We start from the raw sequence: 463,697 nt of genomic DNA, 5'->3' as shown, positions 1-463,697 counted from the left end.
TTACGAGAGGACAAGTGTGTTTGAAGAGTTTATTTATACTTTCAATTCTATTTTGACTTTTTCATGACTGTGAGATCTTTGTTGATTACAAATGGTGCCCTAACAGGTATCACTGACAATACCTCAGCTGGAGGATAGAGACTGTGTCTTACTCATCTTTCTACTCCCAGTTCTTGGCATAATACATGTTTGTTAAAGTAAAATATTAACTCTCTAGAATCCTTGAGAAATAAATCATTCTGGATAAATCTCCTTTCCAGGTAATTAAGGGTTAAAATTTTGCGTGTTATAAAGAAAGTATTACTGTTATTACCGTTCCCACCCCCCCCCTCACCAGCCATCTCTTGTTTTTGTGTCAAACACTGTCCTAGGCAGTTTACATTCCTCATCTCATTTTATCCTCCTAACAACAGGATGAGGTAGGAACTGGTATTATCTCTATTTTGCAGGGGAAGATGCTGACCTTCAGAGACGTTGTGACTTGGTCCATGTCTCACAACTTATAAGGAGTAAAGCCTGGATCTGAATCCAGGTCTTTCTGACTCCAAAGCCCACGTCCTTAATCACTATTATTGCTGAAAGCTACTATGAATTTTTCTACCTTTTTAAAAAGAGTGTTCTGGGCATCATTTCCATTTTAAAAAATGATATTAACAAAGCACTTATCAGAATATATTATAATTATTTGTTTATATTAGACCATGAGCATCTTGAGGACTGTATCTTCTTCATTTCTCTGTCCCCGACCTTCATTATAGGCCCTAGCCACATAGGAGGCCTTCAGTAAATGTTTGTTAAAATAATGAAAGAATAAGTGATCTAGTGTCATTGTTATCAGTATTGGTTACTGTGAGGTGCTAAAAAGCAGATACAGAAGCAAATGTAGATGTAGATTGTGGTGCATGATGCTAGAAGGGTAGTGTTTCCATCCTTGTACTTGAACCTTGCTTCCTTTGAGAAAACTTCCAAGTGTCATTTTTCTTTTTTGCTCGTTTCTTTCCTTCATTCAACAAATATTTACTAATAGTTATTATGTATCAGGCATATATGTCTATTTTGTACTTGTAAAGAAAAAGGAACACACAGATCTAAAGTCACTTACAGTCACTTTCTCATAAAGGAGTGAAGCTAGTACAGCTGCACCTCTTTTAAGAAGGGTAAGATGATTTATTTTTTTCCGGAAAAGTTTATTAGAAATCAGAGACTAGGGGCTGGCTCTGAGGCCTATTAGTTAACTCTTCTTTGGCAGCCCAGGTTCAGTTCCCAGGCACGGACCTATGCCACTCATTGGCAGCCATGTTGTGGTGGCAACCTACATCCAAACAGAGGAAGATTGGCACAGATGTTAGCTCAGGGCGAATCGTCCTCATTAAAAAAAATCAGAGACTGAATCACCCTTACCATAGAGAATTTTCTGGCTCTAACCAAAATCTTCTTCTTTACTGTTCTATATATTGATTTGTCAGCCTCATTGACTTGATGCCTCATTAACACAGTGAATAAGCAGATATCTCTGAAAAGCTTCTATTCACTCTTCCAGTTCACTTGCGTTATTAGTTAGTGGAGTGAGGAGGAATTGCCTGCCATTTACTAAGTGGTTATTAAACTTGGCTATCATCAGGTTCATCTGTGGAACTTTCAGAAACTTATCAGGCATTATCTCATCAAATCTTTCTTCTACCATCTTTGATCGTTCTCATCAAATCTTGCATCTTTTTCTGTGATTCCAGTTACATATATGCTTGATAGTTTGGTACTGTCTCACAGCTCTCGGATGCTGTCTTCTGTTATATCACCCACCCACCCCCAACACCCCTTTTTTTCTTTGTGTTTCAGTTGAGTAATTTCTATTGCCTTATCTTTGAAGTTCATTCATTCTTTTCCTTGGCTGTGTCAAGACTACTAACGTCAAAAGCGTTCTATAGCTCTTTTGCCAGGCTTTTTATTTCTTGCATTTCCATTTCATTCTTTCTTATCATTTCCATCTCTCTGCTGAAATTTCCCTTCTGCTTGTGCATGGTGTCTACCTTTTTTTATTAGCACTTTTAACATAGTAATTGTTTAAAAATTCCCTGTCTAATAGTCCAACAAGAGCAGGTACTGACAATCTTTGCAATTCTGGTGAGTGTGAAACAGTATCTCTTTAGTTATCATTTTAAAAATATTTGTATTGGCCATTTAAGTTTCCTCATCTATTGTCTGTTCATATCCTTTGCCCATTGTTTTAGTAGAATGTTTGTCTTTTTCTTACTGATTTATATTACACAATAATACGAACTGTAAATATCTTCTCCCACTCTGTAGCTTACCTTTAACTTTGAATATGTTTTACCAGACAGAAGTTTCACATTTTAATGTGCAGTCAAATTTACTATTATTTTTCTTTATGGTTTGTACTTTTTTTGGCTGGGTAAAGGCATCTTTTTGTACCTGAAGTCATAAAGATATTTTCATATAATTTCTTCTGAAAGTTTCAGAAGTTAGCTTTTTCACATTTGTCTTTAACCATCTGGAATTTATTTTTGTTTAGGATGTAAGATAGGGATTCTGATATTATTTTTCTTTATGAATGAAAAACTATTAGACAGTCCTTCCTATTCCACTGAATTGTAATGCAACCGCTTTCATAGGTCACATTCCCATGTGTGAATGAGTTGGTGATATATTAATCTTTCTCTACAACAACAATATGTTTTCCTAATCAGTATAGATTTCTAAGTCTTGATTTCTGGTGGGCCAAGTTTCTTTTGCTGTTTTTGAAAAATAATCTTGGCTATTTTGGGTACTTTATTCTTCCAAATGAACCTTAGGACCAACTTACTAAATACCATGAATATTTTTTTGAGATTTTTATTGGAGTTGTATAGATTGCTGTCTATGCATAGATTGTGTAGATAGAATATGATCCCAGTCTCTGGGGAACAAATATCAAGCCTCCCAAGAACTTCCTTTCTACACTTAGGTGACAATCAGGGTTGGCCTACAAGTTTTGCACCTCGGCCAACAAGCATCTAAAGAACCCGTTGTTAGGCATCTCTAATCTATTAGTCTCTCTCTTGAACCAACTGCCCTTTCTACCCCTACTCAGCTAACCATGGATTACCACACTCCACATAAGGCCACTGCTGACCGTTCCTTCTTTGTCCTTGTCAGTGCCCTACCTAACACACTGGGCAGGAGTAGAGGTGGATGATGGTAATTCTGCATTCCCTAGAGGAAGGAGTCTGGTCCCATATGTGGTTGGTTCATGGTAGTGTTCCTGGAGGTGGTCAACTTGATGCCTCTTGTTCTCTATTTTGGTCTCAGTAGTTCTGGGATAACAGAACAGAAAAGTCCAACTCAATATCCTGTTTGTAGTTAGGTTATTACTAGATACCTTATTATCTTTCTTATTACATTTCCTAAATGGTGTACATAATATTTTTCAAAGTATTGTTATATTTACAGCAACCTTGCTGAGCTTGTCTAATAATTCTAATAGTTTATGGATTCCCTTAGATATTCTAGGCAGAGATTATAAAATCTTTGGGAGCATACCGTCTTGTCAAACCTGGTGTCCCTAGCATTAATGCAGTACCAGGACAAAGAACGTGGTTGATGAATGTTTTGTGGAATGGATGGAAGCCACATGTGATTAAAAAGTAGAATATTCTTGGGGCCAGCCCAGTGGCATAGTGGTTAAGTTTGTGTACTCCATGTCGGTGGCCTGGGGTTCGCAGGTTCGGATCCCAGGTGAGGACCTACATACTCCTCATCAAGTCATGCTGTGGTGGTGTCCCCCATACAAAGTAGAGGAAGATTGGCCCAGATGTTAGCTCAGGGCCAATCTTCCTCACCGAAAAAAAAAGAAGAATATTCTTGATTAACAAAAATAAAAACGTTGGGCATCATAGTGTCTCTGTACCTTTTGAGATCTTGGGACTGAGAGAGAGATTTCTGGATATTTGAAAAATTCTATTAGTTTCATTGTGATACCAGAACCTTCATTGAGGTTTAAGATGCAAAAGAGGGGCAAGATGCAAATGACTGCAGCTAACATCTAGGACAGGGAAACATCTCAGGAAAGCAGTCCAAAGCAGGGCCAGCCACTGAGGTACATCCCACAGAGGGCAAAAGGAGAGGCTCAGGGAGGAGGAAGCAGCTGCTAAGGGGAAGAAACAGACAATACAATTAATGGAAACTTTTCCCATCTTCCTTAGGAGATTCCGTTCTCCTCATTTGGTAGGCGCCTGCTCTCTACCTCTGCCCCTTCTGCTTAGTCAAAGATAAGACCTTGGCTGAGCTGTACGCTTGCCTGCCCATCCCTCTTTCCTATCTGCTGTTTTCCTACACAGTCCACTCACCGTCGGCTCCATCCTGAAAGTACTTTGTTGATGACTGATAACGCTGCTCACTGGCTGTCTAACTGTTACTGAGCAAGGACTGTTGAGAGACAGTCCTCCTGACTCTTGGACTCCAGCAAGGCCCTGCCCATTCTGTATCTGGGCTGGTGCTCAGGGTGGTTTTTGAAGTGAGCAGCCTTGAGCGATGAGGTGATGTCTCCCTCCCTGACAAAGAGAGCAAACTTGCTTGCTTCCTGCTTTAAAATGGCAGGTACCCCGAGCTCAGTGTTGCTCTCCTGTAAAGCAGCCCACTGCAGGCCCATCTACATCTAGGCCCACTTACGTCACCCCTGTGGGCACTGGAGCTTAGGGAACCACTGCGAACATCTGACACTCTGGAGACTGCTTTTGCTGTGAGTAATAGTCTTTCATTTCTTACTCAGGTGTCTCATGTCCTCTGTCAGCATTCAGGAAATGAGCTTGCAAGTAGGATGAAATCTTAGACCCTTTACCATTTTTGACAGACTAAACTTTTAATTGTGAGTGTCATACCAGTCAGGTTGTCTGAGGCTTGCCTGCTGCTGGGACCATCATTCCAGGTATATTCTGAAAATTGGGCATATCTTAGAGGAGGACCTTACTCATAACCAAGGTCTGGGACTCTGAACCAAGGCCAGAAAGGAACACTTTCAACCCCGGAAACGTGGCCGTGTAAAATCTTTCTTCCTGTAAGTAATGAAAGATGACAGCTAATATCAGAATTGGAACTTCTTCTAGGGTCTAGGCCTCAGAGGACTCCGGTGTGCTTGGCTGGAAACTTAACATCTGCTCCTTTCCTTCTCCTTCCCTCCTCCTGCCCTCTCTCTCCCCTAAACCCAAAAGTAGAGCAATTAATTTTTTTAATGTTTTGTTTGGAAGTAATTTCAAACTTAGAGAAAACTTGCAAGAATAAGAACAGTACAAAGAAAACCTAGATGTTTCTTACCCAGATTTACTTGTTATTAACATTTTACTTAATTTCCTTTATTATTTACTCTGTGTGTATGTTGTTTGTACTTTTTAATGAACCATTTGAGGGTAAGTTATGTAGATTCAGGCTATTAGGTTTTGTATGTAAGCTTAAACTTGAGATCCACCTTCTGCCAAATTCCATTCTGTTCTGAATAATTTTAGCCTGAAGTTGCTGTGTACTCGGAACACCTTTCTTATCTTGAGAACTTAATAAGGAAGTTGGTGGTTGAGTTTGAACAGTTAGTATTTCGCCAATAAAATGACCATTTTCACTTCACAGGAATATTATGATATTTTGTATCATAGTTCAATATGTATATACAATAGTATGTTATTGTCTTCAAGCATGATTTTTAGAGGTACCATTGAAATTATTTTCTTTAATTCCTTCCTTAGGGTAGGATATAATTTAAAGTTTCATGTTTTCTACTGTTATTTGGAATGTATGATTTTAAATCAAGGATTTAAAAAGGATTTTCTCAAGGATTTTGTATATGTTGGTGACATATGGTTTGTCTTAGAAAACGACAACAAAGGAATTGTGACTGATTCTCTCAAATTGAAGCACGTTGCAGAGGCTAATGCTACACAAATATTATTAATTATGGCTTGTAGTGACATAGTACCAGAATTATGTGTAGAAAACAGAAAAGTAACTTAAAGAAAAACTACAAGTGAACCAGTCATTAGTAGAGATTAATTTTTTAATTATCTGGGATTCTGTGCACATGCTCTTGGCACTACTCTGACGCCAGGTAGCTACGGCAGAAGATATTCTCTGAATATTTTAATGAAAATTTGTAAATTCAGGAATAATATTAATGGTGGTTGTACTTCATTAAAATATGATTTTCTTATTGGACAATGGCGATTTATAACACTGAAACTTGAATAGAGCTAGACAGAAATCGTAGCCAGTTTGCTTATACCGGTTTAGATTCTTAGTGCCAGATCCACTTTGATTCCATGGTTAGTTTTAGGAAAGAGAGGAGCTGGTTTTAATTAGGATTGAAGTTTCCTCCTGTGACTTGTGCGTGGAACAAGAAGGAGCGTCATATTAACTTAAAATGACATAGAGGCTGTCTTCCTAAGAAAACAGATCCAGCAACTTCTTACCAGAATTTTACGTTGTGAGAAGGCAAATAATAAATGATTCTATCAAAATTTCAGCTAACTTTAATAAAATATCTCAACTATCTTGTTACAGCAAAAGCTGCAAAGCATTTTCTTTATTTGCTGAGCAATACATAATATTTATAAAATATGTAATGAACACCCACATATCCTCTACCCATCTTAAGAAATAGACACTAAGCAATATAGTTGAAGCTACTTGTGTTCTCCCTCCAGTTCTGACTACTGCCATGAATTTAGTGGGTTTATTATTTCCTCGAATATATATATTTTATGTTTACATATGCATGTATATGAATACACACACATGTATTCATACTTATATTTCTTAGGGATATCTATGTGTATGTCTGTATATGTAAAGATGTATATGTGTGTGGGTGTCAGGAAAATAGGTATATCCCCAAGAAGTAGAAGCATAAGTGTGTGTGTGTGTGTGTATAAATTCCTACGAAATATGTATCGTTGTGCATAGCTTTCTAACTTTGTATTCAGGGTATACTATATATATTCTTCTGTAGCTTGCTTTTTCTTCAACAGTATGTTTGTGAGTTTCATCTATGATGATATATGTGGCTGTAGCTCATTCATTCTCACTGCCAGAGTATTCCAAGGTGGGAATAGCTTATAACTGATTTATTTAGTTTCCTGTTGATGACATTTATTAGGTTGAACCATATGAAATTTCGGTTTTCCCAGGAAAAGGCGATTAAATTTCTAACATGCTAGTGTGCACATGAACAATGTGATTGATGAAGGATGACCTTCCCTGATATGGTTTAGATGTTGCAAGGACAGAGGAGGGTATGCAGGGACAAGGAGGCTTTTTAGAGAAGATGTGGGTATACAAATACATTCCTAGGAACGGAGTGAGGTAGTTTCTGAACAGAGGGGGAGACTGGGGACATTGGGCTCACTACTGTAAGAATCCTAACAGCAAGGACAGGGAAGAATGAACTTGAAGGCTGGAGTCTGCTAATGGAGTTGGTTGGCTCTGATTAGTACATTAGGTAGGGAGCTGGAGGCCCAGGGCCAGAGAGAAAGGCAAGTTGCTGATTTCCTGGCAGAGCCCAGAAGACAGTAGACGGATTGGTCTAGAAAGATAAGAAAGCAGTTTTGATGTCAAAGGGGTGGACTTGGGCCCAGAGAGGGAAATATCTTGCTTCCCCAGAAACAAGGACAGCCTGTCTGAAAGGAGGATTCAACCTAGCATGGGATTAAAAAGCCTTCAGGACAGGCAAACAGCCCCATTCCCCCGTCCCCTCCCACCCCCAAGGCTGAAAACTCGGAAAAAGATTCGCAGGGTAGTCTGAATAAAACAGTGTAATCTGTGTCAACTTTTTGACTTACATAAGATTTTCCTTGCACAACAGTAGAGATTACAACCAACAACAATCACGCTGTGTTACAGGGAAAGGGGAAGGGAAACGGGCTCAACTGTGAAAGAAGAGTGAAGAAAAATCATGAACACGAGGGAGTGGACTGTTAGGTGAAATTTACCTTGTCCCGTTTTGGAGGGGGTCAGGGAGAAGGACTTCTGAATAGCAGCTAAAAGTAAACCAAAGCAAATGATTAAACCGTGACAGAAGGTCAAGAGTCTAGGGGAAGGGGAGAGAGAATGCCATGGGACTTAGCTTTTATCACAAGGGAAGAAACAACATTGAAGATAATCGTAGTTCCCTTCTTTAGAAAGGGAACATTTAATGCTTTTTTTTTTATGTTTGAAGAAACATATTCAGATTCTTAAAAATCTTATAGGCATAATCCCAATTCTGTAAATATAAACACTTAGAACACTTGGATGAAATATGCCAAAAAGTCTCTAGATTGTAAGATCATCATTTTTTTCCTACAGGTAATAGGTATTTTCTACATAAAAACATTTATTTAAAAAATAAAATTTATTTTTAAAGACAATATTTTAGAGTTTTAAAAAAATTACAGAAGACCATACTGATGCTGGGTTGGAATCACCTGCCAGGGCCAGCCTGGGGTAGCAGAAAGGAAAGATAGACACACAGGGGTGGGTGTGTGTGCATGTGTATGTATGTTGCAGAGAAAGAGTGTTTACTTTTGATAGCTTCCCTTCTCTCATTCCAGAATAAATTTTCTGCCTCACTCACAAGGCCTGTTAGGGCAAAATATTGGGGTTCTCTGCCCCATGCGCATAAACAAGCCAATTAATTATGGCATCAGCCTTTGAGGGGAGAAATCAGCTTTTATTCTGCAAGATGGATCTGCGGGGAGACAGGGCCTGTGCCCTCAGATCTGTCTCTTCGACTCAGGATTTGGAACAAAATTTAAGAGGTTAGAACAGGCTGGCACATGGAAATGCTGGTGGGACAGGTTTTGATTGGTGGGCTTCAAGCATTTGTGGTAAGTTTTAAAAATTTATGACAGCGTTCTAAACATTTATGACAGGGTTCTAAACATTTATGATGAAGTTCTAAACACTTTTGATGAGGTGGGGAAGGAATTTTAACACCGGACCTTCCTGAATGAGGGTCCCCTTGCTTCTGATAAGAGTCTGACTTTCAAGTTCTGGTCTTATCTGGTCCTTGGGTTCCGTGGGAGGAGGATCTTTGGTTCCGAGGTTGCTTCAGGTCAGGATTTCTTCTTTTGGGCATGCCCTGGCTATGTGACTCTGCAGTTTTTCTGAAATCAATTCTTAATCGCTCTGTTGATAAGAGATGGGATCAGTTGAACTGGTGTTGGAGGGCCTGCAGTTACAGGCCCTCTCCGTCTCACCCCACCCACACATCCCTTCCTATCTCAATGCTACCTCTGTCCACTGTGCTGGCGATTCTGCAGCTTCCTGACGTCACTGTGTCCCACCACGATGCTTCACCCTCACCTCACCAACAAAATTCACCAGTCCTCTTCCATATCCCCAGTGGGCTTACTGTACACTATCAGTAAGCTAACAACTAGTCCCCAAAAAGGTTTATCACTAATAATTTATTTTGTTAGCTCTAGGATCTTTAACAGGAGATATTAAAGACTGGAAAGGCTTAAACCAAAAGAATGATAATTTAACAGATGATTTGGGCATTTTGAGAAAGCTTTGGGCTAAGGTTTCTTGGCTGCCTCTCAACTCACACCCAAGAGCTAAGATTGTGAATTGATTTTATGGCTTGAGGTGTCTTGGTTATCTCAAGGTTTTAATACTGAGAGAGGCCCTATAAGTGACAACAAACACAGCTGTAGAGGAAGGAACAGGGTGCTTATCCAGCTGTGGCCAGCTGAGCTCTTCCAGCCCTACTGTCACATGTTATGTGACCCTGAAGATCCCTGTTTCCCTTTGGTAAAACTCACATTATCTTAGATGTGGCCTTTTGAGGGTTTTTGGATAAATTAAATTGTGCCAGGTATCCCATTATCCAGTATGAGATCTAGTCTTTCTAGAAATAGGATAAAAGAATAAGAGATTAGGTAGCATAGAATGAGATATGAAACAGAGCCATCTCTGGGCTGGTTTAAAGTTTAAAATACTTCATTCAGTTTCCTGGAAAGTTGATTGAAGGAAGAAAATATATGTTATGCATGCAAATTTATTTAATATATTCCCCTAGCATGAGCTACCTTTTAGACATATTTTATGTGCTTCTGTAATTCACCAACAAGATTTATTAGACCTCTAACATCGGTATTGGATTTAGCCTCATATTTTCAGCAGGAAATGATTTGTCTTCTCAAAGAAAATGTGCAGTCTCTGGAGTTCTTTCAAATATGCTCCATTTTCATACCTAAAAATAATGCTATCAAAGTGAATTTTTTATCAGTAGCAATACAAACTGTCTTGAGGTTATATGTGGCTTTAATTTGATGTTCATTAGCTAAGCTAAAAGGTGAAAGTACTAAACTTACTATGTTTCTTTACTGGAATCCTGCTGAACTCCACAAAAATAGAGATTGTTCAAAACAATATGGAATAGGAATTTTTCCTGCTGTGGTATTTTAGAAAAAGCTACCCTAGTTAAATGCCAAGACACAGAGGGTGTAGTATCTCATACTTCCAAATAAACTATTCTCTTTTCTTTTTTTGGTAAGCCCTGAGCTAGCATCTGTTGCCAATCTGCCTCTCCCCCAACCCCACGAAGCCCCAGTACATGGTTCTATATCCTAGGTGCCTCTGCATGAGCCGCCACCACAGCATGGCAACTGACAGACAGGTGGTGTGGTTCCACCACCGAGAAGCAAACCCAAGCTGCCGAAGCAGTGAGTGCCGAACTTTAACCACTAAGCCATCAGGGCTGCCTCTAAAGAAAATATTTTCAACCACCCAATTTAAATGCTTAGGATTAGCGTTGCTTTTCAACAGATCAACAAACATTAATTAACATGTATGTGACAGGCATTTCATATAAAGGGAAAACACCTAGCATAAATATTCAACAACTATTTGTATAGCTCCACAGTGCAATAATAATAAAATATCACGATGAAAGAGACCCATTCATTCAGTATCTCTTCAGATGTTCCTAAGTCCTCAATGGTATTTTTTTCCCCAAATGCTGAGGTATCAAATCTGCCCTTCACTGAGATGATATATTCAGATGGACCTTGTATCTCTTTTAGCTGAAGAAACTACTATTAGCATGTCAAGTCTTTAAAATCTTACTTGGCATATACACTATTAAAAAAAAAAAAGACATGGATGTGAAATATATTTCTATGCAGTGTCTTTTTTTTTTATTGAGTTATTGATAGGTTACAATCTTGTGAAATTTCAGTTGTACATTAATGTTTGTCAGTCATGTTGTAGGTGCACCACTTTCCCCTTTGTGCCCACCCCCCACCCCACCTTTCCCCTGGTATCCACTAAACTGTTCTTAGTCCATAATTTTAAATTCCTCATATGAGTGGAGTCATACACAGATTATCTTTCTCTCGCTGGCTTATTTCACTTAACATAATTCTCTCAAGGTCCATCCATGTTATTGCAAATGGAATGATTTTGTTCAGTTTTGCAGCTGAGTAGTATTCCATTGTATATATGTACCACATCTTCTTTATCCATTCATCTGTTGCTGGACACTTAGGTTGCTTCCACGTCTTGGCTATTGTAAACAATGCTGCAATAAACATTGGGGTGCATAGGACTTTTGGGATTGCTGACTTCAAGCTCTTTGGATAAATACCCAGTAGTGGGATGCTGGATCGTATGGTAGTTCTATTTTTAATTTTTTGAGGAATCTCCATACTGTTTTCCATAGTGGCTGCACCAGTTTGCATTCCCACCAGCAGTGTATGAGGGTTCCTTTTTCTCTGCAACCTCTCCAACATTTGTTGCTATTAATTTTAGATATTTTTGTCATTCTAACGGGTGTAAGGTGATATCTTAGTGTAGTTTTGATTTGCATTTCCCTGATGATCAGCGATGATGAGCATCTTTTCATGTGCCTATTGGCCATCAGTATATCTTCTTTGGAGAAATGTCTGTTCACGTCTCCTGCCCATTTTTTGATTGGGTTGTTTGATGTTTTGTTGTTGAGTTGTGAGAGTTCTTTATATATTATGGATATTAAGCCTTTGTCAGATATATGATTTGCAAATATTTTTTCCCAGTTAGTGGGTTGTTTTTTTGTTTCAATCCTGTTTTCATTTGCCTTGAAGAAGCTCTTTAATCTGATGAAGTCCCATTTGTTTATTCTTTATCTTGTTTCCCTTCTCTGAGAAGGCATGGTGTCCGAAAAGATCCTTTTAATACTGATGTCAATGAGTGTACTGCCTACGTTTTCTTCCAGAAGCCTTATGGTTTCAGGTCTCACCTTTAGGTCTTTAATCCATTTTGAGTTTATTTTGGTGAATGGTGAAAAAGAATGGTCAATTTTCATTCTTTTACATGTGGCTTTCCAGTTTTCCCAGCACCATTTGTTGAAAAGACTTTCTTTTCTCCTTTGTATGCCCTCAGCTCCTTTGTCAAAGATAAGCTGTCCATAGATGTGTGGTTTTATTTCTGGGCTTTCAATTCTGTTCCATTGATCTGTGCACCTGTTTTTGTACCAGTACCATGCTGTTTTGATTACTGTAGCTTTGTAGTATGTTTTGAAGTCAGGGATTGTGATGCCTCCCGTTTTGTTCTTTTTTCTCAGGATTGCTTTAGAAATTCGGGGTCTTTTGTTGCCCCATATGAATTTTAGGATTCTTTGTTCTAATTCTGTAAAGAATGTCGTTGGGATTCTGATTGGGATGGCGTTGAATCTGTAGATTGCTTTAAGTAGAACGGACATTTTAACTATGTTTATTCTTCCAATCCATGTACATGGAATGTCTTTCCATCTCCTTATGTCGTCATCCAATTCTCTCAGAAAGGCCTTGTAATTTTCATTATATAGGTCCTTCACTTCCTTAGTTAAATTTACCCCAAGGTATTTTATTCTTTTTGTTGCGATTGTGAATGGTATTGTATTCTTGAGTTCTTTTTCTGTTGGTTCATTACTGGAGTATAGAAATGCTACTGATTTATGCAAATTGATTTTATACCCTGCAACTTTGCTGTAGTTGTTGATTACTTCTAACAGTTTTCCAATGGATTCTTTGGGGTTTTCTATATATAAGATCATGTCGTCTGCAAACAGCGAAAGTTTCACTTCTTCCCTCCCTATTTGGATTCCTTTTATTCCTTTTTCTTGCCTGATTTCTATGCAGTGTCTTTTAACTGCCTTGTCTCCATTGTCAGGGGTGCTTGCTTGAAGCAGAAGTGGGAAGTTGTTGGCTGAGTTCAGTCAAAACTAGGTCTCCTGCCAGGGGACTGTGACAGTGAAGGAGTATAAGAGGAGCTGATGTTGCCCTGATGGGCAGTGAGAATTTATTGACAACTCTGAGGGGTCCCTTGACATCTCTGCCACTTAGTGTGTGGCCCAGCTGCTGTAGTCCCTTGCCACATGTGGACGCCATTACTAGACCCTGGGACATCAGAGGGAAACTCAAAATGATTAAAGAAAAAGCTAGATACTGCTTTTTTTTTTCCTTTTGTTGCATTTTAACAAACTAAAATAAATTGCAAAATTGAATGCCTCCAAAATCTGAAGTAATACGAAATGTTTCAATTAGTAAGTAAAAACACTAACAGCCAACACTCATGTGGCATTAACTATATGCCATGCACTGCTCTAAGTGCTTTACATGACATGTCATTTCATCTTCGCAACCATCCTGTGTGGTAGGTATTAATATGGTCCCCATTTTATAGAATTCAAGGCCCAGCAGGTTAAGTAAATGTCTCGAAGTCACCTAAGTAGTGATTGGCAGAAATACTATTTGAACCCAAATAGCCTGGCTCCAGGGCCCATGCTCTTCATCACTATACCATTCTACTTCTTAGACGGTGCGAACGTTTTCAATGTCAGATGCCTGGGGGAGGTGAAGCAGTGTCTCCTTTGGCTAGACCTCTGGTAAACTCAGGTGGATTGGAATTGGTGACAGCCGTATGCATGCATTATTGAGTTCCTGGCTCTGGTCTGAGTGTACTTGCTCATGATATCAGATCAGCTGCTTCAATTGCATTCAGCTTAACTGGTGGTGTGAGGAATTGTCTCTTTAGAAGAGTCGTGTGTCTCTATTAAAGCTTTGAATGTGGTGATGGAGTTTGCATTCTTCTTCAACAAGATATTAAATATTACGTAATTCCAGTAAGGGAAGACCCATTATGGACCACAGAAAATCCCAACCAAAACAGACTGTCAAGGAATGTGGAAGAAACTTACTCAACCTCTATTGTTGTCTTTTAAAATAAGTAAATGGCTGGCCAGAAAGTAACTGTACCTCACACAGTGAAAGGCCTAACGTTCCATCTGTAGGCAGTAGTCTGTGCAGGCAAGGAGAGCTTCAGAATTAAGTGGTCCCAACAGAACAGAGTTAACCTTGTGATTAACCAACAGTGTCGTTTGAGGACTACCAGCTCATCTAAAAAAATTAACCCTAGGACCCATTAATTCCACTCTTGTAGGTGCATTTTTTTTTTTTTCGTCTTAAGGCTTTATTTCTTCATGAGTCTCCTTTTAAAACGTAGCTACCCCTGGGAGAGGCACAGCTTTTGCCTTTATCAGCCCACACCTGATACTGTTCATCCCTTTAGCAGGGGTTAGATGACAGGCAGCCGAGTGGAAGAATAGCCTGTGGAATCAGGCAGAAGGGTGAAGCAGAAAAAGTGCGGAGAAGGGTTGGAGACAAACCCCGTGACCTCACAGGATTTTCCCACACCTGGCCCACCTCTGAAATTTGAGGAGTACAGTATTCAACCTTGAAAAAAATAAGGCTTTGAAAGCCCTTTACAAAGAATATCCCGTTTAACAGTGAATCTTCTGGTTGCTTGAGCTTAAAATCTTAGATTCTGAGGTGTAGAGAATTCAGTCCTTTCTCTCCATTCCCTCAACCGAGTTAGTATCAAGTCTCATCACATTTCTCTTTGCATTGTTTCTTCTGTTTACCCCTTCCTTTGAATTCCAACTTTCAACATCATAGCTCAGACGTTGTCACTTGGCCTAAATTACAAAGTGAAATTTCAGTGTGGCCATGGATCATAAATTTCTCTGAGATGTGTAATTTCCAAATGAGGTTCGGAGGTCCCTGAATGGCTTGCTCGTCATAAGCATTGTTTCACCTTATCTGTAAATTCAGGACTGCTTCCTAGTAAGAGGCACTTTGATGAGGGAAGGACAGAACAAAATGCTGAATGGGGTGGAGGACTCAGGACACTCTGGAGGGACAATGAGAGTTGAAGATCTCCACCCTCAGGCACAGAAGAGAAAGGAAGAGAGCAGGAAACTCTAGGTACCACTGAGCAAGGAACTCAGAAATGTGACTATGAGAACTTTAAAGGTTCTGGATCTTCAGTATGAGCCCTTGTCATTGGCCTTGTCATTCCCCTTAAAAAATACCTAATAGGAGAAAGTCCTGCATGCTTAATTTTGGAGATAAAAGAGAAAGGAGGGAAAAGCAAGTTACCGATCAGTATAGAAGGTTACCGTTTGGGTCAATCCATGTAAGTAGTATTTGCTTGTACATGCATAAGCTGTCTCCACAAGGACTCCTCCAGAACTGGAAGCTGGTGGCTCCAGGGAGGGAAACTGAGAGGCTGAGAGATGGAAAGTAGGGAGACTCATTTTTTACTCTGGGTTGTTGTGTGCCTTTTGAGTGTTGTAACATGTAAATAAAATATCGTGTCAAAATTAATAATAAGCAGAGAGAGAACAGTATAGAGATACCTGCTCCTCCACAACTGTTCTGTGTGGAGAGAGAACTTCAAAAAAGAAAGGAAAGTCGCAGAATGATGAGAAGAAAGAAGGGGGTGCATGAGGAACCCAGAACTGGGAGTTTAAGCAGCCGCAGACATGGCTCTTTAAACAAACAAAAAAAGAAATACTGTAAAAATCTCTTTCCAGTTAATTATGGATATGTCAACCTGACCAACGTTCCTAAAACACTCTTTATTTTTGAACTTCTAATTGTTTCAGTGGCGGGCAGGTCCCAAATTAGGAGTATATTTTTATTATTTTTTTTCTATTTTGCATTATTTTGAAATATGATTGCTTGCACTTTTGTAAAGCAATTTTGTTTAGCTTAGGGAAGCATCTGTTTTATAACTTTTATTATTTACCTTCAGATACATTGTTTTTCTGGATAAAGGATTATAGGCTATATTCTATTATTATTTTTAATTGCAGTAACATTGGATTATAACAATATATAGCTTTCAGATGTACATCATAATATATTTCGAGTTCTGTGTAGATTACATCATGTTCACCACCCAAAAACTAATTATAGTCCATCTGTTTACATGTGAGCCTAATCACCCCTTTTGCCCTCCCCTCCCCACCCCACCTTCCCCTACAGTAACCACCAATCCAATCTAGGAGTATATTTTTTAAAGTTCCTTGGATGATTCTAATGTACAGCCAGAGCTGATAACCATTGCTCTAAATCTAAAAGCAACTTCGAAAGTCTGCAGATGGTGTAAAGGAGAACACTGACGGTTTTAGGACTTAGCATGTGGGAGAAGATGCAGATGCTTCAAGTTCATTCAGCCTCAGCCTTCTGCAGACCCATCCTGCAGTGGATTTGTGGGGAAAGTTCCTGTGGAGAAGGTCTAGAACATCACGTTGACAACCAATAGCATCCTTGGGAAACCCAGATTGGATTCTGAATACAAATTCCAAATAAAATTTTAGTTAAAAAAAAAAAGATGGACACGTAAAGTCAGGCTTAAGTTTATCATGAAAATGTATAAACCTAATGCATAGGAGATGCTTACAACTGCCAAAAACTATTTTTAATATATTTCTGGACAAAAGGTGAGTAAACCAGGGGCTGGTCTGGTAGAGTAGTGGTTAAGTTCACATGCTCCACTTCAGTGGCCCAGAGTTCACTGGTTCAGATCCTGGGCACAGACTTACACACTGCTCATCAAGCCGTGCTGTGGCAGCATCCAGTATACAAAGTAGAGGAGGATAGGCACAAATGTTAGCTCAGTGACAATCTTCCTCAAACAAAAAGAGGAAGATTGGCAACAGATGTTAGCTCAGGACCAATCTCCCTCACACACACACAAAAAGTGAGTAAACTAGGCCCAGAGTCTAATCAAAAGCTTATTGATGGGGGAGCTGTCCATTCCCCAGAATCTACCTGATGGAATGAATGGCCACGGTAAATAGCCAAGAAGAGAACTCATGTTGGCTCTACCACTGCTTGGTAATGTGCCTTCAGACAAGTCACTCAAATTCTCTTGGCCCTAGTTTCTCCATCTGTACTATGAGGGAAGATGTTCTGTGGGTTCTTCTGCTCTCCATGATTCTGTAAGGGTGCGCACTCTCACCTCCTAGCGGTTAAGAGTAGAGGATCTGAACAGACTGCCAGGATTTGCATCCCCGCTCTGCCACTCACCTGCTGTATGTGACCTTGGGAAAATTTCTTAACATCTCTAAGCTTTACTTTCCTCATCTGTAAAATAATAATAGTTCCTATTTCATAGTGATGCTGTGAAGATTTAATGAGAAATGCACATAAAACATGTAGCACAGTGCCTGGTGATAAATAAATGACTACTGTTGTTATTCTATGTGTAGAATCAGAAGGCACCCACAGAGTAAGACAGAGACCATCTAGGCCCACTGCTTTGTGTTAGAGATGAGGAAACTGGCCCAGAGTGGTTGACTGCGCGAGGTCATCTGTTTCACCTTGTGCACTTGAAGATTGGGACATTAGGGCGAGTGCTGGCAATGCTGTTTAGCCACCAAGACTCCATCAGGGCAGCAGACAGTAGTTAGTCTTTGAATGTGGCAAAATTAAGGAAGAAAGAGGGTACAGTCTGCACTAGGTTTAAAATAAATGTAATTACTCTTTGGGAACAATAGAGGAAAACTTGGTTAAAGGTGCTTTTCAAGTAGACACCACACAATACCTTGTAGTCAAAGAAATAAGAAGGAAAGAGATTTCAAAAATAAAAGGCATACTTTGCCACTTAAACTGAGATAAATTTCCAGATACTTGCTTTAATTAATCCCACCCCCTTTTATAGGATACTCGAGGCAACTTCCCCCATTGGTCTTACGTTTAGCAGTTAGCAGTTAGGACTGGTTCCACCATAAAATTTCCCTGCTGCCCACTCACCAGGGACAGAAATATCTCACTGAGATCTTTCAAACCTATTAGAGAAGATGGAGAACACGGACCTGGACCCACCCCCCAACTCATCCATTGCCTGCTGTGTGACCTTGGCCGTGTCACTCAACTTGTCATTGCCTTAGCTTTTTCATTTTGAAATGAGGAACTTGAACCAAGTGGTCTATAAGGCCTCTCCCAACTAAGAACAGAGGGACCATGCAGGGGATTAAGAGCATGCATGCTGAAGCCAAACCTCGGGTTGAATCTCTGCTCCACATCTTACCAGCTTCGTAACCTTGGACAAGTCGTTTAGCCTCTCTGTGCCTGGGTTTCCTCATCTGCGAAAGGAGACTACTGACTATACCACCTCATAGGGTTGCTGCAGGGATTAAACAAGTGAAGGTCAAGTGTGTGGCAAATAGTCAATGCTTGATACCTGGTAGCTATTATTAAACATTCTGTGATGATGTGGAGGGAATTTTTTTTTTAGCAGCTAGGCGGATTCCTCTGGGAAAGGCACCTACATTGGGAGGATGCCTTGGTGAGTGAGGCGGGGCAGGTGAGCCCACAGGAACAGGGTGGGAGGAAGAGCTTGTGTTTGCTCTTGAGGAGGTGGATGCATATCCCCCTTGAGGGGAGAATTCTCTTCTAGCTCCCAAGTCCTGCTGTTGTAATTCTATCCAGACTCCTGTAGCTAAATGTCTGAAATCTCTGATATCAGAGCCATGGGAGCGCGCCACGTTTTGACTCCAGATGTTTTTAATTCTCCGAAGAATGACATTTTACCACCTGATTTGTTAAAGGAGCCAGATCATTTAGCAACAAAATCAAAAGTAGTTTAAAAACCGTTAAACCTTTACATGTCACAGCCAACGTGCTACACAAATGTACAGTTGTTTACACATGTGTTTATTCATTCATTTACAAATACTTGTTGATCACCCACCATGTGCCAGGCGCTGTTCTGAGTCCTGGGGAAGGATTACAGAAACCAGAACACGAAGTCCCTGTGTTTAAGAACCTCATTCTACGGAGGGAGACAAATGCCTGGTAACATAGGTAGTGATTAGTGTGGCAAAGAAAAAGAAGGTGGGATAAAGGGATAGAATGGAATGTGGGGGTCGGGGTTGTTAAGTAAAGTAGGCAGGAAGGGTCTCTCTAAGGAGAGAACAGACACTTAGATGGAGGGGATGAGCTATTATTCCAGGAGTTCCAGGTGGAGGTAAGAGCAGGTGTCAGGCTCTGAGGTCATGTTTGAAACAGCAAAGAAAACCAATGTGTCAGGAGCAGAGTGATGGAGAGCGTGGTTGGAGAGGCAGGCGCACCCGATCATGCAGGGTCCAGAGGCCGTGACAAAAACTCTGGCTTTTATTCTTAGCGTGACTGGAAGGCATTGGAGGGTTTTGAGAGAGGCAGTGATAGAATCTGATTTGTGTTTTTAAAAGATTCTGGCTGCTGTGTGGAGAATAGATTGGAAGAAAGAGCAAGGGCAAAACAGAGAACTCAGGAAGTCACTGGCGCAATCCAGGCGAGAGATGACAGTAGCCTGGATGGGAGCCAAGCGGGGACTGAGGACTGCTTACATTTGGGATGGACTTTGATGGCAGAACCAACCATCTACTACGGGAAAACTATCTGGGGCATGCTGTGTGTGTGATGCCTGGTAGACATCTACGTGGACATACAGAGATGGTTGTTGGCTACCATCTTGAGTCCAAGAGCTGCAGATACAAATTTAGGAGTCGTCAGCATGTGGATGTAGTGAGATCGCTGACACTAAATGAGATCAGTAGTAGGGAAGGAGGCTAGATAGATGAGAGGGGAGGACTTCCAAGGCTTAAGTCATCAAGAGCTGGGGAAGAGTAGGAAGATCCTGCAAAGGGAAGTGAGCAAGAGCAGCCAGTGAGGTCAGAGGAAAACAGGAGAGTGAGTTCCCTGGAAGTCAAGTGGAGGCAATATTTCAAGACAGAGGCAGTGAGATGACTAAACTGAGCCTGAGTCTGCATAACATACAGCACGCCAGGCCCCACTGATGCAAAAGGATGCTTCCCTTCTGCCTACTTCAGAGGCCAGATTACTAAAGGTCACTGGGGGGAATCCCCCTGGCGTAGGAAACCTTTGTCTAACTGTATTTGAGGAGTTTCTTTTGGTCCAAGCTTTTTTTTTTTTTTCCCTGAGGAAGATTAGCCCTGAGCTAACATCCACCACCAATCCTCCTCTTTTTGCTGAGGAAGATTGGCCCTGAGCTAACATCTGTGCCCATCTTCCTCTATTTGATATGTGGGACACCTGCTACATCATGGCTTGATAAGTGGTGTGCAGGTCCACGCCCAGGATCCAAACCAGTGACCCTGGGCTGCCAAAGTGGGGCACTCGAACTTAACCGTTGCACCACTGGGCCAGCCCCAGGTCCAGGCTGTTCAATGACAACTATAAAGGGTTTGATGAGAAGAAATGAGCTCACCCTATGGACTCAACTGTCTGCAGTTTACTAACAGCTATACATTTTAAAAAATTGCCCAAACTACAAGATCTATCTAATATGTGGTGCGGTTCTGGTGTTACCTCCAGTCCCTCCTCCCTATGGAATGGGTGACCTTAGCCCAGAGCCTGAAGGAAACGTCCTGCCCCGGTGTACATCTTATTAGTTCTCTTGGTTCTTGATTGTGTGTTGATCTTTTTCTGGGTCCCAGGCCAGTTCAGATCAGAATGGTCACAAGTGGGCTGAGGTATTTATTACAAAGAATTCTCATCTGTTTGCAAGAGTTCAAAATCCACTCTGCACGCTCAGCCTTCTTCAGCTGCACACTGCTTCTTGTTCCTAACCTGCTACGCCGGAGCCCCATGTGGTGCCAAGACTTCAGGAGATTTACTTTTCTTCGAGTGCCCTTGGCGTAGCTGGCCTGCGGCCCCTCCCGCATGGCTTCCCTCTCCCTGTGGTGTGACAGTGGGAGAGCTGACGGGGCCTACCTGATTTTTGGCAGGGAGAGAACAACTTCTAAAGCAGGTTGCTATAGTTACCAAGTGTTCCCCACGGCACAGCAGTCACTGACTCCACGCTCCTTTTTTGTGTGGCTCTATCAGACATTCTCCTTGGGTACAGTCTCTTGGGGTTTTGTTATTAATCATTTCATGCCCACTTATGCGTGGGCTACACAGAGAGTGAGGAGCACAAGGACTTCATTATGGGGAGCACACACATACACCCCCACACGCCCGCACATGCATATTTCAAATTTGACATGCCATAAATCACAGATGTTGTTCAGCAAGGAATTTTTTGCACTGAATCCATTTTAGAAGGTTTTCTACAATGATAACAGATTGTATATGGGATCATTTTGCAGATTCCGGAGAAATGTTTGTTTCCATGTTGCTGAACACAAATTATGCGCGTGGAAAGTTTCCCCAATTCTTTCCTCAGTAATTATCTATTTTCTATCTCTAGGAGAAAAAAAATAAAATGGAAGTTGACTGTAGATGAAATGATTCATTTGTGAGCATTTTTGAAAGTTAATGTTTCAAATCAGACCCATTGTTGAGCTTTTTTCATTGTTGGTGCACGACGGTAATTACTAGAAATTGTGACATTTGGAGCCTAATTGAGCGTCTCTCTTATCTGACAGGCACAAATGTTCTAAGTAGAAATTCAGAAAACTAATGTAGTGGGTGATGAATGTTATATAGCCTTTCGCCTCACCCGGCTCTTGAGGAAAAAACACACAGACCACAAACCGGCGTGGTGGTTAGTTCAGCATCACAGTGCTGGCGTGGTGACAGAGCTCTGCGTCATCCTGGATCTCCCTTCACACGGGTCCTAGCCCCACCCTCTCTCATCCTCCCCAGGCTACCTCACCGGGTGGGCTGCAGGCGCTGCTGGGCGTGAACAGGCCGCGGGTTCCCCCTGGACCGCATTGCTGCAGTGGGGCTGTTGGCGGCAGCCCCGGCTCTCTGACTCCCATCACTCATGCCCTCCAGGGGATTGATTTGGGGATCACTTCCTCTCTATGAAGGGATTGGTCTGAAAAAACTGTCAGCGCCTCTGAGGTATGCCGTGCAGGGCGGGCCGCCCACAGGGAAGGGCAGCCCGGGGTCTGCATAAACTACAGCACACTGAAGTGATTGGGAGAGAAAAATGGCAGCTGTGTCTCTCTCTTCCACAGGGTGGACTTCCGGGCCTGGTGGCTGGGCTCTGTCAGCTGTCTCCTACTGGGAAGTTACCGCACAGAGGTGTGATTTTGAGCCTCCAGAGACAAGCCGGAAGAAGAGCAACCCCAGCAGGGGAGGGGAGGCCTCTGCACTGGCTGGCACCCTGAAAGGCCCAAGGCACTGTGTCACCCCTCTCATGCGATCCCTCATGGCCAGGGAAGGCTGACCCTCTTTCCCCCTGGGCTCGCCCTCTCCCATCCAGGCAGCATGCCCTACTTTTATCTGCTCACTAGTCTACTTGTAGCTGGTTCCAAATTGTCTCCCGTGGGTCCCCTGTCCCCCAGGAAGGGCCCGTGTGAGACCCAGATTTCAAAGCACTGCAGGCCCAGAACTCTCGCTTCTGTCTCCTGGACCCAGGAAGACCATCGGGCTCTGCCGAGGCTCCCCCTCCCAGCCCTGCAGCTTGGAAACCCTCTCCAGCAGCAGGCAGTGTCAAGTGTGGGACTCACCTCATTTATTTCCCTTCTCTCGGGGATGGCTGTCCTTCACTGCCTGTTTTTCAATGTCTGAAACCGTTGTTTATATACCTTGTCTCTTTTAGTAGGTGTTTAAAGCAGGGGGAAAACCAGTCCCTGTTACTCCATCGTGGTCAGAGGCAAAGTCCTCTTCTTCAGGAAACAAGTTCTTTTCTGTTGGATCCCGTGACCCAACGTTCTCCTTTGTCTCCTGCTCTCTGGAAGCAACTCTTAGTCTCCTCTGCAGGCTCATCTCCTCCGGCAGCCATTGACTGTGGGAGTTCCTCCATCACTCACAGCTGTCTTCTCGCCTCCCGCTCTGTAATGGCTCCCTGTTGACTCGTCCATACCCAGGGCTTCGGAACCCACCTATATCACAAATTAGATTCCTGGGCCAAAGCGCCTGTCACAGATTCCAGCTGCCTCTTTGACCACACAACTTGAATGTCTCTAAGCATCCCAGACTCAACAGGTCTGAAAGGAATTCATCATCTTTCCTCACATGTGATCCTCTTCTTACTTTATAACCAGTTGTGAAGTCAAAACCCGAGTATCTGCTTTGACACTTCCCTCCCCCTCCCCCCAGATCAAACCCACTGCCAAGTCTCGCTGATCCTTCTTCAGAAAGATCTCTATTGCCTGTCCCCTCCTCTCCGCCTGCACTCTGGTCCAGGTGGTGAGTCCTAACCGGTCTCCACCATCTCTTCCTAGTTTGATCTCTGCTGCAGCCAATAGTGATTTTTTTTAAAAAAAAATGCAAGTCTGATTATTTCATGTGACTGCTTCCAATACTTTAAAGACTTTCCATTGTTCTGCTTGATCTGGCCCCTCTCTGGCCTGTGGTCTCCCCCTCTCACCCTCATTGGCCTTCTCTCAGTGCTCACAGGCCCCCTCTCCCGCTTGCCACGGCTGTCCCCTCTGCCTAGAATGGCCGTCGTCTGCTTGGCCTGCTCCTCCTTCAGAGGCAGCTCAGTCACCACTTCTTAGGGAAAGCTGACGTGCTCAGCACCCCGTTACATGCTCTCACGGTACCATGTACCTCCTTTTCTTGGCACTTGATACAGTTATAACTACTTTTATTTGTCTAATTCCATGGTTAGTGTTGGTCTTCCTCCCTAGACTGGGTAGGTTCCGCGATGGTTTTTAAATTTGCTTTTCCCCTCACCATCATGTTCCCAGCTCTGATGCAGGGCTTGGCTCCGGGTTGGGACTCTGGGAATATCCTGGGGAGCACAAGAGTGCATTGGTGGGTGTCTGGGAGTAGGAGAAGCCGCCCAGCTCCATCGCCCAGGGGGACACCCTGCGGGGGAAGTGCACAGACGAGGGGCACAGGGACCGCAGTGCTCCACCAAGAGGAGGAGTGGGCAGGCACCCTGCTGAGGCTGGGGCACTCAAATACAGCTGTGCTGCTGACATTGGTAGTGCCAATTCTAAGGTTTAAGGTGATCCACTCAACTTTCTTGTTCTTCTAATATTTTAATAGAACTTATGTGGGGGGGGGGGAGCCAAGCAGGACAACTGGAGCTGTCATCTCAAAGACCCACAGAAGAGGCTGCTTCTCTGAGCTGTGGGCGCTTGACTGGCATGTAGGGCAAGACCTAGGGTTACAAGCACTGAGAGCCTGGACCTGAGCCTCTGTCCAGCGGCCCTGACAGCTCCAGAGCATCTCTGGCTGCAGATTCCTCCTCTGAGCGAAGGCACAGCCACCCCAGGCCCCCGTCCCCTCCCCATCTGCTCTGACACTTTTCCAGAAGTGAGAGAAGCACCAGGAAAATAGGGAGGCTGAGCCAGGATCAGGTCTCAGGGGACCGCGAAGGCACACACAGGCCCTCAGTGATTTTGGATTCCCCAGTGTGAACTGAGCAGCACGGTTTGTGCACATGAGGACCCGCTGGCTAGAAATCCAGCAAGGAGTTCTTTGTATTTTCTCCTTTATGCTTCTCGTGACCCACAACCTGCAGTTGTTTGCTGTGGGAGAGCAGCAGGCCCTCTGTGCCAGGTGGGGTTGAACTCGCCACTCAAGGCCTTTCTGACATGGGGAGGCTCAGGGGGTTTCTGCTACAACACCAGCAGGGCAGCCTCTTGAAAAGGCCTTGGGCAAGGAGTCAATGTGTTCACACTTAGACCCTGTTTCCTCAGGCAGCACCTGAATGCGGGGGTGAGGAGGAGGGAGCTTGAGCGAGCAGGTTATGATTAAGCCCCAGAAGGAGAGTTATTAGCTGTGCTGGGACAGCAGGTGGCATTTGTTCTTAAAGAACTGCATCAACTCCTGATTCTGCCTTGGAAACTGAAAACCAGCCCTTCCGCAGCTTTGATCTTTTCAGGAATGGGGAGGGAGGGCAGAGTTGGGAGTGGGGAGGGTGAGGAGTCCTCATGGGGGCAGCCATTCCTGGAGCCGGTTGACGGCCCTTCCTCCTTGGAACCTGCAGGGGAAGCACCGCCTGGCCCTGCGGGGAATGCTGAGTCAGCCAGAGCCCTCTTTCCGGCCCCTGGAGCCTGGCACTCCTGCTGAATTTCAAAGGCATTTGAGGCATACCTCTCTGGTCTGCGGTTCCTCACTCTTCTTTGGGAATTTTTGATGTGAAAGAGATGGTAACTGTGGTGCAGAGGGGAGAGGGTGTGTGTGCGTATGTGTATAATCCAACTATAGGTTTGGAGCATGGTGCCTGGTGGGGACGACCTGGCAGCAAACAGTTGAGTGGATCTTATTACTCTACATTCCTGCCTCAGGGAGGGTGGGAACCCCTCAGACCAGAAAGGTATCCAAAGGCTTGGGAGTCAGACAGGTACATTTCCCATGGGACCAAGTTACGCAAGCTCCCGCAGCCTCAGTTTCCACATCTGTAAAGTGTGAATAAATGATGTCTATTTCTTGGGGCTCATCTTAGGAAACAGACTTTGTGGCAGAGATCTGTGCACAGGAAGTTCCTTAGAGAATGCCCTCGGGCCAACACTTGTCAGGAAGGGAAGGAAGCACTACTGGGCAGGGGGAGAAGTTGGGACAGTCGGTTACAAGGCCTCAGCCAGTTTCCCGGCGAGCCCCGATGGATGGCCTTTCAGAGTTGTACCACCTTGAGGCAAGGGGGCCAGGCCTTTGTGCCTCACCCCCAATCCCATGTCAACTGGCCACTGGACACTGGCTGCCCCTGGGGAGAGGGTGTGACCTTGGGTAAGGAAAGCAACTCAAGCCCTTCCTCCCTGTCCCCACCAGCTGAGAAGGACCTGGGTAGCAAACTGCCGCAGCTACCACAAGGTGTAGGAGGGACTTAAAGGCCATAATATCTATATGATACGGTAAGAATTAAAACAAAACAGAAACTAACTGGTTCATCTTTCTCCAGCCTCATCCTTGGAAAAAGTGGCGTTATGCTATTAAAATTCTGTGCTGTCATACTGAAATCAACACCCCACAGAGGAGAGAAAAAGATTTTGTGTTTCAAACTCATTTACGGGGAGCAGGCTGGATGGTCCCAGCCCAGAGGAGGTGGAGGCACATTTGGAGTTAAGGAGATGGAAATGGCCCCGATTTTAAGGGGAAAGGGAGACAAATTCCCTACAACCAAGAGAGGATCAGTGGACATGGATTCTGGAATTTCTGTGGCTTGGTCTCAGCCCACTTCTAGTTATCCTCCCAGAAGATGATGTGTGCATTAGTGGGGAGGGAGATTGTACATTATGGGTGGCGGAATTGGAAACCTCAGGCAAAACCCCTGGGTTGGCGCCTGGCACAGAAACAACAAAGCTGCTTGTCTTCAAAGACTGCACAGGGTCCCCTAAGAGAGGCCAGTAGGAATTGAAAAGTGGATGCCCTTTCCAGAACATTCTAGGCTACATAAGACTCATTCTCCTGGGAATTTTGCATAACCCTAGGGAGGGAAAGCTCCTTCCATCACTGAGATTGATTTTTTTCCACTAGCCAGATAGGTGGGGGCCCAGAATGCTTATCAGACTTAGAGAAATAAAGAAATGAAATGAATTTTGTGGAGTAAATTTCATACCCGCCTCACATATTTCACACCTAGAAAGTCCTCAGCACTGGATGGGCACACAATGAGAAATCCATTCCTCTCTCTTTCCTATCCCCTTCTGTCAGGGATATACCTAAACCTTGCAGTCAGTTAAAACCTTTTTCCTGTTTTAAAAAATGAAAACAAAAACAAACCTGGAGTGAAACACATGCGTCTGTGTTAGCCTTGTTAATCAATCAGAAACATCTATTAAACATATTTTTAAATTTATTTTTTATTGTGGTAACATTGGTTTCTAACGTTATATAAATTTGAGGTGTACATCATCATATTTCAATTTCTGTGTAGATTACATCATGTTCACCACCCAACGACTAATTACAATCCATCACCACACACATGTGCCTAATCACCGCTTTCCCGCCTCCCTCCCTGCTTCCTGTCTAGTAACCATCAATCCCATCTCTGTCTCTATGTGTTTGTTGTTGTTTTTATCTTCTACTTATGCATGAGATCATATGGTATTTGACTTTTTCCCTCTGACTTATTTCGCTAAGCATAATACCCTCAAAGTCCGTCCATATTCTCACAAATGGCCAGATTTCACCATTTTTTATGGCTGAGTAGTATTCAATTGTGTATAAATACCACATCTTCTTTATCCATTGTCCCTCGATGGGCACCTAGGTGCTCCCAAGTCTTGGCTATTATGAATGATGCTGCAGTGAACATAGGGGTGCATGTATCTTTACACATTCATGTTTTCATGTTCTTTGGATAAATACCCAGCAGTGGAATAGCTGGATCATATGATAGTTCTATTCTTAATTTTTTGAGGAGTCTCCATACTGTTTTCCATAGTGGGTGCACCAGGTTGCACTCCCGCCAGCAGTATATGAGGGTTCCCTTTTCCCCACATCCTCTCCAACATTTGTTATTTCCTGTCTTGTTAATTATAGCCGTTCTGATGGGAATGAGGTGATATCTCATTGCAGTTTTGATTTGCATTTCCCTGATAGTTAATGATGTTCAATATCTTTTCACGTGCCTGTTGGCCATCTGTTTATCTTCTTTGGAGAAATGTCTGTTCAGATCTTTTGCCCATTTTTAATCAGGTTGTTGGTTTTTTTTGTTGTTGAGCTGTATGAGTTCTTTATATATTTTGGATATTAACCCCTTATCAGATATACGGTTTGCAAATATCTTCCTGTAATTTTTAGGTTGCCTTTTCACTGTGTTGATGGCTTCCTTTGCTGTGCTTAAGGTTTTTAGTTTGATGTAGTCCCACTTCTTTATTTTTTCTATTCTTTTCCTTGCCCAGTCAGACACGGTACTTGAAAATATGCTGCTAAGATCAATGTCAAAGAGCATATTGCCCATGTTTTCTTCTAGAAGTTTCATGGTTTCAGGTCTTACATTCAAGTCTTTAATCCATTTTGAATTACTTTTTGTGTGTGGTGTAACATAATGGTCTACTTTCATTCTTTTGCATGTGGCTGTCCAGTTTTCCCAAAACAATTTATTGAAGAGACTCTCCTTTCTCCATTGTATGTTCTTGGCTCCCTTGTCAAATATTAGCTGTCCATAGATGTGTGGATTTATTTCTGGGCTCTCGATTCTGTTCCACTGATCCGTGTGTCTCTTTTTGTGCCAGTACCATGTTGTTTTGGTTACTATAGCTTTCTAATATATTTTGAAATCAGGGTGTGTGGTACCTCCAGCTTTCTTCTTTTTTTCTCAGGATTCCTTTGGCTATTCAGGATCTTCTGTTGTTCAACATAAATTTTAGGATTCTTTGTTCTATTTCTGTGAAAAATGTTGGAACTTTGATAGCAATTGCATTGTACCTGTAGATTGCTTTAGGAAGTATGGACATTTTAACTATGCTAATTCCTCCAATCTAAGAGCTTGGAATATCTCTCCATTTCTTTGTGTCTTCTTCAATTTCTTTCAGCAATGTTTCATAGTTTTCAGTGTACAGATCTTCCACCTCTTTGGTTAAGTTTATTCCTAGGTAGTTTATTCTTTTTGTTGAAATTGTAAGTGGGATTGTATTCTTAATTTGTCTTTCTGCTACTTTGTTGCTAGTGTACAGAAATGCAACTGGATTTTTGTGTTTATTTTGTATCCTGTGACTTTACTGCATTCGTTATTTCTACACATTTTTGGTGAATTCTTTAGGGTTTTCTACATATGAAATCATGTCATTTGCAAAGAGTGATAGTTTCTCTTCTTCCTTTACAATTTGGATCCCTTTTATTTCTTTTTCTTTCCTGATTGCTCTGGCTGGTACTTCCAATACTGTGTTCAATAAGAGTGGTGAAAGTGAGCATCCTTGTCTGGTTCCTGTTCTTAAAGGGCCAGCTTTCAGTTTTTCTCCATTGAGAATGATATTAGCTGTGGGTTTGTCATATATAGCCTTTATTATGTTGAGGCATTTTCCTTCTATATCCATTTTATTCAGAGTTTTTATCATAAATGGATGCTGTATCTTGTCAAATGTTTTCTTGGCATCTATTGAGATGATCGTGTGATTTTTACTCTTCGTTTTGTTAATGTGGTGTATCACATTGATTGATTTGTGGATGTTGAACCATCCCTGCATTCCTGGAAGAAATCCCACTTGATCATGGTGTATGGTCATATTCAATTTGCTGGTATTTTGTTGAAGACTTTTGCATCAATGTTCGTCAGTGGTATCGGCCTGTAATTTTCTTTTTTTGTGTTGTTCTTGTCTGGTTTTGGTATCAGGGTAATGCTGGCTTTGTAGAATGAGTTAGGAAGCTTCCCCTCCTCTTCAAATTTTTGGAAGAGTTTGAGAAGGATAGGTATTAAGTCTTCATTGAATGTTTGGTAGAATTCACCAGGGAAGCCATCTGGTCCTGGACTTTTATTTTTTGGGAGGTTTTTGATTACTGTTTTGATCTCCTTTCTGGTGATTTGTCTATTCAAATTCTCTATTTCTTCTTGATTCAGTTTTCGAAGGTTGTATGTTTTCAGAATTTATCTGTTTCTTCCAGATTATCCAGTTTGTTGTGTATAGCTTTTCACAGTATTCTCTTATAATCTTTTGTATTTCTAGGTGTCCATTGTAGTTGCTCCTCTTTCATTTCTGATTTTATTTATTTGAGACTTCTCTCTTTTTTACTTGGCTAGTCTAGCTAGAGGTTTGTCAATTTTGTGTATTTTTTCAAAGAAACAGCTCTTAGTTTCATTGATTTTTTTCTATTTTTTTAAGTCTCTGTTTCATTTATTTCTGCTCTGATTTTTATTATTTCCTTCCTTTTACTGATTTTGGGCTTTGTTCTTCTTTTTCCAGTTCCTTTAAGTGCACTGATAGATTGTTTATTTGAGATTTTTCTTGTTTGTTGAGGTAGGCCTCTATTGCTATCAACTTCCATCTTAGAATTGCTTTTGCTGTATCCCATAAGTTTTGGCATGCCATATTTTCATTTTCATTTGTCTTTAGGTATTTTTTGAATTCCTCTTTGATTTTTTAATTGATCCAATCAATGTTCAGTAGCATTTTGTTTAATGTCCACATTTTTGTGGCTTTTCTGATTTTCTTCCTGTAGTTGGTTTCTAGTTTCATACCCTTGTGGTCAGAAAAGAGGCTTGGTATTATTTCAGTCTTCTTAAATGTATTGAGACTTGTTTTGTGGCCTAATATGTGATCAATCCTGGAGAATGTTCCATGTGCATTTGAAAAGAATGTGTATTTGGCAGTTTTTGGATGGAATGTTCTGTATATATCTAGTAAGTCCATCTGGTCTAATTTATCATTTAAGGCCAATGTTTCCTTATTGATCTTCTGTTTGGATGATCTATCCATTGGTGTAAGTGGAGTATTAAAGTCCCTTACTATTATTATTTTACTGTCTATTTCTCCTTTTATATTCATTAATAATTGCTTTATATATTTAGGTACTCCTCTGTTGGGTGCATAGATATTTAAAAGTGTTATATCCTCTTGTTGGATTGCTCCCTTTATCATTATGTAGTGCCCTTCTTTGTTTCTTCTTACAGTTTTTGTTTTAAAGTGTACTTTGTCTGATATAAATATTGCTACCCCAGCTTTCTTTTCATTGCCATTTGCATGGAGTATCTTTTTCCATCCCTTTACTTTGTTTTGTGAGTGTCTTTAGATCTGAAGTGTATCTCTTGTATGCAGTATATATAAGGGTCCTGTTTTTTTTTTCCAATCCATCACTCTATGCCTTTTGATTGGAGCATTTAGTCCACTGACATTTAAAGTAGCTGTTGATAAGGATTTACTTATTGCCGTTTTGTTACTTTTTTCCTGGATATTTCAGTAGTTCTTCTCTGTTCCTTTCTTCTCATGCTCTCTTCCCTTGTGGTTTGATGGCTTTCTTTACTATTATGTTTGGGTCCTTTCTCTTAATATTTTGTGTATTTATTATAGGTTTCTGGTTTGTGATTACCATAAGGTTCATATTTAATAACCTACATATATAGCAATCTATGTTAAGTTGAGGGTCTCTTTAGTTTGATCTCTTGCTAAAAGCTCTGCTCTTTTACTCCCCTCCTCCCACATTTTATGTTTTTTATATCATATCTAACCTCTTTTATTTTGCATGTGTATCTGTTACCTTCTTATCACAGAAAGAAATAATTTTAGTATTGTTATCTTTTGACCACATTAGCTTCATAGGTGGTTGATCTGCTACCTTTACTGTATATTTGCCTTTATCAGTGATTTTATTGGTTTTTTTTAAAAAAATAATTTTCTTACTTCTATTTTAGGCCTTCTCTTTTCCACTTAAATACGTCCCTTTAGCATTTCTTGTAAGGCTGATTTCTTGGTGATAAACTCCTGTAGTTTTTGCTTGTCTGGGAAACTCTTTCTCTCTCCTTCTATTCTGAATGATAATCTTTCTGGGTAGAGTATCCTTGGCTGTAGGTTTTTCCCTTTCAGCACTTTAAATATACTGTGCCACTCCCTTCTATCCTATAAGGTTTCTGCTGAGAAGTCAGCTGGTAGCCTTATGGGGTTTCCTTTGCATGTAACTTGTTGCCACTCTCTTGTGGCTTTTAGGATTCTCAATTCTTGACATTTTAATTATAATGTGTCTTGGTGTGGGCCTCATTAGATTTATCTTATTTGGTGCTCTCTGTGCTTCCTGTATCTAGATATCTGTTTCCTTCCTTAGGTTAGGAAAGTTTTCAGCTATTATTTTTTCAAATATATTCTCTTCCCCTTTGTCCCTTTCTTCTCCTCCTGGCACACCTATAATATGGATGTTAGTGAACTTGATGTTGTCCCAGAAGTCCCCTAGACTGTCCTTGCTCTTCTTCTTTTTTCTTTTATCTGTTCAGTTTGGGTGATTCCCTTTAGTCATTCATCCAGCTCATTGATCTGCTCTTCTGTATGATCTACTCTGCTATTGAGTCCCTCTAATGAATTTTTCCTTTCCATATTGTATTCTTCATTTCTGATTGGTTCTTTTTTATATTTTCCATTTCTTTGTTGAAGTTGTCACTGAGTTAATCTATTCTTCCAAGATCAGTGAGCATCCTTATGACTCGTAGTTTGTGCTCTTTGTCAGGTGGATCGTTTGTCTCTGTTTCATTTAGCTCTTTTTCCAGGGTTTTGCCCTGTTCCCTTACTTGGAATGTATTCCTTTGTCTCAGATCCTCTGCTCCTCCAGGGAAGGCTTCATACCTTGAGGTTGCTTCCAGCTGGTTGTGAAGTGCCACAGCTAAAAGGTAGAGTTTTTCTTTTCAGAAAGGAATTTCTCCCTCTTCCACCTCAGTCAGCGCTGTCCCTTGTTGTGGAGATTCTTCTTATCCAGTTTTCAGTTGTCCCTCAGGGGTAATTGTTCAAGAGTAGTAGTAAATTTGTTGTGTCTGTGGGAGGAGGTGAGTTCAGAGTTCCCCCATGTCACCATCTTGACACCATCTCTCCCATTTATTAAATATTTAGTGTTAGGTTCCTACTGAGTTGGTAAACTAGATCACTTGCTTGCTATCAATACTGAAGAAACACAGAAGTAAGAGAGAAATGTGCATTTGAAAAAACAAACAAAAAATAACAACAAAAGAAACCAACAAAAACCTCAAGATTCTGGGAAGGTTGTCTTGAACACTTGTATGTGTAGGGAGTGAGTGCAGCCAGGGGCAGAGGCCCCCAGAAGCAGCAGTGAAGAGACCAACAGGAGAAAAGGCTATCCTTGCATCTCCCTGGAGTAGCCTTATGACGGTCAGTGCCCACCTCTTCAGTGCAGAGCTCTGTGGCCGGAGCCTGGACTATTGGTGCAAGTGTCACCAGGGCAAATCCAGGACAGCACACAAGCCCTGCTGGGGGAAGATTGATGAAAACATCCATGTACCGAACAGCTAACTTCTGAGAGCCATCCCTTCCCTCCTCCCTCTCCACACCCCCAGGGATAAGGGATTACATACTAGCAGACTATCCCCTCCCAATGCTGCCCTATCCTAAAGATGTAAAGATCAAAGATTCAAAGATGAAACCAGAGGAGGTGCCTGATGGAAGGCCAACAGCCCAGAGGAATCAGTAGGGATTCCGTGGTGCCTGGGGCTCTCTATCCCAGGGCTCATCCCCTCCCTTCTCCTTAAACTCACTAGAACTGACCTAGCCTATTGCCTTTGGCCTTTTCCCAATACACAGGAAAACAGAGTAGAGGAAATGTTACCAGGTGAAATAAGTAGAGGAGAGGAGAGGAAGCTCACAGGCCAAACTGACAGGAGAAAGGCAACCACCAAATAAACAAATAAATAAATAGACAAAGTGCACAACACATGCCATCAGGCAGAAGCATATGAACAGGTGGACCAAGAATTTAAAGCAAGCATTATAAATACACCTTAAGAAACAAGGGAAGGGCCAGCCCAGTGGCACAGTGGATAAGTTCATACATTCTGCTTTGGTGGCCCAGGGTTCGCTGGTTTGGATCCCAGGTGTGGACCTACAGACGGCTTGTCAAGCGACACTGTGGCAGGCATCCCACATATAAAGTACAGGAAGATGGGCAAGGATGTTAACTCAGGGCCAGTCTTCCAAAGCAAAAAGAGGAGGATTGGCAGCAGATGTTAGCTCAGGGCTAATCTTCCTCTAAAAAAAAAAAAAAAAAAAGGAAAGAAAGAAAAGATATTAATAAGAATAAAAAACCAGCAAAAAGAACCAAGTGGATTATTAGGTATGAAAAAGGTAAGCAATGAAATAAAGAACACCATTGGTGGGATAACTAAAGGAAAGCTAAAGAACAATTAGTGAGTGGGAAGATCAGACTGAGAAATTCTCCCAGAATGCAAAAGAACAGGGTAAGATGAGAAAAAAATCCAGATATTTAAAAAATAAAGCTAAGAGAAATGGAAGATAGAGAAATGTCCACATTCACATAACTGGATCCTAGAAAGAGAGAGACATAAAAATGAGGAAAGGCAAAATTTGAAGAAACATAGATATAAATTTTCTGGTATTAAAGAATTATACCCAGCCAATCTGTTAATCAAATGTAAGAACATAATAAAAATATTCTCAGGCACATAAAACTTCAGATGTTTTACCACAAAAAGACCCATATGAAAGACACTTTTGGAAGAACTATTTAAATAATAAGAGAACTAAGTTCAGACTACAAAGCAAGAGTTTTGGGAAGTAAGAGTACTGTATCTAGGTAAAGTTTCCTATTGTCTTAAAAGCTGAGACGGAAGGAAATGTAATTGCATAACATGGTATAATAACAAATGTATTTGGTCTTTGTCCCTGGTTCCTGTCGCTGAGCTCCTAAAACCCTTGGAGTTTCCTGAGTGATAAGGAGATAAGAGCATCTTCTGTTCTAATGAGGCAACTCCTGGCCAGGCCCTAGACAGCTTCAGATGGGGACTGGTGGCCAGAAAAACCAAGCCTTGATTAGAGGCTTGGAATGTTCAACTTTACTCCCCAACTTCTAAGACGGAAGAGGGCTGGAGATTGAGTTTATCACCTGGCTGACAATTTCATCAGTCATGCTATGTAATGAAACCTCCGTAAAAACCCCTAAACAATGGGGTCTGGGAAACTTCCAAGTTGGTGAACACATTCATGTGCTGGGAAGGTAGTGCACCTCAACTCCACAGGGACAGAGGCTCCTGTGCTCAGGTCCATTTTGGACCTTGGCCTGTGTACCTCTTGATCTGGCTCTTCAAATATAACCTTTATAATAAACTGTAATTGTAAGTATAGTAGCTTCCTGAGTTCTGGATCATGCTAACAAGTAATCAAAACTGGAGTGGGGATTGTGAAAACTGCTGACTTTGTAGCCAAGTTGGTCAGAAGTGTGGGTAACCTGAGAACCTGATATGTGTGACTGGCTTCAGTAGTGGGGGTAGTCTTGAGGGCTGAGCCCCCACACCTGTGGAATCTAACTCTGGGTAGTGTCAGAACTGAATTGAATTGTGGGACACCTACTTCGTGTTGGAGAGTAGGAGAAGTCATGTTGGAAAAGACACTACATGTTTGGTGTCAGAAGGAAAAAACCCTCTCACATAATGCCCTGGAACTAAAATTCTCTCAATGTGATGTAGGGAGCCCAAGAGGACATGAGATCATAGTAAAGTAAGGGGGAAATGTAGACAGCAATGCGTTTAGGAAAACAATAGAGATAAACATGAATACGGGTCTTAAGAAGGTCAACCACCATAAGGACAAAAACAGAATGTATCATTTTACTCTTGCTGAAGAAAACTTGATATATCCAGTGTAATTTAGGAGTAGAGAAAAGAAAGAAGAGAAAGTGGAGCAAATGGAAAATAAGATAGTGGAGACAACATGGACGGCCCTTGAGTGCATTATGCGAAGTGAGATGAGTCAGAGACAGACAAATACTGCATGATCTCACTTATATGTGGAATCTTTTAAAAAAAACCCCAAAAAATGAAAAACAAAACAGAACTCATAGATCCAGAGAACAGATTGGTGGTTGCCACAGGCAGGAGGTGGCGGGTGGGCAAAATGGGTGAAGGGGGTCAAAGGTACAAACTTGCAGTTATAAGACATAGAAGTCCTGGGGATGTAATGCACAGCATGGTGACTGCAAAAATTTTAGAAAAAGGGGCTGGTTCCGTGGCCAAGTGGTTAAGTTCACGCGCTCTGCTGCGGCGGCCCAGGGTTCGGATCCTGGGTGCGGACATGGCACTGCTCGTCAGGCCATATTGAGGCGGCGTCCCACATCCCACAACTAGAAGGACCTGCAACTAAGATATACAACTGTGTACAGGGGGTTTGGGAAGATAAAAGCAGAAAAAAAAAAAAAAAAAGATTGGCAACAGTTGTTAGCTCAGGTGCCAATCTTCAAAAAAAAAAAAAAATTTAAAAAAAAATATAGTGGAACTAAGTCCTAACATAGCAGTAAAAGGTTAAATTCACCAAAGGGAGAGACTTTCAGAGTGGCTTCAAAAACAAACAAAATGTGTTACAACAATATGTTGTCTTTAACAGACACACTTATGACAAAAATACAGAGTATTCACAATAAAAGTAGATAGAAAAATATATGCCATGTAATTATGAATGTAAAGAAAACTGGGGTTGCAATAATAATGTCTTTCAAAGTAAGAATTTAAGGCAAAAAATATCACAAGGGACAGATGATAGATATTATACATGCATAAAGGGAATAAGAGGAAGAAAACATATCTCCATTAGGAGAATATATATACCTAATAGGAAAGCTTCAAAATATTCCAACCAACCGAAAGACTAGCAGAGAGAACTAGATAATTCAACAATTGTAGTTGGGGAAACAGATTGATCAAATAGACCAAAAAACGTCCCCCCAAAAAAGCAGAGATATGAAGACGTAACAAAACTATACAATTAAATAAACAAAGATTTCTTTTCAAGCACACATGGAACATTTACTACAAAAACAGACCATGCTTTAGGCAACAAATTCATAACGAATACATTCAGAAACTAATATGAAAAATAAAACTAAACAATCCCTTATGTTTGGAAACAAAGTAATATACTACCAGACAACGTTTGAGTTACAGAGAAAGTCATAAAGTAATTACAGAATCACCAGAATTATGGTGAACTCTACACATCAAAATTGTGGAGTCCAACTGAAGTTTTAAGGAAAATTTACAGCTTCAAATATATCTATGAAGAAACAGGGAATGTTAATAATAAATGAAGTGAGCAATCAGTAAAAGAATTTTGAAAAGAACAGCAGAGCAAACAAGAGAGAAAGACTTCCAGGGGCAGAAATCAATAAAACAGTGAACAAGAAAAATTGAGTACGGGATTAACAAAAAAATTTTTTTTCAAGTATTAATAAGACAGATCTCTGGCAAGATTGATCAAGAAAAAAAGAGAGAAAAGGTAAATTTAGAAATACAGAAAAATAGAGGGAAATAATTACAACAGAAAAATAAGAAGAGGATGGAAGAACCTACCTGTCTGCTGCTAAGTTTGAAAACCTAGTGAAAGAAAAGAATTCATAGAAAAATACAAAATGTTAAAATTGGTACAAGGAAAAGAAATAGAGAGCCTGAACTGGATCAATATGTCTTAAGCAAATTGAAAAGGAGGTCAAAGACCTAACTTCCAAAAAGTCCCAGGCTCAGAGAATCTCACAGGAGAATTTCACCAAGCTTTCAAGGGACAGCTATTCTTATCTTATGCAAGTTATACCAGAAGCTAGGAAAAATGAAAGCTGCCTTGCTTATTTTATAAATGCAGTATAATCTTGGTTCCGAAGACAGAAGATAAAGAAAATCATAGGCTCATTTCACTTACAAACATAGGTACATAAGCAGAGAGTAAAATATTCACTGAACACATCTGTTTATTTAAAAGAAAATACATCAAAATCAAGTGAGATTTATCCCAGGACCAAAAAGATGGCTCAACATCGGAAAATCAATCAATGTAATTCTCCGCATTCCAGACGTATAAAGGAGAATTATATAATTATCTCAATATTTGCAGAAAAAGCTTTGAAAAGGATCAATACCTATTTATGATAAAAACTCTCATCGAACTAGAAATGGAAGGAAAATTCCTTAAATTGATAAAGCTTGTAGACCAAAATCTTATTGCAAATACATATACATAATGGGAAAGATTTAGATGCAGTTCCTTTAAGATAAGGATCGGAACAATAATACCCCTTATATACTACTAATACTCCTGCTACTACCACTACTCTTTATACTGTCTTACAGAGTACTAGGGGTCCTGGACAATATTGGAAAGGAAGGAAAAAATACGTGTAAAGATTGAAAGAGTTGAAACTTTCATTATTTTCAGTAGATACAATCATATTTCTAGAAAAATCAACGGAAATTGTAAGTTATTAGTGGTAATAAAAATTCAACAATGGTGCTAAATAAAGATCAAACTGTAAAAATTAATAGCATCTCTTACACTATGTAATAAAATTAAGACACCATTCGTGATAGAAACATAAAGCTACAAAGTATCCAGGAATTCACTTGACCAAGACTACGTGATACCCCTATGGAGGAAACTTTAAAACTGTTATTGACAGCATAGAATATGTCAGTAAATGGGGAGATAGTCCATGCACTTGAGTGGTGTGATATGATATTATAAAGGTGTCAATTATTCCTCAAATTAAGGTATAAATCAAATTCAATTTCTTTTTTTTTTTTTAAAGATTTAGTTTTCCTTTTTCTCCCCAAAGCCCCCCATACATAGTTGTATATTTTTAGTTGTGGGTCCTTCTAGTTGTGGCATGTGGGATGCCACCTCAGCATAGCTGGATGAGTGGTGCCATGTCTGCACCCAGGATCCAAACTGGCGAAACCCTGGGCCACGGAAGCAGAGCGTGCGAACTTAACCACTCGGCCATGGGGTGGCCCCTCAAATGCAATTTCAATCTACATTCCAGCTGGATGTTTTTTGAGGAACTTGGTTAACTTACTCTAACAATTATATGAAAGAATAAAGATTCATGACTAATCACTACTCTTCTTAAAAAGATGAGTAAAGAGGGGGCTGGCCTGGTGGCATAGTGATTAAATTCACACGCTCCGCTTTGGTGGCCCACGGTCCCTGGTTTGGATCCCAGGCGTGGAACCACACACCACTCATCAAGCCATGCTGTGGTGGTGTCCCTCATACAAAATAGAGGAAGATTGGCACAGATGTTAGCTCAGCGACAATCTTCCTCAACAACAACAACCAAAAGAATAGAGGAGGCTGCAAATCCTATTAGATATTGACATACTTCAAAGCCGTTATTGATTTTTTATCTTATTTATTTTTTTTGTGAGGAAGATTGGCCCTGAGCTAACGTCTGTGCCAATCTTCCTCTATTTTGTATATGAGATGCCACCACCACATGGCTTGATAAGTGGTGTGTAGGTCTGCGCCTGGGAACTGAAGATGCAAACACCGGGCTGCTGAAGTGGAGCACGTGAACTTAACCACTATGCCACTGCATAGGCCCCCAGTATTGATTTTTTTAGTGTAGTTTTGGAGTAAGAACAGACAAATGGATCAGTGGAACAGAATGGGGAGCTCAGAGACAAATCCAAGTGTAGATAGAAACTAATAAAGGATAGAGGTGACACCACAAATCAGTAGGGAAAGGACAGACTAGTTAGTAAAAATGTGTTGGGAAGTCTGGTTCACCATATAGAGAAAAATAAAACTGGACCCCTACCCAATGATACATCACTGGTAGAAAGGAGATGAAGTAAAAACCAAAATGTAAAAGATAAAATTATAAAGTTAATCCAAGAAAATACACGAGTTATCTTTGTGACCCAGAAGCAGGGAAAGACTTTTTAAATAAAACTTCAAAGGCACAAATCACATTGCAGGAACAATGAGCAAACAACAGACAAATGGATTAAATCAAAGTTAAACTTAACTGTTCCGTAAAAACAAAGTTGACAAGGAGATGAAAGGATGAGAGAAAACATGTTCAAAGGCTAAACTAGACCTGGAATTAATATTTAGATTATGTAAGAACCTCTTGCAAATAAAAACAAAAAGACAGAAGCCCCAAGAGAAAAATGGGCAAAGGATAGGAACAGGCCATTTCTAGAAACCCCAGAAGTTAATTATATAATGGTATGTAATGCATATGAAGAGAGGCTGCAAATAATTAGCAATCAGGCAATGCAAATTAAAACAATGAAATATTAATTTATACTAATTAGCCTAGCACAAATATGAAGTTGGATAACGCCAGGTGTCTGTAAGGATATAGAAACCCTTATGCCCTGCTCAAGAGGAGTGACTGCTATCGAACCTGAAGTGAGTTTGCTCACCTGTTGTGCAGCAAGCCAGTCTCTGACACCAGGTGTAGTGGAAGAAAGTACGAATTTTATCATTGCACAGCGCTGAGCAAGGAGAAAGGGCAGCTAATGTTGAAATCCCAAACTCCCCGAAAAGCTACAAGGAAGAGATTTTATCTGGGGTTTTAGGTAGGGGAGGGGGAGCATATGGCATTGCTGGTCGGAGATTTCCCACCAGCCTGTATCTCTTTGCGGGGAGGAGATAACAAATCCAGGTGCTTGTCCTTGGTGGTGTCTGTCTCCATGGAGGATAGTGGATTCCGGAGCCAGAACGCCAGGGAGTAAGCTGGGAATGAGTGTTTTGGTTTTAACTGCACATATGGTGGATTTAATGTGGGGGAACCAATATCAGGGTTGGTATCATGACTGGTTCAGGTTTTCTGTAAAAAGCAGAAAGGTTTCTGGTTCTACTTAAAAATGTAGTATATACATCCCCTACGACCCTTCAGTTCTCTCCTGTGTGTTTATCCCAAAGAAACTCTCAGCAGATCCACAAGGAGATTGCTCATTACAGTATTGTTTGCCATAGCAAAGAGCTGGCAATGAACTCGGTGTCCTTCATAAAGGGAGCAGAGATGAAATGTGATGGGCACTGCCAGCGGGATTGTATGGCAGTTGTAAATCCAAGTTACTATGAGAGAAAAGCCTGGAATGCTCAGTGAAATAAGTAACCAAGAGCGTGGGCTACAGAACACACCACTCCCATAAATAAAAGTACAAGTATACAAAACAGCATCATAGATTTTACAGGAAGACAGATATGCAAAAATACACACATGAAAAATATTGGAAAGTTTGCCTGTGTGAAAGTGATGGGAGATACAAGGATAAAGGAATAAGCTTTTATAAATGAATGAACAAGTAAGCAAAGAGAAGGCATAAACAGCTGGGTAGAGGTCATTTTAATAGATGCATCACTGGAGAAGTTTCTGCTTAATCATGTCAATTTTGATTAATTTGCTTTGTGCAAAGAATTAAGAAACCCAAAACTACTGTCATTTCCAAATTGTTCCCACGCTGTCTCAGGATATCTCATATAATGAAGTTTAAAGGATAATTCTAAAAGCAATATTATATGTTAATTAGTTTAATTTTAAAAAATCTCAAAAAAAATACAGCATCTAAGAGGGAAAGAAAGGAAAACCACTAAGTTTGGCAATGATAGGACAGCCCATTTCAGTGTGGTGATTCTTTCAAAATAATTATTGTCATCTGTAGTTTTTTTCTTATATCCATTATATATTGTACACTGAAATGTATACTTATTTACTCGAGTCTTGTCCTCCGGAGAAGGTGCTCGCCCTCTTTATGAACACCAGTGTGTTGGACTTCTGGTTTCTCAAGACCGAGGTGACTGGTGTTTGGGACCAGCCCCGGCTTCCCGGGGACGCACCGCAGCGCCCCCACCTGCCCGCACCGACTGCTGATTTCCTAAAGGTTTTTCTTTCTCTCCGAATCCATTAAAAGAGGCAAATTGCTTCTTGAAGGGAATTCTCGGTCGAAGCAGATTGGCCAGCCCTCTTGGATGTGCGGATCAGCTGGAAGCCAGCCAGCAGCTGGACAACAGGGAGAGGAAGAGAGACGACTGGGATGGAAGAAGGAAACCGCGCGGGGCAGAGAGAACACGCTTTTGTTTCCTCACAATCTTTTCTGCGGCCGGTTGTCCCCCGCTAAGCTTCAGGGGCATGTGGAAGACCCGCAAAGCACACAGCCGGCTGTGGGGACCCTTAGTCGGGTCGCATGAGGTTGATGATCATAACGGATTCCCCGGGTATCTCCTTCAGCTCCTCCATATCTTACTTGCCTGAAGTGGTAGCTCCCCCAAGGCACCCTGAGGTTTGCTGGGTGCTGAGGCGGCTCCTGTGCTCTTCACGCATCCGCCGTTCAGCTCGCTTTTCCCAAGGGCTCTGCTGGGAGGAGAGATTTCAGCGTAAGATGTACTGTGACTCCTAGGTCCTTTTTCAGCCTTATCTGCGCATATCGTGTTCACTTGCGTCTGGCTCTCCTTCCCAGCCTATTCTCTCGCTTTCCTGATTTTGCAACAAGAAAATATGTGACTCCCCTTTCTCCCACGCTCTTGTTTACGGCATCCGCAGGAACAGTGGCGACTCTCCCGAGGCTTTCTCAGGGGTATGGTGCGTGGGAAAACCAATTGTTTTGCAGATTATTCAAATAAGCTTTGTATTATGGATAACATTTTATGTTCTGTACAAATATGGGTAGGAAAAGTGTGTATGTCTTTTAGAATTCATCAGTTTTGACCATGAGTCCAGTTGGCAGAGGTGTGCTGGGCTGGCACTTGCCAATTGTGCACATCTCTTCCCAGCTCCGTGGTCAGTCACATCGCAATAGCTTGAAATGGGCCTTGGCAGGAGTATTTACACCACGGAAATGGGCCAACGCTACACGTCAGGGCTCCTCCGCCCCAGAGGGACCTGTGAAACATTTACCCGGTCTGGCTGTTTTGAGGGCTGCAGGAGAAGCTTGACAGGGACTTCAGACACTTTAAAAAAGAAACTCTCCTTCAGGGAGAATATGCCTCAAATTCTCAAGTCATCACTGAACGGGTCTTAAGAAGAGAGATTTGCTGTTGGCGAGTGTGGCTGCCAAGTCATTCTAACCAGCTGTGAGCGCTGGAGCCTGAGGCAGAAAATAACTAAGCCTGGTCCATGGATGGTACCTCTGAGAAGGAGTTAGGCGAAATTAGTAAGCACATTTTAAAAATAACTCGTGTTTATTTTGAAAATGTTACAATATAAGGTTCGTTTTTTATTTTAAAGCATGATGCTTGTTAAAAAAAGATTGGCCCTGAGCTAACATCTGTTGCCAATCTTCTTTTTTTTTTCTTTCTTCGCCCCAAAGCCCCCTGTACCTAGTTGTATATTCTAGCTGTAGGCCCTTCTGGTTGCTCTATGTGGGACGCCGCCTCAGCATGTCTTGACCAGCGGTGCCACGTCCACGCCCAGGATCCAAACCAGTGAAACCCTGGGCCACCGAAGTGGAGCGAGCCAACTTAACCACTCGGCCACAGGCAGCCCCTAAGGTTCTTTTTTGCTTGTTATAATTTACAATTGAGTTTCTTATTTTGCAAATGTGTAACTTGTATTTTTATTTTAAGATGTAACAAATCAGGACTGGACCTGTACCTCTGAGCCCCCTCAGTTCTTCCATTTCTGTGGCTGCCTATCCAACTTGCAAGGCCTGTTTTACCAGGTGTGAGACAAAGTCCTAACTGGTGCCACAAGCCCTCAGCGCTCCCAGGCCAGCTACGGGCGGTAAGGAGGGATGCTGTTTCCTGCCAGTCAGTGGTCATAAGCTCCTACAGGTCTCTAGCCGATGGCCCCAGGGGTTCCTCATGTGGAGAAGCTCAGTTCCTATGCTCTTTCGGGGGCATCTTGGCTCCTAGAGGCAGCAGCAGTCAAGGATGGTTTGGGCACAGCCTGCCCTCTGTCTGAAAGGTGAGAGGGGAAGCATTCCAACGAACTTGAGGAGGCTGCACGGCCATTTCTCCAGTCACTCTCTTGCTTCTTTTCTGCATGCCCGATGAACCGTTGCAGCGTGGTGATGATACACTGCAGAAGGCCTCAAAAAGAGCTCTTTCTATTAATTTTCTTAAAATAGAACTTTTGCAATATATATATTTTTGCAACATAATTTTTGAGATTATGCTTAGTTGAGAAAATTTACTTGTGATGTCTTGCCGTTACGTGTTAGTAGGTCCCAGAACCGTATAGTATTGGAGCTGGAAGTCCTTGCTTTCCCCAACTACCAGAGGGCCTGTGAGGTGCAGGGGCTTGCCTAGGCCCACGGCTGATGAGTGGTCGTGCAAGGACGGAGCCCAGAACTCAGGACTTAAAGTTTAAGGCTCCTCTACTCCTCTGACCCTGCGCCACTTTTATAATGTATATGAAATGGGCCCCTGGTCATTCTGAAGAGGCTTCGAGAACAGGGAACTGGTACTGAAAGCTGATTTTTAACTCTATTTACTAGCTATTTGTGTAAAAATGGACACATTGAGCAAAAATATAGGATATTGAATTTTCTAAGAATTCAACACTAATAAAAAGCTAGATAAATTTTTACAGTGTGTGTACATGGAAACTTGTTTGCGCTCGAACAGGGATTCTGCATGATCAACAGGTGGCAGTATTTCCCCGCCTTATACAATCCTGATCGTCTGCTAAGGGGAGGAACATATTTTCTGGGCCTCTGGGTCAAATGCTGATAAAGAACTTTGTTACAAATGCTGCCAAGCTAAGGGGATGAACTAGCTCCTGGCAGTGCCCCCAGGGCCCCCTGCACCTGCCTGCCAGCACCCTAATGGAGGGGTCACCTGGCCCAGTACCCTCTCCAGAATGATCTGCCCTCATCTCTCTGAAGGGAAAGAATTGAGGAGAAACGAGAAAAAACAGTAGTAACCAGGCTGGGCTTGACTGGATTGTTCCATCAAGTATAATTTATAAAATGCTTTGAAATATTTCTTTTCCATTTGCTTCTAATCTAAAAATGTAGCGGGCCAGACTTGAGATGGGAGTTGAAATTTTGAGGAGGTGGTCCCAGTGGCAGCTGGTCCTGTGGGGGCCACTCTCAGGTGATCAGGATGGAGCCAGCAGGGTCATTGGGCTGGAGGGCCTGGCCAAGTCAGGCACGGAAGCCCAAAGGAGGGCAGACCACACCACGTCACACAGACCATTGCATCCTGCTGTGTGCCCTAGCCAAAAACTAAAAATAGCAATAATAATAGTAACCATTAGTTGTGGCCTTCCAACGTGTCAGGCGTTGTTGTCGGCTTTTCACATGAACTGTTTCCTTTATTTCTTATAACCACCTGTGAGGTACATACTACTGAAGGACTGGAGCTTCAGAGAGAGAAACTTGACCCTATAATTAGTAATGGAGACGGAACGTGAACCACAAACCCAGGGAGTCTGACTCCATGCTCTGCCACTGCTCAACTCCAGCCCTCCCGAGCAGAGGGCACCTTCGGGCATTGTGGAGGCCGGGCTCGCTGCGTTTGTCCTGAGCAGCCCTGTTTCTTTAGAAAGGGTGGTGTTGTCTGGCTGAGGAGGAACTCTGTGTGGCATCAGCCTTTGGTGCCACTGCCTGGCTGCCACGGGGCTGCTCTGTCCAGGGACAGCTCATAATTAACACCAAGATTGAGATGATTGACTGGAGCTCCATCACTGGTGAGAATTACACTCACCATTTTGGAGTGGTAACCTTCCCAGATTCTTATGGTTTTAGCAAATAGCAGGGTCAATACCCAGAGTAAAAGTGGCCTGGAGACCTGCTATTGGGGAGGTCCGTGAGGAATCTAGCTTACAACTTAGGATGAACAACACTGAAACCTTCATTTCAAGCTTGAGGCATGCTTTGCAGGTCTACAGACCGATGAGCGGCATTCTCTGACAGACACCCATGGGCAGTGATCTCACACTGTGATCAATCTGGGGTAAAACATCTTGCCTTGGTGTTTAGTTTGTTTCTGTGGCTTCTTCCACTCCACAGAATGTGGTTCAGACCTTCATTCATTCAATCCTTCTGAAAGCATTTACTGATACCTCTTATGTACAAGGCTCTGTGCTCAGCATGGGAATAATCATCATCAGCAGCAGCAGCAGCAGCACCAGCAACAGCTAACATTTACTGAATGCTGATTGTATATGAAGTCCTGTGCCGGGGATCGTTAAATCTTAGGAAGCTATGTCTGCTCTGCATTCATAGTGGGTGGCTGTGGTCTCTCTTACTTCCACCAAGCCCTATGAGAGGGGCACTATTGGTATCCTCATTTACATAAGGAGAAACTGAAGCACAGAGAGGTTCAGTAACCTGCCCAAGGTCATGCAGTTGGGTCATATGGATCTAGGATTTGAGTCTAACAGTCTAAGTCGCTGGGCTCAGCCACTGAGCCCATGTGATGCTGAATATGTATGGTGTGTGAATAACTGTTCCTTAGGAAGGTCTAGAAAGTAGCTGTCAAAGAAGAAGAATAGCAACTACTAGAGAAGAATCAGAGCCATCCTCCTGGACGGAGCCAGGATCTGAACCCAGATCTAACTCTGGAGGCCTGCTTCTAACCGGTCGTGCTATCCTGCCTAACAGAAAGTATGCTAGGATGCAAGTCTGGATGTTGCAGCAAAGACTGAAATGAGTGGACAAAACGAGACAGAAGTTTATTTCTCTTACTTCACAGTCCAAGCATAGTAGGGCTGGTGTGGTGGCTCTGTGATGGAGGACACCCAAGCGCCTTTGATCTCTGTGCATGGCCACCCTCAAAACTCAGCTTCCCTCTTATGGCGTAAGCTGCTCAAACTCCGTTGACCACGTGCACTCCAGCTTTGGGACAGGAAGTGGGAGGGGGGAGGCAGTCTCCTTCCCTTCGAGGGTACCATCTGGAAGTCACTCAAAGCATTTCTTCTTACGTGACAGTGGTCAGCACTTAGTCACAGGGCTGGCTGTACCTACTGCAAGGGAGGCTGGGGATACAGTGGGAACCGCCTAAAATTCTATTCTGAGATGGAGAGAATGGAAAATGGCATATACCTAGCATCCTCTCCCACAGAAAATACGTACCAGAGATGAGGCATAGGGCGGACCACCTAGCATGGCTGTTAGGAATATATACTACCTGGGGCAGAGTCAGAAGTGTGGGATCTGGAGTCAGGCTTTTTGGGTTTGGATGCTGGTTGAATTGTTTATGTAGCTGAGTGACTTTAACTGCAAATTACTTTATCTGTAAAATTGGGATAATAACATCTTATTATATCATGAGTATTAAATGAGATAATCTACCTGAATGTTTGCTATTTTTTGTCTTACCCTGGGCTCCCTGACAGCAGAACTTGAGGTGAAGCCTCAATACTAAAGGTTTCTCAGCGAGCACAGCCTCAGGGCTGCCAGGGTGAGGCGGGGAAGGAGGAGAAGCAAGGATGGAGCCGTGCACTACGAGGCTGGCCAAGGCCTCACGGAGAGAGAGACAGCCTGTCGGTTGGCCACTGATGTCTCTTGGATGGGATGGAGGGTCATTTATCTGCTGGGTCCCTCCTGACTCCTACTTCCCTCAGGTCAAAGTTCAACCCCTGTTGAGTTAAATACCCCACACTTTTAACCCAGAGAGGAGAATAATGATAAGAGCAAGCTATATTTAGCATTTTATGACATGTTAAGTACAATTGTAAGCACTTTTATGAATTTAATCTACTTTAAGTCTCACAAGAAGCCTATAAGAGAGGAAGTAATATTAATGCCAGGATTCTCCAAGTGAGGTCACCAGGCCACCTTCACCAGAATCACCTGGAGCCTTCTTACAACACAGACTTCCAACATCCACCCTGGATCTGCGTCGGGACCTCTGGGGTGGGGCCCTGAAGCAACATTTTTAACAAGGTGCAGGCGCCCCCTTTACCCTAGAGCTCTAGGGTCCAATCCCACCTCAACTTCCTTTTGAGATTCCAACTGACTAAATCCTGCAAATTAACGTGCATTATTCCTCTCCAAGTGAGAAGGTTTCCTTTTCCGTTTAACTCTCTGCTACCCATAGGGAAGTTGAGTGATTTGTCCCAAGGTAGGGGGTTCATAAACAACAGATGGGCAGTCACAGCTCTAGAACCCAGACAGCAGTTCTGTCCCACACATGATAATAACATATTAGATGTATCCATGAGCTGCCTCAGATTCTCTCAGCTTTAGGTTTTCTGGCCCAAAGTGAGCTTGAGTAGGGTCACCAAAGCTTAATTCAGAGGGGTTTGGATCCTAGAGTTGCTGTCATGTCATTAGGTCTCTATGGCTACTCATGACCGTCCTTCCAGGCTCCCAGCAGGCTGGCTGTGCACAGCTGCTGCGTGGATGCCTGCCTCCCTCCTTCTCCCTGGGCCAAGCAACGAGCCCCTAGTAACAGTAACAGATATCTTAAAGTTGTGTCTACTCCAAATAAGCTAGAAGACCCTCCTGAGATGGGGGCATGATATGGGGAGCTCAGGACTGAAGGACTTAAGATCCTTGGACTCCACCCCATGAAAGGAGGCTCTGGTCCAGAGGTAGAGTTGATTTGATTTTTTGTTGATGTTTCATTTCCCCAAACATAAAATAACTTGAAAAGAAAGGGAGAAAATGAAAGCTGAGGGAAATGGGCTGTCAACATAGGCCAGGAGATTAAAGCATTCTTGCCCCTTATAAGGCTCGAACGAGTGGGTGGTGAGATTCCTTCCAGAGATGTGAGCCTTCCCTCCTCTGCTTGAGGTCAGGGGACGCCCCCACTCTCCAGTGCATCCTTGCAGGGGGGCACAATTCCCCATTCCCGTCCGGGACAGCCCAGCCCCACTCTGCCAGAATCAGGGGCCAAGTTCCCTTGAGGCTTGATCTCTCCTTCCTTTTGAAGTCCCAGCTACTAACTTGAGCGTGTTAATGTGCATTGTCCGTCTGCAAGTGAGAGGGTTTCCTTTAACCATGTAGCTCTCAGTTCTGATGAACTCGAAGCTTCTCTGTGCTCGGTTGCTTTTCTTCCATGGCATAGCTCTTTGGGGCTGCAGTGGGGACAGCATCAGTGCTGCTGTTATGGGGTTGACTTTTTTCTGATGGGTTCAGGTTGTTTCCTGAGTGACTCCCTGCCAGGGCTCCATCCAGGTTTTGTGGGGCCTGAAGCTTACGTAATTTTGGAGGTTCTCTTAAACACAAAAACACACATTACAAAATTAGGTACAAAAGTATTTACTTAGAACGAGAAAAGAAATTACAAACAAATCAGAAATGCCACAAACATTATAAAATTCAAACATACTATTTTTATTAATTACTCTCTGAAATGCCCTTCTTTTTTTTTTCTCGCTTGTATGCTCTCTGATCACCTCTTCATATGACAATGGCTTTGCAATATATTTTTACAGAGAGAAGAGAAAAATACTTTAGTTTTCCTCAAATTTAGCTGGTCAAAATTTGTTTTCCATTATCATGTTTTAGCAAAGTTTTTTCCAGCTTCCCAACTCTTCATTGGCAATGTCATGTAAATGTTTAGGCTTGTTGAATCTTTGAAAACTGCTATCAAGTTTCTTTCATATGTGAGCTGTAAGAACTGAATGGATTTCCCACAGACTTACTTCTGGCTTCATACATTCCAGATCTTGATTCTCCCTCATTACCCCATCCTTCCAGAATGTTCTCATGTTGCTACATAGCTCCTGGCCTTGCACCTTAGTGTCAGGAGGGCAGATGAGAATTCCCAGTGGGCGGTGGGAGATTTCCTGGAATCCATTCCTCGAGACGACTAGCTATAAGCTAACAACACATGAAGATAACTACGGATGACATAAAACGTCCCCTGAAATCCACATTAAGTTGGATTTACTCTTACGCAATTCTCTTACTTATTTAATTCCTCCTTACTCAATTCCTTCTTAACTGGATGCCCAGAAGGTCTTCCATCACTCTCCGAGAGTGATGGAGGGATGTGAGAGTGGAAAGAGTCTTAACTGATTGAGGTTAAAATATCTTACCTCTACACAGTTTATGAAAACATGTGATGTGTGGACTCATTGCTAGGGCCCCACCCAGAGCCTCGAAGTCAGGCGTCCTGGCACCGAAGATTCGTTAACCTCAGCACTGGTCTATCTCTGCGCTTGGTGAGACTGTGGAAATGAAGGAGAGACCCTTCCTGTCATGGCTCCGTAATTGGCAACTGTGCAGGAGACACATGTGACAGGGACAGACCTATGTGTGGCTCCCCCTGCACCAGGACGGCTCACAGTTCAGCCTCCGGCCTAGGACAGAGAAGGCTGGACCTGCCTTCAACTCCCAGAATGTTTATTTATTCAATCCTGTGCTAAGATATGGGAAACACTGGCCCTCAATTTTCTAGTTATAAGAACAACTTTAGAAGTAGTTGTCTCCCCATTCTGGTGATTTCTTCCTCACAGAGAAGAAAGACAAAGGAAGAGAGAGAGTGTGTGTGTGTATGTGTGTGTGTGTGTGGGGGAGGTTGGGGTCTCATGTCCTGTGTGGGCTGCTGTCACGGCCTTCCAGTTGGATGGGGCTTTGGTCGTGTGAGTGGCTTCTTAGGTGGGCTCCCTGTGTCAGGAAATTGCTTCTTGTCAAATTAGAGGTGATAATAGGATAATACAGGCAATGTTTGAGGGTACTGAGAAGGCAATGAGACAGAGGAGAGAATTTCTTTGCTTCTTTCTGCCAAGCCAAAAATGTAGGTCAGCACCAACAGCCTGGTTTATAGGGAAGTTGGGGTTCAGGCAGTCACAGGGAGATGTCCTATTGAGGGGCTCAGTTTTTGTGGGGTTGCAAATTTGGCATTGGAGGTGAAGGGTCAGGCTGGCTGGTCTGTAAGGTCTCTTCCAGTACTAACTTTCTTTAATGATTGTCTTTGGCTGAAGGCACAGGCCCAGCCTTAGAACTAGTACCCTTGGTGGGGGCAACACCACCGTGTTTATTCACAGCACAGTGAGAATCTGTGCGTCAGCTCGCTGCACAGACCTGACCTCCGGGATGATTGGGAGGTAGGCTGGCTGTGTTAGGGGGACAGTGTGGGAGAGTTCAGAGCCCTGTTCTCTCCCTCTCCTCGCTTCCTTCAGGGTGAGGTTCCCTAAGCCCCCCGTGAATACCAAGAAGGTCCGGGCATCAGGAATGAGGGAACCCTAAATGGAGGGGAGGGGAAGGTGGAAGAGTGTCAAAGAGAAGCTTCAGTTGCTTCGTGGTCCGGTCTAGAGGTGACCAGGAATTCCTCGAATAACGTATAGTCGTCTGTTCCCGGAAGCCCTGCTGAGGAAGAAGGGAAGGGATGTGGTTCCAAGATCTGGTGCTACTGCGACTATGTTCTCAGGATCCCCAGGATCTGGGCCATCCCAAGTGGTGGCAGGAATGGTAATGGCCACTCAGCATGCCATGCTTGCTGCTTTTTCTTCTCTCCCTCCCCCTCCCACCACCTTCCATCTTTCTTTCCTTCCCCAAATATCCGTGGAGTACCAGTCACTCTCCAGGTGCCAGGAGACAGAAGGGAACAAACACAGACCAGGTCCCTGTCCTCAAGGACCTCCATTCCAGCGAGGTGAGATTCACAGACCAATCTCCATCTGATATGTTAGATGCTCTCCTAGGGGCTTATCCTCAATCCTCCTGACAACTCTGCAAATTGGGTTTATTTTCCCAAAAAGGAAATAATATCTAGGACAGTATCTAAAAGCCTATACTTGTTTTGTAGGATGAATGAACTAGCAAACAAATGAATGAATAGAGGCACCAAGGATTTAAGTGTCTGGCCCAAGACTACACAGCTCATAAGTGATGTGGCCTTGGTCTGGCTCCAAACCTGCACCCTGTGTGGCCTCCCAAATTGGGAGTTGTGGGTTTGCTCCTGCTCTGATTCTGGAAACAAGGGCAGGTAGGCTTCTCCCTGCTGAGCTCATCAATGCTTTCACCCTTTGATTGTCCTCCTTCCTTATTTTAAATCTCTTCTTTCCCCTTCTTCTCTCCTGTCCCCACCTCTGTTTCCTCCTCTTTCTGTCTGCTTCTCAGCAGACAGCACAACCAATGGCACAGCTACCCTCTCCAGGGGCCTTCAGGTCTCGAGAATCAGCTGCCTCCTGGAGAGTGGTGTGAGGTGAGGAGGGAGATAAGAAGGAAGGAGAGTCCAGCCATCCTCACCGTGGTCCCATACACCCAAGGAAAGAGTTTCAGACAGGACTGGTGAATATTGATAAAACAGCCCACTTTGAGAAGACTCTTATTTTGGGCTGAAATGTGTCCCCCAAATTCATACATTGAAGTCTTAGCCTCCAGTACTTCAGAATGTGACTGTATTTGGAAACAAGATCTTTAAACAAGTGATTAAGTGAAAATGAGGCTGTTAGTGTTCCTGACCACAAGCAGGTTCGTTTGCCCGATGTGCAACAGAAAGGCCAAATAGCAAGGTCTTTTGCAGAAAGAAAGGACTTTATTGCAGGCAGCCAAGCAAGGAGGCAGGAGACAAGGCTCCCAAATCTGTCTGCCCGAGCGGCTTTTGTGTAGGATATTTATTGGGGAGGTGGGGAGCAGGAGGGAGGGAGGAAGAAGGGTTGGGGGCTGAAGTTTTAAGAGTCCTCTGTACAGGTGCGACTGTCTTCATATTTCTTCATGAGTTGCATGTGCAAATTCGAGGGGGTTCTATGTGTTGCATGCAGTGGAATTTAGTCTGTGGTGTCTGAAGTTTATGATCGGTTTTAGCTTCTCAGTGCACCTGCCTGATGTTTAGTCAGGTGGTGGAGGCAAGGATGGGGCTGTCAGCAAGCTGCCCTTTTATCAGTGGTCTTCCTGTTGGTCTGCAAAACAAACTCAGAAACTTTGGTCACTTTGTTTCCCACGTCAACTTTGTGGGGACGAGGCTTGGTTTCATTAGGGTAGGGCTAACCCAACCTGACTGGTGTCCTTATAAGAAGAGGAGCGTAGGACACACAGGCACACCAAGGGTGTGCACATACCGAGGGACGACCATTCTGCACAGTCAGCAAGAGGGTGGCCACCTGCAAGCCACAGAGAGAGGCCTCAGGAGAAACCGAACCTGCTGACACCTTGATCCTAGACTTCCAAATTCTGGAACTGAGAGAAAGGAAGTGTCAGCTGTTTGAGCCACCTAGTCTTTGGTATTTTGTAAATGGCAGCAAATGTCCCTAACAAACTGATACAGCTCTTACTCTCACTTCCTCTAATACTTAGCTCACCTGTAGAATTAAATGTCTAAGGACATGACCACTCACACTCTATGGAGGCGGGCAGTCAAGCCAAGCAGTTTCTACAAGTTTCATGTACCAGGCACCACTCATTTCTCATCTCAGCTTCAAAGAATTACATTAGTGCTGCTCAGATCTGAGCCTGCATCAGAATCCCCTGGAGGGCTTGATAAAACCGAGATTGCTGAGCCGGGCCCCAGAGTGTCTGATTCAGCAGGTTTGAGTGAGAACTGGCATTTCTAACAAGCTACCAGGTGATGCTGATGCTGCTGGTCTTGCAACTATACTCTGAGAGCCAGTAAATTTTATTAATTCTACCATTCATTTTTCAAGTGGCTTTGGCTTGTTTAAAACTTCTCGTAGGGCAGCCTACTTCCCCATGTCCTCTAATGGGGAGTGGGCACTGCGAGTCAGGACGCACAGCTGGGTGGTCTGGGCCTCCCCTTTGGGGACCTTTTGCAGCCCTCCTAATTCTGCCCGCCCGAGAGGGCTGGCAAGAGTTGTGGTCATCTGCAAGTGCAGGAGAGCAGGACTGGGAGGCCCAGAGGACAGAGTAAATGGCTGTCAGCAGGCCTGGCTATGCTGAGGGCTAGAATTTATGTAACTGGAAGACAGAATCTTAACCCCTGGGGCCAGAGCGGGATTTGGGTCAACAGGAAGTTGAAACTGGAACTTGAATGAGCACGAGGAGCTCCACTCACGTGAAGCAGAACTTGCTTGGCCTCCATGTGGACAGTGTGAAAAAGGAAATTATTAAATGTTGTTTGGTGCTCGTGAGACCTGCAGGATTGGGACATTTACCTGGGAGCCAGCTGGGAACAGCTGCCAGAAGAGGTCACGTCCATTTCATAAAATTTCTGACTAATTGAAATAGCAGCTTATTCCAAAATCAAAAACACCGCTTTCATTTGGTTTCGTGTGGAAAGCCCGCTCACCGTGGAGTCATCTTTTAAAAATCAGAGGTACACTGGGGCGCTGTAGTTGAATCTTTCACTCGTAAAGAATTCAATAATACCTCCTACCTTCTCCCATCCCCAGAGGAAGCCACTTCTGGCCTGTTTTCTTTCAGACCTTTTCTATGCATTTGGCTTAATTAGTACCCTTAGAACATTTTTACCAGGCTGTGAATTTCTTGAGGGCATCGGCCGTGTCTTGTCCATTTTGCTGGACTTGGCATATATTAATGTTCAATAAACATGTATGGAATGATTGCATAAAGGAATAAATAAATGGGCTGCTTAATTTTCAGTGAGGAGGGTGGGAGTGAGGCCAACAGCTCAGCGGCTGGGGACCATGGATACTTGTTCCAACTGAAGTTAATGTTGATGGCAATTTCCTTAAAAACAAAGGCCTAACACTTGTATGGTGCTTCACCTTGTACAAAGCATTTTCTCATTGAGGAGCTCTGCCCCCGTCTCCAGGCCTCTCAGGCTCCTTTGTCGCCAACTTGCACCTGGGCCATGGGTCTGAAAGATAACCCGTGTGTGTTCCAGCTTTGAGTGTGGCTCTCTCTGCATGAGGTATGAGCTGCCTCCTCCCTTCCAGGGTTCGCCCCTTGGGGATAGAGCCCCCAGGTGACTTTGAAGATGGAGCTGAACTCACAGCTAACACTGCACAGTGGCTCTCGCTCTTCCCTCTATACTTTCACCAGCTGTGGTGGATCCAGAGGGTTCTGACCCAAATTCCAGCAGCCTGGATGTCTGATATCCTATGTTTTAAACATCTTCTTATTTAACCACTTAACCAGCACTTGCTGAATTCAAGTGAGCATGGAAGAAGACAGCTGGCAGGTGCCAGGAGTCAGTAGCTAAGGCCCGGGGCAAGTGCCACCTCTTTTATGCAACCCTCCCTGATTGCGTGCTGCCTCTTTCATGCAGCTCTTCCTGATTGCCCATTCCCTGTTTGGTGTTATTCCTCCTTTCTTCTCTCTGCTCTCAGAATGCTTCACCTGCTCCTCCATTAGAGTGTGTACTGTGTTATCCTGAGTGGTGAATATTTGTTACATAGGCTACCTGTCCTTGTAAACCTCTTAAGAGTGTGGACTGTGTCACCGCGGGCAGAGGTTTGCTGAACTGAAATGAATTTTAAGTTCTCACTATTTCAAACTCTCTTCACAGCCCGCTCCTGATGATGCCTTGTCCTGGGTTCCAAATGACACAGGGTTCAGAGGGTGGAGGAGACCTGCGTACCTGGGAGCAGCTGGGCGACTGTGTGTGGGGGTGGATGAGGCTGGCCTCCCCTCAGGGTCTTCAGCCCCAGGAGGGAGTCCAGAGCTCTCTTGCTCAGGGATCTGGACCTGCTCTGAGGCTGCCTTCCCAGCAGATCTTCCTTCTGTCCCTGCCTTTCCCGGGAGTGAGGCCCCATCCTTGCTCTTTCCAGCGTCTGCCACGTGCTGCGTGAGGCTTCAGACAGCACAGCTCTGTTTTTAGATCTGCCTCACGTGTGTTCAGCTAACTTGATGAGCTCTCTATAGGGGTAGCTTTCTTGGGAGACCGTTGCTAAGGGCCAGTCACACGTTTCTCACCGTGTTGTGATGGAAACGTGATTGGATGCTGATCCCAGCTCGGCAGAACCTGCTGGAGTGTCTAGCTGGAATGGCCTCTTCTGCAGGATCCTGTGGGATTTCACAGGCCAACAGATGCAGCTCTGTGATCCCGGCAAATGGACAAAGGGTGGTAAAATGCCAGGAGGTTGGGGTTCGCGAAGACTTCAGACCCACGTGATTGAGGGCACACGCTCACTTCAACTGTAGGACCTACGTGGCCCTGCCCTCCAGGAACTCGTAAATGAGTCAGGGAAGTGAGAGCAGACAGAAATGGTTAATTGGCAATCTGGGGCTGCCAGGGCCTGAGTGCAGAAGGTTGGGGGGTGTCCCAGAGGAGGGAGAGTGTGAGGGGAGCTCATGTGGGCTGGAGTGGTCAGGAAAGGTTGCCCTTGAACTAGAAGATACAAGGCCTTCAGCAGGGCAGGTTGGATCAGCACAAATCAGGGCTGGAGGCAGGAGTGAGCCCCCTGGCAAAATGATGGTGAGGGTCATCATTCACTGACCACCATCTGTGGGCCAGGATCCCTTCTAGATGTTTTCTCTTTCTGTCCTCATGGCCACCCTGAAAAGTTGGTGCTATTGTGCCAGTTTTACAGGTGAGAACTGAGGCCCAGAGAGGTTACATACACTGTCCATGGTCACACAGCTGGTAAGCTGCAGTCTTGAGTTAATCCCAGGTTGTTCTGCCTCTAAAGCCTGTGTTGGGATGGAGGAGAGTGGTGGATGAGCTGCCTGAGAGAGGGAGAGATCTGGGCTGGGGTGGAGAAGGTAGCAAGTCAAATCGTGAGGGACGGGACAGCCCCCGGGCTTGGTCTGGATCGTGTGGTTAAGGGGTCTCCAGAGGAGGGTGTACACTTCACTTGAACCACACAAAGTCCTTGGTATAGAAAATATTAGTGTGTGTGTATATCTTAGACATGTATATATTATATACTTCACAAAGCATGACAAATATAGGAAGTGTTAAAGAATGAGATCAAATAAAAGAGATTCTCTTTTGTACAAACACTTACATTCTTAAGGTGGAAAATATCAGTGTGCATATTATATAATATAAAATATTAGTATATGTATATGTAATAGTGTTTATATTATAATATATGAAATATATAGATTAGAAAGTTTTGTTTGATTTCATTCTTTAACACTTTCCATATTTTTTGTGCCTTAGGAAGTATATAATGTACTGATACAGTAGTGCATGTCTATGGTTTATGTATAATTCAATGTGCATATATTGGGGGTACAGGTGCAAAAGTATTTGCTGATGGAGTTTCTGATAAAAATAGTTTGACATCTACTGCTGAAGATGATGTTCAGGGTGTGAAGGGCAAGTGGAATCCTCATACGCCTCAGGATTTTAGCAAACTACATGGAAGCCCAGAAGAAGGAGGAAGCTGGTGGGCAGTGTGAATTCTGTCAGATCCCAGTCTGGTAAACCACAGGGCTTGAAGCTGACGGTGAGAGGCTGAGCCCTGGAGCTGGACCCGTTCCCTGTTCCGAAGGCCTGGGGGGCGGTCAAGGCCAGGAAGCAGAGACTGGAATCACACTGGTACAGAAAGTGTGCACAGCCCCTGATAGGACAGCCCGGCACAGGCCAGGGTCACATAGTGAGGTGGGCAGTGGGACCAGAGATGTCAGGAGATGGCAGGTTCTGGGCTTGTGTCCAGGATGGGAAAGTTAGCAGGAGAGACACAGGGCTCCATGCTCAGCATGCTGAGAAACACGGCAGCATCAAGACAGAACTAAGGGATTCAGGGATCGTGACCGGTACAGACAAGATGGATGAGTAGAGGCAGTGTTGCCTAATGGTTAGAAGCACAGACTTTAGAGTCAGAGAATTCTGGGCTTACGACCCAACTCTGCCACTTCCCAGCTGCATGAACCTCTGTAGCTTCCTCAGCCTCACTGAACTTCACTTCCTTTTTATGTAAAAGGAGTGGTGATACCTGCTCCATCAGGCAGCTGTGAGGATTAAGTGACATCTGCTATGTATGTGTTTGGCACTATGCAATATATGATAACTGCTATTATTATTTTAGAATTATTGTTCTTTATCCTAATGAGTCTTGGGAATAAGGCAGCTGCCTAAAAATCATAACTGGAGCAAAGACCGGAGGCAGGCCCACCACTCAGGTGACTTTACGCTGAGTGCCGCAATTCTACCAGCCTCTGGTCAGGGAAGAAGGGAGGATTGTGGATATGAGGAACCAGTCCAGGTGAAACAGCACCTCTCCAAAACCTACGTGAGCATGAGTTGGGAGGAGGTGATTGTCCTCTGATGGCTGTTATTAGGGGCCCTCCTCCCATCTCAGGATCTTTGTACCTGTCACTCCCTCTGCCCAGTCTGCCCTTCCCTCGTCTCTACCTAGTTGCTTCCTTCTTGTCATTTAAACATTTTAGCTATCACTGTCCCAGGAAAGGCCTCCCTGAGCACTCACTCTGAAGCTGCCACCGTTTATTGAGCGCTCCACCCAACCACAGCAGAATACTCATTCTTCTCAAGTGCACATGGATTATTCACCAAGGTAGGCCATATGCCGTCTCAATAAATCATGTCTCAGTAAATTAAAAGGATGAAATTCATACACAGTATATTCTTTGACCACAACAAAATTAAATTAGAGATCATTAACAAAAAGATAACTGGAAAATCTCCAAGTATTTGTAATTGAACCACGCATTTCTAAACAACCATGTGTCAACGAACAAATCATAAGGGAAATTAGAAAGTATTTTTAACTGAGTGATAATGAAAATACAACACAAAGTGTGTGGGGTGCAACTAAAGCATTACTTAGAAGGAAACTTTTAGCTTTAAATGCCTGTATTAAGAAAGAAGAAAGGTAATCACTTTACAATGTACATGTATATCAAAACATTCACGTTTTATACCTTATATATATACAATTTTTATTTATCGATCATACCTCGATAAAACTGGAAGAAAAAAGTGTAAAATGAACAATCGAAGCTTTCGTCTTAAGAAGGCAGGAAAACACAAGTAAATTTAATGTAAAGAAAATAGAAATAATAAGAAGAATGGAAATAAAGAGAAAATTGATGAAATAAAAAATGCACAAGCAATAAATAAAATTAACGAAACCAAAAGCTGGTTCTTTGAAAGTCTCAATAGAACTGATAAACCTATAGCTAGACCAATCAAGCAAAAAAGAGAAAACACAAATTGCCCATATGAGAAATGAAAGAGGAAACATCCCTACAGATTCTCTAGTCATTAAAAGGATATTAAGGGAATGATTTGAATAATTTTTGTCACTCAATTTGATAACTTAGGATATATGGACAAATTCCTCATGGTAATAAAGAGTCTGACTCCAGTTTTTGTTGTTTTACTGCTGACAGCTTTTATGCTTCAGCCATGCCTGTTCCCCTCCTTGTTCTCCCCATCTGGACAAGCCCATGGAAAGCCCAGATGCTCCCTCTTTTGTTGCTAGTGGGAAGTTCAAACCAGGTAAGCCCAGGAACCCTCACCTTGACCCCACTGAATAACCACATAAAAATCCCAAGCCAGTCTCCTTTCTCTGCTTTTCAATAGCCAGAACCAGGCTGTGTATACAGTAAACCAGGTTCAGGCCATCAGTCTATACACTTTCAATAAATAATGTGGACCGGCTGATGCAAGGTGCCTCTGGGGAAGTTTTGGACTTTAAACAGCACATTATAAATCACTTGCTAATACATCTCATTCCTATCTTGGCCAAAAGACCAGTTTCATGGTTCCATGTGTCGTCAGAAATAAGCACACAACTATCATAGACCAGCTGCAAGTTAAACTTAACCTTATACAAAGGGCATCTACAAAAATCCTATAGCTCACAACATACTTGATGGTGAAAGACAACACTTCACAAACACTTTTTCCCTAATATCAAGAAGAAGGCGAGGATATCCACTCTCACAACTCTCATTCAATATTTTACTGGAGATTCTAGCCAGTGTGATAAGGCAAGAAAAAGAAATAAAAGCTATAAAAATTGAAGGGCCAAGAAGTAAAATTGTCTTTATTTGCAGATGACATAATCATGTATGTAGGATATCCTAAAGAGTCAATAAAAAGCTTTAGAAATAAAAACTGACTTTATCAATGTTGCTCAATACAATGTCAATATGCAAAAATTAATTGTATTTTTGTACACTAACAATAAACAGCTGAAATTTAAAATTTCATATTTTGTTATATTTTAATACTTATTCATATTTATTATATTTAAAATTTTTAACCCCATTTGTTTATAACAGTATCCACAAAGATGAAATATTTAGGTACAAATTTAACACAGGCCTCAACATGGAAAACTACAAAACGTTGCTGACAAAAATGAAAGAATACCATGTAAAGGAGTACTATATCATGTTTATGGATCAGAAGCTTCAATATTGTTAGGATGTCAGTCTTCCCCAAATTGATCAATAGTGTCAATGCAATTCAAATCAAGATTCTAGCAAGATTTTTAAAATTAGAAATTTACAAGCTGATTCTAAAATTTATATGAAAATGCAAATGACCTTGAATAGCCAAAACTATTCTGAAAAGGAACAAATTTGGAGATTTTATACTTCCTGACTACAGGACTTACTGTACAGCAACAGTGATCAAGGCAGTGTGATATTGGCATAACGACAGTTACATCCATCCGTGAAACAGAAAAAATACCCAGAAATAGATCCATATGCACACGGTCATTTGATTTTCAATAAAGGTGCTAATGTAACTCAATGGGGAAAGAATAGTCTCTTCAACAGATGATGCTTTTTTTCCACTTGGAAAAAAACAAACCTAGAATCTTATGTCACACTATATGCAAAAATTAACTCAAAATGTATCACAGACCTAAATATAAAGGCTAAAATTGTAAAACTTCTGGAAGAAAACAGGAGAAAATCTTTGTGACTTTGGTAGACAAAGAGTTCTTAGGACACAGAAATCACATGCCATAAAAAAATAATGAAGTATTGCGCCTATTCAAAACTAAAAGCTCTGCTCTTCAAAAGGTAACATTAAGAAAATGAAAAAGCAAGTCACAAACTGGGATAAAATATTCACAAATTTATGTATTTATATTATAAATAAATTAGATATAAATATATTTATTTTATATATTTATATATAGTATATAAAATATACAAATAAATTAGCTGTATTTATATTCACAAATATATACAATATATCTATTATTAAATATAAATACATACGTTTGTGAACATTTTATGAATCTATCTATCAGTCATCACAAAAGGCTTGTATTCAGAAGAAACAAAGAACTTTATAAGAAGACAAACAACCCAATGAAAAAATGGGAAAAAGATTTGAACAAACATTTCACCAAAGGCAATGTAAAAAACCAATAAGCACATGAAAAAATGCTCAAAATTATTAGTCATTAGAGAAATGCAAATTAAATTCACAAAGAAGTACCATTATACACTCTCTAACATGGCTCAAATTTAAAAAGACTGACAATATCAAGTGTTAACAAAGATTTGGAACTACATGAACACTCACACGTTGCTGGTGGGTGTGTAAAATCGCATGATCACTTTGGAGAACAGTTTGGCAGTTTCTCATGAGGTTAAACATACATTTTCCACATGACTCAGCAGTTCCAGTCCTGGGTATTCACCCGAGAGGAATGAAAATAGATGTCCCCAGGAAGATTTTTATGCAAATGTTCATAGCAGCTTTATTCGTAAGAGCTCCAAACTAGAAACAGCCCAAATGTCCATAAACAGATGAATGAATAAACAAAATGCGGAGCATCCATACAATGGAATAGTACTCATCAAAAAAAAAAAAAAAAGAAATCAGACTACAGATACATACAACCTACATGAATCCCAAAAATAATAATTTGAGTGAAAGATGCGAGGCACATAATAGTACATATTGTATGATTCTATTGGTATGAAACTCTACAAAGAAAGCTAATTTATGGTGCCAGAGAGCAGATAAGTGGTGGTGGGGTAGGGTCTGGGGGTGAGGGATTGACTGGAGTGTAGCCTAAGGGAAATTTTGAAGTGATAGAAAATTGCTACATCTTAATCGGGGTGATTGATCCCCAGGTGTATACATTTGTCAAAACTTATAGGTCTGTATCTAAAACTGATGCATAAAGTTGGTTTCTAAAATACGTTAATTCTTGGGGCTGGCCCGGTTGCCGAATGGTTCAGTTTGTGCGCTCTGCTGCAGGGGGCCCAGTGTTTCGTTGGTTCGAATCCTGGGTGCAGACATGGCACTGCTCATCAAACCACGCTGAGACAGCATCCCACATGCCACAACTAGAAGGACCCACAACAAAGAATATACAACTATGTACTGGGGGACTTTGGGGAGAAAAAGGAAAAAATAAAATCTTTAAAATATGTTAATTCCATTTTTTAAAAGGACTGAATAAATTAATTTTGGGGGGGGTGATTTTAAGGCTTAAATTAGCGATGGCTTTGATCTTGCGGTTGAATTTCTTAGAGCAAGATTGATGGATTGGAGTCAGCTTATAAAATTATCTATAACGGGATAAAAGATAACTAGTTGAGGAAGCTGAAACAAAGAGAAAATAGTAAAAGGGATATAACGGGATAAAAGATAACTAGTTGAGGAAGCTGAAACAAAGAGAAAATAGTAAAAGGGAAAGAAGATAAAACTAGAGGTGAGGTGAAGGCACTGAGACAGCTACCAACTGCTAAGTCCTGTACAATGCAGAAGTGGGCTGCAAACGGACTTTGAGCTTCCTAGCAACTGAAGCAAAAAAGGAAATACAATCACAGCATAATCACAGTGGCAATAAGAGAAAAAAGCCTGTTGCTAAAAATGGTATGTTTATCACGTGAGCTATCAGAAGAGATGTTGGGAAAAAAGATTTTTTAAAAGCTTTTTTTTCTTGAGGTCATAATAGTTTATAACATTGTGAATGTTGGTTGTGCCTTATTATTTGTCAGTCATCATATAAATGTTCCCTTTCCCCTTGTGACCCTCCCCATCCCCCCTTCCCCCTGGTACCACTGAACTATTCTCTTTGTCCGTGTGTTTGTTATCTTCAACATGTGAGTGAATTCATATGGTGTTTGTCTTTCTCTGTCTGGCTTATTTCACTTAGCATAACAACCTCAAGGTCCATCCATCGTTGTTGGGAATGGGAGAATTTTGTCATTTTTTATGGCTGAGTAGTATTCCATTGTATATATATACCACATCTCCTTTATCCATTCATCAGTTAATGGGTACTTGGGTTGCTTCCACATCTTTGCTATCATGAGTAATACTGCAATGAACACAGGGGTGCATAAGTCTCTTTGAATTGTTGGTTTCAAGTTCTTTGGATAAATACCTAGTAGTGGGATAGCTGGGTCATATGGTATTTCCATTTTTATTTTTTGAGAAATCTGAAAAGGAGATTTTTTGATGTAAACTTGGGTGAGGTCTGTAAGGGAATCTGAGTGCTTACAATTATCATCACTGTTTCAGACTTTGTAAAATTCTGTCCTAGCTTATGGAAGTAAATTGGAAATAGCATGACTACTGAATACTTAGGTCTTTTCAGCTCCCGACCAAACTGAAAATCATAAAATTACCGGTAGGTTTGGAACCCAGCCCAGACTGAGTGTCCTTCGGCTTCAGAAGCACTCCTTTGTTTTTTCCCAGCTTTATTGAGATTTGATTGACATAGAACATGTGTAAGTTTAAGTGTACAACATGGTGATTTTACATATGTATATATTACAAAATGATAACCACAATAACCACATTCATCATCTCACATAGTTACAATTTTTGCATGTGTGGTGAGAACTTTTAAAATCTACTCTCTTAGGAACTTTCAAATATACAATACAGTATTGTCAACTGTAGTCACCATGCTGTACATTACATCCCCAGGACTTATTTATCTGATGAAGGAAGTCTGTACCCTTTGACTACCTTCACTCATTCCCCTCACCCCTTAACCACCAATCTGGTCTCTGTTTCTATGAGTTTGGGCTTTTTTAGATTCTACGCATAAGTGAGATCATACAGGACTTATCTTTTTCTGTCTGACTTATTTTACTTAGCATAATGCCATCGTTTCATCCATGTTGTTGCAAATGGCAGGATTTCCTTCTTTTTCACGGCTGAATAACTTATAATAATATATGAATAATATATAAATCACAACTTCTTTATCCATTTATTCCTTGATGGATGCTTAGATTGTTTCCATGTTTTGACTGTCATAAATAATGCTGCAATGAACGTAGGTGTGCAGATGTCTCTTCAAGGTAGTGATTTCATTTTCTTTGGGTATATATCCAGAAGTGGGATTGTTGGATCATATGGTAATTCTTTTTTTAACTTTTTGAGGAGCCTCCATACTGTTTTCCATAGTGGCTGCACCAATTTCCATTCTGACCAACGGTGCACAGGGTTCTCTTCTCTCCACATCCTCAGCAGCACCTGTCCCTTGTCTTTTTGAAGATAGCCATCCTAACAGGTGTGAGGTGCTATCTCGTTGTGGTTTTGATTTGCGTTTCCTTGATGATTAGCAATGTTGAGCATCTTTTCGTGTACCTATTGGCCATCTGTATATCTTCTTTGTAAAAATGTCTATTCTGGTCCTTTGCTCATTTTTTAATTGGATTATTTGAGGTTTTGCTATGTGTTTTTTAATCGGATTATTTGCGTTTTTGTTATTGAGTTGTAGGAGTTACTCATATATTTTGGATATCACCCCTTATCAGATATATGGTTTGCAAATATTTTCTCTCATCCTATTGGTTGCCTTTTCACTTTGTTGATTGCTCCCTTTGCTGTGCGGAAGCTTTTTAGTTTGGTGTTGTCCCATGTGTTCATTTTTGCTTTTGTTGTTTGTGCTTTGGAGTCATATCCAAAAAATCATTGCCAAGACCAATGTCAAGGAAAGAAACAACTCTTTGTTGAAGACAATCCCAGAGAGAAACAGACTGCTCTGGCTCCACGATGACTGAGCTGAGGCAGCCTCTTTGGCATACAGTGGAGAAGCGCAGGGTTGTGGAACCTGGAGCTGGGGCGGTGAATTCTTCCAGGGCATCATGGGCCATGAGGAAGAGGGGGGTCTTCCAGATGGCCTTGGGGGAAGATTGACATTCATCAGTCATCATTCTTGACAAGATTTACAATTCAAAAATCATATTAAAATAGATATTAATTCCAGGGAAAGATCTCTTCCACTTTATATTTTAACTAAGGGATGAAAAGTAATAATTCTAATGGGTACTGATGTTTTCATATTATATTCTTGAGATACCTATATTCCCTAATGTTAGAAGATACTTACATGTATTAGCTATAAAACTTTTAATATTTCACCTGCATTCACAAGATAACGTTAATAGCTGCTAATATAAAATGGAAAAAAAATTCACTCACAATATTTCCGTTATAACGTATCAAACTATTTTCACTATTTTGTGCTTGCATTCTGCTTTTATACTGAATGTTATATCATATAAACATTTAATGCCATCATGTATTCATAATCATCTTTTAAAATGACAGTAGTATTAATACATCAATACACACATAGCATGATTCGGCTAATTATTTCCCTGTCGTTGTACACTTAGGTTGTTTGCAATTTGTTTCACTATGCTGCAATAAACCATTTTTTCCTTTTGGAATATTTCCCTCAAATGGTATTTCACAGCGTTTTGTATTCTTTTATGAGATGGTCAGTCACGTGTGGCCACAACATGGGACAAAAGAAAGGCTCAGGGAAAAATATAGCTTTTCATACTTGCAGGTCCTAGAGACAAGAGGTGCAGCATGCCATGCCAGGACGAGTGGAGAAACACCAGGGTGGTCAGGAGGCAGAAGACAGGAGTGAGGAGAGCACTTAAGCCACAGTGTTTACTGGGGATTCTGCTGGAGAGGCAGGGAAGGGCAGGGTGAACGGTTTAGGACTGGCTCGTTGCAATAATTCCAGCGGGCTTTGGGCTGTAGGGGTGGTTCTGGTTGCCTGGCACCTGGCCCTGTCATGATTAAGGCAGAGGAATATGGCCCGCCTGGGGTGAACAGGCCAGACGGAGGAAGAAGGGGTCTGGATTGGTCAGTTTCCATCTCAAAGGCACGCTCCCTGCTGGGTCCTTTGCTGTCTCTAAGAATTGACTAGCCCAGGGAGGGGCAGTCTCTCCCCGGCCAGGAAGGTTTTCTACGACATCAAAACATCATAATATACAGGAAAAAATATATACATATATATAAACATATATATAAAATACACAGGGTCAAAAGATTTGAAAATTTCTTTATGGTTTTTAATATGTATAGACCAATTGATTTCCAAAGTTCTGTATCAAATCGCAGTAACACTTAGCAATGTACAAATGCACAAATTTTATCAATCTCATCGACATTGGTTTTTATCAGGTTTTCTATATTTTGTCAGTTTTATACTGTTGGGGCCCAAGGTAGGCTGCCCCAAAATATCCCGCAATGGCACATTGATTGTTTTGAATTAAAGTTACTTGAGAAGCAGCCAATGCAAGAAAGATATTTTGACCTTCTTGTCTCTGTTCCCCGTGAAAGCAGGAAATAAATCTCCCATTGAAAGGTGCTCTCTGCATCCTATCACCAGGGCTGAGAAGGCTGTATAAACAAACCCTGTTACTTTTACTAATTTATTACCTTACACCTAAACTCTGCTAAAATTCCTCCCTAATTGTGTATCCCAAATTAAGTTTTTTTGTCTTGTCAACTCCTCATAAATTTATCGTCTTTGTGTAAAAAGACATAGAACCTGCCTGCTTTGTTCACTTTCTGAGCATCATTATCACGATCTCCTGTGTGCACGGATTAAATTGGATTTTCTCCTTTTAATATGGTCTTGTGTCAATTTATTATTTATTAGTCCAGCCATAAGAACTCAAGAGAGGTAAAAGGGGAAATTTCCTCTTCCCCGACAATACATATAATCGCATTCCTCCCTCTTATGTTAATATTTTGTTTTAGTGGTTATTTTAGGTGATGGGAATGTGAACATTTTTCTAATTATGTCTCTTCTTATGTATTTTGCTAATTATGTCTCTTCTTATGTGGACTGTATGTAGCACTTCTCATTTATAAGTCAGAATCTTAATGTTTTCTTGATAAATCTTCATATAATGTAAATATTAATCTTTTGGATTTTTAACAAAAACATTTTCTCTTATCTATTTTCTTTCAGTTTTTGTCCTGTCAAACTATTACACTTTTATGTAGTCAGTTTATTGATTTTTACTTTTGTACTTTCTTTGATCATGTCATGGCTTTAAATTAATTTATCCACCAGAGATCTGATAATCATTTAGTCTTGTTTTCTACTAGTTTTTCTAAAATAGAAAATATTTAACTCTTTAATACACATATGGAATTTATTTTCAGTGTATGACATGAAGGGTTAATCCAAATTATTTTTTTCCAAATAGCTTAATCACTATCTCAAGAATATTTAAGAAACCTTCTTTTCCTCATTATTTTGTGATGGTTCCTTTATCACGTATTAAGTTCCACAATCAGAGTACATCTCCTATACTTTCTATTGTCTATTTATTTACATGTTCATCTTTTTGTCAGTAGCCTGTTGCTTTTACTCATTGTTTTAAACCATGTTTAAATAGCCAGTAGAACTGGTTTTCTCTGCTTCCCTTTAAAAATATGTTTTGTTTGCTTAAAATTAGCTAATGATCATAATAGTTAACATATAATGAATGCCTACCTTGTGTCAGGCATGGTGCTAAGCTCTTATTCTGCAGTATTCCATTTAATCTTTGCCACAATTCTCTAAGGTAGGATTATAATTACATGTAGTAAGAGAACAATTGGCATTTTATCCATTATTTAGCAGCTCTCTCTGGCCCCATTTCCCTTTTGGGGGCTTATAAAGCACCCTCCTTCATTGATGTCCCTCGTAAAGCCTTTTTGTTGTCTTTATATCGGTCTCAACTATGGAATACGAGGCTTATTTCTAAATCCATTCTGTGTTTTGTTGCTGTTGTGAGTTGAGCCCTTCCTGCTGAGGCTACATCTCAGGATTTCTAGAAGTACCTTCTCAGGGTACTCCTAAGAGGTTAAAATCTGTTTTAACTGCCACAAATTGCAGGCCCACACCAGAGTTAGAACCCGCCCCCGCGTAACTCAGGCCTTGCTCATAGCGAGGGCACCCTTCCCTTCCTGCTGACATAGATATCAACCCAAATTATATTTCTTTCCCACTATCTCATTTTATGGGAAAAGCAGGTTTCCAGGTCAGTGTGAATAGAGAACTGGGGGAGTGGGGGCAGGAGGGGAGGGAGAGAAATGGCATTTTACGACCAATCCAGAAACCTTCATGCATCTCCTGTTTAACCAAGGGAAAGCGGAGTGGGTCCACAGGTGGGTTCCCGCACCAGAGGAGGGAACACTGTATTTTGTACATGCACTGGGCTAATTCCTTGCTAGCGTTCTGGGTACAACAATTAACATTTGGCTGTAAGGGTCATTCAATCAGAAAAATTTATTGAGCTCCCATTCTGGGGACCACAGTGTAAGTATAAGTACAGATGGTCCCTGACTTAACAAGGGTTCGACTTATGGTTTTTGGACTTTACAGTGGTGTTAAAGCAATACACATTCAGTAGTAACCACACTTCGAATTTTGAGTTTTGATCTTTTCCGGAGCTAGTGGTATGTGGTACAACGCTCTAGTGAGCTGCAGCTCCCAGTTGGCCATGTGATCAGGAGGGTAAACAACAGATACATTTACAACCATTCTGTACCCACACAGCCATTCTCTTTTTCACTTTCAGTACAGTAGTCAATAAGCTACATGAGATATTCAACATTTTGTTATAACATAGGCTTTATGTTAGATGGTTTTGCCCAACTGTAGGCTAACGTTAGAGTTCTCAGTATGTTTAAAGTGAGCTAGGCTAAGCTATGATGTTCTGCAGGTTGTGTGTCTTAAATGCATCTTTGACTGATAGTATTTTCAACTTATGATGGTTTCTCTGGATGTAACCCCATTGCAGGTTGAGGAAGATCTGGACTGCTTCTCCTCCAAAGGAATGGGAGTCACTGGGGCCTCTTTGTTTTCTCTCTCCAGGGAGAGAACAGATGTTGATGAACAGGCTGGAACATAAACAGCTCTTAAAACACTTCCCAGGAAGACTATTTGCAGTAAAACGAGTTTTATAGCAGAAATCCTTCTATCGTTTTATATCAGAAAGTGCCACAGCATGGCTTGATGAGTGGTGTGTAGGTCTGCATCCAGGATTTGAACCCGTGAACATCAGGCCACCAAAACAGAGCATGTCAACTTCACCACTACACCACTGGGCTGGCCCCATGAGAGATTTCTTAATACAAGAAATGAGAGCCAAAGGAAAGAAAAAGTCAGCCTTAGTGCCTGAGAGGGATTTTAAAGGCCTATAATCACGTTAAGATACACTGACATTTTAAAGCTGCTTTGTCCAATACAGTAGCCACCAGCTATATGAAGCTATTGAAATATAAATGAATTAAAATTAAATAAAATTAAAATTTTAGTTCTTCAGTCCCACTATCCACATTTCAAGGGCTCAATAGCCACATATGGCTTGTGGCTACCATATTGGACAGGGAAAGAACATTTCTACCATCAAAGGAATTTCTACTGGGTAGCATTGCTTTAGAGCAGAGGTTGGCAGACTTTTTCTGCAAAGGGGAAGATAGCAATATTTTCAGCTGTGTGAGCAATAGGCCTCCTTTGCAAGGATTTAACACTACTGCTGACTGAAAACACCCACAGACAATATTTAAACAAGTGGGCATGGCTGTGTTCCAATAAAATTTTATTTACGAAAACTGGTAGCAAGCCAACCCCTGTTAAAAGGTCTGGTGAACTTTTGACTCAAGTCTCTTTTCAGTCCAGTCTTCAAGACTCTAGTTCAGGCTTCTTACACTGAAAATAGTCTCACAGCATCCACATTTATGGAATTCTTGGGCTGGAGAGATAAGCCACACCTGTAAGGAGAGCCAACTTGACAAAAATTCAGCCAAACTCAGGTGTAACCATAGGCTTATACTGTTATCTGGTAGCCTGTAGGGAATGGTCCAAGCAGAACTTCTCTCTCATTTCTAATCACTGTGCCAGGACTATTGATTATTGAATAATCAGTTCTCTCCTGAGAGGCATTGTGGCCGACACTGCGAGGTACCCACTCCATGTCTATTCTCCCTCCTTTTCTTACTCATCCCACCCAGTTTTGCATAGGGTAGCAATGTACCCTGAGGGGGTAGGTGGTGTGCTTAGGGGGAAACACTACATTTCCCAGGCTTTCTTGCAGCTGGAGGGGTCATGTGACACAGTTCTTGCCAACATGGTATAAGCAGAAGTAATTAATTAATTAAGTGTTGTTTCTGGGACATTCTTTAAGAAGGGGCAGACTTGGACAGCAATCTCTTTTTACTTTTTACTCATCTTCTCTTTCCTGCCTAGAACTTGTCACGATGCTGGAGGTAGACCAGCCAGCTTGTACCCATGAAGTGACAGGCAAACAGGATAGAGGGCTGAGTGGAAAGACAGAAGGAGCCTGGGTCCCTGGTGGCACTGAAGGACCACCAGGTCAACTCTGAGCTTCATAAATGTGGACTTTCTAAAGTAAAAGAAAAATGAAATATCTATTTGTATAAGCCATTGCACATTGGATTTTCTGTTCTATGCAGCCAAATGCATTTCTAATTGATACAGAATCCTTACACAAGGTGGAGAGAAATCAATTCCCTCTAGAGGCAGCAAGAACATAGGTTGGTAGCCAGATAGGCCTGGATTTGAATCCCAGATCTAACATTGGGACAAGTTATTCAATTCTTCTTTTTTTGTTTTTTCTCCCAAAACGCCCCCAGGACATAGTTGTATGTTTTAGTTGTGGGTACTTCTAGTTATGGCATGTGGGACACCACCTCAGCATGGCCTGATGAGTGGTGCCAAGTCTGCACCCAGGATTCGAAGTGGTGAAACCCTGGGCCACCGAAGCAGAGTGCAAGAACTTAACCACTTGGCCATGGGGCCGGCCCCTCAATTCTTGAACCTCAGTTTTCTTACCTAAAATTTATCAATACAAGTAATAGAAAGAAAAAAAAGTCAGCATAAATGTCTGGCTGAGAGGAATTTTAAAAGCCTATATCCACTTTAAGATGAAATGACATGTTATCTTTATAAGATTTTTGTGAGAATCAAAATAAGATAATGCAGATATTAAGTACATAAAATGTGCTCAAGAACAATATTGCTCTTGAGCAGAGACACAAAAATTGTTTAAAAATTACCAAATTAAATCCAGCAATATGCAAAGAAGACCATCATGACCAAGTAGGATTTATCCCAGGAATGCAAGGTTGGTTTGACATAAAAAAATTAGTCAATATAATCCATCACATTAAACAAATTAAAAATGAAAAATGGTACGATCATCTCAGCAGATCTAATACATAAAAAGCATTAGATAATGTTCAATACTGATTTGTTAACAACAAACAACAACAAAAACATCACCTCTCAGCAAACTAAGAAAGGAAATATTCTTACTTAGATAAAGATTATCAACAAAAAACCTATAGCTAACATTATACTAAATGGAGAAAGCCTGCATGCATCCCCCCTAAGACTGGGAACAAAGTAAGAATGTCTGCTCTCATTTCTATTCAACATTGTACTAGAACATTGTTCTAGCCAGTCTAATAAGATTAGAAAAGAAATAAAAGCCATACAGATCAGAAACAAAGAAATAAAACTGTATTTATTTTAGATGACATGATTGTCTATGTAAAGAAATCCTAAAAAATCTACAGAAAATCTGCTACAACTAATACATGAATTTAGCAAGGTTGCAGGATACAAGGTCAGTATACAAAAATTGTCTTTTTATATACAATCAATGAATAATTAGCAACTAAAATTTCATTATACCCTTTATAATGGCATCAAAATTATGAAATATTTAGAGATGAATTTAGCAAAATGCGTGCAAGAGCTGTACAATGAAAAATGTAAAATGTTGCATGGAGAAATTAAAGGAGATCTAAATAAATGGAGATGTATACCATGCTTACGGGTGGAAAGACTCAATGTTATTAAGAGATCAATTCTCCCCAAATTGATTTATTTATTCCATGCATTTCCAGTTGAAATCCTAGGAGTTTTGCAGAAATTGGCAAGCTAGTTCTAAAATTTATAGGGAAATTCAAAGGACCTAGAGCGACCAAAGCAATTTTGAATAAACAAATTGATTTTGAATAAAACTTTGATTAAAAAGAACAAATTTGAAGTTCTTTATTTATACTACCTGATTTCATGACTTAATATAAAGTTACAGTAGTCAGGAAAATGCAAGCATAGATATATAGAAAGATGTGTACTTCTGACCATTGGTGCACCAAGCATTCAAGCGAAAAGGAAGCTATGTGGGCTGAAGCAGAGAAGTCTTCATGGAGGAGAAGGGACAGGGAACGAGGGATATACAGCCCAGATTTAAATACGCAAACCTGAAGCACTTGCTAGAATTACAAGGTGTATTAGTCTGTGTTCTCCAGAGAAACAGAAACAATGGGAGATCTATCTATGGTTATGGAGGTTGAAAAGTCCCAAGATCTGCAGTTGGCAAGCTGGAGACCCAGGAGAGCTGATGGTGTAGTTCCAGTCTTAGTTTGAAGGCCTGAGAACCAAGAGAGGTGATGGTGTAAGTTCCAGTCGAGTCCGAGTCCGAAGCTGGTGTGCCAGCTCAAAGGCAGTCAAGCAGGGGGAGGGAATTCTCTTTTCTTAGCCTTTTGTATTCTATTCAGGCCTTCAGTGGACTGGATGAGGCCCACTCATATTGTAGAGGGCGATCTTCTTCACTCAGTCTACTGATTCAAACGTTAATCTCATCTACAAACACCCTAACAGACATACCCAGAATAATGTTTAACTAGATATCTGGGCACGCTGAGGCTCAGCCAATCTGACATATAAAATTAACTATCATAGAAATTAAAGGAGACCTAAATAAATGGAGACATATACTATGCTTATGAATGGCTCCACCAGGTTTGGCTCCACCTTGGAAAATTCTGATTCTGTGGGTCTAGAATGGGATCAAGGAACTATATTTTTGATAAATTTCCCAAGTGATTCTGACATGCAGGTGTGTTTAGCTCTGGTTCTTAACCAGGATGCTTAAACAATGCGATAAGGCAGTGCTGTAGGATGGACTCCTGCACAGGTAAGGGGATGGTACTACACACCTGGGGGCTAGTGAGCTCACACGGACCAGACTGGTCCCTTGTTGGAGAGGAGGGAAGAGGAAATGAGAATTTCAGGGAGAGACATCAGGTGTGTATTAATCATGTTTTTTATTTTCTGTATTTTATGATGCTTTGGCGTATTGGGGTCTTGCTAATCCTGGAGAGACCGTCCCTTCCAGAGCTAGCTAATTCCTCGAGATAGTAAACAACTTGCTTGTGAGCATGCCTTTCATATGTAAACCAACCAACCCAAAGTCCACACGCCCGACTCCCTCCTTTGTCTAGTCTCACAGCCAAGTCACTATTCCCCCAACCCTAAATCACCCCAGGGCCAGGTACTGGACCACTAGAGACCGCCCCTATAGCCCAGAGCCTGCTGAAATGATTCAAACTAGCCAATCCTAAATGTTTTCCTGGCCTCATCCATTCCTTCCTGTGAGAACCACAATAAAGGCTTTTGCCTACCCTTTCCCCTCACTCCTTCTGCTGCCTGACCAACCCTGGTGCTTCCCCTTGTGGTCCTGTGTGGCACGCTGTGCTTCCTGCTTCTAGGGATCTGTGAGTAAAAACTTCTTTCTCCCTGACGGTCATTTCCATGTCTGCATGTCTTACCACGCCTGATTAAAACAAATCCCAGATACATTTTAAAACAAAGTGCCTACAGAAGAACAGGGCAGGGACTGGGTGTTTCATCGCTAATACCTTGTTTTGATTTTTGTCTTTACAAGCTCTGTGGATAAGAGAGAACCTTACCAACAAAGACAGCCAGCCTCAGGGCTGGCCCCTAGAGCAGTTATCTCCGTGAGCCACAGACATAAATATGAGCTCCTGTTGGATCGTGTTGAACATATACTCAGCCAGACCCCTGGTTATCTTCGTTGATATTATAATGCAAGTGCCAAATTTGAGAAAGTGCCAGAGAGAAGCTACAGACGATTCCTCAGGCAGCTGAAGGGTTTGTGACTGTTCTGAAAGGCAAGAGACAGACTCCTCCTTAACAAGAGCTAAAGATAGCAGGAGGACACACTTTTGATTTTATCTGGAGCCAATCTCATTAGACGACCAATTTAGGAGAAATATAATGTAATCTTAGGCTTTTCTGACAATAAGTGCATTAGGCTTGGTGCCACCGTCTCAGAAGTCATCTTTTGCCAAAGCCTCAAAGGGAGGTTAGGGGCTTGCCCAGTCAATGTAGGGAAAAGACAGCTGTTCTAGGTGGTAGGTTGTTCAAGAGCACTAAGATTATGGTTTTTCCTCTCATTTTCCCTCTCCTCATCTTTCAAATCACTTTGAGCTGATATTGAGCGAACACAATTTGGGTCTGTACTTTTGTTTTTATAGTCTCATTATTTTTAATAACTAACTGCATTTGCTCTCTCTAATATGTTTGGCTTGCTCCTAAGGACATCTTTACTAGAATAAGAAATCTTTCCTTGGAGATAAAGAGCTCTAAAGCCCACAGTACTTGGAAGTGGGTCATCTGGGGATAGCTGGCAGAGTTTAGATGGTAGCTGTAGACGGTAAGCTGAAAGTCATCCTAAGCTGAAAATCAGGTGTCATTTCTCAGAAGTTCTAAAAGATAACCAGAGTTTTTATTGCAATTATTATATAGACGTTACTTCACTTGTGTGTTCCTTTCTCTGCTTCCCAAAAGTATACAGAAAACCATTCTGTAAAATGTTAGTTTTTGAGAAGTTTTATCTGTTTCATCAATTCTTTCTTCTCATACTTTCGCTAAAAATTTGAAAATGGTGATTTTGGGCTTGCTTCCTCCCTCTTTTACTGTGAAATTTGTCAGTATCTGTAGTGCCCACTCTAGCCCTTCCCAAGTTGCGCTCAATTTAATGGGTCTAATGAGACAAGAAAGAGGGATTTTTCAGGTTGAAGATTCCAGAATGCTCTCGGATTCTCTTCAGAGTTTGATCCTCATAAATCAAGTCTCTCTCATTCTGCTCTTCCGTCTGACCTTTAAGGAGTCCTCCTGAGGTCCACTCTCCTCCTGGGATTCTGACCTCCTCCCTAGCCCAGGTCTGCATTTTAATTTTTCCTACAAGTCCCCATTTTAATGTCCTTGGAGCCTAGCTGTGCTTCTGTGACTGTAAATCTCGAAGTGGGAAACCAAAGAAACCCAGGGGGCTAGGGTCCTGCCCCAGGAAGTTCTGGCCATTCACCAGACTCAGATCACCAGTCTTCTCTGTCCTGTGAATAAGGAAACAGCAGAAACACCCTTCAGACAGGAAACCAGGAACTTGATGGGGAGCCTGAGTGAGCTGTGCACTTTAGAATAGGAAGAGAGACTATTCTGTCCTTCCTGGCAGTTGGGAGGGGCTAATGAGTAGCAGCCAGGCTCTATGGACAGGGTCCTTCCACACCTAGAAAGCTGTGCTGGGGGAGAATCCAAGAATCAGGGCTGCAGTCCTCTGAAGGCTGCGGACAGTGAACATGCTTCAGACAAACCCAACAAAGATGAGCATGGGATGGGAGAGAATGCAGGATGCCACTCCCCAGCTCGTTCCACCAAACACTCATGTCCTGTGAGAGATAGACAGGCCTCCTATGAAAAACAGTTCTGTAATTAAATACTTTGGGGGGAAATGGGCAAATAAAGTTCAACAGGTTTCTTTCTTTTTTTCTTAAAGATTGGCACCTGAGCTAACAACTGTTGCCAATCTTTTTCTTTTCCTTCTTTTTCTCCCCAAGTCCCCCTAGTACATAGTTGTATATCCTAACTGTGAGTCCCTCCAGTTGTGGCATGTGGGACGCTGCCTCAGGGTGGCCTGACGAGTGGTGCCATGTCTCCCCCTAGGATCCGAACCAGCGAAACCCTGGGCAGCTGAAGCAGAATGTGCAAACTTAACCAGTTGGCCACGGGGCCAGCCCCAACAGGTGTCTTGATTGCAGGAATTCTCAGAGCCTTTAACAAGCTACTGTGCATTGTAAAGGGTGCACACTACATGGTGTTTTCCAAAGGTACCTTGGCCATGTAACAATGTCTTTCTCTTTTTCTCTGTGTATGTGTGTATATATATATATACACTCCACTACCATCAAATAAAAACACAGTGGAGGATTTCCTGGAATCCAGAACTGTGGAGTGCTGGGGGAGGGGCCGAGAAGATAAGATAAAGTCCTCAGGCAGGCCAGTCAAATGGCCCAAGGCTGGGCGCAAGGGCTCTCTTGAGGCCAGCAGGCCTGAGACGTGGGTGCGTGCATGGTGGGTGCTCCTGGGCAACTGCACACAGACTCAACCACGCATACCCAGCCAGGGTGGCAGATGAGCAGAAGAACCTCATGGCCCAGGATGGTAATAGATTCTGGAAGTGACTGAGGACCTCTCACAGAGTGAGGAAATCTAGAACATCTGTTTTCCTTTTGCAGGCCACCAAGCCTCTACAGTCTTTGAGTCAGTCGTGTAACGTTTGAGGAGCTCTTTCCCAGGAAGGCAGGCGGTACAAGGGAGAGCACTGAGGGAGAGAAGATGGGTGTAGTCCCGGTGCTCTCTCTGCCAGCTGGGTGATCCTGAGCGAGCCTCCATTTCCTCCTCCCTGGAGGCAGGGCCCTCCCTCCCGAGGTTCCTGTGTGGCTTAAATCAAGCGAGCACATCTGTGAGTGGACTTCACAGCCAAAAAGCACTATTTGAGGGTTGGGACTGTTTCAAGAATCAACACCCTGTGGGAAATGTGTGGAGGGCAGAGCGGGGTGGGGAGGACGGAGGTGGTGAGATGTGTTTGCAGGAGACCTTGGCTCACCCTTGGGAGCTGCTCATAAGAGTGAGTCACCAGAGGGCCCGGCACAGGTGAGCAGGGCTCAGGCAGATTTCCGTCCTTGGTGCATGTCACGTGTGTATCTCTCTTCCCCAGACACAGTCCCTGCTGACCCACCAACTCAGAAAGGTTGCAGGATTCAGCTCCAGGTGCTCGATATCAGGGTCACTGGAGTAGGGAGTGACTTAGCTAATGGTTCTGCAGCTTCAGTGCATCCTGCTGAAACAGATTGCTGGGCCCCACCCGCAGCGTTTCTCATTCTGCAGCAGGTTGCATTTTAGCAAGTTCCCAGGCCATACGGACTCTGTTGGTCCAGGATTATGCTCTGAGAACCACTGCCTTGGGCTGACCAGGCTGGAAAGTCTAGGGAGCTCTCATCTGTCCGCCGGCCCCCGGCCCCTCCTGTAGCCCCTTTGCTGAAAATCCCACAGGTGTTTCTGCCAGTGCTAATGGGTCAGCCGGGTCTGGCTGTCCACTGTGCCTCAGGTGAATGAGGATGGAGGGGAGTCTTGCTTGTCCGTTTAGCTGCATAATCACCCAGCCCCCTTGCCCAATGGGAATTACGGCAGTGCAGTACATTGGCAGTACGTTGTATACTTTTGTCAAAGCATGCATGCACATATTTTCCAATTTGGAACGCTAGCCAAGGTCTGACTGAGAGCGCTGCTTTTCGACTTGATCAGTTTTTGGGTCTTGCTTCTCTGAGCTGAGGGCATTTTGCTGAACGCCAGCTGTGGTCCTGTGACCCGAAAAAGCCCGTCAGCCAGTAGATGGGCCTGTGCCCGGCAGTAACAGCAGGGCAATCCAGTCATTGCTTCCGGCCCCACCCCGTCTGACCTTGGCCACTCCCCAGGAGTGTTGCCAAGTTACCTGCCAGGGGTGGCCTTCTCACCATCCGGTCCTCGCTGTGCTGGCCTGGCTGCTCCACCCTCTTCCGGGCCACTGAGCATCCTGAGTCTTCATTCAGGCACCAGTTTCACATCGCTGATCTCCTCAAACAGAAAGTCCGCTCCTTGTGCTGATTCTCAAGTAGCTTCTCCTTAACTCATTTTTGCATATTTCCACTCATTCGGCTTGTATCATATTCCGTTTAGATGCCCAAAGGCCTGGGGTTCAATTTTCCTCCAGATTTTATTTTACTGGAGTGGTGTAAAGCCCTATGAAACTTGCTTTATATGAAATAATAACTCATCCATCTCATAAAGGTGCTCGTGGTCTCACTTCATGGGTTTGTTTCCTGTTGAAAATTGAGCAATTTATGGAAATGTGGTTTTTATAGATTTTTAATAGCTTTTTTGAGGTATAATTCACATATCATACAGTTCACCCAATTGGAGTATGCAATTCAGTAGTTTTTAGTGTATTCATGGATCTACATAACCATCACCACAGTCAATTTGAAAACATTTTCGTCACCTCAGAAAGAAACTGCGTACCCTTAGCTATCATCTCCTTATCTGCCCCCCACCTCCCCATCCTCCCCATCCCTCCAGCCTTAAGAAACTACAAATCTACTTTCTCTACAGATTTCCCTGTTCTGGGAATGGAATCATATAATATGTGGTCTTTTGTGACCAGCTTCTTTCACTTAGCATAGTGTTTTTAAGGTTCATCCATGTTGTAACATGTACGTATCAACTCTTCATTCCTTTTATGGCTTAATAATATCCCATTGTATGGCTCTACCACATTTTGTTTATCCATTCGTCAGTTGATGGACATTTGGGTTGTTTCCACTTATTGGCTATTAAGTTTTTATAGACTCTTAGAAAGCTGGAACCGAAATGAGTCTTTGAGGATGGGAATCCCAACCCTTTATTTTATAGGTGAGGAGCCAAGAGGTTCCCAGATGTGAGAGGTCAAGACTCTTGTCCAGGTTCACTCCATGGTTCCCTGACAGAGCTGGAAATGGAACCCCAGCTGTCTAACTTCCAGGTTGGTGCACGTTTTCCCTTCTGAGGAAACAAATCTGTTAGAGAAATTTGAAAAATCATTCAGGGTTGCCCAGAACCGTTCTTGGTTTCATAAATGAGTTTTTACCCCTTTCCGACAGTCATTAGAAATTGCTGGAAGAAGTTAGATTCTTTTTATGTGTATTCTTTCTTGACATTGTCATCCTCCATATTGAAATCACAAAAATCTCTCCAGTAAATAATAGTTCTGTGATGAAATGGAATAAGGATAAAAATATTGCTGCAGAGAGAGCATCTCTTGTCACGTAATGCTTCTTTTATTTGAATTTACTTTAAAAAGGCACCGAAGTGGTTTTATAAAGATGCAGTGCATCTTGAATAGAGTCAGACAGGCTTCCTCTTACTGTGCTTCCAGATCAGTTTCCCTCAAAGGTGCCCCTCACGGTCCCCCCCGCCCCCCCCCCCGCCCAGCCCCCTGGATCTGCTCTGGACTTCACTACCATCTCCCCTTACCCTCGTGCCTACCTCGACATCCCCTCCACCTAGCCCCCTCCCCACCCTCCCGGATATCTCAAGTGTTCTGGGATAGGAGAAGAGCTCCTTTTCTCTCACAGAGGGTTAGGAAATCCTGGTTTAACTCTAACCCCCAGGAAGGAACAATTTAATTAAAGATGAGAAATAAGCTACTTCTTGAGGAAAAATTACACTGGGTAATTTTCCTTTTTCTTCTGCCAGCTACGGGAAAACCAGATCAGTGAGCCGCAGAAGTGACCCAGTTCACAATGAGAAGCCTAATGACACACAGGAAGGCAGGACGGGGTTATTCTGGATTAATGTGAAGTCATACTGTTTAGAACGAAGAGCACAGGATCCATTCGCACAAGCACCCCAAAATGATGACTAGAAAGACATCCAAAGGTGTTAGTATTGCAGTTATTTTTACACAAAGAAAAGAAAGTGAAAATGAAGTCAGACTTTACAAAACCCTAGGGACAATTAGAAATTTGAATTAGGTGGGTCTGGAGGAGGGTGGAGAATTTGCGTTTCTAAAAGTTCCCAGGTGATGCTGAGGCTACCACTCAGAGGCCATACTTTGAGAACCACTGGTTTAGAGAATTTTCCAGCCCTTGATTTTCCCTTTGTCATTCCTGACATTTCCTCCTTTCTTTCCCAACAGCAGTATACCAGGGAAAGCAGAGAACGAGTCTCTTTCTTTGAACTGGCTCCATGAAATCAGCCACACACACTGAACCCAATATTTACATTGAAAAGGGCTCATTGCACACAAAAGCAATTTTGAAAGAACTATAATGTTTGTGGTCGAGTCAGCCCCAATGGAATAGTGTGGCAGCCTCTGCTAGAACTGGTACCTGTGGATATAGAGGTGGCTTGGATAATACTAGTAAAAACTAAATAAAATAAATATCCCAGTCCTATTATCTTATAGTCAGCACCTTCCCTAGTTCCATGGAAGTCTCTAGAGAACAAGGGCTGCATGTGCTGATTAATCCCTACTCTCATTTCTTCTGGCATCTTCCTTTGAACTCTAAGCAAGTGGGAATTGAGTGAGTGATTGGATGTGTGGTTCAGGGGAGTTGGGGAGGGGCCCACTCCTTTTTTCTTCCTAATTCACTGATGTTTCCTTTCCCCAACTCAAATACATTGGGAATGTGTCTGTAGCCAACACTGAAAGAACTTTTATTTCCATTAAGACTCAGATTTAGCTTTCAGCCATTTGTTTATTCATTCAAAGAAGGTAAAGAGACAAGGAAAATGTGGAGAGCGGATATTTTCTCCTTTGCCTTAGAGGTGGTAACAGCATGAGGTTACAGGTGAGTCCTCTGTCCAGGATGCTCACTCATGGATGAGGTGCATTTTGGTTGCCCCGCCTCTAGAGAGGAAGACACTGCATACAACCTTGACAAAAAAAAGTTGTTAACCTTATTTTTCAAAAATAAAAGTCTTCGCAAAAAGAGTGCCACAACCTCCAACAGGCATATATTTGGTCTGAAAAGGTGAAAATGTGATGAATCCCCCGTCCTCATGCCCACATACACCCACTGGTGGCCTGGGATGGTCCTGGGTGAGCCTGGGCAGTCACACTGTCTCTGGTTTCAGACTTCACTGGTGTTTCTCAAAGGGCCTGTCAGTGCCTCCCAGGTAGGAGGCATTCACCTCTGAAAAGAACTGAAGGCGGGGGAGGCTTTGTTGATGATGCAGCTGTCACATCCTATTAGTGCCTGGGTGGGTCTCACCGGGTACAGGAGGTATGTCATTTATAGACAGAAATTGCATAATTAAGCTTGATAGAATTTTGACGCTTTCTTGGCAGTGCAATTTGTTCGTCAAGTACAAAGCCTTCAGGAAGCTCGTCACATGGAATTTGGAACTCTAGAGTTCAAGACTAGTTGTCTTTCCCAAGTGGAACTGGGAACTCAGGAGCTGATCTGATTTCAAGCAATCATGGGCTGCCCCAAAAACCCACTTCTGCCTTTGGCTTCTGCTCCCATACACCCAGGTTTCAATGGGAAAAAAGACGAAGGTAAAGCCAGATTTTTTCCCCAAATTGTCTGAGAATGTGGACCATATGCATTGACTTTAGTTCCTTCCTATTTATTGTCTTTAAAAAAGACTCACTTTTTATCGTGAAGTGTAACTCACATATGGAGAAGTACACCAATCACAAAATATGTAATCCAGGTAATGATTGCAAAGTGAACACCAGTGTCTCCACCGTTGGTAGAGACTTTTGAACTTTGTTATACAAGTGGACTCAAACAATTGGCTTTCCTTGGTGTCTGGCTTCTTTCACTCAACACTATGTTTGTGAGGCTCATCCATGTTGTTGCATATAGCGAAAGTTTTTCATTTTCATTGTGTAGAATTCTATTCTGTGACTAGACCTCAATTTATCCAGTCTACAGTTTTTTTTTTTTTTTGAGGATAACTAACCCTGAGCTAACATCTACTGTCAATCCTCTTCTTTTTGCTGAGGAAGACTGGGCCTGAGCTAATATCCGTGCCCACCTTCCTCTACTTTATATGTGAGATGCCTGCCACAGCATGGCTTGCCACGTGGTGCCATGTCCGCACCCGGGATCTGAACCCGTGAATCCCAGGCCATCGAAGTGAAATGTATGAACGTAACTGCTGCGCCACTGGGCTGGGCCTGAGTCTCCTGTTGATAGACATTATGGTTGTTTCCACTTTTTAACTATTACAAATGGTGCTGCTGTGAACATTCTTGCACATGTCTGCGTATCTGAAGCATTTGTTAGAATTGTCACACCTGGGCTCCACCTTACAAAATTCCAGTTCTCTGGCAATGAAAAAGGCCAAGGTGCATGGTGTGCAAAGATCCAACTTTAGTAGATGAAGCAAAATTATTTTCCAAAGAAATTGTAACAATCAATCACCCAATGAGGTAAGCTTATTTAGGATCTGGTGTCTTTTGTTACTAGTCACGCCGTTTTAGCATCTCTACCACCAAGTGACCATTGATAATGTATCTCAAGGTGTCTACAAAAATTCTTGCTCAGTAAGTAGACTCAGCTTGTCTGCTTCTGATCACAGGCTTTTAGAAATGTCTCCAAAAGAACTTGTTGGAATGATTTTGCTACAATAAGCAACCAGAAAAAAAAAGATATAATTTGATGCTTCAATTAGGATTAAAAATGTCTTTCAATGGTTTTCAAGGATTTGCCCGTAAATGAATTTATATATTTTTATTGGCTGATGAGAAAAAATATCTTGTTTTGAATTGCAACAAACCCAGGGTAGAAAAAGCACATATTTCTGGAAACATGATACTCTGTAACACTGTGTGAGACACTGCATTGGGCCCTTTTAAAACCTTGTGTACATTTTATCAGAACAAAGGGTTTTGAGGTAAAAAGCAGTAGAGCTCTGGGCATACCTATTTCCTATGAGAGCTGTCACTCATGTGGGGAAAAGACAACAGGGGGCCTTTGTCTCCCCCATACTCTTTCCTAACAAATCCAGATGTTGATATTGGCATGGATGGGTTTACACAGCAGTTCTGTGGAGGAAGCTAAAAAGATTCACTCCCGCTCTGCACACTCCCAACTGTATGGACCGTTCTGACAACTGTGTGCCAACATCAAACAAAAAAAGCCAGCACCACTTCTGAGTTTTCAGGGAGGTTGTGCTTTCTGCCTCTGCATCATTTTGGAGGAGAAAGATCGAGGATTTGCATGTTGGCATTGCAGGCTACCAGCAGCACTCACCACTTCCACGTGAGCCTTTGGCGCATGACTGTGTGTCGGTCTTCCAGCTGGCATTTTAACTTGAGATTGTGTACCAGCCGAGGTGGGGAAGAAATCCAAAAGGCAACTCGTGGGGAAAGAGGAGGAGGAGGAGGAGGACTCGTCAAGTGGGGGAAGGACACCTCTGAAGACTTTCAACAAATCAGCTGATCGACTATGTGGCCCCAAAGCTGGGTAAGACCATGACAGGATCTTTTCCTGTGCTGGGAAGATGCTGAATAATCAGGTTGTTAAACATATCTTGGCGTATGTGAAGACCACACTGTCATAGATAAATTAATTGAGCTCCCACATTCTCAAAAAGAAAGATTAATAGAGTTTCCTAAAATAGGTTGTCAAACTAAAGAACTGCTTTTAAATATTTAGCAAACTCCATTTGGGCTGGAGTGGTTGGGTGTAAAATCAACCAACGTGAACGGTGTGCGTGAAGAGCTTCAGGAGGCGGCTGTGTAGGGTTTCAGAGAAGACGCTCTGGACTCAGGTGCCTGGGATGGAGCCCCAGTGTTGCTCCTTCCTAGTCTGGGAGACCTTGGTAAGTCACTTAACTACCTTCTGCCTCAGTTTCCTGAGTCATACCTGAGTACTCTATAAATGCGAGCAGTTGTTCAACAAGAGAGCAAGGATGCTATACACACTAAGGAGGTCTTGGTCATGATCTAAGGGACGGCTTTTCTGGATTACTCAGCCTGGGTCCCTCAGAGTCAAGTTCATATTGATAAAGCAGGGCCCAGGTGACCTGTAAATATTGTTTTGTTTTCTGGCATCTCATTGAGACACTCGCAAACACCCAGTGGCTTTTTGTATAATTACCCTTGTGGCTGTCTGCCAAGAGACCACTAGGGATGTTGCCAACACCCATCCCTACAAGTCAAGTGACACTGTTGACCTGTTACCACTCAGAAAAGGGACCCCAACCTTCTTCCCTCTGCACCTGTGGCTCTCTCCTCCTCTGAACTCAGATCTCTTTAATTTCTATAATATCGAATCTCCCCTCTTGCTTTGCCATGACCTGTTATTCATTCATTTATTTAAAGGTATTTGTTGGGCACCAACCATGTTCCAAGCACAGTGATAAGCACTGAGAATATCATGGTGGGTTTTGTGTTCTTGTGAGGGAGACAAATAAAACCCCACTTAAGAGATAAGTAAATAAAATAACTATCAATGATGAGAGCTATCACCCTATGAGGGAAGCCAACAAGGGATCAAGAGAAAGATTAACAGGAGAGGAGAGGAGAGGGGATGCTAATTTGGATGGTTAGGAAAGGGTCTTTCAGAAGAGGTGACAGTGCCGGGCCCCCTCCAGTCAAGAGAAGTAGTGTCTTCACAAAGTAAGTGGTGAGGGGAGGACCCTCCAGGTGGAGGGGACCACATGGCAAAGGTCTCGAAGTGGGAACAAGCTTGAGACTGAGGAAGGACAAAGGGGTCAGAGAGGTGGGACAGAGTGAGCACAGGGAAGAATGGTAAGAGAAGTGGGCAGGGCAGATGGTGAGGACCTCAACGTCACGGAAAGAGGCTGCACCTATCCTCGGTGTAATTCAGCTGCCTGACCCTTCTGGCAGGAGGTAGGCTCTGTTTCTCTTCATGGATCCCAATCTTCCACTCCTACCCAAAATTGGCCCCATCACCTAGCACAATGCTGTGGACATAGTAGATACAATAATATTTGCCAAATACGATGGTAACCTCTGGTCGTTTGGGTCTACATTAAAGGATGAATTAGTCCCAAATCTTGAAAAATGAGAGCTAGTAGGGTTCCCAGCTGATAATTCGTCTTTGCACTTGGTTTTACATTTGGAAATTTCTCTTTCATAAAGGCAAATACTGAATCTTGTCTAATGCAGGAGAAGATTTCCTGAGGAAGCTTTGTGTAGATTAAATTCTACTTTATGTATGGTAGGGGGTTGCTGGCAGGTTGGAGAAATCCAAGTTTAAATCATTTTCTGTAATACAGACCTATTATGAAATGTGAATAATTGAATCCTCTATCATTCAGATACAGGTTTGTAGTTTTGTACGTGTCCAATGCATGACCTGGCTCAATGTCCATGGGGTGCCCACACTGTCCAGGTGGTTGTTAATATCCTCCCCCTGGAATGGCTCTCCTTGATCAGGGATGGGAGGAAATCGCTGCCTTTCATAGCAAAAAGCTGGCAGAAGTGAGAGAATCTTTACTCATTGCCACATAGCAAAGGCAGCTAGGTTTTAACAAATATTATGCATTGAGGTCCTACAGGTATTATATTAAATGCATTACATACATTCTTTACTTCATTTGCTATTTAACAGATGAGGAACCTGGGGGTAAGAGAGATGAAGGTTGATCTTTAAGCCCACAGTAACTTCCAGGATTTGAACCCAGTTTCTCTGGTTCAAACTTATCTCCTGATGGGGAGCTCTAAGAGGTACTACCTCTACCATCACACTAGCCTGGGGGTGGTGTTCTTCACTTTTAATATTTTGGCACAAGCATGGACACACAACATGTACTACACAATAGACTAGTCTAGAAGGTTTAAACGAGGCTGAGGGATGATAGAAGGGAAGTAAACACAGAGAGGAAGATACAGTTGTTTAGACCTACAAAATACAGTTCACTCATCTTCAGTCTATAGTCCCCTATCTAAGTCATTTCCACCTAGGAGAACTTTATAAAAAGACGTTTCATCCCACCCATGGAGATTGGCTTATAGAACTGGGTTGGGGCCTGGGAATTTACATATTTGAAAAGCTCTGCCCAAGGACTAGGATGTGCAGCCAAGTTTAAGAATTTAAAGTGCCTTGCTGTTTGGCTCCCAGCCTGCCTCATTAAGGCATATGCCAGTTTTCTGGTACCACCCGGAGCATCCTCAGAGAGCTTTGGACTCTTAGAACTCCTAACTCAAGAGAGAAGAGTTCCTTCTCCCATCCTGTTTGTCGCTAAGGGCAATTTCTTCTTCTTCCAGGGAAATAGCATGCATCTGTCAGGCCCTAACCAGATCTCAGAACAACACAATCAACCCAACATTCAGACCAGAGACACACTTCAGGGCACTGGACTAAGGAATCATAATGTCATCATAACCCAAAGTCCAGAACACCCCAACCTCCTCCTCTTACAAAAAATTACCTTCTTAGGCTCCATTCACTAGGGTCCTGCTTTTTGCTTCTGAGGCTGGTAAATTAGTCCTTTAATGTGTCACTGAAGTCTGATACATCAGGATCAGCATTTTAATAGCTGTTTTCCTTAGATAATAATGTAATGAAAGCCCCTTGTTCAAACCTTAATTTTGGAATCAAAAGTAGGTTGGAAACTACCTGTAAATTTCGAGACCCCTCTGAGCCTATTTCTTCCTGTATAAGATAGGGATGGAAAAACACCCAGCTCATGAGGTAGTTTTAAAGATTAAATGAGATTGCATATCTAAAGTACTGGCTTTTCAACTTGGGTGCATGTTGGAATCCTCTGAGGGAGTTTTAAAAAAATACTGATGCCTGGATTCCACCCCTAGAGATTCCGATTTAATTGGTCTCAGGCTTGACCTGGGCATTAGGAGTTTTAAGAAGTCTCCAGGTGATTCCATATGCAGCCTAGGTGAGAGCCAGTGGTGTAAAGCCCCTGGGGGTGCCTGACTCATCAGGTGGACAGTGAAGAAGGCCTGCGTGGAGGGGCTTGGGGGTAGGACTAACAGTAATGCCTCATAAATAATTTAGAGACTTATCTTTGGTCTGCATGCTTAAAACTCATTTTCTAGGCTGTTCTGAATGGCTCTTGAGGGACTTTGGTCATCAGTAACTGGATTTACTAACTTTACATTGCTCTCATTCATTAATCTATTAAATGTTCCCAAGCCTCTGTAATGAGAATTACCTTAGTGATAGGACAAATTGCAGGTCTCATGGGCACAGCAAGGGTGGGGACCAGCACTTAGGCATCCTTGAATTCTCAACACACAGTCAGTGCTCAGCACTGAGAGCTGTTGAGCAATGTTGAATTAAAAAAAAGAAAATGTGATCTCAATTCCTTATTCCAGATTAGCGTGGTTGGAAATGAATTGTCACTGTTTCCAGGTCCCTGAGTCCCTCAGGCTAAAGTGGCCGTGCCTGAGTGTGCCCTGCTCTGCTGTCGCCCAGGCAGGTCAAGCTCTAATTGCCTGCAGACTCACAGGAGAATTTTGGCCGAGTGGGATTCAATCTTTGCACTGATTATAACAGAGTGTAACGGGGTAATATTCCTGCTTCTGGTCCTCAAGCAGAACATTTTTTCTCCAAGTTTTTAGCCTTCGACTGGCGAAAGTCATCTCTGGAGATTCGGCTTGTTTTGCTCCAGTTTAGCAAGGAAATTGCTTCCTACTCTTTGATTTTGAGACTGTATTAATGATTGGTGATGAGATGACAAACGGGAATGCAGACTTATCTCCAGAAGAAAAGGTCTTTCTATGTATGAGGTATTACACCAACTGTTCTTGCATGTGTAAATTTACAAGGTATGGACCCCTATTTCCATGACCAAAACCATTTGAGTCATCGCGAAATGAGAATTTGAAGTGGATGTTACCGAGGAAATGCAAAATTCTTCATGGGGTAACTTTTCTGATCTTAACCACATTTCAGTCAAAAGCAAATCTAACATTCTGTGTATAAATAGGAAAGTTTCTCATCGTGAAGTTGAGTGATGTGAGCCAACTGAACAAAAGGGTCTCATGACAAGGAGTTTGCCTTTTTAATGCAAATATAAGATAAATATTCATGGAGCTTTATTTTAGGGAGAGAAATTTTAAATGGCAAAACTAATTTAAGTTTTATTTCACATGTGCACAAGTATCTTAAATCCTTTTGGGAACAAGGTAGGGTATAATTATACCTTCTTAAATGTGCAAGTGTAGGTGCTCTTGTACATATAGATCCATTTCAGTGAGAATAAGGTATCAAATCATGGTCAATTCTCATCCAATGAGGGGACTGATGGCTTGGAAAATCACAGAATCATTATTATATGGAAATCTCGTATTGCTCACCCATGAATTCCCTGGGCCTAATCACATCCAAATGGCAGGTGGGCTGGGGTTGCCCAGGGACCACCCAGAGGCTGTGGAAAGGGGACCCCAAGCCACCAACATTCTGAGGACTGACTCGTCCATGCTTGTGTGGTGAGTCCAGCAGGCCTGAAGACTCAGTTCTGGACTGAACTGTATGAACCCTCTGTAGATGTCTATGGTGAAGACACTGGAGGCGTCCTTAAAAAAACAAGGCTAACAACCACAACTCTCTCACTTTTCCTTTTCTGATGTTAAACGGGTAATTAGTCTTGTTTTCTTTCAACTGTCTTCAACATAAATAGCTTTTTCTTCTTATTAAGGAAAATGTCAAACATATGGAAATTAGAAAGAATGGTGTAACAAATCCATGTACTAGTCAGCCAGGGTCACTTGTTACTCACAGCCCATCTTTCTCATCCAGAACAATCCACTTCCACTTCTGTATTAATTCAAAGCAAGTCCCATATATAATATTATTTAGACAAAGCTTTTTGTTTTGTAAATCAACATTTAAATAACCAATCATTTAGAAATCAAAAGTATTAACCAATTACTATCTAGATATAAATGACTGGATTGACCAAAACCAGTTGCTAGGGGAAACAAAATAATTGTTTGGCTGAATTTAACTTCTTTTTCATAAATTGTTTGTGAGGTCAGATATAACAGCTGTTTATAAATTCTTCTGAACATAAAGTAGCAAGACGCTAAACCAGCTTTAAATTAGAAAATGTTAAATATTAAGCCTACCCTTCCAGATGCATTTCCCAGGAATGGGTTTCTGTCGGCATCTATGTGAGCAACTCTGGGTCTTTGTTTATCTCACAAGACACGTGCCAACTTCCCCTATCCGCAGTTTCAGTTTGTCATCCACTGGTTTGTGACTTATAGGATGTGAAGATGTTCTCCCAGCATTTTAAAATAAGACTATAGGAGAAAAATTAGGACAATTGGCAAACATTGTGAAGCTTTTGTAAGTTTTGCTGAGTGTAGAACATATTGGAGTGCATTTCTCAATTAAAACAGGGTTTGATCTTTTCAATTGAACAAAGAAAGTCTTTTAAACATAATTCATATCTCGAATGGTCATAAATGTTGATTGTTCCTTTTAAAAATCATTCTGTTTTACTTAAATCATATTCAAACTATCTAGTCATCACTGATTTAACTGTAATACAATGCACAGGGGAAAGAAAAAAATCCTCATGGACTTGGATAAACTGAGGTGAATTTAAAGGATAAGCTCAGTCTGAACTTAAATATGTCTGAGGAAATGCAATTTTTCCCTATGTTTATGTACATAAACTGAAACCGATATTGAGATGTTTCCGTGTTAGGAATAATGAACAGAAAATACTTACTTGAGTGGCTTCTATTTGCATAGAAGCATTTCAAAGGACTTTATGTATATTTTTTGATAAGCAGACTAAATATATTTCTCTGAAGTCTTATTTATGTTATTAGTTTGCTTGGCCAACCCTTTCTTTGTAGACGTTAAAAACCAAAATTTTAGTCATTCCAGCTGGGATAGAATTATCAAAAATTCTGAATGAATAGGATGCAAATTAATGAAAATTTAATTTAAAAAAACAATCAGAGCTCCCTGGATACCAGAGAGTAAGTCGTTTAGGGGGGTCAAGTTTTCGGGGTGGTTGAGGCTTTATCCTTTCAAACAAATTAACGGGGGGGAAAACTTTTCTTAATTTTTATAAAAATGTTTCTGAAATCATCCACATGCTTCCCTGTTATCTTAAGAAGAGCTGACCAAACATCAATTGTCCTTTTCTAAGTGATTCAAAATATCTTTTTGAACAACAGTTGTTTCACAGTTGTTCAGGGGACTCTGGAGGGGCTAGCGTGTTCTTTATCTGCTGGAATCAAGTCTCAGACAATGTGTCTGTGTGTGAGTGCGCTTGCTGGGCTCCTTGTGTCCACCTGCAGTAAATTACTCCACTCCACCCACCCCAACTTCTAACTTGATACTTCTATCATTCTCACTTATCTCCTTGGGCGATCAGGTGATCACATTTACAGAAAGATGGCTGAAGTAAAACATTGCGGCTCTGTATGAGGGCCTGACGGACTCCCCTGTGGATGGCAGGCAGGATGCTAAGTGGAGGTCTTTAGGACCTTCTGTTTTGGATGCTCAGGGGCCATTCCTGCTCAATTTCTAATTCTTAACTGGGTCCCAGATAGGTAAAGACTGAGGCAGTAGCGTTTCAAACCAGAGTGGTATCCTTGTGTTTTCCACCTTGTGGTTCCTCTTTAGACTAACAGAAAGGATGCTGATTAGAATCTTTCATTTATCACACAAGTTAGAGGACATGTATGGAGGATGTAGTGATTAGAAATTCTGACTTAGAATAAAATAGATTCATTACTAATCAAGTCAAGAAGACTCAATTTAATCAATATTTTAATTTTAAAACATCCATTTTTATTATTTAAAAAAATTTGGGGGCTTCACAGCTATGAGACAAATGATGATTTTATTTAAAATTTCCATCATTTTTTCTGGATGATGATGCTCTTAAAACATGAGGCTTTATTGGTGATGAAGCTATTAAAACGTGAGCCCTCTCTAATTTGAGCACTTCTCTTTTTGGGTTACATTATATCATAATTATCACACATAGCAGACATTAAAATACTTTTATTAACTAAAAATTGTTTCCTCTCTAAATTTTTTGTTTCCTTTTTTGAGGAAGATTAGCCCTGAGGTAACATCTGCTGCCAATCCTCCTCGTTTTTGCTGAGGAAGACTGGCCCTGAGCTAACAACCACGTCCATCTTCCTCTACTTTGTATGTGGGATGCCTACCACAGCATGGCTTGCCAAGCAGTGCCATGTCTGCATCCAGGATCCGAACCAGAGAACCCTAGGCCGCTAAAGCAGAACATGCGAACTTAACCGCTGTGCCACCAGGCTGGCCCCTGTTTGCTCTCTAAATTTTCAAAAATTTTGTTAATTTTAACCAAATAGAAAAGTTTGTTATACAAAGCATGGTAGGTTGAATAATGCCTGTCCCCTGACCCCCAAATTGTTCATATCATAGTCCCTGGAACCTATGAATGCTACCTTGCATGGCAAAAGGGACTTTGCAGATGTGATTAAGTTACGGATCTTGAGAAGGGTAGATTATTATGGATTGTCTGCATGGGCCCAATGTAATCACCAGAGTCCTTATAAGAGGGAGGCCGGAGGGTCAGAGTCAGACAGAGAAGGCCATGTAATGACAGAGGCAGAGGGAGAAAAGGTGATGCAATGTGGAGCTGTGAGCCAAGGAATGAGGATGGCTTCTAGAAGATGGGAAAAGCAAGGAATAGATTCTCCCCCAAGAACCTTCAGAAGGAACCAGCCCTAATGACTTGAGCCCGGTAAGATTGCCCGTGGACTTCTGACCCCCTAAACTGTGAGAGAATAAATTGGTGTTGTTTTCAGCCACTGAGGTTGTGATGATCTGCTACAGCAGCAATAGGACACTAATACACATAGGAAATAGGCTTAAAAGTGATAAGGCTTCCTGCTTAAAATAAGCAGATTTTAACTAAACGTGAAAATCATGTAGTCAGCTCACATTTTACCTTCCTCATCCTGTTTATTCTTAAACAGAACGGTAAACATCGGTTTTCTTGTCTTTTTCAATGACCAAATGAATTCTTAATTTAGAATTAACCTAAAAGAAGGAAACCTTCTTAAGCCTTTTAAAAACTCCTTGAATAAAAGCTGGCCTTTCTTTTCAGTGGGCCCCCTATTTGCTGGTGTGACTTTCTGTAAAACTTGACAAGCAAGGGTACTTGTGAGTGATTCATCCTTAGCCCTAAAATGTGTTGCAGGGGGCTGTTCTTGCAGAGACTGATGGCTGCGAGCCCACGCCATCCCAGATCTCTCACTATGATGATTAAGAGTTGATTAAGAGTTGACCCTGCTACTGTGTACTGAGAATCCTGGCAGGAAATTGAACTAGAAATTTGAAACAAGAGGCCAAGAATTCATTTGTAACTTTTGTAACAAAGTCACAATACTACATTGTCTTTAATACTAGACAATATATCCCTCATTTTATAGTTTCTTTACTGTAAATTAATATTTCCATTATTAATGTGCCACATCAGAAATAATTTGGAAAACAGAGGAAATAAAGAGAAATCGAACACACCCCTATCTTAACATAACCACTCAGCATTTGGTGTATTTTCTTGCAGTCTTTTACTCTCTACAAACACAGTTTTGTTTCGTTTTAACCCAAATGCTATAAATGTACCTATAGTTTGCATCTTTTTTCTTTAACTTAAGACTGTGTCATAAACTTGAAATAATGACAGCTTTGAACATTAAAATATATTCAGATAAAGATCTGAAGATGCACCACGATTCTTTGGTTGTAAGCAACAGAAACTAAGTCTGGCCACTGTAAGCACAAAAGTAATGTATGGAAAGGATATTGAGGAGCTCACATAACAGACAGGAAGCTGGGGAACCAGAAGGACAGGAACAGGAATCAGGGCAGCTCTGAGCATTGAGGCAGCAGAAAGCACTCAGCCTTTCTTTCTTGAACACTGTCCCTGGAATGGATGTGTTCTTTTTCCATCGTTGAGGCACTACATTCAAGATTCAGATCTTGGGGGAGGGAATCTGGTTGGCCTGGCTCGGGTCCTGTGCCCAACTTCTGGGCAAGGGAAGGCAGGACACCGTGGAAGTCAAGGGATCATGAGAAGAGGGAATGGAAGCTAAGTGGCTGCACAAAAAATGGCAGGGTCAGAGGATGGCCGGGGAGTGGTGGGCGTGGGGTACTCATAACCCTTCATTGTTGACCAAAGTCAGTTTGGTTGATCTTAGAGGCTGAATGAAAGAGAATGACCTTCCCAGGTCATGGGGAGTGCTCTTTGGTCAAAGGGATATTTTAAATCACAGCTATTTTAATGTAAGTATTTTTGCCTTGTTTTGTTTTAGCAAAAGCAGGTTGAACCCAAAATTATATTCCTATCTTACTTTTTATAAATATGGGGTCTTCTAACTACTCTGACAGGGAAAGTCATTTTTCTTCAGCTGCAGTAGCTGCCTCTGGAAATGTAAGGAACTTGGCTGCAGTGCGTCTTTATGTAAATAGCATGTAACGGTATTTAATGAATGCTTTGACTATCTCGGTGAATATCCATTATTCATGGAGATTAGAATTCCAAGAACTTGCAGTAGCAAGTTGGTTTCTCAGCCTTCCTAGCTGTCTTTTTGGCTGCTCTCTCCCTCTGGGACCACAGAATTTCCCAGGAGTGTGTGATCTAGCCATGCCAGTGGTGTGCGGCTGCTGGAGAGCCCTGTGGGATGCTGGGCAGGGAGGGGGGAGCCCGCTATCCTGGGGTCTTAGGCAGTTGGAAATTAACTTCGACAAATGAGTCAAGAGATCAAAGTGAAAACGATTTAATGCCCCTTTTGGTTAAAAGTTGGAAGATTTTTTTACTTTTTTCTTTTAAACTAGTTATTTGATCAGCTGAGCCATCTCTCTCTGATGTGCTGACAATGTCTAATAGCATCACCACCCCAGCCACCAGAGTGGTCCAGAGCCCCATCTGCAGCCCTCCTGACTCCACTAGACATCTCTCCATCATTTAGCATTCAGCTTATTAAGCCACTTAACTAGATCATTTTCAAGGCTTCTTGACCAATCGCCATGGCAGTGCCAAAGAAAGGCGTTATCTCATCATGAAGAGGAAGCAAATTCATTTCTTAATCCTTATTTAAATGTGTATGTTTTGAGTACCTTTTATATACCGGGCTTGTCGCAGACCATGGGATATGGTGGTGACAAGATGGACAGCGTCCCTTGGAACTAGCAGTCTAGCAAGGACAGATAATTTGGAGAAATAATTACCATAAAGGGTGAAGAGTACAGGGCCGGGGAAGCTCCGGGCACTTGGAGAACAGCCTGTGGAGACCTAACCTGGTCTAAGATGGAGGAACATGTAAGGTCAGCCCTCAGATATGAAGGAAGAACATATAAGTGAGGTCCTGAGGTGTGAAGAGGAATGTGTAAGCTAGGACCTGAGATATTAGTCACTGGTTGGGAAGAGTGGGAGAGGTGAAGGGAGAGGGGTCAGTCGAGGCAGGAGGTAAAGCACACTCAAGTCTTGGAGACGGAAGAAAGCCAGCATATTCAAGAATGAAAAGGGATTTGGCATGGCCGAGGAGAGGAGATCTGTGGGGAGAAGCTGGCAGGCATCAGATTAGGAAGGGTCTTACTAGTCATGTAAAGGAGTTTGATTTGATTTTGGTGGCAACAGGGAGCTACTGAGGATTTAAGCAGAGGAGCTGACAAGAATAGCTCACTGCTCTGCTTTTCATACACCTTCGTCTAATGTGGTTGGAGCTCTGTGGTGAACCACTAGAACATGAAATTCCACCAATTTTCAGAGCATTTCTGCCTCAGTCAAAGTCAGAAAGCACAGAGCAGCCTCTAGATATAATGAATCCTTTCCCAAGATATGGAGGAATAAGCTAGTTCTCAGCCAACACAGCATCTTTCTATGCTCCATCACAGAGAGGATCTTGGCTGGCTAACTGCTCAGAACAGAACAGCAGGGCTAAAAGAAAACTTAGAACTTGTCTCAGTACAAACTCCTCATTTTGCAGATGAACAAGCTGAAGCCCAGAGAATGGAAGGGCCCCATCTGAGATTACACAGCCACTCAAGAGAAGAGCCAGGGCCGAGGCCCGAGTCTGACACCCAGGGTGCCGTGCCCCACTGAACAGAAATCCCATCCTCCTGATGGACAAGGGCCTTACTGTCTATACCCACCTCCTGAAGACTCTAGATGGGTCTGGGTGTCTAGGGCCTCTATCCTCTCCACATCCCTCACCCCAAAGATGGCCAGAGTGATGATTCTAAAGAGCAGGGTATACTTTTGTGTGGGATCTCTGTGCGCCCAGACAATCTGCAGAAAATCCTATCTGGAACTCTGGCCCAGCCCTTCCCTGTGTGGCAGTGGGAGGAAGGGGGCAGGGGCATGAGGAGGTGGCTAAGCAGAGTCCAGGGGAAGATGCAGAGGAGGGGTAGCCCATCCCTACTCTTGTTCTGATGCCTACTACCTAAGGTGTCCTGGAGAACAGTTGAAATCCAATCTGTACTTTTCCACTGCTCTGTTTCCAGCACTTTCCACAATGTAGAGGTGTCAGGAGTCTGAACATAAGAGAAAGCAAAATCATGATTAAAATAGTCAATAAGAACATCAGATAAGAAGACTGAAGGAGATGCATTGTGTCTGGATAGCTCTTGAGCAGAGCACAGAATGACTGGTGCTGACCCTAAAAGTCAACCTTCATGGACAAAAATGCCAAGTGAGAAGCTGCGGTGAAAGGAGAGAGAAGAAAGAAGAGCAAAGGGGAGGGTCCAACAGACACCAGAAGCGGTGAGAGACACAGGACCAGCGAAGCATAGTGCTACCGTCCTACCCAAAGAGCAGAGAGAAGCAATAATGCAGAGCAGAATGGCCCTGAGCGGGAGGGAGAGAACACGAGTTGCTGGAACATCGTAGCTCTCTGGGGGCATTCAGTGTGGGACAATCAGAGCTCTGTACACCTCAGGAAGCCCTTGAGGGCAGCCCCGCACCTAAGCAGATTGCAATGGATGATATTCGTAACCAAGCCACCGAGTTCCTGGAAGAGTTAGCTGGAGTTGGCAAACATTTTCTGTGAAGGTCCAGATCATATTTTAGACTGCGGGCCATACGTTAACAACTCTGCCTTTGCGGTATGAATGCAACCTTCCCCTAGACAATATATAAATGACTGAGCTGGCTGTGTTCCAATAAAGCTTCATTTACGAAAACAATGTACACTGTCCATTACGGCAGGAAAATCAGCTATATATTTTCTTAGGAGCTATTTGGTTGGCAGAAACTTAGCCTATTTAAGCTAATAGAGGTAAAGTCAGGGTTTTTGTTTCTGTTTTGTTTTTTTTTTAAGGATTCAACAAGCAACTAACATTGTAGACGTCCAAAATGGGAAACAAATCCAGAGAGTCAAAGAGATAAACTGCTTCTTTCATTTCTAGTGGAGTCACACGTCAGCTCCATTCTCTGATTCTCTCTCTCTTGATTGATTCTCCCTGCTTGATTATCAGTTGCAGAAAGGTCTCTGACTTTTTATAAACTTTCATTTCAAGTGTCCACCATCTTCCAACTGGATCTTCTGGTGTCCGTATCCCAAATTTTTGGTAGAAAGTATCCGATTGGCTCAGCATGGCCGAAGAGTCTACCCTCGTCCAATCAGCTGTCACCTGCGGGAACCAGTTTATGTGGTACAACTGCGAAGTCTAGAGCAGGAAGAAGGTGTGGCAGGTGAGACCACAGTGATTACTACCCCTACTCTATCCATTCCGCCATAAAGAATCTCCAAGTACTCACAAATTCTATGAAACTGGAAAATTAATATAGAGATAAAGGCATTTTGGAGAGCAATATGTACTACTCAGTCAAATTTAGTGATTATTTGACTCAGAAATTCTGGGTCAAATGACCTGGTAATTCAGCTCCAGGGTATATATAGTTCAAAGAAATTCTCAGATGCGTCAATGAGGGGACACACCTGGGAATGTTCATTTCGATGCTATTTGTGGTGTTAGGAAGTTGGAGGCAGTCTGGGTGTCATTACTGGGAGACTGGAATGTGGTGGGAGCACACTGTGAGATTCAGCAGTGAGAAGCATAATTTAGAGTCTGCATAACCACAAGGACAGCTTAAAGGCACAGTGCTGAGAGAAAAAGGTAAGAAACATGGGCTGATCTCATGCAACACGACACCATTGATGCGAATTTAAAATACATGCGTAGAAAACATACATTCTGCAGGAATACATCCAAACAAAATGACACTCACTAAAAACATTTTAAGGACTTCTGACTATGATGGATTAGCTTGTAATAAACCAATCCTTCCACCAAGAACAACTATAAAAGCTGAACAAAATATATGTTTGAAAGTGACTTTATTTGGAAAAAGGGCCTTTGTAAATGTAATTAAGGGTCTCAGTAGATGAGAGCATCCTGGATTATCTGGGTGGGCCCTAAATCCAATGACAAAGGTCCTTGTAAGAGACAGAAGAGAAGACAGAGAGGAGAAGGCCATAAGGAGACGGAGGCAGAGGCTGGAGTGATGCAGCCACAAGCCAAGGAAGGTCTGGGGCCACCAGAAGTTGGAAGAAGCAATGAAGAGATTCTCTTCTGGAGCCTTCAAAGAGAGCATGGCCCTGCTGACATCCTGATTTCAGACTTTGGGCCTCCAGAACTGTGAGAGAATAAATTTCTGTTGTTTTCGGCCACCTAGTTTATAGTAATTTGTTATGGCAGCTCTAGGAAACTAATACGGTAATGTTACCATTTTCCAAACAATGCAAAGGCTTTCTTAATTTTCTCCACCATACAGTTTTTTCTAATTCATAAATTTTCCCTGTCAGACGACAAAATGTTACTGTCTTACATTTTACTTCTATACATATTTAAAACCCAGGAGGACAATATGATTATTGTTTTGTCAATATTGATACTTTCATTTAAAAATTACCTGACTTGCTATATGAAAAATGGCATCTTGTTTTAATTTACATTCCTTGGGTAATCGAACAATTATTTATCTTCCTTTGCAAAATGCCTTTCCTATTTTTGTCAAAATTTCCTAAGCATTTCTTGATTTATAAAAATTCTTCACATTCACAGTAACCTCTTTGTCATATATATATTTTAAATATTTTCTCTACTATCTTCTCTTTCCTTTAATTTTGTTTGCGGTGGGATTTGTTTTAACACACATACTTGAATTTCTTACGTACCTTTGTGATTTTGCCTATTGCTTTTAAGCTCAGAAAGCCCTCCCCACTCCAGAGATGTCAGAGATAGGTACTCTTTCCTATTTTCTTATAATTTCAATAATTTTTAAACTCATTAATCTATGTTAAACTTAATTGGGGGAGGTAGAAAACTCTTTTGACCCTTTAGGCTAAAAGCTTTACCTAAAGTCTTTACAATGGTTAACTGCGTGATTTATTGTTGAAGATGGTACTTTAAGTATTAAACAAGACGCAGAACTGGTCCTGGACTGAGTTATAGGGCACAAGAGAGTTTGGCTCTGGTGTTAGGGTCCATGACTCAACTTGTCTACCAACTCACCTAATGCTTAGCCAAAGATTGTCATCCACGACAATGGAGCCGGAAGCTGCCACCAGACTTTGCTTCCTGGGAGGTATCATTCTGTCTCGTGGGCCATAGAAAGAAGAAAGGCAGCCAAACTTTGAGCTTTAAGAGAATGATAAGCACAGTCTGGGGTCAGAAATCCCTTCCCTGCACCACACGAAGGGCAGTGGTGGGAGCATTCATTCTGAGCCTTGGGTTGGCAGTCCAGAAGAGTGAGCGCCAGGCTTTGCAAACGGCTCCATCAGCACCCCCTTTGCCAAAGGTCTGGCCTGGGTCACCACCCCTAACAATACTCAGAACTCAGTCCAGGCACTAGGGTTGGCATGGAGTCCTGGCCCAGCTGCTTTCCTAGGATGTAAGGAAGGGGCATCTCTTCCTTACAGAACAGAAGGAGGGGCATAGAGAGGCCATAAAGACAGATAAGAGCACACGTGACAGAATGCTGAACACTTCAGGCGATAGGGAAGAAAAACCAGGAGCCCTGGGTCAACTGAGTTCCAGATCTGTTTTCCCCATTCACAAGGTGTGCAATCTTAGATAAGTGATCCACTTTCTCTGAGGCCCCATATCATTGTCTGAAACCCAAGGGAGTTGGACAAGATGGCCTCTAAGGTCCCTTCCAACCCTGACCCGCTCTGATGCTACAACCAAAACCCCCAGCAGACCCAGTTGATTCCCTGGACAGAGAAGGTGGCCCCTATGTGGAGAGGAAGTGAGTCACAAACAGCCACAGGCTCTGGGAGTTAAGTACAATCTGCAAAGTCCAGGTGGGTTAGTTTTCATGTGCACACTGCATGGTATGGAAATTTCTGCTGGTTTGGTACCAGCCTGTTCAGTGACACCTGTCACACACTGATTAAATGTCTCAGCAACAAAAGATAATGTTATCAGCTGTCAGCCATTTCAGTAATAAAGTGAATGTGCATTCACAGTGGTGGAAATGTGATTTATCACCATGTTATGAAACATGATTATTTAGCCCTCTTTACCTTCTGCCATCATTTTCATAAGCACTTTTTTGGTAAAATATTTGCAAAACACAAATTTAACACATTTCCAGTAAAAGAAAGAATGCTGTCTCATGCTTATGTACTGGGTGTTCCCATTAATAATAGTAATAAAAACATCTAGGGGGCAATTATTCTTTTAATACAAGGCTTGCTTGAATATTACAGTAACACCCCACTGCAAGGCCCTGTAATCATTCTTGGGTTTGGTTACACAATGACTTAGCCCGTCACACACAGAGAGCCTTCCAGGACGTGGCTCTCACTTGCACACTCAAATGGCCTGTAATACATAGATTGTTTCCCCCCAACACAGCATACCTAGACTGATAAGTAACTGTGCTCAGAGAATTCTCTTAGTGATGTTAGGTCCTCCCCGCTTCCTTCTACCTGCCTGTCTGTATTCAAATGTGTTCATCCAGCCACTACTCTGGCTGGGAAAGTTGGCTCTGCTGGTTTTGTACACCGCTGCGGTTGATCCTAACAAATTCCTTTCTTACAGCTACATTTCTCTAGAAAATAATCCAGTGCTGCTGAGCATCCTGAACGCACACTACTACTGGGTGTGCAGTATGTCCTCTGAGTGAGTGAGTGCTGGGAAGTCACAGGGGACTCCCAGGTACACGGTGTGTGAGTGTGTGTGTGTGTGTGTGTGAGAGAGAGAGAGAGATGGAGACAGAGAGACAAAAAGAATGTATGTGTTTGCTGGTTAGTTTCTGGTTTGGGGGAAGCAGAGATGATATAATCAGTGTTAATGTTATTCTACTCAGGGGTTCCCAAGTATCAAGGTTCTATTTGAAAATTAAAGATCAATGTTTTACAGCAAATACATGGATCTCAATTTTAGTCTATTGGAAAGAATGGGCATAATACTGATTTGGACTGCTGCTTTGGAGATAAATCTTAACTATGTATCAAACAATATTATATAAATATCATATGTTGTATTCATATGATTTTCAGAGCAGCAGCTAAGATGTTGAAACGGCAGTCTTTGAGACTGGCAGCTTACTGCAAACAGGGAACATGTAAAAACCATTTTATGGGAACAATAGAGGGAAACTTGAAAAGCAAATGCACCTAAGGCAATAAATCTAGACTTCATGAAATTCAACATTGGTAAAGCCTGCTTATAACAACGACAGCAACATTAACCATAATGTCAGCTAAGGCATATATAATGCTGCTATGTGCTAGGCTCTATTCTAACTTTGTATATTCACTCTTTTAGTCCTTACAACAAGCCTAGAAAGTAGTTACTATTATGATTCCCACTGTACAGAATTTGCCCAAGTTCTCACAGCTGGTTCAAAAGTTAGGAGACTGCACGCTGTAAGATACTCTTCTCCTTCTCTCTCCATGTTGCTTTTCACTCCACCGTCAAGGTGCAGGAGACCTGATCCGATTGGTCCCTCTAGTAAGCGGCGCTATCCTCTGGGGCAACCAGGTCCAGGCTAACTGGCTACTGGGTGGGTCTCTCTCTCTCATTCAGATTCTCTTCTCCCTGGTCTGGAAGTTTGGTGTTGGTTTGGCTTGTTTTGTAATCATTGATGGCAAGATCTGAGATCTCGGTTTGAATATTGAGAGATTAAGTTGGGCAAAGCAAGGCAAGCTTTAGACCGAGTCTGTTTAGACCTGCCTGGCTTAAGGAAAAAGGAGTTTCTATGACCCAGCCCAGTCTCCAAAGATGTTCTACGTTTAGGTTACGTGCCAAAGCCACAGCTCACAGTCACAGAAAACTTACTCCCTCCCACCCTCTCTGTAACAACTATTAATTTTGACTGGATATTGTCCCTCACTGTTTCCCTAAAGGGCTTAGTAAGGTTGTGGGTGGAATTCAGATATTTCTGGGTCCTCTGACCACCATCAATTAGCATTCCTTTCCTCAATTTTCATGTCTACAATATTGCAACAACACATCCAACAACACGGGCTCAGGATTGTTCGTCTGTTTGCAGAGAAGGGTTTGTGTTCAGCCTTCAGAGTTCTCCCCTTCTTGTGTGACCACGGGCAACGTCTGCTGAGTTAGAAAATCGGGCTCCTCTCTGGAATAGCACTTCCCTTATGCTCACCTCAAGTCTTAGCTTTTTTATACTATGTTCTGCTGACTGAACTCAACAGCTTCATTACACAAGTTTTATCAAAGGACCACAAACTTCAGTCTAGTCTGAAATAGTACTGGTGTGTGTGTTTGAGTTTGAATTATATTGGGAATCTCTTCTCTGTCTGCAACTTGATGTCCAGTTTCTAATGGCAAAGACAACGTATGTGCTCTTGAAGCCATGAGTGGCAAAATCTTCTCGAATTCCTCCATTTCTGATTTGCCATTCTTTGGAGCACTCAGGAGTCATTTCCCTACCCCCTTGTAGTTAGGTGGGGCTATGTGACTAGTTCTGCCCAGTGGGCTATGAGTGAAAGTGTCATTTATGGGCCAAGGCATTTCATTGCTGGTGTGAGATCCTCCAGTGCTCCCTTCCCCTGCCCCAGTGGTTGCAGAGAAGGCCTCATGTCGTGGGGATAGAGCCGAAAAACGGATGGCTATCTTGCTGCATAGAAAACAGTTGCCTTGGGAAGTTTCCCAGGCAGTACAGTTAACATTACACAAGTGAGAAAACTTTGTTGTGTTAAGCCACTATGATTTGGGGGATTGTCTGTTACTGTAGCATAACTTAGTCTGTTTAGACTAATAAGCCATGTCATATTGGAGTTTGCCGTTTATTTTCATATGGAATTATTTTTAATCAGCTGCTATTTTACTATGATTCTTTTCCTGACCATCTATTTATTACAACTTTATTGAGGTGTAATTGACAAGTAAAAAACTATACGTATTTAAAGTGTACAATTTGATGGATTTTTACATATGTAGACACCCACGAAATTATCATCACAATTAAGATAAGGAACCAATCCATCAGCCCCAAAAGTTTCCTTTTGTCCCTTGGCGATCCCGGCCTCTCTCTTTTTCCCATCTCTGCTCTCCTAGTTCCAAGTATTGATTGGCTTTCTATCACTATATATTTTCAAGAATTTTATGTACACAGAATCTTACAACGTACTCTTTTTTGCCTGACTTCTTTCACTCAGCATATATTATTTGGAGATTCATCCATGTGGTTGCATGTATCAATAGTTTATTCCTTTTACTTTCTGAGTAACACACTGTTATGTGGATGTACCACAATTTTTTTATTCACTCACCTGTTGATGGACATTTGAGTTGTTTCCAGCTTTTGGCTGTTATACATAAAGATGCTATGTACACTCACATGCAAATCCTTATATGGACATATGCTTTAATTACTCCTGGGTGAATACTTAGGGGTGGAATGGTTGTGTTGTATGGTAGAAGTATGCTTGTGTTTTTAAGAAACCACCAAAGTATTTTCCAAACTGTTTGTACCATTTTACATTCCCACCATCGATATATGAGAACTCCAATTGCTCCACATCCTTGCAATACTTGGTATGGTCTGACCTTTAATTTTGATAAATGATTACTCTATCCCAAGTTCACAGCTTTGCTCCCAGTGTTGTCAACTCGGGTTCTTGATACTTCTTGCAATAGTCTCTTAACTGGCACTCCTCCTTCAGATAAATTGAGGTTGTCAGATAGAAACTCTGTGAACTTCCTCCCACCACCTATAAACTTAGCTCTATCAGTACCAATCATGCCCACCTTGCCTCCTGTCAGAACAGGGAGCTGTGTCTCCACCTCCTCCTGTCTGAGTCCCTCTCTCCCCCTGATGCGATGCCCTGGCCCCCATTCTCCTCCTGTGAAGCCTCACTCTGTCAATCATCTTTTTCTCTCTGCTATCATCCTATTTTCCAATTATATGGTACTTGCTCCTCAGTATAATAATATATTAAATTCTTGCCCATCTTTAAGAAGTAAAACAAAACAAAGACTATCTTGTAACCCCGTATTTCCCTCTGGGTACCGCCCTTTCTCTCTCCTTCCATTTAAAGTTAAGTTTATTGAAAAACAGTTGGGAAATTCCCATTTCCTCCTCAATCCACTGCAATCTGGCTTTCATCCCACTCTCCATTGAAGCTGCTCTCACTTAGGTCACCAATGACCACCATGTTCCTAAGTCTAACTCTTCCTACTTGACCTCTGGGCTGCCTCCACAGTTGGTCACTTCCTTCCTAAAGATTTTTTCTCTTGGCTTTCCAAGGGTCTCCCCTGGATGCTCCTCTTTGGTCTCCTTTTCTCTTTTGCTTTCCTTCACTGTACTCCCATATGTTATTGTGTCCAGACTGTGACCATGGCTTCTTCTCCTTTACCCCCCTTGACTTCACTTCTACCTTAAGATTGATGACTACTGAAATTGTGTCTCCATTCCTGCCATCCTTGTGAACCCTAAAGTCACAGGGCCAGCTTCCTCCGCTTGGATATCCCACAGATCCTGACATCTAATATGTAACAAACTTTATTCAGCATCCTCTTCCTCAAATCTGCCTGTCCCCCTTTGTTCTCATCTCAATGAACCCCCCAGTTGAACATCCTTGACTCCAACACTGTCCTCAACCCCCACAATTACTCACTTAGTGGGAGACACTCTACTTCTTTGAGATCTCTTGAGTCCATCTCCTTCTCCCCACTCCTTATGCCCTTCTTAGCTGATGCCAACATCACTTCTCACCTGGATTGCTGCAACCAGCCTCCAAAGTGGTCTCTTGGCTTCCAGTCTTTCTTATCTGCAATCCATTCCCAACACTGCTTTCTTGTGATCTGGCTCCTGCCTACCTCTCCAGACTTATCTCCTGCCACTTTTCTTCTAGACTCTAAATCTTATACACTCCAGCCATACTGAATGGCCTGCATTTCTCTGAATGGGCCATGCTTTGGTGCTCCATGTTGTCTTCTCAGTCTGGAACACCCCCTTTTGATGTCCTTTGCCTTGCAAATTTCTTTAGTTTTTCTAGACTCAGCTTAGTATTGCCTCCCTAGAGGAGTCTTCCACAGGAGTTCCCTGACTTTCCCATGGGATCCTTACCACTCTGTGTATGCCTTTATTATTGCACTTTTCATTGATACTGCTCTCAGAGCTGTAACTGCTATCTTATATGGCAAAAGAGACTTTGCAGATGTGATTAAGTTAAGGATCTTGAGATGGCGATGTCATCCTGGATTATCTACGCAAGTCCTAAATGTAATCATAAGTGTCCTTATAAGAGGGAGGCAGAGGGAGATTTGACTACAGAAGAAGGCAATGTAACCACTTAAGCAAGATAAGACAGTGCTGGCTTTGGGGCCACAGGCCAGAAAATGCAACTCTAAAAGCTGGAAAAGGCAAGGAAACAAATTCTCTGCCTAGAACCTCCAGAGGGAGCGCAGCCCTGGTGACATCTTCATTTCAGCCCAGTGAAATGTATTTCAGATTTCTGATCTTCATAACAGTTAGAGAATAAATAGGTATTGTTTGAAGCTACCAAGTTTGTGGTCATCTGTTACAGCAGCAACAGGAAACCAATACCCTGGGCTAAGTGGTACCTCGCCCTGGGCCTCATGCTGTAGAGGCCTCTGCTCTAGGCTTCTTCCAGCTGTGCTCCTTCTTTCGGGGCTGAAGAGACTATGTCCCCCCTTCTAGACCAGGCACCAGATACACAGGACCCTGGAGTTCCTCACTCAAGAAATCCTTATGCAAGGCCTATTTCTGGGGCCTAAATAATTCTTCCTCAAGTTTGTTCTTTTGATATAGACTGTACTGCTCATGGGCTCGTGCCTGGATGTGAAGGGTAGTCAAGGGAGCAACTGCTTGTGGGGGTGAGCCACTGTGTAGACAATAGACTAAAGGGTGCAAGAACTGATGCCAGAGGACCACAGTGAAGGCCATAGAGTAACGCAGATAAGAGATAATGATAGTGGTAGAGATGGTGAGAACTGACTGGACTCTGAGTATATTTTTAAAGTAAAAGCAATAGGCATCCACACTGGATGAGAGGTATGAGAGAAAGAAAAGGGTAAGTGTGATTCCAAGGTTTCTGGCCTGAATAACGAGACACTGCCATTAACTTAGATGATAAAGGAGGGAGAAAGAGCAGATTTTGGGGTAAAAATCAACAACCCAATTTTAAATGTGTTAAGTTTAGGATACCTATTTAGACAGCAAAGTAGGTAGGTAGTTGGACATTTGAATGAATCTTGCTTTTCTCAAAGACGCTGTGATTCCAGCACCTAGCATAGGGTCTTGAATAATAGGAGATCGTTTGTATCTGATAGTTCAGATGAATATGTGACCTTCCTCCATAGAAATGTTTCAAAATCTACCTGCAGTTTTATATCCTCACATCATCAGGTTGGTTAATATCAAGCCTGGTGACATTATCCAGCCAGCAAACTGCATAAGCTAGGGCTATTAACAACCTGATTGTTTAGTATCTTCGTGTTCTTGGCTCTCTTAAACATTTTGATTAGGACTAGGGCTGATTTTGAATATTAATACCAAGCGATTGAAGTCAGATCCATGGTCTCTGTCTTATTATCCTAGTGTTGACGTTTCTTAATTTGCTGATTACAAAATGTTTTTCTCTGTAATTATAAAATATATGGCAATATTGACTTTGATCCATCTCTGAAATTATGTTATTTTCCCCACCACATGTTGGGAAAAGTTTGCAGCCAGAGCTTTTGTTATTGCAGTCTGCTTGAATGCTTTCCAGATGCTGATAGGGCCTGAAACAGTGTCTGATGATGCTGAGTAGTCTATGAAGGTTAGCTCTTTAGAAATGTTAATTTGATGAATGAGCGATAATGCTGATCTTCCTGGCTCTAAATTTACAGACACTATGAAACTATATGTCTATAAAACTTAGTGTGTTTTATAGTGTTAAAAAGGTAACAGCTTTGTTGTAAGATGTTGGAGACTAGATTGCTCATGCATTTTCTCTTGTACTTTTGACAGTCAAGCTTTTCTTCCCCCTTCATTCTCCTGAAGTTTCTCTTGTCAACTTCACCAATGACTTTCACATTACAAAATCTGTAAATTATTATTACTTTTTTTGCAGGGTAGGATTTGCCCTGAGCTGACATCTGTTGCCAATCCTCTTCTTTTTTTTTTTTTTTTTCCTCCCCAAAGCCCCAGTGCGTGATTGTATATATCTAGCTGTAAGTCCTTCTAGTTCTTCTATATGAGCTGCCACCACAGCATGGCTACTGACAGATGTGTGGTGTGGTTTCATGACTGGGAAGTGAACCCAGGCTGTGGAAGAGGTGAGAGTTCCAGAACTTTAGCCACTAGACCATCAGGGCTGGATCTATAGTCATTATTTTTAATTTCATTTTGCTTATTCTCTCAGTAACGTTTGACCTAGTTGACTACTCCTTCCTTAAACACCTTTTCTCCTTTATTTTGGATTCTTGTGCTCTTTTGTTGTGATGATTAATTTTATATGTGTCACCCTGCTGGACCACAGGGGGGCCCAGACATTTGGTCAAACCTTATTCTGAATGAGTCTGTGAGGGTATTTCTGGAAGGGATTAACATTTGACTCAGTAGCCCGAGTAAAGCAGATTGGCCTCCCTGATGTAGGTGGGCCTCATCTAATCAATCGAAGACCAGAAGGAAAAAAAAAACACAAAAGGGGTGAGTGAGCAGGAACTCCTGCTGCCTAAATAGCTTGAGCTGGAACGTTGGTATTTTCCTGCCTTTGGTCTTGAATTGAAACATCATTTCTTCTTGGGTCTAGGGCCCGTGGGCTCTCGTGGTTCTCAGGCCTTTGGACTCAGACTGGAACTGCACCATCAGCTCGCCTGGATCTCCAGCTTGCTGACTGCACATCTGGGGACTTCTCAGCCTCTATAATTGCATGAACCATTTCTTTACAATAGATCTCTTTCTATATATTTGTTTATTTGCTCATAGGCCATCTCCCCCACTAGAATGTAACACTGTGAGTACAGAGACTTTTTGTCTATCTGGTTCACTTCTGTATTCCAAGCCCTGGAATTGTGTCTAGCAGATAGTAGGCATTCAATAAATATTTGTGGGCTGTGTGAAAAAGTTTGCTTGTGTGTATTTTTCTAAGGCCTAAGACCAATAACCTTGTGCTTGTGTGTGTATTTCTTCACTGGTACTCAGAGCATGTCCACACGGTTTCTTATCTACCCTCACATCATCCTGTAAGAAGAGGAGGAGGGGAACGATTTAACTATGACTCACACCCATAGGTGGAACAGGAAAGTTTAGTTCTTGAGGATCTTAATGCTGTGTGTTTCGGAGCTGAGTGCCGCAAGAGGCGCAGCTGGCATGCCTTCATCTACCTCATGAACATGATATATCTTGGAATCCTGTCTTAGAAGAATTTCTTTATTTTATGCCTGTGCATTTTGCTATAAGACCTGGCCAGCAAGGAGTAGACTTAGTCATTAAGAATTTTCAACACTTAAAATTCTTTCCAGACTGGGAAAACTACAACTCACAGTTGTGGTTTCAGGATTCAGAAGTGCACCTGTGGTAAGATGGAGGAATGGTTTCAGACATCTTCTGGGCCTTGTCTTCCAAATCCAGCAACTAAGGGAGTAGGTTAATTAGCACTAACACTAATAATCCTTTAGTGTCCTGTGAATACTGTTACGTGAATGTGTTAACTCCTTCCTGCCCTCTTCCCATTATCTGGATTAGGTATTTCAGTGACAATTTATGAATAACGTTCAAATGCATACGATTTTTTACGTTAAGATTTTCACGGGAGGGAGTTGATACATAATAAACTCTTAAAGTAAATGCACTAATAATTCAGCTCTTAAATAATAATTTTATAGTCAGCCACATACCCCAAATTACATTTTTATAATGTGTTTATTTGTGTACAAAATATGTTATGATTTACTGATGCATGTGCAGCAAAATATTCTATCACATAAAACAAAAATACACCTTCAACTCATTTTCCCCTGACCTTGAAAACAGCAACACTGTTTCGGCAGTTCAGCAGCTAAAAAAAAAAGTGCTATAATTAAGCAGTATTGGAATGTCTTCACTTGACAAATGTGATGTACAATTTGAGTATGCAGCCACATCTTTGTTATTTTTTTTCACAGAATAGGAAACTCCACATCCTGAACGCCTCCAGAAGATACAAATATTTGTATATATATGTACACATGTATACACTGTATATGTAAAGTGCCAACAAGCCTCTTTGTCCTTGTGAGTTTGTTGCATGTGAATTTATTCTCTCTTTCTTTCTTTCCAAAGTCAGAGTCACGCTATCGGGATCTCGGAGTTCATCAGCAGCCACCGAGAAGCTCATCAAAGGCTGGCTTGTTGGGGGTGTGGTGTTGGCGAGAGGACCGAGGAAGCCTTCAGACCTCACTGGGGGACCTGGAGCGGAAGGGCACTTTGGATTGGAAACAGCCACAGAACAGGAGCCACAGGGCGCGCTGGATCTCCTGGTTGCGGAAGGCATAGATGATAGGATTGATCATGGAGTTGTAGGTGGCGGGCAGCAGGGTGGCGTAGGTGTAGACAGCCGGGTCCTCGTGGCTGCCCACCACACAGTAGATGGCAAAGGGCAGCCAGCTGGCCCCGAAAGTGCCTAGCACCACGGCCAGCGTACCCACGCCCTTTCTGGTGGCGGCTAGGTGGGGCGGCGCCAGGCAGTGCTGCTGCAGCGCGATCTGGTGCGCGTGGCGCCAAACCACTTGGCAGATGCGCACATACAGGTGCAGCATGATGCCGAAGACAGCAAAGAAGGCTGCGGAGAGCAGCGCCACGTGGCTGCGAGTGAGCGGGCGCACCACGCTACAGGCGGCGCGCTCCGCCAGGCAGTTCCAGCCAAGAACCGGCAGCAGCCCAAGGCCTAGGGACACCGTCCAGGTGGCAGCGAGCAGAAGATGCACGCCCAACAGGGTCCGGCGGGAGTAGTAGGTAAGTGCGTTGTAGAGGGACAGGTAACGGTCCACCGTGATGGCTAGCAGGCTGCTGACCGAAGCAGCAAAGGAGGCCACGAGGAAGCCCACGATGAGCAGGCTCACGGTCTCGGAGGGCACCACGTACTGGAACACGAAGTGCAGAATGAGGCCGCATCCCGCTAGCAGGTCGGCAGTGGCCAGGCTGCCCACCAGCACGAACATGGGCGTGCGCAGCGCTGGAGTGGACGCGATGAGCGCCACTACCAGCGCATTTTCGCCTGCGATCACCGTTCCCGACACGCAGAGCAGCACATCCCATGGATTCACCGCTGACAGCAGCAGCCCGGGCGGCCCCGCCGGTAGCTGCGAAGACAGCTCCAGCGACCCGTTAGCCGCGCCGCCGCCCCCCAGCGCCAGTGCCGCCGCAGGGGGCCCCCATTCACCGGCGTCCCTCGCCCCTGCCGCTGTAACCGCTGTCGCCGCTCCCTCGGCCGCCACTGCCACCACCTGGGACTCGTTGAGCGATGAGGCGCTCGCGTTCATCGCGGCCGGACACTGCACCCTGTTTGGGGAGGGAGAGCAAGCGTTAGGTGTGCGGTTCAAGCCGCCAGGGAACTTGCTCCGGCGCAGGTGCCCCGCTCATGTTGCCCATCCCACCTTGGGACCCCAGAGCAGAGCGAGGAAGCAGTGGTTAAGTGAGAACCACAAATAGATAAATACCTGTTGAACGAGTGAGCAAGTGAAACGCACATGGGTGCCCGCACGGATATCTGACTTTTTGCACAGATATACACACGGATAACATGCACTCACAGGCACACCGATCAATCCCGTAAGTGTGCCCCTATTTGCACACTCGCCCATATGCACCGAGCTAGGGGTGACAGCCTCAGCCAGTCCCGCTGGGGCCCTGGCCAGCGGGGTCAGGGCCTTCTCCCAAACTGGGCTGCGGAGTCGCTGTCCGCGGTGCTGAAAGCGAAGTTTCTTCGATCGCCGAGCCCAGCGGGCTCTGGAAGCCACAGAGACCCCTGGGAAGGCTGCTTGAGGGGACAGAAGCTGGGATGATGTGTGCAGCGGGAGGGTGTGGAGTCAAGCTTGGCTCCATATCTCTGGCTTCGGGAAGGATTCATCCCTTGGCCATCCTTCACCCCTTCCTCTCTGCACACCCTCCAAGTTCCTCTCGGGAGCCCGGCTGCTCACCTGGAGAGTCAGGGCTTCACGAAGACTCTGATCATGAGCGCTGTGGCGGGGCACCAGGCTGCACTCCCGGTGCAGACCGAACCGATGCCTGCGAGGCGGCCGGGGCCGGCGCGGAGAGGAGCGCCGGGCGCCTGTGGCTGTGCCCGCGCCGAGAGTGAGACACACAGTCAGCGGCAGAAAAGGCGGCTAAGAGCAGCGCGCCTGCTGGAGATTGACAGGCAGGACGCGGTGACGTCAGGCTCCTGGCTCCCGAGTGCTAGCCCGGCACTGGCTCTCCTCGCCCGCCCATCAGTACCCCCTCCTGGTTTCCTCTCCCCCAAACAATGTCTCAGAGGGTTCAAGGAGGGAGGAGAAGCCGGAGCGGCCGCTTCCAGTCCAGAACCTCCAGGAATGGGTTGGGAAAAGAGAAGGAGAGGGAGAAAGGAGTGAAGAAGACTCTGAGGCCGGGCGAGGAGGGTGAGCTGGGAGGGGAGGGGTGAGGGAATGAGTTGCGCTGGCCTGGCAGCAAAGTCCACGGTCAAATGTCACTGAGGAGGCCAGGTCAAAGAAGAAGGAGAAGGGGGAGGTTGGAGCAGGGCGGTCTGACAGCAGAGTGACTAGCTTTAAAAAAATAAATAGTACTGCTTTGTAGATGGGAATGAACTGGTGGGGAGCCAGAGGGGCAGAGAGCTTTTCTTAAAGGATGTTTGAGGTACAGTGTGAGAAATGCAGAGTTGTGGGGAGCAGAGAAAAGACAGGATATCAAGGAAAACAATCTTTTCTTTGGAAGGTTACCTGTGCAGTTGTCCCCTCTTGACCCCCATTCCTTCCTCTCTCCCACTATCTTTCTTGAACTTTACACAGCAGGTTTCACCATGATCTTCCCAGCTGAAGGTTTCCCAATTTCAGTAGCTGAGAGTGCCCTTGGAACTTGCTCTTTAATTAAAGACCAGGTCTGTGTCTTGTTAGAAAAGAAGAAAACAGCAAAATGTGATTTACTTTCCTGGCAACAGACTTTGCCCTGTTAATTAGTACCCTATAAAACAAATTACAGGATGAAAATAGTGATAACTCAGCTGCACCAGACTTCAGTAGGCAGGAGTTTTATTTTCAGCCCAGATAAATCATCCTTTTGGTTTAAAGGTGTTTTGTTTTGTCAGTAAAATACAAGTATTAGATTTCTGCTTCTTCTTTTTTAACCAGCCAGAATCTCTAATAGCTGTACTTGAGCAAAAGCTAAAATAGTTGGCTCCATCCAAGGCTTTAAAATAAATGATTGAATATTGGCATGATGGCATTATACTGAGGCCACATCCATGATTTTCAGGGACCATATGCTCTAGGCAAGGTGAAAATAGACAACAATTGTTATTGGTGCTTCCTCTATATTCCCTGTGCACCCTCTCCCCACTCCAGGCCTCGCTTTGCCACTAGCCCCGGGGATTAAAAAGGAAAAAGATATACTCAGACTGGAGTGGGAGGTGACTTTTTACCTTGACCTGCTCCCTCTAAACATGCCCCCCAAGTCTAGACTATTCCTGCCCTCTGCCTCAATGCAGCTGAACTTAACTAGAGGAAAGAAGGAGTGGTAGGATTCTTCAATTCTTTGCTGGAATAGCCAGTGTTGGTCCATACAATGAACTTACACGCAATCTCTCCATTTGAGGAGTTTATAAAATTCTCAGACTGCTATTTTCACGAACCCCCAAATTGGCTGCAGTTCTAAGTTTCTGAAAAGAGCCATTTTGAGTTTCAGTAAAAGATTGCCATCAAAAAGCCAAGAATGTTATTTCAGAGCTGTCAAGTGAACTGTCAAATCACTGTAATAACATGTTAATCGTAAATTTTCCAAATGATCAGATAAAGGCCCAAGGGGAGGAGAATCCTTCTTAATGTCTAGATGTGTTACATTTTTGCATGCCACAATGGAGCAGAAAGTGTGGGATTAAAATTGAACAAACAGAGATCCTGTGTTTTGGACATCCTCAGGCTTTCACCATTGCCAAGAATGGACTTATCAGTGGTTTCAGGAGGAAGACAACACCTGTAGAATCATGTACATAAACACTGGTTGAGGGTATGTAGACTGTCTTTGGGTCATGCCAGTCTCTGGTTACCTCTCTCAGATGCTAGCTGGGTCCTGAGAGCAGACAGGGCACATTCTTTCAAGCTCCTCCTTATCTCCCCCATGCCCACCCATCTACTGGGACTAGAAGATGGGAAAGAAGAAAAGTGTGTTGTTCACTGTTTATGGATGGGTGTTAGATATACTTTATTGTCTGCTCTGTCCACAGCTCCTCACAAGTGCCTACTCTTCCAATGGTCTCCTAGAATGTTCAGCCTGTGAACCATATGACGTTTACTATCCCCAGCCTAGCTTTTAGGAGGAGATTAACACTTGATTCAAGGCTGGACAAGACCAGCCATCCTTTGCTGTGGACCAAATTTGCTGGACCAAATTCCTCTCCTTGAAAATTTGAAGTAAGAAACATTGTGACAATGGTCAGTCAGTGTTGGGCTCTGGACCTGAAAGATCATGATAAATTAGGGTTAAGCAGTCACATTGAGCCTCGTGTGAAATGAGTACTCAGAGAAAGCCCATTGCAATTCAAGAATGAAACAGACGTGCAGAGAGGAACCAAGACGAAGGAGATCAAATGACTGAGAGACGGAGGGAAGGACCTCAGTCCCTGAATGTCTGGTTCCTGGCTCTGGCAGTCTAGATCCCTAGAAGCCTTGAAATTCCCATTTGTGTCTCTGCCACAAACCTTCCTAATCTTGAGCCGCTGTGAGTGAATTTCTATTAGGTGAATACTTGATACTTGACCAAAACACACAACTAAATGTATTATTCATCCACCAACTTGTCTGGTCCCTGTTATGTTTTGGGATGTGTGAAGTTTGATTTCTGGTTTGTTGTTACAGGTTAAACTCATAGTGCCAACTCTGTGACGTGCACAAGGTATCTCTGGTGCTCCAGTGTATCGCTGTCTGAGGTTATGCCCAGGAATCACAACGTCTCAACCACAACTCTTTCTCTGGCTCCTTTGGGTTTCTCTTGTCTGTCTCAGTCTAACTCAGTGGTTCCCAGCCCTGGCTGCACATTGCAATTACCTAGGAAGCTTTTAAGAACTACCCACTCCTGGATTCCTGACACAGAGATACTGATTTATTTGGTCTGGAGTGAGGACAAGGCATCGAATTTCCTAAAGACTCTAATGAAAAGCCAGGGTTGAGAACACTCATCTAAGCAATCTTACAATTTCCTTGCTAGGTTAGCATGCAGTAGAACTCCTGAAATAATGATTCAGATTTTGGAACAGTTGTAAAAAGGAATTTTCGCAACAATCCAGCTTCACGTTGCTTAGTGTAATTTCAGATTTAAGGTACTAACTAGACCTCCTCTGTAGACTTTTTTTTTTTAAGGAAGATTAGCCCTGAGCTAACATCTGCCTCCAATCCTCCTCATTTTTGCTGAGGAAGACTGGCCCTGAGCTAACATCCGTGCCCATCTGTGGGATGCCTACCACAGCATGGCTTGACAAGCGGTACATAGGTCCACACCTGGGATATGAACCAGCGAACCCCGGGCCAGTGAAGCGGAACATGTGAACTTAACCACTGCGCCACCGGGCCCGTCCTTGCAGACTTTTTATTTTTCACCCTCACACAGAACCTCCTTTAAGGCAGAAGACGAAGCCTGACTCTTGGTTCCTTCTTGGCCCTGATTAACTCAGTGGTCCCATCAGGGAGCTTTAAACTCTGATTGCTCTCGACCTTCTATTCTGCTGTTGATTTCAGGATACCTCAGCATCTGCTCCCTTCCTTGTTCTGAATTCACAGCCATTTTCCAGTTGTGCCCTCTCCTGGCCCATATCTTTGCAAATCAATTCTGTTTTACAAAATCAGAGCTGCAGTCAGCCAAACTGTCTAGACCTTATAAAACTAGATTGGAAAGACCCATACTAGCAATTCTGGCCTCTCTCTCTGAGCATCTGCAGACACCACACACACACACACACATGCTCCCTCTACTTGGTTCTTAAGAGACAAGCGGTACAGTTTTCTTCTGAGAAGTATAAGTCTATTTAGTGGTACAGAGATACTTGTGCTGACAGCTCAGGAAGAGAACAGGTGCTTAGTGAGATGTATGAAGCTGTTGTGAAGAAAGACGCTTGCTGAAAGAGGCAGGAGTCACAAAGAGCCGTTGAATGCTCTTCACTGTTTGTCAGATCCAGGATGTCGGATGGAGTGTAATCTTTTGGGGACACATGCTTAGATAAGTGAGTGATATTCAAAATACTTCCTTTTTTCTGCTTTCACTTGTCCCTAGGGTTTCCTCTCTCCCTCAGGCATCAGTCATGTCATAATGTCCAAGGTACCTCCTTCCTCAGCATGTCCAAACACATCAGGGATGTTCCTGCTTCATGCCAGGTGAGCAGTGCTCACTCCAAAGGGCTGTGATCCAGGGAGGTCAGTATCACCTGATGGTTCCAGCACATTTAGAAAAGCAACAGACCACCACCATTATCATTACATGTCCATGAGATGCAGAACGCTGTGCAGGGCAGATGAAATTTTTTATTTAATTCAATTGATGAGCAACATTTATTTTGCATGAGAAACAAATCAGGAAAAATAATACCATTTAAAGACATACGTCCTATATCACAAAGAGTGAAAATAACTTTACTGAGTTGCATGGAGAACTGTATAATCTTTCCTTAGATTACTGGTGTACTGAAGAAGGGAATGAGAAAGTTGGTCCTATTGGTATGTTTGAAAAGTAGCACAGAGGCAGTCTTCTACTCTGCCATGCCTTACATTTTCAAAGAGCTCTGAAGCTCACACATTGGGTTCATACTCATTATCTCAATTTATTCTTTGAAACAATTACTTAGAGTTTCAGGTTATTTTCCTTAAGGATGAGACAGCAGAAGTTCAGAGAGGTGAAGTGAGTTGTCCAAGGGCACACAGGACTCCAGCAAGTACATGTGTATAAGATATTGACAATCTCATGGGAAAGCAAGACAAACATTGATTCAACGTGTGCGAAGGTCTGTAGACTCCAAGACTCAAGGAGGCTTTCCCTTTGGATAGACCTGTCTAAAACGATGGAGGCTGAATTTTATACCTTCAATATTACTGTGAACAGCAGCTGATAGATGGCCTTTTTCTGTTTTGTAAGCTGTTCTTCAAATGTATGTATTGTAAAAAAATTAAAGGGAATTTTGGAAGAAAAATATTCACCTATATTCCTATCAGCTAACCAGGATTGTTTTTTTTTTCTCCCCAGATTGTAAACCTCTTAAGGGGATGGACCAGTTCTAATTAATCGTTCCATCATAGGTACTCAATAAATGTCTATTGAATGACTATTTCCAGAATTTACCCACAAGCCCATATATTTTATGGAGGTATATTGCGTAGTATTCAGTGGACTATGTGTACAAGGTACAATATAAGTTTTCACTTTGTAATAAAGTGTATGTTGCCAACATTTTTCTATTTTACATGTAATTACTCTCCTACTTTTACCTAGTCTTTCATTCATTCAATAAGCATTTATTGAGCACCTACTACATGCTAGACATTGCACCAGAAAAGGAAGATGCCAAAATAAGAGCCTGTCCTCAGAAACAAGTAAACAGATTCCAAGAGAACAGTGTGGTACATGTTATAAAAGAGGTGATCACAGGGGTAATGGGGACACTCAGGAGAAGACTCTCACCCAGCTCAGAGGAATCAGAAGGCCTCTCAGAGGAGATGATGCCCAAGCTGAATCTTGAGGGATGAGGAACAGTTATCTAGTTATCTATCTATGGAAGTGGTCCAGACAGAGGGAGCTGCATGTGCAAAGGTGTGAAGTCAAGAGAACCTGGCACAGGTCATTGGGACTGTGGGTAGTTAATTGTGGCTGGCATGTCAGATGAAAGGGCAGGAGCATAGATATACCAGGTAGATGAGACCAACTCATGAAGGGCGTCCTACACCACGGTATGAGTTGGATTTTTATCCTGAAAATAATCGGGAGCCAGTGACAGATTTTCCTAAGCAAGCATGGTTGATGTAATCAGACCTGGGTCCCTCTTACAACTTGCGGAGACCCACCAACAACGTTATATGGCAATAGATTAGAGAAGGGCAAGAGTGGATCCAGGCAAACCACTGAGAGGCTGTTGCAGGAATCTCTACAGGAGATTCTGAAGGCTCACCAGGGGATAGTGATGGTGGGGAGTGGGGAAGTTGACGGATCCTTCAGATGTTTTGGACATTATATTAGTTTTAAAACTCTGGCTGCTGTAAAAGATAGCTCTTCAACTCTTGGTGGTGTAACATACTAGGGGGTGGTTTCTTACTCACATGAAATTCAGAACAGATTTTCTGACTGGCAGACATCCTTTCACATGGTCAACCCAAGGACACAGCTCCTTCCATCTTGTAGTTCTACCCTCTGCTAGGACCTCAGAATTTTCAGGATTCACCATTTCAGCATCTCACCACTCTGGTGACTGGAAAATGAGCTTGGGGAATTCATCTTTGAGTATTTTTCAGAACATGTCTGGAAGTGGGGAGGGAGACAGACACAGGTAAAGGGAGAGAAGATATCAAAGATGACCTCCAGTTTTCAAGTGTGGACTGGAGTGGGATTGGGGAGGGGCAGAATGGTTAATGCAACTGGGGACACAGTGAGTTTGAGGTAGGACATCCATGTGCATGTCTCCACTAGGACATTGAATGGAGGGGTTGCTTTGAAACTCGATGAAGAGTCTAGACTGGAAGAGTAGATTAGGGTATCTAATAATAATAATAATAATAAGGCTACCATTCATTGAATGTGTACCATTTACTAAGGTATCCTATGGGGCGGATCCTGTTATCCTCATTTCATAGAAGAGAAACTTCGGACTAGGGGTGAAGTAAGTTTGCCAGAGGGCTGGAAGGTGAGGGAGTCAGAATTTGAACCCATTTGTCTGAATCCAGTTGAAGGGAACTGAGGAACCTAAGTGAAGAGGACCGAGGACAGTCCCTTGGGGATTACAGTCTTTACAGGATGGTGGAGGAAGAGGCATCGAGGAATTGAGAAGAGCAGAGAGGCAAGACCTATCATGGAAACCCAGCCTCAGTCAGCGAGGAGAGCATGTGGTGTGGAGATCAGAGGAAGAGTGAGTTTCAGGAAGGGCCAAATTATACCCTGAGAGGTCAAATGAGGTAAGGTCAAGGAAGAGAAAGTACTAGCTGAACTCGGCTCGGTGGTTATTGGTGACTCTGGTGAAAGTGCAGGCTGGAGGGCAGCCAGGCTGAAGTGAACGGGCTGGAAAGGAGGGGTGGGAAGGGGGAGTGCAGAAGTCTCTAGAAGGAGTTTGGCTTGAAGGAGAAGAGAGCAATAGGGCAGTAGCTACATAGAGATGTAGGTTCAAGGGAGAGCTTTTCCTTAAAAGTGGAAGAGATTTGAAGAGAAAAGAGATGGCTGAGAAGCCAGGGTTGATTTTAGAGAAAGAAGGTATTTGAGGGGGTGAACTGGTGGGAAACAGAGACAGAAAGGGTCTGCACGGCAGGTGGAGAGAGAAAGCTGAGAAAGGGCCAGGGCAGGAAGGATGAAGAGTACAGGTGGGGCCATACATGTGAATTTTAAGTGGAGAGCCAAGAAATCAAGAGATTGCTTCTAACTCCTTATGAAATCTGGGGAGGAGGACGCAAGCTAGTAGTGAGATGGTAAACGGAAGGGTCTTTACAGCTATCGTTTTGGCGGCTGCACAATACTACATTGAGCACCGAGAGCGATGTTTGATTTACCATTCTCCTACCGTTAGACCTTTAGATTGTTTATATCTTTGCTGTTGTAGATAACCCGACAGAGATTACTTTCGAGCACATAATTATTTTTATTTTGTATGATTACCTTGACAGGAACATTGTCATGGCTCTTGGAAGGCACCGCCAAATTGCTTTTCAAAATGCCTCTAATAATTCCCAATGCCAGCAGCACTCTGTGAGTCTACCAGTTTCTTGGCAGCTTTTCTAGCACTGGGTTTTATTATTTTAAAATGTTCTTTCAGTTCCGTGGGCATAAGTGGCACCTCATTAATGATTTAAGTTATATTTACTTGATTACCACGAAGGTTGACCATTTGTCTCTCTTCTTTTAAACAGTTTGCATTTTTTTCTTATTTGAATTATCTATTCTTAACGTCTACCCGTTAGGACTTAGTGCTGTTTTTATATAGCTGGGGAGGTCTACTGTAGGTATTAATCCTTTGCATGTCAAACTTAAGGGAAATTTTCCCCATTTTTCCTTTTTGAACTTTAGTTTTGATTGTTCAGGAGTATCACATTTTTATGAAGTTGGTTTTTAAAGATAACATATACATTGGCTTCTACCCTGAGAAAGGCACATACCTGGCTTGGGAGGAGTGTTTTTATGTCATTTATGAGAGAAGGGAGAGGACTGAGATCTTCTGGGGAGATAAAGGTTCTGGGAGGGGCCCTGAGGCAGGCAGGCTGCAGTCTCCTCTGAGTGGCAGAAGCACAACTCGCTGGCCAATGCCTGTTGGCGTTGGCGCATGAGGACGGCAGAGCCTTTGGGCAGGTATTGGGGGACTCTAGCTCTCAAGTTCTGGCCCAGCCCCAGCCCAGGGAGGTCAGAGGGTAGGACCTCAGCTTCAAGGGAGGTCAATAGGCTCCAGGCAAGGGAACAGCCCAGCCCAGTGGGAGCAAGTACAGACCAGACCCAAACAAGCAGCCTCCGGTTAGAACAAAACCCATTGCAAACTCTGAGCAGAAAAGAAGCCCTAAACAGAGAGAAGTAATTACAGGGGAAGGGGATGGAAACAGGAAAGTCACATTCACTTAGTCCCTTGCCATGGGCCAGATGCAATGCAAGGCACTTGACGTGCATGACCCCATTTTGCCCACCTGTGCCTCTGTGGGACCATTTTTATTATTCCCATTTAACAATGAGGAAACAGAGGCTCAAAGGGGTTAAATAACATTCACTGTTACACAGCTTATGAGAGAGAGAATCCATTTGGTTCTCAAAGTCTCACCTCCTCAAAAAAGTCCTCAGCTCTGGGAAGGGGACCCCACGGATCTTGGCTTTGGTGCAACGTGTGGCCTGGGGAGCGGGCAACCAGTCAGGGGCAGAGAGCAGATTTTGCAGGATGCTACAAGTCCGGTGGAAGAGCTTGGATTTGGTGCAAAAGGGAAACAGGGCCCCGGGGGAGGATTCAGAGCAGAGAGTTGATTTGAATCAACGCTTGAGGAAGACAGCAGGGAGCGGACAGCAGAAAGCAGGACGCTTTTCTGTGACACGCTTGTGGGCACCAGGTAAATAAAGCAGGCCTGTGAAATGAGAGCCAGCGGGAACTGGTATTTCTGAGTTGTTGCTAAGATAAGTCGCCACCCTGGATGCTTATCGAAATGTAATCCCCTGATCTTTTCAGAAGGATTCTAAAACTCAGGAGAGATTGCTAAGGGAATAAAGCCCTAAGTATCATAAACAGCAGAATCCATCAAATAAGTTCCCCCAAATATCATGATCTCCATTATGCAGCCAGCAGCACTGGAGGGTTTGGCTGGAGAGGAGGAGGAAGCCGTGCGGATCTGCCCTCCCCTCTGCCCTTCAGATTTCCTTCCTGCGTACACAGCACGAGTCCCCGCCAAGGGTCCTCTTCACAGCTGCACCCCCAGAGGGTCTCCATGCCCCTGTGCTCCTTTAGCCAGGGACCCTACCCTCGTGAAGATTCTCAAACCCTCCCAGCTTTTTACTTGATGCCGATTTGCCTCTCTGCCCTGCCCACAAACCAAATGATGCTTCAAGCAAGAATAATTTATTCGAGTGACTTGTGTAACATGCTTATTTTACGAGATGGATTTGATTTCTCTTTTGAGCTTTTTAAAGAACACAGATACCTATGTCATGTCATAAAAAGACATTCCTGAGCCAGCCCTGATGGCCTAGTGGTTAAAGTTTGGTGCTCTCACTGCTTGGGTGGCCTGGGTTCACTTCCCGGGGGCAGAACCACACCACCTGTCTGTCAGTTGCCATGCTGTGGTGGCGGCTCACATAGAAGAACTAGAAGGACTTACAACTAGAATATACAGCTGTGCACTGGGACTTTGGGGAGAAGAAAAAAAGAGACATTCCCAAAATGGAAACAAAAGAGCAGAGTATACACGAGGGACTCAGTTTTGCAAAAGAAAGTATATAATTTATGTACATATACGCTACATATCAAAATGTTAACAGTGATTACCTCTGAGTGGGGGCTATTTTTATCCTTTTTTCATGTGTGGAAGAAACTAATAGCTATCTTCCAATATCCAGCCTTCCTTTATTGTATAGTAATAGAACCTCCATTTTAGCTGGGCGCATACCCACCTAGAATAAGTAGCATGTTTCTAGACCTTTCTTACAGCTAGGTGTGGTCATGTAACTAAGTTCTGACTAGTGAGATGTAAGTGGATGTGTTGTATAGCACTTTCCAGAAAGTATCCTTGAAAGGAAGGGGCATGCCCTTCCTCCTTTTCCTCCTTCTTGCTAGCTGGAATCTGAGCATGATGGCTGGAGCTGGAGCAGCCATATCGGACCCTGAAGTGGAAGTTGTATGCTAAAAGTGTTAGAGCAACAAGAGAGAAGAAGTCTAAGTCCCTGATGATCATGGAGCCACCATACCAGCCCTGGACACCCTAGAGCTACAGGACAGAGAATTATTTTTCCTCTTCTGTCTTGTTTAAGTCCCTACTATTTTGAGTTTTCTGTCACTTGACAGCTGAACCAAATCTTGTATCACACATTTGTATTTTGTGTGTGTGTGTGAGAAAGATGGCCCTTGGCCCTGAGCTAACATCTGTGCCAATTTTCCTCAGCTTTGTATATGGGACATGGCCACAGAGTGGCCTGATGAGTGGTGTGTAGGTCCATACCGGGGGTCCGAACCTGTAAACCCCCAGCTGCTGAAGTGGAGTGCTTGAACCTAACCATTACACTACCGGGCTGGCCCCAACATTTGTATAGCTTTTAAAGCCATGAAATACCCAGGGGTCCATTGAGAATTCAAGTCCAAGTCCTGTACGTAGAATGTCTTTTTTTCTTTTTTAAAGATTGTCACCTGAGCTAACATCAGTTGCCAATCTTCCTTCTTTTCGCTTTCTTGATTCTTCTCCCCACAGCCCCCAGTACATAGTTGTATATTCTAGTCGTGGATCCTTCTAGTTCTGCTATGCAGGATACCACCTCAGCATGGCTTGATGAGCGGTGCCATGTCTGCGCCCAGGATCCAAACCAGCAAAACCCTGGGGTGCCGAAGCGGAGCGCGCCAACTTAACCACTTGGTCACGGGGCCCAGCCCCGATGATTTTTTTTTTTTCAGGAAGTTTGGCCCTGAGCTAATCTGTGCCCATCTTCCTCTCTTTTATATATGCGACACCTGCCACAGCACGGCTTGATAAGTGGTGCAGTGCGTATGTTCACGCTGGGGATCTGAACCTGCGAACCCCAGGTGGCTGAAGCGGAGTGGGCCAACTTAACCGCTTCACTAGTGGGCCGGCCCTAGAATGATTCTTCTAGCTGCGACATTTTTTACTGAAACCACTTGTCCCAAGTTTCACTCCTATCCGCTCTCATTCAAACAAATTGCATCAAATCAGCGCTTTAACCCCGTGCTCAGTTTTTATGGGAAGGACACAGTGTCCCCTCGGCAGTCCGTGGACTGTCTTGATTTTAACTCAAAGGTTTCACAACTGTCCTGGGAAGCAGGTAGGGGTGCTGCCCTGTGATGATGTGGGGATATTCACAGTAGCCTTTTCGATGACTCGAGACCTGGACGTTGAGGAGAAACCAAAGGTGAGACGGTCTAGGCAGCCCCCTTCCTGCCCAGGTCAGGAGACTGACGACTGTGAGACCAAGAGGAAAGTTGGAGCGTGTGTGTGCTGCAGTTGCGTGTCACACAAGCTTTACATGGCTCTGTGGTGCTCGTGGGCTGTGTGGCGTCGGCACGTGGGGGGTGCACGCGTGTTTGTGAGGCGTTCATGTGTGTTCCGGTGGGCGTGTGTTTGTGAGCCTATGTATAGGGGTGTGTGTATGTGGGGGTGTATATTGTTCACTTGTGCCACAGAGAGGTGTGTGTGGGCGTGTGCATATCACGTGGGTGTGTGTTTGCAGTCCCTGTGTATGTGAGCACACGCTCGTGCACGTGTGTGTAGTGGTGTGGTCTATAACGGTGACAAGAGACACTTTGTGCTACTGAGTCCTAAAGAAGCTTGGAGGTGATTTAGAAGCCATTCCAGAATCAGTCATACAGACGACTCTCCGCCCCCCCCCCGCCCCCGCCACGCGCCTCCTCACGCGTTTCTAGATCGCAGCGGGTGTCCCCACTCATCCCTAATAATAACAAGATGTTTACATTACTCTCCGTTATCCACACTGTGGGCGAGTACCAGCAATTCACTTTAAGCTGGCTTCAATTCAGCTGGGACTTTTGCTTTAGCTGCTCCAAATGACTAAAAGTCATTAAAAAAATTTTTTTTTCCCAGGCATTTACTTACACAGTGAAGGGAAAATTATCCTGAAACATAAGGAATACTTAAAATAACAAAATAATAGGCAGATATCAGATGAAGAAAAACAGATGTTAGTGAAACATCGTGTTGACATTTCAGCTATTCTCACACATTTGGTGTGAAAAACTTTTTTCGGCATTCCACATGTCGCCACTATATTCCCGCACAGAATCCATCATCTTTCACTCTTGGGTTCACTGACTACCGTGGCTGTCACTCCTGAGCAGGTCCGGGTTCACAGGGACTCCCTAAAAGGGAAAAAAACCTATTCCTGTGGGAGTATTTACAGAGTACACTCCACGCACCCAGAGATTCCTGACTCCACAGGACCATATTGCCCTCGTGATGCTTCTCTCCCACAGAACACGAAGGTGCCCATGGCCTTGGAGGTTCCCGAGGAGAGCACGCCTGACTCCGCCTTTCTCTGCTGTGCTGGGTAAGGGCCAGGCCGTCCCTAGGTGGCGCTGCTGAGCATTTGCTGGGAGGGGCACGTGCCACATTTGCCATGAGGACTTGGGGACCCGCAGGATTTTGGAGAGTTTCCAGATGTCCTGATGTCCCTCCTGGCTGGTGTGGACCATATCTGAGAATGTGCCCAGACTGCAAACATGGAATCACTAGCATGGCCATTATCCACGTAACCCTATGTGGAATAGACTGTTTTGTTTTAAGCGGTGGTTGAAAGCCCCTTGTCTAAGGTTACACACGTAGTATGTGTCCCTGTTGGGATCTGAACTCAGGCAGTTTGGTTTCAGAACTCCGCTCTTAGCTCCTGCTCCCTCCTGAACACCTGCAACACGGACCACAGGGGAGCCAGGTGGAGGTGGGGGTTTATTGAGGCACAGACTTGACACCCGTTGGGAGGGGCTTAGCCCGTGAGTGAGCTTGGCCAACAGCCCCGCGTCTTGGGGTGATATTGTAGTTCATCGTATTAGGAATAATCTCATGAAGTGAAGAAAATTCTCTTTCTTTCTGGAAAGCGTCTAAAATGGTGACACGTGTGGGGAGAAATACGGCCCTCCAGAGAGAATTTCTCTCAGCTCTCCCAGGTAATGAGAGGATCCATTGGGACATCTTTGGGTTCTGCGTTCCAAAGAGATCCAGAAACGGACCGCTTCTCACCTCCTCCACGGCTAGCCCTCGACTAACCACAGACACGGCTAGCAAGTCTATTCTCAGCACCGCAGGCAGAATGAAGCTTTTAAGGTGGAAGTTGGATTCTGCCGCTGCTCTGCTCCAAAGTCTCAGAGGTTCTCCTCCTGTGAGGCCTTGCAGTGGCCATGTGGGCCCGAAAAGGTTTGTCTCCCCCTCTTCCCTCTACTGCTTTTCTTTTCCCTAACTCTGCTCCAGTTCCCCTGGTCTTGTTCCTCCTCCAACACACCAAACATACTCCCAACCCAGGGCCTTTGCACTGGCTGTTCCCTCTGCCTGGAATGCTCTCTCCATAGACATCATGGCTAACTCCTCACTTCCTTCCAGTCTTTGCTCAGAGCCACCTCCTCACTGAGGCCCACGGTGACTGCTCTATTTAAAATTGCAACTCCTCCCCTCACCTCTTGCTTGCTTCTTTTATTTTTTCCTGCTGTCCTTTCTCCCATAGTCCTTATCAGCTCTTAACAGACAATATAATTTAGTTAGTTGCTATGTTATTGTTTATCGTCTTCCTCCCTCCCCCCTGCCCACACACATACTAGAATGTAAGCTCTTTGAGTGCAGGGCTCATTGTATTGTTCACTAATGTGTTCCAAGCGCCTCGTATGGGCCCTGACACATGCTATGTGTTTAGTAAATGTTTACTGAGTGAATGAAGAGGGAACCTGCGGCCTGCACACACTCTCCTGGTGGAGATTTCAGGAAGCCTGTCAGGTCCAGATGAGCAATGGTCCAGGGCCGGTGACAAAAGAAGGCTGACCAAGATTCCTGGGCTCTAGCAGGAGGCCCTGCACAGGGAAGGCAGGGTTTGGCTGAACCATCACTGCATCTGTGCCAAAGTGGAACGTTTTATCACAGCGTCACACTGCATCTGGACACTTTCTGAAATACACTAAGGACAGGACACTGTTGGCAAATGCCATTTTTGTCTTACACAGGCTGCCTTAAATGGGGGAATATGTGTCAAATGCTTAGCAATGCTTGGAGGATATTCGGTCTCCACTAAAGGTCAGATGCTACCAAGATTACATATCTGCCTATAAATAAAGGAAGCTGAGGGGCCGGCCAGGGAGCGCAGCAGTTAAGTGCACACACAAGTGGCCCGGGGTTCGCTGATTCGGATCCCGGGTGTGGACATGGCACCGCTTGGCAAGCCATGCCGTGGTAGGCGTCCCACATATAAAGTAGAGGAAGATGGGCCTGGATGTTAGCTCAGGGCCAGTCTTCCTCAGCAAAAAAAGGAAGATTGGCAGCAGATGTAGCTCAGGGCTAATCTTCCTAAAAAAATAAAGGAAGCTGGGTCACTGCTGTGAGCTGTGTTCCCTGTTTTTCCAAAGCAGCTTCCTTCCTGCCTCCTGACTTGGGAGCTACGCTTGGGCTCAGCAAATAAGTGCTGTCCAGGAAGCGACTGAAGCTGAAACGTACCCTATGTGAACTCTCCAGTCCGCTGAGGACATTTGGCTCTGCCAAAGGAGATGTGCAGCCTGCAGACGAGACTGGAAATGCACATCACCTCTTGCCAAGCCCAAGGGGATCATTGAATAGATGGCTCTCTGGTTCAGTGGCCTGAAATGGCCCAAGGGACTGAAGGGACTGAAGGGACTGAAGGGAAACTGAGCCGATTTCTTCAGCATCCGTAGATTCCACCACTTAAAACCATCCCTCACTCCAGACCATCTCTAGGGATCAGATCAAACAACTTGGCAGCCAAACCAGCTTCCCCTTTTCCTAGCTGCCTGCTTCATATGCCGACACAGGTTCAGCTCTGGGGTAACAGGAGTAGCAGAGACCCGCATTTCCATGATATTTCCTGTTGATAGGGTTTTATTTTTTTGTGGGTTTTTTGTTTTTGCCTTAAAACCACACAAATTTACTGTCTTGCAGTCTATACATTAGAAGTCCCACATGGGTCTCGCTGGGCTACAGCCAAGGTGTCAGCAGGGCTGGATTCCTTTCTGGAGGTTCTAGAGATGAATCCATTCCTTGCCTTTTCCAACTTCTAGAGTCTCCCCCACATCCCTTGATTCCTGGACCTTCCTGCATCTTCAAGATGAGCAATGTCTTATCCCTGTGATCCTTCTTCCATGGTCGCATCTCCCGCTGACTATGGTCAGGAAAGGGTCTTGCTTTTAAGGATTCACATGATTAGACAGGGCCCACCTGGATAATCCAGGATACTCTCCCTATCTCAAGGAATTTAACCTTAATCACATCTTCAAAGTCCCTTTTGCCGTGTAAGGTAACATATTTCCAGGTTGCAAGAATTGGGACACAGATAGCTTTGGGGGCCATTATTCTGCCTACCACAACCATCAAGTTTACTATGGTCTTTTGGTCATAAAATTATTTCTGTGTGCATGGAAGCCTATACACCCAAATTTCAACGTTCATTTTCTCCGCATGTGGCCTTTTCCTTTTTTTTAACTGTTGATACGTTTTTAAAAGATATTATCAATTGATTTTGAACAGAGCTCTCCTATCCTGACAACTCCAGCATCTTCTACTAAGGGCAACGTGACACCTGTCCTCAATTTAGTGTTCATGAAGGAGCCTTCTTAAATGCAAAGGTGAGAGGTGCCAGCCAGGACTGGGTGGCAGGGGAGGATATTGTATCAATCAGAGACAGCAAGGGGGTCTGGGGCATGGGATCCAGTCATCTCCAGGACTTGTCTGGAATGAGTGCCCTGCAGGTGGACCACCTAGTAAAGGGCAGAACTAAATGGGGAAAAGGCAAAATCCACTGCTGTGATGTATAGACTTGGAGAAAACGGACTAATGGGTGTCTGACTACTAAGGTGGGTAACTTTTAATTAATCACTCCTGAAATAGGTCTGGAGAAAACTGTGCAAGATCTGAAAGAGGGAATTTGTCCTCCAGGTGTCCAAATGGCTCAGAGATATAAAGTAGTTGATTTGCGGCCTTGCGTCAGAGCAGATGCTGAATAAAGGAGTTCAGGAACATGGATGCAGAAGGGGCAAGAGGGAAGTGCAGGGTTATGGCTGGCAATCCCTGGACGGAAGTGGGGAAGAGTGAAAAGCATTAGTAAAGATTGAGATCGTCTCCAAGAAGAGCAGAGTCTGCCGAGAAACTGGAAGGTCCCTGAGGAGTCTTAGAGGCCCCATTGGTCTCCTTTGGGAACTTTGGACAAATAGGCCTCCTAGAATTCTGAGGATCGTTTCCCCCCCTCCCCATGTCTGAAGGAAGCACAATCCATTTCTTGAAATTGGATTTTGATTATGAGTTGTACAATAACACACCAGCGCTCTGGCAAACTCACGTATCAAGAACCCAGACAACGGATGCCCTACATTTTATGCACAACAGTTCTCGCACACTTAACCACAGGCAAACCCCTTCCTAGAGCCGACTTTTAATTTCGTCACAACCAGGATAAGCTTAGATCTTATTTTGAAGCTGCATTTTAGAAAGCAAAGAAAGGGACTGTGATCATGTTTAGAAAGGACAGCTGGCATCCTGACAGCACAGATGATTAAACTATTCTGGCCAGAAATAGAAACTCCAAGAGCAGCCTAGGCTGGGACTTCAGTGTAGGAGCAAATATCCCTCTACACCTCAGGATCTCTGGAGGGTTTCCTGTCCTCAGCACAGCACAGTCACTCTTGCTTACAATGATGTCTGAAACTCATCAAGAAAAGGTGAATTTGAGTGCTTTATAAAGAGGCTGGCAAGTGCATCATGTGTTTTAGAAGTCTCCATCAGATGTGGTCAATATAAAAATATTTAGGGCTGAAAGCTCCTGAGAAACTCAGCTGCCTGGCACGACATGTTTCCTGGGAGCACCTGAAGGTCAAGGGTTTTCTGTTCCGTGGGAAGTGGAAGCGAGCAGAGGGGTTCACCCTAGTGTGGCCGTTGAAGCCAGCAACATCTTGTGACCCTTGAATGACTCTCTGAAGTATATTTGAAGGTATTCTCAAGCTACAAAAGTTTGCCAAGCACTGGAGGCTAAGAATCTGGGCATTAACCTTGATTCTGCCTTCTCCCTTCGCCTCATTTCATCCTGTCTCATCTCGTCTCATCCCATCTCATTCCTTCATTCATTCGTCAAATGTTGAGTGACTGTGTGCTGGATCCTATTCTAGGGCTGTGGATATACAAAAATAGCAAAATGCCTCCCTTTCTGAAGCTTATATTCTAGTGATGGAAGATAGACAATAAACAATCAATAGGTAAATTATACAGTATTTTAGAAAGTGGTAAATTCTATGAAGAAAAAAATCACAAGAAGGAGGAGAAGGGGTGCTAAGGTTACAATTTTAAATGGAGTGATAAGGCAGCCTCATTGAGAAGATGAGATTTGAGCAAAAACTTAGAGATGAAGGAGGGAGCAACTACCTTAGAGAAAAACATTCCAGAGAATAGACAGTGCAAAGGTCCTGAGGCAGGGCAATTCTTGGGATATTGAGGAAAAGCAAAGAAGCCACTGTGGCTGAAGAATAGAGGGAGGTAAGTGGAAAAGGTCAGAGACTTAAGGGGCAGATTGCACTGGGCTGGGTAGGCCATTGTGAAGACTTTGGCTCTCACTGTTAGTGAGCTGGGGAGCCTTTGGAAGGTTTTGAAGGAGAAGGGACATACTTACATTTTGACAGATCACTCTGGCTTCTGTATCGAGGAGGAAAGGATAGAAGCAGAAAGATGAGTGAGCAGACTGTTGTAATAATGCAGGCAAAAGATGTGTGCCTCGACTAGGCTGAAAGCCGTGGACCAGGGGACCCTAGACATACATTGTGGATGAAGTGCCAACAGAACCGGATATGGGTTATGAGAGAAAAAGAGAAGTCAAAGATGACTCCAAGGCAACTAGAAGGATTGAGCTGCCGCTGACCGAGGTGGGGAAGCCTTTGGTTTGCAGGGCAAGGTGAGCAGTTCGGTTTGGACACAGTAAGTTCAGATGCCTCTCAGACACCCCAGTGCAGTGGAGCAGGAGTTGAATTTACAAGTCTGGAGTTCAGGGAAGTGATGTGACCTGGAGATAGACCTTTGGGTGTCACCAGCTTGTAGATGGTATTTAAGGCCACGGGACTAGATAGGATCACCAAGGGAGAGACTGGATACAGATAGAGAGGAGAACAGGTACAGGCCTGAGATCTGGAGCCCTTCTGTGTTAAAGGGCAGAGAGATGAGGAAGAAAGAGCAAGACTGAGAAGGAGGAGCCAGCGAGGCAGAAAGAAAAGTGGGAGAGTGCAGTGTGCTTGAAGTCAAGTAATGGAACTGTTGCAAGGGGGAAATGCTCAACCACCTTGAAGGCTGCTGCCGTGTCAGGGAAGACAAGGACTGAGAACTGCCCACTAGGAGAAAAGAGTCTATCCGAGCCTGGACAGCCAGTCACCAAGCCCTGGGGATTCTTTCTCCAAATTCTCTCTCCAGTCAGCTCCTGTTGCTCATCCCCTTCTTTCAAGCCGCCATCTTCTCTTGCCCGCAAATCGCTGCAACCCCTTAACCAGCTCTGCCTCAGTCTAGACCTGCGCTTGCCATGACGGTAGCCAGCAGTCACATGCAGCTGTAGAGCACTTGAAAATGCGGCCAGCCTGAACTGAGATGTGCTGGAAGTACACACTGGGTTTTGCAGACTTAGAATGAAAGAAAAAAATAGAACATAAAAATTTCTCATTAGTAATTTTTTATATTGATTCATGTCGAAATGATAGTATTTGGGAATTTTTGAGTTAAATAAAATATATTATTAAGATTAACTACATCTTTTTTTTTATTTTTACATTTTTAAAAATGTGGCTACCAGAAAATTTAAAATCACACATGTGACTTTCATCTGTGGCTTGTGTTATATTTCTAATGGACGGTGCTCGGATAGACCCTTTTTCACTCTGTACCTAGAATAGTCTTTTAAGAGGACAAAATTGACCACGTCACTGCCATGCTTATCCCCTTCAATAACTTCCCCCTTCTTTTAAGAAGAAACGCCTCAACTTTAACCTAAGGCTGTGAGAGCTGGGTCCTGCTGTCCGGCCTCCCCTCCTGGTTACTCTCTTGATTCTTCTGTGTTCTGGGCACACTGGCCACACTCCTTCCTACCTGGGGTCTGCTCAGATGCAGATCTCCCTGGCTGGAGCCCTCCTTTCCAGTTTCTTTGTGTTGCTAACATATCTTTCAAGACTCAGCTTAAGTGTCCCCTCCTCAGGGGATCTTTCCATGGTCCTCAAACTAGGTTAGGTGCTCCACTTCTAATCTCATGGCCTCCTGAGCTTTTCCTTTACAGCACTGTCTGATGTGCCCACTACCATTTGCATAACCAATTTTGCTCTTTCTCCACTAGACTGTACTCTCCCCGAGGGCAGAGTCTGTGCTGTCTTGTTCATTAGCGCCCTCTGCACCTAACACGAGAGCGAGAAAGCCGAGTTCCTGGGCTTTACGTAATATTGTCCCACCTTGAGATTACTCCTGTGTTGTCTTCTTTTTTTTTTAAGTTGTTATATCAAACCTTCCTTGTGGTGTTGTAAAGTTGAAGAAAATGCTCTTTCTTTTTAAAGACTATTTTTTTTAGAGCAGAAGTTTTAGGTTCACAGCAAAATTAAAGGGAATGTACAGAGATTTCCCATCTGTCTCCTGCCCCAACACATGCACAGCCTCCCCCGTGATCAACACCCCCCGAGGTGATCCATTTGTTATAACTGATGAACCTACATGGACATGTCATAATCACCCAAAGTCCATAGTTTACACTGGGGCTCACTCTTGGTGTAGTACATTCTTTGGGTTTGGACAAATGTATAATGAAATGCATCCACCCTTCTAGTATCATACAGAATAGTCTTGATGCTCTAAAAATCCTCTGTGGTCCATCTATTCACCTCTCCCTCTCTCCAAACCCCTGGCAACCACTGTTCTTTTTACTGTTTCCATAGTTTTGCCTTTTCCAGAATGTCATATATTTGGAATCGTACAGAAAGTAGCCTTTTCAGATTGACTTCTTCCACTTAGTAACATGCCTTTACTGTTCCTCCATGTCTTTTTGTGACTTGATAGCTCATTTCTTTTTAGTGCTGAATAATATTCCGTCGAATAGATGTCCCACAGTTTGCTTATCCATTTGTCTACTGAAAGACATCTTGGTTGCTTCTAAGTTTTGACAATTATGAACAAAGCTGCTACAAACATTCATGAGCAGGTTGTTGTGTGGATATAATTTTTAACTCCTTTGGATAAATTAAAAAAATATTTTTAAGTCAAAGAGAATTGCTTGCTGCTTTGTTCTGTTTCTGTTTTTGCAATTTATTTTTCTTTTAAAAAAGAAAGTAAAATTTGCCTAGAGGGAAATGCACAGATATTAAGTGTATGATTCACTGACTTTTGACGAATTAACGCATCCCTGTAATCAACATTCCAATCAAGATATTGAAGATTGCCATCACCCTCAAGAAAGTTCCCTCTGTCCCTTTGTAGGTAATCCTTGCCCCAAACACAACCACTTCCTGGTTTCTACCCTCATAGATTCGTTTTGCCTCTTCATAAGCTTCATATAAATAGAATCACACAATACATACTTGGTTGTATCTGGCTTCTTTCATTCAGCATCATGTTTTTGAGATTCATTCCTGTCATCATTTGATTCGGTAGTTTGTGCCTTTTTATGGCTAAGTAATTGACTGGCTATATTACAATTTATTTATCTATTCACCTCTTGATAGATATTTTTGGGTTGTTTGTGGTTTGGGGCAATTATGAGTAAAGCTACTATAAATATTCATATAGAAGTCTTTGGTGGACATGTTATCATTTTCTTAGTAAATACTTAGGAGTGGAATGACTGGGTCATAGGGTAAGTGTATGTTTAACTTTATAAAAAGTTGCCAAACCAATGCATGAGAGCTCCCGTTTCCTCACATCCTCGTTAACACTTAGCGTTTTCAGTCTTATTAATTTCAGTCATTCTGGTGAGTGTGAAGTGCTATCTCATTGTGGTTTAATTTGCATTTCTCTAATGACTAAAGATGTTGAACATCTTTTCATGTGCTTATTTAGCCATTCAGAAATTTTTTTGTGTGAAGTGTCTGTTCAAATCTTTTGCCTAGATTTTTGCCTGGGTTGTTTGTCTTCTTCATATGGAGTTGCAAAAGTGTTTTATATATTCTAGGTGAAGTAATTTGTCAGGTATATACTTTTGAATCTTTTCTTCCCGTCTGTGGCTCGACTTTTTATTTTCTTAAATGTATCTTTTAAAGACAGAAGTTATATTAATTTTGAAGTCCATTTTATCCATTTTTTCATTTATAGTTAGTGGCTTTTGAGTCCAAGAAATCTTTGCCTACCCCAAAGTCTTAAATATTTTCTCCTATGTTTCTTTCTAGACATTTTATGGATTTTTACATTTAGGTCTTGACTCATTTTGAATTAATGTTTGTAATGGTGTGAAGTAGGCCTTGAAGTTGAGGATCTCTTTTTTTTTTAGATAAAAACCCAGTTGTTGTAGTACCATTTATTGTAAAAATTAACTCTTTCCCCATTGAATTAGATTGGTAACTTTTTTAAAAAATGAATTTATATATATATGTGTGTATGTGTGTGTGTGTGTGTGTGTGTGTGTTTTTCTGGACTCTCTATTCTGTTCCAGTTACCTGTATGCCTGTCTGTGTGCCTATAGTAAATTTTCTTTTTTTAAAAAATTTTTTTCTTTTTCTTTTTCTTTTTTTTTTCGTTTAATTTTTAGTTTTTTGGGATGTACATCATATTTCAAATTCTGGATACATTACATCATGTTCACCGCCCGAACACTAATTATAGTGCATCCCCTCACATGTGAGCCTAACCACCACTTTTGCCCTCCCCCCTCCCCCCTTCCCCAATGGTAATCACCAGTCCAATCTCCAATGCTATGTGGTTTTATTTTTTTGTCGTTTTTATCTTCTACTTATGAGTGAGATCATATGGCATTTGACTTTCTCCCTCTGACTTATTTCACTCAGCATAATACCCTCAAGGTCCATCCATGTTGTCACAAATGGCTGGATTTCGTCATTTCTTATGGCTGAGTGGTATTCCATCGTGTATAAATACCACATCTTCTTTATCCATTCGTCCCTTGATGGGCACCTAGGTTGCTTCCAAGTCTTGGCTATTGTGTATAATGCCACAATGAACATAGGGGTGCAAGTATCTTTATGCCTTTGTGTTTTCAAGTTCTTTGGATAAATACCCAGCAGTGGCATACCTGGATCATATGGTAGATCTATCCTTAATTTTCTGAGGATTCTCCAAACTGCTTTCCATAGTGGCTGCACCAGTTTGCACTGCCACCAGCAGTGAACAAGGGTTCCCTTCTCTCCTCACCCTCTCCAACATTTGTTGTTTCCTGTCTTGTTAATTATAGCCATTCTGACTGGAGTGAGGTGATACCTCATTGTAGTTTTGATTTGCATTTCCCTGACAGCTAATGATGTTGAGCATCTTTTCATATGCCTGTTGGCCATCTGTATATCTTCTTTGCAGAAATCTCTGTTCAGATCTTTTGCCCATTTTCTAATTGGATTGTTGGTTTTTTTGTTGTTGAGTTGTATGAGTTCTTTGTATATTTTGGAGATTAACCCCTTATCTGATATGTAGTTTGCAAATATCTTCTCCCAATTGTTAGGTTGTCTTTTCATTTTGTTGATAGTTTCCTTTGCTGTGCAGAAAATTTTTAGTTTGATGTAGTCCCATTTATTCATTTTTTCTTTTGTTTCCCTTGCCCAGTCAGACATGGGACTTGAAAATATGCTGCTCAGACCAATGTCATAGAGCGTACTGCCTATGTTTTCTTCTAGAAGTCTCATAGTTTCTGGTCTTACATTCAAGTCTTTAATCCATTTTGAGTTGATTTTTGTGCTTGGTGTAAGGGAATGGTCTGCTTTCATTCTTTTGCATGTGGCTGTCCAGTTTTCCCAACACCATTTATTGAAGAGACTCTCCTTTCTCCATCGTATGCTCTTGGCTCCCTTGTCGAATATTAGCTGTCCATAAACGTGTGGGTTTACTTCTGGGCTCTCAATTTTGTTCCATTGATCTGTGTGTCTGTTTTTGTGCCAGTACCATGCTGTTTTGGTTACTATGGCTTTGTAGTATAATTTGAAATCGGGGAGTGTGATACCTCCAGCTTTGTTCTTTTTTCTCAGGAATCCTTTGGCTATTTGGGGTCTTTTCTTGTTCCATATAAATTTTAGGATTCTTTGTTCTATTTCTGTAAAAAATATTGTTGGAACTTTGATAGGGATTGCGTTGAATCTATAGATTGCTTTAGGAAGTATGGACATTTTAACAATGTTAATTCTTCCAATCCAAGAGCACGGAATATCTTTCCATTTCTTTGTGTCTTCTTCAATTTCTTTCAACAATGTTTTATAGTTTTCGGTGTACAGATCTTTCACCTCTTTCGTTAACTTTATTCCTAGGTGTTTTATTCTTTTTGTTGCAATTGTAAATGGGATTGTATTCTTAATTTCTCTTTCTGCTACTTCATTGTTAGTGTATAGAAATGCAACGGATTTTTGTACATTGATTTTGTATCCCGAAACTTGACTGTATTCCTTTATTATTGCTAAAAGTTTTTTAGTGGACTCTTTAGGGTTTTCTAGATATAAAATCATGTCATCTGCAAAGAGTGACAGTTTCACTTCTTCTTTTCCAATGTGGATCCCTTTTATTTCTTTTTCTTGCCTGATTGCTCTGGCTAGGACTTCCAATACTATGTTAAATAAGGGTGGTGACAGTGGGCATCCTTGTTTGGTTCCTGTTCTTAGAGGGATAGCTTTCAGTTTTTCTCCATTGAGAATGATATTTGCTGTGGGTTTGTCATATATGGCCTTTATTATGTTGAGGTATTTTCCTTCTATACCCAATTTATTTAGAGTTTTTATCATAAATGGATGCTGTATCTTGTCAAATGCTTTCTCTGCATCTATTGAGATGATCATGTGATTTTTATTCTTCATTTTGTTAATGTGGTGTATCATGTTGATAGATTTGTGGATGTTGAACCATCCCTGCATCCCCAGAATGAAACCCACTTGATTGTGATGTATGATCTTTTTAATGTATTGTTGTATTCGATTTGCTAGTATTTTGTTGAGGATTTTTGCATCGATGTTCATCAGTGATATTGGCCTGTAATTTTCTTTTTTTGTATTGTCCTTGTCTGGTTTTGGTATCAGGATAATGTTTGCTTCGTAGAAGGAGTTAGGAAGCCTCCCCTCCTCTTCAATTTTTTGGAAGAGTTTGAGAAGGATAGGTATTAGGTCTTCTTTGAAAGTTTGGTAGAATTCACCAGGGAAGCCATGTGGTCCTGGACTTTTATTTTTTGGGAGGTTTTTAATTGCTGTTTTGATCTCCTTACTGGTGATTGGTCTATTCAAATTTTCTACATCTTCTTGGTTCAGTTTTGGAAGGTTGTATGTTTCTAAGAATTTATCCGTTTCTTCTAGATTATCCAATTTGTTGGCGTATAGCTTTTCATAGTATTCTCTTATTATCTTTTGTATTTCTGAGGTGTCCATTGTAATCTCTCCTCTTTCGTTTCTGATTTTATTTATTTGAGCCTTCTCTCTTTTTTTCTTGGTGAGTCTAGCTAAGGGTTTGTCAATTTTGTTTATCTTTTCGAAGAACCAGCTCTTGGTTTCATTAATTTTTTCTGTTGTTTTTTTAGTCTCTATTTCGTTTATTTCTGCTCTGATTTTTATTATTTCCTTCCTTCTGCTGATTTTGGGCTTTGTTTGATGTTCTTTTTCCAGTACCTTTAGGTGCACTTTTAGATTGTCTATTTGGGATTTTTCTTCTTTGTTGAGGTAGGCCTGAATTGCTATAAACTTCCCTCGTAGAACCGCTTTTGCTGTATCCCACAGATTTTGGCATGTCCTGTTTTCATTTTCATTTGTCTCCAGGAATTTTTTTATTTCTTCTTTGATTTCTTCATTGACCCAATCATTGTTCAGTAGCATTTTCTTCAATCTCCACATTTTTGTGGCTTTTCTGGTTTTCTTTCTGTAGTTGATTTCCAGTTTCATACCTTTGTGGTCAGAAAAGATGCATGGTATTATTTCAATCTTCTTAAATGTATTGAGACTTGTTTTGTGGCCTAATATGTGATCAATCCTGGAGAATGTTCCATGGGCATGTGAAAAGAATGTGTATTCTGTGGTTTTTGGATGGAATGTTCTGTATATATCTACTAAGTCCATCTGGTCTAATGTGTTCTTTAAGGTGAGTGTTTCTTTATCGATCTTCTGTTTGGATGATCTATCCATTGGTGTAAGTGGAGTGTTAAAGTCCCCTACTATTATTGTGTTACTGTCTATTTCTCCTCTTATGTCTGTTAATAACTGCTTTATATATTTAGGTGCTCCTATGTTGGGTGTGTAGATATTTACAAGTGTTATATTTTCTTGTTGGATTGTTCCCTTTATCATTATGTAGTGCCCGTCTTTGTCTCTTATTACAGTTTTTGATTTAAAGTCTATTTTGTCTGATATAAGTATTGCTACCCCCGCTTTCTTTTCTTTGCCATTTGCATGGAATATCTTTTTCCATCCTTTCACTTTCAGTTTGTGAGTGTCTGTAGGTCTGAAGTGTGTCTCTTGTATGCAGCATATACATGGATCTTGTTTTTTTATCCAGTTGGCCATCCTATGGCATTTGATTGGAGCATTTAATCCATTGACATCTAAAGTAGCTATTGATAAATATGTATTTATTGCCATTTTGTCACTTTTTCTGGTTTTTTTGGGTGTTTTAGTAGTTCTTCTCAGTTCCTTTCTTTTTCTCTTGCTCTCTTCACTTGTGGTTTGATGGCTATCTTTAGTAATATGTTTGATTTCTTTTGCCTTACTTTTTTTCCTGCTTGTTATAGGTTTCTGGTTTGTGGTTACCATGAGGATCCTATTTAATATACTATGCATGTAACAGTCTATATTGAGTAGATAGACTCTTTAGCTTGACCTCTTTCTAAAAGCTCTACCTTTTCACTCCCCTCCTCCCACATTACATGTTTTTCACATCATATATAGTCTTTTGTTTAGTGTGTGTATATCCATTACCCTCTTATCATTGAAATAGGTAATTTTAGTACATTTGTCTTTTAACCTTCATATTACCTTCACAGGTAGTTGATCTGCTGCCTTTACTATATTTTTACCTTACAAGTGATTTTATTGCCTGTTTTTTCTTCTTGTTGTTTTGGGTTTTTTTGATAATTTTTTTTTCTTTTATCTCTATTTGTGATACTTTCCCACTTAAATAAGTCCCTTCAGCATTTCTTGTAGAACTGGTTTCTTGATGATAAACTCCTTTAATTTTTGCTTGTCTGGGAAGCTCTTTATCTCTCCTTCCATTCTGAATGACAGCCTTGATGGATAGAGTATTCTTGGTTGTAGGTTTTTTCCTTTTAGCATTTCAAATATGTTGTGCCATTCTCTTCTCGCCTGTAGGGTCTCGGCTGAGAAGTCCGCTGACAGCCTGATGGGCTTCCCTTTATATGTCACTTGTGGCCTTTCTCTTGCTCCTTTTAGGATTCTCTCTTTGTCTTTAATTTTGGACATTTTGATTATAATATGTCTTGGTGTGGGCCTCTTTGGGCTTCTCTTGTTTGGCGCTCTCTGTGCTTCCTGAACTTGGATGTCTGTTTCCTTCCTCAGGTGAGGAAAATTTTCCTCTATTATTTCGACAAATAAATTTTCTGTCCCTTTGTCTCTCTCTTCTCCTTCTGGGACCCCTATAATCCAAATGTTAGCAAGCTTGATATTGTCCCAGAGTTCCCTTACACTGTTCTCATTCTGTCTAATTCTTTTTTCTCTTTTCTGTTCTGCTTGGGTGATTTCCTCTAGTCTTTCGTCTAGCTCGCTGATCCGTTCTTCTGCTTCCTCTACTCTGCTATTGAGTCCCTCTAGTGAATTTCTCATTTCAAGTATTGTATTCTTCATTTCTGATTGGTTCTTTTTTATATCTTCCAGTTCTTTGCTGGTGTGCTCACTGTGTTCATCCATTCTTCTCTGCATATCTGTGAGCATCCTCATTATATTTTGTTTGAATTGCTTGTCAAGGAGGTCGCTAGTTTCTGTTTCACTTAGTTCTTTTTCTGGTGTTTTGTAGTGTTCCCTTCCTTGGAAAGTATTCCTTTGCCTCCTCATTATGCCTCTTTCTCTGTGCTATTTTCTTTGTAGTAGGTGAGTCGACTATGTCTCCTGATCTTGGAGAAGTGGCCTTATGTATGAGATGCCTTATGAGGCCCAGCAGTGTGCTTCCCTCTCGTCACCAGACCATAAGAACCAGGAGTGACCCCTTTGTGGGCTACTTGTGTTGTTCTGCTGTGGCAGGGTTGCTCCCACTGCAGGTACCCGGGGAGTCTGATCTTTCCTTTCCTGGCCAGCTGTTTGTAAATCTGGTTTGGAGGGGCCTCAGCACTGTTGGCTACAAAGTCTATTAGCACACTCTTATTGCAAGTGTCCTCTTAATTGGGTTGGTACCCAGTGTAGCTGGTTGCTAGGCTCAGGGGCGTACAGTTGTGATAGGCCTGAGGCCAACAAGGCCGATGTCAGTTCTCTTAAGAGTGCAGCTGAATGGGGCTAGCCCTTGGCATGGAGGCTCTCAGTTGTTTCAGGCTTTGGAAGGTGGGGCTGATCCTTTTTATGGCTATTTGTGAAGCACAAGTCTTCTGCCGCTGATAAGCCTCACCCCCCTCTGGACCACATACACTGTCACCACAGTCCTGGTCCGTGCACACTTCTCAACCCCCTGGAGCCTACCCCAACGCCACACTGCAGAGGCCCCCACCTCTGCCCCAATGCCCCCCACAGTTCACCTGGTCCTCACACAAGCCCTGCCCCACAGAGGCAGACACCCTTGCCTGCTTGTAGAGGATCAAGGCACTCAGTCAATGCAGGCTGAAAAGTAGCCTGAGGGCTTGCTGTTAGGTGGGGCCAGTCCCTAGGGTGGGTTGCCTGCCCTGGCTGAACTGGATTAAATTTGTGCTCTAGTGGGTGTGGCAGACCCCTGGGCTAACAGCCCAAGGGACGCACCTCAATGGCCCCCACTGGTGTCCGTATCAGCACGCCTGCACCAGCTCAGAATAACGATGTCTCAGTCTCAGGAGAGGATCCTCCTCTCACCAAGATGCCCCCAGAGCCCACAAGGTGAGTCTTGTTTCACCAAAGGAGAGTCAGCCTTCTCTCTGGTGATTTTAGGTTGCTGCAATGAGTGAGTTTGTGCGTGGGCCCTTTAAGACCCGGATCTTTTTGGCTTTCGGCCAATAGCTTTTCTGGGGTGTCCTCGCTGCAGTTAATAGCCAGCAAAGCCAGACAGTAAGACCCCTGTCTCAGTTGGGCTGAGTCCAAAGGATGGTTATAGCAGTATTGCCCCCCCTCCGGACCTCACTCCTCCAGGGAGGGCTTGTACCTTAGGTTGGCTCCCGCCTGGCCAGCTGAGAAGCTCCGCTGCTCCCAAAGGTGGCTTTTTCCTCTCTGGCCGGAGTTACTGCCTCTTCTGCTTTCGTCAGGACTGTCCCTTGTCGTGGGGGTTCTTTTTATCCAGTTTTCAGTTTTCAATCCAGGGTGATTCTTCCCAAAATTGTTGTAACCTGGTTGTGTTCGTGGGAGGAGGCGAGTTCAACGTCTGCTCACAGTGCCATCTTGATGAGAACCCTAAATTTTCTTGATTACTGTAGCCTTAAAGTAAGTTTTGATATTGAGTAGCATAAGTTCTTCAACATTGTTCATCTTTCCAAAATTGTTCTGACTGTTTTAGGCCCTTTGCCTTTATAGACACATTTTAAAATCGGCTTGTCAATTCTTACAGTAGAAGCCTGTGGGAATTTTGATTGGGATTTTGTTAACTCTATTCATCAATCTAGAAAGAATTGACATCTTAACAATATTGAATATTCCAACCCATTAACATGATGTATTTCTCTAGTTATTTAGGTCTTTGATTTTTCTCAACGTTTGGCAGTTTCCGAACTGTAGGTTTTTTATGTTTTGTTTGCTTGTTTTGCAAGGAAAGAGTCACCCTGAGCTAACATCTGTTGCCAATCTTCCTCTTTTTATTTTTTCCCCAAAGCCCCAGTGCATGGTTGTATATGCAGGTTGTAAGTCTTTCTGGTTCTTCTACTTGAGCTGCTGGCACAGCATGGCAACTGACAGGCAGGTGGTGTGGTTCCACAACAGGGAAACCAACCCAGGCTGCTGAAGCTGAGAGCACACCGAACTTTAACCACTAGGTCATCAGGGCTGGCTCTTTTGTGATTTTTGATGCTATTTTAAATGGTATTTAAAGTTTTCATTTTCCAATTTTTGCTTTCCAGAATATTAAAAAAACCTGATTTTTAAATTATTGATCTTGTATTCTTCAACTTTGCCAAATTAACTTATTAGTTCCAGTATTTTTTGTAGATTCCTTTGGATTGTCTATAAACAACCATGTTGTCTTTGAATAAAGTTTTATTTATTCCTTTTCAATTTCTATGCTATATATTTCTTCTTATTGCCCCACTGCACTGGCTGGGACCTCGAGTAAAGTGTTGAAATGTAGCAATAAAAGTGGCCATTCTTTCTGTTCTCAATCATAACAGAAACACGTTCTATATTTCTCCATTAAGGATGGTGTTAGCTCTATCAAATTGAGGATGCCCCCTTATTTTCATAGTTTTCAGAGATTTTATAATGAATAGGTGTTAAAATTTTTCAAATATCTTTTCTCTATTTCTTGCAATAATCATATAATTTTCTCCTCTATTTTGTTAATATGGTGGATTACCTTGATTTATTTTTGAATGTTGAACCAACTTTATATTCCTTGGATAAACCTCCCTTTTATGTATTGCTAGAATCTATTTTCTAATATTTTGCTGTTTTCATTTTTGCATCTATGTTCATGAAGAATATTGACCTGTAATTTTCTTTTCTTATAATGTCCTTATTAGATTTTTTTATCAGGATTATGGAGGCCTCATAAAATGAATTAGCTATTTCTACCTCTCTATTTTCTGATGGAAAGCTACAATTTTGAACTGGGGGCTGCTGAGGGGGCTGGAATATGTGGGAAGATGTGCACAATGGGATTTCCCTTGCACCCTGGCCACCGAGGGCTGGAGGGTGCAGGGTGAGACTCCATGAGGCCTGAGGAGGCAGATGCTCGGGGGCTGAGGGCTGAGTGGGGATTTCAAAGACTGCACAGTACTAGGAGCCCTAGGAGTTTGGGCCCAGTCAGAACAGAGAAAACTTTCTGAGCACCACAGGCATTCAGCTGAGACCTAAGAAAGGCTACATCTTGAGAGAAAGGACCACATCCGGGGGGGAGGGCTCTGCCCTAAGACAACGTACAAACTGAAACAGCCATGTCCATTTCCTAAACCCAATTGTTCTCCTAGACGTCTCTTCTTTCTCTGCATCCAATAATACTAATAATAGACAATGTTTATGGGGCATAAACATTGCTTTGTGTCCTGAGAGCTTGGTTTGGCCCTCCACCTGGCTAGGGGCACAGTCTGGCAGGCCTGTGTCTGTAGGTGGCTAACTGTCACGTTGGGGGCCCTGAGAATTTGTAGATGTCCACACAGAAATGTGGGTTGTACCCCATTGTGTCTGACGTCCTACCGACCATTGCCAGCTCTCAGAGGGTTCATCTCAGTCTTTCTCTCTTTGGGCTATCTTTGGGAGTGGCTCTGGATCATGAGGGCTGTATCTTTTGCCCCGTCTTTGGGAACACCTCTTGTGTCAATGGTTAAGGTATAAACAGGCTTTTTGGTTTTGGTTTTGAGTCACAATTGAAATAGGTATACCTTTGGTTAAAATAAAAGCCACAAATCCCATTTCCTTTGTCTAGCCTCTTCTCCACCCTCTGTTACCCTTTGGGATGGTATATAAGGTTCATCTGGCTTTTCTGGCTGGATTCCACCCAACACATGCCCCACAACAATACCTAAAAGCAACATCCTTTGGTGCCCACCATCCCTCTTCCCCTCCTCCATGCCCGTCAGGGAAGATCTCTCCTCTCAATATTCTTTGCTTCTCTCTGGAAAGTCTGTCCTTCTAAAGGTCTTAGGAGTGGGGAATGGAGGAGAAGAGAACCAGCATTTATGGAGAGCCACCACCGGCCAGGCATTGCACTACATGCTTCCTCCACCCTTTGCACTCAATCCTTACAATAATCCTATAACATATAAATCCTGTTTTAGAAATCTCTGCTAAAATGCAGAGAGATTAAGGCATTTGCTCGCCATCAGACGGCTGGTAAAACCCCCAGCTGGCTTCCCCTTTTCCTCAGCCAGTTCTTTCCACTCAGGGTAGAGTTCCCAGAGCAACAGGGGCTTGCTAATCCTCACAGTTATCCATGACGATCTCTGTGGCTCAAGCATAGAAACCAAGGGAAATGGAGGGTGGCAGCTGGGATTTCAAGCCCAGGTGCTAACACTTGCCATTATCTGGCAAACAAAACAGAACTAACCAAGAGAGCTTAAGAAAAGCCAGCAGGAGATGAGCAGGTTTCAAGCCTCTTCCCTCTCTTGGCCGTCCTTGGGAGAGTTTGGAATCACAGCCTTGACCCTGGCTGCGTGTTCTGAACTGGCAGATCTGGAAGCTAAGTGGAGGTTAAGGTATGCTTAAGAATATCAATCCCTTTTCAAGGAGGGCTTTGGTCTGAAGAGGAAGAAGTCGCCTGCTGCGTTCTGTGATCCAGCAGGAGCAGCAGACTTGACCTGTCATCTCCTTGTTGCTATAGGAACAATTTCCTACACATTTGCTGAAGCATTCAGGCCTGGATAAATGGCGCCATTGTTAATGCTTGTACTTCCACTGGTTCAATTAGAAAAAGAATGGCCAGATGGTCACCTACCAAAGACGGAAACTGAAGACCTCCTTCCCAATTTGAGAACTAACTGACGACCCATTTCTAAGCGTAGGGGTGCCTGCAGACCCTGTCCTGTGGTTTATTCAAACTTTCCCCTTGGGCTTGTTTCATCAGTGAGCAATGATTGGTGAAGGAGGTGCTGGTGGTTCAGTTCAAGGAGTGCATCCTGGTGGCTATGACTCATCCTAGGAGCCTTGATTCAGTACAAGCGCAAAGGGGCTGTGGATGAGGAGTGAGTGTGCACGTACTCATTCCCACCACACACACACAGCCCCCAGCCGGATTGTTGTTGTGCTCCACCATGTTCTCTTCCTGGAGGTCACATCACATTTGGGCAGCAAAATCCACCAAACCTTAGAACTCAGATAAGGTTGCTTCTCCCTGCATTGAGACCCCACAGTCTGTACACCATGCTTATTTTGCATTGGTGTGCAGGAGATTTAATTGTTTAAAGGAAAATGACATTTTTTTTTTCAAGATGGAGTTCTTCATGTGGAGGCAGCCTCAACTTAAGCAGAAAGAGGGCTGGAATAAGACTCAGAAGATTTGCTTGGCCATTGATTTAGCTGTGGGACCTTGAGCAAGTATCTGGCCCAATTGGACGACATTTTTCTCATCTATAACAAAGGATGCTCAAGCCCCCTTCACAGCCAGACTGATTCAGTTAAGTAAATTGATTCAATAGTTATCTAGGGCTGGGGATATTTCAAATGAGCATGAGATGAGGTCCCTGCTCTCATTCTAATGTATGGAAATAAATGAGAAAAATAATAAATAGAGGATAAATAGTATGCAGATGAATAAGCAAGAGAGTGAAAGAGAGGACCAGATAATTGCTTTAGATTGGGTGGGGGGGGGGGGGTCAGGACTGGTATCTCTGAAGAAGTGACAGTTAAGCTGAGATCTGAATGACAAGAAGAGCCAGATATGCAAAGATGAGGGGGAAAGTCAATCAGCAAAAGGTACATGTACTGCAAAGGTCTTCTTATAAGAACAAACTTGGAGTGTTTGAGGAACAGAAAACGTCCACATGGCTGGAGCATGGTGGATGAAGGGGAGAGGGAGGCAACGGCCATGTCCTGCAGCTCTTGGTAAACCCAGGTAGTGAACTGAGATTTTATTCTAAGAGAGATAGGAAGCTAAGGGGAATGTTTTGAGAAGGGATGTGATGTCACGATTTGATTTTTGTTTTTAAAAAATTTCTTTGGTTACTCTAAGGAAAGTGGATTGGAAACAAGAAAACCAGTTAGAAGGCTATTGTACTAGTCCAGGCTGATGACGACGGTGGCCTGGTCTAGGGTGATAGAAGAGAGATGGAGAGAAATGGACACTTCTGGGCTATGTGTTGCAGATAGTGTCAAAGAGCCTCGCTGATTGGATATGTGAGGAAAAGAAGAATAGAGGATAGTCCGATTTTGGCAGCTGATTGAATGAAATGGAGAATCCTAGAGAGGGAGCAGATTTGGTGGGATCAAAATTATATTTTGTTTTAGACATGCTGGGTTTGCAATGTCTTTCAAATATCCAAGGAGAGATGTTATCTAGGCAGTTGGATGTAGGGGTCCAAAGTTCAGTAGGCAGGTCAGAGCTGAAGATAGAAAAGAGGAATTTTTCAGCACAGAGGAGGTATTTGAAACCATGGGACTGGATGAGGTCACATAAGGAAAGAGAGGCTGCACAGGGACTGAGCCCCGCGGCTCTCCGACATTTAGTTGATATTGAGAAAGAGGATCCAAACAGCAGTCACTGTGGTCAGAGGAAAAACAGAAGAGGGTGGTGTCCTCGAAAGCAAGAGAAGAAGGGAGTGTCTGACCAGAAGGAGTGAGTGGTCAACTGAGAGGTCAGATGATAAGAAAAGTGACCCTGAATTTGACAATATGGAGGCAGTCTCATCAAGCAGTTGTGTGGAATGCAAAAGTGCTTTGAAAACAACGCATTGCTGTCGGTGCTTCTCCAAAGGAGCATTTGTGCAGAAGAGGCACCCAGGGAGAGCTTTTTCAAAATACATATGCGTGGACCTGAGACCTTGATCAACTGAATCCAGATCTTTGGGGTGTTTGAAAAGCCTCTGACGCAGCCCTAATTAGGACCCAACATGTTATCCAACTATAAGTTGTTGTTACCATTCCCTCCATGTCCCAAGCATATTCTGGATCACTTTCACCCTTCTCACAGATGTCTTATGAACATCTCCGTGGAAGGGCAGTTCATGTTCTTATCACCAGACACACTGGTAATGTACGATAATCATGTTCAGTGACCCTACTGTAGTATTTCACATAAAAGAGTTCTTTGCATTGTCCAAATACCCTTGGAGCTCTCAAATAAGCAACTGAAGAGTTCACAATAAGTGTTGCAGATAGAGGCCTCTGAATTGGTTTCTGAAATTTCCCTGCTCAAATGTGAGTTCTCGTTAGTTTAGATGAGAAAATTAGTTGGTAACCAAAAAATGCCCCAACAGTCATCTTTTATGGCATGACAAACAAGGCATGTTCCACCCATGGCAGGTGGCCACCAGTGACCCCTCAGGAAGCTTGCTCATTATGCCTCTCCTCTTCCTCTAGCTCTGTACTTTTGACTTTGTTTTCATCTTCTTCCATTTTAGGAGCTCTGTATCAATGAGAAGATGTGGACAGGGTAGAGTAGAGAAGGGAATATTTTTTAAAGAACTCTTAAGTGCTTTGTTGATTTAAAAAATGTAATTTTGAAAGTAACTAATAATCATATGACAATTGCTTCTGAAAAAGCTGCTGAGCCTCTGGGGAAATGGTTATAAACACATTATTATGTCAATTATCACAAAAATAATCAAATGGCCTTCTCACATTCATACACCTGGATATGGCTCAGGAGGACTGTCACGGGAATCTGCTCTGCTGTGATATCTTTACTAATGAGCAAGAAGCAGAGGTAAATATTGTACTAATTAAATCTACTGTGGATACTAATCTAGAAAGCACAGCTAGCCAGGGGGAGGCACAGATGCCACACTAACTCACTCTGAGCTTTTAAATACGTGGAATGAAAACAACAAAATGAGTTTTGACGGTAGAGCATGAAAATGAGGGAAAAAATATCCTAGATGCACAGATTATTGGAAAGATGATGGGAAGAAAGAAATACCAATTATTACCGTTATAGCTCACTGAGAACACTGAGTTAGCAGGCACTGCCCACAAACTGGATCTCCAGAGAAGACTGGAATATTAGTTGGAAAATTAGTTTTCAAGAACAGGAAAGAGGAAGCCAGGTAGTTTGAGACTATGTTTACAAAACGGGAGTTGTTGAGGTCCAGTCAGCTGGGCCCTACTGAAAGAAGCACTAGAGGCCCGTTGAAGCAGCCCTTCACAGCAGGAGAAGTTAGCGAGCAATTGAGAAAAAGGAGAATTGATGGAGGACCTTTTTCCTTCAGAGTCATGGGGATGTGTGGTTAACGGGAGTCCTGTTGGGCAGAGGTTGACATTAATATATGGTAATTATGCCCAAGAGGGAAAGGGTGGAAATGCCTTTATGCCCTCGGTGACTTTAGTCCCTTTTCCCCTTTTCTTCCTTTTTCCAACGCTCCTGCCCCCTTTAGTATTATTTCCCTCTTCTGTTAGCCTTGGGCCTGGTCTCAGAATGAGTGTGAAGAAAATTCACAGGAACACAAAGAATTAACCTCTTGTCTGTTCCTAGCAGTGCCTGCTAGGCCCAAGGAGACAAGAGGCCCATCTGACGTACAGGTGGAGGGTTTAGGGAGAGATGGGGGCACCAACTCTGATGAGGACCATTGCGTCCAACCTCCTTGGACCTGTAAAGTCTGCCTAGGGGTGAGGCCCACCAGATAGACCTGAGCCCTCCCCAGTAAAGGGCCACATTCACTCACTCAGTGTAATTCTATATACACTTATTGGACAACTGATACTGCCAAGGTCTGTGTCAGGATCTTGGGATGTACGGAAGCAGGAAGAACAGATGCATTAACAAACCATGTCAACACGGAAGGGTAAGTTCGATAACTTGTCTGTGTCTAACAGTGTTGTGGCATTGAGGAGGGTGCAAACCATTTATCATTGGGGCCTGGGGGCTGTCAGGGAAGGCTTTATAGAGGAGACACTAAATTTGGGTTCTGAAAACACAGTGAAAGAGTTTCTCAGGAGTTGTGTTAACAGAGAAAGAAAGACTGGGAGAAATGGGAAAGGAGGGAGAAGAGAGGCATTCCAGAGTTGGGAACAGCATGTGCAAAGGCACAGAGGCATCACATGGCAGGGTATGCTAAGGAGGCCACAGGTGTTTAGAATACCTGGAGCATAAGAAACACAAGGCAAACATTAGTAGTGTTCAACAGTATCTGGTTCTCCTTTCTTTCCTGAGCACATGAAAGACTACACTTCCCACTTCCTCTGTGGGAATGTGGTCCCACAGTGGTATTTTGCATGAACAAGAAATAAACTTCTGGTACGTTAAGCCACAGAGGTTTTGGGAGTTGTTTGTTACCACAGTATATCCCAGTGTATCCTGATTCATAGAGTCCATATGGACTAATGGTGAGAAATGAGGCTGGAGAGATTGGCAGGGGATATAGATCTTGGGTGGAGGGTTTGGAGGCAGCTTCTCTCTGTGCCAAGGAGTTTGGATACTCTGGGCCATTGAGAGCTGTGAAAGGTGCTTTAAACGTGGGAGCAACATGATCAGGTTTGGCAGCTGGATGGAAGGGTGTGACTGAGCGCAAAGACTGAGTTGGATGATTGAAGTAGCTGAGTAACTGAAAACTTGAACTAAGACCATGGCAGTGAGATGGGGAAATGTTAACATGGTAAAACTAGCAGGACTGAGTGACTGCTTAGATGAATGGAGAAAAAGAAAAGGAGGAATAAGTTTAGAATGACTCTTCGGTCTTTGGCTTGGGTGGTTTTATGGTTGCTTTCATCTTTAACCAGGATTCAGGATGGTGGAAGTGTGTGGGTAACAGTTTATTGATCATTTTTTCCCCTGTCAGTTTCTCCAAAGAGCTTAGTGTTACAGCCAGTAAAAGGTTCAGTCCACAGGTTTTAGCTTCCAGGTTCTTCCTCTAGAATGTTTCCCAGCCACAACCTGGGTCCACAATTGGAATCATTCCTAATGAGTCTTTTATTGGCCTGCTGTCCCACTGATGGAGAAAAGCATTGAGATATCCCTCTGGAAGGTTGGGCTGTGAAATCGGAATCTACCCAGCCTTCACATCATGCACTTGCGGCTTCTGGTGAAGTCACAGCACTTGGAACAGCAAGTAGTAACGATCTAGACCCTGTTAGACTCCACAACCTTGGAAGGCACCATTCACCAAGAAAAGGTGAGCCAGGTGTGATCCTTGGCCCAGAAGAATACCCCGTAATTGTCAAAGTGAAAGGAATCTCCTGGCCAGTGACTTAGGACCTAATGACCATCAACAGCCATGAGGCAGTGGTTTTTCCAGATGTTGCTTGATGGCCCACTCCCCTCTACCCCATTCTCATAGGTCTTCGGAATCCTATGGCTAAGTTGGGAGGTCCTGGTTATCACTTGGAACAATCACGTACTGAAAGAATTTGGATACTACTGCCAATAATAGTAACAATGAACATTCATTGAATATCGGCCCAATATACAAAGGACCTGGCACCTGGGCTCTATGGTCAGCTTCTGTACTCATAGGTGGGTGGGCACATCCTAGTGCTGGGACAGGTTGTCCAGATTAGTGCAGGGTTCAAATCAGATGCCTTGGGGAGCTGCATGGGGAGTGGGGTACCTGGCTGTTTCTGGATGGGAATGACGTGAGGATCAAGAATCCAATCAGAAACCAGCGCAGGGGGAGTGGGACAAGAAATAACGGAGAAAAGGTGCAGCTTGATGCTCACACCATGCCATATGGCTGCCATGGGCTGCGAAGGTGTATTCCAGCCTCTGCGCACTGAGGACATTGGCCAGCTTGGCCAGTCTTTCCCAGTTTGGCAGCAGGAGAGGCCTGAGTCTATGGGTGGCTGGACATCAGCATCTGTGGTTGAGCAGGGCAGGGTGAGCTGGGACAAATGCTGAGCTCTGGGACTTCAATGAGAAAAACAAACCAAAATTCAGGCTAATTATCCAGCCCAACACCCTTTCTAGGGTCCCCTTCTTCAGAATGAGAAACATATGGGAATTAGGGGGCGTGATGATTACCAGGCTCTTGGAGCTAGCCTTTTTGTACTCCGTCTTCTCCCACAGGTTTTGGACCTCAGTACAGCAGTTAAGAACATAGGCTGACTTCACTACTTACATAATGTTTGAAAATGGACCTGTCACATACCCTCTCTGAACCTTGTTTTTCTCATCTAGAAATTGCAGATAACAAGGCCTGCCTCATAGAATCATTGTTGTGAGGATTAAATAAGGTAAGTAAGGTAATGGGGGAAGATCCTCATTCGCACAGCTTCATGTATGGAAAAATGGTCTAAAAAATGGAGGGTGGAAGCTCCCACTTGGGGCAGTTTTTGTTGTTGTTGTTGTTTTGTGAGGAATATTAGCCATGAGCTAACATCCGTTGCCAATCTTCCTCTTTTTGCTTGAGGAAGATTGTCGCTGAGCTAACATCCATGCCAATCTTCCTTTGTTTTGTATGTGGGATGCTGCTACAGCATGGCTTGATGAGCAGTGTGTATGTCTGTGGCCGGGATCCAAACCTATGAACCCTCCGCCACCAAAGTGGAGCACACAAACTTAAGTGCTGGGCCATGGGGCAGTTTTAATGATAGAAGAGGAACTTGGAAAGCAAGTGCAGAGGGAACTGTAGGCTATGGAGCTGAGTCATAAGGCCTTTACGACTCTGATCTCCTCCCAACTGCAAGTCTCCAGTACAGGCTGCATCAGAATCCGCACACAGAAGTACTGACTCAATTGGGATTTTCTTTCATTCTTGGTTGCTATGAATAAGTCCCACCTGTGGGATGGATTTTGTGCTTAGAACCATCAGCCCACCGGGCTCAACACAATATAAACGTTATCTCCAGCTGCAGATCAAGATCTTGCTGCAGCTCCACAAGACCTCTGCGCTCACTCTGAGGGGAACATTTCTGCTCATACCCATAGCCCCATTAGTATGCTTATAACACCAAACTGGAATACCATTCCAAATATGAGGAGAAGGAAAGCAGGAGGCCCAAGCTGGCTGAAAACCTAGCTGATTGGAAAAGCAGTCAAATTTTCCAAAGATCAAGTGCAGCAGAATTTCCTAGATGTTGACATTCACAAACAGCCCATCACAGTGCAGAGGATACAGCAAGCACTCAGTACACACTAGTTCTGAGTAGTTCAAAATGGAACTACTAGGAACAGGAATTGGGCCATATCTAGCAGGCACATTTACCCTTTGACCCAGTCACCCTACTTCTAGGATTCTACCTCCCAGACACGCTAGGGAAAACACTAGAAGATGTATGCATAGAACTGTTCACTCAGCACAGTGTGTATTAGCCAAAGACTGGAAACAACCCAAATGTCCAGAAACAAGAAATTGGGTGAATAAACTATGGAATACACTTACAATCGAATACTGTGTAGCTGTCAAAGAGAGTGAGAAAGATCTCCATAAACTGCTTTGGGGTGATCTCCAGGATACACACATACACACATACACACATATAATTATATATACACATATAACATGTATATACATATAATACATATGATGTGTGTAATTGTACACATATGTATGCATATATGTATATACATAATGAGTGTGTGTGTATATGTATATATATATATTCCTAATTTATGGACATTTGGGTTGTTTCCATACACACACACACACTCATTTTTTAAAAAGTTACCGTTGGGGAGGAAAGGGAAGAAGAGGGGAGGAAGTAGAATAGAAGCTGGGCCTCTGTGCATGCATTTTATTTTATAGTTTGATTTTGGAACCAGTAAATGTTTTTGTAGTTTTTAATTAATTAAATAAAATGAATCCCCTAAAAGTGGAAAGCAAACTGAAAAAAACCCTGTTTATCTAGTTGGTGGTATAATCACTCATAAGAGGCTTACTTTAAATGACTTTAAACTAACAAAAAAACCCCACAAAGATATCAACCTGACTCTGCATTCAGTGGTCTTATTGCAGATGGTAATGTTGATACGATTATTTTGACACCAGAAAATAGCATGAAACAAATATGCTTGTCCTACTCTCATTAGAAAGACACCAAGATTTTCAGGGTAGGGAGATAAAACATAGACACATAAATGATAAAATCAGGAAGTTCAAATAAAATCTTGTAATTCTTACTTAAAATTGAACATATCAGTATTATCTCATGATTTATTTTTCTTTTTGTAAAAATTTGATATTTCCTAGTGACGTCCACAGAAAAAAATTAGAAGCAATGGTAACTCAATAACATCAACACCCCTCGTTCCCAGATCGTAGTCTCTAGGTGCCATTTCCCTCGAAAAGGAACAAGGGCTACTTGGACTGGAACATCTTGTCATGCCTGAAAACAAGAAAGTTATCAAAGATTACTGTGATCACATCAAAATGACATGGTAGCCAACTTGAAGGGGCCCCCACATTCCAAAGATGAGACAGTTTGAATATCAAAAAAAATTTACTACAGTGGATTGAAATGCTTCAATATATAAAAGTCCCTGGGTTCATAATGATACTCCACATCCCCCCCCTCCCCCCCTCACTGCCACAATAGGTAAAACCTCATTAGTTACCTTTGGTAGTTGCCAGATCACCAACTCATTATTCTGAAGATTGACAAATAAAGATAAAGAATCAAGCAGTTATCCTGCTTTTCCTAAACAAACCGTACATCACAGAAACCAAGTAGTTGCTATGGGGAAGTTCTTTATGGAAGAAACACAAGTGGGAAGTGCTGTAGAAATGATAAAATTGGAAACTCACCCATTTGCAGACCCTAATGATATAATGGCTCAAGGCAATAGTCACCAATGGCTGCTAAAGCCATTAGGTTAAAGGTTGAGGGGAAGTTCTATAATGTATGGATCAGGTTGATATCATCTGAAGGTTAAGAGAAACAGATATTGCACTATGTGATACAACAGGAAGTAGACAATATCATATATGAAGTATTGTTTCTCCCCTCCCCATCAAACCAAAGGACCTGAATGTAATCAGGCTCTAGGTCTAACTTCCAATTCTGAGGAAATATGGGACATAGAAGAACACGTTAAATGACACCATGAGTAATTAATCAGAAATAAAGTATGTGGGAAATTTTACAGGTCAAATGACCTTGTTTAATACAGAAATAAATGACTCATTTTAAAAGAGAAATGGAACAATATAAATGAAAAGAGATTTAAGACACATATGATCTTTGGTGACTCTTTCAAAGGTACAGGTGTTTTATTATGCTATTCTTTCAACTTTTCTGTAGGTTTGAAATTCTAACAATTTTTTAAAAATATCAAAGAGAGAAAAAGACATATTGGCTAAATGTAGTGTGTGGCTCTTGTTTGGGTGCTGATTTGGTAAGCCAATTTAAAAAGACATATTTGAGACTACCAAGGAAAATGGACCATGGGCTTTCTTGTGAATTATTGTTAATTTTCTTGTGTGATAATTATCCTGTGGTCTTGTTTTAAAAAGCCATTATTGAGGCTGGCCTGGTGGTGTAGTGGTTAAGTTCGTGTGCTCCATTTTGGCAGCCCAGAGTTCGTAGGTTCAGACCCCAGGTGTGGACATAGTACCACTTGTCAGGCCATGCTGTGCAGCATCCCACATAAAATAGAGGAAGATTGGCACAGATGTTAGCTCAGCAACAACCTTCCTCCAGCAAAAAGAGGAAGACTAACAACAGATGTTAACTCAGGGCCAATCTTCCTCACATACACACACACACACACACACAAAGTCATTATTTATTAAAGATAAAGAGAGAATCCTAAAAGCTGCAAGAAGAAGGTAACAAGTTACATACAAAGGAAACCCCATAAGACTATCAGGTGAATTCTCAGCAGAAAACTTAGAGGCTAGAAGAGAGTGGCATGATATGTTCAAAGTCCTGAAAAGAAAAAAACTACAGCCAAGAATACTCTACCCAGCAAGTTATCATTCAGAATAGAAGGAGAGATAAAGAGTTTTCCAGACAAGCAAGAACTACAAGAATTTATCACCACTAAATCAGCTTTACAAGAAATGTTAAAGGGAGTTATTTAAGTGGAAAAGAAAAGAGCAGAAATAGGAATAAGAATATTGTCAAAGAAAAAATCACTGAGGAAGGCAAATATACAATAAAGGTAGCAGATCAACCACCTATAAAGCTAACATGAAGGTCAAAGGCAAAAGTACTAAAATTATCTATTTCCAGGATAAGAGGTTAAAGGATACACACACAAAAGAGGTTCTATATAATGTCAGAAATATAAAATGTGGGGGGAGGGGAGTAAAAGTGTAGGGCTTTTAGTAAGAGGTCAAACTTAAGAGACCATCAACTTAATATAGGTTACATAGGTTATTATATACGAACCTCACAGTAATCACAAAACAGAAACCTATAATAAATGCAGAAAAAATTAAGAGAAAGGAACTCAAACATAATACTAAAGATAACCATCAAATCACAAGGCATGAGAACAAGAAAAGAAGAAAAGAACAGAGAGGAACTACTAAAACACCCAGAAAAAAGTAACAAAATAGCAATTAGTACACACTTATCAATAGCTACTTTAAATGTCAATGGACTAAATGTTCCAATCAAAGACAATGGGGTGGCCGATTGGATAAAAAAAACAGACGCATATATATGCTGCGTATAAGAGACACACTTCAGACCTAAAGACACTCACAAACTGAAAGTGAAGGATGGAAAAAGATACTCCATGCATATGGCAATGAAAAGAAAGCTGGAGTAGCAACACTTATATCAGAGAAAATAGACTTTAAAACAAAAACTGTAACAAGAGATAAAGAAGGCCGCTACATAATGATAAAGAGAATAATCCAACAAGAGGACATAACACTTGTAAATATCTATGCAACCAACATAGGAGCACCTAAATATATAAAGCAATTATTAACAGACATAAAAGGAGAAATAGAGAGTAACACAATAATAGTAGGGGACTTTAATAGTCCACTTACATCAATGGATAGATCATCCAAACGGATGACCAATTAGGAAATATTGGCCTTAAATGACACATTAGACCAGATGGACTTAGTAGACATATATAGAACATTCTATCCAAACATCACAGAATACACATTCTTTTCTAATGTCCAAGGAACATTCTCCAGGGTAGATCACATATTAGGGCACAAAACAAGCCTCAATAAATTTAAGAAGATTGAAATAATACCAAGCATCATTTCTGACCACAACAATATGAAACTAGAAATTGACTACAAGAAGAAAGCTCGAAAAGCCACAAATACGCAGAAATTAAACAAAATGCTACTGAATAACTATTGGGTCAATGAAGAAATCAAAGGAGATATCAAAAAATATCTGGAGACAAATGAAAATGAAAATATGACATGCCAAAATTTATGCGATACAGTGAAAGCAGTACTTAGAAGGAAGTTTATAGCAATATAGGCCTACCTCATCAAACAAGAAAAATCTTAAATAAACAATCTAACAGTGCACCTAAAGGAACTGGAAAAAGAAAACAGAAAGCCCCAAATCAGTAGAAGGAAGGAAATAATAAAAATCAGGGTGGAAATAAATGAAACAGAGCCTTAGAAAAAAACCAATGAAACTAAGAGCTGGTTCTTTGAAAAATACACAAAACTGACAAACTTTTAGCTAGACTCAGTAGGAAAAAAAGAAGCCTCGAATAAATAAAATCAGAAGCAAAAGAGGAGAAATTACAACAGACACCTCAGAAATGTAATGTGTTATAAGAGAATACCACAAAAAGCTATACACCAACAAACTTGATAATCTAGAAGAAATGGATAAATTCTTAGAATTATACAACCTTCCAAAGATGAATCAAAAAGAAATAGAGAATTTGAATAGACCAATCACCAGTAAGGAGATTGAAGCAGCAATCGAAAACCTTCCAGAAAACAAAAGTCCAGGACCAGATGGCTTCCCTTGTGAATTCTACCAAACATTCAAAGGAGACCTTATACCTATGTTTCTCAACTCTGCCAGAAAATTGCAGAGGACAGGAAGATTCCTAACTCATTCTGCAAGGCCAACATTACCCTGATACCAAAACGAGAGAAGGACAACAGAGAAAAAGAAAATTAAAGGCCAATATCACTGATGAACATAGATGCAAAAATCCTCAACAAAATACTAGCAAGTTGAATACAACAATACTTTCAAAAGATCATACACCATGATCAAGTGTGATTTATTCTAGGCATGTAGGGATGGTTCAACATTCACAAATCAATCAACGTGATGCACCACATTAACAAAATGAAGAATAAAAATCACATGATCATCTCAATAGATGCAGAGAAAGCATTTGATGAGATAAAACATCCATTTATGATAAAGACTCTGAATAAAATGGGTATAGAAAAAAGTACCTCAACATGATATGGGCTATATATTGACAAACCCACAGCTAATGTCATACTCAACAGAGAAAAACCGAAAGCTACCCCTTTAGGAACAGGAACCAGACAAGGATGCCCACTTTCACCACTCTTATTTAACATAGTATTGGAAGTCCTAGGCAGAGCAATCAGGCAAAAATAAATAAATAAATAAAAGGGATCCAAACTGGAAAGGAAAGAGTAAAACTATGACTCTTTGCAGATGACATGATTTTATATATAGAAAACCCTATAGAATCCACCAAAAAATTTTAGAAATAATAAATACAGTAAAGTTGCAGGATACAAAATCAACATACAAAAATCAGTTTCATTTCTATACACTAACAATGAAATAGCAGAAAGAGAAATTAAGAATACAATCCCATTTACAATCACAACAAAAAGAATAAAATACCTGGGAGTATATTTAACCAAAGAGGTGAAAGACTTGTACACTGAAAACTTATAAAACATTGTTGAAAGAAATTTAAAAAGACGCAAAGAAATGGAAAGATATTCCGTTCGCATGGATTGGAAGAATTAACATAGTTAAAATGTCCATATTTCCTAAAGTAATCTATAGATTCAATGCAATCCCTGTCAAAGTCCCAATGACAATTTTCACAGAAATAGAACAAAGAATCATAAAATTTATATGGAACAACAGAAGACTCCAAATAGCCAGAGGAATCTGAGAAAAAAACCCAAAGCTGGAGGTATCATACTCCTTGATTTCAAAATATACTACAAAGCTATAGTAAACAAAACAGCATGGTACTGGCACAAAAAGAGACACACAGATCAATGAAACAGAATCAAGAACCTAGAAATAAACCCACACATCTGTGGACAGCTAATTTTTTACAAGGGAGCCAAGAATATACAGTGGAGAAAGGAAAAGCTCTTCAATAAACAGTGTTGGGGAAACTGGACAGCTACATGCAAAAGAATGAAAGTAGACCATTATCTTACACCATACGCAAAAATCAACTCAAAATAGATTAAAGACTTGAATGTAAGACCTGAAACCATAAAACTTCTAGAAGAAAACATAGGCAGTACACTCTTTGACGACAATCTTAGCAGCATCTTTTCAAATACTATGTCTCACCAGGCAAGGGAAACAAAAGAAAAAGTAAACAAGCGGGACTACATCAAACTAAAAAGCTTTTGCACAGAAAGGGAACTATCAATAAAATGAAAAGACAGCCTAACAATTGGGAGAAGATATTTGCAAACCATATATCTGATAAGGGCTTAATATTCAAAATATATAATGAATTCATACATCTTAACAGCAAAGAAACAAAAAAACCAATTAAAAATGGGCAAAAGATCTGAACAGATGTTTTTACAAAGAAGTTATACAAATGGCCAACAGGCACACGAAAAGATGTTCAACATCACTAATTATTAGGGAATTTCAAATAAAAACCACAATGAGATATCACCTCATGCCCATCAGAATAGCTATAATTAACAAGACAAGAAATAACAAATGTTGGAGAGGTTGTGGAGAAAAGGGAACTCTCATACACTGCTGGTGGGAATGTAAACTGGTGCAGCCACTATGGAAATGGAGATTCCTCAAAAAATTAAGAATAGAACTGCCATTTGACCCAACTATTCCACTTCTGGGTATTTACGCAAAGAATGCAAAACACAAATGCATAATATATATATACCCCTATGTTCATTGAGGCATTATTCACAATAGCCAAGACTTGGAAACAACCTAAATGCCCATCAGTGGATGAATGGATAAAGAAGATGTGGTATATATACACAATGGAATACTAGCCAGCCATAAAAAAAGATGAAATCTTGCTATTTGCGACAACACAGATGGACCTTGAGAGTATTATACTAAGTGAAATAAGTCAGGTGGAGAAAGTCAAATACTGCATGATCTCACTCATAAGTAGAAGATAAAAACAGCAACAACAAACAAACACATAGAGACAGAGACTAGATTGGTGGTACCAGAGGGGAAGCAGAGATGGAGGAGGGCGAAAAGGGTGACAGGGCACATGTGTACGGGGATAGATGGTAATTAATCTTTGGGTGGTGAACATGATGTAGTCTATACAGGAATATAATGATGTACACCTGAAATTTATATGTTATAAACAAATGTTACCTCAATAAAATGTCATTATTTGTTAAAAATATAAAATGAAGTAGTAATGAAGGAAAACATATTAACATAGAGCTAAGGCAGTAAGTAACAAGAGCAAGAACACATTAATTGTTGTTATAGCTAAAGTTTGAGTTTGAATCCTGGTCTCTCCACTTTTTAACTGGGAAAACTTGAGTGAGTTTCTTGGGTTCTCTCAACTTCGATTTCCACCAAATATCACCTGCCTTATAGGACTGTGAGAATTAAATGAGATAACGTTTATGATAGTGTTTAACACACAGATGATAATTAAAACTTTCTTTAACATAAAAGGTTATCCTTTACAGATGGATTTGCTTTTAACCAATGTCACTACATACGGTGGCTTATAATAGATTTTCAAACATTCACTACAGGCTAAAGACTAAGTTATTCCCTACATCACATGAAGCCAGGTCACCTGTAGTTATCACTATACTATACTATACGGGGCAGAAATGAAGGAAAGACTTTAAGAAATGGGCAGCCCCACATTAGTCATGTTGGGAACATAGTGGTCAGATAAAATGAGTAAATGTATGTAAAAGGCTTGGAAGAGTGTCTGGCTCATGGTAATTTTATTATTATTATTGATGTCGTTGTTGTTGTTGTTGTTATAAATGACCTAGCAGAATACAAGCCAGCTTCACCTTCTGCAAATTCCTCTTTTTTCTGTTTCTCTGAACTCCCTCTCGGGTACTGAGGTGACAATCTATAAATTGATATATTTTTCCTAGGCTTAGAAAGGATGACTCAATCTCCTAATTCACAGATTCTGCCCTTGTCTTGGTCTTGAGCCATTTTGAGTTTCCATTTTGACTGCATTATCGCTAATGGGTCTTTGGCTGTCATAGTTAACAACTGCTTTGACCCATAGTGGTGAGGAAATCGATGGGCCCCATGGGGTCCTCTCTCTAGCCTCATCCTGATGCTCCAGGGGAAGTCTGGTCCTCGTTGCAGCCAGAGGTAATCAGAGATAGAGACATGAGTCCTTTGCTAATACACCGAGAAGGTCTCAGAGAAGAGCTTGGGCTAACTAGCACCCTAGGAAGTCTGCCAGTTTGTAGCCTTTTTGTGCCAGAGAGGAGATTTCTATGTGTTTCAAATTCTTCCCTCTACCATGGACTGTGCATTATAAGTCTCTCTGTTGCATGTCCTCAGTGAGTTGACCTATGAATGGTAACTTTGGGCTTTAAGAGGATCCAGATAATGAATGTGGACTCAGAAACGTGACTTGCGTGAGGACTTTGTGACGTTGGTAAAACGCAGCATCCTAAAACACAAGTCAGCAATAAGACCTAGGATTCTGGGACTACATCAGGCCTGGAGTAAAACATTTTGTTGTCCTTACCTCAACCTGAAATTGCAGGAACTTCAGCTCCCTAGAAACCACCACCATCTCAGTTATTCCTGGGTTTCCCAGGGTGTGACTCACATTGGCATAATCCCAGCCCTCTTGGCAGAGTAGTGGCCATCATTAGCCTCTTCCCTCTCCGGGTTCTCACAGCGTATGCCATGAGGCCTCTGATGCTCACCCAGAGGAGGTGGTCACTGCAAAGCCCCCCCGAAGGTCACTCTCCTACTTTCCCTGAGGCCTAACTCTGATGCTGCCTGATGCTCTGCTGTCACATTGCTTTAAATTAACAAAGCTACAGGTTGGGTGAGGGGTGGTGTTGCCAGCTGGTTATTGCTTAGAGAAAGGCATGCAGCTAAGATGGTTGCACAGACAGCTGGATCAAGGAGCCACTGGGCCACATTTGTCAGTGTTGTCTGGTAAGGCCAGATCAGGGCTTAGTTTTCAGGGAGAGAGGTCAATGGGGCCTGATGAAGGACTTTGAAACAGCGTGAGGACATCTGAATCTGACCCAAAGGGCAAAGAGGAACTCTCTTCTGAGAGAAGCTCAGCACAAGCTATAACGCTGCTGGGTTAAGGTTCCCTGGCTTAGTGGGGCTGTCTGCCCAGCGCTCATTTTCTGGAAGGGTCTAATCTCTTACCATGCAGCACCTCACACATCCATCATTTCACAGCCGAAATCAGACTACCCAAATTCAATCCCAGCTCTATCACTTAAGAGGTATCTCTTTGGACTCATCACTTAACCTCTCTAAGAATCAATTTCCTTATCTTTTTCTTTAAGGATAATAAGTATACCTGCCCTGTAGTGTTGTTTGGGACATCAGATGCATGTAGCACACTCGGCACAGAGCCCAGCACATGATATTCAATAAATGTTTTGTATCATCATCATCATCATCATCACCATCATCAAAACCATCAACATTCTTATGACCCCCAGAATTCTGCACATTTTCTATCTGACATTAGTAAAGCCCCACATGGTCTATTCTCTGCATGGAGTTACATATTGTCCAGGAGCCAAGACTAAGCATAAAGGTATTCCAATACTTAGTCACACTTCCTGAGAAACATTAGAGCAGAGTCCATACCCCACCCCAGTCCTTCACAAACCCCACTGCCTTCCTCCCCAGATCCCTCACTGCCCCAGCATCTCCTGAGCCTCTTCCAAGGGACCCATGACCCCGACTCTCCCAGAGCTGGCCTGTCAGTCCTCCTCTCCTTCCCTCCCCCCTGCCTCTTTCAACCTCTGCAGCCTTTCCCATGCAGTCTGTTTGAACCCTATTCTTCCTCATAAAAGATGTAGACCAGAGGCTGGTAAAAGAGCCAGCTGGGAAAGAGGGAGCTCTGCTCAGGCAGCAGCCTTGGGGGTTCCCCAATGAATAAAAATAATGTCACTGGACATGTATGCAGTACCTTAACATATATTATCTCATTTCGCCTTCTAATTTAATTCTGAGTGGATGAAGGCAACATTCTCTTTAGTGGGCAGGTGGAGAAGACAGGAAAACTCAGAAATACCAACAGATATACCAACAGGAAATGTATAACTTGACTGTGCCCTGGGGTCTTCATCAATTGGTCTAGGGTGAGTATTTGACCCCAGCTGTCCACAGGTGCTTTCATGAGACACCTGGTCTTAGGACCAAGAGAACCTTTGGAAGCCAAAGCTGTAGAGTGTAAAACTTGGAATTTTTTAATTAAAATTAGGCTTTTTCATCAATTTTATTGAAATCATATTTGTTTGTTGGTTGGTTGTCGCGACCACAAGCCAGTCTGTAGCTAGACATAAGCATGAAGTAAGAGAAATACAGACAAGAGGTAGAAAGTGTCTCCCCATCTTCCGGGTCCCTCCATCCAGGGGTTCCTGAGGCCCTCAGTGATATTCCTGGCCCTTCTTTCCATAATTTCCTCAAGGAGTATGTGGTTTGAGCTGCACTTCTGTGCCTTATAACGGAAAAGTCTAACCCACACTCTCAGATTGAGACATGGCCTCAAACAGACAGGGGCTGCAGCAGACAGGCCTCCGTTGTAGGCAACGGATCACAGGGCCAAAGTGAGGGGCAAGAGCGTGGCAGGAGGCAGCAATGAGGCAAGAAAAGACCTCCAGCTTTCTTCAACTGAGAAGTGGTGCCCAGAGCCTTTATCTGTGGTGCTGGAAGAAGCTCAAGTTCCCCTTCAGGCTCAGCAGAAGCGAATAGTGAGATGTGCACAGGGGAGAGGGCAGGCCTGAGAGGTCAGTGAGAACGACAGGGGACAGTTAGAGTGGGTTCAGGCTGGCTCCCCTTCACTGCCCGCCCCAGACCCTGCTCCAGTCTTCCCAGAATCCTCCCCGTTCTCACCTGCCTGCCTCTGCCACAGCCATTGGCTCCAGCAAGCGTTTCCCCTAGCCAGGGGTTTCTTCCCCACCTCAGGCCAGTGCCAAAGCCCTTTGCCCCCACGTCCCCTCAGATACAAACCTGACTCCAAGCTTTCCGCCTTGCCTTTCCTACCCATTGGGTGGTCCCTTGGCATTTTCACTAGAGTGTCAGGAAGAGAGCCTTATTTGAGAATAAGCAGAGTCATTGCAGATGTGGTGTCCTATGCTGGCCTAGGTCCTCCCTCAAACCCTGGGGTCTCCTAGGGGACCTACTCACCCCTCTTTCAGTCATGACTCTCCTATTGGAATGTAGGATTCCAGAGCTGTGATGGGGTGCTCACATTTAAAGGAGCTTCTACAGGTTGCTGTCTTCATTTCAATCTGGGGCATGTTGTGAGTATAACCGTTTATTCCTGTAGGTATTACTATTAATTATAAAGTTTCCAGTACATGGAAAATTAGTTTGACAATATAATTCTGTTTAAAGATTCAGTCAAGCAATACCAGCTCAACTCTACAACTGAGGTCACCAGTTGGGAGTAATAAAAATAAATATAACAGTACCAGGCATTTTGTTTATAGTTTAGATTTTATTTTATTTTATTTTTGCTTTTCTTGGTGAGGAAGATTGGCAGTGAGCTAATACCTGCTGATCTGTTGTCAATCTTCCTCTTTTTTTTTTCCTTCCCAAAGCCCCAGTACATAGTTGTATATCCTAGTTGTAAGTGCTTCTAGTTCTTCTATGTGGGACACCACCACAGCATGGCTTGATGAGCAGTGTATATATCTGCACCTGGGATCTCAACCTGCAAACCCCAGGCTACCGAACCAGAGCAAGTGAACTTAACCACTACACAAGTGGGCCTGCCCAGATTTTATTTTTTTAGAGCAGTTTTAGGTTCACGGCAAAATTGAACACACAGCCTCCCCCCACTGTCAACATCCCCACCAGGGTGGTACATTTGTTACAATTGATGAACCTATGTGGACACATCATAATCACGCAAAGCCATAGTCTACACTAGGGTTCACTCTCGATGTTGCACATTCCATGGGTTTGGACAAATGTGTGATGACGTATACCCGTCCTTATAGTATCACATGGAATAGTCTTGCTGCCCTAAAAATCCCCTGTACTCCATCTGTTCATCTCTCCATCTTTCCAAACCCCTTGCAACCACTGATCTCTTTACTGTCTCCAGAGTTCTGCCTTTTCCAGAATGTCATATAGTTGGAATCACACAGTAGGTAGCTTTTTCAGATTGGCTTCTTTCACTTACTAATAGGCATTACTTGATTCTTTTCATGGCTTGATAGCTCATTTTGTTTATATTCACAATATTCCATTGTCTGGATGTCCCACAGTTTAGTTATCCACTCACCTACTGAAGGACATCTTGATTGCTTCCAAGTTTTAGCAATTATGAATAAAGCTGCTCTAAACATTCGTATGCAGGTTTCTGTGGGGACTAAGTTTTTAACTCCTTTGGGTAAATACCAAGGAGTGCGATTGCTGGGTCGTATGGTAAGAGTATGTTTAGTTTAATAAGTGTTTTTAATACACATTATCTGGTTTTATCTTTAGAGTAAAGCTCTAGTGTTACTTGGGTGAATCTCACATTTTAAAGTTTAGCAAACCAAGACTCCAAGAGGTGACGTGACTTCCCCAAGGTCACCAGACTCAGTCGTAACGCTCTTGACTTGGAAGAGAACTTCGTCACTGTTGAATCTCAGCCCCTGGCAGGTCTTGGCCCCTGGCAGGTGTCCTCTAAGCTGGCTCCCTCTCCCACATGCTTTTCTCAGGCTGTGGCTGACCAGGATGCCGAGAAGTGGGGGTTCAGTGAAATACACTGCCCCGCTATGGCTCAGGGCTTGCTTGTAGCACCTCTTGCCCATTGCTCCCCGCTCCCTCCCCACTCCACACCACACACCTCACACCCCACACCTCTCTGCCCCAAACTTTGGAGGAATAAGAGACCATCTTCTTCCTCCAAGGCTTGGAGAGATGCCTGGGTCTAAACGCATGGATCATAATTGCTTCAGACCCCAGTTACCACACAGATAGAAAAACCCTTGTCCAGCATCACAGTGTCCAATATGCTGTGTCATTGTGTGGATGCCCCTGGTGTCCTCAGCCTGTGAGAACCTGTGCAGTGCCAGGAAGTAGTAGGGGGAGCATAGTGGTTTATGGCCATTTTGCACACACCGGATGGCACAGAGGGAAGTTTGAGCCTTGTTTCCTCCTTGAAGGACAATCAACCTACAACAATAGGCAATCAGTTGTCTTGTGGATTTCTTCCTTTTTCTCCTAAACTTTCTTTCAAGCTCTGTTCTTTTAGTGATTATTTGTTTAAAATCATTTCTTCAGAATTGTCTTGCTTCTGCTTCCCTAAATGTCCTACTTTGTGTTTCTGTACAGTGTGTCCTCTTCAGGGGACACAGAGAAACCATGCTAATGAGGACTCTGCTCATTTTGTTCTCTTACCAAATTTTTATGTGTGTGTGTGAGAGGACCAATCACTCAGAATCTGGGAATTTTTCTTTTGTTAAGATAGATGGGAAATTGCTAGTGGTGTGATCAGGATTGTCTTTTCTCGATTATGACTGAGATCAATTTATCCAGCCTGAGAAGCTGTGGGAAAATAAGATGAAGGAGCTGCAGGAGGACACACTCATTCATTCCTCCTCCACATCTTGATTTCTTCTCATTCCATGCAACAAGGAGACAGATACAAAAGAAGGCAGCATAATGGCTTTTAAACATTAACTCAGCATCAGGTGCACCCGACTCCACAGGGGACAGACGCTCCTGCTCAGGACCATCTCATTCCCAAGACCTTGCCCTATTCCATCTGGCTGTTGTCTCTTCTGTTGCACTGTTGAGTTGCATCTTTTATAATAAAACTGGAATGTTGCGTATATACGCGTATACAGAGAAAACACTAACCAAGCATCAGGATGTGTTGATCACTAAGACGAGGGGCTGAAGGTTGTCATGTTCCCTTTGAGAAGCCAGTCCAGTGATTCAGAACTCTTAGAAAATTGATGGGTAAAACAGAAGGCAAAGACAGGGACAATGACTAGCCAACCATGACAAAATGCTCATCATTGACAAAGCATCCTTTCAGCATGTAAACATGCCACTGGGCCTGCACCTCTGAGCAGGAGCATTGTGTTTCTGGTGAGATGGTTTCATGAGGGCCAGTGATAGAGGCGTGGGACTTCTGTGTGCCAAGGGGAGTAGGAGCATTAATGGTTGACTCCTTCCTCAAGGGTTCCAGGCACCTGTGGACTTGGGAGGCAAGAAAGGGCCAAGTGGGAGGAGCTGGGAGAGTGGGTCTAGGAGGGGTTCATGGTGGAAGTGACTTTCCTGTAGGGTTTTAGTGGAGAGAGGCGGTATAGAGAAGAGGAGAGGGCTTCTTGGCTTTTGCTTAGGCTGGGTGTGCACCACAGGATCTACAGTGACGGGATGAGCATGGGAAGCTGGCTGGGCTGGAGCGTGGTCCAGGCTGATGATGATCTTCGGGAAACTAGGTATCTTAAGTAGAGTTGGATAGTGATGGGGGACAGTGAGAGTGCTGTCATTCATACCCGGTGAGCAATTACTTCCATTCTAGCGCTTGAAAAGGCTTTGCAAATGGTGAAATGAAATTGTACTAATACTGTTGCCATTAGCCAAGGGATTTTTGTGGGGTTTTTTTTTCGCAGTAGAAGCATGTGGGAATTTTCTGCCCTTCTTTAGTTCCTTTCTCCCATTTAATAAGAAAAATGTGTTACATTTGACTATGGCTGGAAACAGAACTCACTGAACTGAGAACGGTTGCCCCCTAATTCCTGAGAAGTTTTTAAAACCTTTAAAAATATAAGAATAATTCTATAAAAGAGCCTTTCAGGGTACTCATATTGGTGTATACTTATTTCAACAAATATCTATACAAGCTTGTTATGCATGGGGTGCGCTGCTGGGTGCTGAGAATACGGTGCACCCATGGATTAGAGTGGGAGTCAAGACACACAGCTACAGCAGTGGGACAGGACCATGCTATCGGTATGGATGCCAGAGATGCAGGTGGCCCTGACGAGGGGGAGCTGCTTCTGAGCTTCCCCTCCTCCAGTCCTTCCCCTCCTCCATAAACACTCTCCAGGCTCTCCCGTGGGAAAGAAAATTCCTCCTCGTCCCTCACTCAAGACAGCAGTGACTCTTTCTTCGCCCCTCAGCATCTGAAAAATGGAGATAATAATGCTCATCTCACAGAGCTGTCAGAATTAAATAATTGAATACACGTGGAGTAGTCAGAACAGTGCCTGGCGCACACAATAAGCACCCAGTGAATGTGAGCTGTTGTTATTAATTCAGTCTGAGGAGCGAGTGGGAAGCAAATGCATCTATTCAGTCCCTCAAGCTTGAACTAGAACCTATTCTGTGTCTATTAGCACAGAAATAGCACATATTAAAAAATTGTAAAGCAGGTTACAAAATAGTAATTACATTATGATCCCCATTTGGGGGAAAATGTATATTTTTACGTAAAGATTAGTAGATGTTATGAGCAGGACTGTGTACTCCCCAAGTTCATATGTTGAAGTCTTAACCCCAAGTACCTCAGAATGTAACCGTATTTGGAGATAAGGTCTTTAGAGAGGTAATTAAGTTAACAGGAGGTCTTTAGGGTGGGTCCTAGTCCATTATGTCTGATGTCCTTTTAAGAAGAGGAAATTCACACACAGACATGGACCCACACAGAGGAAAGACCACATAAGGACACAGGGGGAAGACAGGCATCTGCAGGATAGGGAGAGGCCTCAGAAGAAACCCAACCTGCCAAAACCTTGATCTTGGACTTCTAGCCTCCAGGACTGTGAGGAAATAAATTTCTGTTATTTAAGCCCCCGGTCGGTGGTACTTTGTTATGGCAGCCCTAGCAAATTAATACACTTAAAAAAAGTTTGGAAGGATATACTTCCAGTGGTTATTCTTAGAGTGGAAGAATTTCAGCAAATTTCAATTTAATTTATTTTCTGATTTGAAAACAACCCAATATTTCTTATACAACAAGTTTCACAAAGAATTACAAGACAAAGCAATACGCTCAGACTGAGTTCCCCCACGTGGTTGGATTTCAAATCCCTGTTTGCTGCCATCATTTCCCCGGCTCTCTGCTGCCTGTGCACGGAGGACAGGTCACGAGAGTGATTGGCCTGCTGTGGTCCTTGATCAAACACCATCATGGGAATGATGAGTATCCAAACCCATAGGGTTTTACTGGAAATTGAGCAGGGCTTCTGAAAATGACTCCATTCAAAAGAAAATGATTCCATTCAAAAGAAAGACAGTCTATTTTTACCTAATGACTATTTGAGTCTTGATCACATGTAGACTGTTCACTTTTCCTGTGGGGATTCTTCAAGGCTCTACTGGAAATCCTCCAGGGCCCCACACAGCCTGGCACGAATCCTGGGGTTGATTAAGCACCTGGGTCCACACTGACGCTGGGGTTCCCAATTCCTAACCTGTCCCGTCACTTGGAATGAAAGGGTGGCAGACTCTGAATATCCTCTGCTCACGAAGCTCCCACTGCTTTTGCCTTTTTCTTGCACGAAACAGCTTTGACCCTTACCCAAGGCAGCTGGACTTCAGACCAAGGATAATGGGAGGAGCGGGCAGCCAGACAACAGAGGGCTACAGCAGCCTCCCTCCCCCATGGTTTATTGGATCCCAAGAGAAAAACCAGAGAGATGAAAGCAAATCTGTGTGGAAGGAAGAACACCAGAGTGCAGTTGCCCTCAAAGGCCTGGCCTCAGTTTCTTGCATTAGCCCTCCATGGGGTAGCATGGAGGAGGAGTGGGCAGACTGCTGATACTCCCCAACCCTCCACCCCCCGCATCCTCATTTGCCCCCTGTTCCAGTTGACAGCTTCCCCAGCTTGTCAGCGGTAGGAGATGCAGGAGAAGAATCTTTCCACCAGGCAGATTTGTGGAGCTTCCGGAAACTGTCAGTTCCCGGGAGCCCTTAATGAGGAGGGGCACTTCGTTTCTAGCTGGTAGGGGGCGCTGGGAGGGCCTGATCCGTTCTGCTGTCCTGACAAGAATCGGCCACGATGAGGGTCTGAGAGGTGGTTAGAAAGGCTGCCTCGAGTCCCCTCTGTCCTGACTACTGCCGCCTGAGCTAGCAGGGCCAACCATGTCCAAAGTAATCATGGCAGAAGTTTGAGGAATGGTCTCCAGCATTCCGTTCAGTTCCCGTTTGGAGCCGACGGTGAACGATTCTCAGGGAGAGTGCCAAGTAGCAGCTACTGAGCATTGCTTTGTATCCAATATGGAGCTCAGAGTGTCCCGCACATCATCTCCTGTAACTCCTGTGCTAGTGTCACTCTCCTGAACTCACAGGCCTTATGACTTGGACTTATCACCCAAGCTCTTGCAGCCTTGGTCTCCTCATCTATAAAAGACAGATAAGAATGTTTATACCTCACGAGTTCATCAGGAGGATGGGCGTTCAATAAACTAGCCATGATTAAAAAGAATGAGGCAGAGCTCTATGTACCGATATAGAAATAGCTCTAAGTTATCTTGTTAAAAAAAGAGAGATGGGAATGGCCCCAGAGGACTAATGTAGTATGTTTCCATTTGTGTAAAATAGAAGGATGTGTAGGAGTATGTACATGCTGTATTTCTAGAACAATAATTTGAGGTTTTAACTGTCTTTTGTACCCCTGTGTTTTCCTCCTTTGCCTTGGGACTGCCGGGCAGGAAGAGCCAAGAGGGTGGACTTGGCAAAGAGGGTGGTCTTGGACCCCTGCAGTGTCCCAGTGCAACTAAGAATAGTAGTAGGTGGGACCTGGATTCCCCAGGAGGGACACCTGGACACCTCCTCCCCCAGCTGTGGAAAGACATGCGGACCTCTTACCTGTTGTTCTCTGGGGAAGAGCACTGGGCGGCTGGAGTGGGAGGAAGACTGACTGCTGAAACCCCCACTTCCCTCCGCTCTCCTTTCGGCCCACCTCCTGGGCATCACTCTCTGCTGGGAGCCTCCCCTGTCTTCCATTCCTTCTTCATGACTCATCTGCTCCAACCTGGCAGAACTTGAGGGCCTGAGGGTCCTGGGTTCAAATTTCAGCTTCATCACGTTGGGACTATGAACAAATTATTTAATCTGTTTTCATTAGCTTTCATATCCATAAAACGGTGAGAATTCTAGTGTCTACTTTATAGGGTCATATCTATATACGTAGGTAAACGCATAGCACAGTGGCAGGTACATAGCAAGAACTTAGTAAATGTTAACTAGAATTACTGAGCAGAAATCCTTAAACCAGCCCAGTGGAATAATTTAATTATGAGGATACTAAGAAATGGTGGATAGAGAGGAGAGGAAAGCCCCTCAAGACACAGGGTTGGTCTCTGGAAGAGAGTGTTATCCTGTCGGAGATTGGCTGGGAAGGGCTGAGGGACCCCAGGTGCCTCCCAGCTCTCTGCCACGATGAAAAGGGAGACTGTGCCTAGCACAGAGCTGGTACTTAATGGATGGTGTTGGGGAAATATAAAGGAAACAACCCAGAAAACCTCTCCGCAAAGGTAGTGGAGACCTCTGCCACAAAGCTAGTTGAATCAGCATTCAATCAGAATGTGATGAGTATTAACAAGGTTCAGAGCATGCTACCCCAAAATATGCCAAAACATTTTGAGCTGGAGGCAATTGAGAAAAAGCAGACACAGGAAAAACTCTTCTGCCCCCCCATTTCTACCAGGAAGGGCAGGACAATTCTCAATCACCAGAGACGACTTTTGACTCTTATCAGTGCACATGGCACCAGGGGATCCATAAAACAAACCTTACTAAATAACTGATTTAGTCATTGTAAAGATTTACATACATTTGAAAAGGACAGAGAAACAAATTCTGAAACAAAAAGGTGAGGAGAAGAGAAGTCTCTCCCCTTATTTTCAACAGGGAAGGTTATTTTAATTTGTATCTGCTCTTAAAATCTATGATAAAAACTACAACAATACAGTGAAAAATTATTGAGAGCTTATGAAAGCACAAATAGATGTTAACTGATTTAATACTCACAAACTCCTATGAGATCCATATAATGATGAATCTATGTTACAGATGGGGAAACTCACGTACAGGAGATTATTTGACTTGTCTAGGGTCACACAGAGGTAGAGCCAGGGTTTAAATCTAAGCACTCTTGATAAGCGGATTGATGAACAGAGGGACAGATAGATGGGTGGGACTTGGGGAGACATGAGGGGTTTTCCAAACTTCAGTGGAATTTGGAAATTGATGCACAAGGCTGTGGGAAGTCTGCAAGATGTGGAGCTTGTCTGAAGATATTTTCTCTAAGTTCAGCAAAGCAGTTCCTTCTCCACGCCCTTTCACTCCAGTGTCTGGGTTCAGTACTCATCATCTCCAAAATTCCCTCATCAATAACAGTTTTTGATGTGTTTTAATGATAAAATTACAAAATCAGATGGTTGCTGATTTTAATCTTTGCACACACATCACACTCTTAGCCATTTATTTTTTGCGTCTTCCCCAACCTTTGCCGTTTGGGAGCAAGAAGTTCGGTTTGGCTCCCCAGCTGCCAGCACGCACATTGTGAGGCCTCTGTTCTCTATCTAGAATCCGTTTGCAGGAGAGGTGCTGAGGCTTCACTTTTAACATCCCTTTACCTTTCATTTCCCTTCCCCGTCATACAGAACCATGCCAGAGGATTCACTCGGGGGAGAAAACCCTTTCCTTTTTTTTCTCAGAAACATGGTTCTGCATTTTTGGAATGTTACTTTAAAATGTTTTTAAAAAATATTTTTTCCAAAGGACATAAGATTTGCTGAATGGCATTCTGATACTGTGCAGTATAGATAATGAAATTTAAAAATTACGTCTGATCCTGCCTCTGGGCTGACATTTCCATTCTCACTTACGTGATTAACTACAGGTGTTTTAGGGAGATATGTATGAAATACACAGTCTCACAACCAAAATGCATTTAGTAGGGCCCCGTGTACAGGAAATACTGCGATTGACTTGATACTGAAAGTCACGCAGAATCGTCTCTGCCCCGTCTGCTCTCTAAGAGAACAGTGAAGCAGAGGACAGCCTGAGGGGACAAGAGGAACGACAAGAGGAGAGGAGAATGAAGCATTGAGCCCATCCATAAGCAGACCATAAAGCGCCATTGCCTGGAGGTTGGCTTAGAAGTCAGCACATTAGGACGAGTTTATTGACAAGGTGGACTGCTGTGGGTTGAATTGTATCCCGCCCAAAAAGATGTGCTGAAATCCTAACCCCCCAGTACCTGTGAATGTGATCTTATTTGGAAATAGAGTCTTTGCAGATATAATTAAGATGAGGTCATTAGTGTGGTCTTAAATCCAATGTGACTGTGTCCTTATAGGAAGAGAGAAATTGGACACAGACACACAGGGAGAATGCCATGTGAAAACAGAGACAAGAGACACAGAGGAAAGACTCCATGTGAAGATGGAGACAGAGAATGGAGTTATGCAGCCACGGGCCAAGGAACCCCTGGGACTACCAGAAGCCAGAAGAGGCAAGGAAGGATCCTCACCTAGAGGCTTCGGAGGGAGCGAGGCCCCACCAACACCTTGATTTTGGATGTCTATGTTACGGCAGCCTAAAGAAACTAATACATGGATTCTGTAGAATAAAGGAAAAACCAACTTTATTTTTTTTCTTTTACTGCCTTTCTAACCCACACTGTTAGACAATTCGTGCCCACCCCTGGACAAAATCTCAGATAGATCCCACAGGTTTTTCTTGTCATTTTGAGACATGAAAAGTCCAATTCTGTGTATAATCAAAACTTCAGTCTTCATCCCATTTAAAGCTTATTCCCTTTCCAATTGTAGGCTTAACTCAAGCTCAGAAACTTGCAGTGGCAAATGGCAGCATAGTTGGCTTCTTCCCTATTTCCCCACCTGACTGGCCACCCCTTCCAACCCACGACGGCCCTCCACTGACCATATTGTCTCCAGGGTTGGAGCAAGGAGGCAGAGGAGAAATGGGGAACAAAAGAGACCTTATTTGATGTGTGCCCTTGTATCTGATGGTGGATCTCTGGATAAGCCAGGTGTCCAAAGTCTGGCTCTTTCACGGGGCACAGATTATAGTCACTCCAAATAATGGATCCACCCAGCAGGCCCTTGTTAGCTGGGGCCTTCCTGCTCCTGGGTACCCCAGTATGGAGGATGCTCTCTCTGGCAGATCATTTTAACCCACCCCAGTGATGCACCACCAGCCCCTATCTGCCATAGTCACCTCTCCCTTGTAGGAAATCACAAAAGACACAGTCCTAGTCACTTCTCTTAGGTTTTATATGGGCAGTTCTATAAAGAAATATACCACTGTCCAGAAGAAGAAAAGAAAGAAAGAAAAAATGTTTGACATAGTCATTAAATATGAAAATTAAAACAAGATGCCATTTTTAAATACGTCAAAATGGCAAAGATTTTAAACCATTCAACTACTCAGGGTTGGTAAGGATTCAGGTATCATTTATCTTTCTGGTAGGCATATGAATTAAAACAATATTTCTGGAAGATAACTGGAAATACTCATCAGAGCATAAGCATATACACACCAAGTGGCTGGGGAAAGCTTACATTCCAGAAAGCCTTGCATTCAGGCACAAGCCACAAATAACAGTTTTCCTGAAGGCTGAAAAGGGGACAATTCTCTGCAGCCTGAGTTAGTCTCGACGTCAGGAACAGCTAGCATTTATCAAAATGGCCCAGCTGTATCCCATGAGTTGCTGATGTCACATGATTTGAACTATAAAGGTTTCTGTCTTTGTCCTCAGAGCCAGTTGTTCTGAAAGCTGCCCTCCCTGGCATATGCTTTGCTATTGCAAGGAAAAATCCCCCTCAGTGGTCAAAAATGGTTTGAGTTTTCCCTTTCTTTCATAAAATGCATTAGTGTATTAATGACGAAAAAAATAAAAGGCATTTTCAAAAATGACGAAAGAAAAAAAGGAAATGTTTCTTGATTATCTCTAGAAAAGCTAGTTTTCAGTGTTCTACAGTTACCCAACATGAAGCAAAACCACGCATCCCTGTAGATCAGGTCTGCTCTCAGTGCCCTTTTCTAAAGCAATTATTTGTTGCAGTTGCTTAAAATCCCTGTCTATAGAAGAGACAACGCCAAATCATTTCTGCCAGTTAGCTCATTCAGTTAAAATGTCGGTCAATTATTTTTTTTTTAAAGAGTAAATGGACAAAAGATCTGAACAAATGTCTCACCAAAGAAAATATACGGGTGGAAAACAAGCATATGAAAAGATGCTCACCATCATATGTCATCAGGGAACTGCAAATTAAAACAATCATGAGGCACCATTACACATCTATCAGAAAGGCTAAAATCCAAAACATGGACAACACCAAATGCTGACAAAGGTGTGGAGCAACAGGAACTCTCATTCGTTGCTGGTGGGAATGCAAAATGGTACAGCCACTTTGGAGGAGAGTTTGTCAGTTTCTTACAAAACTAAACATACTCTTATTGTACAATCTTGCAATAGCACTCCTTCGATTTATCCAAAGTTGTTAAAAATTTATATCCATACAAAAACCTGCACAGACATAGTGGCTTTATTCATAATTGCCAAAACTTGGAAGCAACCAAAATGTCCTTCTCTAGGTGAATGGATAAATAAACTGTGGTACATCCAGACAATGGAATATTATTCAACAATAAAAAGGAATGAGCTATCAAGCCATGAAAAGACATGAAGAAAGCTTAAAGGCATATTGCTAAGTGAAAACAGATAATCTGAAAGGCTACATACCATATAATTTCAATGATATGACATTCTGGAAAAAGTAAATCTAAAGATACAGTAAAAAATCAGTAGTTGCCCGAGGTTGAGAGGAAGGAAGGAGGGAGGGCGGGAGGACAGGGGATGTTTGCCGTAGTGAAACTGTTCTGTATGATACTGTAAATGGTGGACACATGACGTTATACATTTGTCAAAACCATAGAGTGTACAACACAAAGAGTGAATCTTAATGTAAACTGTGGACTTTAATTAATGTAATAATAAAAAATAAAAATATATAATATATAATAAACAAAATATTTATAAAATATATAATAAACATATAAATATATAATAATAAATAATATAGCAATATTGGCTCATTAACTGTAATAAACATACCATACTAATGCAAGACGTTAATTAAAGGAGAAAATATGTGTGGGGAAGTGGGGAAGGGGGTACATCAGAACTCTGCTTTCTGCTCAATTTTTCTGTAAACCTAAAACTGCTATAAAAAATAAAATCTACTAATTAAAAAGAAAAGAATCAAACCAATTGTTTTACTGAGTTGACATCTCAGAAAAGTAGATCCAGTATTTTGACATGGTCTTGGTGTAACTATACTCTGTGGGACATTATTTCTTCTCTAGGACCTTTGACTAACACAACTCCATGTATTAATTCTGTTGTGAAAATATCCACAGCTTTGCTATGGTTACTGGGAAATTTTCAGGACCTGCAATAGTGAAGATGAATGGTTTCTCTATGAATGTTTGGTCCCCGTTGTCCCCAGTGCCAAGAGTCTCACCACCTCGGTCTCTCTACCTGCACAGCACCCTGACTCTAGCACAGCCAGCTCCTCCTGACAGAAAGGCATTGGCTTCTCTGGGTGCCCTGAAAACTTGTCTTCTTTGAGCTTTTCTGTCTTTTTCACGTACAAGAGAAAACGTAGTACAGTATTGCTTAGTTCTCATAAAAACAGTCTGCTCCCGCCCCCAGAGTGCATTCATGCTGGGCAGAGAGGCTGTAATTGTGCGTGTCTTGGCACTGGGCAGCCTGGGAGAGTTCCCAAGCTGAGGGTAAATCAGAACATAGAGGGAACATTTGTATTACTGGCTTCTCAAGAAGCTGTCAGACTGGACCTTGGTGAAGGATTGGAGAGGGATGTGGCAGTACGATCTGTGCAGACCACTGGTCTTGAGCTTCCAACCCCGGTCACAGGCCACACCCCAAGCATCTAATATGGCCAGGTCAGCCTGCAGGAGGGTCAAAATCCTAGACAGTCCTCACTGGGAGAGTAGACAGCAGGAGATGTGTGATTCATTTCTGAAAGTTTCCCCTGAAGGCCACCAAGCCCTTCCCAACCTCCTGGGCTGCTGGTTCTCCTACCCCAACCACTGTTACCTAAGTAGAAGTAGGTAGCACTAAGGAGAACTGTTTATTAGCTCCTTTGCCTTCTTTTCCTCTGGCCTTCTGTAACTCTCTTTTATGGCTTTCTAATTTAGTAGCTAAAATTGTAATTGGGAAGAAAACATCCAAGAAAATTCATTTTGTTCATATTGACTGAAATTCAGTTCATATTGACTGAAATTGACAAGTAGATCAGGGCACTAAAGTGGTCTCTTGGCAAGTGTGCTTCCTCTCGACCAATATGGCTCAAGGGCCTCCCATGTGTCAGGGTCTGTACTTGGTGCTAAAGACAACTGGTACACAGGAAAATGCCCCCTGGCCTCAAGAATCTCACAGTCCCTGGGAGAGACAGACACTAAAGAGATGATTAAAATGGTAATTCTCCAGAACTTGAGTTCCCCTTACATGACGTTCTAGCATGTCTTACGAATTCCAGTTCTACTATCCATGCATTGAATCAGTCCCATTTGAGGTAGTAATGTGGGGAGTGGGAGAGGCTAGAGGTCGGAGCTGAGAATGGAGAAAGGAGATATTGTGAATGGGAGAGTTGAAACTGAGACATTTTCATTGCAATGTTGGGAGAAAGAGAAGGAATCTGGGAGCTTTCCTGAGGAGGGAGAGAAGTGGAGATGTTTATCAGAGAGGCTAACAGAAGGGATGTGCGTGAAGTTATCATAGAAAGAATAAAGGCTAAATGACCTTGTGTAAGAGGGTGGGAAGTTAGAAATGCCTACGTAGCTAAGTTTCTCAGTTCTCCCAGTTATTCTGAATTAGTGAAAGTGGAAGTCAGGAGCCGACAGCTCCAAGATATAGAATCAGGAAAGCTTTGAACTTTTGGGTGGTGACGTAGACAGAAAAGTGAATCCCTTTTATTGGGCATGCTATCTACAAGAAAGTCAAATTTTCACTTTTAAGTGCTGAACTGAAAGAGCGAGGCAGGGAGAACCTAAAGATTTTTCTCTTAGAAAATGGATGTTAATCACAAGACGTACATTACTACTCATGCAGAATGTGTAACTGTTATTAATATTTTCTTTTATCTAAGAAGCTATCTTTATTGTTTTATTTTAGTGAATGTAGTAAGTAGTGTAACAGAGTCATTTATAACCTCCACTCCCCAATCTACATTTTCATATAAGGTATTAAACTCCTACCTATTAAATTCAGTTTTCTGGTGCCTATGTTACATAGTTGGAGAGAAATTTTGTGTGGATACCATTGCAGAAGAAAGAAAAGCAAGCCCATGTTGACCTGGAGAATTCATGGGTGTCTTCTCAGGAGGTGAATTTAAGACTTGGTCTTGAAAGATGAGATGACATTAGCCAGGAGACTAAGAAGGACACATCACAGCCCTTTGCATGCCTGGGTCCTTCTCATGGTCTCCATAAGACAATTCTGCCCTTATCTCATTGTGTTTCCAATTTAAAAGAGTCAAGGAGGGGTGTCAGAGAATGATAATATTAATAAAGGACGTATACCTATATCATCTCATTTGAGTTTCACAAAAACCTGTGAGATACATGCAAGCAGCCCAATTTATAAACAAGGAAACTGAGTCTCAAAGAAGTTGAACAACTTGCCTAAAATCCCGCAGGAAGTAAGTAATGGAGCCAGGATTTCTCCCAGGTCTTCTGATGCTCAAACCTGTAGCTGTCAATACTGGTTTTCTGTTACCCCAAGCGTGTCAGAAGGAATATACCATATCAGCACGGATGTGTTCTATTATGACCAAAAGGAGACTAGACAACATTTGGAACTATTTTAAAATGGAAAAATCCATTATTTGAAATCTTAAAAAAAATATTTTGACGCAAATGACTCCAATAAATGACGGCAAGCAAGGCAAGGGGGGAAAGAGAAAGGGCCAATGCCAGCATTACATTTTTAGAGTCAAATTAGTCGAACTAACTTTTACAAACCAAAAACAAGGAAAAGTAAAGAGAGCATCAGAAATCGATAACACAATTTTAGTGTTGGCTGCATTTAAGCGAGACAGCTCTGACTCATTCAACATGTGATGTCAGGCCAAGCAGGTTACAAGGGGCAAAAATGTATTTTGGGGAAAAGTTGGAAAAGGAATGATAAATTTGAATATAGCACATCTTGGCAACTCATCCCTCTGGATGGAGATAAAAGAAATCACAAGGGACCTTCTTGGAACCCTGAAGAACCTATATCCTTTCTTACGTTTTCAGAGCAGGACAGAGCATGCATTGCGCTGTGTAGGAAGCCATGGCCATATGTGAATCACTGACAACAAGTGCAAGATGAACGCTGGGAAGTCAGAAGGGGAGAAAGTCTTAGGGACCAAAACAAGAAGAGTCTTTAAAGTCCCGGTGCCTTCAATCTCAGCAGGCAAGGAGTGACCTAGGGCAACAGAGAGAAAGAAGGAAGCATCTACCTGTTGAAAAAAAGGAGGATCTCTAATGGTTCTTGGTAGTCCAGTACACAGTTTAATAATATTCACCCTCAGGAAAGGTCTTCTGTTATATCAACCTAGTCCGTTATTACATGGAATTTAAGCACCTGCCCTGTGCTTGGAGTCCCTACATTTTCTTTTCTCATCCTTTATCGTCTTGATCTAACATCTATGGCGGGATTCATTTGTGTGTTGCTACTGGGAGCCAGGACTGACTATTACCACACAAAGCTGACATTGCCATTCTACTCTGGGAGGCGTAACTTGACCCAGGACTGTCTAGAGCCACGCAACAAAACATCAGTGTAGGTTTTATTCTGTTTACCTTTGTTGTCATCTTTGGTGGAAAAGATGTTTCATCCAACAATATTCATGAGTTTCTTTCCTAAATTATAAAAATTTCTTTTATGAATATTACTTTTCTACTATTTCTCCTTGCAGAATTACATGAAGTTCATATAACAGAAGAGATTGTAAGATGGGCTATGAGATTCAAGCAGGGCAGAGAAGATGAGCTCCAGGCAAAGGATATGTGCATATTACTGTGTGTTCCAGGGACCGGGCGCCCTGGGCAGGAGGAACTGTAGAACGGGTGCTTTCCTCCCTCTGAGTGAACCGAGCTTAAGTCATTGCTGGCTCCCAGTGTGTTTTCTAGCTGCAAAAGGTTACAGCAACTTAACTGCACCAAAAATGCCTGGGTTATTGCACCCATGACCTCAGGGTCCTTGCAATGCCTTTGGGCTGACAAGTCAGGACAACTGGGAACTGTAACCATGGGCCATGCAACTCTTTACTTTCTAAGCCATTCAGGCTTCCTGTCTCCAACACCCTCTTCTTAGATAACTGGGGCCTTGGGGTGTCATGAAATAACCAATTTCTCTTGAAATTCGTTCTTCCTTTTTACCTAGAAAGGGGCAAACTCATCCATGCTGGTGATTTGGGCTCTGAGGAGACTGGGAGTGATTCATCTCCACTGTAAAATGAAGTCTTTTGTAGGATATAAAATACTGTTGGTCAAAAAAAAAAAACCCTAGATTGTTTATTCTCTTTCACTTTATTGAATTTCTTTAATACAAAAGTTATTTATGCTTGTTATTACAAATCAGACAGGGAGGAAGCTGCCCTTTGACAGTCACGTCCATACTTCCATCCACCACCCATTGCCCTGCAGTAAAGTCTGTCCCAGCCTGGCGTGCATCCTTTCATATCTTTCTCAAAGTGTGTCCACACACATTCCAGCATACACACACTGGCAAAGCACAGCTTGAGTTCTGACCTCTTCGGTGGGCCTCTCCAACTTTCCCAGTTTGAAATCAGGTTTTTAACACTTCCTTCATCCTATGCATTTCCACCATGCTCAGCGTTTCTGGAGTAGCCATTACCAAACCTGCTGGGGAAACAGGATCAAGAATGGTGGAAAAGATACAGTCCAGGGGATGCGATCCTGAGCTCAGTGCTCTCTGCTTCCTGAGGGGCCTGTGGTGAAATAAATTGAGTCATTGAGTCCCTCTCAGGTCTGAGCTTGTTGAAGATGTAAGGGTTGACACAGCGAGATACCTGTGTTGACCCTGATGCAGAAAGCATTATCTGGAAACTTCTGACCAAGAGGAGAAGCTGGGGAGAGGATGGTTGTTCCTGTTTGATAGCTGATTCTAGAATATTCTGCCACAGTGAGTGGATTATTCAGGACTCTTGTTTCTCCTCCTCAGCCTCCTGCTGAGGACAGTGTCAGGGCTCATTAGCACTTCCACCAGAGGCGAGCCCTTGCTGCGAGAAGAGGTGAGAGCAGTCAATTTTGCCACTCATTAGCGACTCTGGGCAGAAAGACATGGGAAGATTGAACCTATTGGCAAAATGAGAGTCTGCTTCTCTGGGGGCACAGTTAGCCATTCTAGTCCTTTCTCCATCTGCAGGTCACCCAGAGTTGACTCTCTGCTGGTCTCACAGAGCAATGAGCAAAACAATACTTTAATAACTCAGTGAGTTGCCAGTATTGTGATCCTCAGTGTAATGGTGAGTCTGCAGGAGGAACACTATCTCACGTAAAACAGACACACAACCATCCTAGTTGTGGTCTCATTGTTCTGGCCCTAAGGGTAAGGATTGTGTTTGAACACACTTTGGGCCACTTTGTGTGGAAGGACAGTTTATTCACATGCCCCACAAGGGCCTACCCTGATCAGTCTGACTTGATATTTGTATAATATTTTACAGTTTACAAAGAACTTTGACGTATCCTTCAATTCTCGCAACTCTGTCAGGTCGTGACTTTCTTATCTCCATCCCGCAGATAACTGGAGGTCATAGAAGTTAACTGAGTTGCCCAAGGTCACATAAAGTCTAGGGCTCTTTCCCTGATCCCGGAGTACACAGGAATATCCAGGAGCTTAATAAATGTTGAAAGGAGGGACCTCTCTTAACATCGTTTAATGAAGTGGGAATGAAAGTGACACAAAGGAAACCTAAGCCCGCGCTACCCTCTAAAGGTGAATATTAAACCTCCGTAGGATTGGTCCTCAAGGTTGCAGGTGGAGGGTTGAACTGGCTAAATTAGGTGGCAAGGATTTGTTTTTCTTACCTAGACACCTTTGGGACATTGGTTTGTTTTTATAGAATGTGGTTCCTCATGCTACAACATGGTCAAGTTTTGAAAGCATTATGCTAAGTGAAACAAGCCAGACACAAAAAGACAAGTACTGTGTGATTCCACTTATATGAGAGAGCAAGAATAGACAAATCCACAGAGACAGAAAGCAGAGCAGAGATGCTGACGGGCGGGGGCGGGTGGATGAGGAGTCATTATTTAATGGGTGCTGAGTGTCAGCTTGAGATGATGACAAATTTCTGGAAATGGGTAGCCGTGATGATTGCACAACATTGTGAATGTACTTAATGCCATTGAATTGTACATTCAAAAATGTTAAAATACTAAGTTTTATGTTTGTATATTTTACCATAATTTTTTACAAAACAATTTTCTAAAAATGTGTTTCCCCTAGTGCAAAAACTTTAATTTGGGTATTCTTCACAAAACATATCTATGGCAATCTGCCACGTAAATCAGTTGAACTACTTCTTTTTCTGGTTGAGTAAACATTTTGATTTTAAATAAAATACTTTCCTTAAGGTTATTGTCCATTAGTTGTTTTTTGTTTTCTTTTGTTTCTTTCTTTAAAAAAAGCTCTTTTGAGTTCATAAATTACAAGTAGTTCCTCTCAAGGTAATCATTTCTTCTTTGTTAAGTGATCATTTTTGATATTAAAAAAAAAAGGTTGCTGTTAGAAAATGAATAGAAATTTCCACACAGTTAAAAGCAACAGTCTCATCAGAAATTTACCAAGTTCAGAGACACTTTAATAAATACCTGAGGAGAAACTGGAGGCATCATAACTTTTGTTTGTGAAAATTGTCTGATTCTTGCATTATTCAAGTCCCATTATTGCCAATCTACCAAACCAATATTTTAAACCAGAATGTACAATTTATTTTCCTGTGCAGAATTCTGGGAGCAAGGTATTAGTAAAGATTGTCAAGAAAAATTGTCAAAGATTTTGAGATGGGCAAAAAAGATCACTGGATGCCCTTCTGGTGGTGTGCCGGGCACTGTCTAGTGGACCCATTGTCTTTCTAATAACCAGGCAATTTTACAACCCAATAGGAGTAATGGAAATGATTCTTATCCATAGCCATGCAAGTGAATATTGTCCAGTTGAGCTATAATTGTTTTCTGCCTGGTAGAAAGATACCAATAAACATAACGTTTTATTGCCTTATAAGAAATTAACCAGTTCTGCAGGTAACAGTTCAGGTAGGTAACTCTATATGCATTTTACAGTAAGGTAAGGAAGGTTTATAGAAGTGAAGCGATATGCACAGTATCTCATGGTTATTAATGGTAGGTCTCTGGTTCAAGAGTCTGTGCTCTTTACCACCATGCTGCTTCGCCTTGCTAACCCTCTCTGGAGGTACTTTAGCAGTAGAAGGATGACTATCCATCAGGTGGTGACCAGGGATGGACAGAAGAGATGCCTAAATTCTCGTTCAATTTGACTACTCTTTCATGTGCAGGCTTGCATTCTATCTTCTCTTCTTTTTTCCTTGTCTTTGAGGCTCACATCTGTGTCTTTGACCCATTTTGTCCATAGAGTATCTCTCAGATATCGTTCAATATATTTGCTGAATAAAAATACTCTGAGTGGTAGGGCCAGCCCAGTGGTGCAGTGGTTAAGTTCACACGTTTCACTTGGGAGGCCTGGGGTTGGCCAGTTTGGATCCTGGGTGTGAACCTAAGCACTGCTTGGCAAACCATCCTGTGGCTGGTGTCCCACATATAAAGTAGAGGAAGATGGGCATGAATATTAGCTCAGGGCCAGTCTTCGTCAGCAAAAAGAGGAGGATTGGTGGCAGATGTTGCCTGAGGGCCAATCTCCCTCAAAAAAAAAACCCAAACACTCTGACTGCTAAGGGGAAATAAGAATGTGTACATGTGTGTGTATTTTGCAAAAAGAAACATAGGGAGGGTAATTAGAAACTGGTGAAATCAGTCACCTTCGAGGGATGGTGAGAAGGAGGAGAAGAGGTATGGAAGAGAGTGACACTTCTCTGAGTATAATGTTTTATCTAGTTTTGATTGTGGAAATGTGTTAATGTTTTATTAATAAATGTTAACTAAACTAAAAAGGATGGGAGTTAAGGAAAACTAAATTCAAACAGAAACAAATGGCTGGGTTTCGAATGAATAATATAATCAAACAGAAGAGAAAATAAAGAACTAATTCAATTGATTTTTGAATACAGTATTTTAACTATATGTCCTTGGTCTAAAGACAAAAAGGTCTAGAAACAAATATTAAACTCTCATTTAGTACATTTGTTGTTGGTAGAGGTATGGATGTAGCAATTCTGAAATTATTTTGTGTGTATTGTAGAACTGAGCAAAAACATCAGTGTTTTGATTTGGAGGGAGGATTCGGATTCTCACTATGAGAGAAGGAAGACACAAACACAAATCAGGGAAAAGAAAAGACAATTTGTCCGACTAGTATTAACAGTTGGTGTTGGATTGGGGTTAGTGGTTACTGCTGGCTCTGTCCACTGAGAGGACAATGACAACCAGTAACAATGAGCACAGACCTTGATTCCTAAATAACGTTTCCCACCAAAAGGAGCCAGGACTTCTTGGAGAAATTGTTAATTCAAGGGCTGGGCATCTTGTTCTTGAAAGTAAGAAATGCTCAGAAATTTACAGAGCATGTTGCAAGAACATAGGAAACATTTTGAAAGGATTCCTATTGTACAAATCTGTGACAATTTGAGCATCAAAATGATTAAGGATAGTGATGGATTATAAACTATGAAAAAAAATAAAATTTCATTAATTCATATTTCTACCAGATAAATAAATGAGAAAGGTGGGAGGGCTCATCTTTAGAACAGAAAGCCATCTAATAAATGTAGAATGGATGATGGAGTTCAAAAATCAGTATTTTGTGACATCGTAGTACTAATTGATTCAGGCAAGCATCATCAATGGATGCTAAAACTATTGGGTGAAAGTCTCAAAGTCTCTCACACAGATGACTTATTAATTGCAAAGGGAAAAATAGTAATTTTATAGTGGAAACACTTGGCTGACACCATCTTAACCAAGTGATCAAAGTTAACAGCACAAAGAATGGAACACACCTACATTGGTGAGTCTTCTGGTGTGATGCTCTGAGAAGGACCAACATTGCTCATGTTGTAATCCTGCCAAAAATGCATAACCTGAATATAATCATTTAGAAACATCAGGCAAATCCAAATTGGGGACATTCTACAAAACAATTGGCCTATGTTTATCAAAATTGTCAATGTCGTATAAGGCAAAGACAAAATAATTCTAAAAATTTTCCAGATTAAATGAAATAAAAGACATGATAACTAAATGTAATGCATAATTCTGAACTAGATCTTGGATTGGGGAAAAGTTGCCATAAAAGACATTATTGGGGCAATTAGCATAATTTGAATATGGTCTATATAATATCATATTAATGTTAAAGTTCCTAAAATTGGTATTTGTACTGTGATTATGATTAGAATATCCTTGTTTTTAGGAGATATATGCTGAAATATTTAGAGATAACAGTATAATGTGTGCAATTTTCTTTTATGTAGTTTAGCAGTAATAATTACAGTAATTACATAGAGAGAGAGAGAGAGAAACGTGCCAAAATGATAGTTGGTGAATCTAAGTGAAGTGTCTATGGGAAGACACTGCACAATTTTTGCAAATTTTATTTTGAAATATTTTTCAAAATAAAGTTTTTGGTGTTTTTTGGCCAGTTTTCTGATTCTCTAACCTCTCCACTGGAGAAATGAGGATTAGACACTAGAATTGAAGATGTGGAATTGTCAAAGGACCTAGGCTGAGAGGGAGGGTTTTCAGGGCCCGAAACGCTTTTCCCAGGTCAGTGTTCTGGGGCCTGGTCTCCCAGCTGTGTTGGGTTGAGTCATCCAGGTGAGGAGCGAGATCTCTGACAGGAGAAAGGTGTTTTCCAGGAAGTCGCTGGCCAGAAATCTGGGAGTCACTCTCAACTCCAATCTCTCATCCACTCAACTAATCGCCAAATCCTATTGGTTCTCTTTTTATCCATAACTCAAATTCATCCCTTGCGCTCAATGTCCTCTGCCAACGTCCTGACTTCCCCGCCTGCATTTCTGCATCACTTCCTAACCAGTCTCCTGGCCTTCAGCAGCTCCCCTCCAATCCGTCCTTTCCGCTTTAGCTGGGTGCAGAGTGAATGAAGACTGGCTGCTGGTAGGGCTACAAGGACCACTGCCATTCATGCTGCTCCCTCAGGACAACAACATCTCCTACCACCTCGTATTATCTCCTACTGCCCCCCCTTTCCACTCCTCTCCCCACACAGCCTTTGTGCCAACAATTCTGAACCATTTTTAGTTTCAGGCAGGCCCCCACAAAAAATGCCATCCCTCTTTCTGTCTCATGCTGGGAAAAAGTTGGAAAAGGAAAGAATTAAGAAATAAAGGAAGTGGCAGATAAAGGTACAAATAGCTATTGCTGAGTGAGGCAAAGCTGGAGGATGTGGTCCAGCCAGCAGGTTGGGGACAGGTCTGTATGGGGGCAAGCTTTCTCCACCTGCACAACTCACCTTGCAAGAAGCCACAGCTTTCCATCAGAGGTAAGATGGGGAGGTAAGACTTCACTGCTGGGAAGAAAATGGACAGAGAACACCTAGGTTTATGCTTAAGAAAAAATCCCTCCTTCGGGATGCCATGAGTGGAAAGAGGCACCCCCTCTAACATACCCCAGGCTATCACATGCTCGTGTACATTTTCTCATCCCTTCCTCCCTGAAAAGCCCTCCTTTTCTGTTTGCCCACTCTCTGTACCAGTCCAAGTGTCACCTCCTTTAAGGAATCTTTATTGAGTGCTATGGACTAATTGTGTTCCCCTACAATTTTTGTGCTGAAGCCATAACACTGAATATGATGACATTTGGAGATGGGGTTTGGGGAGGTAATTAGGATTAAATGAGGTCATGAGAATGGGCCCCTAATGACGTGATTAGTGCCCTTTTAAGAAGAGACACTACAAGTCTTGTTCTCTTGCTCTCTCTTTCTCTGAGTGGGCACAAAGAAGAGGTCATGCGAGGATGCTGCAAGAAGGTGGCAGTCTACCAGCCAGGAAGAGTCCTCACCAGAACCCAGCCACGTTGGCACCCTGGTCTCTGACTTCCAGCCTCCAGAACTGTGAGAAAAGAAGTTTCTGTTGTTCAAGCCACTCAGTCTATGGTGTTTTGTTATGCAGCCTAAACTGACTATAACACTGAGCACATTCCAAATAAAGTTAATCACGTCCTCCTCAGTACTATGTCCTTTTATTAAACTTCCTTTTTTTCCTTTACCAAAATCAGATATTTACATAATTTTAAAAGTCAAAAGGTACTACAAAGGTTATAATAAAAACAGTAGCCTATGGCTCTGCCCGGATCCCTAGCTTGAGCCCGGCTCCCCTGGGAAAAGAGCATTCTCGACTTTTTCGATTGTTTATGAATTGGGGGCCCACTCAGTGATTCTAAGTAGTATTTATACCACTAGTCCCTGATTTATCAATTTTATACGTTAATTACTGAGTTCCCATTATGAGGATTTAGCGCTCTTAACTCCACCACCATTTTCCGTCCTTCCAACCTCGTAGTTCGGTGATATTACATTTTTAGGAAACGTTCGATCTTTACGTTATTTTGATCACATAATGACCATTCTCCGCCAAGCCACATAGTATAACACAATTCCATCTCCTTTCTTGTACAACTTTCTTGTTTTCCCATAGACATTAATTGAGTTTTTCTTTTTTCAGATTAGTTTTTTATATCACTCTCACAAATTCTTCACAAATTCTCCAAAAAAATTGTGAAACTCCTCTGAATTTCCATACAATGAAATCATCACTTAGTTCAACATTTGTTTCTGCTATCATATTTTTAATGCCTATGAGTTTTATATCATTCTCCTAACATTCTGAGTTTTTTTGTTGTTGTTGTTCTCTGCTGGATTTAGTGCTTCATATACATCACGTCACTGAATCCTCTCAGTATCTCTGCAAGGTAGTCACCCCTCCACTTTATAATGATGAGGAAACAGTGGTTCAGAGAAGTAGACTAACGAACTTAAGTTTACACGGCTGGTATGGACAGAACTAAGTTTTATTTTGTTTTTTAAAATTGTGGTAAAGGAAACACAACATGAAATCTACCCTCTTAACACATTTTTAGTATTCGGTACAGGATTATTAACTATATGCACACTGTGCAGCAAATCTCTACAGCTTTTTCATCTTGCAGAACTGAAACTCTATACCCATTGAATAGCAACTCCTCTCATTTTCCCATCCCTCCAGGCCATGGCAACCACCATTTTACCTTCTGCTTCTATGAGTTTGACTACTTTAGATATCTCATAAAAGTAGAATCACCCAGTGCTTGTCCTTCTGTGACTAGCTTATTTCACTCAGCATAAAATCCTCAAAGTTCATTCATGTTGCACGTATAACAGGATTTCTTTCTTTTTTAAGGCTAATATCCCACTATATGTAGTATGTACCACATTTTCTTTATCCATTCATCTGTCTATGGACATTTAGGTTGTTTCCACTTCTTGACTGTTGCGAAGAACGTTCCTTTTGAATAGCAGGCTCATCCTGGTTTGGAGATGCATTCTCTCTCCCACGTTGTTAACTACAGGACATTTGTTTTGTATTTAGTTTTCTTGTTTTCTCTTCCTGCTGAGTTTGCTTTTTGCTGTTCACTATTTTTTATTTCTATTTTTCGTGTTAAAATCTTTCCTCAAATGTCTGAGGATGCTTGGGTGTTCATTAAACACTAAAAGATTGATTGAAGCTCTGTGTATGTGGGAGGGAAGAGCTTGTCCATGTATATGTAGGGTTTAGGGTGGGACCCTGTAGGATGATTCAGGCAGGACTTGAATTTCTTTTTCCTTTTTCGTTTCTTTCCCAGAAACCTCAACTATCATTTTCAGTATGTCCTATCTTTGGTGCCATTCATTTTCTCCAGAGAGAATCTACCAGTCTCCTGCCCGAGGGTTATACACCTGGTGTCAACATCCTAGAGGTGGAGGATGGAGGAAGATGGCTGAGAGTCTCACGGTTCAGATGTCAGTGTTCACGCTCAGAGCAGCCCTTTGCCCCACTCTCTGCTGTGACTGCAGCCTCTCTTGTGGTCCTACTCTCTAATAATAAATCTCCTACTTGGGTGGGGGAGTGGTGGACCCTTAGCTGCTCTGGATGAGCCAGCAACTTGGCATCTAATTTCTCCTCAAACAGAATTTCAACCAAACCTCTCATTTTCACCTCATGGCCACCACCACCTCCCATAGTTGAGGTATCTCCAGTTTTTCGCCCTCTGTAGGCACTTAGTAAGTCAGATTTCTCTGTTCCTCTACTTCTTTGATTTTCCATTCCACTAAATCCAATGACATTTCTCGTTTGTTGTGGTCTCTTCCCAATTCTCTTTGCTCTTTTAATTTATCCATACTTACTTTTTTTCCCTTTACTCTCATTTTAGTGCATTTTCAGGAGGGAGTGGAGATACATATTCATGTTCAATTCACCGTGTTTAACTGAATTAGAAGATCATCCTATGCCACATCTTTAGCTCATAGATGCTTCTGCATTACGCTTGGGCTCTATGCTCTAATCCATTGTTACTTGTCTACCTTCTCTGTGGACTGTGGTTTTCCCGAGGGCAGTGGCCTCTTTGCATCCCCAGCCCCTAGCATAGAAGGCATGCAATAATTATTTATTCAATTGAATGGAATTTAACTTACATAGTTGGTGCTACCTATAGGAAAGCTGGAGAATAAAGTAAATGCCCAACTAAGGCCTCACCATTAGCCCATTATCTATGACAGATAGTCCTGATGAAAGAAGTTTTTCAAGATTAAAGCAGAAATAGCAAAATTCTACTTATATAGTGGCTTGTTTATGTCAGCTTTTTCTGACTCTTTCAGAGAAGTGCTTATTTTACTTAGAAGTAATTGCTTTTTAAAGGCTGGCAAGTCTCATTAGTTACCAGGTGAGTGAATTTAATAAGAAAAGTCTCCTGACTGAGCTGGGAAAAGCAATGGAACAAAATGTATATTGGGGATTTTTCCCACCTTGCAAAACTAAATAGCTCTTGTGCTACAAATAATTGAAAGAAAATTGACATGTATTATCTAAGATGCATTTTTCCATGTGCGCAAAGAGAACTGGGCACGCAAGGGAGAGACCTCTGAGATCCAGAAAAGATCTGTGCAGAGGAAAGTATTTACCTCTTACAGAGGTGTAACGGGGCATCGTTTCTCTGCTTCTGGGGGAAGACTTCTGAAACAGCGTGCATTAGTTTCCTAGACTGCTGTAACAAATTACCACAAACTGGGTGACTTAAAACAACCGGCTTATTCTCTCACGGTTCAGGAGGCCAGAAGTCCAAAATCAAGGTGTCAGCAGGGTCGGCTCCTTCTGGAGGCTTTGAGGGAAAATGTATTCCATGCCTCTTTCCTACGTATGGGAAGTGGCCGGCAATCCTTGGCATTCCTTGGCTAGTAGGTGCATCCCTCTCATTTCTGCCTCCGTCCTCACACAGCCTTCTTACCACTGTGTGTCTAACTCTCCCTCTTCTAAGACTCGACTCATTGGCTTTGAGGCCCATCCTAATCCAGTATGACCTCATCTTAACTTGATGACATCTACAAAGACCCTATTTCCAAAGAGGGTCACATACTAAGGTTCCGGGCTAACATGAATCTTTTGGGGGCACTATTCAATCCAGTACATGGCTTAAAACCCTTATCTTCTTGCCGCCTACTTCTAGTTGCAATTTTGGAGACTACATTTGTGATCAAATACTTTCAGACAATTGATGTAGGAGAAAACACAGGAAACTCCCAGAGAAGGTGCCTGGAAGATGAGGAAGACAGGCTCGTAGGTGAGGTTTCCACCCTGGGGCAGGGTGCTTAACCTTGGCTGCACATTGGAATCATCTGACTTTTTACTCCCGCTGCCCCAGCATCAGTTGTTTTTAAAGCATCCTGGGCGGTTCCAATGTGCAACGCAGATGCAGACCTCTGCTCCAGGCACTCTTCCTGAAACACTTGCAGATGAGGCTGCCTTGTCCGAGTTCCGCTGGCCTCTGTTGAAGCAGGTCCTGCACGTGTGTGCTCTTGCTGACTGCTGAGAATTTAGCACCGGCAAGTGTGGATTTGTTTCTGCTCCTTCATTTGTTTTGAAGGAGAACAGCTTCATCGGTACTGAAAATTCAGAAGTTAATAAGGAGAAAGAACATTTGTAGGGGGATGTGGGTAAGAGGGAGGCTAACATTTAATTTTATTTTTCAAAAATAATTTTTGTACTTATCAAAGTAGCATGTGCTCAAAGAAATGTGAAAACTCAAAAAAAGCACAGAGAAGAAAAGAAAATCACCTATAATTTTATCCCTCTGGGAAAACAATGGTGTAGCAAGTGTTCCAATGATTTTTTCTATGCATCTATAAATATACAATATGTATTTTACAAATATGGGAGTATGTGGTTCTGGAGCTTGAGTTCTTCATTTAGCAATATATCATTAAATATATATCAATAAATGCATATTGATAAATATTTCCTATGAAGTAGTCTTAGGACTATCAATAGCTACATTTTATTCCTTTGTAGAGAATACACCGTAATTATTTAACCAATCACTAAAAGAGAATTTCAGTGGAAGTTTTCCTATTGTTTGATTATTGGGGTGAAAGCCAGAGCTGAGGAGCAGAGGCCCTGCCTATGTCTCCATCCTAATGAGGGCCCCTGGACCCATCCCCACAGCATTCTACTAACTCCCATGCCTCCCCTCCCAGTCTCTGTAAGCCCAAGATGTGGAAATTGGAAGAGGCGTTGGATGGGAAGTTCCTGGCCTAGGGGAGAGTGCTCTGCTGGCCCCACATCCAGATGGATCGCACGGTTTGGGAGGGTCTGCAAAGACAGACAGGCATCTCACCCCTTGAACATTTGCTTAGAGTGCAATTGCTGATCTGCATTCTGTATTGACTGAGCAGGAGAAAAGGCACTGTTTAGAGATGGCACTGCAAAGAGAGGGAGCAGCCCGCTCTTGCCCCTCCCCTGTCATCTGGTGTGGTAAGAAGGCACGAACTGCCTGTGGCCAAGTGCGTGCCATGGAAGGAAGCCAGGCTTGTGCTGCCTTGCTGGCACCCTGCCTGGAGAACGACTGCCTGCAGGAAGACAGACCAGCAGTGAGTGTCTGTGGGGTTTTCCAGTGTGGGCTGGAATTGATGGGGGAGGACAAGATCCGATAGAGGCACATCTCCCGTGTGAGGTAACTATGTTGAGGGGAGGCGTCCTACAGACCTCCAAAGAACTTAGCACGTGCTCCACAAGACAGTGAGCATCTGGATGCCCAATGCTTGGGGGACATGCAACCTGTCAGGACCACATCAGGTACAAAGAATTTTTCCCCTTTTCTATCTCATCCATCCCTCCCTACCCTCTGCTCTGGGGGACCAGGAAGCAGCAGAGGGAGGGGGAGGAGAAAGCATGAGAGAGCAGCCCAAGCTGTCTCCCCAAGCAGGTCCCCAGTCCTGGGGGAAGGGAGGGCGTTGAGTTAGAGGCACTGTACAACAACGTAGTCATGTGAATCAATAATAGCCTTAAAACATGCATGTCACTTGACCCACAGATTCATCTCTAGGACTTACCTAAGGGAATAATCAGGGATGTGCAGAAAGATTTATATAGTAAGAGAATTGCCGTATGTGAAAAGTATTTCCCTACATCCTAAAAAGCCATAATTTTTAATGTTAAAAAAATCACCTGTTCTTTCAATAACTAACAGAATTCTTATGGTTTAATTTTTATGTACAGTTGTAATACCACTGCCCTTACAATAAATAGAAGCACCCAGAATGAAGAAAAAGAGTTTTAGAAAGCTGGCCATTACACAGTGTCAAGGACACCATGTTCCAGTTACTACTACTGTGAAAAACTACCCCAAATACAGTAGCATAGAGCAATAGCATTTATTATGCTAATGAATTTTGTGGGTCAGGAATCTGGATAACACACAGCATGTCTCTGCTCCAGGATTCTGGGGCTTCAGCTGGGAAGTCGAATGCCTGGGGTGTCTCAAATGTCTGGGGCTGGAAACATCTGGAAGCTTGTTCACTCACGTGGCTGGCACCTGGTGGGGATAACTTGACAGCTGGGTTCAGCTGGGACAGTCAACCAGAGCACCTACAAGTGGCCCTACCTGGCAGCTGGGGCTTCTCACAGTATGGCAGCTGGATTTCAAAGGGAGCATCTCCAGAGCAACAATTCCAAGAGAGAACAAGATGGAAGCTGAAACTATATGACCTTTTATGACCTAGCCTTGGAAGTAAATGGTGTCACTTTCACCATACTCTATTGGTTGAAGCAATTACAAACCTGCTTCAAAGGAGGGGACATGGACCCTATCTCTCAACAGAAGGAATATTAAATTGCCAGAGACAGAATTCTCAATAACTAACAAAATTAGAGTAAGGTCTGCAGTTAAAGTAAATTCATACTTTACGTTTTTTCTTAGTTATTAGTATACATGTGTGGTGTCCTTTCTCCAAGAACAAGTATGGTATTCCAACACCAACAGATTGTCCAATCCTCTGACAACAACTGGCTGTCCAACAGTTCACTTCAGTTCTGACACTGAGTACTCAGAGTTAGCACAGACAGAAGTTAAGGGCTCAGTCCCACAAGACTGTCTGTCACTTCAGAAATCAGCTGCAATATCAGGGCCCTGGCCTACCCACATTTCTGTCCAGCTTGGCTATGAATTTAGGGGTCCCCATTACCCTCTTCAGATCTGAAAGTTAGCCAGAATGACTCAGAGAACCCAGGAAAGCACTTTACTTACAATTTTTGGTTTACTATAAAAGATACAATTCAGGAACAGCCAATGGAAGAGGCGCATAGGGCAAGGTATCAGTGGTGGGGGAGGCACAGGGCTTCCATGCCCTCTCTGGGTGCGCCACCCTCCCAGCATGTTGATGTGTTCACCAACGCAGAAGCCACCCTAGCCTCGTTGTTTCAGAGTTTTAATCAAGACTTCGTTACCTAGGCTTGATTGATTAAATCCTTGGCCATTGGTGATTGAACTCAATCTCCAGCCCCTCTTCCTTCCACAGGTATTGGGGGATGGGGCTGGAAGTTCCAACCCTCTAATCACCATGGTAGGTTTTTCTGGCCACAAGTCCCATCCTGAGGCTATATAGACCCCATTCCCTTTTAGATGCTCATTAACAGCCAAAAAAAAAAGACTCCTATCACTCAGGAAATTCCAAGGGTTTTAGGACCTCTGTGCCAGGAACTGGAACAAAGATCAAATCTATACTTTTTATTACACAACAACATAATACTCATTATCTATATGCCTAGCATGGGGCTGAATGCTGAAAATCTTAAGAGGAAGAAGGTACAGTACTTGCTTTTGAGGAGCTCTGAATCTAGCAGAGAAGACAGGAACAAATTTCTGCAAATGCTGTGAAATACACACCCACCAGGACTCAAAGGAAGAGTGACTAACCGTGTGCTAGGAACAGGTGCTTTTGGAACTGTTTTTCCACCAAAGAAGAAATTATTTACTTGTGAATATTCCCCTGACTGCTCAGAAGACTGTCATAGGGATTTTATCATCGACACACGGCTCATAAAGTGACTGTTTTTCATATGAATGTAAGAGTCCCATGCATTTCCAAGTCAAGCAGGGAAAATCTGAGAGGGATGCTTTAGACTCGACAACTAGAAATGGTCTCTATATATGTATTTTTAATAATATAGAATAAAAATACAGGAAGGCTCTTGACATGTGAAGATGGTTGGGCTGTGTGTTTTTACATGTCGTACTGTGTACACCTAAGCATTGCACTCTGAGCCTTCACACAAGAGCACAAAGGAAGGCCTGTACTCCGTAGGTCTCTCTAGAAGTTATAAATGGAGCTAATAAACTGCCCAGTAAAGTATATTCTGTCCTCTTATTTTGACAAATACATCTTCATTACGACTTGGAAGGACCAGATTCAAACTTAGGGTATCAGTGCTGTGCCTGAATGTGGGAGGTTGGTGAGGGCCAGCCTGTAGCAACCCTCATCTTTATCATCCCACCCTCGGCTCTATCTCCCACACAAGAGGACACCCCAGCCTACATGTCCACACTTCTGAAAACAGCCACTCTTGGCTACCCTTGGGCCCAGGGACACAAGTGCCAGTGTATAGTGGTCAGCAGCGGGATGATGGCCTGGGGAAGAGGCCCACTCAGGGCCCAGCAGTGGGCTCAGGGACACTGGGGTAGTGTCTTAGTCTGCTGGGGCTGCTGTAACAGAATACCACAGACTGGATTGATTAAACAGCAGACGTTTATTTCTCACAATTCTGGAGACTAGGAAGTCCAAGATCAAAGTGCCAGCAGATTCAATGCTGTGAGGGCTCTCTTCCTGGTTTACAGATGGCCACCTTCTTGTTGCGTCTTCACATGGTGGAGACAGAGATGATGTCCCTCATATCTCTTATAAGAGCACTAATCCCATCACGAAGGCTTCCTCTTTTGACCAATCAATTACCTCCCAAAGACCCCACCTCCTAATGCCATCACATTTGGGATTAGGGTTTTGACATATGAATTTAGGGGGCACAAACATCCAGCCCATAGCAGATAGGGAACACTGAGCCTTGGACACCCGATGCCTGGCCCAGAAGGGGAGGGGCTGCAGGCTCTGAGTGGCACATCCCTTTGACCCAGTGGATTCCTGACCCACGTGGAGAAGAATGGAGGGGCTCAGGCCAGAGCTGGCCCTTCTAAGGCTCAGAGCCCAGGGTGGGCCCTTTTCCTGGTCTAAGGGGGTACATCCTAGCCCACCAAGTCTCCAGGCTCTCATTGGCTGTTCTTTAGAGCAAACCTAGAGGCCAAATGTGAGGCTGTCTGACAAGGATATGGAGCAATTTCTTGGAAGGTCACACTGCAAGTAAAAAAAGAAAGACTGAGGTCAGGGATGCTCATTTCTATTCTGCTTTTTACACTTAAGCATCAGTTATTACTGCTAATGTCTTAAAACATAACTGGCATTTGCTTTGTTTTTTTAACCGCCTCTCCCCGCCTTCCAGAGACAAAGCCATTTATTTCAAAGCAATGGTTTAAAACTACTGGATTCTAACTTTTTTTTGTTTTAAAGCAATTGGCTGAAAGCCTGTTAGTAGTTGTAAAGATTAAGCCTTTTTTTTTTTTTCCCACTGAGTTTCCTGGGCTCAAACCAGCATCCTTCCCTTAGTCAGAGACTCTCCAGGTTAAAAGTCACCTTATCCAATCTTCTGTCCTACTCGGCATCTTATCGGACCTCCCCAGGTGGCTCTCACGTGCCCACCCAGCTACCAGGGTCAGAAGAGCAGGTACTCTCTCTTTGTGCCACGGAGGACAGTGGCCTGGCCAGGTGACTGTCCCACAAGGCCCAGGTCAGGTATGAAAGCGCCCATAAGCATGCTATCTGCCGTCAGTCTCAGTCAGGAGTGTTGCCCTCTCTGCTCTCAGCGAGGGGACTGTGCAATCAGGCTGGTGCCCAGGGAGGCTTCATGAGCTCCTCTTCCTCCCAGCTACTGAATAAATTAAAAATTTTAAAAACCCCAAAATCACAAAACTGTACCTAGCTGCAGCAAACAAACCACTAACCAGGGAGGGAAGGAAAAACACCTTTGTGACATAAATAACTCTGGCTTTCACAGGGGGAGCACAGCCAAGATCCGTAGTTGAGAAGGAGAGTTGTTTTGAGGTTACAGAGACAAGCATTCTAGCAACGGGACAGAGAGGGAAATTGAGCTGCTTAACTGACAGGCCATTTTTGGAAAAGAAGGACTTGAAGGGAACACTGAAATTAAAGAATAAATTCTAAGCCATAAATGAAGAGCGAATCCAGCCGATCTCAGAGATTAAAGCCATCTTTTTAAAAAAAAAAAAAAAATTTCCTGGCAGTAAAGGGTGAATTGCTAGACCAGAACTTTCTAGGAGGTAAGATCTTTTCATCGGCTAGAGGAGCAGTCAGAGAAAGTGCGTGGATCAGCCACTGCTCCGTGCCCACCTGCCACACACATGCTGGGAACAGCAGGCCCTAGGCGACGGGAAGCCACAGGCATCTGTTCCTCCAGCTGCATTTCTAGAACAATCACCGGTTATGCATTTATTCAGCATATGTTCCTTGAAGGCCTATTATATACCAGTCGTGTGTCAGGTGCTGAGGTAGACACAAAGAAAGATAAGGAATGATACCACCCTCATGTTTACAGTCTGATGATACACAACAGCAGACAAAAGAACACACGGCAATACATGAGGGGTCCTGACTTGGCTCTCACACACCCTACCCACGTGGTCTGAAAGTCACCCGGTGTCTCTAGATCTGTTTCCTCACTTATACATTGAGGGCTGAGGATGGAGGAGTAAGCAATGTTGCTTCAACTCCACTTTTTACATTCCTGTCAAGCTCTTTTTCCCGTCACTGTCAGTGAACCTGTTTCATATAAGCACCTGTGCCCAGGTGTCTGCAGTAAGCAGAACAACCCCATCAGGTGGAGCCTGAAATTCTGGACACAAACTCTATTTCCGTAGGTCTCACTAGGCTTGGGGGCAAAATGAGCGATCACAAACAGCAAAGCTCTTGCTCTTCTCCACCTCCCACTCGGGCACCCCTCGCTCCCTTCAGAGGAGTCCCTCACATATCTGGGGTCCCCAGGTGGGTCTCTCCAGTGCTCATGAACTCAGACCCTGCTTTTTGCCACATTCTGTTAAACTTGTCCCAAAGCAGTCCTGCCTTGCCCCAGGGTTTGTCAAGAGACACTATAGTTTTGATATGATGGTTAAGAGCTCACGATCCAGGGCCAAAATATCTGGTTTGAATCCTGGTTCCTCTACTTAGAAGCAAATGACTTCTCTCTGGGCTTCAGTTTCTCTTGCATCAAATGGGGAGGATAATATTATTTATTTCAAAGAGTTGTTGTGACAATTAATTGTTATCACGTAGCAAATGTTCAGGACATCATTTGGCACACAGTAAATGTTCAATACATCCTAGTGTTTGCACATTTAAAGATGGCTGATTCTCAAAGAGCTAAGCAGGGCTCTTGTAAAAGAGGCAGAGAGTGTTTATTTCTGTTTGTATCTCTGGCTCCCAGTACCACCTGGAACCCACCTGGCACAGGATAGGCATTCGTTTGGTGAATGAATGAATTAATGAATAAATGAGTAAAGCAAACCTGAGCCCAGAGGTTGGATGGAGAAAGGCTGCCAAACAGGAAAACAACCAAGTGCCACCACGAGGAAGGCTCGGAGGCATTGTGTGGGTCCTGCCAAAGGAGAGGAGGGGATGACAGGAATAGCAGAACTCTGCTCGGTTCACCCCCCACCACAGTACACACCCCCAGTAACATATCCAACGGTAATGCCAACGAGCATAAGACACGGAGTTGGCTCCACAGTTATCGGCTCACATTCTCCCTGCAGCTCTCTTCTCAAAGGGCAGAATCAAGCTGTTTTCTTGGGGGAGGGGGACAGTTAGGGAGGGCCTGGGTTGGGCCTGGGAGCCTTGGAAAGAAATGCTCTCAATCATTTGGGACTTGGAGTTCCTTATATAGTCAGCTGTAAGTTTCACTCTTTATTTCTGTCTTTATGAGACAATACAGCTGGAAAAATGTTTCTATTGGCCCAGCGTTTGGACAACTGAAGTTTTCAGACCCCACTGCAGAAATTCACTGCACATATTTCCTGCTCCCACCCAGGAACGGGTCCACTGTCATGGCCAGAGCTAAGTGACCTGGGTGACAACTGTGGCTCCTGAGAATATCAGCATTAGGCCACTCTCTCCTTTTCTGTCCCCTCTTGCCTTTCTCTCCCACCACATCTTTTTTTTTTCGTTAGTGCTGTCAAGTTGATAGTGACTCTGTGTACAGCACAGGGGGTCTTTTTGCGTCATCCTCTCAGACAATGCTTGACCACTTGAGAGTTTTCATGGCCAATTTCTCAGAAGTGGGCGGCCGGTTCCTTCTTCCTGGTCTGTCTTAGTCTGGAAGATCTGCTGAACCCTGTCCACCATGAGTGACCCTGCTGGTATTTGAAATCCCAGTGACATAGCTTTCAGCATCACAGCAACATGTAGCCACCACAATATGAAAACGACAGATGGGTGGTGTGGTTCCCTGACTGGGAAAGGAACCTGGGCCATGGTGGTGAGAGGGCTGAATCTTAACTAGACCACAAGCGCTGGCTTCCACCACACCTACCAGCCGTAACTTTATACATTTTATTTCCCCGTCTCCCCACTGGGAGGTCAGTGGCTAGACACTCATCCTGGAAATACTGCCCTGCATCTAGAAGATAAAGGTGTGCTCCATGGGGAGAAGTGACTGGTGGCTTGAGCCGTCAGGCAAAGAGGGTAGTAGTAATCACGTGTTAACGTCGTCATCCTCCATGTTCATTGGTTCACACCCTGCGTCATTCATTAAAAAACATTAAAACACATCATCTTCCCGAGAATGAGACGACAGACTTTAATTACAAGAACCAGGAAAAGCAATTACACTTTAACTATAATAGTTTTTCCTAACGGAGTCTTACCTCATCTGGTCCACTGCTGCAAAAGAACATTGGAAATTTTCTTTCCCACTGAAGTCAGAGTTGGAAAGTTCTTGCATAAAGCGTCAATGCCCAGGGAGCAGTTTGAGGTCAAAATCAAACACCACCTTTTTGTGTTATCTTCTACTCTGATTGTTTTGCTTTGTTTTCGTTTGTTAATGGCTTGGACCAAATGAAACATTCTCCTCAGCTTTTTCTGAAACAGAACTAGAAAATCTCACCAAGTTCATCTCAAAATGGATTCACCCACAATGCCTCTGACCGGAGAGAGACACAATATGATTTTCAAATGAAAGATCTAGAGAATCTGACTTGAAGTCTAAGCTTGGTGTTCCGTGGGGGCATGCTGTGGGTGCTGGCGCCTTCCCGGTCTCTCTTTTACCTTCCTTTCCGTAGACAAGGCTGTGTAAAAGGCCATGGATACTTGTTGCTTGGTGCAACTTAAGCTGTTACAGGAATGTCAGGTCTTGCACCATCGGTGATGATAAAACAGCTATATATTTTGGAGGAAGGCAGCCTTGCACAGGGGTTCTCAAGTTCTCAGATGGTAGCTGTGATGTGAGAGAAACAAGCTGGTATAATGCAGTGCTAGTTAAGAGCATAATAGATTTTCCTCAGAAGAGCTCTGGAGCAGAGCCAGCCTCACGGGTGTGCAACCTGTGCAGGCACTCAAGGCCGGTGCTTAGAATGACCCCATGCTTGGTTTAACGTACTACTGTGGCTGGCTGTAAATTCCTAGTAATTTTCGGACAAGGGCCCTGCATTTTCATTTTGCACTGGGCAAATTACATAGCCGATCCTGCTCTGGAGTCCAACAGAACTAGTTTGAACCCAAATCTTCCCTTATTATTATGACTACTGCCAATTTTACTATTGTGCAACTTATTACTACTACTAGCTATCACTTAGTGAACACATGCCGAGCCCTGTGCTGACTGCTTTCCAGGCATTCACACATTTAATCCTCACCACAACTCTATATGCTCGTTACCAGCACTACTTTCATTTTACAGATGATAAAACTGAGGAAGAGAGAAATTAAGTAACTTTCAAAACTTGCATAGATCTCAAGCAGTTTAATTTCAGAGCCTATGGTCTTAAGCACAGTACTGTTCAGTTCTACTAGCCTTGTGACTTTGGGTAAGTTACTTAGCCCCTCTAAACCTGAAGTTTCCTAATTGGAAAATGGAGACAGAGTGGTGAGAACAGAACCAGTCCACTCCCACAATCAACGTGGACACAGGACTGAAACCACCCTTACTATCTAGGTAACAAGACTGCTCTCTTCATTAGCAAATCTGTAGCATGACTTTACTTTTCTAGGACCCTCCTGCCCAGACAAAAAGTTTGATTGCTCATTACAGGAACTTCCTGTGAGACTCACCAGCTCTTCAGTGGAAAGCACCCACAGACAGATTCTTTGACTCCCTCCTCTCCAGATCCTCATCCTATTGGTTCCAGCAATCCCAGACTGTCACATCATGGCACTTACCCAATCCTAATCAGGTCCTGTGTTGTCAGACCTGCCTAAAAGCAAACCTTTAATTCTCAGTCAATTCTCACCTCACCATCCCTGCTCTGAGACGCTGTGGAGACAGAGTTGGTGTCCTCTCTCACTGAGTTATGGGGGACAGACACAGCTTTGTTTTGTCAGCAGATTCTGTTGGTGGTATTTGAGGAGCCTGCTTGTGACAGTTAGTACAAATCTCAAACCACAGATTCAGGCGTGAATGAAGTAGATCTCTTTGCTTCTCTGTAATTCCATTTGTATACTTGGTCCCTAGATGCCCTGAAGGTGATGGACTTACTTTCCACCACTTTTGTGTTGTCGGGGAGGAAAGACTGTTCCTCTATCCTCTTAGGTTCTGTGGGTGGACCTGAGAATTAAACTGATAAAACAAAGATTACAGGAGAAAAGCATGCAAGTTTTATTTGATTTTAATATTTTTATGTGCAAATGGAGGACTTTATAAGTGAGAAATGAAGACTAAAGAAGCAGGTAGACCTGAGAGCTTCTATACCCTTTTAACAAAGAATGATAAAGTGTGGGAACAACAAGACAAAGGAAAAAGGGGTTTGGGCTAGGAGTAGTAAATTGTGGGAAAGTGACTAGGAAGTATGTAGGGGAAATTAATGGAAGATGAAGGTTATTGTAACAGGTTTGTTTGTACAGATTCATCTCTGCATCAGCTCCCCATTTCCAGGGCTAAGAGTGTTCTCCTCTTCCTAGAACATGGAGGGTACCTTTCTCCTAGGCAATCGATGCCCTGCTTTAGGTAGAATGGGGGAGGGCAGAGAGCCCTTCCTGCTGTTTCTCAATTGCCTTCAGCTCAAAATAATCAATATGCCAAAGTGACATTATTTTGGGGTGGCGTGTTCTGATCTCCTTCTGTGTCCTTGCCCCTTGTTATTTTACAGGATTATGTCCTTGCCCCTCATGTTACCCAGTGCTAGGGAATGTCCTATGTGGTTTTCAAGTATCCATCTAGAATATTCTACAATATCCATTACTCTCTCTGTGATGAGCCATTGGTTGGCACAGGTCACCGCTAAAAACCTCTCCTGTTCCCTTCTGCAGGCTGTCCACATCCACTGGCAGTTTGTGACTTCTAAGCCTTCCTTGACCTGGGACTCACTGGAATAGAGTTCAGAGATCTCACTGGGGAAGTTCAAGGGCCAATTTGCCTGAGAAGATCACATGGCCATTCCCCCTCTGGGTGGGGCCTCTTGGGGCCTCTATCAAGGAAACCGTGTATGGGTCCTATTACCCCTTTCTTCCCAGGTCTTTTCAGTCTAATGCAGGAAAGGAAGTGAGTGCTGGCTGAGCCCAAACTCCTGTAGGACTCAGCATTCCCACCTCTGATCCTTCTGGTGTCCAAGACAACTCCACCCCAAGCCCACCTTGGCCTCCTCAGTACTGACTGTGGGCTCTTGATGGGTGTGGTCCACCATGAGAGTCTTGATTTTCTGACAAGCAAAGCCAAGGAAGCACACTTGCATTGCTCTCTGCTAGGGGCTACCATGTGGGAGATGCGCCGGCTAGACATTGAAATAGAAAGCACTCCTACCGCTCCTTAGTGCACTGGACTCCCCTGGGACCAAGCTTTTGTCTCTAGTCTCTAATCCTGGGAGTCCAGGAGGATCCTATGGTGTGTTAGCAGGATAGTTCAAGGATACTTAGTTGTGTCTGCCCACATGTCCTGAGCCACCCCATCTGACCTTGATCATCTGCCCTCAGAGGTGACCACTTCTTCCCCATCTCTTCTCATCTATGCCATGCTTGAGGGTAGAGGAATTGTCCTGCTAGTTCCAGAGCGTGCTAGGTTTGTAGAATCTGATAGGCTGCCCCAGGCCCTGTCTACCAAAATGCAGCCCTTCTATCTCTGTGATCCTATCCCAAGGCCCTCAGGAAGCACAGGTCCTCTAGAACTGGGATCTTCAAATCTATTAATAGGATTTACCACTTTCCTTAACCCTGGAAAAAGAATTCTGGGACCTGTTCTGGTTATTTCTACATAACAAATTACCCTAAAACTTAGTGCCTTAAAATTTTTTTATGCTCATGGAATCTTGGGTCAGGAATTCTCCAAGAGCACATGGGGATACCTTCTCTCTCCCTGCTCTGATGTCCGAGGCCTCAGAGGGGCTCAACTTGACAGCTGGGAGCTGGAATCATCACTCACATATGTGGTTATGGATGGCAGCTGTCAGCAGGACCTCAGCTGGGGCTGTTTACCAGAACACCTCCACGAGGCCCCTCTGTGTGACCTGGGCTTCCTCACAGCATGGCCACTCAGAGCTCCATAGGCAGGTCTCAGCTCCCAAGTAGAGCTCCATGGCCTTTCAAGAACTACTCTCAGAACCCACATAATGCTACTGCCACCAGAGCCTGCAGCCTGCCTCCATGCAAGGGATGGGGACACAGACGCCACCTCTCTTCAAGAAGACTGTCACATTTACATTGTAAGGAGAGCACATGCGATTGGGGACACTGTTGTGACCATTTTTGGAAACTATAACCTGTCACAACCTCTCCCTCCAGGACCCTCCAAAGTCTATTCTTGTTTCCCCATCATCTTTTCTAGTATGTGCGTGTGGGGAGTGGGGGGACAAGCAAAAGAGAATTCTTCTTTTAAAAAAAACTCCTCAAACCTTTTGGCAATGCCAAGAGTCCTCTCCTTTCTTCCATGTCACTAGCTCATGGAAACCACTATAGAAATGCTCCCCTGTGCCCTTTGCGACGGCTGTGGTCCCTAACCAGCCTGGCTGTGAGAGGAGAGAGGGAGTGAAATTGTCAACTATCAGGGAGAAAACGTTACTCTCCCCGAATACTCTTCCACCACGAGGAGAATAATCAGTATCTCATAGACTCGTTGTGAGAATTAAAGTGAGAACATACGCAAAGCCCTGGCGATCAACTTGCCCTTGAACTTGTCTGCCCTTTCTCAGCAGGGACAACCCCGTGCGGGGCAGAGCCTGGCAGTGAAGTTGCTGTTGCTGAGCTGGGTTGACTTGAGGAGAGTGCATTAATACAAACTCGGACTTGATGGTGGAGATGACATAACTGGCTGCTTTAAGAGCGTCTGGAGAAGGAGATGCTATTTCCTAAGGCCCTTTATGGCTCTAAACTGTCTCTCTGGCTCTCAGAGAGTCCATTCCACTCACCAGCTTCCTGGTGCCCCGAGAGTCGCTCATGTAGCTCCTCGTGTCCGACTAGACTGTCTGTGTGAGCTGATGGAGAAGCCGGCTGTGTGGAGGCATTTGGCCAGGGTTAGTGCGGAGTGAGTGGTGCTTTTTCAAATTCAGTGTCTCAGTCCCCAAAGAGTGGAGTCTTAAAAGCACTCCAGCCTATGAGGTTACTGCTAAATATCACCCCAGAGGACAATAAGTGTAGGAATATAAGCAACTCCTGCTGGCAAGGCGTCACCTTCCTTCCCCTAGGTGAGCCAACCTGCAAGAAGGCTGTGGCCACTGGTTATGTTTGCACACAGCTCCTGCCTTGAAAGTTTTTGCGGCTAATTTGCTGCCTACCATGCCAAAGCATGTGTTCAGATCTCCTCTGCCCTTTCTTCGGAAAGTAGGAGGCAAGTCAAACTCTCATAATGAAAACAATTTTTAAAAAAATAGAGAGAGAAATTGCTTTGTCATTTTCAGCAAAAGGGAAAGTCTGCCCCAATCCTTTCACTGGGGGAGATTTCACCCTCTTAGAACAAGGAAGAGGCATGTAATGGGCTCAGACGGGATTGCTGCTGATTACCAATGTTGGAAGCAGAATATGTGCTGCCTTTGCTTCTCTGTGGATTGGACTATAATGCAGCAATTCTCCACTTTTTTTTTGTGATCACAGCATTCTTTCTAATACCAAAATGTGTGGTGATACATGTGAAGGTGCTGAAAGATGAAAACAATGCAAAGTCAGTCAACAGTCTTTGCAACACACACATTACCGCAATATGGCACAGTGATTGTCCAATTCCCGTCATCACTCGCAGTGTGATTGGCTGTTTAAACAGAACGGTTGCTGCGTGGGCTACCCCTGGATTACTTTGGGGCCAAGTTCTCCTACGGTCCAGTACACAGGAGCTCTCTCTTTGGAGGGGACTCAACTATGCTCCACTTCTCACCTTTTACTGCAGTGATGGTACCTGCTCCACATCACGCTGCCCATGAGCCCAGCTCCCCTTCCGACAACACAGCCCTGCTGTAGGAACACTCAGTGGTTGTTAAATGAGTTATCCACACTGATTAAAAATCAATAGCACATTTGTGAAGGGATTTCTGCACACCAGTGGAGAACCTCTGGATAATGTGTCCACACAAAGCCCTGTTTGAAGTGTTATCTCTACCCAACCAGCTACGTCCTGCTGGCCTGGGTGCCCTCCAGGGTGCCCTCCACTGACTCTCCACATACCAGGACACTTACCATTCGAGATCCAAACTGCCCTTTTCTCACCTGTCTTCCCTACCAAATCATCAGCTCTTTGAGGAAAGGAACTATGTTTTGCTTGCCAGTGTGTTCTCAATCTCTAGCAAAGAGATTAGCACACAGTAGGGGTTCAGGTCTAATCCTATAGTGGTCCTACTTTGCCACGTGGCAAGAGCTGCCTTTTCCTTTTGGTAACTGGCAGACACACCTGGGGAGACCTGGTCCCTAACTGTACAGTCTCTCTGTGCTTCCACCCAGTCTAGCACATAGCAGATGCACACACACACACAAATCCAAAAAATGTTTGTTGAATGAATTAGCTGGAGGTATGGTTAAGCCAAGGAGTAAACGGATACATTTGTATTAGTTAGGCAGCCATCTTCTCCTAGTCTTTGGGGCCCTCAGATGGAGGAAGGTAGGGACCTTTAAGACAGGAAGAGTGCCACAGAAGGCTAGTGGCTGTGTGGTGGGGGATGGGAAGGGTCAACGCCCAGAGCGCTTGGCTCAGAAAGCCTCTGAAAGTGCTTATCTCTGGAAGTGTCAAGATTTGTGGCTCACTCTGAAGGCTGAGGGCTCCGGGTTTGTCTAACTGCACCATCTCCCACTGGGGCTGCCATCAGCCAGATGCGGGCACCAGGGCTCCAACTTCCTGCAGTTTTCCTTCCTTTGTGCTCTTTGTTCCACAGTCCCCACCCCGCAAGGCTGGGCCGAACTCCCCATTCCACGTGGGCTCCAGAGAATGCTGTTTTCTAATGGAGGAAGGAAGCCCTACTGTATATTCCTCCACAGGAAACGTTTGCCCTATCACAGGTTCCAACATGCTATTTCATGAATGTATTTGCCAAAAAAAGAAACAGCTAACATGGTTGGCCCCAGGAGTCCCAATCCATTCTCATGTTGAGGAATGCACATCTATTTTTTCAAATATGTAAGCATTTTTTAACTTGAAACTGACGTCTGTGCATTATTATATGCAAAGTAACCGCCTCATAACCAGGTTTCATTAAAAACACACAGAGTTGACATCTATTAAACGGAATCATCACAAAACAACAAAAAAAAATCAAGACCCCCAATTCCACTCTGGTTCGAGGCCCTGAGGAATATATGGTCAGATGGGGCAGCTCTGGCCCCCTCTAACCATGAGCAGCTATTGGACAGAGCCAGCCGTTTCCCGGACCCTTCTAGTGCAGAGCTGGGCCTCAAATTGTGCTTTGAAGTCTGCAGCTCTGCACACCTGGCACCCGGTAAGTACTCAACAAATGTCTGTGGAACTGGAGGTAGACCCTCCATTCTATCAGATTCCAATTACTAAAAAGAGAGTCTAAAATATACAATTTTAAAATAACTTGAGGATTTTCATATATAGGGTGTTTCTGGGCACCAGATGAGCTTATTTGCAACCTTAACAGAATGCCTTTTTAAAATGAAAATGAAATGATCTCTTTGAAGTGTTAATCGAAGCATACCTCGGTGGGGCATCCCTGCTCCCTTCACTGGGATGTGTGACACTAGGCTCAGCTTGCCATTGTAAGCAATTTGGTCCTACTGGCCTCCTCTAGTTACTCAGGACTGGGTTGCCTTGTCCCTACTCCAACAAAGAGAAGCCCTTTCTTTTCGTATGCACATGCCATCCCAGGAGTTGGAATCCTGCCTTTTGCTGAGCTGAGGTTAGGGGCTCATCCTTCCCATTCACCTTTTCCTAACTTGTCAGCAGAGTAGCTGTTGGTGGAGAGGGCCCAAGGGGTGGACTGTATGCTAAAGCCTAGAAAACATCCTGCCCCATCCTTTCTACATGCTTTCAGCTGAGGGAAAGTCTCAGGATCACTTTTCTCTGGACTGCCCAGTCCAGCCGCTAGAGCGATTCTCCTGTGGTTCTGGAAGGTGTTGCATGTCTGGCCAGAGAAGCAGTCTTAGCTGTGCTTCACAGCGCTGTGAGTAAGGAGGGTGGCACCAACTGTGCAGCCTGGCTGTGGAGAGGCAGGAATCTGCTCCCCACTGGCATTATGAGAACAGCGACAGTCGTCAGGCTTCTAATCTTAGGCATTCGCCCATCGTTCTACGTTATCAGACTGCCAGCATGAACTTCCTACTCCTTGACGCCACTAACACAATCAGCCCCTGTCACTGGGCCAACCTTTGCGGGCATATGTGTGTAACCCAAATAAAACTCAGCCATGTCTAGGACCAGTCTCAATGTGGTGTCACATTAAATAACCCAGTAGTCCAGACATATTTATGAAAAAAATTACACACACACACACTTAAAACATAGTTAAATCTCTTCTCAAACTCAATTCTTGACAATCCTTTTAAGACATTTCTCTCACTCTCAGTCTCAGTCTTCCCTCTCTCTCTATTACGTCTCTCAGTGTAGACTTCTCTTGCCACTGTGCTCTCCCTGTTTACTTTGCCACCAGGTCTCATTGCTCATGTATCCCATGCCCCCGACATATGCTCTTCCCCACCACTTGAAGTCTTTCTCTAATGATTTTCCTAGTGAGAATTTGCCACTCTGGAATTTTAGTGAACAAAAATGTTCCACTTTGCTACATGCAGATGGATAAAGCCACCCAATCATACCCTCCCCACGAAGGCAGGTTGCCCTCCCATCCAGTTCAGGCTGCCCTTCTGAGCCCATAATATTTTTCCAAAATCCTAGTCTTAGCACCTCTGTATCCTTCTTTTAGCAAATATTTTACAGTCCGGAAAGGAGTTTAGGCCTCCTTGCATGGTTGAAAGGACCATTCTAGCCCCTGCTTTTCTTGGATATATGTCCCAGGAGTGGGGTGCATTGCTGCGTAAGGGCACTGTCAATCGGCAGAAATTTAGTGACATCCCAGGGTAATGTGTCTGAGTCAGGACTCCTCTTCTCTGAAAACTGCCTCTCAACCACCTTGCTTTTTCTTCTTCTTTTTTTTTTTTAGGAAGATTAGTCCTGAGCTAACATCTGCTGCCAATCCTCCTCTTTTTGCTGAGGAGGACTGGTCCTGAGCTAACATACGTGACCATCTTCCTCTACTTTATATGTGGGATGCCTGCCACAGCACGGCTTGTCAAGTGCTGCCACATCTGCACCTGGGATTGGAACCGGCAAACCCCGGGCTGCTGAAGCGGAACGTGCGCACTTAACCGCTGTGCCACTGGGCCGGCCCCCCACCTTGCTTCTGAATACTGTGGTCAGAAGCTTTCTTGAGATGAGTAGCTCTCCTAGGCCCCTTGACACCTCCCCGCTGTGCTTCTTCTAGCCTTTGGCTCCAAACCAGAGCAGAACTGTGTGCTGAGCTGTAAAGAATTGCCTCATCTTTGCGGACTTGTCAAACTTCCAGCAAAGTATTCCCTACCTGGGGAATCTCAAGTGGCCTTGAGTTTCTTAGTAATAATACTAGCAGAAAAAAGTGCTTGCTATGGGCCAAGAATTCTTCTAAACTCTACATGAAATGTCTCATGTAATCCTTAAGGTAATCCAAATGAGTTTCATTCTATTCTAAAAGTCATATCCTACGCCATTTAATAGAAACAGAAAATGAGGCTCACAGAGGTTGAACATTGCTCAAAGTCCAGGTTCACTAAGGGCTGGACCAGCGACTTGAAACCAGGTTCTCCGACTCTAAATCCTGCACCTTAACCAATATGCTACACTGTCTCAGGCAAACAGTGACCATATCTTTTGAAAGTCATCAGCAACCTAACAGCTGAGGCTGGACCAATAATATACCCTGAAACCATAGTATACCAGCGCTGCTCCCTTTCCATGTTGTGTTAGACTTATTTCCTCGTGGTTTTCTTCTCCTGCTCAACTAAACCATAAGGTCCTGAGGGCAAGGATGTTGATGAAACTACGGGACCAATTTAAACTGACCCCATCTTATTACCAGAATGCCTTACGGGAGCAGCAAGCTCAAACTGCAAGTTATGTAGCTGGAGCATGGACAGAGGAGAAAATTTTAACCTGAAATAACACCTAGAACTAAAGATTCTCCCCCACGGAACCAAAGGAGTGGGACGCAACCAGAACTCCAAAGCCAGACTTTCATCAGAAGGGAGGGGTCCATTGTCTAGGAAGCTCTGGTGTTAAAGACCCTTTCCACACCTTACCGTAAATGTGCAAAGCCCTTCAATCAAAGCCCGCCCCACCAGCGCTTCTGTGTACCAGGCTGTTCTCCCTAAACTCTTACATTTTGCCCCAAACCATGGATCAGAGAAACAGATTTGAGAGAGTTGCCTCCTGTTTCCTTGCTGGTCAACTCTGCAGTAAAGCCTTTTCTTTTCTAAAAAGTGGGCGCCATAAGTATTCGCTTTCTATGTGCATTGGTCAGCGGACCCCCTTTTGCTTCTTAACATTACTGTGTTATTCATTGTTGTAGCCCCTCCAGCAGCACAGTCATGGGTACTGAATAAATGGTGCAGAACTCTGTCTAGTGGAGACTGTGGTAGCCGTGGAGGTACACCATTCAGATCCACCTTCAAGAGAGAACTTGCCATTCACTTGTGAGGAGTACAGTTGGCTGACAGGCCCTAGCTGCTGGTGCGTAGTGTTGGACAGCCCCAAGCCCATGACTGGGCATGGCAAAGGTATCAAGGACTAGTCATTTCTGTTCAAGTGGAGCTCCTTTAGTGGGCAGTCTTTCTCTGGAGCTCCCCATAGGTTGGATGGAAATTTGTCATACCTGCATCACAATCTGAGGCTTTCTGTGCCAACTTTGGCTTTCTTCCCCCTTTCCTTTTGTGGGGGTCAGATCAGCATTACAATCTGAAGACTCTCACTGCCCAATCTTACTTTGTCTCCTTTGATCTTTCAGAGAACTGTCCCCCAATAAACCTCTTACATCCCTAACTTGGCATCTGCTGCCTGAAGGACCTGAATTGACAAAGTGACCAAACTAATGCTGTGACCACCAAGAAAATGCATCTTTCAGATCACCTGCTATAGGGAGCATGATTGATTGACAGCCTCAGCTGCTGTGCCTCTGGGTCCACCACTGCATTTGTGCGGAGACCACATTCCTATGGGCTGCTCCCAGACAATACTGAGCAAGGCCGGGGAGTAAGGCAGGACCCGTCTGAGGGGTGACTTTGGCTTGAGGACTCTTCAGAAGCCCAGCCAAACCTTCCTTGAACTGTGCACAAGTCTGAGAATCCTAGTCCTTCTTCCATCCCCCTGCTTCTTCAAAGGTATCAGAGACTTCTCTGGGTCCCTGTCCTTTATCCTCCACAGACATGTCCCCAATAATTCTCTTCTGCTTCTTGGAGAACCTGAACTAATACAAGTGGTATCAGGAGCAGGGTTGCCAGATCTAGCAAATAAAAATACAGGATACCCAGTTATATTTGAATTTTAGATAAACAACAAATTTTTTTAAAACATAAGTATGTCCAAATATTGCATGAAACATACTTAAAAAAAACAACTTATTGTTAATCTGAAATTCAAATTTAACTGGGTGTTCTGTATTTTATCCAGCAATCCTAGCCAGGAGCAACCCAAGAAAACAGGCATTGAAATGAATTCACACACATCCCAATGGTCAAAGAGGACACGGTGTCCCACATACCTGAGCAGTGCACAACTGCTAAAGATTTCATTGGTGGGGACCTGGGGAAATGTCCTGGTAGAGGCGAATGCCCTTGCAGATGCGATGATGTAGGTATTTAAAAGACATGGATGGAACAGTGCCTACAAGAACAGTGGGGTTGGCTGGTTACTGCTAGTAGTATTGACCCTCTGCAGAGGGATAAGAGGAACTGAGGGCCATTAACAGCCCAGTCAAAGGCTAAAGGTGAGAGCCAGAGGGCCTCTTGGGTAGCTAAAAAGAGGTCATTCTCTCCTACAGTGGAAAAGCAGACACGGTTGAGGACTGGAGAGTTGAGTCACAGAGCTCCAGAAATGCTTCGATGCTCAGTCAGGGCAGGTTTGTTATGCTAAGGTCAGGACACTGGTGGAGAAAATCTGGGACACTGACATGTAGGATAGGGACATCTGGATGGATGCCTCTGAGGATATTGGCTCTGCAGCCCCCTGAACTCTCAGGGCTTGCAGAAATCTCTTTGGTAAGAGCTAGCACTCCCCCCATGCTAGAAGATGTTGCAGAGGCCTTTCCCCAACAAAGCAACAGGTGACCCCTCGTGAGAGGCCGTGACATCTTCTGGCCTCGTCATCAGGCCTATAACTAGGGTTAAATCCCAGCATAACCAGGCTGGGGATATGCTAGGCAGGTAAGGGAGGAAAAAGACTACACACCAAAGGAGCTATGACGGTTAGTTAACATGTGTAGCAGAAGCCAGGAGAGTGCCCTACCATTGGATTTCGATACCTAAATCATCCCATCTACAAGGGCATTCACCTCTATTGAGGGGCCTGATCAAGAGGCTGGAATGTAAGACTAGGTAAGCAAGAATACACTGACTTGGAGACACCTTCTCGGAATATAGGATTTAATGCCCTGGCAAGGACACTGTAGGATGGAACAAAGTTGCTGCTAGGGTGGCTATTAAAAGCCCAGGGAAAGTGATGGTCCATGCTGAGCAAAGTGGAAATGCTTGAATTTCCCTGGCAGTTGTTAGAAGAAGGAATAAAGAGTCTGAGGAAGTGGGAATGCTGGAATGCAAGTGTTCATCACGTGAGGCCAGAAGACCCACCAGAAGACATACCCTTCACCAAGGCCACCAGGAATGCGCTGGCAAGAGGGGCACCAGCATCATCAGGAATTCTGTGGTGGCCTCTGCAGGCCAGGACTTAACATAGACAGGAAAGGTGGTGGCAGAGCTGAGCTTATTGATAATCATGGGGATTGTGGGATCCTCAAACCATAGAGGTCTGGTGGCAGCACTTGCTTGCCAAAGCCAGGAGGCCTCAATTACTGTATGCACCAGTAAAGTGGGACAAGCAGCCAAGGGGCTTGACCCACAAGGTGAAGATGCCTTATAGAGCATGATGTCCCTGGGGGGAAAATAGATTTAGGTAATCAACAAGAGTGCAGCCTAACAACCAGAGAAAGAATGAATGAGCAGGAGGCTGAGGACACCCCAATAAACAGTCACAATCCCTTGCTCAATTCCAAGACCTGAGCAATTTTCAGACCTAGTGCGCACTGACTGAAGTGGCTGCATCCTTAGAAAGGAAGGACGTTGCAACACATGGCTAGGATATCCCATGGCAGGTCCTCCTGTCTTTCCCCCAAAGTGACCTATGGCCATTTACTTGAGTAACTGGACTCTGGGGAAAGGAAACTACCCAGACATTTTAACGACTCTTAGCCACAGATCTGAGTTGACACTAATACCTGGAAATGCAGTGTCATCATGGTCCCTTGTTAGAATAAGGGCTCCCAGAGCCCAGGTAATAAATGAAGATGAGTCTATGTCCAGCTCACCGTGGACCCACAGGTCTATGGTAGTCATTTCCGCAGATCTTGAATGTGTAATTGGAAAGGATGTACTTGGCAGTTGGAGTAATCTCCACATTGTAGCCTTGGACTGTGGATTAAGAATTCTCAGAGTAGGGATGGCCAAGTGGAAACCCCTCCCCATGGAGCAAGATCATTAATCAAAATATATCACACCCCAGGGCATAAGGTGGAGATTAGTACCACTACTAAAGAAAAGAATAGCTTCACATTACCCTGGATTGGTCCCAACCCCCTGGAGTACATTAAGTTCTCTGGGTAAGTGCAGGTATGGGATTTTCCACTTGTAGCCAGTTGTGACCCGGATCCAGAGGACCCCCTTCACTGTGGCTGCCAACACCCTGCAAGCTGATTTTGTTAAAAAAATAATAATAATAAACTCACCCTTGTAAGTATGTAAAATAAAATTCCTTAATGCAGGTAGTAGTTTGAGTTTGTTGAATAGACCATTTTTTTTTAGTGCAGAATACTCTCAGAAGGTTTATAGAGACATTTAATTCTATTATCCCAAAGATTTCAATCTTTGTTCCAAAGATCTCATGAGGAGAAGATAAAATATACTTTTTACACGAGCTTAAAAATTGACCTGAAATGATGATTAGAAAGGTCATATACTTCCGTTTACTAAATGTTCTCTGTGAATAAGCCGACCTGTGAATTTCTCTCTCTGAAGATACAGACAAATTAAATGTTTTATTGAACTGGATTAAAGATGACTTCATAATCAGGAAGAGAGATTCATAAAGGCTTTTATTGCACGTGATTTGCCAACATGTAACTTTTCTGAGATTGATTTTTCAGAGGTATTAGATTTTATTAAGGCAAAGCCAAATTTAACAAAATTGTTACCCAGTAACATCTCTTGGAAAAAGCCAGACCTTTGTAGCTAGTTCATCTGGAAGTGGAAAGTTACACTATAACCCTCCACAGTTAAGTGAGTAGTAAAAAAAAAAAAAGCATATTAATATCATCTCTAGTCTACCTTGCCCTGCTAAAAAGCCATCAAAAGTAAATAAATAGGGATGAGAAAGTACATAGTTAAAATTTTTCAACATTCTTAATACAATTTTTAGTATGTTACAATGAGCAAATCCAACAAAATTAAGGTTCTGCACTTGCTGATTCTTTCGGATGTGATAAGTAAAAGCAAATTCTATTTTCACACAAATCTCTTTCCTCCAGAGAGACAAGCCATATCAACTGTACGCAGAACACCCCAGGTGGTGGCCGAGTCACAGAACAGCTCGGGAAGTGGGAGGTTAAAGGAAGGTGCGGTCAACCCTCCCTTGGACATCTCTCAAAACAGGAATGAGGTAACATTTTTCTAAATGGGTTAGACACTCAATGGCAAGAGGATGATTCAAGTTTCCTACTGATCCTGTGCCTCCACAGTGTCACAATGCTGCCAGAGTCGCCCTCAGAGCCTTCACTTGATCGCATTTACTGAGTGCCAGCTACGGGGGCTTTGGGCTTGGGAGTTGCGGATGAGTGGATGTGGCTCTGCTCTCACAGTGCTCAGACTTCCAGGGGAGACAGACATGTAACACGCTCTACAAAACAGTATGATAAGTGCTTTAAGAAGTCAGGATGCTGTGAATGCCCAGAGGAGAATGTCCAACCAAAACATTCTCTTCAAGACTCTCAGTGGGTCCCAACTATCCACACGTTAACACCTGAAGCCTGTAATCCCCTAGCATAGGAGTTCTCAAAATGCGACTTGTAGACCCATGGGAGTTCCTGAGACCCGTTCAGGGAACTGGCCAGGTCAGTCTATTTTCATGATGATACTAAGATATTATTTGCCTTTTTCACTGTGTTGATGTTGGCACTAATGGTGCAAAAGCAACAGAGGTAAAACTGCTGGAGCCTTAGCACGAACCAAGGCAGGAACACCGTCTGTACCTGTCGTGGAGTGTGCTTCACCGCCGCACATTCAGTACACAAGCTGTTTCACTTAGGAATGTCCCTGATAAAGCAGTAAAAGGGATTCATTTTAACAAATCTCCCCTTGGGTAGTGTCTTTTGAAATGTTCCACGCAATGGTATGGGAAGTGCCTCTAAGCACTTCAGCGGCGGACCCACGAACAACGGTGACCTTGAGGAGCGTTGTAGTTGTTTGAGTTGCGAGCCGAACCAGCCACTCTTTTCACGGAAGACCATTTTTACTTGAAAGAAGGACAGTCAGACGAACTATAATTATCAGACTTGGGTATTTGGCAGCCTTTTTCTTGAAAACGAACAAAGGAAGCCTGCCTGTCATTGCATGGAAAACTGGCAGTATTTGCTGCCAATGATAAAATTTAAGCTTTCAAGCAAACATTAGAGTTTTGGAGGACTTGTATCCACTACTATGAGCTTGGCAGTTTCCCAATACTTAAAAGCTTTTCTAGAGGATGAGTTGGCTATAAACGAAATGTGTCAACATTTGGAAGATCTGTGAAACTCAGTGAACCAGTATTTTCCAAATGACCAACGTGTGATGTTACAAAATCCAGCTTGGGCAAAAGATCCATCCTAACTGCAAGACAGACCAATGGATTTTCATGTCACAGACTGAAAATTTCATTGATATAGTTTTAAATTCCACAGTGCAACTAACCATTCAGAAACTCTCACTTGCTGAGTTTTTGTGTCGTAAGAAAGAATACACCTAAAAAGACTATTAAAATATTCCTCCTTCTTCCAGCTTGATATCTGTGTGAAGATGGATTTTCTTCATATGCTTTAACCAAAACAATGTATCAAAACAAATTGAATGCAGAAGATTCAAGAATCCAGCTGTCTGGCCGGCCCAGTGGTGCAGTGGTTAAGTTCATACGTTCTGCTTCTCAGCTGCCCGGGTTTCACCGGTTCGGATCCCTGGTGCGGACATGGCGCCGCTTGGCAAGCCATGCTGTGGTAGGCGTCCCACATATAAAGTAGAGGAAGATGGGCATGGATGTTAGCTCAGGGCCAGTCTTCCTCAGCAAAAAGAGGAGGATTGGCAGTAGTTAGCTCAGGGCTAATCTTCCTCAAAACAAAACAAAACAAAAAAACACAGAATCCAGCTGTCTTCCATTAAGCCAGATACAAAAAAGATACGAAAATGTAAAATAATGCCAATCTTCATTACAGTTTTTTGTCTTGAAAAAGTTACTTTTCATAAACAATACTATTTTTGATAACATGATGGGGTTTATTACTGTTATTTTTTTTGTTTGGAAAAGTCACTTTTACATAAAAAATATACTGTTTATGTTAACATGGGATGAGTTTATTATTGTTCTTTTTTAGAGTATTAATAAATATTTAAAAGTTATCAGTTTCAGTTTCTAACTGTGGTAAATATTGATAGATAGGACCCATATAAACAAAAGCTAATGGGATCTTCAATAATTTTTACATTGTAATGGGGTGCTGAGAGCAACAAGTTTGAGAACCACTGTGCTAGCCCCAGGCTCTTCACAATCTCACCTGACCTACCTTCCAACTTTATTTCCTGACCTGTCCTTTCTCATCATCTCCCCCTCCTCCCACCGCCATCCCATGTGCAGCTACGCCTAATGACCTTCTGGGCCCCCCAAACAGGCTGTTTTCCTTTCTTTCACCATTCTTTTGAATGCCCTCTCTGCTACCCTATGTGTCAAGTTTCTACTCATTCTCTCAAAACCCATTACCCTAGAAAGTTAGTTACACCCTCCTGGGGGCCCCAGGGGCTTTGTGCAGAGCTGGAATCTTGAGAAATTATTTTGTATGAGATGCTTTACACATCTGTCTTTCCCTCTCTACTGCAGGCTCCTCGGGGCAAGGACCAGCCTTCCTCACCCTTCACTCGTGAAACTCCGGCAGCTAGCATGGCTCCAAGCACACTGCTGATGCTCAACAAATTCAAGGAAAGGAGGAGCAGAGAAGAGGAATTTCATCTCACTCTCCTGCCCTGACCTCATGGCTCGGGGGCAGAGGGAGGCGTCCTGGTGGATGGTGTGGAGGTGGGGCACTCCTTAGACGAGGGAGGTGCTGGACAAAACAGCAGGTGCAGACTTGAACCCTAGCTGCCCAGCACACGCACAAACCTTCTTCCCTCCCCCATACACTTCCAGAATGTCTTCTGACATAAGCCAGAGATCCCTACACACAAATTTAAGCAGGCACTCCCTCCCCACAGGAAATCACTAGAGGCCCACCCAGCTACTGTAGCCAGAGGGATGGCACGATGCCACTGTTCCCTGCGTGCAGGATCTTTGGCTGCACCTGTCTTAGATATTATGCTATCCTTGAGCCAGATGTTAACTTAATCACCAGCCCAACCACCTCCAAAGTACAATGATTGGGAAGTGGGGAGAAAGACAAGGAAAGAGGAAGAAACTTTGATTTTAAGCAATAATTCCCATTTTAAAAGGAAAAATGATGGCCTTAGGGAGAAAGCTGGAATGATTTACTTTTTATTTAGCAGCAAAGAAAATGCAGATGGAGGCACTTTCCTGATTTCTGCAACTAACGGTGAGGCAACAGACTTTGTGCTTCTCTCCCCACTACCCAGGCCATGTTCCTCTTTCTTGTGACCGGCATCTTGGCTCCTGCCTAGTTTAGCAAATCCTATTTCCCAGTCTTTCTCTATAAACGATTGCAAATGGTTTAGTTTTATCATTTTCTTTGTGTAAAAAGTCTTCTCCAACTATCGAGGATCAATTCAGACTATGATTTTTATTTACCAATTGGATGCCAATTACATCAGAGTCCACTCAGATGAATGTACCAAAGAAATGAACCCATAAAAATATTTAGTGTACGGGGAGCAGGAGCTGAATGACAGCTCACTGTTCTTTATGAGTAAAGGGCCCTCCAGCTTCTGAAAATGAAGGGGGGACTAGAGTCTGTTGAGGAAAGCTGCTCGTGTGCGGGTAGAGAAACCAACGGATGCTAGGAACCCATCAGCACACGTGCAATTTCCAAAATAACCCATCACCTGTTCCAGAGGCAGCAAATTAAGTCTTAATAAGGAAGTAAAATAGATCATTCTTCCTTCAATAAAAGATTCATTTAACCAGAACAATCATCAGTTAGCTCTATTGTTCGCCAGGCAGGAGAGATTCTGAAAAGCGGTATTTATATCAACAGAACAAATAAAAAAAATGCCAGGGGGGCAAATCAGCAAAAGGAAATGTATCTTTAAACTGATTTTAAAAGCGCAAAACGTGATTTCAAGAAAAGCATGTTCGGGACATGAGAACAGCTTCGCCTTCTCCAGCCACGCTCAGCGATTTCATTCTGACCAGCCCACCCCAAGGGCACGTGTGAGGACATGTGCCAGGCACAGTTTTCCAAAAGGAGAAAACACTTCTGACTCAGCATCTGGTAAATTCTAAGAAGGAGAACACTCACCGAGTTGGGGAAAAAAGCTTTACTGTGAAACATCATAAGATATAGAATGTTTTTTGAATTCTCCGTCTACAGAAATCCAACCAAAGTTGGAATCTCATGTTCAAGGGGCAACTAATTTACTTTCATGTCAGTGAAGAACAGAGGCTATCTGAATTCTGAGAGGAGTCGTTTTTCTCTGGAGAAATGGATTTCACACAAAGTATTTCCATTTGGATCCACAAAAATCTAAAACTAAAGTTAAACTTTTCTGAGGACCAGATCACAGTCATATGGATTTTGCCTCATGACAAAAGAATGATTTTTCATGCCAGACCATTTGTATACTAGATGCTTCCAGCCTTTGCAACAGCATGGCAGAAGCGTGTAAGCTGGAAAAGTCCAACCAACACCAAAGCACTTCTAGGTTTGACAAAACAAGACATGGCTTCCTCTGTTGTGGTGTCTACAATTATACAAAGTGGCTTTAAGAAAGCATGTCCCCCCCCATCATCACACATACACTCCTAGGAGGTTCCCACTGTATTTTAATGTGAACGTTTTCACTTTGCTTTTAGAATGAGAACACGGTCAACAAAATTTTATTTTGTAGGATGTCATTATTTGCTGATATTTCAACTTATGATCTGTATTTCAAGGTTCATTCAGATTGTTTGATTTAAAGGATTAGAACCTACAATGCCAAACTACAGTCGGAAGTCTCCTTTTTCAGTGACTAGGGCACGGAGAGGGTGGGTACGTGGCCTTGTTCTGAGATGATGCTCAGGTGCCTGATTAGCAAGGGGTGGTCATTACACATTATCAGTGATCTTATTAAGCTAACATTTAGAGAGTATTTACAATGTGATAGACACCATGCCAAATGCTTTACAGGTATTATCTTATTTCTCTCAAAAACCCTTTATACTAGATGAGAAAATAGAGGCTTAGAGACACTGAGTGATTGCTCAGAGTTCCACAGCCACTTGATGGGATGGGGCACAGCTCATGTTCTCCATCATTACATGTTTCTTCCCTTTGGGTCTGAAAATTAGAGCAGGCTCTATACTTTCTATCACATATTTGCTTTTTAGTGTTTTCATATATATATATCCACTTCGTTTACATGCTCCTCAGGGTCATTAACCTCTTTCTAGAGGCTAAATGTTATATCTACTTTGCTATCAGTTTGTAAGGCCTTCTTGCACAGCTAAAATTCAAGTAACCTGAATTAATGGCAAAACGAATAGTTCAGACACCATCTGGTTATGTCAAAATCACATTAATCATGTTTAAGCAGCTGCCTTAAATTGAGGACACCAGGGTATTCGTAGTAAAGACACCATGGTCACACCACCAACCACCACCATGGCATCAATGGCAACTATCTATTTACTGAGCCACTTTATGTGTCAGGAACCATGGCCACACGTTTCACATACATTACCTCTAAACTTCACAGTATGCCAACAAAGAAGGCATTATTCTTCTTACTTTACAGTGAAAGAAGATTATGAAAGAAGACCTAGATTCCAGGTCTTGACAAAGACTTCATTCCTATCATAAGGAGATGGACCTCTAAGAAGCCATCTTAAAAATACATTTAAAAAAATGAAGATCAGTGTTTGATCTGTAACCCGACCCCTCCCCAGCGACTCGGGATTCTTCTGTGACTTGGGAAGTCTCAGGTGAGATCCCGCACCCAGCAGCAAGCTATTGATTGTGGTAGATATCTAAACTGGGCCAACACAAATTTCCTGTTGCCTGTTATGTTGTCATTCTCTAATCCTGGTTTTATGATGGCATCAATCAAAAATGTCTGTTAATTAGGGGTTTAATTTTTATCTGTCATCTAGAACCTTCCATAGAATCCCAGAATCTCGGGGTTGGAGATGTCTTAAAGGTCATTTGGGCTGATCATTTTTCCTTCTCGCATTGGATGGCTTGGTTTTCTTCTCTATTTTATTTATGAGGAGGGAGAACGGAGACAACTTGTAAAAAAAAACGCAGAGACATAATGAGATCAAATCATTTGTGTTAAACTGTCAGGAAATGCAGAAAGTTGTCCATGTTATGTTTGACTATATGGAGAACCAACCATATGTGCACACGATGAGTCAACCCTAACCAGACATGTCAAATCATGTAACACGATTGCACACCACTAAAGTTACGCAGACTAACAAGTTTTTGTTTTATTTTGATATAATTTCATATTTATAGAAAAATTATAAGAATAGCTCAAAGAACTCCTCTTTATTTTTTCCCAGATTTACCAATTACTAATACTTTGCTCCGTTTGTTCTTTTCCCCTAAACCTTGGAAAGCACTTTGTTGACATCTTGTTCTTTTATCCATAAATATTTCAGTGTTTACTTCCTAGGAGCACAGGCTTTCAAAGTAATAAATTTTTGATCAAAACACAAAGTTAACAAAAAAATCAGAATAAATTAAAAAAAAATTATGTTAACTATGAAGAAAAATACTCTGACTTCATTTTACATAAGAGAGGAATTTTTTGGCCTGTTTTGCTTACTGAGATGCTCCCAGACCCCACACAGTGCTGGGCCCACAGGAGGTGCTCAATAAATACCTGTTAAGTTATTTTCTTAATGTGATGTTTTGATACTATATTGACCACATTCCTAAAGAAAGTATTTCTAAAATAAAACAAAGGCAATGACAGGAAAATAGTCAGTCATTTCTTTATTACTTATAATTTGTAATTTGCCAGTTACAAAAAGAGGGAAAACCTTCAGATGTAAAGGACTGACAGGAAATTATCTTTTTAAAATGAGACAAAACAGATTACAGCGCAAGCAAACTGACTTTGTTGGTCCTCCTCAGGGCCACCATGGGGACCTGCTCTTCCTTCACAGGTAGCGGTTTCTGATGTATTCTCGGTACATGGAAGTGTCTTCTTTCCCGAGGGGCTGCGTGATACCTTGACCGGCCTGGATATGGGCTTGGAAGATCTCTGTAGATTTTCTGTCCACTCTTGGAGGCTGAACTTCATAGATGTTGTCTTGTGAGAAAGCTGAGATGGGTGTTCTATGAAAGAGAAGAGAAGAGAGGGCTACTTGAAAGAAGATAAGGGGAAGGACCACAGGCAGCTGTGGTCTCAAAGTGTTCGAGCACTGCCGACCTTGAACGCCAGGGCTTAGGAGTAACAAGTGGCTGCAGTGACCTCTCCTTGCCCCTCTCGCTGGTTTCCTCCTCTGCCTGGAGGACAGAGCTGGAGCAGCCCCTGCTCAGGGAGCCTTTCCTGAACTGCAGCCCGGGTGGGCACCCTTCCTCTGTTCCTGCAGCCCGGGGCACACCCACGTCTGTGCACCCGCCTGCCTCCTTCACACGACTGGAGTAACTTTAGGTGTGGCCTCTACAGACTTTTTGCTCCTTGGCACATGGCAGGTGCTCAATCATTTTTTTGTATCTTGATTTTGTATCCTGCAACTTTACTGAATTTGCTTACTAGTTCTAACAGTTATCAATTGTTTTTTTTTAAGGAAGATTTAGCAGGAATCAGTGAAGTGGGGGAGCCTAACAATTCCTACCTCACATGCTGAAGAGTAAACGAGTTTATATGTGTAAAGTGTCCACTTAGCAAAGTGCCTGGCACACTATATGTGTCCCCAAAATGTGAATCATTGTCAACAATTACAGGTGCGGAATTCCTTATCTGTAATTCTGAAATCCTAAAAGCTGTAACAACCAAACGCTGCTTTGCCAGTAAAACCTGACCCAATTGAAACTCATTTGGTGGCACATCCTAAACTGAACGGACAATAATGATCCCACTTCATGTGAATATTAATGTGTTTAATTATCAGACAAGGCCTCAGATCATGCTCGGGATGTTATTATAAGGTGTATGTACCATCTTCTTATGCTAACATCCCCAAATTCTGAATTCAGAAACACATCTGGCCTCAGGCTTTGGATGAGGGATCGTGGATCTGCAATAGGCACCTTCCTTCCTTTGTGGGTTGATTTGAAAAGCACCCAAGAATCTCTCTATTCAAAAATATCTCTCCATTCCCACCCTACTCAGCCTGCCACGGTGCTGGAAATTCCTCATCCACTCCTTGGGGAAGGGGGTGTCTCCAGAAAGGCCTTGTCAAAATGCAGCTCGGTGTCTGACACACCCTCTATTCATCGAAGATTGAGTACCTATTTAGTTATTACATCCTTAGCTGGAGGCAGGCCCTCAAAAGGATGAGTCAACCAAGTCAGGTGTGATGCAGAGTGAGTAAGTGTGTGGAGTGTGCATGGAAGGTCAAGAGCCACTGATGGGGGGGGGGGGGTAAACTGAAAAGGACTGTGAGGGACTATGGGTACGACAACCACACACTCTACCACATGGCCCAGGGCTGGCCCTGCGAGGTGGAGGGTAGTTCTCCACACCAGGGCACCAACAGAACACAGAGAGAGAAGATCTGGAGAATCTATTCTGCTGGGCTGGAACCTAGCCTTGCTCCTGCGCATTATCCCAGGAGTCAGGAAGGCATCCTGGATGCCTGGCTGTTTGGTCACCTCGGACCCGGGAGCTGGAGCAGACTGCCTGCAGTCAGAAGCAGAATCGGACCTCAGACCCAGCTAGGTCTGAACTCGGAATGTCAATATTTTGAGGGACATCAGGAAATGGAGACACACAAGGGAAGACAGGAGTTGTCCAGTAACACCCTCCATCCTCATGGGATGTGTCACTGTTAAATGTGGGTCTTTCTTACTCTCCCAGAAAACAGTCCAAGGCAGCTCACTGTACTTTCCTTTATCTAGAATGCTAACACATCCTGCCATAGCTGGAGACTCTGCATTAAATCGATTAAAATAAAATATAGCTGGAGGTGGAACATTCTTTCTGGAAGCCAACCTCAACTGTTTTCACCTCAGGGTAACATATTTCAACTCAAATTTAGTGTAAGGTTTATGAAATACTCCCATTTTTTTCAAAGCACTCTATCCTTAAATAAGGATATATTTAAGTAAACAGACAAAAAAGCACAAAACAATTTACTCAAAGTTAAAAAAATTAAAGACAAGGTGAAAGAATCCTGAGATGTCTGAATCTCAATTTGTAGGCCAGCCTGACAGCAGAGCTTTTTTTCAAAATATAAAAGTTACAGTTAGTCCGACGTCTGTGGCTAACGGATCATAATAGTGAATGGTTAGGATGACTAAAATAGGAACTTTTCTTCTCGATTTTCCTTACAAAGATATAGCAACTCTATAGTCATTTACATAATTCACAGTGAGATGCTTGAATTCTTTGATGGCTGATAACATTCAGGGTCAATGATTTTAACCTGAACCTTTATGAGGGCGTCTCCATTAGTGTTTTTAGAGATTGTCATCAAAGAGCGGGCCACAGAAGCTCCTCCTGAACCACACCATCTACACCTGTCTCCTCTCTTCCCCTCTCAAATCCCTTTTACGTATGTTATCTTACTTAATTTTCACGCCCATCATGGAGGCAGAAAGCACAAGAGATTATAGCCTCCATTTTACAGATGAGACATTTAAGGTCAATTTTAAAATGGAACTAATGGTTTCTGTCCTGCCTTTGAAGCCAGTCCTTTGCCCAGAACCCTGGGTGCATTAATGAACAACTCTCTGACAGGAAACACACCAGACATCCAACGGATGTAGGAAGATACCATCTGGGAACTAAACCTCAATGTGACTAAGAAAGAGAGGCCACGTCACCAAGTCACTGTTTTATCCTTCAGAGGTCTCAGCTGAATACACAGGTGGGCAGGCTGTGGGAAGTAACAGGACAAGGGCCCAGCAACTGCCCAATGATGTAGGACCGGGACAGCCATGAATGGGGCCATAGACCAGCCACTTCCACCCAGTGTCTCAGGTTTCTCAGCAGTAAATCATTCAGGAGTCCTCACCCTAGTTCTTGGTAAACTGCTTCACTGCCACATGGAGTAATGGGAAACGATTACAAACACTCTAAATGTGAAATGCCAAACGTCAGCCTCAAACGGCATCAGATGGAGTAGCAGGTGGGTTTAGGGCTCCACCACCACCACCTCACTATGGTGTCAAAACAAAGCAGGCAGTCAGAAACGCACCAACTATCCCCTTTGTTCTTTCTATTCTTCTAGATCAAAGTCTATTCTAAATAACAAAACTGTAATGTTAAAATGATTATTACCAGAGTTGGGCCAGAAAGAAACTTAAGACATACCCAATATTGTTGGCATGATCAGAAAAAGGAGAAGGAAGAAACGGATTCACAAAGAAACCTTTGTTTCCTCATTCTTCTCAGACATCAAGACACCAGTCACAGTGAACACATCAGAGTCCCAAGGCAGCGGTTCTCCAAGTGTGGTCCCCAGACCAGCAGCATCAGCATCACCTGGGCACTGGTTAGAACTATACATTCTCAGGCCCCGCTCTAGACCTGCTGAATAGGGACTGCGGGGGGTGCCCAGCAAAGATGTTTAACAAGTCCCCCAGGTGACTGGATACGCACTAAAGTTTGAGAACGTTTGGTCTAAGGAGAACAAAATGTATCTAAAACGCTAAATAAGATCTTATTTATGGTCAATCAGCAGCATTGCACATTTATAAACATGAACTTTCTTTTTAAATGATATACTACCACTAACCCCACATGGAGAAAGCCTAACTCAACATCCAATTGTAAAGACATGAGCAGCAATATCAGATTCAGCACACATCTCCTAATGAGGAGACACTTTTGATTTCCTCGTTGGCTGACACATTTCCAAAGTGGGAAGGAAATACAAAAGCTTCCAGGACCCTCAGCAGGGGCTGCTGGTTAGCATCCCGGCCGACGGCACTGGAAGGAGACGGAGGGAAACCCAGTAACACTTCCATGGAATAGTCTTTTTATTAGCTTAGATGGCATCTGTTTGGGGATGAAAAGACCAGTATTTAAATACTAAATGATGTGGAAATTGTGAGACTATTGTCTTTTACTCATTCCACGAGAGAGAGCTGGCTTATTATTGTGCTTTCATGCTGGAAAGAACAGTTTCACATTTCTCTCCTGGCCATAAACAGAGGGAGTGTTTTTTTCTTCCAGCTTCTCCTCACATCCTGCAAAGGGATAAGACCTCTTGCCCCAAATTCAAATGCTAGGAGTCTTTCTGGAGATAAAATATTATAATTACAAATTTGCAGGTTCATTTCTTTTTATCTACAAAACCTAGTTCCATCTTCAAGGAGGCCTCGGTATTTCCTGTCAAGGAATGTTACGGTCTTATTTAGAATAATTTATTTGCCAGTTCATTTATGGGCTGCTTAACCTCTATTGCTCAGTGCACTCAAACACCGAGGGTTGACAACACTTAGCCTTAATTGCAGCTCCCATTCACAGAAGAGAAACACTTCAGGCAGAAATTCATTTGACATATTGCATGTTTTTAAAGAAAATGCTTATTGGTGACCTTTTATGCATCTTTTTGTTTTGGGGGTTTTCTTTTTTTTTGGTGAGGAAGACTGGCCCTGAGCTAACATCTGTGCCGATCTTCATTTTTTGTATGTGGTGATAAATAAATGGCAAGCAATAGGATCTATTGGAGTATATGAGGAAGACATTTGGTGTAAAACTAATTCGGCCTGACTTTCTTTTTCCAAAAGGGCCTGATGTGGCCACTGAGCATGCATTGTATATCTGCTAAAGCATTAAAAAGCTTAAAAGCATTTACTATGTCCCAAAGACAAGAACAAATGCCATTAAAACAAGGACGCAACTTCTCCCACAGTGGCATTTCCTTAAGGATAAGCATCTCTCCTTAGGCTAGGAATTGATTGCTGAGCCCCCCCTGTGACCACCCAGCTCGAGACAACAGATCTGCTACCTGCTGTGTGAATAGCTATGCTGTGCCGGCTGGGCAATCTCGTGACTGCTGTAAAAGGGATATTCCAATCCTATGTGATACATGCTCTTTGAGGGTATACAACCACTCTGTACACCCCACTTCTTTGGTGCCCCTCCTTCCTCAGGGAAGGAAGGCCCTGGGTTAGTCCTCAGATCTGGCCCATAATAAACTCACCCCGATGTTGATTTATGGATTGTTTATGCATTATTTGCTTTGACATTGGGATGCTGCCACAGCATAGTATGATGAGCGGTGTGTAGGTCTACACCTGGGACCCAATCCTGAGAACCCTGGGCCTGCAAAGTGAAGCACGTGAACTTTACCCCTACGCCACCAGGCCGGCCCCTTTTTATGCTCTTTTTTTAAACGTAGTATTACTTGCTTGGTTACTACATGACCATATCTGACAATAACTATATCTTACACTTGGATGCAGAACTAATGTTTGAGTCTCCCCTCTTTTTTTTTTTTTTAGGAAGATTAACCCTGAGCTAATGCCTGCCACCAACCCTTCTCTTTTCTGCTGAGGAAGACTGGCCCTGAGCTAACATCCATGCCCATCTTCCTCTACTCTATATGTGGGACACCTACCACAGCATGGCTTGACGAGCAATGTGCAGGTCTGCACCTGGGATCTGAACTGGCGAACCCCAGGCTGCTGAAGCAGAGTGTGTGAACTTAACTGCTATGCCAGCAGGCCAGCCCCTGTTTGAGTCCCTTTTATAAAGTTTAATTCCTGTTGAGGCTTTTTTTTTGACTAACACTTATTGAGTCCCCAGTAAACATATGTTGGTTTAAGAAAATATTAAATTGGTCACATTGGAATGTCTTCTGAATTTAGTAAAGTCATGATGATTTATGCTTGGTGATAGCAAAACTAGATGATATTTGTATAACTTCAATAATTTTATATAAGTGATACTTTTCTACATGTTAAAATCCCATGCTTTGTCCATGATTAGCATTTTGACACACATCAAACCCCATTTGGCATTTGCAGAAAATTTGGTAATGGTTCTAGTCACAGAATATATTTCCCATCCAGGCGGTCCCTTCTGCAGCTATCACAAACTCGAAGATTTTTCCCAAGGTGACTGTTTTAATGTCACCAAATGATGGTTGGTCATGACTGAGTCACAGAATCAAAAGAACATTATAGCTAAAAAGGGCTTTACAGAAGACCTTGACCAACGCCCTTATTTGAAGATGACGGTCATCATTAGGTCTTTTCTCTCATTACTTCCTCTACTTCCTGGGAGAAAACTATAATTAGGGCAGGTCCAAAATTGATCAGATGCTCTGGTCTCAGTGCAGCAAAACCTTAGCTAGTTTTGCTAAGTAGTGCTATTATTAAGGGTTTAATAGCACTAGCCCTTGATTATTATTCTATGTGCCTTTCTGCTGGTTTTGTAATTTCTATTAGGAAATAATAGCCCTCATCACCTAACTGGCAGAGGGGCCTGTGGTACACTGCGCCATGATGATTCCCTCTCTTTCTGGCCTTTAATGTTGCTCAGACCTCTGGCCCTCAGTTGCGGATGCCACCCTAACATTGTTTGTGACCGTCCATTCTTCTCCTTAGCCCCCTTATGAGGTTGCTTGTATCTTTCCAACGAAGTACTCAGACACTGAAGCCTAGTCATGAATCTAAGAATAGATGATACGGTGAGAATGCGTTTGCTTCTTCATGTTAAAAAACCAAGATAATGCTGCATATCACTCACACTCTGTGCATAAATATAGACACCTGAGTCCAAAATGTAGCTCTCAAACTGCACTTGTCCAATATGGTAGCCATTAGTCACAGTGGCCATTTAAATTTATATTTAAATTAATTAAAATTTAAAAATTCATTCCTCAGTAGCACTGGCCACATTTCAAGTGCTTGATAGCCACATGCAGCTAATGGCCACTGGATTAGATAGTGTAGATACAGAACATTTCCATCATCATGGAAGTTCTATCGGACAGACTGTTTTAGAATCTCTTTCCTGCTATTTTATTCATCAGAAATTCTGGGTAATTTTATGTCTTTCTAAGCCCATTATCCTAATATAATATGTCTCTGCATAGCATTTATCACTATCTGATCTTTCACTTACATGTTTATATACTTACAAGGATGTGAACTCCATTTTGATCACCTCTTTATCTCCAATGCCCAGAAGAGTGCCTAGCATAGACTAAGTGCTCAATAATTATTCACCGAATGAATGAATGACATCTGGTTAAGGAATAAGGTTTTACCTTGGGTTTTTAAAGTCAGAACCCGAATTCAGTGTGATCTGGATTACTGCAGACGATAGGGAAGCTAGGCGTTCCCAACAGAAGACCGCTCTTAAGTTCCCTTCCTGAGATAACCGGAGGATAGACAAGGAAACTGAGAGGAAGCTGGAGCGCTTTCCAGGGGGTAGAGCTATCAAAGCGGCTCAGAAAACAAGGGGGAGCTGGTCGGGGGAGTTCTTATCCCCCTCTAGAGGTGAGAAAACAGTGACCCACAGAGATGAACAAATTTACCAAATGGGCGAAATCAAGAGGAATGTGTCAATCTTCAAATCACCTCTAACAAAACAAAACAAAAGGCAGAATACACCCCTACATTCTGGGATCTTAGAAAGCAGGCTACCCTGTCAGCCAGTTTCAGTGTTGGAAATGTGGGCGAGCACCCAGTAATATTCGCTGCCTCGCCCCCTAGGGTACTTTCACGTGTCAGTGGTAGATAAATACAATATCACAGAGCAAAGGTGCAGGCTTGAGGAGCAAGCACTTATCTACGTATTGGGAAATTAAACCATGTTATTCACTGCTGATGACATTCTAAACGTCAGCAAGGTAAAGAATAAATTAATTTCCTTTTTATTCTTGCTAAAAGGCAGCAAGTCTATATTATACACATAAAATACTGTGAATCTAATACATGATCCATTGAGAGCTAATGAACACAACACAGAGTAGTGAACAAATCTGATTCCTTCAAATCCAAACATTTCCAAACCCCCACCCTTTTTTTTTCTTTTATGACAAAGATTGGCCCTGAGCTAACATCTGTTGCCAATCTTCCTCTTTTTGCTTGAGGAAGATTGTCGCTGAGCTAACAAACTTTCTCTATTTTGTTTTTTTGTAAGTAGGATGCTGCCTCAGCATGGCTTGATGACTGGTCATACCCAGGATCTGGACCCATGAACCCTGCGCTGCCAAAGCAGAGTGCGCCAACTTAACCACTATGCCATGGGGCCGCCCCCCAAACATTTCCAAATCCTTTTAATAGCTGCTGTTATAATGGGACGATTGGACTGTCCTCCAGCAGAGACGCTGAAAGGGAGGTTGGAAATTTCACAGGCAGGTTAAGATTCATTAAAGAGAAGATGATAATAATGCCAGTCTCTAAACAATCCACCATTAGAAGGAGCAAAAGGGGTGATGAGAAGGAAGCGAAGAGTACAATCTGTGATGATGGAACACAAAATGTCTAACCTTGCAGACCAGGGATGTAGGCTGCTCTGTCTGTATACAGAGCCCTTGAAAGGCAGAGCAACAGGGAATCTCAACTCCTTAGAGTAGACCAGGTCTTTAAAGATTTTGATAGGAGAGCAGTAGGTGGCATTTTGGTTATGGAGAGAGAAGGAGGACTGCAAAGCCCTCAACTTCAACCTGCCTTCAACCAGTTAGGAAGCCATGTCAATGACAGGCCAACCAGAAGGGCACGGCGGTCTGGCAAAAGTTGAGGATTTTATGCCTAAGCCTAAGCAACGTCAACAACACAGCACAATTATTTATAGAACACAATGACCTTCATATGTCTCAAAAAATTTATGCGTTTGTAATGCCTAAGGCTGCTAAACTCTATCTTTTGAAGACTCATTTGTCATTTTTCATCAGACTGAGCAGATGAAAAAACAGCAGAGGCATGTGTGCACACACGCACATATGTTATGTATACAGATACAATATTTACATATAACATACATTTAGGCTTATGTACACTAATATATTATATATGTATTCTTTAAACACAAGGCTGAGGAAAGGGCCATCTATATCTATTTCAACCCTCCCTACAAAGTGATGTACTTCAAACGAGTCCATGTGAACTCACTTTTACAATGTCCCTTCTATTGTGCAGATACTGGAACAAAAGTATAGTTGACGAGCATTTGGGGAAATGGGGCCAATAAATTGAGGTAACATATTGTAACATTTACTATCTGTTAGATAGAGTTGGAACACCTTGCTCCTATAATGTGACTTTTTATTAACGCCTTTAGAGGCTGCTACAAGCTTGTCAGAGTAAAGTTTCTGGTTAAAATGCCATTACATCACCACCATACATGTATGTCAATTAAATATAAAAACCATCAATGCTCACCCAATAGTTATCATGGAAAAACTACTGATCTAAAGATCTATTGATGCTTTTCACCTTCTTATTGTAAAATAAAACTCAGATGCAGAAAACCACACAAAACAAACACGTAGAATTATTACAAGGTGAACAGCACCCAGCTTAAGGAGCAGAAAGTTTGGCAGCCATCCCAGAAGCCCCTTCCATGCACCTCACCCCAATCACAACCCCTCTCCCCTCATAAGTAGCCATTATTCTGATTTCCATAGTAATCTCTTCCTTGCACTTTTTAAAAAAGACTTTTTCATTCAAATGTGCATCCCTGGATTATAGTTTAATCTTGCCCGTTTTCAAAAGCGTGATATGCCTCTTAATATACAGATTCTCTCTCCTTTCTTCTCCTTACAATTTAACCGCTGAACAATTCACGTTGTAGAGTTTCTCTCAGCCTGGATTTTGCTGATTGCACATTCAAAATGTAGTTCAAAATGTTCCTCTGTTCTTTATGTTTCCTGCAAGTCAGCAATTGCATCCAGAGGCTGGTGAGAATTTGTTGCAGTCGCTTTGGCAAGACTGTATGTGGTGGTGTGCTGTTTCATAGGAGGGCCACAGAGTCCAGTTGTTTATCTTTTTTGATATTAACAGCCACTGATGCTCAATGCCTAGATCCATTAATTCACTGGGGATTGCCAAACACTAATTACCTTATTTCTTCTTCATTTATTAGTTGTAACACTTTTTTAAAAAGATGCTTTCCCTCATCTCTTATTTGGTTACTCAGTGGTACGATACTTATGATTCAAAGTGTCATAAGCTTGATTCCTTCCCTTTATTTACCAGTTTTCCAGGTAAAGAAATGATTTTATATTATCCTTTTAAAGTGACAAGATTTTTTAAAGACAATCATCACAAACTCATGGATTTAAACGTATTTGATGAGCTCCATTCCACTGCAATTATTATTCTGACTGAAGTTCAGATTGTCCTACCTTTGTTCCAGTGTGAACCTCCTTAAGTTCACTCTTGAGTCCTCTTGATATGACCCTAGTTAATCTTTGATAGCTTTCCTGCTAACTGGATTGACAAGATGTTCCAGGTTCATTTTGTGCATTTCTGACACAGACCTGGGGTCAGCTACTTCTTCCAGAAGCTCTGCTTCCTGTTAATGGGGAACTTGTATTCCAAGACCACAACATGGGCACCGAGGATTCTCATGGTTATTGGGCCACTGTATGTGTGCATGCATGTGCATACATGTTTATGTGTGCACGTGTATTCCATGCTGAGGAGAAACCTGCTTCTCAAGGACAAATAGGATGACAGAATTAGAATAGCCCCTGATTATTCACTTGGTTTATCCCATAATGAACACACATCAGAGTCAGAGTAACGATGCTAATACTGCCACCATCAATATGATTACTGAAAGCACTTTATTTTTGCACTTTTTTTTATTTTGCACCATTATCTTCCCAATTTTTTCAGAGTTGTACTATATTCACATTGTTTGAGCACATGGCCATAACATACTATGCTGTCTCCCTTTCAACCTTCATCTTAGCTCCGTAAGTAACAAGACATTTACAATTCACACAGGTCTTTATGTCAATGTCTCTCTAGTCATTTTGATTGTCTGAAGCTCATTCTCCACCACATTCCACAAGAAGGGCTCATGGGGACAATACTCCTTGAGTTCTTATTTGTTAACAGTTTGTCTCTGCTTTTATACTTAAAGCATTGGAAAATGATATCCTTGGCTCACATTTTCTTTCCTTGAGAGTCCTAAGTATATTACTTCATTTTTTTTTCTGACATAAAGTGTCTCATCCAAAAAGTCTGATGATAATCTAATGATTTTCCCTTAAAAGTCACTTTCGTCTTTTTTGTTTAGGATTTTTTTTCTTTAAAGCCCAGTTAAATTACTATACTGCATCATTCTGGGGCACTGTTTCAGGTATGCAGTGTGCTCTTTCAATATGAAGTTTTTTATTTCAGAAATTTTTTTTTGGCATTACAGTTTTTAGTATTTTTTTATGTTATCTTGATTTATTTTTCTTCTTCAAGATTTCTGTTATCCATGCTAAGTCCTCTTTGCCTATTGCCAATATTTGACACTGTCTCAAATCTTATGTTTTTCTTCATTTCTTGTCAAATTTTAAAGTTTTGTATTTTAAGTTCATTTCGAAATAGGATGCTTCAGTTTTGACCCCTTGTATTGACTTGTCTTTCTGGCACGATTTCATCATCTGTAGGGACGTTATTCTGCTCCGTCCTTTTTTGTTATTCTAATAACTTTATATGAGATTGGACCTTGATACATTTCTGTTGCTCATTATGTAAAATTACTTTTCCTGAACCTTCAGAAGGAAGTGACTAACTTGCCAGAACTCCCTCTTCTGTTGATTTCATGAAGCGTTCAAAGCTATGGTGGCTTGCTTTCTGAGATTTCCCGTACCTCTTCCTTTTTTTTTTTTTTGAGGAAGATTAGCCCTGAGCTAACTGTTGCCAGTTCTCCTCTTTTTGCTGAGGAAGACTGGCCCTGAGCTAATATCCGTGCCCATCTTCCTCTCCTTTATACATGGGACGCCTACCACAGCATGGCTTGCCAAGTGGTGCCATGTCTGCACCCAGGATCTGAACTGGAGAACCTGGGGCTGCTGAGAGGCGGAAAGTATGCACTTAACCGCTGCACCATTGGGCTAGCCCCTATACCTCTTCCTTTTCCTCGCTTTTATCTGGACTTTCTCTCTCCATGTCAATTGCCATTGTCCTGCTCAACTGTCCTGCTCCACAGTCAGCAATTTCCCCTCAGATGGGTCCCCTGTTCTGGAAAGGAGCTTTGGCTGTTCGGTTTCAAGAGCTTGTGCAGCCCAGACTGCCTCAGCTCCTTCCAGACCTCACCCAGAACCCCCCGCACTCACCTGGTCCTAAACTAGGTAAAACCCCACCCAGGTGCAGCGGCTGTGCTCGAATTGGCCCACAGTGCTTTCTAGCGTATTCCTGTTAGCTCTTCTGGAGTTCTCCTGTCCCTGGGTCCATCAGACACCCTGCTGTTTCCTCCCCACTTCTTCCTCTGTACAAACACTGACACCATGCAGGTCTTGTGGCTGTTGGTGGTTGACCTCCATCACTGCTTATATCTGGAGATTTGTGTGGGTACTTTATCATGCAGTTTTGAGGTAAATGTGGTCTATGAGTATTTGGTTTTGCTACCAGTTGTTCTGTTTTATGTGATGAGTTAGAGATTTTAAAACTTTGTTGCTGCTGTCTTCTTCCCAGAACCGACCAGGCTTCATGGACAAGGGAGTCCTTCCAGATGGCCACCCAAGGGCCTTACTCCACTAACCGAGCAGGGTGCAGGGCGCTTTCACCATTCTTGCCTAATGGAATTTGATCACTGCTAATACAAATAGCAATCGCATGTTTCCCATTCTTTCCCTTTCTGTTTTTTCGTTTTGTTTTTTTGGTGAGGAAGATTGTTCCTGAACTAACATCTGTGACAATCTTCCTTTATTTTGTATGTGGGATGTCACCACAGCATGGCTTATTGAGCTGTGTGTAAGTCCACATCCTGGATCCGAACCCACAAACCCCAGGCCGCTGAAGGGAGTGTGCGAACTTAACCACTATGCCACTGGGTCAGCCCCATTCTCTCCCTTTCTAATGAGAGTTTTAATTTTCCTTTGCCACCACTGTAAATTGGGAGCAGACAGGCAGTCTTTTTGTGCACAGGTCACTGGATTACAAGAAGCCTCATCTGGACCTGATAAAGAGAGCTGCACAAAACTCAGAGATCCTGGACTTCGAATGGGATGCAATAACTTAGAGGGGAAGGAGTGAGTTCTACATAACAAGAGGAGTATGTATGCATAATTGGGCAGCTTAGAGGGGCCGACTGTGACAGATAACATAAATTAGATTACTCATTATCCACTGGAACTCCCTTTCTAGTGTGCAGAGGTTGAAAAGCAAAAAATAACATCCTAGACATCCTTGCATTTCGGGTTCAAAGTGTGATTTACGTTCTACCCCCCGCTTGTATGCACAGGAGGCTTTGATTTGGAACTGAGTCATGTGGAAAGAAGCAAGATGTAGGGTATCGTTTTGCAGGCCGTGGCAAAGGTGACACGTTCTTGAGTTGCCACTGCAGTGGCAGCTTCCTGATTACAGCTGAGGTGGCTGGTTCTGCAGCCAGCAGCTGCTGTGATAGCTTCCTGATCAAGGCAGATGCCGCAGCCACTGGGAGGGTCTGCCATATGGTTTTGGGAGTTCTTCCTGGAAGCTTAGTCTAGAGTTTGCTTCTCCAATCCTCCAGTGATGCTGAAAGCCACTTAAAATCCTATAATAAATCACTTTCTATTGAATTTACCTAGAGTGGATTATGTTTTCTGCATCTGAACTCTGACCAACATAGCCAGCCGATGAGCAAAGCACGTGCAGCTCCAGCTCCCGCTTGCTTCCTCCAGGAGCAGGCAGGCAGGCTCCCAGGTGACCCCTGCTCCTACACGGGTCTAGCAGGAAGGGGACACTTCCAGCAGTTGACATAAGTATGCTTGCTGCCCAAAGAGACAGAAAGGACAGGCTACCACAAGCACAGATTTGAGTGGGCAATGGTGGTCCTTTTGATGTTTTCGCCATTGCCATTATAGTTTTATTGGTCCAAGTATGGCAGAATGAAACTCTTTTTACATTCTCTCTGAGAACTGTAAAATAAAAATGTCATTTGTGTTTTTAAAAGAACTTTTTTGGTTTTAGAGAAATGAAGCAGGATGATTTTCAGACCCGAAACAGGTAAAATGCTTCCAATTTAGGATGCAATTTAGAAAATGTATGGTTTCCCTCCCATTTGTAGGACATATTATCTCTCTCAGTATAAAAAGAAATGCAGTTTTTCTCTGTTTCAGCTGTGTTTATTATCACTGACATCAGGGGAACAGCCTACACTATCTGGCTGCCTTGTTTTACAGGCTATAACTTGAACATTTCAGCTGTTGTTTAATGAGAACACTTGGCTCTGAGCCATAGGCAACAGGGACTGGTTGCCCTGCACAGCACTGGGTCGGTGCTGCCAACAAAGGACAGGCTGCACAGCTAGCACATAACAGCTGTTCTCATAGGGCAAAGAATGTGACTTCACCCGCCAGAGTCATCCTTTCTCCCTGTCTACGTGCAGGCCCAGAACCTCCCTCAGGGCATCTGGTCATAAGACATTTATATAGTGACCTTTGGGAGCAATCTGTCTTTTCTGTCCTCAAATTTACTGAAACAGCAGCAGCAGTGTCCTGTCACTCTTGGGAACTCAGACCAATGGGTTGCAATAATGGCCATGTGTCTTATCTCCCACATGGAGGTGATGACATCCTACTTTTATTCTTCATGCCCATTCAAATATTTTCACCTTTTTCTGATGATTGACAAAATGCTACCATTGAGTTTTCCATATCACATTGTTACATCTGTTACACCCTCCATCCTTTTTCTAATAAACTTTTTCATTATAATCTCTTCAGATTTACAGAATTATTGTGCAGAGGACAGAGAGTGCCCACATACCCCACACCCTGTTTCCTCTATTATTAACATCCTCCTTTAGGGTATATTTGTTGCATTAATCAACTGATATTCACATGTTATTATTAACTAAAGTTCATGCTTATTTTTGACCTAATGTCCTTTTTCTGTTCCAGAATCCCATCCAGGATATATTACATTTAGTGGTCACATCCCTTCGGTTCCTCTTGGCGGTGACAGTTGACTTTCCTTGTCTTTGCTGACCTTGATAGTTCTGAAGAGTACTTAGCCTGCATCTTTTCAGAGTTGTCCTTCACTTCACTAACAACAAGAATCAGAGAAAACTGTTTTTCGGAAGGCAGTATCAGTAGGATCATGAGCCTTCAAAACAAAACCTAAAGATCCTGAATTTTCAGAGACTCACGTGACTTCGTGTCTGTCAATGTTTGTCTGTGATGGAGTGTTGGTGTGATGTCCAATGGATACGCGGACAGCTGCTGAGGGAACTCCTGTGGAGGGTTCGGGGGAGCAGGGGCTCCCCAACCTGGCTCATCATTATGTTCAAATGGAGAATTTTATAAAGCACACATTCTCAGGCCTTAGCTCAGGTGTACTGAATCAGAGTTTCTAGCACTAGGGTCTTGAATTCTGTATTTTGTATCCGTTTAAAAAAATACTAATAATGCTAATTATGTTTTTAATATAGAAAATTATAAAACATGGCCCACAATCTGTTAGTATTACTACTATAATTAAAAGGATACATGAAGAAAATTTAAAGAATAACCAAAAGTCCAAAATGAAAACTGAGGCTATCTCCCTATAATCTATTTAACTATTTTCCAGGGACACTTTGGTGGCTCCCTGTTTTTATTGTTGTCTTTTGTTTGCTTTGGGATTTGTATTTCAACAAGCTTCCCAAGATGTTCTGATGTAACCGGAAATTTAGAACCCACTGCTACAGAAGAAATTCACGATTCAGCTGTGGGGGAGCAGAGTGCCCCTTTCAGTGTTGACATCCTTTACAAAATCATAAAGCCCCATTCTTCCTCTTTCCCCCCTGAACAAGTCAGCCCTAAAGCCATTAGATGGGGCAGAGCAAGGAGAGGCAGCCTGTGACAGCCTGTCGGGTGTCTGAGCCCAAGTCAGGTGAAGGGGGCATCCATACTGGGAGTAGACAGCTTGGAGTGGGGATCAGAGTCCAAGCAGGATGAGGAAAGTGTCCCTCCAGAGGACAGATCCAGTGCGGGGAGTTAAGACCTGACTGGGTGAAGAGGGCGTCCACATGTAGGGGCAGCCTGAGGTGGTATGTCGGAGCCTAAGCAGGGCGAGGTGGGTGGGGTACTCACAAGGAGAGTTGGCCTGGGGCCCAAGGGGATGAGGAGGGCATTCATGAGGGTAGGTATCTCTGCAGTGGGAGTCAGAGCCTGAATAGAGGGCATCCATGTGGGGGAAGCCGTGGGTGCAGTGGGGATGGGAGACTGGTTATGTATGGGGGATTAATAAACAAATAAATATAATAAGGGTAATGGGACCCAAGTTTCTCACTGCTGGAGAAGGAAGTCACTAATATGGAAAGGTAGAAGGATAGAATAAACCCTGAGTACCCTACAACTGGAGGTATCAGTATGAACTTATGGATTTAAATATATATATATATCTCCATATTTTATTTATTTATTTTATATTTAAAAACATATACATTTATATTATACAGTATATATAAAATATATACGTAGTATATACTTGTATATACATATATGTATGTGTATATTTACATATACATGTCTGTATATGCTTGTATATATATATATATATATATATATATATGTAAATATGCGCATGTCTTTTGAATGGGCCTGGGAGCAGTGACACCCTGATGGCACACCTAGTGCCCAGACCTTTGGCTTCAATGTCACTTTCCACTAAAAAGAATCAAGGATTCTTGGATAAATGACTGATTTCAGGGCTGGGGCACGCAAAGAACATGATGAGCTTAGAACATCTTGTGCCAGAAATCAAGGAAGTGCTTAAAGAATGATGAGAACATGTCCAAAGAACACGGGAGCCAGGTTAAAGGGACCTGAGATGAAATTTGGGACAATTTGAGCATCAAAATAAATAATGATAGTAACAGATTATATCCCATTGAATAAAATTGGAAACCAAGATCTCCTACTGAGAAAAATAAACTAAAAAATTGAGAGTTTGATGAACAAAGGAATATTTACATAGTTTCAAAGTATCTCCCACCAAAATATTCATTAATTAAAAGGAAAAAAAAGAGCAGCTTCACAGTGGAAAAGTCCAGAAGATATCACTTTAATCAAGGGATTGAAATAAAGATCATTAGTAATGGGACGAATTGAACTTGTGTGTACCTGACAGGATGCGATGACAAGAACCCACTGTCACTTCTGTGACATTCCTGCCTGCATTCATCATGTAACTTAAGCCAACAAACACTTGTGATGTCACAGTTTCTGGGGGTCAGGAATCTGGGAGTGGCTTAATTGCGTGATTCTTGTTTATTCTCATAAAGTCAAAGTCAAGCTGTTGGCCAGGGTGACAGTCAACTCAAGGTTTAAGTGGGGCTGGAAATCCACTGCCAAGCTCAGGCAACATAATTGGCAGGCCTCAGTTTCTCACTGGCTGTTGGCTGGAGGCTTCAGTTCCTTGCCATGCAGTTCTATCCACAGGGCTGCTCACAACACGAAAGCAAGTGATCCCAGAGATCACTTTTATAACCCAATCACTTCTGCTAAGGGCTCTGGGTCACAAAGATCAGCTCTCGTACAAAGTAGGAGGAGACTGCACAAGGACGTGAATAACAGGAGGTGGGACCAATGTGAAGGCTGGTTACCACACTGCCAAAGATTCATAACCTGAAAATAATTACGACAAATCCAAATCGAGGGCCATTCTACAACATAACTGACCTGTACTCTTCAAAGTGTCAAGGTCATGAAAATCAGGGAAGAATGCGGAACTGTTCCAGAATGAAGGAGACTAAAGAGACATGACAACTAAATGTAACGTGATGCTGACTAGATCCGTTCATGATTAAGGACATTACTGGGACAACCGGCAAAAACTAGAACAGGGTGGTTCATTTTTTTGTTGTTGAGTTGTATGAGTTCTAATATATTTTGGAAATTAACCCCTTGTCAGATATATGACTTGCAAATATTTTCTCCCAGTTAGTGGGTTGTCGGATACATGATTTGCAAATATGAAAACAAGGAACAACTTCATCAAAATATGGGCAGAGGATATGACCAGACATTTTCCAAAGAAGATATACAGATGGCCAACAGGCACATGAAAAGATGTTCAACATCATTAATTGTTAGGAAAATGCAAATCAAAACTAAAATGAGATAACCTCACACCCATCAGAATGGCTATAATTAACAAGACAAGAAACAACAAGTGTTGGAGAGGATGTGGAGACAAGGGAACCCTCATACACTGCTGGCAGGAATGCAAATTGGTGCAGGCACTACGGAAAACAGCACGGAGATTCCTCAAAAAATTAAAAAATAGAACTACCATATGATCCAGCTATTCCACTGCTGAGTATTTATCCAAAGAACATGAATTCAATAATTCAAAAAGATTTATGCACCCTTACGTTCATTGCAGCATTATTCACAATAGCCAAGATGTGGAAGCAACCAAAGTGCACACCAATGGATGAATGGATAAAGAAGATGTGGTACATATAAACAATAAAATATTACTCAGCCATTAAAAAGACAAAATTGTGCCATTTGTGACAACATGGATGGACCGTAAGGGTATTATGTTAAGCGAAGCAAGCCAGACAGAGAAAGACAAATACTGTATGATTTCACTCCTATGTGGAACAGAAACAAACACATAGGTAAGGAGAACAGATTAGTGATTACTGGAGGGGAAGGAGATGGGAGGAGGGTGAAAGGAGTGAAGGGGCACATATGTAGGGTGATGGATAAAAACTAGACTATTAGTGGTGAACATGATGCAGTCTACACAGAAACTGATATATAATAATATACACCTGAAATTCACACTATGTTATAAGCCAATATGTCCTCAATAAAATAATTTAAAAAAAAACTTGAGTGGGGTGGGAAGATTAGCTGGTAGCAATGTACTTATGTGAATTTCCTGATTTTACTAGCCTGTATAGTGATTCTGCAGAAGAAATTATTATTATTTTTTTTTTTTTTTGCTGAGGAAGATTTGCCCTGAGCTAACATTTGTACCGATCTTCCTCTGTTTTGTATGTGGGTCGCCACCACAACATGGCCACAAACGAGTGGTGTAGGTCTGTGCCCAGGAACTGAACCCAGGCTGCTGAAGTGGAGCACACCAAACTTGACCACTAGGCCATGGGACCAGCCCCAGGAGAATGTTTTTATTTACAGGAAATACCCACTCAAATGTTAGAGAGAGACAGGACATCAGGTCTACAACTTACTCTCAAATGCTTTTGGAGGAAAAAGGTTCTTTGCTCTGTAACTGCAACTTTTAGACATGTTTGAGATTGTTTCCAAATTAAAAACATATATAAATTATAAAGACTTATGAAAGAAACTTAAAATTGTCTAAGATAAGAACGGAAAATTTTAATTCTATTAGGTAGAATTATATGATGCTGTTTGTTTCTGTAGGTCAAAAATGTGTGAATAGTGGTGATTTCATATGGTTAAACTTAACACAAGAACATCCCAACAAACTAATCAACATCAAGGATAACGAAATTATGGACTTCAGTAAAAACGCAAAACAATTCACAGTGCTCATTTGAGGATCTGTCTCCTGCAGTTACCCACCCTTTGTCCAACATCCCGAGCATCTGCCTCTCTGGAGACCCCCTTCCACCAGCACACAGAGAAGCTGTCGTAGTAACTCCTACCTTAGAAATGACCCCTTGATTTCATACTCCCCTCCAGATGCATTCCTAGGTCCTTGTATTCCTTTAACAAGCCTTTTTTGAAAGAATGGTTTCTACTCCCCATGTTCTCTTACTCACTTCCCATTTTTTTCCTAAGCTCACTCTAAATGGGCTTGCAAAGCTATCACTCATAAACATTTGCTCATCGAGGCCACCAACGACGTTCCTGTTCATTTTTGTGTATTCAACACTGCTGCCCACTCCTTCCTTCTTGAAACATTTTCTTCTTTGGCTTCTGTGAAACCACACTTCTCGAATTTCCTCCTATTTCCCTCTTTGTTTCCGTCCTTGCCCCCTATAATTCATCCTTCAGAAAGCACCCAGAGTCATCTTTTAGAGATGTGAATCAGGGCATGCCACTCTTTACTGAAAACCCTCCAGCAGCTTCCCACTGGACAGAGTAACGGCTAAGCTCCTGTGAGAGGTCCTCTGAGATATGGCCCTCCCTGTGCCTTACTCCATCCATAGCACATTCCCCTGGGCCTCTCACTCAGCCTTCTGTTTGCCTCTCACACATGCCAAGCTTGTTCCTGCCCTGGTCCCTTGTGCATGCCCTCTACTGCAAACAGTCTTCCCCAGTCATCTCTGGGCAGATGCCGCCCCTGCATTCAGGACTCAGCTCAAACGTTAACTCCTGGAAGAGACTTTCCCTCAAAATCTAAAACAGATCTTCAACCCTTGCCTGCCCCAATCACCCCCTGCCATCACCCTGGTTCGTGTTTTTCAGGGCGTACCCCTGATATGAAATTGTCTTACCTATTTGTTAATTAGCTCAATGCTTGTCTGCCGACCCTAGAACACCTTGTCAGTCTTGTTCTTTACTGCATCCTCAGTGTCTAGGACAGTGCCTGACACACAGCAGGTGCTTGACAAATATTTGGCGGATAAATGAATCACCTACTTTTGGTTTAGCCAGCCCTGGTGGCCTAGTGGTTAAGATTTGGTGCTCTCACCACTGCAGCCCGGGGTTCATCTCCCATTCAGGGAACCACACCACCCATCTGTCAGTTGTCATAATGCGGTGGCTGTGTGTTGCTGTGATGTGAAAGCTATGTATACTGGTAGGGTCACCCATGGTGGACAGGTTTCAGGGGAGCTTCTAGACTAAGACAGACTAGGAAGAAAGACTTGGCCACGCACTTCTGGAAAACTTAGCCAGGAAAACCTATGAGGAGTAGTGGAGCATTGTCTGATAGAGCGCTGGAACGTGAGAGGATGGTGCAAAAGACCGGGCAGGGTTCTGCTCTGCTATGCACAGGGTCACTAGGAGTCAGAATTGACTTGATGGCGCTAACAACAAGTTTCCGTTTCAAACTGCTCATGACCTCAAGCCATCCGATGTCTCACGGCTGTGATAATAATTACAGAATCTAAGAGAAGACCTTCCTTCCAAATCGCCTTGTCCAACCTCAGACCAAACGAAGAAACTCTCCACCACACTGCTGATGAAGGTTATCACCTCTGCTCAAGCACGCTCAGTAATGAGAGAACTCACGACTTTTCATAATGGAATGCTTACACGGTATTTGTTGATAGCTATATGTGTTGGAAAGATTTTCTCTTCAGTGATCCTAAATTTTCCTCCCTATATATTCCACTTATTAGTCCCCAAAGCAACTTTAAAAAGCCCTGCTTTTTTGAAGCCCTGACAATGATTCAAATAATACTTGGGGAAATGATCATGTGACTTCTAATTCTCTTCTCTGAGATAAATGCTCCCGGCTATCTCAACACTTCATGTGACATGAAAAATTAACCAACACTGAACGTAAGAAAGGCCCACAAAACTTTAGCAACTCGGTTTTAAAAAATAAAACCTTTCTAAGCACCTTATCTGAAAAATAAAATGTAAGAGTGCTCTGGGGCATTCAGAGCACATGGTCTCATTTCTCAGGACTATCTTTCTGTTCCCTCAACAGCCACTCCCTAACCTCACAGTCTTTCCGATACTGAGGAACCAGCAACAATCATAGACAGCCAGGCCCAAGAGCCTCTTTCCTGAAACAAAGATTTATCTTTACCGAAACATATTTGTGGCTCTATGTTCTCATTTCTGAATAAATTTTACATTTTAGTAAGATGAGAGAGGACTCTTGTGATGTAACTCTTGGCCAATGAGCTTTGTGGCAAGGGCTCTTTGCTGATGGCATTAAACAATGTACTCTACGAGTGAAAAAGGAGTTTGATCTTACTTGCCTTTGGGCTTTCAGTGTGCGTGTAGTGCAGGAGGAAAAACATCTGTTGTGGTTCAACAGGCCACATCCTAGTGCATATCTGGATCCTTCCCTCTGACTTCCATAGCAGAGAAGCACTCTATAAATACTATTGAATGAAGGAGCGAGCGAATGAGTGAAGGAACCAGTGAACCAGAGGATCTCGGAACCAGGGCTCTGTTCCAAGCCCTCATTTTACACATGAGGGAGCATCTGAGTTATGAAGATGTTCCAAGTGATCACACATTTCGTTATACAATATCAGAAAAACCACATTTGTTAATATTGCTACCCATCACATCAGAAAAATCTTAAGTATTGTTTATATGATGGTGGATACAAGTTTGCTAAAATTTTGACTTTGGCTTGATCTAACTTTATCATTGGCAACAAATACTCTCAACTGGTTCCTTGAAGTGACAGGCTTACTTTGTCCATTTTTTTTTTTTAAAGATTGGCACCTGAGCTAACATCTGTTGCCAATCTTCCTTTTTTTTTTCCTTCTTTTTCTCCCCAAATCCCCCCAGTACATAGTTGTATATTCTAGTTGTGGGTCCTTCCAGTTGTGGCATGTGGGACGCCACCTCAGTGTGGCCTGATGAGTGGTGCCATGTCCGTGCCCGGGATGCAAACCAGTGAAACCCCGGGCCGCCGAAGTGAAGCGCGTGAACTTAACCATTGGGCCACGGGGCTGGCGCCACTTTGTCCATTTCTGAGAAACTGTCTGCCAAAGACCCAAGTCTGAAGAACCGTAGTTCATCTGAAAGTCATTATTTCAATTGGTGTTCTGAGAAAGAAGTGGCAAGCTCAGCTCACAACTTAAGACACTCTCACAAGTGCTCTTCCTGGAGACAGCCACTGTATTCTGATATGCAACAGAAGTGTTTTATGTGTTTTTATGTGTATTTCCCGTTTTCTCACAAAGAATACTAAAAAGAGTTGATACGACATTCAAGGGTTGATACTTAATAATTTTTCCTGCCTCATCAAGGGCTGACAAGCATACTGTGATTTTTTTTCTTTCTTCTCACTCTCTCTGTCTCTTTTTTTGCTGTGAGTGCGTAGCACTGAAGAAAATGATCACTGGTACAGTTTGGTCCCACCACCTTGATCCCACGGACCCACTGAAAGGCTCCTGGAACCCCCCGGGGTTTGCAGACCACATTTTGAGAATTGCTGCTTTATGCTTTTTATCTTTTCCTTTTCTTCCTTTGGTGACAAGCTGCTGGCTGCCACTCTGTTACTATCCACGCCTTCTGTGGGAGCTCCTCTACATTTAGCTGCACCAAACAGGAGTATGGTTTGGGGAAGCTCCAGCTGCCTGGCTCAGGACATCCTGTTATCAGACTTTAGGGTCTGAGTCCCAAAGAAATGAACTTGAGTCCCAGTTTTACCACTTAAAAGTTCTGTAAGTCTCAATAAGCTGCTGACCCTCTCAAGGCCTTGTTTTCTTAGAAAATCAGAGGACTGAATCCACTGATCTCTAAACACCTTCCAGTTCTCACATTTCAGGATCCTAATGTGTTAAATACACACACACATGTACACACGCTAATGGGACATTCTGAGAATGGCATCTTGTACCTCTTCACACAAATCTGATAGTATCTTTGTTATCTCTAGAAGCCATTATAGACAGGCTTTGGGAAGAAAGAAGTATATGAGGAATTCCGATAACACCAACTGGTTTTCTCATTACGAGACTGTTGGGAAACATCCAAGATTCCAGATGTAGAAACAAAAATTAAAGACTAAAATGAAATAATAAACTAGTAAACAAATTAAGTTGAATTATATCATCTACATGATCTATAAATAAGCCAATCACTGACTCTGTTTCAGCATGAGAAAATTAATATCTACTGTGCTAAAACTGTTCAGAACATGTAAAAACAAAATCTTTGGACTAATAGAATAATAATGAGTAGAAGAGTATGTAGGATGAAGTTATTTGTCTGAGAAGCTTAAATATAATTTTATTTAGAGTTCTTAAAAAGATACCTAAAATTACATTTTGCTCTTTTTCTATCTGCTAAACATTTATTGATGCTTTTGAGATTATCAGAATGCTTTTCCTGGCTCTATTCTATTATTAAAAATAAATGTACCTGAACACACTAACTCTAGTCAGTTTACTTTCCTGTTTTCTAACCACATGATAAAGGAACTACCAATTTAGCTATTCATCTTATAAAATAAGCCTAAAAGAGTTTTATTTTCAAAGAAGTATTACTTTGATGTCCAATGCTTAAAAAGCACTAATTGACTTTATTTTGACATTGAGTAATGGACTTCTAACACAATATAAATAGTAAAACAAAATGGTTAAGAAAGTCAAGATAGTCTCAATCCTTTTTCACTCTGGATAAGGACAGGATATATTTTATTCAGATACTTTGGGGCTTAATTAGTGTTTTGTGACATCATACATACAGAATAGAAACTATGACCTTTTACTAATGGATGTAAACCATCTTACAAAGAGTGTTTTTGCAAGCTAATGGAAAGTGTTTGAGAGGGGAGACTTTGAAAAACATAAAAATTTTCATTCTTCACAACTGAGCTCAAACTGCCATAATTTTTTTTAATTATAATATTCTAAGAATAAGTTAAATATAAAAACCAAGAGAAATGTTTGGAGCCTCGTGCATTTGGAAACAACAGGCAAATGGATATAAGGAAATCATGATTCTATTCTAGGAATGTTGATCAAGCGATTCCAAGAGCTAGTTACATATTGGGGAAAATTCTTTTGAAGAATTCTTTTAAAGAGCTTCAGAAATTTCATAGCAGCAGGGAACTGAAAATCAGAAAACCATGGATCAAGATGGCAACACAGGTTGTTCCCAACTTCAGTCCCCCTCACAAGAAGACCAACTAGCAAATATCTATAGCCAAGAAACCATTGTAAAAATCCCAGAACCCAGTGGTGAGGATGAAGCAACCCCCTGGAACACAGAGACTGAGAAGGATGTCAGTAGAAGGGTGAAAGGAGTGGCTACACTCTGACTCCCTGGGGCTATGGTTTCTACAGTGGGGAAAAAGAATCCAGGGTGGAATTCCAGCTCCCCTAGTGGTGCGGGGCATTTCCAAGGAGATCTACTTACGTCTTCCCATAGGGATCATTGAGGAAATTTGTGGGGCTTGGCCACTGAGAATTAGATAGAAACAGAGAAGGGGGGCAGGGCTTACGGTCACAAGCACACAGATCTTGTCAGATCATACTCCTTCTCGCGGCTGTGCCCCAGCAGAGATCCTAGCCAGCAGCTCTGCCCATCTGCAGAGCCAAGCTGGCGGCCCTGCCTGGCCAGGGGAGTCAGTGGGCAATGGAAAGAAAAGGATGCTAATTAACATCACAAAAACATATGAATGTGTAAAACTCACTGGTAATGGTAAATATATAATCAAAGTCAGAATCTCTAATATTGTAATGGTGGTGCATAATTCACTTGCAACTCTAGTTGAAAACTTAAAAAAATAATAAGAACAACCATAACTACAATAATTTGTTACTGGATACATAATATAAAAAAGATGTAAACTGTGCATCAGTAACCTAAAATGTAAGAGGGAGCAATGCAAAAGCATAAAGTTTCCTTGTGCTATTGAAGTTATTATCAGCTTAAAACAGGATGTTATAAATATAAGATATTTTACGTAAGCCTCATGGTAACTACAAAAGAAAACCCTATAGTAGATAAAAATATTATAATAAATAAATCAAAGCATAGTACTACAAAAAGTCATCAAATCACAAAGGAAAACAGCAAGAGAGGAAGCAAGGAACAAAGGATCTACAAAACAGAATACAATGAACAAAATGCCAACATTAAGTCATTACCTATCAATAATTACTTTAAACATAAACAGATTAAATTCTCCAATCAAAAGACATAAAGTGGCTGAATGGATAAAAAAATCAAGATCCAACAATATGCCGCCTACAAGAAACTCACTTTAGTTTTAAGGACACACATAAACAGAGAGTGAAGGGACGAAAAAGGTATTTCAAGCAATTGGTAACCAAAAGAAAGCAGGGGTAAGCTATAATTATATCAGACAAAATAAACTTTAAGTTAAAAATTCTCAAAACGTACCAAGAAAGTCATTATATAATGACAAAAGTCAATCCATCAAGAAGATATAACAATTGTAAATATTTATGTGCTCAACATTGGACCTGTTAAATATATAAAGCAAATACTAACAGAAATAAAGGGAGAAATACACAGTAATACAATAATAGTTGGGGATTTTAATACCCCACTCTTAACAATGGATAAATCATCCAGACAGACCACCAATAAGGAAACAGCAGACGTGAACAACACTATAGATCAAATGGATCTAACAGACATATACAGAACATTCCATCCAATAGCAGCAGAATACACATTCTCAAGTGCACATGGAACATTTTCTAGCATAGACCATATGTTAGACCATAAAACAAATCTTAAATTCAAGACCATAAAACAAACAAATTCAAGAAGACAGAAATGATATCAAGTATCTTTTCTCACTACAATAAACTAAAACTAGAAATCAATAACTGGAGGAAAGCTGGAAAATTCATGAATACAATTAAATTAAAAAATACACTCCTGAACAACCAATGGATCAAAGAAGAAATCAAAAGGGAGGGCCAACCCAGGTTGCCTAGTGGTTAGGTTCAGTGTGCTCTGCTTTGGCAGCCCAAGTTTGGTTCCTGGGCGTGGACCTACACCACTTGTCTGTGGCAGCAGCTCACATAAAAAGGAAAAAAGAGGAAGATTGGCAACAGGTGTTAGCTCAGGGCAAATCTTCCTCAGAAAATAAACAAACAAACAAACAAAAGGGAAATTAAAAAATATCTTGAGATAAACAAGAATACCAAAACATACCAAAACTTATGGGATGCAGCAAAAGCAGTTTTAAGAGGGAAATTTATAGAGATAAACACATTCATCAAGAAAAATGACAGATCTCAAATAAACAATCTAACTTTACACCTCAGGGAACTAGAAAAAGAACAAACTAAGCCCACAGTTGGCAGAAGAAAGGAAATAATGACGATTAAAGCAGAAATAATAAAATAGAGACTAGAAAAATATTAGAAAAGACTGACAAAACCAAGGGTTGGTTCTTTAAAAAAATAAACAAAATAGATAAACCTTTAGCTAGACTCACCAAGAAAAAAAGAGAAAGGACCCAAATCAATAAAATTATAAGTGAAAGAGGAAATGTTACAACTAATATCACAGAAATATAAAGGATCTTAAGAGACTACTGTGAACAGCTACACACCAAAAAAATGGACAACTTATAAGAACCGGATAAATTCCCAGAAACATACAACCTACTAAGACTGAATCATGAAGAAAGAGAAAATCTGAACAGATTAATAATGAGTAAGGAGACTGAATCAGTAACAAAGAAACCTCCCAACAAACAAAAGCGTGGGACCAGATGTTTTCACTGGTGAATTCTACCAAATATTTAAACAATTAATGCCAATACTTCTCAAACTCTTCCAAAAAACTGAAGAGCAGGGAATAATCTCAAACTCACTTTATGAGGCCAGCATTACCCTGATGCCTTGCCAGATAAGGACGCTACAGGAAAAGAAAACTACAGGCCAATATCCCCAATGAATATAGATGTAAAAGTTCTCAACAAAATACTAACAAACCAATTCAACAACACATTAAAATGATCATACACCATGATCAATGGGATTCATCCCTGGGATGTATAGATGGTTCAACATATGCAAATCAATAAATGTGATACATCATGTTAATAGAAAGAAAGATAAAAATCACACGATCATCTCAACAGATGCAAAAGAGCATTTGACAAAATTCAACATCCATTCATGATAAAAACTCTCAATAAATTGTGTATAGAAGGAATGTACCTCAACATAATAAAGACCATTTATGACAAGCCCACAGCTAACATCATACTTAATGGTGAAAAGGTAAAAGCTTTTCCTCTAAGATCAGGCACAAGACAAGGGTGCCCACCCTCACCACTTCTACTCAGTATAGTACTGGAAGTTCTAGCCAGAGCAATCAGGCAAGAAAAAGAAATAAAAGGCATTCAAATAGGAAAGGAAGAAGTAAAATTATCTATTTGCAGATGATATGATCTTACATGGAGAAAATCCTAAAGACTCCACCAAAAAACTGTTAGAACTAATAAATTAACAGTAAATTTGCAGGATATAAAGTCAACATACAGAAAATCAATTACATCTCTATACACTAACAACAAATTATCTGAAATTATCTGAAAAAGAAACGAAGAAAACAATCCCATTTACAATAGCATCAAAAACAATAAAATACACAGGAATAAACTTAACTAAGGAGGTGAAAAATCTGTATAACAAAAACTATAAGACCTTGATGAAAGAAATTAAAGACACAAATAAATGGAAAAATATCCCAGGTTCATGGACAGGAAGAATTAATACTGTTAAAAAGTCCATATTACCCAAAGTAATCTATAGATTCAATACAATTCCTATCAAGATTCCAATGGCATTTTTTACAAAAATAGAACAAATAATCCTAAAATTTATATGGAACTGCAAAAGATTCCAAATAGCCAAAGCAATCCTGAGAAAGAAGAACAAAGCTGGAGGCATTACAGTTCCTGATTTCAAACTATATTACAAAGCTATAGTAATCAAAAAAGTATGGTACTGGCATAAAAAAAGACACATAGACAAATGGAACAGAATTGAGAACCCAGAAACAAACTCACACATATACGGTCAATTAATATTTGACAAGGGAGCCAAGAATATCCAAAGGAGAAAAGACAGTCTCTTCAATAAATGGTGCCGGGAAAGCTGGATATTCACATGTGAAAGAATGAAACTGGACCCCTATCTTACACTATACCCAAAAATTAACTAGAAATGGATTAAAGACTTAACTGTAAGACCTGAAACCATAAAACCCCTAGAAGAAAACATAGGAAAAAAGCTCCTTGACATTGGTCTTGGCAATGAATTTATGGATATGACACCACAAGCACAAGCAACAAAAGCAAAAATAAACAAGTGACATTATATCAAATTAAAAAACTTACATACAACAAAAAGAAGTGGTCAACAAAGTGAAAGGCAACCTATGCAACAGGAGAAAATATTTGCAAACCACACATCTGGTAAGGGGTTAACATCCAAAATATATAAAGAACTCACACAATTCAATAGCAAAAAAACAAATACAATTAAAAAAAGGGCAAAGGACCTAAATAGACATTTTTCCAAAGAGGACAAACAAATGGCCAACAGGAACATGAAAAGGTGCTCAACATCACTAATCATCAGGGGAATGCACATCAAAACCACAATGAGACAGCACCTCACACCTGTTAGGATGGCTATTATCAAAAGGACAAGAGACAAGTGCTGGTGAGGATGTGGAGAGACGGGAACCCTGTGCACTGCTGGTGGAAATGTAAATTGGCACAGCCACTATGGGAAACAGTATGGAGGCTCCTCAAAAAACTAAAAATAGCCCTACCATATGACCCCGTAATTTCTCCTCGGGAGATTGAAGGAAAGGAAATCACTATCTTGAAGAGATATATGCACTCCAATGTTCACTGCTGCATTATTTACGATACTCAACATGGAAACAATTTAAGTGTCTGTCGATGGATAAATGGATAAAGAAAATGTGAGGGGTGTGTGTGTGTGTGTGTGTGTGTATGTAATGGAATATTATTTGCCCAGAAAAAAGAAGGAAATTCTGCCATTTGTGACAACATGGATGAACCCTGAGGGCATTATGCTAAGTGACATAAGTCAGACAGAGAAAGACAAATACTATATGATCTCAATTATATGAGGAATCTAAAAAAACCCCAAATGCATAGAAACAGAGAACAGACTGGCAGCTGCCAGAGGAGGCGGGGGTGGGGGGCGTAGAGGAAATGAGTGAAAGTAGTCAAAAGGTACAAACTTCCAGTTATAAGACAAATAAATTTGGGGGATTTAAGTAAAGCTTGGTGACTATACTTAACCACACTGTACTGTATATTTGAAAGTTACTAAGAGAGTAGATTTTTAAAGTTCTTACCACACACACACCAAATTGTAACTATGTAAGGTGATGGTTGCATTAACTAACCTTATTGTGGTAATCATTTTGTAATGGATACATATACCAAATCATTGTCTCATACACCTTAAACTTACACAATGTTATATGTCAATTATATCTCAATACAGCTGAACAAAAGTAAAATAAAATAAGGCAATCATGGTCCTATTTTAGCCTGTCCTACTAACGTAATGCATATGCTAACTAATAAGGACAGCAATAGTTTGTCAACTGAGAAAATCATGAGACACCTGCCAAGAACTCTGAGGTGCTACACCTAAGACTGAAAATCAAGTATAGTGAAATAAAAACTTACAAATATTAACATTTGTCTTGCCATTTGCTTCAATTCGCTAACCCTGCCATTTCTTTCTCACACTTAATTATTGCACGATATTTTCAAAAGAGATAAAACTACTGAACATCAAATATTATTCATTCATAATGTATTTAATGCTTACTGTGCACCAAGTACCCTGTAGAGATAATTCATAGTCTTTAGATTCGTTCTAGATTAAAAATGCCACATACTGGGTTCTATTTACCAAGGACTTTCTGTTCCCATAAAATTGGGAGGGATGGCAGAAGGATGCTTATAAAATATGAGCAGACATTTAATTATAAAAACATAATGCAACTGATTTCCAAAGTAGTGGTCTTCAAATTTCTTCATAAGACCATAAGGAAAATGAGTAATGAAATAAAATGTTAAATATGGAAAATTAATTATATAACATTAAAAGACTACTGATGCCTGTTGGTGAATTCTAAACACAATTAGAACTTAATGAGATTTGTACTTGATTTTTTAAATTATGTGCAAAAGCCTCGAGGGGTTCTGAGTCACACATAGGATGGTATAGCTATATTTAAATATAAAATTGAAATGGTTTTTTTCTTGTATTTCAGCCAAAAACTTATCTGAACTGAAAAAATTTCTCATATATAGTCAGAGAAGACAAGGGCAATGAATACATGATAGCTGGGCACCCATCTTCACTGTGCAAAAGGAATGGTTGTCAGGAAGCCACGGTGACATAGCACGGGCTCAGTAATTGCTCCATCTGCCCAAAACCATCCCACTCACCTCCATACACAAGGTTGATGATAATTTGGTAAACCAACAAAATAACAAAAGGTTAAACAGTTACAAAATGTGATTTTTGTATACAGTGCTAAGCAAACCAATGAGTAATACCCGTCACATGGTCATATCAGATATCCAAGTCTGTTCCCCCAGGACTAACCTGATTGCTCATATAAAAAATAAGACAGTGTTTTTTGGGCTAAAAATACATGTAAATCCATAATAAATTCTTCATCTCTATCAGCAATTGAAGGATTTTTCCCCCTATAATCTGACTATGGATTTCCAGAAAATTTTAAAAATATATATAATAAACTATTTAACATCAACTCCTTTAGAGAAAGAAATTTAACTTACTTGCTTTTTAAATCAAGAGCAGAAAAGCTAAAATTATTGCATCTCTCTCATCTAAAACCTCTTGAGCCCTGGACAAATCATCTTGGATGTCCTATTATTGTCACAAATGAACCACTTTAGCCCCCACACTTGCGTTCGTTGTGTGTTTCCAATCCTGGTGACCCACCACCAGATTTAGTCAACCAAGCTGGACAACGCCTAGCCTCTCACGTGTTCCTCACACCCGACTCACTGCCAAGTTTCACCAAGCCCTACAGATTCTACTTTTGCAAAATAATCCCCCTTCTTTATTTTAACTTCTAATAGCAGACTCCAGTGACTCTTTTGTCCTGATGTTTCCAACAGATATGTTGTTTATCTCCCTGCCTCCAATCCATTCGCCATGCTATTTCCAGAGTGACCTTTCTAAAATGCAAATATAAGCCTATCATTCTTCTGATTAAAATAGGCTTTTAGGATAAGGGTCACTCTCTCTCCCTTAGCATCTTCTCCTGATCTTGTTCCTATCTGTCTGTGTCTCTCGTGGACTACTCCCTTGCATTGGACACACAGAATTATGTATGGATCTCCAAAGTGGTAAGTGATTTTGAGCCCCTGCCCTACGCCCTCTTTGCCTTCTTCAACCAGGAAGCCCCACCTTTCCCTTAGAATTTAGCCCAAGGGTTAAGCCTGCCCACGAATCTCTGTCTGATTTGGATTCTTCTCTGTACTCCCACAGCCTCCCGTGCTAACACCCTCACAGCACCCTCCTACTGCCTGGAGTCACTGACCCACTAGGCAGTGTAAACCCTCAGAGGCAGGACTGTATCTCATTCCACTATGTATTGCGAGTACCTAACCTGCACATAGTGAGCATTTAGTAAATATCTGTCATTGAATGCCTTTAATGCCCTACCAGTAAGGCATTTGATACCTTACCTTACAGAATAGCTATGTTCCTGAAAAAAAACCAACACCCAGAAAACCTACGTTACGGGGGTACTTAAGACCTCATGCGAATGGCGAAAGCTCCCCAAAATGGTATCCTTTGTAGTCACCAAAAGAAAACAGGCAATACGCTAAATTAAAGTGTCAAAGTCATTTTAGATATCTTAAATTAATAACACAAGTACCGGGGCTGGCCCCCGGTGGCACAGCGGTTAAGCGCGCACATTCCGCTTTGGCAGCCTGGGGTTTGCCGGCTCGGATCCCAGGTGCGGACATGGCACTGCTTATCAAGCCATGCTGTGGCAGGCGTCCCACATATAAAGTAGAGGAAGATGGGCATGGATGTTAGCTCAGAGCCAGTCTTCCTCAGCAAAAAGAGGAGGATTGGCAGATGTTAGCTCAGGGCTAATCTTCCTTAAAATAAACAAAAATAAAAATAACACAAGTACCTACAAGTATATTTAAATTTATTATTCCTTATATGTTAGAAACCTTTCAGGATGGCCCTCCCTGAAAGTTTCAACAGATTTACCTTTTCATTAAATTTATCTCACTTAACACAGCATGCAGATATTACTGCAGATAATATTCAAACAAAGAGGTATTCACTTTATATCTATACAGCTAACGGATTTTTCATTTTGACCTCCAGCTGTAGCTTCTGCTACTTCCTTCCCTTGCATGCTCATTCCGGTTCTCAATTCACTGTAAGTAAGGAGACAGTATTTTCCAAGGCCTGCATTTATTTTACCCACTATGAACATACCACAGAAACCTCTCTCATCTCCTCCTGACCCCTTTCCTCACAGATCTCTCTTCTGTTTTTCTAATTATTGCCAGTGGAGTCACTCACACACACTTTCATTCAATCAACAAACATTTACTAAGTGCCTAGATGCCAGGGACAGAGCTAAGTTTTTTAATCCATGAGGTTCCAGAAAAGGTACATTAATATAAATCCAATCCATAGCTGTTACCCATGTTAAGAAAGCACACTGCATGCCAATCTGGTACACACATGCTATATTTATGCACAGAAACAAAATTCCATGAAACAAAACTTAACCATACTATGTGCCATGCATGGAAATTTCTACTGGATTCAGTTCAGTTTTATTTCATTTCATTGGGTAGAGGCCTCCTAAATTAATTTCATGGCCAACTAATGAGTCCAGAATTACAGTCTGAAAAGCACTGTTCCAGAATACATGAAGAAAACTTATGTTTAGAGAGATTGCTTTATTTAAAAAAAAAAAAAAGAAAAAAAAAGCTAAAAATACCCTGGAGGGGATGGAGAGAGGATGGTGAGGGGGAAAAAGGGAAAGAGAGGAAAACAGAAGTAGAAGAAATAGAAGGTGGGGTGAGGGGGCAGAAAGAGATCATTAAAAATGAAAAAGATACACAGGAATGGCCAGACAGGGTCAAAGAGAAAAGGGAAGGCCAGAATGACAGAGCAAGGAAGACTGTCGTGGTGATTTCGGGGGTGAGGGAAGGGGTCACAGTCTGGCTGGTGGGCTGAGGAGTTGTCACCTATCGTCTCCCACCGCCACCTGTGGAGGGAATTGGCTAATGCATCATTGATCACTGCCTCTTAACTGCTGCTCTAACCTTAAGCTTTTAAAGACCATACTCCCAGGTGTTTGGAAAAGATAACAAGAGTTACCCATTACGGTAGAAATACTGATTTAGCCTGCAGCACAGAGACCAGAGCAGGATCACAGAGGACTGGATGAAATCAATGGGGAGACCCCCAGAGAGGGAGTTGTACATAGGGAATACAGGATTGAAAATGATACCATGAAAAGTAAACAAAGTTGAGTTAATCACAGCCATTGTGTCATGCTCATCCCATCAGTGTGAAAGGTGTACTAATTCTGATTGTGTAAGAGCACTCTCTGATTTGTGAAACGCTTTCCCTAGCAGAAGCCCACACCCAGAGGCCTTCACTCCAAGGAAGTAAATGCTTCTTATGATGAGATATACTTAGGGAATAAATTCAACCTTATGGTCTTAAAACAGTAAACACACCTATTTACCTTATATTACATTTCAGCTTTTCCTGTGGTGGAGACATCCTAAATTAGACAGTATTTATCCAAACTCTATGTATTATATTTTGAACCATTTCTTAGAGGCAGTTTTTAAACGAGTGAAATATATTCCTGGAATAGGTGAGCCATGGAATAGCAGGCATTAATAATATATGTGTTCATGTTCTTTTTAACCTACACTGATTGGCATTTGTTGCTTAGTTAAAAACTCCCAGAGAACTGGTAGGAGTGTAAAATGAGAACAGGTTGGTCTTGCCTGAGCACAGTGAGTCACCGCCGGGCCACACAACACCCCGCCTGCCCCGGGCACAGCAACTCCTTCCACTGGGGTCCTTCTCACTCTGCATTGGGTCCCAGGTGCAGGTGAAAGCAGGATAAAGAAAAACGAAGCTAAAAACCTGGTGTGCTTACTCTTTCCTTCTTTCAGAATGCAGTAGGGGAAGAAAGAAACAGGAGAGGGCGGAGGGCTTATGAGCAGGAAACAGAACAGGGGAAGAACTAAAAAGTGTTCAAGGATGGGGGAGAAGGCAGCCACTGGGAAGGTATCTGAGAACCAAGGAGATTCTGGGTGAGGCGGGCTTCCAGGGTATCAGGGGGCCTCAGACAGACTCTGGTGGCAATGGGAGGGATAGGAGGTTGAGATCCAGTACATTTTAACAAATACTTCCTGAGCACTCAAGTCAAGGTGCTATTCTTACTGAGGACACAAAGATGAGCTGTCCTCTAGGAACTCATAATCTTGTAGGACAGCAATAACCCTGACTAGCAGCAGCACTGTCCTGATGATGGCCAAACAAGCTCTCCACCATCAGATGAACCAAGCAAAGCGTGCTTGCCCAGGATGCAGGTCTACACCAGAGAAAATATGCTGGGTACTGGGAAAAGAATAAAGGTGTATTCTACTTAAATATTAAAAAAAATTCAAGATCAACAGAGCAGAAACATTACGTCTGTAGATAGAGGTGCCTACCAATCCACATCATGTCAGAGCACCAAAGTGAGGCTGTCTGCCCTATTAACCCAGTATTGCTACCCCTGTGGTCATAAAAGCAGCTGGCGACACTAGGCATTCATAGCTCAGTGATAGAGAGCCAGCTTGTCTGGATTTGAATCCTGGTCCCTCTACTCGCTAGCTGTTTGACCTTGGACAAACTGTATAAGTTTGTGTTTCATATCTGTAAAATGAAGATGATAGTGAGATCTACTTCATAGGTTATGGTGAGAATTGAGTTAATACAGGTTATGGGATGTAGAACAGTGCCCACCACACACCAAGTGATCAGTAATGTTGGCTCATGTCATTTCTCCCTAATCACCCCCAGACACTCAGGGAGCAGGCCTGGTCAAAGGGAGGGGGTCACATTCAAGTGAGATACAGCTTTGAGTGTTTGGGCTGGCAGTGTAGACACTGACCAGTTTGAGTTTAACATCCACTTCTAAGAAATGTTCTGCAAGACCCTGCAGTGTGGACAGTGTCCAGCTCCCCCATGCAGGCTTCTGAACTTCTGCTTCAGGAGTCCCCGCTCCACTGGCTCCTTGCCAGGTACTTCTTGTCAATATTGTTTACATTTGGTGTTGTATTTACTTCATATTTAGAAGAGGAATATTGGTATGCTGCATGATTCCGTGAAAAATTGCGAAGATTATGAATAATCCAGAGATGAGTAGGTACATATGTATATAAACTTATTACCATTTTAAAATATACAAGAACCTAAAACATAACAAAATGAGAATTTCAATAATCTCATATAAACCTAATTTCCCTTGGTTTTGGCATAGCTTTAGAAATCTAAAAATGAATAGTTGACATTTTAAGAACCTAGTTACAGAGTTTCAATTTCAAGTGTGCACCCATGTGCATGCACACACATACACACACACACAAACATCAACACTACTCTCGGGCAGTTGCCATGACAACATAATGCAGAGCTTACCAGGCTCTTTGTTATCCTGCTGAAGATGCTGTGCAAAAACACACTCATGTTAGATTCTTTACTAAGTGAAAAAGGTTAAAAAAATTCTAGATTCACATGGTTTTCATATGTGCAAGGACTCAGAAAAGCAAATACTAAATATTTTAAGAAAAGAATTCAAAAGCACTAATTGCAAGACCAATTATGGATTAAAGTAGAAACACTACTGAAGAAAACAGAGGAAAATGTTTTTCTTTCATTTTGTATGCTACCTTCCTTTCATCATCTTCTCCTCCTAAGTTGTGCCATACTATTTTAATGGAATAATCAATTTGTATAAGACAGCTTGGTTAAGAGAGTCTCTTTTTTTGCTAACACATTTAAATACTTTCCTTCTTTGGCCACATCTATTTCACTTCATTTGGGAGCCTATACTTCCATACGCTAATTAGACATAAGAAATAAAAACTGTCTTGAAATTAATAGGAGTTCATATGTTTAAAAAAAAAGAGGAAAAAAAGAAAAAAATAGTGGCAGAGGAGAGAAAGAAGGGATGAATGGCCCTTTTGGAGGCTATGATAAAACACTGTCTCGTTTTTCCTTCCCCTTCTCTGATCAGCCATCTCTGCCTCCCCGGCAGGTTTCTCTCTCTCTGTCTCAGCCGTTAGACCTGGATCCCCTTAAGACTCAGCTGTGAACCTTTTCTCACTCTAGTCTCTTTTCCTAGGTGGTCTCATCCTCAGCCTGTGGCATTAATTATCACCATTTGCATTGACATCCCCAGCAGGCTCTCTTCTGAGTTTCAGATCAGTTGACACAACTGCCTCGTAAACATGGCCACTCGATGCTACTTTAGAGGCACCCTGGATCCTCCTGTAGCGCTCTTTGCCTCAGTAAATGGCAGCTTTGAATGGTCCTAGCACAAGTGTACTCAATACCTATCTGCTAAATGTATAAATGAATGAATTAATCAAATCTGTTACACAAACCAAAAACCCTAAGGTTCATCCTTGATAAGGCCCTCTTCCTCTCCCTCCAGTCACCAAGTCCTGTCCATTTCACCTCCTAAATATTCCCAAAATCCATCCCACTTCTAAACTCTTCCCAGCCACTACTCTCTAAAGCACCAGTCTTTGCCTGGATTACCATAACGGCCTCTTAGCTATCAATCAAGAACATGCAGATGCAGTATACACAGAAGTTAGACAATCAATACCTTTCAGATAATCTATTGAACAAGCTGATAAAGTTGCTCTAAGAAAAGGGAAGAGGACATTTACTAAATGTCAGCTGTATGACAGGCAATGATCTAGATGCCTTGCTTATACTGCCTGATTTAATCTCCAAAGTGACCCATTTTCTAGAAGAAACTCAACTGAGCATATGACATCAGGGAGCCTCTTCCGGTCACAGCCTTTGCTTTATTTGGTCCTAACAAGCAGAAAATAATGATGAATATGAAGATGATGATGATGGAGACGATCACAACTTATTGAGAACTTTTTCCAGACACTGATCTAAGCACTTTGTACGCATTATTTCATTTCAGCCTACCACCCTCCTACGAAGTGGGTGCTATTATCCCATTTTGCAGATGAGAAAACTGAGCCACGCAAGACTTAAGTTACTTGCTCAAGGTAAAAAAAACAAAGAAGTGGTGGAGCTGTGGTTCAGGATATGAACCTAGTTCTGTTTAAGAATTTCCCAAACCCCTGTTTAACTTAGCAAGTTTTAGAACTGGTGGGGATCTATAGTAGAAGAGACAAACCCATCCCTGCTCTCAAGTACTGAACATGAGGAGCCTGTCTCCCGGGTCAGAGCTGTTTTCTCATCCCTACTCCACCCAGTGGAGAGCAGATTCTATGGAGTGTCACCTCCACCAGCTCCAATCTCACCTCCAAAGGGTGCATTTCCAGTATAGTCAAGGCTACCAATCTCTTCTCCATCCCACAGCTACCCAGTTTTCCTGGATAAGGTACCAGGATGAGATGTTTTAGTGCTTATACTAATATGGTGACAAGACTGAATATTTTTATTACAAAGTCTTCCAAAAACAGCACCATGAATAGCATAACCTATAGTCTAATATAGTACTTAGAATCCAGTACTTACAATTTTATAACTCCATCTGGGCACCTGGAATAGAGCTGCTGGCTGCTCTTGTCTTGTCTATGTTGACTCTGACCCAGCTGAACAAATCTACAAATTACAATGGATAAAACGTAAGCTAAAGAAGAAACTACTTGCAATAAATTCAGTAGATTGCGTGAAATGTTATGAGCTTTCCAACGACAGTGGTATGTTTATTTCATAAAGGCACACAAGAGTACCCTACATAACACAAGACTACTTACAAATGGCTGCCTGATTGTAGAGTGGGTTTGTTAGAACTAAAGGAGGAGGGATTCTGCTTAAAATGTAAGCCATAACCACAGATACAAGAATGAAATGAAATGTGCACTTCATTGTATTTCTTTTTACTTAAACGTGATACAGAACTTGAACCAAAATGCTCCTGAAGCCAGGAGGATGCTCTTTCAGGGCCTCACACATCTGACAGTGACTGCAGCAGGAAGCACGGGGGGACATGAGGGGAGGTGTTTGCAGTGAGATAAATGACAAGGAAAGGGCAGCATCAGGCTGGGGATCCATCTCCTGAAACAGGGATGCTGCTGAGAACCCAGGACAAGGGTTCAGCTTCTTTAGGACCACAGAATTCCCAAATCTACTCCAGTCACTCCTATGAGTTCCTCCAACTGAGACGGAGGGGACTGAGGAGACCACCTGCTGAGCGCCACTGCCACCCCACCCCTCCTTAGAGAAGACTGCAACAACACTAATCCAGGCTTGAAGCTAAGAGCCAAAGGGAATCGCCCCAGGCCAGCTCTGCAGCAGAAGATGAGACCCAGCGATGGGCCGAGGGCCAGCAGCTATTTCTCAAGCGCACACCTGTCTGAAGTGTGGCCTGGGCTATATCATCCATTTTCCCCTTAGAGACACAGCCTGTAGTTTTGTCCTAATGCCCCTGGGAGGTGACAGGGCAGGATTAAAAAGCTAATTCCCTTTCCACTTTTCTCCTATTTATTTTCTTTTAATGATTATGGATACTTTCATAATTTATTTTTATTAGCTTTTTTAAAGGTCAAGAAAAGTGCTGCAGAAACCACCAATTATTAAATCATTACAGTGCTACTGAAAAACTTTTAAATAGCCTACTTTTATCCAAGTTTTATTTTCAGCAAGTGAGTATTTTTCTGGGAAGAATGTCATATAATATCTAACATGTGTACAGAACTTTAAACTTCCCAAATCATGTGCACAATCACTGTCAGAATTAACAACAACAACAACAAAAGATTTGGCAGGGGTCTGAGGTTTTGAAGAAGTAGAAAACTTCTGGGTCTGGTCATGATAGCAAACCAAAGAGATCAGAAAAGATAAGGCAAAGGAAGGTACAGGGAATAGGGCTCAGAAATGAGAACAAAACTACAAAACTGGGGCCGGCCTGGTGGCATAGTGGTTAAGTTCGTACTCTGCTTCAGCGGCCTGGGGTTCATGGGTTTGGATCCTGGGCATGGACCTACACACTGCTCATAAAGCCATGCTGTGATGGCATCCCACACACAAAATAGAGGGATACTGACAACAGATGTTAGCTCAAGATTGATCTTCCTCACCAAAAAAAAAAAAAAAAAAGCTACAAAACCAAGAAATCCTCAGGAGTTTGAAGGTGGTTGAGGACCAACGTAGGAAAAACAGGCAGAGAACAGGAAGCTGGAAGACAGGCTGCAGAAGCCATTTCTGGCTGCATTTCTTCTCTCCCCACACTATGGTGTGGTAGCCCATGTGGGAGTGGTGACAGGCAAGGCAGGCTGGCTTCTGTGTTTACATGCACAAACTTTGGTGGGTTCCAGCTGCCTGGGTGCAGAACTGCAGTGGGACAGGGTACCTGCCGATTTAGGGCAGAACTACATGAGCTCTTGCCCTGTCCTTGAAGCTCTGCCCTCTGGATCAGGGGAGGCACTAAGAGCCCCATGGCCTGGCTAGGACAAGACGGGGTGCAGTCAGTCCCTGAACATCCTCAGCCGCCCCCGGGCACAGCTAACCCCCAACACTGATGGAGGGAGGCCTCCTCTGCCTACAATAAAGCCCACGCCAGATGGAAAGGGGAGATGCCCCTACTGCCATTAGCGGCAGTCTGCTCACAGGATGGGGCTCTTCACAGAGAGGGGAAGAGACGGCCAGGCCCCCTGTTTCTCCTCATCCCCCCATGTCTGCATCATAAGCAGGGGCAGCTGATCCTTTCAGAAGAATAAAGAGGACTTTACGGTCTAAAATCTCAAGATACCAAGAAACACAGGACAGGTCTCCTGGAGAAGTCGCTGAATGGCTCTTTCTGTTCTTAGCCTATAAAGAGGGCTAAAAATATCTTTTCAATCTACTACAGAATTGTCTAAAGAACAAATAAAACACTGTAAAGTGTCACACAAATCAAAGGAGGAGCTGTTGTTCTCAGCATATCAAACACGGAATCTTATTCCGGGACACAGGTTCCTTCAGCCCCTGCAGTAATCCCCTCCCTACAGGTCCTTGCACCCTTCTTAGACTGTTTCTGGGGGTGTTGGGGCTGAACAAAGCTGAGTCTCATGCCCCAAGAAGGGAGACCTGGAAGGGGCCTCAGAGGCAGTCTGAGCTGAAAGGCTCCAGGTGAAAGTCATGTCCGAAGCAAGAGATGCTTTCCTTTTGCTTAATTAATGTGAGCCAAAATTTCAGTCCTTGACGTGTACACTCAAACTCTCTGCAACAAAGTCATGTTATTCAGCACTAACACGAGTGCTTCTGCAGTCAAGAAAGGCTGTGCATGTTTATATTTTATGTATTTTACAGCAGATCTCACTAGTTTGAAGCAAAAAGCTGACAATATCCAGTTCGATGGATTCTGCAAATGAAATACCCTCCTTAAAAAAATAACAGAAGATCATCACTTATTTATATTATAGTTTACATGAGCCAAAGTTATATGAATGAAGTGGGACAGTGTTCACATGCAATAACTAAGCCTTCTCAATGCATGTATTAGGCTGAGGGGGTGTTTATAGCGGTCTCATCAGCTTCTTAAGCATTTCTAGATGAAGGATTCTTTTGAGAATCGGATAACTTCTCAGAAAAACACACACACACACAAAATTATATGTATAAATTCAGGGAATGCCTTGTGGTGGACCCTCTCCTTTCAGCTGGATCTGCCTAAGGAAGGTCTGTAACATCCTGCATTGGCACCCTTCCATCACTGCTTCCTTTTTCCTCCTCAGCCACCACTCCCACCAGCACCCCTGAGCCAAAGCGAATGTAACGTCCTCAATCATCAACAGCCCAGGTTTATTTTGCAAAAAAGTACCTGATCTTGAGGATTTGTTAATGCAGGAATGTATTTGTCCTTTAGGGTGTAGCTTATCTATGGGCAGTGAAAACACATGTGAGCATCATAAATTTTTGTCTTCGAGGGGCACTGAGAGTCTCACGCAGGAAGCCCTTTAACTCCAAATATAAATCAATGTTTCAGATCTGACCTCCTCAATGCAACTACTGTATTCAAAGTGGAATCTATTTCTTTCTGTATTGTCGACTATTCTCATTTTTTAAAAGTTATACTGGATCTGAGTTATTGTAATAATACATTTGCATTTTTTTCTTAGTCTCTATGGAAGTAGTTTACCTTGAATAAATAGAGAGATCTTCTTCCAAGAGGCCATCCGAGAGGTTAATTCCATATACCTCTTTCATGGGCTGGACCACATTCTGGGGTTAACAGAGAAAGAATCAGGAAGAACTTTTAGACGTCTAGCATATTAATTATTTTCAAAGATAAAGAAAATGAACCTGTGAATTTTTCCACAAAAGCAATTACAATATTTCTTCAATCTATTCCTCAAACTTCCCAGTTAGTGGTTTTTTATAAATCTGATTTCATTTCCACTAAAAATTATTTGTTTTAGGATAAAAAAATAAATAATTACTAGTCACTTTTGTATAATGCTCAACTAGGCAAACTTTTTCTGCAAAGGGCCACAATATTTTAGGTTCTTTGGGTCACACTGTCTTTGTTGCAACTCCTCAACTCTGCTAGGTTCTTTGGGTCACACTGTCTTTGTTGCAACTCCTCAACTCTGCTGTCACAGTGCAAAAGCAGCCACAGACACTATGTAAACGAACAGGCACGGCTGGGTTCCAATAACACTTTATTTACAGACACAGGCTGTGGGCTGAATTTGGCCAATCGGTTGTAGTTTGCCAACTCCTGGAATAATGGATTCAGTTCTTATATTTTCACATTTTATCTGCCATATCTACCTCTAACGATTCTCGGCTATTTCTAAAAATCAAGTTTCCCCAAAGCTAGATTTGGTTCTTTTCCCTCTTATTTTCCCAATATATTGGTAATGTCAAATTGAACAGACGAATTTCTCACTGGGGCCATGCAAAGATCGTGCAGCCCAGGTCAAACCCTGCCTTCCAACAATGGGCTGAGCAAGGCAATAAACGGACCTCAAGTGGATGGGCTGTGAAGAGGGACAGAATTCTCCTAAAAATTCTGAAGTGGTAAGAAATTCACTATTATATATGGGACCAAAAATATCAACTTCATTTCAAAATGAAATCATTTCAATAACACCTACGCTAAATTTTAATATACACCTCTGCAATGCCTCAAACACCAGGCATGAGAATGATGTGAGGACGACGACGTGACCTTTTCTGGCTTTCAGCCTTTTAACTGAAAGTAGAATTTTAGAGAGCCTTCTCCAGAGCCTCATGCTGGACCACACGCGCTCCCCCCCTCCACACCTCGGTCACTTTGGCGCTGTCGCCCGAGTCGGCCATCTTCACTGGAGTGGAGCGCTGGGACACGGAGCCCTCCTCTTCCCGGTCTGTCCCGGAGTCATCCTCAGAGCTGCTGGACGCAGCCTCCTCGCTGGGGGGCGGCGGGGCGCTGGCGGCCGTTTTCCGCTGCAGCACAGCTTCGTCTCTATTGCTTTTGTTTCTTTAAAAAGATGAATAGGGATGCGAAGCATCTTTAAACTGAACTCTGAACACTCACCGTGCACCACTCGGTCCTAAAGCCTTAGTCCTAGTGAAGTGTAAGAAAATGATTGTGAGAAACTAGTTTCTGGGCTCAAGTCGTGCGAAAGGGAAAACCTTAATATTTTACCATGTACATGTACTGACTTTATGTGAATTTAAGCCCTGCTATAAATTCTGAAAATAAACCAGTATGTGCGTGTAAACCAGTGCAGAAATGTGTTCTCACCATTTGGTTCCTGTGCCTTCCTTTGGTAACTGAAATCAATATTTTTGAAATTTGTGGCACAATAATGGAAGACGGTATGTTTGAGATATTAATAAAATTACCTATAACTTGTAAAAGCTTCAAGAAAAGGTCAATAGCCAAATCCACATATATTTCCTTTCCTCATGTGATTTTTATCAATCACAGTATCAGCTGATTATTTGTACCAAAGTTATGAGCAACTGATGAACACAAACTAAATTTTAAAATTTATTGTGTTATTAGTAATTAATTATATGTGCTGGACATTCCTTCTAATAGTAGGGAATAGATGGGAAAAAACCCAGGAAAAAACTCACACTTATAAAAGCATTTACTTTTAGTTCCAAATTTGAGAGTAGTATAAATGCTATTTTTAATTTAGAAAATATTTTATGGTAACACTTTTGGCTTCTAGGAAAAATATTTAATATTTCACTCTTTAAAAAAAATTCTGTACATGGGACTTAAAATACCGAAATATTCTGAAATGTTCTAGGAAAGGAAAATGCAATACACTATCTGGCCATGGGTTAGATATTATAGAAAATAAATTAGTTTCTGGCTTTCTGCAACTAAAAATTAAAGTCAATAGCATTTCTGTGCTGTACAATAGTGTAGCTGGTCATTTTCATATTCGTCCCAAGAACGCCTTGAGTTCTAAACTCCTGAGGACATCCTTTCTTTTAAATTCCTTGTATCTGGTCCAGGGCTTAACATGCAGCTATTTAAGGCCACATATTTAAGCCACAGAAATGGTGTATCTGGAAAATAGTAATATATATCCCACTCTATAAACCACATGTAGCTGGAATCTAATTAGGACCCCATACACACTCCCAAATACAATTAGGACTTAGTATCTACAGTCTGGCCAAGGTCTAGAAGAAACCATCACCAGGACTATTCAGGCCAGTGGCAGTATCAGAGATGGTTATGCTGGAACACAACACATTTCACTACAGTCTCTAAGCATGAAGACATGAACATGGTCTATCTTCTTCTTCATATCATTGGATATAACAAAATAGTCTTCCCCAAAGCAATGTTACAGTAATACACAGAAAATACATTAATTTCTCTATCTGAACATATTTGCTTTAATGTTTTCTCAGGATGCTGATATAAAATAAATATAATGAACATAAATTCTTACCTAAGTATTCTATATTGCGGGAGACAGAGGATGCTGAGCTATTTCTCGGACATAACACGTAATATCTGCTACCTGTCTTTATGCCAGCTGTGATAGTCCTAATTTAAAATAATAAAATGCACTGTGCTGCTGAAATTCCCATAAATTCTACCTTCAGTGTTGAACACTTTAGTGACCCCAGTGCTATAAACAAATTACCTGTATATGCAACAAATGGACTGTGCTCCAAACTATGTGACTTGAAGTTATTAGTTTTGGGGGAGAAATTATATTGCAAGTGCTATATTATTTTACATGAATCTTTAAAATTTCATTCTATATGCAAATCCTTACCCCAATACTGATTTTCCGGTTTCATCTGGTTTACGCACAGTAAATGGACTTGGATCAATGCCAACGGTCTTAGGCATAAAGTCGCTGAAGAAAGGGGAAAAAAAATTCTCTATGAATCACTGTCCATCAAGATGATACTGGCTTCCACTCAAGTCACATTCTTACACTATTTCTTCTCAGCCCTCAGAGCTACACAAAATGAGCCAAATGTTCAGGGGACCTTAGGTGATCTGGGCCATAAAACTCCATGAACCAATGGCACTAGGTAACTTCAATGTTATCAGTCTTCACTGTGAGTTTTCTTTTTGGTTATGAGGCCCAACAGTTTTGAACTCAAGATTTTGTTTACTGGAACAGAGCTGATATTTGAATTCCTGCTAGGATGTATACCCCCTGGTTATATATCACAATTAGTTTTCAGGTAAAATTAAACTCATAAAAACCAATGGTAAAACACTAAGCCATTCAGTTTTACGGACAATGTTTTTATTACAATATACCACCTAAGGAGGCTGACATAATGATCAAAAACACAGCAGTACGAACTGAAATATCAATGTCTACTTCATTAGGCTGGGGTTAATTCATTAAAGCACTGTTGGAACACCTGAAATAGAAACTTTTAATTTCCCACTTCCTAAGATAAGTGAAGCTGCTTCCCCACTATGCAAGGCCTCCCTTACTACTGCTGCTGAAGCCAGACCAAACTCCTTAATAGATGCCCAAAGTGTCACAGTTGCACGATTTATGCCGATCAGACTTATGGCTCTGGCAAGGATACTGTTCCAAGCATGACTCAATATTACATTTTTTGAAGGAAAAGAAAGTAACGTTGAATCTGACTCAAAATGCCTATTTAACAGTTGGAAAATGTTGTTTTTAAAATGTAAGTAGGGGCCAGCCCAGTGGCGCAGCAGTTAACTGCGCAGGTTCTCCTTTGATGGCCTGGGGTTCGCCAGTTCGGATCCCGGGTGTGGACATGGCATGGCTTGGCAAGCCATGGTGTGGTAGGCATCCCACATATAAAGTAGAGGAAGATGGGCACGGATGTTAGCTCAGGGCCAGTCTTCCTTAGCAAAAAGAGGAGGATTGGTGGCAGATTTTAGCTCAGGGCTAATCTTCCTCAAAAAAAAAAAAAATGTAAGTAGTTTAATTAGTTTAATTTTTCTTTCTTTCTTTTTGAACATTCACAGTCAATCCTCATTGTTTGTAGACTCCATATTTGAGAATTTGCTTACTCACTAAAATTTATTTGTAAGCCCAAAACCAACACTCAGAGGTTTCAAGAAGACTTGCAGACACAACCATGTGCAAAACAGCGAAAAATTAGAGCAACCCAATGTTCCGTGTTCCCAGCGGAAGCAGAACAAGGTGACACTCTGCATTCTTGTTTTAACTCCCATACTGTAAGCAACTGTCCTTTTCACAGTCTATTTAGTGCCACATTTTTCACATTTTGGTGCTTTTTGTTGGTGATCTCACTGTCTAAAATGGCCCCCAAGCATAGTGCTGAGGCTGTCTAGTGTTTCTAAGCACAAGAAAGTTCTATGTTATAGAGAAAATACGTGTGCCAGAGAAGCTTCACTCAGGCATGAGTTACACCGCCTCTGGCTGTGAGTTCAATGTTAATGAATTCACAATATATATTAAATAAGGTATCTTAACACAAATGCACAAAACAAGATTACGTATTGACTGGCTGACAAAAATGCTGCGACCAGAGGCTCACAGGAACCTCACCCTGTATTTCCCCTAGAGCAACGGTTCAGAGTTCTCTAATTCAGTGTTTGCACAAACTTTATAGAACAAAACTCTGCAAATAAAGAAAATCAACTGTTTATCGTACATACACATATACGTAACATCATTCATTCTTCACTGAATTGAAAAATTCTGGAAATGACAATGACCTTACAGTTAAAACTGCTAAACTTTAACAAGTTCAATTGGACATCAGACAAGTAAAAATTCCAAACTTTATATCTGAAACTGAAGTAAAATGTAGAGTGATTTTTAGGAAACAAAACCACAGAATATGTTTCCACACGTACCACGTTGAGCTTAGGCATACATATATCACATTTGAAGGAAATGTAAAAGACAAAAATGTAAACTTTAGTATAAAACATAATAATCAAGAAGTGATTTGCTTTGCCTAATTTTCTTATTCTTTTCCTATAATTTCTCTAAAAGGCCCCACCAAACTCTAAAAGAGACACAGAAAAATTAAGTACAGTCATGTACCACATAACGATTTTTCGGTCAACGACAGACCTCACATACAACAGTGGTCCCATAAGATTAGTACCATACAGCCTACGTGTGTAGTAGGCTACACCATCTAGGTTTGTGTAAGTGCACTTTACCACGTTGCACAATAGCAAAATCACCTAACGATGCATTTCTCAGAATGTGTCCTCATCATTAAGCAATGCATGACTGTATGTTCAAAGGTGACAGACCAGGATGGAAAGACTCTGGAAACAACATCACTTGAGTTATGAAAGAAAGAATGAAGAATATTTACTCTGAAAAAAATTAATATTGCTTCCTCAAATATCTGGAGTGCTGTCATATAGAAGAGGAACTAGCTTGTCCTGCGCCTAATAAAAATCGTAACATAATGAAGCCATCATTTATTAGTCACCCACCTGGGCCAGGCACTACATTAGGCACCCGACATGTGTGTATATATGTGTTTGTGTGTGTGTGTGTGTGTGTGCGTGCGCATGTGTGTGTCACACACATCTCTATCTATATGAAATGAAGACACTGTGACTTAGATAAGTTGGGTAATTTTCTCAAGGTCACACAGGTAGGCAGTGGTTCGTCTAAGATTCACATCCTGGCTTTTCTAGAACCAAAGACTATGCATTTTTCCACTACTTTATATTAGCTCTCAATTTCTATGTTCAACTTAAAAAATTGAGTTTATTCCACAGGACAAACTAGGACCAGTGGGAGGCAGATTTCAAGTTACCAAGGGGAGGAAATTACCTCCAGTTGTCTGACAGCAGAAGGGACTGCCTCCTGAAGCAGCAGGCCTCACGCACAGGAGGTGTTCAGAGGCTGAGCAACCACCTGCCTGCAGGCTTGCAGACCAGACTCCTAGTAAAGGAAAAGCTATCCACATAAACCAGGGAGACCACGGTTCCCAAATCCTCACAGCATCAGAGTACTCACAACGTACCGTGCTGAACTTGTCATGGCCAAGCAAAAGGTGTCATCAAAACTACTCAGTTCGTATGGTCGAAAGAACTCGTTGTGGATGTCAATCTCTTCTTCATATTTGTGAAACTTCTTCACTATCAACTTCTTTAAGTTCGCAGCACAGATAACTAAGAGAGAGACTGCCTGTTACTCTTAAAGTCTTTAGATTACATCCAGCAAACACTTCTGTACGAGCAACTGCGTTCCCAGAGAACGCACTGAACAAGGTTCCACTGACACACTTGAAAAAGAGCCGGATACGTGCACAGAATATACAATGCAAAGCTGAGTGTGACAATCTCTAAGGAGGCACGAGGGCCTCTGGAAGTCAGGGGCGGGGAGAGGAGAGGGTCAGGGAGTTATTTATAAATCAAATTACTCAGCTCTTTAAATTCCTTTTTACTCTTAAATAAATATCTTTTGTCTTCTAGATAAAAACTGTGCAGCTATTTCACTAAATTTTCCTTTATACTTCAAATCCTGTTGACAGCCAATGTTAGACTGTTAAAGTCCTTTCCTTTCTCCCAGAACAACCAAACTTTCTTAACAGTATAAATTATGATTTTGCTCAGAATTTTAAGCTCACAAACACTTCTTTAAAACTAATTAATAATTTATTAGGAACTAAAAATCACGCACAATCTTCTTACTTCATGGTCTTCAACCCCCAAAGCGGGGATGGTTAACCATGACTGGACGGAGTCCCCAACTGGAGTGTTCCAGATTGGCAGGAGATCTAACTTAGTACCCTCTCACAAATGGGAAAATTGGCTTGTTCCAGGTCAGGGGAATCAGTGACAGAACCAGGACTAAACTCTATTTATAACTGGGCAATTATTCAAATTTGGAAACACCATTGTAATGTATTATACATTTGAGGGTATTCTTTTAATACAAAAATTTTCCTGCCTTTCTGACAAATTAATAAAATTTCATTTACAATTTAGTGACTAAAATGTACTTTTACATAGACATCTGTACCTTTTTTCACTGCTTAGATATAGGAAAAGTTTTTATTTCTCCTTGTGAATGGGTCTTCTCTTCCTCCTCATTCCCCCCAAATATCCAGAAACACAATCAGTACTAATTTAAAATGATGAACTAATATATTATATCCACTAAACACTTGAGGGACATACCTAATAACAGCAAGACACAATACAAAGTATTGGTCTACTTCAATGAGAGAAGTATAACATAATCCCTGCCCTTTGAAAAGCTGTCTGAGTTGTTACAATCCCCCAGCTATTACAACAGCAATATAACACTGAGTAGCCATTCATTTCTTTCTAATAAAATATTATATGCAAAGAATTGAACGCTTGAAGCTCATTTAGGAATAACTCCAAAATATGTTAGTATAAAAACTAAAAGAGAAACGGTGTACCTACCTTCATCATAAGGCAGTGGCAAATGTTTTATTACCTCTGGTGTCCACCAGTAAGTGTAACTATAAAGTTAAAAAAAAAAAGGGTAAGATGGACCAAATGTAAACATTGGTTTCCTACAATTCATTGGATAAAAAGGGTTGTATGGTCTATATAAAGATGCTGCCTCGTATTTCGAAGTTAATTTTTCTTTCTTTTGAAAACACGTTTGGGAGGCTTTTGGCATAGCAGGTCTTCAACATGTTAATTTCTTCCCCAAACCCTTTCTTGTTTCGACTATGTCACAGATCTACAAAAGAGCCTTGAACACATCTGAGAGTCAAGATGCTCTAATGTTACTTCCTTTCAGCTAAAAAAGATTTGGGTATGCTAAGCCAGACTCTATGAGCTGCTGTTTACTTCTCCCTAGGAACCCTGCCTGCATTACTCTGCCACCCAGTGAGCAGTGGGACCTTGACCCAAGTCCTATCAACCAGGATTCTCTTGCACACAGTTATCTGAGAGTTATGTTATTTTTTCTTCTCTGCTCTATGTGTATGGGTCTGTGTGTATAGTTAATTAAAACAGTCAAGAAAAATCATTAAGTGAATGGATAGTCCTAAAGAACAAGTTCCCTTAGAAAACAGTATAGGCTCTATTAATCTTTAAATATTCACTGCATGATTATAGAGGCCAGTCAGAGTACAGTAAGGAATTTCAATCATCTGGATTCTTACTAGAAAACTCATCTACCATGAGCAGAGAATCTCAAAGAATCCTAAACTGCCTTCTCTTTGAACAGTGAATTTAATTTTAAAGCAAACTCTGATGAAATAGATATATAGGGGAAAATGCTATATCAAAGTTCATGTGGGCTAGGAAGGGGAATGATGAGAAAGGGGATACCAAATTGTTTTTAAAACGCGGATTTTCAAAAAGTTCAGAAAAGAGCCTATGGCCAAAAATGCTAAAAACAGAATTTTAAATAAATGAGAGACTTTCTAAAAATAAAATGCTGACATTACAGTCTTGAATAATCCCAATTATGAAGAATGGGATAGTATCTAAATGAAATTGGCAACAAAGAGAACTCTCCTAGAGATAGCAAGCAGAATACATAACCAAGGATTATGAAAAAAAGGAAGATGAAGCCTAATGAATGGGGGGGGGGTGCTATGATAACAGGAGGGGTTCTAAAGTTCTGCTTGAGACTAAAGTTAGGCTTTAGATCAGTGCTTCTCAAAATTCAATACACACACATGAATCACTTGGGGATCTTGTTAAAAGGCAGATTCTGATTCAATAGGTGGGGTCTGAGACTGCGTTTATGACTAGTTCCCTGGTGATGCCAAAGGGGCTGGTCCTCAGACAGCTTATTGAATAGCAAGGCTTTAAGGCATGAAAAGAACAGAGATGGAAGAAGTCTGCTGCTTGTGGAGAATTCATTTGGTCTTTCAACATGTATTAAGCACCTACTGTGTACCAGACACTGCTCTATGTGTTGGAAATGCCATGTCAAAAATAATGACACCGAATGTAGAGCTACTTAATTCCAGTATTGCTTCTATCTTTGCCAGCCATGACAAGCTTCATGCTGGAAGGAGAAAAACACAAGATAAGAGGGAACTGTACACAGCCCAAGAGATGCAAGCAAGCAGCAGAGCATCCAGGAAAGCATTCAAGGGTCCTGGGATAGTTGAGATTAATAACCTTAAGGAATGTGAAGAATGGAACTTACACTGGAAACAGGCAAATACAGTCTTGATGCTCAAAAGTGAGAAAGTGACAGATTCCGAAACCTATAAATTGATGAGTGTGATGTCAATCTCAGCAAGATAACAGAATCAAGTATTAGCTAGAGATGTGTTGTGAGTAACCTGAAAAGATGATTGGTGACTTCTACGAATCCACAGATATTCACAAAAACAAGCCATGCCAGGCTGATCTCATTTTCTTTTCTGATAGGAGAATCAGACTGTCAGATCGGGGGAATGACAAAGACATGGGCTAATTGTTTAAGAGGGGTAGGGGTGTGTCTGTATGTGTGTTTGTGTGCATGTGCACGACAATGGGTGTGAGTTCTATTTTGTGATGACCTAACCTTGGCAGAGGAGGAAAGTAGAGAAAGAATCAGCTATTATATGAGGAATTTCCTAAAGAATGTTGCTCACAATTAGCTTTCTTAGGAAAAAGAAGTAAACATTGTAAAGAATGTTTTAACTCAGAATGTACCATGTGGAGAAAAAGATTTAAGAGATAAACTTATATTAGTGATTTGAGACCAGGTCACAAATTTTTTTGAATACTACTAAACTATATTTCCATAAGCAAGATAAAGCAATTTAACAACACTTTTTTAAAAGTCTAACTCCTCTGAGTGGGTCTCAAAAGCAAAGAAACCCATAAGAAATACCTGCCTTGGGGAAGATGAGCTGAGACGGAAGATAAGAGCATCTGAGAGGACTAAGCCCAGGACAGGGGGCATCTTCATCACCTCCACCACTAGGTACATTTATTTAGAGGAAGAGCATCTGCACCAGGACAGAAACCTGCTTTGGGACCAGGAATCAGAGGATGGGAGATTGTAAATTGGTGCCAGTTCTTCCTTTGTACACAATACCTAATAAATCAGCTTCTTTTCTCTTTTTCAGTCCCTAGTACTAAGAGTGTTCAATTCCACTGGCTCACATAGGAAGGTTAGGGAAATTTAAAGACTCTAATTCTCCTAGCTAATGTGGGCGCCCTCTGAAATAACATACATGCACTTTAGCAAAGCAATCGATATTTGTGAACAAGATAGAAAATGTGGTCAGAATGACAGTATAGTCAAGGGATGACAGTATAGCAAGTTACAGCTGTTTAAATGATTCCAACCAAAACCACGAGACAACGTCAGGTGGAAGGAGTTGTCTGGTGGTATCCCACAGGGCTCTGCCATCTACGCATTTTTCATCAAGGACTTGCATCAGGATCAAGATGGCCAGCTGATTAAATCTGAAGAAGCTACAAAGCTAAGGTAACAGTTAATAAAAAAGACACGCATTTAAATGTTTTTTACAGAAGCAGGCAAAACACATATGAGCATGACAAGAATGCTTAAATGAGCATGACAAGAATGGTATAGATAAGGCAGGGCAGCAGGACATGTTGAAAAGACTTGGAAATTCTGATGGACAGAAAGCTCAGAGAGTTAACACTATGATGGCATTGCTGAAACAGCTAAGCAATCTTATACTATTTAATGACTAAAACAGAGCATCCAGGACAAGGAGAGTAATGGTCTCAACAGTCCTGCAATAGTTGGCACAAATTAGACAAAACTCTGACTGGTACTGCACTCAGGTCTGGGCACCACAGTTTACAAAGAATATTGACATCGACTGGAATACATTCAAAGGAGAGCATTCTGAATGCTAAAGAGACCTGAAACCACAGTATATGAGGAACAGCTAAAGAATGTGCGACTAGGGGCTGGCCCCGTGGCCAAGCGAAGTCCACACACTCCGCTTCAATGGCCCAGGGTTTCACCGGATCGGATCCTGCGTGAGGACATGGCACCGCTCATCAGGTCATGCTGAGGCAGCGTCCCACACAGCACAACCAGAAGGACCTACAACTAGAATATACAACTATGTACTGGGGGGCTTTGGGGAGAAGAAGAAGAAACAAAAAAGAAGATTGGCAACAGATGTTAGCTCAGGTGCCAATCTTAAAGAAAAAAAATGTGTGACTATTTAACCTTGAGAAAAGATTTTGAGAATGTGTGAACTTGTCTTCAAATATTTAAAAGACTATCAAGTGGAAGAGGAAATTGTGTTCTCAAGGTCTCAGTGGGTTGAACTAAGAAGTAGGGAAAGAGAAGCAGATCTCAGCACGACACGAGGACGAACTGTGTAAGTGAACTGTCTGAAAATAAATGCCTTCTCAACCAGACACGTCGAGCACAGGCCAGATGACCTCTCCCTGGGGAGATACCGAGGAAACTCACGTATCAGACGGTGAGTGGAGCCAGGAAACCTCCCAACTCTGAGTCAATGAAATAATTAATCCTTAACATCTAAAAACACCTTGGTAACATTATAAACACTGATTCAATAAATGGTATCTTAGATGATGTACGACATATTAACCTAAATCAGAACAAAGCTTCAATTAGTGGTTCTGAGCAGATCAATAATTGTGGGATTTTGAGGAACGGAAGCAGTTACCTCAAGAGGACCTGGTTTGGATGAATTCTAGGCAGAGCTAGGCTTATTCCCCCCTTCCCTTAACATTCAATAAAATATTATTTCACAATAAATCATTGGTAAACACAGTATAAAATACAGGATGGTCACCAAGTCTGGAAACACAAGCAAATACATAATAAAGAGTTTATTGATATTACATTACAATAAGTGATAAAATAATATTACCTAAGTTTCCAGATTTTATGGCCATCCTGTATGATTTTTAATAACTGTTACAACTAGAGAAGATTATCTCCTTCAAGAATAATAACAATACTAACATCTATTGGACTTACTATGTGCTAAGCCTTTATATTATCTCACCTGATTCTCAGAAAAACCTACAGGTTAGATACTCTTCTTATCTCTATTTGACTCATGTGGGAACCGAGGGTGAGACCAGTTACGTGACTTGCCCACGATCACACAGGTGTTAACCAGAGGCAGTCTCTCCAGAGCCTGGCTGCTTCAGGACTGTGTTCTGTCTGTGTCACACCCAGTACTAAGCACTTTCCACACATTTTCCCATTTAATCCACAAAATGACCCTGTGAGACATGCATAGTCATCTCTATTTTACAGACGAGAAAATGAGATTTCCAGAGGTCAAGTAAGAAGTCTAAGGTTATACATACACTTGCAGAAATTCTAACTCAGCTCTACTCGACCCTGAAGTCCAGGCTCTCGTCCTACTACTGTCTCTGGCTAACTTGCTCATTTCTTCTGAGCATTATAATACTAATTTAACCGTCATCAAAATAACCTGCATAGGTGGGTGACAGTAGAAAGCCTTAAATAAAATGCTGAAATTTTTCTTACAGTATTTATGAGTACTGTTATGAGCAGTATCAATTGTTGATACCATAAACCAATTTTTGGAATTCTGACATTCTGGAGAAAAAAACAAAAACAGGAGACCAAATCAACTGAGAGAACCATATTACCTACTTTGATAAAACTTTATTTTTAGTGGCAGGTTTGTAGATGATTTTTGTTGAATCATCTAACTAGCTGAATAATCTCAGTCAAGACACATTCTCTCTGTATCTCAGTTTCCTTTTTTTTTTTTTTTTTTTTTACAGAAAATGGGCATGTAACACCATCTTCTTTTATTCCCATAAATAAGCTCCAACACAGCCTGCCTCAGTTATGTAACTCAGGGTGAGCAAGTGGTCTAATTTATGCCTGTAATATTCTAGCTAATTTCTGCAGTACAAAATCAAGTTTTGGTTGTTCCCAAGCTATGTCTTAATAGTTTCAATCCCTTAAGGTAATATAAAATTTAAGAAAAATCAACCACATTTACCCATAGTCAGTTGCATTGCCAAAGCTAAATACAGGTGTTTACATTCATCTCCCACCAAATAAACATAATTAATTCCAAATATTTTGTCAGCAAAAATTCACATAGGCAATCATTTTATTATTATTATTATTTTTTATTTTTAAGATTGGCCCTGAGCTAACATCTCTTGCCAATCTTTTCTTTTTCTTCCTCTTCTCCCCAAAGCCTCCCAGTACATAGCTGTATATTCTAGGTGTAGGTCTTCTGGCTCTGCTATGTGGGACGCCACCTCAGCATGGCTTGATGAGCAGTGCTAGGTCCGAGCCCAGGATCCAAACCATGAAACCCTGGGCCGTGGAAGCAGAGCACACGAACTTAACCACTCGGCGTGGGGCCAGCCCCTAGCGATCATTTATTAATATTAAATTTAACATAAAAACAAGCAGTACTTCATTTATAGGGAAAGTAAGCTAAGTATTAAATTAGTTATTCCAATAATAAGCACTTTTAAGAACAAATTTGAGCAACATATAAACTCTGATACTTCCCTAATATTTTAAATACTGCTGAAGTGACACAGAACTTGGTAACAGCCGTAACATCAGCACTTGCTAATTCACCAGTTGTTTGCGGTCTGTCTACACAATCAGCACAGACTGACAATGACCCCTGTAGTGTTTGGGAGGCAATGTTACATAACATAAGGGCTCTGTCAAACTGATGCTGCGAGACAAGAGCATTAGGAAAGACCTTGACCTTATGGGCGCTAGAACAGGATGGACCAGGATCCAACCTCATATATGCGAAAACGTTTGCTCAGGTGGAAAATTGATTAGATTAGTATATGACTCCTCAATTAAAAATACAGAAGAGTCTTCTCACGAAATCCTCACTATGACTGTAAGGTGTGTCCCATCGTTTACATTTTGCAAATGAGGAAAACGAGGCTTAGAGAAGTTAAATAACTAGTCCAAGGTCACACAACTCCAGAGATTTCACTTCAAGTCTACCTGACCCTGACGCCCACCCTACAGGGCATCCTGTTAAAATGCCTCAGGTCAACAGTTCATTACTTTTGGAAATATTAAGACCAATGTACCGTCATCAAAATAACCTGTACTGGCAAATAGCTCTAGAAAGTCCAAAACGAGTGATAGGGGTGACAGGAGCGGTATCTGACATTAGAGTCACCAAGAGTCAGTTGTGCTTCCTGGAAGAAAGAACTTTGGGATTCCAAAGTGATGCTGCTTAGGTGCCACACTTGAAAATTCAGATTGACCCCTTAAAGATTAGAGTTTTTTTGAGTTCCACATTTGAGGAAGCACTCAGAAATGATGTTGATGGCTTGCTTTAGTGGAGTTACAATTTATATTCAATAATGAAGTTCTGAAACTTTATATCTTACGGAAAATGCAAAACATCAATTGTTAACGACAATTTTCCAAACCCACCCTCAGGACATCAACAATCATAAATTCCTCACGACAAACAAGCAGTAAGATGGACAACTTTAGCCTATGGGATTATTTCTCAAAAAGAAAAGTATCTCATATTCAAAGTAACATCAAATCTGAGTTTACATAGTAGACTAGAAAGAAAAATACCTTCTTCTCGTTGGTAAAAGTCTCATGGTATTTTTATGGTGCAAATAAAAATCTGTTGGGAGTTCCCAGAGATGAGGTTTCCCTTCAGTGGGGTGGAAAACTCCCAGGAAGAGGTTAATGGAATCTTGTCTATCAGCATCTAAAAAAGCAAAAATACGTCTTTCAGGAAATGTATTACCGACATATATAACTCAGGAGAATGTCTACTCAGGAGGATAAGGGTACAACCGTGATTTCATAGAACATACCTCTGCAAATAATAATATTTATACTTCAAGAAAAGTCACACACAGACACAAAATCTAAAACAGTCACCAAGATTTTGGGCAGAATTAAAATCTTCCTTCAAAATGTTTCCTTTTTGCTCCATACCTCTCACAATACAGAGAATAGTGAACATAAACCGTATCCTGAATTTTGAGAGACTCTTAAAAATCTTTAAGAACTGCCATAATACCGCAGCAATCTTATTCTTAGAATAAAAACACATTCTCACCATTTATTAGTTTACCTGAAACAAATACGTCTTCACTTTATTGCAAAGACAAGCAGAGACGTCAGAGACAAATAAAATGCCCCAATTCCTACTCATATTCTGTTGCACAACCTTGAACAAGCTGGTTTGCATAGTTTCCACTTTTAATCCTTGAAAAGATATTCTCCATTTCTTTCGCAGAGACAATGTTTACAGCATTTTCTGTCCTCCTCAGCAGTCGGTCTGGCCCACTCCCTTTGAGTTTGAAAATGAAGGCAGAGCAGGCCCATGGATAACAGCCTCGTTCTGGCCATTCAACCACTCCAAAATTACTGACTATCTCTATATTGTATTTCCTCTTCCTTTTCTAATTATATTTTGGTAAGAATGATGAGAAGCACTGAAGTGGTCTCAGAACCACCCTTCCCATTCTGCACTGTGTCCTCTCTAGCATCCTTCATTCTTTCCCTCATTTCCTTCTTTCCATTCTTGTCTCAGAGCCCTGTAGATTCAAGTTTGGGGCAGACATCCACAATATAAATAATAACCTTTTTCTGAAAATGAGGATGGAACTAAGAAGATAGCACAGTAGAAATGACTGCTTTTGAAACAAGATAACGTTATCATAAAATCAATTTTCTTCCAACAGCTATAGTGAACACAGATATATCTGAAATTAGCAACACTGTTCTCATTGGGCTATTTGGTCATTTCAGCAAAAGGAATAAATGAAATATGGTACATCAGACATGTTCCAGTTATTAGTGTTTTGACTGGAAGCATTCCATTAAAACAGCACTTACCTTTCAGGCTAAAAGTAATACACAAAAGGGATGTGTTTACATGGTGAGGCTGTGTTTATATGCCTTTTTTGCCATTTGTTGAGAGAAAACATCAAGTATTAAATGATGCAGACATTACCGCCCCAATTTGCACCTTCTTTACACAATACAAAAGTAAACATACTGCTTTTATAGTAATTATATTCTTTATGCTTCTTGAATAGCCTTAATAGCACTTAATAATTCATACTATGCAGTATCTCAAAATACCTTAATACTATTTAGAGAAGCTTTCCATTTTCCAGCCATGTGTTCAAGGAGTTTCTTTCATCCTTTAAATCTAAGAGTAGTTTCCTTTAATTTTTAGCAAGTATGATAAAATGTAAGATGTGAGAAACATAACCAGATAAAGGATATTCCTTCAAAGGATCATAATGAAAACTTCTTGAAGATACTGTTACTATTATAACTTAAAATATATCCATGGTGTTTATATAGTTGCCTACCAAGCTTGGACCTGAGGATCTTTTCCTGGCTGCTTCTGACTGCAAATAAGGCAATCACCCTCAGGAAGACAGTAGTACTTGAGATATGGAAAAGAGCTTAAAACAGACAGGTTCTCTGTAGCTGTGGCTAACAGGAAGGCAAAAGGATTTCTTACTTTTGTCCTCAACTAGGCTTAAAGGAAGAAAGAATACTCACCATTCAGACTCCATCCAAACAGTTAAAACACTAACCAGTTTTATTATGCACTGTATTTAAATAGATCAGGCTTGAATATAATGATTCTCCTTAATTAGCCCAACAAATTTCTTTTGAAACTAGAATATTTGTTATTCTAATATTAAATTAAGTTTGTGAAAAAGTGGCCTCTAAAATCATTAATGGAAAGGAACATTATTCAATAAATAGTACTGTTTAACTATTGGGGGGGAGGGGACAGTGAAGTCAGATCTCTACCTCACACTATACAGTGAAATGAATACCAACTAAATGTAAGAAAGACAAAGATCAACACCCTGATAGAAAAAAAGAAACATGCAATTTTCAAAAGAAACAGAAATAGACAATGATCACACAAAAATCCAACTTTACTAGTTATCAAACAAATGCAAACTGAAGCAATATATTATTTCTACCTATTAAGCTGGAAGTACTTTTCAAAATGGGCACTCCTATATTCTGCTGAGGGAGCATTCACTGCTATATCCTTTCTTTAAGGTAATTTGGCTATATATATATATATATATATATATATATATATACATATTTTAAAAGGCCCTGAAAATATCTATACTCTCTGGTCTAATAAATATGCTCCTGCAATTTTCACAAGAAAAGATAAAAAATGTGCACAAATGGTGTATGTTCAAAGATATTTGTTTAAAAGAAACCTAAATGCACAATAATAACAAATAACAATTACGGTGCTTCTAAAGGATAGACTGCCATAAGGCTACCAAAAATCATGTTGTAGAAGAATATTTAAGGTCATAAAGATTACTCACATTATCTAAAAGGGCAAAAGCAGAATATAAATTACGTGTATAGTAAAACTAGAAGGATCATGTTCTCCTAAATATGAACAAGTAGCTATTTCTGGAAGGTGAGGATTATATGATTTATTTGTGAGTTATTCTGTACTTTCAATAATTAACATATGTTACTTTCATAATTTAAAAAAACACCATTCATTCATTCACCCAAGAACCTGTTACATCCCACGCTATGGATACAGTACAGGTTTCCCTTGCTATTTGAAAGTATAGCGTTCCTGTGAAACCTTTCATAAGCCGAAATGGCGTAAAGCAAAGAAGCCATTACCGTTAATTTATATGGGAAAAATTTTTGAGTTTTCCCAGACCCCAAAAAATAACCCACCAAAATAAACTGAGATAAAGCACAGATGCTCAGAGACAGTTCAAAGCTCTGGCAGCTTGATGCTGAGATGCTAAGTATAGTTCCCGGTGGAGAAGCTTGGTGGCGCCACCCTCCTGCTTGGGGTGTGTGCACCTCCTCGAGAAGGGCTCGCTGCAAAACAAATGGTGAACGCTATTTTCGCTTTTCTTCTCTTTTCATAAAAGTGCAAATCCTCTTCGGATTTATTTTGGTTAGTGAAAGCAGGTACTAATGTAGGTCCTTCGTAAAAGCAAAGTGGTATAAAGGGAACTTTCAGATGGCGGGGGAAACCTGTAATATGCAAGACTGACAGGCTCTTGTGGGGCTTACATTCCAGGGTGGGAAACAAAAATAATATACAAGTAAGTAATAGACAAGGTACTTCCAGAGGATGTAAGTTCTATGGAGAAAATAAAAGAGCGACATGAGAATGAGGAGAGGAGAGGGACACTGAGATTGGGCAGTCAGGAGACGGGACAGAGGCTGAAGCGTCTGAGGAAGTAACATGTGAACTGTGAGGAGGAGAAGCAGGTGGTCATACAGAGCTCTGAGGGCTGTGCCCAAGCAGAAGGACAAACAAACACAAAGGCCTGAAGCGGGGGAAAGCTGGGCAGCTCCAGGAACAGAAAGAAGGCCGGGAGCTGGAAGGCAGTGGGTGAGGAAGAGAGCAGGTCAGGGCCAGCTGGACCGGGCCAGACCATACAAAGCCTGCAGGTCACGGTTAGAGACCGATTTTAAGTGCAAGAGGAAGCCCTGGAAGGGTTTTTAAAGAGGGGAGTGATGTGATCTCATTTAAGTTTTGAAGAGATCACTCTGGCTGCTTGAGCAAGAGCAGAAGAGGGGAGAAAGAGAGATGAATCAGGAGTCACTGCCACGTTCAGATAAGAGGTGACAGCTGTTTGCACTATCGTGGCAGCACTAAGGATGAAAAGAGCAGGAGGATTGGGGATATATTCTGGAGGTAGAGCCAACAAGATCTGCTGACAGATGGGATTGGGAGGGATAAGGAAAATAAAGGAATCAAGGGTGATTCCTAGGTTTCTGAACTGAGCAATGAGTGATGAGGTGGAGAAACAGGATTGAGACGGAGTCAAGAGTTTCTGTCTCAGAAATGATCAGTTTGAGATTCTTACCATCTCTGACATCTGCGGTAGGAAGAAATTTGGCCCCCATAACCTTTCCTCCCCAGTATCGTATCCATGAATATTTTATATTACATGGCAAAAGGGACTTTGTAGATGTAATTCTGGTTGCTAACCATTGATTTCAAGATAGGGAAATTATCGTCCATTACCTAGGTGGGCCTGCTGTAAGCACATGAATACTTTAAAGGCAGAAGAGGAAAGTAGAAGAGAAGGCAGAAGGGGAAGGCAGAGAGATTCGAAGCACAAGAATTCAATGCACCATTGCTGGTTTTGAGATGGAGTGGGCCACAAGTCAAGGAATGCAAGCAGCCTCTAGGAACCAAGAACAACCCTCAGCCAACAGCCAGCAAGGACACAGGGGCATCAGTCCCATAACTGCATGGGATTCTGCCAAGAGCCTGAATGATCCTGGAAGCCTCCAGATAAGAGCCCAAGTCAGCCAACATTCTAACTTCATTTTGATTTCATTGCCTTCATTTTAACTTCAGCCTTGTGAGACCCTCAGCAGAGAACATAGCTGAGTAACGTCGTGCCCAGATTTCTGACCCACAGAAATTGTGAGATAACAAATGGGTGCTGTTTCAAGCCACTAAATTTGCAATACTTTGTTACAGCACCTATAGAAAACTAATACAATATTCAAGAGGAGATGCTAAGTAGGCATTTGGATAAATGAGCCTGGAGCTCAGTGGAGAAGTCAAGGTTAGAGAGATAAATTTGAGTGTCAAATGCATGACATTTAAGAGCTGGATGAGACGCCCCTAAGGTGAAAGTGCAGAAAGAGAAGAGAAGAAGCGGCTTTAGAAATAGGGCAAGAGAAGTCAACAGAGAGACTGAGTAAGATATCACAGAGGTGGGTTTCAAGAAAGAGGGAGTGGTCAACCATGATAAAAGCTGTTGGGAGGCTGAGTAAGATGAAGACAGAAAAGAGACCACCGGATTTGGCAATGTGGAGATAGTTGGTGATTTTGACAAGCACAGTTTCAGTGGCATGATAGGGCAAATACCCAGTGAAGCAGGTAGACAGAACAGAATATGAGAGCGGAAACAGGCCTGCAGGTAACTCTTTCAGTAACTCTTTCAAGAAGTTTTGCTTAGGAGAACAGAGAAACAGGACTGTAGTTGGAAGAGGGTACGGGATTAAGTATAGAAAGAAAAGTCAGATGGAAAACATCAAGGGGTGCTTTTATGCTAACAGAAATGAGGCAGAAGAGAGAGAAGATGATGTACAGCAATGAGCATGTAATTACAAAGGAAAGCAGGAAGGGGTGGGATTCAGAGCACAGTGGGGGTCAGCCTAAGATGGGCAGGGCCACTTCAACCCCTGTAATATGATACAAGGAAGAAACTACAGGTGCAGATAAGGGCAAGCTCTGCATTTGGGGGTAAGAAGAAGGAGTTCACCCCCAATGACTTATTTTCTCAATGAAGTATGAAGCAAGGGCATCAGCTGAGATTGGACTGCTGTGGGTTCAAGGCGAGAAGACAAGGTCATTTTGGAGAGTGGGAGGATGAACATCCTAGGGCAACGCAGCAGGATCTTCAGGCTGTGTGGAGTGTCCTCTGGAGAACTGCAGTCAGTTTAAACTGAGAGCGCTAAATTGGAACTATTTCTCTTGTCACGTTTAACTGCTTTGGGTGTAGGAGAGATGGAGAGTTAGATTTTAACCAGAGTTATTAATGCGATTTAAAATGGTATTAAAACAAAACATTTTTCCAATTGCTTTCTTTCTGCTATAGCCAAATACAGCTTATTCACTCTAAACCTGAAGGATGTTAGACTTTAGATGTTGGATGTTAGCAGGATGACCTCAGAAGGCCTGATAAACTAAAAGTGCTCACAGGCTCCCTTGCATGTGTCTTTTTCAGTGGCGAGCAGAAGGGAAAAGTAAGGGTTCCGCTACCTCAGAGCATTATTACAAGCTGGGTGATGCCATCTCAACACTATTTTCTGTAATCACTGCTTTTTGTGCATAGTGAGCTTGGAAGTCTTTACCCTGTGACTTTTTTTTTAAATCTTTGTTTGAGGAGAATATGGTTCCCCTCCATGCATGCATACACACACACTCACTACATTTAAATTACACGTGTGTAATTTATACATACACATATAAAATAAACACATACGCGTGTGTGTATGTATATATACAGCAGATCTATTATTAACAGCTGTAGGTATTCTATCTTTTTTCCTATTATAGGATTTAAATTCAACAAGCTTCAGAAAGAAACTCAAGCTTACCAAAATGTAAATGTAAGAAAAAAAATTAGAGCTTAACAAAGTCCTTAAGGGAAGTATAATTATAAAGTTCTTTCTAACATCCAAAGGGAGTATGTAAGGACCTGCTCTTTCCTTGTTGGCATCCTCCAACTGCCTATATAATGTTAGAATGTTATATAATGTTAGAAACCAAAAGATGCTGCTTAGAGACAAACCCCAGAGCGTGCTCATATGTGAAGCCTCAAGAACAGTTTTTAAAATAAGCCTGAAAGGGGGTCAGGTGGGTTGCCCACATAGCATCAATCTGTCTATATGAACTAAGGATAAAATTCCTAACAACTTAATCTCAAAAATCTTCCTGCCCACCCCAGAGGCATAATATGAGAAGATTAATTAAGTTTTACAAAGTTATCATGAATGCTTTAAAGAAAATAGTTCTATAAATATATTATCATTATATAACAACCATTGTAATTTAAAAATAAGTTGTACACCCCAATGACACCATGGTTCTCAAAATAAAGAAGTCTGTTTTAGCCACATTATTCATAAAATAATTCCTTTCATAGTAGTTCTTCTTTCAGTTGTGCATAATTTTGCTTAGCTTTCCATTATGGGCACGTTACTTATTCATGACCATCTTCTATCTTTTAATAGTTCACCTTTCTTTTTTAATCATGTACAGCTACACATTCATTCTCTCCTCTAGTCTTACTGAAAAACACATTACTTGGTCCTTAAGTGTCAATAATGACCCCCATTACAGGGCCAGGGATGACAAGAGAATGGCAAAAGAGTGGATGACTCCATCAGGGCAGTTTTAAACCTTTTTCACGGCAACACACACCCAGAGGGATACGTATTTGTTGGCACACCAACTTACACATGTGTTATAGGTTGAATCGTGTCCCCCAAAAACAGATGTTGAAGTCTTAAGCCCCAATACCTGCGATTATGACATTATTTGGAAGTCAAGTCTTTGTAGAGATAATCCAGTTAAGACGCAGTCACAGTGGAGTAGGGTGGGCCCTTAATACAATATGACTGCAGTCTTTACAAGAAGAGAGAGGCCCACAGGGAGGAGAATGCCATGAAGACACAACACGAGGGGAGAATGTCATGTGACAGCAGAGGTAGAAATTAAAGTACTGCGGTTGCAGGCCAAGAATCACCAGCAAACCAGGAGAAGCTAAGAGGCAAGTGATGATCTTTCCCTGGAGCCTTCAGAGGCAGCAGCGCCCTGCTGACACCTTGATTTCTGACTTCTGGCTTCCAGAATGGTGAAACAATCAGTTTCTGTGGTTGTAAGCCACGCAGCTTGTGGCACTTTGTTACAGAAGCCACAGGAACTAGTACAACGATGAGGCTCACCAGTGAGAATGCCTTTAGAGAGAGAACCTTAAAACCGGTCCAATTCATAAAAACAACTGAAACTATTTGTTATCCTTAGTGTTTTCAGCTTTTGGTAATAATTAATTACTTGCAATGTGTGCTATAGTCAACTGGAAGACATCAGTACATATTAATACCTTCAGTGGGAAGCACAGCAGTAGGGATAACAAAGGATGATGGGAATATTAATATTTTTGCTTTAGAAATCTAGAATTTAAACTTATGCCACTGGCCTGAATTTCTAAATTCTATTTTCTTACCTCTTAACTTTGTTCAGATTAATATATGTTGATTTTAAGTTCCTAAATCCAGTTCAAGGAGTCACACAGAGTCTAAACACTCTGAGGGTCTACAGTGGGCTCTGGTTTACGTTATGCACTGACCTTACTCAAAGTGGTACAATGGGCATAATTCTCAGTGAATCCAAAACAAATGATCTGAGCAGCCCAAGAGCATTTCTGACAGGCTGCATGTTATTAGGCTGACATACTTAGATTTACCAATTTTTTAATTCAGGGAAATGGGGGAGTTAAGGGAGCATAGGTAATAAATTAAATCATGCATTTATTAATTCATTCCACAAATATTTAGTGTGCCATAAACAAGGCATAAGGGACATCATAGTGAACAAGCTTCTCAGGAAGCTCTTGAGTCTTATGGTCGGGGGTGGTTAGTTAATGATTTAAGTGCAACTGTGCCAAGTGCTACAAAGGTACAGAACACTACAAGAACAAAAATTGGAGGACATTCCTTGAGGAAGTGAAAGTAGAGTGAGCAAGGCTGGCGAGGAATTACCTAGCAGAAGAGTGCAGTCATGTGTTCCAGTGGGTGGAACGACAGCCTGTGGCAGAAGAAGCCTAACTTATTCTGGAAACTCTGAGAAGGTCAGTATGTCTGGAGAGTAGTGATGGAGGACGGGAATGGTGTGAATGGCAGGATGGCAAGGTAGGTCGGGCCAGAACATGCAGGACCTCTAGGTCTGTCGTGCACTTCCCTCCCGCACCCACCAGGCTGCCAGGCAGTTTCTGACTTCTCCATAATGCATGAATAGGGAAGGTCTTACTTGATGTGGTGGACTCCAAAGGGGCCCCCATGCTCCCCACCTCCTGGTGTTCACACCTTAGTGTAATATCCTTTACTACGGAATGAACTGTGTCTCCCTAAAAAGACATATCCCCAATACCCATTAATGTAATCTTATTTGGAAATAGGGTCTTTTGCAGATATAATCAAGTTAGGAAGATGTCATATTGAATTAGGGTAGACCCTAATCCAATATGGCTGGTGTCCTTATAGGAAGAGGGAAATTTGCCGTAACAGACCTAGACACATGACGGAAAAAGGCCATGTGACAATGGAAGCAGAGACTGAAGTGCTGCAGTTGCAGCCAAGGATTGCTGGCAAACGACCAGAAGCTAGGAAGAAGCATGCAAGGATTCTCCCCTATGGGTTTCAGAGGGAGCCTGGCCCTGCTGACAACTTGATTTTGAACTTCCAGCCTCCAGAACTGTGAAATAGTAAGTCTCTATTGTTTTAAGTGACCTAGTTCATGCTATTTTGTTACAGCAGCCTAGGAAACTAATAGAGATTTCCCTAATATGTGGATGGGACCAACGGTTTGCTTCTGAGCAATGGGACACGGCCAAGTGATGTGATGTCACTCCCATGATTACCTTGTGCTATATAAGATTCTGTCTTGCTAGCAGACTCATTCTAGAGACTCTCTTTCCCTTCATGGCTAGGAAGAAGAGAGCTGCCACAAGTCCTACAAGGAACAGGTCCAGAAGGAACTGCAAGGAATTGAATTCCACCAACAGACACATGAGCGGGGAGGTGGATCCTTCCTTAGTCAGGCCTCCAGATGAGACCACAGTCTGCTGACATCTTGATGGCAGCTTTGTGAGATCCTATGTAGAGAACTCAGCTAAGTTGTGCCTGGAATTCTGACCCACAGAAATCAAGAGATAATGAATATGTGTTGTTTCAAGATGCTAAGTTTTTGGTAATTTGTTACACAGCATAGAAAACTAACACATTTGAACAGCAGCATGGCAATGTGGCTTTGCATTCTTTCTGCGCATTGAAAATATTGAAAGCTGACTCATGGATGTTTTCATGAATGCTTCAGATCCCATCACTGGGGACTCTCTGGCAGTTTCTTTGATGGATACATACACTTTTTCATATCAGGCAGTTTCTTGCAACTCCTTCCTTAAGAATCCAGTGATCACCTCTTGTTTCCTGTTGCTAGGGTCCCTCTGGCCAGGGCCTAGCCCCACCCTATGCTGGTACCCTCTTCTGTGAAGCCTACATCTGGTCACCAGTAAACAATCAGGATCTTCTGCCCAACCAACTCTGTGGGTGCAGGCCATTCTCAACATGGCAGCCCTCTCCTCAGCCCATCCCTCTGCTTCAGCTTTACTGCACAGCAGTCCAAAGCCAACAGCTCCATGGGGTCCTCCAACAGCAGGACACTACATCAAGCTTGCCCAGAGTCCTGTTGAAGCCCATTCTTGGCTTGAGGTGAAGGAGTGGGGGTGGGTGACAGTTACTGCATGGCTACAGTTCACTCCAAAGAACCTCTTTTACCAATCTCTCTCCTCTACATTTTGTAAACTTTTTTATCCTTGAACTGGTTCAAGGGCCCAAGACTCACAGAATCAGAACCTAAGACTTCCTTCGTAAATTCTGTGCACGGAGATTCGTCTCACAATCACTTTGGTCTCTGATATTTATTGTGTTGGAAATTCCATCAGAAGGGAGGGAGGGAAAGTGCCATTTTAATCCCTGTTACTAATTTTAGTTATCACAAGTCATAAAATAAGAGGAGTATAATTTAGTGTTAAAGTTACTATTCATTTCTAATTAACAGTTTAAAAAAATCAGTGATGTTTACCTTCTTAGACAATTGTCAAGACTATAAACCCTATTTAAAAATAACTACTTAATATTCTCAAAGTTATCTAGGCATTGTAAGCAGAATTACAGGAGACAGAAGCCAAGGAATCAGAGTAGTTTGAATTGTGTAAAAGCTCCAATTATGGGTGGCAAAATGCAAAAGTGCCCTATTTAAAACACAAAGTTTATTCATTCATTTATTAAACAAATATTTATTGAGCACCTTCTAAGTGACAGACTCTGCTTTAAACTTTTTAAATATTTAATTTTGATTTTGCTTAGCCAAATAACTAAAAAAAAAAGAAGAGGAAAAATGTACTTCAGAATAAGTCTTAGAAATGCCAATTACTCCAGATTACCTGAAAAAGCGTTGCTGTAATATCTAGACAGGGTCTGCATGATGTCTTTGGAGTGCTGGGTCCACGGCGCTATCTTTCTGTAGGTTTTAACACGATGAACAAGTTGAGAGCCACCATACTGAAGGGACAGCGTATCCCCGTGGTCTTCATAGAGTTCCTCAAATAACCTAAGCCAAAGAAAAACAAACACTAAAGAATTTTACCAAAAGTGTTACACGTGTTATTCACTTAGCCACAGACTCAAAACAACTCTTTCACTTTATGAATTCCTCTGAGCCTTTCCTTTCAAGTAGACTCTTCGACCTCTTGAAGATAAATGCAAATGCAAAATATATTTCATAGTAATAGTCTAATAAGCAACAAAGTCACAGAAAACAGGAAAAAGGAAGCAGGGGTACGAAAAACATAACCTACCAAAGCCTGACCAAACTGGTTTTAACCTTATTAAAAGATTCCTAACTTTCTGCAGCTTGCCACATCAATTTACCTTGGATGACAGAATTTTCTGTTCTCTCTGAATTGCTTTTGAAAAAAAGACATGCTCGGGGTCTGCCTGGTGGCGTAGTAGTTAAGTTTGCGTGCTCCACTTTAGCAGCCCAGGGTTTGCAGGATTGGATCCTGGGCGAGCACCTACACAAGGTTCATCAAGCCATGCTGTGGTGGCATCCCACATACAAAAAATAGAGGAAGACTGGCACAGATGTTAGCTCAGGGCAAATCTTCCTCAAGCAAAAAGAGGGAGATTGGCAATGGATGTTAGCTCAGGATCAATCTTCCTCATCTAAAAAAAAGGGGGGGATGGCATAGCTTAAGTTTGTGTGCTCTGCTTTGGCGGCCTGGGGTTCACTGGTTTGGATCCTGGGCATGGACATTGCACCACTTGTCAAGCCATGCTGTGGCAGAGGCATCCCATATACAAAATACAGGAAGATGGGCACAGATTTTAGCTGAGGGGCAATCTTCCTCAGCAAAAAGAGGAGGATTGGCAGTGGATGATAGCTCAGGGCTAATCTTCCTCAAAAAAAAAAAGAAAAAAAAGGACATGCTCTTGTCACAGATGGATAAACATTATTCTTTCTTATCCTAGAAATACATATCTGAAACCTCTGCTTCTTCAAGTGCCTGTTCAGATTCATATCTGTGGATCCGGCCATTTGTAAGCTGATCACTTTCCTCGACAGAGCCTGTATGACCCTCTGAGATGTGCAGTAACAGCTATCACTGCATTTTCAAGAAACACTACTTCATGCAGTACCATGGATCCCAAAAACGGCAAAAAACCAGCAATTTTTAATGAAGAATCGATCTTTCCTATGTCTTATATTTTTAATTCAAAATGTATGAAGGCACATTACTTTTTTTTTTCTAATGCAATCTGGAATTGTGTTTTAGAAAAATCTACTAGTTTGGATCTATCTAAAGCACTTAGGATTTATCTAAAGAACACAATGTTTGTTGATAATTAACAGAAACAAAAAAACCTCCAAATCACGGCAGCAACACACAAGCTTTTAATAGAAATATTTATTACAGAATTAATTTGAATAATGTCTTTTAGCAACATAATTTTTGAGAAGCTAAAAGTAGAAATGAGTTCATAAAAGTCCTTATTATTAAGCAAACTTGCTTTCCATCCTTCCCAGCATTCAAAAGGCAGAAAACAAGGCTTACCTAACTGCGTCCGTATCAAACTGAAGATTAGGTTTGTCAATCAGCCCCAAGGAATACAGCTGATAGGCCAGAGCACACTTCCCCACCATGAACTGAGCCGTGTTGGTGCGGTCCAAACAGTCCACACAGTTGGTTCGAAGAACACCAGTCTAAAGAGAAACACCTTAAGACTCTCAACCATCATTCGGTCACCAAAACTACCTCCATCCAACTTTAGACTTCTTTGCTTTAAGAAATACAAGAAAAGCTACAGCCAGGGTATTATTCCTGAACAGATAATGAAGACTATTTCTTAAATTATAAAAGGTTATATTTGCTGCTCACTTAACATTGATGCAACAGCATCGTTATACCTTCTCGTCCATATTTGAATTTTCTTGTTTAGTTTAACAAGATAAAACAAATAGCTAACGTTTTCCACATCTACCAAATAATAAAATACGTGCTTTTTTTCTGATACGTCTCCTTTACTGTACAAATCAAATATTCGATGGTCGAGGTCATATCATTTTTAAAGCATAGTTAATATATAGTGATTGTATCTGGCTTATTTTCCAAAGTCATTCTAATTTTAGTCTTTTCACATTTCTGTTTATGTTTCTATTTCCAATAACAAAATTTATAACATATAGAAAAAAATCCATGGGCCATTATTATTTTAGTTGCACATCCTTTGTAAGAGTTAAACACTAGCAGTAAGGCTTCTAAAAATCATTCTCAAATGATTAATAATTTTGCATTAATTAAGAAGCATCTCTCTCCATGGTTGCTTTCAGAAAACATCAGACACTGTGGATACAGACTCTATACATTATTAATATAATGTCGTCTATACCTGCAGGCGACCAGTGGGAATCACGCATCCTCCTAGTTCATTCCACCTGTTTAAAAATACATGCTTTAAAAAAAATTTTAATAGCATAATCTATATTCATTTTTGGTTCCAGCTCTTTATTAAGAACCAAAGAATTGAAGTAACAGAGCTGAGGTGCCTGAAGAATCAGCTGATTCTGCTTACTTTCATTCTTTCAGGTAAGTGAATATGCAAATATCTGGGATGTATGCTATCCACGGGCTCCTCAAAGACAGCCCGGAAAAGGAGCATCTTAACTTGCCCTAGGGCCCTGCACTCTAGCATTTTGTCACCCATGTTCTACCAAAATCCCTCTTGCTTTAATTGAAGCCCACTTGGTCTCAACAGACATGAATAATAATTGCAGGGCATCTTCTAATAAAATCTTCCAAGCCTCATTCTTCTCCCCTCAACAATAGGAATCTCCATCTCCAGCTTTTCTTCATGGGGCTTTGTGACATTCCTTTGGTTGCTCTGGCAGACTTCCTCATTATTTTCCTTCCTACTTATTTTACCCATGTGCTAATGAATGAATGGGGATATGTTTTAAGTACTATAGAATGATATTAATATTTTAATTATTTTAAATACTTTAATTATTTAAAAGAATGTGCAGTGCAGAACAGAGTTAACACAGCAGGCCTGACTGCTCTCTTCAGAAAAGTCTGCTTATAAGGCAGGCCCTTGGCTGGCGTCTGGGAACTTGGGTTCCCACCCTTTCCAGAACAGACAGGAGGCTCACCGTGCCTAAACTGTAGAAACAATATGGTTTTGCCCACATCCTGTTTCCTTGTGGGAGTCTGGAATTTTGGTACACACCAGACAGAGGCTGTCTACGAGACCAGCCTTGAGTAAAGACCCTGGCACCCAGTCTCTGATAACCTCTCTGGTTGGCAACATCTCAGTCCTGCTGTCACAACAAGTTGCTGGGGGAATTAAGGGTGTCCTATGTGTCTTCACCAGGAGGGAACTCTGGAAGCTTCCACCTGATTCCCTCTGGACTTTGCCCCGTGTGCCTTTTCCCTTTGCTGATTCTGCTTTGTATCCTTTGATGCAATAAATCATGGCCGTGAGTATGACAATATGCTGAGTCCTGTCAGTTCTCCTAGTCAGTCACTGAGCCTGCGAGTGGTCTTGGGGACCCCCAACACAGGGGCCTTAAAATCCAAACTATAACAAAAGGATTTTTTCCAAAGACGTACATGCTAGTAGTTGGCTATTTTTGTTTTTTGGGTTTTTTTTTATGATTACGGTTAACTTATTAACTGCAAATAAAATGCTGGGAAAATATTATATTGGTTCCTTAAAAGATAAATAAAACACAGATCCTTGATCTGAAGAAGCTCACAAAATAGTAATGAAGAAAGATTTGTGAGCAAATAACTATAATAGAATGATAAATGTTATTTTCATAAAAATGTTAGTATTTAGTCAATAAGAAAAAATTTTCCTGCTCCTATTTAATACTGAAAAAATAGAATTCATTGCAGAAAATTTTACTTTAAAGAAATATTTTCTGTAATGTTTATTCCATGAAGCAAGAGATAAAGATTCTGTGGTTTCCATCACAAGGAATATAACCACTGGAGGAAATCCCATGCCCATGGTGAATGTTCATACACAGTCACATGAGCAGCTTGTCTTGTGTCCCCCAGGGAATAAATTCATCCATCGTCCAAGTAAAACAAACTGCTTTATATTTAGAATATTTTTATCCACAAGAGCAAAATTCTTGACTTAAATTTTTAAACCCCATACATACTTTTCATCTGGCCGCAAAATGCTACAGTAAGAATCAGGGCGGTTTACAAAGAAACCTGTTTTCTTCACCACACTTTCCGCAATCACATTCAGTCGATCAAGAACATTACACAGTTTGCTGAGGAAAGGAGGAAGAATGAGAAAAGTGAGAAGAACCCAAGTTAATTTTAACACATATTTATCCTTATATATAAAGCAAACAAAGTCTATAGTAATAATATTCAGGGACTTAGTCTTAAAAATTTCTGGTTTGTACTCAATAGGAACATTGTAATAATTAATTTCTAGAACATGTGTCCTCAATAACTAGCAAGATTTGGTGCAAAGAGACATGAAGGGCCTGGAACTTAATACGAACTATTGGCAAGTGCTAATCTTGGCACATTACATCCATACAAGAGTTTTTCCTAAAGCCTTTGACTCCTCAAGAGTTCAGTCAGTCAAGTCAACACGCATTCATAAAACGACTGTGAAGAGAGCACAATGCACAGCGCAGGAGGCAGGGGAAGGAGACACAGGGAAATACATTAATATGAAGAACCTGGAATCAGGCTTATACTCTGGGAAAGTGCGTGCATGTGTGTATGTCTAACTACATAAAATGATTTAGAAAAAAGTCTGAGTTAAGTGCAAAACAATACAGTAACATTAAAAAAAAAATAAGACCTCAAAATAAACCTAGCGTTTGTATGATGCCTAGTAAGTGAGTAAAAAGACAATGCGAGGTTACTGAAAGAAAGTTCCTTGGAGGACATGAATTTCGACTCAGACTTTACAGGTAAAAGAGAGGTGGGAAAGGAAGCCAGGGAGGCCAGAGATGAACAACAGGAACAAAGACTCAGGCATGGGAACGTGGCTGCTACGTTAGGGAAAGAGCATGAAGTTTAGTTTTCCAGGAACAGAACAGCCCTGTGAATAAAGAAAGTTATTCCATTCTGGAACCAACCAGGTGATGGGGCTTTAACACTACACCAAGGAGTTTGGGTTTACCATAAACAGCCAGAAGCTCATCCACCAGGGAGAGAAACTGGAAGTGGTGTCTGGGAAAGCGATTAAACAGGGAGAGAGAATGAAATAGAAAAAAGGGAAACTAACGCCTTGAAGGAAAAGTACTGGAGTAGAGATGCTCTGAAACGACAAGACATTTCCAAGGGAACTCGCACATGGTATAACTGGTGGGCAAAGAGACTCTGGTCAATTAATTTAAGCACTCAAATTATACACCAGCAACAAAACATCTCCTAGGCAGGCTCATAAAGAAAATTAAAAGAGTAGCATTTCCTTTACCATGGAGTTCAGCTTCCTGCTATTTTACATCGCAAGAAAAGGAAAACATCATAACCAGACATATGAGTATCTACTGACCTTTTGGTGTACTTGGCCATATCCCAAGGAATATAAATAATAGTGTGCTCAGGAGGCAAAAACTGGTTGAGGTACATCACAGCAGCCACAAGCTCTTCACTCAGAATTCTCTCATGCTTTCTTTTCTCTCGTTCCTTTATCAAAAAGTAAACATTTTCAGTGTTCTAATTACCTTAAATCAGAGGAACAGACTTTTAAGACTTTACTTTTCAGCTAAGACAAAAAGCCTGTTCTTAAATATACTGAAATGAAACCTACCTACTAAAATTAATATAAATGCAAAGAAGTAAATAATTCCTTGAATTAAAGTCAACAGATAAGGAGCTTTAAAGACTCAAGGAGACCAGATTCCTTCCAGTGTGACCTCCTGTAGCCCCAAGAAGTCCACCCACCCTACACGGGTCTGGCCTACACACCCAACTCTGGCAGAAGAGAACTCCCCAAGGACCAGAAGAAGGGAACCCTCAACTCTAGCCAACTAAGGATCAGACAGAAATCAACTCGGTCTAGATGGATAATCCCCAACTGGCATAGCAAAGAGCACTTTCACAGCCTTAGGAGGTTTTTAAATTTGACTCTTGTAAAATACCCTATAGGGAAGCCAAGGCAGGCACTTTTTCCCCTTTCACATGGTGGTTGAAGGAAGTGCAGCTGAGAGGCATTCATGGGGCTAAACCTCACCTTCTGCCTCCTGCCTGCTAGACCTCCTTAGCTATCACACTGCCTCTCATTCAAGAGGGGCTCATGCGTTACGGCACAACTCTGTGGTTGGAACGCTGGCTCCGCCACTCACTAGCCAAGTGGCCCTGTGCAAGGTTCTCAACTTTCCTAGGCCTCCGTTTCTTCATCCACAAAATGGGGTAACAGTTAAAAACAAAGAAAACAATTACTTCACTTAAAAACAAAGAAGAACAATTCCGCAATAGTGATGCTGATATGGTGTGGAGGCCCTATTGCTGGCATCAAAATAGGTCTATGCTGTTTTCAATCCTGCTTACTTCTCAACTGTCATGAATTTAATCAGATAACCACTGTGGAAATAAAAAAGGCTATCTATTTTGCACAGCTGAATAAATCAAATAGAGACATTAAGAGTTGATGAAGAACAGTGTTAAGTTACTTTAGGATAAATACATATTTAGCTTATTTTCCATTTGAGAAATTAAATTATATATCTGGAATTTTTCTCAAAAGTGCTTTTTTTTCTTGTTGTTGAGGAAGATTATCTGTGAGCTAACATCTGTTGCCAATCCTCCTCTTTTTTTGCTTGAAGAAAATTAGCCCTGAGCTAACACCTGGGCCAATCTTCCTCTATTTTGCACGTGGGATGCTGCCACAGCATAGCTGATGAGTGGTGTAGGTCCACATCTGGGATCCAAACTTGCAAAGCCAGGCTGCGAAAGCGGAACATGCCAAACCTAACCACTACGCCATGGGGCTGGCCCCTCAAAAGCACTCTAAATCAACTAGGGAAACAAAAACTTTTTGAAATTCTTCTATCAAATCTGACATTTTATGAGACAGAGAGAAAAGGTTCTTTAATCAACCTTCGATCATCTTTGTGTAAAGACTTTCTTCATGCATTGTCTGTCCACAGTGCATTAGTGCTAGTGGATTGTTTAGTCAACTTCCTTAGGGTCAAAGACCCCTTTAACAACCAAATGAAAACTTCACATACACAAGTGATTTTGCACATTGTTTCAAAGCATGTGCAGGCCCTCCTAATGGCCATCCATGGCCCCTAGATTTAAATCTCTGATGCACAGTTATGCTTGATCCCAGATTGACTTTCTATCAATCCCCAGGGGCAGCATGGAAGGTGTATGGATTGCTGCAAAATGTCTGTCAATCAGTATCTCAAACCTCCACAATTTGAGGGGATGGGAAGGAGTTCACAATACAGAGTAAAAGAGAAAAGAAATCAAAAAAGTATTTCATTTGAGTAACTTCATATGGATGCAGAATAAAGAGCAAATATCCCTTGATATCATTCTACACACATGCACATTCTTTGACTCTTTAATCACAAGTTAATAAGGACTTCTTCCAAGCGAACTGAGTAAACATTTTTTATTCTATGAACAAAATAACTAATGACAAAAACTACAACAGATTTTTTTTGTATTCCACAAAACATCAACTTAATCTCTAAACTATTTTCTACTTAATCTCTAGTTATTGCCAAGATTTTTATGACAATGGAACAGTAAACAAGTATAATTTTTTTTTAAGATTGGCACCTGAGCTAACATCTGTTGCCAATCTTCTTTTTATTTTCCCTTCTTCTCCCCAAAGCCCCCCAGTACATGGTTGTATATTCTAGTTGTAGGTCCTTCTGGCTCTGCTATGTGGGATGCCACCTCAGCATGGCCTGATGAGCAGTGCCATGTCCACGCCCATGATCTCAACTGGTGGAACCCTAGGCCACTGAGGCAGATTGTGCAAACTTAACCACTCAGCCACAGGGCCAGCCCCGACAAGTACAATTTTAAAATGCACTGACTGGCCTTTAAATATTCAAAAATAAATGTACATTTGAGAAATCTGGGCAAGAACACCTTACAGGCACACGTATCAGAGATTACTTTTTGAATCTGCACATTCAATAGAGAATTATTTCAAACATGGTAGACTGAATCTCCATTTAACCATAGCTTTTAACCAGACCATAAGAACTCTGTAATACACGAAGAAGATTCACTAATTTAGGTTGATGCTTATATTCTAGTGATGTCTTGTAATTGAATGCTTTAGCAATTTATTTCTACACTAACAATATCTTACTTTCAATACATTTACTAGAAAAGTGTTCATGAGGGTTTTTGTTATTAGAGTTTTCCTGCTTTAATTTTTCAATTACACTTGTATAATGTAGCTACTGTTCAATACGAGGCTGAGGTTACAGACTATCCAGCTATTGCCTTATATTCTGAGTTGACGGGGAGAGAGACATGAAAATGAAACTCCTTAATTCATGTGAACAAAAGTCTAAAAAATGATGTATTTAACATCTGAATAATTTATTTTACAAAGTCAATCCCTAGTTGGATGCAATGATTACATAAACCAAAGAGCAACAAAGGAAGAAATGAAGCTGACTGCCTCATTGTCCACAGCTCCCCTCCTCACACCCTCCTCCCCCTACCTGGCCACTTTCAGGCCATATTCCTCCAAAGTCTTGATTTAAAACACACACACACACACACAAAAGCACCCTGCTCCTCTGAACCCAAGCATCAGTTGCACAGTCCTCTCCCAGTAACGGGCTCACAGTCTTCCTCCCCACCCCAAGCTGTGCCTCCAACCTGGGTGACTTTCAGTGCCTCCACCTCCTCTTCCGCTCTAGTCATCATTCCCACCTTCACATCTTAGATCAAGTCACCATCACAGGTAACTCCTCTGCTTTCAAGATTTCTTATCCAGAATCTCTTTTGTTTTTGGATTGTGTGTTTTAAATGCCCCACCTCCCGAGGACCTCAATCCACTGACAGCTCTACTTTCTCCATCAGCCCCCTCCGTGACTCCCCCACGTTCTCCAGCTCAGATTTCATGGTCTACTTCAATTATCTTATTGCCAATACCCAAAACTCCTTTGATCCTGTCTTTTTATGTCACACCTGTATGGCAAAACTAAATGAACCCAATTATCTATTTTCTCTGTGCTTATACCATACACAAGCCCTGCCAGAAAAAGTCAGGCAATAGCAGAACAGTTCCTTTTAAGAAATCATGATCACCAAACTGAAACTAGCCCTTAGCATTGCTTGGATATCTCTAGTCAAACTACCCTCCCACATGCATGAAAACTGTCAACCTTCTCCACTACCTTCAAACCTGCACTCTGAGCACATGACACTTCCTTCTCCCTCATAGAGAAGTCAAAGCTGTCAGATGGAAGTGTGCACGTGCACGCACACACACACACACACCTGCAGCCTACTGCTCTCTGTTCTCCCATTAAAATAATTCCTCAACTGTGTCCACCTGATTCTTGAGCCGCAACAGCACCCTAATTTCTGAGTCTAGCCTGTAGATCCCATCATTACCTATTAAGTTGCCCAGGAGATCTTCTGGATTGTCAAGGGAACTGGCTGTATCAAGGCTACACTGTGGCTGTTGGATCTCCACGCTTCCTTCTCCTAGCTGTCCTGGAAACTAAGGCTGAATTTCACTCATACCTAACTCACCCAAGGAAATCAGGAGACTGACACAATGCATCCCTCTGTTCCCTTAGAAAGATACCACTGATTCTCCCTGGGAAGAGGCCACATGGAATCTGAGGCCAAAGGACAAAGGCTCAGACAGTTCAGACACAGTGAGCCATCACAGCGTGATAGGTCTACAAGTCTCTCCTCTGGGAAGAGGTGAAGCAAGCTCGTTAAACCCCTTTATGCTGAGGAAAAGGTTGTCCAGTGTGACTGAAATTCATAACCAAACAGATGAGCACATCCTACCTTCACTAAATTCAAGATGATGATGGGGGAGCCAAACCTCTGAAGCATCTGGTCAAAGTGAAGGGCAGCCACATGTGCAAATGGATCTGCCTGATCCACTGAGGAAGAAGAAAAGATGAACAAATACCAGAATGAAAATTACCAAGCAAGAATAAAAGAAGTGTAGCATTTGGTTTTGTTTTTAAATGTTTAAAGAAACGCAATTCAACTAATCTTCTCATAGTTTTATTTCCCAAATTCTTATCAAGCTTATTAGACATTCATTCTTCATGTATTTATTGGATTTGAATAATTCTTACATTTCTGAAGTGAAATATAATTTACTAGTGGCCAAAATTAAAGAAAAAAATAAAGTTATTGTATAAAAATAATAGAAGTCTCCCTTCTAAATTGTCTACTTTTCAGTGCTAAAACTTCATTAAAACCTAAGCATTTATGAGATTTCTTTGACAATAGTTGTTATCTCTAAATGTGGGTAAAGAAGAGTTACTATTAAAAAGATAGTTCCACGCACATGTAATGGGTGGTTTAGGCATCATAGTCGAAATGTCCTGAGACCAATATAAAGGAACTGATCCTCTGACTTGCACATAAGAAGAGTAACTTCCTGCAGTAAAAGACATCACAGAAGCATCGCAGAGTATTTGTTCAGTCTCCACTTCATTTGCAACGTCACCCTAGAAAGAAAGGTACACTTAAAGATATGTTATGTTCTTAAAATTTTTTAATGGAAAAAATTTCAAGTGTACAATGAAACTATAATTCCTATTCTTAGGATGTCTTAAAAGAGGTAAATGTTGACCAATATTCAATGTGCACATGAGAAAAGGAAAACCATTAAAATGCAATAAAGGAAGGCAAGTAAAAACAGCAGAGACCAGAGTAGGAAAAAAATCTAATTAAATAGCTAATAATACAGGTAGTAGAGAACAGCTTGAGTGATACAAATGGCAGAGAGGGAGAGAAAAGAAAAACAATTACATGAAGTTATAGAGGGGGTTTGGAAGACCAGTGGAATATAAAAATTCAATTCGGAAGACCAAGAAGGAATAAAAAGACAAGAGTAAGAGTCAAATAACGCCTGATGGACAAAGGCGGGAAAAAGGGTCATGAGGTAGCTGTACTTATAAAAGTGTACAAGGATATGACAAAGAATAATTTGAGGCATTAATAACATGTCTATTTGATTATCCTTTGAAAATTCATAAGTAAATAATGTAGATGCAAAATTCTGATTTTTCTTAAAGACCCATTATAATTATTTTCATTGCTGACATAATTTTAAGAACAATGTTGTTATTTTAAGGCAGGATCAAAACCCAATGTTTCCCTCAATCTGTCTATTCAATCACATATCTCCTTAAGACTCAAGTTGTCTGTTGCAAATGGTGATGGAACACTCAGAGGAGATGACATGACTGATGGCAGAAGAGACGGATTGCTGCTGTTATTTTCTAGGGTGAGCAAAATAAGGCGTCTGCCTTGACCCAAACTGAAGCAAAGGGAAGAGAGTGAAGGGTTTCCCACCCTTATTCTACTGAGTCTTCCTATCAAGGATGCATTTCCAACAACAAGTGCTCCCCTCCACTTATTCCTTGAGTGAGGTGCTTTGCTATTTTAGACCCTACACTAAATATGTACATTTTCTCATATAGTCCAGAAATGGCTCATCCTCCAAAACATTAAACATTTCATAACTCCCTAAGGCACTGCATAACTATCTCTGAAAGCTGATTTTTCAGAACCTCTGTATATTAGTCATATTCCTCACAAGTTTCAGATACTCTGGAGAATTAATTATACTCTTGATAATGCCCGAAACTAAGAAATTCCACTTTCTAAAATTCCACTTTGCTTCATCTGTCAGCAAAGCTGTTGTAAAAGGTTAAAATGCCAGCAGCACTGTTGTTTTCCCATCTTACCTCACAGTTTGCACCTCTCTTGAGAAAACGAGTCCCAGCAAACTTACTGGATCTTCTAGCTATTAGAGTGACATACACTGGTCGTCCATAGATCAACAGCTCTTAGAAATCAGGTTAAAGCTGTTTAGCATTCACGACTGTCACACTAAACCACGAGAATCATTATACCTTAAATACACATTTAAATAGATCTTGTCCATTGGGTTAAACGACACCCAAAAGCTCCACCCAAGAATGGAACAGCATTGGGTCTAACTGTTCTTCTGAATTGTGCAGGTATTAAGGCAAAAATGGACTTCCCTAAGGAGCAGTTTCCATGAATTTCAGAGGACACAGTAACCAGGTGGAGGGTTATTGGCCAAGAGAAGACCTGGTGGCTCCCTGTAGCCAACTAAGGATGTTAACAGGTACAACCAATCCTTCCTTAGTCTTCAGAGATCACACAACTCTCAAATAGAGCATGTCACTTAATAAGGTGTTTAAATTATGAAGTAATATACAAGGGAATGGAGTGACTGTACTGTAAAAGCAATCCAAATTTGTCCCCTAACTGTAAGAACTGAACACTGTAAACTGCTTAAACAACATGGAGCTTATTATTTATGTCACCTTACTTAACTTTCTGAGCCTTGGTTTCATCTTCTGTAAAATGGTGTAAGTACTAATAAAGTAACTAATTTTATTAGGTGGTTGGGAGGACTAGATCAGGTAATGTGTGCAAAACTAGTGCCTGGCCTACAGAAATGTTCGATAAATAGCAATTACTTTTATCATCACATAGACTCCCAGAATTCATTAAACGCTTGATAACTAGGAGACTAGATTCATTATTTAAACTAATAAGCTTTAAAATTATAATCTATGGTGATGTTTGTTATTTAAAAAAACATACATTTAATGTGCTTAATATATGCCAGGCCCTGCGTTGGCTCTTGGCAGTACAAAACAGTTTAGGAACTACATTTTAGAAACTGCCTGTAGAAACCGTGGCATTCTTTCTGTTGTCCTTGGTTGGTGAAAACTTTGTGTTCTTTCCAGGCAGATTTTACTTTTAGAAACAGAAAAAGTAATTCAAGGCCAAATCTCATTATCCAGTGAATGATCAAGCAGATAATATCACTCACTGGCTGAAAATGATTATAAAGTCATAAGGCTGATATTCAACTGTAGCACACCAATGTCACTCATCTTCATTTCAAAATTCCTGTGTCTTCATCCAGCCTCTCTGCTCCCTCACTTGCCACAAGGCAGGCAGCACTGGCCCTCTTCAAGGCTAACCTCTCTAGATGTACCCCTTGATACGGTTCCTCCCAAATGCTCTGGTGCCAGAGAGCATAATATTGGTTAATCACATTCGCCCACTTAATGGTCTCAAAACAACCACTCCTTTAAAGTTTTCACTATAGGTCTTAAAAAACCTAAGACACAGGAAGAATGTCAACTTGAAAACATGCTGGGCGCACAAATGCTCTACATGACTCAAAAAGGGATAGGAAAAACCTAAAAACATCACTTCTAGAAAGTATACACTGTCTTCCTAAACCTCATAGCACAACAGCGCTTTCTTGAAAAGTTTCAATATAGCTAGAAATTAAATGAAAGGGAAAAAAAGTATTTAAAAATTGAACTCACCATCTTAACCCAAGGCTCAAGCTACTTCTATTTAATCTATCATGCCCCTTTCCAATCCAGGCCTTCACCACATTATGTCTGACCCCCTGCAGTCTTTTCCTAACTCAGGTCCCCTGTTCTAGTCTCATTTTACTTAATCCAGCTTGAAGGTGGCTGTCAACTCAAGCTTCCTATGTACTACTTTGCATGTCACCCTCTTGAAAAAAAAAATTTCTAAAGTTCTAGCACCAAACTCGAGGTCCTTAATTTGACTGCCAAAGCAATCCAGCGACTGGCGATCTGACTCCCCACTACCAACGTCCTTCCCACTGCGTTGTACCTCCCAGGGGATTATACACAAACCAGAAGAACACTCCCACGAACTTGTCCACCTCTACACTCACGATGCTGCCCCAACTCACGACCTCACTCCCTGCTCACTGCTAAGGCCTGACTCTGGTTTAAGGCCCAGGCCAAGTTTGACTTTTCCTATGAGCCTGCTGCATCCTCCCCACCTGCCACTGATTCTGCTCCTTCTCTCAGGTGAGCATGACACTTATTATCTGTATCTCTAACTATGCACATGGCATTTTCTTCCCTGTTATTTATCTTTCTGTGTACATAACAGAACTGTTCAAGTGGCCTGCATTCCTCTTTCTCTTTCCACTACATGCCATCTTGGGTAAGTCTTCCTGTTGGGAGCACAGAGTGATCATTATAATCTTATAACTCATATATAGCTTTCTATAAATTGGTACAGCATAAGGTAAACAATATGTATCTCAGTTTTTTTAAAAAAAGGATACTTGACTGCCCACAGAACCCATGAATAATATACAACAGCCAGTCACGATGCACAGCATTTTTAATTATATCCAAAAGTTCACCATTCCACACATACTTCATATAAGGCTCACTGCAGATCCCAAACACACCTGAAAAATAAAAGGTAGTGTCAGAAAGGTAAGGAAATTGGTTGACAATCAACCGATTTTTAAGTCTTTAAATTCTGTTTTTAACTTGAAAATAAGATGCCTGATTAACAGCCTAGCCATTTTCAGTGGATATAATTCATGTCATCGCCCAGGACACTTTGCTGATTCTGTACAAAGTCATAGAATGAACACATTTTCTTATGTGTGAAAGTTTTTAACCTAAGAGAAAGGAAAATGACAGGGAAATAAAGGACACGTGTACAAATACAAGAATAAGGCTGAGAGACAGCACAGAGCAGCAGCTGGGAGCACCGATTGGGGGTCTTGAATGCCGGGGTCCAAATCCTGGCTCTGCCTCTCATCAGCAGGGGGACATGCGTGATCAGGAGCGCCACTCTCTATCTCAGCGCCTCCGTTTCCTCATCTGTACCAGTATCACATGGGTGTTGTCAAGATGAAATAAATTAATAACATACATAAAGTGCTTAGAACGAGCCTGGTGACTTACTGATGCTGCTATAAGTGGTAGTTATTACATCAGGCTTTTCCTTACGAAGAAATTAACTTCATGAAACATGATTTCAGCAGATCTAGATAATTTATTAAATGTCCATGAGTTTTACAAAACTTATATGAAGTGCAAAATAAGAAACAGGTATATTTATAAGATAATGGCTTCAAAGATCTTAACAGTTCCAGATAGCAGGTAATCAATACTATTTTTCTTCTCAAAACATGATATCTTAAGAGTCTTTATATACTATGACAAATACACTTTGGTTTGATTCATAAAAACTAAACCTTCTCTGACCTTTCAATGCATTATACAGAGCACGAATGATACATAGATTGGAGTGCTGTCTTTGCCAATTAGTGGCTCTGTGACCTCTGGCAAATTACGTAACATCTCTTAACCTCAATTTTCTAAACTGTAAAATGATGATACTAGTACTCATCTCAGAAATATTATTGAGATTAAATAAAATAATATATGCAAAGTGACTAATACACTGACTGACACAGTAGAGACCTTTTTAAAAATGCATTCTTTTCCTTTTCTCCCTACCCCCACATCATCTATGCTCACTCTGCTTCCTATCAGTTTCCTGGGTGGTAAGAGAATAATGCCTCCCACCAAAAGATGTCTATGTCTTAATCATCAGAGCCTGTGAATATGTTATGTTACACAGCAAGGAGGAATTGAAGTTGCAGCTGGAATTAAGGTTACTAATCAGATGACCTTCAGATGGGAAGATTATTCTGGATTATCCAGGTAGGCCCAATGTAATTACAGGGTCCTAATAAATGAAAGAGGAAAACAGAGTAGAGTGTCATAGTGATGTAATGTGAGGAAAAAAAACTCAGTTGGCCATTGCTGGCTTGGAAGACGGAAGAGTGCCACAAGCCAGGGAATGTGGGCAACCTCTCGAAGATGGAAAGGGCGAGAAAATAGCTTTTCCCCTAAATTCTCAAGAAAGCAACACAGCACTGCTGACACCCTAATTTTAGTCCACTGAGACCTATTTTGGACTTCCAACTTATCTAACGTGATGAATTTGTATTGTTTTAAGCCACTAAGTTTGTGGCAATTTGTTATAGCAGTTATAAAAACTAATATACACTGTTATTCACACCTATCAAGTAGAACTGTTCTAGAGATAGTAAAAACGTAAGCGGTTTCAGAGGCTTAATTCAGATCCCAGAATGGATATTCAAATTCAGATTTTGGATGACATAGTACAAATTTAGTAATACTTTTAGCTTTTCTATTACTAAGAGTGATATTTGGAAGAAATGAAGCAAGCAAATATTCAGGCACACGTTATCTTACCCTCCACCTATATCTAGTAGGATAGGTTACAATCTGGGTGCCTGAACCTGGAAGAATTTACACGACCTAGACAATCTGGGGTAGAGAGGGTGCACTAGGCCTTAGCTCAAGTGACAGTCAATCTAATAAACTAACAAAGTTAAGGGCAATGCCAGGGATGGCATTCAATTTAAGTAACAGCCTAAGTCTTCTTAGAGTGAACCAGAATCTTTGGCAAAATGCTAATAGAGCACAGCCTCTTCTTGGGTGTCCTTCAAGGACAAACCTTCTGGAACTTTATATTACATTCTACCTCAGAACCCGCATCTTCATCACTATCATTTAAGTTGCAAAGAGCAAGGCACCCAAAGACACTATTGACTTACCACGTTTCCACAGTAAGTCCAATTCAGGTAAGTTTGAAACAATTCCTTCACAACATTCACTTTAGCAATGCCTCTGGCTTTAGAGTTCTAGAGCAACCCAAAAATCTAGGGATAAAGGTACCAATTCTATTGTGTGACTGGTTAGTCTGAGATCTCCAGGGTCACCCTAAACTAGTCACACAGGAGTCCTGCAGTGATCCTCACAGAAGCAGGGCCATGAGGAGCCAGTAGGTCAAGCTGGGACCAACCAAAGTAAGAACAGCCTCTGACCTGCTGTACTGGTTCCTCTGGACATTGGCCATGTGTTCCTAACCTCCAGGCCTCAGTTTCCTACTTAGTCTTTATTTCTTTAAAAGTGGCATTATACCTGCTGAGCAGAGTTTTTATGAGAATTAGTGATAGTGTAAGTAAATGTCTAGGACACAATAGGCAACCCATGGTAACTTTTTTCCAAAACTCAGCCCACACTGAACTGGTCTCTGTGAAGGTAAATAAGGTGGTGGTGTGTATTCTCCAATATTCAAAAAAACAATTCTCCATTTAAACTTCACCAAAAGTGTAGACCTAAACGTATTATATAAAAAAGGGCATGAAAATTTGTTAGAAAATGTCAGCACACAATTTTCTGGCTGGCCCACAAATGAAACCACAAGGTCATTAATGATCTCTATAAAAATGAATCAGTCAAGAGCATATATCTGAAACAATCTCATGTAAGGACAAAGAGCAATGAGGGGTGGAGAAATATGAGGGAAATGTGAGTGAATTTAATGAGATGCATTTCATTTCTGCCCCATTAACATACATTTGATGTGTGAAAACCACCTACCGCTTCCACCCTGTGTAATTAATCCTTCGTCTTCAAAGATGTCGAAACTCTCCTGGCGAGTCTGGGTTGTTTCTGACTTTAACATCTCCAGGGGCATTCGCAAGACAGTGAGATTATATTGAAGTGAGTGGGACAAATCATAGCTGTAACTGAGAACATAACTGAAACTTAATAAGAATTACAAAAGTAAAACATATTTCACGGTCTGGACTCCCATACGGAATTAAAACCTGTTAACTAAATTACTTAGCACCTGTTACTTTACTTGGAAGCAATGCTGTTCAAATAAGCCTGTAAAACACAGTAAACCATGAATATAATTGGAAATTAAAAGATCATTGCATGACTTAGGTATTTGCATGACTAGAAATATACAATACAAGGTGAGTGACCTACATTCATTGATTTGCAAGGTGCATTTTTATTTTTTCTAAAGACTGCCCCTGAGCTAACATCTTTTGCCCATCTTTTTATTTTCTTCTTCTTCACTCCAAAGCCCCCCAGTATATAGCTGTATATTCTAGTTGTAAGTCCTTCTAGTTGTCGCAAGTGGGATGACACCTCAGCATTGCCTGATGAGTAGTGCTAGGTCCACGCCAGGATCCAAACCAGCGAAACCCTGGGCCGCCGAACTGGAGCATGAGAACTTAACCACTTGGCTATGGGGCCGGCCCCCCATGCATTTTTTGCTGCACACTGAAATCAATCTTCACAGCCTTCTGCAAAGGCGTCACACTCAGATGTATCTGAATGGAGTTCTATACATGTTATAATATCCACTGCAATAGTGCAAGGTCTGTACTCCAGTTTGAACAAAAATAATTCTATTAATTCTTAATGGTGGTACCATAACTGACTTTGTAATAAAACAAGAATAAGCAAATAACATAAGCCATTACAGTGAAACATGTTTTAGGAAAGCAACAGCCACCTAAAAAACTCTAACAGTCTGTGCAAATAAAATTTGGCCTTTAGGCCAAAAGAAACACGTGAGAAAATTCTGATTTCACATAATTAATAATTTTTTATAAGTGTCTCTGGCTATATATTTTTAGCACAGAATTTCAGAAGGTATCTAGAATTCTTTAGGTTTATATAAATTTGTATGTATTTTAGTCATATTTTAAGATGGTCTGGAGAGTCACACAGTATTTTAATTATTATTTCTTCTTTAACTTACTTACATAATTTGATTGAAATTGATTTGTTTCATCTGTGAAATTCAATTTTACCACATTTGCTTGCTGCATTCATTCATTTTACTAACATCTAATCTCACAGGGTTAAAAAGCTGTATTAAGAAATTGGTTTTCAACCCCATTTAGAATAGCATCAAAAAAAATAAAACAGGAATAAATTTAACCAAGCTGGTGAAAGATCTCTACACTGAAAATTATAAGACACTGATGAAAGAAAAAGAAGAAGACATAAATAAATGGAAACATATTCTGTGTTCATGGATCAGAAGAACTAACATTGTTAAAAGGTCCACACTATCCAAAGCCATCTATAGATTCAGTGAAATTCCTATCAAGATTCCAATGGCATTTTTCAAATATAAAAACCAATCCTAAAATCCATATGAAACCACAAAAGACCCTGAATAGCCAACGCAATCTGAAGAAAGAACAACAAACCTGGAAGTATCACACTTCCTGATTTCAAATTTTACTGCAAAGCTACAGTAATCAAAACAGTATGGTCCTGGCATAAAAATAGACACATAGACCAATGGAACAGAATTGAGATCCCAGATATAAACCCATGCATATACAGTCAACTAATACTTGACACGGGAGCCAAAACACACAATAGGCAAAGGACAGTCTCTTCAATAAACAGTGCTGGGGAAACTGGATAACCACATGCAGAACAATGAAACTGGACCCCTATCTTACACCACACACAAAGTCTGAAATGGATTAAAGACTTAAACATAAGATCATAAACTCTAAAACTATTAGAAGAAAACATACGAAAAAAAGCTCCTTAACATTGATTTTGGCAAAGATCTTTTGGATATAACACCAAAAGTGCAGGAAACAAAAGCAAAAATAAACATATGAGACAACATCAAACTAAAAAGCTTCTATACAGCAAAAGAAACAAATCAGCAGAATAAAACACAACTTATGAAATGGGAGAAAATATTTGTAAACCACATATCTGATAAGGGGCAAAGGTCCAAAACATATAAGGAACTCATACAACTCAAGAGAAAAAAAAATCCAACTAAATAATTGGCAGAGGACTTGAACAGATATTTTTGCAAAGACGACATACGAATGGCCAACAGGTACACAAAAAGATGCTCGACATCACCAATCATCAGGAAATGCAAATCAAAACCACAATGAGATATCACCTCACACCTGTTAGAATGGCTATTACCATAAAGATAAGAAGTAACAAGTGTTGGCGAGGATGTGGAGAAAAGGGAACCCTGATGCACTGCTGGTGGGAATGTAAGTTGGTACAGTCGCTACAGAAAACAGTATGGAGGTTCCTCAAAAAATTAAAAATAGAACTGCCATATGATCCAGCAGTCCCTATTCTGGGTATGTACACCAAGGAAATAAAACATTGTCTTGAAGAGATATCTGCACCTCTGTGTTCACTGCAGCATTATTCACAATAGCCAAGAAATGGAAACAACCTAAGAGTTCATCAATGGATGAATGGATAAAGAAGATATGGTGTGTGTATATATACACACAGACACAGACACACACACAATGGAATATTACATAGCCATAACAAAGGAGGAAATCTTGCCCTTTGCAACAATATGGATGAAACTTGAGGGCATTTGCTAAGTGAAATAAGTCAGAAAAAGACAAATCCTGTATGTTCGCACTTATATGCAGAATATACAAAAGCCAAACTCATAGAAATAGAGAGTAGAATGGCGGTTGCAGGGGCCAGGGGCTGGGGGAAATTAGGAGATGTTGGTCAAAGGGTACAAACTTCCAGCTGTAAGAGGAATAAGATCTGGGGATCTAATGCACAGCATGGTGACCATAATTAACAATATTATACACTTGAAATTTGTTAAGAGAGTACATCTTAAATGTTATCACCACACACACACACAAAATCATAATTATGTGAGAGGATGGAGGTGTTAACTAACATTATTATGGTAACCACTTTGCAATATACATGAGTATCTTACCATCACAATGTACACCTTAAACTTACATATATTATGTCAATAATCTCTCAATAAAGCTGTGAGGGAGAGAAGCTGGTTTTTTACTTTTAACAATCAATTCCTCTTATTTAAAACAATTGCTTTATTCTACCTGAGTCTGAAGAATGTAGTATAAGCTTTTTTAAAAGCTTACTTATGAGACACAAAAACTTTAACCTACCTATTTTTACTTATGGAATGGCTTCACCAGAACTCAGAAGGGGTATTGCTGACAAAGTTGAAAAACATGAAGCAAGAGAAGACCATTTCTAACAGTACCACTGAGCTTCAGGAATAAGTCACAGAGGCGATAAACATAAAATTAAGCAATAAAGACCAAAAGCAGATGATAGAGACAAATACTATGGAAATATATACATTAAGTAAACATTTTTGGAAGTGAAAATTATTTCTTTAGGACCCCTTCACTATACTATTGTTAAAATAATTAACCTCCTTCGGTTTTACATCAACGAAGACATAATCTACTCTACATAGTAGACAGGTTTTTCTCTACTTCATAGATAAATAAATGGTTATCTATGTTAACAATTTAAAAATAAATTTTAAAAAATGCAAAGTACCCCATCAGTATACAACATCAATCGCTCCAACACCCTAGATCCTCTTACAGTCAGTCCTATGACTCAAGTCCTTACGGTGCATGCTATTTTAGGTTCTACTTTTTAATTTGGACGTTATAGCTGATAGAATTTCCCATTTAGTACAATAACGCTGTGTCTACTAGGCCCACATATTGGTCACATCAGTGGTGGTATAATCCTGATACTCTACTATAATTTACTTGCTGCTTGTTCAATTTTCAATATTTGGGCTGTCCCTCGGTTGGCTGGTTTGCTTGTCTCCATCATAAATGGAGAAGCTGGAAATGTCTCTTTTCAAGTAGGATTATTTTTTCTCTCCCGATTTATTGTCTTAGGATATACTTTCATACATACTTAATGCTATATTCCTCTCCAGGAAAACTATTAATTCACAATGCCATTAGTGGTACACTGCTTTGCAACAGTTCTTCCTATTTTGAATTTATTTTTTCCTACTTTGCCCAGCTTGTCAACTGAAAATTGAGCTGTGAAGCTGTTACAACTCTGTATTAGAGACTGAATGCAAATTTCATTTTTGTAATTCAAAATTACAAAATTAGAATATTTCATTAAAATCCCATCTAAAACAAAGATGATTTTTATAGTGAGAATAATTACCCTTTAACTTACCCCTTGAAATTTTCAAATAGATATTTAAAAGAAGGAAATACTTGTACTTTTATGTTTTTAGATGAAATAATTTGGTCATTTGAAAAAAGAACACAAGTCCTACTGTGTCCTCTGATTCTGTTTTTACCCTCTGGAAAATAATATAAACATTTAAGTGACTGACAGGAGAAAAACTAAGTTCAAACTTACCTAAAGTAAAAATTGCTAGATAGGTCCACATTTTGAAATATTCGTAGATACCTAAAAAACAAAACAAACAAACAAAAAACCCCAAAGCATAAAGATGGGGTTTATAAATAATATAAACCTCTTCAACTTCTTCTCATCCCTTAGATTCACATGCGCTGGTCTACCTGATTCACTTTTAATCAATATATGATGCCTGCCTGTAAGCTATACGGGAGATAATTTTTTTCAGTGAATGTAAGACAAAAGTCCACTTTATCCAGTAAACTCTATTTACATTCATCTGAAACAAATTATTTAACAATCCCACTTCCAAATATCATCAAAGACAACGTCACAAGTCTCCAGAGAACCATTATCTTAGAGAGTCTTCAGCAAGAGGGCTACACCACCTTTCCATTTTGGTTTGTGTATCTAAAACAACACCATAAAAGTACAGAGTGTAATTAAAATCTAAAACTGTTATCTTCCCTAATAACTTATAAACATGCCTAACTTTGTTCCGTTTTAACCTTTGTAATATTAAAATAACCAATTCTATTCTTTTCTCTATCAATTTATTAATGTGTTACCAGCCCTTCCCCACATTCCCAAGGCTCCAATAATTTCCCCCAGAAAAAAGATTTCAAATCTATAGAAAAACTGGGGGTAAAAAAAACAGTACAACAAACAACAGTATGTCCTTCATCTGAATTCACTGTTAAATCTCTCTCCTTGAACACACTCACACACATATTTTCCTTTCCTAAATCATTTACAGTAAGTAGCAGACATGATGACACCTCACTCCTAAAGATTTTAGTATCTATCTATTATGAACAAGAACAATCTCTGAAATAACCACAATATCGTTATCACAACCCCAAATTTAATATTGACCCAATATCACCTACTATATAGCCCATATATAAACTATCCCAGCAAAGTCCTTTATAGTTCTATGTGGATCTATGTGTACATGTGTACAATCCAGGGTCCAACAGAAATTCACATGTTGCCATGAATTGATTGTTCTAAATGAATAATTCACTTGTTGTCATGTCTGTTGTTGTGTTTGTTCTAAAATCCAGAACAATCCTCTGGGTATCTATCTTTGATGACATTGACATTTTTGAAGAGTCAGGCCAGTTGTCTTACAGAATGTCCCACAATAAGGATTTGTCTGATTACTTCCTCATGCTTAGATTCAAGTTAAATATTTTTAGCAAGAAAACTATACAGGTAATCTGTGTCCTCATTGCTTCACATTAATAGGCAAATAATATCAGTTTTGTCTCATTATTGGTGATGCTAAGTTTGATCATTTGGTTAAGTATGTTTGCCATTTTTCTCCTCTTTGTAAATAAAGAGATTCATTGAGTATGATATGTTGAGACTGAGTGAATATTCTGTTCCTCATTAACAATCTCTCATCTAATGGTTTCAGCAGCCATTGTTGATCCTCGTCTGAATCCATTATTTAAACAGAGGTTTTTAATAGCCCTTGAGCAAAAGTTGTAGAATTCTGAGCCAGCATTTTATATTTTTAATATAACATTTATAATCTTTTGACAATAGTTTTGTTTTCTAATTGGTCTACCACATTAAAAAAAAAAATAGTAGTTACCACCAGTACATACCTAGCTTCATCAGGATGAGTAATCCGTACAGAATCATTTGGTATATAGATCATATTTGTATCTTCAATCTTATATATTGCATGACCCCCAATATCTGCCATCTTCCTCCTTTTAGTTATTAACACAATATAATAACCTTCTAGAAACCTGACAAAACCTACACAACAAAAAAAGAAAAATAAATATGATGTTTCCTAAATTTAGTAATGCTTTTAGATACATAGTAGAAGACAAAAGGCTTTTGACACATTTCCTACATTATTACTGCTATGATTTATAGCCATATAAATTTTCAGTTGTCTAGAATTATTCTCTAGAAATATCTATACTGACATTTACTTCACTTAAAAATACTACTTAAAACCAATCTTTTTCATTCATTCCTCTATATTTAGTCTCATTCCAAATAGGATTGAGATGTTTCAAGCAAAAAATATACAAGATTGAGGGGAGTTGTTGTTCAATGGGTGTAGAGTTTCAGTTTTGCAAAATGAAAAAGTTCTAGAGATCTGTTGCACAGCAAGGTAGAAGTTAACACTACTGTATTGTACACTTAGAAATGGCTAAGACTGTAACTTTTGTATTTTTTACATACACACACACAGTGGTAAAAAGTATGTAAAAATAAACAAAACACAAATTCTCAGAAACTTACAGTCTTGTGCTAACAGGAGCTGTCAATCTTGAGGCGGGATAAAGAGTAAGCACCTCCCTAGATTCATTGGATCATGGAATGTCCTCCCCTTCTTTAAAAAGAAATTAACCAATGGATAAATGTTCTGTGGAACATACTTTGGGAAACGTTGCTCAAAAGGAAGAACAAACTTCATGGACTCTTGATTACTAGAGGCAAAATACAACTTAAGCCAGCTTTACAAAAAGAAATTTGTACTGAGGATACTGAGGTGATCCATGATACCAATGAGCAACAATGCGATTAGGCCTCAGGAAAAAACCTAGTCAAGATGCATCTCTGAACATGTGCTCCATTCTGCCTCTCCACAGACCAGGCTCCTCCACTTCTCTGGATCATGTGGTAGGAAACACAGCTGCTGACAGCCCTAGGCTTTTCATCCTAAAGCTTCAGTGGGAAGAAACAAATTTCTCAAGTTCAATTCCAGAATTCCTAGAGAAGGACTTGAATTGGCCCATCCTGGGTTTGGTGCCCAGCCCTGGACCAATCAACCGTGGCCAAGGAATAGAGCCACATGGCACTGGAAGCCACTTATACAATAACTAGGTGACTTAGATGGGGGAAGGGAGAGGTGGTGCCAGTTTCCAGAAAAGTAGAGGGGTTGAGCAAACAAAACAATATATCCAGTGAAATGCATATCCTTCCTGCAATATTCCACAAAGCTTTTACAAGTATTAGAACATTATAAAGTCATATTTTATGGTAATCATTGGAATGCACATGTTCTATATTGGTGTTAATTTTCAGTAGCACTAAGTTCTCAGCAACACACTAGTTACCATACAGTCTTGGTTGAAAATTTTCTAGCTCCCAGGACTTTTGCTTTGGGAGTTAAAACTAACTCACTTGGTGGTTAGTGGGGAGGAAGACAATTTTGAAATGGCAACATGAGGAGCTTGGTAGACTCTTTCCCCAGGGAAACAACCATAAATGGTGAAAATTATAAAAACATAAAATTATAAAAACAAACAAAACAAAAAAAAACAAAACAAAACATGGAAAGTTTCTGGAAATTCTCCTAATGGCACATAGCAAACAGAAAAACATTTATTCAGGAAAATCTACTAAATCTTGGTGAGAACAGCAAGTCTGTAGCATTTGAATCAGAACTTGCCTCCCTTCCACACCCCTTCCCAGGTCAGCGTGACAGTAGATCTATCCTGGGCAGGTGTAGACAAAAAGACAGTACTACCCTCTTTCCCCAGCTCTCAGTCCAGGGCCACGGCTTCTGCACAGGAGGTTCTCATCCCCTCCAGCTCTGTTGCAGCAGCTCTATTCCAGGTGAGCACATCTGAAATCTGGGGCTCCTTTCTTCTACCCAGCTTCCACTCATAGAGTGGAGGCTTCACCCCAGCATGACTGTCAAGAATAATGGGTCCCAAACCCCCTCACCCCAGCTCACTCACAGGATGAGTCAGATACAGCCATACACAGCTGACTTCCTATCAAAAACAATGGAGGCCAGAAGGCTGTGGGATCACATATTCAAAGCACTGAAGAAAAAAACCTGTCAACCAAGAATCTTATATCTAGCATAACTACCTTTTAAAGCTAACTTTCTTGTACACACGTGTGAGTGTGCTGGCTCACTCTCCCCTCTTTCTCTCTCAGAGTGCTATATTCTATAAAGTCTGAGCTAGGGTCTTGGTGCTATGAATTTTTCCTCTAGAATTGACAAATATCTATTGTCTGTGTTGTTGTTCTCAGCTGACAAGAAAGGAAATTAGTAATTGAATACATTAACATAAATGAGCCAAAATATATAAGAGAAAAAAGCCTCAAGGATTTTATGAGCTCTGCTACTGAGAAAAAATGCTATTAAAACAATGAAAAATACTTATATTTTTGAGATCCACAAAGCACAAAGTGCTTTTGAAGAATGGTCATTTACATTCCTTTCCCACCCTTAAAGACTAGCCAAAAATTCTCTGATTAAAGTTTAAGGATATAGGAATGGGGAGGGAAAAAAAAGCTGATGACAATCTCATTAAAAGCAAGTTAGGAAGTAGTTATCCTTTTAGAAGGACAAAATTTACAAAAGAAAGGCTCTTGGAAGCAGCCTAAAAACACTCAAAAAGAGAATCTAATTGGGTTTAAGTAATAAATATTTCCAAGATGAATGTTTCCCTTTTACTCTTGCTACACATTTATTTTTTATACAAAAAAGTTTCTCTGTAATTTCTCTCAGCCTACATTCCAATTGAATTTTAATTTTATGCTTTTAGCTCTAGATTATTTATATCATTCTACATTTCCCTTCATAATTTTAATAAAGGAAAATAAATATGCTGCACGAAAGATACTCTTTTCCACTAGCACAAAGGCCTTCAGCATAGTATACACGAGATTTTCTTCTTCCTTCTTACTACCCAGTTGGATATGTCACTCTCTTTTTAAAAACTTCCTGTCAAATATAGCCAAAAGGCTTCAGTCTGGCACAGACCTCTGCCAAGAGGCAGCCAACTCATCACTTTAACACAATGAAAACCAGAACAAGCTTTTTCATCTTCATTCGATGCACTTCTGATCCCAGACCAATCTCACTGAGTACTTCCCAGAAGCTTAGATGACAGTCGTCATGCAAAAGTGATTTCTCTCTCTCCAAGGAGAGAAGGCTATGTCACTTGAGATGGACACCAAGCAAACCACATAAAGAAGGACAGTAGGAGAGAATGGAATGGTGTGGAGTTCTGGTGGCTGGAGGAGAGCCCACCAGCCCACCAACAGGGAAGAATACAACATCCTGTTTGGGTGGTCAGCATGTCAGCTGGTCACTATGTTGAAAGCCTTCAGGGAGAACAGCGCTCTGGCAGAGAAGTATGAAAAACCTCCACACGGTACCCGGGGCCTCTGCACAAGAGAGCTCTCTGGAACCAAAGTGACTCTCTAACACCAAATCTACTGCTCCCCTACTAGTCTGAGGCTCACACGTCGCTGTTGTTTTCATTATTATCTTGGATCTGCAATTTGTTTCTAAGGGTGTTGCTTTAAATACCAACCGAGTCCACCACTTAGTCTGCTGCGATGACACTCATTCTCCCACTCCCCTTCAACGCACTAGCAGCTTAAGAGTATCCTCTGAAGGTGACACAGGCAGAAAAAGGACACAGACCTGAGGCTATGTATCCAAAGGGGCTGCGATGGTAACAGAGCTGAGAGTAGTAAGGAGCACATGCCACCACCCACCGATTCCATTCATGTACCCCAGGACCAGATAACACAGCTTTGTGAGGGATGCTCAAGATCCCATCCAGTGGTTTCTCAAACCACTGCTGGCCGTCATATAACAATGGAGCAGGTCAGAGACGGGCAAGGCAGCTACAAGACTGGATCCATCAATGTCTAGGGACCAGCGATGGTCCATGAGGTTTCAGTACCAGCCCATGAAAAGACAAGTAAAGAAATTGAAAGTAAGGATTTAGAAACTTTAGACCAATTTGAGATTGCCCTAATATCTGAGTGCATGATCAATGAACTTGCCTTGAACAGGCATAGACTAGTTTAGATATTACTGAATTTGTGTGATGAGTCACATGCGGTCCAACCTGGAGACAAGTTATGCACAGTAAGGTCCTGTGTTGGTCTGTGACATATTGGTGGAAAAAATCTGGTCCTTTACTACAGATAGTTGAAAAGCACTCCTTGAGATTCTTTGGATTATGAACTAAATTAACCATGATAACAGTCCAAAATATTCCAGCAAAAATACAAATTAAACACGCTGAAAAAGTTAATAGGAGAAAATATTGTAGTCACAGAAGACATTTTAGACATTTCACGTACATATTATTTTGACAACCAGATTATATCTTTTTCAAAGATAAGTATTTTGTGTTCTGCTATTTCAGTATCCCTCATTATTTCTAAGACAGTACTAGACAAATCGTAGACTTTCACTAACTCCCTTTTACTCTTCACTGATTCTAAGCTTTATTTACATGGTTGAATCAGAATACATAAAATGCATTTCCGCAAAAATAATAAATGCTCACTTAGTACATTATTGTGTCACTTTGCTAGTAGGTCACTCTTTCAGTGACTTCACCATCCAAGGACAGCCTCAAACCCAAGAGGGCTTTAATTGCAAGAGAAATAGCTACCACAAAGCTAAGAAGGGTACCTCTAAGAGTAATACGGAGACACCTTCAGCTCTCATGCAAAGTTTATTAGCTAATACTTGTGTATAAAATAAATGTCTGGTTGCAAACTTGGGTATCAATTGATTAAAATAAAACTACTGGTTTTATAAGCTTAGTTATCAATAGATTTAAAACGTGGCAAGGAATGTTGCTAAAAGCAAACATGCCAAGAACAATGACGAATGATGAAAGTACCATAAAAACAAAGCAGTACAGCAGTCTAGGGGCCGTTTAATGTAAAGGAGAACTCCGCAATACAACTCCAGAACACCCGCGGGCAGCTAATCTTAAACACAGTTCAATAACTGATCTTCACTTTGTTATACTTAATCATCAAGGACGGTTCAGTTTTGGATAATAAACCCTGGCTAATAAGGCATTCACAATTATGTGCACCTTGGGAAATTTCCACTAAAAAAGCTTAATAAAGTATCAACATTTAAAGGAAGAAGTTTAACCAATTAAGTAACTAATATTTAAATTAAGCCTATTACATTTAAGACACATCTCATTTCCAGGGTTTTTTTCCTTTTATTTAAAATATAAGCAACACCTAAAGTGGAATTTAACATACATAGAATTCATGGAATTTAAACATATGAACTCACACGACATACACAGACATGCACACATCCACAAAAATTTATCCATTAAACACGTAACCTCAAGGGGCTTGTCAAGACTGAGCAGAAGGTAGAGAAAAGGGGCCAGTCCTAAGGAGAAGAAACTAATAATACCCTCCACTCTTAACCTTCCTTGCAGCCCCCTAAGACACAAAATGGACCTAATGGGGTCACATATGAAGAGCTACAAGAGCACAGTGAAAAAAACGAACTTCAAATATGGCAGAACACTATAAATTTCAATAAATATAGAGTCACAAAATAGAAAGTGCTACTCAGAAAACCTGACATAAGAATTTAAAACTATACAGTATAGTCAAGTCTATATTAATTTTGTTAAGATCTATAGATACCAATCACTCATCCAATAGTGCATACAGTCCAGCAGGTTTAAGAAGCTCAGAGATAATTTTGTAAGTGTTAAAAAAAAAAAAAGACTCGAAGTAAGGCTCTGCCAAAAGAGAAGCTGAGATAAAATTGCCCTCTGCTTGGCGTCCAAGGCCCCAAGCGATCTGGCCTCACCCAGCTACCTGCTAACATTCCAAGACCCACGAGCTTCTTCATGCTTCTGCCTCTGCTGTCATCTGCACTGGAGTTCTCTCCTCACATCCAGCCAATCGTGTACCTCCTTCAGGGTCCAGCCAGGGTCTCGGCTTCTCCAGGAAATCTGGAGAAACCTGGCCACTCCAGGTCCAAGTAATCTACCTCTTAAGGAATCTCCAATACCAGGTGCCTTTTACTACACAGCTTGGCTCTTAATTACAATCTTGGAGCTGTTTCACGTGTGTTGGTTTTTGTACCCCCCCCCCCCCATCCTAGGCCAATCATCCTAAGACTCTCAGGGACAAATCCATGGTACGGCAAAGCAGGTTTATTGACCCACTGCAGTGAGGGACAACACACACCAGAGGAACTGTGGGCATCTCACAAATGCCCCACAGGCCAGACAGCTGACTCCTTAAAGGCCAGAACCATTTCTATATTTGTTTGTGAATAAATAAAGCAAAGGAGTTATTACAGGATTTGGGAGAAGGGTAGAGTTCAGGTAAAATTTAAATGAAGAGGCTCAAACCAAAGCAGGACTCTATGTAAAGCGATCAACATCAAGTCTGGACTGTGAGGCCAACTCAGGGTTCCGTTTCCTTGAAAACAACAGAGGTAGCACAGCTGTGGACTGCTGTGTCCAGAAACCCCACATCTGAAGCTCTGCATCTGAGTTGTAAACCAAGGTTGCTTCTCTGTGTCAAAGCAACTTAGGTTGTTCAGGCAAGAGAGGGATGTTTTCTCTTACTGACATAATTTCAAATAGCAAAGTTTCTGATTGTCATTTTAGAGAAGAAAGTTTCTGGGTGACTAAGCAAGCAGTAGTCATTCAAAGAAGTGGGTTATGACACTTTGCAGCTGCACATGTCCTTGGGAGAAATTGCAGTTAATTTTAAACCTGGTTTTACCTGTATCTGTTTTTCCAGCTGATGAATTCCAGATGTTTACAGCAGAAGCAAATTTTTACTTTTTCATTCCTCAACAAGCCAGACAGCAGACTCCTTAAAGGTCAAAACCATTTCCATGTTTGTTCGCATCCTATATAAAACTGAGCACAGTGCTGAGGACACAGCAAGTGCGATAATAGAAAGGCTGATACCTGACTGATGGATAATGAAGCTTTAAACAACCAAAGCCACAGATGACAGGTCATAATTATAAAGCTATATAGCCCTGCACACTATCTTTATGTGTTCTATGTAGAAAAAAAAAGAGGTAGTAAGAGGGAGGTACATTTCTTACCTACAACACCAAAAGCTGAAACAGCTCGAAATAACCCGGAGGATCCTTTCTGTCCCATCTTGGTTCTATTTCCTAGATCCAGGCGGCCAAGAAGCTCTCTCACTTCTTGTTGAGTATACACATGCTGGAAATAAGCAAATTTAATCTGTAAGGTTGTGCTTACTCTGGAGATTGATTATTTATCCCCAGAAATTAAAAGTTGCCTATGAAAATCACTAGCTATTTCATAGAGAAGTATATAATAAGCTACAATTTTAAAAAGCCAACAAATTCTTTATTATTAGCAATGAAGGGTGATTATTAGATCACGTGTTGCCATACTAGAAAGTTGTGTCAAAACCTTATCTTCTGAACCATCAATTTAAAGGATCTACAGACAAATTTCAAGAAATATGTGACTTCTTAAAACTACATGCAGTTTTGATTGTATATACATATGCATATTTTTATGAGCTTTTCTTAGTTTCTCAAAGGAATCTCTGATCAACCACTCATACTCCCAAATAAAGCCAAGAATCGTTACATTTTATTAATAAAAACTCCCAGATAGTGACAGGGTGTGGGATGGGGGAGGGGAGACAATGGCATCAGGAGTACAGGAAACCACAATATACAATTTATCTAAAATTATTATAACATAGAAAATAGTTTTGCAAAGAAGTTAGTGAAAATGGGTTCCAGACTGTAGCTACTAACACATTTGAGAACCCAGGAATCTACATGGATTCAAAAATATTCACAGACAGGAACTTCAATACAAACGGTAACTTAGGTTGTCTTGTTTGAAAAAGTTAAAATTAACTGTTCAGTTTCATTTTTGACTAACAGCCTCATGTTTTTGTGCCATCTGAACGAAGTCTCTGTATTCCTGACTTTGGATAATACAACTTCTGGATAAGAAGAGCTCAGCATTTCTCTAGTGCACAGCAAGTCATCAGAAGATCACCCAGAACTGAGTTTTAGCAGCGTAATTAAAAGTCTGGAATACAGAGGTCCTCCCTGACTTCAAGAAGCTTCATATTAAAGCATAGTAAGAAATAACCTCTTCAGTAGATGCAACAGTGAGAGTTATACTGAATCCTTAAAATGTCACCTCTTTAAGAAAATATATTTGTTACTTTATCGAAAGAGTTTGTTTTGTCAAACGAATCAAAATGAAGGACCAAGTGTAATTCTGGCATACTCTTCAACATCAGTAACTTGTAGAAACCAGATTAGAGATTCAAAGTCTGGCCAACCAACAAAAATAATTGTAATTTTTAGATAAATGATTAAAAAATTATATATTACTAGAAGCTATAAGGGTATTTCATATTTTTTAAACAAGTACAAAAGTTTCTGTATATATTCAGGCTTGCGAAATACTTACCCTATCATCAATGATGACCAAATCCTTGGGCTCTGTTCTATCAATTTTCAAAACACGATATTTTGTTTCTGCATGATTGCTCCCAACCAGAAAGTATCTCTATAAATAAAAAGAAATGTCACTAGTTCTTTAAGGCATTTTGCCTTATACACATTTCATAACCACTTCAGTTTTTGAAATTAAATACAATAATAAAGTCAGGTTACTTTTTTAAGAGAAATATTTCTGTTAAATATAACTGGCTGATTAAAGAAAGGCTGATTCCAAAAGGTCAATTTTAAAATTGAAATATTCTTAGCGGTGTCATGATAAACATCAGTCTGGTATCTGAACGTACCCAGTAACCAGGTCAGATGAATTTAATTATATTATATAGAGATTAACCTAACTGATTGGAGACTGATGTTTGAACTCAGGCAGGAAACAGCAGCTCTGGTAAGAATTAGACAGCTCAACACACAATTAGGAATGCTCAGACAATTACAGCTATTAAAATATTGATATTTTATCAAAGATATCTTTACAAATTCTTTACAGAAGACTGAAAATGTCTTTAATATAGCAACTATAAAAATCCACCTCAAAGTCCTATAAAAGATTAAAATGAGTATACTTTCCCAAATGGCTTTTTACAGATAAGCCACAGGAAATAATTAATATTCTTTCTTTTCTGAAACACTTCCTTGCAGAATTATACCTGAAAGTATTAGTCTTCTTAAATGAATACTGAGAATAAAGTAAATAATAAAAATGTAGAAAAATAATAATATTTAAAGAAAAAAATATTATTTAAAGAAAATGCTTTTAAGAAAACCTAAATAGGATAAATGATTTTTGTTGTTCTTGTTTTTTGTTTTGTTTTGTTTTTGCTGAGGAAGATTAGGCCTGAGCTAACATCTGTGCCAATCTTCCTCCACTTTATATGTGGGTCACTGCTACAGCATGGCTGACAAGTGGGTAGGTCCACACTCAGGATCTGAATCCCCAAAGCCAGGCTGCCAAAGTGGAGCATGCCGAATTTAACCACTATGCCACAGGGTTGGCCTCAAGATAAGTGATTTTTAAATTGCATTTAAGAACATAAGTAAAACTCCATTAGGAAAAATAAATTATTTAAGGATATTTTGCTTCAAAAATATCCTTTAAAGTAGCACTTTTTCAACATTCCAGAAATTAAGAAGACATTGCCACAATCGATTGGCAACTTATCTCATCAGTCAGATAAGACATAGCTATATAAAGCAATTAAATAACAAACAAGATTCTCTAGATTAATGGCCAGACTGAAGTATGTAGACCACAGGAATTCAGAGCAGGCAAGATTAACATGGGTACTATAGAAGCAGAGAATGTCAGAGCACTCAGGATTTGAACTGAGCCTTAAAGGATGGGTAAGATTGTTAAAAGTAAGATTTTACTGGATATCAGAAAATGAGCACTTGGTTATTTGTTTTAACGCTAAATCTGTAGAAATAGATGAGGTTTTTTATTACTGAGTATATATCTGGTTATAAAGGTCTGATCTAGACTTCCAGGCTACAAAGAATATAACTACATGTTAAAAGATGATGGGTTAGACCAGTCGTCAGAGGAAAGCTAATCAAAAAACTGAATCCCTCATCACCTAAGACGGATCAAGTCTGGAGGACACTACCAATTATAATGAAGTGGAAATAAAGCAATTTTAATAAAAATTAGTAAACTAACTTGAGACATCCATTGTCTTGAGGCACTGGAGGAGCAGCTGGAAGGGCAGGTGGATCGAGAGGGAGGGAGTCAAAAGATTCTCTCCTTGGCTTCAGCTAATTCCTGTCTCTGAGACCCTACCCACACTGAGAGGAGAGGGGAACCAACCTAATAAAGTTAACTTCAGAAGAATGGTTTCTAAACTGTACGTGCTTGTCAGCAGAACAGGGAGCCACCTTCTCAAGGTCTGGAGGAAAAACAGTTCCCAGGAGAGGAAACAGCAAGTGCAGGGGCCTGAAGTGGGAAGAGGCTTGATGTGTTTGTCAGAGGAACAAGATTACGCGAGAAAAACACCTATGCTCACAAACACCTAATGCAGTGAATGCTGCTCAACACAAAGAAGGCACTCAGTGAGTGTTAGTTCCTTTTTTCTCCTTTACTTTTTAAGATGTCAGTGAGTCTATGCCATTGTATTTAAGAAAAAGACAGAAAAATGGAGGAAAAAAAGAGTACCCCAGAGGAAGAAAAACATGTGCAGGTCCAGAATGGAACCAGAATGGGAGAATGCACAAATCTATTAGTAATCAGTCTCAGTCTTTGTCCCCAGGAGAGAAAAGCATGCGAATTAACAACCATGAATAGCACGCTGTAATGGAGGTAGGAACTGGATGCAAAGGGCAGTTAACACAGGAAGTTAACACAGGAAGGGCCTTTAACTCATTTGGGGAGGGTCAGAGCAAGCTATCCAGAGAGGCTCGTGTGGTCCTGATGCTGAGTCTGCCCTTGAAGGACCTCTGAACAGGACTCCACGTACTGAGCCAAGATAGAACAAGTAATACTCACCGTCTCCACCTGCAACAATCCTCTCTCATCACCTGCCCCTCCCTGCAACCACTTTTGTTTATTTCTAAATTTAGCACTTACTTCTGAGGACCTTGTCTAAATTTGTTTGGGACATGTCTGCCCCTTTTACCTAATTATAAGCACCTCAAGATGCTGGGGGCTAACTTCCTAACCTCTGTGGTTGTTAATTCTAGTCTTGTAGCACAAGCTGGTTCCACAGGCATTGGGTAAATGTTAGGAGAAAGAACCACCACCTATCGCAGACGAATCATTTAAATTGCGGGGTTAACTTTCTGCAACATTTATGCTAACCCCTCTTTTTTGGGTAAGCACACAGAAGGTGAAGTCAGCCCCTTTAAGTCAACGACTCAGTAAGGAAGTACATTACAACTTTAAGGGAGGCAAAATCCCAGAATGAAATTCCTGGAATTTTAATAGATCCTAAGAAACCTAAAGATTAATTGCAATAGGACTATGATTTGGCAGTTTGTAATAAAAAGACAGAGTTCCAGAGAGGCCAGTGGGCAAATGCATGATTGGCCTTTGGAGCACACACATAGGAGGGCGGATCGACAGCTCCCTTATCCAGACGCTTCCAAAAACCCCATGAAGTAGAGGAGCCAAAAGCGAAAAGCCACAGAGCTTAGAAGGAGATCTGAGCCGGGGAGAAACGGGAAGCAGTACAACTATCCACATGCTCTCTCTTCTCAAGTGGTCTAGGATCCTAAAAATGTTTTGCGCAGAGAAGAGCGACCTCATGTGGAGCCAGTTAGGTGGGAAAGAAAACCAAACGACAAAATCACTCCCCAGCACTGCCCTCTGGTGGGCAGCTGACCACCGACTTTCACGCCGGGTTTTTTAAAAGGTAACTTTTCCACAAAGACCTTGTTTCTACTTTGTTTCATTTCCTTCCTATAAATAAATTAACTCTATAACTATGCACATCCTTGGACTTTGTTACATTTACTATTATGCTTCAAAATGGACCTCAACATTTGCCCTGAAATATCTTTTCTTTAAATTCTTCTCCCCTGCTGGTTTTTTTCTAATTTTTTATTTTGAAAAATTTTCAAACCGACAGTAAGATTAACAGAATAGTATAATGAAAACCCATGTGTCCTTTACCTAGATTCACCAATTGTTAACATTTTGCTACACTTGTTTTCTCCGTCCCTTTGGATATAAGCTTTCTCTTTCCTGACCCATTTGAAAACAAGTTGCAGGTATCATACATAACACATCATCCCTAGAAATCTCTACTTATATTTTCCTAATAAAAAGGACATTGTCCCACATAATCATAAGAACATTGATACAATATTATCTATATACAATCCATATGCAAATTTCCCTGTGTCCCTGTAACATCCCGTATGACTGGCTTTTTAAAAACTGGAATCCAATCAAGGATCATGTATTGCATTTGGTTACCATGTCTTCTTTTTTTTTTTTTTTAATATCTTTTGATCCAGAAAAGTCCCCTGCCTTTGTCTTTCACGACTTCAACATTTTTGAGGCAGCCACATCTTTTTACACCAATTTTCCTGGTTTTCTATTGACATCATTCATTTGATCATTTACTAGTGAATGTCTGATATGTGCCAGGCACAGGGCTAGACATCTGAGGTCAGAGATAAATTGCAGATATATTTTGGAGATAGAACTTGCTGATGGATTGGACTGGAAAAGGGAGTAATCAATCCAACTACTTTTGTTTGAGCAACTAGCGAGGTGGTGGTGCCAGTCACTGATGTAGGGACAACTGGAGAAACAGCAAGTTTGAGAGAAAACCAAGAGTTCTGTTTACAACATGCCCAAAGAGATTAAGTGGGGACTTTGGAGTCTGGACCTGAGAGGAGAGATCTCAGAAGGCGTCATCAGCACATAAATGGCATTTAAAGTCGTGGAGCTGGATTAAAACTATGAGGGAGACTGAAGATAGAGACAGAGCCAGAAAAAAACTGGCCTGAGGCACTCTAAATGAAGTTACTTAGAGGCTGGGTATAGAGAAGGAACCAGCTGAGAAGACTGAGGAATGGCCAGCTCCAGTACAGCACGGAGCCATCAAAGCAAAGAGAGGAGATGACTTGGAAAAGGAGGGAGCAGTCACATCCACAGCAAATGCTGCTGGGAGGTCAAGTAAGACGAGGACAGAGAAAGCCCAGGGGATGTGACAAGAGGAGCTTGAGTGGCCTTTCCGTGGGCAGTCTCAGGGATGGCGCGGAGGTGAAATCCACAGCAGTGCTGTCTGAAGAGTGAAGAGAGCCGAATGAACACCTCTGTTCCTCCCAAACACCTTCCTAAAACTATGGTAAAGTTTTCATGTTCATTTTTTTAGACATAAGTCCTAAGGGCAAAAGGAACAGCAAAGGAGAGAGCAGCAAAAAAAATCACCTGAGACTGAAAAGCATGCCCAAGAAAGCTGAATCCTAAGCTGGCAGTGGGGAAGTCAAGAAGCAATTCAGTTTACACCAAAGAACCTCCAAAAGGCGTGTAAATTTGTGGTATTGCTTATCTCTGGAGGCATGAGTAGAAAATTTCAGAAAATTGAAGATAAAACGAAGATAGCACAAGCTTCTAAAGAGAAAAAAACTTTAAAAACAGGCTACAAAGTAAAGATCAAAAACAGAGTAACATTAGAAGTTCTCAACAGCAACCCTGGAAGACAGGGACAGGATGCCTTCAAAAGTCTAAGGGAAAATTCATTTCAAGCTTTAACTCAGTATCAAATCTGTCAATCAAACGTGAAGGTGGGATAAGGACATTTTCAGACATGCATGGGCCCAAAACAATTACTGCCCATGAACCGTTCCTTATGAAGCAATTGGAGGAGGTACTCTCACCAAAATGAGGACATAAATCAAGAAAGAGGAAGATACAGGAACTGAGAAAATAAGAAAATCGTCACGAGAGAGGCTTGAGGATGATGGTGAAGGGAGATTCCAGGATGGCAGCTGTGCTGCAGGCCTTGGGGGCAACCAGTACAGATTTGGGCCATTGCTTCAAGAAGACGAAACCAGTAAGAATACCTAACATGTATGAATGTGCCAAGAGGAGATTTACATATCTGGGAAAATTGGGATTAAACTCATTGTAAGCTCTTAGTAAGAACTACAGATTGGAGGAAGAAGGAAAGTTCATCTCCAGTACTGGCAGTCTGAAGTTCAAATGGTGAAGGCGAACAAGGAGGCAAATAAAATGCCCAAAAGCAACAGAGAAGGAAAGGGAGCAGCAACTGGAGTGTACAGGACTTCCATGAATCTGACGCACATCAGCTGGGCCGTCTGAAGACATATGTGCGTGCAGGTGCGTACCAATCAACACTGCTGGGGAACACGTCTGTTTGCGTGTTTGCAGACAAGCTAGGGGTGGGGGTTTGGTAGGAATTGGAGTGGAGAATTGGGATACCAAAAAAAAGCTACATTAAAATGCCCATTAAGATAGCAGATGATCTGAGCTGGCTCTCTTCTGAAAGTGATACTTATCACTGTTAAGACAAAGCTTAAAATTTCAATATGTAGCTTTTACAGCAGTGACTTAGTATAAAGATTAATGTGTTTCTAAAATATATACATGAACTCCAAATGGAATACAATAGTTAATCCATTTAGCGGGAAATTCAGTATCTACTAACATTATCATCTCCTTTTATAATGGCAGGCTAATTAATCACTCACTTTTCATCTGAGGGAAGAAAACCAGCTTTCTTGAAAGAGAAATTTTAGGTTGTCTGACAGCGTCAATTAACAGTAAACTTCACTTGAACTTTCAGAATAAAGGTATTCTTTTTAAAGATCACCAGGAAGTCACTGCTCACAATCTAACAGTATTGCAGGCCTGCCACCGCCCTTATTCCAGCAATCCCACAGTCAGGGATGCAGTCCAGAAAGGGGAAGGAGCCTCTGAAAGTCAAAAGATGTCTCCAAGTTCACGCTTTACAGCTGCAGGGCCTTACGGATGTGGAAGCTTCAAATCCCCTCTAAAACAAGTGGAAACTTCGTCACCTCCAACCGGCTATACCCACTATGCTTCTCTCTCTCACTTTATATCCTTTGGTTTCCTGCTCCAATCCCTTAGCCAACCACATCCTATATTGTTCTCTCCCATCCCCTAATTTCACAAATCAAGGCTAATATCAAGGCCAATTAAGTCAGCTGCATCCTCATGAGTGGTTCTTACTTATTCTACTGTGTGACAGGGTGGGGAGGAGGGAGAAGCTTCCCTGAATCCTTTTGGAATGAGGCAGGAATTTAATAAACAAACACACACATACATACATACTGACAATTTTGAGCTAGGAAGAGTAACAACTTCGCCCCCATGAAACACACACGCAAACACAAAACTCTGCCACAGTTCTGTTCAGCTACCAATTTTAAAGTCAACCGCTACGCATCCATTTCTTTGTTATGAAACGGTCACTTATTGCAATGGCAAGATGCCTGGGGCATCATATATTAAGCAAGGGCTATACATTGGAAGTCGTCTAAGGTAAGCTGCAGTTTCTTCTGGGATAACTTCAGGTTGCTAAACCTCCTGTGGGCAACTGCTAGTTGCACTGGGCTCTATGAGCATTAGGGGTACACCTGGGCTCTGTTAATCTGCAGGCCCGGGTCTCAGGACAGGTAAGGGCCAGAGCATCATCACAGGAGCCAAAGGGCAGCATGAAGGTGCTGGGCACCAGAGAGAATAGGTAAGTGTGGCAAGGAGCAGACCCTCTACAAGGCCAGAACTACCTCTCGTGCATGCTGTCTACCAACCTACCTCCCTCTCCTCTCAAATAGCCCTCAAAATCCACCTCTAAACACAGGTAATCATGACAACCTGGACAATTCTACCCAATTATCCTTCCAAATGAAGGCTCAGGAAAAGAGACAGCCCATCTTGCCCACTGTCTCTTTTGTTCCTTAACGTGTCCCCTAACTCCTTGATAACCAATTAATACACTCCCACCAACAATGACTTCGGTCAATCTTTCCAATCTTTGCCATTCTGACAGGTGACAAATGGGATTCTATTTTCATTTTATTGCTTTAATTATTCACAAGTTGAATATCTTTTAATATTCATACTTCTTTTTCAGCAAAATGCCTATTCATGTCCTTATCCTTTTTTGCCAGATATTTTATTTTTCAGACTGATTTATAAAATCTTTTTGCATATAAAAATGTACTGTTTTATCTGTAGTTCAGGTTTCTAATACTTTTTGCACAGTCTTTTGACCATTTTTCTATTTATATTTATAGTTTTAAATGCTTTATATTATAGGGGCCGGCCTGGAGGCATAATGGTTAAGTTCGTGCACTCCGCTTCAGCAGGCTTGGGGTTTGTGGGTTCAGATCCTGGGTGCAGACCTACACACACACCACTCATCAAGCCAGGCTGCGGAGGTGTCCCACATACAAAATAGAGGAAGACTGGCACAGATGTTAGCTCAGGGACAATCTTCCTCACCAAAAATAAATAAATAAAAATAAATGCTTTGTATTATAAAAGAAAAAAATTAAGTCAATGATCTAAATTACTACCTTATGAAGTTGGAAGAAGATGAACGGATTAATCCAAAACCCCTAAGAGAAAGAAAATAAAAAACCTGAGAGCAGAAACTGATTAGATAGAAAACAAGAGAGAAAATTAGTCAAAAGTTGGTTCTTTCAAAAAAGTAATAAAATTGATAAATGTCTAGCAAGATGGATCAAGAAAAAATGAGAGAGAACACAAACACCAATGTCAGGAATGAAGGAGGGAGTTTAACAACAAATTCGACAGACATCAAAAAGTTAATAAGGGAATATTATGAACAACTTGATGCCAACAAATTCAACAACTAAGATGAAATGGACAAATTTCTTAAAAAACACAATTTATCAAAATTGATTCAAGACCCACTGAAAATCTGCATAGCCCTATATCTGCTACAGAAACTGATTCATTATCAAAATTTGCCCCACAGAGCAACTCTAAGACCAAATGCTTTCAGTAGTAAATACTAGCAAACATTTAAAAAAAAGAAACAATACCAATCTTATATAACCACTTCCAGAGAATAGAAGGAATAGTTCTCAACTCATATTATGAGGCCAGAGCTACCCTGATATAAAAATCAGACAAAGATGTTCAAGAAAAGATAGACCAATATCCTGAACATAGGTAAAAATCCTTAACAAAATATTAGCAAATAGAATCTAGCCATATAGAAAAATAATATGGCATGACCAAGTACAGCATACCCCAAAAATTCAAGTTTTTTTTAACATTGGAAAATGAATTAATGTAATCCACTATACTAAGCAAATAAAAGAAATGCCATATGCAGATGCAGAAAAAATATTTGACAAAATCTGACATCTATTCATAATTTAAAAAAAAAACAGAAAACCTCTCACCAAACTAGGAATAGAAAGAAATTTTCCTCAACCTGATAAAGGGCATCTGTGAAAACCTGCAGCTCACATTACACTTAATGGTGAAAGACTGAATGCTTTCCCCCTAAGATCAGGAACAAACCAAGAAAATGTCTGCTCTTACCACCTCTACTCAACTTTGTACTAGAGGTCCTAGCCAGTGCCATAAGGCAAGGAGAAAAAAGCATTCAGATTAGGGAGGAAGAAGCATTCCTCTTTCTAAACGATATGATTATTCACATAGAAAATGCTAAGGAAATGACAATAAAGCTACTAGAACTAATAAGTAAATGTAATGAGAAAAACAAGTATATTGAGTTGCTGCCTAGGCATTTTACAGTATGATAACCCTGCTCAAACCCAGAATCTGGTCATTTACGTAAGTACCTGAGCTTAGGATTCCTAGAATAAGTTCCCACTTTGCTTTTCCTAGGGCACCTTTTAAAATAACTGCTTGAGAAGTTAGTGACCTCCACCCCAACCACCTTACAAGTAATAGGCGCTTGCTACCCTGCTCTCTGTCTCCTGTTTGCTTGTGACCCGGGACAGAGGAATGCCCTTCTTCCAGCTCATTGTGGACCCCAAACTACCCTCCCAACTCCCTCACCCCACTCCTGGGGTCTGTAACAAATCTTGTGATTCTACTTCCTTTGTGTGGGTGTACTGAAACTGCACCTTCAGTGAAAACAACCCCATGGATTTCACTCCCCCAAAGTGGGAGCTCAGATGCTGATGGAGCTACCTGCTGACCCCATGTGGATGGTTTGTGCCCCTGCATCCAGTAGGTCATAACCCGCATATTCTCACTTCAGTACATCAACTTTGGCTTCTCAACACAGTGAGTTTAGCAAAGTTTCAGGATAAAAGGTTAATATATAAAAATCAACTCAATTTCTATACACTAGAACAAGAAATTGTTAAACCAAATTTAAAATTCTATTGACAATAGTATCAAAACTTGTAAAATACTTAGGAATAGATTTTTTAAAAGACATAAAATTTATACACTGAAAACTACAACATATTGCTGAGAGAAAGCAAAGACCTAATAAATGGAGAGATGGATTGAAAGACTCTGTATTATTATGATTCAGTTCTCCCCAAATTCATCTAGAGATTCAATGAAATCCAAATCACAATCCCAACAGGATTTTTATAAGAAATTGACAAGATGATTGTAACATTCATATGGAAATGCACAGAATTCAGAATATCCAAAACAACTTTGGAAAAGAATAAAATTGGAAAACTTACATTTTCTGATTGCAAGACATATTATAAAACTATAATAATCAAGACAAGGTGGTAATGCCATAAATTGATCAATGGAACAAAATACTCACAATTATTCAACTAATCTTTCACAAGCGTGCCAAAAAAATTCAATAAAGAAAGAATAATCTTTTCAACAAATGAGGCTGGACAATTCATGTATGGAAAAAAGTAAACCTCAATCCCTGTGGTTGCCAGCCTCCAAGAACTCTTACCAATTCTTGCCTCTTAGTATTCATACTCCTGTACAGTGCTCTCCCACTGAACAGGGCTGACCTGCATAACCAATAAGATATTACAGAAATGATGGAGTGTGACTTCTGAGGCTAGATCACAAAAGACATTACAGCTTCGTCCTTATTTCTCTTGGATCACTCCCTCTGGACAAATGCAGCTCCCGTGTAAGAACACTCATGAAAACATCCATGAAGTGAGGAAGTGAAGCCTCTTGTCAACAACCAGCTCAACTTACCAATCATGTGAGTGAGCCATCTTGGAAGTAAATCCTCCAGCCCAGTCAAGCCTTCAGATGACTATAGCCCAGTTGATCTCTTGACTGCAACTTCATGAGACCCTGAGCCAGAAGCATTCAGCTAAGTCACTCCCAGATTCCTGAGCTACTGAAACTGTGTGAATATTAAATGTCTATTGTTTAAAGCCACTGAATTTTGGAGTAATTGGTTACACCACAATAGATAAGTAATACAATCCTTACAGCACACCATACACAAAATTAATTTAATATGAAACACACCCCTAAATGTAAAAACTAAAAGTGTAAATCTTTTGGAGGAAACATTGGAAAATATTTTTGTGCTCTGGGAGTAGGCAAAGATTTCTAAGATAGGACATAGAAATCAATAACCACAAAAAAAAACTAATAAATTAGACTTTATTGAAACTAAAAACTTCTCATCAAAAGATCATTAACACAAAGTATACATATATCAAATCAACACATGTAAAATTTAAATATCTTACAGTTTTGCCAATTATATCTCAATAAAGCTGAAAAAAGATGATTAAGAAAATGAATAGGCAAGCCACTGACTGAAAGAAAATATTCACAAAACATATATCACAAAAGATTTGATTCCAGAATATATAAAGAACTCCTACAAATCAATAATAAAAAGACAAACAGCCCAACTTTTTAAAGTGGGCAAAAGACTTAAATAGATACTTCACAAAGGAAGATATAAAAATGGCCAATAAGCACATGAAAAGATGCTCAACATCATTAGTCATTGGGGAATGCAAATTAAAACCACGAGATACCACTATACACCCACCAGAATAACTAAAACTAAGAAGACTGACCACATCAAATGCTAGCAAGGATGTGGACCAATGGAGATCTTCCTACCTTGCTGAAGGGAGTGTAAAATGGTACAACCACCTAACATCAACCCTAGGACTAGCCTATTTCATTCATAGGTATTTACTCAAGAGAAATGAAAACACACGCCCACAAATATACTTGTTCAAGAATGTTCACAGCTGGCTTACTGACACCAGACTAAATGTGGAGACAGTCTAAATCAAAGGGAAAAAAATGAGTAAACAAACTGGAATATGTATACAATGGACTAGCACTCAGTAATAAAGAGAAACAAACTACTGAAACACACGACAATACGGACGAACCTCAAAAACATTACGCTGAGCAAAAGAAGCTGGACTCAAGAGAGTACGTACTGTCCAATTCCATTCGTATGAAATTCCTGAACGGGAGTATCTAATCAAAGGTAAAAAAAAAAAGAACACTAGTTGCCAGGAACGGACAGGGGGCAGTTGACTGGACAGAGACACAAGGGAACTTTCTGGGGCAAGACAGGGGTATGGTTAAGACACGTGCATCCGTCTAAATTCTACAGCTTAGACTTGTGCATTTCAATTTACGTAAATTATTAAAAAGAACCTTATAAGATAATAAGTGGTGGGTAGGGAGTGGAACAAGTTATAGATAATAAAGGATGACAGAATGTTGGTAATTTGGACCTGGTGATGGATATATGATTTATTATACTATTCTGTTTACTTCGTAATTGCTTGAAATTTCCATAATAAAAAAGCTAAAAACAAAAAACCAAAGACATACAAACCACAAACCCAATGTTCTAAATTATCCCATTCATCAGAAATACAATTACTCCGTCAAACTGCTAAAAAGTTTCTAATCATTTACTCCTGACTTCTGTATGCAATTTGTCGCAGTCCAGTTACTGGACCACACTTCCAGTAGCACTGTCCGAACCTCTCTTTGCCTCAATTTTTTCTTCACTGAATAATAACAGTAGTAGTAACACCATTTACCTCTTACAGGGTTTACGAGGATTAAATAATAACATACATGTAGAGTGCTTTGACCAGCACCTGGCTTAGAAGTTTCCATAAGCATTCGCTATTCTTCTCATTAATACAACCAGCTATAGTTGTTTTCTTTTTTAATTCCTAGAATCTATTTAGTTGCCAGTAATTTTATGCCTTTTTCTAAATTATTGATATCCCTTAAGCTTTGAGCTTATTACTCAAACAAATCTTTCTGCTTCTGTCTTTGTTTAAGTCGAAAACATAAAAAAGAAGAATCATGTACTTTACTGATGAGAACACTGAGGTTCAAAGATTAAAGGCAGCAGACATTTCTCAGGGTGGTTGCCCTGGCCCAACCAGTCCTTGAAACAAAGGGGTGGTACCATAAACAAGTCATTACTGCCGGACCCCTTCCTGGACACAACGATTTGTCCACTCAGGGGCAGATTCCCAATCACAGCTGAGTCCATCAGATTCCTTCTCCCAGCACCTGTGCTATGTCCTTGGCAGCACTCCGAGAGGGTTCTCAAAATCCTGCTGTCTCGTCCCTGCCTTTCCAGAGGCTGAGGAGTGAGACTCCTCCAATGATCCTATGCAACAGCTCCCCAGCATCCTTCTGAAGGACTCACCTTGGATCTCTAAGCTGGCCAGAGTAGGTTTCCATTACTTAGATGATTGAGAGGGGTTGCAACCAAGTTCTAAAACACACGTCACTTCATGTTACACTCTCTCAACCACTATCTGTTTTGCATCTTGCATCTGTTTGCAAGGCACTGTACCAGATCTGTGCTGTGAGGACCACCAAGATTTTGACAAGAGAAAGGGGTGGGACATTACACGGAGAGAACAACAGAAAAACACAGGATAGATATATAGAATTGAAAGCAGTACGATTTTACTGCATAATAAGGCACATAAAGGCACACAGTTAATCTTAATAAATGTTTGCTAAATTGATATTAAATTACATATAAGACCAGATAGACAAGTTGAGGACAAATCATATATGGCTTTGAATGCCAAACTAAGGGATTCAGAGTGTCCTCTCCTCAGAACAGGGCCACTGAAAGTTTCCAAGCAGAAGAGCCCTATAATATGAATTGTATTTTAGAAAGAACACTAACATTGGGGCCAGCCCAGTGGCATAGTAGTTAAATTCGATGGCTCTGCTTTGGTGGCCCAGGGTTCACAGGTTCAGATCCCTGATGTGGACCTACACACTGCTCATCAAGCTGTGCTGTGGAGATGTCCTACGTACAAAATAGAGGAAGATTGCCACAGATGTTAGCTCAGGGACAATCTTCCTCAAGCAAAAAGTGGAAGATTGGCAACAGATGTTAGCTCAGGGCCAAACTTCCTCACCAAAAAACAAAAATAAAACAATTATACCAAAAGAAAGAACACTAACATCTTAGCCAGTCTTCACAAATGCTCAGCTTATTAACAGGCTGAAATTTCTGTATTTTAAGTATAATATCTATGTTTCTAACTAGGGACATTTACCAGCACATTGTACAGAGAGCAGAAGGTTTTGTTTCAAATCAAATGATACTTTTGTATGACTCTCCTCAGAGAATAACTGAAGATATTTGCAAATACAGTATACTGTATTAGATAATTTCATCCTCTAGTCTGGAGCTAATCAAATGAAGTTGTCAGCAAAATTAATTTAGGGTCAACAAGGTTTCTACACTAATGATGACCTGAGGCAGACATTCTATTAGGCCCATGAGAAACCGTCAAGATAAGTACCTTCTCGTACTCTATCTAAAGGAGACTACCCAAGTTCCACTGAATGTGCCTTATAAGCCACTCTTGCATAAGGAGGAGTATTACGCAGGTTTCCAGCATATGCAATCTTGTTACCTTGAAGTGTAAGCTTATTTGAAAATAAAGAGAACCAAAAATTTCAGCAACAAAAGTGCACATAATTAGTATCAATCACGGTGAGGTATGCTATGGAACAGCAAAACAGACAAGTTACCGATTCACAAGTCAAAAACGTTTTTTCATACTCCTGCCTGTACTGTAACTAGTGAACTGGAGAACTCTAACAGACTTTCTGAAAGTTGAAAAGAATCCAGGAACTTGTACAGAACCTCATGAGCAGTTTCTGAGATACCACAAGCACCTGTTTCCAGTGGGCTCCAATAGTGGCTTTTAAATGGAAAGGCGCACATGCAAAAGCAGCAGTGCCCTGGATGCGACAACAGGGCGAAGCCCCCTCAGGGACGTGCCCCAAGGCTGGGATTAGGGGACTCGGAAGAGGGGATGCTGCCTCTGCCCTACGGCCCCACATCCACTCGGCCGCCATCCTCCCGCCCGCACCCTGCCGCGTCGGGTACTCACAGCTCTGGTCTCGTACAGAACCAGCTTCTGGACCGAGCTGATGATGGGGGCAGCGGCCGTGGGCATGGCCGGAGGAAATGAGGGACCCCACGACAGGGCACCAGGCCGCGGCCCAGGTTCCAGCAACCTCCAGATTGCCCCAAGAGACCCGGAGAGAGGACACCTCAGGCCCTGGACACCACGTCCAACTGCGAAACACACTGCCCGGGCACTAAAAATGTAGATAACCGGGTACAGCTCAGGTGTTTCCGGATCCCTGAACCCCACTTCCAAAGCAAGCCCCGCCCCAAGGACGTCGGGGGCGGAGCTGGAGGATGTCCCATAGAGAGGTCGTGTAGAGGCTCCCGGAGCCTGCTTGCTGCTAAGGGAGGAAGCTAATGATGCCATCTTTGGTGAGGGCAGCAGAAAAAGTGGGCGGAGGAAAAGTCTCCTGGTTAGGTTAGTCTGTCGTTTTATCTGGTCTCTCTCTTTGGAAAAGGGGGACGATTTAGGACGGGATTACTTCTTTTAAGGAGGTTCTCCGAGTTGCAGATAGATCCATTCCCAAGTTGGTCTTTTTTCCCCCTGACTTCTTCTGGCCTTATTTTCCTGAAAACCTGTCCTATGGTCCTTCACTGTGTCGGCGTTTTTCCCCTCACGTCTGTTTGTTGTCTATTTTACCCTTGTGAGGGTCAACAAAATATATAGTATTGTCTAGAGGCTGTGTTTCAAGGAATTTGTAAGAAATCACCTAAAGTCGGAAACTTTGGACTTTGCCACATATCTGTGCCTAAGACTAACCATTTGTAAATTCTACAAATGGACTGTCGAGTGGAGTGGAGTGCAACGTAGCGTAGCACTGGCTTTGGAGTCAGGCGGTAACCAATAGGGTTTCTTCCATTTGATGTGCGTGAACATAAATGGGCAACGTATGTACCCTCTGTGATCATCAACTTTCATATTTGTAAAAAGGAATGTATTATAATTATAAATACAAAATTAGGTGCAAAAGTGAATATTTAAAATAAGAAATCAGTCGATTACAGCCCCACCTCCCGAGGCCCCGCCCCCCAGAAGCCCCGCGCTCTGCACTGGCCGGGGTTCCCTAGGCAACCGCTCAACAGATCCGAGAGTCCCGGGAGGAGGCTGCGGCCGCGGTGGTGGAGTCCGCTGGGGTCCGCTGCTGCCAGGTAAGTAGGGGTCGTAGTCCACCGCCCCCATGCATTTTGGTATCAATTGGATGGAACCCCACCTCCTGCGGGGACCCCAGACCAGATCCTCTTCTTGCAAAACTAAACTTCGGGATATCTTGTAAATCTCACTTTTTGAAAGCACTTTCCCTTTCAACGACTAATGTCTTCATTCCACAAATATTTATTGAGCACCTACTATGAGAGTATAAAATGTACTGGAGTGACAGCTAATCTAGCCTAGGCAGAAGTGCTAGGTTTCCCAGGAAGTGGGCCCCCTGCAAACCGCAGAACCCACTGTTGGAGAGTTTCTCAACTGCTAAAAATGTAAGGAAATTAAACATTTTTATTAAATTATAGTATAAATACATAATATAATATTAGAGATTATGTTACATAACATGTGATATTAGAGATTATATTGTAAATTCAAAATAGAGGAATTACAAATTTTTAAAAATAAATATTATTTTAGGGTTTTTTTCAGAGTTTGGTACCACTTTTAGTAAGAACTAGAAAGATGCAGTTCTGGCATTTCACATCGAATTGGATCTTTTAACTGGGAAAAATATCTAGTTCTGTCCTGTTTCATAATGAAAACCAACTCCTCTGAATATGAGTTAAATATTTGCACAACGTTTTTATTTAGGATAACAACTCAAATATCTGTAGAATTCTGATTTCCAATATTTTGTTTTCAATTATTATACTATAATTCAGCACTTCCATTTGAACTTTGTCTTAGTTTGGTTCACCCAGAAGCAGATACTGAAACAAAAGTTTGAGGGCAAGTAGTTTATATAGGAATTAATCCCAGGAAACAATAGCAGAAAAGGGAAGTAAGCTAATAAAGGGGAGATTATCAAGCAGATTTCTCTGTGTGCTGAATTCACTGGGGAATCCTGGGTATAATACTGGAATAATGTCTCAGAGTTATTCCCTTTTAAGGGGCAAGGGAGCTGGGGTATTATTCACCAACTCCCGTTGGTTATTGGCTGAGGCCTGCTATGTAGCGCAGAACATTAATTCTCTGGAACTTCCAGGCTGCCCTGTGCTCAGGCAGACTAGGTTGTGGCACTCAGAAAGAGCCCTTAGGCAAAGAGTGACACGTGCTGGCAGTTGGAAGTCTGGCTGGCCATGCATAGAAAAGGTACATGTCAAGTGGATATGGGCACTAATAGCAACTACTACATTTCAACCTTTGCACCACTGATATCCACTCTTCCCCCACATTAAGTTCACTCCATCCTGTCTCTGAGTCTTCAAGGTAGCGGCTGGTCCCAATTTCTAAAAGAAAAGGACTCACCAAAAGATGATTAGTGGAAAAAGCTACAGAATCCGCTACTACAACTAATTCTAGTCTATAATTGATAATTCATCACTTCCCTCCTCTACCAACCTTACAGATTTCCCTTACCCTTGGCCAGCGCTTCTGCTGGTCTAAGTTGTTTTCCCATTAGGGTAACGAGCCTTCATCCCTGAGGGGTGGAAGCCTCTGGTTACCATGTCCTTATCAGGTTGTGGTCGCTACAATTATCCATTCACTGGGCATGAAATCATCGAGAGGAGTCTCAGAGAATCCCTGAGTTCAAGACATACATCTCCCTGCTCCAGTTATGTGTCAGCAACCTGTCAATGCAGTGACTCCATTCGGGCATGTGGAGCCAAGCATGACCAGGTGGCAGCAGCAGTTTTAGATTTGGTGAAACCTAACTAAGTGGGTCCCCTGATAGAAGCATCTCTCCCCTCAGTCAAAACTAAGACCTCCAGTCCAGCATAGTCTAAAGTTGTGAGGAAGGGGAATGCAAATTCCTCATGTCAATCACTGAGAGTAATGGAGGGAGGGGCCACTCCTACTTCCATCCCTTGGTTCAAAGCACAGTTCTCATTTTGAAGTACAGTGTCTCAGTCGCACACAATCCCAAACTAGTGCTTTAGCTTTACTTTTAAGAGGCCATTCCAACATTCTCTCAGACCAACAGCTTCTAGAGGAAGTGGTGTGTGGCAGGATCAGTGGATCCCTCTTATCGTATCTCCTTTGCTATAAACAAGGTCCTTTGAATAAAGAGAACAGATTAGTGGTTTCCAAAGGGTAAGGGGGTTGGGGAGTGGGCGAAGGGACAAAGGGGGTACATATGTATGGTAATGGATAAAAATTAGACTACTGGGGCGAGCACGATGAAGTATATTCAGGAATTGATAAACAATAATGTACACCTGAAATTACGCAATGTTATAAACCATTATAATCCCGATAAAATTACTTTAAAAAATAAAATAAAAAGAACATAAAAGAAAGAAGATCCTTTGATCCAAGGCAATATTTTATGGGATCCCATGATGATCAAGGAGACACGCTCCAAACCCTCAGATAGTAGTGCTGGCCAAGGCACTGTGAGTAGGGAAGGCAAACCCATGCTAGGAACACATGTCACCTGCTGTCCTCTCCAAGGTGAAGGGGTCCTGTGTAATCCATTTGTCACCGAATGGATGTACCACATTGAGGACTCAGCCTCAGTCTCTGCTGCAGACGGGTAGGACGTTCAGGAGTAGTAGTAGCCAGATCAGCCTGATGAGAGAGACCCTTGTTGAGTCCATCTGTAACCTCCATCACTCCATCCCTGCCGCCATGCCTACTCCATTTATGAGCCCATTATGCAGGCACTGAGGTGATTGAGGACAAAGACTGCCTGGCGTCTACTGCATAATCATCCTGTCCACCTGGCTGATCAGGCCTCTTCTGAAATGGGTGCTTTGTGAAACAAAGATCCGCGTATTTTGTGTCTACTTGTATTACTTTTCTATGCTGCATAACAAATTACCACAAATTTAGCAACTTAAAACAACACACACTTATTATCTCACAGTCTCCATGTCCAGGAGTCCTGGCATAGCTGAACTGGGTCCTCTGCTCAGGGTCTCACAAGACTGCAATCACAGTGTTGGCTGGGCTGCATTTTCATCTGGAGGCTCAACTGGGGCAGAATCCACTTCCAAGCTCATTCAGATCATTGGCAGATGTCATCTCTTTGTGGTTGTAGGACTGGGGTCCCAGTTTTCTTACTGGCTGTTGGTCAGGGGCTGCTCTCAGTTCCTGGAGGTCACCCACTGTTCTTTGCCGTGTGGTCCTTTTACAACATGGCAACTTACTTCTTCAAAGCCAACGAGGACGTCTCTCCAGTCTGCTAAGATGGAGTCTTATATAACATAACGTTATCATGGGAGTGACATTTCTATTACCTTTGCTATATTTAGAAGCAAGTCACAGATTCCACCTGCACTCAAAGGAGGGGAATCACAGAAGGGCGTGACTCATTAGGGGTCACCATAGAGTGTGTTCGCTACACCACTCTCATAGGTCCATTCACATGCTTCTTCCCCAGAACTCTTTTTCTCTTATCTTCCAGTCTTTCTCCTTCCAGGCCCTTGACCAAGCCATTCAGCATTGTCTTCCAAATTGAGGACCTAGAAATACTGCTTAAAGCTCCACTCATCAGGAGGGTTACCCCTAGTTCCCACCTTTTGGGGCTACTCCTGAGTGGAACTAAAGTTTGGAATTATTCCACTTATGATTTGTACGAATATATCATGATTCATTCATGATTTTTTTTTCATTTTCTATCACCTGTGTCTAGGGAATGCTGTATGAAGTGTGAGCTGAAGGAGAGACATTGGTGAGCAAGAGACAGGTGACACGGGGGCCTGGACTGCTTGTTTGTAAAACTTATTTGTACCCTCCAGACCTGCCTGGGCCTGATCCCAGTGTTCCATTTTTCTCATTCAGTGGATTATCGCTGTGTCTGCCCAAGTTTACGACCTGATCTGTCTGACATACTCAGCTCATGATGGGCATTTGCAGTTGCATAGTCTCCTGATGTCCTCTGGCCAGGCATTCATTCTCTCCCAGAGCCCAGGAACATGCCAGGAGCTGCTTTTTGAATGGCGAATTGTTCTCAGCTGCAGGTAGCAATGATCTACACTGAGAGGTTCCTCTTGTGGCTTTCCTAAGACTCAAAACAATGTCCTTACTTACCACAGCTGCCTCTAGCGTTATGGGATCTGGCCAGGCATGTGGCCCAAGAAGCAAGGCCTCTGGTACCATAGCCCGAAACTGCTTCAGAGCTCTATTTTGCTGTGGGCCTCATTCAAAAGTGAGAGCTTTTCAAGTCACCATTAAATGGATTAGAACAGTATTCCCAAGTGTGCTACGTGCTGTCTCCAAAAACCAAAGAGAGTTACAGAATACTGCACCTCTTTTTTAGAGGTGGAAGATATGAGGCACAATAACTTGTCCTTTACCTTGGAGAGAAAGTCTCAGAATGTCCCAGACCACCGACCCTTTAAAACTTCCCCAAAGTGACAGGCCCTTGAATCTTTATAGGTTTATCTCTCACTTACTGTGTTCATGTGTCGTATGAGGGCATCCAGAACAGTTTCCACTTCCTGTTCACCAGGTCCAATATTGTCAGTATCATGGAACAACAAGACCTCTTTGTAGTACCACATTCGTTACAAAGAGCGGGAGAGTCCTGGGGTGAGACTGAATGTCCATTGCTGACTTTTCTAAGAAAATACAAACTGCTTCTGAGCCTCTTTCCTGGTGGGGATTGAAAAAAATGCATTTGCCAGATGAGTAGCTACACACCAAGTGCACGAAGCTTTGTCGATGCAGTAAAGATGTCCTCTGCACAGCAGTTGCACTTGGGGCTACACTTGGTTAAGTTTACAGTTGTGCACTATCACCTGTCATGATCTATCTGGTTTTTGCAAACACCCAGACTGGAGAATTAACCAGGACTGTGCATCTTTTAGGTAGTTTTGGGTAGCACTCTTCCATTTCATTCAGAATGATTTACTATTATTTATCTTCACCAGGGGCCAAGGAGCAGGTCTGTAGTTTTATGAGCTCCTATTTGGCCTTTTCTACCACAATGGCTCTCACTCCACAGGAAGGGAGCTGCTGTGAAGGTTTTCCCAGCTTCAACCCCCGTTATGCTCTCAGGGACCAGGGAAATAACCACGAGGTGATCCCACAGGCTCTTTGGATGCACTGTAAGGCAGACTTGAGCCAAGACTCCTTTTATTATTGGTTCTCCACTTACCCTCGCTCTAACAGGAGGCCATGAGGGCGTTCTGGATCTGTTGGTGTCACAGGCAGCTCAGACCCCGTATCCCATAACCCTTGAAAGAATAAGATATTCCCATTTCCACAGTGTATATTTCTCCAGTTAATGGTTGTAGGTTCTCTTGGAGAAGGATTGGGGAATCCCTATCATAAAAACTTGTTATGGTGTTATAGGGTCTATCCTCAAGGGCTCTTTGCTTCCCCTTCAATAAGTAGGCTCTGGAGCTAAGAACTGGGCAAGGAATCCTGATTTTCCACTGTGGCTGCTGACATCAGCCTTTGGTTCACTTGCCCTTTCTTGTTTTTTTGTCTGTTTGTTTTTTATTGAGTTAATGATAGGTTACAATCTTGTGAAATTTCAGTTGTACATTAATGTTTGTCATTCGTGTTCTAGGTGCACCACTTCACCCTTTGTGCCTACCCCCAACCCCACCTTTCCCCTGGTAGCCACTAATCTCTTCTCTTTTTCCACATTTGTAAATTCCTCATATGAGTGGAGTCATCCAGAGATTATCCTTCTCTAACTGGCCCTTTCTCGTTTTTTAGAAATGTAAGTTAATCAACATTTTCATGGACTGCTCGTCTGTCTCACCCCTAGGAATCCCATTGTTTATTAGCCATCGCCACAGACCTCTCTTGGTCTTGCCTGTTGCCATTCTGGGCTTGCTGCCCATTATGGTAATTATACCTACTTGATTCTGATGGTTAAGTGCTGCCACCTGGCCTCTGTCTTCCAGACCCTGTCACCCCCACAGACACCTGGGAACCCAGTATCATATCAGCCTCTCCCCGACTTTCAGGGCTGGCCTAAAAGGGACAGCCACCCCTGAGCTTCTTAATGATGCCAGTGCCCCCTTACTAGTTCATTCTGTAATGCCTTAATGAAAGGAGTGTCCTCTGGCCATCCCACAAAGCAGAGCTGGCTGAGGAGTTCTCTGGCCTCATATAATAAATCCATTTAACATGTCACCTCTGTGAGCCTTTGACATCTTCCTCTGTGCTCTGCCAAGGTAGTTCCAGCATTTCCGCCTTGTTTACTACACAGTCTGTTGTGTTTTTGTTCTTTGTTAAACGTTGGCACCTGAGCTAACATCTGTTGCCAATCTTTTTTTTTCCCTTTTTTCCTTTTTCTTCTCCCCAAAGCCCCCCAGTACTTAGTTGTTTATTCTAGTTGTGAGTGCCTCTGGTTGTGCTATATGGGATGCCGCCTCAGCATGGCTTGATGAGTGGTGCAAAGTCTGTGCCCAGGATCCGAACCAGTGAAACCCCAGGCTGCCAAAGTGGAGCATGGGTACTTAACCACTCGGCAACAGGGCCGCCCCTGTTGTGTTTTTCCAAGCTTAAGGAACCTTACCAGCAGTGAAATAGGACCCACTCCAGATGTCATGTTAAACCATGAGTCATGGGAGAGAGCCCACAACTCTTCCCAGTCTACATTCCCCCACCCAGCATCCTCAAGATCTTTTCCCAGGCATGTTCTCCTAGTTCCTTTTGGTACATCATAGCTAGGCCCTGGTACATCATAGCTAGTCCCTGCAGCACTTTCTCTTAGCTTTCTTCCTGTACCAGCGCCTCCCCAGTTGAGTGGGGCTCACACTTGACCCCAGTTATTGCTCTAGAAGCTATGAAGGAAGGCAAAGACAGATCTTGTGGAGGGCAAGCATTGTCTTCTGAGGCATCTGCCTGAGATGAGGCAAGGAGAGGCTACTATCTTCCAGAAGTGAGGAGAGGGCTACTTCTGTTAATGCAGAGCATTCAGGGAAATCTTGGGGTTCGAGATACTTAGACATCTACTGAGATATCCCTATTCTAGGCTGTAGGGCCCTGGTTTTAGTGTACTTATTAAAGACTCTTTAATAAATGCACTAGCTCTCTAAAAGGTTTAGATGCATTTGCCTCTTTATCACTAGATTTTATAGCAGCATTACTTATTTTTTTTGGCATTAAAGACGAAACTTGAAATTTTAGCCCTTTGGTTCATGAAGTTTTCATCTCAAGTCTTTTTAATATACTAGTATTATTTCTTATTATATGTCTTGTTTCATAATGACATCTTAAAATAGTATTGGTATATTAAGCCTATTTGAATTTTCCTAACTTCCACAGAGAACTATGATCATAGCCCATTTACCTAGAAGCATATAGCCCCCCAATCCGTTTTTCATTGTTCCGTGAACAGTGTTCCAGACCCTGGGACATAGTTTTGTTCCATTTTTGAAGTCTACTCATTAAAGTCTTTTCATAAGGTTTTGTAATTTTTCTATAAATGGCTTGTATATCTTTTGTTATATTTAATCCTGGGTACTTTATATTTTTGCTGCTAAGGTAAGCAATATTTATCTTTGGTTACGTTTTCTAGCTATTTTTGGTGTATAGAAATGCAACTGAATTTTGTATAATGATTTTGAATTCAGCAAATTGGATTATCTCATTAATTCTTAAAGTTTATCTGTGATAAATTTGGGTTTTCATATCAACTGGAAATAATTAGTTTTCCTTCTTTTGTCTTAAAAAAATGTTTAATATTTAATCGTTAAATATAATGTTTGTCTCTTGTTCATACCTTTTATCAAGTTAAAGTAGTTCCCTTCTATTCCTAGTTGTGAAGAGGTTTATCTTTTATTAATCATTAAAGGGTATTGAATTGTCTCATATTTTTTCTACATCTATTAAGATGATCATATAGTTTTTCTCCTTTAATTTATTTTAATATGATAAATTAATTTTCTCATATTAAACCAGCCTTGAATTCCTGGGGAAAACCCAACTTGGTCATGATGTTATGATCTTTTTTATATATTGCTGGATTCAATTTGCTAATATTTTGATTGGGATTTTTAAAATCTCGTTCATGAATGAAATTGGCACATAACTTTGCTTTTTTGCACTACTCTCTGACTTAGCTATGGAGGTTATGTGAGACCCATAAACTGATGGAAGCAGTCTCCACTTTATCTTTTCTCTGAAAGAGTGTCTGAAAGATTGTAAGACTGGGAGCTCTTCACTAAAACCACCTGGTTTCTTTGTTAGAAGTTTTTGAGTTACTCACTCAGTTTCCTTAATGGCAATAGAACAACTCAGGTTTGCTTCTTTTTCTTACTAAGCTGATTTTTCTAGGAATTTATCAATTTTGCTTAAGTTTTCAAATTTATTTGGGATAACTCTGTTTATGATATCCTTTTATTATCTATATTATATCTGCAGCATTATCTCTGTAGTCCTTTCTCCTATGTCTAATATTTTTTAATCAAGTAGACAATAAATCAGTAAACATTATGGAACACTTAACCAATACAATTCACAAACTTGATGTAAACAATGTTTAAAGAACACTACATCAAACAAATGTAAATTTCATATCCTTTTCAAGGATACAGGGAATTTTTTTGATAATTATCATGTACTAGGCCATAAAGCAATCCTAAACAAATTTCAAAACATTAATATAATATGGAGAAAACATTCTCTGATTATAGTGAAAATTAGAAATAAACAAAGAAGAAAAACATAGAAAAATCTTAATTTTTACGTGTAAGAAACCACACTTCTCAAAAACTGTCTAATATTGATGAATTATACCTTCTGTCTTCTTTTCTTGATCCATCTTGCCTAAGTTTTCTATGTATAAGTCTTTTCCAAATACAGCTATTTAGCTTTTTTGATCCCCTTTATATAATGCTTGCTTTCTATTTTATTAATTTTTAAAATATATCTCTCTATTTTTCCTGTTCTTCTTTTTCTAACATCTTAAGTTGTGAGCTTAGTTCATTACTTTGCAGACTTTCTTTGGTTCTAATGTAAGTATTTAAGTCTTCTAAATAGTACTTTAGCTATATCTTGTAAGTTTTGTTATAGATTATGTTTATTATTTTTCAGTTCTACATATTTTCTAATTTCCATTAGGATTTCTTGTAGAGACATTAGTAGCCCCTACACACATATACATGTGTGTGTGTATGTATAACATTAAATTTGATCTTTAATAGAATACATGTATCATGACATATATGTGTATGTATACATGTATGTGTTTTTTCCTTAATTTAGTTTTTCGGGAACACTTTGTTTTAGCTGTCTTTTATATAGCATATAGCTAGATTTTGCTTTTGGTCTGCAACTAAGAACCTATTATTGTTTTAATAAATAAGGTTAACTTATTTGTGATCAGTGGCAAAATCCATCTGCTTAGTAATGTGGAAAGTCTTCTGAGATAAGTAAATTCACAGAATATTCTATTTCTCCCTAACCTGCCTGCCTGTTCCAACTAAATTGGGTGCTTTAACAATCTTACTCTTTCTTATGTAGTATTTTGTATTATGACTTTTCAAGAGAAGACAGAAGAGCATCCTTTTGTGGATATATTTAATGAAGATGAAGCTGAAAAAAACTTTCTGTTGTCTAAACCTGTTTGCTTTGTTGTATTTGGGAAACCGGTAAGTTATCTCTTCTAAATTATTATTTAATGTCATTTTTTAATTTTTTAAAATCATAATTGTGTTACTGTACAAGAATGAAAACCACATAGTGTGCTATTTTTTTGTGTGTTTGTTAGACTTTCATTGTATGACTTAAAATCTAGGGGCTAGCCTGGTGGCATAGCAGTTAAGTGTGCACATTCTGCTTTGGTGGCCCAGGGTTCCCTGATTCAGATCCTGGGTGTAGATCTACCCACCGCTTGTCAAGCCATGCTGTGACAGGTGTCCCACATATAAAGTAGAGGAAGATGGGCATGCATGTTAGCTCAGGGCCAGTCTTCCTCAGCAAAAGGAGGAGGATTGGCAGCAGTTAGCTCAGGGCTAATCTTCCTCAAAAAAAAATTTACTTGATTACATTTATGTAATAGTAACCTCAATAGAATCTTTAAAAATGAGAATATCTGTTTCACTGGCAAAATAGCTGTTCTATTGGGTTTTAAACAACATCTTTCTTTTTTTAAGGGGGTTGGGAAGACAACATTAGCCCATCAGATAGCACAGGCATGGAAATGTGTTCGCGTGGAAGGTAAATTTTATCTTTTTTCCCTAATACTTTGTTATAGAAACTTTCAAATATGCATAACAATGTAAAAAATTGTACAATGAACACCTGTATACCCGTCTACTCACCACCCAGATTCTAGGATTAACATTTGCTTGTGTTTGCTTCATCACACATCACTATCAAGCCAGTGAATATTGTCTTCATAATAGCATCAAACATGTTTTGCCCTTCTATTAGTCCTAGTTTTGTTCACAGAATTTAGGAGGGTTTATGAAATGCCTTTGACTCCACTCTTCTGCTCCAATTCTCTAATTCCATAATTTTGAACTATTGAGGATATGTGTGTTTTGGGTGTCTCCCTATGAAAGATGAGAAGAAAAGGAACTCTCACAGCTGTTCTTAGGACCAGTTTCCAGGACTTAATTATCTTGAATGATAAATTTTGGGTTTTTTTATTTGTAAATTGCTTTGCATTATTTGCAATATATGAAAGAAGGATTGTTGTCTTTATATGTAAATATTATTTTAATCAATAAAACTATTTATTCCCTAATAGAAAAATAAGCAAAAGAATCCATCAGCAATTCATAAAAGTAGAAATAAAAATAGACAAACGTAAGAAAAAGAGCTTAACCTAATTGTTAGTCAAAGAAATGTTAACTAAAATAACATTGATCCTATCAATTTGGCAATGAATATTTAAAGTTTCTACAATTACTGTTGGCAAGGATGTTATGAAATGAGCATTCCACATGCTGTTTGTGAAGTTGTGGTCTGGTACAATTTGGGGAGAGAACAATTCAGTAACATGTAATACACACACATAAAAGAAACTTTAAAACTTTCCTCTTTCTTTGATTAAAAAAATTCACTTGTAGGAGATCTTAAAGAATACCAAACCTTTCATAGATTGTTAGCACCTGGGGACATAATTCAGCTGCTGCATCCTCCCCTAGGTCATGCGCCTGCCATTTCTATCCCAGGATGTCTCCCATCAAGGGATAGAATATTTCCTTTTAAAAAAGACACACATTGTTGGAATTTCATCCTCAGGATCCCTTTTTCTAATCAGTGTTTACCTGTTTTAACATTTCTTGATGCATACTTTCGTTTTATAGAGTCAGTTTGCAAAATTAGTGGGCTCTGGATATAACTGTATGATTGTAAAAGTATCTGGACTAATACAGTCATGTGTTGCTTAATGACAGGGATACATTCTGAGAAATGTGTCATTAGGCAATTTTGTCATTGTGCAAACATCATAGCATGTACTTACACAATCCTAGATGGTACAGCCTACTACACACCTAGGCTATATGGTGCTAATCTTATGGGACCACCATGGTATATGCTGTGTGTCATTGACCGAGACGTCTTTATCCAGCGCATGATTGTAATACTAGTGTATACTTTTGTGCAATACTGCAATTTCCAAATCACTATTTTATGCACAAATTCATGTCGTCCTCACGTTCTCTTGCATCCTACACAGGGCATAAGCATGCAAGGCAGAGGTGTTTAGGAAGTTAGCTTCCTCAAGATCTTTTAGATAGCGAGTGACAGAGACAAATTCTCTGTGGAATACAAGAATTCTGCTGCCTCATAACCTGGTTAAGCTTAAATGACATAAGGTGTATAAATGGGTTTTGTAAACTCTAAAGTGATATACAAATGTTAATCTTTGTTACCAGTTACAAAACACATGAATGTGTTTCGTAGTGTGACAATTCCAATACCAGTTTGTGCTAATACTGCGAATTCATCTTTTAGCCTTACCAGTTTTAGAAGAACAGATTGCCAGTGAAACCCAATCAGGAGTTATGGTAAACCAATCTAAGTTTCAAAGTTATTCTGATTTTTTTAGAAGGCTCTGTGTCACAGATACATTATACGGTAATGTACACTCTCTGTGCTTGTTCTTAGCTGCAGTCCATGCTGGTCAGCGGGCAGAGCATTCCAGATGAACTTGTCACAAAGCTTATGTTGGAGAGGCTCAACTCCCCAGAAGTCGCTCACTTTGGTATGCCTGTTTTTACACATCGGTGGTTATCAAAGCAGCCTTAAAATTCATGCTTTATCTGAGGCACAAATAATTTCTGCACTTGCTCTTTCTTTTGCCCTGGCACAGGAATCTCAGAGTTTCAATTCAGTTGAGCAGCCCAGATAGTTTCATTTTCTTGTTTGCTTGTTTTATTCTTCAGATTCTACTTTTAAAAAACTTTTTTTAAAGTTTTTATGGTCCGATCTTCTTTTAGCATCATGTTGTCCAGCTACAGCATCAACAGTCTGCTGTGGTCCTTCTCACGGTGCCGACAGCCTCTTCTGACTGCTTTCCCATTCACCCTGAGTTTTATTACTAAGTCCTGTCAAGGGTTGGGTTTCTCTGCCTTAATTCATGCTTATAAGGCAGGAATGGGAACTAGAATGACACCAGCCTCCCCTCTGGCTCCAGATATTGGCAGGCTTCAGTCTGTTCATCCAGTCTACCCTCTGACTCTGGACCCAAGATGTCTCCCTGCCCTCAAACAGACGCTGAGCAGGAGCTTTGGGCCTAATTTCTCAAAACAAAGACTCCTTAAGCTCAAGATAACTAAAAAGAAAAGAGCAAACTCTCTGACATTGGCAAATGAAGGGAAGAAGAATAAAGATGCGCTTGGAAGAAAATCATCCACCTCAAATAGCTTTATTGAACGAAAAAAGAAAAATTTAGAAAGCTTCTTTATATTCTCAGTAAGTTGAGAGGACATTGTGATTATCAAGAATACAGGGATAAAAATAGAATGCAGTAAAGTAAAAACCATGATTGCCAAAGCAAATCACTAATGGAAGAAGCCAAAGCAGACCTGTCACTGCAAACTATATCTATAACGTCTACATCAATAGGTAGAAAGATCTCTCTCTATAGATGCCATATAGAATGAAGTATATCTATTCATCTATATATAGATGAATATCTGTATATCATCTCTGAATATTATGTAACACACTTGGGCACACACACTGTCTGTCTACCTATCTATCTATCCATCTATCTATCGATCCGTGATAAAGAGGATGAACTTAGGAAAAACACTCAGAATGTGAGAGGTTAAATGAGTGAAGAAGGAAAAAGGGCAATCACAGAATTACAATTTAGGTCAAAAAATGACCCCAAAAAGCATAGTGATTGAAACTGAAGCATGTATAGAGGTAGGCAGGCAAATATGTTTTTGTTTATACTTTACCCTACCTTACCTCTTGAAAATTTTAGAGTGATTGACATGGCTACAATAAGATGGGGTAAATGATAAATATTGGCAAAAAGAGCAAGGAGAAAATGAACAAAATAAACCTACTGAGCTATGCCATTCTCAGTGATCATGACCTTTCTAACTTATTATGGAAAATTTCAAACAAAAGTAAAGAGAGTGAGATAAAATTCCCCCATGTGTCCATCACCCAGCTTCAACAATGACAGCTCTTGTCTAATCTGGCTTCATATGTACCTCTAGCTACACGCCTCCTCTAATCTACTGTATTTTGAAGCTAATCCATATCATATCAATTCATCTGTAAATGTTTTAGTACGTATCTCAAAAAGATAAGGACTCTAAAAATCTATCACATTACCGTTATCATACCTAAAAAATTAATAATAAATCAACTACTAACCAGTCTGTGGTTAGATTTCACTATTTGCCTCATATATTTTTTCTAGTTTTTTGTTGTTGTTGTTGGAAGTAGGATCCATATTGCAGTCGATTGGTATGTCTCAAGTCCCTTTTAATCTATAAGTTCCCCTACGTCTCTCTCTCTCATCCTGTGTTTTCTTTGTTGAAGAAACTGGTTATTTGTCTTTTAGAGTTTCCTACATTCTGGATTTTGCTGGTTGCACCCCCTAGTGTCGTTTAATGTATTCCTCTGTCCCCTAGACTTCCTGCACACTGGTACTTGTCCTGGGAGCTGGCAGAGGAAAAGTGGCATAAATGATTTCTTGAGTCTGAGGGCCACACAATCAGCATGCAATTGCGTGGCCACATTGTAGGCATGAACAACTGGGCTCATTTCTAGGCTTCAGTGGAGGCAGGACCTAGAGACCCTTCTGCCCAGACTCTCCTCACCTGTCTAATAGCATCCCCAAAGGAATTAGTTTGGACCCTAGCACTCTGCTAAATACAGTTTGAAAGTCTCTGCTCAGCAAGGATTCTTTCTGATGTTTGATCTTACCCAGCAGCCTAGGAGATGGTAGAAGCAAAATTGGAACTGAAGGGCTTTCAAAACAGAGATATTAACTTGGGTCAGGAGCTAGGTGAGGCTGGGTAATTGATGACTCCAAAATCCCTAAAGACAAATGTGTGCTGCCGGGGACACTGCACAGTGGAGTATTGCTAAATTCAATCATCATTTTTTTCTGTACCAGAGCCCTTTTATACTACGCTTCTAGTGCTATTTAGAAGGGAACTTACACAATCTATAATTATAATCCTTTCATTTACAACCTGTCGTGCTGTGTTGGCCTTGAGCCAAAATCAGTTTCCATGGACGATATCCTCACCCAAGAGAGAAAGGTAGAGTCAATGCCTCGCATCCTGAGAAGACCCTCTCTGCTTCTCGCTTCTAGATTCCAGAAAAACTCATTTTCCCCAGTAAGTAGTGGATGATCTTGCAAGTCGTTGGTCACCGCTGTGTCCACCCATGTTAGGCTGGCCTGAGGTCAGATAGATATCAGGGCTGGATGGGCGCTAAGCTGCTCAATGTCTCTGAATCTCTCAGAAAGCAGTAGCATGTCATCTTCACTTTTGTGGAAATAGAGAATACCTTCTTCTTCTCATTGTGCCAGGAAGTGGAGGCAAAGTGATGGTATGGGCCAGTTGCTTTCCCCTGGGCAGTCATGTGGACAGTCTTTCAGTTTTCCCTTGGTGGGGGTGATGCAGGCTGGGCACTAGCCTGCAGAGTGCCTACCCTGCCTGTGATAGTACATGCAGGGCCTCGCAGCAAGGAGTGGTGTGGGATCTGCCATTCCTGCATCTTCAGCATGGAGGGCGAGGACTTGGTAATGGTGTCAAGGAGATGTGGGACGTGAGGGGGAGTCCTCATCCATGCTTCCATCCTCACACATGTCGCTAGGATTAGAGAGGTTGACGGTGGGCTCAGGGGCTCTGGTCTGTCTATAAAGAAGTATCCCCCTGAGATTTTACCAGAATTGGGTCTAGAAAACTAAGTTATTCCACTCTAAATCTCCACTAGTGAGACACACTTAAGTGACATAACTGTCTCTCTCACATCTCTTCCATACATACATTCCTAGGGTCTGTATATGACGATACTGGCCACCTTGCAATGGGTAGAGCCCCAAAATCCATTGCTCAGAACATTCAGGCCCAAATAATGGCCTATCAGGACAGAGCCAGACCCCATAGAAACCCACTCCTCTGCTGCATCTACCAGGAAAGAGACTGAGTATGAACCTCATTAAGATATACATGTGTCCTTGAGGTTTCGCATGCCTGTAAACAGTCATACTTGGAATGCCTAATAAGCTCTCCAGGCAGTGGGTCAGTGGTTGTAGAGATGCACAGGGTGCTAGAGAGCACAGCAAACAGGGCCAAGCATCTTTCTGTCATCCACTTGTGATTCACAGATGTTGGGCAGCGTTGCCAGCGGAGGGAAGGGGAGAGACGTATTGCATACTCCCTTGTTACTTAGGAGAGGGCATGAGCTCTGGAGACTGACCAGTCTCTGGAAATGTCCCATCAGGAGGGATGAGCTGGGCCAGGGTTGAATTCAGTCTGAGGCTAGACCTTGCAGTCCCTTTCACCACAGTACTCACCCTGGCAATGCGTCAGACCAGGGGGTTAATGCCAGCCGTCACATCCCAGAGGAGGCACTGGTCAAAGTCTTGACAAATTCAGATAAGGTTGTTAACAAATGGAGGCTAGATTAACAATAGGAGCCAAGCCAAACCAAGGAAGTGCAGAGCCAGGAAAGCAAAAAGCGAGAGCAGCAGGAGGAGGCAAGCAGAGAAAAATCTGGCCCAGTCCCTTAGACAGTGCCAGTGCATGCATTGGCTATATTTTTGTAGGGTATGTTGGGCTCATTTAAAGGCCTCAAATAGGATGCATGCCTTAGGATACCACCACTATTTCAAAGGGTTTCAAAGACAACAGCAAGAGGAAATAAGTAAGCCAAGTTGGAAACTCAGGATTATAGCAAGACAGGAGAGAATCATGATTATATAACTCATATATCCAAACCCAAGATAACAGGTCTCCGTTTATGCCTTTTGAAGTTAAACTACGTAGGATTGCTTCTCTGGATGGTGTCCAACACATAGTTAGCGAAAGTGAAATGTTTGAACAAGCTTAGGGGAAGTTGGCAAAGAACTAAGCACTTAGTGAGATTTTTGGATTACCGTGACAGTTGTTGGTCTGCTTTTTTAAAATAAAAGATTGTGATCAGCGTGTTCATAAGTGAGGATTTTGAGGTTGGCTTATTTGATACATTCATTCATTCATTCATCTATCAGCAGATGCTCAGTACCTTTTTTTATTGTACTCTTCTAGGCATTGTAGAGGATAGCAGTTCTCAAACTTTTTGGTCTCAAGATTCCTTTACATTTATAAGAATTGTTGAGGCCCCCAAAAGAGCTTTTGCTTAGATGAGTTATATCTATCAGTACTTATCATGTTGGAAATTAAAACTGAGAAATGTTTAAAATATTTGTTTAAAAATAATAATAAAACTGTTACATGCTAACATAAGTAGCATATTTTATGAAAAATAAATGCATTCTTCAAAACAAAAAATTTAGTGAGAAGAGTGGTACTGGATTATATTTTTGCAAATCTCTTTAATCTCTGGCTTAAGAGAAGGACCTAGCCGGATTCTCACATAGGCTTCTGCTCAGTCTATTACAATATATTGTTTTTATTGAAGTACAGGAAGACAATCCAGCTTCACACAGATATGTAGCTGGAGAAAGGAGTATTTTGATATCCTTTAGAATAATTGTGGATATTCTCGATCCTACACCAAAACTTGACATGGCGAAGTTTCTTAAAGGTTAGCTGTGTTGTGGAATCTGTAAACCATATCAGTGAACTTTACAAACTCTGTTATGTTAAAATTTATCGATCTATTTTGCACTTGGAATGGGTCATGACCCATTCATGATTTTGTGGCACCACGCATTGGTCATTTGAAACATATTGGTGCACTGAGTTATGCACATCTTCCAAATTTTGACACAGTTCGTATACAATACCAAAAAAATCACATTTGTTAATATCACAGTCAATCTCATCAGGAAGAGTTTTGAGAACTGGTAGGCTGTTAAGCTTATGGCAGTAGATACAAGTTTTCCAAAATTTGAATTTTCACTTAAATTTTATAATTGGCAATGTATGCTGTCAGTCGTTTACCTTGAAATGACACGGTCACTCTATTCACTTTTTGTAAAACATCTGCCAAATATTCAAAGCTGAATAATAATTTATAATAATAATAATAATTTGTCTATCAGTTGTCCTTCCAAGAAGAAAAGTTCTATTAAAATAGTAGAAAAATTGGTTGAAGGCCTTTAATTCCCACTGAAGGAGTTGAGACTTTTGTCTATTAATAAGAAAAAAATTTCTCAAGCAAGAGAGTGACATAATTAGAGAAATATATTAAGGAAATTAATGTGATGTTGGTAGACAGGGTGAATTTCAAAGAGAAGATTTAGGTTTCTGGGTAGAGACGCAAGTCAATAAATTCGCTCAGCCAAAATTGTATTGATAATGTTCTGTTTCTTAAACTACATGGGGAGTACATGGGTGTTTTATTACTCGCTATAACTTACATAAACATTATATACATATATATTCTGTTGTATTATAAAATGTTAATTTAAGAAAAAAATATATGCCATGCAACCCCTGTAGTGTACCTTTACCATTCATCATACGAGCTTTCCTAAAATGAGTTAAAAGAATTATTAGCATAGAATTTCCTTTCCTAGGCACCTCATGTGCCTAAAGTAAATTGATTTGGCATTTTTAAAGATATCTCTTCCTAGCCCAATGATTTTATTTATTATCAGAAAAACGTTATTCATAGTTATGCTTCATGTGGCAATAACCTTAACTATTAATTAAAATTTTTGACAGATGATTTTAAGACCTGCATCAGTATTCATCAATAAGTAGATAATATTTCATAAAGTAATAATAATAAATCCATGCTCTCATATATTGATAATACTATAAAACTTAAAAAGGATATTTTACTTGACAGGTTATATTATCACAGAAATACCCTCACTTTCACAGGGTGCCATGACTACTTTGGAGCAAATAGAATTACTTAAAAATTTAAAGTTGAAACCTGATGTTATAATCAATATTAAGGTAAGAATATTCTTTGTTTTTCTGGTATAGTTAACTGTTCTTTTTGGTAGTAGTTAAATTCAAGGAATGTTTTAAAAAATTTTAAGTAGTTAGGGAGATGATTCTTGCATCAATCATAAGGGACGGAGTTGTACCTTCTCATACCTCTGTGCTTTTGCACCCGCAGCTCCATCCGCGGGAAACATTTCCTTGCCTCTTCACCAGGCTTAATCATAGTCATCCTTTGACAGTCAGTTCAGGCATCGTCTCTTCAAAACTTCCCCTGATGACCACCCCGTCCACACCAATATACATTAACTCTCTTTCTCTCTCTCCCCTTCTCCCCCACACCTTATTTACCACAGGAACATTAAATACTTCTCTCATGACCATTCATCACATTTCTCTCTTCTCTCTATCATATTACCTCAGTATCTTGTCATTGTCCATTTTCCTTCTAGACTCTGCCTTACTTGAAGGCGGGAACCATGTCTTACTCATATAAGCATCAACTAGCATAATATATGGTACCTAGAGACACCTAATAATTTTTCCAGTTAAATAAAATGAAAGAACAAACAAATGATTTGGACGTATGAATGTTAAAGAACACCACTAGATGATTAAGAATCAAGGTTGGGTCCTATTCCCAATTCTCTCCTTTATCAACTGTTACAGTTTGGTAAAATCACATTTAGGAGCCTCAATTTACCTTTTACAAAGATGACAATAGCTGCCTTGTGGGATTGTGGTAAGAATTCAGAGAACTATTTGTTTATATGAAAAAGAATGATAAGCTTTTATATTCATACCCTGACTGATTCCGCAAAGGGTTTGACGGCTCAAAATAAATTAGATGGTTCTCCGCTCAGGTGTTGGGGCCCAGTGGTGTGTTAGGGTCAGCCGTGAGGGACAGATGGCATCACAGAGCTGAGCATGGTCATAGTCAGAGGCCAAACTCCCTGCACGAACTTGAAAATGTCACACACGTGAACGTGTGTATAAGAGAGACAAGAAAAGATCTCAAACAATTAACTGAAACCAAATATAAGGTATAAACCGTGGAAAACTTAGATGGGAAATTAAGCCCTGGTAGACCAAGAGCACACAAATCTATAGGTCATAAGGTCCCAAATGCTTAGAAAATTGGGGTCAAAAATTTGGATCTAAGTTTGATGAGCCGAAGTAGAAGGGGACATGTGACCAGTTACATAAAACTCACATTGTCCAAAAAAAGACAAGCCATTCCTCAGAAAAAAAACAAAAATAACTCCCACTAAAAATGAGAGAAATGTCTTACGTGGGTCTTAATATAAGAGATTGTTACTGTAGAGAATGAAGTCCTTAACCTCATTTATATTACGAGTGTGATGGTCCGTGTTCACAGCAGTTTCTACAGGGTAGCCAGTGTGTAATCAAAGGGTCTAACGTAAGACAGAACTCAGTGCAACACACACTCCTCTGATGGTTTGGCCTTATTTGGGGATAGAGGCTGAAATTTCTAGAGCAGAGGTTCTTAGCATGGGATCCATGAATCCTTAAGCATCGATGATCCTCCTGAAATTGTATGCAAAATGTTATGTGTATGTGCATTTTCTGAAGCAAAAGTGTATGCCTTTCATCATGTTTTAAAGGGGTCTGTACTAAGAAAAATTTAAAAATGGTCAAGGGCCAGTGACCTACGACAACAGTGGTTCTCACAGTACAATCCAAACTGCCTCAGCAGGGCTCAGAGCTTGTTAGAAATGCAAATTCTCAGGCCCCATCCCAGAACTAAGAGTCAGAAACTGGGGGTGGTATCCAGCTCCCTGTGTTGAAAAGCCCTCCAGGTGACTCATGCCCAGTGAAGTTTGAGGACCACTGCTCTGAGGCATGTCCTTCATGTCACCCTCTTATTAATCACTTCCTACAAGTAAAAACAGGAGACAGCTGGAGGGGATAGTCTTTGTCAAGGACTCACAATGTGGGTATTCTGGGTTGTTGAATAAGGTCAAATACACATGTTTTTAAAATTACCTGAAATCTTTCTTGCAAAAAATTAGGAAACCTAAATGAAAATCTTGCCTCAGTAAATACCCATCCCATCTCCACATAGAGGTGGCTTGAAGAAATCAGAAAATGAGCAAGAAAGGTTCTAAAGTTTCTTGCTCCCTTACTTTCTCAAAGTGTGGCACATGAACCGTCAGCATCAGAATCACTGAATTGCTTGTTGAAATGTCTCAGCCTCACTCTAGACTTAATAAATCACACGGAGGAGCATAAATCTCTATTTACAGTTCTCTGCATGCAGTGACACACTAATGTTTGAGAACCACTACCATAGAATAGCATCCAGAGTTTTTGATCCTGAAAAATATTCAGAACAGGATTTACAGCCCCAAACCCTAGTTATCATCAATAAAGTGCCACAGAGCGTGGGCTCTGGATCAGAAGGTCTGGTTCCAAGTCGGAGTTCTCCCTCATGATGTTGTGATCTGAGACAAGATTCTTAACCTTCTCTGATCTGCAAAATGGCTTTAATCATAATATTGGACTGCTTCTCTTACAGGGTTAGTTTAAGAATTGAGTGAAATAATATACATGTAAAAGTACTTTGAAACAAGAAAATCACTCGTTGACTTGCTTTTGGCTTTTTTTACTATCCAGACTCAGTTTTCTGATTTACAAAATGAAAAGTTTAGACTAGAAGAGATGACCCCACTCATGACTGCCATTTTATGAACTATTTCACCCATAAAGTTGTAATGATAGTGAATATTATAAATATGCGGTGTATTTTTTTGTCGGAAATATGTTACTATTCCTCCATTCTCAGCCTTCTCAGACTAATCTGCCAGAATCTTCCTGTGTACCTCTGCAGACTAAACTGATTTTTTATTCAATTTCTCTAACTCTTTCTACATTCTTTGAGCCCTCTTTTGTGTCTTAAAACTTCTGATACGTTCTCACACATACTAATTTCACATAAAGAAAAGCATAGCATAAAAGACGTGTCTTATACCTCTGTTGGCATGTGGTGAAACCTGATACAAAATGCCACTTACAATATTGAATTCTCTCTGGGATGTAGGGACGTTTTTGGTTTATGTAATACCTCATATATGACTGAGAAGTAAAAGCATATCCGAAATGTTTTAAGTGATTACGATTGTTGTTTCTTAGTGCCCCGACTATGATTTATGCCAAAGAGTTTCTGGGCAAAGGCAACACAGTAGTACAGGGTACCTATACTCAAGAGAACAGTGGGATCCTGAAGTCATTGAGAGTCGTAGGAAAAAGAGAAAAGAAGCCCAGAAAGAAGGAAAAGGAGAAGAGGAGGGGGAAGAGGAAGAAGAGCAAGAAGAAGAAGAGGTAAGATCCCGATACCATCTATGACACCTCTTGAATTTGCTGTGGTTAAATTAAATGATAGCATAGAAAATAGAAAATAGCAGATACTAGAGAAAATTACATTTTCTTTAAATTTTTATTTAGTCTGGAGGAAACAGCAAAAATATTTAATGTTTTTGAGAACTGTTAGGTCATAATCTAGAGGTCATCTAGTTTATCCTTCTCGTCAGTATGGAAGTCCCTCCACATCCTGACATCTAATCTGCTTCATTTCATAGCAACAGAGAGTTATTGGTCACCTACTACGTGTCAAGCACTATGAAAACTAGAATGAGGAGTTAGAGCAATAAAAGACAGTGTAATATTGGGTACCAGGTATCCCAGGCATAATCAAATTTACAAAGTTAACCCCGATTCCAAACTCTGACAAAGAGAGCATATGAAAAGAAATCTATAGCCCAATCTCATATACACACGTTGTTAGAACCATCCCAAAGTCAATGCAAAGTAAGCACAATGCCATAGGGCATTGGAAGAAGTCTTCTACCATGACTTAATGAAGAAAATTTGATATTAACAAATCCATTAACAGGTGATGGCCTGAACTTGGCCCACTGGAACAGGGCGGACCATAGTTTGCCAATCCCTGCTCTACTGAAATAGACCTGTGATTTCTGTTAGAAATGAATTTATATATAACTTTATATAATTTTTAATAATTTCTACAATTTATAATTCATTATAAATTTATCATAAATAAATACTATTTCTGTTATGGCCTAGATTCTGTGAAGTTAGACGTTAATTTATAGATGGATACGTTGCAAATGATTTGTACAGGAGAAAAGACAAGCCCCAAAGATTACAGTTTTATTGCCCTGTAGGATATTGAGCAGCCTTGCATCTAACTTTGCAATCTTATTTCAGTGGTTGTGTGTACTTCAGTTTTGTCATCTGCTAGTTAAATGGGTTAAATGAATCTTTTACATTTCTTCTTTCATTTAAGAGCAGATCTTAAAAGTTCTCAGCACAAGAAAAAAAATTTTGTAACTATGTTTGATGATGGATGTTAACTAGACATTGTGATTATTGTGCATATTTACGAATATTGAATCATTGTGTTGTACACCTGAAACTAGTATAATGTTATGTGTCAATTATATTTCAATTAAAAAACTTGTCTTTAAAAACCCTTTTAAAGACATAAAATAATCTTCTCTGTGCAAATACCTGTTAGATAATAGCCAGCATCTATTCCAGATTTTTGTTAAAAAAAGGAAAACCTCATAGCAAATAGGAATAAAAGTGTGTCCTGTTAGCATGAATAAAGCACACCATCTTAATCAAAGATGGTGAGATAGTCACAACTCACTCAGTTACAGGACAATCTGTGATGTCGGCCAGGTATACTTGGAAAGAGTGAGGCCTAGAGAGTAGGCCAGGACTACACTGTCCAATATGGTAGCTGCTAGCCCCATGTGGCTATTTAAATTTAAATTTATTAAAATGATATAAAATTTAAAATTCAGTTCCTCATAGCACTAGCCACATTTCAAGTGCTCAGTGACCAAATATGGCTGAGTCTTCCGAGCTGAACAGCACAGGTACAGAACATTTCCCCAGAAGGTTCCACTGGACAGCTAGAGTGCGTGTGCATACCCTTCTTCAGAGGATGGCTGCCTCTTGGCTCCAGCCCAGATGACTATTGCCATGTGGGAATGTTAACCTATTTTTACCAAGTAGTCTGGTTTCTCCAGAGAAGCCAAAATCAGCATTTTAAAATGAGAGTAGTTGGTAACCAATCCAAATTTATTTACTTATTTATTTATTTTTTTCCTTTTTCTCCCCAAAGCCCCCCAGTAGCTAGTTGTATATTCTTAGTTGTGGGTCCTTCTTGTTGTGGCGTATGGGATGCTGCCTCAGCTGGCTCGATGAGCGGTGCCATGTCCACGCCCAGGATTCGAACTCACGAAACACTGGGCCGCCTACAGCGGAGCACGCGAACTTAACCACTCGGCCACGGGGCCGGCCCACCAATCCAAAATTTTTAAAACACAGTGTAGGCAAGTGCTGTGGGAAATAATCACATTATATCTGCAGACTAGATTCAGCCCCAGGGACCCGATTTGCTGTGATCTCTACCTAGTGGCTCAGGCATGTTCAGAAGTCAGACAAGCAAGCCTGCCACCTACTTGGGTTGATGGCCAATAACCATGTGAAATTGTTCATCCTTATAGACACACAAGTGTAAACAATCTTCCTGAACTGCTGTCCTAACTTTGTTAATGTTCTCTTGGCTTCCACTTTCCTTGACTCCCACTCCATCCCACTCCATTTTTTACAGAAGAGCCATTTAAAAAAAAAATATGACCCCAGTGACTTTTTATTAACTGTAGATGAAAACCCAAACCCCCTCACATGGTTTACAAAGCCGTGGGCCCAGCCACTCTGAAATCATCCCCAGCCCTCTCTCCCTGCCTGCTCACTGAGTCCCAGCCACCATGGCCTGCCAGCTAGTCTTCAGCTGGGCTGAACTCAGCCTCACCTCTAACCTTTGCACGTACTGTTTCCTCTGCCCCCTGCCCACCACATTCTTTTCTATCTTCTTCACATGCCTGCTCCTTGTCGCCACCCAGGTCTCACCCCAGGGATTGCATCGCTAGAGACCATCCAGCAAGCAACTCCCTAGCCCAGAAATATACTCCCAATAGGTGATTTTAAATGTGCTAGTAGCCACTTTTTTAAAAAGTAAAAAGAAACCGGCAAAAGTAATTTTAATAATATATTTTATTGAAACCAATAGATCTAAAATATTGTTTCAACATGTAATCAACATAAAAATTCTAAGAAGGATGCATTCCTTTTTCGTACTAAGTTTTGGAAATCTGGTGGGTATTTCACACTTACAGCACCTTCCAATCCCCACTTGTCACATTTCAAGTGCTCAATCGTTACGTGTGGCTGGTAGCTACCATGCTGGACAGCACGGATCTAATGCTATACGCTGCTTCATTTTCCTCACAGCTCTTATCACTTTCTGAAATTATGTTATTTGCTGACTTGTTTATAATCTGTCTACCCACTGAATGTAAGCTCTATGCAGCAGGGACTGTATCTCCTGAGCCTGTAACAGTGCTCAGCTTACAGTAGGTGCTTAATAAGAAGTTGTGTACTGACTGAACACACAAGGATGCTAACAAAGCCCTCCACTAGAGAGAGAATGACAGCGTCTTTTGGAAAAGATGATGTGTATTAAGCCACCGTTAAATGTATAATCTTTGGTCCAGTAATTTTACTTTTAAGAACTATTCTAAGGGAAAATATTAGCAATATAAAGATTTATCTACAAAGCTATTCGGTGAAACGTTATTTACAATTGTGAACAATTTGAAACATTTCTGTCCAACTATAGAATAATGATTAAATAATCATATGTTTAAGGATATTAATATATTACTTGACCATTAAAATCATATTTAAAACATTTCAAATACGTTATAAAATGGCTTATATAATAGATATGATTTGAATGGTATAAAATATGGATGTGTATGTATTGATAAAAACTAGAATTAATAATTAGATAATAAATATGATGATAGTAATAGAATAATAAATATGGTATTGAGCACTTACCAGGACTTGGGCTGAGAACTTTTCCATATATTGTTCCCTCTGCCTTGAAATGTCCTTTCTCCATGAGTCTGTGTGGCTCTCTCTCTCATTTCCTCTGGGTCCAACTCAAATGTCACTTCTTCAGAGAGCCCTTTTATGACCACTTGATGTAAAATAGCACCTTCTCCCATCACTCTCCATCCCCTCTACCCTGAATTATCTTTTTCCCCTAGTACTTACCACCACCCAACATGTTATACGTTTATTTATCTACCCGCTTACGCTCTGTCTTCCCCAACTGAATGTGTGCTCCATGAGCCCCAAGGTCTTAGTTGGGTTTATTCATTGTCATATCTCAAGCTCCTGGAACAGTGCCTGGCACATAGTAGGCATTTCATCAGTCTTTACTGAAGGGAGGAATGGATGAACTACAAGCTCAGGTATTCAGAGAAAATCGAATTTCTTTGTTTTGTCTCTAAAAATCTGATGTTCTTCTCCTGTTCTTCCCTACTTATTGAGGGGCAAGAAGAAATTAAACGTCCACATCAATTTAAAGCTTTATTCCATCTGATAAAGGCCCCTTAGGGGATTCAATCTCTCTTAAATAAAAATCCTCAGTCTCTAATGTTCCCTTCTGCTTCTCACCCCAAAGTGGCATCTAGGTATGAGGAGGGAGGGATGTGGCTTATAAATTAGTACTCATTAACATCAATATATTTAAAATCTCTTCTTTTCCATTTAGGCATTTATTGCTGAAATGCAGGTGGTGGCTGAAATTCTTCAACATCTAGTTCAGAGGCCTGAGGATTATTTGGAAAATATTGGGCACACAGTTAAACTTTATAGGGAAATAATTCTTCGTTCTTTGGAAGTAAGAGCAAGATCTATTGCTGAAAATGGGAATATTGATGTTTGTGTTTTATCACTGGTTAAATAGCTTTCCCCTTTCTTCATCCCTATATATTATCTGCCTGATTCTCCTCCTCTTGAGCTCAGTAGAAGGATGCTAGAATAAAACTTGCATCCCAAAGGCTGTTTCACAGACCATTATTTTACTCGTGCGAAGCAGCAATGTTATGGAAAAGTGATAAATGAACTGCATTTCCCAAAACTCACTAGGGGAATTTATTTACGGTAGGAGGTTGGAAAACTCATGTTAAGAGACTATTTTGTAAAAGCGTTTTTGATTTGTAATTTGTGGGTTTATCAAAACAAATGTACACTTAAGGTGCATCTTTTATTCTAGAAGGAATCATTGTTAATCTAGTTAAATTGCTATCTAAAGAAGAGTTATCCCCAGGTTGGTTTCCATGGGTATCCCATTCAAAGTTGATTATATGTAAACATGATAAGGCCATTATATATTATAACAGAAAAGTTTTAATTAAAATAATAGCGTTTGAAAGTATGATTACTAAAATTATAATTATATGAAAAACATATTTTATATGGTCAAAAGCCTGGGCAGGCTGCCAAATTTGCATTGGAGATTTATTTAACAAACATTTATTAAACTTGGGCATTTGGCCAGACATGATGCTAAGCAATAGAACTACAAAGACAAATGAAAAACAGTCCTCAAGTTCCTCTTCCCGTCTGATAGAGAAACTAGAGAATTTGTTTCATGCTGTCTTATATTGTTTATATATGTATATATAGTGTGTGCGTGTGTATGCGAGGAAGACTGGCCCTGAGTTAATATCTGTTGCCAATCTTCCTCTTTTTTTGCTTGAGGAAGATTGTCCCTGAGCTAACATCTGGCAGTCTTCCTCTATTTTATATGTGGGACACTGCCACAGCATGGCTTGATGAGCAGTGCCAGATCCATGCCTGGGATCCAAACCTGTGAACCCCAGGCTGCTGAAGCAAAGCAGGCAAACTTAACCACTATGCCACCAGGCTGGCCCTTAATGTTTATATATTTTTAAAGACAAATGAGCAGATAATTTTCATTCTCATTGTTCACCCCCCAAAATGAGAACCAAATTTCATTGTTTTCTTAGGTACAACTTTTATTCCTCCCTCTTCTTGTATCTCTCTCCTTTAAACATAACTTCTTAAGAATGATTTACATGTCTTTCTATAACTTTCTTTCTCCCTTCAATGAAAATATTCTGCATACTCCTTAAGTGGCTGGCACTAGATCTGAAACAAAGCATAATTAAAATCATATTCAGAAAATTAGAAAATTATATTCATGGTGGGGAGAGCAGAGATAGTCTCTTCAAGGATACAGACCAGGTCTTACATCCTAGCTTCACTGGTCTGGCAAGTGGCAAATGGTTAACAGGTGTTCAGTGCTTAACAGTGTTAACAGCAGCTTAACAGTGCTGAGCAACTGATGAGATCACAAAGGAAAAAGAATGATAGCTTCAATTTCATTACATGTAAAACTTCGGGAAACAAAATTTTTTGAAAACCACACCTCACTCAAATTAAAAGACAACAAAGTGGAAAAATATCCACATCAAATATGATAAAACATTTAAAGCTTTGAATAAAGATACTTTTAGAGCCAGCCTCAGTGGCCTAGTGGTTAACAAAAAAAAGATTGAAAGCTTTAGTATATTAAAAGGTCATAGAAATGATTTTTTAAAACCTGTAAGTTGTCACCCTCCTAAGACAAATGGGCAACAAATATGAGCAGGCAATTCATAAAAATGAAAGACAAAAGAGTAACAAGCCTGTAGAAAAAATATTCAGCTTCACTGATGATAAAGAAATGCTAATCTAAATAATGAAATATTTCCATGATCAAATTTTTAAAAATGAACAAGGAACAAGAATTCCTAATGCCAGCAACTATACAGTAAAGCAAACACTCTCACACCCTGCTGAAAGGAACATAAATTAGGGTGGTCGTTTTTGAATAGCTTGTCCACAAAAAGTCCCGAAGTGGAAAACTTCAGATAAGAATGGATTGCCCCAGTGCCAACAAAGCAAGAGTTTCAAAGCCAAGAACCTAGACATTAGGCCTACGTGACACTTGCTGAACAGCAAAACAATTGCCTTATATGGTTATTCCGGGGTACTGGTGTGTGTAGAGGGAGGCAGGGGAGAGCCATAAAAGGGAGGAGCCTGCAGTTCTAGTGTGCTCTGATCTGGCTCTGATGTCAATTCACTTGGGAGGCCAAGACCACCAAAATTCAGTATGCCTCCGAAAGACATGAGAGCAAGTGGGAGCAAACTAACCTGCCTCAGTTTGTGGTTTACATCCTGCCTCAGGGGTAGTCCAAGGCTGAGTCTTCATTCTCACCTGTCTTCGTCTCCCACGTCTTCTGGTCTGACTTGTTGCAGGTATCTTTAGCTTTAGGAGTGTTCATACCCTTTGACTTAGTAAGGCCACACTTAAGAATCTAGCTTAAGGAAAGCATTCTGTACTTCCTTGTTCAGAACATGGTAATTTATGGTTCAATAAATAATGCTGGCATAATGTGCTATCCATCTAGAAGACAAGAAGCACTTAGGATCCAACCTCACACAATATTGTGAAAGGTAAATGCACCGAACATTAAGGAGATGATTTTGTTCAGACTATTGCAATAGGGAGAACATTCATTAATGAGACCTTCTCAATGAAAAGGAAAGGAGCCTGGGGTGATATGGAGGCAGGTAAACAAAGGAGCCGTCCCAAGTCTTAAGGGAATCGTGAAGAAGGATGGAGACGGATCTTGTCTGAGTCCTTGAAGAAGGATTGAGGTGGGTCTTATCTATTGACAATCCCTACTTTCTGGAAACACAGGGCTCAGATAGAGTTCAACATTGCCAATGTACAAAAATAAAATCTGGTGGATCTTAGATTTTAATAGTAAAAACCAAAAAAGATCATAGAAGAAAATTTAGAAGAATGTTAACATGATCTTGAGACAGAGAAAACCTAATTTAAGCAAAAAAGAAAATTTAGAAACAATGAAAACAGTTATATTTCACTATAAAAATATTTTATATTTCAGAAGATACCATAAACAAAGTCAAAAGATAAATCATAGCAAGGTAAAATCTTTGCAATCCGTGTGACAGATAAGAATTCAAGACTTTCCATGAATGTTAGGGAAAAGAAGCAATCTAATAGAAAAATGCACAGAGGTTATGGATATCTGAATGCTGAAGATCACCCATAGCCAGAGGAGCAAAAAGTAAAACAGATCCATCTAGTCTTTCAACTATCAGTTTGGCAGAAATTATTTTATGAATCTACGCAGAGAGACAGATGCCCCAGTACATTTTCTGCTGGGAAGGATTCTAAGACTTCAGTGTGGAGAAAAACTGGAAAAAAGAGAAGGAGAATAAAATTCGTTGTAAGAAGATTAGTGTAGGCTTTTGCAAAAGATCTTGAGCACTGAAAATAACATACATTACATCATGTATAAAGCAAACAATTTACCTTTAAAGATTTCTTCATAGTGTATTAAGATTCTGACCTTGTATTCAGTTTTGCCAATGATCCCAGATTATAAGGGTTTTTTTCTGTTATCTACAGGAAGTAATGGCTGAACACGATTCCCAGTATCTCATTGAGCTGGATGGAAATAAGCCCCCAGAGGAGCTCTTCATGGTAAGTGCAACCAGTGTTCACTAAGAATATTCCACAATTTGGAAAATCAAAAAATTATTGACTAGATTGTACTTATTTTAGTAAACACCAGAAATATATTTTATATTTTTCACACCATTTATTTTTGAAAACTTCATCTTAACACTTAAAAATTTGATATTGTGTTTATTCATCGGTCCATAGTTAAATCAAAACTACATTTGAATTTAAAAATCTCTCTATGACAAAAAAATGCCTCAAAGAAAAGCAAAAGCAAATAACAGTCCATAAGCACATAAGATGTTTAACATGAGCCATTAGGGAAATGCAAACTAAAACTGTAATGAGATACCACTTCACACCCGTTAAGATGGCTAAAATTAAAAAAAGATACAGACAATAACAAGTGTTGAGGATGTGGAAGAATTGGAACCCTCATACGTTGCTGGTGGGAATGTAGAATGGTGTGGCCACTTCGGAAAACAGTTTGGTATTTCCTCAATAGGTTAAACATGGAGTTCACAAGTACTCAGCGATTCAACTCCTAGGTATACACCCAAAAGAATTGAAAACAGGTGTTCAAATGAAAATTTGTACATAAATGTTCATAGGAGCACCTTTCACAATAGCCAAAAGGTGGAAACAAGGCAAATGTCCATATACTGATGAATGGATAAATAAAATGTGACGTATCCATACAACGGAATATTATTCAGCCATAAAATGGAATGAAGTATTGATACATGTCACAGTATGGCTGCATCTTGAACACATACTAAGTGAAAGAAAAGTTACAAAAGATCACATATCAAATGATTCCATTCATGTGAACTGTCCAAAATAGGCAAATCTATAAAGACAGAAACTAGCTTAGTTGTTGCCTGGGTTGAAATGGGGGTACCACTACAGGAGATCTTGGGATAAACGTGGGGTGACTGCTAATGGGTCCAGGGTTTCTTTTGGGGATGATGGAAATGTTCTAAAATGAATTGTGGTGATGGTTGCACAACTCTGAACATACTAAAAGCCATTGAATTGTACACTCTAAGTGGGTGAACTATATCTCAATAAAGCTGTATCCTTAAAAAAGAATATATGCATGTTTGAAAATACAGTATTATTTTCACTATTAAAAAAACAAAGACAATGAGGGGAAATATTTTCCATTCTTGTGATAAACAACTGTTGAATATCTTTATTATTTAATTAGAAAAAACTTCTGATATTTCAATAGAAAAAAGGCAAATGCCTCAATAGAAAAAAAAAAAAGGCAAAGGGCATGAGCAGGTAATTTAGAAAAAGATGTCCAATAAATATTTTTTTAAATATCTATAATCAAATTATTATTGAAGTATAATTGACATACAACATTATATTAGTTTCATATATACAACATAATGATTTGGTATTTGTATATATTGCAAAATTATCACCACAATAAGTCTAGTTAATATCTGTCGCCATACATAGTTACAGAATGTTTTTTCTTGTGATGAGAACTTTTAAGATCTACTCTCTTAGCACCTTTGAAATATGCAATACACTATTATTAACTATGGTTGCCATGCTGTATGTTGCATCCCCACGACTTATTTATTTTATAGCTGAAAGTTTGTAGCTTTTGACCCACTTCACCCATTTCACCCAGCTCCCACCCCCTGCCTCTGGCACCTACCAATTTGTTCTCTGTATCTATGAGCTCAGTTGTGTTTTCATTTTGAAAATGTCTTCATTCTGATTTTAAGTTATACACACTCATTGTTTTAAAATAATCAGAAAATACAAATTACAAAAATGATACAAAGTGATTTGTAGTACTCAATTTATAAAATATAAAAATATACAGTACAATACGAAAATACATTACCTTTTTCTTAGACACCTGATAGATGTCCAGCATTATGATAAGCTCTAGGGCATACAGATGGAGAGGAGACAGATGAGTCCATGAGTTCCTCTCCTGATGTTGTACCCAATATATTGGGGGAAATAAATGTTTAAAGGGCAGTTAGTATTAGAGTCAGGGAAGTACAAGGTACGATAGGAGCTCACGGCAGAAGCAGAACCTAGTCTGGTGAGGAAAGCTATCTGTTTGAAATTATTTTTAAACTGAAACCCTAAGGATTAGTAAGAATTAGACCTCAAAGGCTAGGAGCGGGGGTGGGGAGGTGGAACAGTGTTCCATGCACAGGGAAGAGTCTGTGTGAAGCCCCAGAGGCAAGAAGAGCATAGTGAGTTCTAGGAACTGAATGTAGGATTGAAACATAGAGGGTTTTTTTAGGGGGATGGTTGCAGGGGTGGCGGGTTGTGGAATAGTGCCAAGACTTTAGGAATAAGCAGAGATTTTTCAAGAAAGATGTTAAAGAGTTTAGATCTCATCATGAGGGAGTGGGCAGACAGTGAAAGGTTTTAAGCTAGAGAATGAAAATGGTGCTGTTTCTATTTAAGATCGTTCAGATCGCAGGGCAAGGAAAAAACTGGAGAAGAATCAAATTAGTGGCAGGAAGACTAGTTCTGACTTTTGCAATAGATCAGATCAGAGATGATGGCCTGATGTAGGGTAGGGTAGTGATTGTGGGAATGGACTGAAGAAGACAGACCTGAAAGTTATTTAAGAAGTCTGCGTGACAGGGCTTGGCGAGTGACTTAATGTAGCAGCTAAGGGAGAGAGACAACACCCAGATTTCTGGTTCGGTATATTTGGTAGCAACATAATAATAATGCTGGTGGTAAAGCCAAATTAGGGAGAAGCTTCTCACTTGGAATACGCTCTTGCCAAGATCTTCGGTGATCTCCTCCAGACCAAAACCAGTGGTCATTTTTCAGTTTCCGTCTAATTCACCCAGAAGCAACATTTGACGCAGCTCATCACTTCTTCCTTCCTGTTCCTTTCTTCCCTTGGCTTCTGGGGCCCCACACCAGTAGAGTCCATTCTACCTCACCGGACACTCTACGTCTCTAACCTCTAGAGTCGGAGGACCCTCAAGCTCACTCCTTGTGCTCTCTTCTCTGTCTACCCTCACTGCTTGAAAGACTTCGTCTAGTCCAATGGCTTAAAATACCTTCAAAACATTGGCAACTCTTAAATTCCTATTACTATCCTAGACCTTTCCCCTGAATTCCACACTTGTGTAATCAACTGCTACTCAATATATCCAATTGGATGTCTGATAATCATTTCAACTGTGTGTGCAAGATAAGACTCCTGATCCACCATCACCATTCCCCCACCCCAAATCCACTCCTCCCACAGTTTTCTCCTCTCAGTACGTGTCAGATCCAACCTTCAAGCTGCTCTTTTCTTTTTCTTACCTCCCACATCCAATCCTTCAGCATGCGCAGCAGGCTTCTCCTTCAAAATATATCCAGAATTTGACCAGTTTTTATGACATAGGGCACACTTTCCTCAAGATACAGGGCAGAAGCTCCAACAGGCCTGGCTGAAACTTGCCAAGCCTGTTAAGGCCTCAGTTGCCATTGACACCCTGGCACTTCTGCCCATATTCCACTGGCCAAAACAGGTTATATGAAGAAGCTCAATATCAATAGGACAGGGAAGTGTACTCCACCCAACATGAACTAGGGAATTAACGAGGGAAGAGAGGGGAGGATGAATTGTGAACATATAATGTAATTTACCATGGACTATCATATACCACCAGAACCTTGTCTAGCTCATCATCTTTCATCTCAGATTCTATGTTTCATGTTCTTCTGTATAGACTCTGTATTAGGTTCTTAGTGCTGCCATAACAAATTACCACAAATTAGGTGGTTTAAAATGATAGAAATTTGTTCTTTTATAGTTCTAGAGGCTAGAAGTCCAAAATCAAGGTGTTGACAGGGACATGCTCTCTCCAAAGCCTCCAGGGGAGGATCCATTCTTGTCTTTTCCAACTTCTGGTAGCCCCAGGCGTCCCTCAGCTTGTAGCAGCAAAATTCCAATATCTGCCTTCATCTTCACATGGCTGTCTTCCCTCTGCCTGAGGAGGTCCCATAGAGCTAGACCTCTAAGGACATGAATATTTGGGGACCAGAGGGCAGAGTATTATGGGTCGAATTGTGTCCCCCCCCAAAAATATGTTGAGGTCCTAACCTCCAATACCTATCAATGTGACCTTAGTGGGACATAGGATCTTTTCAAATATATTCAAGTTAAGATGAAGTCGTACTGAATTAGGGTGGGTCCTATCCAATATGGCCGGTATCCTTATGAGAGAAGAGACTTAGACATACAGGGAGAAGATGGCCATGTGACAACAAAGGCAGAGAGTGGAGTGAAGCATCTAGAAGCCAAGGAACGGCACAGTTTGCCAGCAAACCACCAGAAGCTAGGAAGAGGCAAGGAAGTATTCTACTCATGAACTCATCACTTTCAGAATATTTGAGGTATTTAAATGCCAATGTATTTAAAGACTTGTTCTTTAAATTTAGGCAGTTATGGATCGACTTAAATATCTGAACCTAAGAAGAGCAGCTGTTTTAACTAAACTTCAGAGTTCAGAGGAAGAAAATGATGTAATGGAAAATGTAAGTTATTTTGAACCGTTTGAAAGTCTACCTTTCGCTTTATGTTGTAACCTTAATCTATATCCTTTCAAGGTTTAAAACAAGTTGCAGGATACCTTTTTTTTTTAATTGAGATCATAATAATTTACAACATTGTTAAATTTCAGTTGTACGTTATTATTTGTCAGTCACCATATAAGTGCACCCCTTCACCCTTTGTGCTCACCTCCCTGGTAACCACTCAGCTGTTTTCTTTGTCTGTGTGTTTATCTTCCATATATAAGTGAAATCATACGGTGTTTGTCTTTCTCTGTCTGGCTTATTTCACTTAACATAGTACCCTCAAGGTCCATTCATGTTGTTGTGAATGGGACGATTTTGTCATTTTTTTTGGCTGAGTAGTATTCCATTGTGTATATATACCACATCTTCTTTGTCCAATCATCAGTCGATGGGCACTTGGGTTGCTTCCACCTCTTGGCTATTGTGAATAGTGCTGTGGTGAACATAGGGGTACATAAGTCTCTTTGTATTGTTGATTTTGAGTTCTTTGGATAAATATCCAGTAGTGGGATAGCTAGATCATATGGTATTTCTATTTTTTGAGAAATCTCCATACCGTTTTCCATAGTGGCTGCACCAGTTTGCATTCCCACCAGCAGTGTATGGAGGCTCTCTTTTCTCTACAACCTCTCCAACATTTGTTATTTTTTGTCTTGGTGATTATAGCCATTCTGACAGGTATAAGGCGATATCCCACTGTAGTTTTGACTTGCATTTCCCTAATAATTAGTGATGTTGAAGATCTTTTCATGTGCCTATTGGCCATCTGTATCTCTTCTTTGGAGAAATGTCTGTTCATGTCCTCTGCCCATTTTTTCATCGAGTTGTTTGTTTTTTGTTGTTCAGTTGTGTGATTTCCTTATATATTATGGAGATTAACTGCTTGTCAGCTATATGATTTGCAAATATTTTCTCCCAATTGGTGGGTTGTCTTTTTGTTTTGACCCTGGTGTCCTTTGCCTTGCAGAAGCTCTTTAGTCTGATGAAGTCCCACGTGTTTATTTTTTCTTTTGTTTCCCTTGTCCGAGCAGACGTGACATTCGAAAAGATCCTTTTAAGACCAATGTCTTAAAAATGACATTGTTTTCTGAAACAGGTAATAGAAGATACTTGGGGCTCAGCCCATGACTGAGTAGTTAAGTTCCTGCACTCTGCTTCAGCAGCCCAGAGTTCACCAGTTTGGATCCTGGGCACAGACCTATACATCGCTCATTAAACCATGCTGTGGAGGCATCCCACACAGAAGAACTAGAAAGACTTACAACTAGGATATACAACTATGTACTGGGGCTTTGGGGAGGAAAAAAAAAGAGGAAGATTGGCAACAGATGTTTCTCAGGGCCAATCTCCCTCACCAAAAAAAAAGGAAGAAAAATAAAAAGAAAGTATCTTGTCCAATCCCTTAAAAAAAAAAAGGAAAGAAAGAAAAGAGAGCATCTTGTCCAATCCTTTAAAAAGAAAAAACACTCTATTTACCTTACGCTCATTCTACCTTCTAATAGAAAATGCCCAGTACAATATAAACATAGTCTTATAACAGAAATGAAATTTATTTGCCTTATTAAGTTTTGGACAAGTGCAGAATGGTTGCAATTAAGGAAAAGCCAAAATTTACTTTCTAAATAATTTCTTAAATGGTAAAGCACTACTAAATAAGATATGAAATACTTGATACTGTTAATTTCAGCAAAATTTATGCCCACATTTTTAATGTAGCCTTTATTATTTACAGGATGAACTGCTCCGTACTCTTGCATCTTATAAACTTGTTGCACCAAGATATAGATGGCAGAGGAGCAGGTGGGGACAGACATGTCCCGTGATGTTAAAAGAAGGTAACATTGCTCTAGGATTGGCAGATTGTTCTGTGAGGTAGGTAAGATTTTCAGAACTTAACTTTCAAACCTGCCCATGCCTCTTTTCAGTTGTTTATGATTATGGCGTATTTTAAGTTTTCTAGGTAAAATATACTGTCTTTCATCAGAAGAAGCATTAAAAACATTTTTGTTGAACCCGCGTCCCTATCTCCTTCCACCTATGCCAGCACCACCATTTAAAGTCTCCATCTTTGGTCCGCCATCTTCAGGGAAAACAACACTTAGCAATTTGCTGGCAGAAAGTTACAAAGGAAAGGTAATTATTTATCTAGCTAGCTAGCTATCTTTCTACCTATCTATACTTGATTATAATTTGTAGGATTTTAGGATTTGCAGGATTTGTACTCGGTTTTCTTAATTTCACACTGTCCATTGGGTAATTGGTCCAGTGGGAGAAGGCATCCTCCTTGCTGTTTACTGCAGCTTCCACACCATAGCCCCTCCCTGCTTCCCCAAAGCCTCCAGATTTGACGGCAGACCCTTTCATGCAGACCATGCCACCTACTGCCTTTCTTGCTTCCACTCATCTCCTGTTCCCTGGGCTGCATCCCTCCTGGCCCACTGTCCTTCTCTCCACATACTCACTCCCATCATAATTCTTGGTGATTTCGGTATCTGCAAAGATGACCGTCCCAACACCCTAGCCTGTCAATTCCTTGCCCTCTCCCCACAGTGAGCCTGTTCCCCACCCTCAGTAAGTGAAGAGAAATTATTTTTACCTTGGAGCAGAGTGATAGCAGTAGAGGTGGTAAGAAGCAGACAGATTTGGGATGTAATTTGAAGACAGAGCCAAAGGATGGGATGAGGGATTGGAATGTAGAGGAATTGCATGAAGGCCAGCGTGGCTGGAGCGTATAGTGTGAAAGGACAAATGGCTCAAGATGAAGATGGTTGAGGATGTAGTCAGAGCAATGCAGGTCCTGGGGAGGAGTGTGAATTTATTCCAAGTGCTGTTGAATTCTTTTAATCACAGGGGTCACATTTTCTCTTTGCTTTTAACTTTTTTCTTGAAAAATATGACTAACATATAGAAAAGTGAAACTCGCTGAATCAGGAGAAAACAAACCCCCATATAACCACGACCCAGGTCAAATATGGAATGTTGCCAGCACCCCAGAAGCTCCCTCATGCCTCTTCCCAATACCAGTCTTCTTACTCCTTCCACGAAGGAACCACTGCCCTGGACTTTGTGGTCTTCACTTCTGTACTTTTCTTTTATGGTTTTACCATGTAAGTGTACATCCAAGTACTATAGGTTAGTTTTGCATGGTTTTTTTTTATGGACTTAGACAATTTATGTCCTTTGTGCCTTGCTTCTTTCAACTTAACATCATGATTGTGATATTTATCCATGCTATTGCCTATAGCTATAGTTTATTCATTTTTATTGTTTTATTATATTCTAGTGATTGAATTATATTATAATTTATTTATCCATTTGAGGGTTAATAAACCTTGGGTTGTTCTAGTTTGGGGTAATTATGAATAATATTGCTGTAAATATTCTTGTGCATGTCTCCTGGTGCACACATGCATATCTTTATATATCTTGGAGGTACCTTTAGGAGTAAAATTTCTGGGACATAGGGTATGCATACATTCAACTTACATAAATAACGCCAAACTGTTTTCCAAACTAATTCTACCAATTTACAATCCTATCAGCAGTTTGTGAGAGTTCTGTTTTTCCATATTCCTGCCAACTTTTATTATGGTCAGTCTTTCCAATTTTAGCTGTCCTGGTGGGTGTATCTCACTGTTTTTTTAATTTGCTTTTCCCCAATGGCTGATGAGGTTACATTTTTTCATATGCTTCCTGGCCATTCAGATAGTCTCTTTTTGAAGTGTTTGTTCAAGTCTCTTGTCCATTTTTTAATTTCTTTGCATATTATTGGTACAAGTTCCTTATATTATCCATATACAATTTTTTATTATAAGCATTATGAATATTTTTCTACCACTCTATGATTTGTCATTTCATTTTTTTAATGAAAAATTCACCATATTGTTCATTTAAAACAAATCACTAAGTCCTGCCTACACTAAATAGAAGGGGATTTAGGCGCCACCTTCTGAAAGAAGGAGCATTAAAGGATTTGGGGACATGTTTTAAAACCATCACAGTATTTGTCAGACAGAGAAATTCTAATTTTAAACATATAAAGAGTTCTTACAGATCGATATGCAGATGAAGCCCCAATGAAAAAAAATAGCAAACAGGCACTTCACAAAATAATAGATACAAATAGCCATTAAACATGAGAAAAGGAATATGCCCAAAAAACCGAGATATGTCATGCCAATCTCACTGTCAGAGTTAAAGATCACTATTAACACACAATATTGATGTGTGGCTAGGATAGAGAAAAGTACATTCTCATACACTACTCGTAAGAATATAGCCATTAGGGATGGCAATTGGAAATATGTATAAAATCCATGCATATCATTTGAAGTGTCAATTCTATTTTATGGATTTTTTTCCTAAAGAAACTATCAAAGATGTATACATAACTGTATTCATCATATGTATTCATTATAGCCTATTTGTACTACAAAAACATGTATACCTAAATATATATTATTGGTATTTTCGTTAAATACGTTATAATACATTCAACTACAATTCTGTGCATCCACTAAAAAATGATGGTGTAGATATATATTTATTGGCATGGAATAAAGTAATATAAGCATACTGAAGGAAAATCAAAATGAGTCTGGAGATACGGAAATATTATTTAAACTTAAAAGGCAAATAGAAATCTATTTCTAACATCCAAGAATTCAGTATGCAGTATATTGTCTACCTGACAAAGACCTTATATTCAGAATGTATATAGAATTTTAATCCAATTTTTTAAATAGGCAAAAGTTGAACATACGCTTAAAAACAGGAGGTAAGTGAATGACCAATAAGCACATAAAAAGAAACTCAAAATTATTAGTGATTAGGGAAATGTAAATCTCAGCTACAATTAGATAATTTTGCATGTCCACTAGAATGGCTAAAATTTAGAAGATTCACAAAACCAATTGTTGGTGAGGATGTGGAGTAACTGCAATTTTCATAGATTGCTGGTAGGAATGTAAAATAGTTCAACCACTTTGGAAACAGTTTGATGATTTATTATAAAGTCAAATATACACTTACCATATGAACCAGTAATTCCCTTCCTAAGTGTTTATCCAAGAGAAATGAAGACATATGTCCATGAAAAGAATTCCTTACAAATGTCCACTGCTGCTTTATGTATAATAGCCGAAAACTGGAAACAGCTCAATGTTTATCAATAGATGAATGAGTAAAAAACTGTGGTATATTTCTACAATGGAATACTACTCAACAATAAAAATGAACAAATTACTGATATATATAATTACACTGATGAATCTCAAAAACATGCTAAGGGGAAAAAGTTTGGAAAAGGTTACACACTGTATGGTTCCATTTATATGAAATGCTAAGAAAGGCAAAACTGAGCTATAGTGCCAGAAAGTGATTGCCAAGGGCAGGAATTGATTATAAAGGAGTATGAGGGAACTTTTGGGGTGACATAAATGTTCTACATCTTGATTGTGGTTGTTGTCATATGTATGTATTTGCAAAAACTCTTCACACTGTGTACTTAAAATGGATGCCTTTATTGTATGTAAATTATACATACAAAGTTGATTTTAAAAATATATGTGCAGGGCTGGCCCCATGGCCAAGTGGTTAAGTTCGCACGCTCTGCTGCAGGCGGCCCAGAGTTTCATTGTTCGAATCCTGGGCGCGGACATGGCACTGCTCATCAAACCACGCTGAGGCAGCATCCCACATGCCACAACTAGAAGGACCCACAACGAAGAACATACAACTATGTACTGGGGGGCTTTGTGGAGAAAAAGGAAAAAAATAAAATCTTTAAAAAATATATATATGTGCAACTTGAATCTATATATTACAGGATAGATACATATATAAATAAATAATCGTACATGAAAAATATGACTGAATTTCTATGAAAGCAAGTACTCAAAAATCAATGAATTCTGAACATAACATACGTCAAACAGCATTAATGTTTTTGAGATAGATAAGTATAGAAATTGATATAAATAGAGAGAGATGAACAATGTGTTTCATATTTGCAGTAACTTGTAGTTATGTTGGTTTTTCTCAAATATTCTTTGCAGGTAGTTGACTACGCCAAGATTGTTCAACCACGTTTTGATAAAGCCCTTGAAACGTTAGTGAGAAATACTATAGCTGAGATCACTGAAGCAGCTATCAAAACTGTGAAAGAACGGCTTCTCACAGAACTACAAGCTAAAAGACAAGGTGAACCACCTTTTTTTTAATGTCTGTTTTAAGGTTAAATCAACACTTAGGCCTCCCTCCCCGAGGGCAAGGACTCAGTTTGCTTGTCTTGATTTCCCTGGCATCTTTACACATTGTAGCCTCTTAATAAATGGTTGAAGGAATGAATATACGTGAACCTGATTCATAAACAGAGAAAAAGATTTCAATTCTAGACTTCTGAGGAAAGGCATCAGAAAGAACTTCCAAATTTGGATTTCTTAACTTTCATAGGTCTGCTTCCGGGCCGGAGACTGAGCTGAATTATATCTTTATCTACGCCAATTACGACAACACCACTCTGCCTAACTCTTGTGCAGTTGGCTGTTGCTGCCATCGTTCCTGTTGTTGTTTTAGGCTTGGATGTCAGCCCCAACTGTAAATTAAATTTTTCTATTGGGAAAATATTAATTGTGAACTCAAAAAGTCACAAAACAGTGGAACTGGAAGAAGCTTTAGTGATCAGTTCACACAATTCTCTAACTTTACAAATGAGGAAACTGAGGCACACGGGGGTCAAATGATTTCCTGAAACTCGCCCAGCTAGTAGCTGAGGCTTGAACCCTCCTTTCCAAAGTCCTGGTGTTCTTTCCTCTGGCCATTCTGCCTCTTCCTTATCACATTATTTTAGAATAAGCACAAGGGTTTGGGGGTTGTTTTCTCTGTTTCTGCAGGAAAAATGAGAGTTCTCAGTTCATGACTGCTTTTGAAATGTATTGATTGGTTTTGGTAGAATTTATATCTATAGCTGGCACTTTTGTAACCAGTCACATTAGAACATGTAAAAGCAGCTTAATCTAAACATCTCCTCTTTCGGGAATGCCCTCAATGCAGCACTTCCCATACACTACATGCGATCTTTCTTGCATTAAAGATCTAGACCCAAAATTTGAGATTAGCTCCAACTATTTTAGACTAGATTCAGCCACCGCGGTTTGGATTTCTCAGAAGCCACAGTGATGCTGTCCCCTAATATAGATATCACTGCCTCAATTCCAAATAGTCTTTTCCTAATAAAGTTTTCTCATTACAAAAGTAATAGTAGATTAATATTCATTGGACATTTACTATATATTGAGGCTATGCTAAATCCTCATAACAGTCCTATGAAGTAGGTATTTTTATCTCCACTTTTAGTAGATGACGAAACTAAGGCTCAGGGGGGTTATGAAACTCGCCCATAGTTGACAGCCAGCAAGTGATTGGGATTCAAATCAATGTCTGTACTGTTATCATCTGTCTCGCAAGTGATCACGGAAAACTGGAAAAAGCAGATGGAAAAAAATGCCCTCATACTTAGTCCCCAGAGATGTCCCCTGTTAAGAACTTGATGCATTCTCCACCCCTCTCTTTTTCCTATTCATATTTGTAATGCTTGTGATCCTATGGTACATGCAAAATTGTATTCTCTCATCTTAAAATAATGCTTCTTTCTAATTAATATGCTATTTTTGTAATAAATTGTGTGTTGGACGGGGATCTAAATTTATTTTTCCCAAATGGTGAGCCAATTTTACAAATAACGTTTACTAAATTTTCCGTAACTTTACTGGAGATTTGGAATGCCTTCTTTATCTTCATATTAAGTTTGCATGTGTGTGTGTGGAAACTTCTGCACTTTCTATTCTATTGATCTTTCTCTTATAGCCTTTAATACAAACAGTGATTATTAAAGCTTCATGATGCAGGGCCGGTCCCTTGGCCGAGTGGTTAAGTGTGCGCACTCTGCTTCCCTGGCCCAGGGTTTCGCTGGTTCGGACCCCAGGCACAGACATGGCACCACTCATCAGGCCATGCTGAGGCGGCATCCCACATGCCACAACTAGAAGGACATGTAACTAGAATATACAATGATGTACTGGGGAGCTTTGGGGAGAAGAAGAAGAAAAAAATATATTGGCAACAGTTATTAGCTCAGGTGCCAATAAAAAATATATATAATAACTTGAGGAGAATTCACATCTTTATTAAATTTTCTCATGCAGACAGATAAAATCTCCACCTTTTGGTATAATATTTGTACCCTTCCTAACATTTTATAACTATCTTCATGCATTGTCTGTACTTTTATTCCTAGATACTTTGTCATTTTGTTACTATTGATTGGGATCATTTTTCTATTATATTTTCCAGGTAGTTATTACCAGTATATTGGAAAGGTGTGTGATTTTTATGTTTTTGTTTGTAACTGTCCACCTTATTAAACTTGCTTTCCAGTTCTGATAGATTTTTAGTTGAATCCCTTAAGTTTTGCAGATAACCAATCATATCATTTGAAAAGAAGTATAGTTTCGATTCTTCTTTTCCCATTATATATGCTTATCTCCTTTCTTGACTAATTATGTGGGTAGCAGTTCTAGGATGATGTTAAATAGTGGCAATGGTAGTGGGCCTTTTTAAATGGATTCTTGCCAATGTTTCTCCATAAGGTTACTCAGTATTTTTATCTGGAATATATGTTGAACACCATTAAATGCCTTCTCAGCATCTATCAAGATGATTATAAAGTTTTTAATCCTTTGACCTACTGATTTGATCAATTATACTAAGGTATAACTTCCAACTTTAAACCATTCTTGTAGTTGTGAAATATACCTTACTTGGTCGTGATGTATTATTCTTATAACATATTTTTTCTTGTGGTTATCTAGAATTTTTTCTACACTTTTAAGTGTAAGTGGTTTATAGTTTTCTTTTTTGTGCTCTATTTGTCAGATTTTGCTATAATGTAAGTTTTTATGTAAATTAGGAAGCTTCCCATCATTTTCTATGCTTGAAACTATTTAAATAACAAGGAAATTATCTCTTCCTACATGGCAATGTTGAGCTTTTGCTAGGCAAGCACACATTATTTGCCTAATAAATCTGCCTCCCTTCTTTCTTATTAGCATATAAACACGTAACAGAGTCCAACGTGGTGCCCAACGGATTATAGAAACAACCAAAAAAAGACCAGCATTGAAATTGTATGCCATCCAACGATGATCCAGATTGAATTTATATTTTTAGTATATTGCCTTCAAAAAAATCCCAAATTAAAAAAAAACTCATAAACAACTCACAAACTAAAGTTTGAGAAATATTGACCCAGACTACTAAGATGGCTTGTTACTCAACCTATTTAAGGCTGAACAAAATGAATTCATTAATTCATTCAGCAAAACCTTGAGCATCTACTTTGCATTAAACATGATTCTAGGCCCTGGGCTCCAGAGGAAAACAAGATGCATGAAGCTCCTGCCCTCGTGGTAGTTACATTTTAACAGATGGGAGATGGGCAAAAAAAGCAAGTGAGCAGACAGAAATATAACCCAGTAATGGGGCTGTCAGTGATGGGGGTCGGGGTGCTGGAGTGTGAGGGTGACCTCTCTGAAGAGGGGACATTTAGCTGAAACCTGGATCAAGAAAGGGAGCTAGCCGGGCTTCTGGAAGAAGAACAATGATCTGTAATGTTTCCTGGAGTCTAGAGTGATGCCTTTCATACCAAATTATGGCATGAAATCATAGATTTTAAAACTGTCCACAAATCACCTACTCACACCAGAATATAGAAATAGATGCTCTCCCTCATACGCTGCAAACTTAAAAGCTTTTTCTTTTCTTTATCAAATTCACTAATGCAGCTAACCCTTCTCAAAATTTAAAACATCGAAATTCTTTGGGTAGTGAATTTTATTCCAATATTTTTTCAAGGTAAATTTGTTGGTAGAGAACATGGAGGTTTTTTCTTTTCTTTTCTTTTCTTTTTTTTTTTTTTTTTGAGGAAGATTAGCCCTGAGCTAACATCCGCTGCCCATCCTCCTCTTTTTGCTGAGTAAGACTGATCCTGAGCTAACATCTGTGCCCATCTCCCTCTACTTTATATGTGGACGCCTGCCACAGCATGGCTTACCAAGCGGTGCCACGTCCACCCCTGGGATCGGAACCGGCGAACCCTGGGCCACCAAAGCGGAACGTGCGAACTTAACCGCTGCGCCACCAGGATGGCCCAAGAGTATGGAGGTTTTTAATATAGAAAAATATATAATAATACGGAAGATGGCAGCTAACGTGAAATAGGCTTCCTGTGAGCCGAGCATTTTCTAAGTTAAGTGTTTCCATACATTGTCGCATTTAATCCTTGTGACAGTGCTCTTGGTTTGATGATCCCCATTACGCCCAGTAGAAATCCAGACAGGGTGATTAGTGTTTTCCACAGCCACGCTGAGTCGGAACTCACACCCAAGTCTCTCTGACTTTAAAGCAGAGGATTTAATCACTAGACCTGTCTCGCTATCCACAACTACCTTTTGCTAACAGCCAATTACTGTCTTTCAGCCCAGTCAGCTTTGAGAGAAATTGAAAAAGAATTTGAAAGACGGGAATATGACAAGTTCCCAACTGATGAGTATAAAAGCTTAGAAGACTTCCGCTCTTCACTTGGTGAAGATGGTAAAGAAATATATTGCTGATGTTATTAGCCAAGTCTTTCCTAACATCAACAGATTAGCTGATAACGCAAATTATTTCTTTGCCACAGCGTTCGCTCATGAATCCCAAGTAGAAGGCTTTTCAGAGGACAATGAAGAAACCAAAACGACATCAGAAAATGTCCTTGATGATCAAGCTGCCAGAATTGATAAAGATGGTAACAAAATGAACTGCTAATGCCATGCTTATGAATCTTATTTCCATTTATTTGATATTTTATCATGTTTGTATTGAAGCTTAAAATTACTCCAAAAATTAGAAACTTCAGGAGAAAAAAGTTAGCTTCTCTCTTACAGATTTAAACTGAACAGCTGTAGAACAGAGATAGGTTTACTAGAATGAAGAAGAAAATGTAGAAACCAGGAGCCTAATATGGTTAGAAAACCCCCCAATTTTTTGAATGTTTCCAAACATGATACAATCATTATCATACAATAATAAATTCTTTCTTAAAAGCTCTCTATTTCCTTTAATGTGTTGGAATCAGAGCATGATAAACCTAGAGTTTTAGCTGTGAAATGTTATCATTTATTGTTATTTACCCTTATAAAAATTTTCCATTCATATTTTAACATAATTGAGAGCTTCCAAGGTAAATTATTTTTACCTTTTTTGATTTATAATGTACCACTTGATTATATTGTTTCATTAGGAAATATTCTAACACTCATTTTAAATTACTGTACAATTTCCCTATTTTTAGATAATAGTTTTAACTCGTTTTTTCTGTTGGAAACTTGTTATTTTTCAGACTTTATTTCTTTGCTACTGTTTTTATGCTACAAATAATGGACTTTTTACATGAAGTTTTGTCCACATGTTGACATCAGTGGTGTCAACAGTTTAATGAGTAGGAAGCTATAGACAGAATCAAATGACTTTGCATAATAGTTGTTCCAAAGTATATTCTGCTCAGTAATATACAAAATATATGTCATCATTTCCTCGGTGTTTTCTCTTTTGAAATATTATTTTAATTTTAATTTGACTATTTCTGAAGTTTCATATTTTCATATTAGTTAGTCACTCATATTTCTTCTTTTCTGAGGTGACCGTTTTTGTCTGTTGCCCATTTTTCTAAATCATTGTATCAGTTGTATGGTTTCTATATAAACTTTCTATGTTAGTCACTTGTTTTCCACATTTTTTTCCAAATTGGGTGGTTTGCCTTTTAAAACACCTTGCTGTTTTTGAAGCAGAGGGATTTTTAATATTTTCATAGTCAAATCATTATTTTCCCTTTGTTGATTTCCTCCATTTACTTTCAGGCTTAAAAAGTCTTCCTCTCAGCCAGAGATTTAATATATACTTATATTCTTTTTCTTTTATTGGTCTGACTTTTTTGTATTTAGTTTTTAAAATCATCTATACTTTACTGTGTTGTATAATGTAGAACTGATTTTTTTTGTTCGGTTCCTCCTCCTGATCCAGACAGATGTGCTGGCCTAGTGTTTATTTCAAGCCTAGTAGGAATTGAACTGGGCACTGTCAGAAACTTACTTATGGTCTTCCTCCTCTCTCCTCTTTGGGGGAGGAAGTCCGAGGTAAAGAAGGCATCAGTGCTCTACGCACTGCTGGAGGATGCCAACACTGCCAGCCTGCCCTGGGGAAAGCACCCTCCTTGACCCCCGTGTCTCAGATAAGCACAGCCTCTATCTCTTGGAGCCAGGAGGCTGTCAGTTAAGTCAGGAAGGGAAAATTTGATCTGTTTTTTCAATTTGCATTTACTGGCATTGTATAAAAGAGTTGATCTTGGTTTTGTTACAGATTAAGTCACGATCTTTTTTCTACTGCTGATAGATATGTTTACCTGTTTGATTATTATGGTTGTTATTTTAATTTTTAAAACATTGGGAACATGAGTCCTGGCTCCCTGGGACCCATAGCACAATCTTTTTTGGGAATCACCTACAATCTATTACTGTTCTTTAGATGATAACGACGTTTTATTTACTGATGAAAAAGAAGTCCGTGAAGTGTCTATATTTAAAAGAAGTCCTCAAGACTCTAGTCAAGATCTAAAGTTGGATCCAAAACCAGGTGAATTAATGTTTGGATTATTTGGTTTTTTTGGATGGTGGATCTAAAAATAACAAATAATCCCTTTAGAATTTTGAAGGAGAAACGTGATTTTTTTTTAAAAAAAAACATTATTAATACCCAACTTACTGTATCTTAAAGGCTACTCTATTGTGAACAGTTGGACATGCAGGAACACAGAAAAAATAACATGTGATATATTATTTTGGTGAAAAAGAACATTGGGAAGACAGGAGGTCTGTCTTTCTGTTCTGCCATCCCTGGCAGGTGGCTACCATAGCAATTCACAAGATAGCTGCTGGTGCTCCAGCCATTATATCAGTGTGCCTAGCAGGAAGAAAGAAAAGGCAAAGGACAAAAACTGCCACCCCATCCAGCTGAGTTATCCCTCTTTAAAGAAATGACAAGAAGACTCACCAAAACAGTTCTGCCTGCATCTTATCTATTGGCCATCCAAGCTATATGGGAAGTTGGGAGATGCAGTGTTTCTAGCTGGGCACATTTCTGACCCCAAGAAAATCAGGGTTCAGTTACTAAGGAAGAGGAGAATGGATACTGGGTGGACAACTAGCAGCTTCTAGCACATTTAGTGGCCTTGCCTGGCTATTTCTGCCTCACCATGCACCCTTCCCAAGACTGCAGGAATATGGTGGGTTCTTGCCTCTTCCACTCTGGCTCTCCAGGAACCGCTGGCTCTCTCCATCCCTGAGAACAGACTTCTCACTTCACGGTATGGAGAGCAACAGGCAGCAGCTCTTGGAAAGCCCTTTCGGGTTTTTCTGGGCTGGGATCAGTTGGGCTGTGGCAGGAGACCCTGATGGATGGAGCCTTGGGGCTGCAGCTCAAGAAGCACAACTGGAAAGGCAGAGGTAAAGAAGTCAGGTGGTGCTGCCAATCTCCTGCCTCATTAGAGTGGATGAACATTTACATCATGATGCACCCTGTGAGCCAACTCAGCCATGCAAGGAGACCTTCAGTACACAGTGAGGTCAAGAATCAAGTTTAACACTTGAAAAACCAGCCTATGCCACCCTTTCTTCCATCCCCTCCAACTTGCCTACCTCCTGTCCTCTAACTGTCCCATGTAGTCTCACGCTTGTAACTGGAAGTGTTCATCGTGTTTTCTGGCTCATTCCCTAGATGCTCGTGTTTTAGCTTGACCCCTGGAATCCTCGGGTCCCTGCCTCTTCTCCTTGGCCGGCTGGGTTTTGACTCCTGCTCTACATAACTTTCTTCTTGCTTTGTTCACTTTCATTCTGATGCACTGGCTTTAAGCCAATGCTCTGGTATTTTGTGATTCCTGACTTAACATCTCCTCCCTAGTCTATTTCCCCCTTCCTCTAGCATGTGCTGCAGTAACACAAAGATAGTACTTTCTTGGCTCAGGTATTAACAATTATGTTCTATTGCAAATAGAATTGCTCACTGAAATTATTCATGGCATTGGTTTATTAACTTCTTTTCCTTTAGACTCAGTAGAAGACTTACAGGAAGAGGTGACTGCAGAGCATCCAGAAGTTCTCGCCATGATAGAGGAGACTGTGAAAACGGCAAAGGATATGAACTTCGAGCAGCCGTATGAAAAACATGCTGAAATCTTAGAGGAGGTCCTCAAAGAAGTAAGAGATCCAGGCTGTCTGTTTCTATCATTGATTTAACAGTAACTGAGAAAATGTTCTAGTATATGTATAATTATTTTAGAATCTCATTTGAAAGTGCTGTAATCTGTAGCCTTCAAATTCATGTACATTTTATAGTCAACATTATGTGTAGCGTACCCGAAATGAACAATTGCTTATGCTGTTTGTAAATCTTCAAAGAGCTGTTCACTTGTCAACAATTATGCAATATAGTTTCGTAGCCTTGAAGTTGATTCTTCATCAACTTTTATTGTCTTTAAATCAGTTCACTTGGTTAAAAGGTGGTGTGTATGAAGCCAATACCAAAGTTAGACATTTTATCTACAATCTAATTACTTGTAAACGAAGATAAATTTTGCTCCATAGCTAATTAATTTCATCCAACCACCTTGAACGTATGTTCGTAGAGAAGATGAGTGGACACACAAGTGATTTTCTAATTTAGGAGGAAAATAAATCCTCAGATACTATGCCCTACCTATAGCAAATCAGAAGGCGTATCTTTCGTTTCTAAAGAACAAGATGTCCATATGGCTCTGTTTTTACAGAAACCTTGAGTAAGCATTCAGAGAAAAGTCAAAGAGAACCAATCAGTTTTGGACTCTCAATGAACTTCTATATTTCTCTGTAACTTGAAAATTATGTAATTTAAAATTAAGTGAGACGAAAAAAATTATTCTGTGAGAGTCTAGGACCACTCTATAACACATTGGGTGGGCCCCTCCAGCCGCTGGCTGTACCCCTGGTGAGTTGCTGTCGCCCTCTGAGCTTCCCACACAGACTTTTCAACTTCTGCTTCTCTTCAGGTTGTTCTGTCCTCAATGTATTCCTTCAGAAACACTCTGAGCACCTACTCTTTGCCCTGAACTGTGCTAGGTCCTAGGGATATGAAGGTGAATTAAACGCAGTTCTTTTGTTTAAAGAGCTATGGGTCAGGTGGGAAGGCTGAGGTACAATCCAGTAGTTAACTTATGTGCTAAGTGGTGAACAGATAACTCACCAGAGGTAGAAATTCCATGAAGGTCGGGCTAGCATTTCTCCCTGGGAGGTGAGATAGAGCATCCCAGAGGAGACAGGCAGGTGAGGGACGTCTTTAGCACTGTGGAAGTCCCATCCTTGCCCTTCACTGAAAATGTTCTCCATTCTCTTCAGAGTTTATTCTGGAGGATACAAATCTACAAGAAGTGCTACTAAAACACTTCTGATATAAGAATATACGTAGTGTCACTAGATGGTAAACTGTGACTCTGGAATTGTAGGGGAATTTAAATCTGGGATTGTAAGGAGATTTTAACATCAAAGCTCCTATCAGATTGTCTTTCTCAAGACAGCAGGGACCTGTGCAGATGGCTGTTTACCTGCCATCAGTTGTTATGATCTCTATGAGTAGGAAACCTATTTTTGAAAAGTAGCAGGTCAGTAACTAAATTTCTTATGTGTAAAGACAAAATCTTATTAAGGTGGTTTTCTCAAATTAATGTATAAATTTGATGTAATTCTAATAAAAATCTCAATATATTTTAGAAACTGACAAAATAACTCTGAAGTTTATTTGGAAGAACCAAAAGTTGAGACTAGGTAGGAAGAGTTTGGCAGAGTATAATAGAGAGAGCCTTGCTCTACCAGCTAGTAAAATGTGTTGTAATGCTACAGTGTACTTAAGCCTAACAGTCAAACAACAATCAACAGAACCACAGAGAAGGCGCAGAAACAGACCTCAGTATGGACAAAAATTTCGTGCATGCTAAAGTTTACGTGACAATCCAAAAGGAAAGGAAGGATTACTTAGTAGTGTTGATAAAATGAACTATTGGGGAGAAAAAAATTTAGATTATCAACTTATATCCAAATTTTAAAAATTCTATATAAATTAAGTAGTTAAATGTAAAAACAGCATTTTTTTAAACTAGAAGAAAGTGCAGCGAGGTTGAAATGATCTTGGAATGATTGAGTATTCTAAGCACAAAAGCAGTGGAGGAACTCAAAACAACGTCTCAATAGAGAGCCTACTTAATAATGATTCCCTCTCTATTAAAAAAATCATGAAAATCAAAATTCAAAGCAAAAGTCAAACTGAGGAAAGTATTTATAATAAATGACATGTTAATTCCTTAATATAATGATTTCTTACAAATCAAGGAAAATCTAATACCCAAATATAAAAGCAGGCAAAAGATGTAAACAGATTATTTTATCAAAGAAGAAATACAAATGGTTAATTGCAAAGTTTTAATCTTCAAGTTTCAATAAAAATATGAAAATTAAAACAGTGAGGTACAATTTCTCACTTGTCAACTTGGCAAAGATTTTTTGTTTTTTGATTTGCTGGGAAAGGTTCGCTGTGAGCTACTATCTGTTGGGAATCTTCCTTTTTTTTTCCCCTCTCCAAAGCCCCAGTGCATGGTTGTACATTCTAGTTGTAAGTCATTCTAGTTCTTCTATGTGAGCCACCGCCACAACATGGCTACTGACAGACAAGTGGTGTGGATCCATGACCGGGAAACAAACCTGGGCCACCCAAGTGCTGAAAGTCCCAAACTTTAACCACTAGACCATCAGGGCTGGCTTGGCAAAGACTTTTTAAAACTTATAGCAACCCATACTAGTGAGGCTGTAATGATGTAGTCACATAGGAGGAGTGAAAAATTGATGTAGATGTTTTGAAAGTAATGTGTCAATGTGTATGAAAAGCCATTAAAATATTCATTTCTTTATTGTCTTTGACCCAAAAACACTTCTTCTAGAATCTAACCTAAAGAAATATATATTTGGACAAAGATTTATATAGAGATGTTCATCACATCATCACTATGTTATAATAAAATTATAAATTATTTAGATGTTTAACAGTCAGAGGATGATTAAACAAATTAAGATTTATTCATTTGATAAAATACTATGAAGCCATTAAATTTTTTTTCCAAAAAATTGACTGAGCTGGGGAAAGTATAAATTATATATTGATGTTGTTTTAATTTTCATATCTTCGACTGAAACTTGGACAGTAAAATTTTTTATTAACTATTTATATTTTTTCCAGTTTATTGAGATATAATTGACATATTACGTTGTATGAGTTTAGAGTGTACAACATAATGATTTGATATATGTATATATTGCAAAATGATTACCAAAATAAGTTTAGTTAACATCCATCACCTCACATAGTTACTTTTTTTGTGTGGTGAGAACTTTTAGGATCTACTCTCTTGGCAACTTTCAAATATACAATAGAGTATTGTTAAGTATAGTCACCATGCTGTACATTAGGCCTCTGGGACTGACTTATCTTATACTGGAAGTTTGTACCTTTTGACCACCTTCACTCATTTCCCCCCACCTCCACCCCCACCTCTGGCAATCACCAATCTGTTCTCTGTTTCTATGAGTTTGTTTTTTTAGATTCCACCTATAAGTGACATCATACAGTATTTGTCTTTCTCTGTCTGAGTTATTTCACTTATATTTCTTCTTTATAGCTTTTTTTATCTCCCTCTCACCCCCAATGATCTTATGTTAAACTTTCAAAGTGTTTAAGATTCTTTTTTTTCCAAAGGGCTCTTCATTTAGCTGGAAATTCAAAGAGCAGATAACCTTAAATTCTGCATAGGTTGGAGGGTTATAGTGGTCCTCTTGACATCTTTTCCCCTTTGACTTCTAATATTCTGTGATGACCTGATGGCATACAAACTTGTTTAAAACCCTCAGACTTGGTGTATTCACAGGTCCACATTACTAATTGCCATACTTGTGTTGAAGCTATTGTGATTGGGTGGCAGGTAAGGGAGAGTTTAGCGGAACTCTCTAATCACCTGCAAGATTTGTTTTGACCCAGTTCCTTCCTCTGGCTATTAGTAGACATCTCAGTACCTCTCAGCTCTCACACTGATGAAAATCAAAGGAGAGTGAAGAGTATTGTCTCTAAAAAAGGGAAGTTGGACTAGGACCTTGCTACTCAAAGTATGGTCCGTGGACCATTGTCATCTGGGAGCATGTTAGAAATGCAGACTTTTGGCCCTACCCTAGGCCTTCTGAATGAGGATCTGAATTCTGTAATACTGAATAACATATAGCAAAGAGGATTGTTACATTTATTTAATAAAGGCTTTTGCTTTCCATTCTTTATTTTTAAAACTTACAACTTTATTGCTTTAAAATCATTTCTCTTTTAAAATTAAGTGGCTCTTTTTTTTCTCCCTCTGAGTCAGAAGAACTTGAAAGATACTTGGTTAGAGTGGAATTTCTTGCCAATTATCATATGACTCTTGTTCTTTAAGATATTGTTGCATTAATTCTTCTTTTTTCTTCTTATCATATGATCTTTTCTTTTCTTTTCTTTTCTTTTTTGAGGAAGATTAGCCCTGAGCTAACTACTGCCAGTCCTCCTCTTTTTGCTGAGGAAGCCTGGCCCGAGCTAACATCCGTGCCCATCTTCCTCTACTTTATACGTGGGATGCCTACCACAGCATGGCTTGCCAAGTGGTGCCATGTCCACACCCGGGATCCAAACTGGCAAACCCCAGGCTGCCAAGAAGCAGAAAAGTCGGCACTTAACTCTGTGCCACCGGGCCGGCCCCCACATGATATTTTCTGTTATGCCATCCATACGTAAATTAGTGAAGTAAAAATTTCAAATTAAATAGTTGGATTTAAATTTTTTTAAATAATAAAAATAAGAAGATACTTGGTTAAGGTTCACAAAAATGATTTATCAAGATAGCATCCTTGACTTGTCTAGCTATCATGGTAATATCAGTGTGTCATTTTTCACAGGTAGTTCAAGAAAACAAGGATAGATTTGCTGGTGCCCCAAAATATGGAGGATGGATATTGGACAACTGCCCTATTGTAAAAGAACTATGGCTAATCTTAATGGAGAAGGGAATTATACCTGATTTAATAATCTGTTTATTGGATACAGAAAACAATGGTTGGTAAATATTTATTATGTAAATTTGAAAGTGGAGTTTTATTGCTGATACTATTTTTAGTTAAAATACAAAATGGAAAACTCCCCACCCTCTCTAGGTCCAAATACCACCCCAGTAATCCCTACATGACCTAGAGGTACACAAATGAGGCATCCACTCCACGGAGTAGGTGGCCAGAGAGAATGTGCTGGATCACTAGATGTTCTGTCAGTACCTTATCATTATTCTCTGGGGCTGAGGATTTAACTTCCTCTTCCCAGTCAGCACTTTATATAACTTTTAAATGAAAAATATATAAGGTTGAGGGCAAAGACTATACATTAGTCCTTCTTCACCTCAAATGGGAAATATTAAGTACATAAAGATAGCAGAACTAAATTTTAATTATTCTGTCACTTGGTACAAAGCTATAGTAATCAAAACAGTATGGTACTGGCGTAAAAACAGACACATAGACTAATGGAACAGAATAGAGAGCCCAGAAATAAACCCACACATATACGGTCATCTTTTCATGTCTTAGTTATTTATACCATTGTAATATATATTGTTATAAAAGGATTTAAGATGGTCTCAATATTTTAAAGAATCTGGGCTCTATTTAGGTAAATGCTTAAAGGAAAATATATTTGGATACTGGTAGAAATGATTTGTCATTGTTAATTTCCAAAATATATCTCACTATATTTTATTGAACTTCAAAATTAATATTATTCTCTTCATCTGTATTTCAGGAAAATATTTATTTCACAAACTGTATTTGGAGAATAAATCTGAAATTGACTCTAAGATTTTAGAAAGATTATTAGATGAACTACAAAAGAAAAAAACAGAGGAAGAGGCAGCAAGGTAAACCTGCCTGGCATAATAAAACAGGCTAATGGGTCTTTTATAACTGTTAAATATCTATGTACAATGTATATTTATGAAATGCCTTTAAATCAAAATGACAGTCTACTATCTAGATCCAATTCTAATTAATTCTAAGAAAATCAGTAATTTCACAAATACTTGTAGCATCTCTAAAGTACAGAGTTGTGGATATTTTCACAGCCCCAAATCAAATTTATTCTAAATCAGACATCTCTTCTCAAAAGACTGTAAAAAAAAATGAATACGAGTAAGATTTTCATTTTTACCATATTTATCTATGACTTCAACAATTTTGCTCACTAGTATCCACAAATTGAAGAAATAATAGGATAAAAAGTAAATGAAAATACACCTGTGTGATGTGACTAAAATCGGAAGGCTGACTACTTTCTACATAGGGGAGAACAAGACTAGTTATTTATAGTTGACAGGTTCAACGTCGAGAACTTATCCTCTGATCCAGGGCCAATGAAGAACTTTCACAGATGTGAACACATATCTATCAAGCTTTAATAAACCATCAAGTTCTTCAGATTGGAGAAGAAAGTGTAAAAAGAAAAAGTTGCTTAATTTGTTGATTGTTCTTCCTTGCTGAAACATGCTCTTTAGATACTAAAAATGTTCATTTGTCCACGGGAATTCCTACTTCTCAGTGATAAAACTGAGACATTTCAGAACTAAATTTATTTATGTTAGTCCAGTAAATCTCCTGCTAATAATGATGACACCTATAGGAGCGTTCTCAAATCCTATTTCCTTTCCGCTTCAGATATTAGCAATTTGAGCTAGGATTTAGGAGAGTTCTTTAAACTCTAGAAATTATGAAGCTGAGAGGTGGGTGATTGGCGAGGAGGGCAGGTAGCTGAGAAGTGTGCATCAGAGGATTTTTTTCAGCACTCATTATTCACCTAAGTTGGCCCTTCCTTTAGGAATTTAATATAAAAATATATGAAGTATAATTTAGTTAGATTAGTTAATAAAATTATTGATTGATATATTTGACTAAAAAGTATTAATTCAGATGATAATTGCAAACTAATGGCCTTTGCTTTTAGCTTTTAAAAGTTTTGTTACAAATGGAGCAACAATCTGCTAGGATTTAAGGGCTTACCTAATTTTTTTCCAGTATATGAGAAATAGTCAAATATTTGAGAACAGAAGATATCGAGATAAGAGTAAAACAAATTCGTGTGATTTCTAGACTGAAAGTCGGCTACATTTAAGCAGATAATTTAAAATGCATATACATCTATATTTTTTTTTTGAAAACTGAAAAAGAGATCTCCGTTTCCTCCTATCTCTCTACCTTCACATCCCTTTTACCATATGGAATTTTCTGAGCTATCTCTATAAATCATTTTTACTTCTTTTGATTTTGAATTTGCACATCTCTATAAACTACTTAATGGCAAAGACTTCTCCAGATTGAAGCAGGCTTTTCTACATTTCTATGTGTTGCTTTTAAAAATTCAACATGAGTATTTCAAAACATAAACTCTTTTTTCATATACTGCAGCAAATAAAATGTAAAACAGTTTAAAGAAATGATCAGAGACACATTTTAAGGCTTAAAACTTGATTGGAAAAGAGATAAAATTAATGGGATTAAGAATTACATCTTGGGCGACATATCTACAGACACACTGAATTCTACAGCTTTTCTAGCATCAGTTTCCAAATGTGCCAGTCAAATGCAGGCTAATTTCTGTCATCTCCATTTGTCTTTGACTCATCTCTGCAGGTGATTTATGGAAGTAGTGATAACTGGCAGGCAAGTTCTTCCTCATTCTTGCCGGGTCTTAGATTCTTAGCGGCAGCATGCTGTATCCAGGTTTTGGATAAGGAAAGTTTCACAAAAGAGCCCTGCCCGGACTAAGTAGAATGACTGCGGAGTGGCACACAATCAGAATGGGGAAGGAGGGCAGAAACAATAGCCAGTCATCTCAAAGGTTTGGGTCTTGAACGAAGAGAACTCCAATAACCCCAAGACTCCAGGCTTGAATGCAGGATTTGGAATACAGTGAGAGAACACCCCCTATTAACAAGAAACACATCTGTTGGGAGAAGAGGTGTCATAGTGACTTTTGAAGAGAATATAACTAGATTTTCAGAGGAAGGGGAAAAGGGCACAAAGAGCGCTGGATATGAGAGAATGGCAGGCCTGTAGAACACAACAGTCTTAGGAAGACTGCCAAGGGTGCTCTGATGTGAATGGGCCCTACCTTACTTAACTAGTCCTCTGCTGGTGAATACTTGATACAGTTTTTTGATATTATTTTTAAAAGCTGCAATCCGCTTTCTTACACATGTTTCTTTGTGCAGTAGTATGCCCATTCCTGAGAGCTAAATTCCTAGATACAGAATTTCTAGGTCAAAGGTATATACATTTTAATTTTTAATAAATGTTGCCTTTCTCCATCATTTTACTAACTTTCCTTATACCTGTCTTCACCATTAAGGCAGGTATAGCGCTCCAACCCTGATGAAAAATGGATTCCCTCCAGTTTAAAGTTGCCATATTCCAAGTCTATTTAAATTTCATCAGAAAATAATTTTTATGATTACAAACATGAATTGATGAATTTTCTGTTTACTCAATATAGAAAAATTTTTAAATGCAAAAAATGTTAAATAAAATTAAAAATTTTAATAATGCCACCATCCAGAGATAATTACTATTAACTGTTTGGTTAGTTTTCTTTAGTCTTTAGTCATCATTTATATACACTTTAAAGCAAAATTACAGTTGTATTATACATTGTTTTATACTATACTTTTTTTTCACTTAGCATTATATTGTCAACATTTCTCATTTAATCAGAAGGGAAAGTGGTATAACTTCTCCTATTTGCCTTTTCAACTTGGGGTTAAACAATCCTTCATTAATTTTGACAGTTTTCCTAATTAATAGCCAAAGTTTTTCCAAGTATAACATTTCAACTTTTCTTACCCAAAAAAACCCTAAAAATTAACTGGCCTAAATATGGCTAAATTAGACATTTACATTGTAATATAAAAAGTATAATGAATGTTATGAACAACTTACTCTTTATTTTTACCACTATAAGCCTCAAATCCTGTAATATTGTGCAATGTGTGAATTTCCAAAGATGATTAAATTTTGAACCTTTTCATTTCAGAAAAGCCACAGAAGAGGCACTGAGAATAGAAGAAGAAAATCAGAGGCTAATAGAAGTTATGAAAGACAAGGCAAAAGGCAAACAGATTAATATCATTAATAATGTGTCATTTAATTTTGTATTATTACTGCAAGCAACTGCAGTATTTCCAGTGAATTATAGACAGGGTGGCCATATTTCCCAGTTTGCCCATGAGAGTTCAGATTTACGCCTATTGTCCTGAAGTATTTTTTTGACTCCTATTCATTCTCAAGGTGTTCCAATTTGGATAATAAATTATGTGGTCACTGGAAGAATGGATTCATAGGCAAAGACTCCTGACACACATAGCTACTCGTGTACCTTCTAAGAGGAGTACACAGTAGGACACCATGTGTCACCTGTCTAAAAATGGTTACCCTTGCCATGGATGACACATGGCTGTTGGAATTACATCTATTAGATGGATCCTGCGGGAGCTGAGAAAACAAGCCAACTCTTTCTCTACCCCTTGTCTTTGCACTTAAGCTTCCTTCTCCATTATAGAAGAACTTACTCTAATAGTTCCTTTTAGAATTCTTAACCTGGGGTCCATGGATAAAATTCAGAGGTCTGTGAACTTGAATGGGAAAATAATTACAACTTTATTTTCACTAACCTTTAACTGGAATTTAGTATTTCCCTAAACTAGTAATTAATATAGGCAACAAAACACAATAGTATCAGCAGTACCTTGACTTTGTCACCAATAGAAATGGAGATATTTTCATATCACATTACAGTTGTATATCTTGTTTATGCTTATCAATATTGCAAAATTATGGTAGTTATTAACCAGCTATTAGTTCTTATTATTTAATGCATTAGTAAAGATGCACAAATGTCCTATAGTGCAAAATATACTTGGATATAATTGGTTTCTTATGTATTTTAGTTTATGAGTTTGAAAGCATTATTCTAAGAAGGATCCATAAGTTTCATCAGACTGCCAAAGGGGTCCATGACTCAAAAGAGTGAGGAGTATCTGTTTCAGTTTTCCATTGCTGTGCAACAAGCAACCCCCAACTGTAAGACAGCCACCATTTTATCCTGCACACAATTCTGTGGGTCAGGACTTTGGGTAGGGCTCTCTCTGCTCCCTGAGGACCTCAGTTCTGGCTTTGAATGCCACGTTGGAAGTAAATCCTCCAGCCCCAGTCAAGCCTCAGATGACTGCAGCCCTGATTGACATGTTCACTTGACTTCGTGAGAGGCTCAGAGCCAGAACCACCAATTAAGCTACTCCCAAATTCATGACCCCAGAAACTGCAAGGATAATATGTCAATTATTGTTGTTTTAACCAACAGGTTAATTTATTAGGTTTTGGGTAATTTATTAGGAAGCAATAGATGACTAATACAACACATCCCTCAGACAAAATCACAGATAGTACAAGGATCTTAGAATACTTTTCAATCCATTCCTGATTTACATGTTACACGGGTTATCCATTAGGGTTCTAGAAAAAGTATTAGAATTTTTTACATTTTATTTTGAGGAAGATCAGCCCTGAGTTAACCTCTGCCACCAATCCTCCTCTTTTTTGCTGAGGAAGATTGACCCTGAGCTAACATCTGTGCCCATCTTCCTCTATTTTATATGTGGGACACCTGCCACAGCATGGCTTGGTAAGCAGTGTGTAGGTCTGCGCCCAGGATCCAAACCAGTGAACCCCAGGCCACTGAAGCAGAGTGTGCAAACTTAATCACCAGGCCAGCCCCAGAACTTTTTACATTTTTCTGCGTCATTATATAAATTCTTTTTATATGTGTGTTTTATAAAGTACCTAATATGGACAAGAACACAACTTATAAACTAAATATACGCATATTGGAGGTATATGATAAACGTTTTTTGCTATAAGAGATACTCAGTTAAAAGACATTTTGAGTTTCTGGTATAGAGCACATAACTTCATCCCAACCCTAGTAGGGTTCAGCAAATGCCCCTTCTTCCTTGTATGTATCACCATAAATCCTCCATATAACACAAAAGATTCACCACATTCCAAGTCACATACTTGGAAGCCACATGCTCTACAGTCCCGCTCAGACTTTGAAATACAAGGACCCTTCAGGATGCTTTTTTCTGGGTTCTTAATCACCCAGATTTAGATTAAAATCCAGGTACCAGAGGTATCTCATACCACTACACTGTGATTCTTGGAAGGTACCCGTTGAGGGAAGGAATTCCCACAAGAGTCCAAAACACAAGCTCATTTATTTTTACATATCATCTCTGCATAGGAAGTAGCTTGTTTTTCAGTCACTTTCATAAATATCTTAAAGGGAATTGGGGAGACGGATTTTCTGACACCACCATTCACCCCATCTTCTCCCTGAAAGACTTCCACGCATATGTTTCTTATCATCAGCAACAGCGACATGAAACTTGGAGTTATGCTTTTTAAATTTACACTTAACATATTGATCAATATACCCTATTGTTTGTAATTAGCTATAAGAAAATATATAAAGTCTAGCCTAGTTCTGCACAACAGAAGTATAATGTAAGCCACATATGTAACTTTAAATTTTCTAGTAGTCACATAAAAAGTGAAAAGAAATGGAGGAAATTAATTATATTTTATCTAATGCGCTATAGCCAAAATATTATTTTAACATGTATTTAATGCCAAATTTATTGATATATTTTACATTCAATTGTTCAGACTAAGTCTTTGAAATCCATTGTATATTTTATAATTACAGCACATCTCCATTTAATAGACTAGCTACATTACACGTGCTTGATAGCCTCCTGTGGTTAGTGGCTACGTATCAGACAGTGCAGTTCTAGCCATTCCCTTTTTGAATGGACATTTGGGCTTTTTCCAGTCTTGTACTGTTATAACATCTGGCACTGCTATAAACATTTCTTCTTTTGAGTGAACCCTTAGGCTGGTGCTCCCAGAGCATTCTGAATACATGACCATCACCCTTTACCACTACATTTTAATAAATAAAATATGTAGCTAGTATATCTCTCTCTCTCTCCTAAAGCCACATGCTCCAGGAGGGTCGGGGCCATTCCTTGTTTTGGGCTCAGCACTTATCAGCATGCCTGGCACCCAATTGAATTTTTGTCGACCTAAACTAAATGATTATTTATTCTCATTTTTTTTCTAGAAGTGGAAGAGCCTGAAACTGAGGCTGAAGAGGAGCTTGAAGGTGACGAGTCTGAAGCCCAGGAAAGCGAGACCAGAGGGTTGTTACCTGAAGAGCCGGAAGCGTCTGAGGTCCCTGAAATAGAACCTGAATCAGGTGAGACTTTATAGGGGGCCGCGTCCTTCCTTCTACTCATATCCATTCATGCACTGATGTGTACAGGCATGGGTGTATGTGTTTCCATGTTAATAAAATGGAAGCAGGCCAAGAATGGAGAGATGAGCGCCCAGAGAATAGTCATTCAGTCCAAATCTCAGAACTTGAAGTGTGGTGGGAAAGCCGGGTCTACTCTGCCCCAGTGCTGGCACTCAGGAGGAGGGCCAGCTGCCTCATTTGTGGGGCACGTTGTTCGAAAAGCAAAAAACAAGTCCATTAAAGGTTCTAAAATATAAAGCTTTTCTTTTCTTCTTCTACGGTCTCTCTCTCAACTTGTCATGATGCTTTTTATTTGCTATTTAATGTCATTCTAAGTAAAGAAAAATTAAAAATTTAAATTATTAAGATGAATTCTATTGTTCATCTCTGTGTTGTGCAATGCAATTTTTAAATGCAAATATGAGAGCGTTTCGCTCCTATGCAAAATCACCAAAATTACACAATTCATATTTTGCAGCTCGTACATGCATATGTGTTTCATTCTTACCGGAACACTAAGTTTCATGCACAAAATTAACTCCAACTTTTTATTTCACTTCTTAGTATGCACATATTCTACAGCACTCTCTACCTTTAGCTTCCTAATCATTAGGAAAAGACTGAAAGGAAAGAGAAGTCGGGGCTGCCCTATCTTTTCCTTTCCTTCTATGTCATCATCTTCAGCGTGAGTGTTTAGCTCATACAAGAAAGTAACATGAGTAAGAAAGGTTATGATGGGGTTCCTTGGTCACTCATGTCTCTTTAAATAGTATCACCTTCTTTCTGCATCTGAAGCAAGTTCTAGTTCAAAGGGAAAGCATGATCTTTCAGGGCCGTCAGCATCCTCCCCTCCCCAAACCACTTAGTCACACTCACTCTCACACATCGTGAGTCCCCTGGAGTTCTCCGCTCATGAGGAGGCATCAGGAACGCTCATGAGAATGAGATGGCAAGAAATTACGAACATATATGGTGTATCTCTCTGCCCACATGCATGCTCTATTATCCCGTTGGAGTCCTTTTGGATTTCACATACAAAACACAGTGCAATGATAAAATTCTTAAAAATTTCAAAATGACAACCAAAGAGCTTTAAACTAAGTGTGAGGCCTTTCTGAGCAAGAAATCCTGTGCAGGCACACAGGTCGCACACTCATGAAGCCAGCGCTGCCTCGGTTTGGTGGGTTGGGACAGGGCAAGAAGGAATCTATGGGCAATAAAAGTCACTCTCAGGACTGGAGAGTGGGCTTAACACATCAAGGTAGGTGCCCCACCATGGCGGGAGTGAGGCTCCTAAGAGCTTCCAAGCACAGTTAGTACTGGATTAGAAACTAATCCTACCAACTAAAGGTCTTCAGATACCAGCAGCTAGAGACCAACCTGGAGCAATTTAGGGCCGGGAACCTGCTGTTAGCTAGTAAAAGAACCAGGACTAAGTGGAATTTTTACAATAAGAAATCTCAAGTTCAACATAGGTCATTTTTACTACATGGATTGGCATTACCTTTATGGGACAATGAATATAAAATCAGATTCCTTGTGCCAGACAGAGATGCCAGCAGGATGAAATACCCAATTTCCCTTTAAGAGTCCCACGCCTCTATTGACTGGAGTTCCCACCCCAAAACTTCATTATTTTCTTCAGTACCTAACCAATGAGGCTGACAACAGTTCTCTCACCCACCTGCCTTTACAGAACAGACCACAAAGTACCCAGAGAAATAAAAGAAACTGCCATCCATTAAATATGACCCATCAAACACATCCCCAGAGTTCCAGTACCCACAGTGTCTCACAATTAGGATTTACTAATGGAACAGGTCTAGCGGACAATTTGTTTTTATTGCCTCTTCTCTCATTCTTTCCCCCAGGGAGCCTACTTTGGTGTTCTAAAGCCAGTATCCTACTCCATTTAGGGTCAGTTCTAGCCCAATGCTGTAGACATCACTGGGCTTCTCCAGGGCTGGTTCACCTCTGTGAAATCATGGCTCTGTTTTGCCATATTAAACCATATTCTCTTTCACAGAGGGTCTGCTCTGGTTTAGCTAGTGTTTACTTCTTCCATCCAAGGGTCCCTTCCCACAAAGTCTCCTCCTCTAAATAGCTTAAGTAATCAATTTTTTTTCACTTAAAACTGCCCTGTCTAGTCCTAAAAAGACAAATACTGTATGATTCCACTTATGTGAGGTACTCAGAGTGGTCAAAATCATAAAGACAAAGTATAATGGTGGCAGCCAGGAGCTAGGGGGAGGGGAGAATGAGCATTTACTGTTTCCTGAGTATAGAGTTTCAGTTTTACAAGATGAAAAGAATTATGAGGATGGATGGTGGGGATGGTTGCACAACAATGTAAATGCATTTAATCCTACTGAACGGTACACTTAAAAATGATTAAGACAGTAAATTTTATATGTGTATTTTGCCTCAATAAAAAAAAGAAAGAAAAAACTGCCCTAACATAAATCCATTACTTTGGGACTTTTTTTACATTACCCAGAGTACCCTATGGTGGGCTGATGTTGGCCGCCATATATCCACATCCAAATTCCCAGAACCTGCAGATGTTATCTTATATGGAAGAAAGGTCTTTGCAGATGTGACTAAATATTTTCAGATGGGGAGATTATCCTGGATTATGCATACGGGCCCTAAATACCATCACGAGTGTCCTTATAAGAGAGAGGCAGAGGGAGGTTAGACCCCCACACAGAGAAGGCGATGTGAAGATGGAGGCAGACACTGGAGTGGTTCAGCCTCAAGCCGAAGAATGGCAGCAGCCAAGAGAAGCTTGAAGAGGCAGGAAAGGATTCTCTCCAGAACCTCCGGAGGTAGCACAGCCCTGCCAACACCTTGACTTGTGACTTCCGGGCTTCAGAACTGTGAGAGAATCCATTTCTGTTGTTTTAAGCCACCAAATTTGTGGTAATTTGTTACGGCAGCTACATGAGATTAATACATACCCAAAACAGGTTTTTTATGCCTCTTGCTAGGGAATACATCTTTTCCTTTGGAGTTTGACTTCTGTCTGGGGCCACAAGATAATCATTACCTCTGTCAATGCTCAGATAGGGTGACTGAAGTCTCATTTCAATCCTGTTGTCACTCTAGCCTTCTTAAAATGGAATGACACATGTATTGCTTGAAGGTCAATAACATTCTGATGCATTCAGAGGCTAGTTAATCACTTTGATCATTCCTAATTTGCTCTCTTTATGTACTGGTTAGGTATAGGCAAATTGTGCATGGAACTTGCAAGAACATGAACTTAGAGGAACTATTGGCTTGTATCACAGTGCTTCATTCCAAGAACTTCATGGAGATATAATAGAGTCAGCTATTAATGAACATTGGGAAATTTATCCATTCCCTTAACAAATATTTATTGAATTCCTTCCAAGTGCCAGGCAAAGCAACAGGACTGCCCTAGGTAATAGGGACTCTGCATGATCAAGACAGTCAAGGTCCCTACCCTCAAGGAACACTCATTCTGTGGGATGAAGAACAAAAACAAACAAGTAAATAACTAAGATAATTTACGATAGTGTTAAGTGCCATGAAGAAAATATATGAAAGTATTAAAGCAGTAGCTGGGATATAGTAGGTGCCCAATAAATGCTTGTTGAATGAATGAGCAGGCGGAGACTATGGGTATGGTTTGGAAGAGGCAACACTAAACATTATAGTCGTGGAAGAGTGTCATCTGAGAAGATAACACTTGAGGCAAGACGGAAAGGCTGAAAAGGATCTGGACAAACATCCCACCACTGCAAAGGCTCAGAGGTGAGCACAGCTCCCATGGTCAAGGAAGAAACTGAGTGTGGCTGGAACACAGTGAGCAAGAGGGAAGTGAGAGATGAGGTTGGAGAGCAAGGCAGAGGCCAGAGGCTTAGAGAGTATGGCGTTTTCTCTAAGTGCAAGTAGTCATATGATCTCATTAACATTTTTTAAATTTCACTCTGGCTGCTATATGACAAGTTTATATCATTGTTCTGCACCTCAAGTTCTTCATTTGTAAAACAGGGTTAGGAATATTTACCCAGCAGAGTTTTTATAGGGACAGAAACATTTAAAGCACCTAGCACAGTGTCTGGCAAATAGTTGATACTTTAGCATCATCATTACCAGCCTGGCACTTAGGGCTTTGCTCCTCATCTGCCTGATGTAAATTCTGAGAAGGTCAGAGCTCAGGATTCCTATCCTAAATTAAGCTAAACTAAAACTTAGAGCTCTCAAAATCAGTTCCCTCCCCAAATAGCAGAAGGAAAGGAATCAACATTTTGGGCTTAGATGAATCAGGATAAATTCCTGGAGCTGGAGATGGGGTCACCCACCCTCAGCCATGTGGGGAGGGGATAAACACCAGAACAAAAGCACAGCTCTGACAGGAAGGAAGAAGAGGAAAATGGCCGCTGGGTGAGTTAGCAACAGGGTCTGCTGCAGACTGTGTGATATAAAGTCTCTTTCATCTCTCCCTTGCCAAATCTTCATAAATTCCACATTGCTCTCCAATGCTTGTTTTCAAGTAAGTATTGGGAAATGTATTCGTTTCCTAGAGCTGCTGTAACAAATTCCCATAAATTTGGTGGTTTAAAACAACAGAAATTTCTTCTCTCACAGATCTGGAGGCTAGAAGTCTAAAATCAAAGTGTTACCAGGGCCATGCTCCCTCTGAAGGCTCCAAGGAAGAATTCTTTCTTTCCTCTTCCTACCTTCTGGGGGCTCCTGGCAATCCTCGATGTTCCTTGGTTTGTAGCTGTATCACTCCAATCTCTGCCTTTATCTTCACACGGCCTTCTTCTGTGTGTCTGTGTGTGTGTGTGTCTGTGTGAGTGTGTGTCTGTGTGAGTGTGTGTGCCTCTCCTTTTATAAGGACACCTTTCGTTGGAGGTCCTTAACTAATTACTTCTGCAAAGACTCTATTTCTACATAAGATCACATTCACAGGAACCTGGGGTCAGAATGTGAACATATCTTTTGTAGGGACACAGTTCAGCCCATTACAGGAAGTGCAACTCAAAGAAAAGGAACAGAGGACAGCAGACATCTGGGATATTTAAGGACAGCCCTCATAGTAGCTACTGCACAGATAGCATGTCCCAAAAACCAATGATTCCTTCAAGGCTGTGTAAAAACCAATGCCATGGTCTGATCAAGACCCAGTCTACTGAATCTCTGCCAGGTAAAGCCTGACTTCAGCATGTTATTAGGACCAGACTGGGCAGCCTGGAGTGAGCAATTACTGCACATTCTGCAAGTCCCTTCTTGCCACCCTATTAGCCAGACACCTGACCAGATTTAAGCAGGAAACAATTCAAGGTTTACCTCTGATAAATTCTGGAGTACTGATGATCAACATTGTTGATTAAGGGTTGATCACGGACTTCAACTATCAAGCAACTGACAGGATTGACTTTCTAAATTAAGAAGCATACTGCCAACCTTGCTTAAGTGGAAGGCCATTCTATCTGTATATATTGTGATTGCATTTGTCTCCAAATAACAGAAATGCCAAAAACACTGTCTTAAATAAGAGATGTGTCTCATTGGTGAGTTCAGGGCTGGTGTGAGAGCACAAAGATGTCATCAAAGATCCAAGCATCTCTGTCCTCCTGTTCTTCCATCCTCACAATCAAGCGATGGCTGCTGCATCAAGACATGTCTGCATTACAGGCTTGGAGAAGCAGGAAGCAGCAAAGGGCTAAGGACAAGCTTTCCCCTTGCAAGCTTTAACTTTTTATTTTTAATTCAGGAAATAGATAAACTTGAGGGACTCCCACCTACACTTCATCGAGCAGAATTGTGTCACTGGCCACTCTTAGCTGCAGGGAATCTGGGGATTTGATTTGGCTTTGCTGCCTGTATGGTCGAAGGCCAGGGAAAAGAGGAGTTAGAGAGGTCGTGAAGGAGCCCGACAGTATGCACCCTACTCTCCTTGCCAGATTGCAGGTTGCAGGAATGCCTAGGGGCGGGATTGCCTAGGGCCAGAGTTCAAGATTTTACTCAAGAAGCAGGTTTTAATCTGCTCAAATTCTTAAACAAATGCTCAACTGAAACTTTAGAGTTCCACATCCCCAAGAAATGTTTTCTTGTGGGGTAGATCACCTGCGTCAGCATCACCTAGAGTTCTTTATTTTAACCCACATTCTGGTTCAGTAAGTTCAGTAAGGATGGAGTTTAGGAATCTACATTCTAATGAACACCTCAGATAATTCTTATACTTGCTAACAGTTGAGAACTACTGCCATAGGAGAAAAAATTTAGCCTGTGAAAAGTTTTATAAATTATTGCCTTAAATCATAGAAAAGGCTCAGTATGAAAAATCTGATCCTGAAAACATAAACTCTAGGATGACTTAGCTGCACAGTGTGTCCACAGGTCACAATGAATTGACGTGTTGAGTAGAATATATAGACCACTTAAAATTTGGGGAAAGTCTCTCAAAGACAGTGATCATACTTCTGGTATAATCAATGTTGAATTGTGTGTTTAAAAATCATTCGGATATCCAATGAAGTTTGATATAATGTGCGCTAATTATAAAAAATGTAGAATGCATACAAATAGAAAGATGAGAGAAAATGACCAGAGTTCTTCCAGCAAAAGGCAATAAATATTTAACATTCTGATGTATTTCCTTTCAGTTTTTCTATCATGGGATTTCGTTGTGACCTGTGACCTGTTTGGACTTAAGAGAAAAGTTTTCTCTGGGACATTTCTTAAGTCCTACCACAGAGTTATTCTCACAAACTATAACTATTCATACTGAAATTATTTATAAACTTCCTCCAGGTATTATTCTGAAAAAGAGGGCACAACTCTTCCACATTGTTGAATGCCCACTGGTGTGGCCAGTCCTTTCCAGTCCGTTAGAACTGGCCGTAGATTTATGCAGCTATGTAGTGTTGGGATTGTTGATAATACCCTTGGGATGTCTCCCAAATCCCACAGTTTCTCCATTTGTGAGATTTTCATTTTGATTCTTCTCTTAGTCATCTGGCCTATATCTCTGATTAATTTTTTAAATATCCAAGGTGGTATATTGTGTGAGTTCTTGCAACTCTATTGCTTTCACACATGAAAAACAACTTAGAAGCTATTAAATTATTATCATAACCTCTTCTCAAGATCCTGCATGTTGACATTGTTCCATTGTCCTCAACACAAGGAAACATCTGATATCACTTAATTTATGTTCTTTTCTTTCTCCTGCAGGGATGCTCAAAGGATATTTTTTTAAAGATTTTGTTTTTCCTTTTTCTCCCCAAAGCCCCCCAGTACATAGTTGCATATTTTTGGTTGTGGGTCCTTCTAGTTGTGGCATGTGGGATGCTGCCTCAGCATGGCCTGATGAGTGGTGCCATGTCCATGCCCAGGATCCAAACCAGCAAAACCCTGGGCCACCGAAGCGGAGCGCACAAACCTAACCACTTGGCACGGGGCCAGCCCCTCAAAGGATATTTTTCAATACCATTATTTTTTAAAACTTTGCTGGATATGAGCAATTTTTCCTAGAATTTGCTGAGCTCTTTTTCTCTTCATACCACAGTCTTCGTCTAGCTCAAAATGGTTTTCTTCAATTATATCTTCATTTATTGCTTCAGATTCCTTTTTCAGGATCACTTATTATTTTTTGGTTACATAGTTATTGTTTCTCAACCATATTCATCTTCTTCTTCCTGATAGTTTTCATCTCTTTGTTCTTTCTCCCTGCATTCTTTGGAGAGTTGTTATCCTCCTCGTCTCTGATTTATTTTATGCTCCTTATTGCCTCTCCCCTGATGCATATGTTAATTCTGCTATTGCACTTTTTCTTTCCTTGCATTGTTTTCTTATTTCAACTAGCTTTCTTGTATTTCTGCCTTTATCTTAGGTTGATCTCTCTTTTTGCCTCATGGTTCCTATTTCATAGATTCTGTTGTCCTCCTGTGCTTTTTGAGTACACCAAGCATTTATCTTCTAAAATTTACTTTATTTTACTTTGCTTTCTATAAGAAATGTTTTTCAGAAGCAAGCTCTTTATCTGCATCTTAGGATCATACTCTCTTTTCCTTCATTATAAGATCTTTTCATAGGCCTTGTTGTTGTTGTCGCTGTTGTTGTTTTGTTGCTGTTGACTTCTCCTTGAGTGGAGCAGACTATATATCCAACTTTGGCAGGTAGAGTAGGGTAAGCAACACAAAGGGTAGGTCGAGTATTTCTAAGAACCACCAGACACACACACACACACACACACACACACACATACATTTCACTTAAACTTCTTGCCTGATACTCTCAGATATTCCTGAAGGTCAAGTTATTGTGCATCAACCTAGTTCAAGTTGTGATATTTAGTAAGTGTTGATCTTGTGTGACTTTTCTAGACTGGGGCTGAATCTTCATCCCTAACTATTGCAGTCTCGGATTAAGCCACAGAAGCTAAGACAAGTTTAGAATTCTCTGTATATTCTTGGTGGTCTTCTTGTCTTTGTCATTCTTTTCTTAGGCAACTGAGTACCTTATAATTAAACATGCTGCCAGCAGGCAAGCCCAAGGCTTGTCCCCTTTTAATATCTGCTCTCTTGAGTATCAAACATTATAGATTCTGTAGAAAGAGGACTCAACCATTACTTTAGCTAACTTAGAAGACAGTTTCCACAGTGTCACAGAACAAAGATAGATAGATAGATAGATAGATAGATAGATAGATAGATAGACAGATAGATAGATGAATAGAGATTATTTATCTATATATGTATTTAGTCCACACAAAACTTGTGTCTCAGAACCAGGAGAGACTGTGGGGTGAGAAGACAGATGATTAGTACTTCCTTCCCTGAAACCATATATGCTAGATCTGTACATGAAGCACGTCTTGTATCATCCAGAAAAATAGCTTTCGATCTATACCTTCAACAGTGATATTAATTAATATTATTCTCAATTTCACCAAACCTACACCCAAAACTGAGACTTTGGCATATCATCATCCTATTGTCACTTTATGGTCTTTTGGTGTATCTTCATGGGTATCTTAATAAGAAACTAAAAGAAATATCAGGTACTGCTGGTCTGATGCTATGTAAACAGAAGTTTGAATAATATTTAACAATAGTTATCAGTCAGAATTGTATGTACCATGTGTCAGTTATTATTCTGGTCAGTATCCTTTTTGGGTTGTTTTTTGTAGCCACTATATTTATTTATTCATTTTTTAAAGATTGGCACTTGAGCTAACATCTGTTGCCAATCTTTTTTTTCTTCTTCTTCTCCCCAAAGCCCCCCAGTACATAGTTGTATATTCTAGTTGTAGGTCCTTCTGGCTCTGCTATGTGGGAAACCACCTCAGGATGGTTTGATGAGCAGTGCCATATCGACACCCACGATCAGAACCTGCGAAACCCTGGGCTGCCAAAGCAGAGTGCATGAACCCAACCACTTGGCCATGGGGCCAGCCCCTGTCCTTTTGTATATTTAAGAATATTCTTCATTCTCTGCCTTATTCTATTAGGTATTTTTAGGCTATACTTTACCTAACAGGAATTGTATTTTCAATTAGACATAGTATATACAATTTAAACTGCATTTTGAAATTTTCTTTGTGCCAAAGCTTTCATAAAGAAATAATATTTTAAAATTCAAACACTAACTATTAGATTTCTTTTTTAAGTATCTGAGATTACTGAGGATACTACAGTTGAAAGAGAAATTCCAAAAGGATCCAAAGAGGACATGGAAACTAAAGAATTACCTGAAACAGGTTAGATTATAAAATAAAAGCAGTTAGTGTGTAAACATGCTCTTCAGATTGTCTTACGAAGGGCCTAGTCCCCTATTTTAGGCGGAGTATCAACTTCCTACTTATTTCTATCTTGTATGCCAGTTGATGTGTGATATATTTATTTAGCTTATTACATTAAAAGTGTATCTTGACAGCTTATAACATTGTTTTTCATCAAATTTTATTTTATACATTTTATTAACAGTTGAAGTCCATATTAAATTCATATTAATTATCCAAATAATTTGGATTTTATTAATGGTTAATAATTCATCTACAGCCAATACAAGGAACAGAGCATAATTAAAATATGAACTTATAAATGTACAGTATTGCTTAGAACGCTATTTCTTTCAAATGTTTTTAAAATATTATAAAGTATAAAGTATTTTGGCAATATGACTAAAGATATAATATTTGAAGCCTCTTTTTTTTCCTTTTACCTTTACTCAAAAGTTGTACTACCTGAGTTTCCAGAAGATGCTTATCCTGATGTCCCTGAAATGGAGCCACTTAAAGAGCAGGTTAAATCTTTCCGCTCTGCCTGGCAACTGCTGGAAGCAACAATCAATGACTCTTTCATTCAGATTTTAAAATTGGAGATTGCTGACAAAACTCCAGAGGAACTACTTCAAAAAGTGATGGAGACTATGGAAAGTAAGGGCTGTAATCATAACATTTATTGTCAAGAGCAGGTAATATTATTAAAAGCACTGTGAACGTTTAAAGCCTTTCTTGATGGTTTATGAAGTAAAACGTTCAATATATCCAGAGATGATATCTGAAATATTTAACAACTCTCACAGCGCAGGCTCCCACCAATCAGAACAGCCCTGGGACACAGACAGCACTGGTCAAACTGGCCAGTGGTCACTCGACGAATTTGTAAAGGCCTATTTGCATACACATTTAAACTAAGAGAATCAGTCATTATAATTAATTTTCCAAATCTTTGACTACTATGATATGCTAATATCCTTTTATCCTAAAAATATCTTCCCAGATGTTTCTTCTTTCTTTTATAGAACCTTTTCAGTACCCTGCATGGGAGTTAACTTTGGAAGATTATGATGAAGAAACAGAAGACTACCAGGCGGAAGCCGAGGCTGATGAGGAGCTAGAGGAGGAAGACGAGGAAGAGGAAGAGGTCTGAATCTTTTATTACCGTCATTCACATTGGCCACGTCATTGAAAGTGCACTGTCTAGAGTGGTAACTAGCACTTTGGGACACCAAGAAAACAAGCAGGCATCCTCAATTTTGTAAGTAAGGATTTTCAGGGCCTGGCCCCCGGGCAAGTGGTTAACTTCACGCTCTCCACTTTGGAGGCCCAGGGTTTCGTCAGTTCAGATCCTGGGCTCAGACCTTGCACAGCTCATCAAGCCATGCTGAGGTGGCATACTACATGCCACAACTAGAAGGACCCACAACTAGAATATACAACTATGTACTAGGGGGCTTTGGGGAGAAGAAGGAAAAATAAAAGATAAAAATAAATTTAAAATAAATAAGATCTTTTAAAAAACGAAAACATTTTCAACGCACTTTGCCTCCACTCCAGCCTCACTTGACCCCTGAAATGCCAGGGCTACTTAGATAGTATATTACACACATGAAAAAGAAAAGGGGGAAATCTTTAAAAGAAATTTTCCATGGAAAAATCTACAGGTATTCGAGACAAATATTTTGTAAATTTAACAGAAGTAGGTGTCTTATGTAGACTACAGCAGTGGTATCTTTGAGAGGCTGCTTACACGATAGTAACAAGTGGTATTCTCAGACAGGAACAACCCGTTTTCAGGCACCAGTCTACTCCCTTGGCACCAACATCATAACCATGCTCATTTGATAGCCACTCAATTCAGGCATCTATCAATAATAAAATAGGAAGTGATCCTTTTAATTTTGGGTTTTGTCAATAAAAGAAAATAATGTATGAAGTTAGATAAACATACAGTTGTAATTAATTGAACCCCAAATATCTGTGTGTCAAACAACAAGTTATGTAGTGTGATTCTGATAATAACCCTCAGTACCTTATCACGAAGACTGCTAAGCCCTTCAGTCAGGATGGCTAAAGGATGTGGGTTTTGTCCTGCTTATATTCAGATTCTCTTCTTCAATCATCCTTCTGCCTTCTTCTGTGTCCGCTCTGCTCTGCAAGAGAACGATCTCTTTCTTGTATCTGCAGGCAATTCTCAGGCTGTCTGTAATACTCAAAATTTTATTTTTAAGTATGGTCTTTATTGATAATACAGTGTTTTTTCCTCACTTCCATTCTGCCTAATTTACCATGACACAGATCCGTTTTATCTGCTGTATTAGTTTCCTAAGTCTGCCATAACAAAGTACTGCCAACTGGAAGGTTTAAACTACAGACATTTATTCTCTCGTGGTTCTCAAGGCCAGGATTCTGAAGTCAAGGTGTCATAGGGCCACGCTCCCTCCCAAGGCTCTAGGAGAATCCTTCCTTGCCTGTTCCACTTCTGGTGGCTCCAGGTAATCCTTGGCTTGTGGCTGCTTAACTCCAGCCTCTGCCTCTGTCTGCACATGGCCTTCTCCTCTTCTGTGTCTTCTACTTCTCTTACAAAGACACTTGTCATTTGATTTAGGGACCACTTGGAGAAGGAACAATGATATATCATCTTGAGATCCTTAATTACATCTGCAAAGATGTTTTTTCCAAATAAGATAGACTTTGGCTGCCAGGAGTTCTGGGAGCAGATCCTTAGAAAATTTGATCTAAGGAAAGAGAGCCCTCTATCTTTATATCCAAATGGAAAAAGAGCGAGAAAGAAGTTGACTTCTCCCAGCTCAGTCAATTGCCCTGACTAATCGTAGTAACCAGAGGAGTTCCTATGTGACTGAACCAACCTCGGTCACGTGCCCACCCAGTGACTACACGGTGGGAAGTTACTATGATTGTCTGGTCCACTTGACACCGAATGTGGAAGGAGCAGTTCTCCATGAGAAGAAGGGAAAGGGTCATGTTACTAGAAAAGGGAAGAAAGGTGATATGCAGCCAAAAGTAAAACATATAAGTACATCATAAGAAAAATTCTGGGAATATATATACTAAAATGTTCACAGTCATTCTGGGCAAGTTGGAGTAAGAGGGAATGGATTTACCCTTCTGCCTGAAACAACTAAAAACAGCATACAATACATGAAACCATTTTCAAGACATTGACATGACTAGTGAAGCACCATGGTTCCAGAGAAACAGCAAACAAATGAGGTGCACCCTGTGATATCCCCAGTTTACTGTCTGTAAGGTCCTGTGCCTTGTCCAGGCCATGTACCAGGAGGAGGGACCCAGGCAGAGCCTGGAAGAGTCCTGGATTGGAGGAGATGGAGCACAGAATCCCGAGGCACCAAAGCAGCTACAGCTTACAGAGAAGGGACCAGAGAGGAAAGGACTGCACAGAGAGAGAACTCTGGAGACCTGCAGAGCATCCCCTTCAGGCACTCAGCCGAGTGCTGATCAGCTTTGCACGTGAGGAAACTACTTGAGGCCAGAGGAAGGACCACCTGAAAAGAAAGAGGGACTGGTACTCAGATCTCACACCTGGCCAGAAATCATGCCTGTTCCCAACCAGACTGGAATAACCTCCCAATTCATGGGGCATTGGGTAGGGTGCTAAAAACAGTCTAGCCTCAGGAATGGGGGATAATTAGACCTGGAAGAGTACACAGCAAAAAAAAATTAAATAAAAGAACTGCTGATACATGCAAAACCTGGATGAATCTCAAAATAATTGTGCTAAGAGAAAGAAGCCAGACAAAAAAGAATGCACACTGTATGATTCCATTTATATAAAATTCTAGAAAACGCAAACTAATTACAGTGACAAAAGACAGAGCAGTGGTTGCCTGGGGATGGGCCAGGTAGGAGGCAGAAAGGGGCAGGAGGAAGGATTACAAAGAGGCGTGAGCAAACTATGGTATTGATAAATATATTCATTATCTTGCTTGTGGTGATGGTTTCACGGAAGAGTAAATATGTCTAAACTTATCAAATTATATACTTTAAATATGTACAATGTTTTAATGTCAGTTATGCCTCAATCAAGCTGTTAAAAATGTTAATAGTGGTTATCTCTGAGTGATAGACATACAAGTAATTTTTATTTTTTAAATATTTGTCTATATTATCTGATTTTTTAACATTAGAAATATATCATTTTATAACTGGAAAAAATCAACAACAAAGATATTTCCCTTTTGCCAAAGAAAAAGTACAAAAAGAAGCAACAGTTCTAATGCCACTGCAGTCAGGAATCCTGCCAGGATGTGCCCAGGTGTTTGTCTGTTCTCATCAATCCTGCCTGTCCTTGGCGCGCCTTTAACTCTGTAGGTTATATATTTCTGTGTGTGTGGGAAATTCATTCTTGCCTTGCCTCCATCTCTTTTTCTCCTTTCATAAAATCTGTTACTGATTAGGTCTCCTGGATCTATCCTCCAAATATCTTACCTTTTCCCTCAAACTTTACATCTCTTTTCACTTTGTTCCTATACTTGTAGATAAGTCTTCCATTCAATCTTCTAACTTATGACATTCATTGGGGTCTCTGGTTTTCTATTGAGGCTGTAACAAACTACTACAAAGTTGGTGGCTTAAAACAATCAAATTATTGTACAGCTTTCCAGGTCAGTCGTCTGAAATGAATCTTTCAGGGCTAAAACCAGTGTTGGCAGTGCTGGTCCTTCCTCTAGAGGAGACTCCTTTTCCTGTCCTTCCTAGCCTCAGAAGGTCACCTGCACTCTTTGGCTTGTGGCCTCTTCCTCCATCTTTAAAGCACATCACTTCAACCTCTGCTGTCAGTCATCGCATCTCCTTCTGCCTTTGATGGTCTTTCCATCTTATAAGGACCCTTGTCCTAATCAGATTACATTGGGCCCACCTGGGTGACCTTCCCATCTCAAGAGCCTTAACTTAATCCCGCACAGAAGGTAACGTGTTCGCAGGTTCTGAGACTCTTTGGGGGGCCATTACCACAATTGGTCACTCTCTTCCTCAGCTCATTTGCATATTTTTGTTGGCACTCATGCACTTTCTAGTGTTCACTCGAATCTCTATAAATGTCTTCATTATTTTTCTACTCAGAGATAGAGTTTCTTACACCTTTGTGTTGCAGAGTTTTGTGGTCTGTTTGATCTGACTCATCTTTCAGGCTCTTCTAGATGGGTGGTCGTTTTCTCTTTTTCTTTTGGCTCAGTGGGGTTCAGGTCTATTGCTGGAGTGCTTTAGGTGACACGTTCCCAAAAGTTGTGAAAGGCAAAGTGACTTCTCTCCATGTAGGTCAGGAGTGTAGAGCAGAAAGGCCACCTGTTGGTTGCTGAGGCCTGGGACAAGCCCAGTTACCTGGATTCCTCATACTTGCCCAGATGCTGGGTCAGGAAGGATTCCTCCCATCCATACAGCTTTTTCTTGGTCTTTTGCAGACCAGAGAGACCACAAACACTCCTGGGTGGTAGTTGCTGGTGCTAACATTCCCCCAGGAAATCCACAGATCTCTGCAAACAAAATACCTCCTAGGACTTATCATCCTAATACTCTGGTCCCTCTGATGTTTGTCTCCAGGCACTCATCCAGCCCATAGCAGCAAAGAGTGCTGTGCAGTCTCCTCCCTTCAGATGTCCTTGGATACCAGCCACCAGTAGCTATTTAACACTGAGGAGGTGGGGGAGAAAGGACGGGAGGGTCTTCAGATCACCATCTTTCCAGAATCTCTTGCTCCAAGACCCCACTACCACCAACACCACCACACACACATACCTCACATTCTATTTCTAAAATTTATTTAAAGATAATTCTAGGCCAACTCATTATAAAGAAAAACTGAAGTCAAAAAATGTATGCCATTTATAACAATTAATTGTAAAAACAAAATGACTCAAATGGATCAAGATATGAAAAGCAAATGCTAGCCAAAAAAAAAAGAAGAAATGACATTCTGAATATCAGTAAAACTCGAATTCAAGGAGAAATGCATTAAAACAACAAAAAAGATATTTTATATTGTCAACGATAAACAAAGCCAGGTACTAGTTAAAGAGATAAGGACTGATTTTAATCAGAAATAACTATTGCAATTGTGAACTGAACTCCACTTTGTACAGAGGTGACTGGACGTTTTACAGGGAGAATTAGGGAGTAAGGAGGGGGACAAGCAGGAGCTCCGTAGAGTCAGGAAAGTGAAAATTCACGAGGGGTTAGTCAGTGGAAACTCGATTAGACCAGCCATGTCTGCTAGCTGGCAATTGTGGAAGTTAGGATTCTGTGCTCCCACAGAGACTGGGAGACAGGGGCCCTGTCCTCAGGTGTTGGCTGGAACAAACAGTAGATTTTGGGGGCAGCCCTGAGTTTTCTCAGGCAGACACTTCAAGGTGGGGGTAGGGTCATCTCAGGGAGGTGGCCTTGAGCTGTTAGAAACTATGTTAGTGTTTAAGTCTTTTTTTTTCCAAGCCTAATTAAGATATAATTGACATATAACGTTTTGTAAGTTTAAGGTGTATGACATGATGATTTATGTATATATTATGAAATGATTACGAACATAAGGTTAGTTAACATGTCCACCACTTCACATAATTACAATTTTTTTTGGTGATGAGAACATTTAAGATCTATTCTTTTAGCAACTTTCAAGTAGATAATACATTACTGTTAACTATAGTCACCATGCTGTACATTAAGATTCCCAAAACGTATTCATCTTATAACTGGGAGTTTGTACCCCTTGACCCCTGGCAACTACCATTCTATTCTCTGTTTCTATGAGTTTGGCTTTTTTTCCCCCTAGATTCCACATATAAGTGAAATCATACAACATTTGTCTTTCTCTGTCTCGCTTATTTCACTTAGCATAATATCCTCAAGGACCATCCAAGTTGCCACAAATGGCAGGATTTCCTTCTTTTTCTATGGCTGAATAATATTCAGTTGTATATACATAGACCACAATTTCTTTATCCATTCATCTGTCAATATGCAAGTCTTTATAGAACAAGGTTAAAGCCTGGTTGAGAAGAGGGCTCAGAGAAGCAGGACTAGAGTTTGGTCAAGTAAAGAATCTTCGTCAATACTAATAAGAGGAATAAGGAATGTAGATAGTATAACAATTACAAATCTTATGTACAAAATAACAGCATAAGTATATATGAAACAAAATCTTAGAAATACGAGGAATATGATGCTACTGCAGTACAGTCTTAGTACAGTCCTTTAATGTGTCTCAGAAATTGACAGGTTACACAGACAAATAATAAATAAGATAATGAAGATTTGATAAACACCCTAAATAAGCTTATTCTAATCAGTAGAGAACTCTGTACCCATAAAAAGCAAACATTGTCTTTAATGCTCATGTAAGAGTTCACAAAGAAAATCACAGCAAATTATAAAGAGTAGAAATCTTCCAGACCAGATTCTCTGATCACAATGCAATAAAACAAAAAATTAACCCCAGAAGGACAGTTCCTTATCCCCCAATATAAACATTTGAAATTAAAATATATATATACATATTTTCTTTCTAAATGCTAATGAGTTAAATAAGAAATCAAAAATGAAACTACAGTCTACTTAAAACTAATTACAATTTTTTAATTATTTTTTAAATTAAAATTTTTAATAAAAATTAAAAATTAAAAAAATTGATTAAAAGATCATATATAAAAGCTTTGTTGTATGGCAGAAATAGAAATTAGAATTGCCAGATTTTAAAAAAAAACCATGATACCCAATAAAATTTGAATTTGAGACAAATAAATATTTTTTTATATAAGGTACATGCTTGTGTCTGGTACATACTAAAAATTATTTTTTAACTGAAATTCAGACATAACTGGGGAGCCTGCATTTTTATTTGCTAAGTTTGGCAACCCTTCTTTAAAGTGCATTTATTGAAAAACAAGAAGAGTGGAAAAGTTAAGTAAGCATTCAAATCAAGAACCTGGGAAAAAACCAACAAAATAAACCAAAAGAAAGTAGAAAGACGATTAAAGGCAAAAATTAACCAAACAGGAAAACAAGACAAAATAAAAACAGTAGACCTAATTTCAAAAACTGAAAAGTTGATTTTCTGATGAGCAATAAAATAGACAAACTTCTGGCAAGTTGAATAAGGTAAAAAGAAGCAACAATAAATAACATTTGAAACAGAAATGGGTATATAATCAGATAAAAAAGAAAGTCTTTTTAAAATTACAGGAGATTTATACTAATAACATTTTAAAGTCAAGATGAGAAAGATTTTCAAAATTGCTTAGGAAGAAAGACAAAAGTTGAGCAAACGAACATAATAGAGGGGAGTTAAAGGTCATTTCTAATGTACCTTTATTGATGAGATAATTCCGATATTGTTTAAACTCTTCCACATCACAGGAAAAGATCAATGCCTCGCAGCTCATTTTGAAGCCTGCATAACCCTGATACAAAAACTGAACAAGAATGGTGCAAGAAAAGTATAGATTAGTCTCATCTTTGCACCTTTTCAGGAAGTTGTTCGTTATATCTTGTTTTGGGGAAAAAAAGGGACGTGTTGTAGAGTAATCATGTAAAGTTTTATTCCGTTGGTATTTTTTAAAGTACTGTATTTTTGTCTAAATATATGTCTACTTTTGTATGTATAGTGGTAGGATATGCTTAGAAAAAAGGGTCTGGAAGGACACATAAAACTGTTAAACATATTGATATAGTATTATAAGGGAAAAGGTGAGAGGAGATTTTCATTTTTTATGCATTGTGATGTGTTTTGAATATTTTTACAATAAGCATGTATTTTACAAAACAGAAAATTATTTTTAAATGCACTTCCACTGCTTTAAGTAAATTGCAAGAATCCTTAAAGGACTTTACACATTTTTTTTTAACGCAAATGAAAATAGATTACACATTTCCAACTGAACTAAGTAAAGTATTTCCAAATTCTTATTTGATTACATACCCACTTAGTAGGCACCAAAGCAGATCCTGAGGCATCTCCCATTTGATTGTCAGTGGGGGAGAAGTGGTGGCCCTGACTCAGCTTTTACTTCCTGGGAATAATTTTATTTTAGACGCTGACCTCGTAGTGACCCTAGACCAGCGTATCCTGGGGCTTTTCATCACACCTTTGTCTGCAGAGGTCTGGGGACTCCTCACTCTCAGTTCTACTTTGCTTTCTTTATGAAAAATCTTTCTGAAAATAAAGAAGCTTCAGATGTGAACTTAGAGGGATATGAGAAACTGATTTTTAAAATGAAATAAAATGGTATACAGACTGGCCTTCTGTGGATTGTTTTAAAGGTGTATTGTTATGGATTAAATATTATTCCAGATGCATTATTTTTTAAAATTCTGTTTAGTATTGCTTCAGTATACTTTTTAATAATGTTCTCCAAACTCTGAATAATATTTCTAGAACGAAGACAGAATTAAAGAGAAGAGGAGGCATTTGGGAGACACAAAACACTTTTGCCCAGTGGTTCTCAAAGAAAACTTCATCCTACGGCCATGCAACACAGAAGAATCAGCTAAATATCGAGAAAATATCTACTACTTTTCAAGTCCTGAAGCTAAAGAAAAGTTTTTGGAGCATCCTGAGGAGTATGTGGCTGGTAAAGAACCATTAAAGGTGAAAACAATATTCCTGTCCTAATGATCGCCCCTGAGTCCTTTTTTAGGGACTAATTAATTACCTCCGCCATTTTACTTAATAGTGAAGTCCCCGTTGTTATCTGATATGACAATATAGGGAAAATATCTCAGTTCCAAGAACAACTTTTTGGAATATAACATAAAATAATTATCTATTTTGATTTCTACAGTAATGTCTTGTTTCAAACCAACACTTACTGTCTTTTTAGCTGAAGTGAAAAGACAGCTGAATCTGCTGCTTACTGTATTAAAGGCAAGCTATGCTGGTTAGTCTCTGCAGGAGAGCAGTCTGTCAATTATAAGATTACAAGGATTCTGGGGAAGGGTGCGATTCAGGGGTCAGTGGACTTTCAGTGGATTGACATCTGTAGGTGTGGGATTACCGTTGTTGACCTGGTTCACACTCAGAGACATGATTTTAGGGGCAAGTCCACGCCCAAATGGTTGACTCTCAGGAGTGAGGGTTGACTCTGATTTGTTGGGTTACAAAACAATGTTCTCTGAGGTGAGTTGTCCTTGATAATTAAACCATTTTAAAACTGGATCAAGTGGCTACTGTTGCCATGGCTTTAGAACAATCAGTGTTTTCCTAAGTTTGTGGGAACGTTTTTTTTCTTACTTGTTTATCACCATTGGAACAGTTTTCTATATTCTTTAAAAAATATTTGTTAAAGCCAGACACAAAAGAACAAATACTGTATGATTCCACTTATACAAGGCACCTAGAATAGGCAATTTCACAGGACAGAGAATAGAATAGTGGTTGCCAGGGCCTAGGAGGAGGGGGGGATGGGAGTTCTTGTTTCATGGGTACAGAGTTCCACTTTGGGACGATGAAAAAGTGCTGGAGAGAGAGAGTGGCGATAGTTGTGCAACATTGTGAGTGTCCTTAATGCCACTGAATACACACTTGAAAATGGTTAAAATGGTAAATTTTATGTTATGTTTATTTTACCGCAATAATAAAAGAATACATTATGGCAATATTGTATTCATTTTCTAAAATAAAGTGCACACATAACTGTACCAGCTTTAGACAAGAGCCTTCATTTTTATGTTTTATTTTCTCATCCTCTTCCACATCAATATATATTCTTCCCAATGCATATTCTATTTTACAATCTGTTTTCTCACTTAACATTATATCAATAAAAGTTTATATATTTTTACATAGATCTCATAATGCTTAATCCTTTTGATATACCATTTAAACATCCAATTTATTGTTAGACATTTTTTCACAGTATTTTTCATAGCGTGATTTTGCCATCATGAATTTGAAGTAGCGTCGAGGAAATCTTTGGGCATATTGTCCTTTGTTTCTCTTGAATTATATTGTTAGTATAATTCCCTAGATTACAAAATCAAAATATATAGAACACAATAAATTGTCACTACTTTCAATAGCAGCAATGCCTTCTTAAACAGAACATATAGAACATGATTTAAACTCTTCTGGATCATTTGGGCATTTTCATGAACCTCCATTTTTATATGGTGCCCATGGGGACTATTGGCATATATGGGTGGTTGTACCTTCCCGCACTGCTGGTGTTGGGACTCATTTAAGGACTGTGGCCTTTTCTTTTTGTTGTTCTTGCTTTATTTCCTCTCAGTCCGTTTTGCTGCTTGTGATCTGTTGCTTTGTTTTACACAAATCCATGTGGATAAGAGCCTGAAATCTTGATAGTGATTTTACAGGTTTTCTGCAGAGCATCAAGTATGCTAGGTTTGCCAGCAACATTTTTCTTCACTAACCAGCTTCTTTAATATGCTCTGAATTCCAGACGGCTCTAATTGCCCAAAGTTTAACCTGTCAATGAGGGAGATGTTACTCCAGCAATTTTATCGCTGAGGGATTTAAAGTGTGATCTAAAAGTATGGTGTGAGACTGCAGCTGCATAATTTCATACTGTTCTCAAGTCTCTCTATTTTGCGTTACTTATTTTGTGAGGCCTCAGTTGACTTGAGTCTTGTCACATGCCCAATTCTTGAACTAATGATGGAATCAATTCCACCGGCAGCACGTAAACTGAGAGTGATGAAGGGTGGTCTCCCAGAGGGGAATCCAGATATGGTTAACAGACGAATGAATAAATGCCGGGTGGCAAAATCAGCAGATATTTATATCGTGTCTTCCTCTTGCTTCTGTGGGATTTTCAAACTCTTGTTTTGTTGAAACACATTTTCAGCTAACTCTCTTCATATCTGAAAATGTCATCCTTTGGCTCCTATATATATTTGACAATTTGTATGGGCATAGAATTCCAGGTTGCAAATCACTCCCTTTCAGAATATTAAAGATATTGCTTTACTGTGTGCTAGCATCCAGTGTCTCTAGGCTATTTTAATCCCTTTGTAGGTAAGCTTTATTTTTTAAGTATCTGAAAGCTCTTAAGAGCTTCTTTTCATTCTTTGTGTTCTTAAAACTGTTCAGGATCTTTTTTATTCATTGCACTGAACACACAGTGCATGTTTAAGCTGAAATCACATGTTTTCCATGCTAGGGAATCCTAGAATTTCACAGTACTGTTGAACTTTTTACTTTAGCAATCATATTTTTAATCTTAAAGCTCTTTCATTTCTCTGATAGTTCTTGTTTCAAATATTCTCTTCCTCTCTTGTGGACTTGCTATCTTCTTAAACCTCTTAAATTTCTTTAAAAAAAATTTCTTTTCCCCTAGTCTCTGAGTTACCTAACTGCTCTTTCTTCTGTATTTCTCTGGTATATTTTTTCCTTGCATCTTTAAACTCTTCTCTGAATGTTTCCTTCCCAAGGACAGACGGTGATGAGGCGGTGCTCCTTGCTTCCCTCTGCTGTTCTCAATCCGTTACTTCCAGCCCCTTTGGGGCTCATTCTCTCCAGATACATCACATTCTCCCTGTTCCCCTTGGTGTCACCTATCAATTTCATAGTCATTTCCCCACGTACACAAAAGATTTAGCTGCTGCTTCATCCCAACTCTCACCACTGTTCGTGACAATTTCATCATCCGATGGACAATCCGTACAACTGCATCTCAGTGGGTTCTCTGGCTTCTGGCGCCCTCATCTCCTATACGAAGATTGTAGAAATTAGTGAAGGGGTCTCTAGTGTTTCATTATTAATGGGCTATTTGTTTGGTAGAGAGATGTTTTTTTATCATGCTAAGAAATTATCTTTCCATTTTTTAAAATTAAAACTCTAACTAAACAAAACTAATATTATTTTATTAAATTCCTTCTGGCACATGATATCTAGATGATCTTATGGTTGTTGATGCTCCCTGAGGGCCATTGTTGATGCAATGTATCATTTTAGTTGATATCCTAAAATGTGGAAATATCCTTGAGTTTGTGAAGTGATAATTCAGTCTTAGGGAGGGCAGTTAAGAAGTCTTATGTTTTCTAAATTACTCAAAACTTCCTTTTTTTCACTCTTCTGCCCTACCTCTCCCTGACCCACCCCTCCATGGCAGGCTCCGCCATTAAGAATATGCCTTTTGGGTCCGCACGGCTCTGGCAAAACTGTCTGTGGAAGACAGCTGGCAGAAAAACTGGGCATTTTCCACATTCAGTTTGAAGAGTTTCTTCAAGAAAAACTAATGCTCAAAACTGAGAAGAAAATTGGACCTGAATTTGAGGAAGATTCTGAGGAAGAACAACTTGCAAGACAAGAACTTGAAGAGCTGGCAAGTCAGGCCAACATTACGATTGAGGAAGAAAACACCAAGAAGCCGGTAGTAATATTAATACTCTCTTGGCAGATATTTGTGCTTACACGCATTACTTTTGGGAAGTAAAATATAAGCGGTATAAAACTCTATAAAGTTTCTAAGAAGAAGAAGAAATAACCCGTGAAAGTCATTTAAGAATCATCCTCCCCATGTGTTAAATAAAGATCTTATTGCTCATCTAGAACATAAAATACTGAGTTTCACATGACTGCAAGAAAAATTGGAAAAGCTTTCCCTGACAAGACTGTTGTACAGCATTTATTTGGGACTATGTTATTTGATTTGATATGTCTGACCTAGAATATAAGATTTTCCATTATTATGTTCTTGGTTTTCTATCAAATATCATAAAAGTCTGCCCCAACGCCAGTAGAGATCTCAAAATTTTAAATTCCAATGATGCCTCAGAAGAAAGTTTGTATGTGTTTCTTAGGTGGTTTCTATCTGGGGTTGTAAAGAGAAAGTTCTTAATTCTAACTCACTTTTTAACCAATTCTCGTATAGCAAGACCCTTTTCTTCTCAAATGCTCCCCCGTAAATGGACGCAGGTACAGATTGTATTCCAGATGACTACCTGGCTGGCCCATCCTTTAATCAAGATCTAGGTTGAATAATTTTAAGAGAGATGACAAAAGTCAGTTAAGCCTTATAGGTGTGTGGTATAGATTGAACAAGGTTTTAGCAAAAAGTGATGAGACAGATATCCTGAGACCATGTATGAAAATCAATCATGCTCATCACTGGTAACTCCCCTTAGCTACAGTAGATATAATTTAATACTTAAAACCGTATTAAATATTAGTTTAAAGAAAATTTTTAAATGTTCACAAGCAATGGTGTAAAAAAATGACCTGAGAAAAAGAGGTCTTATCCTAATCAACTATGTAAAGATAGTATTATTTATTAATATGGAATTTTAAATTTGGGGGGTTTCTTTTCTGATTCTTGTTTTTAGCCTCCAGAAGTACAACTTACAGAAGAAGAAGAAACAATCCGAGCAAGTCTAATGGAAAATGAGCCATTGCCTCCCGAAATTCTTGAAGTAATTCTTTCTGAGTGGTGGCTTCAAGAACCAATACGGTATCTTAATTGATATTAGATTATACATTTACTGACTTTTATTTGCTTTATTATTAAATGTTAAAAATGCAATCCAACACAAATTTAAGAATTTTCTCCTTTATACTGGTGTAAATTGGTGATTCTACACATTAAAAACATCTAGAGAATTGTTTTAAAAATACTGATACCAGAGTCCCCACCCCAGAACAATTGAATCAATATCTCTAGGAGTGTGAGATTGGGACCCAGCCATTGGTATTTTTGGGGAGCTCCCCAGGTGATTCTAATGTGTAGTCGAGGTGGAGAACTCATGTTCTAAACCCATGTGTGCTAGTGATGGACTGGACTCTTCCTTGTAGCCTTTTAACAATTACAATTAAGACCACTTAATAGCTGTCCATAGTGTTATCCCTTTGCCAAAAGCCATGAACGAGCCTGACCCCAGACAGGACAAGCTTAAGACTCTCCAGGTCAGGTCACCAGAGTTTAAAACTTCCCCTCGACTTCCTAACCAGAATCTCTTGCCCTGGAATCCACCAGAAGAAAGTGAAATGGTATTTATAGTACTGATAACAGCAAACACTTATATGGAGCTTACTATGTGCCAGGTACTATTCTACTCTATCTCATTCATATCCATTTACTTAATCCTTACAACTACCCTATGGGATAGAAACCTTTATTATCTCGTTTTGGAGATAAGGAAACTATATCATAGAGAATTCAAATAACTGGCCATTCCCCGTGCTTCCCTGGGCACTCTCGTTTGCTTAGTCCCTGGCCCAAATGAGTGAGGGGATTGTTACTCGTCAGCTTTGATTTTAATTTTCTCTTCCTTCAATTAGATCAACAGTTATAGTACACATACGCAGGTTGCCTGCAACACATGGGTTGTTCTTCATTAATTTAGCTCCGGACCTCACACTATACATTAAAAAAAAAAAAAAGCATATCGATGAAGAATTGAAAGTAAAAAGTGAAATGGTAAAAGCCTAAATAAAATAGCTGAATATTATGCAACCATTAAAATTTATTATAATAAAGAATTTGTAATACCATGAGAAATTTTATTATATAATGTCAAGTTTGAAAAAGTAAACGCAAAATCATTTATAGAATGATAGATGTACATATGAAGAACAAACTGGAAAGAAACAAAACAACATGTCAATAACCTCTGGGATATAAGATTATGGATAACTTTGTCTTTTTTATGCTTTTCTCTTATTTTCCAATTTTTCTATGGTGGGATTTGTTGCTTTTATAATCAGGAAAAGATTGAACACATTTTAAAAAGGCTATTGCATTAGTCCTGGAGAAACATAATGAGAGCCTGAACTAAGGTGTAATGGTAGAAATAGAAATGTGGGTACAGAAGATGGCATGCCAGGACTTAGCTATTATGCGTAAGAAGTAAGGGAATTGAGGGAGGGGTGCAAATGCCTGTGAAGTTTGGCACCTGAGTGCTAGTGAGTCAGAAGGAAGAGCAGAGTGAAGGTGTAACAGTGGTCTGATTTTTGACAGTATGATGCATATGTAATTCCTGAAGGACACTCAGATGGAGAAACTAAGCAGCTTTTTGAAAATTCTGAATCAAAACTGAGAAGAGAGGTTGGGTGTAGAGATAAAGGTTTTTAAGTCATTGACAAAGAAATGACAGCTGGAACCATAGGAATGAAACAGTTCCTCCCAGAAGAGATTGTGCTGAAGGCATCTCTAAAGAAAAGGACACATATCTTACAGCCAATCTATGGAAAGTTGCCCATTTAATAAGATGGGAAACATCTTTAAATGTCAGTTAAGGGCTGAAACTCTCAAATGCTCATGAAAGCCTTGTTCAAATTAAGAAGAAAACATGTTTAAATGTAAACATTTAAAACAAACCAAATTTTAGATAAACAAGATAAACTCTTATTCAAAAGGGGACCAATATTGACTCTCTCAACTAAACAGAGCCAAGATCTCAAAGCCTGATTGTTTTATAAGTACTCCACAATGAAAACGTGTTAACATTCCAATTATTTTCCTGATCCTTAAAGTTTCATCATATTTGGGCAAGTCTGACAATCCTATTTGAATATAATCATCTTACACATATGAGCCAGGATACATATATTAATAATTGCCGGGGCCAGCACACATTCCGCTTCAGCAGCCCAGGGTTCACAGGTTCAGATCCCGGGTGTGGACATGGCACTGCTTGGCAAGCCATGCTGTGGTGGGCACCCCACATATAAAGTAGAGGAAGATGGGCACAGATGTTAGCTCAGGGCCAGTCTTCCTCAGCAAAAAGAGGAGGATTGGCGGCAGTTAGCTCAGGGCTAATCTTCTTCAAAAAAAAATTGTCATTGGTTATAGGGGGACTCGGGGAAGAGGGTATGAATTGTCTCATGAAAGAAAGCATTATTAGAAGAAAAACTACTAAATGACGAAGATTCCCTTTAATGGTGAGCTGGCCAAGCATACTCTTTACATAAAAAGTGATTCACTCATTAGGCTGGGCATTCCTCCCAAGCAGAGAATTTATTTTCTCTTAATTTTTCATCAAATATTAAGATTATTTACAATTAAAGAGAACTTATCTGTGCTATAAATATAAGTATAAAACATTATAATTTTAATCTAATTCAATATATTTGGGAGAAGAAACACCATGTTTACACAAGTAGAAATATTTAAAAAAAGATACCACAGTAAACTTTTTAAACTATTCATCACACATCTTATATAAAGTTGATTTATCAATGCTTTTTTTCATTTTTAAGTTAATATTTATAATATAATATTTGAAGCAAATAAAGTAAATAATGAAATTTCCACATAGTTCCACAGGTTTTATATTAGATGGTTTCCCTCGGTATCCTGATGAGGCCCAGTTTCTGGGGGAACATGGATTTTTCCCAGATGCTGCTGTTATTATACAAGTTGATGATCAAGATATTTCTGAACGCCTCCTTCCTTCCCAAATGGAAAAGTGGAAACAGAAACAAAAGAAGAAATTAGACAGGAAAAAACTCATCAAAGAAATAAAGGCAAAAATCAAGGTATGTATCCAGTACAAAAGCATGGGAGTAAATTTGTTCAGCATCTATTCAATTTATAAAATGGTCTTTACAAAAATATTGTTTCCTGATTTTAATATCACAATCAATATGAAAATACTTTTCATCAATTATTAAGACTATTTATAATTAAAAAGTTAAGAATTATTTGAGGCCTATGTGATTATCAATGTGTTAATGTTTCTCTCTCCAAATAGAATTAAAGTTAGTGGTAGCACCAGAGTATCCTTATAACAGATCCAGGAGCAAAGTGCAAGAGGCAACCAGTGGAGCAGATCTGGAAACACAAAGAATTAAAATTTTCAGTGGCTTTTTCACCAGCTCCTGGAATGATGCCACCATCCATCAAGGCCATGTTAGCCTATAGTGAAACAAATCCTGATATTAGCTTAGAGCATCTTTTCTAAAACTGTAGTCTGAGGAGAATTCATAAAGTGTTCAAAAGTGTCACAGGGAACCCAGAAATTCCACTCCTAAGAATCTAACAGAAATGAAAACATGTCCATATAAAAATTTGTATATGAATGTTCATAACAGCATTATTCATAATAGCTAAAGAGTGGAAACAACCTAATGTCCATCAACTGATGAATGGATAAGCAAAACATGGTAGACATTCAGAGAGGGTGCCCTGGGTTCCAGTCCAAGATGGTGACATAGGAACCTCCTGAACTCACCTTCTCCCACGGACATCCTGAATCTACAGCTACACGCGAAGTAATTTGCTCTAAAAGAAATCTAGAGATTAGCTGAGTGACTCCACACATTGAGTAAATGAGAAAATACCCACAGCACCCACATCAAAACAGCTGCTGCCTGAGGGTCCAGCTCCCAATCAGTGTGTGCTGACTGGATCCTCTCCACTAGATCACTGACAGAGTGTGGCACTCCCTCACCCACGGGGAGTCATTAAGAACAAAGAAGATGTCTTGGACAATCACAAAGATTTGAGAGACAGCCAAGAGCTCGGACCAGGCTGATGGATAAGGTTCACCTCCTACACAGACTACTCCCTCAAGGCTGGGGAGGTGGCTGATTTATCTAATGTGCAGACACCAACACAGAGTGAAAGAAAATGAAGAAACAAAGGAATGTGTTTCAAACAAAAGAACAAGGTAACACTCCAGAAACAGACCTTATTGAAATGGAGATAAGTCATTTACCTAATAAAGAGTTCAAAATAATGGTCATAAACATGCTCACCAGTGTCAGGTGAACAGTGCACAAGCAAAGTGAGAATTTCAACAGAGATAGCAAATATAAGAAAGTATCAAACAGAAATCACTGAGCTAAGGAACAACTGAACTGAAAAACTTAACAGATGGGTTCAATAGCAGACTAGACACATAGATTAATGGAACAGAATAGAGAGCCCAGAAATAATTCCACACATAAGCATCAATTAATTTACAACAAAGGAGCCAAGACTATACAATGGGGAAATAATAGTCTCTTCAGTAAATGATGGTGGGAAAACCTGGCGGCCATATGCAAAAGAATGAAACTGGACCACTGTCTTACACTATACAAAAAATCAACTCAAAATGGATTAAAGACTTGAATGTAAGACCTGAAACCATAAAACTCCTACAAGAAAACATAAGGGGTAAGCTCCTTGACATCAGTCTTGATGATGATTTTTTTTGGATTTGATACCTAAAGCAAAAACAAACCAGTGGGACTATGTCAAATTAAAAAGCTTCTGTACAGCAAGGGAAACCATTAACAAAATGAAAAGGTAACCTACAGAACGGGAGAAAACATTTGGAAATAATGTATCTGATTAGGAGTTAAAATCCAAAATGTATAAAGAACTCACACAACTCAATATCAAAAAACAAACAATTTGGGGCCAGCCCGGTGGCACAGCAGTTAAGTTCACACATTCTGCTTCAGCAGCCCGGGGTTCACCGGTTCAGATCTCAGGTGCAGACCTGCGCACTGCTTGGCAAGCCATGATGAGGCAGGCGTCCCACATATAGAGTAGAGGAAGATGGGCATGGATGTTAGCTCAGGGCCAGTCTTCCTCAGCAAAAAAAAAGAGGATTGGTAAGCAGATGTTAGCTCAGGGCTAATCTTCCTCAAAACAAACAAACAAAAAAACCCAAGCAATTCAATTAAGTAATGTACAGATGAACTGAATAGACATTTTTCCGAAGAAGACATACAAATGGCCAATAGGGTACATGAGAAAAACCAATAATTTCACTAATCATCAGGGAAATACAAATCAAAACCACAATGAGATATCACCTTACACTTGTTAGAATGGCTATCATCAAACAGACAAGAAATACCAAATGTTGGCGAGGATGTGGAGAAAGGGAACCCTGATGCACTGCTGGTGGGAATGTAAATTGGTGCAGCCACTATGGAAAACAGTATGGAGGTTCCTCAAAACATTAAAAATAGAACAACCACATGATCCAGCAATTCCACTTCAGGGTACACATCCAAAGGAAATGAAAACAGCACATTGAAGAGAGACCTGCGCTCCCATGTTCACTACAACATCATTCACAGTAGCCAAAATCTGGAAACAACCTAAATGTCTGTCAACAAATGATTGGATAAAGAAGATGTGGTGTATATATATGCCATTAAATATTACTGAGGCATGAGAAAGAAGAAAAGCCTGGTGTTTACAAGAACATGGGTGAACCTTGAGAGCATTATGCTAAGTCAAATAAGCCGATACAGAAAGACAAATACTACACAGTATCACTTAAATGTAGAATCTTAAAAAAAAAAAAATCAAACTCATAGAAACAGAGGGTAGAAGAGTAGTTGCCAGGGGCCAGAAGGTGGGATAAATAGGGAGAGGTTGGCAAAAGGATACAAACTTTCAGCTATAAGGTGAGCAAGATCTGAGAATCTAATGTACAATGTGGGGACTATAGTTGATAACACTCTATTGAATAATTGAAATTTGCTGAGAGAGTAGAACTTATGTGTTGTCACCAAAAAAAAAAAAGATAAATATGTAAAATGAGGGATATGTTAATAACTAAATGGGAGGAATCTCTTCACAATGTATATGTATATCAAATCATCATGGAGTATACTTTAAATATCTTACAATTTTATAAAGCTAAATAAATAAGTGGAATAGTACTCAATATTTAAATATAAATATATAAATATAATGGAATAGTACTCAATATTTAAAAAGAATGAACTATTGATACATTCATCCAACCTACTACATGGGTGAATATCAAAATCATTGTCCTGAGTGAAAGAAGACAGGCAGAAAAAATAGTACATACTATATGATTCATTCCATTTATATGACATGTCTTGAAAGGGAAAATCTATAGATCTGGCCTCAGGTAGAAAGAATGGGGCTTTCAAATCTGGAACTAGGAAGACCAAGATGCAACATAGAGCAGTGTTAAATTATCTGAAGGGCTTCCATGCTGAAGAGAGCTTGTGGTTGTTCCATGTGGCCACAAGGGTAGGAACTACCGTTGACCGGAGGAAGGTAAAGGGAGACGTATTTCATTATTAGTAAGACTTTCCTAAAGAACCAAGGCTGAAGGCAGTGAGCTACTTGTCAATAGGTAAGCATACACTGAGTGGACATTTGGCAAGGATAGTATGGAAGAAAGCTCTCTGTAGTGTCAGAGAGTTAATCAGTTAATTCCAATTCTGAGATACTGTGACTTAAATTATTTAATACATTCTCACAACTTGATATTCATGAAATTATAGACAGCCAAAGTGTTAAAAACCGTGAAGTTCCTCTTTCACTGCTGAGACACAGTTGTCAAATTCTTCTCATCTTGCGGTTAACTGGAGGAAATCCCTTCAAGGGCGCTGCCATCCCTCCCTCTGCTCCACCACACTGAGGTTGCGTGTCCCAGGCCATCCCTGTGCCATGCAAAATCAGGCAAGCCAAGCTGTCAGCTGTCCAAGAACCATGGAAGTAAGGAGAGATGTGGACAGATACCCTTCTTCACATTGTTCTTGATGACAGTCTTCCCTTTTCTGCTGCCTGACCTCTCCGAAGAAAATGGACCAAAGTGTCTGCCAGCAAGAGGCTTTGTAAGCTTAAGAATGGAAAAGAGAAGGCACGCCAGAGCCCATTGCGTGTTACCTCACTGTGGGACTTGGCACCTCTGGACGGGCGCTGACACAGAGCTCTCTGTGACGGTGGAAATGGTCTGTATCTTCACTGTCCAATACAGCAGCCATTAGCCACACATGTAGCTATTGAGCACTTGAAATGGGCTTAGTGAGGCTGAGAAAGCAAATGTTCAATTTTATGTAATTTTGATATAAATAGCCACAAGTGGCTGGTAGCTACCATATTGGACAGAGCATCTCTGGAGCAATGAAGCTCCATCCTAGACATTCCATACCCTTAGAATTTTCGGGATAGGGAACAGGACAGAGCAGGTTTCAGGAGCTAGTTTATAACCTCGTGCATTTGCTCCTTCTTTTCACACACACCATGCTGCCCGGGTTCAGATCCCTCTCAGCTCACACCCAGCGCTCCTACAGTGACCTCCTAATCATCCTTCCTGGCTTCATCCCTGGGCCCTCCAGGCCATCCTTCTGGCTACCTCCAGACTGATCTTCCTAAAAGTCTATTTTGATCAAGCCACCCATTAAGGTCTGAACTCCTTAGTCTGACATTTAAAGCTCTCCCAATCTTGTTCCAAACCCTCTTTCTAACTTTCTCAGTTGGAACAAATACAAACCCTCCTCCTCAACACCCAACATACCATATGCTTTTCTATTCCCTTATCTGGGAGCTTCTGACTCCATCCTCACACTAGCCATGTGGCATTACATGAGTTAAACCCTCCGATTTTGTTATCTCCCCTTTACAGGGGGATAATACTGTCTGCCTTGCAGTGTGTTTTGAGCAGAAAATGAAAGACTATATATTGCAATGCTCAGAACAGTGATGGCACCTGGCAGACATAGAATAATTAGTTAAAATTCCCTGACCACTACTTATTTGAGTGAAAGGATCAGAGGAAAAATAGACTCAGAGTATGTATGTGTGTTACTGTGTATGCTTTGCATTTCTTTGAGGTGTATACAGTGGTTTCTGTGTATGTTATGAAAACACAAAGGAGACTGTTTTCACAACTCTACAGTTAAAGCACCTATGGTAAACTCTGGTTTAAAAAAACGAAATATGGGGCCGGCCCCATGGCCAAGTGGTTAAGTTCTCGCGCTCGACTGTGGTGGCCCAGGGTTTCACCCGTTCGGATCCTGGGCACGGACATGGTACCGCTCATCAGGCCACGTTGAGGCGGCGTCCCACATGCCACAACTAGAAGGACCTGCAGCTAAGATATACAACTATGCACCAGGGTGGATTTGGGGAGATAAAGCAGTAAAACAAAAAAAGATTGGCAACAGTTGTTAGCTCAGGTGCCAATCTTAAAAAAATAAAAAAGGAAATAATAAGAGCTTTTGTAAACTCTTACCCTCTAAAGAGCTACAGAATCTCTCTGGGGGCTCAAAAACTAAATGAATTTGATTCCATTCAGTTTTATAATTCTATCTACCAATATTTCTTGAATGTCAGAAAAACATAAATTCTCTGGAATATATACTCAGTAATTGCCAGATAAAAGCAACAGGCTCCTGTTGGCCGAGACCAGAGCCCCGGGAGTATGTCTGTAGCCACTACTCTGATCTCCCAGGATTTAAAGGGACACCAGTTCGAGAGTCCCGAGCTAATAAGCTTCGAAACCCAAAGGGTGCTGATTAATTTTCATGTAAACTTGGGGGCCGTATCAATGGATCCATTGCAGTAGATTTGGAGGCCTCTAGAAAGCCTGGAGGACCACCCATCCACCATGTCTGTGAACATATCCAAAGTACCTACACTTTCCTTATATGTTTATGTATTTTTAGATTTTTTAGGCTATTCCATTTTAATAGTATGATAAAAAATTCTCATTTTCAACAAATTGTCTCCAGGTACTTTCCTATTTCTCATATAAAATCCACCTCTCCACCTAAAGCAAACAAATAAGTAATAAATTTTGAAAAGGAGTTCTAAAATTTGTTGAAAGAGCGACTGACCCCAAGTGCTCTTTATCCCTCAGGAGGGAAATAGCCGACCGAGAGATCCAGAGGTACAAAGATGTAAGTAACATGATTACCACCATCACATACTTTGCTGGAAAGCTCACCATCATTCCATCCAAATGGTATTCCCACTTTGGGAAAAAATATTAATACATAGAAAGTAATTTTATCATTATTCGTTAAAGGTTTTAAATGTCTTTTTCCTTAACAGGATGATATGATTTCTAAAAGAAGGGCTGAACTTATAGCAGAGAGAGAGAAAAACAAGAAAGGGGAGGTAAGTAAATAAAAAATTTTTTAAAGCAGTACACCTATATATATATATATATATATATATATATATATACTTTAAATCTCAATAATATAAAATAAAAAGATGCATAGAGAAAAGTCTTAAAGGAAATACACAGAGTTTATGTACAAGTAGTGAGATTATATATCATTTTCATTTTCTTTATACTTTTTGGTATTCCATAGCTGTTTACAGCGACCTTTCATTATTTTTACAATCAGAAAAGTGAACTTTTTCAAAGGAAAGAAAACCACTCAAGATGCTCAAATAATCTAATACAAAATATACTACATTAAACTCTGCTTCAGTTGGATTTTCATTTTTGGTTTTCACACTTCAGTCCATGCCACAGGAAGACAGGCTGGGAGCTTGGGAATGCGGTCTAGACAGACAGCCTGTGAAGTTGTGCTAGAATTAAAATAGAGATGATGTGGAGATAAAGCACGGAACGGGGCAGAGCCTGTGAACTCTGAGAGTTGTATACTGTGCCAGATGCTCAGTGCAGCTGCTTCTCTTCATTTGTTGATCTTTTTAAAAAGATGAACCTTGAAGATCATGGATTTTGTTTTGTTTACAGAGAAGCTATTCCCAGTTGACCTACGTCACCCAAATGCTACAGCCAAGCAATCAAGGGTGCAGAAATTGAAGAGCCGGTGTGACGAGACAAGCTAGTTCTATAAAGGCCCTGAGGCTCATATTTATACATCAGCTTAAAGTAACCCTTGTAACCAAGGCAAACGATAGGATCACCCCTGCCCTCTTCCATTTCCTCTGGTTTAAGGCATCCTCGTAACATCTTTTCAAGGCTGATCCCCCCATAATCAGATTTCCATCTGTATAAAAATGTTCAACCCAACAAGGGAAAGGAGAAAAGAAGAATAACAGAAAATACAGCTTGCTACACATGCAACCATGTATCCCCTGGTGTGGATGTGTATGTACAGAGGACTAGTGATACAATGCAACTATAACTGTGGGTCAAAACGTTGCAGAAGAGGGACCACAACAATTGTTTCTTTGTCCAAAGTATTTACAACCAGAAGTAGACCTAAGACCTTTAACTGAGAAAGTTTTGGCACCATCTGAGGAACAAGAAGCCTCTTCTTCACTATTTAACTTGGTCTACATTCATTCAGTCAGACGGTCCATCAGCAGACCTTCAGCATTCACAGCGCGCCTGACACCATTTCCGTTACTGGAGGATCAGCCATGAATGCAATTATACGTAAATTAATAGTTACGCATAAGTTAGTTTATAATTTTTCCATTTGTTAATATTAGAATGGTGGGATTTCTTATTTTCATTCAAAGATTCAATATTCTATCTTATAAATTAAATAGGGTTTTGTAAGTTAGCCCTCCTGAGGCTTCATCTTTTATAAAATTGGCTATACATCGCACACAATTAGTATATAAAAACTGACTTTTGGAAGACAATTTCTGAGATTTTTCATGAATTAAAGGTGAAAAGTGTGTAGCGATTTTTTTCAACTCCTTTCTTGGGAATTTTATAGGCTATGTCTGCTGCTGCCTCAGACAAAGAAAGAATAAACAAAGTGTAACATCTCAAGGATCACTTAATGTGATTGTTATAATCGGTTAATGCGACATCCTGGTCCAGTCCATCCTGACTCCACATAGACCCCAGAGCTTGCTTTCATGAACAGAACCAGCCGCCTTATTATTTGCCTCTTTGAGCAGAATATGCAGCTCCATGACTCACCTTTTTACAACTAATTGGGCAACCATATGCGGATAAAGCCCTTCCCTGGTTTGTCTTCTCACCCTTAACAAAAATCATTGCCATTACTGTCTGAATTTTTAGCAGCAGATAAAACACTTTTAACATGAGAAATCACTTCCAAGTCTCAAGGGGACCACTTGCATGAATTTCATAGGAAAATGTCGCCATCTGGTGGAATTTTAGTCTCCAGGCGTGACGAAAGAATATTCTACACTCCAACCCCTTCATGTCGAGATTTTCCTGGTATACCTCCAACTCCTCAGAGACCTTGCTTCTCCTCCTACTGCTCGCTTCAGACTCCTGGCTCTCTTCCTGTCCACTGGCTCCTTCTCTGGTGCCCGGGTCTCTTCTATCAAGTGTTGGGTAGCCACAGGCAGGAGAAAGCCAAGACAAGCCAGGACAAGCCAGGACGGGGAGCCAGGACAGCAAGTAAGCAGAACTGTTAAGAGACACTGCCCGAGTGAATGGTTGACACACATGCATACCCTAAGTACTGAGAGGAAGCCAAAGTCAGGGTCCAAATGAGGTTGAAACAAGGTTCAAGACCAAGTACCAGGCCAAGACCATCCCCAACACATTCTAGGGAGAAGGCAGAGTGTATAGGCCCAAAGGTCTATGTGCAGAGGGCTTTTGGGGATGGAACAGCAAGCAAAAGTGTGCGTGGGGCATGCAGGCTGGGGATTAAGTTTCAAGGCACTGAACCATACAGTTTAGAATAGGGTCTCAAATCCAGAATGAGAAGCAACCTCACTTCCCAGTGTAAGAAGAGTATCTAGTGTCTGAGTGACATGCGTCTGTACTGGGAAGGGCCTTGGAACTCTGACAGCTCCCGTGCTTCTCCTTCTTCCGTGTCTTCCTTTCTTCTCTCATTTCCTCCCCAACTGTAAGCATTCTGACGATGCTCTCCATCGCTCTCCTGACGTAGCCTACATCTCCAGATGTAGCCTATTTCCTACCTTCCCCTACCGATAGAAAGTTATGAGACAGCTTACCCCAAATCTAGCCCTATTTCTCTGAAACTACGACTTCTATTTGTTTTCTGTTTGTCCCCTCTGTTTTCTGTTTCCCCTTTCCAGCTCCTCTGGGATTATTTGAACAATTATTATTTATTATTTGGATTATTTTAGAAATCCATTTTAATTCTCCATTGGCTTTTTAGTTATACCTCTGTGTAGTTTTTAGTGGTTGCTCTCAAATTACATATACATCCTTAGCTTTTCACATTCTACTTAGAGTCAATATTATCCCACGTGATATTTTAGAAACCTTGTGACTGCATAAGTCCATTTACTCCCACCCCCACTCCCCCTACATCATTTATGCTCTAGTTGTTGGGTTTTACAATGAAATACATTATAAATATTACATTTCTCCACAAGAAAAATTTACAGTTTTTGTTTTAAACAGTCATATGTATTTTAAATAAATCTCTTTTGCGTGTGTCCAGATATTGACCATTTCTGATGTTCTTCATTCATTCCACTGGCATGGTGGAAACCAGATGGATGGGAAAAAGATGTCAGCTGAATTGTTTTCCTGTACTGTTTTTCTCTGGCTGCTTTCAAGATTTTCTCCATATCTTTGCTTTTCACTCGTTTGATTATAATATGCTTGCATGTCATTTTCTTCATATTTATATAGTTTGGGGTTCACTAAGCTTCTTTAATCTGTAAATTTATGTCTTTCACTAAATTTGGGGAAACTTTGCACATTGTTTCTTCAAATATTTTTCTGACCCATTTGCTGTCTGTCTTCTTCTGAAAATCAGTTACATGTAGGTTAGATCTTTCATGGTTGTTCCACATGTCCCCGGAGCTGTTAATTTATTCAGTCTTTTTTCTCCATCTTCTTCAAGTTGGATAATTTCTATTGGTCTATCTTCAAATTCACTGATTCTTTCCTGTCATTTCTATTCTACTATTGAGCCCATTCTACATTTTTTAAAATTTCAAATATTGTATTTTTTAGTTCTAAAATTTCCATTTGGTTTGTTTTTATGTTTTTTAGTTCCCTCCTGAGATTTCCTATCTTCCCATTTATTACAAGCGTATTTTCCTTTTCCTCGTTAATCCTAGTGATAATGACTGCTTTCGAGTTTTTGTTTGGTAACTCTAACACCTGGACCGGATATTTGATGATTTTCTTTCCTTATGAGAATGGGTCTTATATCATGATCCTTCATATGTTGAGTAATTTTGGATTATATCCTAGAATTGTGAATGTTATGCTGTGAGCATTCTAGATTCTGCTATATACCTCCAAAGAGGGCTGATGTTTTTGCTGTAGTAGGCAATTAAGTCGGTAAGACTAAACCTGCAAACTTTGTCATGCCTGGAATGGGTGGCAATTCAGTTTATACTGTTCTCAAACAGCCCATGTGTGCATGGTTCAGAGATTAGCCAGAGACTTGCACAATCTTTGCAAACTGAATTTCCTGTTCTCTTCTCTGGCTCTCTCAACTCCGGAGTTTACCCTCACTCTCTAGTGCCCTGTTTGTGGCTCCTTTGCCTCATTGCTCCAGCTGGAAGGATGGCAAGCTTTCTATCAGATTTTTGGTCATCCTGTGCCACCACCACTCTAATGGAGGCTGCCCTCTCAGTCAATGCACAAAATCAGAAAACTCACCCTAAGCCAATTGTTTCCTCCAAATTTTGACTACTCTCCAAAATCTGCCATTGTTCCCTCTCCAGAGGCCATCAAATGAGCAAGCAAGAGAGAGAAAATGTGTGTTCGTGTGTGTTTTGTCCATGGTTTATGGTCATTATCCACTAGAGGCTAAATGAACTTATTTCTTCATACTGGAGGAAGATCTCTGAGACCATTAATTTTAGAATATACTTCTTCTAATATAAGGACTAAAAGATGAAAGATGTCAGGGAAAAAAAAGCACTTTTCCAGAAGATCAAATTGCCATTTACAGAAAAATAAAACCTTTTTTCCCTAGGAAGAATTAACCTGTGGGTCTCTCAGATGGTCTTCTGTGAAGATTTTTGGGATATTAACCTTTAGAAAATTCAACATTGTACTGAAGGCACTAGCCAAAGCAAGATGATAAGAAAAAGAAATAGCATACAGGTTGAAGAGTAAGAACAAAACTCATTATTTGCATATAATTTGATTATCTAGAAAGTTTAAGATGGTTAATTGCAGAAAAGTTATTTAAGATTTCCCCCACCAGCTCCTCATGTAACAGTGACATTTACCTCCATGAAGAAAAAAGGTAAATAATTTCTAAAGTAGTTAAATAATCTGTCTAGAAGATGCTGGCTGCCACAGAATGTTAGTTGATGCCCTTCATCATTTGCAGCAAAATCCAGCCTACCTGCCTCTTCACATCCTCACATCTTAAGTGGAAGCATGGTACAACCTGCCCTGCTCACACACCCAGAGCTTGCAGTTGCTCTGAATTAATCAACTTAGTCCTTCATTCATAAAAATGAATGGACAACCAAAGATCACCATGTACTTGAGGTAAATTATCACGGCAAAGAAGAACCCAAGATGAAGAAACAGAACAGTCAACTCTAAAACAAATAGACAATATGGGAAACATTATTAAATATTTAAGAATTTCCAATTTCCTTCAGAAAATTCAGGAACTGGTACCCATAAAACAAAAACAGGATGCTATGAAAAACCAGAGAGCGAAAAAGAGTCCATGGAAACTAAAATATATAATTTAAACTAACTAGAAGTTGAATAGAAAGATTTGAAGGAAAAGTCAAAGAAGTTTTTCAAATATAGAACAAAAATGCAAGAGATAGAAAATACAGAAGAAAAGACTGGAGATATGTGGGGTCAATCCAGGAGGGTGAACATCCAATATGCATTCCAAAAAAGTGAAAAGAGATGAAATAAAGGAGGAAATAATCTAAGAAATATCAAAAAAAAAGCTCCCCATATTGAAGAGAGCAGGGAGTCTTCAAATTGCAAGGGCTCGATGAAGGCCAAGCAGAACAAATTAAAAGATATGTACATTAGACATATGCTCATGAAGTCTGAGATTGTTAAGTATAAAGAGAAGATCTTAACCATTTCCAAAGTGAAAAAAAGATATCTACAAAGGAATGTGGATAAGATTTGCAGACTTCTCACCAACAGTGCTAGATGACAGAAGACAAAGACAATATCTTCAAAATTCTGAGTGAAATGATGTTCCACCCAGAATTTTATACCTAGCCAAACTATTTATAATGAGTGAGAATGCAGTGGAAACATTTTCAGGTATTTAAGGTCTTTGAAAATTAGCCTTTCAGGGGGCCGGCCCTGTGGCGCAGCACTTAAGTTTGCACATTCCGCTTCTCGGTGGCCTGGGGTTCACCAGTTCAGATCCCGGGTGCGGACATGACACCACTCGGCAAAAGCCATTCTGTGGTAGGAGTCCCACGTATAAAGTAGAGGAAGATGGGCATGGATGTTAGCTCAGGGCCAGTCTTCCTCAGCAAAAAGAGGAGGATTGACAGTAGTTAGCTCAGGGCTAACCTTCCTCAAAAAAAAAAAAGAAAATTAGCCTTTCATACATTCTTCCTGAAAAAAGTAGCCAATTGATATGATAAATAACCTTCTTCTGTCTACAAAACAAGACAAAAACAGAAAAACCCAGATATATGTGGAGAGGGGAGGGGCAAGAAAAGCATTATCCAAATGTGGGACAAATTAAAATGTGGCATGATTTTGAATAATCAGAAAAAACACTGTTTGACCTTGATACTTGAAACATTCTCCTTAGAATAGTACATGTTTCTTGATAAAGAATTGCATCTCTTCTGTTACTATCTGTGGCTGAGGTGAACAAGGGTTATGTAATTAAATATAGCAGATGCTGTTTATTGGATTTCCACTTTCAGAATGAATCAAATGCTGTTTGTTTGCCTTCAACTTTTAGAATCAATTTCTGTGTAAAGCACTAAATACTTAACTACAGTTACAAGACAGAAATGTAAGTGTAATAATATTGGCGACAAAAATTTAGAAACTGAAGAGAGGGAAAAGTGGAAGGAAGAGTAAGCCATCCTCTTGAATTGCGGGAAATCAAAACATACATCTAAAAATGGTAACTCAATAAATAGAGATTTGGGGAGAGTATTTAAAGTTAAAGGCACTCAATGCAGAATTAAGAATTAAAAATATGACTAAAACCCAGGATTAGGCAGAAGAGAACAAAAGAGAAGTAACATAAGTGAGCTAAATTTCTCATTACCACTTGTGGGAAAGAGAAACCAATATCATAAGGGTCAGAAGTGGTGTCCAAAATTGAGAAATAACGTAAGTACAACCAACGAATCACCAAAGTAGTAATTAATAAAAGTTTGTTGTATACACACCAAAAAGACAGTTTGCAAACCAGGAGCGCTCAAACTAAAACACGGGAGGAGGCTCAGGGGTACATTGTTATAAAGTAGCTTGTATAGTGAGAGAGTAGCGACTGCTTATTCTTCACAGAGATTGGCTGTAACAGTAGTATTTCCTGAAATGATAGGGAGTTGGTCAGTGGTTACCTCATATCGATCTTGGGAAACAGTTTAAATTTTGCTCATGATTTCCAAAGGCATAAGCAAGAAATGACCCAGGTCAACTTAGTTTTGCAAAATAAGCTAAATTAAGCTTTTTTATCTGGCCAAAATGGTTTTGTCCACTCAGGGAATTTTCAAGGCTGGTCTCCATTTGTTTTTTATTTTAACAGTGGCTACTTTTTACTGTTTATTTTACTGTTCCTAAAATGGTTTCTATAGGACAAGAACAACAAAAAACACATATTTTTAAAATGCAAGAATAGCTAAAAAAATAATGAGATGTATGTCCTCATATGAAAAAAATTTAAATATATTGCTAAATTGCTTTTTTTAAAAAGAAAATTGTAGAAAATAAAGCAATCTCATTGACATTTAAAATAAAATATAATTGTGTGTGTGTGTGTTTGAACATCCAAAAGCATCCTAACCAAATTGTTAACCAAAATTATTTCCAAGTAGGAGAGTAGAAATAGAGATGGCAGTGTGAAGGGAGACTTTTTTTATCCTATATAATGCTATATAATTTGATCTTTATAGCAAAAATGAATTTCTTTTTAAACTTATATAGTTTAATTTTTAAAATTAACAAACCACTTGGAAGAGCTATTAAGCAGAGACAGAGAGGTGAGCACACGTCGTCTGGAACTCGGATGTCCCCGGCTTGTCATATGGACTTGTCCCACCATATTGCCGAGGAGCCATAGAAAATCAAATCTCAGGATGAGAAAATGTCAAAACATAAGGAAAAGGAGAAAGTAGTTAAGAGGACCAAATGGTTTCAAAACTCAAATAAAAAAGAACCAAAACTGAGAAACACTTGTCCCGTGGCCAAGCTCCGTTTGGAGAGAGAAGAACCTGGGCACAGAGCAGGAATGGACCCCTATCCTCCCATCTTTCTCTCTGCACTTGCAAGGCCAAATCCCAGCTCTGGGGGCCTTTGAAAGGAACCAGGGTCTAATCTGTTAGGAAGATTAGGAACTAGCAAGCTGCTCAGACGATCACAGGTAAGAGAGAGAGTGAGAGGGCAACAGTGCAGTGGATTGGAAAGGAGGGAGTTTGAAGCATCATCTATGATTACGGTCCTTGGAAACTGGATGGGCAACAATAGAGAGGGAGGAGTCAAGATAACGCTCAGATTTCCAACTGGAAGGCAGTGCTCCTAGTGAGACAGGGAATACGTCAGGGAGAGGAGCGTGGCGGCAGTGCAGGAGGACAAATATTAAAGCTTATCTAACACCGCTTACTATCGGTATCCTGTCATGGTCTTCAATAATCACTTATGTATTATCCTTGTTTACTCAGATAGGCTGTAACCTCCTTAAGGGCATATGCTGTTCTATTAGCACAGTGCTTTATACAAAGTGACTACAATAGCTATAATAGCTATCATTTGCATGCTTACCATGTGCCAGACACCTTTCTAAGAGCTTTGCATGTAAATTAACTTATTTAATACTCCTAACAGTCTTGTAAGGTTGGTACTTTTATTATTTCTATAGCATTCCAGATGAAGAAACTGATCTTGTCCAAACTAACACAGCTAGTGACTAACACAGCTAGTAACACAGCTAGGTTACATTAAATATTGTTACTGAAGGCTATCAAAAACATGTGACATTCTGACACCATAAACATAAATGGCATTTAATATCTTGTCTATGTATTTATTTATGGGATCACTGTGGTGTCAGAGTCTTGACGGTATCAAATTTCTGGATGCCAAATAGTTAAAATTTTAGTGTGTTACTAGATGAACGTTGCCACACCATACCAACCAATATCCAGTGAATATGAATTATTCCGATGATTAGTTAGCAGTGTTACGTATTTTTATGTGTATATATTTTACATATTTTATATGCATAGTAAAAGGGAGTATTTTCTTCCTTAGATTGGTAGAGAAGACGATGAATTTAGCGAGGAAGAGCCTGAAGAAGAGGAAGATGATATTGACAACATCCTCGAAGAGGAGTTTCCGAAAGATGAAGCGATGAGTGAGGAAGATGAAGAACAGGAAATCGATGCACTTGAACGCCTGAAAGGCGAACTGGGAGAAAAATTTGAAACAGATCTGAGTAATTTACAAAGCATACAGGTTATTACTTTTCCTTCATTTTTCATAATTCAAAAAATAACATTTGAGAATAAAACAAAAGCAGTGTGGTTTATGCTTTGGTTTCTTTCTAAGATTTCAAAAGAAGTCTACATTTCAGGGCTGTATTCTCTCTCGTCAGCACCACTTACAATTGTGAAAACAAGTTAATAAATTAAGGGCAACGTGGAAGCCACATGGGATCAAAGGTTTTAGCTACCAACACACAGCTGCTCGGAAGCCGAAAAATATTCATTCTCTAGACTGAAGCAGTCAGTCTCCAGCGGTGTCTGTGTGCTGCGACTGAAGTCTACCAGGCTTCTTCCCACTAAAAATGTTCGGTTTTATGATTTTTCTCATCAGGAAGAACTTGAGAAGTTTCTGATACCGGTAATTCTCATTAATGGAGCCCGGAAAATTCACATTGTACAATATATGCTGAATATGAAACTGAAACCACTGGTGGAGAATCGTGCGAGCATCTTTGAGAAATGTTATCCAATTGCACCACGCCTTGCCCAGAAAATGCTGGGCCTTACCTACAAGCACATAAGCTCTTTCGGCTACTGGGACCCCGTAAAGGTAATGGCAGCAAATGCATTTGAAAGCCATGTTCTCTCTTCTATTTCTTTCTTTTTTTATAAAGTATGTCTAAGAAGAAGAGAGTGTATAATTTCAAAAATTGTAAGCATTGTACAGTATTCTTAACCAGCTATAAATATATGTGGTTGTTTTGCCTTTCTGAAGTGGGAAAAGTAGATGGAAGGTGTAATTTCTTTCATCCATTTCTGTAGCAATAACCCAATTCCAACTTGGTTTTAACTTTGTGGCAGAAGAAGATGGTAGTGGAAATATTTTGAAACTAGACATCTAGAGAACTGAGCTCTGGGGCTTATTTGCTATCTAATTTTAGGCAAGTCATTTAAACTCTTTAATTCCATTTCCTTACGTTTTAGATGGAAGAATAAAGCCACTAGGCCACTGTGATCCAATGCAAGAGTATAAAGTCCCCTGGAAAGTGTGAGACACCATATAAAATGTGTCATTAATGTTCATAACACACTTATTTCCAAGTACTGTTTTTATGCAGTGTGGATAGACAGATTTAATCCAATTGGAATTCAATAACTTCAAATGTGGGATGGTTTACAGCAAGTCTTAACCAACAGCATAGCAACCACTGTTCTAGTCCCTGGGGACAGAAGAGTGAGCAAAACAAAGTTCCTTTTGTCTAGACTTTATATTCTAGTTGGGTTAGGGAGAAGGGATAGGCAATAAATAAGTAAACAAACAAATAGGTTCTTGTCACATAGTCTTAAGTGCTATAAAGACAATAAAAGAATTTGCTGTAATAGTGACCTGCTCACTCGACCAGTGTTCCTTCTCATTTCCATCAATAACAGCACAGTGGAGAGGACCATGGCCTCTGGAACCAGACTGCCTGAGTTCAAAATCACCACTTACTGGCTGAGTGACCTTGGACAAATTACTTAACCTCTCTGAGCCATTCCCATTTGCACAATGGGAATAAGAATAGTTCCTACCTTACAATATTGTTACAAGATTAAACAAGTTAATTCCTGTAAAGTCTTGCAACAGTGCTTGGTTTCTGTAAGTGCTCAATTAATATAAGTTATGGTTGTTCTTAATATGTGTTACTATTTTTGGTCACTGATAAAAACTATTTTGGAGGACAGCATCCAAAGTGGAGCCCTGTGCATGTTACTTGCAACCTCCTTCTTGATTGATATTGACACAGTCAGTTTCAATTCTACTTAATTGTGCTCTCTTCTTTATCTTAATCATAAGGATGTCAAGAGAAACCTTTTCAAATATCGTACTGAAATATAGAAACACTATGACAGTTCCCTCCATAGAGAATTGGAGAGAGTTAAGCATGTGTTAGAATCAGCTGGAAAGCTTTTGAAATATAGTCACACCCTAACCTTCTCTCTGAGATGGTCAAGAGAGGGGAAGAAGCAGGCAACGTCAGAACCCAATTTAGGGAGAAAAAGAAAAAGGGCCCATGTCTAAATATTTAGGATTGTACAAAAATGCCTTGTGGAGAAATGAGTACGTGGTCATTGGAAGGTTAAAGCATATAATCATTTTTCAAGGCTGTTGGGAATCTTTCTGGGTGCCTGACAATTTGATATTTCTATTTGATGGCACCGTGGGTATTCCAACCCTCAGAGGAGAAGGGATACATGCTAGATATTTTGGGCAACAGAAGAAACTACTGTAAGGATTCGTGCTTAATTTGGGAATTTGAAATGGAATCATTAAACTTTCAGCTTTTCTTTTGTTAATAAGACCTAGAGCAAACATTCCCACCCCATCCCTGAGTTTCTCCTTATCCCTAGCATTTACTCCCAACCATGAGTGTTACTCCAGCCCAGTAATGATGATGTTGACTATACCATTGATCTGTGACAACTGTCCTGATGTAACTCTGGGGAGAAGTGATATGACCACACTGTTTCACACTTACTCTGTCAAGTCCGGGATGACTGATACTTGGCCAGCTGATGCTGTAAAAAAAGATGTTCAAACCCAGCATCAATTAATTATCCAGTTCTCATCGTCACCAATGCCAAGATGTGGGACCACGCCTCCCACTCCATCCCATACCTACATGTTAGGCTACCTGTTAAGTGTAGTTTTCCCTTTTGCAGCTGTTCTTGATGCTTATGTGAGTGGAACTTCACTGGTATAAAAATATGGAAGATAAGCCAGTGGGATTTGTCATACCCATATACTCCAAAAGATAATCCAAGACCCCACGTGTATTTTCTACTCAGGCTGCCATAACAGAATGCCACAGACTGGGTGGCGTAAACAAGAGAAATATATTTTCTCACAGTTCTAGGTGCTGGAAGTCCAAGATCAAGGTGTCAGCAGGGACGGTTTTCTGGTGAGACCTCTCTTCTTGGCTTGCAGACGACAACTTTTCACTATGTCCTCACCTGGCCTTTCCTGTGCTCATGTCCTCCTGGTGTCTCTTCCTCTTCTCAGAAGGACAGCAGTCCTATTGCATTAGGCCCTACTCCCATGACTTCATTTGACCTTAATTCCCTCCTTAAAGGCCCTATCGCCACTTTGGGGGTTGGGGCTTCAACTTCTGAATTTGGGGAGACACATTTCCATCCATAACACCACCTTAGGCATGGACCTGTCTGTAAGGTTAAATTGGCCTGTGAGTATATCCAAACAGCTCTACACTCCTTGGCAGAAACATTCGATATCCACTAAAGATGTTATAAAGAAAGTAGAACTATACAGTAGTCCCCCCACCCATGGTTATGTTCCAAGACCCCCAGTGGATGACTGAAACCACAGATAGTACTAAACCCTATAGATACCATGTTTTTTCCTATACATACATACCTAAGATAAAGTTTAATTTATAAATTAGTCACAGTAAGACGTGAACAACAATAACTTTTCTTTGGCATATCTGAATTGCCAGCATCACTACTCTTACACGTTAGGGCCATTATTAAGTAAAATAAGGGTTATTTGAGCACAAGCACTGCAATGCCAAGACAGACCATCTAACAACTGAGAAGACCACTAAGTGGTTAGCGGGCAGGTAGCATATAAAGCGTGGAAAAGGTGGACAAAGGGATGATTCATGTCCCCAGTGGGGCAGAGCAGGATGGCAAAATATTTGATCACATTACTCAGAGTGGTGCACAATTTAAACCTATGAATTGTTTATCTCTGGAATCTTCCATTTAATATTTTCAGACTGCTATTGACCACAGATAACTGAAACCACAGAAAGTGCAATCGTGGATAAGGGGGCACTACTGTAATTGTCATAAACTGAAACCATTTAAGAAAGATTACATTAATGGCATGTGGATGTAAAATAATTTGCTCTTTTTCCATGGTTTTTTAATATTAATATTTGATTATAATTAGTTTTCTTATTCTGTGAGAAAGATTTCTTATTTTACAAATTGTTTTTTACAAACGTATTTGGGGGAAATGCTGCATAAATTAAAGCTAACTTAGGAATTCAATTGTGTGTATATTGCAGCTAAGTGAAGGAGAGACATTCAAGCCACTTGAAAATTCTGAGACTCCAGTTTATCCTGTAATCCATCGTCAGTATATTTATTTTTTATCTAGTAAGGAAACTAAAGAAAAATTTATGAAGAACCCTATCAAATATATCCGCCAACCCAAACCTAAGCCTACCGTGCCCATTAGGATTGCCATTGTGGGGCCACCAAAATCTGGGAAAACTACAGGTAAGGGTGTGTTGGCTTTTGTTATCCTTAAGCATAAAAGAATCCCCTGAAAACTAGTGTCGCTTCTCCAGGAAACCAACCATCAAAATTGACTCAAAAAGAGACAGAAAACCTAAAGTGGCCAATAACCATTGAAGAGAAGGCATTCAAAAATATACTCCCACTCCAAAAAAAGCCCAGGTTCAGATGGTTTTGGAGGAAAATTATATCAAACTTTCAAAGAATTAAAAAATCAAGAGATACTTCCTGTGCTTTGTTGATGCAAAGAACCAATAATCAATCTATAGATCAAAATCAAGGTGCGTTTAACATATGAGCCAATTCTGAGGACTATAGCCTGGGAGACCAACTCCACCAGGGAGGGAAGCACTCCAGAGATGCAAAATGTAGAGCATTAGACGGCTATATACCATTTTGGAACAAGGAACCATTTTGGAACAAGGAACAAATATGACAGGAATACTTCTTTTTCTTCTACTGCAATCACAAGATGTTTTGCTACATACAGCAAGTCAGTCTGACCCTGGTTTCTGGGAAGGAATGCTTATCTTCAAAGAAATACTGATATGAGGGGAGGCAACATCCCTATCTTTAAGGCAACATTCTTTGCTTTGGGATACTGTAAATGTTTAAAGCAGGTGTACAGTGCATGCTTGACAGGCCACATGAGGCCATTCTGGAAAAAACAAGGTCAGGCCAAATCAAAATGGCTTCCTCATATACCTCAATATATTAACTTAACTTAACTTACTGCTTTTCATTTATTCCATCAGTTTATAAGCTTTTTCAGAGTAACGGAAAAGACAGTAAGCTTCCCAATTTATTTTCAGTTTATTTTTATTAAGAAATATAGTCCATACAATCAAAAAGCTATAAAGAATATAAATTCATTTTTAAATTAGCTTAATCCTGACATCAAGACCTAACAAAGATAACACAAACTAATATAATGCAATTATGAACTAGTATTACTTGTAAGTATAGTCAAATAACAGTATAAGATTATATTAGCATAAAAATTATATTAAAAGATTTTTAAAATATAATCTACTGTATTAATAGTTTAAAGAGTGAAAATCCATTGTCTTAAATCATTGCTGAAAAAGGCATTTGGTAAACTGTATTCCTATAGTGTTTGAATTTTGTGTAACTTTAGATTCTGGTTTTGGTTTTTGTTTTTAAAAGCAAATAGTCCAACCATAGGTTGGTGTAGTATTTCATAATGTGAACAGTGGTTGGTCACAGTGAGAATGGAATGAAAAGGACAGATACAGGAGATATTTAAAAGGAAAACAATAGGACTTAATGACTGACAGAATAGAGAAAGAAGGGGAGAGATGAGGTCAAAGATTAATTTCTCACGAGGAATAATAAAGGGAAGTTTTGTATTCCAGCTCTTCAGATGAAAAGCTTGCTTTACCCATTTAAACTTCTTAACATGATAAAAGAGTCTTTAACAGTCATATTTTAAATGTTCACAAAGATAATATTTCCCAAAGATAGCAGGATATTAACATTCGAAATAAGATCCAACAACCAGAGCAAAAGGTGAAAGTGTAGACAAGACAACCTGATTTCTCATTTCTTTGTTGAAATAGAGTTGAATTTTAACAAGCTGTCAAATTGTGAAAGCTTTATTATTTTTACAGCTTTAAAAAATTAGATCTGATTCCAGCATTTGTGGCAAAGCTGAGATTAAGGGCCGTGTGGCTCTCACAAGGGTATCCCTTTAGGGTGGCTGTAACTGTAGTCAGTTAGTCTGCATTCTCCATGAGATGGGATGAGCTCTCTCAGTGTCCTCTACACACTGCTGCCTCCAGACAGTGATGGGGCAGGGTATATAGACCACGACGGAGCACTCCCACATCTAATCGTTACTGGAAGTCATTGTCTATGGTCTCATTTGGGAGAAGCAGAGGCCAAGGTGAGTCCTCTTTCAACCAATGGCAACATCTATGTGACCTTGGACCAATCATTCCATTTCAAAGTGGGCTTCAGTTCTCTCATCAGTAAAATTGGGATTTCAATATCCATTCTACCCAACTGACAGAATGGTTGAAAATACCAAACAAGATCACAAAAGAAAAAGTACCTCGTAAGCTGCAAATTACTATTAAAATGTCAGGTATGCCATTATAAATTTTAAAAATTATTTCCTAGAAGATTAACTGAGACCAAACTGTGGAGGGTATGGGGTCCTAATTGTAGCGTGGAGTCCATAAATGGATAGACAGGGAAAAGATACAACCCAGCGACACAGGAGTGTTAGATTGTTATTTTGGACATAATATTAAATATTAATAGTATACAAAGGATGCCTTGTAAAACTCCCAAAAATTTTGCTACCTTGTGTAGAAGGAAGAAAACACTGAAATGTTGGTTTGGTTATTTTAAGAAAGCCCCAAAGAGGTGGCTTATTAACCGATGCATCACCCACATAACCTGAAGTACTAACGATGATTGACCTTTGACAGTCCTAATTCCAGAAGATGTAACAATTTTAACTTTCAAAATTTCTTTGAGGAATGTGAAGATTAGCTTGCTGTTCATGTCAGTTAACCAGAATCAGAAACTAAGGTTGACTGATGAATTTGCAAAATGGGTTAAGTTTAACGTTTTAATGTTTTTCAGTTGCCCAAAAAATTTCAAGTGAATATGGTTTAAAGCATTTGTCAATGGGAGAAGCTTTGCGTTATATATTAAATGATCAACCAAATACAGAGCTGGCACTTATGTTAAATTGGCATCTTCATAAAGGAATGACAGCACCGGATGAACTGGCTGTTCAAGCCTTGGAAATAGCTCTGATGGGAAGTGTATGTAATACAGTAGGGTAAGTGAGGGCGGGGCGGGGAGTGAAGTCTTTCAAGAAATTCCTCACTGGAATTTAAAACACTTACCTCAAACAGGATTTAAAGCTCTTGTAAAGGGCACCTATATGGTGACATATTTTAATTTTTAATTTTCTGTCAACCTAAAACTTGGCTTGAACACTGACATGCCAAAAATAGCCAGAGGCCACTTCACTCCCTGCCACAACCCCTGAATTATCCAGAAGTCACCAGGTTTACACAGTCCTCAAAGGAGGCCAATGTGACTTCCAGAACCCAGTGGAGCTTCTCACTGCCCATGGAGCGATGAAGGAGTGGCTCTCGCCTGTCCCCAGATGATACCAGTCCAGTGGAGATGGTGTCTCACTGGCCCAGCTCTCTGCACAGGTAGCAGTCCTTCCCTGGTGCCACATTCAGACTGGAGAGCCTCATGTCTGAGCTGTCTCTTCAGTTTACACTCCTCTGCTCAACCATTACTCCCCAGCAGAGCCACTGGTGACACCCAGTAGTAAAAGCCGGTGAAACCTAAGACCCTGCTCTTAAGCCCCAGTCACCAACCTAGAATCCCCCTGATTTTCTCAAGGTTGTTTTATATCAGGAGGCTCCTTGTTCTCCCCTGCCACTGGTCCTTAATCAAGTCCTTGGACAATTCAGTTATGGGGGAGCAGATTCTGGGGTGTCAGATTTTTTTACCCAGAGACCGCCCTGGAACGTATGCAAATTGAGTTCCCTCATCCCTGGCATTCAGCTTTGCATACGAGGGACCTCATTGAAGGCAACCTTGGTTGAGTTGCAAAGGTTTTATTTCACTTTAATACCAGGCCAGTAATTGCCGATTCACCCTGAATTTCCCTAATCCTGAGGGCCGCTCAAGTGACCCTTCACAGGATAAAGAAATTGAGCTACTCTCCATTAAAAAAAAAAAACAACAATGGCACCCCCATACATTCTCTATTAGGCTTGTCTGGCTCCGTTAACTTACAATCGTCTCTGCCATAGAACTTAGAACTAATTAGTGCCTAGAGACGTGGCTGGATAGCATTGAGAGAAGGCATCCTGTGACTTAGTCCAAACCAGCCCTTCCTGGTGACCATCAGCCAGCATGCGCGGTCACTCAGAGTGAGTTTCTTGACTTTCCGCCCAGAATTTGCTGACAGCCTTTATTCCTCCTCTCAATTTGGTAGTAACACTCTCATTATCTCAGCCTGTTGGACTAACTTAAATTCTCCATCATTTCTGCTGAGGGGCTTGACGGAGCTTGAGGAAATGATTCTTTCCCAGACATCACAGGGCTCCCCTCACCAACTCCCCATGCCCCCTTCCCACACCCCAGCCTCCTCACAGAGCTTTACTGCAAAAGCACGCTAGAACACAATTTCTCCCTTATTTTCTTAATCTCTTGCTAAGATACTACATTGTGCCAGGCCCTGTTCCAGTTGCTTTACATACCTGGTCTACAATACTTAAGACAACTCTAAGGGTTAAATATCATTTCCCCTATTTTACTGAAAACTGAGGCTCTCAAACCAGGTTTCAAATCTAAGTCTGTTTGCCTATGAAACTTATGTTCTTTCCTCTGTTTTCATGCTTAGAATAATAGCACCAATTGGATAACACAATGTTCAAGTTATTACATGTGTTCTCTCTCAGATTCTGCCAAAACCTAGTTCTATGATGCTAAGAGTATGAATTCAGGACTGTACACATATGTATGCTGCCCTCCTCCTGGCTTTTGGGCTGACTGAGGTTAAAAATGTAGAAATGGGGGCCAGCCCAGTGGCATAGTGGTTAAGTTCATGCACTCTGCTTCAGTGGCTCAGGGTTCCTGAGTTTGCATCCTGGGTGTGGACCTACACACTGCTCATCAAGCCATGCTGTGGTGGCGTCCCACATACAAAATAGAAGAAGATTAGCAGAGATGTCAGCTCATCACCAATCTTCCAAAAGCAAAAAGAGGAAGACTGGCAATAGATGTTAGCTCAGACCCCATCTTCCTCACCAAAAAATAAAAAATAATAAAAAATATATAGCAAGAAAGATGACAAACCAAAAGAAGATACATCAAGTTACATAAGGCAGAGCATGGGGCTACTCCTATAGAGATGAACTGGTTCTAGAAGACAGAGAGAAAGGTGTGAGAGAAAAGAAATATGGAATTTTTATTTTTATGTTTCTCCTTGTTAGTGTTGTCATTGATGGATACCCTGTAACTAAATATCAAATGAGTCTCTTGGAAGCTAGGGCAATCATTCCCATGATCATCTTTGAGTTGGATGTGCCTTCTAAGGAGATTTTCAAAAGATTGCTCCTCGAAAAAAAAAAGGAACAAAGGTAATGTATGTGAGGAAACAATGATAAAGGAATGAACTTTAATCATCCAGAAAAAAAGTATGTTTTTAACAGCTTTTTCCATTCCTTCTCTGTTCCTCTCTTAGTTTGCCTTATCCATTGCACAACAGCACGCAGATTATAGCCATCAAAAATGCAAAGCATCACAAAAATATTGTTGAGATTAGGAAATATTATCAAGAACAACATCAGAACTGGTATGTGATTGATGGGTTTCACAGCAAATGGTGGGTCTGGAATGAAGTCATTAAGAAAATTCAAATGGTGAATAAATATTTGCAGATATACCTGGAAAGAATAAAAGCAGGTAAGAAAACATTTAACTGTTAAAATATAATGAAATATGAATTTGAAGTCTATACATGCCTAACTCATGTTACCATAATTCATTCAATTTCAGCATTTGGTCCCACGGTCTTAATCAATATTTTAAATATATGGTACTGTCCAATTATCACGGGCATGTGTATTGGTTCTAATAAATGACTGCTTCTGCTCAAGCTATCACTTATTGAATGCCTGAGTGAACCTAGCACATAAAAATGGTACATGGTCTCTCACTATAAGAGTTTACAGTGTTTGGTCCAACTAGTTTCAAGAATGCTAGTTTCAAGAATGGTAGTAATACAAGGGCAATGGTCTGTGGAGTGACACTTGGCAAAATTTTGTTTAGGAATCTAGAATTAAAGTTACTTTTACTATTTACATTCATTATGGTATTACAGAAATAAAAAAATTAAACTTGAATGTAAAATGTCTTTTAATCTATATTTGGAATCTATGAAAGAAAAGGTTTGATTACACATTCCTATAAGTTTCTTGATTTTCTTCCAAAAATACACAAACTTGTCTACAACTGATATCTCTGAAAAGAGTGATAACTCCAAAATTTATCTGTAGGGTTCTCACAGACATCTGTTTAATGACTTTGTTTAACTTTGGAAACTACAGAGAAGATATAATGAGGTATGAGGGAGCAACATGACTAAGAATCTTGTACAAGGGAAAATGCAATGAGGATTCTGATAATAATTGCAACATTGAATCTTGGTTTGCTTCATTATTTGGGCCTTACCAGTATCTCTGGTTCCTGTTTGTGTGCAAATTGGGAATTTGTTTGCACCTGAGGATTACAAGTCAGGAAGATAAGAGTGAGAGGAAAGAGAGAATTAAGTTTTTGGGAACATACTCCCAATAAGTTTTGGATAGCATCACTCTAGTAAAACATTCCACAGCAGACTTTGAAAGCAAAACTTGTGTCTCATTCGTCTTCCTGTTACCCTATTTCGCCCTCCCTGTCTTAGACTGAGTTCCCTGGAAACAGACTTATGATGAAAGGTTGTGTGCAGAAGCTTTATCAGGAAGCACTCTCCAGAGTAGAGTTGCCAGATTTAGCAAATAAAATTACAGGATGCCCAGTTAAATTTGAATTTCAGATAAACAATGAGTAACTTTTTAATATAAGTGTATCTCAAATATTGCATGGGACATACACCAAAAGCTATTCATTATTTATCTGAAATTCAAACTTAACTGGGCGTCCTCTATTTTATCTGGCAACCCTAATCAGGAGATACAGCAGTGGGGGTGTGAGGATGTAGAATTGGGCAGAGGGAGTAACGAACCTGCAGAGTGGTGGAAACAGAAGTCTCATCAGATCCTAGAGGGAAGCCCTGGAGCTGGGATGGACCTTCAAAATTTCCCTGATTGAGGAGAGGGGGCCAGGCTCTCTATCCCTCCATTGACCTATCATTGACCACAGGTCACTCTGGGAGGAGGTATAACCAGTGATAGAGGGATAATTCTCATGCAGCTGTGAGCCATCAGCACCAATGTTCCCAACAACTGGGAGACAGGTGCAGAAGCCCTGAAGAGGAGTCTGGATGAGGCCCCAGTGCAGCCGGGACATTATGCCATATATACTTGCCCCTGCCTTGAATAATTGAATCTAACTGAAGTCTGCCCTGTTGCTCTTCTGCTTCCCTTTCCACCTGATAATCTAGCCTGGATCTGATTGTTTGAATTTAGTTTTGATTTTTTCATTCTACATTTCCTTTGTATGCTGTTCAAATGATCCTCCCCTATCAGAGGGCCACAGTTTACTCCTACTAATGAGATGGGGCAAGGTCAGGGCTAGAAGATTAAGCGATTCCTGTTCTGCCCATTGCAGAAAGGGACATACAGACATTGCCAGATGTCATCAAGAATATCCCAAGAATCAGAAAAAGAGATATATGAGTATATTTTAGGACTTGAAGCCATGTGATTCTAAATTACCCTGTCACTAAACATGTCAGGATTAGTGAGGCTCAGCACATCAGAGCTAAAGAGCAATCTGGGACTATAATAATATAGTACCACGTAGTGTAATATTATAGCACTACATAATGCTGGATACTTTAATAATGCTATATATTATTATACCATAGTAATGTACGTTGTAATAGTTTAGAATAATAATATTTTACCACTGTAGTATTATAGTAGTATAATATTCTTTGTAGGAAAGGAATATTGGGGCTTCTCAGCCTTTTTATCTGTCATAAACAGCAGATGGAATAGTGTATTAATTTATCTATTGCTGCATAACAAATTATTCCACAACTTAGCAGCTTAAAACAACACACACACACACTCCCAGTTTCTATGGGTCAGGAATCCAGGCACAGTTTAACTGGGTCCTCTGCTTCAGGGTCTCTCACAAGGTTACAATCAAGGTGTTGGACACGACTATGGTCTCATCTGAAGGCAGTGTGAAGAATCCACTATCGTCCTCACTCAAGTGTGTTGACAAAATTTCATTCCTTAAGGGTTGTTAGACTGAGACCATCAGTTCCTTGCTGGCTGGTGGACAGAGGCCACCTTGAGTTCCTTGCCGTATGGACCTTTCCAACATGGCGGCTTGCTTATCAAGTGAACAAGCTGACAAGGCAAGAAAGAAAGAATGCCAAAAGACAGAAGTCACAGGGGTTTTTTGGTAACTGTTTTAGTTTCCCAAGGCTGCTGTAACAAAGTACCACGAACTGGATGGTTTAAACAACAGAAACGTATTCTCTCACAGTTCTGGAGGCTAGAAGCTCAAAATCACGGTGTTGGCAGGGCCATCCTCTCTCTGAAGGCTCCAGGGAAGATTCTGTCCCATGACTTTCTCTTAGCTTCCAGTCTTGCCGGCAATTCTCTGCATTCCTTGGCTTATAGACACATCACTTTAATTCCTAAGGATAAATGTTCTGTTTATGCTGTCACATAACAAACCAAAGTATGATTTATACTTCACAATTTTATAATCAATTTAAGAGCTTCCTAGGCATAATAATAATTTTTTAAAAAGGTAAAACTTTTCACTGGTGAAAGGGACCATTAACAAAGTATACTGGGATCAAAATTCACTCATTATAACTAAGATGTATTAAGAAAGTCATTTTATTTTCTATAACATCTCGTACTGCTTTGGAGTCCCCACTCCAGTGGAGTATTGGGGAGAACGCTCTTAAACTTTCCCGTTGAGGGAACTTGGGCTTTTTCTTTGTAAAATAGACTCTTTGGGGTAAACCTAGTCACTCTTGGATAAATGTGCTTCCCTTCTCTTGGGGGGCGTTGGGCGCAGGCAGAGATTTGTGTCAGTAACATCATGTCAGCAAACTATTTGTACTTCCTGAAATCTATTCCATAGGAAATTTAAAAATATACAGCAAATTTATGTGTGTGTGTATGAGTGGCTATGTGTATATACATATATATAGCTTATAATAACTAAGAATGAAAAACTATTAAAACATTTATCAACAGATAAATGGTTAAACATTTAATATAACGTGTAACAGAACATACATAAACTATGTGTATATTTGTGCAGTGGAATACTATGCATCAATTAAAAAGGATTAGATAAATGTATAAACTGATACAGAAAGATGTCAAAGACCATAACTAATGGATAAAAGCAAGTTGCAGACTAATGTTTACAGTATAGTGGCATAAGCATCCTATATGCAAAACAACATACCTGTGTATATGCAAATGTATAGAAAATGTCTGAAAAGGAGACAAACGCAATAGTGATTACCTCTCAGGAGGGATGTTGGATTGAGAAGACAGAGCTGTGAAGAGAAATTTTTACTTTTTACTCTATTGTTGGGAATTTTACAGGGTGTATGCATTTGTATAGTGCTTGTGTGATTGAAATCATTTTAATTTTAAAAATTATTGTGTTTCCTATGAAAAAATATATATAATAGTAGTTCCTTTGTTAATCCTAGGAAAAGCCGCCTGCATTGACAGGTTATGCATCACGCCTCAAGAACTGATTTCTCGCCTGGGTGAATTTGAACAGTTCTGCCCTGTCAGCCTGGCAGAATCACATGAATTAGTTGATTGCTCTGTAACTGAGTCCTTGGAATTTGCAGCAGAGTTCAGAGGGCACTATTATAAAATGAGTTCTCGGGAAAAACTAAACGTAAGTTTGTTCCTAACGCCAAACACTTGCTAGGGAAAGCAAATGCCTGTCTCCGAATTCATCAAACAGGAAGGGGTGGGCGCGCTGGGAACACCTGGGAACTAGGACCAGGTGGCCCGTTATTGGAACCTATGACACTGGGACCAATGAGGCCACTCAGTGGCCAGTCCTGAGACTGCATCCCAAGATGTATTTTGGCACAGAGCAGAAGTCCAGGGTCAGTGATGGGCCTTCGGCCTGGGCCAGTTTCACAGGTAGGGCGACCCAGCTGTGAGCCCCACTAACGGATGAGAGGTATTGATGAGATGAGATGCTCAGCCCACAGGTGGGCATCCAGGCAATTCAGCTCCAAGGGTGCAGAAGGGAAGTCAAAGTCAGTGGAAATGAAGCAAGAGCTGACTTATGTCTCTTGCGCTTTAAGATTTTTTCTATCACTAGAACTCCCCGTAAACCTTCTATTTCTGTCTAGTGGAACAGGATGTAGATTTGTTCTGATATTACGATGTCATAATTTGATGATATGAAAAGGTTGGTAGTTCTGAAAACTAATCAGATGCCTCTGAACATTTCTTTTCCTCTGAAGAATTAAAATGTTTGATCACTTTTATCAAAAAGGCATTTATTTCTTCCTGCTTATTGAAGTGATGATCACAGAATTTTAAAACTGGAAGTGGCATTAGAGATCGTGTATCTGGTCTGCCCCCTCCACTTTACAGAGGGATCACTGGAGCTGGAGAATTAACACACCTGCCAAAGAGCTGCCAACTAGTTAATGACAGGTGGGCAGGTGACCATGTACCCTCCAGTGCCTGGCACATAGTGGGAGCTCAACAAATAGTTTTTGTATGAATGGGTGAGTGAGTGAGTGAGCAAATGAGATTAGGAGAGACCTTCCTTAGATGCAGTTACTTGCAAGTATTACTATAAGGGAACTTCCAGACAGGGAAGGAGTTATTGGAGTGCAGAAAGCAGCTCTCAGATGGCGTGAAGGACAGAACATTGCTACTGGAAATGGGGAGAGTGGCAGGACAGCCTCAATGGATGTTTGATTGGCCTAGTATTCCTGTTGTAAACAGTCTTGTTGCTGTAACCCTTTTTTAATAGAAATTTTTGGAGAACCCAGAATTGTATGTGCCTCCATTAGCACCTCACGCGCTCCCATCGGCCGACATGATCCCCAAGAGGCTGACGCTGTCAGAGCTGAAGAGCCGATTTCCCAAGTGCGCTGAGCTCCAGGGCTACTGTCCAGTAACCTATGAGGATGGGAGACAAAGGCAAGTCCTAGCCCTTGTGCAAGCACAGGAGGACGTCTCCACCCAGAATAAGCCTTCATATGATAATCTTAACATCTGCTCAAAAGGTCGCTATTGTTTAACTGAAAATGTTCTATTTGAGGTGCATAGATAGAAAAATGAAATTTTTTTGACATTTTATTTACACAGTACTGCATATTAATTATACAGTATATATTTCTCTTTCAGATATGAAGCCCTGGTACCTGGTGACATTAACTATGCTTTAGAATATCGTGATCGTATATATATTTGTGAGAGCAGAGAAAAACTCCAGAAATTTTTGCGGTAAGACCATTCATTATTTATTGAATATCTTCTATGTTCAATGCACCATGCTGGGATATATATGTGTGTGTATACACACACACACACACATACACGCATACCCATATCCACATATGTATACATACATATATGATGGTGAACAAAGCCTGGTCCCTTATGTCCCAAAGCCTGAGGCTCCTGGGTAAGAGAGACTTTAAGGACCTGATAACAACAGAATGTGATGGGGTTTAGGATGGGAAAATGCCAGGAGTTCTGGGGAAGTCTAACCCAAAAGTCTGAGTGAATTATCTGTTGGGGGACGGCCTGAAGGGGGAGTGGGAATTGCCTAGACGAAGGGAAAGAGGAGCAGGTTCCAAGCAGAGGAACCCACAAACAAACCTGGCCCAGGGAATCACACAACTGCAAGAAATTCAGCATGGCTAGGTGTGATGTGGAGAGGGGAAGGAGCAAGAGGTGAGGCTGGAGATGGTGAGCAGGGCCAGAATGCAGAAGGCCAAGTAAAATCACCATCAATCATTTGGACTTGATCTGAAGGGCAGTATGAATACATTGATTGGTTTCCAGTGTTATAATCAAATTTACTTTGGAGAGAGACCATCATCGGAGTGTTGATAGTGGATTGGAGCAGGAATACCAGTTATGAGGCTGTTGGAGTGACCCTGTCCCAAATAATACAGCATGATGGGGTTCCCCCATGAAGAGTGGTGTGGGGAAAGGAGCGGGCTTAGGACCAAGTCCTGAGAAACACCAATACATGAATGTCAGAAGAAGGCCTTGCAAGGGAGGATGAAAAAGAAGAACCCACAAAGAGGTGAAAGGGGAGCCAGGAGGGAGAGGCTCTGGGGAGGAGAAGGGGAGAGAAAGTGTCTGGGATGGCTTGGCCAAAGGTTTAAATGCTGCTTAGAGGTGAAACGAGACAAGAGCTGAAAAGCGTGTCGGACTTAGGTTATAACAGGTCATTAGTGATTTTGGCAAGAATGGTTTCATTAGAGTGAGGTGAGTGGAAGCCAATTTCAGAATGCCAAGGAGTGGATGAGAGGCGAGGAAATTAAGACCTTGCCTGTAGTCCAGAGGTTACAAACACAGACGCCTACAGCAGCCAAGAAGGTAAAGGATGGGAGGGAAGCAGGTTGGGTGTGAAACGGAGGAAGTGGTGGGGACTGTGGCAAACTGGACTGCGCATGCCCCAACTAAAGCGGGCAGCAGCCGCTCATCTGCTACCGGACATTTCCGTTGTCACAAGAAATTGAAAACCAAATTTCTTTTTAAATTTTCCTAATTTTTAAACATTTGTAACCGATTCAAATTTTTTTAAAAATCTTATGTGGATCGAATCGCATCTGTAGATGGAATTTGTGCAGTAGTTGTGGTCTCCTGTGACGCTCACTGTTTGAAGAAATTTAACTGTAAAAAAAGAAAAGACATTAGCGGCTGGAAGGGATAGAGGAAGGAGTGCGGGTGGTTTTTCCTTTTTCTTTTTTTTTTTTTGTTTTTACGTGAGGGAGGTATGAGCTTGTTTAAACGCAGATGCCTGGGAAGGATGCAGTAAAGAGGGAAATGCCAAAGGTGAGGGGGAGAGAGAAAGTGCTATAGTAAGATGCCTGGAGAGAGGGTGGAGTGGGGATCCAGAGTACAGAGGAAACTGATCTTGGATGGGAAGTAAGCTCTGCCATGGAAAGAGGAACCTGTGTGCGGCTTTACTTGTGAGGAGCAGTTGAGGAAGTTCCGCTCTGATGGTTTCTCTTTATATAGCATGCACCTGTGTAGGGGGTGGTGGGAGAGTTAGAAGTTTGAAGAGAATAAAGTTTTACATAGTTGCTGTGAAAAATAAGAAAACAGAATAAGTGACCAGGGCTGGGGACCCAAGCGAAGATGGTGGTCATGAATTCCTAGGAGCCGGGTCTTTCCACTTGTATCATTTTCTCCAGGGGAGAAAAAGCAGGTAGTGAACTTTACCTTTTAGTTGTCTCTTGTATGCATACATTCCTGTGGACACACGTGAGTACATTTGTGAGCATCCATCTAATGAACTTTGCGTTCTTAGGTCGCCACTGAAGTACTGGAATCAGAAGCTTCCAAACAAACTTCCACCGTTAAAGGAACCGATACATCTTACTAGCCTTCCTTTGCCAGGATATCTGGAACAGGTTCCGTGACATGATTTTCTATGATTATATAGCACAAGAGTACAACGATCTCTTCTTTAACAATAGTTTTTATCTTGGTAACAATGTAACTCAAGGCAGAGTTTTCTGATTTTAAGCTGCAAATCCACTCTTAAGCTTTTTCGTTTACGGGCGGTTGTGAAAATAAAATACGGGAAAAGCCCCTGCTTCCATAGCGAAGTCCCAAATACCCGCACTGGAATTGAGTCGCAGTGTCACTACAGCTGAACCACCAAACCCGTATTTTGCCCCAAATCCAGATGAAACTTTCTGCTCAAGTCACATTTTATTTCTAAAACTTACCAGTAGCCAACTACTATTTTAAAAAACCTTTTTTAAAAAATCCTATAAAATAAATGCTCAGGGCACAATTTTATACGTTTCTTAACCGCTTTGTTTTTTTCAACTCACCTAGATGGTTAGCCTTCAGTGTGGTTTACTATCAAAAGGCACAATGAGGCTCACCCAGCGAGGAGTATTCTCCTAAAGGCCGAGTTGCATCAGGCAGGCCTCCCACCTTCTTTCACAGCTGCACTGGTAACTGTGCTCTCTAGAATTGCTTGTCAGGTGGCCAAGGGTCCTGATGGTGGGAAGCAGTCTGCCCAGTCCCTAGCAATGGAAGCAGAGATGGGCCAAGACAACTCAAAGCCCAGTGGCCCCTTCTTTCTTTTTTACTTTTTTATTAGGGAAAATGTCAAACGTACAAAAATAGAATTGTGTAATGAGGCCCATGTAGCCATCACCTAGTTGGCACTAAGCCAATTTGTAATTTTCATTTTTTTCCTAATCAAAGGTATTTTGCATTTCCTGTTAGCTAAGTGGTCATCTAACCATCTTTATAAACCCCATCTCCAACCCCAAGAGGCTATTTGAGGCAAAGAATTGTCTCTTTATCTATTTGCCACTAGGAAAAGAAATGAAGTTCAAATATATGCCTGACTTAAATTGTTCCCCGCCTGTAGGGTATTGCAACATCTCTGATCAAGGCAATGAATTCAGCAGGATGCTTAAAGCCCAAATTCCCCTTCTTGAGTATAAAGAGATCTGCGCTGCTCTATATAGCATTTCACCTAAAAGGTATGTCTTTTTTAGTGATATGCTACTCAGAACTAGTTTAACATTAATTATAATATATGTGATAAATAGGATGAGCTTGTTGATCTGGGTTGATTTCTTGCATTGTGTGTGTGTGTGTGTGTGTGTGTGTATGTTGGTAGCAAATATTTTAACAAAAATAATAAAACTGAGAGGCTGGCCCTGTTGCCTAGTGGTTAGCATGCTCTACTTTGGCGGCCCAGGTTCAGTTCCCAGGCACGGACCTACAGCACTCATCAGCAGCCATGCTGTGGCAGCGACCCACATACAAAATAGAGGAAGATTGACACAGATGTTAGCTCAGGGAGAATCTTCCTCAGCAAAATAATAATAATAAAACTGAATTTCTAGTTTTTAAAGCTGGGACTATGAGTAATACAGTCAGCTCTCAATAATCCATGCCATACAGGAGGGTGAATAGAGGCGATTATGATCTAAAATAGAATAATCCCCAAATCTTATTTGGGATTTGGCTATCTTCTCAGCACAATCACACACACAGTTCTCTTTCTCTGTAATTTAATGATTCACTAACCTCACAGAAAACATTCACAGTTCTGTGACATTTTCTACAGCTTTTAATCCCAAAGGTTCTGAATATACAAGAAAAAAGTATAAGAGGAAGATGGAACAGTTTATGGAGAGATGTGAGCTCATCACATATCTGGGTGCCAAGATGACCAGAAAATACAAGGAACCTCAATTCAGAGCCATTGACTTTGATCATAAATTACAGACTTTTCTCTCTCTGAGAAATACAGACCCAGTGAATGGGTAATTTGCTCGGGTAACCGCAACCAGGATCTCAAGAGTTATCTGAAAGGGACAGAAGGCAACAGACTGAAAATCTGGCCCTCCCTGATGTACTTTTCCCTCCTGAGTGATGTTACCACGGCTGCCAGACCTCAAATGGACTCAAAGCTCTGCCAGCCAGGAAGGAGTGCTCATCTGTAAGCATAAGTTTTAATAAGATTTTAAAGTTTATCGCTCTTTGCCTCGACTTTGAGGCTTTCACAAAATAGCTATTCTATTTAGAATTCCCTTTAGAATATTTAGGTAACTTATTTTACTTAATAAATCTGTTATTCATTTTCCTTTCTGATATTTTCAGTAGAAAAGTCAGTCTCTCTTACAGAAAATTGCTCAGGAAATGTTAGAAAGCTTCAAGAAACAAAATTCACATTGGTATAAATAAAAGGGAAATATTGGTTACATTTTGAACATAAGGAGATGTTTGTAAACTTCATGAACATAAGACACTTTGTTTCCAAGCAGAATAAATGGATTTCAAGATAACTAAACAGCTGTCTCTTTTCTTTTTCTTAAGTATTTAAAGAAGCATGCTTTACACATTATTTTATAATTAGAAATCACCTGGAGTTTTGAGAAGGATAAAATCTAGAGTCTTATCATATGACGTTATCAAGAGTATAAGCTAGAGGAAAACTTACTAAATCAAATTTGAATGAAATTTAAAAAATAAGATTATCAACTTTTCAGTAGTATTAAGAAGTCTAAAAAGTGAAATAACAAGATTAGCTCTTTAAAAAATAAAAAATACTACCATTAATTGTATAATCTTGGGTAAATCTCTGAGCTTTTGTTTCTTAATCTCTAAAATGAGTGATTTAGCCCTTTTCTCCCAGCTTTATTAAGGTATAATTGACCAATAAAATTATATATGTTTAAAGTGTACAAAGTGATGGTTTTGATATAAGTACACATCATGAAATGCTTATCACAGTTAAGTTAATTGACACATCCATCACCCCACATAGTTATTTTTTGTGTGCCCATGTCTGTGCACATAGTGAGAAGGCTTAAGAACCACACTCTGTTAGCAGATTTGAAGTATACAATACAGAATTATTAACTATGGTCACCATGCTCTATGTTAGATCCTCAGAATTTATTCATCAGATAACTGAAAGTTTGTACCCTTTGCCCAACCTTTCCCCATTTCTCCCACTCCCCAAGCCCCTGGCAACCACCATCCTACTCTCTGCTTCTGTGAGTTCAACATTTTTTGGGGGGGCGGGGGGAACATTAGCCCTGAGCCAACATCTGCCACCAATCCTCCTCTTTTTGCTGAGGAAGACTGGCCCTGAGCTAACATCTGTGCCCATCTTCCTCTACTTTATATGTGGGACGCCTGCCACAGCTTGGCTTGACAAGCAGTGCCATGTCCGCATCTAGGATCCCAACCAGGGAACCCTAGGCCACCAAAGCAGAAGATGCAAACTTAACCACTGGGCCACCGGGCCAGCCCTTCAACGTTTTTTTTTTAGATTCCACATATAAGTGACACTGTATAGTACTTGTCTTTCTCTATCTGGCTTATTTCACTCAGCATCATGCCCTCCAGGTTCATTCATGTCTTTGATCCCTATAATTTCAACAATGTTAATTACATAAACTAGAAGCCTGTTTTATATATATTTTGTATGATATATTTCACAATAAAATAATTTTTAAACAAAAGCTAGAAGCCCATTGTCAAAGTTAGGATAAACCCCAAAGCCTTTGAACAGTTGCTGATAAACCCATAGATGAAGCTGTGCTTTTTTTTTTTTAAAGATTGGCACCTGGGACTGGCCCCATGGCCGAGTGGTTAAGTTCACATGCTCCGCTTCAGTGGCCCGGGGTTTCACCGGTTCGGATCCTGGGCAAGGACGTGGCACTGCTCTTCAAGCCATGTTGAGGCGGTATCCCACATGCCACAACTAGAAGGACCTACAACTAAAAAAAATATACAACTATGTACTGGGGGGATTTGGGGAGAAAAGGTAGGAAAAAAAAAAAGATTGGCAGGGGCCGGCCTGGTGGCCCAGTGGTTAAGTTCACACGTTCTGCTTTGGCTACCCGAGGTTCACCGGTTCGGATTCTGGGTACAGACATGGCACCACTTGGCATGCCATGCTGTGATAGGCGTCCCACATATAAAGTAGAGGAAGATGGGCACAGATGTTAGCTCAGGGCCAGTCTTCCTCAGCAAAAATAGGAGGATTGGAGCAGTTAGCTCAGGGCTAATCTTCCTCAAAAAAAAAAAAGATTGGCAACAGTTGTTAGCTCCATGCCAATCTCTAAAAAAGAAAACTGGCACCTGAGATAAGGTCCTTTATCAGTCTTTTTTTTCTTCTTCTTCTTCTTCTTCTTGTCCCCAAAGCCCCCCAGTACATAGTTGTATATTCTAGCTGTGGGTCCTTCTAGTTGTGGCATGTGGGATGCCGCCTCAGTGTGGCCTGATGAGTGGTACCTTGTCCGCACCCAGGATCCGAATCAGTGAAACCCTGGGCTGCCAAAGTGGAGCGTGTGAACTTAACCACTCGGCTGAGTCTGTACTTTTGCAGGAGACTGAGAATTGTCAGTAGCTGCCAAGCTTCGCCAGCAATGTAAGTCCTCACCCACTCTTCTTCCATTCCCAGTTCTTAATAACTCAATATACCGTCTTCCTATGGTAAATGGAAATCTTGTGTTCTTAACATGTCTGCAGGCCTCAGTCGATGGATGTGAGGAGTTTCCCTTAGCAGTTAAACCCAAACTTCATTGCTTGAGTGCCCTCACCTTTATGAAGGGCAGTAGCCCCTGCAGAGTACCCCCAAGTATTTCTGGGGGTCTCCAGAGAGTACCTCACAGGCTCCAGAGCAAGTCCACACGCACTGGACATCTGCCATCTTCTGGGGATCTTGTTCCCTAATATGGCTTCACTCTGAGAACTCTACGAACCCAAGAATGCAGTCTTCTGAGCTCTAACATCTCATCCATCGTTGCTCTGAAGCCCCTGAGTTCTGCACAGAAGTGAGGTGAATGCCCCCTCTCTCCTGAAGAGGAAGAAATTTAGTCCCTGAGCTGAGCAGGGGACCAAATGCCATGTGGTTCTCCCTTTTCACCCCTCTCTCCACAGTCTCTTCTCCCAAGTAAATCTGTGTACCAGAGCGTAGCAGATGGGAGAGCACTGGCTGGGGAGAGGGAAATCAAATTTCTCAGAGTAGCTTAAAGCTCTGGAATGCCGGGTCCCTAATGTAAATACGGTTAGTCACACCTGGAACCCTGTTTAGAATAGCTACAGACAAGGCTGCCATTTCCAGGCTGTTCACAATATGCCAGCTAGTGTACTACCGGCTTTGCGTACATTATCTCATTTAATTCTTACACATTGTATTTATACACCTGAGAAGAGTCTCTTACCAAGATCACATAAGTAGCAGAATCCAGATTCAGACCCTGATCAGCCCAACTCCAGAGCTTTACTCTTCCCTACCACCTCCCATACTGTGAGCCCATCTTGGAACCACCATAGTGGTGTCAGTGTTCCTAGGGCATTTCATTGGTCAGAGTCCTTTTGGTACTCGAGCTTGTGTGTACATGTGCGTGTGTACTTTAGAGTATAAAAATATTATAGAAGACTCTTAGGAAAATCTTTCCCTTGGAGCCTGAGACATCCCCCCCAGCCACACCCCCTACATGAGCTTAGACCCCACCTGTAATGTTTGCAAGTTATGTTTTCTTTAGCAAGTTAAGCAAAGGGGTCTGTGTCCCTAAGAAAGGAGAATGGCATTTCTGCAATGAAAAAGTAGAACATGCATCCTTTTAAAACCTCTTATTGAAATCTCTTTTTTGTTTAGAAATTATGCTTGCCTATTATTGTAAATAATCCATCAACTAGTGTCCCGAAAATGATGAAAGAATATTCTGACTGGGTGTCCAGGGACCCTGAGTTTCTTCCCTGAGTGCAGCAGTGAGAGAGCAGCCCATGGTGCTCACTGGGGGCTCACAGCCCTCATGCTCAAGGCCGCTGCCCCAGACTGACTGCTTCAGGACGAGGCTGAGGCAGCGCCCATCCAAGCGCCAGCGAGACGCTTCAACCAGCCTGTGCCTCTGCATGGCTTGTCTAGTCGTCATTTTCACTACAACTAAAGGAATGCATCCTTTCACCCAGGGAGGAGAGATGGTGCCCATTTGACAGACCGAAAGAAATTCAAGGTCCCTGGACACTGGTTACAATATTCTTTCATCATATTCAGGATACTAGTTGGTGGATTGTTTACAATAATGTGCAAGCATAATTTCTAAACAAAAAGTAATATAACTACAGTAAATGAAATGTGGAAAAGTAGGAAAGGATTTTGTACTTCCTTTCATTTTTTTTTAATGGTTACACTCAGATCCATCAAGTGGATAGACTATATTTGACCGTTCCTATTGCTGGATTGTGTACCATTGTCCTATATTTTAAAATACTGTGATGAACCTTTTTTCATCATATTTGGGATTATTAGCCTGATACAAGTTCTGGGAAATAAAAGTACTGGGTGAAAGGGCATGAATTAAAAAATCTAAGAAGATAATGCCAAATGGTAGGAAAGAAGTAATAAAATTGGTGCTCTTGGGCACTCCTGGAAGCAGTATGAATTGCTGTAACCATTTTGGAAGGAAGTTTAGTAATAGGAATTGTGACCCATAAGAATAAATGAGGGGAAAGCAGAACCTTTTTGCTTTAATTTGAATTAAGAGCAATATCGAACATTATTGCATATGGTGGCCACCACTTGCCTTTCTTCTCTTGTGAATTGTTTCTTCATGTCCTTTGCCCTTCTACTCACTGGGTATTCTTAAATTGTTTTGTATGGGTTCTTTACCAATATAGACATCAACCCTTTGTATTTTCAGTAAATAAATCCTATTTTTTAGGCACCAAAGTAAGACCTGTTCATCTTTCTTTTAGGATATTGAATACTTTTCTAAGGCTCTGAAATTTCTTCCATCTTCAGAGATTTACTATGTATTCTATTCTGTTCTTTCCTACTTTGGGTGTGTGTGTGTGTGTGTCTGTTTATATTTAATTCTTTAAGCCTCCTAGAATTCATTTCAGAATATAATGTGACCTGTGGTTTTAAATTCTTCAAAACTCAAAGTAATAAATACTATTTTTTTTAACATTTTCAGTTTTATTATGTATATTTCATTTTATTCTTAATGCATTTATTAAAAGCTTTCATAACTTCAGTGGTGAAGAGGAAGGAGTTCAGGGACAGGGAAAGAATGAGAAAGAGATGTTACCTACGCATGCCTCTGTCTAGTTGTGGGTGATTTTTTGTTTTATCTATTTTTGGTTTGTTTTTGCTTTTACAAATGAAGGCCTGAGTAGAGGGATATCTCAAAGCCTGAGAACCCTGAATTATGGGTGGTTCTGGGAAGAATTCTTAGAAGGGTAACATCTGAATTAAATGGAACTTTTAGAATCAAGGCAGGTAAAATTAGAGAAATAAATAAAAATTGAGATTCTCACC

The 463,697-nt window shown here is 40.8% G+C and overlaps 3 protein-coding genes across 12 annotated transcripts; 1 reads left to right on the top strand and 2 right to left on the bottom strand.

Annotated features, from left to right (window-relative positions):
• Positions 1–107,457: 107,457 nt before the first annotated feature.
• On the bottom strand, positions 107,458–109,885 carry GPR6 (G protein-coupled receptor 6). The gene is made up of 2 exons (XM_014839045.3): positions 109,730–109,885; positions 107,458–109,091 (listed from the first exon to the last, which is right to left on the bottom strand). The coding sequence occupies exon 2, from the start codon at positions 109,070–109,072 to the stop codon at positions 107,981–107,983; it is 1,092 nt and encodes a 363-aa protein (XP_014694531.1). The 5' UTR covers positions 109,073–109,091; positions 109,730–109,885; the 3' UTR covers positions 107,458–107,980.
• A 107,935-nt stretch (positions 109,886–217,820) lies between these two features.
• FIG4 (FIG4 phosphoinositide 5-phosphatase) lies at positions 217,821–333,835 on the bottom strand. 3 transcript variants are annotated; one of them, XM_070496754.1, is made up of 24 exons: positions 333,429–333,822; positions 318,562–318,660; positions 317,193–317,316; positions 309,952–310,108; positions 308,336–308,386; positions 303,719–303,867; positions 300,565–300,693; positions 298,148–298,248; positions 296,740–296,902; positions 296,226–296,323; positions 291,772–291,905; positions 290,408–290,524; positions 288,628–288,673; positions 287,793–287,941; positions 286,122–286,288; positions 274,951–275,089; positions 267,858–267,916; positions 266,447–266,594; positions 263,257–263,340; positions 261,287–261,482; positions 260,157–260,239; positions 256,553–256,639; positions 254,462–254,489; positions 217,821–218,178 (listed from the first exon to the last, which is right to left on the bottom strand). In XM_070496754.1, exons 1-24 carry the CDS (start codon positions 333,813–333,815, stop codon positions 218,140–218,142), a joined length of 2,934 nt encoding a protein of 977 aa, XP_070352855.1. In that variant the 5' UTR covers positions 333,816–333,822; the 3' UTR covers positions 217,821–218,139. The 3 variants fall into 3 exon arrangements, with proteins under 3 accessions (XP_070352855.1, XP_070352856.1, XP_014694509.3); XM_070496755.1 differs by lacking the exon at positions 254,462–254,489 and adding an exon at positions 326,619–326,660 and having other exon boundaries at positions 333,429–333,710; XM_014839023.3 differs by lacking the exon at positions 254,462–254,489 and having other exon boundaries at positions 333,429–333,835.
• Positions 333,836–334,521: 686 nt separating this feature from the next.
• Positions 334,522–458,705, top strand: AK9 (adenylate kinase 9). 8 transcript variants are annotated; one of them, XM_070496417.1, is made up of 42 exons: positions 334,542–334,597; positions 338,233–338,271; positions 344,028–344,155; positions 344,660–344,723; positions 346,473–346,525; positions 346,626–346,722; positions 352,956–353,068; positions 356,210–356,398; positions 360,735–360,863; positions 364,473–364,547; positions 368,961–369,056; positions 370,831–370,970; positions 371,051–371,231; positions 375,155–375,299; positions 379,635–379,748; positions 379,837–379,944; positions 381,720–381,827; positions 383,298–383,446; positions 388,241–388,397; positions 389,133–389,247; positions 392,412–392,488; positions 395,559–395,693; positions 405,382–405,471; positions 405,949–406,149; positions 406,518–406,639; positions 414,899–415,111; positions 418,593–418,853; positions 419,806–419,930; positions 422,737–422,956; positions 429,243–429,308; positions 438,472–438,675; positions 439,036–439,254; positions 442,718–442,931; positions 445,563–445,764; positions 447,947–448,093; positions 448,198–448,418; positions 452,371–452,567; positions 453,672–453,841; positions 454,049–454,147; positions 456,192–456,294; positions 457,275–457,389; positions 457,983–458,705. In XM_070496417.1, exons 3-42 carry the CDS (start codon positions 344,039–344,041, stop codon positions 458,183–458,185), a joined length of 5,754 nt encoding a protein of 1,917 aa, XP_070352518.1. In that variant the 5' UTR covers positions 334,542–334,597; positions 338,233–338,271; positions 344,028–344,038; the 3' UTR covers positions 458,186–458,705. The 8 variants fall into 8 exon arrangements, 6 of the variants coding, with proteins under 6 accessions (XP_070352517.1, XP_070352521.1, XP_070352522.1 ...); XM_070496416.1 differs by lacking the exon at positions 338,233–338,271 and having other exon boundaries at positions 334,522–334,597; XR_011497750.1 differs by lacking the exons at positions 338,233–338,271; positions 457,275–457,389; positions 457,983–458,705 and having other exon boundaries at positions 334,522–334,597; positions 453,672–453,927.
• The last annotated feature ends 4,992 nt before the right edge of the window (positions 458,706–463,697 follow it).

The sequence above is a fragment of the Equus asinus genome, chromosome 24 (assembly GCF_041296235.1).
Source record: "Equus asinus isolate D_3611 breed Donkey chromosome 24, EquAss-T2T_v2, whole genome shotgun sequence".
Lineage (NCBI taxonomy): Eukaryota > Metazoa > Chordata > Mammalia > Perissodactyla > Equidae > Equus > Equus asinus.
The sequence above is the reverse complement of the archived record's forward strand: the minus strand, read 5'-3'. Positions and strand labels throughout refer to the sequence as shown.

Bases quoted from the DNA above. Each gene is read 5' to 3' on its own strand.
- GPR6 (XM_014839045.3), bottom strand. From the start codon at position 109,072: ATGAACGCGAGCGCCTCATCGCTCAACGAGTCCCAGGTGGTGGCAGTG.
- FIG4 (XM_014839023.3), bottom strand. From the start codon at position 333,815: ATGGCATCATTAGCTTCCTCCCTTAGCAGCAAGCAGGCTCCGGGAGCC. The intron at 298,249-300,564 runs GTATCCTTTTTT...CTGATTTCTAAG, and splicing joins TGGGTTCTGTGGGCAGTCAA to AGCTGTTGATCTATGGACGA. The intron at 275,090-286,121 runs GTAATCTGGAGT...TTGCTTTTTTAG, and splicing joins TTACAGCAACGCTTTTTCAG to ATGCTGATAGACAAGATTCC.
- AK9 (XM_070496416.1), top strand. From the start codon at position 344,039: ATGACTTTTCAAGAGAAGACAGAAGAGCATCCTTTTGTGGATATATTT. The intron at 405,472-405,948 runs GTTAGATTATAA...TTTACTCAAAAG, and splicing joins TAAAGAATTACCTGAAACAG to TTGTACTACCTGAGTTTCCA. The intron at 442,932-445,562 runs GTAAGGGTGTGT...AATGTTTTTCAG, and splicing joins AAAATCTGGGAAAACTACAG to TTGCCCAAAAAATTTCAAGT.